The sequence below is a fragment of the Corvus moneduloides genome, chromosome 1 (assembly GCF_009650955.1).
Source record: "Corvus moneduloides isolate bCorMon1 chromosome 1, bCorMon1.pri, whole genome shotgun sequence".
Classification (NCBI taxonomy): domain Eukaryota; kingdom Metazoa; phylum Chordata; class Aves; order Passeriformes; family Corvidae; genus Corvus; species Corvus moneduloides.
The window spans coordinates 109,376,944-109,910,363 of NC_045476.1; the positions used below are offsets into that span (position 1 = coordinate 109,376,944).

The window sequence follows — 533,420 nt, forward strand, 5'->3', positions numbered from 1 at the left end:
AAACAGGCACTCACTGGAACTAAAGGGCACATGAGGATGCCTCATTTGGCTTGATAGTGCATGTGGACAGTTTTATGACCCAGAGAATTGCATTGAGAAGTACAGTTAACAAAATGGTCAATTAAATGTGGCTACAGCAAAAGAGTGTTAGAAATGATGAGCATTAGCATAGTTCCCCTGCCCTCTGTGATTTGGAAATTGCTGACCTCCATAACCGTGACAAAAGACTAATTTTCAGCATTACAGAGCTGTGTTCCCTCAGTACACACATTCTGTTCCTTAATGCTTGATGTGGTTTCACATCAGCTATGACCAAGTGCTTCTCAAATGGCTGAAATGTAAAATGAAACAACCATTATTATCTGCTTTCAACATCTATCACTTATTTTTCATTTATTAATGATAGAGAGCACAGATCATAAAGCTATGCACCAGAAAACACAGATGTCTATGGATGAAGACTTGAAAATATTCATATTCTTACCTGGAAAAAAATTCAACTTTGCATGTTGGCAGAGTTGCTTACTGACATAATAGAATTCAATGATTATCCTTTTCAATACTTTTAAAATAAAGTGGCTATTTTTGATTTTTAAATTATTACACATTTATACACACAAACATTTCAATCAGGTTTCTGTGTCTGATTTCTTTCGCTTTTGAAAACTGGGGCTGAGAAATATCTTTCAAGCAGCGGTAGAGATGATTATTATTTTTTAATATACTCAAATATTGTATAAACATCCTGTTTTTTCCCATTCAGCTTGGGAATACTGATAAGTAGAATAGAAAATAAAAACACAAAGCCTGAATTTTCATTGAAAAACACAAGAGGTTCTGAGATTTGGAGTTGTGTAAAACAGAATTTCCCAAAAGATTAATACTTTTTTGGTTTACAGTATAGTAGATATTCTGACCTGGCTGTAATGATTTAAGTGATTTAGGTCATAAAGACAAATGCTTTGATGCCACAGAGAGAAGTGCATTAGTAATACCTCTTTATAACTCTATTGGTTCAGTCAGTAGCAGTCTCTGGACTATTGACATCTTCCTGGCAAGACCAGTGCTAATGCAATATAATACAAAAAACAAAACCTTTTTCTGACTCTTCTGCATCAAAGGCAAGCTGAAAGAGGCACCTGTTCACAGCAAAGGAAAAATGAGGACCTATAATGACTTTGATGTCATTTTTCAAGTCTTCTTCTGGAACCAGCCACTTTATGAAGGTTTGCCTAGAAATTCTGTGTTTAAAACTGGCTCTGTGTCCCTACAGGAAAGTCCGTGGAGACATTTATCCATCAGTGTGACTGTCTTCCTTAACAGCAACATCTTTTTCCTGGAGTCCAGCTAGAGCTGAATTAAGGGGACAGTAGAGACCATTCCACTCTCACCCTCTTAACTCTTTCTAATCCATGACCTACAGAGGACAACAGCCTCATGTTTGTGCAGAGCCTTTCACAATCATAGCACAAACTGCAGTGAGTTCTGAAGGTTTACATTAAATACTTCTAAACGTGGTTCACTTTCAGAGAATGTAAAAACCAGTTTGGGGTGTGATAGTCACTTGTGAAATGCTGTGGCTTTTCAGGGGCTTACACATGAAATGTTCAACAAGTAACATAACCATTCGAAATAAATATAAATACATTTCAGCTGAGAAAAATATTAAAACTCTTTCTTGCATTCAGTTATTGTAACAAGACAGCCTACTGAGTGTGAATCAATGTTCATTCTGAAGTGGAAGTGTAAAAAAATATGTTCTTATTCTTGTGTTTGTCAACCAGAGAATTCCATAAATGAAAGTTTGCTTACGTGTCAGGGTGCCCGTACTTGGGGTGTTCTTGGATGCAAAATATTTACTCATGAACCCAGTTAAAGTGATTGTCAGTCTATATGAGCTGCCATTTACAGATTCTGCTTCTGCTGAATTTTTCTCTGGGTTACAGCCATGCAGTCATGCCGTGAGAAGGACTCAGATGTTTCTGACAAAGAAAAAGATGGCGCAGAAGCTTTTGACCCTGCTGATTTCACTGTTTTTTTCCACCTGTTCCAAGATTTGTCCCAGAAAGCGTGCAGGAAGTTCTTGAGGGCATCTTTTTATATAGGCTTTACTACTATAGATTATGATCCATAGCAGTATGTTTCACTTGGAGCAGGGGGAATTTCCTGGGATATTATTCCTGTAGTTTTCTCCTACTGAGTTAACTGGAAGTAACAAAGCTAACTTAAAATCATCATGGTAAAATATACTAGTGGAAATACTTATAAAGTTTATTTATTAAAAAAAAATTAGAAACTGTAATTGAAATAAACTTTTTCCATGTCTTTGAAACCGTATGTTGTTTCCACATTAGATGTTGAATAGTTTCTTTCCTTTTGACCTTAAAATAAAAACACACTTTAAATAAAAGTGGTTTTAAATGGAGATATCTTAGAAAGACGTATTAAATTTCATTTATTGATCCATTTCCTTAAAATTGGTTGTTTACCCGTCCAGCCAGTCAGTGTATGACAGCTAGGGGTAAGGATGAGGGTCAGATAAATCTATTTAATAGCTTCCCGGTTCGCCCGCGGGGCCCCGCGGAGCACCAGCAGAGGGTGCGAGTGCCCTGCGCGGCCGCCACAGCGCGGGGAGCGCCTGGATCTGCCGGCGGCATTGGCAGGGAAGGGCTTCTCTGTGAGACTGCGGAGAGCGCAGTGACTGAGGGCCAAGGGAATGCATCAGACGGGAGGGTCGCGGCCTCAGCTCCTTCCCCGCTGTTGGGGAGGCGAGGGCGGTCAGCAGCCGCCGTGTGCCTGCAGGGGGAACGTGTCCTCAGGGAAGAACTGCTGTTCGGGGGTTTGTATCCCAGAAACCCACTATCAGGAGGCAGAGGGAACCCCGTGGAGCTTTACGGGTGGATGAGAATAGGAAACAAGGCTCGAACTGGTCGCCTTTGTAGGACTCTCTCACACTGGAGGCAGTGCCCAGCGGGTGTGTAAACGTGCTGGAAGGACATTTTGACCTGCAGCACCAAAGGAGAGCTATCCTGCTGCCAGACAGCCAAAGCTAACACTGATGGCGAAAGCGTTTCCTACTCAAGAGTCCAACAGTTTCTCAGTTGTTTCTCAGTTTCTTGGTTGTTTCAGTCAGTGAAACAACCAAGAGAAAGCGACATCCAAGCCGGGAGGCGCCTGTGCGCTCCTCGTCGGTTCCTGGCGCTTCAGGGAGCCGCCGTCAGCGGTGCTGCGGCACCTGCCACAGGGTGAGCGCCGGACCTGCCTTCCTGGCCTTACAGGAAACTAACCCAGGCATAAATTTTCTGTTGTCCCTATTTTTTTAAGTATTTGGAGCTTTCTTTTTTTATTTTCTTTTTTTTTTTTAATTGGAGTAGTTTTCCTACTTTAGAAGCACTTTGCTTTCTCATGCCACCCTTTAGTTCTAATTTCTTTTACAAAGTAAATTTCCAAGTTCTTGCTTGCTGGGTTTAATGTTGATAAAGCCAGGAGTAAATCAAGCTGGAAGTCTGAGGGATAGGCAGGGATAAACCATGAGCTAGGCAACAAACTCTAAGCTAGGCAATGGCTTTTATGTGCCACGTTCTCAAGCCCTGTGCTCTCTGAAAACGGAGGCAATATTCCTTCCTGGCTTTTAATACATCACGTTTATTTACACATTTTTGCAGATTTCACAGAGGAGGGGCTTCATATCTGGTCTGTAGAAAGAGTTTTTCTCTATTCACTCTTAGACAACTCAGGACAATTTTTTTTTTTTTTTTTTTTTGGTGAAAGCTTCTGGAGTTTAGTAATCTAATACTGGAATCTATTTATGTAAATTATTTTCTATAAAAATTTCATTTGAAGCAAAAGGATTAAAACCAATATAGGTACTGAAGTCCTCTGAAATACTGATAAATCAGTAAGTAAGAAATGTGGCTCTAATGAAATATTGTTAATCTGTGAATCTAAATGCCATACAAGGGCAAATCCTTAATGTGGCATGCATGGAAAGGACAAATTTTAATCCAGGCAGAAAATCAACAATATAAGAGCTCTGATTTTAGTGGAGTGATTAAAATCTTTCTTAAAAAAAACAAAGGGAGAGCTCTGGGAAGTGTTTGAAGATGGTTGCAGCTGCCATTTTATCTGATGAGAAATCCTGCTGCTTAGTTTACTCAATAAATACATGGAAGGAAGGGGTTTTCCTTGTCACTACAAGGAAAGGTCAGAAAACTGAAGGAACTGTGTAATGCAGATTCAGAAATGGCTAGTATTTCCTTTTGAACAAACCAAGCAGTTCATTTCATTGTTGAAGTTTCTACATTAAACAAATATTGAATCCATCATAGGCTTGATCATGGTCTCTTGGAACAGACACAGAAATAGAAACATTATAACTATACTGTTTCAAAATTCAACCTGATCATCAAAATGCTGTTACATACATTCTATAGGCATTTTAAGGTGAATATTGTAAATTTCTCTTTTTTGGGGGACTAAGAAGATCCCACAAAAACAAATGCAATCTGAAGTCAGCATCTGTGTGTAAATGGGTGAATAATGAGTTTTCCAGAATTTAAAGGCTTTAAAAATATCTGCAAATATAGATTTAAATATTACAGTAATCTTTTCTCCCTAATGTTGCATTTGCCTCACTTTTAGTGCATATCTACCAGCACTAGCTGTTAATTCTTTTTATGATACTTTGCTTATATTTCTTTCATTGTGACTTTATTTTATTAAGGGACTCTTTGAGATGCTCCCGAATACCCTCAGGACTTGCAAAGTGATGAGACAATTGACAGATACAGACCTCACTATATGCCTTCCATTAAATCACTCATAATCTTATGTATCTGGAAAATATTTACTGGTTGAAGAAGTGTAGGGTGAGACCACCAAAAATGTACCATCTTGCATGTGGAAATGATGATGATGATGGTGATACAGTTCTTTTTTCAAGGATGTTTTAGGTATATGGGTGTAATTTTACTGCCCATTAAAAAACAAAACAAAAATAGTATATGACATAATGACTGCTTATTCAGAACTCTCTAAAGAAAGAATTCAATTCACCACAGAGGTTTTACTTAGCTGAAGTCAGTCAGACCTCTCTTGTCCAGTCTTGGATGACTGTGTGGCTGTGCACATGCACACAAAGGTGTTAAACATGCATGAATTTGCTACATCTTGTCATCACACCGTTGTCAGGAGAATAGGCGTATGAAAAGTGAAGTACCAATGCAGACACATGGCAGACCTGAGTAGATGTGTAATGTGTAGTTGTATGAATACTCAATCCTTTTGTATCCTGGCTAAATGTGTACACTAACATGAAACCACTCATCTCTGCGTAGGTTTTTTAAACATCTGTAGAAATGTGGTAAGTTCATGCAGCTGTTTAGTTATCCTCCATTTCCATTTATCTGAGGATGTGACTTCCTAACGCGTGCTCTTCCTCCTTGTAACTCAGCTTGTCTGTTACTTCCGGGTAATTTCTCCAATTGTTTTAAGATATGCTTCAGTTCTTTTTAACATTTTCCAGTGGTTTTGCTTCCTTCCTCCAGGTCACTCAAAGCTTTTGTCTTATTTTTGTTAGTGCTCTACCAGCTCTCCACTCCTGTAATTTATAGCCTTGATTTCCAATTGTGCTTTTCTAAAAACCATTGAAGCAGTGGAAACCTAAAATCAGCCTTCACTTTTTTGAAAAGAAAGATATAAATATTTCTAGAAATCTGTTACTTTTCTGTTAATGCTTCACAATGCACATGAAACCACATATTCCTGTATTACATACCAGGAATCCTGGTGGATTTTTTTTTGAATTTTGATGCGGATTTGTATACTGAGAGAAAATGCTCTGGCCACAGGCATATGATTTCTTACTGATAAATTTGGAAAAAAATAAGAGAAAGACCAAGAGTGGAAGAGTGATCCAAGTGATTTGAATCACTGAATTTAGAGAAGTCAGATATCCAGAAATATGGAACTCTGGCTTATGTACAGACAGAAATGGAAGGAATATGGAAGTGGTGGTAAGAGTGGGACCAAAAAATTGAGCTTGTGGTGAATCAGAAGTTCCCGGAGCACTGCAGTGGAGAAAGGTTTAATGTGATCTTTAGATGCATAGGCAGGTGGATAATGCAGCGTTTGGGAAGCTTTTTGACTTGCATTTGGCTTTTAGCATAACATACCTGGCATTCTATCTCTGGTTTTGGTATCCACATTCAAAGGAAGGCTATTAGTAACTACAGGAATTATTAAACAATTGGAAAACATGATTTTAAGATGAGTCTGCCTATCAATTTGTTCTTTCTCACTGAAAGAAAAAATATTTAAAAAAGCAGATATAAAGGGAAAATTTTGGAAAGTATATGAGGAATAGAAAATTGACAATGGTCTCTTCTGGTTAGCAGGCCAAACTGGCAACAGGATCCAGCAGTGGAAAAAGGGAAGCAGTCTAATTCTAAATAGAAATAAATATTATACATCTTCAGAAGAGTTAAAAACACTTGAAGTGGCCCAGACCTCGACTGCTTGTACAAGGTAAAGTGTTATGGTCACTATACCACCAGCATGTTCAACAGGACTTCTGTTTTCTACATGGCCCCAGAGTTTTGGAGAGTGCTGGGGTGTGCCCAGAATACTCTTTTGAAGCTCACTCCACTGCCCCTTGGTGGCTGCAGTTGCTTATGGTCCTTTGGAGCAGCCTGTGCTTGGCAATCTTCCCTTGTTCCAACTTCATTTATATCAGCGAAGCTGACAGCTTCTCGGAGGTGGCCACTCTGAGATGACAGCTTGATAAAATTATTAAGAAAGACCTGCCTTCTGTTTTAAAACCAACACGTGCTCCATCTCTGCTTATTTGGATTTCATTTACTAGCTTTGTAATTTCTCAGGCTTTCTGAAAAGTAAAAATACTTTGCACAAAAGAAAATTATTAATTTGGAAAAGGAAGTAAACTCAGAGACATTTTCCATGCAATTCAGAACAATTGCTAAAATTTAAAATCTGCTTTGAATGAAACAAGGACTTTATACTAGCTCCTCAACAGTTATTTGGCACAGATACGGCTCAGGAGGCAGTTCATATATGTATTACAATTGAGGGAATAAGCTTTTGGGAGTCTCGAAAGGCAGAAACAGGCTGATTAAACAAGTGGAAATAGAACTCAGTAACAAGCAAATAGCAATTAAAGAAATGCATAATGAATAAGTTTTGCTTCTTAATTTCCTATTAAAAAATAATAAAAAAAATTCATTACCCTGCATTTTGAACTGCATGGGCATGACTTCACTCAGTATTTAAATGGCTATAGATGACAGCCCATATTTCACTAATTTTGTACAATTAAATGGCAAAATCCACTAAGTTATGACAAAACTGTTGAAAGCAATGGCAGTATCACAGGAGCAAGGTGAAAAATGTGGGTTCTAAAAAGTTTCGGGACTATGAATTTAAGAATTCTTCCCAGAGCCTTCATTGGGGCATAAAAACCTAGAGCATTCATCAGTTTGTTGCAGGTTCTCAGCATTAGACTGGTGCCATGAAGATTTTTTGCCTTTTTTTTTGTACCCCTGTTACACCTTTTTTACAACTTCTGTACTCCTAGTGCTTTTGCCTACATTCTTGGACTTGTTTGTCAAGCTAAGAGACTAAACATTTTAGAAGCTTCATAGCTAGGGATCAGTGTGCCCCAGACCCCAAGGTCCTCTCCAGAACATATTCTGTAAACCAAGATAGAGCCATCCAGGGGAAGGTTCCTTGGGGAGGGGACTCACTCGAGCCTCTCATTGGGGAATTTTTGATAGATATGCTAATTAGTAAAACCTATAATGTTATACCAGATCTTTTAGGGGGGGGCATTTGGCGGGGTGCATTTTGGTGCATTTGACCTGGACGTGTGCACCTAAGGATCCTAAAAATAAATACCAAGGTAAAATCTCTTTTCCCCTTCTAACCATGTTTGACTCTTGATTTTAAGACCAGGAAAAGGCATCAGACAAATCAGTACAGTGCTCTATGCAGAAAGAAATACTAAGGGTTTGGTTTTTTTTTTTTGTGAGTAGTGAAATAAAACACCATCTTAAATATTTCAAAATTTCAACAGACAACTGTGGAATGAGAAAATGTGTTACAGTTCACTGTGAAATACTATTATCCTACCTTTAAGGAAGTATAGTAACAAAACAGGCAAGAAAGGCCTTTTATTATAAATACTCAGTGGTATTTCTTGCAGTTAGTGCATTTGAACATTCACTGAGGATATTCAGAATGTTGTCCATGAGGACACTTCCTTAGGAAACATCTGGCGCTAGCTACAACTTGAAGCAGCTCTCTAGAACAGATGGACCACTGGTGTACAATGATGTCTTTGTTCTCAGTGAGTAAATTTAGGCAGATGAAACTGAGTGAACACAGGGTGAGGTCAGGAAGCAGCATGTCTCAGAAAAGCGTCCGCTTTCTGGACAGAAAGTTGCTGTTGTGAGATATGAATCAAAGATAAATGAAAACACGTAGAGGAGAAGCAGTCTCCAGCTTTGTACTAACGTATGTGTGAACAAAATGATTCCCATGCTGTTCTCATGGACCCCTATCATCTGCTTTGCAGGGGATGATGCAATGTTCTGTCACTAGTTCTCCTCCTGACACAAAATCTAGTCCCATCTGTGACCACAAATTCAGCTACCACCTCTTTGTGGAAAACCTTTGGGCACACCTCTGTGCTGCAGCCTTGCCATTGGCCATCAATGGATTTCTCCACCATTTCCATTGGTAGTTTGGCTGTCAGTCTGAGAGCAGCATGACTAAATAGGGCTCTCCATTGTAGCTTAAACGTATCTAATACACTCCTAGGGCCCTTTCCATCATGGTTATGGGCACAGGTTCATCTCTTCAGGTTTTTCCTATGGAACTGTGCAGCACTCTAACTCATTTTTGGTGTTGCAGCCCTAGGCAGGTCTTAAATTTTATGTTAATTTGGGCATGCCATCAGTCTGGGCCAACTTATAGCTTATGGGGAGATGCAGGGAGGGGTTTTAACTTAGGGGCCTCAGTAGGAGGGAACATTTTAGCTTGCTGTTACTACTCCTTGCACTTAGCTGCTGTCTTCCCTGAAAGCATGAACAGAATTGGCTGCAAACGTGTTCAAGTTGCTTTTTATAAAAATGTATGTAATTTTTGAAGAGTTTTGAAAGGTGTTGCAGGTTAAAAAGTTGTTGATCGAACTGCTGGAATGGGGGTTCGAAAGACAAACAGGCTGTTTTCAGGCAGTGATGAGTGAAAAATCTAGATCTGAGCTTAGAGCTGTTACAGACCTTTATTATATTAATGTACCGAGCAAGCATCAGAGAGAAGAGCTTCTCCAAGAGGCGAGAGGCCTCTGTATTTAAGTGCATGGTCCAGTCTGAGCTCGTGTTCAGTGGATCTGAGATTTTCACTTTCAAAAGGCCAATTGCTTTTGCTTTATATTATCTTTTTGGAAAAATGCAATATTGTATATTTCTCAGTCATCATCCTTCATCACTTGGATCTCAAAATCTTTCAGGGTTTACTGTCTGCTCTGTTCTCCTCGGTCTTTTCTTTCCTGCTGTCTAATCCACTGGCTCTTCTGTGGCATGCTTTTTTTCTGATGTTTTTGGCAAATAAAAAAGTCTGGTGTCTTTTTTATTCTTTTGTGGGAGAGGTTTTTGTGCCTCTGTACTAAATTGCCTTTGATTTAAGGAGCAAGGAACACCTTTTTAAAAATTTATCTTTTTTTTTTGGTGCTGTTCTGCAATGATATAGATGTAGTTTATATGAAAAGATTTAGCTAAAGTAATTTTTTTCTTACAGTATGCATTCTATTTCTTACAAAAAGAGATTTGGGGAAAATTTTTGATACTTCTGTTTTCATAACCAGTGACCATATAGGCAAATTTTTTCCTCCTAAAGCTTACACTAAGCATTTTGGGAAAAAAATAGTGCAGTGACAAATGAAGATCTTGATTTCTTAGCTGTTTAATTGTTCATTCAACACCTTTGCACCAACCTGAGGTTGAAAATTTAGCAATTGTCTTCTCTAGTAATTCTGTTGTTGGTTAGTGAGAATAATAATACAGAATCTGTTTGCATTTTCACAGAATATAGACATGAAATTTATGCTATGGTTGTACTGAAGATCTGACAGAGGTAGATTATACCATAGCTTCCTCTGTTTGGCATTTTTTGGGGTTTTAAAAACATCTTTATGGGTAAAACCAAAGCACACTCAGTGACATTTAAGGTGGGATTCAGTAATATTATACTGTACATGCCTAGTGCAGAGACTGTCCTCTTGATTTCCAAGGTGAACTGGAAGAAGCCGTGTTAATTTAAGGCACCATTAAAAATATCTACTATAACACAGGATATTATGTCTAGAAGTACCCATCTTTTGAGATGCTGACTTTAAAGCAGATTAATCTTACACTGAATGTCTGACATTTTCAACAGCAGAAAACATATTTTGTGAGATGATTGCATACCTTACCTTTTTTTTTTTCTTCCCCATTACATTTGATTTGTGAAGAGGAACAATTTCTTTGCTATGTGCTGTGGTGGGTCAACCATGGCTGGATGTTCCTCCCTGCCACCAAAGCTGCTCTATCACTTCTGGACAGGAGAGACTAAATGTAAGAAAGACTCATGGGTTGACATGAGGATGGGGATACATCATTCAGCAACTATTTTCACAGGCAAACCAAACCTGATTTGGGGAAATTAATTAATTTAATTTATTACAAATCAAATTAGAGTAGAGTAATGAGAAATAAAACTATTGCTGAACCTTGACAATTTCCTGGGTAGGGGCCTCCACTGTGTTTCCTGCATCAGGTCTCTCTTCAACCATTGTTCACAAAAGTTCTGCAGATAATGTTCTGTTCTCACACTGAAACTTCATAAATATTTAAGGAAAAATTTAAATGTCATTGTGTGATGCTATTCTTTTTGGTGACAAGGATCTTTCTACTGATGTTTAATCAATTTTCGAATTCCCAGGTTCCAGGTGCTCTGTGAAACTCATTTTGCAGCAGTTGTTCCAAGTATTGCATTGCTAAAGACATTGTGTGTTGTAGTTTCCTATATAGTCATCCTATATTTTTAACTTAATATTTTCTCTTGGTTTTTTTAATGTATATAATCAGATTACCTGAGATATAATGCACATCCCAATACTAGTCCCAGAATCACATGGTCTAAGTTTGAAGCCGTAAAAATTGCTGTCTCGGTGATTCCATTAGGCACAGCAGCCATTAAGGAAGGAAGACTCATTATGTCAAAATTTGTTTAAATGAAAATAATTACTGGTGATAATAAAAAAGCATCTCCTGCAAGTAACTCTGTTCACCAGCCATATTCCCTTCTTCACACAATGGAAGGGAATAATGGAGTTGATCAGAGCACTTGATCTTTAATAATGCTGAGCTGGATGGAGCTACCATTACAGTGTTCAATAAGATGGGAGATACGTTCAGTATTTTGTTCCTGTTATCACCTCTTTTGATCCATTATATTGCATACCTTTATTAGGTCATGTTGGCATTTTTAGCTCCCACAGTCTTATTGTTAGAGGTATGGGAGGACTGCTATGGATTGATGATCTTGTATTTTAGAAGGCACTTTATTGCTATCAGAACAAGAAACAATTTATAGAGTAAACTTCAAGTGTGGCAGAGGCAGAAAAGCTTAAAATCTGAGGCTGGTTACCAATCCCACATATCCACTAATAATCTGCTGCTAAATTAGCTGTTACTATCAAGGTACTTTTTTGATTATGCTTTTAACGTGTGGGGTTTCCTCCATTCTGAGGATGGCAGCTGACTTCTGTGTGACTTCTGGAAGGCAGCTGTGAGTCTCTGGCTGTGCTGTGTCTTCCTAACTCAGGATATTTCTTAGATGAAGAAAATTTACCATGGTAGTCAAAGATCTCAGGTTAGATCACGACTAAATTCAGGCTTCTTCCTAGGGTAGATAAAATGCAATTTAGTAATTGCAATCTCAGAACCACTGCTTCTACCTAGACTGTATACTGCATATTGAAAAATTGGAAAATACCCAGCTGCACCTCTTTAACGCGTATTTATCTATATTTTATGTTCCTGCTGTGCAACTTAAGTCACAGTTTACATTTGCATATGTAGTTTTCAGCTTCCACTTTCATCAGATCCTAATAGTGCTAGAACTCTAGGCTGTGATTAACAACATTAATAAGTACAGCTCCTGTGAAACCAGGGGTCTTTGGACAAGATGTAAGACTCTCAAAATAGAGCTTAGGTATTCCAAGGGCATGGTCAGCAAAACATGATTTTTAGATTTCACATGCATGATATTCAAAGCTAAAGCAAAGGAAATTGTCTACTAAAAATAACTCAGTGGCTAATATTGCAGCTGTATTAGTGCTGTGCTGCCTGACCAAACCTGATCTACTATTTTCAAAAAATTCCCTGTGACTATTTTTATTATTATTTTGTAGGCAGGAATAGGAAAAAAAGAAATATATTCAGTGAAGTGGGAATTAATATGGGATATCTTTTCTTGTTCGTTTTATTAGATGTTATATGTATTATTGAAAAAACTCAAGGGGTTACCTGAAGTGGAATTTTCTGTTCCTTAATATCCTGCTGCAGGGTCCCTGGGCTCTGGCAGGAAAAGGCTTGTCACAGAAGAGATGCATTCATTAGAATTTAATATTTTATTGTCCTGAAGGAGCTAAAGACTTTTCCCTTTAAGCAAGATCCCTTCATACCTTCATTGTTCCAGCGACCAGTGCTGTTTAACATCTAACAACACTGGCAGTGGGCCTGAGAGCACCCTCAGCAAGTTAGCACAGGACACCAAGTGAGCGACGCAGTGGACTCACTGGAGGCAAGGGATGCCATCCACAGGGACCTTGCCAGGAGCGATGGGTGGGCCCATGGAAATCTCCTGAGGTTCAACAAAGCCAAGTGTCAGGTCCTGCACACGGGTCAGGGCAGCCCCCAATATCAGTACAGAGAGGGGAATAAATGGATTGGTTGCAGCCCTGTGCAGAAGGGCTTGGAGATACTGGTGAATGATAAATTAAGCATGCACTGGCACTGTGCACTTGCACAGAAGCCCATCTGTGCCCTGGACTGCATCCAAAGCAGCATGGCCAGCAGGACTCGGGAGGGGATTCTTTTTGTGTGGTAGGTTGTATGGCAGAGAAGTTCTTTTCCTTGAGTCTTGCTGCCTGTCTCTTGAGTATGAGACCCCTGAACTTAAATCCACATTGCACATGTTTCTTTTTAAAAACTTCTCTACAATTAAAAATAATGTTGATTTACAATTAGTAACTTTACCGTTCTCATGTAGCTCAAATTCCCATTCTCCATCTAAAAAAGTCAATTAAGCTGTCAGTTACCACTTCTCAGACAAGATGGCATCAGTTCAATTTCTTCAGGTCTGGGGAATATGCAATAGCTGTAATTGCTGGCTACAAGTGTTTACATCAGCCAAAGAACTATTAGCCTCCTTTAATTGCTGGTAGCAACTCAGTTTCCCCATTGCAGACAATTAATACAGTCTGTTCTCACCCCACAGCAGTCTGTGACCCACTTTGAACTTTTTCATGGGCCATTAGAGGCTGTGTTTTTGAAACATAGAGACTGGAAGGAGTGAGAATGTTATTAGGGAGGAAAAAAGAAAATGCTCTACAGTGTGTTCATGCAAGGAAAGAGGCATCCCAACCTCTTGCTGCAACCCTTGTCTAATTTTCACTAGCTAGAATTAGGACAGTCCAAATAAAAGCTTTAAAATCTCCTCCCTTGGTGTGAGTAGAGGACCCAGAACCATGTGTGATGTATCAGAAATTCTTTTCCCTCAGCTCTCATGCTAACTTCACCAGTGGTCATATTTGAATGGCATTCTGTTGTGAAATACATTACTGTTTCTTTTTTCTTTATTTTTTTCCTTTTTCTTCTTTTCCTCCCCCCTCCCCCCCCTCTTTTTTTTTTTTATTTTCCTGTGTTGTCTGGACTGAAACATTTTGCAAACTTTTGTGAAGTAATTCAATAATGAAAGGGTAGCCAGTGTTGACAGGATGATGCAGGAGTAAGTTCTGGTCCCACCAACATATGTTTGACGTGTGTAAATATACTGGATGAGGGAGGGTGAAATCAAACTGGCTTTACTGTTGTTTTCTTCATCTATTGTCTGTAACTATGCTGTCCTCTGTGCTTTTGTTCAGACTATATGGATGACATTTTTACCTGCAATTGGGCACCAACTAGATTTTTTCATTCATGCTCCATTTATTCTAAGATCTAGTAATGTACTAGATTATGTCTTGCTCTTTGATTTTGGTTTGAGGGGGCAATGGAGGTAATGGGAATATATTGTGGTGTTTTTTAATGTCAATTTCATGAATAGCTTCTAATTCACAGTTTCTTTTTCAATTAGCTTTACTTTTCTGGGACCTGTTTAAAAGTAATGGATAGAAATGTAAAAAACTAATATCCATATTCTTTTTTATCTTATGCTGTCAGAGGCAGAAATCAATCTTTGCTCCTTAGCTCAAACTTTTGATAATAATGCAACACAGACATAAAAGTGGCTTGATCTCTTACTGCTTTCCTGTCTCTGTCTAGCTTTCCATCTGGAAAAATATTTAATAATTTTCAAAACAGTTTTGAAAGTCTCCCTTGATTCCCTTCTACAGGTGAAAGAACTTACAGATGAACTTGTCAGACTGAAGTATCCTGGTGCTGCTATCAAAAAAATTCATCTGATGCAGGAAAGTGCCAAAGTCTTTTGGCTACACATAGGGAGAAGCTTTTGTATTTTTCTTGTGAGAGTATAAGGGATTATTGGCCCAGGTTTGAGAACCTGGCAGGGAGAATTTCTATATTCTGGATAAATGTCAAAATAGAAGCAAATCTCCATACAACATACTGTAGGTTCCTAGTTACTGCTGCTGGCTTCTACTGAAGCTCATTTTATTTCACTATGACCTAGAAATGATTCCAGCAATAATCTAATGCCTCCTCCCCCACCACACGTGCACCCCGGAACTCAAAGGAAACTGTGTGCTTTCTATGACAGTAGACCATTTCCCATTGCACTGGATTTTATCTAATGGTCCATGATGCATGAGTTAGATTCTGAGCGGGAAAAATCTCCAGTGCAAATGACTTTAAAAATGGACATTTCTACTCAGCTAAGAAATTCCTGTTGAACGTTTATGCACTGGAATTGCTGTATTGTGACTTAATAGCAGGAATACACTCAAACTTCTGATGAAAAGCTCATAATATAGCTAGTGCTGTGCAGTTGTCCACTAAAAACAGTATTGTTGCTGCTAGTAACAGACAACAAGCTTAGTACTAATCATGCAAAGCCTCCATCCTGGCCTAGAATCATAGAATCATGGAATGTCCTGAGCTGGAAAGGACGCACAAGGATCATAGAGTTCAACTTCTGGGTCTATTGTGTTCTTTTATCAACTTAGATGGACTTGCTCTGTGAGTCAAGAGCTTGATACAAAGTGTCTCCCATTATGATGTGGTGTTTAAATGTGGGGCAATAATAAAAGTCTTGAAAGTATGAGCCAAGGGTGGAAACAGGTCTCAAGAAAATCAGTAGCTCCCTGGTAATCAAGTACTGCACACTGAGACTGTCCTTAAGAGCTAGGAAGTAACAAGAGAAAAAATGCAGCAGTGAAACCAGAAAATGCAACTGAGCAGTAGGACAGGGCCCCTGATGCAGCTTGGGAAGGCAACACCTTCAAGCATCACACAGCACATGGATAAGTGGATGGAAGTTTCCAGAAGCTGAAACACTTTATGGAGAGACAAGACTTCAAATGGTGTGGGAAATGATTCTGCTTGGAGGGGTGGGCTGTCTACTCTGACTGCTTGTAGGATCCTGGGGCTCCTTCTGTCTGCCTGCTCACCCCAGGAACCCTGACTCTTCAAGGCCCCTTTTGACCTGCCAGCTGATCATTTGGGGCTATGTACCACAGCATTATGGTACATCTGGACTTGTGGTTTTTTCCACAGATTTTGTAATGATCTAACCCTTTAATAGAACATATAAATTTCACTTTGCTCGTTACTGTTAACCATGATTTGGGGTTGAACGCTGAGTCCCTACAAGGAAAATCACAATAGTGGCAGTATGTGTATAGTAAAACTATACACATACTCCTTTTGTTTTCTCCTTTTGTTTTAATAAACTCCAAGAGTTATCTTTGCCACTATGAAAGGAGCTTCTAAGAGTTTGGTTCTAACTCGTCTCGTCTATGCCATCAGCTCTGCAAGCTTTATCCTGAAGGTTGGTTTGGTTAAGAGTCTGGAAAAGATCAGCACTGACAAGAAAGACAATATGACTAAATATATTTGCACAAACCTTATCAATTTTCACTAGGGATGTTAGAGCTGTGAAACATCATTTCTCATTTTTTAGTTGATTCTTTGTGTGTGTGTGTTTTGTTGTACTTGTGTCACCACCCAGCAGTATCTAATTGAAACCAGTGCTTACACAGGAAAAGTATCCCTGATTTCCCTGAAAGGAATTCTGTGTTCTGAGACACCAGACACTTTTGGAACCACATTTTTTTTTATGCAAAATGTGATTTGTAAATAAGTTATTTGTATAAATGAGAGAAAACCTTCCAATCTGAGAAATAAATTTCATAAGAAAGTGTTTTAAAATAATTTTTTAAAAATAATACATTGTTCTAAAACTTTCATAAGAGGGGAAATAGTTTGGAAGGCTACAATGCAAATTATTAAGATTAATATCTGACTACTTCAGTAGCTGTGAACAGTGGGCATTTTTCCAGGTGGACAATATAGCAGATTTGGCATGTCTCTAATAAAAGGAAGTCACGAATAAATCTGAATAGCAGTTGTGGTAGAAATCTAAAGAGCAGGAAGGATAACTTTATTAATAGTTTGGATTCACAGTTTAAAAACCTTTGTAAGTTGAACAAAGGACTTGCTTTCCAATAATGTCCTATGCACTAACAGTGACCATCTCTGTTAATATTTAAAAAGAAGCCAGGAGGAAATTCAAAGTTATAGAACATCTTTTTGCCAGATTCTATCATTTTATCAGAAACAAAGACTTTACCTCCCCATGGCTCCCGTCTGGATAAAATTTGTTTCAGACAGATGAGTAATCCTCATTTGTAGCAGTCTTGGTGTTGTGATTATAAAAGCATGACTAAGTGCCCCACCATTCAAGATTAGACACACACACACACACAAAGTATATATATCTACTTGTTCTATAAAGTCTATAATGTGTCAGTTCAAAAGGGTTTCTATTGTCCCACTCATGTTGGAAAACCTTTATGCAGGTGATAACACTACACAGACAAATTGGGTTTAAGCTACAGAGTTAGTTTCTTGGCTGCTAAGGAAAGGCATATGTATATAATGAAGATTATTTTTTGCTTTATGAAGTTGACATGACATTTGTGCCACATATAATATGCTTTGTACCTAATTGTTTTGAATTTCTTTCAACCATTCCCATGCTATGTAGCTTGTTGGCAGAGAGCTTAAGCAATGTGTTAAAACAATCATGTTCAATACCTAGGTACCAAAACTGGAGAGGTGCAGTCCAAATTTCTTATGTTCAAGTATGGAAAAAGTGTGTGGCATTGTATACTCGGGTGTCTTCTAGCAAGATTGTGGTTTGGCTTCTACTTTCTCCTATGGCTGGCTCAACCTTCTGATTTTAAGATTGTATTTAAAAATAGTTTTTACTATATTTTAATTAGGTTGGTTAAAGATGTTTTTACTTTGTGCTTGAACTTTTAGGTGGGCTTTTCTTATAATAGTTTTACATTTTAGTTTCTCAGTATTTATTTTAGCTTGCGTACTATTAAGAATGCTGGTTTCCAACAGCCAGGCCAAGTTTCCAGAAGTGTTCAATAGTTTCAGGTGACACCATTTTTTGGGTGACCTATCTGAGATACTTTGTTCTCAGAAGCATTTAGAACTCTTAGCTGCTCTTGAAACCAGGTATTAAGGAAATGTGTTAGACCCAAGTTTGTCAGCTCACTCTGGATGTCAGAGGGGTTCCTTTAATTTGTTGCTAAACACTAACCTACTCTAAATCCTGTTTCTTGGCTGTGTGATTGATTCCAAGATCCTGATAATACTTGACTACTTATGAAGCTCCAAAAGATTCAGTTTTACATCAACAGATCATCTCAGCAAACACAGAAGACTCATTGTTTGATTTGCTCCTCATCCTTTTATTTTTCCTTTCATGTGTGCACATAGTCCCACCTCCATGCCTATCTACTAGAGATCAGTAGACACTGAACTATTAACTGTTACTTAGATTATGGAACAGACACTCACTTTTAAAATTCATTGCCAGTAGAAGTAAGGAATGTGCCAACATTGGGGACTTTTAAATCTAAATTTAGGAGCTACTTATTTCATTCACCATTTTAAAAATATTTGTTTTGGGTCTAGCCTGTGGCTTGGCAGTTGCATGTGGCATGCTTCAGTGTGAGGAAATCGAATCTCAGAAAGGCTGAAATTTACTGGATCCCCAGAATTCAGTTTGAGAACAGAACTTGGGTTCTAATTTAGGATCCCCAGCTTGCTCCTTTCTTGGATTGCAGAGAGCTCATGCAACCCTGGGGTCTGGGGACAGCCCTGGAGAGTGGCTTCTCTTAAGAGAAGCCACCTTTCTCCCCTGAAGCCAGAAATGCACTTTCAGAGTGTGTTAATCCTCACCTGTGGTCAGTTTTCTTGACAGCACATTGAATGTGTAGTTTGCTTTTGGGTAACTTGGACTGAATATGCAAAAGAAGGAGGAGGGAGAAGAAAGGTGGAAAACTACATTCTGGCTCACTCAGAAACAACCAAACCTTCCTACATCAGCCAGCTCACCTTCTTTATTGTGAGCAGCTGCTGTATTAGGAACAGTGATGTGCAAAAGGGACACTCTAAGATGAAATACAAAGGCTGTTTTAATAAGCTATTAGAGGACACACTACAATGATCACAAAATGACAAGACATTTAATAGATGCTTTTGAGCACAGTAAAACACAGTACTAAACCTATCTCTTCATATATGCTTAATGCTACAAATAGTAATAGGTATGACATTATAAATGTATTCAGCTACATGTGATCATTAATATTACTAGTAAATATTGAAATTTTAATACAATCATGACTGGTATAAGTTCTATTCTGCTGCTGCTGACTTTCCTTTTGATCTCTCTCTCCTAAACTTTCCAAAGTCAGTTCAATACAGTGGGTTATGTACCCTTTATGAGGCTTTCCTGAGCAGCTGGAATAAGGTGGTGTTATGGTTCTTTGAATGCTCTCATCAATCCCTCCCGTATTTAGCTGCATAGTGAAGATATGTCAACAATCATGGGTGGGTAGGAAAATGGTGTCCATATGTCATGACAGAAGCTGGAATAGCCCGGGAAATAGAAGCAATTTTAGAAGAAGAAGAGTTTCGACATGATGTAATGTTTTTTGTATTTTGTACAATGTACAATGTGCAATTTTGTACAATGCTATTGTAATGTTTAGCACATGTTCTGTGATGTGACCCTCATTCACATCAGAGTGTATCACTGGATAGGAAGGAAGCACATGCTTGTTTTCATTAGGCTTTGAAATGGTTTATTCCCAGTGTGCTGTCAGGTTTTAACACAATGAAAAAGTAGCAGTCAGCTCTCCTGGGACACACTGATCTCTTAGGTGAAAACAGAACATCTGGAAGGAGAACATCTGAACAAGGAGCAGGTGCTGTTTAGCTGATGCAGCAGGATTTTACTGGTCAATAGAGGCCTTGACACACTTCCCTCCTGGGCTGTTGGGTTATGGCCTTGCTGCCAGATGCCACCAGATAACGTCACTCTTGGCTATAGCTGGAGATAAGGGTAAGAAGTCTGTCTGACAAAACCCATGAGGAACAGGGTGAACGAGGGGGAGGGGCAGACATGACCAACCAGGTTACATTAAACACAATCCTTAAAAAAACCCAACCCAAACCAAAAGCCTTCATCAGGGAAAACACGAAAACTTTCTTAAATTCATGGTCTGTGAATCTATAATACAGAATTAATTGTTTGATATTTTTCACCGAGGACATTTTCATGTACTCCTGGAATTACTATTTTTTAAAAAAAACCCCACTCTTTAATAGCTGTGGTTTTCTAAAGAGAGACATATTGAATATTGAATTGACAGCTCTTGATTCTCTTCCTGAAGTCATCACCCATGTTCCAGAGGGAATTTCTACAGTTTGGCTAAACATTAGACATTAAATATTTAATACAGAAGAGAAGCAATTCAGAAATATTTGGAAACAGTCTCGTACCTTATAGCAATTATGATGTCCCTGAGCTACCCTTAAACAAAGAGCTTTGTTCTTTTAAAGCAATTACCAGAAATTTTTAAAAAAACAAAACCAAGAGAAAAAACAATGCAACACAAGAGCAAACCTTCTAATGCCAGTAAAATTTAAAAGGGCACACTTTTCTCCAGAAACTTTCTGATTTACTCACTACATGAATATCTGGTTATCTTACATGTAAGATACACTACAAAAGGAATGGCAGGTTTTGAAGTAGTTTTCTTGAACTTTTAAAAAATATTTTTCTCTCAAATATTTAATAACAGGGAAAATATAACAATACATGAGCACAATTTGCTTGCTCTGAAATAGAAGACATTTAGGTGTTCTTGTTTTGTAAATACACCTAAGGTGAAATCGCTGACAGATTTTGGTGTGGCAGAAAAGGAGTGTGTTAGTGGAGAGAAGACACAAAGGGAGAGATGAAATAGTTAAAGCTAAGTGATCATTAAAGCTGTCATGTGAATAGTCATCACATGAGGTTTTTCATTTGGTCAGGAAAGACAGCTGGACAAGGGGTCTGGGAGTCAAGTACAGTTAAATCGCTAGTTGAATTTGTGGGTGTAAGTATTTGCAAACTCAAGACCTTAATGGTTTCTATATTAAACAGATTGTTAATTTTTCTTATATTACACATCTGAAGTTCCAATAGGAAATTAAAATTCTTCAATTTGGCTTGTTGTTAGATTCTGATATATACATACATATATATATACATTTATCCAAACCTTAATGTTTCTGAAATTATATTCTAGCAACAATTCATACTCATCCAAAATGATGTGCTATTGGGAAGCAAAAAGATTGACTCTACTTTTTTCAGGGGTGGCTGGGTTATTATTCAGGTTTACTAAATAGTCTTATTCAGTCTCTTTCCACAGTACAAAAGTTACCCGGTTTTGATTGCTTTGGTTCAGGCTTGTCTGTGTAATTAAGTGTAGTTAATTATGTAGAAACATTAACTTTTGCAGTGTTGACAGTACAGCTCTGAATTCCCATCTCACATGCCAACATTATCACCATATTTTTATAATTTCCTCATGTTTTCTAACCTGCTTAGCACTCCCTTTCGTATACTTGAACGTGAGGTAGATACCCAATTCTACAACTATAAAATTAAAGTTAGATGTCAGGTGTGCTGATAAGGGGTATGCAGAGTCATATAAAGAATAGAAGGAAAAAATACAGGCAGGAGTGAGTAAAAGCTGCTCATGAAACAAAGTGAGACCACACAATTGTTTGAAGGGGAAACCTATCTTCTCCTTCACCATTATAATCCCTTGGCCTGAATTTTTCAGAATGTCTCGGTGGATTAAATCTCAACTGATTTTGCTTCTTTGAGAGCAAGGAAGAAAATTTGCCTAGAGCAATGACCTTTACCTACAGCATAAACTCATCTGCTTTCTGGGGATTTAGTAAAGGGAAGCTGTATTGATTATGACATTTACAGACAAAACTCTCTGTAAGACTTTAACACTGACAGTTTACCTCTAAGTGGCTACCAAAGTATGATCTGCTTAAAACTGCTTCCAGGAGGACAGCAGTGTTATTATTGAGCACACCACCCTGCATCAGGACAAAGGGCTCATCTTATCATTGCAAAATAAGCTAAAGTAGGTAGACTGAGAACTTAAAAAATAAGAGGTATTTCTGAGCTCACTCTTTGGAGAAGCCCTATGAAATGTTACACTATTCATGCTGCAAAAAAGTGTGGTAATTTTATTGGAAAATCTGAGCTGTGGTACAATTGCTCTTACCCTATATAAATGGAGGACTATACAAGTTGTGGACAAAACCAAAAGGGGGACAGCCAACCTAAATTAAGAAAACAGCAGCAACTCAAAAGTTTTCCAAAAAGCATTTCAGCAATGTTCACAAAGAACTTTTCCCAGAAATGCTGACTTACACATCACTGCTGTGAAGGAGCAAAGGTAACTTCCAGTAGCATGTTGCTGGCACAACTTTAATACATTCTGATTTTGTAATGGTATCCACAGTACATTACATCTTGATTTTGAAAACCCATTGTGCCCACTGGAAGAGAGAGTCAGGACAAGTGAAGAATAAGACATTAGTGATTTTCCATTATACCTGTAAGCATACTTTGGAACAAAGCACTTGAAAACTTGCATCAATTTCTTACAATAAAAAATAAAACTTTTCTACTTTAAACTTGCCAAAAAAATGGGGGAGAGCAAGTGCTCTCATCAGTATCAAAACCTGGAGTGTCCACATTTGCAATACATCTCAGTGCTTTGGCAAGAAATGTGGGACCAAGGCACTGATCTATCAAAGCCATAGTTAAGTTTCTGTGGTAGAATAGAATGGATTTCCTCTTTTCCTCACTCTGTCCCTCATGAGAGGAGGTTGTTGGTAGGAGAGAAGTTGGCAAGGGATACAGCTGGGACAACTGATCCAAACTGACTGAAAGGTTATTTCATGCTGAGTAACACCATGCTCAGCAATAAAAACTCAGGGCTTTGGGGGAAGCAGCCACTGCTTTGAGGCTGGCTGAGCATTTGTCTGCTTCTGGGAGGTGATGAGTGCCTTTGCATTTGTTCCCCCCCCTTTCTCCCCCCCCCTATCCCCTTTTATCTTTACTTATTGAAGTGTCTTCATCTTGTCCCATGAGTTTCTTTGCATTTGCTGTTGCTTTTGACCTGCTGGGTGGCTGAACTATTGCCTAAAAAGCAGGAGGAGTCCTCCAGGAGACAACAGTAGCTCTCATATTTTTGTCATTATGTAAAGGATGAAATTTGTCAGGAGCATACCCTGAATTGTCAGTTGCTGAAGTGAATAAGACCTTCCAGGTATGGGTAGGCTGTATATCTTCCTTTCATGAATGAGTTTTCATGTATAGTTTTCCTGCTGCCTTAATACATCTCTCTTGCAAATTCAAACTCATTTAACTGTATTCAAGACACATTCCATTTACACAGGCTCTGGAGCCATCTTTGCAACTGGAACATCAGCACAGATTCTCAGGATGGATTTCTGCATGCCCATCGTGTTTTTAGTGGTCTCACTTCCCCATAGGCCAGAAGTGGGTGCAGCACAGTGCTTTGTTTTGACACTTATAAAATGCCAGCATATGTCAGGCAGTGCCCAGCTCTGTACTTGCTTCACATCCTGTTTGCAGAAGACAATCAGCTGTATTAAAAGTCTATCTCAAATCAGCCAGGGGAGGCAATGTTATATGAATAACTATAAAAATCATATGCAATGTGCTAGGATTCATTTCTGCTGGATTCTTTTCTAATCAAAGCAAACTAAACCCCAATTTTTTGACCTTGATTAACTGGACATGACATGACAATTTTGTTAGTATTTTATGGTTAAATTCTTAGCAATAGATTTGATTTCTTTATGACTTTAACATCACATTGAATCACAGTTCTGTAATTTTTTTGACCATTGAGCCTGGGGCTTCTGGTCCTGTTCTACTGCAAACTGCAGAGGCAGACCTCATTACACCACTGCTTTTCAGTAAAAAATATTTTTAACAGAGTCATTAAAAAAGCTACTTTTATGGAAAAAGCCATCAAACAGTTTATATGTTGTAAAGAAGTATTACATGGTATCTGCATGTTCCATATGTACCTATCTGGCTCTTTGAAAGAAAACACACAGGCACCAAAGTTTTTATGTTCAAATTACTGTCTTGTGAATACTAGAAATAATAAGTTTTCTAATAACCTTGTCACTATCACATTTTGACCCAGCAATGGTGAGTTCTGATACTTTCACTGTATCTTAAAATCAGACAATACTTGTTATTTAAGTTGCATTTTGCCACCAGGTCCTGATTCTGGAAAGTTCATTAATTTCTCTTCTGCTCCATCTCTCATTAGACAACTTATCCTTTATCTGTTAGTCATAGGCCTTTTGTAGATTATTTTACCAATACAAGAGTTTTCCAGATACCCTGTAACACCCTTGTTTCTTGCATTAAGAACATAATCTTTGAAAAAATTGCTCTGCTATGGAACTGAATGAATGGATTTTGTATGGAAGGAAGAACAAATGCCTTAATAATAAAAAAAAGTAATAATTTGTTGTCCAATGTTTGAGGAGTTATGGAAACATAAGTACTATTTCATGTTTGAAAAGTGCAGATAAAATTCAACTTGCCAGCAGAGTGTGCAGGATGTCCAAGTGCGTCATTCACCCGTGGATATGGTATGTAACAGCAGGAAAATTACAACCTCCAAACCAGAAGTGAACTTGGGTTTGAGCTTCCAATTCTAATTTTCCAATTTTCACTGTGACTTTGGATAGAAAGCTATGTGCTGACTGACAGAACCTCGTCCTCTGTGAGAAACAGGTGGCTGATGTGCAGCTATGCCTCTTGCTATCACCCCCTGCTGCTTCCAGTCATGACTAGCCCTGATCCATACATCCAACACTCCCTGCTGTAACAGGCTAGAAATAAATGTTTCCTGTAGTACTTTCTCTTTGCAGTTTCCATTTAAAATTTTCAATCCTGTCCTGAAACAAATCTTATCCTTTTGAATGTTCTTCAGTGAGATTGTCTTTTCCATTTACATGTGAAGATTATCAGCCAATGAAATGCCTTGCTTTCTTCTTTGTGATATCTAGGAATGGTCAATCAGTGTTCAGCTAAGAACTGTTCCAACTAGTTCATGTTCCACCATTAAGTCTGAAACTTTTGCTCTTCAAATTTAATGTTCCACAATTTAACACGAAATAAAAGTTGTATTTTATTAACATAGTATTTATGAGGTCTGCCTCTGAAATGGCTGCTTTCTGTGGGAAAAGCTGAGTTGCTCAACATGTTGTCCTTTCAGCTGCATGACTGAAATTGACTTTTCTACTCATGTACAGCCCTAGAAACATGACATGTTGCTCTGGTAACATTCAGTAACATTCAGTTTCTTCTTGTGCCTGTCACTCTGTACCTTGTGGCAAAGACCTTTTTCTGCATTCTGAATAGTTTGAAAACTTAAATATAAATACTTTTAGTAAAAAATAAAGCTTGTGATAGTCAAAATAATGCAAAGAAAATATGAAGATAATTATAGTGAATGTCTGCTTGTATAAAACATATGCCAACAATGTAAACATCTCTTGAATTTATACAAAAATTGTTACTATTATTTTAACATTAGCATTTGAATCCTCTCGTTTTTAGCAAAATTAATGTTCACTTGTCCTTTGAAAGAATTTTCATTAACATCCTTTATATCATTCGTTATTTAACATTTGGAACCAAACTAACCTTTGCAAATATGCTTGTTACTTTGCTAAAATAAAAACAGGTAAAGTTTCAAGAATCTGGCAGTGACAAGGACAATGGTGGGAGTTAGAATGGAAAAATTAGCTCTCCTTGAAACCAGTGATATAACAAGAAATGCCAATCAAGACAATTGAATTATAGGACACAGAGTTTGGAAGGACCTCATTATCTGACTGAGACAGTTTATATGGTTGTGTGAGAATGCATGGGTGAGGAGAACCTGGAAGTCTTTTCACCTAATATTATGTTGGGACATCTCTTAGTCTCAGTTTAATGAAATAGTTTTCCTATAATAATTGTGCCTCATGAGCATACCATCCATTTCATGCTTAACAGGCTTTGGAGAATTTGAAGGGCTTAGCATTGTTCACCGATCATGGGATGGAAGAATTTTCTGGGACAGCAGAAATTTTACAGAAGTATTTAATATAATCCTTAGCTATCTATTTTCAAGCTGAAGAGACCTCATCTTATTTTGCTTAAAACTTGTCCAAATCACACATTCTTCACCAAACTTTCTATTTCTATTATCCATTATGTGCTTCCTTATAGCAATTGTGACTGGTATTCAAGAAATGGCTACACTAGTCATAATACTAATTTTAAACCATCATCTTTATTTAGAAACACTTCTTTCATGTGCAATACTTTGCATTTATCAACATTGAATTCCACCTGCCTTTTTATCTCCCAACCACTCAGTACAACTCTGCAACTCCTCGCAGTCAGTTTTTGACTATCCTGAATAAGTTTGTAGCAATCAACAGGAAACTGCCACTTTTCTACTCATCTTCTTGTTCAGGGCATTCAGCAAAACGGAACCCTCAATATAGGAAAATGCATTTGGTAATTGAACAGCAAACTGTTTTTGGTCAAGAGCATTTATTGTTGAATCTACAACTTATTGGAAGTCAGCCGTTTTTGGAATACAGAGATACAGTAAGCATCACAGGATATACTCAGATCCTTTCCCTTCCTGGATCTTTTGGACTACAGGAGAAGAACTGGAACAGGGTATGTCTGCTGATCGGGAAATGCACTGAGATTTCTCTTACAGACTTAGATTCTAATTTCATTTTTAATTTGGAAAGGCTCCCAGTACTCTCCAAGGCCTGTCTAAATGACTACAAGGTAAGTCCTTAAAATAATAAACCAAACTAGGGATTTAATAGTCTAAGATGTTAACTTTGAAATGACAGCTGTGATTTCTCCTTAGAGGCATTGAATGGGATATTGTCTGCATCATAGTGAGAAGGAAATTGCTAAGGTAGCTCACTGCATTCCTGGAAGCATTAATGAATACTTAGCCAATTTTGCCGTCAAACTGTGGACAAAAGCAATCTTTGATGCAGCCTCTCAACCAGATAATAATGATATGTGTTTGTGTCTGGAATAGATTGAATATGTGTCATATCCGAGGAAGACCACAGAGATTTTAGTTCTTAGTGGGATTTTTTTCTTTCTGCAGCATTCTGATTCCAGGCAAGTGTGGGGTTTTATTCTCTTGTAGGCAAGTCTCTTCTATCCCTAAGGGCTAATTTGCATGCTAAGCAACCCCAAGTCTGGTTGTGCATTCCAGAAAATTTGCATAATCATGTATGCTGTAGGTAAATATGTCCTCCTGCTCTGAATCTGTTCCACAGAAAGTGAGGATAAGTGACACCTCAAAGATCAGAACTCCCAAGTTCCCAGCTCTCAGCCATATGCTTGTGTTATGTCATCGAATTGCACAAGAAGACCAGGAACTCAAGGTTTTGTGTCTGACACAGTGCTGAATTTGAGAGAGAGAAGGGATGTTTAAATTAGTGCTCTTTTATGCAGGATATGTGTGCAGAGGCAAACAGCAGCACTGGCCCCTTTACCATGTTAGGGTTTGCCCTGTGGCGCTCTTGAATGAAGCTGGTGTGTTTTAAGAGTGAATATAACATGTTCCAGTGATTAATGGTTGTTAAGTTGTTTAGAGCTAGTCTGATGTAAAATGCCTGAAATACATATGGAGCAGATGTTGGCTCTGCACCAGCTATTTCACCTCACAGATCAGCTTCTCTTACTGTAGCACTTGTTTATATAGACATACTCCTACTGCTCAAAGGTTTAAAGGAGCTGTTAAGAAACTGGTCTATTGTACAAGTCCCTTTCTGGGTTTTGGAGTAATTGTGAGGAGAACAAAGAGAAGTTAGGTCTGACTTTAACACAAATGAATCAGCCTGCTTTCTCAACAAAAGAGACCGCTTCTAGGGACTTACTATAGATGTGCACTAAACCTCCTCTTTAGACTAGGCAAGCATACTGTAGCTGCTATTCAAAATGTCAAGGAGTTAAGTTTGAAATATAGTGGTTAGTGAAAATCACATCTCTGTTCCGTAACACTGCATTGTACCTCTTTCCTCTCTTTTCATCCCCTTTTTTATTATTTACTTTCTGAAATACATTCAAAACTTCCTTTCCAGTTTAGCTTGGAAGGAATGTGCGATACAAGTTTGGTAGCTGGCTCAGCCATCTGTTTCCTCTGTGGTTTGGTCATTCATCTGTGAAATGAGAATAATACTTTATAAAGGTATCATGCAGATAAATTTAGTTAATTTATTGTGAAGATCTCAGATGTAGAACCCCTGGCTAAATTGTTCCACTCATCTTCTGCGTCTCTAGATTTTCTTTTCTTATCAATTTCCCCTCTATGAATATTTAATAGATGCCGTTTCTGTTTCTCATATTGTAGCTTACCCTAATTCAAATAATGTAAAACATTGTTAGTTTATCTTGTTTATTCATTTCTCAGATGCCCTTGTCTATCTTGTACTATTTCCTTCTAAGTGGATATTATTCCTGTAAGTTTTTGTTGTCTCTGCTGTCTGCTTGAGTTTGTTTTGTGAAATGATATATCCAACACATCTGACACATTGTCCTTGACTGATCAATGAATTTGAGGACTAGAGATCATTATATAATGTGTTAAGAACTGGATTTTCAAGCTGAGGTCCTGCCTGCATCCAAGATTTTTTTTTCTGAATTCTTCATGTCCTTTAAAATACACAGGTAGAGACTTTTTCTAGTCTCACTTTCTACTAGGCTCATTGATCTGTTTAGAGTCTACTTTGCAGACAGCTGAATCGGCAAAACTGGAAGTGCAGCAAACTGAATTATGTCTGGAGCTGGTTTTGCCACCAGAGAAATGACAAAGAGCTATTGTGTCTCCTGTCAGATTGGCAGCTTTAAATTTGCATTCAGACTATTTTAGGGCTGACACCAGTATGTTTGCTAGCTCACCTCCCTTCAACAGTACGAAAGAAACTGTAGATTGTCTTTGTGGAAAACAAAAGGAAGAGAACATCATAAGCTCTTTCTCTAGGAAGATTCTGTGCAACCAACAGGAAAGTAACAAGAAGAGAACAAGGTGGAGAGCAATGCAATTCCAAACAGATAACTTAGCACACTTATTGGAGTATCTACCCTGGTGTACCAGGACACTGTGTCAAAAGAGGTCTGTGGAGACTGAGGATGGAATAAAAACAACTTCTTCCCTCTCATATGAGGAGCCAAAATACAAACAGTACTTCCTGTATTTAATGTTTAAGACCCCTCACAATGTTTACTAGGTCACTTAATTTTACTTTTCACACCTATTTTTAAACACCTATTAAGTCCTGCTTAGTCCCTTGGCTTTAACAAGGTATATTGCAAATAAGCAAGACTAATAGGATGCAAGATTAATCATTATGCTTGTTAAATCTCATATTTTCACGTTAAGTTAAATACTCCTAGGAAGAAAATTATTTTTTAATCTCTATAAATAAAAAATTTTTAAAAGAAAAAAAGGAAAAACTTAAAGAAAAACGTTTTTCTTAAAAAAAATTCTTAAATGGAAAAGTAAAAGACACTTAGTTGAAAATATTTCATATGTTTAGAGCCATATATATTTACAGAGTTCTAAATCTATACTTATTTCATAGCTTTTTGGAATGTTTTATGGTTGTGTATCTGCCCTCTACAGTTGATATTTTTATGACTTCATTTGTCCTGTAGAATAAGTTACGCAAGTATTTATGCAACAGCTTCCCTTGACGTGCAGTGAAAAGTACTACAGTAAATCACTCAACAGTGAGTGTATGCTTCAGCAATCTGAAGGCTCAAAGCCATAAATCAGATCCTACAAGCTCTGATGCTGACCCAGATTTTTTTAAAAGAAAGATTATACTGTCCTTGTTGTTTTTTTTTAGTGACTTCTTTCTCTCAAACATTATGTGTCTGAGAGCAGAGCTGTGCTCCTAGGATTGCCCTGCTGCCTGCTGGGGTTGCCATATTTGTTCCAACATCCTGAAAATTGAAAACTTCATTTTCCAGATGTGCTTTCTGTCAGCCTGGGACATCCTAAAGGGCATTGGTGAGTGCTGGAAGGGATGCAGTTCTCCAAGGGGCATCCACATTCTGGGCCGATAAAGTCAAGATCATACAGTAGAGGATGACAAGAGGGAGTCTTGCAATGAATGTCCCCCTCCTCATTGTTTTGTCTTTTTTCATATGTCTCTGGTAAAATGTGCCTTGTCTGTGTGTTTGTTTGTGCCTTGTTTATCTCCTAGTCGCCTCAATAAGTACAGTTCTCCTAAATTTAAATTTTCATTGTCAGCCTTCTGGTTAGCCAGCCTGGACCTCTTACGTGAGCTCTCAGACCAAACCTCTGTCCAATTTCTTGTATTTTTGGAAGATACTGTATCAGGCTTTAGAGGAAAGAAGCAGCCCTGTATGATCCTGCCTCTTACTCTAGGCTGGGATGAACCTGCCCAGAAGCTCCTATTTTAGAGGCAGGCTGCATATTAAAGGAAGAACTCAAGGCCTATATAAATCCTAAAAGAAAATGAGTGGCAAAGGAGGGAGAAAAGCTTCTCCCAACTGCTCGTGTGCCTCATTTACTGAAGAAATGTGGGCTCAGAAGTGAGGGCGGGGGAGCTCTGATGACTTCTTCCAGCGGCCCTGGCTCCAAATTTGGTCTATCTCAGATGTGAGTGAGCATGACAGGCAGTTTGTGGGGAAAAAAGGAATGGATTTTGTTGCAAATCTGCCTCCAGATCTAACCAGACTTGGATCACATTCCAGAAGAGATCTCGAGAGTTCAAACACTCAACACATGTTAAGCCTTTGGCAGAGGTTTTCAGAAAAAGGATTGTGTCTCCTGCTGCTGGGAAGTCAAACTGTATATTCTGATAAATGTCACAAAAGATGAGTACCTGCAAACAGGGCAGGGTGTATGTGTGTGTTATCCTTAATCTTCTAAAGGGAAACAAAGACTTATGGAAAAAAAATAATTACTTTATCAATATTTTCTCACTACACAGCCATTATTTTCATTTGTGTGGCTATACAGACACCTCTTGTACTTGTGTACCTCCCTCTTCCACATTTTAACAGGTTAAGAAAATACCTGGTGGCTGCTGGGACTGTGGAAAAATGACAGTCTGAAGTAAAATCTCTAAATGGGTTGGAATTGAAACCATGAGATGATAATTCTCCATCTGTGATGTCCAACTACACAAAGTACGTAACTTTGCTTGCAGAAATTAAATAGGAAAAACACCAGTGGCATCGTGCCAAAAAGAATTATGTTGAAAATATATTTATGTTCTGTAACCTGATTTGCAAACATTACAAAATGCTAATTGCAAAGTGCTATTCAAAAACTTAATTCAGTTTTCTTTTTTCTTTTCTTTTGTTTTGTTGTTTGTGTTTTATTTTACTTGCGCTAATCATGCTGTAACAACAATAAGCTTTACTTCCAGAAGACTGTAGTAGACAGGAACTCTGAAATAGAATACCTTTTGAATTGAAGTTTGTTACAGCTCTCATGTAATACTAGTAACTCAGAAAATGGTCATGGTAAGAGAACTCAGCTGTAATAATTAATTTTGTATATTCTGAAGTGGGTTGTGCTTTTCTGGTATTAAATCAAATTTCAAATAGATTTTTTAACTATATGAAAGCATAAAATATTACTGGGCTAGCCAGGAAGCAATTATATTCTCAGAGGATTCTTAGCTTTCTATATAGGACAAAGTTCTATATAACCTCTCCTCTAGAGTGTGAAATATAACCAGTTTTCTTAAAGAGATAGAAAAGTAGAAATAAAAATATGGAATAAAGCAAATAATATTGTGCACTGGTTACTTTTTGATTAATTCTGTTTTCAGCCATGCTCAGACTGTAAAAGTCATAAACAGATACTTGAAAAATCCCACTGTTACATATGAAAACAAAACAAAGAGCTCTTTCACTTACAGTGTTTTCAAATAAAGTTTTAAAGCAAGAGGGCTTTTCTGTATTGACATTATGAGTTTTGTTTTCAAAGCTGAGTCCCAAAAGAATTGTGAAACTCTCACGGTAGCTTACCTTCCATAAAGCCTTAAATGTTTTTTCTCAGGCGTATACTTTCTACTGGCAACTTCTTGTGGTTTAGCAGAGGCATAGTCAAGCATCTGTGAAGCTTTTTGGTTTTTCTTAGCCAAGCTTTTAAAGACATAAAGAATTAACTCTGTTCCACTGCTCACACTTTTGCTTTCTGGAAGAACCATGCCTCTGAAATGTCTATGGTTATCTCCTTCATCCCATTGTTTCCTAAGAGAAAGATGACATCTATAGTGAATAAATTTTAGCCTTAGTAAAGGATACTTCAGATCCACAAAGATTCTGTACCAAAACACTTACAGTGAAACAGTAAAATAGGTATAATCACTATAGCAAAGATCAACATCCACATACAAAGGTTAGGAGGGTTTAAAGGAGTTTTTTGTTAATAATATATTTAGTCCTTAATATTTTCCTCTTAGGACATTAGATATGTTTTTCAAAGCACATGTCCTATTTCTTCTCATCTCATTGCCTTCCTAGTTTCTCCTGTGATAGACGTGTTTCAGGAGAAGAAAAGAGACTTTGCTTATTCCCATGCCGAGAAAATTTAGTGATGCACACATGCAAATAGTTTTATGCAATCTTTGTTAAAGTTCTTATTTCAAGCTTCTTGTTCTCAAGCCCTTTTGTTTTTGGAATAAGACCAAGCCTCATCCATTAAAAAATGTCCTTAAAACCTGCTAAAGTTTTGGACAAGCATGATAATGGCTGCTTCTGCTACAATTTCATGTGATCAGCTGAGCCCCCTCATTATTCCCTGCACAGTATGTGTAGGCATTATTCTTGATTGCCATCTGAAAATGATGTACTATTGCTGACATACAACTCTGTTTTGTATACACACATTATTTCCTGTTGGATCAAATGACACACACTGAAGTCGATGATTGCATTATGGATATTTTCTGCAAGCAAAATATTTTTTTAGAATTGTAGTTGGGAGGAGTTATCTTCTCTTTACTCACCAGTCACTCAGTTTCACCTGTACATAAATTAGGAATAAAATGTGTGTTAAACCAGAAATCAAGAAATTTTGTCTGTGCTCAAGGAAACACAACAAAATTATATTTCTTTCTAGAGAGAGCTTATTTTCTACAATATTAAAGTCAAGGCAACACAGCAGGGTAGCCTTTCAGGTGAGACATGCTGCATCAATGAAATACTTAATGCAGAGTAAACAATGCAGAAAGAATGGAGCATGTTTAATCATTCCTGATTGTGGATGACACAACAAACTCCATGTAGATAATTAGAGAAGAGATTACTTGATTATTTGTAGTCATACATGTTACTGTGTAGAGATAACATTTAAAATGTATTTTAATAGCTAATTATTCTGTCTATGTCTGCTTTTTCAGTAGACTTAAACTCCTATGAATGTACAAATGTATGATTTTTTAGTATCATTATTTTTGTGAAGAGGGCTCAAGAAGTAGAATATAAAATTTATAGGAAAATCTGTTTGTCTGGTTCATAGATCAAAGAGCTTTGATAAATACCCAAAGGTTCTTGCTGTGGTTTACTAAGGTTTAAATTCTGCAGCCTAGCATTCATACTCCTATACTCTCAACAACTTCCACAAAGGCAAATCACCCATAGAGCTGCATCAAAACTGTTGCCTTGAAACCACTGTTGCTTTTATACCATAGCTGTCAGGTTAGGTATCTTCCTTCCCTGCTAGTGCCCATTAATTACCCATCTTGCAGTTCTTGTGGGTGTTTTAATTGCAAGGTGAAATTAATTTTTGTTAATACTTTCTGGTTTGGATATCTGAATAAGACTTTATTTCAAGTCTTATTGGGAAAATTAAATAAACAAATATTGTCTTCAGTTTTAAGGTGTTACCTGATGTGAAAATTTGGCTTGGGAATATAGAATATGTTCAAAAGAAATTCTGGCACTTTCTAGGTTGAACAACAGAGGCACAACAGTTTATAAAAAATGTTTCAAAAAAGAATGTGTTAACTTGTAAATGTTTCTGCAAATACTTCATCACAAATTTTCTTGGTCGAGTAGTTCCTGCATTCAGTCTACACTTGTAAACAAAGCCACTCCGGCAAATTTGCCTTTTTAAGTGCATTAAGAATTAAGAAACAAAAATCTTTTTCTCCTCATTTACCTTTACACCTTCTTTACACCAAAAATTATTGTCTTTTAACAGGACCTTCCTTCTACTTCCAGGAGTAACTAGTGGTGTGAAAGGCTGTCTGGTCAAAGTGGTCTCTAATTTTAAAGGAAAAAGAGTGGTTTGTAGAAGGAGGATTTTAAGAAAACATTAAACACTTACAAGTCACTAGCTCTGCCACTGTATAGGATTCATGTTTGTCTTTGGTGAATGTCAGTGTCTTTCCCACTAAACCTTTATTTGACATCTGTCAATGCCTCTGACAAAAACTGCCATCTTATCTGAATAAAGTCTATTTTTTTTCCCCAGGGTTGGCTAGAAGTTGAAATGATACACCATCCTAGGCTGAAAACTTGTAATGCTTTGTGTGTTCATTATTCTTAGGTGGGCCATTTTCCTCTAAATGCATTCAAATGTTTCTTGAGTTATCTTTTCTAAAATCATTGTTTTCCAAAATTACCCTTTAGGCCTAGTTGTAAAATAACTGATACGAGCAGTAAATGTTCAAGCTGCTGAGCCTGAAGAAGGCAAACCCAGCTTAAACTCCTCTCCAGCTGCATGCTGAGTTACAGCCCTGCAAAGAGCTCGCACACATTGTTATCACTCCCTATCCCATAATTTTCAATTTTGCAGTGTGAAGGATTTTACATCACTTTTGCAGAGTTTCAGAGAAGAGACCAGAGACTTGAAGGAATCTTACATAGCAGGCTGCTGGGTTGATGAGACTAGTTTGAGCTTTGTCATTCCAGATTTGGTTTGCACAGCTCATGGTCATACGTTATATGATAAATATTTTTTATATTGATAAAACATGTTTGTTTGTTCTACATCATCATCATGCACTTAAATATTGAGAAATTATTGAATGCTTTCAGGTCTGCCCTCAGGGGCCCGTCAAGTTGCAAGTCTGATAGCGTAATGATTCAAAACATTAGTATATGCCTCTAATGCAGTTTAAAATGTCCGTGGTAAAATACAGAAAAAGGGATTATATATTTAAACCCTTCTGGGCCCCTTTTGGGCCTATGGCTGGGCTGTGCAGGCCCACTGGCACTGGCAGCCACGGTAGCTCTGCTTTGCAGCCGGTGTCCTTCCAGGGGGTCCCTCTCCATAGCCCAGAGCTGTCACCCACAGCCGACACTCGAGGTTTTTCAGCTCTTTTCCTGCTTTCCCATTTTCTAATTGTGCCATTAGATGTGCACATGCAAGCTGTGGTGTGTAAAGTATCCACTGGCCTTTTCAGACAGCTGTGGGGAGAGAGCAGTAGATGGAGGATGGAGCTAAATGAAGGGCTGAGCTTCGTCTCTCCTGGCTGCAGAGGAGTCTCTGCTCTGGCGCCAGGAGCAGCTCCTCCCCTCCTCCTCCTCTGCCTTCGGTGTCTGTAGGGCTGTTTGGAACACCTTCCTCCCCCCCATTCATCTCTCCCAGTGAGATTGCCCTGTGTTTAGCTGTGTTTTGCAGTGGTCTCCATCTCGGCTGTGGGGCTCAGCTGTGTCCTGCAGCGTGTCCATTGCAGCCTGCTGTAAGGGCTATAAGCAGCGTGGGGCAGCCCTGGCTCCCCTCACAGAGGCTGCCCTTGCAGCCCCCGCACCCGGGCACCTGTGCCCAACGCAAAAAAAGGACAATAAACTGGTTAACAAAGAGGCCATCACTGTGAACTGTAAGTAAAATGGAAGAAAAAGCCAGTTTGCTCTGTTTCAGCTAACAGACCCTTGCGTCTTTTGGTGCTGTTTTGTTCAGCATTGTGATTGAAAGCCCCTGAAACTAAAGGATGTAGTTAGAGCCCTAAAAACTCCAGAGTAAATGTGCTTTGCAGTGATAAGGACCCTTTGTAGCACTGCAAGATCTCCCCTTCCTCTCTGTAGAGGAATGATTATTGTCTTTTTATAGCCATGTACGCCCAAATCCAGGATCTTACACGGAACCATTCGTTTACTTTTGTCTGGAGTGAGGCCTGAACCACACATGGGATAATACTATGTTCTCTGCTGAAATATAGGGCTGGCTTTTTTTGTTGTTGTTGTTTTTGTTTTTGTCTTTTTTTCAGGTATCAACTTTGATACCTGACTAGCAGATCCTATTCAACTTGCTCCTCCAGCAGCTCAGGAGCAAGGACAGCAATTGGATATCAAGTCCAGGCTATCTACAATGCTAAGCTTAGAAAGAATTAGGAAAAGACAAAATCCTATTCCTATAACTATGCCCAAAGTGCTCACATAGTGTGCTCATTGAACTGATTGCAAGAAATGTGAAATGCACTTAACAGTGGCTGGCACTGTTGTATCATTCCTGTATTTTTAAATCATCGTTCCTGATGCTGTAATATTCAGGGATGGGTGAGTTGGTTAAGACCACATAAGCATCTAACCTAAACATTTGAGGTTTGAAATAGTTTGGTTGCCTTCCCAGCTCCACTCCCAGTTTTCATATGCTCCAGCACTTCCCTGTTGGGACAAATCCAGAAGGGGAAATATCAAAATACCATGAGAGAGGCTGTTCTCTGAAATTCGGTGGCTCCATGCCAGTGACCTGTTAACCCAGCAGCCAGATGAGCCATGGTCATAGGTAATGCATCAGTACAATCCACAATGCACACCTTGTTCCATGGCTCTGCCTGATTTTTCTACAGTGTGCAACTGTTGGAACTTAGAGATGAGGCTTTACTTAGAAAATATTCCTGAAATTGGAAATAGCAAAATGTGTACTTTAAAGTAGGCATGATATTGGTTATTATAGAAAAATCCAAAGTTTAAAACTAGAGAGAATGAAAGTTTTTACTCAGAATGCAAATATACCTATGTCAGAGAAAAAAACTTGATACACCAAGACAAATAATGTCATTCTTCAACACAAAACTCTTTTTATTAAAGACATGTGATGGAAAATTGAAGCATTTTCTTAACTGTTATGGGGAGATGGGCAACTGATAGAACAAACTAAGATGACTCAGAGACTGTTTTTCAATAATTTCTAATTTAAAAGAAATCATAAATTGGCATTGAAACAAAGAGAATTCTCAGAAGAATTTCTTATTTTATAGGTTAAAAAGCAGAACGTGCCTAATGTATCTTGCTTAATCCTGGATTTGGAATAAGTAAATAAGAATAACTACTCATAATTGAGTACTTTATCACCAATCATATATATCTTTGTATCTCTATCTCTGTATAAATATTACATGAAAATATGGAGGACATCAACTGCTCAATAACATTTTATATAATTTTAAAGGACAAGTGATAAACTTATCACGGTTTTGGTGCTTTTAGGACATCAGGTATGGCTTTGTTGATGCTTTTGCTTTTCTTCTTTTTTCTTTTCTGTTTGGTAGAAGTAGTTTTCCACTGTGCTGGTAAAGGGTTTTATTGCTGAACTCCTGCATTAGGGCAGATCTGATCTTAAACCCAGTGAATCCCTTTCTTCAGGACTTTGAAAGTTTTTGGGCTTTTGCTCAGCACAAAGTCTCTAGATCTCCTGGTGAAGTTACGTGTCCTTGTATGCCTGATTTTGTGTGTGACATTGCTGTTAATCAACTAGGCTGAGTATAATGAAAATTCTTGTAATGTCTACATCCCAGATTCTTGTAATGTCTACATCCCAGAGCAACAGCTTGCAGCTTCCTAAGAGAAAGGTGAAGGTAAGAACCTATACTATCTAATACCACTCTCATTAGCTAAAAGCAGAACATGTTCCCACTGCATTTAAGAGAAGTGACTCACATTTGTCACTTGTGGTGGTGTGTCCTTGTCTATGGACTTGTTTATTTACTTAGAAATTCCCTTTTAGTTGTTCTAAACTGTATGTCTTGCTTTCTTAGAGAGGATACATGCTTATAGAAACACACCTTGTGTGTGGATGAAAGGCTTGGGCTGGTCTTCAGTTCTGTAATTAATATACTTGTAGCTATTGCTACTCTGTAGCAATGCAGGATGGTGAATTATCACACCTCAGTTCTCCAGAGAACAAAGTAAGAACTGGGAGTGTGTCTTCAAGTGGAGTGATGAATGGGAGAGGAAAAATGGAGAAGATGAGCAGTGCACTGCAAACAAGCACCCTTCCATATACCTCAGGACAGAAAAGAGTGTTTCTAAAAGTCTGAGGCTTAAAAACTGAAAATCATTCTGTTGTTTCCATTGAAAATTCAAAGCAGAACTGAGAAATCCTGATGCTATTTTTCATATGGTCCAAGGCTGATATTTTCTAACCACACATGTCTAAAATTAGACATCTAAATGCATGAATAAGTAACAGATTTAAACTGAAGTGAGAAGTACTCATCACTTGCAAGAGTTAGTCCTTTTGAGAAGAACATAGATGGAAGATGTCGATACTCAGCATGTAGAAAAAAAGTAATTTGGAACAGGTCTAACTTGGGTCCAAATTTCATCCTTGTTTTTTTATCTTGTCTTCAGGAATCTGCTATCCTAGAGGTGGAGATGGTTATGATTACTTTCTACTTTTTTTTCCCCTGAATCTACATTCATAGCTAACAACTAGTTATGTCTGGACACTTCTGTTTATGCTTTATAGTCCCTCTGAAACTAAATATGCAGCTGGAGGTGAAAGGCGAAATGCAAACTGTCTCAATACTTGTTTGTGGGTTTTTTTCGTTTTACCTGTTCTTTCTCCCTCCATCTTCTGTACTAAAGTTTACAAATCCTTATATGAATTCATCTGTCAAGTGTTACACCTTGTTCCTGTTCTACAGGAACACATTTGATCTAAACACATTTGATCTGAAGTCACTGCTCAGTTCATGAAAAAGCTTGTTGTTTGCTGTGAAAGATAAATAAATATTGTGGCTGTGGTTATAGGATTTTCATTACTTTCTGGGGGTGCAAATTGGGAACAGATGTGAATGGGCAATCAGCCAGGTTTTGTCATCTGAGACATGGCACATGGGCACTTTTTGGTATAAACTCTTATAAATGTCAGATCATTCTGGCAGCAAACTAGGTTGACTCATGCTACAAAATGACTTTTTAAAAAGACTCTTCCCCATTACAAAACTATACTGTTGTTGTGGGTTAATCCTGACAGGCAGCTAAGCACCACACAGCCACTTGCTCACTCCCCCCACCCCTGCAGTAGGGTGAGGGAAGAGGAAAGGAAGAACAGAAGCAAGAAAACTCATGGGTCATGTTAAAAATTGTTAAGTAAGTAAAGGAGAAGTGGAAGAAAAGAGAAAGAAAAGAAAAGAAGTGATACAAATGTAATCATGCAGCAACTCCTGTGTTTAGAGTGTTGCCCAGTCAGTTCCCTAATGAAGTATGGCTCACCTACCAAAATCCCACTCCTCTCCATTTTATTGCTGAGCATGATGTCATCAGTTGTGGTCAGCTGTCCTGGCTGTGTCCCCTCCCAGCCTCTTGGGCATCCCCAGCCTACTTGCAGGTGTGGCAATGTGAGAAACAGAGAAAACCTTGACACTGCTCAGAAATAGCTGAAGCACTGGTTTTGATCACAAATTCAAAACACAGCACTCTATTAGTAACTATGAAGAAAATTAACTCCATCCCGGCAAGACCCAGGACAGTTGTTCAGCACACCTCTGCAAACTATAAATGTTTCCTTTGCTATTTACTTGAGAAATGGCATGTAGGGCCATTTCAGGCTGCTGCACTTTTAATTTTTTTTCTAAACTTTACCAATTCTAAAGACTGATATTTTCACTTTTCTACACCATGGTAAAATTCTGTGAGGATTATAAATTTCTTGCTGATTTCCTGATATGTTTTTTTTCAGAAAAATTGTCTACTGCTACTGCAATGAAAAGATTCAGCATATTATGCTGCCTAACATACGTTGTGTTGTTAATGAGGGTTCAGAGATGTCTCTCAGGCAGTGGAGTGCAACCAAGGCTTAATATGGGTTCCCATAGTGTATATATCATTAATCAAGACAAGATGTCTATATACTATTGGTTTGGGTTCCACAGGAAAGGTAGATGACAGATTAAAAAAAAAAAATTAAAAGTTCACCAGTGTTATCTATTAATTTTTATAAAAATTGATTAACTAATTCATTACAGTTGGTATGAGAGAACTTTGAAAAACATGTCTTGCTCGAAACTGTAATTCTTCATTTCTGAAATGGCCCACCCTCTGACGTTTTATTGAAAAATCAGTTCAATATTCAACTTCTTTTGTTACAAAACAGTATATGATATCCTAAAATGCAATATTGAAATACATGCCAAGATCGCTTTGGATTGATGGGTTCCTGTTTTTTGTAGTTCTATGTGAAGGTAGTATTCATTCACATATGATATTTCTTTCTTAAATTCTAGTAGTAAAATTCACTTCACAAAAAACCCAACCCAACCCAAACTAAAAAAAAAACAAGCAAAAAAATCCCCCAAACAAATAAGGACACCTCTAAACCCCTGCTTTTGTGCTTTAAACATGACCTTGTTCTTGTTTTAGATATTGCAAGCATATTTTGGTTATGATGCATCAAAACATGTTTCAGCATTATTGTTTAATTTTGATATTGTTGTCTTTATAATTTAGTTTTTAGTACTCCACATTTTAACATATGTTCCATTCATTTTTGTGAGCACTTTCATTATCGTTCCAAGTTCCCTTAACTGTTCTCCTTTGTTACCTAAAAAGGTAGGACAGGAATTGTGTTGATGATTGTGGGTATGATGTCAGCCTGATGCCTTAGGTTTTAACTTTTATATTTTTCAAATCCTGTACTGCTTAGTGTGCAACTCTGAAGTTTCTTGTAGCCTGTTAATTTCTGCTCTCTCGTGCACACACCTTACAGACCCCAAGCAAGCGGTAAGGTGGAACGCATGAATGGGACCCTTAAGGCACAAATCAGCAAAATTTGTCAAGAGACATCCATGACGTGGGTTCAGGCCTTGCCTATACCTTTACTGAGGATCCTCATACAACTGAGGCAGAGGGATAACATCAGTCCCTATGAAATATTGTATGGCAGGACATATCAAATTCCACATGTTCCAGGTGAAATTCACATGAGGGGAAAACTTGATTTACAGAAATATCTAATGGCTTTAGGTTCCACTTTGCACAAGCTCCAGAATTACATCATGCTATCCAGACCCATAGGACTGGACACCCCTGCACATTCCTTCCAGCCTGAAGACTGGGTCTGTGTTAAGTGGTGGGACAGTGATCCTCTACAGGCCAAGTGGAGAGGACCATTCCAGATTTTGCTGACCACCCTCACCACAGTCAAAGTTGCTGGCAAAGGACCCTGGATTCACTACTCCAGAGTAAAAAAGGCTTCTGCTCCTGAAAAAACTGAGAAAACAGAGACTGATACAAAGGAATATGATGTATTTTAAATGATTTTTTTCTGTGCTTATTATCTACACAGTTGGTAACCCTGGTTCAGGTTTGGAAGCAAATTTTGCATATAATTCTAGTCCAAAGTATATCCAAAGACATTCATTTGGATATAAAACTAATAATTGACATGTAAACGGAAGTGGAAAGATCAAGAAAATTTGTTTACAATTTGAGAATTAACTTAGATCTTACACTGGATAATAGATCTTACACTGGATAACATTCAAAGCTGATTGTATCTTCCATACCCTGGTTTCACAGTTACCAAACTGATCCTGGATTAAAGATTTTTTATAATGATTGTAATTATAATTCTTGTTTATAGATACATACTGCTGTTAGACACATATTATTAGTAGATATTTAGAATATTTAGAATAGAGTCTCGACAAGGTAGAGGGCTTGTCAAGCCTCTAAAGGGGGGAAACCAAGAACTGATGCCTTAAGAGGCCTCCTAGAGACAGAGAGTAGACAAGAATGAGAGAATAAAAGTAGGTATTTATTTGAAGGGCCTTCAAAGTTACACCCTGGGGAGCCAGAGGCTTTTGCCAAGATTGACCCCAAGATGGACGACTGGTCGTGAGTTCTTCACAGTTTTATAGGTGTGGTTCATTTGCATATCAGTGTTAATTCTCCAGTTAAAGCTTCCGTTTAATGATGTAATTCCCCTCAGCTTGCCCCTCTCTCAAAGGCTTTTGGTTTATACTTTTTGGGCCTAGGACGGTCTGGGTGTCCTTGAAGAGCAGGCCCGGAGAGGCTTTGTTATGTCTACCTAACACGAGAGCAGAAGTTACCAGGCTACAAGAAACTTCAGAGTTACACACTAAGCAGTACAGGATTTGAAAAATATAAAAGTTAAAACCTAAGGCATCAAGCCCCTCTATGATTTTATTCACAGTGTAAGGAAAGTGAGTCCCAAGATCTTTAAGTTTGTTTAATTTTGAGTACTTTTAAGTAAGACTTTCAGGAATCGGATTTTCTCTTAATCATTAAGCTAATCCCTCTGGCAGCTCATGAGCCTCCTCTAGTACATTTTCTGGAGTTTATATCACCTAGTTTTTCTCATCTAAAGGGAAGAGACTGACTCTCCACTTAATTTATCCCCATTCAACCACACTTTAAAAAAAAATCATGTATGTTCTCATTGTTCCTTTGGGTCTGCTTAATGATTGCCCTACTCTGTTTCCTTGGTATTACATTGCCTTTTTTTCTTAAATAAGTGATGAAAAGGGAGGTATTTTCAGTATTTTCTTCCTTTTTCTACTCTCACCTGTTGCCCATTGAAGTCGCTGTGCATGGCTCATGATGTAATTGTCTGCCAGGTCTTAACTTTTTATGCTTTCTTAGCCCTAAGCTGTTTTTCCTTCTACTGCCACCCTTCCTTGAGTTACATATTCTTGGACATGTAAAGAGAGATATGTCTCCCTCTATTTTTCCTCACATATATTTGTGGGACTAAGTCCATCTGCCATCAGTTGCAACAGGGGTTGCTTGACTCAAAGTGCTGTAGAAGTGTGGAGGTTAATGACAGTCAGGCAATGAGAAGATGCCTTTAGCCAAGCGTGACATTATGAACATTCAAGTTCCCCTCGTGTAGCATTGTGAACAAGAACTAACGCATAACAAACTTGTTTCAATCAGTTTAGCAACTGGAAAAACTTCACAGTTGGCAAATCAGCAGTGTTTGTTTCAGTGCTACAGTGCCAGAGTGCTTGCACATCTGGGCCCCTCCTCTCTCATGTCACATGCAGCCATCTAAATTCAAGAACCTTGTCTCCGTTCAGTGTGATCCTGTTGGCACCAAGTGCCCACAGGGATTCATGGGAGTGGATGTCTTCAGCTAGAAGAAGTTCATCTAGAACCCTCTGACTTCGCCCTTTGCTGGTTGTATTTTTTTGCCTTTTTCATGGCAGTCTGCAGTCTGGATGCCAGCCAAATGTGTACTTCAAATAAAAAGTTGACTTAAAAGTGCTGCCTGCCATAGACATTTGCTGGAAACGACAAATACAAATGCCAGGGCCTACTGCATTACCCAATTCCCAGCACATACCTATTTGCTTGCAAGTTTATATGGAAGAACACATAACTTACAGTATGCATTTTGCCTTAAAATTAGAGAAGAAACAGGCATGATCTTGCTAACTGCTTGAGTAGAGATACTTTCTTTAAGTGTACAATTCATTAATTAATAAAAATTAAGTGCCATTGTAATGTAGGGATGTACAGGCTTGTGGACCAAACAAAAACTTGATGACCAATTGAAGGAGATTTTACATGTCATACATGTAAAATGAAGTGGTAGTTTGCTCTGTGTGTTGGTAACAGTCTGATAATGCTGCCAAAATATATGGTAGTACAAGTGTATTAAAATATCTATTTTTGTCATACAAATTAAATAGGAGATAAAATGAGTGATAAGCTTTGGCAGTAAAACCAGAAAATTTGTAGAAGAGCAAGGCATTCATCTGGAGGACGAGAGGCAATGGACACATGGTGAAACACAAAAGGTTCCCTCTGAACCTCGACAAACACTTTTTAATGAGAGGGTGCCTGAGTATAGGCACAGGTTGCCAGGGAGGTTGTGGAGTCTTTCAGACCCTAATCTAGGAGATATTCAAAAGCCATCTGGACATGGCCTTCGGCCACCAGCTGTGGGTGGCCCTGCTTGAGCAACAGGGTTGGACAAGATGACCTCCAGAGGTCCCATCCAAGCCCACCATTCTGTGGTTAAAGGAATAAATAGTGTGCAGCAGCAGCACAGTCTACTGCATGTATATGGTCCATATAGACCTGTTGAGGTATACTGATACATGCCTTCTTTTTGAAAAGCATAATTTTCTCGGATCAATAAAGAATTGTTTAATCACACAGAGCAAATGCTAATTCTCTAAAAGAGATGATACCCACAGTGGTTTCACATACCTATTTCTGAAAATATTTTCTTGTTTGGAAGTCTTTTCAACTTTTCATATATCTCAGTGGACAGTAACTATGTGATAGTTGAGAATAAGAAATGCTTGAGAGACTAAAATTTAGCATGGAAGGGCACTGAGATACTCAGTTTGCTTCTGCAGATTAGATGTAACACTGGGTTTTGTATCCCTCTTGTATTAGCTTTGTCATGGTAACATTGTACCTTGCAACCCGGGACCCTCCGCTTGTCTGCTGCTTGTTGTGGATTATTATGACTTTTCAGGGTGTCACAGGTCAAGGATATTTCATCTATGAATTTGTATTTTTTGCTAGTGTCGTTTTTATATACATTTAAACAGACATTTCAGGCACTGGGCAGGATACTCTAGAGAAATATTGAAAGAGTAAGCACACCCTTATGAAGTCATTGATGTTTTCTGGCTTCTGTGCTTCCACTAATTGTTTTGTGCACAGATGGCTGAGTGCAAAAGATCAGTTATGCTTTGTGGAAGGGGACAGTATGGATGACAAGCAGCAAACTTTCTTTGTAATTGTTGGAGTATTAGCATTCACAGTTGTATTCATGAAAATGATCCTTTTCAGTTCTGTCAGAATAGGGCATTAAAATGTACATGGTATGGATTTGGGGGCACAGTTGAGACAGTTTGTGAAGCAGCCAGTAAGCTGCTAGAATTCAATAAAAAAACTAGATTCAATGTGGACTAGAATATGCTGCTTATAAATAGGAAGAAGAGAAAGTTCACACAAGCTTCCTGCTCTCACAAGAGTGAGCCCACTATAAAGTCAGCCCAAAGGCTGTCTCAGGAGAGAAGCATAATCTGTATGCTTTAAGTTAGCCTTTGGAAGAGTTTCTCTTTTCCAGTGGCTTATAGATAAAATCCAGAGAAAATAATACCCTGTGCCATTATATTGGAAGCTGTAGTGTTACACCTGACACCAGTCTCCTTTATATTCAGTGTTTATATTTTCTGTAAGATGTGTCATTAGTTTATTTTATTCATCCCACTCAGTCAGTAAAGACCTGGATTTTGGACCAAAATCCAATATTGTGTCATGTCTCAGATAGGCTTTAGGAAAACTATTTTAGTATTTATCACACTTGCTAAGTCTCTTGTCTTATTCTATGTGCTAGTTGTTTGAGAGAAGATTAACTCTACCCCAGCCAAAACCAGCACATAGTATAGAGGATGTTTAATTAACACAATTTCAGTTTTGAACATTCATCTCCTTTTGATTAATCTTGTAAAAATGCTAAATCAGGGTTTGATTATACCTCACCTGGACAGCTAATAGTCCTGCTAGGGTATTTTGAGTCTATGTAAAGGAGAAATGGGCATAGGTAGATAGTATAAATTTAGACTATTTCATATACTTTCATTGCTGACCTTACAGTAATATTTTTGTTTGTTTGCATTGTAATACAGTGCTTTCTAATACAATCTAATTGCCAAATTCCCTCTTATCTTCCTTTACTGACTCCTCCAGGGTGTGCAGGTTGCTTATGCCTGACTTCATTATCACCGACTCTCTGAACTCTTGTCAGCAATCCAGTCATCTGCTAATAAAGGATCTAGGGTTTCAGTTGCAGCAGGCATAAGGTATTTTCATGTTTTAGGTACTTGCAAATCCCATTACAGCTCAGTGTATACAGTGGATTCTCTTCAGTCTGTCTGGATGAAAAAATGCTTGAACTTTTGAGACCACCTAGAATAAAAAATGGCTGTTTCAGCTGGTCATCACCTATGCAATGTAAACACACACAGTGAAGCAGATTCCTTCATAAAATGTAACAGTTATCAGGCTCTGCCCAGACACCAGCAAGACTAGACCAAAGTTTCAAGCAATTCTTCTTTTATCGTTCTTTAGGGTGAAATATTCCAGCAGATTTGTGCCCCAAGCCAAAAAAGATTTTGTAGGGTAGTCCCACCTGCTATTCACTGGGAAAACTTATTTTTAAACTGTTTCCATGAAGTATGCCTGGTATGGGATCAGACTTTACAAGCTGAATGAGGGTTCTGCTGGATACATATGCAGTACAGTGCCTCAGTGTATGCACCGGAAAAGGTTCAATGCTGGACTCTCTCCCTCCACACCTCATTTTTAAACTGTTAACTATAAGCTCTCATGGTAGCAATCCTACATCAGTACCTCAGGGGCCACTTTCAAGTGCCAGTAACCTCCTAAAATGTACCCTTTGTGTACATTCCTTATATAGAAATTCTCAGGCCAGAAAGGAAATGTCGTGGAAGGTTCTTGATACTGTTCTTCTAGACTGCCTGCACTATGAAAGTGTTAAAACATTATGGAGTCGTTTTATGGAAAGCAAAATCCTTCTTTTAGGGATCAGATCCCTTAACAATGATGTTTTAAGTATTTTCAACTTGACTCTGTGCTATGAGTCAATAAAGATAGATGTTTTTTATTTGACAAATTGATTTATTTTAAAAATCAATTGCAATACAGCATGTGATCATTTACAGAGAACAGGCTTTCTAAATTATGAACTGAACCAGAAAACAACTGTGAATGCACTTACATTTTTATTCTTTGAAAAATGCTTATTTACAGGGTGTCAGTGTGATTTGCACAAAGGTTTCATCAATGGTTTCAGAAAAATAAGTGTCTCTACTATCTAGGTCTTTGAAATCTTCACAATAAGTTGATGATAAAAAGCCAAAATGTCTAAATTAATCTTAAATTTTTGCCTTTGATAACAGTATTTTCCCTATTTTTTTCTGCTGCAGTCATTTACTATTTGGTAAAAAATAACCTTTTCCTAATACAAGCAACTTATTTTTCTTATTAGAAGAGAATCTTCCCTGTATTTCTGTTTATTTTACACTCTTTTCTGGCTTTGATTTTCAGGTTGTGCTCCATGACACTGTTTACTAAGTATATTGCCTTTGTATGTTTCATATTGGGAATATAATCTGCTAAGCAAATAATTATGTGAAATAATTTATAGAACTGTAATGTAAATTGTATAGGGTTCTTGTTTGCACTTTATAGAACACTGCAGTTTGTATTGGAATTACTATTTCTATAGTCTGTGTCTTAAGTAGTACAGTAATGCTGATGGTATCTAAAAAGCAGGCTATGCAGCGAATGGTGTGGTTTATGTTTTCAAGCTTATTGCTTTGTGCTCTTAATATTTTTTTCATTTTTATTAATGAGAGCTTCTACTTAATGCTGTGGGGCTCTGAAATCCATCCTAATGTAATTTGTCTTACAGAAGAAGTTTTTTTTTTGTTTAAAAATCGGCAGGCATTTTCAGGCCAGTGCCTTCCTGTGTGTATCACTGTCAGTTTTTTGGCATACCTTCAATACTGTGGCTGCAAGCAGACATTGCCTGTTTGCAAAAATATGAATTTCTTCTGGAGTTGCTCTTTTTTTAGTATAGTTTGAAGTTATGTAAGGTCTAAGACTTCACTGTTGTATCATACTGCTGAAAGAATGGTATTATTCAAGTGCTGAACCTGTACCTTATGCTCTTACAGTCTGAAAGCCTCCTCTCAATTCCAGGCAAAACATGGATGTGGTATCACAGCCATTCAGACTTGGGTGGCCCTTAGGATTTCAGGTTGTATTGTTTGGGCAAGTGCTGAAAGTACTGGGGCATATTCCAGAGGGCTCTGTGGCATAAAATCCTAAGTGTTAGAAAAATGTAATGGAAAATTGTAATGTAATAAGGTGCTCATATGTATATCTGGAGTTCTGTATGTATACATCTGGAACTCTGCTCTCTGGAATAAACACAGCTGCATTTATTTGAATGTGTGAAACAGATTTATATACACAGGAGAATAAATCTTGTAATGCACACTCAAATACACTAGAGTACAAAATTTTAGTTGGCTGTGTATCATTGTTGTGAACTTTTTCTTTTTTTTTTTTGAAATTATGTAAGAATTACTTTAAAATTTGTCCTCTGATTTCAAGTTCAGAATTTAATGAATCAAAATCCAGATAATTTAGCTATATACCTATCCAAACAGTTGTTGTAGGCCACAGTGAATAACACTGTCTTTATAAAATCCCTGAGACTGCTGTCACTTATTCATAGATGTGGATTGTATCCACACGTAGATTTCACCGCTGCTGTGCATGTGAGGGAAAAGATTGCAATGGTAAAGTTCAACTTGAGATCTAAACTTAAATAAACAAAATGCTGACAATTCAGTGTGATACAAATTTTAATCTTTTATGATCAGAACTGTATTGCAGATGTTACATCTGCCTCTGTGCCCCTTTTATTCATCTTACAACATTTCCAAGTATAAGTTTATCTGTTTACTGTTGCCTTGAGAGAACAGTGCAGTGGGGGAATTAGCTGTGCATTAGGAGTGAGTTTTAGGTGATGTGGGGGAGTTTTATCTGCACTTCCTTCTGCCCAGAGCTCTTTGTTCTGAGGTCAGCCAGGAAGGCCAAGGATGAGTGCCCCTCTTTCCTCCCAGACAGAAACATGGAGACAGGATGAGTATTCTCACAGGGACAGAGTGCAGATGGGGGTCTGCTGCCACTGCATAGGAAGCAGCTGGCAACAGTATTTCTCTCAAGAACCACTTAACAAAAAGAAGTAGTTCTTGTTAAAACTCTTCAGCATTTCATTTAATAAGGCACATTAAGAGGGAAAACAAAGAAAAGTATTTTCTTTCTCTCTGGAGAACCCAATCTACGCATTTATTTTCTAGGAGACAGCCTGAATCACATTTCTTAAATGTGGCTGTGGATCCATGATGAAAGACAAATAAATCAACATTATCCTTTAAATAGATTAACACTTCCTATGCATAACCCAGTGCTGTGCCCTGCCTGAAAACAGACACACGTGTATTGGAAGGCCCATGTGTTGTGTAGGGGATATAAGGGAAGTATACTTTTTTCTGAGACCTCTTCCTTTCCTTTCTTGGGTAACTAATGTACAATGTAACAGCCATATGCAGGAAGGTGACTTTGTGCTCTGCTGATGCTGTTTTTTCACAGCATTGGGACAGCAAAATGATGATGAATGGTTTGGACAGAACTGATGTTTCGAAGTAGTGACATAAATTGTTTGCTCTAAGGTAGCCTGTTTAATCTGAGGGAAGGAAAAGAACTGGGGGAAAAAATCCGTCGCTATCAAGCTTTCACTCCATTAAAAAATATGTGTATGAGATTGGTAGCTTGGCTCTTTTGCTCAGGTACTGTTACTTTCTCACATTAAAAGAAATATGTGTATCTGTGTGACATAAAAATAAGAAGAGATAAAAAGCTCTGAAGAGCTGAAAATTCTGAAGTAAGGAGAGAGACCATTCACAGAAAGGAGTAAGGTGGAGCTTTTGGCTTTAAAGAGCATAATGTTTTCTCTTGGACAGGATGTCCTTCCATAAAGCTTGTATTAGCTCTCTGGGACTCACTGGAAGCACTCAGGTGCCATATGTGCCATTAGGTCTGAGTTAATAGGGAGGAGATTCTGCAGCAGAGCATACAGAACCAGTGAGTGATGTGTTTAGTGGACCATGACTAATTGGGAAAAAAAATAAAAGGAGTATGTTCCAAATCCATATTTGTTGCAATTACTGGATGACTAAACTGGTATTCCACTGTCCTTAGAGAAGGAAATTCCTCCATCCGTTAGGGAGTGTCTATAACTTATCCAGCCTCTTTTTTTTTTTTTTTTTGGTCCAAACTTCTTTATGAGACTGAACATTTCCTTGCTGTACTCGTCAGAGTGAAGCACTTTACCTTTTCAGACTTCTCTTTTAAAGAAATAGTTTGCAAGCTGTTCAGATGATGATCCCTACTTTTTTAGGCTAAGTACACTTACAGACCAGCTTACAAATGACTGTAACGAAATTGTGGAAGGCTTTTCTAATATTCATTTACTCATTGTTGTCATGCTGAGGTAGAGACTTTCTTGAGAAGATCCTGTGTTATTCTACTGCCTGTGAACTATAATCTGTGCTAGTGGAGTTCTGGAGCTACTCAGTAATTAAAATCACATCTGCCAGTCTATTTTTCCTGTATTTATGGTACATATTATCGTGGTATTTGAGGACTTCTAAGTATAGATATTGAGCAGAATGTCTCATATAAACTAAGTGAAAATATGCTTATATTAAAATCTCTAGAAACCATTGTTGACTAGATCTGGAATTAATTATTAGAGTAGGATATTCTTTTCTTTAAAAAAAAAGTGTTTTCTTCTTGCCCTGCCAGGGATACCCAAAGTGTTAAAAATTCTTCTGTGTGTGTTGACTTAGAAACAAAGTTTTGGCTACTTGCATTTGTCTTGGACTTCCTACTTAAAGAAGAACTGGCAAAAAGGTAGTTGTCTGGAAAACTGCCACCTCACATTACCTTATTCTGCCCATTTTCTGTTAATTTCAGCTGTGTACTCAAAATATACTCTGGTGGTTTTAATAGCAAGAAAGAAAACTATTTACTATCCTTGTACTGATCACATTTCTGTTCCAGTTATAAGTGATGTCAACAGAGCCAAAATACTTGCATTTAGAGCAACGTTTTCCCTTGTATATTGTAGTAGTTTGGTCCAAAATACTCATTACTTACTTATTTACCTTCTGTGAGATAAGAATTAGGAGAAAGCAAAGCAGGCACAAAACTTAAAAGAATATAAAGAAGTTTATTAGTACACCTAAAAGACAGGAAAAAAAACCATACCACACCTTCAGAACACTTCTCCTCCCCCCACCTTTCTCCCTTCTCCCACTGACAATGTATAAAGACAACTCTTGAGATTTTCCATCAGTTTACCACCTCTATAATAACCTTTTTCAGTTCACTTAGGGAGAGGAGTCTCTCTTGCTCATACTATGGAGACATCTCCACAAGAAGTTCTCTCATGGCTTCAGTATCACAATGAGACAGCCGCCCATGTTGGTTCTCTGCTCACATGTGAGAGTCTTTCCCCCAACTTGCAGCTTTTCCCACAACTGCTTTCGAGGGTCCAATCTTGAGCTACTGGGATACCATTTTAAGGTTGAGCTGTTCAAAAACAGAGGTTCTTTTCACCCATCTCTGGGAGCATCTTCATCTCTAGGAATAGAGGCCCTCCCCCTTCCCTGGGAGAAAAAAGGGTCCTCATCATCTTCATCTCTAGGACTATCTCTGGGAGCATCTCTAGGAACAGAGGTCTTCACCTTCCGGTTGGAGCAAGAGTCCTCATTGCTTCCATCTCTCCCTGTTCAAACTTCTCATGAAATTACAGCTGTTTCAGCATTTGCCTATTCCAGCATGGGTGCTTTTGCTCACAAGTACAAGTTGAACGCTTCACCCCCCATGCTTTCATGAAATTACAACAGGTACTCTGATATATCATAGTCTATCACCACCATAGCTTACAATAGAATTTCAGCTTCTAAGCATCTCCTCTTTCTCCTCCCTCAGGGTTTCAGCTCTTCCTTCTTTACTTAATGTCTGCAGGCTCCATCTGTTCTGAAGGAAACTTACAGCACTAAAAGGGTTAATCTCACCCGGGCCTTGCAGCTGGAATTCGCTTATTGCTGTTGGTCACATGATCTTTGCCGGACAGCGGGGCAGCTTCAGCTGAATCTTGGCCGCACTGGAGTGGGGGGGTGGGGATGTGTAGAGCTGGGCCGCGCCATCTGCACATAACAGGGCTGTTGGGGGGCCGTGGATAGAACAGGGCTGCACGGCTCCAGGATGGCTGTGTCCTGGCTCAGGCCTGCTGGGCCCCGTACGGGTCCCCCCCGTTACCTGTCCCAAGGCTGGAAGCAAGAGAGAGCTTTCCCGGGGTTTGCCCATTCTTAGATGTGGACCACAGAGGTGGTCAAAATTTTTAAGTGGCTTAAAAAATTGTCCATATTTAAACTAGCCAGTTGACAGGTTCTGTTAGGTCATAGAGGACGCTGTAAGCACCTCTTTGCAAGAAAATCACTTCCGGAGCTATGCTAACTCATGACATACATACAGCAGAAAGAAAAAATAGTCTCTCTCCTCCCATTAGCAATTGGCCAATGTATTTTTTGCTTTGGTTGTGTTCTTCTGTGGCCCATAGTCTGCAAAAGAATAGATTAGCCACAGCTTTTTTTCTGCTCAGTGGGTTCGATCTATGACTGATTTAAATCAGAGACATATACATGTTCATTCCTGAATATCTGGCCCATTGTGTGATGCTCAGATTAAAAATATTCTTGGAGAATATAGGGCAGTCTTAGCTGGAAATACAGGAAATGTTGCAGAAAGATCAATCTTGTCAGCTTGCAAAATAGCATAGAATGGTTTGAGTTGAAAGAAACCTTAAAGATCATTGAGTTCCAAACCTGTCCTGCCTTAGGCTGGGATACCTTCAACTAGACCAGGTTGCTCAGGGCCCCATCCAACCCGGTCTAACTTTCAGGGATGGGACCTTGACAGCTTCCCTGGGCAGCCTATTCTAGTGCTTCACCACTCTCATAAGGAACAATTTCTTCCTTGCATCTAACTAAATCTACCCTTTTTCAGTTTAAAGCCATTACCCTTGGTTCTATCATTACCTGCTTGTGCAAAACTTCTTTCTCTGCCTTTCTTGTAGGCTCCCTTTAGGTCCTGAAAGGCTGCTATAAGGTCTCCCTGGAGCCTTCTCTTCTGGAACACCCACCTCTCTCAACCTGTCTGCATAGGAGGGATGCTCCAGCCCTCTGATCAGCTTGGTGGCCTCCTCTGGACCTGCTGTAACAGGTCCATGGCTTTGTTCTGCTGGGGACCTCAGAGCTGGATGCAGCACTCCAGGTGGGGTCTCACCCAAGCAGAGTAGAGAGACAGAATCCCCTCCCTCGCCCTGCTGGATATGTTGTTTTGGATGCAGCCCAGGACACGGTTGGCTTTCTGTGCTGTGAGCACACACTGCCAGGTCATACTCAGTTTTTCATTCACCAGTACCCCCAAGTCTTTCTCCTTGTCATAGGTTAGCAAGCATAGTCCCGGAAGGGATGTCCTTGCTAAGGGGTGCTTACGGCTTCCTCTGGGACCTCATAGAACCTATCAGCTGGCCAGTTTGAATATGGACAATTCTTTAAGCCACTTAAAGTAGTGACCACCTCTGTGATCCACACTTAAGAATAGGCAAACTCCCCCTCCAAGCTCTCTCTCATTCCCGGCGCTGGGACAGGTGGCTGCAGGGCCGAGCGGGGACCAGCGGGCCCGGCCAGGCCCTGCTCGGGCCAGGCTGGGCCGGGCCACGGCTCCGGGATGACCCCCCCAGCAGGGCTGTGGGCAGCCAGAGCGGCTCGGAACCCCCCCCGCCCCTCCACTGCGGCCAAGATTTCAGCAAAGCGGCACCGCTGTCCGGCAGAGGTTGGGTGACCAACAGCGATAAGCCACATTCCAGCTGCAAGGCCGAGGTGAGATTAACCCTTTTAGTGCTGTGAAGAGCTGAAAACCTGAGGGAAGAGAAAGAGGAGATGCTTAAAGCTGAAAGTCTGTTGTGAAGCTATGATGTATCAGAGTATCCCGTTGTAATTTCATGAAGATATGGGGGGTGGAGTGTTCAACTCGTGAGCAAAAGCACCTGCGCTGAGATAGGCAGATGCTGACGTAGCTGTAATTTCATGAGAAGTTTGGACAGGGAGAGATGAACCAGATGAGGACTTTGGCTCCAAATGGGAAAGGAGAAACCTCAGTTCCTAGAGATGCTCCCAGAGATATTCCTAGAGATGAAGATGAGGAAGACCCTTTGCTCCCAGGGAAGGAGAAGGGCCTCTGTTTTTTGTTTCTGAATGGCTCAACCTTAAAATTGTACCCCAAAAATCTTCAAGAGTGGACCCTCGAAAGCAGTTGCAGGAAAAGCTGCAAGTTGGGGGAAGGGACTTGCATGCGAGCAGAGAGACTCCTCTTCCTAAATGGACTGAACAATATTTGGAAGTGGGCGGCTGTCTCGTTGTGATAATGTTTTCATAGCATGAGCAAGAAGAGACTTCTCTTTCTAAATGGACTGAACAAGGTTATTATGGAAGTGGTAAACAGACTGAACATCTTAAGGGTTGTCTTTTTACATTGTCAGTGGGAGAAGGGAGGAAGGTGGGGGGAGGAGGAGAGTTTTGAAGGTGGTATAATTCTTTTTTTCCTTCTTTTAGGTCTGTTAATAAACTTCTTTATATTCTTTCAAGTTTTGTGCCTGCTTTGCATTTCTTCTAATTCTTATCTCACAGAAGATAAACAGTAATGAGTATTTTGGGCCAAACCACTACACTAAATTGGTGTTTCCGCCCGGTTACAAACCCAACCCGCTACACTCCTCATGGCTGTTCTCAATCCCTTCACCTCCCAGCCTGAATCCATGTTTGGAATTGTCCAGACCCAGGTGCAGAATCTAGCACTTAATCCTGTTGACCTTCTTGAGGTTCCCATGGGCCCACTCCTCAGGCTTGTCTTAGGTTCATCTGGATGACATCCCTTGCCACTGCACCACTTCCCTGCACCACTCCTCTTGGTGCTGTCTTGCAAACTGGCTGAGGATGCTCTCAGTCACACTGTCCATGTTCCTGACAATGGTGTTAAATATTAACACCATTGTTACTGGTCCCAGTATGGACTCTTGAAGGACACCACTTGTCACTGGTCTCCACTGGAACAGCAAATCACTGGCTGCCACTCTTTGAATGCAACCAATGCTTGCTGTAAAGCCCCTTCAAATGAAGACATCTTGTATCCTTTCCTTTTATCTTTTGAATTTGCAGGATTCATCAGTGTTTATCACTCTGTGATTCTCAGGGTGGTAGAGAAAATGTGTTTCAGCATGATGGACAGACAGATGTAGTATAATTGTTGAGATGCTGTTCTCCTTTACTGTGCTCAGTAAAAGCAGGAGTGTATCTTATGTGCTTGGCTCTTGCAAGCTGGAGAGGTTGAAAGGTCAAATCACTCTTATTCCCGTCCCTTTTCAGTGTTTTCACCTGAGAATGTGGAGGAATGCGTGGTGCTGTGAGTTCCCAGGGTGTAAAATGCATTGGCACTGGACGCAGGCTGAAAAGGTTGGCTATGTGTATGGAAGCAAGCACTTAGCAACTACTCAGGGGATAGGGGAAAGCATTCCAGTCCATCAGACAGCTTCACACAAGTGTGTACACCGTCCCCACAAGCTCTTTTTACAATGGTATAACTCCACATGGCAAATGAACACCACAGATTTTAGAGTACCTGGGAGCCATCAAAGCATTTTAACTAGGGCCTCTTTTTGTAATAGACTAAACAGTTTCCTGATAAATTTCAATTGCTTTGTCTGTAGGTAGCACCATCTACCAATGTATCTCTAAAATGTTACTTCCTAAATGCCAGCAGTAGCTTAATACAAGATTATTGTGTGTCATAAAGCTGACTCTGGTAGTTGATGACACTTCACATTTAGTAGTAAAACATGATGAAAGACATCGAAAAAATCACCTGTTGAATTTTTATATTTATTTTGACAGATGTTTTTGATGTGAGAAGCTTCATGGGAATGTCAAGGCCACACCCTTTGCACACAAACAATGAGTAGCTGGTCCTCATGCACTCTGAGTAGCTTTTAATTCTCCACAATATTTAAGGATAGCATGTTCTCTAGAAGTCTTAAAAATAGAAATTTAAAAATTTGCATTCAACTTCTGTTACTGAACTTACATTGACAAACAGGGCACATAATAGGATTTCATTTGACTTATGAATTATATGTTTACAACTTTTTGATTGGAATAATTTGCAACATACCTTGATTTTTTGCTTGTATTAAAAAATATAATTTGTTAGAATGGATTTTTTTTAACATCTAAACTGACCCTGTAATTTTTTTTTTTTGTGTTAATGATTATTTTAAACACCAAAATCTGCAAGCATTTAAGTATAGGTGTCATACAAAGCACTGCAACTTTGAAGAGAATGCAGAGGTTACAAATTATTTCTCTCCTGATTAGTTAGGTTTATAATCTAGCTTCTATTTGAATAAATTGCTTGCTCTATGGTAGTTTGTTTTCATTATTTTATTTTTTTAATACTAAACACAGTTTTTCTTACAGAATAAGCAATATTCCTTAAATGCATTTCTTAGATACATCCAGGAAATAGAAGTTTTTAAAAAAATGTTTCATTTGCTTTGCATTGTTCCTATAAACCATTTTATTACTTTGAAGCAACAGAAGCAAGTGCATTTTGTATTTGTGCATGTATGAGGAAACCAGCTGTTCTGATATGAGTGCTGAATGTTTTAGAATATAGAACAACTGTCTAAAAGGCGTATTCCAAAAATGCTTCAAACTTCATTGTTTGAATAAAAATAATATCACAAACTTGATTCTCTCCAAGTGCAATTTTTTACTTTTAGTATAGCTGAGTACAAAAATTCTTTTTATCTACAAGCTCTTTTCTAGAAATATGTAACAATTATTTTATATATAAAACACTTGCCTTTGGTGACTTCTCGGAAGAAAACAAATGAGCTTTTTACCACAGTGTTATGGATGACTTTTTAAGTGGCTGAACTTGATGTGAATGGAAGACTCTGATGGACTTAAGTAATGAGGAGAAGAGGGGTGATCAGGAGAATGAACTAACAGAGTCAACCAGGAAGGAGTACGTTATGCAAGAAAAGTTGCTTTACCATGTTGTTAATGCTGTGTTTGTGTTTGCATACCATGTGAAATGAGTGAGGGTACTTTCACTGTCCCCTTGACTGACATAAACCAGTGAAGATGTATCTGAGCTAAAGGTGCCAGAATTGCCTGTGGGAATCGAAACTGCCCTGCATACAGAGCTGAGGGGAGGCTGATGGTGGTGGTAGTGAAGTGCCTATGAATGCAGAAATTTACCTGTTGATAAAATGTGAGTGTCCTTTCTGTCCTCTTTCCATCAGATGGAGAGTTAAATTCATTCACAGGGCCTGGCTAGAGGAAGATTATAAATAAAGGAGCTTTTTTTCTGGTTTTTTTTTATGCTAAGAAAATAAGACTGGACAGTGTGCACTGCAGCAAAAATCCCCATAGCTTTACAGCTCCAGAATTTTAAAGTATTTTAATACATAAAGACTATTTTTAAAAACTACTTTTTTTACTGTGCTTGCAGTGCCAATTAGTGTACGTTTTTCCTGGCAAAACGGCTTACCAAGATCTGTTATTCTCACTCTTCGTTCTGCTCTATGGGCCATATAATGGCATGTCACATCTGGAAAGTGAGAAGGAAGATTGACAGTTGTTTCAAACCTGTATTAAGGAAATGAAGTGTAAATCTGATTCTTACTTTTTCATCAAAATAGGTTATAATTTTTTTCAGATCTCTTTGAGTTCTAGGGATGCCAGGCAGTGGAAGATTCAGAGTGCTCCAAACATGAACGTGGTTCCAAATAAGTGGGAGACAAGGTAGGAGGAAGAAGGAGAGGGGTTGCTACTTCAGCTAAAAAGCTCAGTACTTTAACTGACTTATCCAAAGAAATTCTAGAAATCAGCAGCAGATCTAGAAATAGAATGCAATTATATTGCTTCCCAATCTCAATACTGCCCTTTGCCCTTCCTTACTCCTCTCAAAGTAAATCTTTCACTTGGAAATATGTAAATGTTTATGTTCATACAGTGGATTAATTTTTCTTTTGCAAAATTATTCCTGTTCCATTTGGTGTCTTAATGTAAGCTATTTGGATCACATTTTATTCATATCATAATTGTTCATAGTGTGGTGTGATTTTGAATAGGACCAGAATAAATGATATTTTATCAGTGTATACATTTTTGTAGCACAGTTTGTGAGACAAGCAGGCAACAATTACTCTGCCGTGGCTTAGGCTCTGTTTAAAAAAAGAAAAATATCAGTCATTTTCTATCCCATTTACTTTCCCTTTTTCTATCCCACTGAACCTGTTTCACCTATTTAAGTTTGCAAAATGCAGATATTTTGTGCATATAAAAGGAAACTTGTAGCTATTATACATTAGCTAGTGCCACAAAAAAAACAGAGAGCAACATCTTAACAGGAATCTGTGAATCCACCACAGAAACAGAACAATTAATGAAAGCTGATGAACTCAATTAGCCAGTATAGTTGAATTTGGGGTAAAGTAAATAATTCAACACATTCCCCTGCTGCAAGAGTTCGGTTGAGCTAGAAGCATGACCAGAAAAAGCAAGTGTAGGTCAGCAACCTAGGTCCAATAGGATTAAAGCCAGGATTTCTTTCTAGTCTTTCTCTTAAAAAACAAAACAAAACAAAACAAAACAAAATCAGATACATGAAAGGAGAAGAAAGTCATGTCCACAAAAAGTTAGAGTTGAATATTTTTCTGACCCCATGAAGAGGGCTCCTGTGGAGAAATCCTTGGTCATGGAACATTGAGAGAGAAATATCTTGGAAGAGAGGTTCAGATGTCACACTGTGAAACAATGCTTAGCATGGTAGTGTCTTAGACTGTGTGGTTTGGGCTCTGATGAACAATTCTTGCTGTAAAATGGAAAGTGCTAAATGAGTTGTGCTCAGGGCAGCAGTATTTGTTCATGGCAACCCTCTGTTTTTCTGCTCTTAATGCAAGAAACTGTTCCACTGGGGCAGCTGTTCTGGATGTGCTTTGTGTGGCATCTCCAACCACTGCAGACTGACAGTGTCTCTAACAATAGTAATAAATCAAGAGTGTAAGCCAGGCTGTAGGTAACAGTATAAAGTCAGGCAGAAATTTGTTTTGGAGGGTGGTCTTACAATATTGTGTCCTGTGGAGTTGTTTACTTCTTCCTCTCAAATGTTTGGCCCTGGTCATAGCTGGAGGGCAGTATTGGAGCAGGCCATGCATCTAATCCAGTTTAGTGGTTCTATAGTCCTACTGAGAATAAGCGGATGCACTATGAGCAACCTACTATAATGTAGTTTTTATATTATTCCCAACTTTGTAACCGTATTCATTGTACTTAAACCACTGATTTTTTTAGCACTGTTCAAATGAAGCCCAACAAAAGTGCACAGAGGCTCAACAGCATTATGAACAGAGCTTGTTGTACATTAGGGAGTTCACTCAGATTCTTAAATTCTTAAACTGTATTGATTAACTTCATGGCATGTACTCGCACTCTGAGCTCCTGAAAACTAACTCTCTCCAGAATGTAGTGATAGAAATTCTTCAATACTTCAGCATAATCAACACTGATTCTACTGTAATACATTTCTTAATTCTCAAAGCAGATTTTCCTTTTCAAGTGATGCAACCTTCTCCTGATGTCTATGCATCCATCACTCTTGTACTAATGACTCTTTTGCCTGTTCCTGGTGCTGCCTTCACATTGCCTCACAAACCTCACAAACCTCTATTCTGTCTTTAGGTTTTTTTCAGGCTTAGCTGCTACATCAAGATCCAGGAATTGTTGTGGAGGTCTTGCACGAATTGCAAACTGGGGATTAAATACCATATTTCATGTCTGAAGAAGTATTTAGAATATACACAAAGAGTGAATATCCCCCTTTGAAGCTGTAAATTCATGTATTCACCTTTTGATTGGACCTACAGGCACTCCACATCTGTGCAGCATCAGTTGGAGTCCAGATGCCTTTTCTCCTGGTGCATTGCACAGAGCAGACCCAACCCTGTCTGGGGAGAGAACCTCTCTCTTTCAGTCCTTCAAGGTAAGATGTAATTCCTTTACAAGAGAACAGCTGTATTCCTAAGGGATGTTATCATGAGGACTTCTTGCCACACTTTCAGATAAGGCAAGAACTCCCAGGCAGTGTAACTGCTGGAACCCAGTGGGAGCTACCTGCAGGCTCCTCTGTTTCTGTCAGCTGAGTGAGTTTGCCCTGCAGCCAAGGAATCTGAGCAGCACCGCACAGACCCACAGCCCCTCAGGTTAACAGTTCTGTGGGCCGCTGACTCCGCAGAAAGCAGACAGCTTCTCAGTCAGGACCAAACTAAAGACCTAGATTGAGAATCAAAACAAGAGATGTTGCATCGTTGATTCTGGGGTTGTTTTGATTGTCCAGTTGCTCAGTAGTAAGCCCATCACTTCTCTGTGACAGCTCCCACATCGGTAACTTTTCAGTTGCAGCTTATGAGCTGAAACTGGCAGGGGGAGAGCGCTGATGCCCAGTCTTTCATAGGCCTACAACCACAACTGATTTTCCTGTCTCTGGGCTGCACTGTCATCTGCATGATTTATGAGTATCCTGTTCTGTCTTCTGATGACTGTGCAGGAGTATTTGTGTGTGCTGCTCCCCTTTTGGTTTCCCCTGTATTTCATTTCCTGATGCTTCATGAGACTATGAGCAGATTCTTACTTTTATCTCAGTGTTAAAATTTCTGTAGGCAACAATCTAAAATGGCAGGGAGAAAGATGGCTCAAACTGGGAGTTTTCGCTGTGTTCCTGTAAGAGTAACCATGGAGGAGTAACACTATTTGTAAATGAATGCAGAACATGAGGATATATTCTCTGAGAGTAACATTTGAGACTGTTTATTTCCTTAATTTATGAAAGCACAGGGTGGCAGAAAGAGCCCCACTTTATTTGTAGATGAAGAAAAGGGGATCTGAGACCATTTTAGATAAGGTGAGATCACTTACTTTCAGTAACTCAGATAAGTTGAGGAGTATCAAAGTATCATTCTGCCTGGCAAAGATGAGACATTCTTTTATTATTGAGGAGACAGTTGTGACTCCATCTTGTGAGCCTTGGCTGAAAATGCCTTTAAAGAGCAAATATGTCTTTGTTTAATGTGGTTTTTCATTGTTAGACTTGACATACAAACAATGAAATGAGAGGAGTGTTAAATATAACTCTGTGCTTGGAATGCCATGCTTATGCAAGAAACCACACCAAACTGTGAGGGAAACAAGGAGAAAAAAAATCGCAAGTATTAGTGGGAAACAAATGTGCTTTGGGGTTGCCAGGCAAAGCATACAGGGGTAATAAAACAAAAGGGATTTTGGAAAAGGAAAAAAGGCAGAGTTGCAACTCAGAGTCTATTCTCTTGTTTCCCTCACCTCTCATTTTAGGTGTAGAACAACGTAACATTCACATCTGGAATGACTCACAGATGTTCTGCTGGTGGAATGGGATGGGCATGTGTCAAGAGTAAAATCCACATCCTGTTTATTCTCTGACTGCTGTTTGTTTTAAAGGCTTTCTGTGGGCTTTAAGACAGCAAGAAAACTCACCTCCAATTTAAGTTATTTTTAGAATTTTGTATAAGCACAATGATGCCTAGTTAGGAATGGAAGTGCCCTAAATGTGCTTGTTTCACTACAGCACATAAAACCCATCACAAAAACTTACCTAGCTATTGGGGACTTTAGGGAGATCACCTTCTATCTCTCCCCTCTGCTGTGTACTTAGAAGTTGTAACTTTCCCTTTTTATACAAGTGTGGTTTTGTCACCCTAAATTCACCTCTGCAATTAAGGTCCTTCTAAGCAGGGACAGCCCTTTGCCATGGGAATAGTGCCTGTAGAATAGCTCCCAGTGGGTCTTTTCCCAGCTGTTCCCAAAGCTGTGGAGCTTCATGAGGCTTACTGTGAGAAGTGATGCATGGGAGAAAATTACCTAACCCCAACTCTTCTGCTTTTTATCCATGAGAAAAGTGCTGATAATTTGTTGTACAGGTCTGTGTTTCAGGCTTCCATTTAAAAAAGATATTGAACTAATATGTTCTTGCAATAGAGTCCTCATATATTTGTATATGGGCACAGAAGCCCCCTTCAGTGGGGCTTTTACAGGCTGCATGCAAGCTATCATGCAAAAACTCAGGCTAAGTGTGTAGGAGAGATGCAAGGCCATTTGTCCTGTTTTCCACTACATAAAAAGCTGTTATTCTTGCCTCGTTAGTATTATCTTGACAATGAATACCAGTACCATTCTGGCTTTTAAGGTGCTTTCCTCAAATTTCTCTTGTTTTATACGTGTGCATAGAGGAACACATCTACTGTGAAGTTTCTGAGAAGAAATCCAGCAGCTGGAATGCATTATACTGCCAACTGCTTTTACTATTTATTTAGCAGCATTTAATTGGTAGAAAACAACTTCTCTGATTGCACTTAACACTAATGAAACACTTACTGGATTCCCTCTAATAACATCTTAAATAGGGAAGAAACCACTGCCCACACATATTCTAATCAGGAGCTTCCTTTGAGTTTAATTAAATCCCATAAATGAGAGTCCTATTGTTCTTATCCTACTCAGCCTCCCATTTCTTAAGTACCAGAAAAGCTCAGTTTTAAACAATCTCTTGCAAGTTAATAAATCCAGACTCTGATGACTAGAGCTGAGAGAAGTATTAGAGACTTTCAGACACTGTCCTGGCAGTGGCTGCATAAGATGATGTGTGGTGAATTCATGTGTCTGCAGTCAATGAATGGTATCAAAACGCAATTATTCCATACAATTTGTTTTACGTTATGCCATGACTTCTGAGGGGGAGGGATGCTGAACCCCTTTTGTCCCCTGAAACAGATGGGGTATGGAGAAATTTGTGAAGGAAACAGCCGTTGCACATGGGTAGTTGGACTCTGTTTTATTTAGTTCCGTTCTGTGCTTCTGTAATGCTGGGAGACAAATAATGAGGAATTTGTTTCCTTTGAGTGGTATGTATTAGAGAAAAGGTGAAATGACGTGAGATTTTAGTGGTTTCTGAAAAGCATCTGCTATGTGGAGAAGAATAAAATGGTTAGAGACACTCCCAGGAGTGCTCTGTTCCAGAGCTTCACTTTTGTGCCCTTGCAGACCTGGAATACATTGTATTCCAGAGAAAGGGGCACAGCTAGATCCTTGTTTTGTAGAATCAGGTGTTCTGGTTGAGGCCTATACTTTCTAGTAAGATCTGGACATCTTTCCCTCTGTGACCTTTTATCTGAGCTGAGTGGGAGCCATGGCCATGCACTGGTGATATTAGGGAGAGAAGTTTTGTCACTGGCCTTCGTATTTCTCCTTTTCCACAAGTTCTCCTGTTTTCTACTCATGACTTTATCTTTCTGAGCCAAGTAATAATCTGCACAGCTCTCTGTTACTAAACAAATGTGAAAAGCAGACCTTATGATGTAAGATGTTTAAAGAACACACAGTTGACAGCTATGGACACAACTTTAGTGCTTCATTACTATGACCAGAAAGTGTACCTAGAAATAGTAAAATAGTAATTTTCTTCCACCTTTTTCCTTATAAAGAAGAATTGTTGGGAGTAGAAGAAAAACATCTATTTCAACACTAATGCTTCAATTAAAGTAAGTTGCTGGGGGCCTTCTCCACAACCTCTCTCGGTAACCTGCTTCAGTCATTAACCACTTGCAGTAATAAAGCTTCTGCTATATTTAAGCTTAATTTTGTGGATTTCCATTTGTGTCCATTGCCTCTTGTCTTGTTACCAGGCCCCATGGAGCAGAGTCTCGCTCTGTCTTCTTTATTGTCTCCCATCAGATATTTACATGCACTGATGAGATTACCTCAGAGTCTTACCCCTTACCCCTGCTCTCCAGGCTAAAAGATCTTGGGTCTCTTCTTGTATGACAGACCCTCCATGTCCTTTAACCACCTTCACGACAATTTTCTGGACTGCCTCCCATCTGTCTCTTGTACCATGAAGCCCAGAACTGGACCCAGCACTTCAGATGTAGGCTCACCAAGGGCTGAGTAGTCTCTAAATCCATGATAACTTGTCTCAATTTCCTTCTTCCTCATAGCATATTTCAAAACCGTTTATAGGATTACTTGCTCCATCACCTTTCTGGGCACTGAGGTGTGGCTGGCCAGCCTATAGCTCCTCCCATCCTGCTTCTTGCCTTTCTTGAAGAGAGCAGTGATAATTGCTTTCTGCCAGCCCTCAGGAACGTTTCCCAAGTTGCCCTGACCTTACAAAGATAATTGAGAGTGACCTTGATAGATGGGAGGAAGTATGAACACAAACCTAGGTGCTGTGGTTATGAGTTGCCTATCTCCCTGTTTGCCTTGAGCTTAAATCAGCCATTTCAAACCTAATCACTTAGATTTGAAAGAGACATGACTTTTATATGCAGTTTTCAAGGTATTTTATTCACTTGTGTCAAAACTTGAAGTGGTAGAGTTTGGTTCTGCCTCTAAGACTGAATTGCTGATGCTGATCAGTATTGTCTTCAGTGGCATTATGAAAACAAGAATATGCTAGATGGGACAGCTATTTATATGATTATAATTATTCACTGTAGAAGTTTCAGATTCTCTGGCAACAAGCAAAACCAATCATCTATTTCTCTCTGTGCAGTTGTATAAACACAGAATATGTTCATCCTTTGTGAGAAGAGTGATGTGATGAAAATCCCCATCTGTGGTATTAATGCTTAGCAGCTGTCATCTTTTTGTGCATAAATGAAAGCTCATGTGCCCATCCGTGATATCTGATATTTTTGATACCTGGTTCTTTCAACCAGCTGCACCATGGGTATCTATTTAAGAAATACATTTTCAGCCCAGTCAACAACACATTATGTTCATAAATTTAAATGGCAGATTTTCCCCCCTAACAACACTGCCTTGCCCTGCCTGGGTAGTTATATAATTAAAAAGAGTGTAAAAGAGTTATCGTTTTCTTCTCATACAAGCTTTTAAGCCCATGATAAGTAATTACAAACTTATAAATTGCTTTTGGGAGTGTTAAGCGTCTACAACTTCAGATAACAGTTCTTGTGATTAAAATACCTTTAAACTAAGCCTGAAGATCTCTGATTTGATAGGAAGCCAAAATATTTTAAACTAGTGGTATTTCAGAAGCTTTTTGTTTAAACTTTATTGTGTCTCATTTCCTAAGTTGTGGACTTAACCTAGAAATGTTTTATTCATTAGGAAGTATGGCAAATTGAGTGTGAGTCAGCAGTGCCCTGGCAGCCAGGAGGGCCAACCCTGTCCTGGGGGCATCAGGCACAGCATCACCAGCTGGGCAAGGGAGGGGATTGTCCCACTCTGCTCTGCACTGGGGCAGCCTCGCCTCCAGTGCTGGGGGCAGTTTGGGGGGCCACAATATAAGGGAGATAGTAAACTATTAGGAAGTGTCCATAGGAGTGCCACGAGGATGGTAAAGGGCCTTGAGGTGAAGCCGTATCAGGAGTGTCTGAGGTCACTTGGTCTGTTCAGCCTGGAGGTGACTGAGGGGAGACCTCACTGCAGTTACAGCTTCCTCATGAGGGGAAGAGGAGGGGTGGGCACTGATCTCTGCTCCGTGGTGAACAGTGACAGGACTTGAGAGAATGGCCTGAAGTTGTGTCAGGGGAGGTTTAGGTTATACACGAGGAAGAGGTTCTTCACCCAGAGGGTGGTTGGGCACTGGAAGAGGCTCCTAGGGAAGTGGTCACAGCACCAAGCCTGACAGAATTTAAGAAATGTTTGGACAATCATGCCCCAGCCGCAGACCTCATGCTTTAGATTGTCTGGGTTTTACAAAATTACTTTTCTAGAATCAGAGTTAAAGAATATCCAGGGTTGGAAAAGATCCACAGCTCCCAGCTCTGCACAGGACAACCCCAGAGTCACACCATGTCCCTGAGAGCATTGCCCAGATTCTTCTTGAGCTCTCTCTTGACTACCATTAAAATCTGAACATGCTGCTCAGTTTTCACTTACTTTGGCCAAAATGCTTTTATTCCTCATACTTCTGTATGAAGAACAGCTATGAGGTACATTTCTGTGTCTTGGATTTAATATAAACAATATGAGCTTAATTTTCTTAATTTCAGTGCTTCATATTCCTTAGAGTTGACTTTTGGAAACTCCTGTTATTTTATTTAAATTTGCATTTTAAAAAACAAGCTGAAAAAGGATTTATTAGAATTTCTGGTATTATCCAGCCTGAGACTCTTCAGAAAATTCATCAATTATTTTCTGAGCCCAGTGATATGAATATTTTAAAAGTGGTTGATACTTTGAAAACTCCAAATTACTGTAGATGAGATTTCTCTTGCACAAGGGTTTTAGCTACTAGGCTCTGAAACTGCTCTAATATCTATTTTAAAGAAGCTGTAATTTCAAGTGTTTAAATCACTTTTTAACATAAACAAATATTCACAAAAATTTCTGTCAAGTACAGGTTGCGTGCATAGTGGTCAGGCTGGGCAAGCTCTGCTGATACTCAGCTTATTATCAAATGAAATAAATCTTCCAAGATCTCATGTGCAAGTAGTGTACATTCAAGACACGAACTGCTGAAATAAAGCAGTGAAGCATGAGGTATACAAAAGTGAAGTTTAAGCCAAAGCTATAATGGATGATCTGGTTATGCCAAATCATCTGGGCTTGCTACAGCAAAGAAGAATGGACAAATTTGAGGGTAACAGTAAAGTAGCTATGTTACAGAGATGCAGACTATAAGGGGTAAGCTGGAAGAAAACAGAAGGACCTGTTTGAGTACAATGAACATGAAAAATGCTGAAGTCATGGTCCAGGCGGTGGGAGGTTTGATGATCTAGGATGGAGTGTGTTGGGTTGGCAGACTGCCCCTTGCAGCCTGCAGTGAGGCAGGCCAGGATGAGTGTTGCCACTGCCTATCTCCCTTCTTTGTCAGACTGGTTAGAAAACTGGTGAGTTGTAGCAAGGGGCAGGGTTTTCTTTTTTGTTATTCAGATGCTTCTTGCTGAATACTAGTGACTCAGTTAGCCCTATTTGTCAGAGGGGGCTGGACAAGGCGAACCCAGAGGTACCTTCCAGTCTAAACCATGTTGTGATTCTGAGAATGGATTTTGCAAGGTCAGAAAAAAGATGTTTCAATAAGAACTCTGTGCATGAGTCTGCTGAAGAATTGCAGCCTTTCCTGTAAATCTGAAATTTCGTTTTCAGATGCTGTGTGGGAATGACTGTGGTGTCTCATGACCACTGTCTGTGGTGTCTCGTGAACCATATTTTGATGTCTCTGGGATGAGACCACACTTAATGACCAACAGCTAAGAGGCAAGATGGTATTTTTTTTTCTCAATCCAAATAGTTGTGATCTAGGCAGGAACTGATCATATATAAGATAGCAATGCTATGCAGAAAGTACCGAGTGGTTAATGTGGTGTTGATAAACTATGTAGCATAATGCCCAGGGCATCAGATTACATTATTATTGATACACTGAAAGGAATGTCAAAGGGCTTTTGTGGTTTATGAAGTAGAACTGTTTTCACATGGTAGTAAATACAAGATGGTGATGCAAGCAAATAGTAATCATGAAATGACAACAAAGAAGCTTTGAAAATGCCAATGCATTTTAAAATGAAATCAGAAGTGAAATTAGGGTAAAATCTACTCATTTCCAGAACCCTCTATTTTCTTTTTCATACAAAATAAAGCTTTGATCCAAAATATGTCTGGCTATGAGATAAGGAGACTATTGCCCCAAATGATCAGTCACTTGTGGCTTTCTGTATTGGAAGAACCAACCCTTTTAGAATGATGTCACCTGCAGAAATAAAGAGGTAGATTGCAGCTGCTAGTCTCTGCCCACATGGGACAAAGGGCATACTTTTCCCCAGGAAATGAGAGCTAGCACTTATTCCTTATGCCTACTAATAAAAACCCTCTTAAGAAAAGAAAAGGAGGATAAAACACAGACGTGTACAATTTCTGTCCTGCTTCTGTGGTCTAGGTAAGATTTTGATAGCAGCCCAAGTATTTTCTCTGAGAAGGATTTAATGATAGAAATTAATCTGCTTTGATTGTCTATTACTGAGCATTTCTGAGCATTGTCTGAATCTTCTGTTGGAAGATTTAAAGGAAAACTATTTTTACTGGTTTTGTAAAACTCCTTTTCTAGAAATAAAAAGGGATTATCTTTATAGTAGAGAGAGTTATTCTTTTATCCCTAAACTCTGGTGCTGGTGTTTCTGTGTATTGAAGCCAAAGGATTTCTTGGAACAAATTCAGACTTGCTCCTTTGTATGTCTTTGGTGTCATTTACACAGATTTTTCCCTCTAAAGCATCAGGATTATCTTGATTTGTGAAGACACCACTTCAAAGGTGACTATGTCTTTATCAATCTGGTAAATTTTTTTTTAGTCAAAGACAAAAAATAATAAGTAAAATAAAGTCCTTGACTTCATTTAGACTTGAAACTTAAAACTCCCCAAACTTGACTGGAAAGACAAAGTATCATCAGTTTGCTTACCTTGGAGACCATTCCTGAAAGATAGTTTTATTTGTAAGGGAAAGAACTTTATGTTCTCTGGAAACATTCACATTTTGCTACTTGATATCTAAACTTCCCAATCAGTGTTCTAAAATGCTGAAAACTTTGAAATGTATTTTAAGAAGGAATCATGGGTAGTATTTTGAATATGCTAATTATTTAGGAAGTAGATTAATAGTCAAATTTGCAAGGATCATTTCTTACTAAGATGCTATTCTTTTACATGTACTTTAGGTAGACCATATATGCCACATACTTTCTCTACTTACTAACAACGATCTCTTATTTCTTGTCTTATTTTGTTCCCCATGTTGAATCAAAATACTCATCTTTCTTACTACAGAAATTATAGCCACTTCCTAGGTCTTGTTTTACTTGAAAGTATTCCAGAACAAGCTGTTAGAATGATATTCCTGTGGATTCACAAAACTCAGCAGCTCACTGGACTAGAGAGCTTCTGACGTTCTCCCTGCCCCTCCATACAGCGCAACTCCTCCTTTGTATCAATCTGCCAATCTTCCTTGTGTACCTACTGTCCTAGGATCACCTTGCCTGTAAACTTGTTCAAAAGCTCTCAGCTACTCATAAAACATTTTGTATCTCTCTTTGTACTGCATGCTAGTACAGGAAGGGAACCAGGCTGTATGTACTGAGAGAAAGTGACTGAACCTGTGCAAGAGGTGTTGCTGCCTGGTTCTGTCACAGAGATTTGAGCTGATTGGGACAGGACCTTGAATCCACTTAACTTGCCTTTCTGTGCCAGTGTATGCCTTCTGAGAAGGCACAGGTCTGCCAGACATCAGACTCTTGTCTGGCACATTACACGTCAGAGGAAAGACACGAAATCCAGGTAGAGATTGCTCTGAGGCAGTCCTGCTGGAAAATATAACAGAAACTGCAATAAAATCCAGCAGGTGCATTTAGTAAGCTAGTTTCAAACAATGGCCAAGCACTTCTGTTTCTGGTATGTTGGTCTATATGCCTCTTTGCATGCTTAGTTTCTTAACAATGCCAGATGCTTAATGTTTGCTTGTTAAAACTAGAACATCAACTCTGTAGCAGCACCAAGTACACTCATTCCTCTTCTTTCTGTTTGGCTGGCTGCTTGCCTCAAGGTAAAAGAAGCCATCAGTATTAAATGCAATGAATGGCATCACTGCTTGGTTTCTATAACTGCTTTCACAGCAGACAAGAAAGCAAGGGAGGAAAAGTACTTTGGCACATGGTTTGAGTTCTTAGTTATGCTCTGTGCTTAATTCTGGCAGTTTGCCTTGAGATGGTAAATAAAACTCTCTGCATATTAAAAAGTAATATTAACCAATAACTCTGTTCACTAAAAAAGAATCCTATGAAAAAAAGGTAAGGCAAGATGTTCACTACTTCTTGCCTGCTACCCTTTTTTGCCTTCTCACTTTCCTATTGAGTGTGGTCAGACAGTGAGGGTAAAGCATAGCTGCTTCTTCTGATGAAGAGCTATGTGACATTTCTTACTGTGTAAGTACTCCAAGCATCATGATACTTAGGCATGCTGGTGGAGCAGCAAAACAGTAGGTTTTTATGTATTTGGAAACTTTTAGCCTAAAAAATCACAATTCTTTCAACCGAACAAAGAATGCTGAGAGATCTCCCCTGTTCCTGAACAGCCCAGAGTTGTATCGAGGGCAGAGTGGCCCTGGGTGGTCTCTCTTACATCAGGTACGAACTGTAGCAATGGACTCTTCTATGATAAGGGGAATATTTCCAGATTTTCATGGTGCTTCACAACAACTCTTATATCTCCTGATAAAGGGTGGGGGAGAGAGTTGAGGGAAAGAGGAAAAGGTCAAGTAACAATTTTTTTGTGAGATTAAACTTGTTCTCTCCTTAATTTATCCACTCTCAATGGCCGCTTAATTTTGTAATTAATCAAAAGAACAAACTTTTATTAGAGCATTTTGTCAGCATGCTCAGAAAGCAGAACAAGAGTTACAATAAGGGCTCCTGGAAAAGGCAGGGAGCTATCAGGAGAATATTTGCATTTAGGGTTGGTGATTTTTACTGACATGGAAAGCAGCAACTTGTAAACCTTCAGATACTATTTACGTGCCAGCTGTCCTCTTTTCCCCCTCTCTTGGATGGTTGGCTGATGGTGCTGTAAAATGACTCCTCTGGAAAAAGAAGAGCCTCCCAAGGTTTTCTCAGTGAGCACAGTGACTTGGGTATGTCGCTGTCATGTGCTAAGTACATATGTGTAGTCACCTTGTTTGACCTCTTCAGTTTCCTGTGTTTTAAATCCATCCTGTTGTGTTGGATCTCAGTCCAAACCAACAATGACTAATAAATGTTTATACAAATACAGTTAATTTACTTCTTGGCAGAATACTTTCTGTCTTATAGCCAGCATTTAAGGTGTGAGAACACCTCATGAGTTCTGGAGATTTTTGGATGCATGATTTTCATGTGACTGGTATGTCTATAAAGCTTCTTTCTTTCTTACATCTGACTATGGATTGGAAGTACCATGGCAAGAATTGTTTGTTTCAGGGAAGACAAAATTCTCAACAACTGCTTTGCTAAAGAACTTTTTCATTTCCTTAAAAAGAATTTGTATAAAGTGGGAGCTATGCTTCAAGAAGCAGGAAGCAGGTATTTTTTTTTCTAGTAGGACACCCACAATCCCTTTCCAAGCCACAGGGTAATTTTCAGCTGGTTTAGTTAGGTATTGGATAAACTTCTCTCTCTTATCTGTCATCTAGAAAAATGCAGAGCATGCTAAATCTCACACAATGACAAAAATACCTCCATCATTCTTAGTGAACCCTGTGGATCTGGGAGCAAAATTCTCTCCCATTGCCATCAAGCAGTCCTGTGTTTATTCTTTACACTTACTATTCCAGAACTATTGATTATGCTTACTATTCCAGAAATTTCCACAGCTGTCAAATGGGCTTTAAAACAACCAGAAACACCCTGTAGGATGTGTGACTTAGTGCAAGAGAAAGATTAGGGGCTAGATAGATCAGTTGTCTTATTTAAATGCAATTCAAATTTGAGACAAGCTCCCTATACAGTTAAGTCTGAAAAAGAAGAGAAAGAATTCTGAATTCCTATGTTGCCTTCTTCCAGAAGAGCTTGAAGTTTGGTATAGTACACAAAACTGGCTAGCTGTCAACTAGTGGAAGCTGTGGTAGTGAACTTCCAAATTGTAATGGCCACTTTTCTTTCATTCTGCTAAAAAAACTTGATGTTTGTCTTCAGCTTCTGCTGCTCAGAATGAGTTTGCAGTGGTTTTTAGAAAAATGACTCTGTCATCACTCCATTCCATGCAGGTCATGCCAGGTCTGCATTACAATTGTGTCCAAGCTGAAACCAGACATAGTGTTCCACTGAACAATGCTGCTCTGAAAAAAGTTATGTGCATTTTGCTTAGTCTTGTCTTCTGCTACCTCACTTTTGAAGTCCCTCAACTCATTTGCAGTCAGCTGGACTCATGGCTCCTAAGACCAATTAAACTGATGATGATAACTAATTTTAATATCCAATAGCATCTTCCACATATTGCTTTACTGCTATCTAAAACCTGGAGTGCATTTTTTAAGCAGATGTTTAATGGGATACTGGAAGATTTGAGTGAGAGTATTGTTTCCTTTTTTCCCTTTTTAAGGTCCTAGAATCCAATTAGACATTGTGCGGCTGCAAAATAATTAGAGTGAATGCTGTTAACTGAAATACTTTGCATCATGCAATTTCCCACCCCCCACAAATGCAGCTGTTCTAAAAGAGCACTGAGCTGTGTGGAAACATGGAGATTTGGAGATTAGTTTATGCCAAAACACAGTTCGACCCAGCTTTAGTAGAGAAAGGTGGGCTTAGAAGAAAGATAGTTACCTTTTGCTGCTAGATTTTTGTTTTGCTGTGCTTTCATTAATGAAATATTTCAACACCTAAACAGCTGTTGAGGACTCTGGTCTAAGTTAATTGCAAATTAATTCATTAACTCCTACACATTTTGGAAAAAAAAAAAAAAAAGGATCACAAAGAAATAAAAAGCCCAAGCATGAAGTTTAATGCACATATATAGCAGCAGTTCCTGGAAAGCACAATGGAGCCAAAATATAGCCAGTGCTGTAACTGTTGAAATGGTGTCTGTGTCTTGAGGCACATAAACTGCAGACAGAACTTGGTATGTTTGTCCTGGCTTTTGGTCCAGGCAGTTGTTTGCAAACTATGCCTCTGCAGTCAGAGCAGATGTGGCAGTAAAGCTGAAACCCAGCAAATCTTGCTCTGTTCTTCTTCTCCACTCTTTGTAACAGAGAGGCAGAGGATTTGGCCCAGGAAGAAGTATTGCATAGCTTGGACCATATGCTGAGAGAGGAAACGCTGAAGGTGTTGTATGGATGCTACTGGACTTTTGTTATTCTCACTGCCAATCCTATTGTATTCCTTTTAAACCAATTGGATTGCATGTACCATGGCAAGAATTGTTTTTTTCAGGAAAGAGAAAATTTTCAAGACTCCACAATGGCAGTGTCAGGCAGAGAAGTCTAGAGACTACCCCTGGGGGGGCAGAGAGTGTTAGACAGCCACATCTTGAATGTCAAAAAATTTCTTAATGACAAAAGGAAACTGAGTGGAGATTGTTGCAACTAGGATAATCACTAGTTCTAAGCCTGGAGATAAGATGGGACTAAAAAGCTATAATGAAAGGGGAAAAGTAGTGTTTCAGTATTTCTTGGGTTTTAGTGTGTCTCATCCATGCCCTCCCCTCTCCTAATTTTTTAGTTGTTTTTTACATTTAAAAGTCTTTTTTTTTTTTTGGGAAAGTCACTGAGAGAGATCAAGGCAAACATACCTCCCTGCTCTGGCTGACTTGTAACCTCATCACAGATGTCTGGCAGGAACAGAGACATTATGCTTTCTGAGGATACTGTTTTTCATGCCAGGAATCAACTTCAAGCAGTTTTGCTTACATGGGGTGTTTTTATTTTATAACCTTTTTCATCTTGTGCTGTTGTGAGTTGTCTGTTTTTGACATGCATAACAGCCAATGACAGCTGCAATTTTCTTGACCCTGCCCTGTGATGATACCTAAACTCCAATATGAGGACATCTGATGAAGTTCAGGGTTCGGCTGGAATTTCATACAACATGCTGATGGATGTTGTTGAGCTTTTGATGCACCTGTGCCTGGCCCTGAAATAATGATGTGCTTTACATAGAGAATCATGTTGTGATTCAGATTCAGTTTCAAGTAAATAAACAAAAAGTGGTTAAAATACAACAGTACAGCAGAAACATATATGTTCCATTTTTCTTGGTCTTGTATTTTTGTCTCTTTGCAGTAGCCTTTGTTAGGTTGTTTCAGGTGGAACATATTTTCAAATAATTATCTCATCTGAGTGGTGATTACAAAGAATTTTAGTAGTCATCCCAGTTGAGCAAGAAGTACATGAAAGAACTGATACATTCATCTGAAAACACTTGAGTTTCACAGTGTGGTTTTTATAATGTGGTTTTTCTGGTATTTTCTGCTGTGGAGTATCCTCCGTGGGAAATATTTCCATGCTCTCTGGAAAACATATTCCAGCTTCCTCTTTAAACCAGAAGACTATGTATTTGAAACCAGATCCTTATTATTTTTATTAATTTTTTATTTTTATTCAATTATGGTAATTATGCTAGAAAAAATTTTTACAATGCCTTCTGGGAGATATGTGCTATGTGAACTAGACATTTCCTGATGTGGGTGAACATTATACATGTATATGTCAAACATTAAGTAAAGTTATTCTATGGTGTCCCATTTCTCCTGAAAAATAAATAATACTCAGAAAATATTTCTAGTAGGTGAATCTGAATTGGCAAGTAATTCAAATCCATACAATTTGCTCAAGGCTATTACTTTCTTCCTTTCCTCCCCTCTCCTTGTGAAAAGCAGTCCTCCAGGATCTGTCTGAGAAAAGACTAATTTGTGGTGCTATGCAGAAGGCTGCTTAAACTTACAGCAATCATAAGATGAATGTTATGATCTGAAGGAGTTCACTTAGTATGCTCCTCACTTGTCTCGTTTGCTCTCCTTGATGATTATTGAATAATTATGTTAATTATATCCAGAGGAGGGGAATAATCACCTGAGAAACAGGTCACTCAATTTCCCTTTGTGTGTGTCCTTAGGAAGCATCTTTTTAAAGGGCTTGCACAGAAACTGATTTTCTGTCAAAAAATGCCATCAGATTTTTTTCCTCAAAATGCTTGTAAACATCAAGAATGGAGCATGGCAAATTGGAAGAATGTGTTTCCTTTCCTCTCCACTTAGACATTTTATAAACAAATTCTTATCTGTTGGTGTGCCATCTGTGGATAATATTCTTGCTGCATTTTGCTGAGATACAGAGCACTTGTAAATCTGTCATTTTAATTAATAGCTGATCTAATCCATCAGTTTATTTTTAAGGAGAATAAGCTATCAAGTGGACTGGAAATTTGATAACGTCACTTTATTCTCTTCTTTGTTGACCTATATGTATAATAAATGTATAATGTTCAAAATTATAAATATATATACTTCAGAAGAAGACAACTTTGAGCATTCTGGCTTCATCTCAAGATGTTTGCAGCTGAATACATACTCAATTTGTCATCTTTCCCAGTTATTTATTTATTTGGAGTGAGTTGCCTTATTTTCTGAACTTGTCATAAAGAGGAGGACTGGAGTGTTGGTACTGAATGGGAATGGCCCCTTTGCCTTCATTCATAAAATTCAACATCCCTACTGCAGTTTTAGGAAAAACATTTCTTCCATTTTCTTTCCACTGTTCATTGTGTGACTGGGAAATCAGTGTTTCATAGGATAAGGATTTCTTTGATCTCTCCTTCTTCACAGGAAATAATGAGTGCTGTGTCCAGCTATAGCATTATTAGCATGGTAGCGTGGTTACAGCTTGTTGCTTCCTACTGGGAAATCTCCCCTTTGGTTTTTGAAGGATTCTGTTTGGGATCTGTAAAATTTCCCTTCCAGGCATGGTGTGAGACCTCCACAGGTTTTGTGTAAGGTGAATAGAGGTCCATCAGGGTCTGAACCTGTTCTGAATGCTGCTTATGAATGTGAAATAATAATGCCTTTTTCTTTTTTGATTTTCAAGACTGTTTAGATGAATTTCCTAATCCCAGTTCTGCATTGGAGAATCCTATTTTTCAGCATTGACAAAAGTAAATATTGTACCTTTACAGCCCTCAATCCTCATTTTATGTCCTAATATGTTTACAGAAAGAAAGACCAAACCATGAACAGGAATATTGCATTTTCTCTTACAGACAAAAGCCATTTGAAGAGAACTCAGGAAAAATCTCCTGTATTTTGCTAAGTACTATGCTGTCATTCTCCATCCCTTCTTTCTTCTCATGCCTTCCCAAAACCTTCTTTTTTGTGTGTTGTACTCTGAAGACTCTGGTGGGGCACATAATGATATCGTCTCTATTGTTTCTGGCAAATTATTTTATCCAACCTCAAAGAAATGTTACAGCACCATGCTTTAAATCTCTCTGTGCCTAAAGTGAATGCATTTTCAGATTTCTCCATGGTTATTGAAAAGGAAAATCTGTATGGGAATGATTGGTAAGGTCATGCTCCCATGGGATAACTAATGAGATTTTGATGTCCATCTACATGTTATATCATTTTTTTTAGGACTAGTCACCAAATCAGAAAATTAAACTTGTAGAGAGGTTTTTGGGAACATTTTTCAGCTGTGAGAGAGACATTGGAATGCAAGTAGGCAGTTTGCAAGTCAAACTTCAAGTTTTTTCCTTTGAAAATGCTGCAATTATAGCTGTGGGGATTGTTTGTATGTGCACATTCGTAACCTTCTTTCAAAAGGAGTTGTAATGATAGAAAGTTGATCAGAAGCAGAATTACATAGGTCCAAAACTCATTACCAGAAGTTTTACTAAAACCAGCTGTGTGTAATATTGATATGAGACAGAACAGAATGGCTTGTTATAGCAGGCAAAGTTTCACTGCTTAATAACGACTACTTTGGATTCAGTCCAGTGAATAGTTTAACTCTATAAATAATGCAGTCTTGCTACAATTTCCTTTCTCAAGATTTGGTGTCCTTAATGATTTCAAACCTGCCCTGTCCCATGGTATTATTACAGTGCTTTAAAAGGCTGTAAATTGTTGACTTCTGGTAGCTATATGGACTTTTTTTCTGCTCTTTCAAATTGACCCTTCAGTTTAAAATTAAATTATCAAAAAAGAAAAGAAAAAAGGTTCATACTGTCTGTGCGTGGCTCATTCCACTGGAGACAACCACAAAATGAAGCTTCTTTTCAGCTGTACTATCACTTTATTTATTTCTCTTGGGGGTTACTTATTTAGCTTTGGTAACTTATTAAATTTCAGTATCTTTCAATGCCAGGAGAATATGCATTTCTATTTCATGCAGTCAAGGAGTGAAGAAGGTCTGGAGATGACTGGCTGCACATCTCCACTAGTTGAAGGAAGACAGGTTCTGGATGTGCACTTCATGTTGAATTGCCCATAAGAATGTCTCCCTACCTGTGAAGTTTTTGGACATTCTGTTGCAAAAGGTGGAAGTCTTTTTCTGTGGTCATACTTGGTCTTCTCTGTACAAAACACTCACCATATCCTCAGAGCATATGGTTGCAAATCAGGAATTATAACCCTCCAGTTCCTTAGGGTTTTAGAAAAAGTGATGACCCTACATTTTGGGTTTGAATCTGTGAGGTTTGTACAGTGTTATTTCAAATTTTTCTATGCGTGAAGGATGAAAGGTGAGTTAATGCAGAGGGGAGCTGATGTTTCACTGGGGGATGAGTCATCTCAGAGTTCACGTTTGTGTGTGTGCATGCTTCTGTGCATGTTTGACTTTTGGGTTTGTTACTTTCATTTACTTACAGATGGCTAAGCAGGAATCAGATGTCAGCTTCCTCTGACTCCTACACAGTAAAAATGTGTCTTGACTCATGTTTCCTATGTGTTTTGAATTCATTCTGCATGATTTCTATTCCCTTGTATAAATGAGGCTGCTAACAACTATTATAATTTCTCAAAATATTGAAAGGATTGAATAGAAACTTAATGGCTGTGGCAGACTGCGCCATCTGTCATTCACTGAACCCAGAGACAAGGTTTTGAAGACTTGAGGCAATGGAACTGAATTTCAAAAGTGCTGGAAAGTTACTTGTAGCAGCAACTTCCATCTGAAATCAGCAGTAAGGTTAGAGACTCTTCAGGAGGACAGGCAACTGGTGATGGATTTAATCTGTATCACTGCCAGCAGTGTGGAAATATAGTGGAAATAGTGGCTGCATCAGGTCTGCCAGCTTTCCTGATTTTAATGCAGGCTCACTGCTGTTTCCCTTACTCCATCCCAACAACTGTAGTCATATGATTGCCCAAGAATTTTGGCTTTTATTTAGTAAGAAAGAATTTCTAAACCCCAGGTTAGGGAGGGAAAGCATGAGAAAGTGAGACTACAAATCATGGGCATGAGATACTTAGTTAAGAATTAATTTTAAATTAAATATTTTTGTAACTGGTTGTTTTTTTCTGTTTGTTTTGTTGGTTTTTTGTTTCTTTTTTTTTGCTGCTACTCACTAATTTTGGAGGCTTCCTCAAGACTTTTGCCATGCTTGAGTTTGGCAGGAATGGTGTATTTCCTTTTCAAGGTATATCCTTCACGTTGCAAAAAGCTGGAAAAGGCTCCTATAGCATGCAAGTTCTCTCCAAAGTGAGACAATTTGGAAGGACACACCATGGTATCTGTCTCCTCTCTTTAGTTCTTCTGAAGTAAGAAAGCAAGCCCACAGTCCAGCAAATGTCTCACAAACAAGATGTTTGCTGTCTGACTACTACTGTGGTAACTATCCCTAGGGCTAGCAGGAATTCCATGCACTAGTTTAACGGCATCAGACACAATGGCATTTTGTCTGGACTAACTTTCTTGCAAGAATGTCTTCTGAGCTATTTCTCAGAGGAGAACAAAAGTTTTTTTCCAGAGCAGGTAAATAAATTCGTAATGATTTCCAGGAGTGTTACCTGTATGTGAAGTTCCTGTAGCACCCAGACTTATCTTACAGGCATGTCTCCATTTAAGTGGACAGGAAATGCTGGTGTGGCAAAATGTCATACAGTCATCGTGCAAGCAAGGAACTTTATTTGAGCTTATGCTTCATGAAAACATTGTGTATTTATACCTAATACTATGCATTATGAAAAGAAAGAGTAGAAATGAAAGAGCACAGTAGTTAACAGACGTGATGCAAAAGCCATGTATATAGTGAACAGAAAAAATCCGTAAAAAGGTTTCTTTCCTCATTTTACTTCCCTTACTTGTTTTCAAAACTCACTCTGAGTGCTCTAAGTTTTGCACTCTAAGTGCAAAGCCAATTTAAAAATTACATTTTTCCTGTAGTTTCAGCCTATATTCATAACTAACTTTTATACAGATTCTATAATCTACCTTACAAAATAATTTAAGAGTCCCTAATCTGCTTCACTCTCTAGATAGTACATCAGGAAATTAAAGTTTTGAGATTTTCCCCCCAAATATCCTAATTAAAATTACTTACCACATACACTGTCTACCTTCTGTCGTGCTCTGTCTTGTTGCTGAGATAGAATTAATTTTAATTACAAATGAACTCTTTGTATTTTATCCTATCTGAAGAATCCACAATACAAATGAGAGGAAATAAGAATTTAACTGAAATAACAAAGTTAAACGAAATAGTTTTACTGTTTGTTTGAGTCCTAACAGTAGAAAGTGTGAGGAAAAAACCCAACTAATCACCATGGAAGAGCTCTTGATCCTTTTTATAACTTCATTGTTCTCTGTGATTTACATTCTTGAGATGCTGAATTCACAAATATAAATTATGAAGCACAGATTTTTATCTTGACTACCAACACAAGCAGTTTCAGTGGCTTTTTAGAGTAAATCTTTCCTTTTAAAGACGCGTAGATAGCCTCTTCATATCAAAGAAACAATCTCACATCTAATTGGAAAGATTTTATGCTTGTGATCTATGGACTGAAAAATGCAACATTATTGTACAGGCAGTGCCTCGTTTTTTGTGCCATCTTTCCTATCCTAATCCATCCCAGACGATCTCATCCCATCCTATCCGTAAATGAAACATGATGTATTTTCAAAAAAAGAGAAAACATTCTAAAGCTGAAATCCAGCACAGTTCTAATAAATGCTGTATAAAATTTGTTGAAAACAGTCCTTAAATAATCTTTTCTGAATTCATTCCACGAACAATTTTTTTGCAGCTTTTAATCTTTGTTTTTGCCATGTTAACTTTTATCTCATGTATTATTCCTCAAATGTGCACACACGATTCTTGTAATGATTTATTCATTTGCAGAAAACTACAGAAGTATACAATCATGTCTATTTGGGCCAGACATTCCTAAAACAATTGTCGTAGGCATATCCTGAACACCCAGTATACAAAAACACACTCAATTTGCAAGTGATTACTAGAGATGATTGCAAGCAGTACAAAGGTTGTTTTAACATATCTTCATATCTCATTTCTGTCTCTCTGAGACACTCAGAATTACACCAGTAATTCTCTGAAGAGGAAGAGTGCAACTGCCTGAGAGCACTTTTGGGAAGACCATTCCTGTAGTTCGTTGTCAGGTAAATGACCACCAGCTCTTGGTATTGCAGAGCACAGGAAAATACAGTCTATGGAACAAGCTACCACTAGAACATACTTCTAACCATACTTTCACATTTTCTAATACACTTCTTCTGTACCTCATAATAGATACTGGAAGAAGGTGGCAGGTTGACCACTGTCCATAGAAAGATGTGTATTGCATTCTTAAAATAGAGAAATTTCTCAGTTCAGGATAGATGTGTGTTAAAGAAACTCTAGGTTAGTCATGATTTTAAGTTGATTCTTAGCTAGATATTGGTGTAGCTTATGACAAAATATGACCACCAGCAGCAGTGAGGTTCCTTGCTTCTGTTGTTAATTCACATTATAGGAACAATATTTACAGAATCCCCCTTTATCTGAACCTCACAAGGAGACATTTTTTGCACAAATACATTCAAAACCAGAGTTGGAGGTCTCACAAATCAAGTTCAAATTCACTCTTGTAACTTCCAACATATTTGTTCTTGTAGTGGGGTCAGAAACTCTAAAAAGGTCCCTCCTGAAACATGTGTATGTCAGCAAAATGCATGGGCATTCACTTCTTTTCCCTTATTAAACATTTGAAAACTTGCTTGAAAGACCACACAGTATTATTTACTGATGTACTCCAGATACAGTTCTACTCTAAAATATAAATAAATCGTCTGGCTTTCAAGAAGACAGATGTTACAAATAATGAACACAGAGGGTTAAAGAAATCACACCTTCAAGTTCTTTTATATAAGCACGAGGACAAGAAATGTATTCCTGTTATCATAATAAAGTTAAGTATCCTTTATACTCACAAGAGTCTAGGCATTTGCTATTTAGGAAAGAAATGCCCGGCATCAGTATGTAGCTTACCTTAACTGGCTTGCCACAGACTTTTTTAAATGGCACTTCCTCCAAATAAAAGATCACGGTCTTTACAAAGGCAACCCAAGGCTGTATTGAGATCTCATTGAGAGTGATACCAATCTAGGAGAAATTCTTCCATCAAATTTAACCTTACCTCTATTTTCTGTTGTATTAATAAAAATGAATGGTTGGATTTTCCATACAACCACCCAAGTAGTATTTGATTTTAGGAGTTTAGGAGGTTCTGGGTCTTGGATGCATTGTGCTGCTATGTCTTTTACAACATTCAGTCTAGGAGAAATAAAGAGGAAAAATCATCTAGCAGGTTATACCCCTTCCAATATCAGTGTAACTGAATGTAAAAATCTCAGTTTTGTCAATTCAGTTATGACGTGCTTTTTCACTATGAATATGTATTGATGAAATCTGAAAGCAGTTACAACAGTATTTGTCAAAATAATTCCTACAAGTTTAGAGGTCTATTTTTAATTTACCAGACATTGACTCTTTTAGAGATGATTTGTAAATGGGATAAAAGAGTTCAACTTTGTTCAGCTTTGACTCAAAATAAGAATTAATAATGAATGTAAATCTCTTGAGACTCAAAAATATTTGGCTAATGGAATGCAAAGTGTATACAAATATTTGATGAGATTAATTTGAAATTTAACTTCTTCAGTATTAAGGGTTCGGATTTTACAAATAAGAAAGCAACAGTGGTGAAAGAAATTATCTACTCTTTGCTTCAGAAAACTGGCAGCTCTTAACCTTGTTATTTTAATGAAACTTCAGGAGGATAAAAACAATTTCACTTCATTTTAAAAAGTTGTTTCACTTCTGTCCTTAGTATAAGCTTCCTTGATTTCTATGTCATTCAGACATGAAATACAAATGTTAAGTTATTCCTTAAAGGGCATGGAAGACTTTGTAATGTATTCTGACATAGGCATTATTTTAAAACTTACCCAGCGTTTGCTTTGTCCTTGTCCCTTGTTGCAGTAATTGTCTGGGTATGTTTGTAAGGGACAAGTAGTAAGGGCTGTTATGTGAATTTTAGCCCTTGTGCAGTGTGATAAAAGAGGGTAACGAGGCTTGGAAATTTGGGCTCCTTGCTCCGGTTCAGGGCTGGATCTTGTTGCCAGCACACCACTGCAGGTTCTCTCCAGTTCCTCTGCTGAGTGTGAGTCAGGTGAGAAATTACAGCCCTTCATGGAAACCGTGCTGTGTGACGCGATGCAGAGCTGTGCCTGTGCTGCAATGCGTGCGTGACTGAGGACAAACCTGTCCATAGCCAGGTGCGAACCTTGGGTTGTACCACGCTTAGACAAAGCAAAACCACTGATGGAATTGGAAGTTTGCTGCAGTTTACCCACCTGGATCAGTGAATTGGAAACCGGGGATGATTTTAGGTCTGGCTGGAAGCCATCCATTTTATAAGGAGAAAATATCTTATGAATACTGAGGGCTTTCTTCAAGCTCCTACACCTCAGCAGCAGATGCAATCTTTCACAGATGAAGTAATTGCCTGGGAAATTATCTTAAGAAACACTGAAACAAATAATTCTGGCTGTGCATCCAGACACCCACAGACAAGTTCAGCAACAACCCAGGAAAATAGTGCCTTTGGAAGTGCTCTGCCAGACTGTGCTAATCACTTACACGGATCCCAGTACCATTTGTCCTGGTTAACAGTTTGTTCACAGGCATAACCAGAGGAGGGTTTAGGGACATTGCAACAGGCATATATTTACTGCTTATGCCATTAAAAGAGGTGTGGTACCACAGCAGGAGTTGCTGCAGAAAAAGCTGATTTTTTTTCCCTCATCTCCTTGCAAATTATAGTAAAATATGTCCAGAAAAATGGTTATTAAAGTATTGAACTCCTGCCCTACAAGCCATTTCAAAGAAACATTGTTTTGTAACTTGCTCACATTTTATTTTTTTCAGAAATTCGTGGGAGATATGACAACCTGTGTTAGAACTAAATTGCAACACAAAGAATAAAATGGCTACTCAAGCTAATAGAGGAATCCAGCAGTAATTCAGAAGATGTATAAAAGTTTTTTAGATAAATAATTTGAATTAGATTACCAGTGACTGGAGAAAGTGTTTCAAGGGTTTCTATCTGTATTTGGGTGACGAAGGCCAGTGATAGTCACTTACCAGTGCTGTGGATGTGGCTTTGGGATTTAAAATGTGACTTTTCAGTGTTAACACATCAGTAGGGAAGACTGGGGTCTGTATTGGTGCACAGCTGACAGAAAAGATATTTATCCTGCTGTTATCCAACGTTGATCTAGTCTTAAAAGTTGTTCTTATGTGAAGACTGGGAATCATGCACTGGGTGCTATGAGACTCTAATGCATCATACACTTTATCTCTTACTGCAGTGCTTTCAGCACCACTTAAGATTGCACTTAGAAACCAGACTGAGCAGACTCCATAAAAATTAACTATTCCCATCAGTGAAGGTCCTCTTCCCAGTATTTTTGAAGTAAGAGTTTTCTTCCTTTCAGTAGCCTTTTCCCAAGCAATAACTATCATCCTAATTGGTTGTAATTATTATTAGGAAATACAGGGAATGAATGCTAAGAGACAACCACAAGATCTGCTGAATCTGAGTCCCACATGTAATGGCGATAAATGCTTGCACGTATCTGCAGAGCTGTGCTTACACACTAGGCCTCCCTGATGTAGAGATAAAGGATTTGGCTTTAAAAGAGCTAAGTCTGTAAGTAGTAGGTGCACCACAGAAGAATTCAAAATGCCTACTGCTTGTCACCACAATATTACTTGTGATGACAAAAATGCCATTCAGATGAATTTTTTCTACCTCCAACAAAAAGAAAACTGCATAAGAGTTGCCAAAATGCAACTCCCTTTCATGAAGAATTTGTTTCAAGGAGCTTTCCAGAAATATTAAAGAGTTTGAAGATAAGACTGTCACTGGAGAAGACATAACTACATAATTATTAAGAAGAAGCAATTGCCAGTCACTGCTGCTCCAAGAGAAGTTAAATTTTTCTGAAAGAAGGTAATAAGAAAGGGTGTGGAAGATCTTTCTAAAATATCAGAAAATGAGAAAATATATGTAAAGATGGTGTGAGGACAAAGCGATCAATGAGGCAGATGTGGGAGAAGATTTGGTCAAAAGAATAACATTTTTAGTATTTTATGTGAAAAATCCACAGTTACTGTATGTAACCTGCAGGTTGACAGTGGCCGTTTGCATGTGTATGCCCACAGAAAAATGATAAAATTTAGTAAAATGTGACACTTCACATACCAAAAAGTATTGTAGCCAAGAACATTCTTGATTTCAAGGACGAGCTCAGTTAGCCATGAACTGCAGTAGCCTGACTGCCTTCCAAGGAGATCCATGGTTGTGTACCCTTGATAATCTGTTGCACACATCATGGGGTCAAAAGCGACCATCTGCATTTTTTTCTTCTGGCTCATATCTTGTTTACACTGTGTAGAGCACTGATTTTTTGCTTTCTCTTTAGGCATTTCCACTTTGTGATCGGCTTTCCTTTCCCATACCTAGCTGTCATTTAAGCTATTAGAAAAATATTTTTACCATGATTATAAGCCATTAGCTTCCTATGATGTAGATATACATATGAGAATGCATTATTTTATTAGATAAAAGAATTATCAGCTGCTGCACAAATTTCCCTTCAACCAGTAGATTGCACCTAGAGTGCTTTGAACTTCTGGCCCTGTCATGTTCAATCAGAGGGCAGCTCTCGGTTTGTTCAGAATCATCATGCTGCTCTTTCTGGAGGAGTTTGGCATCAGGAAGAGAGCCTGTAGAATTATTTGGAATTTACAATAAAGATCCTTAACAATGATTCTTTTAAAAACAATTGTGCAGTTATAAGCTAGCTGTGTAGCTGTTGATCTTGTCTGCCTTTCAGGCTGTTGTTGGCCACTGTGATTTTACAAGATTTTATGAGATGTGGGTGTAAGCTTTTGCCTCTGGGCCAAAAAGTAAGAGTTTGCATAACAAACTTGTATCCTTGAGCCTTACTGTAACTATGGAGACTGGGAAAGGAAAGAGCTATCTTCAAGGACTTCTGAGCAGAAGAAGGGTCATAGCTGGAGAAAAAGGCCAAACAACTCTGCACTCAATAAACTGAAGCAGGAAACCACGGCATGACTCATTTCTTATGCGTAATATATCATCAGAGCTCTCCCATTATAGTTCACTGGTGGAAATGAAGTTCATCTTTCTCTGGCTTTCAGGAAACTGCTGAGAGAAAACTCCTTTAGGGAAGCCACAGCTCCAGTACTGGGTGTTTTGCAAGCAGAAGGGCGATGCTGATACCTGACTGCTGTTAGATCCAAACTGATACTTTGCATTATTTTACCCCTGACTGAAGTTTCAGGTTCTCTTCAAACCACTTTTTCTTGGTGAGAACTTTGGTATCCTGGTATCCATAGACTCAGTGTGGTAGCAGCTCCTTCTTATTCTCTACCATAATGATGTGAACAGCAAGAGAAAGAACTCTGATAATGCAAATAAGCTGAAAAAGTGAAATTTTTATTGGGTTTTTTTTGGACAACGATTGGCAGTTAAACCAGGTATTGGAAGGAAACCAACTTAGATTCTGTTCCTATTCTGATTTAATAACTGTTATTGCGGGACTGTGATATGGGACTCTTACTGAACTTCACAACAAAAACAAGTGATCCTGTTTCCAAGTTTCCTGCAGGATTTTAGACTGGGGATAAAAAGCACCAAGGATGTATTGGGAACGCCCAGTGATTTGGGGAGATAAAACAGGGAGTAGAAACACACACACAGACATAGGCAATGCTGACCTAGAGCCATCTTGATTTTTGTTCTAAAACAAAATGTCCACAACAGAAGACTCCTGTCCTGAAATATTAAACCATAGAGCTACAGGCTGTATTTTAAAACTGTTTTTGTTTTCATAAAAAGCTACATTAATAATGTCTTGGCATGGTACTGAGCACCATCAATTGTGTAAAACTCTGTTGCCTGCTGTTCTCTTCTATCATTAATAATACATGCTAAGATGGGAGTGAGAACAGAGTCTTGCAATGCTAGCTGATAAGATAGCTGAAAATGCTTCCTTCATTCCAACTAAGATGATAAAAATAAGGAGGAATCTTTCAGACTGTAGATGATAGATTCAAAGCTGAACTCGGAGCATCTAGCCCTGCTCAAAGTCATGGAACTTCATGGCCTTGGAGGAAACAAAAAAGGAACTGAGATTTATAAAAAAGAAAAAAACCTCCACCCTGGAGGCAGTTATATTCCCCAAGCCCTAAGTTTAGCCTTGAAAATATCAGCATGATTTTCTCTATGCTCTAATGATCTGTCCGTGTACTGTAAATTAAGCCTCTGCAATTGAAAAAACCAATTTTTTTAGTCTACATTTTTCTATGCAGTTTTTGAAGGATTTATACTTCCTACCTCCTGAAAATGTTGCCTTTATCCTGATCTGAAAATTTAAAAAAGTATTCCTAGAAATGATATTGTTCTTCTAGGCATGTTGTTTTCAAAAATAGTGCCTATAAACACAATGGTGATGTGCTCTTTCTTAGGAGGTTGTTCAAGAACTCCAAATTTGAGACCATGAACAAGATCCTAGAATTCATGCTTTCCAAATCAATCGTCTTGGAAATCTGTTTTTCATTCAAATTTTTCTTGTTCAGATGTAGCATTAGACTTTTGTTCTGTCTTTCTGCAGTGAAAACGTGTGGTTTTTCTAATGAAGAAATTTCTTGGTTGCTTACTCTTATTCTGCTTTTCTCTTGCAGAGGGCAGTTCAGGTAGACCTGAGAGGACTGGAATGCTATTTTTCATGTTGTTGTAACAGAGAGGAGGCACCTGACTTCATTTTGAATGAAGTTCTGTATCTGTCCCTCGCATGTCCCTTTATAGCTAGGGAGGCCAGCAAACAACTTTGAAAGTAACTAAAGATATGTTGTTTCAACTCTTCAACCTGAAGAATATCTTGGCACAAGAAAAACATCTGGACTGGTCATGAACAAAAGAATGCAAAAAATTTGGAAAGAACTTCTAGTCACAGAAACACGGGTGTTCTGAATCAGCTTCCCTATGCAACCAGTTAGATTTCCTGGGGGCTTCTTTCATGTTATCTTGTTTTCGGATTACAATTTGATAATTCTGAATGGGATTGTACAGTGTGGTTGCCAGCTTCTGCAGACAAACAGAATTATTTACTTTGATACCTATTCCTAACATATGTGGTAATCAGATTTCAAAAGAGAGGAAAACAGATTCCTTCTCTGATTCTGTTTTGTTTCTTTAGTCCAGAAAATTTCTTGTTGAAGCACTAATAGACAGAAATTATATTTTCCTGGTAACCAAATATTTTCATGAACATTTTGACACTAACAACTAATACTATGGAACCAAATATAATTTATGAAATGCAGATTTGAAAGGGAATTTTGTAAAGTAGTTTGCTGCTATGCTTAGAAAATATTTTGGTTATGTGTTACTGTCAAATACATCTGCTTATATGGTAGAGGTTAAGAAGTCACTGAAACTTCTTGTCAAAGTATACAGTAAAATAAAGAACTCCTTCTTCTGGGAAAGAAAAACAGTTAGTGGGAGTGAGAGTGTGGGGTCACAAGCACTGTGAGCCAATCTAAATGCAGATTACCACCCAAAGGGGCCTTCCTGTTCTCCCTGGGACTATTTTTCTACCCACCTTCCCCCTCGTGTTTGAACTCTAATATTAGTATTTTTTTAAGTTGAATTGGGAATTTGTGAAACATGATATTGTAAGACAAGGAAAATCTTTGGAAAGATAGCAAGACCCTGAGACAGAGAGTATTTTCTTGTTTTCTGATAGATTATTAAGTGCCAATATTAGCTGTAAAAGGAACGTGGTGGTAGCTGTGGCTGTGGGTGCCACATGCAGCTCCAGCAGCACAGAGAGAGTGTGGTGGGAAGTATTCCTCCGTGTCACACAAAAAGGGGAGCGCTTGCTGCAATGACACTCGTATTTCCATTTGATTTCCTAGCTGTACTTTGTCCTTCTGGGAAGAATAAGTACTACTGACGGACAACATGGCATGGCATATCCTTTACACTGTATTTAGTGTTGTTGTGTTCAGGTACAAACTGGACAGAATTCCCTCTTTCCTTCTTCCTCTGCTATGCCATAATGCCACAGATTTGATTTTTCCAGGTAGGGAGGAAGAAGATGACACTAGGAAAGAGACCAGAATGGTGTCTTGTAGCATTTTCCAAGGTGACAGCTAGACCAGCATATGATGAAGCAAAATATAGTGCTCTGCAACTCTAATCAAAGCTTCCATCCTGATGTCTTCAAGCTACCTTGTTTTCAGGACTTGTCTGATTTCTGGTGGCTCCTCTGTGTTGCTGTGGGTGCCAATCCCAGCATTTGTCTGCTTCCTGAGACAGTCGTTTCCCTCAGTTCTCTCATTTTATCAGCTCTCTATTTTAAATGACCTTTTCAACTTTTGTGAAGAGCTAAACGGTAAACCACATATATCTAGTCTTCAAATGGCAGATGATTTCCTAGATAAATAAAAAACGTTCACAGGGATCTAATAAATATGGTTTTCAATGCCCGTGACCATTCTTTGGGTATTTATCATTGTCACTAAAGATGCTTACAGGTCTGAAAGATGAACACTTAAATTCAACTTCTTGCTCGTCTCTATTTTGTCTGATCCTACCGTAACACTGTATTACTGGCATTCTTAAAATCTTTGTCTCTTTTCCACTGTTATCTGTATTCCGCTGCTTTTTGAAAAATGCTTTTTGTATCCTTCAGACTCTTCATGCTACACTAGAAGGTATTTTACAGAGGGATCATTTTCTGTGATAAGTTCAAAATGCTCCACTGTTACATGCAATGTCTTGAGTGGTGGATAAATTTTCTGAGTCATGACATATTTATTCCACTGTTCTTCTAGGAGATTTGATACTTGACAAATCCATGTCTTTGGGCAATTTATTATACATTAGATGATCGATTACACAGTCAGAACTCGACAGTGGAGCAAGGTCAGCAGGGGACCATCAAGGCAGTTATGGGCTGGAGCACACGGCATTTAAGGAGAGATGGAGAGAATTGGTTTGCTGTGTATGGAAAAGACTAAGAGAGGATCTTATGACTCTCCTCAACGTCAATTAAGTGGATGCCAAGAGATGCAGCTATGTGCTTCTAGTAGGCACACAATGACAGAACAAGGGGTAACAGGTAAAAGTTGCAACTCAGGAATTTTGTAGTAGGCATTAGGAAAGAATTTTTTCAGTCTGAGGGTAGTTAGACACTGGAAAATGTTGCCTGAAGAGGCTGTGAAATCTCCATGCTTCAAGATAATAAAAATTCAACTGATTAAGGGTCTGAGCAACTGGTCATATCTTCAAAGGTGGATCTGATTCTGAAATAGTCTCTTTTGAGTGGAGGATTGGACTGGATGACCTCCAGAGGTCCCTTCCTGTATAATTCTCTGTTTCTATGATTACACATACTGTTATAAATAGCAGACTACACACCAACAGATCACCTCTTCTATATCAATGTTTTAACATGATACTTCTTATTTTAAAGTTTTGGGAGGCTCTGGTTCAACAAGATGCAACATGCAAGTGATTTACATATCCGGTTGAATACGGCCCTAAACCATTAAACCTATTTAGCCTTTTACTTTCTTCTTTCTTGTGCTTCCTCGCTAGGGAAGCCTGAAAGCATTATTTTCACAGAAGGTGCAAAAGGGAAAAGAAAATTATGTGAATCCTGAAAAATGCAATCAGTAATTTCTGGTTGTATTAGAACATTTTATAGAAGTCTTACTTTCAAGTGCTATGTATTCTCTCAGTCTGTAGCTATTGTAACAGCTCTTCCACCTGCTAACCTAATTCTGGAAGTATGAATGGGCACCAACTGGGTATTTTTATGCCATTATTTGCTAGCAAACTCCATGGCAATGACCTAGTAGGTTCCCTACTTGGTGTTTCCCCAGATTTTGTACAATTTAAAACATTTTAAGTTTTTATCTGCAACAATTTCACATCTTTCAGCTTGTTATGCTCAAAATCTCGTTTATGGGCAAAGATGAATGACACCTTGTACAGAGTAAAGCCAAAAAATAATTCTTAGTCTTGAATTTATCGTTAGTCTTGTTGAAATCTAAATGGTCAAATCCTTATCAGTGCATGTCTAATTGTTACAGGAAAAGAAGGAATGCAGTTAAAATTGGTATATGCACACTGTATGGTTTCTATCCCTTTCCCAGTTTCATGTTCACCCTTTGACCGCTCCTTTGGGTCCTAAAGTGAACAGTTTCACTGCTGGAGTGTTACAGACAGTTGTCAGTATCTGAAGTTCTTTGCCAGAAGAAATGTGCTCTACATGTTGGGGAAGTCTTCTTCCCCCCAGCATAGTGTACTGCGCTCACTTTTATACAGTCAACAAAACGCATTCACAACTTTCCTCATTAGCCTGCGGCTTCATGTTACGCCTGAGTTCATGACATATGTTGCCCTTTACATGATAGATATTTTGTCTTTGTTCTTGTCGTTACCTGTAAACCAGAGTTTGTCCAGGTCCAGGTATACATTTTTTAACTGACCATTATTGGGTGATTTAAAACCATGAGCTCTCCAATGTCAAACCTGTGCTCCATCTCTCATCTTGCCTGTACTCCTCTAATTGCACCCTTTTCTCGCCTTTTCAAAGCCCTGCTTACTGTACCAGATCTATATTTCTCTACACTGTATCTTTGATTTGGCCATGAAATATCTCATAGAATAACTGTTTGCTGCTGCTATCTGTATAAAACTGTGGTTCCACCACACACAGTTAAAAAGAAAGTAAACCGAGTGGATCAGGTAAGCCTGGTTGATTAGGGACATGGCTAAAGCAAGTAAAAAAGCAACAGGTAAGCCAAGGAAATTTCAGACAGTACAAGCCTGAAGAGCCCCAGTCCAGAGGCGTTGCAAACTCAGCCAAAGCTTACAGCCTGTCACTAGCAGTGATGACACATTAGGGAACTAAATGGGAGGTTCCATGTGAAACACATCTGCTTGGTAATTCCCATCCATAGGTCTCAGGAACAAGTCTTATGGTGTTACCTTCCATCACCTGAACTTGCAAATTCATCTCAAAATTGTGCCAGATTGGATCATCAAGAGTTGCTTTACGTAAATTATGTTAACATCCCTTAGCTATGTCACTCTTCTGGGGTTTGCTGTCAAGTTCCATATCAGCCATTTTTGCTGCTTTTGTCCATAATCAGAGCCTTGCTTACAAGTTTATTGTTACTTGAATTATATCTGAATTATTCTTTTAAAACACTCCAGCTTCCTTCCAGTTCTTTGACACTCCTCTAGTTTAAAAAAACCCCAACCTTTTAAAAATCAGTGTTCTCCATTGATGGAACTCTTTAGGTGAATGATTTTTAAATCCTGGATTCAAAACCAAATCCAGATTTGGTTTTGATACATAGGATTTCAGTAGAGGAGAGATGGGAAGAGGTAGATGACTCTCTAAAAGTGGTTTGTTACTGGACTTCATAGTTAGAAGTGAACTTTGTAGTTAGTAGACTTCATAGGTAGAGATTTCTCATTAAGCTAGCCTGGGAAAGTGATAAAAGTGATAAAGAAGAAAGACCCTGTGAGGAGAGAAAGCGGATTGTAGAAACAGCCACTGGTAAACCCTACAGGAATCTATGCAGGTGCCATCTCCCCTTGCAGACTTTTTTGCAAGGGTGTAGTGTGAATCTGTATTTTGTTTTTTTAATTGTACAGAGGCTCTAAAGTATCCAGTCCAAATAAGCAAATATTTAGGAGACTGTGAGGCTGAAATTGAAATTTATCCTGGTCAAGTCTACAGAAATGAATGACTGCAAAGCCAATGCAACTACATAAAAGAAGCTTTCTCATAGGGAAGGAGCATTCAGAAAGGATAAATATTATTAAAATCAAAACATGAAAACCTAGACTCATGGACATAAAAGCAGAACTGAATATTTTGATCAAACCAGACAAACATTGCTTCGCTTCACAGTAAGCTTCTTTATTCAGCAATTAGAGCCTCTTCTTCCACTTCCTAAATGTGAGAGCATTTCTTAATAGCATATTCTTATCTTGTGAGTATGCATAATTAACTGTTAAGCAATGGAATTTAAGAATGCTATTTTCTTTCATGGCTTACATTACACTACAAAGGAGTGTTAGTGACTTAGAAGTGTTAGTTTCAAGCTTTCAATTAATGGTTTTAATTGATGGAATCAATCCATTTGCTTAATTTAGTCTCATCAATTGTTTCTTTATTTTTTGCCTCTGGACTTTTACAAACCCATGTTATTTGATTCTTTCATGTAATCATGCTTGTTGAATACCTCCTTGACATATTTTCCAGAGATTGTGTTATGTTTTAGTTCTCAATGAATTAGCAAGGGAACGAAGTTCATTAAAGTCTATCCAGAGCCTTTCATCTAGGACCAGCTAGTTGTTGATTTGAAATCATGTGTCCAGCATTTGCCCTTGTTTATATTTGTTCAACCTTGCTGAAGTTGATATGGTTGTGCCAGTATAATTAAGGAGAACATTTGCCCAGAGAATATTTGCCCAAAGAACATTCCTAAAAACAGTGACCTGACTTGTAAAAGCAGCTTATTGACATTATCATGAAAAAGTGATCTGTGGAGCTAAGTTCTATGCCAAAAATGGCTGAAGATAAACTGGTAACCCAGAAGACTCCTGTATGGAAGCAGGTGTCCAGCATCTGTAGAGGATGGGAGGATGGCCATTTTCAGTCTTGCATATAAATGGACAAATGTGGGCTCCCAACACACAATGACAATGACACATTGGTCATCAACAATGGATTGCTGCAGGAGTCTGCAATCTGGTGTGGAATCATGAACCTTCTGACTTGATCATGAGGCATGGAAGTAATGTATGCCTAAAACTCATTATTGTTCCCACTGCAGAGTTGGACTCTGTACATCAGGGGCCAGGAAAATGATGCACTTCATTAGGATAGTGACATAACTCCCAATTGCATTGTTTGTCATGTTCTGGTTCGTTGCCTATTTTATTAAGAGTCCTCCCAGTTTTTATCATCTGATCTTAAAATTACACTTCTCCTGGAAAAGAGAAGAGGCTTTTTTACACTTCAAAGCAGGCATTTGTGCCAGTGAGTGGTATTCATCTTGCCTGGCATGCATAAAGAAAATTGGTTTATAATTTGGCTCTGACTTCAGCTTTTAGCATTCAACAAAGTTCCCTTTTACAGAGGCTGAGGTTACCTTCTTGCACTCAGCCCTGCCATACTGCAGAGCTGGAATAGGCAATCTTTCTGCTGTTTAATGTGGGTTTATAATGCTGCATTCAGATCTATGACAAACGCAACTTTAATTGAATATGCTGTTACTGTTAATGGATTTAGTGCTGCTTTGTGCAGATCTGAATTTGGCTTCTCTGTAAGGAAGGACATTTCAAGCCTGTTGGTACAGTTATTTCTACCTTTATTGTGCCCAGTGTCAGTGACTTTTCTCCCTGTTTCACTGCAACACCTGAAACTGATATTTAACTTCTGGAAAAGCAGCCTTACAGTTGCTGCTGCTTCAAATGATGCTTTCTCCTCTGAATAAAATAAAATATAAATAAATAAACAAATAAATAAGAATTCTCTTTATTTATCTGTTTATTCACATTGATTCATTCAAGCTACTTACCTTTGTAACTACAAAAATCTTTGATTGGAACTCAATTGCCAAGGAAACCCTGGAGGCACATTATACTCTGTCCAAGCACCATACTGAGTGCTGTTCAAGTATCAGGAATGGTTTAAAATGTTCTTGTGAAAGTTACTTCTTGCGATTTGTGTTCAGTAAGTTTTAACTTGTTGTAATTGTTCCATCCTTACCCAATATCAATCTGCCAGAATAGCAATGTTTTATTGCAACATGCTCTTTAAAAACACCAAAACTGTTAAAAATTTTCAGGGAAAAGCAACCAGTTCCCATAAAATTTCATAAAGAAGGGGAATTTGGTAAGGGAAATAAACTGGAAGCTTTGAAAAGTGATGTATTAAATGAGAGATTGCTACAGCAATCTAGAAACAAAGCTAGAAGGGAAAATAATTGTTCACTGCTACATCACATGATGTTGGAAAAGGCTATAGCATATATTGCTATCCCCTCCTTGATACTACCTTTACAGGGGTTATCTAGAGGAGTACCTGGCAGGGCAGTCAATCAGTGGTGCCTCTGTCATTGCCATGTAGCTTTCTTTAATCAGTTCATGTTTGCTGATCAGAAGGTGGATTTCCTCTTGTTGAAGCAGGAAGTGCCATTACCAGGTACACCTGTGCTCACTCCTGACGTCCTTGGTTCCGATTAACTACCAAAGGAATTCCAGATGCAAGAATTTGCTAGACAAAGCCTGAAATCTTGCCAAAAACATGCTGGAGCAAATTTTCAAAGGTTTGTGTAATATTTCATGTCTGGTAGTTTTTGTAGTTCAGCTTAGAAAGAGGATGGATGTGTAGGATTTCCCATAGTCCTCTCAACATTGTGCATTTTTATTAATTAAAAAGAAAAATAAAAGAGCTCTGGGATGTCAAAAGGCTACTAAATAAATTGCCTGAGCTATAGTCACTGTATCTGGGAGTTTTGCTTCTACTGAACAACGCTGTTGTTTGTGATTCCAAAAGCTTAGTGCAATTAAGAGTTTTGCAAAATGTCTCATCCATTTACATGTTCTTTATTTTTTTTTATGATTTTCTCCCTTTTCATTTAAACTGAAATGGCTCTGTTTATGAGTTGAGAGAAAGCTTTAATGGCAGCATAACGACAGCCCCCAGCGTGTTAGCGAGAGTGGGCACTCCCTCCCTTCCCATAAATAGGAACCATTTTATAAATGGAAACCCTTTTGCCTACTGCTTGAGCAGTGCCTTTGAAAGCATTTACTTCCAAGACATTGAAGACATACTTCCACGTGTTCCTGAAATAGTTGAAAATTTATTCCTTGAAATGTTCTGATGATTTTTTTTGAAGTGGCATTTTCTCTCGTACAGCTGGGAATAACATGGTATTTTAGTTCAAGAGAAAAACATGGTTTTTTTCCGTGCCATCAACCAGGTTTGAAAGAAATTCAATAAATTCTTTCAGTTTCTGATGTCAGGCCTGTTCATGAATGAATTTCTAAGAATTTACATTCTGAATATGTGACAGGGAAAGCAAAAACTGTACTGGAGTGTGAGATGTTACAATATAAGCTGTCCTAACACCAGAAGTTAAGGAAAATATCTATTCATAAAAATCTTTAATTTTGGAATGAATTCTTTGACATGAAGACTTCATGGTGAAGTGAATGGACTACAGTTAAAATTCTTAGTTGATTTCAGAGTTCTCAGAGGCCTGAGCAGTGAACATGTGTTTTGTGTTAAATATTCACAGAAATATGTGCTCCAATAAAACGAAACTTTAAGCCACTTAGTGAAAAAATGAAAATCTGAATGAGGAAATTAGGAAAATAAGGTGAAATGGTTTGGATGCATGATATAAAGAAATCTCAGCCACAAGAATTTTAATTACTGTAAAAACATAAAAGAGTTCTTAGCTGGAAAGCATGTGACAGAAGAGTTGCTTAGCTATGTTTACCTGAGGTAATCCTGTGATTGAAATTGCCATGTACAACAACAGGAATGAAGGAATTTTAAATTAATGTTGTGTATTCCAATGGTTTTTGCCATCGGTTTGAAGCAGAAATAGGAGCTGATGTTTGGATTTCAGATACCTGCTTTTCTTTTTATTGTTGAGGAATCAGTAATGGCTTATTTACATATGGTTCTTGCATCTCCAACATTAAATTGCACCAATACTTGAAATGTGAAAAAAAATACTGTATTTGACTGCCCTGTTCCTAACTTGTTACTGATTTTCATACATACTTTTGTTGGGAGGATACAGAATTTTTATGCCAATGAGAAGTGTTGTTGAAACTAGCTGTAAACTACATTATATTCTCAACTTTTAATCAGGAACTTAATTCTAGACAAGTATAACAGCTATCCTTTCTCTGTGAAAAAACAAATAATTTAGTTTTTCTAATAAATCCTTTAATCTGGAGAATTTAATAATCCATGTTTACTGTTTGGTCTCAGCTTTATTTGTATAGTATGCATTCTTCTTGGTCCGTCTCTCCAGGGGGCTGTATGGGAGAAAAAGCTTTTTGTCAGAAGGTTTCAAATTGTGGCTAATGTGCCACATGTGGCTCTGTCCACTGTTCATGTGTTTCTTTGTCCTGATCACAAGAAACCAAATTTCAAGGTTCATGACTTTCATAACTCAGATCACATTATAAATTATGTTCCTATTTCTTGGATATTGAGGAAATTAAAGGTGAGTTTATAGCTTGCAAAATACTATTGTCTTTTACTGATATACGTGGGAATTTAGGTAGATGAGAGCAATCTTTTGCATGTAAAGCTTATTAGAAGCAAAAAACTTTAATGTATTTTTCAGCATGGAAATGGCAGCAACAGTTCTTTGGTTCCTACAGCCTTGGTTAGTTACAAGTAACAAAAGTTCCTTCAGTACAAAATATTATGTAAGATATCTTCCTATACACATGATAGGACAAACATTTTAACGATGGGATTCTGGATTTACCTAGGTTTACATAGATTTGGGGTTTTTTTGATCTACAAGGAAATAAATTATTAGTGAGTCTCTGAACTTCTTAAGATCCTTGCAGCATATTTGGAAAGTGAAAAATCTTGCCACTCACTGGGGAAAAAATATTCGTTTGAATGGCTCTATGACGGATTTGATTTAGTAATGGAAAATAATATCCTCCTCTGAACTCTGAACTGTTGTTATGGAACAGAGGGATATAATTTAAAAAAAAAAAAGTAATGACTTTGCTAATTAAAACCTTATTCTTTAACTGGATTAGATTACTTTCATTTTTTCTTCAAGTCCTTTACTTGAAATTGAGTTCTACAGAATACAGAAAATCAGTTTTCCTTTCTCATTGATCCTTTTTTTTGTGTGATTTGAATGCTATCACTGATGGAAGAAATTGCAAGCCAACTAGTAGTTTAACATCTGAGCATTCCTAGTAAACCTGTTATTTTAACATGCCAATTCCCTTTCCCTTGGTCATTCCAAATGAAATTCCATTCTTTCATTCTTCTGAACAGGGTTTTTTAGCTGTTTAAAAAATGTGCATTTGCTAAGTAATCTCGCATAAAATCTCTCTGGTATTTTCAGCATTTCCGATTCCTCTGCCACAAACCCTTTTCAAGCTGAATTGTATGTGTGCACAAAATAAGCAAGGGTCTCAGCTTATGATAGATGCAGTAATAGAAAAAGACTCTTGATAAAAGAATAAATATTTCTTTAACAAAATATCTACAAACTACAGAATTCAATGCTTCTAACTATCATTGATGGAAAAGTGATTGATGCATCTTACATAGCTCAATAAACAGCCACCACCGGATTTGTTCCTACCTATATCTGTGACTTCTGCATAAAAATTACTACATTTGAGGATGACAGAATGCACATTTTTAATACAATGCTTGTGTTTTCAAAGTGTGGTCAGAGTAGCCATTGTCTAGTAATTTTTGTACGGTGCTACATTTTGGAAATATGACTGAAATATGACTTGTATCATGAGTGTATTTTTTGTTCTTTCACCATTATGGCATCTCATCCCTCTATCAGAACAATGAATACACGAACATTTTAGAATGCTCTTACCAAAAGGCTGGTAGATGATAAAACAGAGGCAAAAAGGCCAGATAAAGAAAATGTACTCTTATATGGTACTCTTCTCTTTTTGTGAGTTCTAACTTTTTTGGTTTTTATGGTTATTTCCAAACTGTTCATTTTAAGTTTCTTCAAACTTGTGTACTTATATGTATTTGGCACCCCACATGCACTCTTCTTCCAAAACCTGGGGAGAACTGCAGTTGTTTTTAATTAGGAATTACTGAATACAGGGATTAAAATTGCCCTAAAAAATGGTGTTACATCTAAATGTAACAATAAGACGGTAAGAATTTGCTGACTCTGATTCCAAGCTCTCCCTCTAACCACATTCAGCATGGGGTAATATTACTGTTGATATTAAAGGTCTAACTGGTTCTGCATTGTTTGTTAGTGTAGTACTTCTGACTATTCATTAATGTCACAGTTGGTGACATCACTCTTGGTGTTTCTTCCCTCTCTATTATTTTCAGCAGGTGTGGAAACACAAATGAATTTATTTCTGAGAATAGAAAACACATTCTCTTTACAAAAAGAGAGAAATATCTTGTGCAGAAAATAACCATAAGACATCCTCATGCCAGTGGAAGCACTGGATATTCATATTAATTATTTCTGGTCTTTTTCTATTTCTTTTATGCACTTCTTACATGCTTGGTAGAAGAATACATACAGACCTGAATGTTGTTTATCTGGTCAAGTCTGAAAAGGCAGAAGAATTTAAGGAATAAAACAAATGCAGAACATTTCAATCAGGAGTTTTCTTCATATTCTGAGATGAGATTTCAGAAGTTTTAACTGAAGTTATTTCAGTATTTGTAATTTTAGCATGGGTTAATATATTCTAATTCTATTTTGAATGACTTCACAAAATTATTAAAGAATGTTGATCAGTTAGGAGGAGAAGTAGTCAGTTGATGACAAACTATGGTGAATGTTGAAGACATTAAAGCATATATACTTCCCCAATCTTCTTTCCCTAATGTTGTTTAATGAGTACTCAATTTAAAATGTTCCATAGTAAATCTCAATTACCTCTTTAATAATTAGGAAAAATATCTTCCTCCAGAATTGTGAAAGGTGTGACACAGCAGTCTGTATTGGCAGAGGAAATCTAACAAAACCTCAACTTTATTTGAGAAAAGTGCTACTTAAATATTGATTTTATAGGTCTTCTAAGTCCTTATTAAAAGCAGACATGTTAAGAATATAGGTGGCAGAATAGATACTTTAGAATCTGTCATCATACAAGGACTTAAAAGAGTATGTGTCCACTTAATTGCTTGGAGTACCAGAAGGTATTAATCATAAAGTGCACTATACAAAGCTTTATAATCTAGAAAACTGTTTAAATTTAAACCTAGTTTAAATATTGTCAGAACAGTATATCAAGTTAAGGAATTATTCTCTACCACATTAGAATTTGTAGTATATTCAGCTAAAACAGCATCATCCATTGCAGTGTAGTATCCATCATCCATGGGAAAAGTTTCTGCAAGAATGAACAAATATAAGCAAATAGTCTCTGGATTTCCCAATGAATACTACAGTTCTAGATTTGTCTGTTTTGATTCCTGCCTTCTCAATATAAGGACAACATTTATTTTCATATATTTTGTACTAGCCAAGAATACCATCAGCAGCAAACAAACAATCCCATCAGATAAAAAGTTATATCTTTTCCAGAGCATTTGGCTCAACAGATGTGGTGTGAATAGATCCAGTTTATAAGTCACAAAATAAAAACTGTTTTCTGAAAACTGTTGCTTTTGTGGCAAATGCTGACTCCTAATAATATTGACAGGAATAGGCAGATCCATCAGGTCAATGCATGGCTCTGAGATTGGTGTCACTTGGTCTGTTCAGCTTGGAGAAGAGGAGACTGCAGGGAGATCTCATTGCCGATACAACTTCCTATTGAGCGGAAGAGGAGGGGCAGACACTGATCTCTTCTCTGTGGTGACCTGAGGTAATGGCCTGAACTTGTGTGAGGGGAGGTTTAGGTTGGATATTAGAAAATAATAGAGGGTTGTTGGCCACTTGAACAGGCTTCCCAGGGAAGTGGCCACAGCACCAGCCTGACTGAGTTCAAGAAGTGTTTGGACAGTGCTCTCAGGCACATGATGTGACTCTTGGGGATGGTCCTATGCAGGACAGGGAGCTGGACTCAATGATCTTTGTGAGTACCTTCCAACTCAGCATATTCTCTGATTTTGTGGCTCAGAACCTCTATATAATGGCAGAATTTCCTTGTTATGGGTTTAAATTCATAATCTCATTGGTATCAGTAGATAGATGACCTGAATGTATCTTACTCTCATTCCATAGGAGGAGTGGGGATAAGAACTGCCTGTTTGCTCTGTTTTGGAGCAGTATTGCTCTGTTTTGGAGCACCTTGCCTCGTGCCTGATGCCAGTGGTCAATCCTGTTAGACACATAGAGAAATTGGCTGGTTGTATGGAGTGCACTAAAAGACTTTGTGATAAGACACAGTGAGTGCTGTGAATACCCTTTAAAATCTGTCTCTTTGTGACCTATTGTAGTTAAACTTCCTATGGAAGGTTTGGAATTTCTTGTTCTATATATAGGGAATAGCAGGAATACCTTGTTACGGGTAAATAGAACTTTTCCGTAAAAGTCCATTTCATGAGGACCTTTACATGTGAGTTTTCCACCAAATCTAGGGGAGTACTAATCTGAATGTAGTGTCACACATACCTTAGTTGTGGGAAAGCTGTAATTCGTTCTTAGAATGCTGAGTGGATTGCTGAAATATAGACAAACCACAAACTGACCTTTTGGTCCTATCAAAACAGTCTTCATGGAAGAACAAGATGATGTTCCAGAACATGTAGAACAGGAAAAACGACCAAATATACTTTGAATATATTGAAGAATGAATAAAAGGTGACTAATGAACTTACATAACTCAGCACAATATAATCAAGAAGCTTGTTACAAGAATTACAAGAGTAACACCTATAAACTATTGACATAGTAATAAAGACAAGGCTGTTTTCCCAGTGAAAGCTATTATTTCTTAAATCTTTTTTTGGATATTTTTCAACTTGGCAAACATTTTTAAAGAAGTTGAAGTTTCCATTTTCTTGCTCTTACCCTGATTTTGAAGTTTAAATTAGCATGGTAATTCCAAGCCATTTTGGAGGAGTGCATGTGAGTGGAGATTCTGTAGTAACTGGTGAACTTTACTTACTACATTACTACATGTTTCCTTTCAAATCTAAAAAGATTTACAGCAGTGCTTCCCTTTGACCCTGGACTTGATGCACTTTACGAAGTGTGACATCATGGTTACTTACAGTTAAAACACAAGAAGGGGAAGGACAAGTAATTAACAGCACACTGAAACTGGATTCTTGGGAGGTATCAGGGTTGCCATGGCTATTCTTGGACACTGTCAACATTTCTGAGTCTGCACAAACCCTGTTGTTTGTTGCTGAAAGGAGAAGAGCCTTGTGTCCATATGCACGCACTTCAGGGTAGTCATATCTGTTTCATTCAGTTTTGATACATGATCTCTGGATTGCACACTTGTTCTTTGGACTATTTATTAATTAGGCAGTCATTTGCAGCGTGCTGTGAACCCTGCTTTAGCCAGCTGAGCTATTGGCCTTTTTTACAAAGCAGATTGTTACCTAGTCCATGTTAGCTGGTGTTCTCTGTTGCACTTGCCTAAATCGTGCTGAATGGGAGATCTCAGATCATTAAATTAAATGCTGGAGTTCCTTCAGATCTCTGTGTGCTTTCTTAGTTGCTAGGACAATGTTGAGCTAACATCCATATCAGTTGACAATAGATGGGTCAGCCAACTGTGAAATCTATAAAACTGGGTCAAGAATAGTTCTGCCCAGCCCAGCAACAGTGAGGCCTGAGCCAAAGGAAATAACCTTTTCCCTTGGCTATTCATTTTCTTATAAATGTAGAGCTTATTGTACCAGATTCATGAAAGGTAGAATCAAAGCATGTATGAGCAAATATAATGATTATTAAAACAGGAAAATACTATTGATATTGGAACAGCCTTTGGTGCTTTTAGGGTAAGAGTTGAACTGATCTTGAAGTTATCTGGCAGTGTGTGAAAACTGATCCACTTACTTGTATTCAAGCTCTAGGTTCAATAATAAGAACATTTTTTGAGAAATACAATGGAAAATATTACAGCTATTTTGAAACTACATCAACTCACATATGTTCTGAAATATTAACTTGGCATATTCCCTCCTGATTGCTTTGTAAAACATTTTTCTCTTCTTGTGACTGCCTCTACATTGATGCATAAGGGCATTTGTGCTATCGACATGCATGGCTGATTTCTTATTTTGTATGCAAGCTCATCAGGGCAGTACTTGATGTTGGCCTAGGTTTGTGCAGAATGAACCACGATGAGTCTCTCTTCTTGGTTTGTTCACAGAGACAGTGAAATAAAAATTACTAGTAAAAATAGGAATGAGGATGTAAACATGACTGAAGATGGATTCTTAGAGGAAGATGGATTTCTTTTTTGTTTGAAAGAAATGGCCAGCAAGTGAAGAAGAGTGGTTTGGATTGAACTGAGTGTCTGTATTAGTACTGTTCACTAATGAATGGTGTAGATTTCCATAACATCAAAAATATTTTGCGTCCTTTTAAAAGACTTTTTTTTTCAATGCTCTTCTAATCCTGAATAAAAAGAGTACTTTTGCTTTCTGTTCTCTTGTCTGGGGTGGTTCTATCTTCAACCCTGCCATTCAAGGTAGTTTTTAAAACTTTATTCTTAGATATCAAAGTTCTTAAGAATTGTGTGTAATTCTGGTGGGCTTCATACAGTCTTCCCATTTCATTAATGGGAAAGATGCCAGAGCAGAAGTGCTTATAATCTTTTCCTTGCAAATTAAAAATTTTTACCTAGCAAACATTATTAACTTCCAATATTACTTGTGAGAATATTGCCATAAAAACCATAGGCAACTACTCTAATTATTAAAAGTTTACAGGACTAGAGTTTCTCCACTTCTTTTCTGAGTTTCAGTCATGCTACACTTACAAATTCTATTGCAACACTTTTGGAGATGTACAATTAATGCTGACTGAAAAATATTACTCTTTAGCAGACTGTTCTTCAGTAATTGTTGTACAGACATTGAGATGTCCTAACTGCCTCCACAGAAATACCTTTATTAGTTATAGATAACATTAAGTTTGTATTTTCTTGCTTTAATTTCACACTGATAAAACGACCTGCTTTGAATATGTGCAGTTTATTGGCTGTTAAATGCATAAGGGGTTTTTATGGCATGTCTGTTGCAGTTTGTTGACTTCGGTGATCCTTCTGCTGTTTCGCCGAAGAATTGTAACTGAACATGTGAGCTGAAAGATTGTTTTGTATTAAAGAAATATTCTGGTTTCGTAATCTGCTGTGAACTTGCTGATGGGTGGGGTTCCAATTGTTTTATGTGTTTGGGAAGATGAAAGAAAAGATCTGAGAATCTCCAATTGAAGATTTACATCTGAGAATTTCCTGCCTTCCCTCTCTCTTCAAAATGTAAGGCAATAAACATCTACATCCAGTTTTTATGTAAATACTGGATTGTTAGAAAATGCTCTACATTCTGGAAGGCAAAAGGTGGCACTGAAAAAAAGCCAGATGTTCTTTGATGTCCTTGCTGCTGCATGTGAATGTACACATCAGGAGCTAGTCCCAGCACTGCTGAATGAACAGGACTCAAGCACAGTGGAAAATACATCCCCCCTGTCTAATGCTATCTCATATCCTTTTAATTGAATGTGAATCCAGTGCATTTATAATTGCCAATAGGGTGCCCATTACATCAGAGGGTAACTTCTTTTCTTTCTGAAGTTGTGTATTTTCTGGGTCGTTTGACTTCGGTGAAAAATTCATCTGCAGTCTACCATCATCTATCACCAGTACCCGACGATTCCTTGCTTCATTTCACTTAGTCCACAAATCTTTCTTTTAATTTCATTTTCACTATAAATCAGAGACTAACCCATTCTACAGCAAATTCTGGAGGTTTTTTTACAAAATCTGATAGAAAGAATACCTTACAGCATCTATAGCCATGTCTGACTAACATGAGCAGTCACAGGCGGGTGCCTCAGGCAGTGATGTAAAAGAGGGCTCCACTTGCACGATTGAGAATGGAGCATTGTGCAGTCCTTCAGAGCTTGCAGCCAAATACCACAAGTAGTTATGTGGATCTGGCTGTGTCCCCAAACCAGCTGGCTACATTTCTCCAAGGGCAGGATACACTGCTGGGCTTTTTAACCGGCCCCTGTGCCGGAGAGCTCCTGTCACAGAGAAGGGCACGATGCAGTTGTTTACTTCCAGTTGTTCTTGGTATATAATTTGCTTAATTTTACAGCCAGAATGTCTTTTTATGTTTTGGCACTAATAAATGTGAAATAGGGTTTTTATTGTTGAAAAATACAATATTTGTTTTGTTGTGAACAGTAAAGGGCAAAATACTTTTTAAATTTTTTTTTTCTCATTTCATCATGTCCCTTAAAGCTCCTCTTATTTCCTACTGTGAGTTACTTATCTGATGTTGCTTGGTGAATGCTGGTCCCCAAGTCAATAAATGTGGTTTTGGAGGCATTTCCTCTCTGAAATGAGTGTATGCTTGTCTTGAAAAGAATGAATTATTCACACCATTGAGTAAGCAACAGTAAATCTTCATATGAACACCTTCAAAAATTGATATGTTTAAATAAACTGCCCTTATAAATAACCTTTTACCCAGAGGTGGAATTATTTTATACCTGAATGGCTGTAGGAACCTAAATATAATAAATAATATGAATAACCTTTTCTCTTTGGTACTTATGTGAATTTCTTCTCTTTCTCCAAATAATAGAAGGTTTATAAAATACTGATAGCAATGGACTAATTAGGGTAGGATCTGGCTATGTTATGTAATCCACTTAATTTGTCATGTCTGGGCCAAACCTGCTCTGAGAACTTTTATGTATCAGCAGACAGTGGTGCAGCCTTTTCTCCTTTTGGAAAAAAATTGCATTACTTCTAGGTGTGAGTTTGTTGAATGTGATGTCATGCACTTAGTTATTCAGGGAAGCTTCATTTTTCCATGGTGCTCTCAACACACATATTGTGGAAACATGATGGAGAACACATATATATTTAATACAGCTTTCTAACTGTCTAGTTCACACATCTTGGGGGATGGAATATACCTGGGAAGCTTCATTACAGGGTTTTCTTAAAGCCATGCCACCGTGACCAAAGCAAGAATAAGGCTACCACATCAAAAGATACGTATTTATGTATTTATAATATACATTTCACTTCAAAATAACTATAGTCCAATTAGATCCAGAAAGCAGTGTTGACTGAGGTGCAGTTCTGGCATAAAGGAGGAAATAATACCCAGGATGGTGAAAACACTGTAAAAGAGTTTTGATTGGTGCAGATTGCAGAGCTGTAGTAAATCTTTTGGTATCTATAGAGTTCGTGAAGAATAAGGAATGCACCACTGAGAAAATAACCTGGCATGGAAGTTCTTACTTTAATTGGAGAAAATGGATGAAGGACTGGTCCCTTTAGAGAAAAAGAAGTCAGACTGGCATTTAATTGATGGTTGAAGGTACTTTCAGCCAGAAGTACAAGACAGGGGTGTGTGTTTTTCATTAGTCCCTAGTTCCTTCAGTTGCTCTGGTATGCCAAGAAAGCAAACTTACAGCGGAAATTAACACACTGTGTTATCCTATTTCTGTGAGTGCTTGTGTTTCGTGCATGTAAACACATTTCTTGCCAGGCTGACATGTCAGGACAGTGGAGAGATATGGACCTGATGGATGGTCAGCAGCTCAGTGTCTGGATGGAGATCAATGATGGGTGGTGCTCCCCAGGGGTCCGTATTGTGACCAATACTGTTTAACGTCTTCATCAATGACATTGAATGTGGGTTTGAGTGCAGCCAGAGCAAGTTTGCAGATGACACCAAGCTGAGAGGTATAGATGATTCACTTAAAGGAAGGGATGTCATCCAAAGGGACCTTGACAGGCTTGAGGAGTGGGCCTGGTCAGAGCTCCTGAAGTTCAACAAGTCCAAGAACAAGGTGCTACACCTGGGTGATGGCAACCCCAGACATGAGCACAGACTGGGAGAGGAACTCATTGTGAGAAGACTTGTGGAGACAGATTTGGGGTTTTCATGGCTGGAAAGTTGAACAGGACCCAGCAATGTGCACTTGCAGTCCAGAAAGCCAATTGTATCCTGGGCTGCATCAACAGCAGAGTGGCCAGCAGAGCAAGGGAGGGGATTCTGCCTGTCTACTCCACTCTGGTGAGACTCTACCTAGAGTGCTGCATCCAGCTTTGAGGTGTCCTGCACAGGAAGGACCTGGACCTGTTAGAGCAAGTCCAGAGGAGGGCCACAAAAATGTTCAGAGGGCTGGAGCACTTCTCCTGTGAATAAAGGCTGAAACTGCTGGGGAAGAGAAGAGAAGAGAAGAGAAGAGAAGAGAAGAGAAGAGAAGAGAAGAGAAGAGAAGAGAAGAGAAGAGAAGAGAAGAGAAGAGAAGAGAAGAGAAGAGAAGAGAAGAGAAGAGAAGAGAAGAGAAGAGAAGAGAAGAGAAGAGAAGAGAAGAGAAGAGAAGAGAAGAGAAGAGAAGAGGAGGAGGACTCCAGGGAGATCTTCTCCCCTTCCCCCTGACAGTAGATGCAGTGAGGTGAGATGATATACTTTCATGGAAACTGACTCATTTATGGCTTATCTGTTTATAAAAACCAAATGAAAAAAAAATAGAATAAAATAAAATCACAGAAGATTTGGCCTAACAGATTAACTGAGTCATTGTTTTATTTACCATGCAGACATCTGCATTCAGAGGCTTAGAATTTATGCATTGAGGGATAACTTATTTTTGAATGTTTTCACATGGTAGTATAGAACAGTATGTAGGAGAAGTCAGCAAGTGAAGGAAACAGTGAGACTGGAAATGGTACCACAAAAGAAGGATTGTTCTTTGGCTCCAAGAATGTGCTTCATTCCTCTCCCTGTAAAGAAAGGTCTGCAGCAAAAGAGGATGAAGAAGTTGGCTTTCTGAATATAACACTACACCAATATTAGACAGTGATGAAGAATATCACTTGCATAATGTCTTCATTATCAGACTTCACAAGCTCAGGATTACTAAGTGCTACAAGAACTTTAAATTACAGCATCTCCAATAACTTGCTGCAATATATTGAGTTGATTTGGAAAGTGCCACCTTTCCCTAAGTCCATACATCAATTACTAGATGATTCAGAAGAGCATCACATAGCTAAAAGTTTAGACTGAATCCTTGAAAGAAAAACAAGCAGTGGATATAGCAATGTTACACTTCTGTTACAAGTGCTGTTTACTCTGACATTCATGACTATTTTATTTAAAGCTTGTTTCACAGGTTCAGCTAGTTATAATGCATTTTTGCTAGCAGAATTGCAAAGAATGCACTTAGACACTGTATTCCTACCTTGATACTCTTTGTGCAGTATCCCATTTATCAGCTTCTTCCTTTCTGCAGCAAGCCAGCCTATTTTGCTGAATCAGAATTAAGGATTTATAGAAGCCTGCTCTTAACAGTCTGCCAATACTTGAAAAAATGCAATGTTGAGAGTCTAGTATCTGGAGAGCTCCTTTTTTGCATAGCTTGCTTTTAGACCTTTAAAAAGCTTTGGTGGGTATAGCAAATAATATTTAAGATGTAAAGAAACCTTTGTAGACAGCCAGTAACTCCATACCCTTGGAGTTTTATCAACATTTAAAAAGCCATCTTTTAAAGCATAAGGAGAGGAATTGACCTCTGGAGCTTGCATGATTCAATACTGCTAAGATTTCAACTTTCTTCTGCTGTTGAGCTCCCCTGGTTTTAAATCTCTTTAAAATAAGATTTCCAGATTTGGCACTGCCTGGTTTTGATTGTATCTGAGAAGGCTTACACACATATTGTCATATAGGCAATAATATGAAATAGTTTGAATGAACTGCGGTTTGAATGTACTTCTTAGCTGGCACGTGACTCTTGAATACATTTGGAATACAGATTCTTGTCTGTGTTTTGTTGATCTCATCACAGGATTTGAATCAAGCACACTAAAAGTCACTAAAGAGAAAGTCAGGTAAATCCGAGATTTCCATTGTTCAACAGTCCTGAAGTTGACTGCTGTTTTCTTACAGACTTTCAAAACTTCTTACAAACTGAAGAACTGAAGAAGAAAAAGTGTTGGCTACTTTGGCAAGTGGGCACAAACAGAGATCCATGTTGTTTTGTCTTAAAATAGATGCGATACAGCCTCAAGTCTCCCCCCCTCCCTTCCCCCCCCCTCTAGTTAATTGTAGGGAAAAGAAGAAAAAGACCTCAGAAAATTAATTTGCAATCCTGTTTCAGGGCATGTACTGTCTAATTGCTCTGGAATGCCGCCAGGTCCAAGGAATTCAGACAGCAGCTTCTCAGACATGGGACATAAAGGAAATCAGAGAAGATGCTTGGATTAACTTCCTCCCCTCCCTACTCTGTTTCTACAGCACAGTGGTGGGTCATTCCTCTGAAAACACCACACCCATGCCCACACCACCCCTCAAATTTCAAACTCCAGCGCAGTAAATGGAGTGACGATCAAGAATAACATTTAATCCATGAAAAATGAGAAGTGCACACATAATTCAGTATTCGTGTCTGCACATGGCAGCTGGATTTCTTTTTGTAAAAGTTGCCTGTTGGCTTCCTCTACCTATTGAAAACAATGGCATTTAGGCTTGTCAGGAGTCCACAAGTATGGCAGCTGGTGTGGGGTCAGTATCTCTGACCGAGGAAGCTGTGACCGGTCAGAGATGGTCCCAAAAGAGATCATCCTCCTGAGGCTTGTGTCTTCCCTCAGCTGCTGGCTGGAGGGCCCGTGCAGAGGCTGTCAGCTCTTTAGTGATTGTCAGCTCGTGATTTCAGCTCAGCTCTGCAGGGCAGCCTCCAGGGCAGACCAGGGAGAGAGACGAGAGGCTCCTGTAGCTGTTCCGCACGAGGCAGCTTTATTAGTTCGGCGAAGGGGAGCCAGGGACGAGCATCTCTCTGCCCTTGCATGGGCAGAGGGCTAGCTCTTATAGGGATACAGGGGGTGGGTGTCAGAGGGTAAGGGCCAATGGGTTACAGAGGATCTGCATAGGGTCTCCCAGAGGATTCTGGGTTTGTCTTCTTCTCGCCGTAACTGCAGTAGCTCCCCTTCCAGGGGAGTTCTGCTGGGAGGTTAGGCACTGTCCTTATCTCAGCAGACATCCCAGGGTGGGGGGCTGGGCACACCTCCCACACAAGCATCCTCTAGTCTCAAGTAGAATTCATTTTCCTAGTGCCTGGCTTCTCTAGGACACCTAGAGAAGGTGCTCTATATGAGATCTAAAGTTCAAGTCCTCGTTTTAGTTCAGATAAGGAATGAAGAGACAGAGTCATTGAAAGAAAGTGCATGCAATGTTATAAAGAGAAAGGGCATTAAAAAAAGTTTTAAGAGAGAAGAAATTGATGGAAAGGATTTTACAGATAAATTCAGTGGTTAGCTAAGCTCTGTTTGAATCAGAATATCTATTTTTACTACTAAGTAGATGTTTCTTAAAACTGGAAGGCATTCCTTTAATGCAGTACTGAACATTTAGCCATCCCACTTTCTGCCTGTCTCCATTAATGTGCTGAACTAGTTACTGTACAACACAGCCCAGTTTGACTCCTGAGTCTCGGTGTGTAGTTTGGTGTTTCCAGTGTTTTTTTCCTGCTGGTCTGTATGCAAGCTTTTGACTTGGTCTTCATCTTCTTTAAATTGATAACAGTAACAAATTAATGTGATACATTTCAAGGTTGTTTAGTTGAATCTTATAGAAGTAATGTGGATTTTTATCAAAAATTAGATAGATTTGAGGGAATGGCAAAAGTGACAGAAGAGTTCAGACCCTTTGCCTACCGAAGTTGTGATCTGCAGCCCAGAAAAATAGTATGAATACTCCACTTGAATTTTTTGAAATTTCATCGGGATTTTAAGCCAGTCTCTCATAGTAGTAACATAGATAGTTACAGAAAGGAAAGACATAAACAGATTTCCCTGCCTTTTGTATACAGGTTATGAAAAACTCATCTTGAATTTTTATGCAAGGACATTTAGGCTAGACATGTCTGTCAGTCATTACAGTCTAAAAGATTAATTTAACACTGATGGCTTACAATCTGTTTTCCTCCCTCCACTTTTGAGAGACTTGATATTCCATTGACTGGCTTTTAGTAACCACTATAAGCCAATTAATCTCTTTATCTCCATTACTGTAAACGGGTCTTTTCTTCTAGGGAAGCTTTTTTATCACATTAATATGTTCTCATTTTCTTTTGAAAGATACTCCTGAACAGTCAGTTCTTAAATTGCTTAGATACAGTGGATATTTGCAGTAGAGAAATTTGGTCTTCTTTCAGAAATACTTAACATACAGAAATAATGTTTATTTAATAATGAAGCTGTGCATGAATTACTGCTGTTCATTGTTTTACAGTATAATGCAATATTTATGCTGAAACAGAATTCATGAGGACTGAAATGTTAAACTAGAAAGAGAGACACAGAAGAACGAGGACTGAAGTACTGGCTTGTGTTTAAGAAAGAATAATTAGAACAACTTTCATGTCTAGATACTTGAAAAGAGCAGTGAATTTGGGAATGTGTTATAACTGAATGTACTAGTTTGAAAACAAACCAGTGGGAGGCACCAAGTCAGAATAACAATTTAATGGGGAAATTAAAGAAAAGGAAAAACTAAAAGAAAACACTGGTTCAAACTGACAGAGTCAAGATACAACCCTGTTAGGCAGGGTGGTGGTAGCAGTCTGGTAGAATGGTGGCTGCAGTCCTCTGAAGCAGTGATCCTGTAGTAAAGGGTCTGCTCTTCCTCAGAAAGTCCAGCGGTGGCTGTGTAGCTCCTGTCCTCTGGAAATCCAGTGGAGGGGTTGTCTCTGGTGTTCAGAATCTCAGATTATATCCACGATGGGATGCTTGGTTCCTCCCTCTGGGTGGAGCATCTCACAATGGGGTAATGAGTCATGAGGCCAAGTGTTGATGAGGCTCATTAACAGAAGATAGTCCGGAGGGAGTTATCTCTGAGTCATGGGGCAGGACAATGATGGGCCATTAACAGAAAGATAGTCTGGGGGGAGGAAGCAAGGAAACACTGCCCCTCCTGATTTCAACAGCTCATGAGGATGGTAATAGAATACACTGCAACCCAGGACACTGAATCCTGGATTGAAATTAGAACCAAAATTCTTATGAATTTCTGCATGAGATAATGATATCCACAGTGCTGCTCACGACCTGTATCCTTCTTTTCCTGTAATTTTATTTTATCTTTTGTCTTACATATTTCATGATTATTGCTAGTATACTTGGGCTTTACAGTCTTCACTTGTTTTTTTGTTTTTTGAATAGTCTAATGAATTACAGTGAAAAAAATGCACACATCTAATCAAAATTTAAGTATTTATATAATTATGCATATGTATATATTTCAAGAAACTTCAGTCAAAACCTGTAATGCTAGTCCCTATTATTATGAGATTTCAATATTTGCATTGAAAATTTGTTTTTTGTCACTCATACTTACTTCACAAAAGGTTCTGGATACTCAAATCATAATGTAAACCATTCATCTTGATAGTATTTTGCTGCTGAGAATGTGCTACGATGCCTTTAGGAAGGAATTTGCTTTCTGGAGCTCTAGATTTTGTGTTGATGGGAAGTTAACATTGTCCAGAAAACACTTGGATCGCTTTCCTTAAGTAAAGTTGTGGGAAGGCAGATTTAGCCAGCTGTGTTAAAAATATGGATTGGGAAATAAACATGAATGCGTGTGTTGAGAAAGAATAAGCTCAAGATGCAAAGTTCTCCTCAATAACATTGAATTTAGCAGAATTTGCTCTTTCAAGCTCATCTCCCATTTCAAATGACCCATGCTCTGCCTGTGTTCAGGACACATACTCAAAGCAAAGTCACTCTTTTATCTAGAGGCTACAGGGGTTGAGAACGGTCATTGAAAATTATGCTGGCTGGCTTTCAAAATACACATTCATGTTTCATAGCTGGCATCACCTCCACAATCTTTAGTTGCTCTAGTGATTACTCAGTGGATTTTCTCTATTTAAAAAAGTTAGGAAATGCAGTGCTTATCCCATTCATGTCAATAGTAAAATTCTGCAAATGCGATTCTTTCTACTGAGGGAGAAGACAGGGAAAACTCATCAGTATTTGTGGTTTATTTCCAGCTCCTACACTAAGATAAGCTGGAGCCACAGGTCCTGTTCCTTTCCTCAAAACAAACTCTCTTCTATTGAGTTACTCAGCTGGTAGCTCTGGCAATTTCCCAGGCAGGCTGAATTTGCACAGTGGACAAAGAAAGTGGGTGATGGGGGAATTTGCACACAGATACTTTTGTTTTGCACAGCAAGCTGTCTCAGGCACAGAGGCTGGATCTAGGTGTAGTCTTTCCACTGACCAAAGCAAGCCCTTCCTCTGCCAGCTCCTCATGGCTAATGGCTTCCTTGCTGGGTCTTTCAGAAAGCAAGCAATGCAAAAAAGGAGCAAATCTCATTCCTTCCACTGTCCCACTGAGGGGCAGGAAGAGAGAAAAAAGTTCTCCTCCAATTTCTGTGTTCAGGTCTCTTGATAGATACAGGTTTTCACAAATGCAGAAATGCTCGCTAGTAACCAAGAATAGCCTGTGGCTATTTGACTGGGAACCACTGTAGAAATCTGGACATTAAAGTCATGGGAAGTTACTGAATAAGAAATTTTAACTTGAAGAACGCTCACATTTCCCAAAGAAGGTTTCACATCTCCATCATGTGATGTTCACAGAGGAAATTCTTTCCTCATTCCATATGTTATCTGTAAAAATCCTGTATAGGAATATACGAATATCCATGTGAGCTTTTTGCTCTGGTACAGCGTGGTCTTTCCAAAGTGGTGAATTCGTATGTGTAGCGGGTTGGGTTTGTAACTGGGCGGAAACACCAATTTAGTGTAGTGGTTTGGTCCAAAATACTCATTACTGTTTACCTTCTGTGAGATAAGAATTAGAAGAAACGCAAAGCAGGCACCAAACTTGAAAGAATATAAAGAAGTTTATTAACAGACCTAAAAGAAGGGAAAAAAGAATTATACCACCTTCAAAACTCTCCTCCTCCCCCCACCTTCTTCCCTTCTCCCACTGACAATGTAAAAAGACAACCCTTAAGATGTTCAGTCTGTTTACCACTTCCATAATAACCTTGTTCAGTCCATTTAGAAAGAGAAGTCTCTTCTTGCTCATGCTATGAAAACATTATCACAATGAGACAGCCACCCACTTCCAAATATTGTTCAGTCCATTTAGGAAGAGGAGTCTCTCTGCCTGCATTTGAGTCCCTTCCCCCAACTTGCAGCTTTTCCTGCAACTGCTTTCGAGGGTCCACTCTTGAAGTTTTTTGGGGTACAATTTTAAGGTTGAGCCAGTCAGAAACAAAAACAGAGGCCCTTCTCCTTCCCTGGGAGCAAAGGGTCTTCCTCATCTTCATCTCTAGGAATATCTCTGGGAGCATCTCTAGGAACTGAGGTTTCTCCTTTCCCATTTGGAGCCAAAGTCCTCATCTGGTCCATCTCTCCCTGTCCAAACTTCTCATGAAATTACAGCTGCGTCAGCATCTGCCTATCTCAGCACAGGTGCTTTTGCTTACGAGCTGAACACTCCACCCCCCATATCTTCATGAAATTACAACGAGATACTCTGATACATCATAGCTTCACAACAGACTTTCAGCGTTAAGCATCTCCTCTGTCTCTTCCCTCAGGTTTTCAGCTCTTCACAGCACTAAAAGGGTTACTCTCACCTCGGCCTTGCAGCTGGAATGTGGCTTATCGCTGTTGGTCACCCAACCTCTGCCGGACAGCGGTGCCGCTTTGCTGAAATCTTGGCCGCAGTGGAGGGGCGGGGGGGGTTCCGAGCCGCTCTGGCTGCCCACAGCCCTGCTGGGGGGGTCATCCTGGAGCCGTGGCCCGGCCCAGCCTGGCCCGAGCAGGGCCTGGCCGGGCCCACTGGCCCCCGCTCGGCCCTGCAGCCACCTGTCCCAGCGCCGGGAATGAGAGAGAGCTGGGGGTGAGTTTGTCTATTCTTAAGTGTGGATCACAGAGGCAGTCACAACTTTAAGTGGCTTAGAGAATTGTCCATATTCAAACTGGCCAGCTGATAGGTTCTATGAGGTCCCAGAGGAAGCCGTAAGCACCCCTTAGCAAGGACATCCCTTCCGGGACTATGCTTGCTAACCTATGACAGCTTTGTAGGAATAAGTAGAGATAATGTAAATACATCTTTGCATTCAATATGCCCACGAATTGTTTGTTAACTGGAAAAAAGCTCTTTTCATATTCAACTTCAACATTGCTGAATACGGACTTGAGCCCAAAGAAGTCAATGAAGTATTTCCATGGACTTAAATAGGCCTTGTGTTTTTATAATTAGATTTCTTAATAGAAAGCTCTTTAATTGGTACAGTGTGTTCCTTTCATACAGTGATGAAAAGCGAAATTTTATTTAGTAGCAGATATTTAAAGATCACAAGACATGTGATGTGTAATTGGAAAAGGAAGTGGGCCTATGGTATGACGGACAAGACAAATATAAAAAAAATGAATGACAAACTGAATAGGTAACTTTGGTGTAAAGAGAAATAAATTTTCTTCATCCAGGGATGAGAAGTAGTGTAACTATCTTGATGTTTACACATTCTAGGAGCTAAAAGGTAAGACTGTTTTGTATTTTTTATGCTTAGAGTAGCCAATGAGTTAATGATACAGTGAAAGTAATTCTCCCTAGGTTGAAAAAAATTACCGTCTACCAAGTAGTAGCAATCCAAACATTCAGAAACTGTAGCTGTAGTTAAAAAAAAGCATGTCAGAAAAACACAATTTTACCTGTACCTCATCTAATACATGAAACCATGTTGAAGCTTGTGTAAATTAATGAGATTCTAAGAAATAATTAACTTGCATTTCTCTAAAAGACCTTCTTATAGATCAAATATTTACAGTACATACTTATAAGCCTTTTGGTGTAGACTTGCATGCTAGAGTCTTCTTAAGGAAAAAAATAGGTTAAGATTTATATGCCCGTGTAAATATTACCATAGAACCTGGGATTGAAAAAAAGAAAAAAAAGTGACTTGCAATAAAGTCATTTACATGAAAAAGAGATTTTCCAGTGTTCTCTAAAGATAACCAAAACCTGGAGTTATTCTGTGTTCTAGGAAAACTTGTTATATAGCTACCAATAAGTCATTTCAGTTCAGAGGTTTTAAATCTCTAACTTTGTTTGGATGATGTAACAAGGCCATGGTTAACTGGAGCTGAGTTTATACTGAGTCATGTAAGCGATACTCTAGAAAATGATCTGTGAAATACTTTGGAAATCAAAGCCTAGAATTTAGGGTGGATTTGGGCAATGTGTCTGAAGCGTTTAGAGGTTTCTTGCCTTACCTAAGTACTTAGAACAGATGTCTCAACCTATCAGTGATGAGCACTGTTTCATTTAAACACAAGGCAAGCAGCTTTCAGCTCTTCTATAATATGAATTAGCTGACAGCTTTGTTGATGGATAGAAGAAACCTCCCTGGTGGCATGTTGTTACACACTTACTGTTGCAGAGTTCTCTGAAGTTTCTAACACAAAACATATCCTACCTACTAAAGGGGATGCTGCTTTCCATGGATTATTAGACTAATTCAGGATGGTTCATATATTTCTTAGAGAAAAGCATGATGTGAGCTGAGAAAAACTAAAAAATCCATATGTTCCTGACTGGAGCTTCTCCTTTCAGTTAACTGTATGCCCAAGAAATTTCACAAGATTGTGCTACCAACTTCTTTATGAATCTGCATTCCATAAGAGATGTAATAGTGGGTAATAAGTAAATCAAGCTGAATCTGATAGCTTGTAGAGATAGGCTCACCCTTGGTTGCTACAGTTAGGTGATTACCCATCTGTTCACTGATTTGAAGAGGTCTGAGGTTTTGTTTTGCTTCCTGTAGGAAAGAGAGAGCCCAACATCTGCAGCTGCCTAGGGCTGTTCGACAAATTCCTAAAAGTTTGTTCTGTGACTAATTACTAGAACCTGATCATCCTGCACTACATTCTAGTCCCAGTCAGCTCTGCTGGGACTTCTGGTAAAAAAATACAGCAAGTTCATAAAACATGGATCCTCTTACAAAGTAGTTCAGAGCACACTGTGTGAAATGTACTAAATAAGAGCTGCACGTGCTGAGTTTGTTTATAAAACTGGTGGGAAATAGCTTTCTCTGAATCTTCTTCCTGTGAGGTCTAATTGCTGTGTGAAAACCCTGTGAACAGGAACATGAAGACTGTTGTCTGAAAAAAAGGGGAGGGGGGCAGCAAAGGTGGAGGAGGAAACCTGGTGCTTGTGGGTAAGAGGGAACACCTCTGGAGAAGCAGTGGAGAGAAAAGCTGGTAACAAAATCAAGCCATTTTTTGTTAGATAAGAGGGAAGCTACCAAAACAGTAAGTTCTCATAAGTACAGACTGCAAAGTGGTAGGATTAAAAGAATGATGATAATGATCAGGTTACATGGCACTTCAGTATTGATGAGTTTCTCTGTTTTTCCACTCCTCATTTTGGTTTAAATTCACGGATAGTCCTAATACTTTAAATTTTGTTTAAAATGTAGAACAAATTTGCAATACTAAACCCCCTCTCCATCTTGTTTTGAAAGGACCCAAGGGCAGTCACAGTGACAAAACAAGGCCTGGCACAAGGCCTCGACACTGCCTTCACATTGCTTAGCAGGTGTACTAGCTGTTATCTCTAAACATCTGTAGCCTGTCCAACATTGTCTGATGTCAGCTCAGGCATGGGCAACACTTTTAAATGAAAAGCAAAAAATTGTCTTTGAAAACCGTAAACTAGAAGAAAGAGAAATTACCAGCCAAACTGGCAAAGGAAAAAATAACGTGCACCATATATTCTTGACATTACACAATAAATTAGAAGGTATGTTATAGTTATTGGCACAAACATTGAGCTCTTCCATCCACAGTGTGTGAAAAGCTGCTTTAATCCATACAGCTTCAACACTGGTCTCCCACATGCCAGCTGAGTGCTCTGACCGTGGACCATAAAATAAAGTTACTCTCTGTTGCTTCCTCTATCTCCTCCAGATTAATACCTAAATATATAAAACCCAGAAAAAGTCCAAAGGGGACCTACAGGGGAAGGCGCTGAACTCCGGCTGCTTTTGTTGTCAGGGAGGTGGAAGACATCTGATGGTATCCATGCTCAACCTGGAGCAGAGTAGGCTGCATGTTAGCAATCAACAGCATTTGAGTACGTGCTTTGCCAGCTGCTCTGCTGTGGGGCTGGGAATGCTGCTAAGGAAAGAGTTCCTGGGCCTGTGAAACCATTTCAACAGAAGTGTAACCGGAGTGCAGCCAACGCCACAAAATATCTTCTCATTCTATGAAAAGCAAATAAAAAGAGTCTCAGGCAATCCTTGTACAGCACCTAAAAGCTCGCTGGAAGATGCTTGAAAAGTCAAAACTGAAATGCTTATATTAGAGAAACTCAGGAACCAAATATTGAAAATGCATCCAGGCAGGAGGATGGGAGATCTGTAAAATGAACAGATACAAATTTCTAACATTTCAGTCCACTCAGCAGAGTTCAATGAGATAAGACTCCTATTAAGCAGAGAAAGCAAATTGTGGGAGTATTGGATATGAGAATTGGCGTTAGAAATGAGCCGTGACTTGACTGGAAGCTTTCCAACATTTCTCCACACCCTAGGCAAAGCCTCATGAGCAGTGCAACATCTGAGTCTAAAATTTAACTGAAATTAAAAGATGAGTTGCTTAGCTCTGGTCTTGCACATAATTCAGTTTCAGCAGATCCTGGAAGGTGGGACTTATATGTGCTAAAAAACAGAAGAGTAACCCCTGATGCTTTCTAAGCAAACAAAAGTGTACAAAGAACCTGAAATTGCAAAGCATATAACATTTTTAATCAGCTTAAAAGTTTTGGTGGTATCGGAAACCTAATTTGATGTGACATCCAAACCAGTCATTATTTTTTAAAACAGTTCTTTACATTAAGTAACAACAGGGGGAGTTTTGGGGGGAAACAAAGGTTTTTTGAACTTTACAGAGAGCAGAATCTGCACAGTATAATTACTCTTGTCTGTTCAGCTTTCTCACCATTAGTGTCGCCATGAATGCACACATAATTAACCTTGCCAGCTTGAATCTAAGAATTTTTTAAGTACAAACCACTCTGCTACTATACCTGATGTAGGATGTAGAAATTCTTAGTTATAGGCAGTTAGTTTTATTTGAATCATTCTTACCTGGAGACTTCAATACAAAGGAGTTGCAAACCAAGAATTTGATTATTGTAAATTACAAAAACTCCCTTTCTGTATATGCATATGTTTGTGTGCCTTTTTATAAGTAGTAACAAAACAGCAACAATAATTAAAGAGCAGTTAAGGAGGTGAAACCATAGAGAAAAAGTACAATCTCTGACTTGCTTCCCTCTTCACTTTTAAAGTAGGACTGTTCTTACAAAGATAGGTCTTTTGGAGCATGGACACAAAAATCAATTTTTGATGATATGAAAATAGATAGAAAGTGTGTGTTTGGGTTACAAGAGGATGGTGAAAATCACTTAAAAAGGAATAGAGGAGCAAAAAACAGCATAGGAGGCATAAAAATTGAAAGGCAGTCAAAGGTACCTGAGAGAAAGAGTAGAAGAGGCACAAAAAAAACAATTGTGAGAAAACCAGATTAAAGATTAACTAAATTTGAGGCCTTTCTTCCTGAACTTTGCTGTTTCTAGCACAGATCAAGCCCTTTGGCTGTGGTTTTCATTTTGTAAAGAGAGTGGGGTTGGTATTTCGCTCTGACATTTATTTAAACTATCTTCAGTGAAGTCTGAGACTGAATTATATAAGTGTTTGGGGTGAAATTAATTTCTTCTAGCATAGTTTTGCAACTCCATACTTCCCAGATATTTTGAGCACAAGCAGTAAGCTTCCTTGGAAATCGTGAACTATTTGTGTCAGAAGTCCCTGTTCCGAAACTGGGATGGCAGTCAGTGTGTTTGTTGAAGCACTGGACTTGCTCTTGGAAACACAGCCCATCCCATATGATGAAAAATATAAAATACAAAAGAATTACGTCTACCAGTGTGGAGACACTGGACTAACTGCTAGACACTAAGATTAGATTGTCTAATGAAGTTGTGGCTTCTGAAACAGCTTGGAGTAGAGTCATGAAAGTTATCAAAAGCATTGCATGTTTATGAATCATCTAAAAGACATCTTTCTATCAAGAATACCTTTTTTTGGAAAAGTGTCCAAAGAACTCTCATAACTAAGTCCTACATCCACTTTTTAAGTGAATTTAGTGTTACACTTTCATTTTTCCAGTCTGAGTAGCTTCTGCAGTATAACTGATCTACAGAGCTCACCAATCCCACGAGTGAGAGAATTCTGTATGATAGAAACCTGCAAATTTTGAAAATGCTGAGTTGAAATTTCATCTTTCAAAATGGACAAATACATTTTTTCACCCCCTTCCTGAAAGTACAGCACACTTGGTGGATATGAAAGTTAATTCCTGTTTTGTATGCATTAAATCTTTCGTCCCATAACCTGTAGAATTGTAAATAGTTTTTTGGCTCTTGGCTCTTTGTTCTTACAAACTAAGCCAGTGTCATCTCTGCCTCTTGTTCATATCCAAATGTTTGTCTGTAGCCAGAACTACCAAAAAACACACCCTCTGCCCTAGGTAGATGGAAGTGTTTTGAGCCTTTGTAGTGCTACAATAGGATTCTGCATCTAAAATGGATTCCCTGATTTGGTACAGACACTTAATCTTCCTGTTGTAATTTGCATATTAATAAATTTGCCAGTATTGATTCAGGTGATATTTGTACACTTCAATAATTTAATTTGTAAGACCATCCTCCAAAACACCTCAGATGCAGAACTTAACTGTCAGACAGCTCCTCATATTCATGCAATTGTCCCATACAAGACTTATTTACATGTGGTCAATTAGGAATTGAACTATCCCCTGGAAAGGGCCTCTATAGGTGGAAAGATGACAGTGGTCAACCAAAGATTCACTTACCCTTATTCTACATGTAAAGAAATTACAACTTTATTTGGAACTATTTCTGTTTTAGGGTATTAGAACAGATGGTGCTTAAGGTGACTTCCACAAAGGAATGTTACTCAGCCTCCTTGAAACACTTGAGCTGCCCCTGATTTGAGCATAAAAATGTGAGCACCTCCAGTTAAACTGTGTGGTCTTCTCTGTGCAACTCAAGCACAGACTCACCAGTGTAACTACTTGTTATGCAAGTAAAACTGTCCTTAATAAGTAGGCTGGCCAGTGAGGAAGCAGGCAGGCTTTAATGACTTTTAAATTAGACAGGTTTCACAAGTGAAATAGTTGTATGTTTGGTCCAGGAAAAGGATTTCTGATACACCACAGAGAAAATTAAGTTCTATCTTTATTATGTAACTTTTAGTTTCGGACATTCCTGAAATACCAGAAGCTGTAACTACTGAGCTTGAATGAACGATCTGTGGCTGTTTGAAAGACCTGCAGTATAATCTGTAATGTCTAATATAACCTTAAAACCTGCCTCTGAGCTGCATTTTCACATCTTTCCTTCCAAATAAGCATTTCTTATTCCACTGGTTTATATTGTAGAGAAATGCCCATACTCATCTACCTTAATGTCACGTGCCAGCTGTAATACGGGTTGCTGTCAAAGGTGATACATCATATGAAGTTGTACCTGTGCAGAGCACTGCACCACTATACAGAAAGTGATAAGAATGGTGCTAGACATTAGATATGTTTGAAGGAATATCTGTTGAATGTGTGAAATTTAAACATTACAAAATTCAAAATTTATTTATGATATAATTAGGAGAGTTTAAGGACTATGTGCCGACTTAACCTTATGTTTTTGATGGTATATGCTTATGATAAAAAACATTACTCCATCTTATCTCCTGATCTTAATCCAAAACCCGTGTAGCCATCCAGGGAATCATTTGATACCCTACTTCCCAAAAATGCTTCCACCTTTCACTTGGATTGATTTTAATGGTGTGCTTCTGTAGGATTTCAATCAGCAGTTTATTCCATTAACTTAAATGGGTTTTTCTGAATTACTGATAGGATGAGCTCCTTCAATTTAACCTGCCATGACTTTGAGTGACCAAGTAGCTTGTGTATACATATAGTTGCATTTAAGATTCTGTCCTTAGATGGTTTTCTTTTTCTAAATGATGTATTCCAGGCCACACTGAGCCAAGCTCCTTGCTATTTTTTTTTTCTTTGACCTGAAATCAGCTGCTTGCTGATATGTTTCTGCATCAAGAGAACTAAGACCTGTCATACCTAAGCAAACCTACAGCTCTTCTAGCCCAGTGTCCTGCCTCTGACAAGGACCACTACATGAATGCTTAGAGCACAAGAAGAATAAAATTACCTGGTATACCCTCTCAGCTTCTTTCTGTCTGTCAGAAGTTTAGGGACTTCCAGAACTGGAGGTGGCATCTAGTGCATTAATAGCCCCTGATGGGCCTATCTCACATGTATCTGTAGTTTTGGCATTTACAGTGTCCTGTGGCAATGGATTCCACACCATAATTTTACATTATTTTGAGAAGTACTTTGTGGCTTCCATTTGCTTAAAATTTGACACCCAGTGGTTCCACTGAATGTTCTCTTCTTGTGCAAAGTACTCATCCCCTATTCACTATCCTCATGTTTTTTATGGTGTTGCCATTCTTTATGTTTCAATTACATTGTAAGAACCTTGTGTTTTAAATGCTTTCTCACTGTGTCTGGACTTAGTGTCAGAGTTAAGGATATACTTTCTTTGCATAATAAGATACCAGCAATTAAATTTTTTAATAATATTTTTATTATAGTATAAATCTCCTCTGTATTTAATGGACTGAAACTTCACAGAATCTATTGGTGGTTTGTTCTCCACAAATGATATGGATCTCCTTATTTAAATAACCATTATGACTCAGTAAGTTTATATATTATTTGATAGAAGTCAGTTTTGTCCCCAGAAGTGTTTTTATTATCCATCATTTTCGCGGTACATTTGTTTTGTTCATGTCTCAGAACACCAGCTGTAATACTTCAGCTTCCTTTAAGTTTGTATGGATTCACTGGCCATTATAAAAGAGCATGTAAGACACACCTGTCCTGTTAGGTTCAAGCCTTTTAGACTATAATCCAGCTAGCACAAAGGTTTGGACAAAACTCTGATTTTGGCATATAAACAACTTAAATTTATTCATAAAATGATGCAGAAATAGTCTTGGCTACTCTCCCCTCACACTTCTCTTTCAAGGAGACTTATTTCTGGCCACAGAAACTGAGAAAAAAGGAGGGAACGTGTTATTGAAATTTGGATTCTGCCGCTTACTAGGTTTGATGGTGTGAGGACAGCTCACCTGGAACTGACAGGGATTCAAGTAATGTGTGGGTGTGGATGTTATGCAGAGTTCCCCTGATTATGGCCAGAAGTAGGCCACAGCTGAGTTCAGGTTTCTGTTTTCCATATCTTCTAAGGGGACTATCGTGACTTGGCAAAGTGCTGCTCAGAGAATTAGAGCAACAGGGTATAGGACTTGTCACAGTTGCTTTAAATCTTCCTTCCATACATATGTGCTTTGCTCATTCTTTCTTTTTCCTCTGGTCATCCACCTCCTCTCTGTTCTCTACAGTCAACAGTTTAGCAGTGGGACTGGAAACAATTATCCCATGTTAGTGATAACATAAGTATCTGATAGTCACATGTCTTGTCCAGCTTCTTTGGATTAAAGCGCAAAGAATGTTCAGATCTTCTGATTCCTAGTCCAAACTAGCTTCTGTTTCCTGAAGAGGCTGTGACCATCATCTCATGCATTGAAATTCACAATTGCTCTCCCTAAATCCTCGTCTTTTCAGATCTCAATAGATGTCCCTGTTTCCTAACAGCCCTTACTTTACCTTAGATTGCTGTTATTCCTTTCTACATTATTTCTTAGTTATAGCTACCACAGCCATTACCAAGACTGTCATGGTTTTGTTCCTCTTCAGTGGTTGCACATATTAAATCATAAAGCTCTCACTACCAGATGCAAATGCACACCATCACCTTGTTTTCCTTTGCCTACTACAATATAATCTATGCACAGCCAAGGGACGTTTCCATTTACCACCACTTTGGCCTCTGCACAAATTTCTCCTTTTCCCCAAGCTGTTATTCTGATCAGCTGGCCAAAGACCCACTTCCATCCACTGAATCTCTGGAAAACTTTTACCAATAATCAAGTGAGTTCATAAAGGTATTGTCGTTGTCATATGCTTCTCAGACCCTTTAGTAAAGGGAAACATAATTAGACTGTTGGGTTTGAGTTTTTTCTTTCTAGAAAATCAACATTTATTATTGTTGCTAAAAGGTATGTCTCCTTGCTTAAATAAAAAACTTGCAAAAGTAAAATAATACTGGGGGGCAGACATCAGTTGGTATATGTCTTGTTTTTAACAATTTGGTAAATAAAATTTTAGCAGATTGCATACTACACTGAATTTCTGTCACCTGAAATTTTTGTTAAAAGTAAAGAGAGTAGGCAGTTTGGTAGCACTGGTTCAACTCAATTGTGATAATGCAGCTCTTGATGACTTTGAGACAAGTTTCAAATGTAAATAATATTTAAGAAAATAATAATCTCTAGGGAAGAAACAGTAGGAATAATATCAAAATATCAAAGCCAGCATCACCACATAACTTTAAACTACCTAAAACTCCCCTTAGGATTTAATTACCAAGTTCATCTTTTAATTCCCTCATATTGTTCCGACATTCAAAAACTCTAAAAAATTATGACAATGCTTTTCTACACAACAAAAACCACACTTTTTTGTTATTCAAGATACGTATCTAAAGACTCAGAACACTGATTCCCCTTTATAACAAATTTTAATATTTTTGTCAACTTAGTCTCAGAATAGGGTTAAAAAACTTCTATAATGATGGAGAATAAGATCTACTAACACCAATGCCTTCCTCTAAACTTCTTGAATTTGAGAGCAATAGTAGTTGGATTCATATAAAGTGTCTGGAATTATTTGGATTTTTTTAAAAAACTGAATACTTCTTACATTCAGGGACTGTGGGAAGACAGAACTTTTAATGTTCCTATTTCTGTATTTACTCTTTCTTTCTAACTAGCGGTAATGACTTGCTAATATGTCTTGCGAAAGTAGCAATTTACACATATTTTAATGCTGAAAATTGCCAGCCGCAGGAAAGGTGAGAAGCTGACACAAGACACATAGAAAATTTGGGCAAAATTACAGGTTTCATGCTGTGGGATTGTGAAATGACTATTTTTTGACCAAGCAAAAGATTTTTAAAATATGGGAAGTAGCTTTAAACTCTATAGATAAGCACAAATAAAAAAAATTTGATAAACACGTGATTAAAGAAATATCCAAACCAGATTTTTGAGAGTATTGCTCATGAAATGCGTTTTCCCTCCTTTTTCTGTCATGTATGTGTTTAAGATGTAGGTGAGGTCTGTTTGGCAAATCTTTAAGCAGAAACACATACACAGTCTGTTGTCCCCATTTCTCCAATGTTTTTTTTTTCTTTTCTTATCCGCTTTGCGTTCATGACCTCTGACAGCTAACACAGCCTCATTGTTTTGCTCATGCTCTGAATGCAGATGTTATGGTACTAGAGGAATCTCCTGTGTACATACCTATTTACTTGGCAGAAAAATTAAAAGAAAGCATTGTTGATGATGGCAGCTTTCCTTTCAGGAATTCAAACAACAGCTGGTCACTTGATCACCTGAAATAAACCCAGGCATACCCGTGTCTGCTACATTGTTTATTTACCATGGAAGCGTTTTCTCTGCTGTCTAGCCATGCGCTGGCTGTGCAGCACAATCGTTTTCCCATTATGGCAATTAATATTCAAGACAAATATAAAGTGTTCAGAGATCACATTGTATTAAATCTTTACTGTTACAGTAAGCAAAGCTATGAAAAAAATCACTGCCCTTCAGAAGGCAAATTGGTGGTTTCAGGCCAGTTGGAGATGCCAGAAGCTCTAAAGAACTGAATGATGCTTTCTGGTAGTTTTTGCAGAAAGGTGAAAAAATTCTGTGTGAAGAGAGTTTTAACTTTCAAGCTTTATAGATGGTCCCTTCATAGTTGTTTTGAGTCATGTTGGCGAGATGGCTTCAGAAAGCTTTTGCTCCCTTTCTCACTCAATAGCTATTTCATCCTGTGGCACAAGCCCAGACTTTGAAGTGCTAGAAGCTAGTCAAAGAGTAGATTTTCTGCTTACAGGAACGATTTCCAGAGAGACCTGAATAAAAATGCTCTGCCTCTAACTAACTCTGAACAGAGGGAGTGTTCTGGTCCAAATTTTGCTTTCTGGTTTTGCCTAGAGTTCTCCCAAGGTACTACCTTAACTATGCCCCTTATCCCAACAGTACATGTTCCAGAAAAGTACTTTTGTATGTAAAAAAAGTGCTTTTTTTTTTTACTAACTGAATTTAATCATGGAAATATACATGTGAGTTAGATTGCTACAGCGGGAAGGCACTCTCCTGATGAAGGTATCATGATACTCATGTATTAAATTCCTAAATTAAAAAACTCAGGGTTTTTTTGATACTTGATTATGTATTTGATTTTATAACATTGTTTCAGTTTACAGGCTTTTTTGATTGATATAGATTATTCAGTACAGTTAGTTAACAGATAGATTTGTTCTTTCTGAATCCAATTAAAAAAGAGAGAATCTCAAACACATAACAAGATGAAGCTGACAAAGATAAACTTCTAAAATGCCTATTGTCAAGTTTAGATATTAAAATCACTTCATATTTGGGGTTTTTTCTAGCTTTGTGGAGATAACCAGGCATCATCCTGGCTGGAATCTCTTCACCATGTAATGTGGGTATGAACAAATTTTCTTTTATGAGCAAAAGGAAGAGAATTTTGTTTGTTTTGGAATGGAAAAGACAAAAAGGGGTGATGAGCAAGCCATATGTAAATGTAATGTGAAACGTCTGGGGCATGACTTTGCACTGCTCCAAGTATTAAAAAAATCCTAGAAACTGGAGGAAAAAAAGTTACCCCTGCTGATTGATTCTTCTCACTATTTTCATGATGCTAGTGCGTGGAATACAAATACTCCTGCAGACAATCTCCTTTGTTTCTGCTTTCTGGGAGCCTTAATCAATAAGCCAAAGAGCTGTCTATGCAAGAAGTGGCTGCATCTGTGCTCACTCCTCCTGGGTTTCTTCTCTTTCTAATTGTACACTGTGATGTTCTTTCTGCCTTTGAGTGGCAGGCTAATGAAGTTGTTTCACAGCAGAATTACCGCAAAGGCATGAGGAAGGAATTAAAACCTAGACAACTAGAAATGCCAGCTCTTGGTGCAGAGCACCACTACTGACCATTGCATGATCAACAGTGCTTGCCACTGAACACATGAGGAATTCTCTGAATTTGGCACAATGAGCCACCTATACCTTTGGGCAATGTGGAAATCACATGTAATTTCCAGTGTCACTTTGTTGGCATTACACACACACACACACACACACTCATAAATTGATGTTTTGAAATTTGCTCAGTAGGCTTTGAACAGTTCTGTGTGGGGGTATTTCAATAATTTTCTGGTTCTGTTTCTTCAGGATATGTTCTCTATTACTGGCTTTGCTTTCTGCCTCCTTCCCTTTTTCAGGGGTCAGTGCTTTAAAGGGACATGATGGATACTTAAAACCGGAGGGGCAGAAGTAGGACAGTTTTATTAATATTCTAAAAATACAGAGCTTTATTTATGAAGTGTGTGAAGTATTTTAAAAGACAGTCTCAACACTTTAATTTTTATTGCCACTTGTCTCCAGTTTCTGCAAAAAAAATTTTGACACTATACAAAGGTGCCTTTGTGGCCTGATGCTGGCCAAACCTAAACTTCAAATTCTAGCTGTTAAATCCAGTTATACAAGATCTGTGTAAATTTTCATTATATCCATTACAGCTGATTTCACACAAATGAGCATTTCAGATGAATAAAAAGGAAGGCCCAGAGAAAGCCTAACTATTAAAAAAAAATTCTACTACATATTGCACAAGAGTAAGTGTGTTACTTGGTGTGACTGGCTGTACTCCATCTTGTATAATTAGATTTTGCCTACATGAAATTCCCTCTGTAGTTCTAACAGGATATGTTTATTTTTTACTTCCTGCAGGAAAGCCTGCACTAATTTATATTAGCTGAGCTCTGCTCTAGAAGTGGCAAAAATTCATGTTAGATAACAGTGTTCTATTCATAAAAACCATTTGAGCATGTCAAATGTTTCTTGCAGACTTTTGGGATTCCCTAAATGAAGGAAATTCCATCTGTCCTGCTTTAAATTCCTAGTCATGATACGATCACCATCAGCACTGAGCTATGGACTCCACCTGATTGCTGTGTGAAATGTAAAAAATTCAAAAACTATCTGATCCTATCTAATACCTTTGAATTCAGTGTGAGGTGTAATAGGTGCATGGCCTCCCTGGATCAGATTTGCACCCCGTTTTGGCTGGTGTGCTATTGCTGTCAGTACTTGCTTGTAGGTCAAGATTTTTCCTTGTCTCATCAGCTACCACCTGATGATGTCCCAAAGCCTTGAAGGTTTGTATCATTAATTGATTTCTCTATTTCTTTTGGCTAGGGTGGTTTTGTGGCTATTTTAAACATGCATCTGCTTGGTGGTGTTCATCTCTAATTTACCTTGAACTGAGTTCAACATTAATTATTATTCAGCAGAAAAGGTTTTGCATGGTGCTTTACATTGCCGGACTGGTAAATTCCTTAGATACAGAGGCAAAGGCAGTAGTATGATTTTTCAAATTAATTTTAAGGAGAAAAAAATTCAGGATTGTGTCTTTCTTTTATGTCTCAGTCACTTGTAATTGTATACCTGCCTAATGGCATGCTCTGTTCTAGTCTTCTGGTCCCATATAGAGGCAGTGGACTAGTAGATCTTAGTTTTGGTTTTGTTTATTTTTGAAATACATTATGAATATATATCCCCCTTCTTTCTTCTGGAGCCAGGTAATATTCTTCAGGATTATGTAGAGTGCAGTGCACAGACGCATGTATTGCCACAGCAGCTGGAGAAATTTTATTCCCTGCTGCTGTCTTTCAATGTGGTTTCCTCATCAGTCCAAAACTATGAGCATGTGGCACTGCACAGAACAAATCCATGAAGAAATTTCACCCAATACTTATTGCAAAAAAACTTACTGCAAAAAAAATCCCCCACCACTTAAAAGTTCCTTTTAGCCACACCTGCCCCACTTTGCGAAGTAAAATTTTCCAAAGAATTATTTCACTGTCCTCAGCATCTTGCTTTTTTTTCCCCTAAAAATCTTATTTCTTTATTTTGAAAGTGTCGGTTTTGGAATTAGAGCTGACTCTGCAGAGACCTAATGTACTTTTATCCTGTAGCTTTTGCTCAGTGCACCCTGAGCACTTCTCTGCCTAGTGTTCTGCCTCAGCTGGCTGAAATCAGAGGAGTGCTAGCTTCAGTAATGAGTAATTGGGAATTTATTCAGAGCTGAACGTGAGTAGAGGGGGAAAACCATGTCACTGAAAAATAAAGGTTAAATTTATTCAAAAGAGGAGATGTGTTTAAGGAATATGTATATTCCAAAATCAGGCCCCCTATTTTAAGGAAAAATTTTGATGAGGGCTGTGTAAACATCACTTCCATTGTGATAACAGCGGTGAGAGAAAGGTAAGATGTAGGACTGGAACTTGGGAGAACCAATTATTTCTTTTGGTGTTTTCAAATGCATGAACAAAGGGCATGAATTTCCACATAGATACTTTCAAAACTTACTCAGAACTTTAATCCACCTGATTTTGGTCAACTGCTTGTTAGATATGCACTACCTCTATCCATGCTTGGATTGAAGGAATTCTACATATTAAAATCTGCCCGACCACAACATAAGGCTGTTTGCTTTCTTCCACTTAACGTTCTTCTAGATATCTTTTTCTTCCAGGATGCTAATAATGAAGAATTCTGTCTTTCACTGAAAGTTTAATATCAAGATGCTTGCACTATTAGAAATGTTGCCAGTGGATTCTCTTACTTAGTGGCATCTTCCATAATTTGTCTTAATAGAACCACCATAGGCTCAGCAGGAATGTGATGTATTTTGAGTATTTCTCCAAATACAGCTATTTTTGTATGGTGTCCCCTACTCACCTAGGAAAAGTTCCTGCTTTTATAAAGAGGAAAAAGCTAAATGGCAACTTGGACCACTACACTTTATGTTATTAATGTGCACAGCATAATTCATCCCTGAAAATGAAATTCTGACACAGACTTCCATGGGACCTTGGACAATTTACTTAATTTTTATTTGCCTCAGTTTCTAAATTTCAAAGGTAGACATATACAAACAATGTATAACTTATTTAAAACGTGTTTTAAAAAATGGACTGGGGAAAATTTCAGGAAACAAAATTATTGTAATGTCTCTCCAAGCAGTCATTACTTGTACGAAGCAAGCACTGTAATACTAGACGTTTCATGCCTGAATTCTAAAGAGATTTAACCAGTCCCAGGTTTTTGCTTTCAGAATTACTTGCACAGAGACTAGCTTTTAAAGTCCCTTGGTTCCAGTACCTTCTAAGAATTTCCTACAAGTAGCTTTTTACATATTTTCATGCAGACTTTTTTAATTTCCACTTTGTGCATAGGGATAGGGGAAATACGTTGATTTTTAAAAATACTAAATCACAAACTACCACCTCTGTTGGCAGCAGGGAAGTCTGGGGTGGTTCATTTTGCATCCCATGTACAAAGATAAAAATAATCAAGACAAAACTGGACTCAAAAATAAGTAGGGCTGAGAGTACTGGGTGCACCTCCATTAGTATTAGAGTCTGCATCAGAGAAAAATTTCCTGATTTTCTTTGCTTGTATTGCAAAACATTCCCAGAGTACTTGGACCAGACTCTGTTTAGAGTAAAGTAAATCAAATGTACTCTGCTCTGGGAGCAGAAATTGTGCGCTCCACCTGCTTATAAGGGCTCAGTCTGTGGGACTGGAGCTGACAGAGTCTTCAGTAACGCTCCTGGAGTCAGTGGAGGATCAATATAATTTCCTCAGCATCAGCTGCTTGACTCCACTGACCTAGTTGCCATTGGGCCTCCCTCATTGGTTGTCCTCCAGGGATCCTCCAACATGGCCATGGCTCAGGACCTCACTTCAGGCCCCCAGGGCCACCAGCCCTTGTCCCAGGAATGCCCCAACCCTGTCTAGTCTCGTGTTACTATAATGTTTTAAATTTGTTAAGGATACCTTCTTCTGGTTAAACTGTATCTCAGATGTTGCTGCTACGCTCTTTTAGCTCAGTTCATTGAGATAAAGTACTGCGAGGCTCATGTTTGCCAAAAATTTCCTAACATTTGCTATCTGAGTTGTGCATGATGACCATTGTCAAGTATGTGAGGTCTACATCTGAGGCTTGGGATGGGGCTAATGGCCTCATCCTGCCTGACAACTTAGAGGAAAAGCTTTGTTTTATGGTGCAGTGCATTGATTTATAAGGTGAAAGAGGAAAGAAATGGGGTTTAGTCAAAGTTAACCAATGTACATGTGGCAACTTTCATTTTATCATGTCGTTTTTGTAAGAGGTATGTGCTGACCCTAATGACCTTGTGTAATGCTGGTTTTGTATACTCTAGGCACCTTTTAAAAATCATTACCTGGTTATTATTATTATTAAACACTGGTGCTGCTGTGACACAGCAGCCTGGACAGCCTGCCCTGCTAGCACAGGCATGACATGATGTGGAGAGGGCATGAAATGTCTATAGGAACAATACACTCAGGAATGAGCACCTGACATTTCTGTCCTTTGAGTCTTTCCATGCAGTTTTGCTTTCCATATATAGAGAATGTTGAGAAGCTGTCAGGGCAAAATATTCTGATCTGCATTCCTCTGAAGAGGAAAGCATGAACTCATCAGAGCTCAGCACTGGCCATGACTTCTGGAGGTCTTTCCTCCAGATTTTGGAGCAGGCAGGCTGGAGGGAAATGGAAGTGGTGAGACAGAGTGAGGGCAGTGCAGTGGTCCTGTAGCTGTGCTGCCATTTTCCATGTATGATGTGCTTTCCTCAGACCAGCACAAACCCTCCTCTGTCTCCGGATGATCTCAGACTGCTCCTAACATCTACTAAAATAAAATTAATTAAAATTAATTGTAGAGATGTGTTTGGAAACTGGCATCAGATGACATACTGCTCTCCCTATATGAGTGCTGCTTTTTAACCATCTTTGTTTGGATGTTGTCACAGCAAGGTGTGAATATCTTGGAACAGTGACGTAGGTTGCTTTCTACACATTATGAATGATCGTTTGTATACTGAATAACATGGGCTTGAATTCACAAGGCATAACAAATGGATCATTAGAGGTGGATTGCAGGGTATTGCAGGGTGGTATTGCAGGGTGGTTGGACGCGTTGTGTCCTTGAACCTCCACCATGGTACCCCTCAGTGTGTGACTGCCTGACTGAACCACAGACAGAGGGCAAACCCCTCATGTTTAACTTCTGTGTTCAGAGGCCTGTTCTACATTAAAGATTGAATGCTTTTCCCCTTTGTTGCTTCCCTAAAATTATTTTTTTTAATTTTCTGAATTATAGATTATATTTTAGGCCTCCAAATTTAAGTTTAAAGTAGCATTTTTTACTAAGATCTTAGACTGTAGACACCTGCAGAGTATTTATTTACTCATTTCATTTGGAATTGATGCATTTGATATTTTCAGTCATCCAGGGATTTGTTTTAAGGAGCAGACTGAATATTTCTTAAGAATCATGACTAAATTAAGAGAAAAGCAAACTTTGGTACCTCAGGGATTTGCTTGGTATTGGGTTTGTGTGAAATAGAATAAAGGCCCTTTAAAGTTTTATTCATTTTCCAGAAAAGGCTTCAATTGTATACCTTGTAACTACAATTTCTGCTTGATTCCTTCCTGAGATTCTAAATATGCTTCTTTTTTTTATTTCACCTTTTAATCTGAATTTCTGACAGGAGCTGAATCATTCTGAAATAGAGGCTTGTGTTATGGTGATTTACTTTAACAATGAAAATGGATTTTCTGATTGTTGTGCTAATTGGCAATACCTTTTCTGGCAATTTTTCCTCTAATCCATCTTAAAGTTGTTTCAGTTGACCTATTTATAGTTTATTTGAAAGAATTGTCATATTTTTAAGTATACAATTTATGATAATTTCCAAGATATTTCAGGGGAAATAAAAGGTGATGCAGAGAAAACTTGAGTTTGAATGGTTAGGTTTAGATGTGAAATTTCACAAAAATGGAAATTGTCAGTAAAACTGTTGCGCCTCCCTGGGCAGGATTCAGCCTGCACAGCAAGAAAGGAGACCACCTGAAGGGCTGCCTTTTCTCATCTCCTGTGTGGACAGTATCTCTACCATATTCAAATTTAAGAGACCCCAGTCTGTTTAACAAAAAAGAATTGAAGTATTTTGAGCAAAAGGATAAAAAGGGAAGACCGTGGAGTGCTAGCTATATACAGACATGAAAAACAAAGAAGCAGTAGTTAGTGCTAAGCTTGCTTACTGTTGTGTGTCTGCCTTGCTGCAGCAGTTCAACTTCTCCATTCCAGCAGTTTGGCTGGAAGCCTGCTCTGAGAAAAGCCTTGTAATAAAGCCAACATTAAAAGGGTGGTGCTGTGCAGCACCTCTCCAGTAAAACATGTGTGAGTTTCTCTTCAAACTGTGCAGAGTACTTCCATGTGCATGAATGGATCAAGTAATGCAGTGATTTTAGCTGCTTACTCTCAGCTGCTATCTGTGTTGGAATTCTTGTGGATTAACTTCTTTGGAGCAGCATTGGCTAATAAGCTTTGGCAGTAACGTAAAAAGATTGGTGCACATCTGGTTCTCTTTCATGCTGTTAGTACTCTTCACGCAAAAAGTCAGAATAATATCCACCTACAGGAACAAATATTTACTTTTCTCCAAGAGAAGTACTTACTTCTTTTGGTCTATAATATAAGGGCATATTCCTCCTATTTCTAAGTTATCTTTAGAAATGGCATTTATTCTTAGGTCACAGCAAGGCAATGTCATGTATCTGGCCTGACATCAAGACTCTTGTGCCCGATAGTGCTAGGATAGTATCTTCAAGGCAAAATTACTTTTTCCTACCTGGTGACCTGAAATGTAACAGCACAGTGGTGCTGGGGAATCCTTGAAAGCCCAGAATAAATGACACTCCTGACAGTGAGCGCCAGTACTCTTGATGGACAAAAAACTGGTTGGGCAGCTGGGTGTAAAGAGTGGTGGTGAATGGGGTTACATGCAGATGACATCCTGTCACTAGTGGCGTTCCCCAGGCCTCAGTGTTGGGGCCAGGCTTTATTGATGACTTTGATGAGGGAATCAAGAGCACTCTCAGTAACTTTGCAGATGACATCAGGCTGGGCAGGAAAGCTGATCTTGATGGTAGGAAGGCTCTGCAGAGGAATCTGGACAAGCTGGATCTATGGGCTGAGACCAGTGGTACGGTGTTCAATAAGGCAAAGTGGCGAGTCCTGCACTTGGGTCACAGTAACACCATACAACCTTAGAGGCTGGCGGGCAGAGTGATTGGAGAGTTTTCCAGTGGAAAAGGGCCAGGGGGTGCTCGTCAATAGCAGCTTAACATGAGCCAGAGTGTGCCCAGGTGGTCAAGAAGGCCAAGGGCATCCTGGCTTGAATTAGTAATAGTGTGGTCAGCAGGACTAGGATTAACCCTCTGTACTCAGCACTGGTGAGGTCACACCTTTCATCCTGTACTCAGTTTTGGGCCCCTCACTACAAGAAGGACGTTGAGGTGCTGGAGCATGCCCAGAGAAGGGCAATGGAGCTGGCGAAGGGTCTGGAGCACAAGTCTGATAAGGAGCAACTGAGGCAGCTGAGGGCATTTAGCCTGGAGCGGAGGAGGCTCCAGGGAGACCTTATTGCTCTCCACAGCTACTTGAAAGGAGGGTGTAGCCAGGTGGGAATCAGCCTCTTCTCGTAGTTCAGTGAGTGCGTGAGAGGATGAGAGGAAATAGTGTCAAGTTTCTGTGGGAGAGATTCAGATTGGAAAATTTTTTCATGCACAGGGTTGTGCAGCACTGGAACAGGCTTCCCAGGGAAGTGATGGAGTCACCATACCTGGAGGTATTTAAAAGACATGTATATGTGGTGCTTAGGGACATGGTTTAGTGATTGACTTGGGAGTGTTAGATTTATGGTTGGACTCTGATCTTAAATGTCTTTCCCAACTTTAATGATTCTATGAATGGATCAATTTTGATGAATACTTCAAAATGCATTCCAGAGACACCTTTTTTTGAATAACCTTGAGGAAAAAAAGGAAATAATATGATAAAAAAGAAAAATTAAGTAGAAGGAAGACTACAATTTATGTTAGTGAGTACAAGATCATAGAAACCCAAAAAGTTCAGTTATGGGTGAGATGCACAGTGTCTGTTTATAGAAGCTATATGGTAGCATAACGTTGTCCTTTCCATTTCACCAGGTAGCAGGTAGACCTAGTGAAGAAAAGGCTTCCTGTGGTTAGGAAGCCTGGATATAAAGCTCTCCCCATCTTTTGTTAATAGCACAAGTACATTTAAAGTAAGATAGATGTATGGAAGTTGATATTGTAGCCAACTTGTTTTGCCCTTCTAGCATGTATGTATGCTGTATAGTGATGAATGACACAAGACTAGAACAAGCTTAAGGACAAAATGAGGTGTTTATCTATGCATCTGACTGGAACATGTGTAGCAGATTATTTTGAAAAGTCAGTATTTTTCTACAGAAATGCATTCTTTTTTTGAAACATTCAACAGGTAGGATTAGCATGAAATGTTTCTGGGATAGTGAGATGCCTTGCTCCAAAGAGGTTCTCCCCCTGGATTGGACAGGGCACTGTCCTGTATTCCTCACCTGAACAAGATGTTTGGACTCTCATATCACCCCTCATATCACAAGACAATATGTTCCCCACAAGGCTTTTAGGAGGCAGATGTCTCTGACATTTTTTTCTTTTTTTTCAGAGTTATTTCTATTTCTTAGAATAGAGACTTGACAGATTAAGAGTCTCAGATTGAGAGACACTTCTGGAGATCATTCATACAATCCCCTGGTTCAAATTAGGGTCAACTATGGCGGGTTCTCCGGCTGTGCCCAGTTGGATTTTGGATATCTCCAAGGATGGAGACTCCACAACCTCCCAGCCTAGAGAGGGAGGCATCTATCACCCTTATGTTTAAGAGGAATTTCCTGTACTTTTATCTGTACCCATTGCCTTTTTTTTCTCTCACTGGGAAGAGTCAAACTCCATCTTCTTTATTCCCTCCATTAGTGTGTTTTCCATATTTATAAGATCCTCCTGAGTCTTTCTTTTCTCCAAGAAGAATCCTAGCTCTTTCAGCCTCTCCTCATATGCCAGGCTCCAAACCCTTAATTGCTTTTGCAGCCTTTTGGCTAGACTTGATCTGCAGTATCCATGTTGTTCATGGACTGGGGAGCCCAGAACTGGACCCTGCACTCCAGCTGTGTCTCACCAGAGCTGAGGAGAGGAGAAGGTTCACCTCACAGGACCTTCTGGCAGCTGTTGGCCTCTTTAGCTCTGAGGGAACGTTGCTGGCTCACAGTGACTGCTGTTCACTGGGATGCCCAGGTCTTTTCTGCAGAGCTATTTCCAGCCAGTAACCCCCAGCCTGTACTGGTGCTATTCATAGCTCAGATCTTAACTACTCTAAATCATTGCCATTCCATGGCAGTCACTGTATTTACACAGAGTTGTTCTTGTGGAGAATTTGTCCTGTGTTTGAGTTGCTAAAATTTAACGTGGGGCCAAAATCTGCTAGGCTGAGTGGAGCTTACAGACATACATCCTCCTGTGCTGGTAGCTGTCCAGCTATGCCAGGTTCTGCCCAAGTCCTGAGGGAGTGCCTCCTGGGAAGCAGCTGGTATACAAAGACACAGCTTTGGATGCCGTTTCACAGGCTGTAATTTATTAGTTGAATGGCTGTTGCTTAGGAAGTCTTGGACAGGTTTTCTTCTTCCTCTCCTTTCCCTTCATACATTCTCTTGGGTGTACACCCCCTAGGAAGACAGTTAATGAATGTTAGAAGGTGCCTGTATAAAAGAGACATGCACATACCTCTGAACATAGTTATGTTATGGTAAGTAACACACTAGGGAATTTAGGATGATTCCTAAGTTTTGTAAAACAATTCATGCTGCGTGAAAAAAAAAAAAAATCCTTTCAAGTGTACAGTTTTTTCCAAATTGCATAGATTATTGTTCATAGCTTGCTCTGGCATCAGCTTTGTGAAAAAGAGTCATGAAGAAGGAGAAAAGGGAATTTTTTATCCTTTCCTTGTGTGATGACAAGAAAAATTTCCTCTATAAGTTTCACAATGTCCTCATTCATGCAAAATTTCTGTTGGACTTGATTTGCTGTTGCTATTGACTTTTATAAGAAATTTTTCATGAGCCAAGGACTTCTAGGATTAGAGAGCGGAGAGATTTGGGTTTGTTTTTGAAGACAAGAGAGAATTTGTCAGAGTATAACTGACTGTCTAGATTTATGTTACTAATAGATAATTTAGTTTAAAAAATATGTTTATGGAACAAAAACATTACTGATGCAATCCACTGTGAATTAGACTTCTTCAAATTCCTGAGTAAGCAAATAAACAGTGTAAGTGCAAAAATCAGCTAATATATTTTGTGCATTGATTTTGAAAATTACAGACCTGTTTTAATTATTTATAATCCTTCATGTATTAATAAATGATCTGTGGTGTAGTTTAAAAATAAAATGAAATCTCAGTATTATGTCAGCTCACCACAGACTCCTGTATTAAATCTTTGCTGAAACATAGGGAAAGACATTGAATGTTTATACAGATTATACAGTATAGCCACTATATTCCACAGTATTAATTTGCTCACTCTCAGTCTGAATTGATTTTTTTTTTACCAAGTCTGGAGTATCTGGAGGTGCCACAGCCATTTTCTTGCCTGCATATTAAATGCATAACTTAATTTCCTCTTGAATTGGCAACACAAGAACATTTTTCTTCTCTAGGGTTTGACCCTTCGGAGAGATATTTCATTTAAGAGTGCTTTTGGCGTAATTCTAATTGCTGTGGAGCAGTAAGGTCAGATTGTTCCACAGAGGCAGATGAGCTCATAGCAAAGGACAACCCAGATGCAGAGGATCTCACCAAGAAGGTGCAATCCCACAGCATTTGAGCAGGGATATGCTGGTGACAGTGACAGGTCCCAGGGACAGTCAACAGTCATCAGACAGGATGAGATGATGAACCTAGGATGCAGTTCATGCAGGAAGTGCAGTAAATACGAGTGTTTTTTATCAGAGCTGACAACCAGGTAAACCTTTCCCATAACACTCCACAGCCATGTAGGCCAAGTGCTTTTTGGAAGTCAGTGCAACAGGTGCATGTGTCCGGCTATGTTTTTGTGCAGACAGTGTCAGGCCCAAGCTCTGCTCCCCACAAATCTGCTGTTGTCATTCTGCAATTCACACTGCTGCATCCCTCGAGCAGTCCCCAGCCTTGAATTCAAACACGCAAATGTTCAATTAGCCTAACTGGTAGATTTTTTTCAAAAATCAGATTCTGTACCTGTGATCAGTGTAAGTTCAACTCCTCCAGTCTTTCAATTGAATCCTTTCTTCCTGTTTCCTCCTTAAATACATTTTGTTCAGTTTTGTTTCAGCACTGCCTCCGTTATTATAAGACAATGATTCTTAGAAATATATTTCACACTCTTCATTGATTACTGAATAGCGGATGTTAATTTTAGAAACATAATGTATGCTCAAAGTTAATGGAATGTCAAAGTACTGTACATGTAGTATTAGATTTGCCCTTCAAATGAATAACTTTATCTTAGTAGTGCACACAGATTGATTTCACAGGTTGCATATGTAGCTGGTGTAGGTATGCAGTATCCATTGGTGGCTAAGCTAAAAAATCAATTTCATATTGCACCACCTGTTCCAGCAATTCTGATATAAATGAATGGCTAAGGGATCTTGGGCAGCTCTGTAGATTTTGTGGGTTTTTTTATCAGGGCAATTTTGTTTTCTTATTTTTTTAGTTACCGTGATCTATTTTTACAGCTCTCTATGAATTCTGAGTGCTTCTGTGTTTTGAAATCTTTTGTTTATAAACAATTTTTTTTCAATGGCTTAGATTACTTGTGTTTACCCAGCATGGTATGGATTTTTAGTCTCCATGGTCAATCTCTAAAAGCACTCGGTGCTTTTAGCTAGTTCACTTATTCAGTAGTGGACTAAATTATGAGATACGACCTTGTGTGATTCGTATCATAAGGGGCAGAGAATGCTTGTCCTCTGGTCACTGGAACCTGGTGCCGAGTTCTCAAGGTCTTGAATCAGGATGCAAGCACAGGGGTCTTTTCTTTGTATGTTATCTCACGTGCTAACAAACGCTTAAAAGCTCAGTAGGTGTTCCTCAATAAAACGACCGTAGGAGCTTATTAAACCATCTAACTTTGTCATTATGTTTCCATTCTTATGGTCATTGGGATGCCACAGAGGAAAACCTATGCTTTCCAGATGGATAAAACTAACAATGCTGCAATAAGAACATGTTTTCTTTTCTTTTCCTGTATTACAGAAAACGAGTGAGAATGAAAAGTCAAGTCAATCTATTTTACAGATAAAAATTCACATCTCTGGGGAAGACTATATGAAAGCGGCACATGGAGAAAAAGAGCTTTAAGAAATACAAAGATTTACTTCACGACAGTATATTTCTTTTTTGCTTTTTTGTTTGTTTGTTTTGTGTTGGTTTTGTTGGTTTGTTTTCCAAAGATATAATAGGAGAAGGAGTTTGTCTTATCCTTTGTGACAGTATATCCACTACAATCCCAAGGAGGTTGAAGATATTTGTAGTTAATTACCTTTTTTGATACCTAATTGATCTGAATGTCTGTAAGAACGTTGCCTTAATCCTTTCTAAACAGGGAGCCCTCAAACTCATCCCTTTCCCCTCCTTCTTTCCTCCTGATTGCCTTTCCTACCCCTGGAATAGATACGTTGCATAAGGTACAACCTGTCTTAGCAGAAGATGACAAAAAATTGATGATGAGAAGTTGATGGAAAGAGTACTTCATTATGATTGCAAAGAATTTTTATTGTGATCGTATCAATTCTTTATCCTTTCCCAACACAAGAAGTTTTCTTGAGGAGTTTATTCTAGACGCACTCTCCCAAGAGCCTATAAAATATGTCCTGATGGAAATGTTTTCATGAAATACATGACAAACAATCGTTTTACTGAAAAACTCAGTTTTCACAAGCTATAAATGTTTTGTATGATAATTTGGATATTTCCTCTGGTCAGTGTAATTTTGAATGGAATTGGCCTAAGCTGAAACATTTTAGTTCCTTGATATGACTAAATTTTTGGTTTGTTTGTTTTGAATTATTTCAACATCATCTATCCAGAGACAAAGCAAAATAAGAATCTCTTCTGGAAAAATTGCCTGTTATCTTGGTACTGAAGCAGAGGGAATTTTCCCTTTCTTTCATCATCTTCCAAACTGAATTCCAGGCAAGCTTCTGCAGTCTCATTTTCTCTGTCACAAACTCATAGAAATTCATGTATAAGAAAATGCCATGTATGAAGACAGTTTTCTGAAGGGGAGAGATAGGGTCACACTTGTTTCATGTTGACTTGCTCAGTGGGATTCAGACTAAGTATGGGGGAGTACCTAGCTTACACAAGGTAACTCAGGTTGCCAAAAGTAGGCAGGGAATCATAAAATTATAGAATGCTTTTTTGGCTGGAAGGGACCTTTAAAGGTCATCAGGTCCAGCCTCTCTGCCATGGGCCCAGACACCTTCCACTATCCCAGGTTGCTCAGAGCCCCGTCCAACCTGACCTTGAACACTTTCATGGATGTGGCATCCACAGCTTCTCTGGGCAACCTGTTCCAGGGCTTCACTACCATCATCATAAAAACTTTGTTCCTTATATCCACTCGGAACTGAACTTCCTTTAGTTTAAACCAATGCCCCTTGTCCTATTGCAGTGGACCTTGTTAAAGATTTGTCCCTGTCTTTCTTATAAGCCCCCTTCAAGTACTGACAGGCTGCAATTAAATCTCCCTGGAGCCGTCCCTTCTCCAGGCTGAACAATCCCAACACTTTCAACCCTCTCTCCCTCTGACTGTTTGCCTGACCCTCCTTTGGAGGCATTAAAACAGATCCAAGACTGCTTGTTCTGGGGGTCCCAGAGCTGGACACAGCGCTCCAGGCAGGGTCTCATCAGAGCAGAGGGACACAATTACTTCCCTTGACCTTCAGGCATAACAAGTAAAGAGAGGGTTTTATATGCCTCTTAAAGATGATGCAGAGCAGCCTCGTGCTGAGCACTGGGGTTGTTGGTCACTTAAGTGTGTCCCTGGACGTCAGACATCAGACTCAGGACTGCTCATTAGCTACTGCCACTTCCTTGGGATGCCAAACCCTGAAGAGCTGTGGCAACTTCTTGCGGAGAGGCCTCTTGACTGAGGAATTCAGCTACTCTCTTCAGATAGTCAGCACTCAAAGCCACAGCTAAAAATTGCCTTCCTGAGGTCTGATTAAAATCCTGAGATAAATCTATTACCACTGTTATGAAGTCAACAGTGTTTTTTTATTCATTTATTGACTTTAGTAAGTCTAGTTGGTGTCTGCAATGTTTCTTACAAAATAAGAAGATACAATAAACTCTGCTGGGTTCAGGTTGTGATTAAGGCATTCAAATTTAATGACCTCCTGGATGTACCCATGCGTGGGCTATGAAACCTGCCCTAACTAAAGGAAGGTGTAGTCATACAGTGGGGAAGCCTGGAAACAGAGATTTGGCATGTCCTATACCTGTGGCTGGCTAAGACAGTCACTCTTGAACTCAGGGAATTTGAATTTCACCCTTGTGAAGTTCACTGTTTCTAACTTAGAAAAAATACAAAAATTCACTGCAGCCTTACTCTATTAAACTCCTCAGATATTAACAGCATCTGTAACCCCTTCCTACACAGATCAGGATAAAATGAAATTAACAATACTGTCTATGAGTGATTGTATTTAGCATGATTGTTCTGAAAGCACAGAGCATCAGATATGTGATTGTTCCACTAAAAGAGATCCTTATATTAAATTAGAAATTACTGTACAGTTTGATGCAGGAAATGCTATTCTCTAAGAATGTTATTTTACTGGCAGAAAGTTGCATGAAAGCCTCTTCTTTCCCCTAGAGAACAGGTCCTTTGGGTCTACTAGCCAATAAAAACTGAATATTCTGGACTTTAATCCACATATGTGAATTTTTAAAAAAATGTAAATAACTAAACCAAATTCTGAAAATCAAATATTGCTACAACAAATCTGCTCTTTTTGGTAATGATCATCAACTCTTTTTTTTTTTTTGTCCTAGTTTTATGCAAAGAACTTAAATATCTTTAAGATAGCACACTCAATGTTATAAAATGATGAATAATGTGTTCATTGTTTCTTTCAGTCAGCCATTGGTATCAATCAAGGTGGGTTGATATTAATAAAATACAGCACTACAGCTAAGTGAGGTACACAGAGTCCTGTGCATCTGTGCTTATGCACAGTTTAAGCAATAAAACAATGTCACCTTCACTGGATCACCTAAATGTAATCCTATATGATTACGACACATGACTTTATCAATCAGAACGCAGGCACACATTTGCTGCAAAATCCTTCATCTAGCTAAAATATATTTGCACACTTTAAAAATCTGCAGCTCCTGTGGCATAAATGTCTGCCACAACATGAGCTTTATTTCCTAACTATTAGGGGGAAACAAACCCTCTTCCACCTGATTTAAATTAGTTACTCAAAGAGAGAATTACTTGCTTTTCCCATCCATTCATTTTCACTCTAGGATGTGCATTTATATTAACATGGCCTTTGAGATGATAAAATGAAACAGAGAATATATTTTCCTTAATGGGGAAAAAAAAAAAAAGACTGGAAAAGGTTTTTGCTGTTTCTTACAAAATTGCTCCAAGATAAATAATGCTAGGTTTTGATCATTGCAAATAAACACATATTCTTTTCATTGGTACTTGGAAGTTTTCCTGATGAAGAATAGTTTTTGAAGAAAGAATAAGCTTTTTTTTGGAAGAAGATAACTTTTAAATTAATGTTAGCCTAGGGCAATGATTAAAGAAATTAGCGGTACTCCTAAAACTCCATCATTCCCTTTGAGACAAATTAGACATATTTTTTATTTCTTTTCAGCTAATGGTCACACAGAGAACAATGAAATCAAACAGAAATTGCTTTCCATGTGAATTCTGCAGTGGTACTTCTGTCTGAAAAGCATTCTGAGCTCTTGCAGTGCAATTCAAAGAACATTCTGGGGTTTGAAAAAGTCAGAAAACATCAGGATGACATAACTTCACTCAACATAGAGAACTTTGTTATGATTTTACTAAAACTTCTTTTGGAGAGCTTCAAAATTTCAGAAGTTTTAGTAATCAAAATGTGTCTGGGTTTCCTTTTAGTTTGTTCTTATTTCTGTAGAGACAAACCAATATGGAGCAGGGACTTGCATAAAGAAGTCTTCTGTTTGACAGCATAGTTGTTCAGTAAATGCTGACATGATCTGTTACACTTACATGCACCCATTGGAATGGGGATTTATTTTTCCTTAAAAATACTCGTGCATACCCGTGGGATGCACTCAGGAACTCTCAGGATTTTGGTTTCCTTTGGCAGGCCTGGAGTCTATGACTTTAACTATAACATGTTGCATTTGCTAGAGACACTGAGGTACCATAATTCACTTTCATTTTTAGTCACTTTTTGGAGCGGACCCGTACTTTTCAGTTAAGAGCTAATTTCAATCAAATTTGCTTTTCACTTTGCAGAAACATATCCAGTATTACTTAGCTTGACTACACTTTAATTCCATTATGTCACATTTCCAATTTTTATATTAGCTCCTCTGTATGGATGTAGACAATAAAATATCAAAAAAACTACTCTCCAGAGTGCAGTTACATTTAATATCTTTTTATGTGCAGTAAAATATGCAAAATTTGGGAAATTCAAAGCACTGGTTAAACTGTACTGAGTTTACTAATTTTCTAAGACTGTCTGGGAGATAACTGTCTATTTTCCTTGGAATAAAATGTTTATCAAGAAGACTTCATTTTATGGGTGCACAAAAGCACAAGGTCATATTTTGAAAAGAATAAGAATGTGGGTAATACGTTCTTCTGAAAAAGTTACATATATACTTCAAAAGTTGGAAAATACTGGAATATTCAGTAAAGAACATTCATCATCCAGTGTATCTTAAGAAACTAGATATGAAAAGGTGCCATACAGATAGTTAAATGCAATGAGATTTTGATTCCAGAAGGCAGGATTACAATGCTCCTTAGGCCCAAGGACAACTCTTCATCATGCTTTTGATCAGAGCTTTACAGTCACACTGGCAGACCATGTACATGTGACAGTGAGAAAGAGAAGATTTGGCATGTGGAATGTCTGTAGTTGAGTGAAGCAGCACATCTAGCTCAAACACTAATGATAAATGCTTAACATTACCTGACTTTTAAAACAGATTGACCTGAAATGTCTTTGGCTTTTTTTTAAAATGCCATGATGAAGGTCTTAACAAACTTTCACTAGAGCTGCTCTGCTGTCACAACTGCATCATCTTACAGTCTGGGCTTGGACTGAGTTACAGTGCTATGTCATATTGCAACAGTATATTCTCATGTTCACTTTAGTAGCATGAGGTTATACTTTAATCATAAAATTGAATTTAAACTAAATAAAATAACCCATTAGTAAACACCAGCAGGGAAGTTTCATGTTATAAATAATGAATAAGTAGATTTTATACATTTTGTCAACTTGTCTTTCTTAGAAGTTAGTCAGAAGCACTTACTGAAATTTGACTCACAGAATCGTAGAATGGTTTGGGCTGGAAGGGACCTTAAAGATCATCTAGTTCCAACCCTCCTGTCATGGGCAGGGATGTCACTCACTAGATTAGGCTGCCCAGTGTCCCATCCAACCTGCCCTTGAACATTTCCAGGTGTGAAGGAAGCAGATTCTTTACCAAAACCACTGTAATTCAATAACCAAGATATATATTCCTATAACTTTTGCCAAAACATTATTTTTGAGCTAGATGAGATATTAGAAACAGTTTATAAATAAAGCATTTTCTCAATAGTGCTGTTACAGAGAACAGAATCACCAAAATGCCCATAGATACGTCAGTAGCCTAGTTCTTTTTAAAAATGTTTTTATCAGGAAGTGGGTCATGCCTGGGAGACATGCTGAAATAATGTGTATAGTGCAAAGGGGATAATTCATAATATTGCCAATTAGATTTTAAAATGCCTTTTTTTTCCTTTTAATCCCAGAATCCCCTTTTACTTGATGTCTTAAGGCTTTGGTCTGAAATGTTGCAAAAGTGGGCCAGGACCCAAATGTTGGATCCAAACATGTGGAAATTTTGGATTCAGAACTACTGCGTAGTTAGGAATCGGCCCTTCTTTTCCTCATAAACTGACGTGAAGCAGCTGTGAAGAAATCCTGAGCTTCGATGAATAAGATAGAGATGTCTGTGATTTAATTGAATTGGATTCTGTATCTATCCTTATTTAAATTCTAATATTGATCCAACATGAATACACATCCACATATAACCACTTTTTTTGAACTCTTGAATGAATGCCACTGTAAAATGTTCGTTGGCTTTTTAATTTGAAATTTAATAACTTGGCATTCAATGATACTTAGCGGTATCACATACATGATAGTGATGTCTAACTAAAGATGTAAAATAAAAGTAGCATTGAATCTTCATTTTGGAAATTGAGGTCTTTCAAGTTCTTTCTGCGTTGATGTTATTTTGACATTATTATAAGAATTTATGATTGTTACCATATAGAAGCAGTTAGTGAAACTGCTAGTACTTCATGTGATTTCATGACTACTTGCTTGGCATAGGACTAACTATTAAGTGTATGTATTTTCATCTTATGTGAAGGATTTGTGAAGTGATTGCAAAAAATTCTGCTAGTTTCAGTAAGAATTTTATGCACTGTATATGCAGCATAAAGCTCTCCTGTTCCAGTAATTAAAGCTTATTTAGCTGTCTTGTTTTACTATTTGAAGTTTTGACATTCTGGGCTTTTACTGCAATACTTTGGGTTCTGTAAATTTTTTTAAAGATTTTAAGTTGGCAGATAATGTTATATTTCTAAAACAATTTTCAGTGTAAAGTCAAGCAAATGGACTGTATATTGCTGCTAGACCAGAGATAAACTAAGGAAGCTGGAGTTTGAAATGGAGATGTCTTTTAAGGTTTAAGTTTGCAGCAGGGATAGATATGGATTCTTGTGAAATGTGACTATCATATAGTTGCTTATGAGCACAGCCTTATTTTGCTTCTTAGATTATAACAGCAAAAAGAAAAATATCTTTCTCTTTTATGTAAAGAATTTCCTCTAGAAGTCTAGAGTTGTAAATATTTGGTTTCTTATTTAGAGATGGAAAGAAAAATCATTTTGTAAAAAAAATCTGTAAAATATAAGAAAGTCGTCTCTGTAGTTTTTCTTTTTGATATCTACATACTATTTTGCTTATATGAATGGCAGATTCAAGTGAGTGAAGATTACCTTTCTGCCTTGCTGTTCTGTTTCAGATGCCAGCATTCTATCAAGACCTGAAATTTATTTTCCGAGTCAGAGACCTGTGAAATTTGAATTAAATTCTTCAGAAGTGTCATCCTGAGTAAATATTCACAAAATACTCCTGAAGAAGCTACCTTCACTCCTTCAGGAGTTTCACCATTAAGAGAAGGTGGATATCTGAAAAGTGTGCTCTGAGTTATACCATTTCTTCGTATTCCTTGGAATTAATTCTACTCTTCTCACATTTTAATATATTTATTATTTTTCAAAATAATGCAGATCATGAGAAAGGGGCTCTCTTTTTGCAGGAAATAGTTCTGTTTGTCAGAGAACCCATCAAAAAATGAAAAGAAAGAAAAATGTCAGATAATTTCTTTTTATGAAGTGTGCAAGAACATATGCATTTCTCAGTGAATACTTGTGAAAATGCAATTTAAATGGTATTCTAATTTTTGCCCTCCTAATCAATTTATAATGAAATCTATTTACAATTTATGAAGTGAATATAACATTCTCTAAGCACAATTTCCAGTCTGACATTTATAAAATCTTGAAGGAGTCGGGCTGGGTTTTTTACCCTTTTTTTACTTGTTTAAATTGTAAAAGTAATGGAGTGATGTCAGAGATGTAAGAAAAGTTCTGTGATCATTGCATCCACTAAAATAATAAGTGCATGGAAGTGGTGGCTGACATTCTAACCACAAGCTCGCAGCTTATACAGGAGCAGTGATAAAGCCACTAAGTCTGTGTACGCTATACCAGGTAGCAACAATTTGAAAAGGCTTTAGAGCATGAACTTAACCTTCAGCAGTAATTTAGTGCCTGAATTTATGAGAATTTTTTTCACAAAAGAGAGAAGAAAACAGATCTTCAGTATTTTGGTGCACTTTGATGAAAATTCAGCTTTTTTTATAGGGGTCTGGGATTTCTAATGAAGACAATATGCATTTCCAGCTGGACAGAAATTAACTCAGCAGAGATGGATTCAGTCTTTCACTAATATAAAATATTGCAAAACAGACCTAAAAAGCCTGAATAAACAAAATGTAGTGTAGTCCTTGGGGCAAAATTTGATTCATAGCTATGAGAATATGAAAAATGCCTTTGTTTTTGCATGTTATCCCTTGGTTAACTGCACCATTTGGCTCTGCTGGCTAGTCTCAAAGTTCCTAATACACAGGCATTGCTTTCTCTTTAGTCACTGCTATACCATAGTTGGCAAAAGAGAACTGAACTGCAGTCACCTCAACACTAACCCATTGTTCAAACTATAATGCTTAACTATTGCCAGGCCATGTTGGAAAACTATGTGTATATTTTATTAGCAGCATTGCATATGTTGTGTTATCTGAGGAATGCGAATCATAGAATTTAGATGGGGTGTGTTAACAGGCCATTCCACAATCAGCAAAGAACTGTTTCACATGCAATTTCAAATGAGTCTTTAATTTGGCCTTTAATTTGTTGGCAAATGTTACATACCTGGCAATAACAGATAGGCATTTGCAGAATCAAAATGCATCTATGTTCCTCCCTGCAACACCTGCTCTAGATTCTTACTTGCTGGGGTTTAGTTTTGCCATATTTCTCAGTATGATATTGTATTTTTGGGGATACATGATGTAATGAGGGGCGTCTGCTTGTTAAAATCCATAATTCAATAATAAGATAGTAATTTTGCCTCGGCTCTAGGCTACAGAGCTGACTTCTTGCACACTAGCACACTTTACATAACACCCTGCCAAAGAACTGTCTGGTCTTCTCAAGGCACATGCTGGTCTGGATGTGCTATGGTGTACTGGCGCATATAGGAACGAAGGGAACTGAGATTTTGTTTGCAAAATATCTGGCTGCTGCTGGTGATCATTCATTTGCTATTAGTACCAGATTCACTCACACACAAACTTACACTTTATCTCATTAGCTCACAGAGGTTATGAAGTGTACCGAGATACAGTAGGCATAGATGGCAGCGAAAATTCATTAAGTCACTGGAATGAGTTCAGCAGAGGGCCACCAGGATGGCTGGGGCTGCAGCATTTGATGTAGGAAATGCTGCTAAGAGAACTATTTTTTCTGTCTGAGAAAGGGAAGGCAAAGAGAGGATCTCATTGCTGCCTTCAGTTACCTAATGTCTGGTTATAAGGAAGTTGAGACCATACTCTGGAAGTGCACAGTGAAAGGACAAGAGGCAATGGACAAAACAGAAATTCCAAATAGATATTACGTTTGGGTTTTTTTTTAATAATGAGAGTCATCAAACACTGAAGCAAGCTGCGCTGAGACTGAGCAATTTCCATCCTTGGAGACTCTAAGAATGGGAAAAGCTTGTCTAACTTTGAGGCTGGCCTTGATTTGGGCTGAGAACTGGATCAGAGGTTCCTCCCCACTCAAATTATTCTGTGATTCTATGAAAATCAATGTATGGATTTTAAGTAAGAAGGAAAGCTGATTGTGCTTAAAATTATTTTTTTGTTTTCATTGCTGTGCTTGCAATAGAATAGACAAAGTGGAGGTCACTGGTTATACTTGCCATGTAAATTTTCAGTACTGTGGGCTGGTATCCAGACTGAAAGGAAAAAATTATTCAGCAATGAGTCTGAACCTTTGGCAAATGCTCTATAATCCGTTTGTTGGCTGTTTATTTTTCTGTAGATGTAGATTATTTTGCCTGAGCCAAAGCTCTTAGAAATTAATGTGTAAATATGTGTTTTAACCTGTTTGCCAATAAAAGAGACAAAGTAAAATGAAATCAATGCATCAGGGAGAGATTCATTGATGTGAGTGGCCTCATCTTCAAAACAACCAGAAAACATCAGAAACAGCCCTAATGTGCTTTAATAGAGCAAAAAGGGTTTAAATGGTGGGCTGTTTCTCTCTATTAGACCTGATTTTTCTGTGACCTTTTTTTCAGATATTTTACTCCAGAAGTTTTCTTGTGAACAGCAGATACATGAGATGACCCTGGAAAGTGACCCACAGAATGGCACAGTCTACTTTCCTGTATGCTTTTACTAGTTTTCACCTATTTCCCTTTTCAGCTCCTGTATGTAGAAGCCTAACAGCAGGAAAATGTTGTTTTCCCAGGAAAACTCTTGATGTTGATGAAGAAAGAAATCATCAGCCTCGCCATCTGAATTCCTATTAATGGTATCTCTGCATCTTGTGTGTTTTTTCAAGTACTCTGGAGAATTAAGCCTGTCAGATACAGATGTGCATAGAAGCAGTTTAGCAAGATGATTGTGGACAGATATTAACAGCTGCAGAGTTCAGAAGTGCAAACAGATTTGGAATGGTGTAGTAGACACCTGGTTCTTTCTGAAGTCAGTGGGTCAAGGTCTCTCCTGTTTTGCATTGATATCTGTTGTCCAAATGTTTGGAATGGAGGTGATCTCTTTGCATTAATCCTTACTAGATTTTTGAAAGAACAACAGACCATCACCTCCCTGTGCATGCAATTACTGAATACCACACATGAAGAAATTGAGCAATTAGTCAGTGTGGGATTGGTTTTCCTCAGTGTAAAATATTCTGGAACTTATACTATAAATGTCTTTATGGATATATGAGGATTCACAATACAAAGGAAGACACAAGAGGAAATTCATGTCCCTATTCAGACACATACTAACGTTAACACTGAGCCACAGAGGGAGGGAATTTGAAGTTGAAGCATAGGCACAGCTGTGGAAGTGCATCCGACGAACATGGCTGTAATTGTTCTGTGCTCATAGATCAGCTGGGGATGTGACAGTAGCATCCTAGAAGGATCTCGGCCTTCTGAGGTGGGAACACTGGAAGAAACTCATCCTGCCTGCCACTGTCATATGCATTTCAGTAGGATGGAAGGTCCATCTCCTTTTCCTTTGTGTCTTGATGGCTCACACTACAATAGCAAAAGCTCCTGAGGTCTCTGTTGCATTATCTTCCTCTCATCCTGTGGAGGGGCTGATCAGTGCAGAGATATGGACACTGACAGTCTTCCTTCTGCTTCTGTATGGCAAAATAATGCCTCAAGTGATTTGGATGAAGGTTATGTCAGAGGTGCTCAGGAAAGAGTGGCTTTTGCTTGGACACTGTCAAAACACAGATCTTTGGTGACCTTGATAATTTTTTCTGCAGTATAAGCTGGGTCTATAGCCCTCAGAAAAATCCCCGGAAATACTTCCAGGACTGGACGGAAAAGCTCAAGATTAAAGAACCTCTCACATCTGTTCTCTGTCACCAGCTTAAATTTAACCAATGACAGTAATGAATGAAAGTCCAAGTGCTGTTTGGCCTGTGCAAAGACTCTGTAGTCATTTGTGTACATCACAAATGGCGTTAATTGGCAGCTGTGTCAACAGCCTCTTTGAAGGAATTGGGAGTTCATCAGGCACATGGGCGGAGTCGGTCTTTCTCTGGTAAAAACATACCTCGTTCATATGAGGCACTTAAGACAGAGTAGCATGGGGAAACAGCATGGGGAAACTTGCCAAGATGCTGCCTGGTTTCTGGCCATGACAGTAGTTGCATTGCTGAGGGCCGCTCTCGTTCGGCAGCAGTCGTGTGTCTGCTCCCCTTCCTCCAAAGCACCCACGGTGACAAGGGCTGTGCTCCCTCAGCAGACACGTGCAGACACTTGCAAAGCTGAGCTCTGCTTTCACCTATCTCTGGGGAAAAGCAGAACTACCTGCCTGAAACCAAAAGAAAAAACCTTTTGATCTGTTACTGTAAGGCATTTTCTCTTTCCCTGTCCTTGTTTCCGCTGATTTTTAATTGTTGCACACTTTGTGGAAGCAACCGAGGTCCTTGAAAAAGCTCTCATGTCACACACTTGAACTAATTTTATTGAAGAGTTCTGTATTTAAAGTTTACTTCTGTGAGGCATCCACCCATGGGTCTCCGTTAAGTGTTTGCAGGTAAAAATGCACTGGTGAGAGGTATTGCTTTATCTCTTTGTTTCCCCCTTTTAGATCCTTTACTTTACAATTGCATTTCCTTCAGTCATTCAACATAAAAATACCTACATTCCTTCCGTGCTATGTAGAGGGCCCTTTACAGAACTGGAGCTTACCAAAGAGTGTTTTTATTGAAAGTTTTGGTGCACTGAAGCTGATTATGTCTGCCCTGATTCCCATTCCCCCTCACTGATGACTGTATAGACTTATTCTAGAAAATCAGTCAGTACCCCCAAGTGATACCCCTAAAAAATTTAAGTCTGCTGTAGATTTTTTTCAAAAAAGATTGTTGATTCCACCTGTATTTGTGAATCACCACATTCCTCAATTGTTTGTGGAATACCATAATCATAGATTTTGCTAAGGGTAAAGAAGGACAATAGCTGTACTGAAGACATGATAAACAACTGATAGTATTACAGCAGGAGCGTTCTGCATAAAGTGAGGAATTTTTCCAACTCATTCCACTGAATTTCTATGAGTTCTCAAGAAAATTGCTTTCATTTCTATGTCTACATGCTCGCCCACATATTTCTATACAATGAGCATGACACCATATGGTCTGGAATGTCCCTGTGGTCAGCTGGGGTCAGCTGTCCTGGTTGTGTCTGCTCCTAACCCCTTGTGCCTCCCCTGCCTCCTCACTGGTGGGGTGGGGTGAGGTAGAAGAGGCCTTGTTCTTTGTAAGTGCTGCTCAACGGTAACTAAAACATTCCTGTTTTACCAACATTGTTTTCCTCACTAATCCAAAACATGGCCCCATACCAGCTACTATGAAGAAAGCCCCAGCCAAACCCAGCACAACCTCTTTGCTGTACCCTCTCTGACCCTCCACTAAGTGGAAATGGACTCCTGTGAGCCATGTGAGATTGCTGCCTGAGGGAGAGCTGTGGTACTGGAAATCCAGGACACAGGCAGCAGAAGCATGCTTAAAACCAGCACAATTACCTGCAGATACAGGGAAGGAGATGGATGTCAGAGACAGAGGACTTAGTTTTTTATTCAGTGTGGATACATTATATGGCATAGTAATGAAATGTCTTTTGTTCTATGCTTTGTATCTCCAGAAAATAATGCCTATTGGTGTGCTACCATCCTATGTAAGATTTAGTCTGAAAATATCAAATCACTGCCATATGTGTTTTAAAAAACTCCTACCTTGCTTTCCACAGTGTTGCAGTAGATGTTGGATCTAGTAACATCTGACCTAATGATCCTTATCAGATCCAGTCCTGGTCCTGTGGTTGGACTAGATGATCTCCACAAGTTCCTTTCAACATGATTCTCTGATCTATGGACAGCAAGAAAGCTGCCATTGTGAGAAATAAAAATCCATAAATGATTTGTCCCACCTGTGTCCCATCTTGTAGATTAGTTAAAGTGTCTCTGTTGCCTCATAATAAAATTACTTCATTGCAAACTCGTACAAACAGGAGAGAAAGCTATCAAACCATTGTTTTAGTGTGGGCTCACTTTGGCAGTCTGATTTGCTGTACATTATTCCAACAATTATATTTCAATAAAAGGATAGTTTGATTCATCCACCACAAGAATAATTCATTTTATCTTCTCCATTAAACACAAATGAAAAAAAACCACTCTGACACTGTGTAGTTCTCTGTCTCCTGGAATTTTCTTTGGTAGGTGGAAAATTCCACTGTAAAAATCAGACAAATTTAGTGTTACCATTCTCTTTAAGCTTGTATGTTATTTTGATTTTTATTTCCTTTAAGCAAACCCTGTTCTTGAGACTGACAGTTCTAGGAGCACCAATTGGACCGGATAGCACTGGCCACTGTATCTCAGCAACTGATCCAAAATTTGAGTTTGTGGAGGAAAACAAGTAACTCTTTAATAAGAACTTACTGTTTTCTGATAGGAACAAAATATCTTGGTTTCCTGGAATCTTGTACATGGGAAGAAGCTAGGTCTAAAGAAGTCCAAAGGTTACACAGTGGCCACAGAAATTAGTTCATAGTTTTCCTTTCTTTTCCCAACTCAAACTAAAGTTTCAGCCAAGAACTTTGAAAGTGATATGTGTGTCTTAATTTCCCAAAGTTCCGTTTCTTGTATCTTGAAGAAACTTGGTTTTAGAAACAGAATGGCCTGTTTTCTAACAATGAGAATCCTTATGCCTAAATAGGGATGACCCAAATTAGGACATTTAGATACTAGTCATTTCAGAAAATCCTGAGAATATTGTTTTCTAATAACATTTTTCCCATGACCTAGTAAGGAAATTGTGCAATTATTACCTCCTTATCTATTTTATTTTTAGTAAAGTCAATGCTCAGAGGAGATAAGGTATTGGATTAATGATATGTGAACTATACATTGGCATTTTATTATTTTATTTCATACTGGAACTATAATACCTTCCTGTGATTATTAATGCAAAAATACTCTTTAAAAAGCAAATGAAAAACCAGGGCTTAAACTTTCTCTCATGTCTCATGCCAAGGCTGGTGGAATCACAAAATATGGGGATACCACTATTTTGATTGCTTTAGAAACATAGTGGCTTGCATTTCTTTAATTTTCAGCAGAACTTAAACTTCTAAAGTATGTGATGTTTGTGGTCTTTTACATTGTGTCAGTAGTCAGAGTCTATGGACACTTGTGGTTAGTTTCATGAAGTTCATTTGTTAGCCAGTATGAAGCACAGTACAATTAGGTTATGTCAACCAAATAAAGGCAAAATTTTATTCAAGTATTTTTTAATAAAACACTGTCAGACTATTCCCTCTCCAGAGTTCATTCATGCAAAGAAAACAGCTAATATTTTAGACCCATACCTAATATGGAAAAAATAATACTTTCTAAATCTGGAGTAAGACAAATGTGGATACAATCCTTTGGGGCTTTGTTCCTGTTTCCTGCATAAAAGCTGTAATTTCTGTAGTATTCTTCCACCCCTTATTGCTTGTGTCTAGACATAAATTGACCATAAAACAATATTAATATTGTATATTGCCTTGGTTAAGAGTTTTTGTTTGGCATCAGGAAAGAACTTTGAACATTTTAATGGTACTTTCTGTAGCACAGTAGTTGTGAATGAGTTTATTTTAATGTAGGAATAAATTGGTTACTCAAGGTATTTTTATTATGCATCTCCTTGTAATTTCTGCCAAATAAACAAAATATTCCTTAGATAATTGGCCTATTAGTCTGTCACTTTCTAACTATTTTTTCTATGCTGAATTAAAGGGCCCATAAATCCTAAATTCTTTATTAGCTTGCTGACTTTGCAGAGTGTGATGGTAAGTAAACTGGCATAGCATTAAAGCTCCTTATTGAAGGAAGACAATATGTCTTTTTGTATTGACTTCTGCATGATTCAATTTTCACTAAGTATCACCATGACCTTTAAAACAGCACTGTGAACTTTAAAAGCCAGTTTGCATGTGGTGGTTAACTTGCCCTTGTATAAAGTGGTTCTACAAATGATGACCTAGTCTGTCCAGATTTGATAAATGTGCAGCTGATAGTCCAATAATGAATTTAAAAGGTCTTCAAAAATGCTGGAAACAACAATTAAACATTTTCAGAAGGGGTACATTAATGGGATTAATTAGAAGTAAATGATTTTTCAATTTGCTTTGAAAATTATTTCCAATTTTTAAAATTATATTTCTTCTCCCTACATCAAAAAAAAAATCCTCTTTGAGCCTTGAAGTATAAAGTTTTAAAATCCGGTAACTAAATCAAAAATAAGATGGCTCTTTCTATCACCATAAATATTGCTTTTGACTCAGACATTGAACTCCTTTCTGTGGTATGTAAGTGCTCATCTTCTGCTTTTTCCTCATGCAGATGGTATAGATACATCAGAATGCTGCAATGCTGAGGGGACTTGCTTTACTACTGCAGACACCAGGTGTTCAGGGCTGATACTTGAACAAAAAGGTAAATCAGTATTGATTAGACCTGAATTTCTGATCTAGGTGTTCAAAGATATGAGGTACAAATATCTTTCCTGTAATGTTCATGTGTAGTATAGACAAAAAATGGTATCACCATCAATGTACCAATTAGATAATAGGTCACAATCATGTGCAGATAATTTCCACTTCAATTTCACTCTTAAAACAACATTTTCAGCTATTTGCTTTTTTTTCCCTTCTCTCTCTGTCTTTTTTTTTTTTTTTTTTTTTTTTTTTTAATGCAGGATGTTTTGGTTTGGTTTTAGGTTTAGTTTTTGTTTTAATTAAGTTCTTACCAAGGCAAATGACTCGACTGTGTTGGAACAGAAAACCTACAAACGGAATCAAAACTTCATGAAAAAATGCTTCCCTCTCATGTGCATTGTAAATCCAAACATATATGCAAAATACATGGAGATATTATTTCTGGATGTGCTAGGAAGAGAGTGAAAGTTCCATAAGCAAAATAGATTTCCATCTGTACTGCAAATTCCCTTTGCTGTTAGTCTCACATAGTTTGTCAAGGTTTACTTCATGAAGCAGTTGCAGTGCCTGAGGTTTAATGGTGATGTACAAAGTTTTCTTTACTACTGTGCTCATGACATGTACAGAGCATTTCTTAAATTTTCATTGAATTCATAACCAGTCTCTCTTCTTCAGAAGTAAAATTTTGGAATGTGATTTTTTCGTTCTGCTTCCCTCTTATTCTTCATGAATATGGAGGATTAAAACCAGCCCTGTTTGTGAAATAATAAGGGTCTCTACAGTAGGACTGTGTGATTTATGCCAGGCAATTAAAATCAATTCCTAACCTACATGAAGCACTAAAAACTGAATTGCTCAACACACAAGGCTGTTGAGCACTGTGTGGTAGATTTTATTATACCATAAGTGCTTTACTATACTGTAAAAAGGAGAAGGTAATTGCTATATACAAGTAATATATTCAATTAGGTAAGGATAATGTTTAATAGAGCTTTTTGTTGGTTTCAGTTGCAACTTGTGAGTTCAAAAGAGAAGCTGGAGTTGGGGAATTTCAGGATGCAAAGTGCTGTAAGTCTGACATATGCTTCAACAACATGGCACCAAAGCTATCTTGCAAGGATGTGGTTAGTGTGGGCTTCTGCATTGGCTGAGTGGGATGGCAGTCCTTAGTCCATATTGATTCAGTCTGATAACTGGGATAACTGGGGGCTGTTACAATGTGTGTTACAATGTGTTACAATATTTTTCCCAGCATTCGGCTCCTTAGACACGATCATATCAAGCTGTCTGCACCCTAAGAGCAGATCCAGGAAAGTTTCTGATTTTTAAGATAAGACATGGGAACAGCCAAATATGATCACAAATTGTTACAGCAGCTGCATCATGCAGACCTTAAGTATTATTTTGTTATACTCCTGGGCAGCTTAGTGAAGGCAGATTTCCCTACTTAGCTACTATTTCCACAGAATCATGTAGTGCTATAGGATACCTGGATGTACCCTGGGAGTCTCCATGCACATTAAGCAGACAAATTCCCAAAGGTAAGCATCTGCTGAATCTTTGCCTAGAAGTACTGCTGAGAACCAGGAACTGGAGTGCCCAGAAGATCTGTTTTTGAGAATTATTTATTCAGCGCTGGCTAAAAATTATACAGAACAGCCACAAGGAGAGATGAATATCCTTTTCTTGTCTCTTTTTATTTCTGTTTTATCTCCTTTCTAGCCATCAGTTTTGACAGGACAGTCAGACTCCCCAGCTTCTTCCTTAATACAGCATCTCTAAGGTGCAAGAACATCTTTCATGTTAAATCTCACTACTGCAAAGAGCTAGAATTTTTTTGGCGAGCTGCCAGTCAGTGGTATTGCCTGGCAGCTTATACCCATTCAGTTTGATACTTTAGGATTTCTTCCTCCTCTCACCTTTCTCATTTCTGGCTTTCACCTTAATGCCTGAGGATTTAACCCTAGTGGATTTGACAATAATGAATATACATATACTCACAGCAAAGTAGTGCATGCAATAAACCCATTTGTCTCTTTAGGACTAATTTTTCAATGTGCACTGATAGGATGCTTATAGAGCAACATGCACAATATATGGCATTTCTTCTGGAAAGACCCCGAGAGAATAAGACATGAGGCCAGCTTCTGTTCCTTTTTTTTTTTTTTTTTGTAGTTTTTGTTGTTGTTTTTGTTCTAAAAATTTACCTGTTATTTGGGTTTTATTGTTCACTTGAGGATATAAAAAATGCAAAAAGGAAGAGTAACAGTCTCTAAGTCACTTTGTGTGCATAAGTGTTTTACATATTAGCAAATTATGACAGCTGAGTTCCCAATGTGCCCGATTTATTTTTAAAATCCGCTTTTGGGTGATGGTTCAGCACAAAGGAGTTGATACTTAGTTTTCAATATTCCTCAGATTAAGGTCTTTCGCTGACCATGGAAATTCGTGTGTGTCAGTGTAGCAAGGTGTTAGTCCATTTTATCGCCCAGCCTATTGACAATCCAGAGGTGTCCTGGTGATGCTGACGGGGAGCAGTGCCGCTGTTCTAAAATTGGACTCAAGTAGCAGAAGGTCTCTTGCAGCCTTCTTACCCTGGAAATGCCAGACTATGAGTTGGATGTCCCTCAAACTGCCTGACAGCGAAGGCATTTCGTTCCTGACCACGCAGACTGTACAGTCAAAGCATTCAGCGGAGGGGGAGAATCAAGCACTGAGCATGAGCTGCTCCCTGCCTCCCACAAGGTTCTTCTTATTGAGCCAGTTCATTTCTAAGATATTTTTATTCACTGCCATTCTCTTCCTCCACCAAAAGACTGGGTCTCAGGCCAAATATTCAGTGAACCCTCTACAGTCTGCTCCAATAGGCACAACAATAACCTAGTTAAAAATGTTCTCAATGACAGCAGTGCTGCCTGCCTATGATGGTCATGGCAGATACCTGATCCCTTGGAGAAGTCAGGGAGGCTTAAAGAAGAAGGGTGGGGTTTTCATCTTGGAAAGATTTCTTGTGTTCCACTCTGTGAGAGGTTTCAGGCTTGTCTCTGAACTAGGATGACTGGTGTCACCCACGTGATATTTGAGGCAATATCTGGGAATTAATTATATTTTATTGGCAACTGTGGCCCTGCTTCCTGCTGTCACATCCATGCTCTGCCTTTATCAATGCCAGAAAGTGCCCTTGCAGGTGAGTCCATAGCTGCTGTATCACAGCTTCTGGTAAAGGATGCAGGGAGTGCTCAGGCTCCCCATCGATTCTGTCTGTTCCCCTCCAGCCACTCCACCAAGTCTTATGGGAGCACAGACATCATGGTTAAGGATAGTAACACCAGCAGCAGCACAATGAAGGCCTCTACAGCAGGTCAGGGAAGTCAAGTGCACATTTCTCCTGTACATTTTGTTAAATCTGTGTCTAATTAGTTCAAAATTAACATTTTGACTTGGAAGAAGTGTCATGATCTCAGCAATCCTTTTCCTTATCCAATGCAGGCTTTCGGACACCAGACGAAACACACTGTGGTTGTCTGTCTCTTAGCTCCTTCCTGCAAAGGTGCAGCAGGGCTGAGGCTCAGGCTGAGAACAGAGACCCACACCCCTACAGATTGCTTGCTCCAGGCTGGAGTGGGACAGAGAGGCAGTCATGTAGAGACTTGCTCATAACAACAGGCTGAAACAGGATTTAAAATCATGATGAGACAACTCTTCCAGGCATCTCTGGGCAGGGGAACTAAAGCAGTCTCACAAGTCACAAGTCATTATTAAAAAGCAGTGCAATCCCCCGACCTGCTTCTGTCCTGCCACCCTGATGTATTTGGGGAGCAGGGACAGGCACATAGGAGAAGGGGGGAGTGTAGAGGGTGGTACTTTCAGCCCCCATTGCTTCCTGCTTTTAGCCAAAAGCAGCATTTTGTTGGATACAGGAACAAATGCTATCAGGAAGGTAGGAGCAGGGTCTGTCTAAGAGTGGGACTTTGAAAGTGAGCTTCTGGAGCAGGGAAGTATCCTTGGCTCTGTAACTGAACTACCTCTTCTGGAGGGAGGGGGGGAGGGAGGAAGAGACCATGAAATAGTCTGAATCTGAATGCAGTCATAATATAGTTGGCCTGCTCACTGCTGGCAGCAGTAAGCTCTCATTTCATAAGGTGAATTCAAAAATCTCTGGAGAGGTCATCACCTTCTCAGACTATTAGTATATATGTGTATACATACAGGACAAATATTTATTTCAATAGAATACTTACATTCTTAGGGTTTTACAAGAAGGTTGCAAGTTCTTTTTGAAAGGAGAAAAGCTATTCTTTCACACTGCTGAAAAATATGTTGCATTTTTCATTCACCAAGACTTTGCAAGCATACAAAAAATTATTCTTCTCTCAGTATCCAGGTTGTCTGTGTGAGTTGATGACAGTAAACCTCTAGCTATCTCCATTTAGTAATTACTTGTCTTTGCTACTTGCTCTGTGTCCATGGGAAAGGGTTCAGGAAAGTGAATTAGCCCAGAATTTTCTCTGTATATGCCTGAAGAGGGAATCCAGAGTCCTGGGTCTCCAGGGATAAGGGTGGAAGAGCTAGGGCTCAGCGTCTGGCAGAATAGGGCCAAGTAATTTCAGGGAATGGTAAGCAGAAGGAGTGGTGGTATGAATGAAAATATGCTTGGACATACATTTAGAAAAGAGCTACTCTTTGATCTCCCTTGTATCAGAACCACTGTGCTTACCAATAAGGAATTCTTTTCTTATTTAGCACAGAAATGGACTTTGTACTCTTTTATGTCAGTTGACTCCATGCCCTGTGTTTAAGATGCCCCAAGGCTAGAATAGTTGTTTTCCTAGAGTCATACAGCAGTACACATTGCAGCACCAATTCAACTTAGCTCAAAAAGCTAAAGTAATGCTAGTCTGGAAGCTAATACACCCAACTGTATTTTCCCTCTGTAGTAAGAGTTTGGTCTGTGGAGTACCAACTCTTTAAACTTACTTACATTTAAAGTCCACTTGGAAAGTAAGAAATATATTCTTATATATCTGTGAAAGTCATCTGACAAGAAACCCAAGCATTTGGTTCTCTGATGTGAAAACTGCAATATTTTGCACAGCTGGAAGGTAATGGTAAGTATCTTCCCTTTTGGACCATTTCTCAGGTCTATAGAAGCATTAGTTTTTCTACACAAAGGGAAAAATGGATGTTCTCATAAAATGAGTCTTGCAAGAACTGTTTTCGGATTTCTGCAGGGAGAGGGTTGTGCTTTTTTCTATTGGTACATTCAGATGCAAACTGAAACACGCTAAGTGTAAGGGAAGGGGGTTAAAACCAAATTTGAAGTACAAAAAAATTAATAGATTGGGTGAGTGTGGAAAAATTCTGACTGACTGTGTAATTGAAAAGGTTTATTTACCTTCTTCTCTGTGACCAGAAGTATAGAAAGCCCAAAGGGAGGACAAGTGGAATGAAAAACAATATTCTGTTAATAACCCAGCTGGTACAGACAAAGGAAGTGTCTGTGAGAGAGAGCAGAGGGGAAGTGGGAGAACACTGCCTGCTGTCTCCACGTTTCCTAGTAAAAATGTGGCAGAATATTATGCCTATATTCCTTCTAACTCCACAGTCTGGGGAGATGCTGTCAGCACCTTTCATGACCCAATGTACTTTGAGTCTCAGCCCCACTAGGTCACTAGTCACAGTAGGCGTTTGGTGGACGTTTTGTCTCCTGGGGAAGGCACAGAACTTGAGTCCTTCATTCCTCTCCTTTCATGTCTTTGAGCCATAACCTGTTCCCTGAAGTCATTGTTGTCACGGGATTTCCTTTTAGTGACCACAAACTGCATTGCCAAATTGCGTGTTTTGCCACTGAGCAATTCTTAGAGTTTTCTGCAGCCAATGGAAAGTGCATGGCTAACAAGGACTGTGAATGGGGCAAATAATTTTGCTTTTGCAACCTAGAAGATTTGAAAATGCTGAGGCAGCTCCCTATTGTGAGAAGCACATTTGTGATTGACTTCTGTTCAGAATTAACTAGGCATACTGAGATAAATTCCTTCAATATAAGTCAGATCTAGGTCTAAATTCTGATACTGTGTGATTGCCTTCTGTTTACAACTGGACAGCAGCTTTATCCAGAAGATTTGAGGTAGAGGTGGAACTTAACCACCTAGTAATAGGAATCTATTGTGTCATGCCAAGTTCTTCAGCATCCTCCTTATATGATTTTTCATTGTGAATGTGTGTGAATGGTTGAATACTGCCCATCTATATGGACCTAATGGTGATCAGGGTGTGGGGTAGCTATTGGGAGGTCTAAGGAAAAGCAGGAAACTGAAAGGCAGCTAGCGTGGTTTCCCGGTCTGTGTTGATTTAAACAAACGTGGCTGTTGCATGGAGCTGCCTGGTGCTTTCAAAGGGGAAAATGCAGACATGGACATCCTCTTCCTTTGATGTTCATCTTACAATCTCCTTCAAGTGGGCACCTAAGTTTGATGGCATTTTCAGCATCCATTTAAATAGGTTGAAATGACTCTGAGCCACGCTACTGTAAAATCTCCACACTTTGGAAAGGCATGGGGCAGCCCTGCTGAAAGTCAGAAAAAACCCCAGAGAACAAAGAACAACTACAATAAATAATAATGTTCTGAAAAAAAAAATACCAGAAAGACTGAGAGCCTGCCACCATAAACATTATTTTACAGGAAATGACAGTTCCTTGAAAATATTGAGCATAATTCTCTAAGGGAGAGAGAAAAACAACAATTCTTTTCAATTTTAGAATTGCCAATGATGTCAAGGCTAAACCATTTCTGTCTTGTGATCTTGACTAGATGGTCTCTGAATACAAGTGCATCAAGAATATAAATGTAACTCTTCCTGTAATGCTGGATCCAGAAGCTCTAGCCTGAGCATGGCCTTTATCAACATCAACAGTGTGACTGTTGATTACGTGCCATGGTTTAACCCCAGCTGGCAATGAAGTACCATCCTGGTGCCCATGTACTTTCCCTCGGTGGGATGCATGAGAGAATTGGAAGGGTAAACGTGAGAAAACCCGTGGGTAGGGATAAAGACAGTTTAAAGGTAAAGCAAAAGGTGTGCACACAAGCGAAGGAAAACAAGGAATTTATTCATCACATCCTATGGGCAGGCAGGTGTTCAGCCATCTCTAGGACAGTAGGGATCTATCACACTTAGCAGTGACTTGGGAAGACGTCTGTTCCTTCTTCTTCCCCCAGCTCTACATACTGAACAGGATGCCATATGGTGTGGAATGTCCCTGTGGTCAGCTGGGGTCAGTTGTCCTGGTTGTGTCCTCTCCCATCTTCTCGTGCACCCTCAGCCTTCTGGCTGGTGGGGTGGCATGAGAGGCAGTAAAATCTTGGACTCTGTGTAAGCACTGCTCAACAATAACAAGAACATCCCTGAATTACCAACAGTTTTCCTCACAAATCCAAAACATGGCCCCATACCAGCTACTATGAAGAAAATTAACTTTATCTCAACCAAAGCCAGGACCAAATTAGCAGCTTTTGTGTCTTATCCCAGCAGCTCGTCATGGAGAGGCACAGCTGCACCAAACTGCTTGCTTAGGATTTGAACTTTGTTTTAAAGACACCACCCCTTCAAACATGCTGCCTGCATGTCTTAGTTGTTGGCACCTGCATTTTGGGTTGGAGATCTGTGACTGGGTGCATGAGACAAGTAAGAAGGGGAGAAGAGGGCACACAGGTGTAAACCCTGTCCTCTCCGTTTGAACAGGCTGTGTGACTGCAGAGGTGGTGGATGGCGTGTATCCCTCCTAGCTATGGGATGCCTCCAAGCTGATACATATTTCACCCAGACACTCAAAAGGACTTTAAGTATTTCTGCCTCTCTTTTTTCACTAGACAGCAATTTGCTTCTAAAAATTTGTCCTGAGCCTTGAGTATGCTGCTTGCGCCTTTCTTACGCTCAGATAAGTTTCGGTGTTGGCACCTAAAAGCTCTGCATTAATTTAGAAACCTGTGTTTTACTAAGTACTCCAGCCTGTATGCAGGGAAAGTACAAAACAATCATGGTTCATGGGGGATTCACTTCCTATTTTTAGACTACTTTACACATAAATTTTTAAGTAACAGAATTGTCGCTTCCCCCACAAAAGTGGTTTAATAACTATACAAACCATTTGATTATAGTCTTTGCAAAAGCTTTTCTTGCAAGGAGGAATCTTCAAAACAAAGAAAAGAGAGGTGAGAATAAGAGAAAACATCTCTAAAGAGAAACTGAAGTTCATTCCTCTTATCTAGTCTGTTTACATCGGAAAGAGACCTGCATCATATGTATAATAAAATACTTGATCCCAGCCAAACAGTTCTTACCCTCCTCCATTGGTTTTAGTTCTGTGCTCTGTTTGCAAATAAGCAGAAGCCACTTTAATATGGGTTTGGAAAATAGCGAGAGGAGAACAGCCTGGAAGACAGCCGCTGCAAAGTCATTTGTGGATATTTTACAAATAGATAGAAGACACTGGAAGAAGGGGAAGGATTTTTCCCTTCCAAGGTATACTGGTAAACACAAGGGACAGGAGGAATCAAGGGAAGGGCAAGAAGGAGATTTCCCTGTCTTGTCCCTTGAATGATAAAGCTCAGCTCTGCCTCCAATGCCCATGATATTTGAAGCACCTTGTTCTCAGTCTGTGCTCAGAGTTTTTGACCAGGTATTTCACTGTAGTTCTAGAGGCACTGGTCCCAGGTCTAGGCCAAAGCCTACATCCAGATGTATGTCTTAGTTACCATACCTGCATACCTGTGCTTTGGTGTTCAAGGGGGATAGTGACTGTTTATTTTGGGTTACTCTTTTGTGTCTCTTAACTACAAAAGCCAACATGTTTTTATCACCTCGGATAAGGTGATAAAATGTAACATTTAGCATTATGCTCAACTATGTTCCTTGGTATCAAACTAAAAATACATTACATAATAACAGTAGCAAAATTTCATTTTTTTAAGACATATTAAAAATATGACTTTTCTCTTTCATCTTTTTAGTCCTTTTTTTACAGTAAACAGACCTTTTTTTGTTGTTGTTGTTAATTGCTTTTGCCACTCTTCTGGAGGAAACTTGTATGAAAAGGACATAATATTGCAGCTGGTATTTCAGTGTCACTGTGCTCTTCATAACTGTTCAGGATTTTCCTGAACGTGAAGAAAAAGTGAATGCAAGTTACGTGATGAGGTTCATTAGTGGGATGTTGACCATTTGGAATTTTCGGACAGTCTATGCAGAATTTTGCAAAAAAATATAGTCAACTTTGTGGCTGCCAAGGTGAAATACACACTTGAATAATGTTATGCCACTTAATTTTTCAATATAAGACAGTTTGCTCAAAATTTGAGAATTCCCTTAATGTCCAAACTAAACTGTGTATGTAGCTCTGGGCTGATCAAAACCTGTTGCCCTCTACTGTCGCATTTTTATCACAGATTCATGGAGCAGCCTGGATTGAGAGGGACCTTAAAGATGGTCTGGTTCCAACCCTCACTACCTTGGGCCTAGATCAGATTTCTCAGCGTTCCCTTCAACCTGGCCTTGAACACTTCCAGGGATGAGACATCTACAACTTCTCTGGGCAACCTGTTCCAGTGCCTCACCACCCTCTGAGTAAAGAATTTGTTCCTAACATCTAATCTAAACCTGCCCTCCGTTAGTTTAAAACCATTGTCCCTTATCCTGTCACTATTTGCCTATATACAAAGTACCTCTCCCTCCTTTTAGATAAGGCCTCTTAAGGTACTGGAAGGTCACAATGTGGTCTCCCCAGAGCCTTTTCTTCTCCAGGCTGAACAACCCCAGCTCTTCCAGACTGTCTGCATAGAAGAGGTGCTCCATTCCTCTGATCCTCTTCATGTCCCTTCCCTGGACCCACTCTAACAAATCCACACCTTTCATGTACTGGGGCCCCCTGAGCCGGACACAGCAGTCCAGCTGGGGTCTCACCAGGGGAGCACAGGGCAGAATCATCTCCCCTCTGCCCGTGCTGCTTTTGGAGCAGCAGCCCAGGAGTGCACTCTGGGCTGTGAGTGCACATCGCTGGGTCATGTCCAGCTTTCCATCCACAAGAAACCCCAAGTCCTTCTTGTCAGGGCTACTCTCAATGAGTTTCTCTCTCAGGCTGTGCTCATGTCTGGGATTCCCCAACCCAGATGCAGGACCTTGTACTTGGACTTGTTCAACTTCATGAGATTCTCGTGGGCCCACTTCTCAAGCTTGTGCAGGTGCCCCTGGATGTCATCCATTCCTTCTGTTGTGTCACCTGCGCTGCTCAGCTTGATGCCATCTGCAAACTTGCTGAGGGTGCACTTGATCCCACTCTCTGTGTCATCGAGGAAGATACTGAAGAGCACCTGTCTCAGGTCAGAGCTCTGAAAGACACTGCTTGTCACCTACCTCCAGCTGGACATAGAACCATTGACCACAACTCTCTGTCTGTGTCCATCCAGCCAATCCTTTACCCTGCTAATTTCTCTTTCCATCTGAGCTGAGTTGACCAAGAAGAGGTAAGGATGCAAAGGGCTCGTTTACTCAGCCTAATGTCAGGTATCTCAGGCTGTAGACTCATGACCTCATGGCAAAGAATGCTACTGTGCATAGGAGCTGGGCAGTCCTGGCATCCTGCTGCCCTTCTGTCCCTACTGCCCATAAGGAATGGACTCACTACCAACCCTCCAGCCTTGCTAAGGAGCTAGTGGAGGGAGAGATGAGTACCTTCAGAGAAAAATCCAGCACTCTCAAAGCAGGAGCTCTGGATTGCCCTCTGGAGGTGCCTGCAGCTTTCTATTGGAAGACTGGGCTCCCAAGTTGAGTGGTGAAAATATCCATGTATGTAAAATGTATCACACACCTAATCTTTACATGTGCCCACTTCAGCTATCAAACAAGTCACCATGAGAGCAGAGATTTGTGCAGCAGCACAATCACTTGAGAAAGTGTGGTGGTGTAGATCCTTTGACCTTGCTGTTGGTACCGTGTGTGTTTTAGGGCTGGGAACCACCTACTCGAGCCTTGTTGGAGTTGGACAGATGTGCTTGCTTTGCCCGTTTTGTGTCACTTGCAGGTGGATGCCTCATGGATCTGTCACACATGAATTACCTGAATCCCAGTACACCTCTCTGTAGAATAAAAAAAGAAAAAAACAACAAGAAATTGGTTTATGAATCCCACAATGTCAGAGGGCTGCACATCAGCATTTGAATCTGATACTGTGGAGCTCCTTGTGCTTCTTAGGAGATTGACTTGATCCCGTTAAGAATAATAAACCTACTCAGAAATTTAATCCACTTGCCATATTAAAACATGCATTTCCTGTTTTTTCTGGGCAGATTCAACAGTGTGTTCAGTTACTATTGTCTTATTTTCAGATAGATTTTAGTAATTTTAAGTGTGGAAATACAATTAAAAAAGAAAAATACAGAATTAATGGGAAAACACAATAGAACTACCAGGGTAGGTACAACTCCTCTATATGTAGCTGAAAGGATCTATTCCCAGAACGAATTCCAAAACTTTTTGTTTATACTCTCTCTATAATGCAAATGGAAAAATTTATATCTCTGGATAATGATCCAAAAGATTCAGAAGCAGTGAAAAGAACCTTATTATCTAGCAAAAAATAGGTCTGAATCTATAATTCTGGTTTGGGTTTTCTTGTTTGTTTGCTTTAGTTTTTAAAATTTGTTTTGTTTTTATTTTTGTTTGTTTTGTTTTGGTTTATTTATTTAATGAAACAAGTTTGGGAATGCTTACATGGGATCCGATATATTTTCCATGTTCACATGCCTGCATCAATTTCACATTCAAATCTCAGTTTGTACCCCAGATCATAGGAACAAGCAGAATCACAGATCATAGAATCATTTAGGGTGGAAAAGATCTTTAAATCACTGAGTCCAGTGACTAACCCAGCACTGCCAAGTCCATCATTAACCATGTCTTTCAGTGCCACATCTACATATTATTGAAATGCCTCAAGGGATGGTGACTCAATCACTTCCCTGGGCAGCCTGTCCAGTACTTGACAACACTTTCAGTGAAGAAATTTGTCCCAATATGCAATCCAAACCTCCCCTGGCATAACTTGAAGTGGTTCCCTCTCATTTTAGAGAGAAAATAATATTTATATTATTTGGAGGGTTTTTAATTAGCATTTTTTTAGCCTATAATGCAATGCTGAATCAAACTAGTATCTGAATGAAGACTTAAAATTGAGCTTTTTTTAAAAAAATATATTAATTAGGATTCCATCCTGTGACTCCAGTCATGTGCTTTGTAAGTTTTGTATGCTTTTTCCAGTGGTGTTCTTCCTCTTAAGACTGAAGGCAGTGTTTTTCTAAGACAAACTTGTCCTCTTGTGCCATGAAACAAATGTGTTACAAGCAGTGGTATTCCAGGTTTTCTCACACTGGTCAATATGTTTGTCATTTGCCAGCTTTGACTCCTTGGCTTAGAGGAGAGTTTACAGTCCATGCCTGCTGTCCAGGTCATCAATGATGTGTGCAGAGTGTCTGGTCCTTGGTGTCACATGATGTTTGAGAGCTCAGCTTCTCCTTAGTTCAGCAGTAATAATTTGGAGCTGCTGAGTTTTCACTACTAAAGAAATATACGTCTGACCGCAGAAACAGTCCCTGTAAATGAATTAACAGGGATTTTTTTTCTTTAGCTGTCAGGCAGCACACATGACTTTCCTGTTTCACCTCAAAGTGGACTAAATTTTTAGCATTATTATCTAATTATAGCACTGGTCATTGGAATGGAAAATTATTGTTGCTTGATTTTCCATTGTTGATTGCTCTGGGGACAGATACCTCTATCCAAAGCAGTTAGCTTTAAAAATTATTTTAAAATGTATACTGCTCTATGGAGCAACTCTGCCAGGTAATTCTCACTTTTGCCTGAAGCCATTCATCAGCTGACTTCCTCTCCTGCTTTTTGACTCCCTCTTTCCTACCCAAGACAGGGATGAGACACACATATGTGTGTGAACATAAACCATTTCCTTCCCTTCTCTTCCTCATTTGGTCCATCTCCTCCCAGCCAAGTTTATCCTTTAGTTGCTAAGGGCTTCTCTCAAGGAATTTATCCTGCAGGGACAGAAAAAAATGAGGGAAGGGGAGAGGTGAAGGACTGTGTGTCTGCTCACCCATCAGGTGACTGAGATGAGGCATGCCAGCAGGTTTCCTAGCAGAGCCCTGCTGGACCCACTTCCCTTTTCAACCTGGAACTCCCATCTGCTTCCTGACATTGCAGATCTGCCTGAGGCTGCCTAAGGTGTGTTAACAGCACACACAGATTTTATAAGGGTTTCTTCAACATCCATTTAAAGGGAAGATAAAGGACGGGTTGTGCTTCTCCAGCTCTTTCAGAGAGTGGGTGTTGCAACAGTAGGATCCGCAGAAAAGCAGGGAGGGATGAGGTGGAAGATGTGGGGAAACTGGAAAGAGACAGCAGGCTGAAGACATTTCGTTGTCTCACTAGGTGCAAGTGCTCCCCGCCATGGATCCCATGTGAGTGAAGAAGAGTGTTTTTAGGGTATGCTTGCCCAATGCCCAGCCTTCAGGAATGATGCAGTTCAGTCGCAGTCAGCCCAAACTGGATCTGAGCTAAGGACCTGCAGGAGTTAGTGGTTTCCTTGATTGCGTAGGCTCAGCTGGAGGAAGGAGTTCTGGCTGAAGCACAGGTGTGTGAACTGATGTCTGCTCTTTCACTTGGGTAATAAATCTATTATTTTACTGTTATACTGCTCCACAGAGAATTCTGGTTTTGGTCCAGCCTGCTTTGGGATGTGCTCAGCCTCATTTCTCTTTGCTCTGCACTGATGCCGCCAGCAGAAGTGTAAATTGCGACGGTACTTCTGTGATGCAAAGGCCACTAATCATATCCTCACCACCGCAGAGCATTGCTGACAGCCATTTCCAACGGAGTCCAGATGAATGTTTCATGTTTAATTCCAGCTAGCTCAGATCTGTTGCATAGCTCTGTGTTTACAACAATCTGTGCAGGACTGTCTTGGAACCACTTAATTTATTTCATCATGCACTTCATGATCACGTTGTAATTATCCATAGTCAAACCAATAACCTTGGTTGCAGAGCATAACAAGAATAATTGTATTTTGTGGCATTGTTCCAGCTTGTTTGTAAATTTTCTTTAAAATATGCTTGAAATGTAAATGTATTAAACAAATACCCAAAATGGTTAATTCTTTTTTAGTGACGAGTAGGAGGTTTATTACTTGTATTTTTTTTCAAACTGAAAAACACTCTTGACAAGCTCATCTCTTTTACTAGACAGTTTTAATTATGTGACATGCCTGTTTGTTATTTGACAGTCTGCTCATGTTTGGACGCAGACCATGCAGGGGAAAATTTGTGGTTCATTGTTTATTGAACAATCCTTTCAGACTTTGCACAACCTTTTCAGAAATTCTTCCATACAGGCAGGTAAACCATGCATGCTGAATTAGAATTATTTTTCCTATTTTTTCTTGATCACTACTGAGGTGTGGTGCTTAAAGTTCCCTGGCATAATTTTCCTCAGCAATCAGAGAAATCTCATAATCTAATCAGAAAAAATATTAACAGTACTGATAATCATTAACTGTTGAAGCTATCCTATATTTATTATTCCAACAAGAAAAGAAACTTGCAAGCAAACAAAACAGTGGCTCGCCTGCTGAAGCTTACTTGATTTGAAAGGAGCAAACACAACTAATGTATAATTTTTAAAATTTACTCCTAATATGAGTAAATTCACAGGTATGTAATGTCACAGCTCTGTGCAAAGATCCCACTTGCTTCCACCTTGTCTAGCCTCTCTTGTTAATGGATATGGATGAGCTCTCCTGTATTATTGATGCAGCCACACAATGCAAGCTGGAGGAGCTTGGGGATGTGTTTCCATCAGTTCAGTCAGCAGCTCTGTTTTGTTAGCCCCCTGCACTGACCACTAGACAATGCCATTTCCCTAAACAGTCATAATGAATGTTGTTCCTAATGATTAACTTCTGATCTATGTGGAAATGTTCAGTAGTCAAGAACAGATTTCCTTTATAATTGCATTGACAGTCAATGACGCTTTGAGACACCATTTGTATTCTGCCAGGTTTGATGTCCTACAAAATATGATGAAACTAGAACTGCTTGAGTATGTGACAGGTCTCTCCTGTTGTATTTTACATTATCCTCAGGTAAAGATAATAACATTCTGCTGCTTCCTAATTGACCAGATTGTAAAACCCATTAGAAGAAGACCAGCAATCAACAAGAGTTTCTGTAAATAGATATTTACTGAGCAAGATGAAAGTTCTAGGCAGACGCTGTGACATGATTTGTGAATACTAACAAAGGCTAGGAAGCAAAAAAACCCCGGACCTTTGGCAAGGCATCTGATTTTAGTAAGTTTTCTGCACACCCTGTGCCCAGTTCTAATTCATCTGAAATGAGTGGTGAAATTATGGATTAATGAATGGAAGATAAATCAAGTGTGGAGGAAATCTGGAGGCTCCTAAGAAACTTTCCTGCTCTGCTGGGGCAGCTGAACATTTCTAAGGATGCCTACTCAGCATACATTTGAGTGGAATGAATTTCCTTATTGTAAGGCAAGACAAACTCATAATTTAAGAAGATAAAATAGTTACTGACTACTGCTGGTACTGGGGAGTTAAACTTACACTGAACCAAAAATCAGTTTGAACAATTTTTTTTTTAACTTTTCTTGAACCAGAACTGAACTTGAATATTATTTTGAAGTTTAGCTGAACTTCGTGTTGGAAGTGAACAATAACAGCTTCAGTCAGAGCTGAATGTGAACTAAGCTTAAAAACTGAATTTCTTGACTCCTGGTGGGCCACTGCAGGCTGTTCCCCCAGCTGCTGACAGGGCTGAGCAGGAGGAGAATAGGTACGAGGAGCAGGATGTTTTCATGTATTCTTAGGGAGCATGGATCAAGAGACATAACACGCTAGTTAATCATCACTGCAAATGTTAAAGCCATTTCCTTCCCCACAGGTCCCCAAAGCAGGACTCTCATATTGTAAGAATAACAAATATAAACCAGCACTGTACAGCAGTAACTGCCCTGAAAAGGCTTCAGTAACTTCTCCTGCCTCTCAGTGGAACTTAATGCCTTGCTGCCTCTTTATATAGAGGAGTTTTGTTTCTTCAGCTAGTTTAGCACTCATTTATGGAGCTTGCCAACTGTATGGATTGTGTGATCACGTAATATATATATATATATACATGTATCCTTAGACAAGCCCTTGTTTATATTATTCAGAGTCTGTGAATGTTAGAACAAAGCCATGAGTTCATGATTCAAAGAAACAAGAAAGCTCAGGCAATTAGAAGCTGTTTTTCTCAACAGCACTGTTTTAAAGAGTCAGTCAGCTCAATACAGTCAACTTCAACCCCCAGTTCTAAATGGTTATATTCTACCTAATGGAATTAGTGACACAATACATTCCGGACTTGTTTCCCCCCCCAGTAACTTTCTTGGCCTCTGACTCTATTCACTGCCAGTGATTTTGTGTACTGGATGAAGTAGGAGAAACATTTTTCCAAAATAACCCCAAGTTATCACTACAGAGAAGGTGACAAGGTGAGGTAGAGCAAATTCTTTTCATGGCTGAAGTTTGTTATTTTATAGAAGTAACATCTTCTTCCCACTCTTTATTAAGGCTTCATCAACCTCCCCAGTGCTAAAATGTTTTCATCTAAGGTGGGTATGACACACCTGGGGGGCTGAGATCCTGGAGCTGAAAGTAAGGGAAAGAAATGCTGGTAGATGGTGAGATAGCTGCATCCACTGCTAGCACATTTACTGGATGCTGAAGGACTCACATAATCTGGCAGTTTCCTGCGGTTTGCAGAGGAAAAGAGGAAAACTGTGTGGCCCACAGTGTGATTTCAGTAAGCTGGATGCCCTTAGGGAAAAAGCAAACTTCCTGCTTTATATTCATTATTCATTTATATTCATTTTATATTATGTCACTTGCAAAACTGGCATCAGCTAAATAAGCTCCTGGGTTACTTCTAGACATTGTTCTCTGTTATGTACACTTAATCCAACAAACCCTTTCCCATTAATTCAGTTTCTCTTTCTGTATTATCTGTATAATTAAGTTTCTCTTTCTATATTTTAGTCAGAGTCCTGTGTTTTGTTTCTTCCATGCTGGCTGAAGTGCTTCTCCAGTTTTGAAGTTAATGCATTTATTGTTTCGGTCAACAGTGGAACTAGAGAAGGCATACATGATTCTTGGTAAGGCTTCATGTATTTTTTTATACTTTTTGCCACTCCAGAGGTGGGCGGCTGGACGATGGATGTTTCGGTGTTCTCTCAAAATTCTGCGTATTGAAACAGTTAACTCCAGCAGTTGAGGGAAAGCGATGTTGTTACTTACAAGAAAAACATTTTAGCCAAAAGGTGGCACTGCGGCTGCATAGATTTTGCAGTAGATGAGCAGTCTGGTAAAACGTAAGGAGCCAGGCAATAAGTGTATTTAAACTCCTCTTTTCATACTGTGATAAGTATTTAAAACTGGCAAATTATTTCTCAAACATCAGCATAAAATCAGTGCTTCCCCAAGTAAAGAATTTTGTAACTGTACTATAAAGGTAATAAATACTTTACCCTTGCTTTAGTGAATTTGAAAATCTCAAAAACAAAATAAAAACAACGACAACAAAATAAAAAACCTCCAAGCCCAATCAATATCTGAAGAAGTATTGCCTAAGTGCACAGAATGTTTCAGCTATGCATGTATCCTACACACAGAGACTGCTATTAACTGCTGCTTTGTAACCTCCAAGGCAAGGAGAGCTTCCTAGTAACTTTAAATTTTCGAGACAGATCCCGTGGTCTTTAAACAATGCTGAGATTGACTTTACCACAGGCTGATCAGATACTTTAGCAGATTAAGCACTCACTGATCCTAGTGTTCTGCCACCTACAGACACCATCACTAGGTGTATTCACAAAGATTGATGTGCACAGAAACCTGTGCCAGAAGATTGACAACCACATACCCAGGCTTGGTTCGTGGTCGACATGTGTGGGTGAGCCACACTGGGCCTGAACGTGGGAAGGGAGGGAACAACTTCCACAGGCTGTGCCCAGACACCGAGCTGAGGCGTCGCATTCATCCTGCTGGAACTGGGCTGCCTTACAATCTCTGTTAAGAGAGATAGAGGTTACATCTTAACTCCACGCACTGCCTGTGAGCAGCCTGTACCTCCTCAAAGGAGGCTTAGTTTCTGGTGATAGGTTTCCCTTTATCAGACCCATTAGGCACATGGAATTACTGTCTGTAGCTGATTTTTCTTAGCTTTCCTGAGCATTTTCATATATGTAAGTCTAGAGTTCTTTACTTCCCAAATATACTTGTATCAGATTCTGTTAGCGTGTTACATAATATTCGAATATCTGAATAATCGCCATTTTTCATAAAACAAAAATCAGATGTCTGCATGGCTCAACACTTGTCATTTGAACCCCTCAAACGCATAGTTTTATTTTTTTCTTTAAAAGACACTTTGTATTTTCCTGTGAGTCACGTTCATGTTTGCAAACATTTTTCTCTGCAACAAGGATGTGAAAATAATTTTAGAAAGCACAGGAAACCAAAATATGCTTAAGTAATTATAAGAGTAAAAAAGACCCAAAACAAACATTGAAACAAGACTTAAAGGAGCAAAACCTAGGACTCTTTACATCTGAAGTAAGACTGGATGAGGTCCTTCACCAGGAAGAAGGGCTGAGAAATTATGCCAAGGACTACAGGGTCACTACTTCTGCTTTGTCTTACCCCAGATCATGCACAGGAGTGAAGTTACCTAAAGCACTACCTGCAGGAAGAGGATGTTCAGTCTAAACTTCCCTCACTTAAGTATGAGGGATTGCAATACCTTGCCAAAAATGAAACACATTTTTATTTGTATTGATAACAACATTAATAACTTTCTATATTACAGCATCACAATTTCAGCCCTGCCTGTGAGGTTCATTCCATACACATACAGGGACACACCAGCTGGGCCTTGAAGCAGTCCCTTTAAACCCATAGCACTTTCTAACCAGGATCGTATTTTAAAGGATAAAAAGCTTTCCAGAAAAGTCAAAGACATTCTAGCCACCGGAGATCTATTTTTTTTTTCAAGGCAACAATGTTCTTGTGGACCTAAATGGGCTGCTGAAAAGGGAGGGGGGCGGGAAGTGAACAGATTAGAGAAAACCGCTCCCCAATCAAGAAAAAAACCCGTGAACAACAGCAACAAAAAAATTAAAAAAAAAAAAAAATTGTTAACTTCCCCCTCAAAACCAACACGAAAAGAGGCGCTAGGGAAAACCGGGGAAGTTTTCAGTGCAGAACGGGACCCAGCGCGGCGGCAGGACGGTCCCCGCGGAGGGGGCGCAGGCCGGGCGGGGGCAGAGGAGGCGCGGACCGGCCCGGCCCCGGCGGCGCGGGGCGGGGCGCGGGGCAATTCCCTCTCGGGGCGGTCCGTGGGTGCCGCCGGCTGGGCCCGCGCCGTCGGGGCGGCCGCTCCGTGCTGCCGGGCGAGCGGGGGAGGGCCGTGGGGGGAGCCCCGAGGGGGCGGGCGTGTGCGTGCCCCGGGCCGGGGGTGCGGCGCGGCGCTGCTTGCATGGGCTGCCGCCGGGATGCGGCGGGAGGCGTGAGGCGGCGCGGCTGAGGCGAGGCGAGGCGAGGAGGGGACGGGCGATGCTCCGCCACCGCGGCGGCTCCGCTCACGGGCGGCCCTAGGAGCGGCGGTGGCGCGCAGAGAGGGACGGCTCTCCGGCCGGCCGGCCGCGACCCCCGCCCGCCGCGATGGCCAGCGAGGTGGTGTGCGGGCTCACCTTCCGGCTGCTCCTGCCCGTGTGCCTGACTGCCGGTACGTCCCTCCCTCCCTCTCTGGGTCCCCGGGCGGGTGCGCGCCCCGGGGCCGTGGGACCGCCGTCGCTGCCCGCCGGGGCTGGCGGCTTGCGGGATGCTGCGCTCTCCTTCCTCGTGGCATCTCCCCCGTTCCGCTCTTTCTCCAAGAAACTTTAAACTTCGTAACTCGCCCCTAATTTCTTACATGTTAGTTGTTGTTATTAATTTTTGTCGCCCGGGGTGTGGGGCTCGCACGTGTGGCGGGGCTCTGCTCGCTGCCGCGGCACCGGCGTGCGGGGCTCCGCGGCTCTTCGCTCGGAACAGCTGCCGCTGGTTCCCGAGTCCCGCGTCGTCCCGCATCCTCGGGCAAGGCGTGGAAGAGAGGAGGATTCAGGGCTTGCCCTCCAGGCAGGCTGGTTTAGCCTCCGTGTTAGCGTTTCGGGGGTACTTTGTAAAGGGAAGAATGAGCGTCTTTTAGAAGGAGCAGTTCTCAAATTTACGGAGGTGTTCAGGAGGGCGATTTTCCTTACTTTTGAGAGAGAGAAATTTAAGTTTATTAAATCGCGTTACTTAGCAGGCGGCCGTCCAAGAAACGAATTATTTTTGGATGGAGAACTGCGGTGTCCAGTCATGGGTGAATATGTTAATATTAATCCGTCCCTCCGCACAAATTGAAAAAACTCTGAATACGTCCCGATTGCCCGTTAGATCGCAGGACGACGGGGTGGCCTCGAAAGCCGCGGTTGCGGAGGGCGGCTCGCCCGGGGCTGGTGCCCGCCGGAGCGGTGGGGAGGGCTGCGGGGCGGGAGCCGGGGAAGGGGGGCCGGGAATGGCACGGCGCGGAGAGAAACCCGTCGATGGTCAGCCCCGCGTCGCGCATCCTCCGCGGGCGGCGGAGCGGTGCCTGCCGTACCTTGCGCGGCAGCCGCGGGGCTCCCGGGCTGGTCCCGGGCCGCCGCCAGCCGCTTCCCGGCCGCGCGGAGCGGGCGCCGAACGCCGGGGCTGCCGGGGCCGGCTCCCACTGTCCATGCGGCCTCGCCGTTCTTCCACGACTGGGCTGCCCAGCGGCCCTCGAAACACGCATCCTTCCCGGGGTTTTGCCCTTGTTTAACTCTGTGGTGGCCCGGCCAGCGCCTCTCTATTTCAGCATCTTTCCCTCCACCCTGCCCGAGAGCTGCCCGACGCTCTGGTTCCAGGTGTCCTCCGCTGCCTCCGACTTCTCCTCCGGGAAGGAGGACGCACATCTCATCCTCAGCCTCGCCGGAGCCATGCGGGACCCAGGGCGCTCCCTGGTGCCTCGCGGTGTGCAGCCCTCCTGCTTTCGCGGCCTGGGAGTGAAAATGCACTTTCCCCCCGTCGCTTTGCCTGAGGCTGTATGGTGGGCGCTCTTATCACGGTTGTATGAGGGGTGAGATGGAGGCAGCCTTTCAGACCATCACCAGCACCTGCACCCTCTTTCTGCTCCTTCCAGAGCCCACGGCCTCCCTGAGGTGCCCAGCCCTGAGCTCGGGTGGCCACCACTGGTGCTGGGAAGGCCACAGCTCCACAGATCCATGGCGGCAGATGAGGGGCTTTAAGGCTGTGCAACCAGCTGTCTTGTGCTGGTGTGCAGGAACACCGTTGTGTGGAGGAGCTGGGTGGTAATGCGTGGGGCAGGTGGTGGGAGCCCTCAAAACCAAGGTGTGGGGGTGTCAGGCAGGTCTTTCAATGCCAGGGGTAGGCAGAGGGCTAACCCCCGGTTTGGAATCAGTTGGGCCCCCTATTGTCTTTAAATTTATGAAACATTATTGAAGTATGGATGAGGATGAATTTGCTGGAAAGATGTGGGGAGAAGAAAAGATTCTAGAAAAGAAATGGTGTTTAGGTGAAATTTTTTAGTATTACTCTAATAATATAATATCTTGCTGTGGTATTAAAATAGGAGGGGTATTGTTCTGTCAGATGCTCAATCTGGCTCTTGCCAGACTCTTTCTGTATCAAAACAAGTTCAGATAAAACGGTTTTGCTGTCCATATTCCCGATAGTTAGTAATGCAGAAGTACTTTCGCATTGCAGTAATACCTCCACAGATGAGAACTGATGTTGTCATGAATCGCTTATGCTCATAAATCTTACTCATCTGAGGATTAATCGAAATATAAAACCTGAAAGAGGCACTTCCCGTCTTGAGTATGAAAAAGAAATCCCACTGCGGAACTTTTGGGTTTGGACCTCACAATCTTGTTCAGTTGGATTTGAGAGAGGAATTGGTAGATGGACAAACAGCTTTTCTCTTGCCTTAGTTTACTGTGTCTGTAGGTGTTAGTTTTTCCCCTTTACAAGCTCTTAGCAGAGCCCTCACTAGGGTGAAGCATAGTTCAGCCTGCTTCACTCTTGCACTTACCTTGCATCTGCACCTGAGTTATTCTTGAGCCAGTGCTCTCTTCCTTTCCAAAGCATCAAGGAAGTGTTTCATGGGCTTCTGGAAAAGGCTTTTTAGAGTGATGGTTTTTTGTATGGCTTACAGTGAGGTTACATCTGCAGCCGAAAAGCTGCCACAAGGAATCCCTGCAAGACTGATGCTTTTGTGTCTCCTGCCCCTGTCTGGGCAGGGAATGTGTCTGGCACTGCCAAAAGGGTGGAAATACAGTGGTTCTTTTGGTTCAGTATCCATCGTGCGTGATTTTAAAATGCTCAACTACTACAGTTTCTTATCATGGTAGAATTTGCTTTTCTGTTTCTAAGACTAGAAAGTAACGAGTTTGGAGAGCTCTGACTGGGTGTGTGGAGGGCAATGGCAGCTGTGGCAAACTCATTAAAAATAACACATCTGCTAAGCTGAAAACTGATTCTTTAAATACTGTTAAAATGGTTAATAGTTTTAGTTCTTAATACCTTAAATACCTTAAGTTTACATACTTCTAAAAGCAATACTAATGCTAGTTTGCATTTATGAAGAAATGTCAGTTTGCTGGAATGAAATACTTTCCAAACACTGATGAGTACCATGTAACTGAGAAAACACAATTCCTTGTAAGAATTTTTAGGATCAGATCTCTATCAGTGAAGAGTCTGATCTTGTGCAGGTAAGCCTAGATGGATCCATTTAAAGCTCAAGAATGGTGTGTCTCGAGTGTCTGATGAAGACAGGAAATTTAACGTACACAAAATGAAAGGCTTTGGAGATTGAAAAGCTGATTGTAGGCTTATGACTTCAAGGTTGATCCTGTCATGTTATTTTCATGATAAAAATCTTATGTTCAGTCCAATGTGATCCTAGAGTTTAAACAGTAACTTACAGTAATGTGAAACTTATTGCAAATAAAGTACTGTGTTCTGTAATAAAACGGAGAGAGTTGGGTACTTTATTGGATTTTTTTTTTTAGTGTGATTACTGTGATGTGATATTTTTCTGTGCTGTAGTAGTACAATGCCAAAAAGACAAATAACAAAATAGAGGAGAGGGAGCTTTTGGCACTGGTGGTGGAAAGTGGGCTTTTTTGTGTTTTGTCTTTTAAAGCTTGAGCCTTGGTGTGAACTTGTCTTTTTTTGTTGCTCATATGTACTTGAAACATGCAAGAAGTGATTTGTTTTGTTGAAGTAAGGCATCACAGCAATCTTTTGGTAATTGCTTTCTTTGGTTTATAGGGACTTGAACCACAAAGTTGGCTTACTTGATAACAGTTTTTAATTACCCTGCTTCCGATTGTTTTACTTCACACACAATTCATTAGTTTTCTCTTAAGCAAAATATGGTTATTTTTAAATGGGGTCCTGGGGAAAAGAATGCTTGGGACATGTTTCCTGAGAATGACTTTGTCTGGGTTTTGACTGATGCTGTTGGAAAGTGTGTTATCAGCAAATGGGCTTCAGTGAGGTAGTTGCCTGGCCCAAGTGCTTCCCAGAAGTTACACTTGCTTTCTGAACTTTTGAATTTTTACCCAGATGAACTAAGAGTTGTAGAAGCTTCTAGAAAGTTTGGGGTTTTCTGAGGGGTTGAGTGCAGGTATCAGTGTTTTGTAAGCAATGGCAGGTAAAGAAAATACATTAGAATTTTTTTGGTGACAGAGTTCAGATATTATTTGGAAATTTTCACTAGTTTCCTTTGAGCTGAATACTTAAACTCCTGGTAAATAGCAGGAATTAATTTTCTTCATTTTATTTCTTTTATTTCTCCTTTCAGCAATGATTACTCATGAGAATTATATTGAATTAATCAGAATTAGCAATATGGATATAAACAATATGTTACAGAGAGTATTCCTTAAATCATGACAGTATTTTCAAAAATACATATATTGACTTGCTGGAAGTGCCTCAGTGGGAGTGAGGTCCATGTTCTGCCTTGAAAGGAAAAGGTAGATTCCAGGATGCTTGGGTGATCTTTTATCCCCAAATTAACAAATATTAATGAAAATTTTGAAGGGGAAATACCTGCATTACTACATTACCAGGTACTAAAATGCTTCTTAAATTACGTGTTTGAAGTGTATTTCGGAATCCAATACCTCCCTCTGTGTTTTACTGCTTTGAATTGTTGCTATTCACATTTCCTATAGAGAGAATAAATTGGATAACTGTAATATTAAGGCAAGCCTGTGGAGGCAGCAAACAATGCTGTGCTTGAATTATTATTTGTTTTGTGCTTTTCATTAATTTCACTGGAGGTGGCTGTTCAAGAAATGATCATGGAATACAACTCTTTGTTGCAGTTTTCAGGTGACTGAATGATTTTTATGTGCCAGTCTCTGCAGGTGATGTCACAGCAAGTTGTGATGCAGGACTGTTCAGAGTAGAGGGCAGTTTGTGTAGTGGCATTGCATGTGACAATGTATACATACATATCAAAAATCTTCAACATATTTTTAAAGTTGGAATAAACTTCCTGTAGATGGGGAGAGTCATGCTTACTATGCTCTAAAATTGGTCAGTTACTAAAAAGAAGACAAGGATCAGGCTGGTGGGGTTTTTTTTGTCATTATGGTGACATTGGGGAATATTTATGATGATGTACCGAGAGAATGATAGGGAACAGCATGATAAAGATTCACATAGACTTCCTATTACATTTTAAAACTCTGGTGTTGTCCCAGAGCACTCATAAAAGCATTAGTCACAGCAACAAAAAGTCTAGGAACCCTTAGTGGGTAGTATGCTGAAAAAGCAATTAACTTAGATGTCAGTTTGCACAAGAGATCCTAAACCAGCTAAAATGGAAGCTTTGTTTCCCCTCTTCAAATGATTCAAACTAATTAATCTGGCTTCCTTGATTACAGGAAGTTTTGCCTTGTTCAGTGGGAGCAGGTGAAAGGTGTCAAGCGGGAGTGATACATACAGCCTTGCAGGAGCAACATTTTCCAGGCTTGTAGGCACAGGGTTAGATGTTCTTGTGCACAAAAAGCAAATGTCGTTGCAATCTCTGTGGCTTCCACCTAGGGTCAATTAAGACCCAGAGGAGAGAGTTTTTAGGAGAATGGGGAGGCAGCAGTCTCCCTGCAAGTACAGTGCTCCCTCTCTCTTGTGTAACAGCCATCTCAGGTTGACTACCTCTACTTTCTCTATTGCTCAGGCTGGAAAGCTATTTAAACATGAATCCCACAAAAAATAGGAATAAAACTTCTCTCCGTAAGTTCTTACCTTCTCAACTTATTTATCCTAACCATTCTGTTATGTGGTTTGAATCTACTTAATTTTTAAGATGAGCTAAAACCAGAACCTAGAAGTTTGCCAGGCTTAGGGCTTGCCTGGTGGGTAATTTCCACAGATAGTATTGAATGTGGGAATGGAAATCAGTGGGAGACAGCTGACTGGAGAGAGTTACTTGGAGGAAGTGGACAGTTTGCCTGGTGACTGTCAGAATTGGAAAGCATTTGAATCCTTTATTTGTTGTGCTGGAGCTCATGAAAATCATGTCATGCATGAAATTCCTTGTCTTCTAAATTGCAGGTACAACACTGTGCCTTTTTCTTCTTCTTTTTTTTTTTTTCTTTAATGAGGGCAGTCAAATCAAAACATGAAATGACAGACCTGTATGTATGTGGTGATAACTCCATTTTTGGTGGATATTTCTGATGGGGATAAGGGAAGAGAATGGTACTGTTATTGCACCTGTTTTTGTGTAGCCAGGGTGCTCTTTCATTTCAGGTATTTGCTAAAAATCCAAAAATGCAGGAAACAACTACTAATACACAACAGGCAGGGGGACTGAGTTCAACAGTTTTAACCACTTAAGCACTAAAATTACCAACATGTTTGTTGGAGTAGCAGAGTTGCAAGTGCTGGCAAAAGCCGGACCACTTCATAGTGGCTGGTGCTGCTAAAAGAACCCTTGGAAAGAAGTATCCTCTAAAGGATTGTTATCTGAAAGGGACACCAAGTTATATGCTCCCTCAGAGCAGTAAAATCTTTTCTACAGATATGTAAAGCTGCTGAGTGTTCACACTCCACATTTTCTTCTCTACATGTCTTTCCTCTTTGAAATTATAGCTACTGTGAAGCTGTAGTGTCTTTTTTCAAGGATAATGTTTCACTTGAAGAGCATCAGTAACAACTTCCATGTGTTAGACTAAAGCACTCTGAGAAACAGGCTGTTTGCTTTCCATTGTGAAGAATGACATTAGCAAGTTCTAATTAGTGAAAAAGTCTGTGCAGTCAGTAGATTGTACTAGCCTTTCTAATATCTTTAGGCAGTTATAAAGATACTGTAAATATAATTTGCTAGTAAGAGGCTGTATAATTTTTTTCCCTGTGCTGCAGCAGATTGATCAATATTTGTAATGAAATCAATCCAGTTTTGTTTTCTAGGTAAAAGTTTTCTGTAGTATTATCACAGGTCTTCATTCTGTCATCTTGACAGGTGTCTGAAACTAAGCAGGTCAGAAGCTGGTAGTGTGTGGATACGAAGTTTTTAGAGAAAAGTGCAGCTTTTGCTGCCAGGAATGTGAGTGAGGGAGCCTTCTCATTCTTCTGCTGAGAGAAACTGGTGTACTGGGAGGTTTTTTGTCAGATAAATCAACTATTTTCATGTCTTTGTTAGAAGTATATCCTTTGATGCATTATGTTCAGGATGTGGTTGTATTAATGCACTTCTCTTTTCCTGAGGGTCTTACCTGTCCATTTCCTATCTTAAGTAGGCAGTTGTAAAACCTGAATGTCACATTGAGGTTGCTATTCTGTATTTTAATTTCTTTTATGTCATTAATTCCAAGCTGCAGTGTTAGCTTTGATAATATCCCGTGGCAATGGGTTCAGTGGGTAAGCTCCACCATGAATAAAAAGGAGTACTTTTTAATTCATTTTGAGTTTGTTGCCTTAGTAAATAATCCTTTGGATGGGAAAAAAGTATGTATAATCACTTAAATCAACAACAGTGTAGTGTTCTATTTACTCTAACACTTTAGAATAACATTTGCAAGCATAAAATCAACCATTAAGATTAACTGTAGAAATTAACAGCTCTGAGTTTCCTATCAGTTGTTCCTGAAGAGAAAGGGATGAGGATTGTGTAAATCTGCCTTTTCCATAAATAAAGAGTTTTAGGACATGATACTTTTACAATTTGAATAGACAGTGCAGTGTAGCTCTTCTCTGAACTCATTCAAGTCTTTAGTTTGGAAGGTGTTTTATAGAGGAAGTGAAACTTAAAGCGACTCTGTGTGTGTGTCAGTGCTACACTAATCACCCCCTTTTGGGCAAAATGTTATAAAGCCTGGGCCTTCAGACATTACATACTCTGTCTACTGTTTCCAAGCCACTAATTAGTTAATAAAGCTTGACAGAACCATAACTTAAAACTGAAGTACCAAGTGGTATTCAAGTGGGGATCAGTTCTGTCCCTTAATCAGAAGTTGCATAGGAGACTGGAAATTCTTTCCTGAACCGTTAAGTGGGTGTGTTCCGGACTCCTGTTGTGCTGAAGCATGCCAAACACTATGTGGTTAAAGAGATGCTAAACAAGTGCTGTCTTTTTCCTAGCTTTACTAATGCCACTCAATAAACTGTTATGTTGATTTATATATATTTTTTTGTTTGTTAAAAGATGTGCTATTAGGGAAATTAGCTCCTAGGTAATTTGAGGAACACTGAACTTCTTGTGCTAGCAGTCATGTATTCCAGGTTGCAGGTATATGTTCAACCTTTAACTTTAGACTAGCTTTTTTAAAATGCAGACTAAAGTTGCAGAGGGTGAGCAAGGAATGATCAGTGAAACATAACATCCCTGCTTTTGTAGTTTGATAGTAGGCCTTCCTCCAAATTGATAAATCTTCAGTTGTAAAAGATAATGCTGATTATAGCATTACATATCTCTGATAATGATTTGCTTGTCCAGGAAATCTAGCAAACAAATACAGTTGACAGTTACTCTGAATTTCATTTTATTGCATGCTCATATATTGGGAAATATCTGGAACATGTGAAATGTGTGCATAGTGGCTACATCTGTTTGTGTTGTGCTTTTCTTCCCTGGTTATATTTGTGGCTTTTTACAACAATCTTTCAGAATTGCAGTTTCCTGGTCACTGAGAATAGATTAATTCATAAGCCAAAGGAAAGTGAAGGAAATTTGTCTCCACAAATCCTGATGTATGTAGAAAACCTTTATGACCATAAATAAATATTAGATCATTTTGTCATCTATGACAATATTGTATAAAGCAGTATTCAAAAATGTGTTTCAATCCATTGCTCCTTCACTCCATGCTTAGAATTTTAAAGACCTGCCCTATTACATTCCTTAATAACATTGTGGTTTTTTGACACAGTTACACAGCTAAATTCACTTCTACAAAACAACAAGTTAAAAGAAATGACATGTTTTTACCCTTCAAAACTTTGTCAGAGACTAGACTTTCTGTTACCACGTATTTTTGCAGGGCACTTTCAGCTGCAAGCATAGAATTATAATTATTTTCTTTGGTTTTGCAAGAGTCATTCACCATCAACATCTTCTTTGATGGCAATATATTTCTGTATAGAAAGTTGTAGAGAAAGATTTGTGCCTTTTTTAAATGCTAAGTAATAAAATTGTTTTCTTCAGGTTGTAATGCTGTCGGTCAAAGAAATTCTGTTGTGATGTGTACTATCAGCTAGAGAAGCTGCATAGTCATTTTGATTCTTCTCCTTCCTCTTCCTCCTTCTTTGTTCTCTAGACATTTAATGTGTCAAATAACTGTGTAATTTGGAGAACAAAGATCTGTGAGGTATGACCCAAATCTCATTTGTTAGCTAAATGTGGGGCATATATATTTGCAGTATTGTGCTATGTAAATAAAAAAACACCACTTCCATAGCTTATTTTCTCAAAATTGAAAGGAAATCAATAACCAACTTTTAAAAAATTTTCTTTAGATAAAGTGCCTTTGCTATGTTCTTAAAAACAAAGTTTCTGGTAAAGATAATCAGGTTTAGGACTTTCTTCCATCATTTCAGAGTATAATTGGGCAACAACCCCCCTCCCCCCCCCCCCAACAACCCAGTATGGTACTGTGTCTATTTGTGAAAATATGTTTCAACTGGAATCTCTATAGTTCATGATTTTCACTGTGCTTTTTCTTATAAACCTATATATAGATTTTGTTGTCACATTTTCTCTAACCTTGTAGTGTTTAACTTGTTAGCCATTTGTTTTTCTTGAACTGAGTGAATGAACTCCATAATGATGCTGTTGGTGTACATAAACATGGCTTGTTTCTTGAAGCTTTTCGTTGCCATTTGCATGTAAAGCATCACAGTTGCTTGAAGATCTTGACAAATATTTTTTTTGTTAATTGGCTGAAAGCATAAGTAAACATACTCATTTTATGCATGTTTAAAAAAAGATCCCTGCAGTTTATTGTACCGCAGTGATTTTAGGCATAAATTGCTTAGCGATACAATAATTTTATGTGAAATAAGCCACTGTCAGCATTTGGCAGCCTCAATAAGCCTCTCCAGATGCCTATGTTTTTATCACAGCATGTAGACAGACTGAGGGGTACAAGAAAATCCCACTGTGCTGTTTAGAGGGTGGAATCAGAATTGACCTAATAATTTAAGTTTACCCCTCCTTTTAGAGAAGTCCACGTTAAAACAGAGAAAATACACAAATCTTGTTTCCTACAACTTGGCTGCTTACTATTGCTTGGCAATAGGAAGGAAATGGCAGAAGGTCCCAAGTAGTCATTAGTGTGCCCCAGAGGATGAAGCAGTTGGAGTTGCTAGAATTGCAGAAGAAGGATATCGGGTTATTTCCTGCTTGTATTTACTGTTACTGTATTTGGGGGAGTTCCGTTGGTTTCTTCCCTCTGTGGAGTTCGCTGTTTCCTGTTGCTCTTGGAATGGAATAGCAGTAAGATTGTTCCAATGCCACACAATATTGCAAACTGGAAGGAATGAGGAGGTCTCACTACCAGAGTATCCTGCCTGCATAACTAACGCACGTTAGTTGTCATTGAAATACACGGAAATGAGAATATAGCAGTTGTTTAAAAAAAACCCAACAAAAAGAATGAGATAGCCAAGTCACTGGAGTGAGCCTCTGTTTTGAGGAGGAAGAATCATGTTCTCATGTGGGGCGAGTAATTCCATAGTTATTCAGTTTGGGCTTCTCATGCGCTCTTTTGAAGCAGTTGAGGTTGGCCACACCCCTGCAAGGTTTCTGGGGTGATTACAGGAGCGGCATTGGTCAGTCTTTCCATTTCCCTTCTCACAGCATCCCAGGCTGGGAGGCACCTCAGGAGATCACTTCTCCAATCTCCTGTGCAATGCAACACTGAATTTAACTGTGATTGCTCAGGGCTTTTTCCTGTTGAGTGTTGAAAATCTCTGAGAATGGAGGTCTGTGGCCTCTTCCAGTGCTTAGTTAATCTCGCAATCAGTGGGATTTCATTTCATTTGTTTCCCTTCTTCTCTTACATCCCCCCAACTTCAGTTTGTATCCTTTGTATCTCTGTAGGCATCTCTGTAAAGAGCCTGGCACTGTCTTTTCTGTAACCTCCCTTTAGGTCAGGGGGCTGCTGTGAAGTGACCCCAAAGCTGCCTTGTCTTGGAGCTGAATGAGCCCTGGTCCCTCAGCCTCCACTGTCTTTGGGACCCTCCCCTGGATTTTTTGAAGTTTATCAACATATCTCTTGTCCTGAGAGGGACCAGAATTGCATGTGGTTTAATGATGGCTGAAAAAAGGGAGTAATCCCTTCCATTGGCTATGCTGCCCTTGATACAGCCCAGGGGCTTAGGCTGAACATCCCAAGGGACATTGGATTGGGAACTTTTTCACCTTGTTGGAGTGTGACAAACAGAAAGTAGATATTTACTATTTTTATTGTTCCTTAAAAAAAACAAACAAAAAGCCACCCAAAAAACCCAACCCTGAACTTTCAAACTGTGATCAAAGGCTTGCAAGTAAAAATAAATTGATGTTTGGATATTATATCTGAACAGTCAGCATTGCTACCCAGGCAGAACTTGTTGGAATTTTTCTTCCTCATTTTTCATTTAAGGACATAAGCATTAAGTCTTTGCAGGAAATCCTAAACTCTCTCTCCTCACATGAAAGTCGATGTCTCAGTATGTTCTTCAAGATGTTCTAGTTGTGGCTTTTGAGTTTTGGTTCTAAACCGTGTAACAGCAGGTCTTGGAAGTCCTGCTGTGAGGAGTTGTTTCTTCAGTCTTTGTGTAAACTCACTTGTACCTCAGATCTCATGAGAGTGCAGATTTACATTCTTAGTTTTAAAATAAATGAATTAATCACAGCCTGTATCTGTAGGGCATGTTTGATTTGCTGTGTTTTAACATATACAAAATGCACCCAAAGGCTCAGAAGGGTTGAACTTGGGTTTCTCATCTGAAAGTGCTGATTATTAATGAATGTTATTCCGTAACATTGGCACCGTCATCAGTCACTGACTTGCAGTGAATGGAATGATGAATTAATACAAGACCTACAACATTTATTCCCAACTTCAAGAACTGTCCAAAGCTGGCAGTTCTAAGGGGCTAACTAGCCAGTAAATTATTGGCATTATTTTCCCAGCAATCATGTTCACATTCTTGAATATTTTTAATTAGTCAGTATTTCTTGTTATTCTGCATATCTTTGACAGCTAATTTGTTTTAAAACCACAGGAAAAAATCAGCTCTGCATGTTTCTGTATTGCATTCTTTTCTCCTACATGACCTCCATCTTGTCTAGAACTGACAAATTACTTTTAGCAGTAGTTATTTTACTGTTGGGTTGCAGTTTTGAAACAAGTATTTGAAAAACTGGCTTGTGTTTTGGCCATATGAAACACTTTGTGCTGATCGTTCAAAGAATCTGTTGTGCTGGGTTCTATAAATCCAGCAGAAGGAATTGTTTCCAATTTTTTTTCCCTGAAAACGGCAAGATTTATTATTTATTTCTTTGACTGTAATGTTCAGTTAACTGTGCTGCCTTTAGAAGGTCAGCTCACTGTGTATTGGAAATTCCCTTCCCTAGCCTCTTTTATTCTACAAGAAGCATGGGAGGAGTTACAGTTTAGCCATGTGAAAAGCTGAACTGTTTGTGGCACGTAGCATTTGGTAAAAGGCAAGTTATTGATACCAAAAGTTGTATGCAACCACTGTTTCCTTCTCTTGTTGGGCACACCTCTTTATGCTGTTGTAATTGTGGGAAATAAGCTCATGTCTTCCTGTAGCTTTTGCCTACAGTCTTCTTTCACATTTACATTTTTCACTGTCTGTATCTGTTGCTCTTTCCTTTCTTTGAAAGATTAACACCACCTCCATGCAGTACTGCAAATAAAATATGTACTATGTCTTCTGTTGCTCAAACTGGTGTTTTATTGTGAGCTCATCTTCTTTTCTAAATATGAGACATTTAAAAAGTAAATTTATATCTGCAGGGAAATATCAAGATAGTGTGCATTTAAAAAATGTTTTAGAAATACTGGTAATTTTAGCTTTAGAGCTTCATCAAGATTGTATAACCAAAATGTTCACGTATTTCTGATATTCTAGCAAGGAGTAGGTGTACCTCTCCTAGTAGAAAGGTGTACCTTTCCTAGGGAAAAGAAAAAGAACTATGGAAGATGGGCCTGACTCTCAGAATTGTGAGGCTCCATGTAATTTACTGAATCATGCTTGCTTGGAGATACCCATCCTTTTTGCAAATCGGACCCAGCAAGTTTCCTGTTTGCATCCCATGTCTGTGCATAAGGAGTGAATCAAATGTTCCAAAGTTGGGGAGGATGCACATGCTACAGAATAGCATTTTATAAATTCATATTACTATTAAAAGTAGCAAGGTAAGTCGAGGTAAACATACACTGTTTTCTTTTTTCCTTGAGGTAGTAAATATTAAATGTGCTCAGGTAATAAATGTATTAGTAATATTTTTTTACAAGAATTGATACAGTTATATTTTCTGACATTTTGATGTTGATGGCTAGGATTTGTTGTTTAATTGATTTTAAAATCTCACGTTTCAGGTCAGCTGATTCTTTCATGCATGATGCAAATATATATTTAAAAAAAAAATAATTTTTTTAAACACCATAATGATTCCCAAGGCAATTGTCCAAGAACAAGTGCTGCCAGTGCCAGAAGGTTATTTGGAAAGGCCAGTGTCTGAATTCCATGAATTAGATAACATTTAACATACCATCTCCACAAAGTTGAGTAAATCAGAGGAAGATGTAACACCAAATTAGAAAGAAACCGCTGTTTAACTTCAGAAAATTAATAATCAGCTTGTTATACCCTTTGTTACTGAGGTATGCTTGTATCTAATTAGATTGTTCCTTACACTTAAAATAAAAAATAATCTGAAATTCAACCTCAAAGTCAGCAGAAGCCATCTGGTTAGTGTAAGACCACAAATGATGTCAATAAATTAATGATGTCATGGGTGTGCACAAACAGTGGAGAAAGAGACATTAAGAAAGCTTGGGCACAAGAGAAGGAGAGTGTCTTTCGTGAAGTGGTTAATCAAAACTGTAGGTGAAGATACTACCGGTGCTGTTCACAGAGCTGTTGTTAGCACATGAAAGTTACTTGTTTCATGCTGGTTTTTAGCCAAATCCTGGCAGGAAACATTGCCTTTCAAAGGCTACTGCCACAAGTAACATAATTGTCTTTCCCTATGAACATGGTAAAAAAGATTCCTTAGACTGTCAGAGCAGCCTTTGCTACTAGTGGTTTTTGCTGCTTCTTTTTTTTTAATTGCTGTTGTCTGAAAACCAGATTCAGGTCCCTCATGGATGTTGAGTGTCTGGAAAAAACCACAAACAAATTGCCTCCATCATTCAATATCCTCCTTTGCACTTTTCTTGGAAAAGAGAAACTATGCAAAGATTGCGTTTTTCATGGCAGTTCACTGCGGGTTTATATTATAGTATAATTAAGCTCATTATATATTTGGATTTCTTCTAAGAGGTCATCACTAATAAGGTAGAGGCAATATAGAGTAGGATAGAACATAACAGAATAAAATAATTTAGGTTGGAATAGACCTTTATAAATCCAGCTGCTGACCTGGCACTGCCGCCACTAAACCGTGTCCTTAAGCACCACACCTACATGTCTTTACAATACCCCCAGGGATGGTAACTTTACCACCGGACCACCCTTTCACGGAAGAATTTTTTCCCAATATCCAATCTAAAGCTCCCCTTGTGAGACTTGAGACCATTTCCTGTTGTCCTGTCACTTGTTACCTGGGAAAAGAGGCTGACACCCATTTTGCTACAACCTCCTTTCAGGCAGGTGGAGAGAGTGGTAAGGTCTCCTCGGTGTTCTTTTCTCCAGGCCTAACAACCCCAGCTCCCTCAGCTGCAACTTGTAGCTCCAGACCCTTCCCCTGTCCTGTTGCCCTTCTCTGGACACGCTCCAGCACTTCAGTGTCTTGTAGCCCAAAACTGAGCACAGGATTCAAGGTGTGACCTCACCAGTGCCGAGTACAGGGGGACAATCACTGCCCTGGTCCTGCTGGCCGCACTGTTTCTGACACAGATGACCTTGTAGTATTTGATTCTTTGTAGCATGCATTGATTTCTTGTGAGTTTTGAGTGGTCAGCATCCCACAGTAATCGTCTGTCTTCTTATTTTGGAAATAATGTTAGTCAAATATAGAATGGGTAGTGCTACCTGAAATATCTTAAAATTTAAAAATAATTATAGCAAAGATGCGATATGACCGGTTTCTCTGAGTCAGAATTACTGAAAGTGGTAATATTAAACAGTTATATTCTAATAATTGGAATGATGATCCTGTAAGAGAAATCAGGCCTTTGCCACTATTTAACAGGCACGGTAAGAAGTCAAGACTTAGCCCCAGATATATTTCTTAGATATATGATGGGGTTCTGGTAACTTGAAAGCAGTTATTCTCAGTGTACTGACAGATCTGAAATTGGGGTCATGACCGAAAGAAAAATCGTCTGAAAAAACTTAACTGTATGAATTAGGTGTGATTATGAAACATGGTATAATAGTAACAATTTGATTTCATTAGGTACCTGTGTAAGACACATGGATAAGACTGAGCACTATGATATGCATCTAAGTTTTTGCTGGCTTCCTAGGGAGTAGAAATGGAAGCACTTAGCATTCATAGGGTGTCTGTGAAAGGATGTGCTAGAAAATCCAAAGTACCTATGGAAGAGCTAGGTGGCTACAATGAGATGCAACAGGCTAGTAAAAATCATTCAGAGAATAAAAATGTTCGCTTAGTGAGATAAATTTACCATGGTCAAATCCAGAAAGCTGTGCAAATGGTTCAGAATATGACCAGCACTGTTGAAAACATCTGCTAGGTTGTGGGTCAGAGTAGCTGAAAATAACTAAATGGCATCTTTCACCAATGTTCAGTGTCATCAGATGTAGTATCTGCCCAGTCTTCTAATGTTTGCTAAAAACAGAGATGTGTGTTTCTTTCTGAAGATTTCTCTTTTAGCAGCTTGTGAATGACTTTGTCTGTTAAAAGATTTCAGAAAGGTTTTTGGTTTCTTTGTTTGTTGGTTGGTTGGTTTAAATAGTGCCTGTGCAGACATCACCGGTCAAACTGCCTAGTTTACTGGCTGGGATGATGGTTGTACTGTTTCTATTATAAAGTACAAAATTTTGCACGGGGAAGTCCAGTTTTATCTTCTGTGCAGTAGTAATGGATTATCCTGCTGATTATGTTGTCTTCATGGCACTACTGAATTCCTTAATGTGTAGTGAAATAAATCAGCTGTCAAAAATGTGATAGTGTAGATGTATCTAGTTCTACTACATGAAGTGATCTGATTTCCTTCTGTGGTAAATGCTATAAATCCATAGCAGAGGTATAAGTTAATGATTGCTCCAGTACTAGAATTGGTAGGTGGAGGAGTTTTACCCTGCATTATCTTTACAGGTGAAAAAGTATGAAAATCCTGTCCCTGGAACAAGACTGAGAGAGAAGAATATTTAAAATTCAGGCATAGTGGTGGGAATAGATTTCTTTTTTATATAACTAAGAGGGCATGTGAACACACAAAGGAGGCATTTGAAAGTATATATAAAGTAGCTGGTGGGTGAATTTAAACTCTTTTAGCAAGAGATAAACAGATTTCCCTAGCTCACAGTAAAATACTGCCCACAATTTCCAGCAAAAAAGACTGTAGTGGGTTGATGCTGGCTGGGTGCCAGGCAGCCACCCAAGCTGCTCTCTCACTCCCCTCCACAGCTGGACAGAGAAGAGAAAATTTAACGAAGGGTTTATGGGTTAAGATAAGGACTGGGAGAGATCACTCATCAAATACCATCAAGGGCAAAAACGGGCTCAACTTAGGGGTATGAAATGAATTTATTACTAACAAAATCAGAGCAGGACAAAAAGAAGCAAAATAAATCCTTAAAAACGCCTTCCCCCCACCCCTGCTTTCTTTCCTGCTCTACGTCCTTCCACCAATGGTACAGGGAGACCGGGAATAGGGGTTATGGTCACTTCATCACCCATGGTTTCTTCTGCTCCTTGTGGAGAGGAGTTGTTCCCTTGCTGCACCATGGGGTCCTTCCCATGGGAGACAGTTCTTCATAGTTCTCCATGAACTCCTCTGACCTGGCTTTATCTCATGAGCAACAGCTCTCTGTGAACTGCTGCAGAGTGAGTTGATCCCATGGGCAACAGTCCCCCTCAAACTGCTGCAGCATGGGTCACTCCCACGGGGTGCAGTCCTCCAAGGACAGGCTGCTCCAGCCTGGGAGCAGGGCCCCTCTCTCCACAGGTCTCCCACAGGGTCACAGCCTCTTCCCAGGCATCCACCTGTGGGTGCGGGCTCCTCTGTGGACATGGAGGTGGATCTCTGCATCCCCATGGATCTCCACGGGCTGCAGGTGGATCTCTGCATCTCCATGGGCTGCAGGGCCACAGCTGCTTCACCGTGGTGATCACCACAAGCTGCAGGGGAATTTCAGCTCCGGCACCGGGAGCACCTCCTCCCCGTCCTTCTCCACTGACCTTGGTGTCTGCAAAGCTGTTTTCACATGTTCTCACTCTTCTCTCGCCACAATTACAATTGCACAACAACTTTTTTTTTTGTTTCTCTTTCTTCCTAAATTTGTTATCACAGAGGTGGTACCACTATTTCTAACTGGCCCAGCCTTGGCCAGTAGCACCAGGGACTGGCTCTGCTGGACATGGAGGGAGCTTCTAGCACCTTCTCACAGAAGCAACCTCTGTAGCCACCCCCACTACCAAAACCAGGTTATGCAAAGCCAATAAGCTTTCCTTTTTAGAAACCACATGTCCTCATGTGGGAGCTGGTGTGCTTCTGAGCTTGTCATTTTTCTGGAAAAGCAAGTCATGGTTTATAGGGATTGTGTTGGTATGACTTCAGAAGAACAGTCACCTTTATTGGAAGCAAACTGAATTACAATTGAAGAAATACAAATGGAGTGTAATTTACTGGCCTGCTGAATGTCACAGGAGAGAAAAATTAATGAAGAAGATAATTATATAATAATATGATTGTAAGGGGATTTGATGTTTCAGGTTATTTTAAGCCCCATTTTATGAAGTATTTGAAGGCAGGTAGATAAGGGCAATTAAGCAAAGACTAGGAGAGCAGGCAGATGGAGTATGAGGGCTGAGAGTATAGAGAATAAGGAAGATGTTAGTAGAGTGGGAGCTGGGGTAGGAGGTGTCTAGAAAAGGGCAAAGAAATCACTGGTTCATTTGAGAAATAGGGAAATGAGTAGCTGAGTTCAAAGAGATTAATGATGTTTGGAAGCAGGATAGGAAGCTGAAGAAGATAGCCAACTAGGCCAGCTGGCAGAGTGATAATAAAACCAGCAAATAACTGTCAGTAGAAAATATGTTAGCTGTGGTGGCCAGCAAGAATGTGTGAATTCTAGAAATGACAGGGCAGGAAGTGACAGGACTTCCATAAAAGACTGAATTAAGGGATACAGAAATAGAGAATAAAAGATTTCATGTAACAGGCAGTGAAAACAGAAATGGAAATACAAAGGAGAGACCAAGATTATTTTGTCAGTCTTTCAGAGCACCTTTGGGAAGGTGAGCAGGCACACAAGAAGAGACATCAAAAGTGGCAAATGTGAAGTAGTGTTGAAAAGTGGGAGTAGTGAAGAATATGCATTCCAGAATGGAATTTGGTATTTTGGGCTTGTTTTTTGATTTCAAGGGGGCAAGGGTGTTACCATGGAGACAGTGATCTGGTTTTGTGACAAACCAGTGTGGTTTAATGTGCTTTTCCCAGAGATGACTGAAATTGTGGAAGAATCTGTGGTAAATATTACCTGTTGCAACTTGGCCAAGGTACAGACTCAACTACTTTGGGAATCAACTGATTCTGGCTTGCATTAAAAAAAAGGAGAAAAATATCCCCACCCAAACAAATTACTGTGCTAGTGCATTTTCTGTTTCCTCCGAGAAGTTATTCCCCATCCTTGCTGTTCTCTCCATTGCACGTCCTTGTTTGGGCTCTGTGATCTAGAAAGGTCTCTGAGATGCTCAGTTGTCAACATTCCTGCTTCCATTCTTCCTCCTCACCCTTTTCTTGGTATGCGATTGTCTCCATGGTGAATGGTAGAGAGTGAAGTAATGGCTGTGACAGTCTAGGGTTGGCTTCTTAAGATTGGACCAAACTAGCGGTGTGAGTTGCTCTGGGAGGGCCGACTTTAAAAAGCAGAGTAGAGCAACTACCTGGCTCAGACCACCTAGTGCTTCCCACTTTGAGGTGCACACGGTCCCTGGGACATGGACCCGTCCTTGTATGTAGTGGGGTGGCTGTGGAGCTGTCGCCAGCAAGAATAGTGGTCCCTCAGCTGGCATAAGGACTTTGTGCCTGAGGCTGAGCACTTCTGGAGATGATGTGCATGGCTATCAGCTCAGCAGAAATGGGATCTTGCTGTTCTGGAGCAGAGAGCTTCCCCTGGCTCTGCATCCCTGGGGTCCTTGGGGCCACTGGTGTGCAGCACGGAGAAGCTGCCTTCCTGCCAATCCCAGGGTTGTGCTGGATGTCAGAGGCATGACAACCCCTGCCACAGTTCTCAGCAAAGGGATCCTGGTGGCTCCACCACCTTCCGCTTCCTCTGTCACCGCTTGTGCATGGCTGCTGTTGAGTTAGCATGGTTTGCCTCACAGGGCAGTGGTGGTGTCCCATCCTTCCATTTTAACTGTATTTCGCACTGAACCCAAGGATGCAGCGAGCTCCGAATTAGGCACTCAGCCAGTGTAAAATACATTCTCATTTTATGAGTCAGCGGCTCTCTGGTTCATTAAAACCATGGTCAGTCAGCCCCCGTCAGCCAGTAATGGTGTTTGGTGGTTCATTTACCCAGGAAGAATCTGCTCATTTGAGTCTTACGTTTCTGAACTGTGTTTTATTTTTTACTTTAAGAGAAATAGGGTCTTTCTTATGCTTTGTAACAACTTTAAAAGGAGAAACAATGTCATAACCACACAGAGATACTTTTTGTAAATTAACTGCATTCTTGTAGTTTTCAGGAAATTTGATTTTTCTTGGGAATATTTTTTTAGTCATTTCATGTCTCACTGGGTTGTGACCTTATTGTACTAGTGCAGCAATTAGGTCTTTAAGTTTCTTCTTTCAGGACATGTAAAAATAATTAAGTGGTGTTGTCATACACAAATCTAAAGGATTCACAGAAGTGTGTGTGTTCTGTGTTTCATATTATATCACTGGATTAATTTATACTTAATGAAGTGCTGTACATGCCTGAAATTATTTTTTAAAGAATTTTTTTAAATTTGGAAACTAATATATTGATATTTACCTTTATTTTTATTTAGAGGAAGAAGACTTTCTTGATTCTGGGGTCTTCTGTTTCCCTTACAGTCTGTATGTTGTATTATAAGGATTCTTTAGTAATATTTCAAAGTAGCAACTTAACTTTGCCTTCTTACTTCTAGTTTTTTGTTTTAGTTTTTTCTTTTTAAATATGAACATTTTTAAGGCAAAACTTAAAGGTGGACTTGTTTCAGTGATCTCAGAAAAGGAGAAAACCTGAAGAATTTTTAAACACTTACTTGCTCTGAGTCTGTTTTTGAAATATGGAACATGTTTATCTGGGCAACTGAGAAATACTGAAATGAGATAAACTGTTGCAGCTATGGCTGTAATACTCTTGGGACTCCTTAGCCTTTCCCCACTGGGAAGTTGACTCTTTGCTAGAAATTGTTGGGGTTTTTTTGTTTGGTTGGGTTTTTTTGTTTGTGGGGTTTTTTTTGTTTGTTTTGGTTTGGTTTTGTTTTTTTAAAATTTTTTTTCTTTGTAGCTGTACTCATCTAAGAGGTTTGAATGCTAGCATGGGCTGATTAGAATGGCTTTTTGTAAACATGGTGCTTTGATTTGGTATATGCAGAACCTCAAACTGAATTTATGTCTGAGCCAAACAGCCCAGCAGTGAAAAAAGAATTGCCTTAAATTTTAGAAAGTACTGAATCGTGTATCTGATGCAATCTGAGTCAATCCAGGATAACTGACAATAGACTTGCTGGCTGTTGCACTATTTTTTTGGTGGAGAAGGCTGCTGCCTGTGAAAGGAAGGAAAAATTTTGCCCTTCTGTGATGACGTGAAAAGAGTATAGTCTGGGGCCAGATGTATGTGGAGAAAAAAGGTGCATTTATAATGAAGTTGAGAGAGAGAACATGAAAGTGAGTGCACGAGAGGAGTCGCTAAGTGGAGCAGAGACCATTTATTGATTTGGCAGGAAGAAGGAACAAAGCTTTGATAGGGAAGGATTTATGTAAATGGCATAATGCATCCTCAGATTTGCTTGCTAAGACTGCCTTGTAATAAACTGTCTGCAGGGCCAGGATGCCTCCTGCACTGCTGTATCAGTCTTTTTGATTCTTGCTTCTGAAAATACCAGTTTTTTATATGCAAAACAATAATCATGTATGCATATCAGCATTTGCTTGTGTATAACACCTGGTTTTGCTCGCAGAAACATGGTGTTAACGTGTTAAAGGATATGCACAGAACTGTTTGTGTGCACAAGTAAGGAAATCTGGTTTTGTAAACTTTTGTGGTTATCAGTGGCTCAGTGACTAGGCTGAAAGTTGTATTTCCATCTGTTCTTCGGTGATGCAGTTAAGTTGTCATGTTTCTTTCACCACGAATAAGTTGTAGACCTGTAGGACTGTCAGAAACTGCTGTTGTCACTACTTGTTTTATATAGTTACAGAAAGCTGGTAACAACTGAGTGCCCTTTTTGTTGGCACTCCAAGGAATACAGTGTATATTAACAAGAAACAGCTATGAAAAATGTATGAAGTGCCAGGAACTACTGCAAACAAAGGTACTATAAACAGAGCCATCATAGCCTGCTACACTTAGAGAGAGACTTTTCTGTGGTAAAACATCAGCCCATCTTATTGCCAAAAAATGCAAAAACCCCCCAACAAACTCCTGTTCTCCTCTTTAGCTACTCTACATGTGTTCCCTGAAGTCTGTCATCTGTTGTCAATGTGAGCTTACACATCAGTGCTGCACTGAACGTGTAGTTAGTGACAGCCCACCTTTGTCCACTCTCAGGTATGCCTGAATAAATTAGATCAGGCATAAAGCTGGTTTCTTTAGAGACCTTCTGTTTCATAGCTGCGTTCTGCTTGCTCACTGAGGCAGTATATGGTCTCTGCACAAATACACCAAACTCCACTTTGAAATCAAACTTTGGTTTGCCCTTCTCTTGAGTTTCTTGAGAATGTTTTTCCAGGCCTTCCATCACTCGACCAAGGGTAAAACCCTGTTAATTCCCAATAAAAATTCCTTCATAGCCAACCTGTTCCTTTTTACTGCGGTGCAAAAAACCTGCTTCTTTAGCATAAATAGCTTTTATTCCCTATTCACCCTTGGCTTTACTCTCCTGCCTCTTACATGTTTACAGACACCTGGTATTTTCTCTGTCTTTTGTTTGACTAAAAAATTTGAACTCTAGGTCTTCTACTAATTATCTGCCTTACTTTGGATTGAAGCAGGGTAACTGAAACTTGTACACTCCTGTCTAGATGAGATTTTACCAGTGATTGATATAATTCCTCCGCCAGTGAAGTTGCCTTTTATTACACACTCTCTTCCAGTATAGCAATGTCATACCAGTTTTATTTGATCTGCTAATAGAGCAAACACTGTTATTTATAGTCACTCAACCATGTTTTCAGCAGCTTGTTTTGTTGGACTCCTTCTTTCATGGTGTTACTAAGCGTATTTTGGTGTTACTAATTGTAATAGCATTCCTGTTCTTTCAGTCCTGGGGGTCATGCAGTTCTGGGAGACTGATTTTTCTTCATATTCAGTGTAGCTCCCTGATCTGTGTTATTAGCAAGCTTCATTATCACTCATATTTTAATTGCCAAGTCAACTAAAAAAACAGTAAGGCCCATGCCGAGAGCTGTCCTTGAGGAACTCTGCTGGTGACCTTTCTGCAGCTGGAAAGTATTTCCAGCATTACTCAGATCACTTCTGTAGCCACTTCCATTTTAAAATTTTAATCCTTGTTTTAATTTGTTTCCCATGTAAAATATCAGTGACTTCAGTAAAGCTGAAATAGAAACAAAGCCTTACTGCAATTGTCTAGACTGGTTAAGAACCTTATTATGTGGGTCTGGTTTTGGTAAACCTGAGTTTCATACCTTTCCATGTCTGTTTTTCTTGCCTTAGAAGCTGCCTGTAAGATTTTTGAATAGAAACCACAAAAGAATGACAATTATTTTTTACCCTATGTACTTGCTCTTCTCTTCTTATGCTGCCTTTACTGATTGATGAGCTGATTAGAAGCTTTTCCTACTAAATGAACTTCATTCATGAATCCCCCCAGTATCAAGGATAGACTTCTGGTTTAAACAGGTTAAACATGTCCTTAAATTTCCCCCAGCCTCCCTGTACATGATTTTATAGTGCTTTTTTTTTTTTTTTTTTTTTTTTTTTTGGGTCTTTTGTGCCCAATGGAGTTTTGGGTTTTTTTCTTAACATTTATGTAGTTAATGATTGAGCTAATTCAGCCTTGTCTCCCCTTTTTGGCCAAAGGAGCTTTTCACCAGACTTAAATTATCATGCTGCCAATAAAAATACCAGTGAAATATATTGCTGCAGAATGGCTGAAAACCAGCAAGGCATCACCAAGCAGGGCTGTCAGATGTGCATTACATTATTGCAAGCAATTTACTTGCTGTCACTGCTAACCTGCTGAATTGTGTGGCTGGCATGCTCCCATTTCCTCCAGGGGTAACCAAAACAAAGGTGGCACTAACATTGTGCACCTTGATGTGCTGAGAGCTTGTCCTGCCATTTAAAAGTAATAGAAGGTGCTGACAGATGGCATGAATGAATCACATTAGAAAACCACCTGAAAAGAAAGCCTTTCTAGCCACATTAACAATTAAAGAACTGGATGAGAAAAAGTCATCTTCCAGCCTAATTATTTCTCTTTGTGCAGCACAGGCAGGGTTTCCCTGATGCAATGAAGGACTGAGGGGGTCCTGTATTCTTAGCTGTTTCTCCCTGGAGATTGTCTGTCTGCTTCAAAGTCAACCACAAGGTTTTCTGGAGAGAACAAGGGAAAATATCTGCTCTCTGCTTCAGTCTGCTTGGGTGGGCATGGTGGGCCTTTTCATAGCATGTCCAGGCCTCAACAACCAGAGGTAATAGCTGACCACCAAACCTTGATTCTGTTTGGCATTAGCTTCAGTTTATTGATTATCACTCAGGAGCAGAAAACAGAAAATGACTTGAAGAGTCCAATAGCTTTCTGAGTTCCCCTGTGTGCATATAGATGATGCAAAGGTATCTCACTGGAGGGAGGAAGGCTCCATCCATTTTGCTTCGGTGAGGAGAATTAAAGTAGAAGAGATGCTAATATATAATGTTAATTATTCTAAAGTATCTTTTTCTTAAGAATTTACGGTATTGATGATATTTTTCTTTTACTTGTTTTCTTTGGTGGAAAATGAATAAATAGAAAGGATTTTTTTTTTCTTCTTCCATATTTTCAGTGTTATTTCTGTCTAGTCTGTTTGTTTATCTGAGGTTTGGTACCCGTGAAGAAAGTGAGTCTTTATGACAATAATATAATTTTTATATACTATTTTCACAGAAGAAAGAAAACCGAAGAAAGGAGAGTGGAGATACCTTTGAAAGAAAATGTTAAACCCCCGGAATTATTTTTTAACACTTTGAATTCTTAAGCAAGAGTTGGTCTGTTCTATCATATTTACAGAGCAGAACTGTCATCAAATAAGGCCTACTAAATTCCTCTTCCTTTAATTGAAACCTCCTGAATGCAGACATCCTTAACTAGAATTTATGTTAGTTTGGGCCCAATTTTCCATGGATATTTGCATCAAGACTAATGATTCTTCTTAATTATTTAAATCTCTTTTTTTTTTTTTTTACTATGTGTATTTTAAGGCCATATAAACTTGATATTCATGTGGAACCCTTAAACATATTTTTCCAATGTTAGAGAAAATTTCCCATTATTTTCAGCTCTCTGCTTGGAGATGCAGAATGAGCATTCAGTGGATACATTACCAGAGTACTTGGGGGTGGGTATGGAGGAGGCTGTAGCACAAAGCTGAATTGCAGTCTCTCTATTTTCAGAGCATAAGTTGCTGGTGCAGGTAATCTAGTGACTTTTCCAAACTACTTCCCACCTGTTTACATAGTTCCCTGTGGGCCTGTGACGTAATCCTTATACTGCGTGATGCAGTGAAGGCGATTAAAAAGAAAGGGTAGAAAGAACAGCAATGAAATTTTCACTTTCCTTTAAAGTGTAAAAGTGGAGCATGCTAAGCTCCTCCAATTTAATTGCCTAATGCTGTTTTTTAGCCTTCCTTTATTTGCAAAGTATGTTTTTCATAGTTTCTGATGTATATAATCCTATTAGCAATTACAGTGGACTGTTATGTTCTGTTTACTGCATTTCAGGAATAGGTTGAGGATACTGAGAATAATGTCCTTTGAACTACGACTTTTGCTACTGTCCTAGCTTTTCAGAAATCTTTTACTTACTTTACAAAAATATTTATTGATTCTGACTTAGAACTTTGACAATTCTTGTTGTGGTGGATTCTGTTCTTTAAGAGGATTTGTGCATCACAGGCTGATTGCCTAAATTGTTGTGATTGTCTTTTCTCATTTTACCTAGCTTCTAACCACCCTACCAAAAAAGTCCCAAAAATCCAAAGTAGAAACAAGTTTAGCCCTTAAACATACTGGCAAAGGCCCTCTGGCAAACTTGTATTGTAGGAAGATGCTAAGGAGAGAACTCCTATTATCAGAAATGGATATAAAATTTGTGAAAATCCACACAGGAAGTTTCTTGTCTCTTTCCACTCACCCTATTTGCAAAAATGTGCTAATGTGCAACAGAGTACAAACCCAATATATAAATCTTTATCAATTTGAATTTCCTTGCTTTTTATGAGCCCTGGAAGTCAGGAAATGTGGCTTGTGAAGACTAAATGATGCATGCAATATTTCTATTAGAAATGGGACAACAAATGAATCTTAACAAGTGAGGTGAACTTCTAGTTTTGTATCATTTGTTAAACTGGAAAATGAGAATCCCAGGGCAAAAATCAATTTCCAGAGCACAGGGGTCTAAGGTTATAGTTAAGATTAGTCAGCGTTGACTTTCCTAATGCCAAAGCACAGGTCAAAGAACATCCTTATGGATAAGAGATTAATGCAAAAAGCTTGCATGTATTAGAAGTTGAGTAAGTGGATTAAGTATCAACAGATGTTAGTTTAATTACAAGCAGGCTCCACTTGTTGTGACTGAAATGATGTGTTTGCTGCATTACAGAGCAAGACAATGGCCTGGGCTTCAGCTGTCTTACAGTATATCAATAATACAGTCCTAATAGACAGTGATAATTTGATAGCAAAGGCTCTTCCCCTCCTCATGGACCTTCTCTCTTTCATCTTGCTGTTCATGGGCTCCTTCTCCCCAAAATGGCTCACCATCCTGTCTTCAGGCAGCAAGAGGGTGTTGAAGTGAGGGGGAGGGCCTTGCCAGGCACCTGCAGTAATTCCTAAGTCCCTGGCATCAGTACAGTGCAGTCAGAAGAGGCTTTATGGTCTGTCCATAAGATTCGAGCTTAGAGGTGAACTTTGCAAAGCAAAATTGTTCATTTCCCTCTTCTCCCTCCCTTTTAGATCTTCATTGAATCCCCAAATTAATTCTTCTGTACAACTTTCACTTGACATTAAATCTTTTCAGTGCAAGGCAGTTAGAGGATCAGGTTTAATTTCTTCTAAAGGAAGCTCTTCTACTTTTTCATATTGCAGTTAGTTATGAATGATTCATTATTCTGTGTCTTTGGGCAGATTATTGCTTCAAGGGAGGTAGGTAAGGTCATGAAATATTGACTAAAAAATGCAGTTATTTTGTCTAACTGAATTAATTCCAGGCTTAAGCTATCAAAAAGAACATGAAAAATAGTTTTGGATAAAACATAACTCTAGGAATTGGGTATCACCTGTTTAACTAGGAGGGGCAACGCATTTCCAATACTTAGCATGCAAATAATCTGTAATATTAAACTATAAACATAGTTTTGCGAGCAGGTGGAAGTAAGGTGCTTTCATCTTTAGTCTTAAGTACCAACTGGAATAAATCCTTATTAGAATGTTTTTTTGTGTTAAGGCATTTAGAAAACTGAGGAAAACTATCTTGGCATTTCTGAACAGAAGCTGTCCATGCCATGTTTACAGAAGTATGCAAATCCGAAACAGGACTTTTATTCATTGAATTATATATTGATGACATTTAGGAAGGTTGAAGATTAATTATTTCTTGTGTTACTTTTTATTTATTACATTGTCTACCAGTAAGTCTCCTGTGTATATCAGTAATTACTGATGTCATAGTAGTCAAACATTCTATAAATGTTATACTTATTTAGAGCTTCTCTTCATTGGAGACATGAACATAATACTGTAGAGCTTTTACAAATCCTTCCACTTCATGGAGATCTGTAGAATTAATCAGAATATATTCATATTCACAGTCATTCACAGTCACCAGAAAGAGACTTTGATATTGAAATAACATTTATTGTAAAAACCAGCTGTCCTAGAGGTGGCTGACAGTGAATATCTGTTACAGTATTTTATGTGAAAAATATTAAATACCTTTTTAAAAGTATCCACCAAAGCAAAACACCACAATGAATTTTGTTAATGACTAATGTTAAAAAGGTAGATTTTGGACACAGAAAGACTTACATGTTGGCATTTGCAAGCCTTTTGAAGAGTCAGCATGGGAAATCAAACGAGTTTTGAAATGTAGTTCTGATTCTTTTAATATCCTTTTCAAAATCTGTTTTGCATCATATTCATTTTAATATTTGGCTGTATTAGTGCAGCTGAAGATTTTGAGTCGTAATAGTGAGCCTTTTATTTTTAACTCAAGTTACAGATTAAGAAAAATATGATTAATGCTTGTATCTAGATGTTTATCTTTCATCCATCTGACATAACCCAGAGTATAATTTATTGGTAATAATGGCTTGTTTTCATTAGAGTTCTAGGTTTCTGTTATATTACATATTCAAATCTGGTTTCTCAGAGTTTATTTAAATATTCATTAAAAAATGCTAACGCAAAGTAATATTTGAACCCTTTTGATGGTGAGCTTCTAACTCTGAATGTGATATTTGAAATATTGGAAGCCACAAATGAGCTGCACAGATACTGAAGGCCATTTGCAGCATGTGCACCCACTTAAGAGTTGGTACTGGTTAAGGAGCTTAGATTTTGGGGCTGGAGAGCTGTGGTACCTTACCACCGCCTGACTGAATCTAATGCTTCTCATGTATCCTGTTAGGGAAATTCAGATTTTTTTATTTTACCTTTCCTTGTGTCTCAGTAAGGGCTACAGGGATATTCTGCCTCACTAGATAAAATTAGCAGGTTTTCTTGGTTGGTGCAAAAGAAGAGCATAAGCAGCTGCAGCATCCAGGGAAGGCAGGGACAGGATGGTGAGGGAGAGTGTTGCAAGCAAAACTCAGTTTCAGGGAAGCTTGCAAGCTTCCTGTTCTATATATATAAAGGAAGACTCTAGAGATTACTTTTTTTGAGGGTATTTACTGTTGTCTTTTCTAGCTCTCTGAAATTTTAAAGTAGTCCTAGCTGTGGCTGTTGGCTCTCAGGCCATAGATGCTCGTTTAAGTCCAAAATACTGTAGAAAAAAAAAAAAAATCTCTTCTACTGGAGACAGTGTTCTTAACAATACTCCTGAGCAGGAAGAATGTTGGAAGGCCTTTTTACCTTGTATCTTTCAAGCTGGTCATATCCATAGGACATTACCATTTTCAGGAAATTCCCAAATTTCCTGAGCTCAATAAAACCTACTAGATCTTCTACACCTTATGTTTAATTGAGGAGACTTGGGTACAGAAAGGTTTATACAAATAATGCAGTCATGATGCTCTTTTCTTAAAGGTGCTTTTCTGCCAGTTACCATTCAGTCTTCATCCACATGCCTTCTTCTTTACAAGGGAAAGAGGTGTAATGGCAGGGATAGCAGTCCTAGTGAGACATGAGGTGATGGATCTAGTGTAACTTTCCCACAGATAATGGCCTTAATGCTTGCCAGAGCTGTAGCCATCTGGCCTTCTCATGGCCTCCTAGCTTGTTTCCTTTCCAGAGTGCCTGGAGGTGACAGGTAGCAGTACAGCTGGACTAGAAAAGGTTTGTGTCTTGGTAGGGGAGAGCATGAAGAAGGAGGGAGAAGGACATTATTTGAAGAGCAGGATTGGTTTAGGTTTTACATTGAATGTGCCAAGTGAGAAGGCAGTGATTGGAGTCTTGTATAGTTCAGAAGTGTATCTTTGTTTTTTATAAAATACTGCAGTAAGGTCATCCAGGTTAACAGAGGTTATTCTTAACTCATGTGAGAAGTATTTTATGATGAAGAATTAGAATGAAATACATCCCCTAAATTCTTTTGGCTTGCGTATTAATTGTTAGTGTTTCAGCCTGTTTTCAGACCTTCTGTATGCAAGCACAAATGTCATAAAAGTACAATATAAATATTTGCAGATGGATATACCATTGGGACAGATGTTTCCAATGAGCATTTTCTGAATGCCCACAAATTTACATTTGTCAGAAAAGAACACATGGATGCTTGGCTATTTCTTATCTCACCCACACACACTGTGGTGAAGATTTTATTTCTCCTCTTTTTCTGAGCTCTGGTTGAAGAGCAAGAAAAGTGTCTGTCTGGCACATAATAATTAAGCAGGGTCCCACTCTTGTCTGTGGGTTTGGTGACAAAGAGCATTGGAAATTCATGAAGAGGTCCAGTGTAGGTCCAAAAAATTGCAGGTACTTGTACAATGTGATAGCAAAACCAGCTAGAGATTTTCTGGATGTCCTGTTCATACTGGTGAGCAGAGACAATAAATAATTTTGTCCTTTTTTTCTAATATTCTTTGTTTAAAAGTTCGCTAGACCTTCTTGCAGCTAAAAACTCAGACTGAGTTCTTGCAGGAGAAATCAGTGAGGTCTGGAATGGAGAAATAGTTGGGAAAGTAGGAAGAAAAACTTGGTTGGATTCATGTCTCCTAATATCTTTCAGTTACCTAGCTTATGTTTGGCAAGATGTAGTAGAAGCAGTTGTCTGTTTCACTGCAACTCTCACTCAAAAATAGTTTCTAATACTTTGTCTCAGCTGTACTGATCATTGTGTGAAATAAATTACTATGCATGCCTGTTTTAGAGATAAAGGCAAGTAAATTATCATCAATGTTAAGTGATAATATCAATATTAAGAAGGCTTTCTTAACTTCTCTCAGTCAAAATATGTCTTATTATCATATTATCATATCACCTGTGTGCTGATGTGTTTTAGGAGACAGGATAGTCCTGGAAAGTTTCCTGTTGAGATGGATGTGATATGGAAATAGGTTTCAGATCTTTATATTCTTTCTCAGAGTCTTAACTTGCTTTCACTTCCAATGACGGCTAAATTTTGGTGCTACAGGATTTAATTAGATTAATTTGTACTGTTTTCTGTATTCTTACAAATTCTGTTTCACATTAGCTTGCTTGTGGATGATGGTCGACATTCTTGGTATTTCCTGTCTTGCTTATGGTCATCCTTTTAAGCTGTTTGTGAAACAAATTAGAAATCTTGTAAATAAACACATGACACATAATGAGTAGTATTTCATTTTTGTAATATGCTAATAATGATTTTCACAATATTATTCTGGACAGTAAGTCTGTACAAGTTTTTCTTTTAGCCACGTTGGACTTTGGACAAAGAGAGAAAAAGGTTTTCTTTTTTTTTTTTTTTTAAATTCCAGAAGAAGATCCTGCATTTCAGAACAACTTAAAAATGAATTAATGCAGTAACAAGATATCTATGAAGCTGTTAAGAATGAGTCTTTACTTTTTTTAACCATATGTGAAGATGGTGGATGATTTAATGATTCTGCTGTAAAGGAGTATGAAGTCTGGAATGAATTTGAGGTTTGGATTGGATATAAATGATTGTAATTTACATAAGTGAAGGAAATCTGCGATAATTTATTGATCCGTTGGATATATTTGTTTTGAGTGTTAGAATGATGGAGATTAGAAGGATTTTATTTGAGGACTTAAGTTAAATTGTTTTCAACTTCCAAGACATGAACAAAACTCCCTTGTGTTTTTCTGTTAAAAATACCTTTAAAAAAATTCTTGCTTTTCTGTAGAAAATGATTAGATGTGTTGTCTCTGTACAAAATTTTATAATTTATTGCTTTCTTGTTATTGGGCAGTTGACATGTGACTTGCTACTGGAATTTTCATTTAGCTGAAAGCCAATAAAGCCCATTTCTTGAATAGTTAATGGAAAAGAGCCAGCATGGACTAGTGTTTTTATGGAAGGTGTCAGTGGCCTCCCAGTGACAGGAAGCAACCAGGGTGGCATTGTGCCCATGTCCCAAGGTCACTGAGCTTCTGCAGGCTCATTATTTTTTCCTCTGTCTTCTTATGTAGCTCCAGCTCTGGAGCTGTCCTTGGATTCCTCAGGAGATGTGTGAGCTAATAAAGCCACAGGTTGGTCATTACTACCCTTTTGTGTGGAAAAAGAGTAGTGGAGAAGGTTACAAGCAAAAGGCGAGAATGTTTGTGCATGAAGTAGCTGAAATCATTAGAGATATGCATTAGAGGAGGGTATGTGTTTTTTCTTGTTTGGTTGGTTTTGGTTTTGTTTTTCTCAAATATTGCCAAAACTTGAATTCAGTTATCATATCTGTGATTTGGATTTACACTGATGTATAGAAAGAAATAAGAGCTGTGATAGCAGAGGATGCTGTGAAACTGATGAATGAGAAGGTTAAGCTGAAAAGCTGCCTGTAAGAGAAATTGTCAAATTCACAGAGGGTGCTTCCATTAGATTTTGCAGGTGAAACTGGCTGAAGACCTTGCACTCACTAGTTTAAAAAGTATTAATGAAGAAAAACTTCATAGAGATAAGAGGAAGTAGAAAATGCGGGAAACAGTGTAAAAGAATAATCATAGTAAAGGAGACTAATCTGGAGGCATGCATCTGACAGTGTACTTAGGACTTGTATTTTCATTAGAAGAGCTCTGGAGCTTTTTCTATGATATTAATCGTAGATTTTAATGCTGCTTCTGTCAAAGACAGAATTTGATATTAAATTCTAATAGGCAGATACAGATTCTGATTTATTTTAATGTCCACAGATGGATCCAGATATTGATCTAAAGACAAACTCCTTGTTAGTGTTTCTGTGAGCAGCATGTTTCTATCCAGTAAAACAAATCCCAGATGAGTATTGATGCATATATTCACTGCACTAATCATACAAATTAGAGATGAGCCCAAGCAGAAGCTGTGTCTGAGAACTGTGTCTCTGTGCACAGGGATGTTTAGGCATTAGAACTTGTGATTTGCTGTATCTTTTTAATTGCTTAACAGAAATTCAGGATTTCAGAGGTTTCAATGTCCTTGTGCTCACTTTGAAGATTTAATTCGAATTCTAACCTAGAATTCGAATTAAATAAACTTTTTTTGGTTGTTTTTTAAATATGTATTCTCAAGGGTAGTTGAAATTTGCAGCCTGTCAGGAAGCAGGATTGCTCTTTTCATGCAAGGCAGAGCGAGGAGGTGATGTTTTCCTTTAGGAGAGTATCACTAGATTAAAAGGCAATAATAGCCATTCCTTGTTTCTAAAATAAATTTAAATATTTTGCATTGAGTTAGATTTTCTTGTTTGCCTTTTTCTTTCCTTCCTGTCTTTGTTTTATTTTGAGACCTAACTAGAAGAAATAAGAGCTGATTGCTTAATATGACTTCATGCTATTTGGTATTTTGCCACTGAGTTTTCACACCCTGCAGGGACTAAACTATCTGTCATTGTGTGACAATTTACATTCCTCACTATGAATTAGGGTAACTTGCTATGTCTTTGCTTTTTTAGTTAACCACAGAATCAGAAGTCAGAGAAGACCTGTAAGATCACCATAGTAAATATGAAGTTTTTCTCCTCAGCTTAGCTAGTTCTTCTTTTTGGGGAGGTGTCTACTAGTTAAAGCAGATACTACTTCTACAAAGTGACAGTAATTTCTTTGTACTTCTATTGAAGAACTGGAAAATAAATCTGCTTTTCAGTTAACCAGTCACCACTAATGTGAGTTCAGCAACTGTGTTTTGCAGACTACTCTGGGTAAAGGATAGAGGGGTTCTCTACTCAGCTTTAGTTTCTCAGTCCTCATCAGTCAACACTGATTTGGGTGCTATGGCTAAATCTGGTGCCCAAGTTGTGCTCCAAAGCTTGATTTAGTGAAGCTTTCTATAGCAATTGATTTTGCTTGACAGTAAACCTTCTTTTTCACATTCCTATAGGATTTTATGCAAAATAGGAAGTCACACAGTGCCACAGAATTTCTAGTAATCTGCTCAAATGAAATTCCTAGGTTCCTGAACAGTGCTCAGTCCATCAGTAGCGCACCTTGTATTGGTTTTGGGTGTGGGGTTACTGAATGAAGAGAAAAAAACCCAACATATTTCTTCAATTCAGATGAGGCCAGTTCTCTCTAATCCAGTACGTAATGCACTCCCTCTTCCTTCGTGGTGTGCTCTGCCCTTCAGATGTCTTTTTATAGAATCTTCCGCTTTGACTTAGTGAAACAATTAATCTCTCTTCATCTTGACAGAGACAGTTAACTTCTCTCACCAGTAATATGCTCTGTGAACTACCTCCAGTGTTTTGTTACTATTTTTGCAGTCCAAAACTATGTGGCTATATCCATACTCAATGGCACAAGAGATATATACACAGGGCTATTGGAGTCTCTTTAACTGAATGCCAACTTGCATAAAACATGATTTAAATGTAAATAAAGCGATGGAAAAAGATTACAAAGACAATGTCACAAGTTTATTATGTAGTACTGATGAATAAACAGTATAAATATTTCAGAAGAATTCTTGTGGGGGTGGTTTTTTTTTTTTATTTTGAAATGCTTATAAAAGTGAGATCATGACACTTAGTAATTCTGTGAAGAGCAAACCAGTGCTCAGTATTTTTCTGGAGAACAAATTGAGAGGAATAATAACTACGACTGCCTTGGAACTACAGTAGCTTCTTTAAAAATAAGGTAGAACAAGACAATTAGCAATACAGATGACTTATTTGCCACCCAAAATTTGCAATGTTAATGTGTAATTTTGTTGCAAGGATTAGAATTTTTGCAAGGTGTGGGAAGGAAACCAACATGCTTGTTACCACGAGGTAGAGTTGGAAGAATAAACTTCACTTGTAACATGCTAAGGGACGATTTTGATCTCCAGATATTGAGATAACTGATATCCCTATACCTTAGGGATTAGATATGCTTGAAATATTGTATAATTCCAGCTACTCTTAGTTATTGATTCAGCCTAATTGCTATTTACATGAGACATCCAGGCGTATTGTCAGACTATTTGAAATACACTGATGTTTGGGTGTCCTGGTTCCAGCTGGGACAGAGTTAGTTTTCTCCTTAGTATCTGGCCCAGTGCTGTGTTTTGGATTTAGTGTGAGAGCAATGTTGCTAACAAACCGATGTTTTGGTTGTAGTGCTTACTCTAAGCCCAGGTGTCTTCAGTGTCTCATGCTCTGCCAGTGACAAGGTGCACAAGAAGCTGGAGGGAAATGTGGGCAGGACAGGTGTCCTGAAGCAGCCAGAGGGACATTCCATGCCATAGAATGTCATGTTCAGTCTATAAACTGGGGACAGTTGGCAGGGAGCCACCAGTCACTGCTTGGGGATGGGATGGGCATTGGGCATTGGGTAGTGAGCAATTGTATTGTGCATCATTTACACTTCTTGGGTTTTATTCCTTTCTCTCTTTTTCCTAGTATTACTAGCACTGCTACTGTATTTTCCTTTCTTTCCAGTATTTTATATATATATTTTATTATTACTACTATATTTTACTTTGTTTCAGTTATTAAACTACACTAATCCCAATCCCTTGGTTTCACCTTTTCTTCCAATTCTTCTCCCTATCTCACCAGGGTGGGGTGAAGTGGGGGGTGACTGAACATCTGCGTGGTGCTTAGTAACTGCTGGGGTTAAACCATGACAAAAAAGATGGCTGATTAATCTGGGGTGTGTGTAAGCATCACTGTATTATTTTTATTAGGAGGATATTCTTTGGATTTTGCTTCTTTGGTGCTGCTGCTGGTTGTGTTTCAGGAAAAAATGGTGGGGGGTGGGGGGGGGGAAAGAAGGTTCCAGGAATAGCTAAAGTGCAGCATTCAGAATTGATTTCTGCTTATTATAACCTTGATCCTCTGCTTCTGTACATGACTCTCCCCCCTACAAAAAAAGACCCCAAAAACCAAAAAACAACCAAACAAAAAACCCCAACATTTTTGCTTTAGTTTCTTTGTAAAGTAGTCATGTGCATCTTCAAAGTCCCATGGGATATCTCAGTAGTACAAACTCTGGTTTGCTTGGTTATTCCTTCAGCCATATGGATGCAGACTGTAAAATTACCTCCTCTTGCCAGTGCATATTTACATGTAGCTGAGTTTACATGATGGTGTTTCTGGTGAGGTGTTTCATGCCCCCCATACCTGAGAGCAGAGTCTGCCTTGAGCATGGAGGAGAGAAGTGTACACTTCTCTTCTGTATCCAAAAGAGTACAAATGGAACCAGAAAAGTTGCTGCTTTCTGGTGATGAGGATTTTAACGTGGGTGATTTTGAGGGTTTATAGACAAATGGATCATATGAAACATGTCAAGACCAACACTTAGGGCATTTAAAAAAAGCATGTTGTCTCTCTTGGAATTCCAGAGCATTATCTTTTTGTTGTTCTTGAGAGGACTAATATTAGGGACAAAGAGGTTAGTTCAAGATCACTGAAATAATGGCCGGATTGTGGTGCTATTTAAGTGTATTATTTTCCTTGTTTTGGCGCTATAATCTTAGCAGACCTGATGCTTCATATTGAAATAATCCTGGGCTAGAGTTTTGTATTTTCTCCATATTCACTAGAAGAGGGTCTTAACTTGATTTGAATTCAAGAAATGTGGTTAAATCCATTTAAATCTGTATAAACCTAACAAAAAGAGAAGAATTTGACTTTTTGTTGTACTTTGGTGAATGGAAGTTTGCCCAGGTTAAAGGCTTTCGGATTTGGCTCCATGTTTATTTTAAATCCTCATTTCCCAGACATAAACTGTTCTTCTAATAGAAGCATCCAAATATTTGAGAATATGCTGCAATTGTACTTTTGCATTCTCTGGATGTGCTTTGACTAAGAAGAAATAGCAGATGTTTGTACCACAAAGTGTACTTTCCCTCATGAGGCAAACCTTTCCCATGTGGCAGGAGCATGGCATACCGACTTGGTGGAAAGGCTTGTTATTGTTTTGAGGGGAATTTTGATGTTCCCCTCCCGCCTCATCCAAGTTTGAATATAGTGATCAAGCATTAGAGATACAGGCTCCACCTTTTTGCCCTATTTTGAGGTTAAATTTGTTAATTAAATGAAAAATATGTGATTGGAAGGGGTCAAGAATAATTCTCAATACTGAACTAAGAAAAAACTGACTTAAAACTACAGATATATTGTTAGTTATTGTATCTGAGATGGTCTGCCATTTTTATTACCAGGTGTAGCTTCTACAGTCTTGTTTGTGGGGTTTTTTTTCAGTAAAATAAGAAGTGCAGGTGGCTGAGGTGGAATATTTGGGTACCATTAGCACCCAGGTCTGACGAAGTTTAAGGATTTCTTTGAGTCCACAAGTTCTGATCTTGAAAGAGGCACTGATTTAGAGCTCATATATTAATTCCTGGCCTATAACTTTTTTTTATATAAGCATAAAAATGCAAAAAACTTTTAGATGTTGAATTTGGAGGGAAGTGATGTTTCCTCACTCACAGCATCTGAAGCTAATTTGAAATCTACTGATTCTGCTGCCTGCAAATAAACTGAAAGTCTGATTCAACATCTGGGTAGGTATTATTTTTGGAAATCCTGTGGATGGATGACTGAAAAAAAATGGTGTGGAGGACCCACTTTTCTTTACTCCTTTGCGCAGGATTTCTGGAGGAGAATGGAAGCTTTCTTTGGAAATGTCAAATTTATTATGCAGAGATCTCACAAAAAAGGGTGGGGGTCGGATTCAGATTGCCAGCTTTTCCTAACCACAAAACCGGATGTGCTCCCCTCTTTCCACTCCAGGACTCCATGTAATAATCAAGCCATTCATGCTTGTTCCAATCTGCATTTTAATACTTGCCTTTTTATAAGCTCTTCAAATATTTCTTAGCTAAAAGCTGATAAATGGCTTTTGGCTTACCTGGTTGACATCCATCTTCTGGAAGGTGATTGCATTTTTGGCAGGAGAGATGAGCTAAATTAATAAAATGTATAAATTGAATTAGTAGCCTGTCTCATGCATAATCACAAATATGTTTTCTGTGTTTCCTGAATCTGGAGTTAAAACTGTAACTTTGTATGGACAAGTGCAGTGGTTGCTTTGCTGTCTGTGCTCTGTATCATCATCCACAAAGGCAGCCTTGGCTGTACAATGCAGGGTGAAGTCCACACAGCACTTCAGAGTTTACAAGTATTCTGATCGAGGTTGACTCAAATTGTGTCCAGACACAAAAATAACATTTTTTTTTTCTTTAGGATATGTTGGGAGTACAGTTCCCATTTTCAGATGAAGACATTCAGTGTTTGGCCACTTCTGGAATTTCTTTTTTTATTCCTTGCACTTTTGGCTAAAAGAGTCAAATTTACCAGTGTCTTGTCTGCTGATTGAGAGAGTGAGAACATGGCATGCACACTGTTGTCTTGCCATGCTAGTAAGTGGATTTGAACAAAAAATCTCTTTGCTTTTAAGAATTACACCCACAAACAAAACACTATTCCGAGATATTTTGAGATGGTCACATTTTTTTGTCTAATATTGTTGGTTAAGGGTCACTTAGAACAGTGCAAAATATTTTTAAAGGACAGGTTTTTAGCTGGTTGTTCCTGTTTTCAGGAGTTTGGTATGATGGATTTGAGTCACTGTGGTTGATCAGGTTACAGTGGTTTATGAGCAAGAAGTGTATTTTTTCTAAGGCACAAGCAAGTTCAGCAGCTGGATTGTGGATACTGGTAAAGTTTGTGAATTCATCTGCCCTTCCTGGAACAGTCCTGGGAAAGAGGACAGAAATGCTTGCCAGGGTATTACTGTGCTGATTTGAATGAGCTCCCTGGGGTTCCTGTGTTTCTTTGTAGTTCAGGTAAACCAAGCATTAGATTGTTAACCACTGAAGGCAATGATTCGATTTTGAAATTTTATCCTTCAAAATTTGAACTGGTTTATTGGTGTGGTTTTTTTTTTGTTTTTTTTTTTTTTTTTTTTTTTTGGATTGACAAGAATTTGAGGGAAGAGAGTAAGATGAAGGCTTACTTCAATGACTCTGTTAGTTTAGAAGAAGAAAACCACCCAATGGTTTGGAGCTAAGTATGACTTTATTGCATCTATTGATCTTCTTTTTAAAGTTGATATATTATTTTAGTGATACCAGCAGTTCAAATTTAAAGCAACCTGTTGGCTTAAAACATGAGACCCCCCAGGAATGCAAATGTGCCATTTTCTTAAATGGGTATAATCTTGCACTTTTTGTTTTTTGAGTGCCAAAAGTTGATGAGTTTAGTCATAATGCACAGAAGTAAACATAGGTTTCATACAAGATATGGTTGAAAATTCTGAGGCATTGATATTAGATTTGTGATTTCCTGTAAATATGTTCTCACAATTTTTTTTCCTTTCAAATGAAAGGATCTGTGACTACAGGGCCATCCCCCTTTAAAATCCTGTGTAAAGCTGCTAATGAACACATTTGGAGGCAGGTAAGGAGCATTAAGACTGTCATCTTGGAGGGGAGAAACAATTTTGACCTTCTATACTGGGACTGCATCCTTGGACTACTCCTTATCCCTTTACTACTTCCATTTTCTCAAAAAGTGTGGTTGTATTTGGCACATGTTCATTTTTTCATGAAAGGTGTTTAGATGCTGCGGTGCTCAGCACAGTATATTGGGACAAATGGAGTTAGAACTTTTGACTCAGTATATGATGTTTTCAAACAGAAAGTGACACAAATAGTATGGGGAAAACTACAGAAAAACAATGTGAATATGATTAGGGGAGTAATTCTGCCATTTAGGAGTTTTTGTTTCTTGTGAATAAAAAAATTATTCATTTCAGAGTAAAGTCTTGCTTGTATGTACATCTAGCATCACTTAGGAAGAGAGGCAGTAATAAATTCTTGTGGAGTGGTTGTGTTCTTGGAACTGCAGGTTTAGGTTTGGGAATTTGGGTGTGTCATAGGTTAGCAAGCATAGTCCCGGAAGGGACGTCCTTGCTAAGGGGTGCTTACAGTTTCCTCTGGGAACTGATAGAACCTATCAGCTGGCCAGTTTGAATATGGACAATTCTCTAAGCCACTTAAAGTTGTGACCACCTCTGTGATCCACATTTAAGAATAGGCAAACTCCCCCCCAAGCTCTCTCTCGTTTCCGGCGCTGGCACAGGTGGCTGCGGGCCCCGTGTGGGGCCCAGTGGGCCCGGCCAGGCCCTGCTTGGGCCAGGCCAGGCCAGGACACGGCCATCCTGGAGCCGATGGATCTGTTCCAGCCGTGGAACCCCCCCCACTGCCTTGCCGTGGGCAGCCGGAGCGGCTCGGCTCTCCCCCCTCTCCACTGCGATAAGAAAAATTCAACATTCCAGCTGCAAAGCTGCAAGGCCGAGGTGAGATTAACCCTTTTATTGCTGTGAAGAGCTGAAAACCTGAGGGAAGAGAGAGAGGAGATGCTTAAAGCTGAAAGTCTGTTGTGAAGCTATGATATATCAGAGTATCCTGTTGTAATTTCATGAAGATATGGGGGGTGGAGTGTTCAACTCGTAAGCAAAAGCACCTGCGCTGAGATAGGCAGATGCTGACGCAGCTGTAATTTCATGAGAAGTTTGGACAGGGAGAGATGAACCAGATGAGGACTTTTGCTCCAAACGGGAAAGGAGAAAACCTCAGTCCCTAGAGATGAACCAGATGAGGACTTTTGCTCCAAATGGGAAAGGAGAAAACCTCAGTTCCTAGAGATGCTCCCAGAGATAGTCCTAAAGATGAAGATGATGAAGACCCTTTGCTCCCAGGGAAGGAGAAGGGCCTCTGTTTTTGTTTCTGAACGGCTCGACCTTAAAATTGTACCCCAAAAAACTTCAAGAGTGGACCCTCGAAAGCAGTTGCAGGAAAAGCTGCAAGTCGGGGGAAAGGACTCACACGCAGGCAGAGAGACTCCTCTTCCTAAATGGACTGAACAATATTTGGAAGTGGGCGGCTGTCTCGTTGTGATAATGTTTTCATAGCATGAGCAAGAAGAGACTTCTCTTTCTAAATGGACTGAACAAGGTTATTATGGAAGTGGTAAACAGACTGAACATCTTAAGGGTTGTCTTTTCACATTGTCAGTGGGAGAAGGGAGGAAGGTGGGGGGAGGAGGAGAGTTTTGAAGGTGGTATAATTTTTTTTTTCTTCTTTTAGGTCTGTTAATAAACTTCTTTATATTCTTTCAAGTTTGGTGCCTGTTTTGCATTTCTCCTAATTCTTATCTCACAGCAGATAAACAGTAATGAGTATTTTGGACCAAACCACTACACTAAATTGGTGTTTCTGCCTGGTTACAAACCCAACCCGCGACAGGGGGTCACTTTGCTGCAGGGCTGTCATGTCAACATGATGAAGTCAAGTAATTTTCTCTGGTTTGGTTTCTTACCTGTATAAACTAGGTAAGGATACTGAGCTTTTTTCCACTCTGAGTAGTCTTATGCACTGAAGTTGTCTGCTCTGAAATGTGCTTGGGTAGTCTGGGTACTATGAAGCCACACTCTATTATTTATTGAGGAGCAATGTTTTTAGGAGTAGACCATGATGCCCTAAACGAAGGACAAATGCTTCTGGTCATGCTCATTATCTGTTCCTTGTTATGTAATCACACTTAACTCCAGCTTGCTTTAGCATATGTTAGTAACGGGGTCCTAACTTATTTATGCTACTGGTTGAGATGATGGTGGGGATTTAGCTGCTAATATGCAAATTATTCTGATCAAAGAGCTGCGAAGGCAGCCTTGGCAATTGTTTGTTTGTTTATAGAGGGTGTGTTTTCTGGTATAATGAAATAACTTGGAAGTTTTAGATTAAAAAAAAATTAAGTTTTCAAAAATTTTTAGTGACCAAAAGCAAGAAAATTATGTAGGAACATTGAATACTCAAAATTAACTATAATGCCACACTGAAGTACTTTATAAGTGGACAGCTAATTGTGAGAGAGGAGGGAATCTTATATGAATGGATAAAGCAGGAAAAAGTTCACATTTCCAGCATTATTGTCCCGTGATTTCAAACTGAAAAATAGTTTTTATTTTACTTGGTTTTTTTAAAAAAACCAAACAACAACTAATTTATTTCCATAAATCCTTTTTATAATTATTATTATTACTCCTGCTTTTAGGAGAACTTTCTCTTGCCTCTGTGGTAAATTAACTTTCCAATAACACATTAACAGAACATCATTACTGAGTTAGGTATCTCTCAAGCTTGTAAGTGGCATCTGTTTTTCTTTCTGAAGCTTCATCTTCCCACTTCCATCACTCAAGACCATGTGGCAAGGGATGAAGTTAGTTATTTTTCAAGCGTGACAAATAAGAGTACTCCTGACAAACTGACTGGCTGTTGTACATTGGTCTAACTGCTGATGAAGAGAATCATGTGTTTGAACAAACCCCAGCATTCTACTTATTCTGGCACATTTCTTTTCTGGAGCTATAAACTGCATCCAAGACTAATTCTGGTCAGTTTGCTCATAAAGACCATTTTGAAATCCACGTTTGTGTTCTTAGTTGGTACAAATTTTTTGTCAGTTTACTGACAAAAATACTTTGTTAACCAGATAAAAATTTCTACTAATGGAAGTGCTCATAAATAAAGTCACAAGGATTATGTAAGTCTTTACTGCTGTTATCTTCACTGTGTGTAGAACTCTTGTCTGTAAGGGATCATTGGCTGCCTTTCAGAGATTGTGAAGAAAAACAATTTTTTTTTTTTTTTTTTTACTTGAAACAGCTTGGTGTTTGTATCTTTCTTAAATTTTCAGGATATGTTTAAATCAAATTTAATGTGCTGTTCACTTAGCTTTAATCCTCCAGGATGTATACTTTGGCTCTTTCTCAAGAACAGATCTTCTGAGATTCTTGGTGGACTCAGTGGACTCATTTCTCCAAATCTGAGATCTTGCTCAATTAAACAGATGCTGGGTTTTTCATTTGCTTTGTTTTTGTTTTATTTTGGTTTTTGTTGAGTGAGATAAGTACAGTATTGCATTTTTGAATGAAGGTTCATGTTGAGACCCTTAACTTTATTGTACCCATCTCCTTGTGTTCAGAACATGCCTAGTAATGACAAGTTTTTGTTCTCTGTCTTCCCCTGCAACAAAAAATCCTTTACTCTGCAATTGGTTAAGTTGAGAGCTCTAGAAGTTCTGTTGTGGTGAACTCAGGACCCTGATTTCCTTCGTGGGATGTGACAGTTTTACTTTTATTCTGGTGGGATGCTGCATAATATTATTTGGTGTCTTCAGGACAGTGGCTTGACTCTAAAGTAATACGTAGTCAGACTTTATATTGAGCCTAGATGTAAACAGATTAGAATTACTAACTGCGTGGGAAGTTTTCTTCAAGTTAAACTTCTTCTTAACTTCCCACATTCAAATGTTCTTGGACAAGGACACAATGGTTTGTTTTATAAACATGAAAGAGGTATTAAATCATTTTGAATTTCCAGTCTTGCTCTTAAAATTTGGCTGAGAGCTTATCAAAAGTCTGGGGGAGTTTCTTCAAAACATATTCCAGGGGAAGAAAACATTGCTACAGAAGCTGTACAAAAGAAAATCGATGCATGGAAGAAGGCCTCCCACAAGTACAAGAGCCTGAAGGGAGTGCCATAGATTGCAACTCCTTGAGTGTAGGGAAAGTTTCTTGAGTGACGTGTGTAGAAACAGATGCAAATGGGCCCTGTGCCTTTTGGGGAATGTTTCTACTTGAAATAAATGCAAAATTAGGATTTTTTCTTTCTTAAATTACTACGTGGAGTAATTACAATAAAATAACTATTGCCTTGCTGTGTGTAAACTGGACAAGACCATGGTTCTGTTCCAATGGTAGGATTTCTGAATTATGTCTTTCACTCAATACTAGATAAGTGTGGCATTCGAAATTCCCAGTAAGATGCATCTGTCCCAGTAAAACCCTCTTGCAGAGACTATGGTCATATGCATGTGGAATTTCATTGGGAGTCATATGGGTTTAAGTACTACTTCTCCAGAAAAGGCAATCTTAATGATCAAATAACATTTGCCGATTATAAACAGCTTCCTAATATCTCCTTGGGTCCTGTGATTCTTTGAGTCCTTCAGGATCCTTTCCTAGTTCCGAGTTATAAGAAATAGTTTGGAAGACAATTCCTGGCATTCTTAAGCAGATTCCTGTAGTAGATTGACACTTCTTTGCAAGAAAAGAAAGTTACCTAGTGTATTTTCAAGAGAGAGAAATGCACAATTTTTCAAACAAAAAGGGATTTAGTATTTTGTACAAGCAACATCAGTTTGGAATAGGGACATTGCAAGAATGAGGAGCTTGCACCTGCTTTATGCACTTGATGATATCCTGGAGTTACCTATTTTTAAAAATTCTGTTTCCTTTGGTAAACACTGTGGCTTTGTAGCACTGTCTGAAATGCTCCTTCATCATTCCGATTTATAGCTTGCAGTTGCAGTCCTCTGGGTCCTTTTTTTTCAGTGATGGACCAAGAAAGGAAGTTTATCTATCCTTTCCTCTACTGGAATAAATAATGGCAGAGTTTCAAACTCTGCATTCATATTTGTAACTTCACTAATGACACTCATATTTTTCAGTGTTAACACCTCTCTGATGTTTAATCATGTTTATATTCCTCAGAGATGTTTATCTGGGTTAGTTTTTTAACTTGTCATTCATCTGACGCAGGGTTTTTTGGGACTGATGTCAGGGTAAGCAACAGCTGGCGAAAAAAATTACTTGGTTCTTTCTGCATGTTATGGCAATTGACTTATGGTGATTTATGTGTTTTAAAAGACGATGAGTGTGAATGGTGGTGGGAGAATGGTAACACATGCTGAAATTCACACTTCTAGTTGCTGGAAACATCTGACTGGGTAGCTGTTCCGGGTGTCTGTGGCTTCTTAGCAGCCGTAAATGAAGGTCTCAGTCCCTTTCTGCTCATGGAGGTCTCTCTGTCACCCAACTGTCTCCACATCTGTCCCTGGCTGATGTTGTGTTTAGCAGTAGCACTGTGTGACATTTGATTGTCATCTGTGTTCTGAGTTTGCTGTTATTTTTAGTCTGAGTCTTGACAGGGTTATGCAACTGTAACAGCAGAACCAGACTACTGTCTCCAGATGTCCGAGGAAACAGGAACATGCTTTTCTCATCCTGTGAAAATGAGTGAGGAGCAGAGTTATTTTGTTAGCTCCCAGTTACTTTCCTAGAGAGAGGAGCTTGGAGATAGAAGAGCTGTTGCTGAAGCAAGGGTGAGAATGCAGTGTCCCTTCCACCAGCAGCCAGCTCAGTGGAGGAACAAGAAGACATGTCTTTCCTCTTCCCAGACCAATAAATGAATTTAGTTTCAGTTGCCACTGAAATTGAAATGAGTTATAATGTGAAGCTGATCTTTCTAATGGGAAAAATTATGGATGATGGTGTCCATCATGTTTTTTAATTTGGAAACATTTATATACTTAGTCATGTCAATAAAGTGTATTGACATGGATTTGCTTGTGAAAGCAGATACACCTTTAAAATACATTCTAAGTGAGGTGATGATTGTGGTGTGGTTATACTTGAGGTCTTTTGTTAATTTTCTGTCAAATACAGCTGGGAAGCATAGTTCCTGTTCCTAAGAGCTGAAAGAAGGAGGCAAACAAGGTGTTTTGTCTTCTCCTCCTTCTGCACTTGAGTCCCAGACAATATTTGCCACAAAGTTAAAATCTGTTCCAGTTGTTTTCTGATGGGGAGAGAGCTTACTAAAACTGCTGCTCAGAGAAATAAAGGAAAGGCAAGAAAAATCAAAGGAAAAATAAATCCCCAAACCCTTTGAAAAGTGTTCACTGTCCAGCAGTTATCTCTCCTTATGAATGCTGACTGGTGAAAAAATGTGATTGTAGAAGTGCTGACATGAACTAAAAGCATCCTATTTATCTTTTTATCAAAGCATTCATGTTTTTGGATTTTTTTTATCCAGAAGAGAAAAGTTTTCTCTCTGGGTGTAGTGCACAGAGCATCCCTGTGTTGAAATTTTGGCTCAGGAGCAGGGTGGGGAGTGGTGTGTGTTAGCACAGCATTATCAGCAGAGCTGTTGGATGTGGAGGGAGTATTGGCTGATGCAGGAGGGAACTTGTCCTGAGCAGTTCTGTGTGGTTCTGCACTGCACACCAGAGGCTATGACCATTATTTTGCTCTAAAGGGATGGTAAGACTACATGCACTTCACTTAACTGTCTTGCATAGCAGTGCATAATTCCAATCTCATCTGTCCCAAGTGTTATTTTAAGTGCAATTACTCAGAAGTGAGACCAAAGCTATGCCAGGACTCAACCCTTTCTTCTGAATTACAGTAAGTAAAAATAAAGGTCACATCTGTGAGCTAAAGATCCCTGGGCACTATGCCTATCAGACACTTGATATTAAGAGATATAGTTTTGGAAGAGGAATATTTTCAGTCACTATCACAACTTTATTCCTTCAAGTAGGTTGTTTACAGCATAACTAATTTTGCAATGTGTGGCAGTTTTTTAATTGTTATTGTACAGAATCTTGGAGGCAAAATTTGTGAAACAAATTTTGTATTTCTGAAACAGAAATTTAGAAGTATGAAGTGTTAGAAGTTATAAAAAATAGCAATTTATAGAAGAAGTCTTTCTTTTTCAGAAATGGTAATGCATATTTCTGATCAAGTGAACTTAATTTTTAATCTTCTTGGGGTTTTTATTTCTACTGCATTTGGTTAGTAATGGCTATGTCAGGTAAAAGTGAGAAATCCTCAGAAACAAGATTTGCACTTGTGACTCTTGACTTGAAAAGGGGATGTGAGGTTGCTTCCCACTTTGTACCTCAACAATTGTTGGCTCATGAAATTATAGTGGAGATGAGAGCAACTGGTCCATCATCTTTCTGGGAGATTCAGCTCTGTAGGTATTTAATACTGGGTCATTTTTTCCTGCCAACAGTGAATGAGCTTAAATTTTACTACATTAGTTTGTAAATCAGTGCTCATAGATAGCAGAGCAAGGATTGTACAGCCTTCTGGGTCTTTGTTTCAATGTCAGATTAGGCAGGCTTTCTTCTCAAGGACACCTCTGCCTCTGGGGGCAGAGGCATCAGGAATTGTAAGGAAATACTGGAGGGCAGTTTGCTGCTGTTTAACTATATTGCTACGATGCATGTTTGTGAGTTTTGGTTAAAGAATGCTGCGTGAATGAATCTTTAGGAAAAGGAGAAGAAATTCTGGTTCCATTTCTTCTCACATTTGGTGGCTGATACCAAGAGTGTTACTAGAAATTAAAGAGCTTTAAACATAAAGGCTTTATGCAGAACAGAAGTAAACCAGACTTTTCTCACCAGTCTTGAACTCTCTGCTGTGTATCACATTGTTAGAAATACTTATCTGGCTGGCTAATGGGAGGTTGGTTTTATTTGTTGTTGTTGGTTTATTTTGAATTTTTTTTAACTCTCTTTCCTTGAAAAAAGTAATTTATTTTCAGTAGTTCTTATTCTGTAGAATTTAAATTGCCTTACCTCTTTTACTTACATTACCAAGCTCTTGTATAGTTCATATAGTCCTTCAAGGAACAGTGTAGGGCTCCATTCAGGGTTTTTGTGGTTATCTCTGCAGCTTTTGTACAGTTTTGCTATAATAGGCAAAAGTCCTTCATGAAGATGTTTAAGCCATAAATTATAACATTTCAGCCTCTGACAGAAGGCTGAGTACATATGGTCTAGTGCTGGACCTACTTGCCTTGGTCAGGCAGTTCTTGGTGTCCAGTAAGATGAACAGAGGTAAAAAAACCTAACCAAGAAACAAAAAGCCCCTAAACTTCCCCATTTTTGAATATTCCAAAGAATGTGAGAACTGGCCCATAAATGTCTTACTGGAGGACAGCACAAGTGGAAAGGCCTAAAGAATCATGACATTGGGACAGTGCCTTATTGATAAGAGGAATCTTGACTGTACATCTTCCTGGAAGAGCGGACTGTTCATGACACACAGTCATGGATTGTCATGTAGAACACCTTGGTTTGGAGGAGGAGATAGATTTTTTTTTTTTTCCTTTTTTTTTTTCTTTTCCCCCAGCACTTAACTTCTTAGGCTGAGCTTTTGTACCAGAAGCTTTTCATCTGGGGTATGTACCAGTGTCTCATTCATGTTGTACCTAGTAGCAAAGGCTGTCATCTGAAGCCTGTTTTAGTCAGCTGATTGTGTGGTAATTGGGTTTTTTTTCAGAATACTGAGGATATAATTGATATGAACAATGGGATAATTAGGAAAAATTACAGCATTACAGGCAGGAATCTGGTGCTGAGTTCTCCTGGCTTTGAGAGTTGGATACTTGGCCCTCCTGCAGACTGAGAAGTTTCAAAGATCATTCAGCTGCTGATTTCTTTTCCCTTCTGTGTTTTGGTCTCTTGCTCTCAGAGATTTATTTCACATCAGCTGGGTATAAGAATGAGTGAGCAACATCACCTCTGTCTTTCAGCCAACAACCCTTGCCCGTTCAGGGTTAGACATTTTTTTCAGCAGCACTTTTTCCAATTAAAATTTTCACTGAATGTTTTTGGTTTTTTTTCCTCAGAAAAATAAGCATGAAAGTTAGACCAAATTTTAGTCTAAAGGTACCAATTTTAAAGAATGTCACTGCATAGCTTTCTTAATAATCCTGCAGCTGTAAAGTTGTTAAAACAGGATGCAAACACCATGCAATATCCTGCTGAAAGTAGAAGACACATTACTTCAGCGTAGTTGGCTGAATTAATTCCTTCTCATGCTAAAGCACACAAGAGTCTGGATAGGCTAGCACTAAGAAGGATATGTAATATTCTCAAACCTACAGTAGAAATATGTGAAATATGTGGAAAAGATGTTCTTACATAGTTCTTGAACAGAAAAGAGTATAACAAGCAATACATTATTCTGTTAACATTAATGACAGTGCCTTTTTACTAAAATAAACTCAGAAATAGTGAGTGGATGGCTAATTCTGTCTTCACCTTCCTTCTTGTTTTCTGTTGTCGTTGCTTTTGACAGAATTCTAGCTTGCAAATGAGGAGTCAGTAGCCTCTTGGTACTATGCCTGCACTCTAGAAGGCTGTTTTTTTGAACATGTAGTTTCCACTTCTGAATTAAATACTCTTAAAATTTTTGTAGAATAAAACTAAACACATCTTTTATGAGGCTGTTTTTTTTCCTCTTCTTTCCAAGTTTAAGCTTATTGCAGATTTCTTTATTGCCCCTCACTTTGCTCTCCAGTATTTTTTATTTAACAGGTAAACCACCGATTCTATACAAATTATTCTCTTTAAATGGAGGAAAGAAAACTGTTGGTATAAATATGAAATAATAATATGTAACAACTGTTAGAAATATTACATGTAGAAACATGATGTGTCTCTGAAGCAGTATTAGGTTTCTTCAAAGGCCTTCTACTCTGGCTAGGATAAAACAATGAAAAATAAAATCTAGAAGGACAAGGTTACATAATGTCATGTGATATCTGATTTTCTGGGGCTTTTTTAAGATTCCTTTTTAATTTTGTATGGCACATACTGTACATATCTGTCTTAAGAATGAATTAACTTTTTTATCTGGAAATCAATCAGACCACTGCTGTGAAAGATAAAAATTATTAAAGGTTTGCACAACTCCTTTTATGCTTGAGACATTAAAACTGAAATATTTAAAATAATCACTTATGAATGGAGAATCAGTCTTACATGTCATGAAGTGCTCTTTTCTTGCTGTCTAAGGGAAGGTGCTTTAAAGTACTTCAAGTGATACAAAATAAAAGCTAATTTGCTTCTAATGCTGTGTATTAATAGCTCTGCTTTCTATGTCTTTTCCCAATTGTGTATTATTGCTATCATTGGACTGTGAACAACAGCAGAACTTCAGAGGTAAAAATCACATTTCTGGAGTTTTCTTAATAGACACTGTTAGAAAACATGGTGAGACATGAGGTTTAAAAAAAGCCTGAAGAGCAGAAAATGTGTATAGACTTTACATGTATGGTGTATCTTCCATTTGAAGCCTTTTTGTTCAGTGTTTGCTTTAGACAAGCCCATCCTTTTGAAACTAAGAAACTAAAGGGTATTCTGTATGCTTTATATGAATAAATACATAAGGGAAGGTTTGAATGGAGGTGTAATTTCTGTTAATAGTTCAGTTTATGTAGCAGTAGAGGAAAAATAAAGCTTTTGAGTACACAGCTCTAGGAATAGAAACCAGTAAATTTTGAGGTAAATATAGTTCCAGAATAATTCCTCTGAAATTAATTTTGCTGATCGATTAGAAAATTTTGAGAAGAGGTAACAAGCCTAAAATGCTAAAATTACATGAATTTTGATACTGCAAACTGACCAATGTATCCAAAATACCCAGAAATTTCTATACCACATGGTTTGCCAAGAAACTCATCTTTATAGGTGCTTTTTCTGTTGATGGAATTCCATTGATCTTAAATGGGACTTTCCATTTTGTTATGGATATTTGTGTACAGCTTCTTTTGAAGAAAGAGACCTTTGTGAATACCAGAGGGAGTGCAGAGGGTGGGTTCATTTGCTTTTTTGGATCATCTTTTGTTGCTGCATCAGTAACAAACTGAAGCTGGTTTTATGCTCTGCAACTTGTTCTAGATAGTTTTGAGTGTCAGAACTGAGGAATATGTATGTTTGACAAATAATGACGTAGAGTAGTGCATATATGTGAAATCAGTGCAGCTGCTGTTTCCTAAACTTCTATCTTGCTGAAATTATATTCATTTACTCTTGCATGTTAGCTTCATAAGGCACTCATCTCTCCAGAAACATATACTAGATGAGTGGAGATAAACACAAAATAAAAATACTGGAGTAGTTGCAGTAGGGAATAATAAAATGTTGCAGCTAGGTTTTGGAGGGTTTAATTCATAATTCTGAGAAACCTATTTCTAGTACTCTTGCAACTGCTTAAATAAATAGAGGTTTTCCAAGCAATGTCTAGTCAAGTTTGCTGGAGGAGGCTTTGATCTAAATAGAGGTTCTAAATATTTGACATAGACTTGTTAGCAAGACATTCAGTGACTTCCAGCTAATGAGGGAGGCCATCTAAAGCACACAGTTGCTGTTTTCTATCTTTGTACTGGGAAGCTGAGGGCTGGGTGCTCTACAGGAAGTGCAGCAAGCTTAGTCCTCAAGAAAGAAGAAAATAAGCATAATACTGCACTGTAAGTAAGCTGTTTAACACAATTAAAATCTAGTTGACACAATCCCAAAAATAACTGAATAATAGTATTATCTGCTAATGCTATTATTCTGCTACCAGAATGACTGAGTACATTGGTCCTTCCCATTGAAATGGAAAAGCCCTCAGGCTGTAGAACAGCCTTAAACCACTATCGTACCTCTTCATATGAATGCCAAAGAACTTGTTCCCACCCCAAATTAAACTTGAAAAAAACCCCATAACCCCAAAAAGTTGATTTATGGATTTGTCCTGGTATTAGGAGTGTCCTCTTTGCCATTCTTTCCAAGAAGGCCACTAATGGCCGTTGTACATCCTGTGCTCCTCTGTAGAGCACCCTGAGAGTAGGTGCATAATAGCAGGGCTGACTCCTCCTTCTCAAGTACATTGACTTTAGAGCTCTTATAATTGCTTGCAGAATTCCCCATGGGATAGGTCCTATTTACTCTGTCTTGCAGGTTTTTTATAGTTACAAGTGTAGGTGTAAGTCTTCAGTTGGCCTTTAAAGGCTGCGGCTATAAGGAAAGTTTAGTAAATGACAAGAACAATTCTTACAGGAAAATGACAAGCTGCTCTTAAGGATTCTAGATTTTGCTCAGAAAAACCCTCTATCAAGCTTTGGTGGATTTTGTAGTCTTCGACAGATTTTTGGAAGGCTGATGGCGGAATCATATCAATTCAGAAATAGAGCATGGATGCTTCTTATCCTTCCTTCTTGCTGGGCACCCATAAATTTCACACTCTTCTTGGCCAAGCTGCAGATGCAGAGTGTATATCCAGAGTTTTCTATCAAGGCTATTAAGGAAATAAATCAGTTATTCAAAACATTGGCTAATTTGGGAAGCAGAAGTCATAGCTATTGTATGGATTTGCTAATAGAGAGACCTTGTAGTTTTGTATTTATAATTAAAGTGGACAGATGTGGTGAGGATGAGGACGGATTACTGCATAACTTATTAGCTCATTCCCACTATTGTCTCCATGAACTTTCAGAAAGTGGTGTCTGGAGAAACTTCTTTTCTTTTGGAATACATGTTTCTGGCAGGACTAAATATGTATCTGTTTTCCAAAACCAAGTTGTTTTGGATTTATCTGAGAAGATTTCATTGGTACAAATCTCCCTCACTGGGGATATTTAAGAACCATCTTGATGCAATCCTGTGCAATGTGCTGTGGGATGATCCTGCTTGAACAGGGAGATGGGGCCAGATGACTCAGTGTGGTCCTTCCTAACTTGACCCAGTCTGTGAGTCTAAGATTTACTTCAAGCATGAAGCTGAATATTTGTGTAAAAGTGGTTTAAATAAGTGGTCAAAAGTTGACAAGGTAAATCATAAACTCAAGTGGAAATGCTTTGTACCATTGAATTTGATTTTGTCAGGCTGATTAAGTAATGTGTTGTTTTTCTTTTCTCTCGTTGCAGCCTGTGCTTTCCGTTACAATGGGCTCTCCTTTGTCTACCTCATCTACCTCCTGCTCATTCCTCTGTTTTCAGAACCCACAAAAGCAACGATGCAAGGTGAGAAGTTCATTGCTTCATTCTTCAGAAATGTCTGTGATGGACAGAGTACTTGCAAAAGCTTTGGTGTAGTAGAAGGTGAAGTCCTGAGCATTTCCCTCTCATTAAGTGATCTAAGTTGTAATACATACTGTACATTCCCTGATGCTGTAGTTTCACAATATTCTGGCTTCGGTGCTGAAGGACTTCCAACCATGCTTGCCCCAAATTGCATCAGGGCCATCTGATAGCACTACTGGGCATTCCTTTTTATGGCATTATTTCCTCTGGAATACTGACATGGGCTGGGTGAAAAATGAGCTTTTAGAACCCTCCCAAAGCTGTTCTATCATAGATTGTTCCCCAGGTCTGGATTTGTCTTTAATTATGAGAATTAAATTTGATGTCAAATTTTTCATTCAATTGCATTTTAGGTACTTATTTAAACAACTGTCATCCTGGCATTGTACCACTGCCTTAGTAAAAAGAACTCGAAGGGCTTGCTGTTAGAGATGACAAATAAATACATCAGGCATTCAAGCATTTATGTATCACAGACAGAGGTGTGGCATTCTGCCTTGTCTACAGCAAGAATGTAATGCTTCTGAAAGAGGTTCTGTACAGGCTTGCACAGTTGTTTACATATTTTAAGTTATAATGCTTTGATTGGTATAGAATCATAGAATGCTTAGGGTTGGAAGGCACCTTAAAGATCATCTGGTTCCATGGGCAGGAATGCCACTCCCTAGATCAGGTTGCTCAGGGCCCTATCTAAGCTGGCCTTGAACACTTCCAGGGATGGGGCATCCACAACTTCTCTGGACACCCTGTTCCAGTGTTCTTCTGAGTAAAGAATTTCTTCCTAACATCTAATCCAAACCTGTCCTCTTTCAGTTTAAAACCATTGCCTGTTGTCCCATTACTATCTGTCTGCATAAAAAGTCCCTATTCCTCCTTTTTATAATCCCTCCTTTCTATAAGCCCCCTTAAAGTACTGGTAGGCTGCAATGAGGTCTCCCTGGAGCCCTCTCTTCTCCAGGCTGAGCAATTCCAGCTCTTCCAGCATGTCTTTGTAGGACGGGTGTTCCTGTCATTTGGTGGGGATCCATACCAGTAGGGTGGGCTTAGTTTATGTTGGGTGTGTAAGTATCCAGGAACGAGTTAAAACAGACCTGAAAAATAAATTAAGCAAGCATAAAAAGTGGGAAATCCCATGCTTGGTGAGGCTGTCAGTCATTTTTACAGGGGAATATTACAAGGACAGTGTAAGCATGGGACATCAGTAAATCTCCAGCTGTGAGTTAGAGTTTCCCTTAAAGGTGCTGAAGGTGGTAGTTGGCAGGGAAGCACTCACTGGGAATTTGGTTGCAGCTTCTCAGATAATACAAAATGACCCAACTGGTTTTGTGTTTTACTTTTGCTGCCCCTTCTGTGTGTGCCAGGAGAAGTGATTGACAGGATAAACAGAGTAATTTTCTAGATGCCAGGAATGACAGTAGAGAGACATACAAATTCTTTTCTTTTGGAGCCAAAGAAAGTCTATTGGATTAGGACTAATTCCTGGTGACTTGATAGAGTCATCTAGTTTGCATCACTGATGGTAGCAATCTCTCCTTGTAGGAAAATGCTTTCTTAGGGCTTTGGATAGTTTCCTCATATTGTGTATCATATTGCATTGCACTTCTCCTGAATGTCATGCTACATGATGTGTTTGTCTGAATTAATTTCTTATATAAATTTAGTATTTCTGAGTGTACCCATTTTGCCCTCTGTCCCTGTGACCTTTCTAAATTGTGTATGTGTATCTCTCTAAAAAGTATTGAGGGTTTTTTTTTTTTAATGTCCAGAAGATAGAAAAGAAATCGGAAATCTTTAAATACTTCTGCTAAAACCAGCCAAACCACTCGTTAATCAGAGTCAAAAAATAAATACATTAAATTTTACAAGTAAAACCCCAAAAAACAAACCCAGTATGCATTTATGTACTTTACTTGTACTTTTCCCCCTAATACTTCTATCACTCAAATAATATTTTTTCCTGAAATTCTACTTCTTTAGATTAAGCTTTTTTATTCTTTTGAACTTTCGAGTTTTCTACTAATCTGACCAACATTCCTATCTCTTGCTCCTATCTGTTTTCCCAGTTTGTCACATTGCACTTTACAGTTACTGAACTTATGAAACTTCTCTCCACCAAGCTTAAGGGTTTTACAGGATATAGAATTAGAAATTAATCTGAAATGGATGATGTCAGTCTAGATTAATTTAAATTTTGACAGAAACTTAAAACGTTAGAAACACTGGAGAAAACCTATTATAATCACTCAAATAGTTCAGATGGTGTTTAAAGATTAATGAGTAATTTTTTTCCTTCTTGTCCCCTTAAACATTTAATCTTCTTAAAAAGGTTAATTACTAAGATAAAGTAATATTAATTCTTAAACATGAAGATGTAAGGCACTGTCTGTGTCTCTGCTTTAGTTTCAAATCTAACTGTATTAGTTTCAATTCTAACTGAAGGATTTGTCTCCTATACTTGAAAAGAGGTTAGTATTTTACCTGTCAGCATCTTAAAAATAATACCTGAAAGTGAGGCAGAGACAACTGTGTAAAAAACATTAATTGCAAACAACATCTCTTGTCTCCAGGAGTAACTTAAAACTTGACCAATTTTTTAAGGGTTGCTAATGGGAACAGTTTCTGAGGCATTTACCTCTTTGCCTGTGTAGTGAAGCCCTGTGATTTCAGCAGTAATTTTTCTATATGAATTATCTCTAAAATCAGGAACTGACTTGTTACCTATTTCTCTGGGGATGACAAATCCACAGTAAATTGTGCAACAGCCTAGTTTCTAATTTCTTTGATTGTGAGATTGTTTGTATTAGTGATACTTTTTCCTTTGTCTCTAATGTCTATTGCAGTTGTCTTCATCCTTAATAAAGGCTTGTATATGAGGTTTTTATAGAAATAATAAAACATGACTGCACATATAGGTCCTGTCTTGAGCCAATGGCTCATTTAACAGTACTAAATAACTTCTTTACATGGCTTTTTTATTTCCTGTAAGAGATGTGAGTTTACATTTAGATAGGTTTGATTTTCCTTTATTTAATTTCATATTTTCTGATTAATAAGACTCTGTAGCCAGTCATGATGTAAATGAAAAAAAAAAATGAGGGAGAGAATCAGTTAATTTCACATATGGACTAGGTTTTGCTCAGTCTGCTTATGTTAATGGCAAAAAGAATGGGTTTGCTTCTGAATTAAAATACTGCTCAGGATGACAAAATTTTTATCTCTGTTGGAAAAATGAACTTGGCACAGCACTCAGATCAGTAAAATATGTTTTTAAAATGTGTAGATTGATAAAATGATGAACTATAATCCAAAAAATTGTTAGTTGAGTATTATTCTGAGTGTGGGTGAAACCATGGTAAAGAAATGGAACCATGGAATTTGTTTTTCGGATATTAGAGTGTTTGCAATAATCTGCACAGAATTGTAAGATGCAGAAGAGTTGCAGTTACAAATTTGGATCACCAAATATAGCTGAAGTTTTTTCAGGAGAGAATTGATCCAAGTGAATATGGGAAAAAATTTGTTGTACACAAACATTATTTTGAATTTCATATGTGATCTATGTGCACTCATCAATTCTCCAATCCATCTGTTTTTTTCCAGCAACCTTTTTACACTCATCTGCACTCATTTTCTTGAGTTTCACACTAATTTTAAGCATCTGACTTGAGACATCTGATTTAGATGTTCAACTTAGGAATTGGGTAAACCTATATATTTACTTAATAGAAGATGGGTCCTAGTGATAGAGCTTAGAATTGACCATTTAAGCCTCCAGTGAGTCCAAATATCTTAAATTAGAAGCATGATTTTAGACCTCATCTACACTACAAGGTATTCACACTTCTGAACAAAATAAGGAGCTTAAGCAAATACTGTTATGTGATACTCACAAAAGAGAAAAAAGATGGTTAACCCCTTAATTGTAAACTCTTGCACTAAAAAAATCACAGTTGAATGGGTTTTAGTAAAAGAGAAAATAGTACTTTCTATATTATTAAATAACCTGCTCTGGCAAAGCTTCAGCTTTAGCTTTTCAAACTTTCCTGAATGTTGCTACAGAATGAACTGCTGCCCAAGATGTGTATGCAGAAACCACCTGAAAATAACTTGAAAACCCAAACCAAAGAAACCAAATCACCAATTTTGAGAGTTTAACAGAATTTCTCTCTAATCAGACCTGCTAAAACATGTCCTATTGGTAGCAAATGTTATAATTAAAGCTCTATCAACAAGGAATGAAGCATGTGAAAAATACGACATCCATGCATTGGAGCAGTCTCTCATGTCTGATACTGTGGAATGTTGATGTTTGCAATCTTACGTGTCCTTCTCTGTTTCAAAGCTGTGGAAAAGATTCTTAAACTTTTTAATCTTTTCTATTTAAGCCAGCTCTAATAATTTTCATAACACAACAATATTATTAATAGGATTTGATGGAAAACACAAATAATGGAGCTAATTTGGGGCTTAAAAACCAAAATTAAAACCAAAAATTAAAACCAAAATCTGTTTTCCTTAATTATCTGCATACAGAATGAGTTGCTAGGTTGGAAATACAAATTTTGATTTTGGATAAACCTGTTTGCATGGTTTTTGTTGCATGCTTTGAATAGAAATTCAGTCGAATGTGCATCTTAACTTACAAGTATTTACTGCATCTGTCTAAGGAAATGTTTCTGGTTCAAGCAGTTGGAGTTCATGACTCATTTTCTCATAATGCTTATGTCACCTACTATTAGTATATTTGAGGCATCATAGTTAGACTACTTCAAACAGAGGGTAACTGCCCACCCAGCTGCACCATCTGAAAGTGCAGCAAAAATACAGATGCTTTGTGTGCATCTGAGGCGTCTGATTGAAACCCTGTTCACCCCTGCGAGGGGCAGAACCTGTACCTGTTTACTTATTTCTAATGGTGTTGATGAGCTGTACAATGCATTTTTTTGTTCTTCAAAACAGTTTTCTGTCATGTCTGCCAGACATTGGACATTGACAGACCACAGACCCTGTCACATTCTGATCTCATTATAAATTAAAATGTATGAATTGGTTGCACCGAGAAGGGATGTGTTTTAAACCATGTTTAAAACATGCATTTCAATGAAAAAATCTTCATAAGTTTGAGGGGTACAACTTGAGTTTTGACCTGTTCTTTGGTAGATTTACAATACTCTTTGGTTGATTTAGATTTAGGTTTATGTGATTTTGAGAAGGGTTTCACCCATATTTTACCTGTGTAACCACAAAGATGATTTGTTCCTTTCTTGGAAATGATTTATTACCTGTTATCCTTAAGTAATCAATAGAAAGTACTTTTGGCAATAATAGAAATGCTGATTAAAAGGGTGGGAGAACTCTTTGGGATGTCTTTGAAACCACTGAGTTTCTCTGTACTAGCCCAAAGCATCAGTATGAAGATATTTTTATAAGTTAGAAAATGCTTTTCAGCAATAACACACGGGATTTCTACTGGATTGGGCACATGTTTTCTTTTGGAGACATGCCAGGCTGCTATGTAAACATCCTTTGTCTCAAAACACTGCATCTCAACTAGGTTTCTCTACTCCCAACATTATAAGGGAGTGAGCAATGGGGTGTGTTATTTATAATAAGTGGGCCAAATCCAATAAGAAGTACTTGTTCACGGAAGTTTTGGCAATGTAAGAGTTAAAACGAAGTGATACCTTTATATTAACCACCTTCAGAAGTGCTCTTGCCTCTTAAGAGCCAGTGAACCTTTCTGTTCCTGATACTGTGTGCTTTCTCACTATTTAGGACCAAAACATTTTCTTAGGAAATGAATTAGAACCCCCTTCAACTAAGTGGAAGTGAACTTGCAAGAAGCATTGGACTGACAGTGTTGGGTACAAGAATCTTGGATCTGTCTTAAGTTGCTGGGTGTGATAATAAATACTCGTGCCTTTCTCGCTGCCTCGTAATGCTGTTCCCAAATGGGATATCCCACTCTGAGAATGGAGACTCCAGCGCCTGAGCTGTTTCACGTTTTGGCTTTCACAGAATGGATTGTAACCAGGGATTCACAGTAAGTGGTTGATCAGACGATGTGTCACCCATTTTCAGTATCATGTTTTATATGAGTGCTGGCAGTGCTTTTGGATCCAGGTATGGCAGAAACTCAGCAGCATATTGATTGAAGACTTTCAAGCAAAGCAAAGCCATCAGAGCTGGGACAAGAATGCAGAAGTCAGGAGGAGAAAAATAACTAGAAATTTTTTTAACTTGCAATTAAGTAATTGGTATGGACTTTTTTTGGTGTGGTTATCAATGACACAAGTCTTCAGAAAGATTCAAATGTAGAGGAAGAGAAGTGGGTCTTCAGACGGCAAAAATTCTTCAGAAGCTTTTGAATTAAGGTGTTTGGAATGAGACTGGTGTGGGGTTTTTTTGGATAGTGGTGGAGATCGTAAATGATACGAGAAGAAGGCATTTTAAGGAAGACTGACACTATCACAAACTGTTTTCATTGCAGAAATGAGCACTTATATAGTTGCATTAGATTTTGTATTATTTAATTTATTTTAAAGCAATATTTCTCCTTATATGTTGAATGCCATTTGGTTTAGGGGGAAAAAAAGGAAATTTTCATTGATCTGGAAGTGATTTCTTCAGTTATTTTAATGTTTTAAGTCAATCCCAAGCCTATCCCCTGCCCTGGTGATAGTCAGCTTTGGACTGAACACGCCATAGTTTAATTAGCATTGTTTAATTTAACTCCAGCAGTGACTAAAGAACTAGAGCCAAGACCAAGCTTCCTTTTTACCCTTAAATATAGGTAAATTCAAATTTATTACATAGAGGAGTCATTTAGAAGTGCAGATAAGGAATTTTTGTTCTTGGCAGTAAGTTTGAAAACATTCCTGTGTTTTTTCCTCCCCCATTCATTAAGCTACATGCAACACCTAAATAATATCAATTTTAATTTATACAGCTTTTGAAGGTTACTTCTCCAGCTGTCCTTTCTGTTGTTCTTTTTTAAAATAATTGAAAATTAGTCAATTTTCTTCCTTTCCAGGAAGGATGTGCAAAATAAAAGTGTTATTATTGTATTTGGAAGGTGAAAGAGTGCTGAAATGGGAATGTACCCTAGAAACAGCATGGTAGATTAGGGTAAATTAGTTTGCTTTGAGCTAGCAGTCCTCCTATCTAATACCACTGAAGTGTAAGTAGAAGTTTCTGCCGTGAGTTTGAGTGAGACATTTCTGCCATGAGTTTGAGGGAGACAAGTGCAAAAAATGTGGTTTAGAACCCAGCTGTGAAGTTGAGCACTGACAAAAGCACTTTCCTGAATGTGCTCACGTTCTCAGATTTGGGATCTAATGTATGCTTACTGTGGTTGTGAAAGGATTTTAAACTCATTTTAAACCTTGTGTCATGTTTTTAAATTGAGTTAAATAATGAAATTATGAAAATGTGTTTTACAAAATCATATAAAAGTAGCAGCATCTTAGACTGTAGAATATGATTGAATGTGCGTCATGTAGTCCTGCATTCCTAATTCTGATTAGCCAGGCCACTAATTGTGATGGAAAGAGGGTTGTGCTGAGTGTGTGGGGACAACCAGACTTCAAGAATTTGTTTTCTCCTCTTTGTCCCGAAGCATGAATTTTTCTGACTTAAATTGCCTTTTTTCTTTTTAGTGTGTTTTGTATGTAAATGATTAGAGAAGTCTTAGCTTCTTTTTGTTGGTTTTAATGAGAGCTGCTTTTTATTTTTGGCTCATTGGCATAATTTGGCAATTTTATGTGCATTACACACAGCAGGAAGCATGACCTCCATCCAAGTCAGGACCCTTCTCCTGCCCTTTTTTTCCTGCAGTAGGAATGGACCAGCTCTCACAAGCTTCATTGTGATGATTCTGAGACATCTTGATCGATCTCTGTCGAAAGTTGTGATACAGAGATAAAAGGGAATCGAAAATGTTTACAGTGATGTAGCTTTTTAAATCCCTACTTCATCCCTAACCCTACCTTATTAGAGCTTTTTAGCTCTGTTAATCAGTGAGCAGATTGGAGAGAAGCTGGAGGGATATTGTTGAATCCGCATCTATAGTAGAGTAATTTAGAAGTCAAAATTACATTTCAGGAAGAAGGTAGGAGGTTGATAAGATCTTGGCCCGAGTCAGATAATACTAGAGGAGAAAAGCAACATGCAATTTTTATGGTCTACTATAAGTTAGAGGATGAGTGATCCTAATAACCATACAGCCAAATATTTCCCTGGTGCAAACAACTCCTTAAACAATTACTGACTTGTGAAGAGTCAGTGTTATTTTAAAATTGGGTTTGGAGGGACTACGGACGTCAGAGAGAGTTAGTCATCACTATTCTCATGATCCAAAATTAACAGAAAATAATCTTTAAGGTTTTCTTAACCTGAAGTGCAACATAAGTTTAGGGAAACTGGATAGTGACTGAAGAGCTCAAGCATTTGGATGTGGTGACATTTTCTAGTAAAAAATGCAATAATCTTTCTAGGACTCCCATCTCAAGCATGGGTGGCTTTTAGAGGTGAACTCCAGACCTAACTTGCTGAATAACAACTCCCATCAACAACATTAGGAATAAACAGAGTTTGCAAGGAATGAGTAAAAGGGGAATAATCTTCAAGGTCAGAAGTGCTCGGATGAAATAGAATTTTCCAGAAGTCAAGCTGAGTTAAACTCTGCCAAGGAAATTGAAACAAAGAATAAAAATGTATTTATCCATATGAATATAAAATAATAAAAAGCATGGCTCACAATAGGGATGAAGTAGGAATTAAATATCATCTGGATATGCCCCAAATTTTAGACAGGGCTGTGCACTTGAGTTTTGAATCAGGGCAATACTATTAAAAACAGAGACAAAGGCTAAAGCACTTCCTGGGAAAGAGGCTGGGAAAACTACTGTATGTGAAGAAGAAGTAAGACCCAAGGAGTTTAAATGTTCTAAAGATTGTATTATCTCCCTCCTAAACCTGAGTGTGATACCCTAAATTGAAGAATGAAAATATTAGCTCAAATACAGAAAAAAGGGGGAAAAGCTCCTGCATGTGAACTCCTGTGATATGAACTCCTGTGAACTTTTTTTTTTTTAAATTTTGGTATATTTTCGTAAGAGAAGAATAAATAAATATCTTGAGGCTACTGGAAAAAAAGAGATTAAATGAAAATATCTATTCTAAAATGGGGTTGTGCTAAGCAACTTAGATAATACTTTGGTAAGGTCAATTCAGATTGAGTCCTGAGAAGGACTGTGTGGTGACTCAAAGAAAGATGCTAATGTACACAAGTGAGAAAGAAACAACACATCTCATATCTTAAAATAGAGTTCCTACTTTTTCGGTCTGCAAAGGGAAATCATTGCTTTGGATTTGGATTTGAGGAGAAGAAGGACTTTTTGGGTTAAATGAGGATGCTCTCTAGAAACTGTGGGTGCATGGTGGACCATAGATAGTTTTCCAGGTTTCAAGCTCCTAATGAACAGAGTGAGCCTGAAGACCCATGTAATTTCAAAGTGGAATATGATCCTTTTATGAACCAGAATATATCCTGTGATGATGGGAAGTAGAATAACCCAACTGATGCCTCTAAACCCACATTACTCAAATTGCTTGCTCAATGTCTCCAGAAAACCTGTATATAAATGGTAAGAGTCAGATGGTTTGTAGAGGTTTTCTGTCCATGTGTTGAGTAGTTTGGGGAGGGTTATTGGGTTTATTTGCATTAGGCCGAATTAACAGTTGCTGGCTTGAAACTGTCTGGTGGTTTGGTTAAGGAGATGGGCAATGTTAGAAGATTTTGGAGCATTACTGTGGTCATCAGAACTGTTTTCAAGAGTTCAACAGTCAGAAGAACTGTGAGTTGTCTTAGAAGATTATGCTTGGGTTTGGAAAATAAAAGAGTAAAAAGAATGTTAAACACATTTTGGGCCTCCCCGTTCTCATCTCTAATACTCCTGTATGTTAAACAACCAAATTTTATCATGCTTTCGTACAGGAAGAGTACCAAAAGCCAGTAAATTATTAGGTATGTGTTTTATTATTATGGTTGACCTGTAGGTGAGAGGAATGCCAATAAAATCATGGCAGTTTTTTAAAAGCAGTGCAGCTGTTCCCATTCACTCCACTTCTCTTGCCTTGTTTCAAGGCAGTCACACTACAGTGAGTCATGTCCTGAATCTACCACACCAGATGATGTCTGAAGAAGCATTAAGAAGTGAGCCTTGGACTGTGTTAGACAGCAAGGCAGGTGATGGCATTAGCTTGACTTCTCATTGCACTGTCTCAGCACCAGCTTTTTGCCATGAATTACTCTCTGGTAGTACCAGAAATCTGTCCACTGAGGTAGACACTATTTCTTTAAAATTCCTATGTAATTTATTTTTCTTCTGTATTTTCCCTTCTCATTCTACCTTATTTTAAATAGGTTCTCGTCAGCAAGAGATTTGCTCCTCAAGTTGAGTGCTGAGCATGGATTTTATTTTCTTTTACTCTGAATTTCATCCTCACACATGGAAAAGTATGTACTTTTGACAGGAGCTTATTATGACAGAAAATAATACTGCCTTTAGAGCACAGTAATTGGTAGATATTAGGCCTCTTTTATCAGGTTTCATAGCTAAGCCTGACTTCCTGTGGATGCTCCCATGTCTATAATGGATTTGAATCCAGCGTCTGCATCCCCAGGAATTTGGGAAGCCTCAAGTAGAAATCTAGATTGGTGTTAATTCTTTGCAGAGCAGCACTGTACTTTCATGTCATAGTGAGCCTCAGAGACAATCGTCTTCATAAGAATACTGCAGTTTTGTATTTTTTTCCTTCTCTTGAAATCATCTACCTTCCTTTCCCCTTGTTAGTTGTATGATTTAACAGATCTGTTTCTTGGTCACCTGGTGCAGTGATCTGTGCTCCAACTGCTTTGCTCCTTTCATGAGCACAGAACTACCCTTGCCAAGTGGCTGAACAAGAAACTAGGAGGGTGTGATGCATAAACACTGATTATGAACTGGTTTTTTTTACGAAGGATTTAGGAGTTAAAGGAGAACTGGGTAGCAAAGTCTTGACTGTTCAGCAGTTGTATTTCTGATTGTTCTGAGAAATCATTTGGTGCTGCAGTGATACAGGCCCTGGCATCTTCAAGCACATCTAGACAAATGTCTGTGTAGTTTGTATAGATGTGGTACTCCACGCAGCCTGAGGCCTTTATGGGCAAAGAGTGAATGCTGGATTTGGAACTCATTCCTGAAGACAGGAATATGGAGCTGCTGTTGTCATGGAATCATTGAGGTTTGAACAGACATTTAAGATCATCAAATTCAACTGTAGGGATAATCCTGGTTCTTAGTGCCTCTGGGGTGCCTTATCATCTATCCATCATCTGACTGGAAGGTGCTTCTCTTAATTTCCCTGGTTTTTGCAGCACCAGTCACCAACAGAGGCACAATTGACAAGGAAAGTTTTCAAATCATTGGCAATAGGTATGCGGAAGAAGAATATCCCCTCCTCCTGCTATCTCCATTCTCTGAAATGTATGCAAGCTGGAGTTGCAATCACAGGGACTGAAATTTCAGCAAGAAAACTGCTCATTTGCAAGCTCTCACAAAGCTTGGATTAAATTTTTCGTGATAATGGCTTTTGTCACTACTGGTTATATTTGAGTGACATTTAATGTGAGTTGGACTTATTAGTAAAATAAATAAATAGCATTCAGCAGGCTGCTCAGGGCTGGAAGGGGGGAGAGAATGTATGTGTGGAGCAGGAGGCAGGAATAAGATGCTGATTCATTTGTCTTTACATGCCAAGAGCAGCACCTAGCTGACAATGAGCAAGAGGTTGTCCATCAAATATTTATGATGGGGACATTTCAAAGGGCTTTTAAATGCCCACACAAACATCACTGATCACACAGAGGACAAAAGTTTTTGGAGTGTTTTCTTTTTTCTTTCTAATGATGTATGTGTGAGGGCTTATCCTGCTATTTCAGTTGTAGCTCACTGACATTACGATGAGAGTGAGATGCCACACATACTTTAAATTGAGTGGGCTTTTTTATCAACACAGAAGAATAAATTGTGCCTTCATAGAAAGCACCCCTTTTTGAGTTCAAGGATATTTAGCTGGTCATATTTTGCTCACTGCTTTGATTTCTGCAACTTCCGTGGATCTGGTTTATTGCATCTGTCTTAACTAAAGAAATGTTTTCTGGGAAATAAATAGTTCCATTACAAAGATGTATTCTAGTGAGCAGCTGTTCCACTGTAATGGGAGCCTTAATTGAAAGGATTATTGCAGCAAAACGTTTCCTAGTTGTTTGTCTTGGATGATGATTCTTGGAGAAGGACACAATATGGTAGCAAATTCTAAAAAAGAATGATATCTGGTTTGCTTTCTGCTAGATTTTCAGGGTAGCTAAGCCTGAAGATCAGTTCACTCCCTTGGGACCAAATCTGCTGACCTTATTTAGGGAAAACTCCCACTAGCAGTGGGAAATTTGCTTCTGTAAGCAGTGCAGGAAGTGCCCTGTAATATATTAAGAAACCAAGTAAGCCCATAAGAAACCAAACAAAAGGCATTTAAAAGCATTCCCATTACTCTTGGAGAGAAGGAAGCAGAAAATTAATATGCACATGCTCCCTAATTAGCATTTAAACTCTGGTCTTAATAAGATTTAGAGGGAGCTGTGAACTCTTGAAAATGAAGCTGTTGGTGCAGATGCAGAGCTAGGTGTGCAGTTTCTCATTACCCAAATGTTTCTGTTCTGCCTCCGGATGAAGCGGGGAACTTTAAAACACATCCTCCTCCCCACCAGCAGATTTGTTAACATCCTGTTCTAATTCAGAGCAGAGACCTGAATCTGGTTCTCCTGTATCCCAAGTGCTCTTGGCTAACAGTGCCTGTTTGTTATCCCTACTCTTCTTCAAATCCCTCTCCCTAAATTTTTGATTATTCTTGCAAAATGGAGCTGCTACAGTACTTGATGCTCTCTCAGCATCCCCACAGTCATTGCCCTCATCCAAGGGAGTTTGAGAATCTCAAGCTGCTCAAGGTTTTCTTGAGTTGTGTGACAGCTTCATGTACTGGGCTTGTGAATCTTGTGAAATAGTAGCAGAAACCTCATAGAAACGTATCTCTTCCCAATCCACTCTCCAATGCCCTAGCTCTCCATCATTCCTCATGAAATGTTCATCATCATCATCACCATCATCATCATCAGTACAAAGACAGTGTCTATTAAATAGATTAATTTTGCTTTGAAGAAATTAAAAAACTAATTTAGGTGCAAACCACCAACTTTGAATGTTCTATTTTTTAAGAGAAAATGTAAACCCACAAAGCTTCTTTTATTATCTTGTTTTCATATGTAACATGCATGTCTCCGTTTGGTGCTGTTTGTCATTGTAAGAAAAACCACCATGATGCATTAAGTGTGTCTGATTTAAATAATATTTGAAATAATCATAACAGGGCTTAGTAGATCTTTAGAAATCCTCACTTTTTCAGACCATTTCAGTATAATCTTGCTTCATATAACTTGGCCAGGAAAATAAGTTAAATCTCCTCTTCTGAAAACTCTCAGTGAAGAAGAGCTTTTTTGCAGAACAAGAACCAGAAAGACAGGGAATGAAATTGTCATCACAGCTCTTCAGTACTTATCTGGATTATATTCTATAAATTTGCACAGAAGAACAACATTAACAAGTAAAACAAATCAGATTTGGTAAGTTTGATAAACAAAACCCTTTAAGAACTGAGAAAACATTTTTCAGCATTCTACTGCTATTTTCATTCAGTTTATGAAAAAAGATTGATTGAAGGAAGGAGGAATAACATATGTTTCACTGTGTTAAGTTGGGGGAATAAAAATAATAATAAATATTAAAAAAATAAGTAATAAAAATGAGTGAAAGGACAAGGGAAATTATAGAATTTTGTTGCCAAAATTTTATTTTTCTTTTTATTAAATGTTGTTAAGACTATTTTAATAAAGGTTGGGGGTTTTTTCGTGGGGGGAGTAGTTGTGAAGAGGAATTCTCTACTATCCATTCTGATAATGTGATATGATTCTTGTTCAAGAATCTAAAGGAATTTATTCCTACTCTGATTTTTTTCCCTTTTTATTGAGAGATATAAAAGAAAATATAACAAAAAATAATGGAGTAATTCAAGTCACACACAGAATGGTGTCATGTAAATGAAATTATAAAATAAACAGTACCAACAACACACAGTCCTTCAATTTGTACTTCATTTGAAAAACTCAGTCCTTTGTAAAAACAGTGAATGAGTCTGGAAGGAAACACAAGATTAGTTAAACTTACCTTTTAAATCCTTTCTTTGTTAATTCATAAAATTCTGTGGCAAAGCTGCTGAGGTCATTGCCTTCCCCTGTCTCACACAGGGCTCTAACAAATTCTGAGCCTGTTCTTTAATTGATCTTTCTGGGTGCCCTGTGATTAAATTCTGGGAAATTACTAAACTATGAGTCACGTCATAAAAACTAATTAGTGGTTGGTTGACAGTTTGTCTCCCAGCTGAAGCCTCCAAGTTTCTCTTAATGCCACATCAATATATAGGTTATTGCTGGCAAATGGCTTGGGTTTATTTTGTAGAAGAATGTTGTACAAAGTTACAAAGTTTATGTTGGATAGTGCTAACACTAAAACAGCTTTGTTTGAATGGGGCATACTGTCCCTTTTGGCATCACTTCACTGGTCCTAATACATATTGAAGCACTGGGGTGAGGGGAGAAGAGAAGCTTTTGAAAAGAAAACTTTTTAAAAAGAAATTATTTGCTATTGAGGTTTGGTTTTGATGCAGCTTTGTCCTTCAGCAGCTGCCTTTTGCCAAGATCAGAAGCCTGGTAAGGAAGTTCCTTCTGCAAGGTGGCACTGTTGTGTGCTCTTTCAGGGCAGTCCCTTTTTCGTCCTCGTCTCCATGAGGACAAACAACAGGAAATACACTGCAGCAATTCTTTGGGGTCAGGTTCTGGTACACAGTGAGGGGAGCTCCAGGCTGGGAAAGGAAGACTCTTACCTTGGATGGGGCTTTGACTTTTTGGTTAATGATACTGTGGTCCAGTAGGTTTGAGTATTGCCTGGCTTGATATTGTAGGTGGTATGCTGGTAATATGCTCCGGGGGGGTGACCTTGCTGTGTTAAGTGTATATCTTTCAACAGAGAAACAGGGCTGGAGAGTTTGCAGTAGGAAATACCTTCAAAAGTGAGGAAATAACAAATAAAAATTACAATGAACATTTCAGGTGGGAGGGGGTGAATGGGGTGGGCTGTTGAAGATTTCTTTTTTGTCCCCCCTCCAGAAAGTCAGTGCTGTACTTAAATAATTGATAGCAGCATATTCTTGAGTACAGCACCTTTCTAGAGGAACATTTTAAAAAATTCCTTCTGAAAAAAATTAAAAAAACAAAGAATTTCTGGTTTTGAGGATTTAGTTTTAAATATAATAGACTTTTAAATCATACTATGTGTAAACATAATATAATTTATACACAAGTTATTCATGTATAGATAAATATTTTTATGATAAAATTGCGGAATCCTCACTTTACAGATGGTGTTATAAAAGCCAATGTCCTGGCTGAGTTGGTCCATGGCTGTTACTAGAGCACGTGCAGTTCAGAAACACAGGGGGCTGTAATGACAATGAGTTACATAAACATAAAGCTGATCATATGTCACCTAACACCTCCCATTACGTAAGTTTATAACACAGAACCAAACCTTCTTTAAAAGTGCTTTCATTTTGAGTAGCTGTGCTGAATGTTTTCACATTAGCCATGAGAAAGTGATGTGACCGTCTCTTCAGCTTTTCTCTGAAATTTATCTTAACTGTCCTTACCATATTCTCTGCAATACAGACACTCCAAGGTGGAGAGGGGTTGCCATTCACCATTTGTATTGCACGGGAACCAAGGACAAACCTCACGCTGCAGGGCTTTAGAGAGCAGAGGATCTCTCCATCAATGTTTTAGCTGTGAATCCCCTGCATACTCACTAAACTAAATTACTTTGTAGTTGTAAAAATGGTCTCTTTGTGATATGATCTCTAGCTCCTCATCTGAAGCAGGCCTTAATAGTGTTTTGTTTTGCTCTGGCTGTTCCACATGCTCTTGTCCAGTAGCTAGATATGTTAGAGTGTTCCAGATAGTGCAGTGCACCCATCCCTACAAGTATACTTGCACTTAGTCCGATATTTTTGTTTAGGTTGGTCATATATATTTTAGATTGGAAAAAACACTAAGCTATTATAGTACATTACTATTTATAATGGAGTTATTACAAAAATGTGTGGTCTCGTAGGCCAATATACTTTCTGCTACAGTCAGTTTATTAATGAGATATGGTTGAGATCATCAAATTCATCACTTAGAAGGGGTGCTTTTTGTTGCTTTGGTACTTCCAAGTGGATGTTTATAGATGGTATGTGTTTGGGCTTTTAGGATGTTTGTATTGAGTGCCCTGGAGTAAAGACACAAGACATCTTTATCGACACACCTGCATGGTTGTGGGACATCAGTAATGCCATAATATAGCCAGAAGTGGTTATTACATTGATAGATACACAGATGCTTTCCTGCAACTTTAAATTCCATATTCCTTGTATAAATATAGAAAACAATAAGCATATTATTACATGTGGTATCTGTGCAATAAAATTCAAAGAACTTCTCACTAGAAAGAACTGTTTAGTAAACCAGTAAGGAAAACCTGAACGGCTGCACAACAAAAAAGATCCATGTGAGGAAGAACATTGGTGCATGCTTGGAGAATGCTGCTTGTTCTAAAACAAAAGTTGTCCTTGTCCTGACTGTGCCACACAGCTGCAAACGAGCTAATTTAGCATGGATGGGGAGTCGAGGCTGATTTCAGATGGTCCTTCTGAGGTGAAGCCACTAAGGCAGCGATTCATTATGTGCAGATACTTTGCTGAACAAAGTATCAATCTTTGTGTAAAAGGGAGATTGCATGGGTTTAAAGTTCTACCAGGAGGACTTCACTTACGTGTTTGCGTGGGGTTTTTTCCTAATTAACTAATTCCCAGGAAAAATCCATATTCCTTTTCTTTCCAAATTCTTCAGGATACATGGATTTTTCTGTAGTCATTCCACTATGGAAAGTTCTTCCACTTAAAATCACAAATGTGCAGCCACACGTGAGAGAAGGAAATATAGAAAGTGCTTTGAGTTTCTCTTGCAGAGGCTGTTTTGCTCCTTGGGTTGCGTGACTTTGCGTATTTTACAGTGGGTCATCTAACTGGGAGGTTTGTGTTGGTCAGTTTTAGTCTCTTATTCTAGGTAAAAAATATAATAGAATCAGGCTGAAGTTCTGTGTAAACACTTCGAGACCAGTAGCAAAAGCTAGGATTGCTTGCAGTCCACTGATGTTTAGAATATGTGTTTTTGCTGGTCACAAACCAAGCCTCACATGTTTGTCTTGGTTCACAAGATGCTCCTGTTAAAAAAAAAAAGAAAAAAGAAAATAAAACCAAGTCTCAGCAGGAGATTCAGATTTGTTTTTAATATTAGCAGCTTCTCTGCTTAGTAGAAAAGAAACAATTTGCCTCTGTTTGCAAGGTAAATGTAAAGGAAGTGCTGAAAAAAACAACAAATTCCCTCAGAGCCTCCTTCACAGCCCCATTCATTACAGAAGTATTTCTTGGGACATGGGTTGGGCAAGTGGCATTGAGCAGAGTGCTCTGGGTTATGAAGAACTTCTCAGTAGGGTAGGACAGGCCACGTCTGTCACTTTGTGTTCCATTCTCTGTGCAGGACATGGTCTGAGGAGGTGCACACCGCGGAGGGACAGTGTCTTTAGGGCTGCAGGGAAGAAGGGCAGTGAGCTGGTAACAAAATGGTTTTGGGGCGTCTTGAATTCTCCTACTGCTCCCTGCTAGAAACCAACTTCACATGGGCACAGCTTCTGCAGTTTTGCCTTGGCCTTCGATGCTGCAGTAATTACCACTGCAGTAATGATCAGAGGTAATGGCAACTCGTCTCACCCAGCTCAGTGGCCTCTTGTGTGCTTTGGGGCAGATCATCAGGTTACAGAAACCTTCCAGGGACACTTGGTGGTCTGTGGTGAAAGGCAGCAGGGTCACAGAGTTTTCTTCCTTTTCTGGTTTACTAATTACCACAAGGAAAATATCTCATTTGAAGAGATTTTTATGTGAATACCTTCCTTTTGTATTTTATTTTGGGGTTTTTTTCGGTTTTTTTTAGTTATATTTTGATTATAAAAATTTCCTCAGGCTATAAAAGCAATGTGAAAATATTTCATTATGTCTATTTAGTACTGTGTCTTCTGTGGTATATAATTTGTGACGGAGCCTGGTTTCAGTAAATTGTACTTATTTTGACATTTGGGTTGATGCAAATAGAGTAATACAAACACTGGAGTTGACCTCTATGAGTCAGATTTTTGTTGTGGACTACTCATAACAAGCAAGTGCAGCCTTGTTGTCCAAAATTGCAGCAAAGTAGCAATTTGCCTCACAAATAAACATAGTGATATATACCTGCCACCCTTCACTTACATAAACATGACCCTGGGATTTCATCCAAACACTTGTATTTGTAGGTGACTGGTCAGGAAATATTAGGAAACATCAGATTTATATGCATTCTTTACTATATCCCAGTTGTCTCCCCCATCCTATATTTCAAAACTATCTCTAGTTTCATGTATTCTTTCACAATGATAGATTGTAGTGTGATGAGGGTGAAGATGGGGATGAAGGCTAGCTTGTTGGTATCACCTTGAATTTAGTCACTCTCGTAGCCCAAAAGCATGAAAGTAGGGACTGACTGCATTACAAGACTCACGAGTTGGTTTCCATAGAAGAAATAATCCTGGCATTTTAAAGCTCTGTTCTGCAACTTCAGGTATTTTTATTTTTTTTTTTTTTTTAATCTATAAATCATTTACATTAGCCGTTCTTCCTGACCTTAAAGAGCTATCAGAAAGAGGTTGAAAAGATTCCTAGGAAGCACTCAGAGGCTCGATATAGGGTTTTTGAGTTCACTGAAAGCATTGCCATAGCATCCAGTTAGTACAGAATCAAGCACATGATAAATATGGAGTTGAAATAGAAATGCTGGTAAAAAAGCGCACTTTAATATAAGAGAATGGGGGAATTTTTTGTAAGGCATTATAGTCCAAACAGTTTTCTTGATTTATACTTGTAGAGGCTCTGACCCTATACCATGTAGTACCATCTCCTGGGTTCTTCACTTTGTCTGTGGAATGCTTCAATGCTGATGATATTTCTTTTTCATTTCATTTCACAAGAAATTCTGTGTACTCGTGGGCTTGGGTCTAGATCAAGAAAACAGAAGCTGCTATAATTTCTCTTCAGACTTGTAGGAAGACTTGCAGGAAGACTTGCAGTTCCGAGGAAAGAAGCAGGCTTAGCCAGTTTGCAGCTAACACGGCTGCCACATTTATTTTGTCCACAAGGCAGTAGCTGGCGTTGTGGTAAAGTCTTTCTAAAACCGGAAGCAAGGACCTCAAAATTCTGCTTACTCCTGAATAAAATCACTATTATTTGTATCTTCTTTAATGACATAGCCCCAGTTCAGTGAAGCAGGTGATTTTGAAAAAGGCATCCAAGGCTTGGAAACCATGGGATTTGCCTGCCAATTCATGATTTCAAGTATTTTTCAATACCCACGAGTCCGATCTCTTGGTTAGAGCTGTTTCATGTGCACACGTTCTCTATGGGCAAGGGTTTGGTGCTTGGGGCAATTGGTTTCTCTCCTTTCTCCCTTATTCTCCATACTCCTCATATTTTTGTACAGCATCAGATAAAGCAGAGGCAAGGTTACACTGTTATCTCTGTTCATATATCAGAAATTCACCTTTCATTGTGCACGAGGGGTGCTGTTAGCAGCACTGCAGAGGGAGGTGTTGCTGACGTGTTGTGGAAGGAACTTGGGTAGACTCCCTAATGCAATGTTCAGTCTCTGTCTCTGTCTTTACCATAGCTTCTGTTGTCTGGAACGCTGTGGTTTTCAGTCAGGGTATTCAAAACTCTTTTGCTGTTAACTTTTGCTCAGTGGATTGTTCACATTCTCATTCAGTTTCTTGATTTGAGTATACTGGGCCCTACTTATTGATCTCTCTTAAATACAACCCTTAGGGGTAGCTTTGAGTGTGTCATTAGGAATTTAATAACCTTTAGACCGAGTAGATTTTTACTCCAAAAGCAACTGAGAAATGCTATTAACTGTGGCTATTAATTCTTGAGGGCAGGAAGGATGCTACACAATTTTTTGAGAGACCACTGAATCCATTCCATCTTCCTAACTAAGTAATTATGCTTTTTTAGCTTTTTGACTGTTATTGAGATAACTTATTTTTCAAGTCAGTTCCAGTCAGCAAATCTGAGTAGATTTGCTAGTTTTTCTTCTGAAATCATTCCAGTGGTGAATTTCTTTATAGTGGAATCAAATAATAATATTTAAATGGAATTTTTTAGTGAATTTCATAGTATGTATATTACACCTGTTTAGCAGTTGCTTGAGTGTTTGACATAAGCCAAATTTATCCTTGTTAACCAAAATTTATTCTGTTACTCTAAATATCCTGGAACCATGATAATTTTGTTTCTGCTGTGTTGATGGTAAGGAATGAATTTTTGAGTACAGCGCTAGAAGTTTCCCTTGGTGATGGTCTATATTGTGCTCACAGGAGAGACAATTTGTGCGGTGTGTCCAGCATCTGTACCTGTGAGCTTGTAATTCTTATCTACTTGATAAATGTTATTGGGAAATTTAATTTCATACAGCCACGTTCAGACCTGCTAATTTAGGTGCCTAAGTTTGGAGGCTGGTCTCACACCACTAACCACTGTCTGGGTTTCATCTGGGTGTGAACGTGGTCCTGACGTCAGGGAGCCAAAGAAGGATCAGAGCAGGTGAGCACAAAGTCAACTGGGTGTAAACAGGCAGTCTCTCAAAATTATTTGGTTATTTACTCTGGTTCTCCTCAGAAAAAATAACAAACACTGAGGGAAAAGATTTGTTCACTGAAGAGGTGCAGACTCTGGAACTATAGGAGAGTGATTTTATTATTTTTATTTCCATAGTCTGAGGCTGCATGTGCTTGGAGCCTAAGTCACAAGAGAAGATAATTGCCATTTGGCAAATCTGGATGTGAAAAATCATGATTGTCAAGGGCTATTAATTAACACGGATCTCTCTTATATAGGTCTAGATTTTTTTTTTCATATATTCTCTGTGGAAAAATCTGTCTGTTAAATGGGGCAGTTTGATGTTCCAATGTTTTATTCCACGATACATGTTTTTTTTCAGACAATATGCCAGGGGTGGGAGCTCAGGAAAGGGCTTTGGGATTAGGGGCTCTGTAGTAAAAAAGGAGAGCCTGGTGCACAAGCACTACCCTTTTTAATACAGGAATATAACTTATGCTTGATAAAAAAGTGAAGTAGAGCATCTACATGATTCTCTAGTCACTTTAAAAATTTGTTAGGCCTGGTGTCTGTCAAATGGTTCCACATGTGCTGAACGTGGCATGTAGGGAGCTGCTCTTAGGAGACCATTTACAGGGCACAAAAAAATTCACAGAAATGACAAAAAGTGGCGAACAAGTCTATTGATTGTTTCAGTGTCTGCTAAGTAATTATGTGCATGCAGACATCTCTTTTATGGAGTGTTCCTAATATTACCCTGATCAGAATAATCTTTGTAGAAAAATCTGTAATTTTGTGATAAAAAGAAATACCTAGAACACTTGTCAGGTTTTTATTACCAGATTTTTTAGTAAGGCTTTTATGGTTTTGGCCAAAAATTGAGGATTTGACATTCAGGGTGAAAACAGTAGATTTTGGCTTTCTGGTGAAAAATGTCCTGAAGAAAGCAGACACTTACCATGAAAAGTTTTCATTTCTGTATGAAAGTTTTATTAGAGAACAGGCATAGGCAGAAATATTTTAGGCAGCACTTCTACTCTAGCAGAGCTCTGCACAGATGGATCAATGTTGGCATTATTTTATGTGTCAACTGTGGTGTACATTTCTTCTATATATTTTTAGTTCCTGTCCGTGTGCGTGATGGAAGAAAGCTCACTTTGTCTCATAGGTGAAACCAAAGCTGATGTAATTTATGAGAAAAGCAGCATAAGCATGTGTGCTTGCTAAAGATCAGTATCTAGGAGAGCTGAAGTCTGCCCTACACGAAGCTGGACACTGGTGGTGTCTGCACTGTGGGTTTCGTGCTGTAGTCCTTCAGCCTCACCCCCGGTCATACAGCCTGGGAAATGTATTAGAGCCCATCGCAGCTCCTTCCTCCTCTCTCATCCTCACATGCTCTGGGGTTTTTTTCCAAAGGAAACCCATGGAGTGTGACAAAGATGGCACCTGCCTTGTGCTGTAAGCATAGCTACTGGAGCACAAGAGGGTGAAGGGCTGTTAGGAGGCTTAATCTGTCTCTGCAGAACAGTTTACCATGGACAAAGCTGCCTAAGTCGAAAAATCATAGAAGAAAATCTACTCTGTCCTCCCCACAGGATCCTCAAATGATAGGGAATGTAGAAATGAAGTTGAAAATGTGATCCTTGCATAGTAATTTGTAGTTGATCTCCTGGTTCTTGAGTCTGGCTCCTCTGGGCCAGCCAGTGAGTGGTAGGTCAAGGCTAGCCAGTGAGTACAGTGTATATACACCTCCAGGGAATGCTCAGTCTGGTGAGTGAAATGACCATAATCCAATAATTCAGGTTAATTTACCTTCCATTGTTAAGCATGTGTGTGTTGTTAGCACTGGAAACTGCTATTTATAATCCTTAAATTGAGTTGTCTTTATTCTTCTGCTGTGTAATTAATCCCATAAGACTTGTTTGAAGAAAAGAGATGATATTTAAAATGATTACTGAGACTGTGATGCCCGGTGCCCTTGGTGGACCACTCCCCATGCTGGTGTTTGGACCATATCTAAATCTTCTTGGTGGTTGTGGAGCAGGTGGGGTGAGGAGTGACCATTTCTTAAAAACTTTTCCCTGTATTAGAATCTTTTATCATATTATTTTCCTGTTCCTTTTTTTTAACCATGATACCCTGGGATGATGAATTTTGAGAAATATGTAAAGCAATCTCATTTGTCTCACACTCCTTTTATCCAGATTTGCATCTTGGCAGTGGTGTTCTAGTGAAAGATGTCCCTGCCCATGGCAGTGGGGCTGGAATGAGGTGGTCTTTAAGGCCACTTCCAATCCATACCATTCCGTGGCTCTGTGATTCTAGATAGAAAATAGGATCAGCTTCACTGGTTTTTTCCTTAATCAGGCATTTTAATAGACTGCATTGCTTGTGTACATTTGGATTTATCACTTGTGAGCCATGGCAGGAGAGAGATCCTCTTTTTTAACCTTTTCTCCCTTGCTGTTGTTGTTGTTGTGATACCCTACCACTTTAGCAACGGGATGTCTGTGGCTGTGATTCCTTTCTCTTCCTGTGTGACAGCCAGTTTGAAATCTCCGAGGTGCAAGGGGCAATGTCTCATGAAAGACAGAATTGAAGAAATCGTATGTGCCTGATTTAACTCTTGCAGGGACTGGCAAGAAGGAGCCCTTCTTTACACACCTACAAACAGGTGCCAACCCCATTGCAATTATGGGAATGCTCAGTACACCCTAATGTTACTGGGATAGAAACAGATACAGTAACCACAACAGAGAGGAATTACTTTTTGGCTTTAATTTTGAGGAGTTTACTCCAACTCTTGACCTGGTGATCTGGACATACACATTTTGTAAAGTCAAGCTGTGTGCAGTACATATTGCTGGCACCTTCAAGCATTTCTTGTGCATGTGGTGCAGTGTTACAGGCCTTGGCCTATTTTTCAGAGCCAATTTCTATATACTCAGCTGGCAATGAACAAAAAAATGTGCTTTGGCAGTTTGGATTTTGGCATAGGCATTCTGAAGCTCCAGAATTTCAACTCTTGGAATTGTAACAAAAGGTGTTTAATTAAACTGGCAGCTTAGACCTATAAATGTTTAAACTAATTTTAAAAGGAAAACTGCCGTATAGAAGAGGTATAGACCTTACATGTCTGTTCCTTACTGAAGGAGTGCAGTTGTTTTCACAGCAGTCTTTACTTGGAAGCAGTGGTCTGGAGCTGGAGATCAAAGGGGCAGAAAAACTGAGCAGTGGATAGGTCAGAGACACTGTGCTTCAGCTACTGCACATCTCACAATGTTATTTCAGAATCAGTTTTAAATAAGAGGACTTTTGTGTTTGGGCAGGAAATAGAAGAGCGCAGAGAAAGTTAAGAGGCCAGTTATATTTAAAGGCAAAGTTTGGGTTTATCTTGTGTCTTCCACAGTACTTGAATATTACCTTAGTAAGGGAATGAATTTGGAATAAAAAGTTACACCCGGTTCCTGAATATTATTAAAAATCTGTGGGCAATTATGTTTTAAGTACATCCATTAGCCCCCTTTTTCCCCTAATTAAATGTATTGGCTAGATTTCAAGTTTGACAGTCACAAATAAGATCTTGTGAAGAGCTGCAGAAGGAAACCATTAGGACTTAAGAACAAGACCAATCTGTTGATACATAGCATTTGGTTTTGAATGTTACTGACTGGCAACTTCTCAATTAATGGAATATTTACATGTACTTAAAATTATCATTTAGAGGGCACTCTGGATATGTTCATATTTCCTTTATTGGCTGTAGAGTTTCCTCAGTGAGGTTCAGTTGATCTGGCATCCTCTAACTCTGGCATAAAGTGCTGTGTAGTGTTGCTTTGATTTGCAAGATAACTGTGGTATTCCGTTCTGGAGGCATTTGCATTTCAGCTGGGGGAAACTTAGCTCAGGATCTGGAGGCTTTGTAAGATCTTCATAAAAGTTAGAGATACTTGGACAAGCTAGTAAGCACAGCACTGGGATTTGTATTAATAAGATGATTTCACTTACATTAAGAAATTATTGCCTCATTATTGCCTTTAATAATATAATAGTTTAGTTTGCAAGACTTAGTTTTACAAAAAGCTCACAAGAGATGAGTCCAACCCCTTAGACTCTCGGCTATGAAGTCACTGGCTTGAATCCCCACTTCAAGCCCCAAACTATAGCTTGGCTCCAAAGCAACTCCAAAACAAAGATCTTGTTTTGTGATTTAAATCTGTAAATCCCCATGTGAACACTCTGATTGCATATCTGAGAGGCTTGCTTTGGATTGCTCTAAATGGATTGGGAACTTTCCTGCTAAGCTGCACAAGACATTTTCAAATTAGTTAACCGTGCCCATACGGAAGATTTAGGTGCCATAACTTTTGATTTTAGTTTGTTGTTTTTGGAGGAGGGGAGGTTCAGCTTTTGTGGGTAGATAGATGAGTATGTGCTCATCTTTGAGCAAGACAGTGAAGCCTTTGCAGAGCAAGTAAAGTATTAAGAGTGACAGAATATTCCCTTGCTATTTAAATGGACAGGCACTGAAAACATACCTAGGAATCTGTTTAAGAGGTCAGAGGAGACTGCATAAAATGTACAAATGTGTTATTTTTGTGCACAGTCTCTATTCTAACTGATGTTTAAAGGTGAATGAGAGCAGCAAAAGCTTTTTAGTTTTGGCAGTTTCAAGAGTTTTCTTAAGAATTATTGGCCAATATGGATAGCTTTGCATTCCTTTGTGCTTTCCCTGGCCACCCCCTGCTTCCACCTCTGCAATGGGAAGACTATACCAAAATCAGGATTTCAGTTCATCTGATTTGTCTGTAAAATGTGCAAATCAGCTTCTAATTTTGAGTGTTATATTGACTCAATGATAAGAAGTAATTATTCTAAAGGGCTAGACCACGGTAAGCCAAATAAAAATGTTATTACTGGAAGTAGTTTTGGGAAGACTGTTGCATCAGCAAAGGAAGTGTAACCTGATAATGGCAGTCTATGTTTTAAACCATTAAGTGTAGAACAGTTACAAGGTCAAGGCAAAGTATTGAAATCCACATTTAAGATATATCCAATATTATAAAAGACTGATCACAGCAAAGGACAAGCCAAAGACTGACTGATTTATTATTGTCTTTGGCTTTTTGTTTGTTTGTTGGTTTGGAGTTTTTGTTTGTTAGGGGATTTTTTTTATTTTGCTTACCAAATCGTAACATTAATGCAATAATAATCTTCTCAAAACAAGTATTTCCTGGTGGAAACCTTACATTAATAAAATGAGCCAGACAGTAAATAGCTGGAAGCATCACTGAGACTTTAAAATGCTGGTTTGTAATTTCTAAAACTCTATCCTCTTCCCTTACTATTTTCTGTCTAGTTTTGTTGTTGTTGTTTTTGGAGGTTTTGGGGGTGTTTGATGCAGGGGGGGAGATGTGCTTTTTTGTCATTGTTTTGGTTTTTTTTGTGGTCGGGAGTTCTGTTGTGTTCTGCTTGACTGCTGAAATAAAGTTTAATTAGATTGTTAGAAAATTTAGAATTACTGTTATTGAACAATGGACAGGTAATTCTCATTCCTGTGTTGCAGTGGTATGAGTCATGGTCACTTGCAACTATCTAAAATAATTCGATTTTTTTCAGAAATTTCTTAGTACTGTTAATATCTTTATTCATGTTTCCATCAATTTCTTCACTCCTGTGTTTCCTAAACACGTCTGCAGTTATATGACATCTGACCTCAGCAGCAAGTAAGCACTTTGGGCAGATCGTGGATGGGAGGTTAATGATAATCTCTCCTTATATAAAAGATAGGGGTCAAGGTTCTTCCATTACCTTTTGTTGAGGATATTAGAAGGTCTCATGGAATAAGATCTTTTATTGTGCTGCCTGGAAAATACTTGACTTGACTGGTCTTAAGCAAGCTATCTCTGCATTCAGATATGTAACCAAGAGAATGTTTTCCTAAAGAAACACATTCGTGAAGAAAAATCTCCATTTTGTAAAGATGGGATCAGTTTTGGCTAGAAGTTTTCCTGTAGTGGATCAGCCAAATTATAGTTGGCCTCCAGTGATACTCAAAAACAGCAATGATCTGGACCTGAAACCAAGTGGAGTGCAACATGTTTTGGAATTATTTGCCTTCTCTGGGGACTATGAAAGCAGTCATTAACTTTACCAAATGTGCAACTTTTTCTTACAGTTGAATGCCCCTAATTATTAGTCTAAATCTTGAGCCAAAAACATCAGCATCAGTGGGCACCAGGGAAGCCACTTCTTGTTACATACACCCATAAGCTTGACAATTGCAGGAAAATAATGATTGGAAAGAATAGTTCCTAAAGCGGGGGCTATTTTGTCACTACAGCTACTGGTGCTCACCAGCATCATAAGCACTTTGCAAGCCATATGGGGTAATTTATGATGTTATGTGCTTAAATCAACAAGGTTCATTATGCACAAAAAATGGATTGAGGTTTTGCTGCCTCCTTTGCTTCTCCTGACAGAATGAGTTTCTATACAGGAGATATACTATGTAGGCAGTACAAATACGCTTTATCCGCTATTAAGATGATCTATTGTGTCCTAAACTTGAAGTTTTCTTCTGCAAGCCTTTAGTTTCATTTCAGCACAAAAATATGACTGTTTAGAGAAAACCATTTTTAACCTCAGCTTCTTCATTCGGTGGTTTAACCTTTTCCAAATCTGCAAAACACAAATGACCGATGTGTAGCTGGAGACAATGTTCTGATTATGAAATAAGAACTTGGGTGAGGTTTGGCAGCCAAATCCAGGATGTGCACTCTTTAGTGACCTTTGGGGATTTTTTTTTCTTGGGCATATGGGAAGAAGTAAGTTACTGGAATGTGACTTAAAAATCAGACATTTTAATACAATATTGAAAAAACATTTTACATGCAATTGTGTAAAAACTTGTCTTAATATTACTGTTGTGAGGATATTCAGATGGCTAGATGTGTACTTCCTCATGCTGTTGTATATCTAGACAAAGAAATTAATAACAGAAATAAGTAAGATAATGCTGGAAACTAGATACCATTATGAAAAATGCAGGAAAATCCAGATAAGCCAGGTGCAGTATTTACCATGGGAAAACACACATTTGTGATTCAATACCTACAATTCACATTTTAACTAAAACCCTCCTGTGTGCTCCAGACTGCTTGAAAAGTGCTTCAGTGATTATTTGTAAGGTAAACATTAGACTACTTTAGTAAAATGATTTAAAAGTCTCTCACAGCCTTACAAAATAACAAAGTTTGAAATTTTGCTGACTTCCTCCTCTACCCAGAAAAACACATTGCTTTTTATTAAGACATATCTTCAAGGAAGAGTATTAGATTTGGAAGCTGCAAAATGGATTTAAGCCGTGTCTTTGTCTGCTTGCTTTTAGGTACTTAACTCTCACTTAAATGATATAACTAGATGTATGAGGAATAATAATAATTGAGATTCAGCAATAAAACTTATTATGGTGCTAGATAAAATCTTTTGCGGATGCTCTGCTGGAGGTAATACTTCATGTAGGAATTAGGAAAATATATGGGGATTTTCCCTATGATATTTTTTTGTGAAGGATGCATGTACACACATGGATTTTTCGTGCTGAATTCTTGTGACTTCCATGATGGTTTGGAATGGGTACCACCACTTTTTGCTTTCTAAAATAGATGGTAGTTTTTGGAAAGCATTTTTCCACATGCACACACATCCTACCCATTAAGTGTTGCGAGCAGATACTTTATTTGACCTTCCAAATCTGGGGTAAAGTTGCACTTGGGGAATGGTAGCCTGCGAGGCTGATATTCATGTGGCACTGAATATCACGAGGTTCATGAGTTGGTGCCCAATGTATATTTTGAGATTGTTTCTCATATACTCCTTCTCTGAATGCCTCACCTCTCTTGAATCAACTGTGCTGTCTTAGACTCATTCTCAGCCCTTTGTCCTTGTGAAAAAAGCAAATTTCATGCTTCCTCCCATATTTAAAGAGGAGAAATCTGTATGGCCTTAATTTAAAACTGCAGTGGCAAAACTGCATCTGAGTAAAAATGCATGGAGTGCTTCATTGTAGGCTTGTATTCTACTTTTAGCTTGAAAATTTGAAGAAAAAAAGAAAGGTCTTGAGAAAATCTAAAATAATGGAAGCCCAATCATTTTCTTTATCTGCCACACTCTTAAGTTGTTTTTCTGGCACAACAATATTGTTTGTGTTCTCTACACGTACAACACATACCAGTGGCATACATTTGCAAAAAAAGAATTTAGAGGAAAGATTTGAGAAGCAGTGTCATTTAAAAACAAGCATAAATTTTCAGTACAGTGTTATGCAATAAAATTATATTGTATGTGGGACTTCAGAAACAGCTGAATTTTTAGAATAGCTTGGTCTTACTTTAAAATACAGATCGGGTTCCCTAAAATATTATTAAGCTCATTTTAAAACATCAGTCCATTTTGACTATGGCGATTTTCAGATGACTCACATTTAAAACAGATTTGCTTATACATGGGAGGTAGTCTCTCTTTAGTTAAAGTGTTGCCAGGATTCATTACAAACTCTAAGCCAAATAAAATTGAGTCAAAAAATTGGCCTGGCTTGAAAATTGCCGTGTTTGCTCAAGTTTACAGGAAGTGTGTGAACCAGGAATGTTTTTTTGGATGATACCTATTTTCTCAAAGTTAATACACTCAAAAGACTCTAAGAAAACTCCACCTACAACCTGTCCCCAAAAGTAACTACTTAAATAACCCTAATATTCTTATTTTAAAAATTTACCTTGAAGTTAACACTGTCTGTTATTTCATGTTGGAGAGTACACAGGTAGGCTTAGTAATACTGGTTATGTTCCTGATGTTCAAGTTACGCAACGTTTGAGCTCAGTTATTTACTGTCTGCCACAGAACCATGCCAGTACATTTCTTGACTGGTGCTCAGCGTTATGAATGCCACATTGCTGGGAGAACTCCAGTCAGCAGGCCCCTTGTCAGGTACTGGAGAACATGACCAAGCAGTATGACAGAGTATTAAACCAGATCTACTTCTTTCCCCACTCCCTGAGATACTATTTTGTGATGACACGTGGTTTTAGCATAGTAAGTTATCTGTCTCCCCTCGCACTTCCCATAAAATCACAGCAAGTGAATTCTTTTCTGCTTTGATAGCCTAGTGCTGCATTGTAATTCAAGAAGGGCCTAACAAGGTGGGATGGCAACATGGCTATATGTGTTGGCAATAAAGGAATTAATTTTTAATTTTTAAAAATTTTTGTTCATGGAGGGCAAAGTCCATCAAGTGTACATGCATGCAGATGAAGCCATTATTCCTGTTATGGTGCCATTAATAAATTATAGCCGTATTGCGACCATCATCTTTGTGTGTATTTTTGTCCATCCATTCTTTGGCAGTTTAGGTTGGAAACTCTTTCAGGCCAGGCTTTTCTTGCCAGGGACCTTGCTACTGAGGTCTGTATCTTTTCTTAAAATGTATATACCTTACCCAAGATACTACTACCAATAAAACAAACAAATACCCCCCTCTTCTGCTGCCAAATATGTTGGACAAGACAGTGAGGAATATGGTTACAAAGCAATAATTCTTTTTCAGAAATGGAGAAAGAATGAGAATACTTAACTCTGTGGAGACGCTGGTTCTCAGGGTATGAGTCACACTTCTACCAGGTTATAGCCAACTCAAACAAATGATGTCCAACAGATGACAAAAATGAAAATGAGTTTCTCATCCAGAGACCAAACCCATGATTATTATTCATAAATTAACCAGGCCTGATCAATTAATCTTCTTCTAAGTGCTTTAAGATAGTTGTGTGTTTTAGTAGTACAGGAAATAACAGTAGTGTCTGAAAAAGAATTTCATTAATTTTAAGCAGAGGAAAATCCTCACAGCAAATCCTGTGCTTTAAGAAATATACAAAAGTGATTATGGAGGATAGACACTAAACTGACTCCAGGTCTGAACCTTCTAGTCTGAACCTGACAGATGATAAGGCATCCTATGACCTGGACAGTTACTTCAGCCCTTTACAAACAATATGTCCGATAATTCCCTGACAGTTTTCTTGACAGTTTTCTGACCTCCCTCCCACCCCATAACTTTTTTTCCACTCTAGGGAAGAGTGGAAAAGTAGAGCAAAATCAAACCAGCACTGCAAGTGATCAGGCTTTTCTGAAGACAATTCAGTGCCATGTTTCTGTACTCATTATGAGACGAATAACTCCTAGGTTTGAATGCTGGCTGTGCAGTGACACCCATTCTAGGATACAAACCTAAAACCAAAGCCCACCTGGACTTCACAGTGGTATATTCTGCCACATTATTTGGGGTTTTCTTTCAGGTACTCCTAAGGGCAGAACAGCATTTTGGTTTAACCTAAAACTCACACTGCTGCTCGCTCACTGTCATGCACCATCCCCCCTCAAGTAGAGAGGAGAATTGGGATGAAAGGGTAAACCTTGTGGATGGAGATAAGAACAGTTAATACCTGAAACAAAGTAAAGTTTAATAATAATTATTGTCATGTTGATAATAGCAATAATAATAGGAAAGGAATAAAACCCAAGAGAAACAAGAGATTCACAAAACAATTGCTCGCCACCTGCTGATTGATTCCAAGCCTGTCTCCAATCTGTGTCTTCTGGCCGACTCCCTTGACTTTATAAACTGAGCATGACATTTTGTGGTATGGAATATCCTTTGGGCCAGTTTGGGTAAGCTGTCCTGGCTGTGCTTCCCCTCCCAAACTTCTTGTGCACCTGCTCACTGGCACACTAAATCCAAAACACAGCTACTTAGAAGAAAATTAACTATCCCAGCCAAACCCAGGCGAAACAGCATGGTGTGTTTTGAACTGTACTGTTATTCACAGTGGAGTGCCTTGAAACCTCAGCTGAAACTGATGCTACTTCCTTAGGCAGGAAGCCTACTCACACAAAGGCATATTCAAAGCTCCAAGCTGCTTCCTTACAAATAGGAGGGACAGAGCGTGGGGTAGGAAGCAGGAGGTTAAACACCGTGTCAGAAGTCAGTGACCTGCTCAGATGTGTGTGATGTACCTAGGTGACTCTCAGCAAGTCTAAGTTAGGGAAATGATTAAAACTGTTTTGGTTCACAAGGGAAGCAAGAAATAAGAAAGAACCTGGTAGTTACTTTAATGTGAGGAGCATTACAGGAAATACGAAAGGGAAGCTTGTAAACACACACAGGCAGCCAAAAATATAGGCACATCTAATGAAAAAGGAAGAGGGTTGCTAAATATCTGGGAACAAAAATATAGGCACATCTAATGAAAAAGGAAGAGGGTTGCTAAATATCTGGGAACAATACTACTTTAAAAATATGCCCCCAGTTTAGTTTTGTCCTTGCATTCAGCTATTCACAAAGAACAGGTTTTCAGAGGTGCCATGCCTGACCCCTTGGAAACTAGATTAATAGGGAACAACTACCTGCTCTCATCTGCAGCAAACACTTGAGTTATTCATCCTCCTCTCCTGCTGCCCTGTTGAGGGTCTCAATTGTCCCTCTGTGCTCCCCTGTTCCAGGGTGCCCTCCTGTCTGTTGTGGTCATGATGTGGATCAGAGATTGAGAGTCCTGCTTTCTGTACTGCTCTCCTGTTGCTTGTGTTTGCAGGACTTTGTACATTTTATTTAATAGCATAAGTAGTTATTGCCTGACAGGAAAATAAGATAATTATAAATTTTGTATTTTTTTAAATTAGTAGAATTGGTGGTAGAAGATAGGTCATTTGCAGTCGTGGGCACATTAGGTATTTTGTCAAGACTGTACCTGTGCAATTCAAAACCTGACCCTGGTTCCCAAGCTGTTCATGGTGGGAGCAGGAGATTTGCTATACTTCTAAGCAGTGGCAGTGTGAACCTCCTTTAGGACTTAGCACAGCTGTTAGGACTCTGAAAGGAAGGAGGCTGTTGAAGTTAAAAATCTGCTATTTGCTTTTAGAGGTATTATACTAGTTAGTTTCTCACTTATCTAAATGTCCTGGAGTTTAAAGACAAGCTGACTGAAATGCTTCCCTGCAAAAACCCAAACAAACTCTTAAAAATAAGGGGTTTATTAAGTGGAAATGTTCCCCTTTTAAAAATCTGAAGTCTGAGAAAAGGAGCATACAGAATGGTAATGAGACAGACATAAAATAGGGCATTCCATCTCCATTACAGAATTCATCCATTTTTCCTGAGTCCATCTGGTAGCTAAAGATAAATCAGTTTTGTCAGTGGAAAAGCAACAATATTTTTGAGCCCACGTTGGATGTTTGCAGAAGGCTTCCTTCTGCCAAACGTTGTCTTCATGTTACCAACAGAAAGTTGTACAGAGCCATTTCATTTATGTTCTTGGATTGGAGGTGAGAAATGCAGTCTGACTGGCGTGTAAAATTTCAGCAGAAAATTGGGTATGTTTGCTAGTACTTGTTTATGTAAAACAGAACATTGTTTCTCATCCTCTTTGAACAACGTAATGCAGTTGATTTCAGTGGAGTGATGTTGATTCACACCAGCTCAAGCGTTCACCCTTCACATTCAGCTTTACACTTCTTTTTTGGAAGAGCTGTGATTGTTAAATCTTAAATTAATATATTGAGGTGCTTCAGTCTAGATTGGCTGGCTGATTTCCTAAGCCAGTGTACTATGTTTTGTTTACAGTATTCAGATTTTACAGAGTGAGTGTGGAGGTTTTCAGTTTCAGAAGGTAATAGATTTCAGTAAGAGAAAGAGCATTTAAGTTCTAGAAAATAAGGTAGTGTTATGTCTCATTCTTTTTGTATGGTTAAGCAAGCAACATTGGATGATGACTCAGAGTTTCCCTTAATTGTCTGTCATCTCTTCAAAGTAATTTTGGATGGCAGACAACACCTGTTCTGGTTTTTAGGCCCTTTAAGCATATTTCAAATTCCAGAATGTTTCCCTTCTGCATTCAGTAGCCTGTAATTTTCAGGTAAAAAAAGGTCCTTTTAATTTACCATGCCATTTCTTCTGCATGATGCAGATCTGTTTTTACCTTCCTTTCAAAATTTTATTTATTTATTTAAATACTGTGGTTTTATTCAGAACTTGTTTCTAATACTTAATTCACCTTTTGTAAAATTACTTAGAATCACTAGCTACTGTTTGGTTATTTCTTCTTTCTCCTCCATTAATTCTGCTGCTGGAATCTGGGGGGAGGAGGAGGTAAGTACATACACATGCATGGAAGATTTTCCTCCTTGTCTTGCAATCCTTGAACCTGAAATACACTTCTGCAGTGAATGGCTACATTCCTTGAATCTTTTCACAGCCTGTTTCTGTACAGACCCTTTTTAAACTGTGAGCATCACTGACTTTTAACAGCACCATGTCACATTACTTAATACACCCTCTTAACATGCCTGTTGGTACATTTGCATCAGACAGAATCTTTCCTAAGTTTCTTCTGCGTTTCCATGGACTTTGAGACTTGGGATCCCTTCTGAATGCATAAAGCCCTACAGTTATGGTAATACATCAGTTACTATATTGTCTGTAATCAGGCAATACACTAAGGATGTTTATGGTATCCATAATGATCCATTTGAGAGGTACTGAGGTTATTAAAGGAAGAATCATGGAGTTTTTTTAAACTTCCAATAAAGCAGAATCTAAATGCTTTAGAGAGTAATAATCTGGGACCTTTTCTGATTTCCAGAGTCTCGTGTATATTTATTCTAGATGCTTGGGAGGACCTAGACATGTTTTCCTAAACACATTTTTATTTAGAAAAGGAACAGTGACACATCAGAACCTGGCTTTGTGGCTTGTCAGTCATAAATCACTAAATTTGAGGGTCTTTTTTATCATATAATGGCTTGAGTTGAAATAGACCTTAAAGATCATCTAGTTCCAACCTGCTCGGATGAATGATTATGCTGATCACATGGAGCTGTCTGTGTTCCCTGACTGGCCTTAGTAAGACTTTAGGAAATATTTAGGGGACTGGGAGTGATTGAGAGACAGGTTGTAGATAACAATTGCTGAATATTTCTCAAATACGGAATAATTTCTTCCTTATCTGCTTCCCTTTGTCCTGATGTCAGCTCTAGAAATTTTTAAGCTACTAGAGGACTTATGGATTCAAAGAAGAATTTGTGCATTAGAGCTATAACCATAAATAAGTGTAGCTGTGAAAGGAACCATGTGAAGTGTCAAGACCTTTCTGAAGGAATCTGTGGAGAGAAAATAGAATTTCAAGAGTAATTAGATGCTCTATACTGCCTAAGCTCCATTTTAGATATCCAAATAAAAACACTGCTCCTTAAAATCTATGACCAGCTGACCTCAAATATCTAATTGACAATGTGTGAATTAGAATTATCTCCAGCAATGTTCCCAGTTTGGCTTGGCAAGGCTGAGTTGAGGTATCAGTGTCACAGCTGTTGAAAGACATGGATTCGTATCCCTTAGGCTGTGCTCCCCAAGGACAGAAGCTGGTAGGTTCGAAGACTATGACAGGATGAGGTACTTGGGTTAGTGGTTCCAGCATGGGAAAGTGAGGACAGCTGTGATCCAGGACTGTGGTTCATCTGGCCATTGTAGGATGCCTGTTGGATCTGAGCAGGCCCCTAGGTCTGGGCAGGCTCAGCCAGCAGCCTCTGATGGTGGTGCAGTGGACAATGGGATCTGAATCCCCTTAAGCAAGGGGAAAAGGTGACGCTGAGTTGCCGTCGAACATGAGCAAAGAGTTGGATGCTCTGATGTTCCCAGAGAAGATGCCTGAACACTGGCAGTGGGTGGGAAGCTTTGCCTGAGTGCCCTTGCACAGTTTGGTTTGTCATCTGTCTTCTTGCGGGGCACCCTCTATGAGCTTATTTGTCCCCACACTGATGTGCTCCCTTTTTGTGCATGATTTGACACCATTGTCTTACTATTAGCAGCAGGGGGAAAAAAACTAAAAATTGCTTGACAGCACCCTGGCATGTAAATTTGATCACTGAAACACTCATAAATAAATGTTATGGAGGATTGAAGTGAATAAATGAGGGTGGTACTGTCAGTGCAATTCTCCCAGACATCTGTGCTTTCTTTAAGAAATCTATAGAGGATTGCTGGTCAAGGTACATCACTGCCGTAACATCTTTCAGTACATCTGTAATTATTGTCAGTATTTTGTGGAAAAGTCTCTGCAGAGATCTTTGGGTGTCCCAAAAAATGTCATCTTCAGAATACTGCAAACGGGAACGTTTTACTGTGTTACAGTCTGTTATCCTTTGTGTTTTAGTATTTAGGTATAAAATCAGACTAATAAATAAATATTGGCCAAACTGATACTGTTTTGTACTAGATTTCATTTTTCCTAAACAAGAAGTAATGGTAGTGTGAAAGTTAAGCCAGAGTTGTAATACTTATGTAAATATCAAAAACATGAGTTCAAGTTTAAAATTTAAAGGAGGCTCCTTTAGCTTAAAGACAGAGAAAAGTTTGGCCAAATGTTATTCATACCTAACGGAGATTGACTCAGCTGTAATTAAAATAACTAATGTATTTTGATCTAAGCCAAAGTTTGCTGTAATGACTTAAATATGTGGGATCATGTCTTGCTGATATGTTCACAATAATTTCATTACAAGATGGCTAGGATATGCTACCATGAGGTGGCTACATAGAAATGTGTTCACATCTGAGCAGACAAGGCTGTAAATAAAAACGTTCGTTCCTTCTGGGAGTTACTTTAGAATGCTTAAAAAAAAAAAAAAAAAAAAAAAATTACTCCTTTTCTGAAGATTCATTACGCTTGTCTGGAAAGAATACAGTTCTCTGTAACTAAGGAACAGTTGACATACACAAGGAAACATGGTATAATAATAAAGGAGAATACTGCTTCTCCCAGTGTCTGAGGAGAGCAGAAACCCAGAGAGCTGTTCAACTACTGTCATGGCAGGCTGTCTCACTCCCAGTATTTGTGTTGGGCGGCAGCGGAGGGTCAGGGAGTGAAATATCCATATTACACTGCTGGAAACTCAGCTTATGTTGACAGTGGAGCAGAGCCTAGCTTCCAGGGGAGGGCATGCGTGTCCCTCGTGGGATGCCAAGGCAGAGCAGGCTGGTCTGATCCATCCTCACCAGTGCTGCGCAGCGTGGGCAGCAGGCAGGGGTGGCTGTCTCCCTACTGGAGTGCCTGGTGCGGTGTTTCTGCAACGGGGCCAAGGTGGGGTGTTTAGGTTTTAATCCCCCAGCTTTTAGGTGTGCTTCAGCACGCACCTGAAGTGATGCTAATGCAACTGTGCCCGCCTGAGCGTGCTCAGACATGCGCTACAGAGAGAGCTGTCCATTACAGAGGGAGATCAAATGTTGCCGTGGTGGTGTTTGAACACAAACATGGTCATTTTACCACGTGTTTGCAAGGCTGCATCACTTACATGTGGCAAAAAGCCCTGAATGTGCTCCAGGGGTTAACCCCAGCAAACGGCCCTGAAACCTTTGTAGCAGGATTTTGTGTCATCTGTTACACAAACCCCATGCTTGTATGAAATCAGCCAGTTTAGTGCTGCTTTAAAGTGTCACTAGCATTTCAGAGGATGCATGCTGATGCTGTGTTTTTGCTGTTTTTTCCTAACATCCTTTCTCTTCCTGCTATTTGGTAACTTTCTATGAAAAATTCCTAGTGAATAGTTTTTAATTCAGAGGAATATGTGCTATAACAAAATCAGACTTTTTTTTTGTGAGAAAATGTTGATATTTGCCAATGTGGAAATTGTTCACTTTGCCATGTGGAAAAAAAATATAAAGAAAATACCTAAGCTTTGGTAAGTTCAAACTAAATAGTTTTATTTTTGATTTCTTGAGCTGTACAGTGGCATTTCATCCTTCTTGCCAAGTGTTGTAAAAGTTCCTTTAGCAACTTGAATTTCAGCCTGAATTTTTTGACATTGGCAATCAAAAATAGAATCAGACTTCCACTTTTGAGAGCTTTGTGAACATCGCTTCATATTAAATATTTTTAGTATGTTGTAGATTAAGAAAAGGTCTGAATTTGTCTGACTGGAAAATAGCTTAGGCTACTGACCGTACTGAACACAGATGTGTTTTATTACAGGAGTATATATCTGTAAGATTGTAGGGCTGGGGTTTTTTTTGTTTTGTTTTCACTGTACTCCAGTGTTTTAGTTAGAATGCTGGAGTGTAACATCAAAGACACATTTTCCCCTTCATTAACAGTTAAACACTTTTAGAATTCTAATCATCCTACAAAATTCACAGAAGTATGATTTTCTTTTTGATGCCTCACTCTATTAAACACTGACACATCATGCTGGAATCTGAATTACTTCTTTGTAAACACAGTTATACTTCAGTCTTACGGAGCAGTAGCAAAGTATTAAGTATGAGAAAATGTAAAACAGGAAAATATTTAAAAACAAGACTAAATTTTAAAGTGTTTTCATTGTATCTTAAGTATATGAAACACAGACAAATGACACATTTGATCCTGGTTGTGATATAGAGATAATACTCTATGAAGCCAAATCTTTCCTTTTCCAGTGTCCAAAGTATGCCATGCTGGAACTGTAGAAGGAAGAGTGTTTTCTTGTAAGTCTAAATCTAGATGACAAAATGGATTTTGTATAGTTTTCCCTCTCAGCGTACAAGACTATTAACTGTACTATGAGTTGAGAAAAGATTGTCTACTTTACCTGTATTTATGTGACCAATATATGTTTCATATTTCTGTATGTACACAACGTTGTATGTACATATATACTGCTAAACTGAAGCATGTCCGTTCTTGTCTCCATAAAAATTTCAAAAGCAAGCTTTATTTCTTATTTCATAACAGTATTTTTGAGGTTATCCTAAAGTAAAAGCAATCTATATAAGAGTTAACACGTTGTGTGCTGCAATTTCTTTCATATTAAAAAAGTACTCATTTTCTCCTTATCCTAAAAATACTTGTATTGAGAACTTTTAGGAAATGCTTAAATTGAGTCTTTCCAGTTTGTTTATAACAAGAGTAGTGACAATGAGATTGTGCTAATTGCAGGTTAGGCACTACACTACTTCAGTGATGTTGGTTACTTAGAGGGTATTCAGAGGTCACGTAGCCAAACAAAGGTTTTCTTCTTGCCTTTCTCACTTGAATCTCCATGTATGACAGATAATAAATAGTTCTTTGGTTGCTTTTCTTTTTGAATTCCAGAGATAGCTCAGATTGGACCCAAGCTCAGGCTATCAGGGAATTTTGAAGACCGAAATCTCTAGTGCCCTTGGAAATATTCAACAAAAGGTATAAAGTGCAGGATCACAGGGTCCTTTTTGCTCACACTCTGTGGCAAAGAACTGAAGCTACTTTTATAAGTTGTAAAGAAAAAAAGAATATCTTCACCCCTTATATCCTGCATAGTCGCCACATTTTATGCCTCTTAACGATCCCTTCGGTCATTTGGGAGGTTTGTTTGTTTGTTGGTTTGTTTGTTTTCATTGTTCTTTCTGCAAAGGCAACATTGGTGACCATTTAGAAATCATGAAACCATTTAAAAACCATGAAAACAGGAAGCTATTCTGCTGCACTTCCTTGCTTTGCAGAATGCTAAAACTACCCTGTGAAACATGGTAGTACATACATTCCAATCAATCATCTTACGTACCCTTTCCATATTGTTACTCTCTATGTATGGACTTTCTAGTTCCACACCCAGATTTCCTACCACAGGGAAAAGTATTTAAAAGTGCTCCAGTAGCAACCCTTTCTAAAAAGCAGCTACAAGAGGTGTAAATGGTGCAGTCTTCTATTCCAGCCCCTAGTGCTTCTTGCAAAAGTTGTCGGAGGTTGTTGTCCCTCCTGTTGTCCGGGGGATGATTCCAAATCCTTCTACCAGAAAGGCAGATGTGTGAGAAGTCCCAGCTGAATTGCAGCGATGTCTCATATACCACTGCAGAGGCCTCTTGGATCCTAAAACACTGCTTGGACAACAACTGAGCTACATGTGTGCAGAGCACAGATGCCAAATTCAGCTTCAGTGTTGAAGCAGTTTTACTACACTTGGCTGCTGGGTTCCCATAATTTTTGCTGTACGTGAAAGAATGAAACTACCAATCCTTTTATGTTTACCCCGGTGGACAAAATGCCAGATATATAAGATCTAGTTGGACATGAGCATTACTTAGCCAAGGTCTTGCAGTGAATGCTTGGTAATTGGCTAGTCTTTGAAAAAACCTTGATAAAATCCCAGAGGACTATAGAGAAGAACTCAAGTATTTATCTTAAAAGACTGCACGTATTTTCCTTTGGATGGTTTTTAATGTGTGGATTAAATAAGTTCGTCTATGACAAACTTGATTCATTGTTAGGCAGTCATTCTTACTGTAGATTCCAGGTACTAGAATAGATAAACTGTGTTTTGAGATAATTTATTTATTCAGAAGCAAGCAGATAAAACTTACAGTCTTTGAAAGTACCTGATATGACAAGAGAATTTTGAAGAGTATTTCCCATAGTGGAGATAGCTGGAATTTCCGGATAAATATCACATATTTAAAATGCATCTGGTAACCTTTATACATTCAGTTGCATCTCTGAAGAAAAAAAAAGATGATCCCTTTAGTCACTGAATGTGCTGGTTTCCTTTTACCCCACTAGTATTCTTGTGGGACAAGTGTATATAAAGGTAAATTTTAAAAGAAAAAGAATCACATATAGAAAAAACACTGGTCACTGAGCTGACACTGGCCCTTAGGAACGCATTCGAAGGCTTGTGATATGTGGGTCTGTGGAAACATTACTTCAGAGCCTCAGCAGACGTTGGGAAAATAGACGTGAACATAACGGAATAAAATGGAGAGTGAAATGCATCTTTGTACTGCTGTATAAAGCCATAAGGTGTCTGTATTTTGTAGTGGTCATGGTGCCCTACCCCAAAGGGACTGTAGCAGAACTGGAAAAGAATTCAGAGATGGTTCAGATAACAAAAGCATGTACAGCAGTGTCTGAGGAGCAGCTAAGTGTGACGAGGCTCTAGCTGAGAAAAGATGCAAGTGGGAGACTGTGTGATTGAGAGATACAAATTGATGAGTGATGGGGAAAGGATGGATAGTGACCAGTTTCTCTTTTTCTCATAATGTGAGAACTGGGAAGCAAAAGGATGTTCTTCATACAGTGAGCTGTTGACTTGTGGCAATACATGTATCGTGTGTGCTGGAAATCCACGTGGCTGAGAATGGCACTGGGGAGAAAGTTTACTGAACAGATCTGGTTCAAGCAATCTGAAGAACAATTAGTGATTTGGAGGGTGTATTAATCTTCTTGTATGCTTCTCCTGGACAACTGTTTACAGTGCTGCTGATTACTGGTGATAGTGGATTTTTGGTTTGTACAGATGTAAATACAGATGTTCTTAGCTTCTTTTACGTTCATTGTTTTTAGTGTTTTCACAGTGGGCTGTAGGATGATGGATATTTCAGATTATGAGTTAGTTCCACACCTGGTTTGTTTTTTTCCCATTTTGACATGTCACTCTTTTTAGTTTCCTTTTCATGAGTTTTAGTTTTCTCAGAAACTGAATTTTTTTCTACCTGCTTAAAATAATTCTGAAAATTTTAAGGGAAGTGTTCTCTCTTTTATTCTAGGGTTTTTTAAATCCATATAATTAAAAATTTCTTTGTCCAAGATTTGTGTATTAACATGCAACTCTATCTTTCCTTACCTCCCTTCATAGTATCAACCATTCATTTTGTTCACAGAAGCAATTTAAAATTTCACAGTGTCATTGCCTGGTAAGGAGTCTGTCTTTTATCCTGTAAGTGTCTGGACAGCTGCCACCAAATCCCTGGCCCATGGTACCAGCCATCCTAAGAGGGAAGAGCATCACTGTTCATTCATTACCCAACAATACTTTTATCTGAAAGACAGCTTATAAGCATGGGCTCAACTTACTGTAATGTTGGCCACTTTTTTCCATTATGAGAAACAGAGTAGTAGGGTGAAAATGAACTGTTTGATTCCCTCTGCAGTTATTGTCCTAAAATTACAACCATTATTTTCACATGGAAATGTGATGGTTCATTTATGGTCCTGAGCTGTAGCCTTATAAGGAAACTTCATAGTTAACGTTTTCGAGTTTAAAGTAGTGGATTATTTCTGCAAAATTCCTTTGTCTGATCTATGTAGAACCCAATAGACAATATTACAGCTATGTTTTTACATACAGAAAGATTAAGATAGAAGAACTGTTGCATATGCACACATGGAATTGATATAATAGTGATAATACAGATCTAGTTGTTGTTCTCTGCCTGGTTTGCAGGATGTTCCAGTGAATGGCTTTTGCATACCACTTGAAAGAAAACACTGCTGGTGTCATTAGGAGTTCAGTGTTCCACTGAGCCTCACTCTTCCTTAGTATAAGCCTTTTGTGAAATATTGAGCAGTGCTGTGATTTCTTCTCATGAAGAAATCTAGTATTTCTGTAAGCATAGCTGAGTTCCTTGTTGTCCAGATTTCTTGTATATTTATAGACCCACGGTTTAACCCTGGCAGGCAGTTAAGCCCCACACAGCCACCCACTTTCCTACAGTGGCATGGGGGAGAAAGAAGAGTAAAAGTGAAAAAACTTGTGGGTTGAGATAGTTTCAAAGTAAAGAAAAAGCAATGTGCAAAAGCAAAGCAAAACAAGGAACTCATTCAGATGGGCTGGCAGTTTTTCAGTCACCTTCAGGAAAAGAGTGTTGCATCACATGTAACTCTGACTTGGGCAGAAACACCTTAACTCCAAACCCTTCATCCCTCTTACCCCAGCTCTCTATGTTGAGCGTGATACCGTCCAGTGTGGAATGCCCCTTTGGTCATCTGGGGTCAGCTGTCATGGCTGTGTCCCCTTCTAACTCCTTGTGTACGCCCAGACTTCTTGCAGCTGGACTGAAAGATAAATCAAAAGCTGCCATCAGCCAAAGCTGATATGTCCCAAGATGATGATTCCTCTATTCCCATGACAGAAGATTTCCTGTAAAGCCTTTGACTGAAGGTTCTTCTTCTGAAATACTTGCCAAAAGTTTCGAAAACTAGGTTTCCTGCATCATCTAAAATATCCTTCTAAACATTTTCTCTGGTTTCCATTAAAATTTCCAAGGTCTGACAGGCCTTACCATTTTCTGTGGTAACTACCTGCACACTCCTCAGCATACAGTCCTTACCTGACTCTAATTATCAGCTGTGTTTTAGTTTTTACCAACTTGCCAAGCATGTGTGTCAGATTTGTTGGTCTGTGGTTCTCCTACTTCCTGAAACCTATTTGTCTACAGAATTGTACAGAATATACAACACAGACTCTTAGGAGGTTTATATTTTAATTTTCTTAGAAAACCACCCACTTTTGGTGAAAGAATACTACTGTTTGTAGAAAGCTATCTTGTCCTCTTCCATTTGTCCACTGGAACAGATGTTTTGAAAGCAATATTATTTTTTTCAGAGAGAAGAAATTTTCATGGCCCAAGTGGCATATGGGCATCACAATATGTTCTCAAACACTAGGAAACTTTTAGAATCAAATTTCTTACACAAGTAAATTGCTTTTCCGTCTTGTCTTTCTGCTTCCCTGAAGCATCTGTGATAAAGGGAGGGAATGAAGCTATGCCCTTGCATAGGGTACTTCAGCTCCATGTTGATAAGAGGGCTTAACATTTTAGAAATGCAAAGTTGAAGCTGAAATGCCAATGCATTTCAACTCAGGGGCTCTTCAGTGGATCATGAGCTGCATTACGGTGTGCTAGAGATACTGATGCTAACTCTTCAGAAAGATGGTAAATTCTTTGCAAAACTTCTTTCTGAGCTGAAGCAGTCTGTAGAGCTTCTGGGAAAAGTTTTGCCAAAGGTAGAAATTCATACCACAGCTTCCACTCCCTTGTGAAAACATCATGGCGTAGAGTTTGGTTTGCCATAGTTGTATCAGTCCTTTTTACATAGATTTCTAGCCTTCCTCTCTCACTCTGCCCTGCATCACATTTGTTTACTGCTCATGAAATGTGGGTAGGTATTCAAGGGAGAAAATTATTCTCCTCCTGGTAAGTACAGATTTTTTGAAAATGTGGTTCACCTCTTTAACACATGACCTGCTTCCATGTCCCATTACTTGGTAGTAGTTTGGACTCTTTGTTGCTGAAGGAACTTACTACTGGATAGTTACCTGCTCTTTATGACAGTGATAGAGAGACAAAGAAACTAAGTTGCAAGCACTGCTTCTAACAGACAATAATGACTGAATTGATTTGAATTCAAAATAAATATTATCTGTTAGTGGCAAACATGGAGAGGCTGGTTCCTCAAGGGAAGGAACTGGAACTCTATAGTAAAAGCCTCAAATACTCTTGTGAAAGAACAGCTCTGACTTAAAATTTCTCAGTTCATATGCAGTAGTATCTGAGATCATGTTTATTTCCTGTATTTAGCTTGGTACAGACACCTGTCAAATTATGAAGCAGACATCGAGTAGCTGTTATTTGCTTTGAAAACTTATGAGTGTCATCTGGAAAAAAAAATGAATGGTCAGGTTCTGGGTCTTGTCTGACAAAATATTTTGTTAACAAAATGGGTAAATTGCCTGTGTAAACTTGCAACTCAGAGATTATGAGCAGTTTGAACGATGGTATTGTCTATTGATACAGAGGATACAGCTCAGTTCTAGTAGTATTCTGGGCATGAAAACTTCTAGGAAAAACAGGAAATCCTGCAAGAAGCTAGAGTAAGGAGACATTTATTTTGCTATGCAGCACTTTTATGTTTTCATTTCTAAATAATTTTTTTTAAATTACACATAGCATTTTTGACTGTGTTTACCCAAGTCTGGTTGGCACTCCTGCAAGCTAAGTGTCTATCTCTAGAATGACTTTTTTTCCTTCTTAGAGCTCTGTCCTATTTTTAAAAAAAAGAGAAGCAGAAATAGAAATGTAATGAAACAGGTAAGTGCATGAAAGAGTACAACTGATCCTGCATTTTGTGTGCAGATACATAGCCTGAAAAAATGTATCTTATTTTGCTTATAAAAGTAAAGTAAAAATTTCGGGTAATTACATATTTTGTGACTAACTTGCAAATTATTGTGGCTCTATAATCTATGCAATAATACAATTTGAAAAGCAAATGAATACATGATAGTAAAAAGAGCTGTTTGAAATTAAGGAATCATGGCTTTTTTATAAATTATTTTGAAAATTTTTCTATTGGTCACAGTTGTAGATTGTGACATTTGGCTACACATGGCAACAAGGGATACGTTCAGCAAAAACATGGACAAAACTGTTAAAACATTGCAAAGCTTTTGCTGGAACTTCTGAGTCTAGAACCTGTAATTCTGTGGTCTGGATTTCAGTGTGGCTGCTTGAATATACACATAACAACACAGCTAAAATAATAGCATGAAGTCTTGAGGTGGTGTTTGTGGATACCCATTTTCAGGTTTGGGCCTGGGTAGGTACAGAATAGACAATGGCATTAGTTAATTGCTTGCTATTTTTGTCTTGCTGCTGGAAGTCCAGTGAGTAAAACAAGTGGGTTTGCATTTTTGCAGTGGTGATGTCTTCCCAGTTTTAAGGCTTTGGTATGCTCATATCCTCTGGGTAGAAGATGCTGTTTAAATATAAGATACTCTTTGGGGGGGAAGGGAAATAGTAATGCATATTCTATTAAGGTAAATATAGATATCCTGATAACTGTGCAGTGGAAGGACGGCAACACTTTCAATAGCACTTTTTTAATCATGAAAATAATTCCTGGCAGCTTCAGGATGATTTAAGCATTATCTTTTTTAAGTCTACTTGAGACGTTCATGTAAGATGTGGTGAATAGGAGCTGATATGCAGATACTTTACTTGGTGGACTTGACATTGCACAATATAATTGCACAGTGTACAAGGCACACCATTATCAAATTTCATTCTTAGAACAGTTCTTCCAAACAATTGCCTTCCTCTATCCATTGTTCATAGCTTTATCCCATTGTTTCAGCACTCAAGAGGCCAAACCTCTAAGCACAGATGTACTGTGCATGTAGAAATATGATCTACATTTTACGTGTTTAATGAAGGTGTAGGTGGCACTGGCAAACATTCAGCATTGTTCTTACAGAACCTGAAACTGGAGGGCACTGTCTGCACATCCAAAAGTGCATGAGGAGTTGAAAACAGTGAGATTATGCCTACCTGTAAGGAGAAGTAGAGCAAATTAGCCATTAGAAGCATCTAAAAGGATTTGGCTTCCACTGACATGCAAGATGTGTGTTTTAAGGCTGGATCACATCAAGTATCAATATCCTAAGAGTGAAGCAGTCAGCCTTATTTTATGAACCTTTTATGCAACACTGAGAGCTCTTCAGTCCCTATTCACATGCTCAAAGATGTGCATGTGTTTAAGTGCTTTCTAGGACATGGCTAAATTGCTTTGTGCCTTCCAAATATAACCCTGTAATCATCTGGAAGTCTCAGCTGAGTTTAGAGCTCATAATTGAATCATTTTTTCATCTTCCGTGGTCATCAGGAGGTGTCTGGCTGATGACCTGAGGTGACATGAGGTGTTAAGTGTCAATTAGTGTACAATAGTAGCAGTGAATTAAGGAAAGGGAACTGGCCCACATTCTTCAGTGATGCTGACTGCCCATAGTGAAATACTAAGTTTTCATGTCAAATGGAGGATAGATATATCAGTGCTTATTTCATTCTTACAAACTTTTCTCCATGTGTAAATGTAAATGTGTCCATCTGTGTTTGACACGTGTGGATAAAGTGGCTGATGTTCATGCTGGACTCAGTGATGACTTTTTCCTCATGATTGTCTGGAACCAACTGTATTTTTATTGCCTCTGAACCTTTGGTAGAAACCAACTTCAAATCAGAACTCTTTTCTTGCATTTGTGTCAATAAGTTAGTTATGGTATCTTGAGGCACTTAAACCAGATCTGGCCAAGGGTGGGATTTCTTTTACATGGGAAATTATGGTGGTTTTTTTTTTTTGTCACACATCATGTGACTCTAAAGCTTCCAGATTTTTCCAAAGGACATGTATAGTGAATTAAATGTTTTCTTAACTTCCCACCCCCAGCTGCCCCACTGTACAGGAAAGATGATGTTGACAGATTCCTATTTGGAACCATGGAGCAGGAGATGTGGGTCTCTGGACCCTGGTTCCAGCTAGGTTCTGAGGTGATGCTAGGTTTCCTGATGGAAAGTCAAGAAGTTAAGATTTTCAGTTTCTAGCTGAAACAAATTCTTTGGGACTGAGCCTGTGTGTGCTGCAGAAGTTTGCTGCAACCAAGCCATTTCCCCAGAGCTCTTTAGTTTTATGTTTGTCACTTACTGAATGGCTGCAGTAGAGTATCTTTATTAAGTGAAGTGTCACTAGTTCAGGAGGTAAATGCACATTAATATTTATCACTCACTGTATGCTATTAGAGATTACATGAAAAATGGCTTTTTCTTTGGTATTTCATCTACTGTGATCTGAATAAAAAGTGTTGTGTAAAAAAACTTTCAAGAAGAAATTGAGAGCTGTTCAGGAAGAATTAAGAGTGTTTCAACAGTTTGGAGTACAATATATGGCTAAAGAGATGTTAGAAATATCCAACAAACTTCAGAAAATGCAATACTAAGGTTACGTTTAAAAAAAAATCCCTGCACAAATTAATAAAAACTTCAAATAAGAGACCCAAACATTAAATCTACTGTTTAGGTGAAGCCATGCAGCATATGTATGATTGTGATGATGGAATTATGCTGTTGGAATAGTAAACAGTCTTAAATTAATTTTTAAAATCCATGGTTTTTCTCCTCTATTCTCCCTTTCCTGATATCATCACAGCATGCAAATGGATACTGACCCTTTGAACTTATCACCTTTGCATAGAGATGCATAGCACTACTTATTAAAAAAAATCAAGATAAATTGTTAGCAGTATTATTAACTTCCTTAGAGATTCAAACAGTTCTTTGTCATGCCCCATAAATAGATATGAGGAAAAGAAAGCAGTGTGGAATGAAAATGCACCTTTCAAGCAGCTGCAATATGATATGATGTCATATCACATCATATATCAATCATATAATATAATCTATGTAAGGTTCATGGTCATGTAAGAGCTAATATATGTGATCTTAAAGCAGGTCTCCATGAAAATTGGCCATTCAGTTATTCCATGTCCCATTAGCACATCCTTGTGGTAGAAGCTCTGAGGAAGTTACAGGTGTACAAAAAAATTCTGACATAATCTTGCTGTTTTAGGGCAAAGGATAGCAAAAAAGATCAGAGGACTACCTGTCCAGACTTGAATGTACAAGAATTTTTCATTGTTGTTGGAAACAATGTGGGTAGCAATCTCCAGCTTTGTGTACAATCATGGTGTCAAGAGTTGCATGTGTGCATTGGAGGCAGCAGTCCAATTAGAACACATTCAAATAGTTGTACTGAGGTTACATGCCTGTGGCTGGGGGGGGACATGCCTTTACTAATCCAGCTCTTGGCTGGATACCTTTGAAAAATAAGAAATGGATTCCCCTTCCACGTGTGAAAAGCTTTTGGCCCTCTTGAGTCCAGTTTAATGTTGCACCTGGGCTGAAGAGAAAGAGGGTAATGAAGCCTTCACATCCTGTCTGGCTTCCTGCAGGCTTGATCAGAGGGGAGAAAGCCCTTTGCCAGGAACTTTCTGGAGGGATAAAGAGGCTGGAGCAATCTCTCCATGTGCTTCTGAGACATGCTGGGTACATTTGCAGAGATACATGCCAGGTTTTGGTCCCACTGGGTACCATTAGAAATGACTCCTGAAAGTGACACCTGAAAGCAAGCCCACTTTTCCCTGTCCTTCAGGCCAGTTCTGAGACAAATGTTCTCTCTCCTTTTTATCCTCCATAGTTTTCAGAAGTTGTTGGTGAAATCAGAACCCAGTGCTCCAGCTTCAAACCAAGGTGTTTTGCCATGAGATTTTTCTTCTTTTTAGTCTTGATGGACATACAGAAGCCTATACATCTAAGACAGAAATGAAAGAATTGATACTGTGTTGGCTGGAACAATGTTCTCTTGCACATCTGCTCTGTCCACACAGCTTTGTGAACAATATATGTCTCCTTCTCTGTGGGATCTTCAGCTTCCATTCATATCCCCAAGGACTTTCACATTAGGGCAACTGAGCAGCTAAGGTATGTTCTAGAAAAGCAATTGTAACACTGTGAGTGAATTAGAATTTTAAAAAAATTAAAGAAGGATGAAAAGAAATCTTTCTTCCTCATTGGAAAAAGCTCTGTTTTACTTCAGCTGTCTCTTTTCTCACCATCTCAGTTCTGTAAGCATATGGTTAATTTTTGCTTTGTGTCATTTAGAACCAAGTTTCCAGTAGAAAGAGAAAAATGTAAGTAAAAACATAGTTAAGTGGGTTTACCCAAACTCCACTATAAATTGAAACTCATCCCTTATCCAAATCTGTCACTTCTTCTTCCTTAGCATAAATTACATATTCAGTAATTCACTGATTTTAGCACTCCCATTTCTCTCAAGTTGTTGATGTAGCTCCAGAACTTTTGAAATCCAGGTCATAATATTTCTTACTTTTCTCCAAATACTTCTAGTTTCTAGTTTCTGCTGGCACAGATCAATGTGGTGCAAGCAAAAGGCTACTGCTCAGTAGAATCTGATGGTGGTCCTGTCGCACTTGTGGCCATGAAGGGAGTAGCCCTTTTGGAACGCTGTAACCTGCTCTGAACATACCTAGCTGCCTTCCAGCTGTGAGTTCCCGCTGCCATATTTACCAGTACACTGAGAGACTATTTATTATCCTGAGTGTTAATAGTCCTTGAAATTTTTTCCTACCTTTTTCCAGGAGATCTTTTTTCAACATTTCAGCATTTGAAGAAATATATTTTCAGCATTTTCTATAATTCTTAAAAGGAGGACAATTTTAAAAGGGCTTTTTAAAAGAATAGTTTGTTCAATTTAAATTCAAAGATGTTTGTTTTCAAACTTCAAGAAGTGAAGTCTAAAACTGAGATATATTTTGGACTGATATGGCAGTGGAAATACTGAAAGATAGACTCAGCAGTTTGAGAATTGAATGTTCATTGGCTAATTGTATTGCATTTTTTCTCCTTTGGATGCTGACTCGGACAATTCTGCCAGAAAATCCCCTTCCATATGAAAAAATTTGTTGCTTGATATCTATTGAATTGTTAACTCCCAAGCACTGAGAAGAGTTTATGACTTAGAACTTCATAAATCATCAGACTGTCTTTGAAATCTGTACATTTTGATACACTGTTTTTAAGTCCACAAAATTTGTATTGTCAAACTGTTTGTCTCCAGCTTTGAGACAGGTTATTTTTTAGTTATATTTAGTTATATTCTGAAGGTGCAGCGGCGCTCACAATACCATGAGCACGGGATCAATGAACAAGTGAGCCATCAAATACTGAAGCTTGCAAAAGAATTGTAAAATGCAGCAGTCCTTGGACTACTTTACATAAGACATCACACCTAACAAATTATTTAACAATGTGTAGCTTATCATATGTTGCTTCTTCTAAAGCTTTTGAAAACATTACCTATTCCATTGTTTCTGCTTTTATAGTGCTTAGAAGTTGTTGTCCAAAGCCAGGACACCAGGCCACTTTTTGTTCTTCTGCAGAATAAGAACAAAAAGTGGCCCAAATATTTTAATATCCAGTCTTTTTGATGTAACGCTTCTCCACCCAGGTCATCTCCTTTCTGCGTGAACTCCGTTGACAAGGGAATAGATCATACAAAGCATGTATCTAGTGAATGTATCTTCCTTTTAAGATTACAGAAAACTTATACAGGGGCTCATTCTTAAAATTTTAATTCTTTTTTTTTAATTGTTTACTGTATTTAAAAAAAGAAAAGGGAAGTTTATTACAGACATTCGGTATTCAAAATTTGCAGTCAAGATAGTGTTATTGTGACAAAAATTTGGAGTCTGATGGAGGGAGATAGTCTATTACTTTCTAAAATTGTTGAATCATGCTTATCTCATTCTTTGCTTTATAAACTACTATTTAGGCCATTGATGACATGCTTGAACTATAATATCTAAAATAAAAATCTGGCTTATTGTCTAGATATAGAATGTGAACCATCATCTTTCTAGTAGTTGTTCGTAACAGGTGCTTGCAGGATAAGTATGGACAAAACAAGCTGCACATAGAGTGAACATTTCTCAGGTATACTCTGCTAGTTCTGCCCTCCAAAGCTTTGGCTTTTTTTACAGCCTTGAATAAGAATTTCAGCAGTGCTGTTTTTTAATCTGTAAATTAAAAAATGACCCTCAAATGCATGAAGCAGATGGTATAAAATCTAGGTATAAAATGTTTTGGAAGTAGAACTTTTACTGCAGATAGGTCAGGTAGGGTGATGTTTAATGTTGTATTTTATCAGCAATTCAATTTTGTCTTGAAGATGCATATTTCCTGAAATACTGATGGTTTACTTTATTTATTCATACCTTGCAAGTTTATCTGCCTATGATTAAGCTGAGTGTTTCCTAGAGGATTTATAAGGCATTTCTAAGTCTTCATCAAACATTTTCTATTGGCTTTTGAATAGACATCCAGTAAATCACAGAGGGACTATGACCAAATGTGTCTGGCACAGGGTTCTTCAGTGTATACTGAAAATTATTTTTAAAACTTCTGAAGGAAGAGAAAGAGTACAGTCGGTACAAAGCAAAGCATTCATTGAAAGTATGTCTATACTCCTGAGCCAAACTGAGGTTTGTGTGTTGTTATGCCTCCTCCCATGTAATATTTTTGTAAAGAGTGATAAGATTAGCAGGCTTTTATTTTCTCGAAAGTAGAAGTATCATTCATATTTTGTCTATATACCAGGTAATGTGTTGGTAAGCATTGTGATATTATTATTATTGATGTAAAATTGCTCTCTGGAGACTTAAAAAACTTTTTTCTTTAATTAAAAAAAAAAAAAGGAAAAATTGGCAATAGCAGTCATTGTGATTTGTGATTAAAGAGTACTCAAACAAACTATAATTAAAGTGTGATTTTTGCTATAACATTGACCATAGGGGACAATCATGATTAATGTGGAACTGACTGGTAGAAATATCCTTGGTCAGGATATTTTATGGTTTTATACTGAAAATCTTTAAGCAGTGTTTGGAAATTCACCAAGTATATGTATGTATATTTTGTCTTTTAGGGCATACAGGACGATTGTTAAAATCTCTGTGTTTCACCAGTCTATCATTTCTGCTGCTGCACATCATCTTTCAGATTACAATAAACAGTCTTGAAGCTGGAAAAACTATTGAACCTGGTTTTAACTGTGAGTAAAAAATTTAAGTTTTTATTAGCATTTTAAATGTCCAAATGCCTCAGTGGTTTGAAAGGTGAAGGGTTGATAAGAAGGCATTTAGCTTTGTGCTCCTGTGGGTTTGCAGCTTGCTCTTGTTCTCTTGCTTTTTACCTTTAGAATTACTATTAGTAAGGCAGGAAGACTAGAAAGGTTTAAGAAACAAGAGAAATGTATATATAACTATTATATATATTTATTTTAAACTATTTTGTTCCCACCAGAGATGCATTTTCTTTGAGTTTACCACTGACTATTGTTTGTCTTCATCTTTCAGGCTTCCTCAAAATCACCTCAGAACCTTAGGAAGCTACACATTTGTGTCATTAGATCATAATTCAGTGGATTAAGAGTCAAATGAGATAAAGTAACAAACCTCCTTCTGTCTATGTATTATGCATCTCTCTGGAATAAACCTCTTTAGTTTGTCATTTAATTTAACTTTAAATATTGATTCCAAAACTTATATTTCTAAACAGTATTTGTCTCTTTCTTGCCTGTGTTTATGGGAGGAAGGATTTTTAATTTTTCATTTATGTGTAGGCTCTTCTTAAAATATATTACATGACATTTTGTATCTTCCTCTCTCAGGAAATGTTGTTCAATAATTCAGAAAGCAAACATTTTTATTGTGCAGAAGTTAATTAAAATATCTATCCAGTGATTTAGATATGTAACCTCCAGGTAGAAACTATTTGTACTTGTCTTGCCGTGCTTACATTTAACATTTAAACCTGTCAACTTACCTTTGATAAATGCCCATTTAATTTATCACAATGTATGCTGCTGCCACTTGAGTAAACAGCTGTACTACAATTCAACACAAGAAGCCTTATGTGAAGTAAAGGATTTGACTTAAAGTAACAAAATCCTAAGGAAACTTGAAGTGAGCATTACCATTTCTCCTTTAACTTAAACAATTTCCTAAAGTAAAAAGCATGATTGTGTTCATAAAATACCAGTTTTACCTGGAATATCTTGGGCTTTGTTAGTTCAAATCAGGCCTTCAGACTCTAAAAATATCCTTTTTTTTTTTTCAAAAATGTGTATCATTCACTGAGTGAGCTGGATTAGTTGTTTTCCTATATGTGTTTAACATTCTTATGACTACAAGGACTACAATTTTTACTTAGATTGGAGTAATTGCATAATCTAGACACCATTTATATGAGTAGAGAGTTCCAAGACAGAGATGCACCCACTGACTTTTTCCTCCTTTTATGGTAGGAACTGGGGTCTGCAGGGGAATTAAAATAATTATTTCATCCTGAAGAGTCCACCCTTCAAGGTGAAATGTGCCATTTTTGATTGTTTATTCACAGATGTCGAGTGTAACAGCTCCTCTTCCAGCTGCCTTAGTAACAATCTCCTTACTTGGGGCCTCACAGGGCAGTGGGTATAGCTGTAGGAGTGCATTAAACGTTATCAGATTGCTCTCTGACACCAAGGCCACGTGACATGACATTCCCACACTCACCATTAAACTCTTTTTGCCTCCTGAGTGCAAAGGGTGGTTTGAAGTTGCCTGTTGGGAATGCTATTTGTCCCAGAGGAACACCCAAACTGTCCCCATGTTGTTCAGGAGAGAAGCTGGTTGACCAAAGTTGTTCCAAGAGTTTTTAAACTGTTTAGCAACATGAAATATTCAGTTGCTGAATTTCAAAGCCTGAATATGTTTGCAGAGTAAACTGGCACCATTTAGTTTACTGCTATGGCTTCAGCCAGTGAGATCCAGGTGAAGCTAATAAAAAGGGGAATCTGGTGCTGGCATTATGGATGCTGGACCCCCAAGGTGCTGAAGGAGAACTTAAAAGACTGTTGTGAATGTAGGGGCTAGAAAAGGCCAAAGCATTTGCTAGATCAGGGAATAAGGTCAACTATTGTCATTTAATGGCACCAGAACTTAGATGGTACTGTGTGGGTGAGGAGAAGACAGAATCCCCGCTCCAGAAAGCACCTTGGAAGTACTTCTGCTTGTAACAGTTCGGTACCACAACCCCACTGCATCTCCCATTCCCCAGCCATATGAAGAGTGCTGTACAAAACTGACTGCAGCTGTGGGCTAAGCGGTAGCTGGAGAAATGACAGCACTTTGTCCATGGCATCTGCACAGTGTTATGATCTGCATTTTAGACTTGCTGCTAATGTTTATCCAACTCTTTTTGCTCAATAAGAAGTTCAGAAGTGTAGACTGGAAGACTGATGTGTTCTCTTTCTCTATCCAGACCCAAATCCACTATTAATAAAACATTTTTTTACAGCTACAGTCTTTTCTGATGCTTATCATAAGGAAATTTTTCTTCCATTAGTCAAAATATCCTGTCTTCATCCTTCAGCCTGATGTGGAACTGAAGAAAAACTTTCCATTAGTCTTTATGGTCACCCATTTTGTATTTGAAGGCTGTAGTCATATTTGTCATATGTACTCTTTTCTCTCATTCTCTTCTATTTACACAACCTCAGCCCCTTCAAACTTTTTTCATGCATAACATTTTCTAGGAAGGAGATTCTTATGGTTGTTGGTCAACTTCTGTTTTCTCCAAGTGTTTCAGGTATTTCTTGAAGCTCAGTTTCCAAAGCTAGACACTATTTCAGATGAGAATTTAGTAGCATATACTGAAATGTAACAATTACCCAAGTGTCTGAAAGTCATACTCCCTATTTATGAATTACTGTATGGTACTTTTTTCAATGGTCTCACACTTTTTATCTGTGATTCACTGAAACCCACAAATCCTTTTCTTCAAAACAGACCATTTTTTTCAATCCCATATTTATATGGGTGAATATTCTTACAGTATAGTGCAAGTTTATGTTTGCCCATTTTTTTCCCCAGAATAGTTTTATTTATCAAGATTGTTCTATCTCCGTGTTTGCTAGTGGCTTCTCTTATAGGGTCCTTCTGCAAGTACACCTTTAAAGGGTTTTGGATAAATAAATTTTTGGGTTTTCCTTTAGATTTAATATTTGTTTTGATTTTGCTGGAATTGTAGTATGTCCCCAAGTTTAAGTAAATTAAACCATAAAGGGAGCTAGTGGACATTTTGACAGGACACTTCTTGATTATCTACCAAAGGTCTTGGGAGTCTGGGGAGGTCCTCGCTCACTGGAAACCAGACACTGTTATTCCAATTTACAAAAAGGCCATGAGGGAAGACCCAGGAATTCACAGACCTGTTATTCTAACCTCAGTTCCTGAAAAAAATGTATTAAAAAGATTATACTAGGTACTACTGAAAGGCATTTAAAATACAATGCAATCATCAGACACGGTCAACACAGGTTCACAGAGGGCAACTCCTGTTTACCAAATTTGATATCCTTCTATGGTAAAGTCATCTGCCCATTGGATGAAGGGACGGTGGTGGATGTATTTTTCCGAGATTTTAGTAAGGCTTTTGATACTGTTCTCCTGGAGAAATTGTCCAGTTGGGTTCAAGATGGGCTTGGTTGATGAGCTGGCTGAAGGGCAGGGCTCAAAGGGAAGGGTTGTGGTGAATGAGGCCAAAGGACCCTCAGGCCTCAATTCTAGAGCCAGTCCTGTTCAATGTATTTATCACCCATCTGGATGTAGGAGTTGAATGCACCATTAGCAAGTTCGATACCAACAATAATGAAAGTGGGAGGTGTTGTCTGGGACAAGATGCATTGCAGAGGCCTTTGTGTAGTTAATCTAACTCCTGGCAATTTCAGAAATAGGTGAGGGGGAGGATACCTTTGTCTTCAAATTCTGTAGGTTAGTTTGTCTCAGTATTTTCAAATGACAATTTTCTGAATCAAAAGATCATTTTCCGGTTTTAGTTTTTGTTTTCACACTTCTGTATTAAAGCCTCTGATAATATTTTCATTTTGGTAACAGATACACTTGAAAAATGTTTAAATTAGAGATGTGATACAGACTATCACCTCTTAAACCTTATACAGTTATAGTCCCATTTTGGAAGTGGAGAACAACCATCCCTTTATCTTTTGTGTCTAGAAGCTGTTTCATTTGGGCCATCTGCAAACACAAACCAACCATGTAGAACTTCAGGTTCATTTGAAAATATTCTGCTATTATCCTGGACTCACGTAATTCAAAATCAGCTAATAGTTAGTGTTTAGGATAATTCCTGGCATGTTTAACTTCTTTGGTTTGTTATCTTTTTCATCCCCTTCCTCCTTTAGAGTTCATATACCTTCTCTTTCAGGATGGCTACAAAATGCTACAGCATTCTCTAAGTTGTATTGGTGCTTTGATAGAAGTGTTTAAAAGTGTTTGGCCAGAGAAAGCTCTTGTTTCTTAAGGGCCTTGTGAGTGTTGCCTAGCATGAATAAAATTTTGCTGTTAGTAGTCTTTATTTTGCTTAATGAAAGATTTCTGGTTAGCCACAACCTCAGTGTGTTGAACTAACATTGAATACCTCCCAGATAGTTTCTTTTTTAAATCAGAGTTTATATAGAATGGAAAAGAATAGATACAGAGACGGTGAGCTGGGCAAATCTTAAGCCATGAGGAGCTATGTAATCAGTCTTGTTTCACTAATGATATCTCCATAAAATAGAGAATCTGGTTTCGAAATGTAGCAATATTCATGCAGTAATAGAATTTCATTATTGAGTTTGTATTTCTGATGGGATAAAATTCTGATTATTAGATTAGGTAACATCTCTTGAGTATAAAATCCGTGAGACAGGCAATTGAGGATTAGATCACAAGGAAATAGTTGCATTCTCCACTATGCACAGTATAGTTCTTTCCTAGGACTAGTTTTAAACATCTTTAAAAATGGCAAAAACCACCAGCAGGAATGTTTTCCACAATGTTAATTTTAAACTTTACTTCCAATAAATTAGTGCAATTATTCCTCATTATAATACTCTGTAAGTATACACTCTGTATCTTCTTGTGTTTAGTCAGCCTTTAGAGTAAGTCTGGTTTCTTTCTCCCTTAATTATAGTGATGATCATCATTTCTTGTTTTGTGCTCCTCTATCATCTCTTGGTCTTGACTTCTGTGAATGAATCTACTGAAATGCTTATTCTTCCAGAACAGTATTTTTGTTCATGAGAAATGCAACTTAGAATACTTCAACTACTCACTAATTGAGTTTGTAGTGAATGTTTGTTAGAATATCAAAAAGAGCATTTAAGGTATTTCTGGATATTTTTCTTATACATCACATAAATGAACCAATGGAATTGAAGTAGATACCTTGAAATCCTTCTACAGACTTTCTACGAATCTTTACATTTGTTTATGGTGCCTACTTTGAGTGACTGATTTACAAAATGGTTATGTGTAGAAAAAGGGAGAAGAGATTTAAAGCACCCAGTTGCCTAGATAGCTTCTCTGTTAGATCATGGGAACTAAAATCAGATAACTCTCTGTCCCTAGTATGCCATGGTGAATGTCAAACAAATGCATGCCACCATTGTGGAATCATAATAACTTTCTACTTTAGATAAATTTTTGAAATGATTTCTTGGCTTAAAAGACCATCCTGTGTTTGCATTACTACCAGCATGTCCCTGAAGTATTTGGTTATATTAGGAAGCAGCAATACTCAGTAAAAATAAATTATGTTTCACCATTTATTGAAAGCTCAGGCTCAGAACTGCAGCTGACCTTTCATAGGAGTGAATAATTACTCTTTCCTATATACCTGGTGAGATTTCATGTCTTTTATACCCTCCTGACTATGCTTTTAAGGTTGTGCTAATTTTGTAAAGTACTGCTTTGGTAAAGGTTGTTGTTTATTGTTGGATTAATTAACTCAATGGAAATAAAGATGCTGGTTTTATTTATAAAGGGAAAAGAGTTTAAAAGATTCCATACAGAATTTCATATTTCTATTTCAAAGGTAGCTGGTAGATGCATGCCAGTCTTTTAAATACCAACTCCTGCCTGGAGTCTGAGTGTATCTCATGGCCCCTTGTTGGCTGTTTTGACACATCATTTCCTGGGTGACTGCCTTGAAAACACATATTTTGAAAAGATTGGAAATTTGAAATACTGTTTTATGAAAAAAAAATCTCAATAATTTCCTAACTGTTAGTTGTCTTGATAATTTTGTTTATTTTAGTTTCAAAAATATTGCTTCATATGAAATGAAATTAATCTAAATGGCATTAAGAAAAATTAGTTTATTGTAAGAAGCTTCTGAGCAGACATCATGGCAAAGTAAGCATTTCAATACTGTAAAAGTCACTATGTCCTCTCCAATGGTTCTGCTTACCAAAACCAAAGCTAACAGTAACCTTCATTAAGAATGCTCAAGCACTTGCACCCCAGGCAAAACAGCTAATTCTTCCCCAATGAACACATTTACCAGGCAAATACTCAAGGTGCTTTCCAAACAACTGGTTTAGCTGGACATTTATGAGATCTTCAGTCACCTCAGTTGTATGTGCCTCATACTCTTTCTTTTTGCTTACTGAAATCTATATTTCAACATTTTTCCATTAAAAGTGGGCATTGTCTTGCAGGACAGCTACATTTTAAAAATATTTTTGTGTGTCAGCTCAAAGATTACAATCTTGGCCAAAATCTGAGCAAAAAATAATGCCTTTAAACATCTAAGAAACTGTTCAAATAATCAGATTGTACTCATGTTGTTTCTGTACAAGCGGCAAGAGAAGGAGGTTCAGAAATTAACTCGTATTTCAAGAACAACTGTGGAATATCCAGTATAGCAACATTTTTATAGGATGAAACAACCAGCTGTAGCACTGCAGAAGAATCAGAAATAGATATCCTTTCATTGAGAGGATATATATTTTAAACTCAACATTGTCTAAGCCTGTGATGTCTGTTACAGAAAATATAGTACAAATTTTGTCTAGACCTTTAGCTAGACAAGTTCCAGAGTGGTGAGTGGTGCCTCAGTGGGAAAAACAAATTTTACACCAGCATTTTAATAGAAGAAATTATACAGATTCTGCATGCTGTCCAGCAAGGCCGATAATACTAAACTCCATAATAGAAAAGTCTATTTTTAATGGAATTTAGATGCCTACATATTTTTGAAGTCCTGAACTACAGTAGTTATTAATTGCTAAATCAGTACAGACAGCCAGTTACCTGGAAGGACTATTTGTTCAGGTTTTATGAGATATCAGTGTTGTGACTTAACCCCAGATGGCAAGCAAGTACCACACAGCTGCTTCCTCCCCCTACCTCCTAGTGGGATGGGGAGGAGAATCAGGAAAGAAAGTAGGAAAAAGCTCAAAGCTTATGGGTTGAGGTAAGAACTGTTTAATAATTTAAAGTAAGTAAACTACTACTACTGCTGCTTTTACTAATTTTACTGAAAAAAAACCCCCAAAAATAATGTAACAAAAAGAATTGCTCATCACCTGCTGACCAGTGCTCAGCCTGTCCCCGAGCAGCAAACAGTGCCTTCCAGCCAACTCCCCAGTGTATATGCTGGGCAGGACATTCTAGGGTATGGAATATCCCTGTGGTCAGCTCGGGTCAGCTGTTCTGGCCATGCTCCCTCCCAGCTTCTTGTGGATCTCCTCATTGGCAGAGCATGAGACACTGAAAGGTCCTTGATTTAGGGTAAGCACTACTTAGCAACTACCAAAACATCAGTGTGTTATCAACATTATTCTCATAATAAACCCAAAACACAGCACTGTACCAACTATTAGGAAGGAAATTAACTCTATCCCAGCAAAACTAAGACAGTCAGTTACTTCTTGTGTTTTGGCTTTGTGGTATGTCCTCACCAAACTGTGTGAAGCTTCATTGCTTATATTACTAGCAGGGTACTAAAGCCTCAGCACATGAGAAGCTGAAAATGTTTCCAGAATGCTGGTTAATAGAATTTTATAAAAATCAAAGCTAACTGTGAAAAATTCTTTATTAAAAGTCAATATATGGATATTGTCCTTCTTATCCAAAGCAGTTAAGACTGTCTCTTGGCGATACCTACATCTACCCAGTGCCATGTGGATTGAAAAAAACCCCTTCTTTGACTTAGCTTATAAATTCCTCTAAGAAGAAGCTTTTCCTCTTATGTTGTTTGTACCCCACAACCTGCAACAGGAGTTGGCTGGGTGGCTGGGGGCTTATGGGGATACCACAGTTTACAGAATAAGGAGAATAGGAGTTCTTCACAGCTTCCCTATCAGCCACTATGCCTGCAGAATAATGAGCTAAAAAGCAGTGAATGGCCATTTGTCCTGATCTCCACTGAGAGACAGGAAATTCAACAGAGATTAGTACAAGTGGTGCATACACGGATTGTTATACTAAATCACACGGGAAGTACCTCTGAAAACCTAAGAAGTGACGAAAGGCAGGAGACATGACTTTAAGGAAATAATAGTTCCTATCACAGTCTGGTTTCATCATGTACTGTTTCTTGCATAGGTGATGTGCAGTGTCTGAGTCGAGAAATATGTAAGAAAGAACTTCTCTGTGGAGTCGTGAAGAGCTTAGCTATAAAAAAGCTGCAGTGAGATCCAGATGCGGTGGCACAAATACAGTCATTATATTGGGTCCTAGAAAGGTGTGTGATTGTACAGTATTACCAATGGCCATTTCTGACTGTCACTTCAATGTTTCCAAGAGTCAAGAATGTTTAACATGTGGAATACAACCTTTGAGAAACTTTTAATTAGTCAAAGGTGTTAGCATGCCTTTTTTGTCTCAACAGAAACTTGCAACAATAGCTTGTTCTACACATGGAAGTTAATTTTATTTAATTCAGTACACATTGGATGTCAACATTTCTCCAACACTTTCTGTGCAGCTTTATGTAGCCAGAAAATTTATGACTGGGGAAACAGAAGCTTCTGTAATTGCTTCTTAGGCAGGTATGATAATTTCCTTAATATGCTTAATTTCCTGCTCAGTGTTAGTGCTTAGCAGTTTGGGAAGTTGGTGTTCATTGTACTTATGGACTCTTTATTTCTGGACTCACAAGCTGCCATGTGAAAACTCAGCAGTATTTTAGAGTCACTTTGAGGCATGATACATAACTCCTTTGTATAATGTATGTGATTCTGCTGTAATAATGTTGGCTTACTCGCTTGCATTCCACCGTTCAAGAGAACCTGAAGTAGGAGGTGATCCTTCTCACTGCCACTCACAGTTTGTGCTTTTGACAGTCAGAATTGCACTGGAGAAAAGACTTGGGAAACTGCTGGGTGGCCCATGGGACTGTACAGCTTCTTTCTGAAGCTGGTGGACTTTGGAAGGTATTCCCAAGGAAGCACCCAGTGTACCTGCTGACACTGTGATGCAAACTGGGACAGTTCTCTTTTTAGTGTCCTGGTTTTAGCTAGGATGACTACAGGGTAGTAGAATAAAAGTGTGACCATTACTGTCAGCTTGTTTTAGGGCTGTTTGTAGGAGAGCTAGAGCAGCTGGTTTTTGTCTCCCTCTGTTCTCTTGAAGAAGCAGAAGTAGCAAACACAAGGAAGAAATCAAGGCCAGCTGTGAAGAAGGCACTCAATAAAACTTGAATAGACGAGAAGAGAGCAGAACATATGTGTGAAGGAAATAAAAGCAGAAGAGAGTAACTGTTGATTTATACTCGGGGTTAGTGCTGTTAGTATATTAAGAAGGAAATGTGCAGAGGAGCCTTCTACATTTTTGTAAGTAGCCACTGGCTTGCTTGTCCCCTGTATGTTTAACCTTTGTATGAAAAGCTTATCAGACAGTGTACATTGCCAACTGCTTTTAAGTTCCAAGTTACTACAAAACCTGTTTTCCATATTGTGAAAAGTTCTTGGAGACCAGGAAAATCAGAAACAGGCTGCTCAGACAGTGAAAAATCTTGTCTATGGGGTCAGACCCTTACTCTGACCCCGGGTTATCATGGCTCATTGGCAATGTTTGGCTGTAGCAGAATGGGGTATGTAAGGACAGCACTACAGAGCTTTAGCAACCAGCATCTCTGGGCTGGTGTAGGGACCATGTTGAAATGTTCCCTTGTTGATCATTCAAATCACTGTAACATAAATATTTTACTGGGGAGTCTTACTGTAGAATTACTATTCGGGAGTAGGAAACTATATATTTGTGTGTTGGATGCTGTTTAGACAAATACTTTCCACTGAGAATAAATATTTCACTTTATTTCTGAGGATCTGTCTCTTCTGTTTGGCTGTTTACATCATTATGGATTGCTCTTCATCATGTAATTGTGTTGAGTGTTTTTAGAAAACCTGATTAATTAGTGTCATGCTGTGAACATTTGCATGTGTTTGTACCCACATTGCAATTGAGAGGAGTTGGTCCCTGGGTCAGAGCCCTTGGGCTTGATCCTTCTGCACCTCTTGGTGATTCATGGCAGCAGCATGACCTCTGTCTCAGCTGGGAGGCAAACAGCCAATCTGAGTTGAGATGATGACAGCTGCTCACTGCAGCCAGTCTGCCACGGTCGGACCACTGGTTGGCCATCTCAGCTGCAAGGACAGGTGAGGTATTGTGTCTGGGGGTGGCAGCTCTGGTGGGCCATCCCCAGCAGTGCACCGCCCCAGTGGGTGGGCTTCCCTGGGCAGTATGGGCTGGAGGCTGCTCTGGACAAAAACAAGGTCTTGAGTTGAGGTTAACCTTGAACTGAAAGGGCTGAGTTTAGTGAGCTGCTCATGGAAGCTGTGATGTAAAATAAATCCCCTGTAAAACAAAGCAGAAAACGTCGCTTACATGAATATGGCTTGGAGCCATCAGGAAAAAAAAGTTTTCTTCATGGGGTTGGACTTGAAATGCTTTGGTGGGCTCTCCTGCATCACTGTTTTAGAACATAGTCATTATCTTGGGTCAAATACAATCAGAACTTGTGTGCTTTCAGTTTACTTCCAAATGGAAAGGCTGTCTTAAAATTCTCTCCAAGTTCTGCCAGATATAGGAGTCTAAATCAGTAACCACACAGGATGCCAGAAAGTGCTGTGCCTTATACCTTTTGCATACACAATGTGCAGCACGTCTGTCATGCTTACTCTTAACACAGAGCAAAATAATGAAGAACAATTCCAAAACACTCACAAAGGATGAAAAAGTATCCTTTACATATTTGGAAGGAGGAGAGCTCTGAATTTTGAAGGATAGACTTGATTTCCAAAGTTGTAAACATCTGTCTTTTGTTTCATTTCAACTCTTGCATTTTTGCTGGTATCTACGTCTGGAACATATGCATATATGGATCCATATATACGGTGTTTGCTACTGAATTTTATCCTACTACATTTCTTTAGGGACTTTTTTAAAGCTATCAAGAAACTGAATTTCAGAGATGTTATAGTCATCACCTAGACTAAAACAGAAAGATTTTCAATAGCATCGGTGAAATGTGTAGTAAATGAAAAATATTTAATGAAAAAACTGTAATGCTATTTTTACATGTCTAGAAATAGGGAGAGTAGAACAGTAGCTTTCAAAGCAATTAAGAGAATTAACTTGATTTTCAGCTGTCATCAGATATCATCAAATGTAGATTTTAAAACTGAAACCAAGTTAAACACAGTTTTCACTCTGAAGTAGTGTGAAACACTCAAAAGCATGCACTCCAGCCAATGGCTGTCAAAAGCTTTACCAAGCTTTTTGGGGTGTAGAACAGTAAATGGAAGTAGTTCCTGGAGGAAATCAGGGGTAATGTAGTTCAGAGTACATTAATTAGTAATTAATACCAGTATAATTGTGTATTTAAGTACATAGTCCTGCATTTTAAAAGAAGATAGCCAGCCCTCAATACGGAGCACACAGTGATAAGAACTGATAGCATTTTATCCTCTTTTGTTCATATATCACCTTACCTACAGTCACTATGATCAAAAAATAAATAGCAAATTGTTTTTCATTGTGGCACACAAATTCTTTTAGGCACAAAAATTTAGAATGTTGAAATGCAAAAGGATGATTTTTAACTCATCCTTTAGAGCCAGCAGAGTTTGACCTCACCATTGGATCGTGTCCATGTCGTTTGTTGGTGATGCCACAGCTGGCTACACAGCAGGTTCCAGGAAATTCCTGCTTTTTCTGGACCCCACAGGTTTGTCTGCAAATAATGTAATGTTTCATGAGAGAACTAGTGTTCTTACCTTCACTGTAGACATGTCAAAAGACTCAAATTACACCCAGAATAGGCTCCATTGTGGAGTCTAGCAAATTACCATCATTCTTAAAAATACAGTCCTTAATTTTTAGGATTAAAATGCAGTGCCAAACTGGATTTTAATCCTAAAAAAATCTTACATACACCTGGAGGGTGTGGGAGTCTAGTGGTAATTAAACACAGCTGCACTGTGAAACTTGTGGAATTGCAGTGACATACTGGTGAAAGTCCTATAAGCACCATCCCTGGAAGAGTTAAAAGAAACCATGGGGATACGGCACTTGAGATGTGGTTTGGTGGTGAACAAGGTGGCAGTGCTGGGTTGATGGTTGGACTTGGTAATCTTAGAGGTCTTTTCTAACCTTATTGATTCTATGGATCTGTGATTCTATGATATTCCACACAAACATGGCAAGAATGAAAAATAATTGGAGCTGACGCTGTTGTGCTGGCAACAATTCCAGCTTTGTAAAACTTATTGGTCTCCCAGTTCTCATTATTTCAGAGATGAATATTTACATAGTTATCCTTATTCTTGGCTATCTGATGTTTTATGTTTGACTAGGACTAAAGTACAAGACTGGCAGAAACACTAACAATCAGTGCTGTGTGAAAGGGAAAGAGATGCCTTTTAAACTGCTATCAGATTGTGCTCAGTTTGTTTATATAAACACACATGCACATTTTCATCTTGAGGGACCTCATTCATTACAGCAGGAACTTTTTGTGATTATTAAGTTTTAGTACTGCACAGCAACCTGTGCAATTTCAGGAGTCAGGCTGTTTGAATTACCCCATTAGACAACCTTGCTAAGTGGGGGAAGAGGACATTTCAGCACCGTTTTTTCAATAATAAAATTCCGTGAAATTGTCCAAGGTTTAGAAAGCTGGAAGTACCAATGAGGAAGGAAAATGTGCTCTAGTGGTCAAAGGTGTAGAAGCTCAACTTCTTTGACTCCAAGTAGGGGGCTTCTAAGAACTTGCACAAACCAGGCAAGATTACAGGGGATGTAGTACTTTGAGATCTAAAAAAAAAAAGAAAAGAAAAAAAAGCCAGGGGTCTTATTAACAAAATGGAAATAATGTTAGTTAGCGTTATCCATATTGGTCACACAGTAAATAACTGTTTTCTGCAGAATGGAGATAGTGAGCAAGAGTGATTTGTTGAACTTGCACTTCTTTTGAACTTGCGCTTCTTGGTCAGATGCTCAGGAAATACGCAGGAGGAACGGATGCATGACAGCAGAGGGGAAGGTCAGCACACAGACATGGATGTTCAGAGTCCATAGTGGACTTGCTTTTCTGAAATCCCTGAGGCTGCTACTCATGTAGTTGTTGCCTCATCAAGATTTGGAGGAGGGAATCAACATATATAAATTATTTTTTAGCCACAGCACTGGATTAAATAAAACCTTCAACTCCCAGTACTAAGTGTCATTAAGAATCTTATGCAACTTTTAAATGAAAACTTCTGGGAATTGGCAGAGATTGGGTTTGTCTTGCTGGCATGTAGATGTGAGCCATGGTTCTGCCAGGTGTAGCAGTTCTTCAGCCGTGCAAGACTGTACCCCTCTTCTGCTACCATACTCTCATCATATCATAATTTTATGAAGGTTTCTAACCAAAATTAATTCCAGGTCATGAAACTGCACTGCCTTGAGAGTGAAATACCACCTGCTCATTACAATCCTGTTCTCTCAACAGCTTTTCCACAAGTTAGATTACACAATACCTATGAAACATGAATTTTGAAATTGTTTTTATGACTTTTCATATCCCCACTGAAACATTGTCAGAATTCTCTCATATATGGTAAAAAGGAAAATCCTGAGCAAGGAAGTTCACAGAATACATATCCACATAAAACAAAGCTGGAATGCTGATACAGTTCCATGAACATCTGGAAAAAGTCAAAGATGGGTTTCCATATCTATTCTGTGTCATTCTGGATAACAATAAGAAAATGCTATCACATTTCCCTTCATCTTTCACAGTTCCTGTCACTTTTTTTTTTTTTTTAGCTAAAGCTCATTTAGCTAAAGAGAAATGTTCTATAACAGCAGCTGCAGGAATTGGCCATAAATATTGTATTTTATTGGTAGCTGATGTATTTAGTCAAAAAGGCAAAAATCAACTTCTGTGTTTTGCTATGTAATTTTCTCCGAGAAAAGCAGAAGATTTTACGTTTCAGGTAGTGGCAGCTCTTGATTTCAGGGACTTCTCAAAACTTGGTTGAAATATCAGGTTTTTTATTTTGGAAATACTGAGTGCTAACAACGTAAAAGTCACTTATTTTATTCATATATTGTAAACACCATTAAATATTTACACTTTACTAGGATATTGATTTATGTAAAGAATATTTAATTTTAAATAAAGATTTCGTTAGCAGGGACTGACATGTCCTGAAAGTCATAAAAGTGATGCTGTATATATCATTGTTGGTGCTACAGCAACACACTGTGATGATGTAACACTAGTGCTGTGTTAGTGAGAGAGAACTGCTTACAGGGTAGCTCCCTGTTTCCTAAATGCATTAAATTTTTCCTCTTTTTTTCCCTCTCTCTATCTTTTATGTATGTAACAGCAGTCCTCTTTTACATGAGCAGGTAGATTGTGCACTGTTAGGCTGTTCTGTGGAGTGGGATTCAAGGCTTAGCTGGGTGTTTGCCGACGTTGTACAAAGAGCATTAGCAAAAGCAATCAAAACATAAGGCATTCTGTTCTCACTTGGGAAAAGGTGTGAGATCTAGTTCTGAGAATAAATAAAGGTTAAATATGTGGCTTCCATGATGTTATGCTGTGTCTCCCAGGATTTGTCAATAGGATTTTGATATTTAAGATAAAAGAAAAGTGTACCAGATTATGAAAAATGGGATAAATATTTCTCACTTGCTCTGCTTCCCTTCCCTCTCTGTCTTGTACATGTCACACAGTGACTGCATTCATCTCTAAAACTTTCACCGTTGTGCTCTCTTCTCTGAGTTAGGACCACTGCCAAAGTGATCTCATGTTTATAGAGGTTTTTTTTTGTTTATGTTACTGTTTGTGGTACAAATGCCTACTTTCACCTTGGAGTTGTACCTTTTTTTTGGCTCTATTTGATTCTGAGGTAGTATCCTCTATATTTGAGTCAATGACCACAAAATTTGGCTTTTGTAATTTTGTATTAATATTAATAAAACCCATCCCCCTAGCATATGGGATGCAGAAGACACTGTTCAGCAAACTGTTATAAATCTCAAAAAGGTTTATGAGCTGAAAATTTTGGGTTTGGAGAGGGGAATGTAGACTCTGCAATTTCCAAATGCTGATGCTAAATCCATTCAGATGTAAATCAAATCCATCAGGAGCACCCTGCTCTTTAGATACTTTATCCTAACATGTGTTTGCTCATTATTCCTTCCTCAGTTGGAGATTGTATATGAAAGCTGTTAAAATGAAATAAATAATGTATTCCTATGAAGAACATTAGTATATTTTGGAAGTCAGAAATGGAAAAAAGTTAGGTAATATTTCAGCATAAAAAACAATGTGAGTAGATTTTTTTTTGTTTGAAATTCTTAGTCCAGGATGTGGATAGTTAGGTCATAATCTTTCTGTATATTTCCCAGTGTTTGGCTAGGCTTTGAATGATCTCTCTAACTGGAAATCTTGTGCCTCTTTGTGTAGAGTCAAATAATCATGACTTTGAAATGAACAGAATTCACATATGTTTACATATGTTCACATATATTTCATGTTTTCGTATGTTCACATACATTTCACTTGGACATTTGTTTTAATTGGTGTGACAGTATCCCAACTGATGCTTCTCTTTTAAACTTCATTATATTTGTTGCACACTGAAAGTACCTTATGTTAGAAGCATTTGTGTGGCTCCATCTACCCTTTGCTATTTTGGGAGACCTCTCTGACTGGTCTGTCTCTGCTGTTGCTCAGTCTTGGGAATTTAATGTGGCTTTTGTGTTTAAACACTGGCATTCAGTCAAGATATACCGATTTGTTATTCTGGTTCTTGGGGTTTGTGACAATTCAACTTCCTTGCTATCAGGCCTGTGTTGATATCTATAGTACCTGCATGGAAGTTCTAAAACACTGTACCCAGTGTGGACAGATGAAGATGAGGTTGAAATCCCTCCTCAAATAACAACTTGAAATCATTATTTGAAGGTTTATTTTAGCAGAGTGATAACTAAACTCCGTTCAGATGCAAAAGCCTAATACCGTCTTACACAAATGACATAAAGAAGGACCAAGATCAGGTCTTATGTAGTTATCCCAGCTCATAAGAACTTAGACTGGATTTTGTCAGCAAATGTCATCATGGCTGTGCAGACACGTCCAAGTGGTGGAGGAACACATTGAATTCAAGATTGATGTGCTTTGACCATGGAGAGTTAAATCTCCTTGGTGCACAAGAGATTGAGCAGTTGCTGGTATACAAAGATGGTTTTCGAGTTTCCTTGCATAGGCAGCTTTTACATACTGTGGTCCACCAACCACCCACCCTTGAGCATATCTTGCCTGACAGCCCTTGGTAGGAAACTTTTCTGCATGTGAGTGTTTATTTCTTGCTAAAACAAAGTTAATGAGCCAGTGATCTACTTTCTAATGTGTTTCCTTATCCTGATGCTTCTACTGGTCCCTGCAGGAGCAGATTTCAGAGAGCTACTTCAGGGGCCTTCTTGGAGACCTCCTCTTCAATTTATCATGTCCTGATTCTCTGTCTTGCTCAGTGGTTGTTTTCTGGTAGAAAGTACAGTATTCCACCAGTGCAAAAGTCTAATAGGAAGTAAGACTCCAAAAGACTTATGGTGATACATAAAAAAACCAAGCAGTAGGGTACCAATTATGTAAACATTTAATGACTTGAATAAACATTATAGAGTTTTATCTGAAATATGTATCTACCTGCTGGTGTCCTCAGTTGTGGATTTAATGTGCTTCTGATGTAGATTCTGCTTGTTCCTAAACAGGAGCTTCCTCTTTCACCAGGGTCATTTTCCAGTTCCTCAGTAAAGGCAGTGAATTGTCCTTTCTCAGCTTATTTGGCTTTTATTGGGTACAAACCTTGACAGAGGAGTGTTTTCCACATCCGTGTTCATTCACTGTAGGCAGTGCAGTGAGAGATGTAAGAGGATGTACAGAGTACATCAGGATCTGTTTCCTTTTCTATCTGTAAAATCACTTCCTTTTGTGTATTATTGTACCGTTATCACTACTTGTCATTTAATGTAATTTGCTAAACTGACCAGTTGTTTTATTTGTGTGCCAAACATAAGGCAGCCTCCACTGACAGATGGCATTCATTAGCTGCATCTATGTCCAATTAGCCCAACGTATCTTCTCTTGCTGTATTTGGGTTTCTTCTGAAGTGCATTTCCTCTTGCAGTGACAAATGTATCCCGTGTACACCCTCCCTCATCCTTTGGCTTGTTGCAGTAATAGGGTACCTTATTTTTCACCCTTTGCTTGCATTTCTACCTAGGATTCCTGGTTCCTGCTTCCTGACATCAGCAGGAGGTCTCCCAATATGAACACTTCTTGCAGAAATTCAAATGCTATTGCTAGCCTGTTTGTCACATAAACATTTGACCTGAGTATTTTTGTGGCCCCTATCTGTTGACACTGAAAGAATCTCTTGAAAATAAAATAAATAAAAAGATGTTTAGTCTCATAGCCTTACAGTCCAGATACCACTACTTGGCAAATCTGCTCTTCTCCCAGGGTCTCATTCCAAAGTCTCTAAGGACATTTCCAATATTTTAGGTGTACAGAGAGCTTCTAAATGTCAGGTTTGAAGGCACTTGGAAAGAGCAGTGAAAAAACTTCTCTTCTTCAGTGACTTCCAATACTAATGGGGAAAATAGCATGGGCAGAGTGAGAGATGTGATATGCAGTAAATCAAGAAGTCATTACTTGTTAATTTTCTCACTTTAGAGAAGGTTTGAGCTCCTGGAGGAGCTTCTCCAGGACACAGACCAGACATCATCCACAGCCATTCTGTTAGGCCAACTTCAACGAGGAAAGAATAAGAGAGGATTTGAGAAATGTGTGCCTTTGTTGGGCCTGATACAAGAGGAAATGGACAGCGTCTCTGTCACGAGCTACCAAAAGAGAAACTTCTTCCCATCTGAGGAAAGATGAGAACCTGCAGAAGCACTTTACTGAGCATCATGATTCAGTGTTGTGTCCCAGCTCAATATAGCCTACAGACTCCTTTCTCTTAGCCTTTCCTGATATACTGAATTTTAGCATTTCCTCCAGCTTTTGTTTCCTGTCTGGATTGCATTTTTCAAAGCAATCACTGTGTACTTTTGTGTTTTTACACAGACCTCAGCTCAGCTGGATCCCACCGTTTCCTGGCCCTTAGACAGTGCTGGTGCCAGCAAATCCCCCAGGAAAGACATTTTCCTTGAATTTAAGAAGAAAATTGAGAGAATTGAATTCTTGGCATAGGAATGAACAAAATATGAGATATCTTAAGAGCAATGGTTTAGATCTCTGATGAGCTTGTTAATAAATCAAAGTGCAGAATTTGTTTCTTGGCTTCCTTTTGACATGTGGGATGGCAGCACATTAAAACGACTCTTTATTTTCCTTTTAATACTTTTAATTTTTCATTGTCTCCTGTGAAATTCAGTATCTGTATTGGTTTAATGCATACTTTTCAGTGTACAATGTAATAGGAAGTTACATGCAGCTCTCAAAGCTAAGAGATAATTCTGCTCGCAGCTCCCACATCACTCCAAGGAAACTGCTAAGAGCAGCTGTGCAAGAGATAAAGCCCTGAATTATTTAACAGGATTTTTAAAAAAACCTATCTCCAGTGTCAGCCCGTCTCTGTTTCACTGCCAAAAGAGAGCCAGTAGGAGGTTGGGCTGTCTAGCATCTTTCAGGTTCCATAGTTCATGTGCAAAAACCTATCAACCCCAAGTCGCTTGTTTGTGCCAGGTTTTTCTGTACGGAGTAGGGGCTATTATTTTTGGCATAGTGTACGTATTTGTTTCTTCACCGTGGTGTAGAAAAGAAGCCATTAGTTATTCCTCATCGAGGTTTGACCCCCCTCAGAGGAATTGCTTGAGCTGGCTTGTTGCATTTGCTCTCATCTGGCAGCTCCCACCCTTGCCCTGTGACTTTTGGTGCCTGCAGGCTGGCTGCTGCACCCGGACAAGTCCTGCTGGACACTCTGCTTTTAGGACTGGTGCTGTGATGCAGGGAAGCTGGATTCAGCAGGGTCACATTAGGAGTTAAGATATGATTGGTCCCACCGGTTTTGGCATGACTCAGATTATGTAGATAATTAGAACCTCATGCCAAACTTTTGCTATTCACATGCTGAAATGGAGCAGTAATTTGTTTTATATGTATTAACTGTAATTGCTTACTAGGTTTGACAAATGTATTACTAATTCAACAATTGCTGTGTTATGAGGCACTAATGGGAAAAAATCTACTCAACGTCTATAGTCTCTCTCGTGAGCTAATCCTTAATTCTGTACATAATTTTGACTTAAGCAGTATTTATTTAAGGCTAGAAACTGCTTTAAAATCTCAAGTAATGTGAAACTAATGCCCCATGAGAAAATAAGTCAGATTAATAACCTGTAAGGTTGCTGCTTCTCCTTTTCTTTTTTGTATATAAGTAGTTTTTAAGAGGCTTGTTTGTTTGGTTTTTTGTTAGGGTTTTTTTCCCCTTACTCTAGAGTGTGGCCAGTTTTTAACATTTGAGAGAGAAGTTCTTGAGCAGTTTGAACACTGGTCCTCTTCCACAACTGCAGTGAATATTGGGTGGTGGGGCTGACCTAGTGCAGGGACTTTGACCTGGTAATCTTTGTCCATGGAAAGAGGTAGAAAACTGGGATGTATAAAATAAATATCTCCTCTCTGTCTATCTGCACATCCAACCTCAGTGGCATGAGGGATTTCCTTTGACATTTGTGGACTATTCTTGGGATTCCCATGTGTTTTTCCCCTGAAATGCTGGCCTTGCTTTCCTCAGAAATTTTGGCTTCTTGGAGTTCTTGACATGACTAGTTCTTTAATTCAGGGTCATGAAGAGCCCAAATTTTCCCTGCCACTATAGAAGTGGAATATGAGGGTGGGCTGAGGAGCACAGGAAGAATAAAAGAGGGAGTGCAGTTCACTCTTCTGTGGATTGAAGATGTGGCCACTAACACGTAAATATTTTTCTATAAAGAGCAAGTAACAGTAGCTGTAAAGGCTCACTAGCAATGTGATTCGCTCAAATTCTAGAAGATATAAGGTGAATTTGAGTAAATTTTAAATACTGAATAGGTTTCTCCCTTGTAAAAATTCCAGATGTTTGGATCATAAAATCATTCATGTTAGGTTCGGCGGTGACATTTGCTGCCTGTTTGAGGTGCCTTTTCTGGTGTACACAGTTGGTAGTAAAAATAACATTTCACAAAACCTGACAGCAGTCAGAGAATGTTTCACAGAGACCTCTAAAATCTGTTAAGTAGAATTTGCTTTTGCTCACAACTTTTCTGGTCTGACCAGTAGCTTAGAAGCTTTGCTATATTGAGTATTTGATAGGCCATCCACTGACCCCTTTATTGTATGTTGCTATTTTGTTAAGAGTTATTGTAAGAATTATTATAAAACTAACACTTAAGAAACCAAAACCTATGCAGATTTTGGAAGGTTGGTCCTTGTGAGTTTACAGATTTCTGAATCCTCTGAAGGGATTACATGTCCCAGAACTACTTTGTTCCTGTGCTTTAAATTTTTGAAGTGTTTGCCCTGGTGATACAATTTTAATCACCAAACCTCCACTGATGTGCCAGTGGGTGCATATCTAGCTATGGATAGATGTACCTAAAGTTAGAGCTTTTCAGGTTTTCTCTGAGATGGAGTGAGGTGTGAGATCATGACTGTATTTTGGTATCATCTGCTTTGCAGCCTGATTTTGGAGGCCAGATGTTATAAGGTAAACATCTGCGAGCACCAGCAATTGTGGCATCCTTTTGAACTGAGTCCCTCTTGCACCTCCATGTGCTTTGTTAAAGGTACATGGAGCCCTCTGCCCTTTTTTCTGGCTCTCTCTTCCCCCATAAGCAGAACCAGTTAGGCATCATTTTGTCCTTCTCTCCTATGCAGATATGGTGATGATGTCAAAAGTGTAAAAACGCGAGGAAATCCACCCTGAAAATATAATTTTAAAGCTGGATGAAATATTACTGAGACTCCTGTTGAAGTCTTACTACTTTACATTCACTGGTTGTACAAAACAAATGTACCAAAGTGTTGATATGGAATTTTATTTTTATTATTATTATTATTATTCCTATTATTATTATTATTATTATTTCCACCACTGAATTTCCTTTCCAGACAAGTAGTTAGAAAGGATGATATGTAGGTTTTAGACTGTGAATTTTTTTTTCTCATGCAAAGTGACTTTAAAGAAAGCACTCCAGACAAAACGTGAATGACTGAAGTTCAGATTAATTTAGATCTAAATTAAGTTTAGATTTAATGCAAATGTTTACATTCACATCTCTTTCCAATAGAAATGTTTTTATGTATGACTTGTTCTTTGTTAGAAATCTCTCTCTTTTATACTTCTCAGCCCATTTTCCTATCGAATATATATTTTTTCTCTCCTTTGTGTCTTTGCTTTTATTTCAGAATGTAACAGGTTCAGTGTCCCCCACTGCTGTGAATAGCTCCCATTTGCAACCACATGGAAAATACTCAATGCATTTCAGCTGGGAAAGACGAGAAATTTTAATAGCCTTTATGCTTTGTGGAAAATGTTGCCAAGATGCCCAGATTTGTATATTCAGGGTATTAGTTTTCTAAAATTGATGCAGAGAAAAATTTGGGGTGAGACAGTTTTAGGAAGTGGGCCAATATCCTTTAGACAAATTCTCTTGAACTGTAGTGTGTTGTATATTATTTTGAGCAGAACAAGAATGTTTCCAATAAGTTTTTTTAATACACCCTGGAGATGCTTTATAAACTGCTTATTCTCTAATACTGCACCTGTGTTCCATCACTTGATACACTAATCCCACTGTGGACCTTCCAGTTCTTCGGACCTGCTTGGATTGGAAGAACTTGCCAACTGGTGGTAGCTTTGAAGTGTTGCTGTTGGCTGTGTATCTTTGAAAAGAAGCAAACAATAAAGTGTTTGTCCTTTTTCTATTGGGCCTGATGTAATATCACTTTTAATGAAGCAGCACGTGAATAAATAAAACACATGATTTAAGAATGCATTTGAGAGTCACACGTCTAAACAGCCCACAATTTCTGTAAAATGAAAATCCCTGCTGAGTAGAAAATTATTACTGCTCATCATCCTCTTCAGTATTTACTCCAAAGCTATGACTCTCTTAATACCCTGATGAAGCACTCAAATAAAACACATTCCAGGGAGGACAAAATAACCACACTTGAAGTAAGTGTGAAAATACTCTTGTCATCTAATAGCATGTGAGAAAGGCAAAAGTTTCAGTGCTTTTATTGATTTTTTTTGGCTTAGACTTAGCCAAGCAAACTAAGTGGGGAGAAATTACTCCTAATACTCCTAATTAAGCCTGTAACTGTAGAAAGAGCAAGCTATTTGTAAACTGTTTAAAGCACACAGATAAAAAGCATGGAGTGCTTTTAAAAATGGAAATTATTAGGCAACCCAGTGATTTCTTTAATTTGTTGATAGTGCTCATGCTATTTGTGGCATACTAATTAAGTGTTGGGAAATGATCTCCTAGTACACTGAATGTAATCCTGCAGTCTGTTGTAGATGACACTAAAAACAATTACATATCTCTGGATCCCTATGAAACCTGTCTGGGTAGTTCTAGTGTCTTCACTGTTGCTGTTCCACAGGTCATGAGCAAAGCACAGATCAGTAATACTTACCTGTGGCTCTTGTTCCCAGGCAGCAGTAGTGAAATCCAGCAGATGTTCCAGGCGTGCAGGGGAGCAGATTGCAGGTGGCAAAGCGCATTACTCTCGTCTCTCCTGGCTTCGCAGGTTGTGTGCTGAAAGTTGTGTGCTTGTGAGCTGGAAAGAAGAGGTGTGGGTGATTGGGGGGGGGGTCTCTGTACTGTTGGTGTGTCTCACCAGTTTGAGTTGCACAAACTCCTCCTCACCACCCCTTTGTCTGTATGGGCTCCTCTCCCAGTGAGTGGCAGCAGTGTTTTATAAACACCCATGTCTAAAAGCAAAGAATTGGGCTCAGTCTGTGACTGGCACCTCATTGCCTTCTGTTTTCCCCAGTTCCTTTGCCAGTTTTGCTTTCCCTGAGCAGCCTTACAGCTACACAGTCATCTGTCTCTTGAATGAGAGGAATGGGAGCTGGAAAGCAGAAGAGCTTTGTGAAAATTTGAGTGAAATTGCAGAATTGTAAGCTCTGCAAAGAGAAAGAAAATTAAACCAGAAGAAACCCTTTGTTCAGTGCCTACATGTTTATACTTGTCAGCTGAACTAGATAAGGCATCTTCGTATTTTCTAGGGAGGAAAAATAACATCTGTTGCTATTGTTGCCCTATCCTGGTTGTTTTGAGTCTGTGTGCCTGCTTCACACTACAGCCCAGAGGAGCACATCCTTCTGCATCCACATTTATTCTCTGAAGGGATCTCTGGGAGTGAGCCAGCTTTTATGCCCCGATCGTGTTGCTGCCTGATGCAGTCACTGCTGCCTTCTCTTAATGGCATGCAGGCAGAAGGAGGGTTTGAACGTGCTGCTTTCCGCTTCTGTGGAAGGTGGTGTGCTAAGCTGGTACACATCTCAAGCTTCTTTTCTGAAGTTTATTCTGGGCATCATCCTTCACACACCACTTCAGATCTTTGCATCATCTAAGTCACTGAAACAAATTTTGGGGTGGGTTTTGTTTAGTTTTGGTTTTTTTCTGAAAGCTGTGCATGCGGGCAGGACCTTATGCCTAACAACAACAAATTGCTGTCTCCATCATAATATGCAAAAATTTCCTTAATCTCTGAGGGTAATAATGTGAATTAAAGGGTTCCTTAGTAACTTCAGAAAAAAAAAAGTTAAAAAAACCAGACAGCGATTTCAGAGAAAAAGCATGGTTTACGTGGTTTGGAGTATGTTAGTGGAGTCAAAGATGCCACTACTGGAATGCTGGGGCTTTTTGTCGTAATGTCCCTCCTGTTTCTGTGCAAGATTTCTTAGTTTTCTGTTCTTATTTATCTCATCCATAATTTATTGTATATGGATGTGCACCTGCAGACACACTCATTGTTTATTTCCCCCTTCCCATGTGTCTATGCTGAAAAATCTGTGAAGAAACATTTGCCCACCTCCCCTCCTTCAGATGAGAAAGAAAGAGAAAATGAGACAATGAAAAGCAAATTCCTTGTGCTGGTACGCTGTGCACGTTCAATGCTGCAGGAAACTAAGTCGACATTATTATTTATAACAGTATATTATGCTACAATAAAAGTAAGCAGAGTGTAGCTCTAGAAGTTGGAGGGATGCCCGTCACTTACACTTACACAGTTAAGACCTTGCCTCTAAGATACTTTTTAGCAGACAGAGCAGTGTTGCTTGGGATAGGAGACGAGAGAATTTTTCTGCCAATAAAAATGGAGAAAAATCTTATTTCCTTCAGGCTTATGAAAAGTAAAACTTAACACAAGTTTTCTTTTACTTTTGAAACGAAAGCAAAACCAGTCTTCCATATTTGAAAAAGGAGTCATTAAATTATTATTTGTCCTTTTCAGAAGGTCTGGAGTGAACTTTGATCCTCTTAAACTCTGTGACGATCTGACTTAAGATATCTGACATCCCCCATGGCAACAGCAGGAAAAGTAGCCTTCCTTCAAGGCTACTCCCCCGAGCCCTGACACTGTTTTCTGCTGTAGAAAAGAGTAAGAGATTGACCATATCTAAGGACCATCTGATTTGTTACCCTTTATTCCCTTAGTGGGATTCTGTGCTGGTAACATGCAATGCTCTGCTCTGCACAGTGTTTCCTTTTCCTCATCCATTTTTGAAGTGGTCTACGGTGATGGGGAAAGGGAGGCAGTTCTATTTCAGAAACAGAAGTAAAAGATGGCAAAATGAATTCAAATCTGAAGTATCCTTGGAAACTTGGGTTAAAACCCACTAACCGACCATTACAGCAAACAAATAGATAAATAAAACATTAAACAAAATGAAAAAAGCCCTTTCCATTAGCTGGCTGTCTCGGCTTTCATCTGGAATACATTCCCCAAGGATATTCTAGTGCTTTGGGTTTTGCTGCTTTGCTGCCTCATTGAGAAAATAAATTTGAAATTAAATGAGGTTAAAATAAGAGTGGTTTTAAGCTTCTGTGTATTGCAGGGGAAGATTGCCTGTGTTTCTGATATACTATGTCTAAGCAGATAAAAGAAGTCATGATTCGTACGAAAATTATGGAACCTGTCATCCTTGTGGAAAAGCTGATTAAAAAAAAAGTGTGAAGCAATTCAGCAAATTTAAATTTGTTTTATTACCTGTGTATCATTTTAAACAAATCTGTCATGGAAGAACAAATGCAGAAAGTACTTTCCCACATTTTCTTTCTCCAAGTCATTATTTTTTCCACACATCTTTTAACTTGATGTTTAATTAGTAGGTCATCGTCACGTTTTAAAAACGATTTTTTTTTTTACTGTTCCTCATTGCTATTCATTTCAGCAAACTATCAAAGCCCATTAACTCAATGCAAGTCTTTCCAGTTATTTCTATACACTTTGCATCAGGCTCAGAGACACTGGTTTTACCATCATGCAAAGTGAGCTAGGATCTGCCCCTGCCTCCAGCAAGATGCTGGATCAATTATATCCCAGGTGCACTAAGGGGTGTTTCACATGGTGTTGCCTATCTTAAGTTAAATGGTCAATTTAAAAAAAAAAGGCTCCCCCAACGCCGCAGTTCTAAGTGCTAATCAGGATTAAAAAAAAAATATAGAGAGAGAGATTAGGCCTGTGAAGCAGCTGCTTTTAGGGTCCCCACTTCTCTGTGAGAGCTCTGCTGACACGTCTGGACCCCCAGAATTCCCAGGGAAGCCACAGGTTGGAAGAGGTGACTGTTCACATACAGCTACTAATCACTTTACCATAGCCATTGTCTTCTTAGTGCTCACCTTAAAGCAATATGCATATGTGTGCGCACACAGAAACCTGGTGTCAGTGCTATTGCACTTTGTTCTATATTCCTCCTCTGCTCACTTTATTAGTAAAAGTTCCCACTCATTAATATCTCCTTAGAGAAGAACTAGCATTTTTGATGATGATTATTTTTCCAGTTAACATGGAATGAGTCAAGATTTCTTTTTTATTGGAAAGCAAATTTTGTATCTCACGATAGTAATTTATTATTTTCCTCAGAGGAGAAAATACACAGTAAATCTTTCCCATGACATTATTGTGGAGGGATCAGATTTGTGCTCTTTACTCAGTAAAAAATCTGTTGAAAGCTGGTATGAGTGGAAGGCAAGTAAAGACTTGCAACATCTGATCTTCTTGATAGGACTCTTTCTTGGTATGTAGTCAGCAATCACTTTCTTCATTTAGACAGAATCCTGGACCACTGGGCCTAAGCTTCTATTTTACTGGTGGTTTTAGTCTCTTCAGCATGCACAGCAAACCATAACAGCCAAGATTTTCCCTTATTCCTTCTCCTTGAGGCATTGCTTTAAAAATGAAGTAACCTGCTGTCGTGCCTTACACATTTGTCTCCCTGGGGTTTTATAGGGAGTGTGACAGTGCTGAGCATCCAGTGCTACTCTGTACATCAGAGCAGTAGAAAGGCTCCTGCTCACTGTAGTGGATGGGATACAGCCCAGAAAAACATCTTAAGGATGAGCACCCTGACCTGCCCCTTCATCCCTCAGGGTGACTGTAACTGGGAAGCTTTTCTGGGAACACTCCAAGATGGGCACAGGGAGTGGTGGAGTGAGCTGCATGTCTCAGCAAGCAGCATGGTGAGATAGGGGTGAAGCATTTGGTGCAGTGTCCTTGGTTGCCATGTTTTGATATGTTTTGAGTGTGGATTAGCTCTGCTCTGGTCACGCAGACAGAATGAGCACTGGTGGCTGAAACACAGCAGTTGTGTCCCTGGGCTGCGCTTTAGTTTCATGTGAAAGGAATTCAGTTTGTGCACTCCAAGATCACTCTGTTGTGCAAACCAAAGCATGGTAAGAGATTTGCCCCAGAAATACTCTCCAGTGTTGAATTAAAACATCAGCATGAACACAGCACATTAGTAATATGCCATACTAGGAGATCTCATGCTAAATGAAAGTGTTGTCATTATCTCAGATGATAGACTGATGATAAAATTACAAAGTGATGAGTGCAGGATGCACGCTAAGTAATTTGAATCAAGGGAAGAGGAAGTGTAAGAGAGATTTATTTCTCAAAATAGACAGATGGATGCTAAATGCCAAGGTAGCACTGTCTGATGCCCTTCACCTGAGAGAAATGATTGTTTCTGTAAGAGTCATGTTGCATGTAACTAACTATTGGATAGCCAATGTGCAGGTAAGTAAATGTTAACAGTACCTCTATGGTACTGTGCTGCAAATAAGAAAAAGTTCTTTCCTTTGCCACTTACTTTTCTCTAGTCAAAACTACTGTTTAGTTTCATAAAACCTGTGATTTTGTATTTATTAAACAACAAAAAAGGTAGAATTTCTGAAAAAACCCATAGGTGTTTTTTGTTTGGAAGAAGATAGAAGCTTGCTACTAGGAACAAGCAACTGCAAAGACTGTTATAATATATGAAGCTGCTGAAACAAATATATTCCAAATTTGGCAGTTTTTATCAGTTGTGTACATTTTGTCTTGTTTGTAAATACTTGTTAGTTACTTGTCAGTAAGGTGAAGGAGAATATGCAGCAGAGCAATGTTTCCCACTCCATTGAAAATAGACTGCAAACCCCCAAATGGTTTATAGAGTTTGTGTGTCTCTTCCAAAAAGACCCAAACTGTAGCAGGACAAGCCAGTATGTTCATCCACTTTGTTGAGAACTTTCAGGTGTGCATTCAAGAAACTCAGGTCCCCAACTAGTCTGGCTGGGCTGGACTCTGCAAACTTCTGCCCTGTTCTCTGTTGTTTGAGAAGCAGAGTTGAGAGAAGTGGCACCTGCAATGGGAAGGTTTAGCAAAGCATTTCTTTCAATTTCTGGAGTATTCTGTATCTCTGTTTTGTATCTCTTGAATATATGAAAGGATTTCCCCCCCCCCCCCCTTTTTTGTGGTTTGGAGAATACTAGTAAGTGTCACAAGCTTAAGATTAAACTTTTGAAATTGATAGGAATATTCTGATCATTACAAATTCAGCTGTTCTTCAGAAATTCTTTTCCTTCAAAATGTTAGGATAAAGATCACTGAAGTTACTATTCCAGAATATCTGCCTGTTTCTGAAGTATCATAACAGGTTTGTGTATGTATATCCCACCTGCATGTTACTCATGAACCAAGTGTGACTGGGGAATGTCTGGTACCTTGCTCATTCCTTCAGAGAGTCTGGATGACTCTCTGTGATACCCCAGTGACAGGCTCTAAAATCAAACTTTCTAAATTTGGTTTGATGGAATTAACAGATATTTTTTTCCTATCCCAATCTTTGGAGATCTTAATATAATTTCAATTGTATACTTGAATTCTGACAGGCTCACTTAATGATTACTGGAAAATGTCAAACAATGTCTTTTGGTTTAGTTAAGCCATATTTTTCCCCTCTGGTCCTTATGTCAGATCACAGTGAGAAAAGAATGCAAGAATTATTATTCTTACTGTTAGAAAGCCTCAAGAGCAGAGGCAGACACAGGCATGTAGCTCTTAAAGTAGCCACTAACTCTGGAGAAATGAGAAGGCAGGAGGCTGTGGGTAATCACTGCACACAGTCATTGGGACCACAGGATCTGCAGGGGCTTGGATGCATATGTGCATGGGAATGGCATAGGAGGCATGAGTTTCATTTACAATGCATGCCAGACTTCTCCCTCAACAGCTACAGATCTCTGCAGTAGTGGAAGGGAGGGCATGAAATGGCTCAAGGTGAATAGTTGTGCAACCTCCATGAAAGCATGAAAATCACTTACCCAGTATTCTTCCCCAACACTGGTTTTAACATCCAGCTAGACAGGGTGCTGGGGCATCTTGTCTAGCCAGTGCTTTTGTCCAAAAAAGGTTGGACCAGATGATCCTTGAGGTTCTTTCTGACCTGGTATTCCATGATTCTGTGATCCTATGAATATATTATTCTCTGTTTTCCCTATGCCCACCAGTGTACTTCAGCAGCGAGGCAACTTCATGTTCTGTAAAGGTGAACAACCTGGCAGGGGTCTGTGAGCCCTCTCATTCATAGTAATCAGAGAGTTGTAACCAAACCAAACTAAATATGGCAAGTGCCATGTGAATGAAAGCCTACCTATCAAAGAAGGCAACATTTCGCTTAATGAAGATATTTTTGATTTTATCTTGCTAAATCTCATATTCTTATCCTCTCATTCTTATGCTAGGATTTCACTGAGTGCATATGTGAGCATGGTATGCATGTTACCATTGTTCCTATTAAAAGTGAGCAGAAATTCTGGAAGCGCATTATGCTTCATCTCTTTGAAGAATTTTAAAGCTAGAGCTGTTAATGTGAAACAGAATCTTTGGAATAAACGAGAATGGTCAGGCACTCTGGAGCAAATATTTTGGGGGAAAAAGCTTAATTACATGGGTACCAGATTAAGGCGTTCTTATAAACAGTTATGGTATTTTTGTTGTGGTAGTAAAAAAGAAGAAAGCCAAGGGAAGCCACCTTAACTTAATGAATCCACTGTAGTAGCTGATTGATTCTGAAAGCCAACAGGTGAATATTTTCCACAGTCCCAGCAGAGAGAAAGACTCAATTGAATAGCCAAATTCCTATTGATTTCCTTTGGAGCAGGATCAAGTCTTTAATTCTGGATTAACTCCTTTTCTGATTTTAATGAGAATTACGTGACTTAAATCCTGTTTTATGTTTTGGAAGCAACAGGTAAGGTTTAAATCAAATAATAGTTTTTCTAGACTTTTAATAGCACTATTCTTTTTAGTGCTGCTGTTACCTCAGGGTATTTACTTTTGGCTCTTAGTGTGGTGTAGAAGTTGATACTATTGTGAATGGAATTGGCGAGTCTTAAAACAGAATGTTTAGATCATAAACATTTTAAAATAAGACTCCATATAAAAAGATATATTTTTTTAATATGAAATGCTAGTTGTGTTCTTGGCAGGCTTTGCTTCAGAGGAGACAGATGCATTTCCAAGAATATTCTGGTGGCCAGCTGCAGCCAAAAGATTATTTCAAACCTATGGAGACCAAATTCCCTTTTCTCTATAGCTTTTTTCCTTTCTCTCTCTTTCTCTCCCTGCCTCTCTCTTCAGTAGGACTCTCTCTATATAATATAAATGAAGTGTAGCCAGCCATGGGGTGAAAAATTCATACACAATTATACATAATAGTGGAAGGCATAGAAACTCTGACTAAAGATGCCAGTACTGGTCTTTGCTTTAGGAAGTGCTGTTGAGATTTCTTTTCTTCAACACTCTTCAAATCTTCAGAGTTCAAAAAACGTTGGCTACTCTTCCAGCCAGCAGGATTACATAAAATATATGGATAATTGCTTGTGTCTGCTCTGCACTTACCTGTGGAGTGGCACAGTCATCTTTTTAACAATTACTTGATTCATAGATGCTGTGTGAAACCAGTTATGGTCCAGAGATGAGCAGAAGTTGATGGTTTTGGGGGATAACTTATAACAGAATACCTTAATGGAGCAGGTCTTTATTTATCTCACTCATTCATGCTTCATTGTGCAAGATATTATTTTTGTTTTTCACGTTTATTTGAAATAAATGTGTGAGAGTATTTGTTCTCCTGCTTTAGAGGTGTCTTTAAAGGACTTCTTTTAATAAAATACTAACTCAGTGTGATGAGAGGCATTGTCTTATGTAGTTCTGCAGGCAGAGGTCTTGCCCCACCTCAGGCAAATACAGGTGCCACAGTAGAAGCTCTTGGTACTGATCAAACAATCGACACTACGCAGTTATTCCAGAACAAAATTTTACTTCTTTTTTTTCCCATTTAGTGAAGGTAAAGCTTTCTCCACCTCACTTTTGAAGTCTCTTACTGCTGTGTGTTTTGCTGGATATGGGCCTGAAATTCGTGCCTGCTTTGCACTGAATGGGGGGCAATTAAAAGTGTTGCTTAATGTCACTTACAGAGAAACTTTTTGTGCCTAATTTGTATTTGCCTTTAGGTGATAGAATGCATCAGCAACTGGAATTATTGTCACTTCTCTGATTTTGAGATTTCAATGAGTGATTCAGATGAATCATTCAAAAAGAATTGTAGTTGCTTACATGGCATGCAGTCCTGTTGCATTTCCCACAGGAGTGTAAAAAGGCAGAGCAAACTATGATACAGCTTCATGTCCTCCTACATATTTGCCTAGCAGACCTGCATGACTTGAGATATTTGTGCTCTTAGTAGCCTGTATATAATGACCTCATAATAGTAGGAAAAAAAGGAGACTGGTAAAAAGCAAAAAAACTACCAAGAGCTGAAAACTGATCACCTAAAGCTTGCAGTCTGTGTGTGGGGGTTATTTTGGAGAAAATCTAGGTAAAATTTGTATTAAGGAAATCAGAAATACTGAGGACAATTCTTTGGATGAGTCTGCACATTTGAGTAGTTTGTGGGGCTGAGTCCTTGATGATTTTGAGAAAGAGTCCTTTGCAGCTGTTTGTGTGAATGTGAAGGGTTAAACAATAAAGACGCAATACATGTTCATGCTTTTGCTCAAAAATAAAAGGGCTGGATTTCAGAAGGAGCTGTAAAGCTTTCAGCAAGAATCAAGCGAACACTACAGTAAAGTGAAAAGCTGAAATGTGAAGAGTGCGTGATGTGAGATGCCAGCTCAGCGCTTCCAGATCACATTGCTCTAGCAGAGGAGACCACCCTTGGAATTGCAGTGAACTGTAGCTGCTCTGCAGTGTAAAGGAGTTGTATAGGCTGATACCCCTCTCACTGTTATGTCACCTGGTGGTAGCCTCTCTCAACAGCTCTCCACTCTGGGGAAAACTTCTCTAGGGGTGGAAAAATCTCCTTAATATACAGATCCCAGCTGCACAAGGAAAGGAAAAGAGTGTTTGTACAAAAAAGGTTCTTTACTGAGGGTGTTTGTTTTTTCTCCTCTTTGTACAGGTTCAACATGGGAGAAGACATTACGGCAGATTGGTTTTGAAAGGTAAGCCATAAATTTATTTCCTTACCAGTGCACAAAAGGTAAGGAAGAAAAACTGCACAGCCAAACTTGCACAGTTATTTATTTTAGTTGGTTGAATGTATCAATGACCTCAAATTTAGAGTGGGAGTCATGCAGTGTCATGCACAAATGCGTTCAGCTTTTCTGTTTTGTGTCCTCTTCTCTTTCCCCAGTCGATCTAAAGCCATTTATTCATCATATGAACTTGGCTCATAATGTTGTTTTCTGGTGACTATACAGCATGCTAGTATTAAAGAAAGGGACACACCTTTTGACTACAAGTCTTACTTATGAATGAAAATACTGCTCTCATCATGTTATTTTTTCCATGAAACTTCTAATCTCTGACATATGAGTTGACAAAAGTAAATGAAGTTGAAAGAGGAGCAAAGCTGGCAGAGAGCTATTCAGCATCAGAGGAAAATTCAATATGCAGCATTCCTCAAGTGAAAGAAATTCTTGCAGACAAACTTAGCCACAAGGTCATCATACCAGAAACATGTCTGTCTTGTAAATTAAACTAGGCCAAATCCAGTAAAGAGTGATGTAAAATAAAGAAGGATTCAGATGCTTAGTGTCATCTTTATTCTTCTACAAATGGTAAGTTGAAGAATCTGCTCTCTGCTTGGAGTTTTTGATATTATTGAAAATTACACACTCTCAGTTGCTAAGTTTGATGTCCTCAAAGGTTTTTTTTTTTTAACAGGTTGGGTTTTTTTTCCCAAGTTACATCCAGTTTGGTTCCTGATAAGTATTTCATTCAGCGTGATACCACAGGTGTCTGCAGGGCACTACAGTAAACTTAATTCTTTCATCACCCAAATTATGAATTAGCACCTGTTGGTGCTGCTTGTCTCCATCAGAATGAAAAGAATAAAGAAGTTTTGAGGAGTTCTAGAATGAATTGATACTCTGTGTTTTGAAAGTGAGAATGGAAAAGGATCAATGTCTTTTTAGCTGAGTTCATTAGAACTCAGTGTGGCAATTTCCAACTTGTGAGATGTTTCAAAACAAGGAGAATCCATGCTAGCTGTGTATATGCAGTGTATGTACCACATGAAAGATGGAGAATTGTTGATAGACTGAATTACAGCTGGGAAGACTTCCTGAGAGGAAGAAAATATGTAAAAGGAATTTCTGTGCAGATCCCATTATTGCCACTCCAGGTTGAAAAGCAGAAAGGCTTTCAAATGGCACTTCTGCACCTTGAGAGATTGATCGTCACCCTGGGGTAACTTTATTTGAAGCAGCACATTAGTTAGCACAGCTGAGGTGAAGATTTGAATGTACTTTGCCTGCCATAGTCATAGAATCAAATATGTTCTCACCAACTTTTTCAGAGAACCAGCAAGGAGAAAAAAAGGAAGATGAAGTCTTTTACACAGATAGAGTAATTAAGATTTGGGGTTTTAAAAATAGTGATATTAAGATTTGGGGTTTTAAAAATAGTGATATTCATTATCTTAACTGTATTTTTAACACAAGATTTTTTAAGACAGGAATATATCGTAGAATCATAGAATGGCTCTGGTTGGAAGGTACCTTAAAGATCACCTAATTCCTACCCCCCTGCCATGAGTTGTTCAGAGCCCCATCCAGCCTGGTCTATAACACAAGGTGTGGGGTATCCACAACTTCTGAAGTTGGTTGACTAAAAGATTAATGAGTAACATATATGTAAAGTTCAGTGTTAACTCTTTTATAGCAATATTTGCTTAATATAATATTGTCCGTTACTGGTTTAAATCAGTATTTTTTTATCTTAAAGAATAGTTTCCAAAGAAAACACATTGCTAGATGTAATACCTGGATGCTGGAACCCCACTTAACTTTCAGTCACAGAAGCAGAAATCCCAGGTCTGCAGATCTCTCAAAACTAAGAGATTATTCTGGGGATGTATCACTACATCCTTTCCCTAATCTTATTCTCTTCAGTAGGAATCCCTTTTCGGCCACCAATAGAGACAGGTTAGTGGGCTACATCTATTTTAGCTCTGATCCAATACAGCTGTTCTTGCGTAAACTCTAGGGAAGGAAGCAGCAGCATGTCTGGCTATTTAAAATTCTATTCTCTGCAAGCTTTTTACTTAGGCACACCTGAGTCAGGTGTGAAATATCAATAGCATTTAAATGTGTTGTTTGAGCAAGGACATTCTCATTCAGGAGGGAGGAAGCAAGATTTTTAGATACATCAAAGGAGAGACATGAGGTAATGCCCTAAGGAGGAATTATCTTTGCTTCAAAACTGGAAGATCCATATAAATTGTTCTCAACAAACTGTTTTAGAGTTGGTTTAGGAACGGGAGATACAGTCAGTCAGTCAGTTTACATTGCCGAAAATTAATCCCATATAATTTACAGGTGATGTCATCACTGCTTTGTGGCTACATGGTATTTATTCTGCAATAGTGGAGTGTTTACATTACTGTTGTCTTCATATCCTGAAAAACATTGTGGCACCAAGAGATCTGACTGTGAGGCTTTTATGTAAGCATTACTTGTAAGCTGAGAATGCTGCTTTTCAATGCAAGGGAAATTAAAAATGCTGCAGCTCAAGTAAAGTAGCTTTATACCCAGGAAATTACTGGAGTTAAGAGCTTTTCAATTAAAAGGAGTATATGTGGTTTTGATAGCTATAAATGAAGGTCTTTATGTTATTGTCTTTTGAGACATTACAAATAAGCTGATTGTAGCATACTATGGTAGTCACCACCTTTGTCCAGCTTGATCTAGACTGCAGTTCCCTGACTGTATTTTCTGAAGAACACTGAGGAGCAATTTTGAGATTTAGAAAAAGTATTGTATTGTGCTGTCCTATAAGAAACCTGGTTTCAAATGCTGAGCATGTGCACTACTTTAATGTCAAGCAAGCTGTCATGTTTATGGAGTTTTAAAAAATCTTAAGCAAAAGCAAATAGATTTATGGTTAAATAGGATGACTTTTTTGCAACTGTTAAGATCAGGATTATTGTTCTTTATTGGTGCATGTTACGATGGCACCTACACATGCATAAAAATGCCTGGAAAGCAGTCAGCTCTCTTGGACTTTGTTCCAAACATGACTTGACTAAAAATGTGTTTTAGAAGGCATTGTTCATCTCTGGCTTAAGATTTTTTCAGTCACATTCAGGACCCAGTGGAAATCATTGGATCATGTAATCAATAAGGATGGAAAAGACCTACAAGATCATAGAGTCCGTTCTTTAAGCAAACACCACCTTGTCAACTAAGTCATGGCGTTAAGTGCTATGTGTGCCACATCCAGTCGTTTCTTGAACACTTCCAGGGATGATGACTCCACCCCTTCCCTGGGCAGCCCATCCCAATGCTTAACCACCCTTTCAGTGAAGAAATTCTTCCTGATGTCCAGCTTGAACCTCCCCCGGCACAGCTTGAGGCCATTTCCTTATGTCCTATTGCTGGGAGGCTCACTCAAAATCTCAAATGGAATAGTTATGAGCAATTAACAGTGACTGTACTTGTTTCCTGGCTATTAAAGAGAGCTTAATGCACAAAGCCTGTTAAAATTCAAAAGGAAAGAGGATCAGTTCAGTTAGAGAGCTGGTCTTCTCCTGTAATGCAGTCAGTAGTGTCTTTCCAGCTCATGGCTGGGGTGAGGCTTGCAGTGCAGAGCCTGCAAAGAGCCACTGCCAATGCTGGGGAAATGCTGCTGGGGAAATGCTGCCACACTGCAGAAAATTACAACCAAAAGAAGGCCTTTTTTTAACGCTTAAATTTCTCTAATTTGAGCTACCAGATAATGAAGTTTGTGTCCTTGTCTAGTAGATTCAGTAATGATTACAAGAATGTCTTCTGTTTTTACATATTTGTTGACCTATAAATGATTTAATAATTTTAAAACTTGAAATGGATGACGTCGGACCTCTTAAAACTCATAGTCCTGCAGGGTTTTCAGACTTCCAGTACTCCTCTTACTGTGCTTCTCTGAGTTGTACTTTGTTATGTGACTAGTAAGTTACTCAGCTGCTAACAACACTTCTACTCCCTTTTTGCATTTGTTCCCATGGTGCTTCTCCTATGCGTGTAATGCTTTACTTTATGGTTCCACAAAACAGACTTCAGAAGGTTTAATAACTGTTATTACATGTGAAGTAAATATCAAATGTTTTAGAAAATATATATTTGAAGAATAACAGATGTGTGGTTATTACACTTTTGGCAACCTTCAATAAGTATGTTTTTCATAGTAAATAGTTGCTTCAGTCATAGAGAAAGGAACTTTTGAGCACCAATTTCATAGTAGAATGTAATTATCTTTATAAAAATTAAAGTTTCCATATCAAAGATACAGCTTTTGTTTGGTTGATAGCTTCAACCTGATTCTAATATTGTTATTTTCATGGAATGCAAAAATTTATTATTAATTAGAAATTACATATATATATGCAAAAGTAGGTGACTTCCACCCTCATAATGCTAATGAGACCTCTCTGCACCACACTTAGTACAGCAGCAACATCTATGTAGAAAGTGCACCAGCAGCATCCCAAATTGTCTAAAGTAATGCTGAGGGTGATTGCCAGTGAAAGCTGCTCCTGTTAGTAGAATACTGTGTATTGAGTTGTGGGTTTGTTCTGCTTTTTTAAATCCTTTTACTATATAAGAATGGAAGAGTAGTTGGAGACTGCTAGCTCTCACACCAAAAGGAAAGGGGAAGTAGGTAAGAGCAGAGAAGGGAAAAAGGAAAAGGACCTGAAGATTTCTATATCAAGGCTAGACCTTGGATATGAAGACTGTCTCCTATTAAGATCGATTTCAGACCTTCTGTGTCCCTCAGTATCTCCTTCAACTACTCTCCTAAGCAGAGGGTGATAAGGAGGACACTCTGCAATGTTTTTATTTAAAGCAAAGTAAATGCAACAGCCCTGCTTGCCACAGGTAGAGAGACACAGCTTACCCAGGAGACGCCAGGAGCAAGTTAGCTGTCATCGCTGAGAGGTGCGTTTGTGTTCCTACACTGGTCTCTGGCAGCAGACACATGTCTGCTTTTGCAGCTGCTCCACATATGCCCCTGCTCAGTCTAGCCAAAAATACTGTGTATATCTTCCCTACCCCTTGCAGAGACTGAGAACTCAATTTCCGAAACCACTCGTGACATGCGGTGAGCGCTGGAATCCAGATGCATCTTCCCAAGTGCCTCCTTCCAGTTTCAGGTTGCTAATTACGAGCCTACTGGCGAGCTGTTTTCTCTCTTTCCTCGTGCTTGCTTGGATATTTGATTGGTAGTTGGCCAGAGTTTCTCTGGGTGACAGGAATAAACAGAAAGAAGAGAATATCACTAGATTCTGTAAATATTTAGTATGCACAGTTCTGGCTTGGAAATCAAAGTACCATATAGCTTTCCAAAGTGACATCCCCCTCTTCTCCCCATGCTCTTTGGTGATTTTGTAAAAAGGATAAACATATGCTTGAAATATAAAGTCTTATCCTGATACCATGCTCCGTAATTTCAAGCCCTTCCTTCACATACAGCTCAGTCCTATAGTCCTTCCTTGGGCAAAGCTCCCATTGACATAGTTTTGGGAGCATTGCCTCAGCCAGGGGCTGCATGAGGCTACACGGTCTGATCCTTGAGAAGTTATTTTAAAGGGAACAGTGCAATTTAAGTGCATTTCACAAATATTGAATAATTTGAGAAGACAAGGAAAAATGGGTGCAGTGGTGCAATCAAAGGGATGTGGGAAAGCCCTGCCAGGCACATCTTTCCACCATTTTGGAAAAAAAATAGGTATATTAGTCTGTATAGTTATTTTGGTCTCCTGTGCCACAAGGCACTTAAGCAAGTGCTTAGTTTTCAGTGCCCAGGAATGCCCTCTTACTTTGGCAGGGTTCTCTTCCACAGCATACCATCCTTGGATTTCTTCAAATCAGAGAAATCAAATTAATCGATGGTTTGTTTTTACTTTCTAGTCTTAATATATGATGCTCATCACACTTTTGTAGGAATTAATGAATGTGAATTTATTCTGCAGTTTTTGCATATTCTACAGTGAATTTACTGTAGAATGTGCTCTTTGTGAATTTACAGTTACATGTGCTCTTTGAATAATATGGTAGATAAATATAATATAAGGAGCAGAGAGACAGAACCAGTTCCAGACCTTCCCTTGGGAGGCTGTGAATAAAAGAGCAGTTTATTACTTGTAACAGAAGTGTTGTCTTCTGGGTGGGATCTCTAGTTGATCATTTCTCTGCCTGGCCAAACATGTCACAGAGGGCCTCATCCTCAGCCCCAAAACTGCTTTTAGGGGTAGAGTTAGGGTTCAGAGAGCCCTGATTCAGTGTTCCCTGAAGGAACAGTGGTGGTGCAGAAGGAAGACATGGGGAGCACAGCACTGCACCAACTCTGAGCCCTCCACACCTTTCTCATCTGGGCCAAACATGGTTCTGACTACCTCAGCCTCAGCCCCAAGCTGCCAAACCTAAGTGAAAGGCAGGGATATGGAAGCAGAGGACTACATCAGAAAGGCTTATTCATGTCCTTCCAGCTGTAACACTGCACTTCTTCTCTCCTGGTGCGATGAATGGCAGAGAATAGGGCTTCCCACACGGATGCATTTGTCTCCAGGCAAAGGGCAGCACAGGGTGCTGAGTCTTGGGAAGACGGGGTGCTGAGGTTGCCTTAATTTAATTTTCAAAGTGTCTCTTTCTTTGTTACTTCTCTTTTTTTGTGACTTCGTGGTGGCCAGGACTGTGGAATTTGTGCATGTGTGAGCTGAAGTATTTGTGTTGTTTATAGTGTAGGAAATGGGGAAGAAATGTGTTTTCAGTTTTATTTGATATATTCTGCATGCCTGAGGTTCTATCTTAAATTGAGTTTTCTTCGCTGCGCTGAAAAAAAGCAAGATTTTGAAATAAAAGTCTGAGTTACAGAGAAAGCCAAAATAAAAATTGGATTATATTTGCAAAGAAAAAAACCATTGTTTAAAAAGATATGAAGAAAACTGAAGTTAGATTTTTTTTCACCAACACTGTGTCAACTGAAATCTTTTAGTCCATATTAAATAGTGAAATAGAAACAATTTAAACCTAGTTTTAAACCAGTTTAACTTCTTGGATTTTATTCCAGTGTTGACTTTGGTTCCAACGTTGCTGTGTGTAGTCAGTCCAGTGTGCCCTGTGTGATTGCCTGTTAGCAAACAATACTGTGTATTGGGCATGCTGGAGTAGCCTGAGAATAGAGTGTGGGAATGGTTCAAAGCTGCATCCATCAAGGGAGGCTTAGACTGGACATTAGGAAGCATTTCTTTACCCAGAGGATGGTCGAACTCTGGAACAGGCTTCCTAGAGAGGAGTTAATGCCCCAAGCTTCACAGTGACTGTCAGCTGGCCAGTCATTTGGACAATGTCCTTGATAACATGCTTTAAATTTTGGTGGTTGAGCAGTTGGATGTGATGAGTGTTGTAGGTCCCTTCCAATTCAGATGTCTCCTCTCCTCTCGTCTCCTCTCGTCTCCTCTCGTCTCGTCTCGTCTCGTCTCCTCTCCTCTCCTCTCCTCTCCTCTCCTCTCCTCTCCTCTCCTCTCGTCTCGTCTCGTCTCGTCTCCTCTCCTCTCCTCTCCTCTCCTCTCCTCTCCTCTCCTCTCCTCTCCTCTCCTCTCCTCTCCTCTCCTCTCCTCTCCTCTCCTCTCCTCTCCTCTCCTCTCCTCTCCTCTCCTCTCCTCTCCTCTCCTCTCCTCTCCTCTCCTCTCCTCTCCTCTCCTCTCCTCTCCTCTCCTCTCCTCTCCTCTCCTCTCCTCTCCTCTCCTCTCCTCTCCTCTCCTCTCCTCTCCTCTCCTCTCCTCTCCTCTCCTCTCCTCTCCTCCCTCATCTTTTCCTCCCCTCCCCCTCCTCTCTTCTCCTCTTCCCATCCTTTTCATGTACTTTTTAAACTTAAGCTAGTTATAAGAGAAGCTGATTTTTGACAGACATCGTTTTTGTACGTTTTGTGATACACTGTCCTAGATTTTGCAAAATAAACATGTTTCTTCTTAGCAAACATGTCAGAGATTATTTTTTAATATATTGCCAGTGATGGTTTTGTAGCCTTTGTGTAGCACACCTGTGAGACTGTAAAGAATAATTCACCAAGGGAGACTTTTTTTATAGAAGCTTTTTAGGAGATGATGACCGCATGGCTGAAAACACTTAGACCAGTAATTGCTTCCTTACTTATGGGATTTTCTCAAAGCTGTCCCTATTAAGAAAAGTGATTAAACTATCACAAAATATGTAAACATTCACTAAAGTAACTTCGTTTGTTTTGAGCAGCTTTAAGAGATTTTTTGGGTTTTAATCCCCCCATCTTTATGTTTAAGCATAAGCTTGTCTTAATGGTAACATAAACAATTTCTACCTAAAATGATTGTAGTAATCATAGCTGTTCTCCAGTGTACATCACTGTAATATGCCAAGAAAGGAATTTCCTCTGGGTTGATTGAAGCTACTTTGACAATTTTTTGAACAACGTAGAAAGCAACGATGTGAATTTTCTAGATGTCTGAACACATGGTCCTTAATTATATAAGCAACTCAGTAGATTTCAAAGGTCTGTCTCATGGGAGTAGCCATTATGTAACCAGGGCAAAAATTCATTTTTAGTGGTATAAATAAATAAACTAGGTTTTAGGGAATATAGTAAATTCTTCAAAATTCAGAGAATTCTAAACTCTCTAACTTAGAGAGAATTCAAGTAGTAAAAATCCAAGGTGCACGTCACATCAGGCAGTCCAGAGGAAAATCATGATGTTATACAAGTGAAGCACAGTTGTGTGATGACTGTGTTTTAATCCTCTGCCTGTGCAAGCTGAAGTTCAAGAAGCCACTTACTTGTGGGAAGCAGGAGAGTCCTGCTTCCTGCTCAGCCTCCTGAGCACCGTCCAAGAGAGCTGGTGTGCAAACATCCTGGAGGCAAATGAATCTCTTAATCGCGCGATGTGCCTGTGATAAATCTATAACTGAGCTGTGTGTAGATGAGAAGCACAGTAGTGTTATTAATTACAAGTTGCTTTATGAATGAGAAGGTACCCCACTTTCTTCCTTTTCTTCTTTTTAAATTTTTTTTAAGCTAGGGTTGTCGAGCCTGAGGATCAAACTGGTTTTATCATCTGATCTAACACAGGACCAGGATTCTCTGTTGTATACATCTGCCAATGGCCCTACTTTCTCACTACTTTCTCACTCTCTCTCTGTCTTTCAGAGACTTGCAGTGACTGCTTGTTCCTAGGCATATTTTGGCCAATTTGTTGAGTTTGGCAAAAGCATATTTTCTTTTAAAAAGGGGGACTCTTGGATTTGGGGAAAATTAAAAAATCACCCAATTTAACTTTTAAGTTTTTAAAAGCATCAAAGTAACATCTTTCAAGGGCCTGAGTCCCTTTGGGAGTTGGGTTTGTAACTCAGGAATCTTTATGATTCTTGAACATTTTATCTGTAATCTGTTTAATCTGTTGCAAGTGCTGGGAACTTAGTTGAATCAACACTGTACTTTCAATTTTCCAAATGAAAGTGCTGCCCAAATCTATTATTTTTTTTCTGAAGATATTCAAAAGCCAAAAATTCGGTAGTCTGGGGTTTTTTTTTGCCAAAAAAATTCAGTAGTCTGTCAGTTTTTTGCTGCAAATAGTCTTGCCCTAGTGTTCTACTTTCTAATATGTCTGATCCTAGTATAATAACAGTTTTACTACATTACACTTTCTTCCTTCATGCTTTTATAAAATTTTAAATAGGAAACACTTCTGGGGAGAAATCCATGTAAAACTTCTCTTGAGTTGTACTTTAGTTAAGCGTTATAGATACTTTATGGTTGTTTTTCTTTTCTTAAACCACACCTTGGGGAGCTGACCTTTTACATGGCTTAATGTTGTAATGTTAACTGGTTTTAACCTGTTTTAACTTTTTTCTTTAAGAAAAGTCAACTTTGAAATATACCCCACTTGAAGAAGTCCATCAAACAAACCTAAAACTCATTTATTTATCAGCATGGCTGAAGTTTCCTGACATACACCATAGTGTTTCTCTAACAGTAGAGCAAAGGTGTGTTTAGAAGCCAAGCCAAATACTTTTATAAAGCCACTTTCCAATGTTTCCAACACTGTGGATAGCTTTTGGGAAAAGGAATAACTTGATAGGCCAGGACAAAAGAGCAATTAATATGGACTTGTCCCCTTCTTCCAGTGCTAAAAATGCTCTCTACTAGAGCAATTTGGACCAAAACAGAAATTAAAATTTTACACCACCTGTTTGGTACTAGATACACTCTACTGTAGATACCAAAGATATGTATATTTCAGTATATAATGTTGTTTATTGAGAAACAAAAAATATTTTTTTCTTTTTTCTTGCTATACTAGTTACTTTTTTTCCAGATATAAAGATGCATTCCCTGAAGTATTTTTATGGCTTTTCTGCTGTTTTCTAACTTGAAGTAACAAATAAGTAAAAATTGGATGCCAAGAATAATCATGAATAGCTTCAAAGTGGAATGATTTAAAATTGTTGTTATTTTTCTCCTGGCTTCTAACCTTTAAGAGTGAAGTTGTTTCACATTTCACAGCTTTTCTTCATAGCTGTGAGGGCTGTAAACGGATGTGTGTATTCTTTGTAAGGAAAAGTTGGTGGCTCTCACAGTCACATGGCTACAGAAAGTGAACATTTAGGAAAATTTTGCATCCCCAGTAAAGCTTTTGAAACTATCAAAGTGATATTTAAGCTGTGACGGACTCTTGCAACACTCACAGTGTAACTGCATCTCAGTCTAGAAGGGGAATGGCTTTAAGCTGCCTTGTCTCTGGCATGCCAGCCTGATTTCAGCACTGTGAGTGTGAATCAAGCGTCTGTCAGAGATCTGATTGTGTACAATGCAGACAGCCAAGCTGCCAGGGTGGAAACAGCAGTGCAGACTTTATATTTGTTCCACATTGCTGCAAATGGCAGCATATCTATCATCTTCTGAATCTGGCATATCTTCTTCCCTCCCACTGTCACTGCAGTGTCATAACATTTCTTTCTTTTGATTCAGTATGTAGAAAACTACTTTGGTTACTTTTTATTTACTTACAGTCTTCCTGTAGCTTTAGTATATGTGTGTGTTTGCCATCCAACTGCATCCCGCTACTCTGTGATGACATTGGCAAGTGCTTGCACAACTGAAAGGTTCATTGATGCAGCAGATGCAGTTGTGAATGAACAATCAAATCAGCTGTAACTTTTAAATTAAAAACTCATCAGTGAAGAGGATAAAGCACACAAATGCAAAAAACAAGGATAAAAAGTCGTACAAAGATATCATGATAAAGTCTGATATAATTAAAAGGCGAAAGAATGTATTTGTGGATTCTGTAAGAGTGTTTTTGCACATTCATTTCATAATTTTCTTTTGCCTAACAAAATGGTTTTTAAAGTAAAAGCCTGATTTTTTAAAGTAAAATACCTATTAGCTCTGCATCTAAATCACACTCATCATGATGCACTAGTTACAACAACCCCACCCTGCACAAGTCCTAAAATGCATTTAAAGAGTGGTCAAATACTCCTCTTTTTGAGAGCTCTGGGGATGTTCAGAGTGACTATAAAACTAAGAGAATCAGGTACATGAAGGGCTTTTCTACATGTGAAGTGTAAACAGAAAATTTTAGTAGACTTTTTATTACACGGGAAGGTTAGTATTAGATGCTCTGGGCAAATGGTGAGCTAATATGAAATAGTAGTGTAAAGTGGTGAATAGTTTAATCAGTAAAAAATAGAGGAAATAAGTGAGGTTTCTTTCTTCCAGAAAATAACATTTGTGTTGAAAAATTAATCTAGTCCTGGAAGAGAGCTCCACAGTATAGGGTTTTTCCCATTTTTTTGACATGAGTGAATGTTCCGTACTGACTCTTCCAAGCAGCCAGTAAATATTCATTTCCATATGCGTATGATGAGAAAAGTGGAATGGAGGTTAACACCCCCAGTTCACTGGGGACTCTTGTGGTCTCTGCACACTGTCAGAACGCAAAGGAATATATGCTGTTATTGTGGAACCTAGATGAATTAGGGGAATTTACTGAGAAGCCAAGTTTTCCCTTCATGGGTTACCATTCAGAGGAGAAAAAGACATGTGTGAGGAAAGAGTTGCAGGGCTCGATGCTCACATCTGCTCCAGTTCAGTTCTGCTAGAAATCGGATCAGTTGGCCCCCATATTTCATTTCCTTCTGTAATCTTGACCAATAATTTATAATTGGTATCAGCTGATCATCTGGCTCTCTCTTTCCATGACAAAATGAGTGAGCAAAGAGCTTTATCCTCCTCCTCTTTACTGTCTGAGAGATGATAAAACTTTGAAAGACAAAAGTCTCTATTAATTTTTAATGAAGTCTCTGAAACATCCTCTTAGTCAATCTTATTTTATTATTTCTGTTATTCCTTGTTTTTTTGGAAACTGCTGTAGGAATCCACGTGAGCCAAGATACAACTTTGTCAATCACAATGTCATCATGATTTTTATATGTTGTATCAGCTTTGTTCAAGGCTGAATTCCAGGTGAAGGTGCTTGGAGACGACCTCTGGAGAGTAGTTGCTGAATCAGAAATAACACAAAAAGGGATGCTGCTACATCCCTTTGCAAAATCATGCTCACAGACCAGGCCTTCAACTCCAGATGCTCCCTCAGTCCTGTCTCCACTCTAGGACTTCCTCTGGTAATGCTGGTGAACTGCAGAGGTACAGTTTCAAGTCAGGGAGGCTTTTTATGCCATTCCCATTCCTCACTCATTGGGAATGATACAGGCTCTAACTTAGCAGGTTCAGTTTTGTGCATGTTTTCAAGACATTGATTGCCCTTTGAATTTAATATGGAATATTAATAATATGACAATGTGAGGACAGTTTTCATTAGTGAGCAGAAAGAGGGTGATTCTTTTTGTTAATATGATCAGCCAGAAGTCTGAAACCAAATAAATAAATGGATTATTTTAAGGTAGAGCTCATTGTAGTCTAGGGCAGGAGGATGTCAATAATTAAAATCAGTGGTTTCAGAAAAAAAGTAAGAGACTGTGGTGCACCCAGTATTTTCCCCTGTTTTCAGTGTCAGTTCAGCCTCACCTTGAGCACTGTGTGCGCTTGAGGGTCCCACAATTTAAGAAGGGTGCTTAAGTCCTTTTCTGGAAGAGGGCAACAAAGCTGGTTAAGGGCTGGAAGGAATTTCCTGTGAGGAGTGTCTGAGGACTCCAGCCTTATCAGAAGCATCAGGACAATTCATTTAATAATATGCTTTAACTTTTGGTCAGCCCTAAAGTCGTCAGGAAGCTAGACGAGAAGATCATTGTAGGACCCCTCCAACTGAGCTGTTCTGTTCTATTCTATTATCTTCTATTTTATTTGGAGACTTAGATTTTCAAGAGAGAACTGTGGAAGGTGGTCAGTCAGTCTAGCAAATGTTAGCAGTGCATAGTATGCCTGTTTTCTTTCTGATGCTTCTGTGCCAGCCTCTGCCTTGGGGTGTTATATTGGTTGTACATTTGTGACAGGAGAACTCCCAAATCCCATGAAGGCAGATTTTAATCTTTTTTATGTGACACCAGTAGTTAAACAAACAAGAGGACTTAATAAAGTGCCCAGGTGAGCCTTAGATAAAACTAGGGAGACAAATAAGAGATCACGAGGCACAGGTATGTAAATCAAATAGGTAAATTTACTTTCTGCTAGCAACTGCAGCATATGTGCAGTCAGCAACCCAATGAGATTAAAGGGGAATGAAGCCTGAAGTATAACAGGGATATTGTTAATAACTTAACAAGAAAATTATTCATTTCTACCACTTTGAAAGCAAAACCTGAAAAATCTGTGATTATTACTCTATGCCATTTCTAACAGCATGCTACAGTAGTCAAGGTACTTTGCAAAAAGAAGAGTAACTTCATGTCACTACAGATTAAGAGATGCTGACAAGTAAAGGAGTATCATGGAATAGAAGGAAGGAAAAGATGACAGAGCAGTCTTTGCCTGAGGTTTCATCATTACTGTTAGATTTGGTACCTCAGATATGTCCTCATTGCTAACTGAAAGTAAGGAGAAAATTTTTCTCTATGCTTGGACAATTTCCGTGTAGAATCCTTGTGCCTCTGAAGCCTGTCATTGTGTCATCTTGATCTGATGGTCTGGGCTGCCTCAGCATTGACATAAGGCCCTCTTAGAAGTCGTCTCCATTCAGGATGAATCTCAGTTATCCAAGTGTTTGTGTTAAGTTTTCAGGTTGCTCGCTTCCTACCACCCCTTGTGCTTATTTTCTTTTCAGCTAAATTAATTTCAGCTAACTTTTCTCATGCCATTTAACCTAAGGATTCAAAGAAAAGGAACATCTGATAGAAGATATTTTATGGCCTGTGCTGTTTGAGCACTTGAGTTGTGAGACTGTTGTCAGTGTTTTTCTTGGCACAGCCCAGCCTCCTGCAGTACAGTGGTAGCTGGGAGCAGTACAGTGGTAAACCCACCAGCAGCAGAATGTGAGCCAGGCTTCGTTTTAATCTGGAGAGCAATCAGCATTGCAATTAGTATACAAAAAACTCTCTAGGATGCATGCTTAACAGTTTGGCTTTGTGTTTTATTTTGTTTTTGTTGGGTTTTGTTCACGAGCAAGTCACATGAGATCTCCAAGTAGCAATTGGCACACGAAACACAAGGAAGCCTGTGGCTGGTGGAGCAGGAGCATACCCTGTGCTGGATCTGAGCAGCCTGCTGCAGTGTGCTCACGCTGGGCACCCAGCCAGCCTGGAGGTAAAAGCGTGAGCACTTGACTTCAGCTCCTTTATGCCCAGTTTGGATCTGAGCAATTGTGGTTTTTCCAATGCTTAGACAAGGTAAGAGCCTCCCACACTGGCGAAACACTACAGTGGCCTCTCACACCTGAGAAAGATCTTTGGTGGCCACACCTCCAGCAATTGGGCAGATGGCATCAAGCAGTGCAGGGGACTAGTCCTCTCCCCTCCCACACAGATGTGGGGTGTTTGCCACCCAGAGATTGTGTTACAGGCTCCATTTACAGAAAACTTAGACGCAACATCTAATGGCATTGGGACATTTAGTTTGCCACTGATTTCTACTCCGCTTCTATTTTGATTGACACTGTAGAATTGATCAAAGTACACCAGGGGTGGATCAGTTTCCTTTGTCCAGTTTTAATGGAAGTCAACTGGGGGGTGAGGGGAGATACTGTACACATGCCTCTGATGGCTGGAGTCTGCTTCCAGCAATGTCCGTGTGCTCTTGCCTCTAAACCCCCGGGATTTTCAGACGGGTGGTGCTGAGGAAGGTTAGATAATGCTTCCTGTCTTGTCGCACTTAATGCTGTGAAGAGAAAGATGGGCATGTCCAGAGCAGGCAAGGTAGACTGGGAGCTGTTTCATATGGAAGAATTGAGGGTGAATGGTCCCATCCCTGCAAATCTTTCACTTGGATAGTTTTAAATTAGGAATGGGTCTTGTGGCACGGAATGGTCTTCTATGCAAACACCGAAGTGCAGTGGGCACTCCAAATTGAACCCCTGGTAGTTGTGTGCTTTTCCTCTGTATTGGAGATAGTTTGTAAAATGACAGTAATTTACAATGTTGGTTGCTGTAATTGAGGGAAATATTATTCCTTCCTCATCTGCAGCTGACTGGAAAATCTAGATGTGTCTTTTTCTTTCTGTGATTATGTTATATGCTGGAAATATAATGAAATGAAAAGTAGTTTGAAGTGATGATCTGTTCATGCTCCAACTCGAGTATGAAAACTGCGGAGAGAAGGGGAAAATACGTTTTGAAATAATCACAAATGTCAGCCTGCTTCAGGCTTTTCAGTGCTTTCTTTTAGTCAGGACTATTGTGGAACATGTGGCTCTCTATATGCCTTTATGTAAACACTTTGCTGCCAGTTACCAAATATTTATGAGCATTTTGGACAAATTTTACTGGGAATGTTATGCAGAGATCAATGAATACTGAATTAACGCTTAAGCTAAATCCTTATATAATGCTTGCGTAAGTGAGAAGCCTGTGTGAGAAGTGTTCAAAGTTGAAACAAGGAGTCTCTTTGAAGAGTTAAGACAAAAATTCACTTATAGCTGAGGTGTCCTCAGGTCTCTTCTCACTTTGGCTCACTTTGGCTCTGCCTCCATCTAGGATCACATTCCCATTCTGACCTGAAATAATTTGTGTAGCGGATGGACTTGTCATTTCCACCACCGTGCTGTGGGGCTGGCACGCACAGCGCCATGGGTGTGGAGGGTATTTCGCTCACTTCCTCTTGGCTGTGCAACATGAGTCCTGCTCCACATTTGGAGCTGTGGGACATGGGCAAAGTGAGCTGGATCTTGTGCTGTCACGAGTCTGGCAGTAGTGCAGCTGAGCGCTTTGCCTGATACCTGCTAAATCCCTGCTGAATTTTAAATATTCTGTGTGCTGCCCTGGGCAAGCTGGAATTTGCCCTTTATTAGAAGATGAATGAACAAAAAGATACAATGGGTGCTTTAGAAAGAGAAAAATTGCCACAAACCAATGTTTTACGCATTGCACATACCCATATTTCTTAATGTTGAATGTTTTATGCAAGCAACAGTCACCAAAATCTTGGCAATGTACATTTAGTTTCGAATAGCTGCTCTCTCTCTCTCTGCATAGCGGTGTTTGGAAAGCAAATGTTTGGTTAATATGTGGTTAAGCACTTTTGCAATACAGAGTGTGTTCTTCATCGCAAGATATCGTTCCTGAAAAAGCAAAGTGTACTTTTGGTTTTTGAATCCGTGCAGACATAGTTTGTAAGCAGTGATTTAGATTTTGCAAATACTTCAGGAGCCCTTTGAACTTGTATGTTGGGTAGGTCAGTGCATGCTAAATATTTTTGTAGGTAGTTTTCTATGCATTTTTGCTTCCCTCTTCCTCCCACGCATTTATTTTGCACAACCAATATTCTCTGGAAGTGCAACTTCAGGTATTTTGGGTAAAACACATGCCATGCTCTGCATGAACTGAAAGGACCATCCTATGAAGGCAGTGCAAGAGAGAGAGTGAGCATGCGCCGCACTGTGGATATTAATATTACTAAGTTTGTATTTTTTTTGTGATATAATTTATTTTCAATTTGTGGATGAACATGAGATAGGGAAAGGACTAAGGGCAGACCTACCAGTACTCAGCAGCCTGTAAACTTACACGTGGCACAGGTTTGCCGTGAATGTGGTGTCAAGGTTGCCATGTGAACCAACATCATAGCAAACTTGTCTTCTGAGCCACCAGGGACAAGTATGGCAGCATGAATATATGAATATGTGCATGAATATGTGAGCATCCTACGTTCACTGAAGTGCTGGTTGCGGCTCAGACCAGGCCTGCCATCCTCAGACCCAGATAAGTAAAGTGTGAGTTTCCCAGCAGAGTAAGTATGGGATCAGACATTTCATCCTTATTTCAAACTGAGAGAGGACAAGGAGCCTCTATAACTATCTTCTAGCTGCAACCATCCCCAACACCCTCTTCCAACAGCAAAGTTCAGCAGGCACATCTCTAAGGCCATCTGGTTAGTAGTAGCCTTTTGCATTCTCAAAGTTCCCACTATTTTTGGATCACAGAGAGGATACTAGTGATAAACAAATGAATCATTCACAGTACTGCGTAGCACCTGTGAAATACTGCCAGTCCATGTTTCCAGGGGTCCATGCTTATGGTTCTTGGGTCTGTTTTACCTCTAAACTGAGTTACTACAGTTGCAGATGAAGCCCATGGGAATTCAGCTGTAAGCATCTACAGCAGTGCATTAATTACTCTGAAATATTAGATCCAGTTAGAAATATCAGATGTTTCACAGTCACCAAACAGATGAATGGAAATTATTAGCATCCATGCATCTCTTCCTTAATTTATCGCTTGCAAACTGTTAATACAGTATTACCTTTTTTGTTTTATTAAATTAATTAGAAAGTAAAGAGGTGCTATAGAAAGCCCCTGAGGGGAGAAAAGATGTATGCATATATGGAAAGATGTAGTATGCATGAATAAGACTTTTGATAACTTTTTAAAATTGCAATAAAAATTAACCTTTAAAATACTTTGTTTACCCAGTATTCAATATAAAATCAAGCTTTTTATGGTTCTTTAATCTGGAAGCATTATCTTATTTATTGTCTAACATAAGCTTAACATTGTGATACATGGCTGATGCTGAATTAATTTTAGTTCTGTTTAAGTAAGACTGGCTGTTCTTTCCCATTTTTGTTTACTTGTAACGAAATAGTAAATATTTAAAGTTGAAGGCTGTTGGTATTCCTTCTACATGTGGACTATTTTATACATTATGCATGGTGTCTCACGTGTGCGACTATATTTTTTTTTTTTTAATTGAAACCATTGCAGTTTTAATTCTAATAGTTCTGCTTCATTTCTGGTTTTATTCTGTAAACGTTCAATAAAGAGGAAGTTAGTGTCTGCCATTCTAAAGAAATGAAATCAGGCATGGCAGTATTAACACTTCACTGTTCACCAAAGCTTTGTACATTCAGTAGGAGATGAAAAATTGTAATTTGTGAGAAATGGTTATTCTAGAAAGGAAAAAAATGAAAATTTTATTTTAAGCAAACTGAAATGCTGATTTCTAGAGCACCAAACAAGAATGTAATACTTCATTATGCTGGCACTTGTTTTTTTGTTTGACTACTAGTGAGTGTACGTGAAAGAAGAGAACGGTTTTAACATTTATCCACAGCTAAAATTATTCTCAATGCAGATAAACTAGGAGAATTTGCTTAGTTTCTTGAACACCAGAGAAATTCAGGAATAGACCAGGGTCAGACTGTCCTAGAAAAATTCTGTACATACAAAGAAAATACAGATGATCCCTTTCTAGAGTAGTAAATGTGAAGTATACAGCTGAAATCAGCAGGGGAACACATTGTCCGATGAGGAAACAGCTGTATTAGGAGTCTGTTGATATGAAAAAACAGTTTCACGTATTGATGCAAAAGTCATTAAATTCCTTCTGTCCTACAGAGGTTATTTTTGTTACAGAGGAACTCTTGCAACCCTAACTGCAGTAGTCCCTTCTCTTAAAAATTGTCTGCAATTTGATTTATTTGGTCAAGGGAAAGTAAAAACCCATTTTAAACCCCTAATTCTTTGTGTGTGTGTGTGGGTGTGGGTGTGGGTGTGTGTGGGTGTCCGTGTCCCCATCCTGTTTTCTTCTGCATCCTGGAAGAAAGAAGGAAAAACTGAAGCTGCCATTTACTGTAATTACACTGCAGAATATATTTCTGGCTGAGTTATAAGCTTCAGTCACTGGTATCTATTACAACTAAAGCTGCCCTGTAGGTAAATTATTTAGTTTAGGTGAATAAATTATGCTTTACTAGTTGTAGATCAAGGGCTATGACCAATTCATTGAACACCGTGAGATTCTTGCAGGGATTAAAAAAAAAGCTGTTGTTGTAGGAGATCTGAATAGGTTTCCTGTTCTTCTGTTTAACTTCGTAGTTTGAAAGGCTCTTTTGGAGGAAAGAGCACAATGTATAGACTGTTATCAAATGCAAAATATGACCATGTGTGAATGCGCAAATAAAGTGAGAAATGTTTGTGGAATGATTGCAGTATTTGCCATTCTTTTTTGTATTGCCAGAGATAACAAGTGGGAATAACTGATTTTTGTTTAGCTTTTGCTGTGAAAAAGTGGGGAGCAAATTACTTGGGGTCGAATGAAACAGTTTGTTATTCTGCTTTACAGAATAATATACATTTCTCTGCTTTCAAGTGATCTTTTGTTTCCTTTTTAATTATCACACCGAGGTCAATTTGTTTTCCTTTTCATGGGGAAAAGGGGACAGCATACATTTGCGACTGGTTTTGGTGAATAAACTATTCATGTGTAGAATTTTTCCCTGCTCTGTGGTTAGGTATCACTGTTCAGGCTCTCTGCTGCTAGCCTGAGCTGTATGTTACATCTCTCACAACAACATGCTAAATGATTTATTTTGAAAGATCAGAAGCACTTGGTTTGGAAAGAAATGTGAGCTGCACCAGAGGCAGGGCTCCCGCAGGGGTCTCCCCTTGGTCTGGGGAGCAGGATATGTGAAGGAAGACCCAGCGTGGCTCCATGGGAGTACAATGTGAGGAAGGAGAACCTGGTGCAACTAAGAAGTGCTAGTACTTGAAGGCTGCCAGTTTTTAATTTGTACACATGTTGAATCCGAAGGGCTTCAGAAGTGATGCAAAATTAATTTTAAATTTTCAATTAATTAAGACTCCAGATCTGTGTAAAGAAAAAAATAACTTACTGAAGTGTTACATAGAAGCAATCTGACCCATTTTTCAACATGATCCTAGCAAATTTCTATTGTTCTTACATTAATTAATTCTGGATTGAGGTTGTATTTCGATTCTTTCAGAAAAATACTCGAGTGAAAATTTGAGAATCAAGAATTCAGACTTTTTTTTCCCAGATATTTAGTAAAACCACTTTAAGAGGCATGTTTCAGCATGATGATCGGGATTATTGGAAAAAAATCATGAATGTTATTATGACACCCATATACACTGGGTATATGGGAATAAGATTCATTAAACATGTACTTTTTACCTCTTTCTGCCAAGGTGCAGCCTGGACTAATCTTCAGTGATAGTAAGAGCCACGGTACTGCAAAATGAGCAAGGGCTCGTGTCAAGCCAGGGTTTTCTGTAATGTTAACCAGAGTGGCCATGCTCTCCTAGGCCAGTTGACTCCACAGCATGCTGTGCTTCTACCAGTGACACAAGAAACAAGTCCAGCAAGGACTTTGCCATCTAACTCTTTTTCAAGCCTTTCAATTACTTAATTAATTTTTTTCTCTGCTTTAGTACAACTGAAAGCCATTAGTGAAATATTTTCAAGCTACTTAGCTGCCATGCAGTACATGACTGTTCAGGGTTAAGCTGTTGAAACAAACATTAAAGCCAGCTTTCTGATCTCTTACCTTAATCCCACTTTGAGCATATGTTATTTTGCAAGATACACATCAGTGGAAAAGCTGGGTCAGCAGCAGTGATGGAAATGTTGGATTTGATCGTGGGCATATGAGCAGACCCACACGGTTCTTGACACTGGTTGTGTTGTAATCACATTAGAGACTTTTTTGATACTCCAGGCCTGCATTTAATCACAGCAGTTGCAGGTTTCACAATAGTTGTACTTCACAAACAGTTTCTTTTAGGCTTCAAAGCTGCGATGAAGAAAGGCCAGAGGTGACGTCTTTCTTTGCATCTATAAAACAACCTATTAAGTTTTCTACTAGTTCAGGCTATGAAGACCTGGTCTAGTGCACTCAGGAAGGAACTATATCAATGCCTCACCTGTCCTCAGAACTAACTACAGACATTAGCCTTATAAAAAAATAAAATTGAAATTGCAGCTGCATATTTAAAATGCATTAACTTCACATTTTCAAATAATTAGGATTATATCCTCTCATCAATAGTTGAGAGTTTAGTATGTCCATTCAGCAGCTTAATAAACTGTTTGTTGTGCCACTAAACCTGAATCCAGGCTCTCCTTTTTAACAGTGATCCAAATTCAGACACCACAATCAAATCCAGAAAGTCATATTTCCTAGTATAAACAATTAAATCTGCACAGTGAAACAGTGCAATCTTTTTCCTATATAAAAGTCATCAAGTCTTACAGATCTTTCAGAGGAGAAGAAAGGTTTCCTTGGCAGGGATTGAACACATTAATTAGCATTTAAATATTTGTACTTAAATACTAGTGATTAAATACGCAAAAAGGTATTAAGATGGTCTGGTTGAATAAAATGTATTAACAGTTAGCATAATAAAACATGTGAAAATATTAAAGACTTTCTGGTTATTCATCTGTGTGCCAGGAAGTAGGATTAGGGCGCACTTAAGGGTGACATGAATGCTATCTTGTCTGGGTAGACATGCTTGTCCTTGGTGGACCTGGATGTTGTTGTCCTTGCAAAGAATGCCAGTAAAGGGATTGTGCTTCATACAGATGGATCTCCCAGGTACTCAGCTGAAGTCTTTCTTGTTGCATTTAAAGGTTATTCCTGCATTGCTCTCAACAAAATTTATTCAGAATTGGGTTAACAAAATGCTAAGTATCACTAAAATATGAGTGTGCAAACTCCCAGCAAATAAGCATGTATTCTGTACTTCTGGAGAGCAAAAATATTTGTCTGTCTAGAGTTCATTGATCATCTTCATATTTCCCACATTGAAAAGATTTCTTATTACTGGGGGTTTGGGGTTTTTTCTTTGCCTTGAGCTTACTTTCTGTTCCAGTTGAAAATGTCATTAGAAGTAACAAATGTTTCTTTGTTTTTTTTGTTGTTTTTTCATCCTATACAGTGTGAAAGGAGCAGATGCTGGGAACGTGATCAGACTATTTGTACCAGATATTGGGATGTTCATTGCTAGTCTGACAATATGGCTCATCTGCCGCAACATGTTTCAGAAGCCAGTAACCGAGGATGCAGCACAGTGCAACATGCAGTTTGAAAATGAGGAGATGGTATCAAATACACATTTCTATCTGTATGCCTTTTAGTGAGCTTTGGCATTCCTGTGTTCTGAAATGGTTTCATGAGGGCTGGCTATGTTAAGAAGTAAACTTATTTTCAGGAAATTAAATGATTTGTTTTAAAGTGGGGAAAATCTAAAGTTACTATGTTGAGAAAACAAAGCAGAATATGAAAACTGTTAGAGATATGCTACAGGATTTTTCAATCCTGTAGCATACAATCCTGACAGTCCAATGGAACAAGCTGTTCTTCACCAGAGCTGCTGGTTAAATCTGAAAAGGTTGTTCTGCTACATACAGTGCTCAGTTTCTTAGATAGCATTCCTATTTCCAGATTTGTTATCCAAGTGTAAGAGCAGCATCTGAGTGATTATCAGAAATTATTCTTAAAGGACAGAAGAGAGACTGTGTATTAAATTCATGGAAGGAGTTACCTAAATTTTGGTCATGCTGAGTGAGATTGAGAACGATTTGGGGGAATGACTTAGCTGGAAGTGTTGATGTGTTTGCTGTGTATTTTACTAGTGGGCAGAAGAGTAGCAGAGATACCAAATCTGCAGAAAAACCCACAGAAAGAGGAAAACAATTTTATAGTATAAAAAGCCACAGTGGGAATTCATCCCAGGGTGCAGAGAAATTCCTACTACTAATCTTAACATGTTTTTTATCAGACTGTCTAGCATGGCTTGGGGCTCATTTTCTGTCTTCTTTTACATATGGGTGGAATGTTTTTTTCTTTACTCTCCAACCACCATTTTTAGGGGAGACAATTTCAACTTGCTCATTTCAAATAGAAATTGAACTTTGAAGTGAGTGAAGTACTTAGGGGGATCAGTTGCCCATTTTGGTGCCACTATATAGAGTAAAAAGAGGCCTCTCTGCATGTTGCCACGTTGTCTGGGTTGTGGCAGTGCCAGAAGCTGGTCAAGTTTCTAGCACATGAGAGATCAATATCAGAACTCTGCTTTATACTCAGTTGCACTTGGAATTCTTATGGGCTCTCCTGGCAGCTGAGGATTGCCTGAAGGTTGCAGCTTTTTAACTGCGCATTGGAGGATATGTAGGGTTTGGTCTGATGTGCATATGCAAAGTTTTGTGTCTCCTGGAACCTGGTTTTATCAGCTTTAAATCTGCTTTATCGTTGAAGCTGTGCAAAATGGATTTAGCAGCAGGCTAGAACCTTGGGCTATACCCAGCAAGGGAAAGAAGTGTGGCTTATTAGCATGGTTTGTGTTCAGCTCTCCTCTTAAAAGGATTTTATTTTACCAAAGTGAGCTCCAACAGACTTCTTTGGTGCTCTTGATCTTCTGAAAAGAAAGTATTCACAAGCACAAAACAGGAGTAATCTGATGGCAGAAACTCAGAAGAAAGATGGGCATACTTTGGTTCCTCTGAAATCAGATGATGATGTTTAGATATTCACTTTTTCTTTGGTTCAGAGCTGAGCCTGAGCCTGGAGTCTGGGTCAAAGGGAGCTCAGTGTCCTGGGGAGGATGGGTGCTAGCTTCCAGGCAGGGTTCAATAGTCATTTCCCTACAGTGCAAGGAAAAACAGATTTAACAAACACTAATTGCATAGCACAGAGTGTAGCTTTATATTGGGCTGGTCCTGGACTGGCTACCTCAATGCCAAGGCAAGACTATTCCACAAGGGAAGAAGGAGAGAAAGAAAAAAACTCTGTCTGCAAAGAAATATGAATACTGGTCAAATAGAAATGTGTGTAAATACATTTTACTTCTTCACATCAAAACCCAGTGAGTGCTATTTATGTTCTGTAAACTGCATATATTGCAGAATATTTAGTGAACATAGCAGCTGTGTTTAGATTTAGTGACACCCAAAGTTCTATCACAAGCGTTTTTTTTTAAAAAGGGATAATATTTTCTGTTATGTGAGGTGATCTCAAATACTTTAAGGAATTCTGCCCTTCAGCTGAAGTGATGAATCTGCATCAGAGTAATCTGCTAGCTTTTTAAAGATTGAGTGAAATGGAGAGTGGAAAATCAAATACCAATTAAACACGTTTTTCCAAACTTCAGTTTTCTCTTTCTAGGTGTCTGCATATAACATCCTGAAAGTATTTCTGCTAGTTAGGAGGAGGAGGCAGAAGCAGCTGAATCTGCTAGGAATATGTACTTGGCAGGACTGACTGTAAGGAACCTAATGCATATGCAGAGCAAGCTGCTGAGTGTCTGAATTCAGGAGAATATTGACATGATCTAAAATGAGTCCAAACAGTGTAGGTTTCATGTAATTTTCAATTCTTTCTTGGTAGACTACACTGGAAAAGGGAAGACTTAAGTAAGTGACCAGTTCTCTGAATTCTGCATGAGCTGACCGATGCCTGTGGCTCTGTGTTGGTGCAGCTCGTTACTGATGGTGTAACTCCATTGAATTAGAAAACACAAACTGAGTTGCAGCAACAACTGTCCTACAAAGAGACTTCAGGAAAAATGCTGAGCTTGGTACTGTACCTCCAAGGGAGATAGTCCTGGGTTTGTTAGACCAATTCTAGAGTTGAAGAGCTGCTGCTGAGAGTTCCTGCCACCAGACCTCAGAGATTTGTGGTAGGAGATTTTGTTAAGAATTCATCAGCTGATTTAAACAGGCTTAGCAGAGCCATCAGAGAGGTGACTTTTCAGGTTGATAGATGCCTAGCAACAGATGGTTTTATAAATCAAGAAATGGGCACTTCCAAGCCAAAGCAGTGTCTTGCAGCTTTACCGTCTTGCATTAAATTATTTACATCTAATGATTCTCAGACCTCTTTGCTTTGGGGGAGAGTGAAATACTATCATAATAGGCTTAATTAAAAAAGAAAGGTTAATCTATCTGCTCCTTCCAACATTTCTGTATAGGAAAACCTGTTAAATAATTGGTTTGATACTGCTAAAATTGACCTTTTCAAAGGTCTGTGTGAGCCCATCACATTTCAGTTGATATATGGGCATGCCATAAAAATGCCTCCAGTTGAGCAGCAGTTCGTGTGCTGCATTTTGGCGTGGCAGTAGCCTCCAGAAACCAGCCCTCACGTACGATGGATCAGATTGCTTGTGGATTGAGATGCAATTCAAAACAAGGAAAAGTATCAGAATCCAAATTAAGAACAACAAGGATTCATTGAAAAATGGGTGTCTTTCTCCATTACGCTGCATCCAACTTTAAGGGAAACAGATCTCCGTCAGAAAAGTTTATTCTACAGAACAGAACTGGGGGAGGGAGCTCTAAGGCAGTGAGACTCTCAATTATTTGTAAGTAACGCTATCCCAGGAATAAGCAAAGAGTGTGGTTTTAATTAACAGTGAGTCATGGACTGGGAAGGTCTGCCAGATACCAGGCTGCAGTCCAACTCATTACCACCCCTAAATGGTTGCACACTTGGAGCAAACGTGTCTGCAGGCCCTTTTTATTAGGGCTCCGAAAATTTAAAGCAGGTGAATTCAGCTGGAGACAGGCCCGGGCTGCAAATGCCGAAAAGCACAATGCCAGTCACAAGGTGTAAAAGGTGGAAGAAAATAAGAAAGAACAGTTAACTCCCAGCTGCAGCTGAAAGTACGACATTTTTGATTTGGAGCAGATGGTGGTTTATGTGCCAAAATGCAGATACAGTATATACAGTCTGATAGGTATTAGAAAGGAAGTCTTTTCTTGAGACTGTGGATGAATTGCCTAATGTTTTAAGTGACAGTGGCAGGAAGGAAAATCCTTCTGCAATTGCACAACTTAAACTTTAGAAGAGGTGTTGATCTTAATTGAAAAAAAATGTTGTAGTCTTCAATGCAACTTCCTCCCAAGGCACTTGCTACCTTGCCCATTTAAGCTTGTTTCTTGTGCATGATCTCCTAGAAAGCAAATCGGACCACTGGGTCTGTACTTTGTCCCATAATCTGGGGCAAGCTTGATCCCAGATCTTCTACCCATCCTCTTTTCTGCAGAAGTCAGATGTTTGTTTGGGATCTCAAAATGTAAAGGAAAAAAAGGAAAAAGACATTGTTTTAAAATAAACTAAAGTTTGAGAAGAATCTGGGGAGAGCTTGGCCTGGAGTCAAGGTACTGGGCTGGAATCAGGAGGACCGGCATGGTTCTCACTTTGGCCATTAACTTGGTTTGTGTCCTCAGGTCTATTACTTCATCTGTCTCTTGGCTCCTGTGTCCCTTGGCACACAGAAGCAGTAAAAATGCTTGGTTCCCTAGCTTTGTCCTTCTAAACAGTGACAGGGCTGTTTGTCCTCCACCGATATTGAGCATGGAGTGCATTGAGAGCACTCATGTGGTCCCCGTCTCCAAGTGTAACTGCAGTACATTCCCTCAGGACAGAACAGAACAGACAGGCTCTGAGAACTGCCCATGTCCCATGACTTGCCCAAGGACTTTCTAGCATAGGAATTACCCATTTAGACCAGTATCCTTATCCTGAAAGCAGCTGGTACCTGCTGGATAAGGACAATAGCAATTAAGAGAATACTCTTTTGCCCCTTCTGCAACATTATAATTTATCCTGATCTCTCTAATGTGAGAATGACTTTAATCCTAAAACATGTGGTTTCAAATCCCTTCCAAAAGAAGTTGTTTATAATTATAACTACTCTGAATAATCTTGTTAAATATATAATTACCCAGACTATTTTAAAACCTCATTAATTTCTTGGCTTCGGTGGCATCATGAAGCAAGGACTTCCACAATTTAATAAGTGCTCTTTAATTTTATTTTGAATTTTACACTCTTTAATTTTATGGAAGGTCCCTTGTATTACATGTTGTAAACCAGAGTGAGATGGTATAAGGGAAATCAAATGTATTTATTTTCTTCCATATTTGTCCTTTTAAAGGTAGGCAGTCTCTGGGGTTAATTTCTTTTGTCATTTTAAGTACTTTTTTTTCTGAGCAAACTATAGTTCTGCAATATTCTTTCGAGCTACAGAGATTATCAGTTCCTCAGCATTTCAGGCAAGCTCTTATTGTTGATTTAAATGATAATATTATGACACTGATCACTGGGTTCAGAGATTTTAGAGCTGAGCAATTCTAGCAGCATATCACCTACCTGAATGTCCTGCATAAGTGAAGAGAACAGCACTGAGAAAGATCCGATGTCCCAGTCTTTGCAGTTGCATTTTTCTTGCCTTCAGATGTAACCTGCTTTGAGCAGTTTACAGTGATGCTCATGACCCTGTCTACAGGACCATCCCATTTTTCTTGGGGCCTGTGATGGGTATATTTCTCCTTAGATGATTTATTGCTTTGTGTTTGTGTCTTAATTTTATTTTATTTTACCGGTATCAAACATTCACCTGACTTGATTAGTGGCCATTGACATGGGATGCTTTGGCCCTGATTTCTGTAAACATCTTCTTCCCATATGCAACTTCTCTTTCAATATTAGCTTCTCTTCTGAGAGAGAAAATTATTGCTATTGTGGGAAATACTGTGGAAAAAGAACTTCTTAGAGACAGTTGGAACTTTTTGGCTTCTTTGAGCTTCCTGATTAAACCTCTTTTATGTCTCATCTTTTTTCCTTCTCATTGTCATCCTTATTTAGCACAGCACTAGCTTTTTCTAATTGGTAATAAATGCTTCCCTGTTTATGACCTCTGGAGAACTGGTCAAACCCACTTGGTCTTTGTGTGCTTTGAACATGGTATAAACAGGATTTAAAACTTCTTTTTTCTGTGGTTTAAAAAGAGTAGATGAGGCTCCCTTATCTCTTTGCTTGTGATGTTTATAGTGGTGAAGTTTGCCAGACCGTACACAGCTGCCTCCCTCAGTAACAATTCTAATGCATCTCATCTTAACAAGGGTCAAAAGTTTACAAGTTACATTAGCTCCTTGGTTTGATGCACATGTCTTTGGATAAGTCTTAACACAAATACACAATTACACTACAGCAGGCTGCAGCTACATGATGTTATATAGTGCAGTGCATTGTGTTTTACCAAGGGCTGTCAGCCTGCCCAGCAGGAAACTTCAGTGAGCATCTGTCCTATTCTGGGGAGACACATGGCAGGATGCAATTCTTCTCGTGGCAGCTCTTCGCTGACGTTATTAACTGCTTTCCATTCCAAATTTTGAGAGACAGAGTTATTAACTAGGAGATGAAAATCCTGGAATACTGCTGCCTTTGGACGGCCTAAGTGATGAATAACACAGTACGAGAAGGAATCTCTTGGCTGACAGAATTCAGTCTTTTGTTACTGCAGGCAGCTGTATCACACAATTCCATCTGGAAGGTAGAAAGCACCATCTTGAAAACAGGGCAATTTTCCTTCATACCACTGAAATCAGAAATGACCCTGTTCTGTAATTTTGCATTTCTGGTGGTAAGAAAACATCTAATTTATATTGCCCATATACTCATAGCTGCAATAACCCTCTAAGTTCTTCTGCTCTTTTGCTTCAATACAATGTTTCTTTCTCTAAAATTGATTCCTCTGATAGTTTGGGAGAAAAAACCCCACATCTTTCTTTAAAGGTTGTTCTTCAAGACAAAAGAAGACAAGTAGCTTTGGATCCTCTTGTAGATTAGACATCCCATTCTCCTGTTCATCCCAGTTATCTGAGGTTCTTCAGGGCGGTGCTGGAGAAGTACCCAAGTCACTTTGGAATGAGCTGAGACAGTACTGCAAATAACCACAGTGCCATGGCTGGGCTATTTATTCTCCTTCTTAGCAAGACGCTTAATGGTACTGTATGTATATTTCTTGGGCCAGGAATTACTCTGTATGGGTGCTGTGCATGCCTGCTCTAGGTCAGTTAACTGTGTTGTGCCTTGTCATAACCCAACTCTTCCTATTTCCTTTTCACTAAAATAAAAAAAAAAAAGTGTTTAACCATCTCAGGCCAAAACGCTGAACTTTGCCTGTGAGTTCCCCTCTCTTTTGTGTTTGTCTTCTGTGCCGGGCACCCTTCAGAACTTGAGATGTGAAACTGTATTTCAATACTGGCCAAGTGAATCTTGTGCTGAAATCACTCAGTGTTTGCTCAAGTGCGATGGGTACTTTGGGAAGTGAAATAATCTCTGGTTCTCTCAGTACAATATCTATTGTATACAGGATTTAATGAGTTACCTTGCTGTTACCCTGATTCAGAATATTGCTTGTCTCTATTAATTTATTTTTAATATCCTTTGACTTGCTAAATGCTTCTGTCCCTAGGTGCTTCCAGTAAATAGCCGATCCTTTTTTTTTGCAACAAGTTACTTTTTCCCACAGAAGATTTTACTGTGGAAGTATATGTATGGCATTTATTGCTATAAAACACTGCAAACACACTCAAAGTTTTTTCTGATCTACATCTATCTTTCTGTGAAGGCCTTTAACCCAGGATTTAGCACAGTTAAGATGCACCAGTGATAAAATTTTCCAGTAAGATCTATATGACCTAAAGTTAATTTAGGATTTTCTTTTCAGTAATTCAGTTGAGTAATATAAATTATTAAAATAAACTGCTTTAATTCCAAGATGCATCTATCTCATTAATGTAACACCTACCAAAATGTTCACTGCAGTCTCACATTTGATTAGTTCAGCTCATTTAGCAGGGACAATATTTGAATCTGTTCTGTGGCAGGAAAAACAAGAACATCCTCTTCTCACGTGCTGATGCTTTCAGAACGACAGTGGAGTTCTACGCTTTTTTTGCAAAATTGGAAATTCAATAAATGGTTGCCTTAACATGGTTTAGTATTGACTGCAGGTTAAAACTACAGTCATTTGTATCACATTAAGGGCTTGCAGTTCCTTTGATGGTAAAAGAAGTAGCAGTTAAATTTCTTATTCAGCTTTTGTGCTCACAGCTGGGTCTGTCTAAGGAATATTGTGTTATTATGGTTATTTTTTTTTTTTATTGCACATCTGTGCATATAGAAAATCAATGGATAATTAATTCTTCCTACTGCTGCAATGATGTCATATTTAAAGAAAAAGGTTGAATACCCTTTTTTAGGGGGGAAAGAGGGTTTTTAGAGCAAACATACAAGTAGGAACTCTGTCATGTCATGATAGGTTGAATGCATTAGCTAAGTGACTATGGAGGCAATTGAACTAAGTGTGAGAGAAGAGATAGAGTCTATTTCTTTTGTTCTGCTGGCATAATTGAATCTAATAGCTTATCTCAGATAATTCCTAAACTGAGCTGTTCATTACAGGGGCTTTTTGAAATGGGAAGTCCAGAAACTTGGGCCTAGTGGCTTTAACAGACTTAGATGTCTAGTAAATTGTATCTGTGTTACTCTATCACAGGTATGGAATAAAAATCTCTTATTAGAGGTAAAGAATTAGTTCTAGGTGGTGACGTCTTGAGCGAATCACGATTTTACAGTGGCAGTGTCAGCAGGCTGCTGTGACTGTGAGTCCCAGGGCCCACAAACTATGGGGCAGCATGAAGACAATCCAGCTCCTTTGAGAGAATCTGGTGTGGCTATCAGCAGCAGGGGTTAAAACTCTGTGCTGAGGTCTGGGATGCTACAGGTAGAAAAGTGTAACATTCCCGCTCTTTTCTGTTTGTTTCCTGGTACTGGCTGGGAGGAAGTGTCAAAATACTGAAAAGAGGCTATTTTTACAACACTTATGAGCCAAGTGGAAGGAAGAAGCATCTGAACCCCTATGAGAACTTACTCTTGTGAGCTTAGCAGTGCATGCTTGAGAAGTCCCAATAATTAATGCAATGTATTCACAGGGATGGGAGTTACAAGACTTGCATCCACTTAGTTGTAATAATTCTGGCTAATTAAATGTTGTTGCTGTCAGTATTTGAATTTTTGAAGGGCTTCATTTGTGTCCCCCCTAGAATCGAAGCATCAATAAATGAGCAAATTTGTGTTTACAGACACAACACTATTAAAAGTAGGTACAAAGCAAGGAGTGCTCTGAAGCAAAAATGGGGTTTAGGTTAGAGTTAAGGCTTCCTGTTAGTAAATACATCTCTTGGACTAGAGGATATCTCTGTGCAGTAGTGTTTATACTGTACCAGATTAAACGTTTGAAAGTTGGATGTTGAAAAAGCAACCCCCAAAGTAGCTAATGGACATTCTGGCCCTGGCCACAATAGTAGCTGCCATAGCTGCCACAGGAGCTGTTCAGTTTCCTTGCCTGTTCTCTATCTCAATTTGGCAGCTTAAAAAAGTGTTGTACAATAAATACTCCAGGGACTTCCACATGATTGCTAAAAAACCTAAACTGCATTTAGTTTGTTTATAAAAAGTCCTGGGGCCCTGCTCTGCAGAGCAAGGGTCATGGAAACACATGTTTATGGCTTCACAAATGCTCTACACTCCTTGAATGGGGAAGTTTATTTGATTTAATCAGCATCCACAGGGATCCTGTAATTGCATAATAGGTAATTTATTATGGAAGTAAAAGTATTTTTCTAACTGTAGCCTATGTAGCATGGGTTTGTAGCTTTAGACTAATCCACATAGTAAAAAAGAGCTTTGCAAAGCAGTCTGACTGGAGTAATGGTGTTCTGTGATGAGCGTGTACTTGTATGGCTTTTTAATCATCAGAAAGTGTTAAAACAACAAGCACATTATCACCATGTTGGATGTGAAAACTGTTCACTGTTTGCTGCCTGCCTTCTGCAATTTGAAGTGCTCCATGTGAGAAAATGGAGAGCCAGCCCAGATAATCGAGTTATAGGGCGGGGAATATGAGAGTGGGGGAATCCAAAGTTTGTCTTTTCGACATACACTGGGACATGGCCTTTCATCTAGTTCAGCAAAGGAACATGGCCTTCCATCTTGGATACTGAATTAAAAACAGATATGTTTGTTTAAAAAAAAAAGTAAAATCAAACCCAGAGTTGTTTAACTGTCATAGTCTTTGCTGAAATAACCATCAACTCTGTCAGGAAACCAGGCCATCCTTGCACAGCCATATCATTGATAATTCCAGCTGTGCTGGAAAGCTGCAAACCAACATGCATGTCTTCTGAAAAAGCTTCTTGGGCTCCATATTATGGTTGTTATTGACGATCCCATTTGCTAGCTTGTCTTAATCTGAGGAGAGCGGTTGAAGAATTCCAACTCCCAACAGACTTCTGCAGTTTTAGAAGGAAAACTTGGTAAATCAGTTTGGTATTTCCTGAGGTTCAGAATGCTGAAGTTTTCTTTCCAACATCCAGTGGCCTCAGTAACACCAGAAGTAGGTTGTTCTGCATTTCCTGTGAATGTTTGTGACATCCTAACTTTCTGGCTGAACTCGGAATTCTTATTTTCATATCTAAATAAAAGCTGAAAACCAAGGAATGTTAACTTCTTTGGTAACTCATTGACTTAAAAGCTTTTAGCTATCCTTAAAGTGTATATGCCTCAGTCCATGGAAACTTTGGATCATCATCTCCTTCTCAGCTTCAGTTATATCCTGGTCCAGTGAAATATCCTCTTCCCTACTGTTTCCCCCTGGTTGTGCTGTGTCATACATGTCAGTAGTAGATTATTAATGCTGAACTTTCAAGGCAAAATGTAGCCTAAAGGTTCTTTAGGCCAATGAAGCAAGAGTAAATAGCCTGGTAAAGTTAAAAAATTATGATCCTCGTTATGACAGAAAATCCAAAGATCCATTTTGAGGAGACCACTCTGTGAATTTGGCAGGTTAGGAAGGCAGGTAGGGATGAGAGGCAGAAAAGGATATCAAGTCCCACCTTTCACTGGGACGTTTTTGTGTGGTTTCCTTACTTCTGTGTCCTCCTTTTTATTTTATTGTTTGAAGGTATTGTGTACTTTCCTCCAATTTATACTTAAAAATATTTTGATTATTTTCATTTTCCCCACAAGAACATTTTCTGCTTCTGTTTTGAGAATATTTTATAATTTTTCTTCTGTGACTGTCCAGACCTTATTTCCTGTTCCTGCCTATGTATAATTCATTGCTGTATCAGCTGTTTTAAACTGTAATAAATATATGAATCCTGTCTTTATGTTTAACATAGTATTCAAAGAGGGATGAATCCTGAAAGCCTTCCATGAAGTAACTTATTTATTTTGAAGTGATTCCTACACACTTTTTAAGTGAGTCTATGTTTTGATATGTATTGTCTTCAGCAGCCTGAAGGCACAAGCTGAAGAAGCAAGGTTCTCCTTCACATAGATCCATGTTTAGTAAGTGTGCCATTTCAAAACATTTAACTGCTCATCAGTTTCACTCATTCTCTTTCTTTGAGATAAGGACACTATTGAGGGTTTCACTGTTCACTGGTCATGTTAAGCTCAAGGCACAGAGCAATAGAACCAGTCCAGGAGAAGCAGGATTGGACCCAAATGAACTAGATGAAGAGCATGTTAATCTAGTATTTGTGACACAAGCGAAAATGATCACAACTTTTGCCCTTTGTTTAACTTTCTCAATGATACAGCTCTGGCAGAAGTTAGGGCAGAATGCATTGCTCTGCCTAGTGTCAGCATTGTTTCCAAATATTTAATGTCTCCTATCCTTGAAATAGGAGCTCAGATATCAGCAGCAGTGATGAACAGACAGAAAGCCTCTTTGTGCCACATGGTTTGCAGTGTGATGATGGCATTTTTGGGCTGCCTTCTCTGTATTTTTTTGCATAAGGAGCTCATAATTCATGTGTTGAGAGCTGTATAGGTGAATGGTGACAATAAGAAAGCAATTGAAATTCTACTGCGCTCCATGTAAAATGTGTATTGCTAGTGAAATAGCTGGATAAGTCCAAGGGAAATGTAAATTTCCCAGATCAGCCCTGCTGTATTTATTATGCATTTCATTGTCTGTAAAATAGAGACTCTTGAGAATAAGAAGGTTTGTTTGGGGGCTTTGTTTGTTTGCTTGCTTGTTTGTTTGTTTTCCTGGGCATTCACAACAATGTTAATGCTCTGAAGTAAGAGGAGAAAGCTGGCAACAAACTTAGAAGTGAAATGAAGGAGCGAAGGTGACTACAGGGAATTTTCTTCTTTTGGGAATCCACATAATGCAGTGGTACAGAAGAATTTGGTTAAGTAGGCTGAGAGTTCATCTGTTCCTACTGCAATCTTATCTGTCAGCGTGGAATTTTTCTGCCTCAAGGTCACCAATAAATATAAAACTGCTATTCTGATGAAAAATACCAATAATCTCTCTTTTTTACTTTCATACACAGAGATACGGTTTGGCCAGAACTAGTGTTGGCTAACACAAGTTCAAATTAGTGCCAAAAAAGCTATTCTATATTATACCAAATGAGAACCTGGCTCAAAACTCTTACTTTTTTTTTTTTTAATATGCCCCTACATTTCTGTGAATGACTAATTTTTCCATAAATTGTGTTTTTGTGTGGGCCTCTTGCTAATCCTGCAGATTCTCACTGTGGGTCGATGATTTAGTCTGCATCACTCGATAGTTGTCTATGTCTTTTGGTCTCCAAGATACAATGGAGACTTGATGTTGAAGACCACTGCCAAATCCTAACAAACTGCTAAAGTATGATGGGCCTTTCCACGTTTCCTTCTTTTCTTTTTTCCATTGTGTAGTTCTAAGTCACGAGTCTCATTACCCCTGCTAAATTGTTGTAGATCACTCAAGCTTTCGCTACTTCTCTCTTGCTCACATTTTCACCTTTTCTTTCACCATCAGTTGATCTCAGCATTTCTCATTCTCTCCCCAAGCCTCTGCTTAGTGTATTTTTTCTCTTCCAAGCTGCCCTTTAGTCACCAATGAGTTCTCTGTCCATTCTAGGTTTTGCATTTAGAGAAAGGGTTCGTGAAAAACAGGTTTGGAAAGTGAGATCTATTGAGCAATATCAACCAGGGCTTGTGCTTGTTGGAGTTTATAATGGAAGCCTTTGAGGCAAAGAGGAGTTTAAAAGATATCAGATAACAAGATGCGTATGTTTCTAAGAATGCTGAACAAATCAAACCAAACTTCATATGTAAATGAGCAAGCAGCCTGTTGTGCACATGTAGAAGGACTGCAGCCTTTCCCAGAGACCACCCTTAATATCCTTTTATTTTGAGACAATTCTGAAGTGGGAGATATCAATGTTCATCTCTAGCTTTAGTACATCTTTCTTAGCTCTCAGTACTTGGCATAATCAAAGATTGTAAGAAGACTTCATTGTTAAATAATATATGCATGGATTTTAATTTCAAATTCCTTTGCGTCTCCCTCTCTCTGTTTCTTTTGCATTCTATTTTTCTTTCCTTCCTTCTCCTTTAGGCTGTAAGAGAAAAATTAGAGCCAGATGATGCTTTGATGTATGAAGAAGATCTGGATGATGAAGACTGTGGAGAAGCAGAATTTGAGGAGACCATGAAATTAAAACTGCTGCGTAGAATTGCCTTCCTAGCATCCAAACTGAGGGAGTTTATTGGCAACATGATAATCACCACTGGAAAAGTTGTTGTTACAATTTTACTTGGTTCAGCAGGTTGGTGTATTTGAAAAATTTCCTCAGGAGCCCATTAGATTATGCATTTAACAAATGAGTTTTCAGCACTTTGGCACCTGCGGGAGTAACAATGGAAATTTTTAAGGGAAAAGAAATTGCTGCTGATTTTATTAAATTAACTCTTTGGCAGGTATTTCAATATGCTGAGTTGCTTAATTTTTTTGTACTGATACTGTGTGGCCCTGTCATTCCGTTTATGATTTTGACAGTTGCTCTTATAACCAAATGGTGAATGGGGGCATATTATAAATGACTATATGTTGTGTATGTATGTATGTGCAAATATATATGTATATATATATAAAAGTGAATTCATAGATTTGGCTCCCTTACTTCCAAGTCTAAAAAGGAACTGTATTCACATAACCTTAAAAAAAAAAGGTTATTTAGTTGACCATGTAGTGTGTAAAAAAAGTGATAAGCAGACTTCCTGTTGTTTTTTTATTTAGTTGGTAAGAGTAGCTGTTTTGATGTTACATAGCCTACCTTTTTGTAAGACATTTGTTTTCATACCACCTAATCAGCTACAGTGGCAATGGAAGTTCACAAAAACAGTATAGGTTGTAACTACTGAATTCAAAATTATATAATGGAATTATAAATTAGTATTTATCTGCCAACTCACATGTTTGAATTGAGTGATTATGTATAAAGTATAAGTACAACTGTATACTTAACATGTAAGTTATCAGTATATGAAGTATAAAACAACAGTACAACAGTAAAAAAACGTTTGATACTGAATGATGAGGATTGGTCAGGTGTGGCTGTTCTAGTAAGGCAGGTTCTTTCATTGAAGCAAGATTGTTATACAGCCTTACATGTAGCCAAATGGAAAGTAATACATCTAAAAAGAGAAAAATTATGTGGGCCACCATAGGGCCTGACATCAGGGAAGAGAGTTGTCATTAAAAAAACCCCAAACAAACAAAACCAAAAAGCCTGATGCCACTCTACATGGGTGAACATCAGCCAGGGAGGGTGAAGCAGAAGGATTGCACAGCAGTGGCAGGGGGTAATTTCTTATGAATGATGATGGGCAGCTTGCCTGTGGAGCTCCAACACAAGGCAAGAAGTGGGAAGTGTTCAGAGTATAGTTACAAAAAGTACTTGAGGTCTGAGAAGCCTGTATTCCAGAGAGAGACCTTGAGCTTTATAAGTTATATATTTCCTTACTTACCATGCCAAAAAGATGAAGGGTGACTTGGCTGCAGCCCGAAAGAACTGACAAAGATACAAAGTGTTTCCATTTTTTAAGGTATCTCATCTTGTGGAATTGGTAACAAGACCCAACAGGTAAGTGGTAAACCTAGGCATTTTCAGACCAGAAATAAATTTTGTATTTTTCACGGCCAGAGTAACTGGCCATAATAAATAACTTACTTTAGGATATCATGGATTCTCATTCTCCAGAAGTGTTTAAATAAAGACAAAGTGTCTCTTTGTAAGGAGGAAGGAAATAGTTCCAGGCTTGAAGCAGAAATTGCTGGGTGAAGTTTTACAGCACCATAGGCTAAGTCTTAAAGTATGATGTGAAAGATGTGGTGGTGAAGCTCAGGCAAACGACTGTGGATACGAGTCCTTGCAGTGCCTGGACTCAGCTCAATGAGGGACTGACCCTGGGAGTGCTGCTCCCAAAAGACATGTCAAGCCAGCACCTGGCAAGAGGAGGCACAAGCCAACAGGCACACTGGAGCTATGGGCCACTGGTAGCCTGCAGGTGTGTCCTGAGAAAGGTGGCTCCTAGACATGTATTAGTTAAAAAGTTACGTCATTTTCTCATAGTTGTCACTCTTAGGCATGAACGTCTTTCTTGTTTCCTGACTTATTTTTGCAGGCTACCAGCAGAGCATCAAGTCCCCTTCACCAGTTGGACATTTTCACACATGACATACTCTGCTACGTGTGCAAAAGCAAAAATAATAGACGTGTCTGTGACAGCGGAGTCTTTGTCATATATAAATCACATGTTTCTAGGAGTTAACTATTTAAAAAAATCAAACATATATTGATTATTCTGTAGATTTTATGTAAATCTCTTACCTTCAATATATGAATCAGGGTCTGTTTTGTTTTAATAACTCGAGATATTTCAATATCTGTATGAGAAGGCTTTTCACTGTTCATTCATCGTGCTATTTTAGCATCTTACACTCAAAAGTCATGCACTGGTGGTCTCAGGCAGTATTGGCTGTCCTTGCAGCCACTTTCTGTTTTTCTCTATGCTTTATGAAGCATCTTTATATAGTGAAGATTCCATCTCAGAGGAAAGTCTGGAGAGTGATTGTGTTCTAAGTGCTAAGATATGGCATAAGTGAACTGAACAAATAAAAAGAAAAAAAAGATCCTTCTCTTCTAGTCTCAAAGTTAATAGCAGTCTTTAGAGCTAATTGTAGTAATTAGCAGAAAACTTATTGGATTAAAATTTTTAATACACATGTTGTCAAATTTAAGGTGTAACAAATGCTGATATTTCCCACACTTCTTCAGCACTCCATGTTTTTTATTTTTACAGGTATGATGGTGCCATCTTTGACCTCAGCTGTGTATTTCTTTGTGTTTTTGGGCCTGTGCACATGGTGGTCCTGTTGCCAAGCATTTGATCCGCTGATATTCAGCTGTCTGTGTGTCTTAATGGCTATATTCAGTGCGGGACACTTGATTGGACTTTATCTGTACCAGCTACAGTTCTTTCAGGAGGTTGTTCCACCAAAAGATTTCTATGCCAGGTGAGAGAAATTCCTTTCCTGTTTAATTGTGGGCACATGATGCAATGCGCTTTTATCACATGTTGGTGCAAATGATCTTCCACATAATGCTTTGACAAGTTTTACACATAGCTTCTTGTTCAGTCACAAAAGAGTCAAATAATTTCAAATGGAATGGTTTTAAATGATAGAGTGGTGAAAGTCCAGACTGGGTAATGGCAGACAGAGAGCTAGAACAGGTTAGGAGAGGAAAGTGATTTTTGGTTTTGCTCAGAGCATTCTTCAGATGTGGGTGTGAATGTTTTGGCTAATGCAGGAAATTAAGGAAGTAGATGGCAACATTGATATGAGGGCTAATGCACAAATGCACGTTTGGTTTTTTGTAGAGCAAAAGGAGTGCTCTGTTCTCTAATGTCATAGTGTCTTAACTGAAGCAAAATGCTTTTGGGGTGCCATTCTTGTGTGCAGAGGCTGAGGGCTGCTGGGGTCCTTCATGTACTGTGAATATGAGGCTGTTGATATAAAAATTCTCGCTGGTCACATAGATTCACATAGCACAGGCTGATCTTACCTTCATACCAACAGCTACTTCACTTAAGTAAAAAAGCAGCATTTCTAGTTACTTCTGCAGTAAATATTGATTGGCTGTGATTTCACTGATGCTTTAATTTTCTACATGTTGTAATCTAAAATAAGATAATGGATGTATTTTTCTCATTGCTATTTTTTTCTGCTGGATTATGATTGCAAATTGGTTTCTATGGTGTGTATTTTTAATGCTGTAGTAATCCTTACTTTAAAGTAGGTGTGAACATTAACTTTATTTCTAGTAAAGCTATTGTTCCTTTTAACTATTATAAGCTGAAGGTGAAAGGAAATCAGATGTACTGTGGAAAATCAATTAATTATTTATCTCACAATGCACAATTAAAAGCAGTAAAATTGAGCTGTCTAGCTACACTAGCTGTTACTTTAGTACTTATTTTGACGTTTTATTTAATATAAGTTAAGAGTTGTGTGTCTTGTGATGCTGGAATTGGTGACTTGTGGAGTCTGATTGGGAGGGCATAACGTTACCTGAAAAATAATAAAAAAAAAAACCTGCTTAGTTCAGGTTCTTTTGTGCCACCTAGAGGTCAAGGTAGGAGAATGGATGATTTCTAGTGCCAAGAAGCTGAAATGCTCACAACTTCCCTAAACCTTTTATATTACTTCCTCCATGTATTAAGAAAATAGAAAGAAAATGGCTTCAAAATTCTCAACCATTTGGCTCAAACTCCCGGTTTTTAGCAACAAACAGAAATAACATTTTCTCAAGGAGAGAAAATATGTGCTTCCTACCATTTAGCTACAATATGTGAAACTCTCTTCATATGTGTAAGTCCTGAAGTCCCTTTTTTTTTTTAGTATTTTTTCTATTAATTTTAAATTACTATATTTTTTTATTTACTTTCAGTTTTAATTAATTTAGTGTCAAGCTAATTGTCTGCAATTAGTAATTCTTTTTTTGGTAAATAATGTGATTATTCATTTTATGATAAAATTTTGGTTAGTACAAATATGGCACTTCAACTTGGTCGTTAATTTTTGAAATGAAAAAATCAATCTGCAAGAAAGTTGCCTCTGCCTTGGTGTCGAAAAGAAAAGCACCTTCAGAGTTTGGGTTAAAAAAAATCCCAGCACTGGACTTCAGAGTACGTACTGGCATTTTTATAACCAAAAAAATGGTGTTACCTTCCTGCAAACTTTCTCTTGAACTGGTACTCTTGAGTATTCTACCCTTTACACATGATAGCATGTGAGGGACTGATGTTCCAAATTACGTAGGAAATTATGTTTGAATATACACAACAACCTATACACAATGTACCCACAATGGCAGAAGAAGGTGCAGTATTCCTTGTTTCTTTATTTGTAGTTCTTTCTATTGTGGATTTACTTTGATCTGCTTTCAGGGAGATGTCTTTGGAGAGCAGCAAGACAGGCGTTATCAGAGCTTGGAAGTGAAGATCTTAGTGTGATAAAAGGCCGCTGATGATTTTTAATGATGGAATTGAGCTGATATATAAGCAGTGGCTAGAGGAGAAAAAATGAGAGACATGTATTGGAATGGCGTGGAAAAAATATTTTAGCATTTTTCATCCTAGACGAAAATCAATACCTTGCTATTTTATGCACCATCTTGGTTTGGAGATGTGCTAAATATGCAGAGTTCCCATTAATACTAGTACGTGGCTTTCATGGGCAAATTATATGCCAAGAAAAGAATTTGATTCCCCAAATTCTTGCTACAAGAAGGACATTGAGGTGCTGGAGCGTGCCCAGAGAAGGGCAGCAAAGCTGATGAAAGGTCTGGAGCTGGAGTCTTATGACGAATATCTGAGGGAACTAGAATTGTTCTGGAGAAGAGAAGACTCAGGGAGAAGCCTGGAGAAGAGAAGGCTCAGAGGTGGCCTTACTGCTCTCTACAAGCAGGTTGTAGCAAAGTGGAGGTTGTTACTCTTCTCCTGGGTAACAAGCATTAGGACAAGAGGAAATGACCTCAAGTGGCACCAGGGGAGAAATTCTGCACCAGAAGTATTGTCTGTAGTTGGAGGAGTCTGCTCAGGACAGGGGTTGCATCACCATCCTTGGAGATATTTAGAAGATCTGTAGACATGGCACTTAGAGACATGCTTAAGTGATGGATTTGGCAGTGTTGGTTTAATAGTTTAACTCTATGATCTTAGAGGTCTTTTCCAACCCAAATCATTCTGTGATTCCATATTTCTCTGTAAAGTTCTGAGGGCTCAATACCAAGGATAAGCTCTCCTCAGTTTCAAGGGCAGATGTGAAAACTACTCCTGTTGGGCTGCTGGTGGGCATTTTTTTATCTCTGAAGAGTGTTAGTCTGGTGTTTTAAAAAGCTTCTTTCTGGGTTTGAGTTCTCAAGTTGACAAGAAATGTACAAGTGGTTTCTCTGATCAATAAAAAATGTGTTTTCTCTGAATAGTAATGCATTCAGCTTGTCAGAGTATTGATTGATTTCAGACTAAATGAAGTTAAACTATACCCAAACAAACAGGAAAATTCTCAAGTTAACAGTTTTGTTCAGCTAAGATTTGCATCATCCTTGAGCTGCTCCTTCCTTTTAAGAACACTTCAACTCAAAATTCACCACTTATGATTTTAAGAAGTGACTGAAAAATGTCATCAGAGGAAAGCAGTTTTCTTGGGAGGGATGACCTGTAATCTGGTGAATTTACATGTTTTGCCCTGAATCCTTATGGGATTGTGCAAACAAAGTACTTCCCCCCCCAAAAATAGGATATTTTGATAACATAGCCCTAGGTACCTGCCGTAGTGAGATTAGTGAACATGGAGGTATCAGTGTCCTACAAAGTTTCAGATCTACTGCTGTGGCTGTCTGGATCTGTGATGTGCAGGTAGAGGTGGCATAAACACAAACATGCTGAAATGCCATGGAGTGAGCACTGGGATCTGCAGATTGAAGAATGTACAGTGTACTGAAAAGTCTGAATATAGCTGGTATGCCGGGGTAGGCAAGCTGCCAGCAGAGCTTGCAGGATTTACCTGGTTGCATCTATCAACACTGGTTAAATACCAGCTGATGTCTGCCAGGTAAGGTGTCCACACTCAGTTAACTTCATTTATAACAGGTATCTTCTGTGTCAACTTGCTGCCATATTGCAAATTGATTTACAAAGGTGGGAAAAAAAAATATCAAGAAGTATCCATTTAAAGTGAAATTCAGAAAGTATCGTGTTTCTGACATAAAATTCTTTTCGCCCCAGTTAGTAAAAACAAGTCATGAGCTAAAATGACTTTAGAAATTAGGTACACAGTGTCACAGCCTGAAAAAACACACAGTAATATGTTTGCCATTTTTCAGATTGCTGCCTCCTTTCTTCCTGATATTGTTTATTTTGACAAAAGAATGTAATTGTGGAAATGGTAAGGCCTTGCCAACATGAAGAAATAGGATCAGTGCAGTGGTATGAGGTTTATCCTGAGTCAGTAAAGTTATTCCTGTCCAAAACGGTGCTTATAAGCTTATTAATTTAAAGATCCAGCAATCCAATGTAAATTAAAACCTATGTGCTTTCTTATAGTTTAGGTCTGTCTTGCTAGTAGTTTTCATGCAAGTAATGTTCAAAATAGTTCAAGTAACTGGTTTCATCTATGGAAGGCATCTCCCTTACAAAATGAGGCAAATCTAGGAGCCCAGGTAGTGTCATCCACTTCACAGTGGTACCTTATTTCACATCTTAAGTGAATGGGAATTTGGAATTATACAACTGATTGCTTTGCTGCAGTATAAATTGGGAAGTCTAATCTAAGGAGTTTTTTTCAAGAAGAAATTTTCATCTGAAAGATGTCTATAAATCTCTTTAAGCAGGACTTTTTAAATAGGTTTTACAGTAACTAATAATAAGCCTGCTTAAAAAACTCTTATTTTTGGGGAAAGTGTTACGTTGATATCTTCTACAGATGGTAGATTTAGGATATTCAGTTTGTTTTCAGATTAATCTGAGAAGAGTTCAGTCCAAAATCCTCCATTTGGACTTCCCTGAACACTTTGATACAGATTGATATTTCGTAGCCCAAATACTTTGTTCTACCAGGGTTATAAATGCTTAAGCACTGTCTCAAAAATGTTCCTGGAGTTGTCAGAACAGGGTTGGACATCCAGCTGTAATATTTTTTTCTAAGTTAGAGGCTAAACGTGTGAATAAAATCCCATTAGGAGAGCAGATATTGCCAAAACAGTGAGATCTAGCTGATTGATTACCTTGTTGGCAGTGTCTTGCCTCTGCAGGGCAAAGCACTGATCTCCTGCTCTCCTGCTGCTTTTGTAGCTCCACTGGAGCCAAGAACATGTTTCACCTGAGCTGCACCACTGCCAGTCCTTGCTGCACACTGTCTTTGGCACCTGTCTCAAAGGCAACTCACCTCTGAGAGGCAGAATTTTCTTAACCTTGTAGGAAACTCTGAGGTTTTTGGGGTTGCCTTTTGACTTGGTCAGAAGCCAGTGTTTGAAAAGACGGAGTATTTAAAGCTCGTTTATGTATCCTATACTGAGCTGCCCTTTGGCTGCAGTAGCTTTCGTGCCTTCTGCCTGGTGTTTTAGGCACTTCTCACCGTGGTACTGCAGCACCACTGCCAGGGCAGAGGCCAGACCCTTGGATACTTGCCATGTAAAGACACTGCACTGCACTTCTTCTGTTTCCATCATCCTCCATCAGCAAAAGCACACTTTTCAGTTGCAGAGCACGCTCAAAAACATGCCAGACCAGCCACCCTGTTGGTTACGATGACCAGATTTGGTTAGAGAGCCACAATTTCTCTCTTTCAGAGGAAGAGAAGTTAGGTGTTTGCCCTTATTCTTACAGAAATTTTGAAGCTGAGTTTCATATTAGCTCTATAATGTACCACATTTTAGGATGTTAAATTCTATGTAGAATGTTTTAGCCTATATGCTTTCTCAGAACTTCATATTCAGCTTCTTTATAATATTTTCCAAAGGAAGTGAATGATTCTGTTAACAGCTTAGAAATGCAAGTTCATTCTCCTGTTGATGAAAGACAATAATCATCCTTGCCATTGCAATCTCTTTCTAAGCTATGAGGTGGCCTTATTTGGGCTCCCTTTCCCATGAAAGGCTGGACGAGAAAAAAGCACCAGAGGAAATAGTAAGTAGCAGTTTGCCTGGAGAGCAGTCCTTCCCAGTTCCATCCCCATGGCATAGCTGTCGGCGCTCACCATGACCACCACGCCGCATCAAGTGCCAAATTTAGCCTTGGAATAAGCAGGCACAACTTTATTCATGTTACTGGTATTGCACCACAGGTGATTTACATCCCTTTGTCTTCCTCTGGTCTTGAAAGGGCTGTAAACCAAGGTGCTAAGACCTTTTAAAAACAATGATTTTCTGCATGGGGGACAGATTGGTTTCCAAGTTGTTCTGCTGCAGTGGTGAGCAGGCCACTGATATGAGCCCTGGGGCCTGGTGGGGCTGGCCCTGGCCACAATGGGTTCCCATTAATGGGAAGAGGGTGGCCTTAGCACTCCCAGCAACAACCACACTGCATCTGAAAATCGAGTGTAAGTTGTGAACATAAAAACCAGTTGTCGTCGTTTGACATAATGTTGGTGAACTGCCTCTTCCTTGATGTCTCCTGTGTGTTGCACAGAGGCAACTCTTTCTTGGATGCATTGAGCTACTGAGGTGAGAGGGACAGAGAGAAGTAACAAAGACTTTAAAGCTCCTGATGTGCTGTGATAAACTTGCCTGCTGATTCTGATTCAACTGAATTGGGTGTGCAATTGGTCTTATGACGTAGACGTCCCACTTTTGCACACTCTCAGGCTGCTGACTCCTCTGTGATCAGCACACCTCCCTGCTAGCAGAAGCTCTGCTCATGGGTGGGGAGAGACAGATCACTCCACTCCCCCATACACACCATGGGCTTGCAAGTGTCTGATCCCAACACTGACACTTGGATATACTCGCTGCCCATCACAGCCTGTCCTGCGTGGACATGCAGAGGGTGACTGCGAAGAAGCAATCCCTTAATTTTCTCTTCATATTTTCTGGAAAACACGGATCTGCATACTATGATCATTGACCAAAAGCCTGAAAACAAGGACAGAAAAGGGACAAAAGCCCTCTCCTCCTACCAGATTTGTATTGCTATTGTTGTGTGGTATTGATGCCTTTTCCGGGTCTTAAAATCAAGAGTCAAACACGGTTAGAAGGGAAAAAGGGATTTTCCCGCTGTATTTATTTTAAGGATCCTGAGGTGCACCACGTCCAGGTGGAATGCACCTCAATGCACACCGCCAAATGCCCACCCTCAAAAGATCTGGTATAACATTATAGGTCTTCCTAATTATCATATCTATCAAAGATTCCCCAATGAGAGGCTCAAGTGAGCCCCCCTCCCCAAGGAGCCTTCCCCTGGATGGTTCTATCTTAGTTTACGGAATGTGTTCTGGAGAGGACCTTGGAGTCTGGGGCATATTGATCCCTGACTACGAAGCTTCTAAAATGTTTAGTCTCCTAGCTTAACAAACAAGTCCAAGAATGTAGGCTAAAAAACACTAAGAATACAGAAGTTGGAAAAAGGGGTTTAAAAGAAAAGGCAAAAAATCATCATGGCATCAGTATTAGGAAATGTGGATTATAATTCACAAACTTCTCTTGGATTTACAAAGTTGTTTTCCTTAGGTCTGCTCAAGAACAATTTTCTCCATACTCTGTCATGACCAGAAATTGTGATGAAGAATATTTAACACTTAGGTAGCTCTTTGTGTTTTCTATATATCAACATTGACAAACGAATCATCCCACATTCCTTGGAGGTAAAAAAGGCAGTCCTGAGCAACCTTGGTCGAGCACACACTGGGAAGTTAGTCCTTGTCCATGCAGGGGCAGTCTACACAGTTTCTCTAAACACTCACAGAGTGGAAGTGCTTATTCTCTTGTTTATGTTCATTTAGCTGAAGTTTGGAACTTGCTGATAAAAGCTGAGCCAATTATGTTCAATTTATAACCAATTAAAAATCAGCTGGTATACCATTTTGGTTTTGAAATTAGGCAATTTCCACACATTTCCCAAGCATTATTGTTCATTCTCCCATTATCTACTTTCCCATATCCTGCTATTTTACTTTCCTTTTATGTTTAAAGCCAAATGGGAATCATAGCTTTTATTTCTGCCTTAGTGCACTCGCTGCTAAAAATGAATATTTTCGTTGCTCATACTTTTTGTGGCAGAATCTCCTGATGAAGGTATCCATCACTCTTGGTTTTTTTCAGTGTTTCACTGCCAGCTGAGTAAGTGGAAAATCTCTTTATCCTCTGCATGCATCACTGAACCTAGCAGACTGTCCCAATGTGACTGAAAAGTATCATCACTCCTTTTTCAGAGGTGGAAAAATTCCCTAACAGAGAAGTTAGATGAATCACATAACCCCCGAGACAGCCAGAACTTGGAATAAAGCACAAAGCTTTTGGCTGCAGTCTGAGCCCTAGATCACAGACCAAGTTGCCTCGAAGTTAGAATAGTATGAAGCTACACTTTAAAACAATTTCTGTTTTTCTGCACAAGTTAACTCTAAGAGGTAGCAGTAAATCTCTTAGGCTGGTAGGCAGTTGCATGGTTAGTTGTTGTACCAGCTCCCTTGCATGATCTGGTCAGCACCACCCCACTGAATGCTGATGCTCACTGGGGTTATCACTGTCTCCTCTTCCTAAATGACTTCCACTGAAGTTTTACCTAAATGCTTCTGTCCTTCTCTCAGCACCTGAGCTTAGGACGACAAGGCTGTCCATGGTCTGCACTACTGGTTGAGTTTTGGGAGCAGACTGTCCCCTGCTCTGCCTGTGAGAGACTTTCTGAGGTGGGGCTATTGACTCCTTTCCTTTCAGCAACTCAGCCAACTCACTTTGAAAAACCAATAGCCTCAATTACTAATTTGCACAGAAAGCCATTGTTAACCGTGTCATTGTTAAGCTATGCCATTTTCAAGCTGTGCCTCCTGCTCTGTGCTCGAGTGGCCAAATTCACCCTCTCACAGGGGGAAGCCTTTGTATCCATGGATGTTTCTGAATATGCCTTTGGTTTTCCCACACTTTCTACATGACTCCTTAGAAGCCTGAACCTGTTTTCTCATTACTTTCATCTCTGTGTAGAAAGTCCAACTACACATTAAATATTTTTAATTTTTTTCACACAGCTTGGGTTTTGTCAAGACTCAGGTGATGCTGTTCAGTATTAGTTGCTTTTCATCCTCATTTATGGTCACAGGGATTATGTGTGTACATGAGGAAGATGAGCAGATGGCAAATCACTGGTGCCAACCAGCCTTCTCTGCTGGGGTGACTGTTCTCTCTCCATCCTCTCCATCCCAACAAGGCTGCTTCACTCCTGCAGCCTCCATTCTCCCCGAGTTGCCTCTGGTTTGTAGCTGAAACTATTTGGAAAGAAAAAAACAACAATCAAAAGCTCTGTTGCATTTACAGTAGTTTTATTTTAGTGATAGAACAACTATTTGCCTAATTTTGTTTAAGAACAAGCTATTTGCCTAACCTAACACATGAGCCAGACTGCTGCTGTCAAACAGTGACAATACAGGCTCTGGTGAGGAATAATCATGTTGATGGAGTCACTCTAGCTAAGTTATCAGGCAGGAGTCCTAAAGCAGTTTCTTCTGCACCTTTATCCCCATTTCACCACCTTTTTGCTTTCCTGTCTGGGAGTCCTCCCTGCGCCAGATGCTCAGATGTCTGACTGGGATGAAAAGATATTGGAATTGCTGCTTTAGCGTGTTCCTACATCAGATGACAGTCTGTGGAAGTCCCAGCTGAGGCCCACGAAGGCAATAGCAACATGCTGCTTTTCTAGCTCACTGTTGTGTTGAAAGGAGCAACATCAATATTGATGCTCACTAGAAACTCAGAGCAAGGTTGAGCTGTGTCATGGGTAATGGAAAGATTTGGGGATCCAGAGATGAAACCCATTGATAGGATAAATCTTCTTCATTTAAAGCTTTTGAAGATGGGTTTTGTCTTACTAAACAAGGGTTTAATAGACCCACACCACACCTATTTTTTGTGATAACGGTGGGGAATTATTGCTGCTAAAGCAATGAAAGCTTTTGCTATAGAAAGTCAGTACAAAGCTCAATTATTGGATGAAATGTGGTACAGAGCTCACAAGTCTTTATGTTCAGACTTAAATTCCCCTTAGGGAAGCTGCTTTATTTCAGGTATGTGAAGTATTTTAATGTCTGAAGTTTGGTCATTTTTAATGGATACCCATTCCTTAACAGCTTCCAGTCACATAGTTTCAGAGAAAATTTGATTGTCTGGTTACTTAAAAACAAAACCGAGTTTATTATTTATCATCTTAGTTTAAAGTTGTTAATGCACTTGAAAACAAAGTGATTATATTGTAGCTGCTTACATGGTCCATTTTTTCTCCTTGAAATAAAGTTTGTGTTGTATTTATAGGTTTTTCAAGCTTTTATGTAATTCACTACCCTTAAAGATATCCTTTCTCCTCTACAGCTTCCTGATTCATGGCTCATAATTTCTCTCTGTCCTCATTATATGGATGATATTAGCACACAAGTTTTAAACTACTCATTTTTTCATGAGATTTCTCATGCAGTAGATGTGCATTTCAAATTAGTTTTCCTTTAAAAGAGAAGTCACTGGTGTTCAGAAGAGGCTGGGAGATACACAAGGGCTGGTTTTGTCATTGCCAGAAAAGCTTTGATCCAATAGAAGCTATGGAAACCAAAACTTGGTAAAAAAAAAGGACATAAGACATCTGCTAAAGAGCTATAGAAATGTGATGACATTAAAACAAAAGTTAGAACGATCTACTTACCTACCAAATCTACATGCACTATGAGTATGCCTGTATTATAGCATTGGGATAGCAACATGCTGAAGAAAAACAATTCCAGTCTTAGTCTACATTTACAGATATTTCAGAAAAATTTTTTTAACTGTTAAGCTGAAATTTATCATAATGCTTCTCAGCCCAGTCACATTTTTGTATGGTCGTTAGTATGGCACAGTTCCACCTAGCTAGTTCTGAATTATCCAAGTCTGAACCAAAGCGGGGTCTAGGGCTTTTTAGTGCTAAAAATACTTGCAATGCTTTTTAAAGCTTGTATCACTGTAATATGGATACATATAATAACTTTAGTCCAGCTGTGGACTGAGGTTTGTGGGTGCATATCTCCCTACACAGTTGTCCTGCTGAGCTGAAGAGGAGGCATGAAGGATCAACTTCTTCTCTGTGGAATCTTATAAATAACATGATTTGAAAAGACAAATGCCAATTTTTCCATTCATTCTTTTTTTTTTCCTGTAAAAAGCCACATGAAACCAAATGCCTCCTGTTCTCTTTAACCCTAATTCTTTGGGATGCCTAATGCATTTCAGCCAACTTTTCCACCTCTTTCCTCCCAACGTTCTGCTATTTCTGTAAAAATGTGCTGTCAGTTCAATGTACCCTGGAGCAGTAGCCCCAGTATGGTCTGAATTCCCAGCCAATAGCCTGGGCAGTAATGACCTTCTGAAGGCAAGGATGAGTCTGAAGGAGCCACAGAACTGGCTGAATGGTTTCCAACAGCATGTGTTGCTTTGGGCACATAGCCCAAAGAGGGTGAGTGGGGTGGCTCACAGCATTCCCTTGGAAGAGACATTATGGATATAAGTTTATGGATCCTAACTTCTGTGTAGTTCTGTCATCCAAGTACGGAAAACCCAACAGAATGGCTTGTGTGTGAAAAGGGGACTCCTGACTTTTAGGAAGGCTGTGTAGGATGTTTTCTGTATGCTAATTTATTTTCCAATTCTTTCCACTCTTTTCTCTCCCTTATCCACAGAATATTTTCAAGCCTAACAACAGCCTTAAGTCAATGTTTGAAAAAGGGTTTGCTCTTCAAGCAGTGTTTAGAGTTTGGAACACAGCCCTTTCAGTATTTCAAGTACTTTTCATCATGAAACTCAATATTCAGGGCTTGGACTGTGAAGCATGAAGTTTTGACTTTTCTCCCTGTATTTATCAGTCCTTTTTGCCCCAGAAAAATAATATTTCTACCACAACCACCACCACCTTCTCCAAATATACTATTTTTTTGCCCATTTCTAGGGGTTTGTTGCTCTTTCCTCCCCTATTCTCCCCTCCCTTATTCTCCTCTTCTTTGCTTACTCTCCTTCCCTTTCCTTTTCTCATTTGATCACTTTTAGCATCTCCATTTTAGGGTTCAGCTATTCAAATGTCAGTCAGTCTTGATATTCCATTCTCCTACCCCAGACTTGCAGGCATCACTCTTGTCTCCTTCCATGTGAGGAGAGTGAAATAAATATGCAGAAGATAGCCAGATGAAATAAAGATTCAGACAGTTCATAAAATCCAACACAAATTTAGAAGTTCTACAAATATGGATTTCCCAAATCCAACCCAGCACAGTGAAATGTTCTGATGCCATTGCTGTGAATAACCATGCAATAGCTAAATAACTGACCCAGAAACAGAAATCCTGTAATATTAACTGCTAAATCAGGAAATTCAGCTCCTAAAGTGATTAGACACAGACATTTTCTTCAAACTATAATCTTCATGCAAGCTCTGATACAGGAGAATGACACCCTGCTTTGTTGTGTAGGGAAAAGTACTATGTAAAGGAGTACACAGAGTTGTAGGAAGATGCAGCAACTTGAAATCTCATCTAGACAAAACTGTTACAGAAGTTAAATCCAATAGAAAAAGAGTAAGAGACAGTAGAAGATTTTCTATCAATTGAAGTCAAGACTGGATACCATTCTAGACTATAAACTCTTTTTCAACCACAAGTTTGTTGTTCAGTAGAAGAATTATTGGGTGTCCTACATTGTGCAGGAAGTCAGAATTATTACTTCCTTTCCTGTCCTTGAAAGTTACAAGGCAAATCCTTGCCTGAAATCAACTCCTAAAACATGAGCACGTGCAGAATCTGAACTTACAAATATGTTAAAAAAAATAAAAAGCCAAATAATTTTTAGTGAACGCAAAATACGCAGACCTAACAGATATGTAATGACTGGTTTTGATAATTCTGTGTATGAAATATATTTTTTGTTTACATAACCATTTTTTGTTCATATTTAGTACCATGACTAATTACTCCAATTCTTATAATATATTAATGTAATAATTAAGTAATGCATGCAATAAAAGTTTCAGCAATGTGGAGTTTTAGCAACTTCAGCAGCTCCTTAGGTGAAATATCTGTGGGTGCAACAGGAATTTGTTTTTCTGTTCAATTTAAATTGGAATTCCTCTTCTGAATTTTAATGTTAGACTAATATAGAATGTGGGAATTTTGTATGGTCACAGCTTACAGCTTTGTCAGGAAGTCCTGAAAGATGGAAGTGCATTGGCTAGAAGGATGATTCACAGATTCAATAGGAAGCTTTGCTGGGAAAACAAGCGTATGCAGTAGTAACTGGACAAAAAGATGCCCCCTTTATTTTAAGAACTGTTTTTCACTGTGTTATTTCAGAGCAATTCTCAGTCAGACATTAAAGTTCCTCTTGTCCTTTTATAATTTCTATAGTTTTTTTCAAATTTTTTCTGCTATGGATTTTTCAGAATACCAGTGAGGACGTTGAAAAACCCAGCTTTAGTTCTTTGCAAGAGTAGAAATATTAATCTATTCACACCTTGCAAACCTCCATTTTCATTTGTGACATTGCATGCAGTCTTTTGGAAAGTCAAATAAATCCATGAGTAAATAAGTTTCTCGTAATTTGTTTTACTTATACTCTGTATCCAGGTACACATGTACTTGTCTTGTTTGGTAGTGTGTCTCTCCCACTTAGGACTCATTCTGACCTTACTGATGGCATGCAGGTATGATGGGTAAGATGAAGTCAAATCAAGATCAGAGTTGGACTCAAATACAGCTGGTTGGGATCAATACTGAATGTAAAGATATCTTTGCAGAATGAAGTATGCAGAACTGAATAATGCCCTAATTTATATTGCTTATACATTTAATGACAGCCATCCCGGTGTAATTAGAAGCTTTATGTAAGAGAAGATGACTCTATTTCTTTGAAAAATGTTCTGCACCAGCAGTTCTCATTGAGGATAATGATGAAGCATAAATATTGAGTGAGTAGCAACTTGTAGCAGTACTGGAGGCCAGAACAGACAGAACGAGCACTCCCAAGGCAGCAGTGAATTTTGAACGTGATAAACAGGGAATGTTGTGTTGAGTACATTGTGACTAACAAGTCTCAAAGCCCAAGGAGAAATCAGAAATGAGGAGCAGTTTCTCTACATCCATGATTTATGAGATGAAACATTGCATACATTGAAGTGAAATACATTAAACTACATTGCTGGCCATGTGGCATCTTAGAGGGAAAAGATGTGCTGTAACTTCTGAATATTTGATGGATGCAGGACCAGAAGGGAGCAGAATTAAATCCAATATTATAATGTATGAATAATTTGAATCCAGCAAATGAAACTAAGAGAATGAGAATTTAACTGAAACATAATAAAATTTCCAAACCATTAGGACTATGTGGAATGTTTTCTTTTCAGTGGAGATAAAACACAAGTTGTTCTGACTTTATAGCTATATATGACTATAGGAATGGAATATGTGATATGCAGGTCATGTCTATTTGGCAGAAATTTCTGAGAACCTTCAGGAACTTTCCCTCATTTCTGTAGGAAATACTCAGCACTGACTGTCAATGGAAAGACTTTGCACTTCAGTAAGAATTGGATTTCACTCTGATGCTTATGAGACAGAAATAGGGTGAATCATACTGTGCTTACATAGAAGAGCTTAAAATGAACTAAAGACGGAGAGCTGTGTTGTGAAACAGAGATAAAAGAGGAAACTAACAGGAACTCAACAACTAATAGGAACTCAACAACCCTGATCACTGATGAGCAGAAATGACAAGTCATTTGGAGAGAGGAAAGCAGGCAAACAAGATGTTCCTCTATGCTGATAGAAATATGAACTGAATACAGTCCAGCATGTATTTCACCCAGATGGAGCCAAACTGTAACATCAGCTCTGAATGTTCTTGGATGCTGTGGAAGTTTGAGTCTGAGTCAGCTCCAAACACAGCTCGTTCAGCTCCTTTAAGTTGCAGCAATTTACTTTGTATGCAGGATTTTTTTTTTTTTTTCCCAGCCTTGTATTCACCCAAAAGCTCCGAGAGATCCTAAAGTTTATACCTTTGGCCTGTGTTGACAATCAGAATGAGAAGTGAGTGCTGATAGATTGCTTAATAAAATGCTATGGAGCTCTCCTTCTGGGAGTTAATGGTATTGTGCCCATGCACCAAATCCACAGTTAAGAGCAGATGTAATATTTTCACTTTGCAGCATCCAAAAGGCAGATTTCAGGCAGCACATCTCTGTTGAATGTTGCTCTTATTCTTTGTATTATTCAGCTTTTCATGTTGGATCTTACTAGGTAGAGGAATAACTAAGCTTTTAGACACCCTTTAAAATTAAATGTTTTGGTTTTGGGTGGGTTTTTTTGTTAATGTATTTGGTTTTTTCATTCAGAGGAGCAGTAGTCTGGGATTTATTGTTTCACCAAGAAGGAATTCTCCTTAATTGTCTCTTAGAATCAGACCTTTTTTGGTAAAAAATGAAAACTCTCACAGACATTATGGTAGAAAAAGGTTTTGTCAATAGACGAAAGTGTTTGTAGTAAGTACTTACGCATGCTACTGGTAGCTCATGCCCTAACTTTGGAACTCTGCAAGCTGTTTTACAGAGGAAGAGCCAGATTAATTATTGTTTCCTATTAGTTTTGTTTCAGTATTTAACACATCTACTAGGCATCCAACATCTTGTATTAAATTTGAAAATGTTGGGGATTCTTTTTTAATTTTAAGTGAGATTTTTTCCAACAGATGTTCCTTACTTGACAGAAATACTGTGTTAACCCAGTTTTTCCAGAAACATCAAATATCTGTCATTGATATTAATACTTCTAATTAATTTTTCTTCTTTTTCTTCCCTCAGTTATTTGACCATCTGAAACAATAACCTTTCTGAATATTTTCATTTTTTGTTTACGAAAGCTATGAGTTCAATAGAACCCTGTACATTTATAAGCATTGGTGTAATTAGATAGCAATTTATTAATAGTATTAGCTTTTCAAAAGATCAGTAAATTGTTCAGTGTGCCAAGGAGACATACTTTACAGCTGTGTCCTGGCAGGGTGACTGAAATGGTGTTACACGTCAGTTTACTAAATCTCTCTGAAATGTCATGTTGCTGTGATTTGCCAAATGGACTTGCAGCCAGAATTTCTCTTCCCATTTTCTGTAGCTCTGGATCTACAGGGAGCAGGTCATTGCAAGTTTTCTTGTTGGACATAGTAGATATTATATTATTATACTCCCATTTTTTTATGTTGAAAACTGATTGCAAAAAAACACTTCTTTTTACTAAATATGTGGAATGAAAAGACTCACTGCTTTTTAGATGTGATGGCAGATGCTCTTTTTGAACAGAGCAGTTGGTATTAAAACTCAGCAAAAATTGCCTCTGAAATATTTTAAAATATTGTTAAGATTTAGTCTCTAAAAAGGCTGCTTTGGTTTTTTATATTCACAGGTTGTTCGGAGTCACTTCTCTTACTCAGACAAACTGCTCAAGCACTTGGATGATCATCAAAAATCAAGAGCTACATTGGTATCACCACGCTAATCCAATCTTACTGCTGGTGATGTACTACACCCTCGCAACTCTCATCCGTCTCTGGCTGCAAGAGCCCATTGTAAGGGTAACTTCCTTCTCTCCTCCCATGGCTGGTGACTGTGAGGCTGGCCAGTGCAGATACTTGCTAGCACACATGCAAACATTTAGGAAAATTAAGGGGAACAGACACCAAGTGCAAGGTGGTACTTTGAATTTGGTCCTTTTGCTAAGTGTCTTCAGGAGTCTGATCTAACACGGATGTTATTCTTAAAATCATCAGGACTGTTATGCAAGGAATGCAATGGCAGAGCATTAATGGTTTGATTTGGAAAGCAGGTATCGATATGCAGAAGTGGCTGGGCTTGATTGACTCAATGATCTTAAAGGTCTTTTCCAACCTAAATGATTCTGTGATTCAAATTTAGGTGCTATCGAGTGAAATGCCAACACCCAATGCTTGACTACCAGAACAGAGGTAGGACACATTCTGGCACAGGGTACTGTAAGACAAAACACAAATTTGCAATTTTATCACAGATAAAGAAAAATTTAAACCTTTCCTCCTGTATGCCTGAGTGAAAATCCCAGCTTTCATTTAAGAGCAAGAGAAGAAGGAGGAAAAAAAAAGTAAATCTTTACTTCTTCCAGTTTCAGAGGAAAATGGGTATATAAGAACCCAGAGGTACCTTAAAAGCTTAGAAACTGAAAGTATAAAAAGGATGATCCTAGGCATTACTTATTTTAATTTCCTGATCCTCAGAGGCCTGATGTAAGTTTTCAAGTTGAGGTTTAGTAGTGCTGTAAACCACAATGAAAATACTCATGACCATGCTGTGAATTAGTGGAGTTTGTAGTAGCAAGTAAAAATGTTCAAGGTTTTCTTATTTTAAGGGTGTTTCTTCATATAGTGGATAATGCAACAGTTTAACATTTTAAAAGGCAATCAAAATACATCACCTCTGAATTGAGATGTCTGGTATTTGGGGGTTACATATATAGGGCTTCAAAAGGTGAACGATGCCAGAGCCGTCAGCTTGAGCTATTAAAAAATTGTGTCTTAAGTTTCCAGAAACCTTAATACTATCTTTTCTAAAGGCATGAGATTGTCGTCAGTACCCTCTGGCAGTGGGTATTTTTAGGGTTTTTTCCTTTTATTTTTTCTGCAGCTGCAGCATCTGGAAAGTAGATTTTTTTTTTCTTTCTTTAAAAGAAAACTGAGATTTCCAGATAATAATATGATTTTAGCACTGGGGCTGTAACTAAAACTTCACATCTCACAAAGTGCTTAGTAAAACCATGAGAACTATTCACGGAGGAGTAAGCACATGTGAAATGCAGTTAGTGGGAGCTGTGTGATCTCAGCAAGTCTGGGAATTGATTTCCAGTACCTGTGTTGTTTTCATCCAACAGTCTCCATCCTAAAGTTTGGTGTTGGATCTAAGGTAGTTGCAGGGCTTTTTCAGTGGAGAGAAGTGGGTCTTTCTGTCTAGGATAGAGTGAATGCTGCAATTTCCTGCAGGGGCTTGAGAGGAACTATAGTGGTCTTGCCTGCACTTCTATTTTTTAGACTGCTTGTGGTGTCTGAGATAGATATTCCCATAAAACACTAAAACCAGTCTCTGAGAACTGCCAACAAGTGAAATTAGAGATGCTTTCCAAGCAGTTGAGCTAGAGTAAGTATTAAAAGACATTAATATAAGAAACACTGATGTCTCTCAAACCCATGGCTACATGAGAGGCAATAGAAAGTCTTGTCACTCCCAAGGGAACTTCAGATGCCAGGCAAATGATTCTTCCCTGCAAAGATAAATGGATGCTTATAAAAGGGAACACCATAAAGGAAAGATTATCCATGCATTAATGCATATTTTTGATGCACAGGATGTTAGCAATGCAAGTATTTGTCATTAGAGATGCTGAGATTTGCAAAATTTACTGTATTTTCTGTATTTTCCACACTTCCTCCTTATGTTTTCTTTTGTTGTGGTTTTTTTTTGTTTGGGTTTTTTTTTTTTCTGTTGTTATTTTTGGTTTGCTGGTTTTGGTTTTTTTTTTTTTTTTTGTCTGTATGTGTTTTGGGTTTGTTTTGTGGTGCCATAGATCAGGATTTGAAATTTCTCTTACTAGATTTTCCCTAGTAGACTTCATTCTCAGTTATTTAAGTCCAGAAATAACTGTATTCCAGGTTTCATTGAAATCTTTCTAAACTTGTGAATTTGTAGTGCATTTGATTCATTATGGAACTAAGTATATAACCTGTCTTTGCCATCCCCAGTGATTTTGAAGTCACTCTGTATTTAGGATCTCACTATTAACCTACCTATAGTTGAATGACTGGTGAAGACAAAATGCTATGAGGTGTTTAGTGTAAAGCAGTTGTTCTCTATATACTGCTGTCCTGTACAGTAAGAAGTGGCTCATCTTAGAAATTTTGTTCTAAAGAATCTCTTGAACAAAACCTGTTTTGAACAAAACAAGAAAAAAAAACTTTTTCAGTCTAAAAAGATTACAAAAGCTATATGTAATACTGGTGTATCAGATACTAAAAGCAGAGTAAAATATGTAGACCTGATGGGGTTTTTTTTCCTGTGTGAATTACATCTTGGGGTCCTCTTGTGGATAAAATTCCTTCTGGATTGCAGCAAGAATTGTTTTTGAGACAGATGCTCTTGTGACTGTCTCTAAATGCTGCAGTTGATGAACAATTTTGCAGGAACAGACCCCACTTCACATCTTGAGTTTCAAGGTGCAGTTTTTTGTGTGTGCACCACAATGCCGAAGTATGGCGTGTATGAAATTTCAGTGTATGGTCTCCACATGGGATTCTGAATGGATCTTACTCATGCAAAGTGACCGTGGCAGTCAGTGGAAGATTTGCTTTTCTTATGCTTGCTATTTTGGACCCTGACTTGTTCTAACATTGAGTCTTGTGAAATTCTACCTCTGCAAATAAGAAAAAGCAATCTGTCTCTGGAGATTTCAGCTCATAGCTGTAACTGCTAGTACTGAATATATGAATAGAGCCCATTCATTCTGTGCTGTGAGTGGTAACTAATAGTACAGGAGTCAGCAGAGTTACAGCAGTTGAATGTAGAGTCCTCTTATAAAATTTTTATAATTGTTTGAATTAAAAGGTATTTAAGAGTTGCTGAGGAAGAATGAAAAAATTACACAAGTCAAAGGACTCTCACAAGTTGTGCTTGTGTGACTAGTACTGTGTTTTCTGAGTTTTCTTCCTCTTCTGAGCAAAATGATTTCCCACCCTTCCCTGTCATCTCTTAGGCTAAAAATATCTTACTAAAAAAATTGTGTATATCTTATGTCTTTTGTGTTGTTTTTGTCACCCTGGTGCCAAACTAAATGTCTTTGATAAGCAGTTCTTTATGGTTCATATTTATATTAAAGTTTCAGACAGCAGTGGCAAGTATTTTAAGCACAGGATCAGTTTATTTCATCTTACAGTTTTGCTAAGAATGCCCTTTTACAATCAAATATAAATATACAGTCACATGTGAAATGTGCTACCATTTCCTCTGAGAAGTGAAATTAACTAATAATCATTGTTTATCTAAGTCAAGATTTTAAAAATACGACCTTGCTGTTAGGATTGGAATGAGGAGAGTTTCAAAATGAGCTAGGACGTTTGGATGTCCTGTTCCCATGGGTAGCTTTGCAGGGTACTCTGCCCAGCATCCTGATTTATTCTTGTTCTATTACATCAGAGGATTTTGCCTAAGCAATGAGAACAGTTGCCACCAGCAAGCTGCCACTCAGGAGGCACAGGAAGAGCTCTGGTGGGGTTCGAAGAGCAGCTGTAACCTACTGTGGTTTGCACTCCTCCTCACCTTAGTGATAACAGTTGCTGTCTCAGATGGAGAAATAAACCACATGGATCAGAGACAATCACAGAGTCACAGGACAGTCCAGATTGGAAGGAACTTGGGAAGATCATATGAAGAAACTTCTTCTGAGAACAAGGCCTCAGATTAGATTTTCATGGGCCAAATTTTGGATGTTTCCAGCAGAGGCTACGAATGCCAGTGGTTCATTGTTCTTATGGTGGGAAAAAAATTTAAGAATAAATAAGAAATATATATATATATATACCCTTTTTTTTTAATATTCAGAAGATGTTTCCCTGGAGCGAGTTATGTCCTTAGCCTCTTGTCCTATAACTGTGCATCCCTGTGAGAAGAGTACCCTTGTCTTCTCTAAAACTACAATTTCATTGCTGTAAATTTAAAAAAAACCCTAATTCCTGCATCCTTCAGCTTCCCCAACCCTCTAATCATCTTGACAATTTTCGGTGGGATCCTCTCCAGATTTTCTATGTCTCTCTTGAGCTGGGGATGCCAGAATTGCATTGCAGGTATGGCCTGACACTTGCCAAGTAGAGTGGAATAATCACATCCCTTGATCTGCTGGCAGTACTCTGGCTGATGCAGTCCAGGACGTGTCTGCCTTCATCGCTGCTGGAATGCAGTGCACTGCTGGCTCTTGTTCAGCTTGCTGTGCACCAGCACCACCAGAGCCTCTTCCACAGAGCTGCTTCCCACACAGCCTGTCCAAAGTCTTTGCTGTTACCTGGGTTTATTCCAGCTGCAGGACTTTATCTTTGTTAAACCTTGTGCATTTTTTGTTGTCCCATCTCTGTATGGTGAGTCTTTCTTCTGGCCCATTTACCTCCTCCCAGTTCAGTGTCATTCACAAATATTCTGTGGGTGCAATTGCATCCAGGTAGTTTTGAATAGGACCAGACCTAGTGCCAGTCTCTGAAGAACTTCACTCATGGCAATCTACCTTTTTGTCTTTGAGACTTTACCCTACTTGGAGAAAGGCAGTTCAGCTAGTTCTCCACCCATCTTGTGTTCCATCTGTCAAGTGTGTATCTTACCAGCTTGTCAGTAAAGACATCATGGAACAGTGGTCAAAGATGCTGAAATCAAGGTACATGGAGGTCTGTGTAATTCTGGTGTCATGCAACTAGCAGTTACAGAAAATCTCTGTCATTGTTTCTGAAAATGTCATCTCAGAGTCATCTATCATAAACCAGGTGTAGTAGCAACTAAAAGATGCTTCAGACATGCTTTGGAGAGGGAGCATTAGCTGGGGGGAAATTTCAGTTCCTCTGCTAAAATTGTATTTACAGAGCTATAGCTACTGCTGTCATTTGTTGTCATTTAGCAGATGCCTGATGAAGAGAAATCTGTCAGCAGGGAAGATGACAAAGAAGTCCCCTGCAGCCCAATTCCAATGACAGCAGAGAGGAGACGCAGTCTGTGGTATGCAAGCCACTATACAACTGATGAGAGAAAAGTAAGACTGGAGGGGGAAGGGTCTCCGCGTTACACAATTACTTTGAATTAGGGGCAGCAGTGTTATGTAGGTTGCAAGTAAGATCTTCACGTGTGATTGTATAAATCAGATACAATATCAAGGCTGCATGGTAGAGTTGGATAGCATATATTTTGTAAAAATGAATAAAAAAAAACCAACCAGGAGCCAGTTTAAGGAAGTAAATGAAAAGCATGCTCTATGTTTTTGGCTTCCACATTTTAGAAGTGTAGGGCTGGGCTTTTGTCATGGGGCCATTATCTTTGAGCAAACCATCTAGAAAGTCTGTCAGGGAACTAAATCTGGTGTAAAGATCTGATCTGACTTGTAACTACTGATTAGCACTGTCGTTGGTGAGTGGAGACTGCCAGTTTATCTTTTCCTAAGCATACTGGTGTCCTTGGAGATATAAAGAAGGCAGTTTAGGCAGATATATAAAATCTCCTGGAAGGGTCCAGCTCTATACCGTCCGTCCGCACCAGCTGCACTGCAAAATTTCATTTGTTGAGTTACTGTCAAATGTGGGACATATGAACATTCATATATACTAAAGCCACATATACTCAAGCCCCAAGAAATCCACTATAATAATAGTAATGGGAAATGAGCTGGCAAATGGATAAAGTATCATATTTTATATTTGTATCACCATTTTATTGGAACTATTTTTATAATTGTAGTAATTCTAATGATTGTTTAAAAACTTAGTTTTTAAGCATTGGATCATTAGAAAGACATTAGAAAGCAGTTAATCAGTATAATGCCATACTGATTAATTCTTTGACCTAGCATCCAAAATTTCAATACAGCATTCTCAGTTCTGGTTTAAAATTCACAGGAACATACAGTAAAATTATGTCAATGTTGTGGCACACTGAATATAATTTTATGGTATCGTACGATTCTGCTGACTTTTTAAGAATTCCTTCTGAATTTCTTGGTGCAAATCTGCAAAAGTCAGCATATATGCATGCATGTATTCAAGAAGACTTACTAATGCTTGAGCCGTGCTTCTGTAATAATTTGTCCTTGCATTGCTTTTTGCAGCTTCTGTCAATGACCCAAGATGAATACAAGCCATCGGATGTTAGTATACTACTAGTCTTTGTAATTTTGCAATTCTTCTCAATGTGTGTTAATGCAGATAACACTGATGCATACAAATAAAACTTTAGATGAAATTTGTAAAACTTCTAGATTTTTGGTTAGCCTGACATTTACCTTATAATCTTGATTATCCTAAATGTAATTGTCTTCCGCTTCCTTAATAATTTCCCTGAGAAACCATTGATTGATCACCTGAAATTAAGATGCTTTTAGTAGTACCAACTGGCAAACGATCTTTGCTATTTCATTGGGTTTTAATAAGATATGAAAATATGCTTTCTAATGCAAGCCACCTTTAAATTTGATTTAGTTCTTTTGCATTATTTTTTAATTTCATTCATGTTGGAATGCTGAGGACCTTAAAGCATGACCAACAGCACATATGAGTTCAATTTACAGATTACAGAAAATCCAGGTCTTTATTTGAACAGACAGCAAATGATCAATTTATCTTGACTGCCATAGACCTTAGCAGACTCTGAAATCAGAAATGTCCCCTCTGCTCCACACACACAGAAGAATGGAGATTCAGATGAATTTTGGGAGCATCTATGACTTAACATAAACATGCTCCACAGTCTGTACTTGGTGCAGCTGCTGGATATGACTGAGCATAACCCAGATACTATGCTGAGACAGTTCACAGGCTGTTGCACATGCCTGTGCATAGTTTTGACAAGCAAGATATGCTCCTATCTCACAGCCTGGGCAGAAGTCAGTCTTGAGCGTGTACTGCCATCACTAACCCATTGCACGTGAATTTATGCCAGTAGGAAAGTCACAAATGATTGTAAGGTTTCTGGAGCCCTTATCCAAAAAAGCACAAGAGCTGAAATTGAAATCACCAAAAAAAACCATGAAAGAGTGTTGAATTAGCACTACCAAGTGACAACAATGTGGCATCAATAACAATAATTACCACAAGTCGTTTTATTAACAACAGCAAAAATAGATCTCACCACTAATAATTCAAATTTGAAAGTCATTTATAGGCACTATTTTCATAGCTACTGGAAATAATTAGATGTGAACTGAAAATCCCGATGTAATAGTTTGCCTAAGAAGGAGAATGAATTTTTGGTTAGTTCTATTGGTACAGCATAAAAATCTAACAACAGTTGATTTTGGAAGCTGTTCTGTGCTACTTTTGCATGCAACATGACTATAACATATCACTTTCTTGGAAGTAACTGCAGTTACTTGTTAACCTCTTTTAACATTGGCACTCCAAGAGTAGCAAAACACAGGAGTCACACTCTTCTGAGTGCCATGGTAAATGCAGTGCCTCTCTCCCATGTCCTGGCAGGTGCTGCTGGTAACAGTGAACGGGAACCCTGCTGACTATCACACCATCCACCCTGCACTGCCATTAGAAAATGGTCCAGCCAAAGCAGATGTGTACTCCACACCACAGTACAAGTGGGAGCCTTCGGATGGCACGTCAGGTAGGGAATTGCCTAGGAATTGTCCTTAGTTCCACGTGGTTTTCTTATTCTGTATCTCCAGTCACTGCCTCTAGCATTTCTTGTCATTTCGGTAAGCTCTTTGGCCTGTTAAAGGTAAATACCTGCTGTCACCTTACACTGATGGATGCCCATATGGCAATTTTTTAAACTGGGCTGTAGGTGTATACCATCCAAAATACTTTGCCTACCAAAACTGTGATTTGAAGTAGCTGTCAGAGCGATTGCAAGCAAAATAATTCCAGGAGAGGATGCATATACTCTCTTTAGACCAGCATGGATTGCAAATAAGAATTTCTTTTTCTACTTAGAAAAGGAAGAGGAGGAGGAGGAAGAAGAGGAAGTTACTCAGGAGGAAAAAGAAAATGTTAAATTGCATGCCCTGGTCTCTGTGTTTCAATTTATCATGAAGCAAAGCTACATTTGTGCTCTGATAGCTATGATGGTAAGTAGTGGCAACGAAAAGAGTAATGCTGTTGGTTTTACAAAAGTCTTCTCAATGCCTTTCTGAAAGTTATCTCATCAGCTGGTTCTCAGCAAGTCTTTGCATCAGGCTTAGAAAATATCAATATGGTGTCTGCATCATTTTGAGCCCATTTTAGGTTATTAATGCATAATTCCCAGGCCTGTTACAGACCTTTAAATAGGGCGACACGTGGCGTTCTGGTTAAACATCACATTTCCAGGACTGGGAGCCCCAGGCTTTGTTGTCTGTTGAATATCAGAAAACCACTGGGTCTCAGTTTTCTATTGATTCCCAAGCTTCTGCACAAGCAGGTTTGTCATGTGTTTGCACCACTCAGAAATTTGCCTATAGGATTAAAGTATGTCATACTGATATAGAAAACTGTAAAAATACAGTTCCTAATTCAGGTGATGCATGCATCCAATTACTCTGGGAAGAAAGGATCTATAAAGCCTGGTTTCCTGTATTGACACAGAAAGATCTCAAGGAAAATACAACTTTGTGCCAAGCCAGATTTTCCTGTTGTTTTACTTTTCACCCTTCTTTCTCTTTTTCATGCTGTTGCTTGTTTTTAAGCCTCCTTGTTGAAAATACTTTGAGCTGCATTATACCAAGTTTTCCACATAATGAGTAGATGTCTTTCTATATTCCCAGTGCAAGCTTTGCTTTTACTGTTTTGGAAAAATTTCAGCTATGATGAAATTAACCATAAAGCTTCTTGGCCCAAATTTGCATTAAAAATGGTAAAACAAATTACCTTGGCTGCCTCTTGTTTGCATAAAGTTTCAAACTTTATTTGCTGTCTTTAACAGAAAAAGTTTCCCCCTTAAATAAGGCAGGCTCCTTCTGCAAAATATGGACTTCAGTTGATGCATTCTGAGACATTAGCAAGTAGTTAGTTATTTTCATATTGACACAGTAGCTTTTTCTCAGTTTCTTTTAAACTCATGTACTTCTTAGATCATAGAATGGTTTGGATTGGAAAGGATCTTAAAAGTCATCTAGTTCCAACCCCACTGCCTTGGGCAGAGACACCTTTTACTAGACCAGGTCTGCATTTCCCTTTTAATTAATTTCCAGGGTCATACCTCTCAATATAAAAGGAGATCATATATTTGAAGAACTTTCTTGTAGTTTAATACCAGCTTCTCTCTTCATGACATATTCCAATTTTATGTGACCCAAATTAATTTATTAATTTATTTGTGGTATGCTTTGATGCAAATTCCATTTATACTATAGCCACAGACAGCTCAGTGTAAGCTATTTTCTCGTATGAGAACAGAGTAGCATATTAGTGTTTTTCACACACCCTTAAAAGACATCATTTCCAGTGGGGCTAAGCTAACCTGATAGAAATATTCTTAATGTTTAATAATTTTCTATTTAAATTAAAAAGGAATATAAAAGGCTTTATTGAAGGTTATTCCACATTTATAGTAGCATATATACAGCTAAATTTAGTCCTGAATCAGTAACACACTGTATATAAAAAATACTTAAACCCCAAATCCTTTTCTTGAGTGTTTAATTGAGAAGCTTGTGCAAACTGAATTCTGAAAGCTGTAGAAAACATTCTGTAGCTGTGAGCATTCAGGTAATCTACCACAGTTACTGTAGACTAAATGTTCTTCAGGTTAGGTGGGTGCTCACCATAGCTTTCCATTTTAAACCGATTCCACAAAAGCTAGAACAGTATGGAGTTAGTGCCATTTTTAAATGCTGTCAAAGGCCTTGAGTGTAGTACCCATTGATTAGGTTTTGCTATTCCTACTCTGAATTCTTTGCAAGAAGAACTTCTGTGCCCAAACATTAATCTTTATTTTCCATCTCTTTTAGTTTGGTGTAATGAGAAGCAATGAGTCTGCTTACGAAGTGCAGCTAATGCATAAAGCAGGGTTTGCCCTCAGAATCCACTTTCTGCATGTTCTCCAAGGGGTTTATTTTAGCTGGCCCAGTAGGTGATTAATATGGGTGAGAGTCTGATGAAAATGAAAATATGCACTATGTAGAGAAGTGTAAATGAAGTGTAACGGGAAATATGTGTCTATGTTGTTCCTGAATGGATCTGCGAACATTTTTTCCTCTCCTTCCTCCTTCCACAAGGCGTGGAGCATCACGTATCACAGCTGGTTGACTTTTGTGTTACTGATCTGGTCTTGCACACTGTGGATGATTCGGGACCGAAGGAAATACGCCATGATCAGTTCACCATTCATGGTTTTTTATGGAAATTTACTGCTAATATTACAGTATATATGGAGTATTGAGCTCAAGAATGATGAACTTCCTCAAGTATCTGGTTTTTTAAAAAGAAAGGAACCTGGGGAGCTGGCATCAAAGGTAAGTGTAACAAACAGCTGAGATTTATTTATGACACCCCAATATACATTGTGTTAAAAATATGGATCTCTTGACATTTCTTTAAGAGTGCATCCACAGTATTCAGTGTAATCACTTTCAGTAGCAATTCTAAAGTAAAGGGCAAGTCATTAGAAAGAGTCTTCAGAAAACTGCTTCTTGCATATTAAGCTAATACTAGAGCAAATGTTTCAGACACCTTTTACATTTTCATGATAATTCTGTAGAAAATACTTGGCGGATTGAAATTGCTCACTTGCTTGGTTTTATAAACTGGATTCAAAACCAGATGTTATTTGATTTGCTAGATTAACACCCATGGGATGTCAGACTGTCTCTGACTATGATGGCAACTGGAACTCTGTTGTAATTGCAATTACCAGTACTACTCACTCCCTAATGGTTTGGCACAAGCAGCAGCACATAGCTGTGACTGAGTTTTAATTCTTTATCCTTACACCTGAATCAGAATGAGTTGAAATCCATTTTAGGTTAGAAGTAAAAGAGTTTGCTGACCCCAGTGCATGACAAAGTTTTTCTTTGATGTCTTAAAAATGCATTTTGTTCTGCAAGTTTGCTCCTGGGAAAGGGACTGAGCACAAATAGGATGTTTTTTCCTAGAGCACCCAAGAGGGGCATCTCAGAGAGTACATCTAGTTGGCACTGCTCCCCTTGTGCTAAGTGGATCACTTCCCCTGTGACTCCTAATCACAATTTAAGTTGATTCTTTATCTCATCTTCCTTGCCGGCAATACCCTTTGGACAACCATTTCTGGGTCTTTAATGCACTTGAAAGTTAGTGAGTGCTGTATTATTTGTCTTGTAAAGGTAGGGCTAGTTTGGTAAGAGGCATAAAGCTCAAGGGGTTCTGCAAGAGAAGTTCTACAGCTTTTTTCAATTACTTCATAAATCTCTGAGGAGTTTTAACTGTCTTAATACTTCATTCACTTTGACATTATTTCTTATTAGCTATATCATCAAATATCTTGTCTAAAAACAGATGGTGTCAAGAAAGGAAGCTGTTGTTTATATATGATGATTTGGCCACATCCATAAAGCCATTAGGCGTTTACTGGGTTTTTTTAGGCTGAATAAAATTCACTCCATAACTTTCACAGAACTAGGGAATAGTTGAAGCTAAAACAGACTTCTGGAGGTCATTTGGTCCAACTCTCAAGCAAGGCCATCTAGACTTGATTGCCCAGGACCATACCTAGATGGCTTTTGAATAACCCCAAGAGTGAAAATTCTGTTACATCCCGGGGCAACCTGTGCCACTGCTCAATTACCCTCACAGGAAAAAAAAGTTTCCTGATGTTCGGAGGGATTCTCCTATGTTTCAGTTTGTGCCCGTTTCCTCTGGCCCTATCACTGGGAACCACTGAAAAGAGTCTGGCTCCAACCTCTTTCCATCTCCCTTCAGATATTTATAGAAATTGAATGAGATTCCCCCTGAGCTTTGTCTTCTTCATAGGAAAGATGCTTCAGTCCCTTCATGGCCATTCTACTGGACTCTCTCCTGTGCCTCCATCTCTCTTGTACTGGAGTGCCAAAACAGGGCACAGAACTCAAATTGTGGCCTCGTGAGTGCTGAGTAGGGAAGAAGGATCACCTTTCTCAACCTGCTGTCAAAACCTCCTAATGCAGCCATTAACATTCTTTGCCATAAGGGCACACTGCTGGCTTACTTGCAACTTGTTATCCACCAGGATCTGCAGGCTGTCTGCCAAACTATGCTCCGGCTGGTTGGGCCACAACATGTAATGGTGCATAAGCTGGTTCTTCCTCCCCAGATGCAGGACTTTGTGCTTCACCTTATTGGATGCCCTGATGTTCCTGTCAGCCCCTTTCTCCAGCCTGTTGAGGTCCCATTGAATAGCAGCACAGCCCTCTGGTGTGTGAGCCATTCCTCCCAGCTGTGCGTTATCAGCAAACTCATTGAGGGTACGCTCTGCCCCATCATCTGGATCGTAAAGAAGATACTGAACAAGACTGGACTCAGTACTTCCCCCTGGGGTACATTTCTGATCACTGACCTCCAACTAGGCTTTATGCCACTGATCATGACCCTCTGAGCTCAGCTGCTCAGTCAGTTTTCAGTGCACCTCACTGCTCATCCAGCCCACACTTCATCAGCTTCCCTATGAGGATCTTATGAGAGACAGTTTCTTTCTGGAGTCTGAGACAGTATCGACTGCTCTCCTGTCACCTACCAAGTCAGTAATTTTATCATAAAAGTTTACCAACTTGGTCAAGCATGACTTCCCCTGGGTGGATACACTCTGACTATTCCTGATGGTTTTCTCAACCTTCATTTGCCTGGAAAGGTTTTTCAGGATTAGCTCCTCCATCACATTAGAATCACAGAATGATTTGGGGTCAGCAGGGACCTTTCAAGATCATCTAGTCCAACCCCACTGCCGTGGGCAGGGACATCTTTCACTAGATCTGACTGCTCAAATCCCCATCCTGCCTGACCTCAGACACTTCCAATGATGGAGCATCCACACCACCTCTAGGAAGCCTTTTCCAACATCTCACCACTATCACCTTCCCCGGGATTGAGGTGAGGTTGTTCAGGCTTGATCCTTCATCTTGTCCTTCTTGAAGATAAGAGTGACATTTGCTTTCCTTCAGCACTTCTCCTGCCACCACATTTGATCAAAGATTATTCAGAGTAGCCTGTACTAGTGACACCAGCCAGCTCCTGGGTACATCCCATCAGGATCCATGCTCCTATGTATGCCCACTTTCTTTAAATATTCCCTGATCCGTACCTCTGCCATCAAAGGAAGACTCTTCCTCTTCAGAATTTTCTGTGGTCTCCAGGAACTGTGTTTCCTTAAGGCCAGTCTTGCTAGCAAAGACTGAGGCAAAGAAGGCATTTGGTATCTCAGCCTCTTCCGTGCCCTGTGTCACCAGGGTCCTCACCCCAGTCAGCAGCAGGCCTAGATTTTCCATAGCCTTCCTTTTTCTGCTGAGGTATGTACAGAAGCAAATCTTGTTGCTCTCAACATGCCTTTCTAGACTCAGCTTCAGGCTTTGACTTTTCTAACCATGTCTCTGCATGCTTGGCCAGTCTCTGCATTCCTCCCAGATTACCTAGTCCATCCTCCATCCCCAGGCAGCCTATGCATTCCAGCTATGCTGTTGTGCAAATCCCAACTTCACCTCTGCATCTTTCCAGCCTGTGCTTCCTAAAGAGCCTGTAGCTCTGTATTGCAAGTATTCAAGGCATCAAACCCTGTCTCTCTCATCCCAACAAGACCACAGCCCTGCACAGAGATCTCTAATTGCTTGTGTTTTTTCCCCATGCTGCAGGGCTCTAGTGTGCAGACACTTCAGGGGGCACCTGACATGTTGTTCTCCCAGAAAGAACCTGACAGGTTTCACTTTAAGGCTGTGTTGGAGTAATTGCCTTGCTTATACACAAATGCTTGAGGTGCCCCTGCATAAGCCCTGTTTTGCTGATTATGTATTTCCTTTTGTTCACATCATCCCAGGCACCGTTTGCCTTGTCCATCAGTCCCTCTTAAGGGCACTAGTAACTCTGTACCTCCCCTCTATTCCTAATTTAAGGTCCTTTGAATAATGGTTGAACTTAATGAAGACTGAATACTGTATTCTGCAGAAGGAAGATGTGTACTGTAATTCTTTCTGCATGAGTTTCTGCATGCTATGTGTGTTTCCTGGCCTGAACATGAGATAAAATCTATACTGTAAAAAGTGACTGGAAGCTTTTCTTTTGGTCTGTGACCCTTCATGGCTTTTCTTAGAGCCAGCTCTAGCTCTGGAAATGCCAAGTAGAACAAGGGAGTAAAGCTGGCAGGAAGACAGAGCTAATCACTGCAGAAAAGTCTGTGTTTTACAATATCAAAGGTTTGTGTTGCAAAAGCCAGAGCTTTAAGAGGTATCTGGGGAAGCTGTGACAAGTCACACAGGCTGACAATCTGCTGCTGTGGCTCAATGTTAGCAGCAGCGTCAATAAAAAAAGCCATCTCCTGGGAGCAATCCTTTTACCCATTAAGGACTTGTGCATCAGAAGAAGAATACATTGTACTACTGGTCTTGTCTATTGTGTGCAAAGTATTTGGCTCTTACGTGCTTCCTTCTTGAAATTTTGTTCTTCTATCTAAGTAGTGAAATAAGTCTCCTTCTGCACAGAGGAATTAGCAGAAACTTTGTAGAAAATAAGCATAAAATCAAGTGTGTGGCAATAGGCATCATGCTATTTTCTGAATTTTGTCCACCTCTGGGTATTGCAAGCTGTTAAATTTAGCTTTTTGCAAAACACAGAAATGCACTCTTCATTAAAGAGATCTGTTTATTTCTAAGGTATCCTGCTGTTACTGAATTATCATCTCTTGAAGCTATTAAAAGAATTAAGAGCTATCTCAACTCTTGTAACTGTTGCAAATGCAAGGCAGATTCCACTGACTGGGTCTTCAGTAACTGCAAGACATACAAAAATATTGATTTTTAAATTAACTGCGTTTAAGCACCTGAAGTAACAAATCTCCTAAATCAAAATATTTATGATATACAAAACCATGATAATGACAATATACTCTTGCATGTGCGTCTTTCCTGAAAAAAATGGTAAAAATGAACAGTAATCTGACAAATGGGAATTATACAAACCAGGCATAGTAAGAAGATCCCTAAACTTTTAAGAGAGTAGTTAAAAACTGAATAAAACAGGGTAGAATAGAAGCATATAAGTGAATACTTTTATGGTATTATAAGAAATGGAAAAGTGCAAATGAAGCAAAATTGTCTGTAATGCAGGATGTTTCCTAAATAACATAACTTGCCCTAAGATGCACTTTTGACACTGACAATGCCATCACTGCCATTTTCTGAGAGACAGAGAAAAAAAAAGCATGCAAAATTTATGAAAACCTATGCTTGTATCAGTAGGACATAGGATATACAATTAGTCTGTTGGTTTTGTTTTGATTTTTGTTTGCAGATTCTTTTCACAATTACTTTCTGGCTACTGCTTAGGCAACACCTCACTGAACAGAAAGCACTTCGGCTAAAAGAAGCTACTTTATCTGAGGTCAAAGTTGGAAGTGAAGAAAATGAAGAAAAAGGTAAAGCCAGATCCAATTTATTCCTTCAGTCATGATAGAAGTTCCAGTTACTGCGTTTCTCTGATGCTGAAAGCAATTAGCAAGGTATCTGTTATTACAAAGATATTACAAAATCTATGTGCAGCTATCTCTCAGATACAAAACACATTTGAACTTTAGAAATACAAATAAAATAAGAATTCTCTTTACTGGAAGGTAATAAAATGACTCATTTTAGAAAGATCACGGAACTTTCAAATGATCAGTTTGCTGCTATGTTCCAAACTCAAATCAGGGGAGTAATTGCCCTAAAGTTTAACCACAGGAGATGAATTTACCTAGGAAAAGTTGCTAAATTCCTTGGAAGTTTCATTGGGACATAAACTCTTATATAGACACAGAAGTTAAACTACAAATTTCAGTGGAAAAAATAAACTTTTTTTTCTCAGTGCAGGGGCTCAAGCACACCTGAGAGAAAAGTTTAGATTCAGCTTATCTAACAGCATAGTGACCTGTTCTTTCTTGTGCTACTGGGCACGTGTTTCTCCAAACATTCCTTACGCTCTCTCTCCAGATGTTGAACTGAAAAAGTTCAGTGCACTGAAATGCTAGAAAGTGAGCCCTGGAAGCAGTGGTGTAGTTTCCTCTCAATTATAATCCTTGTCTCAGTAAAATATCTGATCAGTATCAAAGCTGGACTACAAGGATTTTCAAGGCAAGAGCCTGAGAAGGGGGATGGTGAGTGGGACAAAAAGAGTGGGCAAGACTTTTGATGGTGAAGTTTCAATACTGTTGTCAGTGGAAAGAAAAGCAGTACAACTGTGTACTATGTTTTTGGCAAACCCTGTTATCTACATACTTGCACGTGCACTTGCTGCTGGGGGGACACTTACCCTGCCCTCCACACACCTCACAAGGTTAATAACTGGGGAATCCTGACCTCTTCATAAAGCTAAAGCAGTTTGTCTTTTCTGGCCCAGGTACAGCACAAAAATCTGGATAAGTGGTAGTTTTTTTGAAAACCAGCAGTGTTAGTGCAGCATTTATATTTTTTAAGCTTGTTTGGGTTTATGTTAATGTTTTCCCTTGCTTGTGGTTTTTGGAGGTAAACACAATATTATCTGAAGGACAAAACTCAAGACGGGAGGTTCAAACTCGAGATGAGAGTTTAAACTCAAGATGAGAGGTTTCTGGTGGTGCTGGTGGTTTCTTTGTTTTCCAGTTTAAAAAGTTGCTTATTTGAGAGTATAAGCATTGCCATGGAAAGTGTTTTGGCTACTATCCATTATGCAACCTTTAGGCTTTAATTTTCCTCTACAACTGCTGGTGTTTCAGACAAAGTGAAGACGGGTGTCTGGTAAGCATGTATATCTATGTGCCCCATGGCTCCAGCAGCAGGTCTAAGATCATATGAAGTTAAAACCCGTTTCCTTGCTCTGGAGCCATGCATGATTAGGAATTACGGTCTCTTGTGAATATTGTGTTTTAAGTTTCTGTGTTGTGTGCAGAGATTTTACTTTCCACCTATTTAAATACTTGCTAAAAGTCCCAAGAATAGACAGGCCAAATGTGACTCTGTATTTGCAGAAGAGGAGTCGCAAGAGGGAGAAGTGTCAGAAGAACAGGAAGAGGAGAAGGAAGAGGAGGAGGAGGGAGAGGAGGAGGATGAACAGGACATTATGAAAGTCTTGGGGAATCTGGTGATGGCTATGTTAATCAAGTACTGGATTTACGTCTGTGGGGGCATGTTCTTCTTCGTCAGCTTTGAGGGTACAATTGTCATGTACAAAATCATCTATATGGTACTGTTCCTCTTCTGTGTGGCCCTCTATCAGGTAAGTGAGAACTGTGTTAACTGAATTTTATCCTTGAATAGAATTATTCATACTTTTAGCTTGGTAGTAAAGTAGCTCCAAATAGAATTCATAAACAGTGTATTTGTTCTTTAGTTAGACACAACAGAATGAGACCATTTGAAGGGGTTAAGACTAATTTTCCTCTGGTTTGTGGTTACAGTGACAGGCAAAGTGCACATAAATTAGATACAATGCACACCTCTGCTCTGTCATGCCACTTCACCATAAGCTTTGGAACCTTTGTGGAAAATTCTGAATCTAAGCACATTCTACATAGCCACTAGTTTTTGTGGCACTTGATCCACACAGCTTCCATATCCCAATGAGCATGGAGTCCCGCTCCTCCTGGACTTTTATCACCTAATGGTGATGAAACTAAGCGACTGAAGCTATCCCTGACTTGGTGTCTGTGGCCTGTGGCCCATGTCCCATCAGACATTTTTGCACAAAGGTCTTTACTTGAATGCATTTGCAGGAGTAAAAACTGTATCTCAAAATCTGTGGCTGCTGCTGGGTAATCATTGCTTACTTCAGACCAGCTAGGAAAAGTAGTGTTCTTCGTCCTTGTTTGACAGTACAGTGTTGTCAATATTTCTGTCAGTTTCTTTGCCTTCAGCTTGTGTCAGCATCTTTAGTGTGTGATTTTCAGGTACACTACGAATGGTGGAGGAAGATTTTAAAGTACTTCTGGATGTCAGTTGTTGTTTACACGATGTTGGTACTTATCTTCATCTACACATACCAATTTGAGTCATTCCCCGGGTTGTGGAAGAACATGACAGGCCTGGATGAAAGGAAGTAAGTGGTTTTGATTAATTTTTTTCATTTTTGGATCTCTGAGTTCAGTGTGATGGAAGGATTGGAGAGCAGTCTTCCTTCTTATGGGAGAAAAACATCATGCGGCCGTTCTCAGGCATAGCTGATTCTAGGCACTCAGTTATTAAGCTGTAGATTTATTGATGTAATCATAGAAATGAGCAAGACCAAGAGAGGAGCTCAGAGTCATATTTTCTCCAATTGGCTGCTTAGGTCTTTGGATTGCTTCTGTTTTCAATACAGTGCCAATACTTCTCTTCACCACTTTGACCACAGAACAAGATCCAGGGAAAGATTAAGGGTAGATCTGCAGGATGTTTGGAACTGAGGAAGGTGGACCTGCTCTCCTGCTAATGAGGAGGACTGGGTTTCTTCATCTTTATAATGAGTTGGTCATTTCTCAAGAGGAGCTTACCTTAGAAAGTATATGCAATATGAGTGGATTTCCAGTGCAGGACTTTCAGTGAGAGACAAGTCATCTGACTCAAGAGATCCGTGGCAGGGTTTGTTCATTTGACTGTACATTTACAGTACCTCTCTATATTACTGAGTCCAAACACAACATGCTTGCATTGTAAAACTTGCTAGCTTAGGAGAATTTTAGAAAACAAAACTACATAACAAGTACCATCCCCTTATTTCCTATTGCAAATGATATATAATAATGTCTCATGGAAAGAATATTGTGTGTGAAAAGATGCCTTAGTGGAATACCTTTTTTTTTTCCAGACTAGAGGACCTTGGCTTAAAACAGTTTTCTGTGGCTGATCTATTCACACGCATCTTTATCCCCACCTCCTTCCTACTGGTGTGTATCTTGCACCTTCACTATTTCCATGATCGGTTTCTCCAGATCACTGATTTGAAAGCTGTAACCAGCAAACAGGACAACACTATTTACAGGTAAAGAAGCAAAATAGATGGAACTATTGATTATCTGTATGGAAATACTGTTTCTGACTGTCTTGTAAAGCTCACGTTTCAGTAGATGTTATTTGCCTTTGCTATGACTACCTGGCTTAAAAAGAAGGTGCACGGTATCCAGCACCCCACTACAACCAAAGTTTCTGTCTCTTCCCATTTTCCCCTACACACTGAACTTTTTCATTTTGGGGTACATTTTCAAAGGTACTAATGTCATTTATGTATTTATTTCATTGGCTTTGACCTTTAATGGGGGTTAGGTGCTCAATTACTATGTGTGCCCTTTTGTATGTGTACCTGCCAGTAGTAAGAAACACAGCTCTTCATTTGGGTCACTTCTTTTCTTAAAATGTCCATTTTGAGGGCCACATGAAAACTGGGAGATCTTTGGAAAATATCACATTTGCATTGAGCAGTTTGGTCTTTTTGTAAAGTAGAACTTCAGAAATGGAAGAATTCTGAATTTGTGGTTACTTTTCATAGTACTGACCCTTGGCTATGCTAGACATTGGGTGATTTCATCCAAAAGTTCATTAGCACTTATTAATGAATCTGGGACATCACTTTTCCAGTGTTCAATTCCTACATATTTTCCTGCATATAAACCAATCTGGCCTAGGATCCTGAGCCAGGAGTATGAGAGAGAGAAGTGGTTTTGTAGTACATAGTGTTATATTGTGCAATGACAATTGCAGGCATTCTTTGAAGAAAGCAATTAATTTAGACCCTACTTTTAGAATGTTTACCTGTCTAGTGATAACTGTATCAGCTGCACTTCTAGCTGCATAACACCACATAGGCATTCTTTGAAGAAAGCAATTAATTTAGACCCTACTTTTAGAATGTTTACCTGTCTAGTGATAACTGTATCAGCTGCACTTCTAGCTGCATAACACCACATAGACCACAGGATGTTATGGAATAATGACGGTTACTTAGCAGGGAATTATGTTCTAGGTTATGCAAGATTTACAAAGCATTTCAGGTATCTTTCATACATTCAATTCGATATGAAGCTACTTCACAGTGCATGGTACAAATTTGTGCCATGAGAATAAGCTCCAGTTTTATGGAATGCTTCCAGTTTCTGTATTTAAATAATTGCTAAGACCAGAACAGATCAAACTTGATAAAATTTCCCAATAAAGATGTGGTGGTTTTTAAACTTACATTTTAAATGTCTGTGTAATAACTCTCCCTTTACTCTTCTTGAATTGCTAAATGTGACAGTAGATTCAAGGGCCCTTTTGTAATGGCCTGTGAACAAACTTCCCTTGCCCAAGGCAGACTTTTGTGCAGCAGTGGGTACATGTTAACATCTCTGAATTGGCCAAGCCCTGAAAACAGAGCCCAGACAGGTGTCTGAGCTGAAATCGGATTGTTCCTGGGCTGAGGCATTTAGGGGAATGCTTTACAGCAGTCCAGTAACTCTGCAAGCTCGCTTGTAGCCCGAAGTTTGCACTTGTGTTGAGTAACATAGGAAGTTTCCACCTTCCTTCTAGTGTGATCCAATAGACACAAAATAAAAAGAAAAAAACCCTGAAGCATTTGTAGGATTTTGATGGGTCCATTTTGCCTGTGAAACTGCTACTTGAAAATCTTTCCATTACACACAGCTTTATTATTATACAGCTTTCCAAATGTTGGCATGAAGAGGATCACTGTGACTAAAGTCACATTATTCCCAAAGGATGGACCTGCTGATAGTGAAGACACAAAATGTTTTCATGCATTGCAAGAAAACATTTTTGCCACAAATAAGTAGCCTTGAGATACCATGTTAAAAGTAGACATTGTCATACGAAGCCTTTTATTAAAGTCATAGATGAAGAGGATCATGTGATATCATCAGCTTTTTTGTCTTGGATTTAGAATGCTGGGTTTTTTAATCTAAATGTGTACTAGATTGTATTAAGCAGTCATATATAAGTCGCTAGATATTTTTAACTGTTAAATGTGGCATATGTGCTACATTTGGCATTTTGAAGTATTTTCAATATCACAAATATCACATATATCCTTTGTTCCTCCTGCGAAGATTTAACTATTATGACCAGTACTCAAATCAGAACAGTTTTCTTGATCTGTACTCCTGTTAAAACTGCCTGGCATATGAAAATACATCTCTTTTCTTCCCTTGATGCAATAAATCACTACTGAGCATCAGCTGACTTTATAGTTCAAAGTTTTGCAGTGAGAGCTCAGCTGACATTTGTATTGGTGATGCATAAAGCTAGATAAGAACTAACAGAACAACCAACTTCAGCTTAACAGTGATGCTAGTAATAAATTTCAGGGGCAATTAAAACAGATTAAAGATTCATGCATATGTGTAATTTTCTCTCAAAGCTACTAAAACTTAATTTTCCTTTTTGCTTTGAAGAAACTATCATTCACTTAACAACTGCTTTACCTTTCTAAACTGCTTTTATGCTGCACCTTTTGCAACAAAAAAAAATTTAAATAAAGAACTAGAACCTTCATTTTGACTAACAAGACAGAACGCAGTCCTTTTAGTAGTGAGCTTCTTAGAATGATCACAGCAGCTGAGGGGTGGTCATGAAAGTAATAAAGAAAGCACGTCCAGTTCCTGCATCTACCTTTGAACTGCCAGGTGTGATTACTACAGTTGTGTCTAACTGAAGAGTCCTGTTAAAATTGCTGAGAATGCTCATTTATTAAAATGCTGTTTCTCATCTCCAAAATTTGCAGAGTGAGTTGAAGGGTAAGGCTCTGCCAGCTGCAATGAGAGGGCACAGAAACTGGCACACTGGAACTGGCAGAGTGAGGAACTTCTCACTATTTATAAAGATGTCAGAACTGAATGTGTCAGTTTTACATCTGCAAGGGAAAGAAAAATTCTCTGATTAGGATTTTCCATGCCCATTTCCTTGCTGTACCATGAATTATGGAATGGCAGAGATAAAGGCTATGAGGTAGATAATTTCTCTGATAAGATGCTTTGCCATAATTACCTTTATGGTTTTTTTTAAGAAGGAAAAAATCATTTTAAAAAATTGTGGTATTCGAAGGCTTACTTGAAGTAAGGCAGTAAAGGCTGTTCTCACATCTTGGGGACTATGAAAATTTTCTGTAGTTCTGACTGAACTTGTATAGGATCTAAAGGTCTAAGAGCTGCATTTATAAGCTTCCTAGACATTCACTGAATGGTGTATGTTAAGATTTCAGAGTGTGTTTTGTTATGACAGTGTGTCATAGCACATTGGTAGACAGGAAAGTGCGTTCGTTCCTATTTAATGGTTTTCTTTTCTCTCTCTAATTCATTTCCCATTTTCATCTTGTGCTTTCATCTCCCACCTCATAGCCATGCCAAAGTCAATGGCCGTGTATATCTAATAATTAATAGGTGGGTACTTCAATTCTTCCTTTCCTTTAAAACCAATATACCTTATTTTTTTTGTTACTTCTTAGTTGCCTTAAAGCAAAGTATGTTCTTGCTGCGCAGTACTGTGAAGTAAGCAGGGAGATAATGTTGTTCAGGTATTGCAGTTTCCTAAAGCTAATGAAGCAGTTAACACATCTCTTCTGCATATTCATACATTGTGAGTTTCTTCTCCCAGCTGAGAATTCTCCTAAACTTTGCCCACGCCTCAATGCAGGAATAATTGGTGCTATTTGTAATTGGCTGCAGGCAATAGATTTGGTTGAGGAGGCTCGTTTATCTACCCTTTGTTTGTGCATGGAAAGATGCATGCCTGCATGTGCCTATGTACACACAGACAGAGAGACACACATCCCTGTTTTCTCCAAGCATGTAAGATAGGGAATTTGAGGGCCCACTCAACTGAATGTGTGGTATGTGCTGTGAGTTTGTACAGACTGAAATTTTAGCATTGGAAAGGGAACACTGAAACCATTGCATGCTAAGGCTGTTAATTCACGGGCTGAGCTGGGTGCTGCAGGATCCAAACTGCTATCATCATCATTCCTTTATAAATGGCATCTTGAAAACTACTCCATAAATTAGATTCCTTTCAAAATACTTGACTGGAATAAATGTGCACTATTTTTTAATCATCTCTGAGAATAAAAGGACTTCTGAGTTGTTGTCACTACTGAATATAAACAGAAAAACCAAGAAGATACCTTGTTTAGATATTTGTGAGTGCCTGCTCTGTGTGTCATGTTCACGATCCTTCTTGAAAAGTCATCACGTACTTTGGGTCACCGTTCTTAAAAGTTCACCAGAGCTGGAATTCTGGTCTGCAGAAAGTCTGTGTTTAAGGGAGTGGTGAGGGCAAGCACCTTGGCTAAGGCAGGCAAGCTGTTTGCCGAGGGGCATGGCCAGGAGGCAAGGCTGGACTCTCACCCATGGGCAGTCAGAAACGTGGACCAACAGCTGAGGGTGAGGATCAGGTCTGCAATCAGTAACAAGGGTCAGCCACAACCCGCTGAGGTCCCAGCGAGTCCATGGAGATAAGCCAGGTTTGCAGTGAAGGCAGGGTGTCAGGCTGTGTGTCAGGCTTAGGGTCAGGGAGGCACGGGAGCAGGCACAGACACAGCTGTGATGCAGCCACAACATAGGAGTGGAAGCCTCCATGTGAAAGCAGCACCCAGTGAAAGGAGAGGGTCCTCCTTCACTGAGGCTTCCTGGCCTGGCCACATACCCCAACAGGGCTTGGATTCAGGCAGCAAATCCCCTTAAAGGCCCATAAAGGCACTCGGAGCCCTGCGAGTGGAGGTATGGCACTGTGTGCTCAGTTTGAGTGTTGCAGACCAAATACTCAAGACATGGGTCACTAGTGTTCTGCAGAGCAGAAAGCTTTCTCTTCTTAAGGTTTTGCATGAAAAATACTTGGGAACTTCTTTTAGCTAGAAAGTTCCAAGCAATTCATAAACAGCAAAAAACTATCAAAGGCAAAAGATGCTTAATAATGCATTCAATTAATTAATCTCCTGCTCTAGTCGATTACAAATACATGAAAGTACTAGGAATCCAGCAAGCACCTGTGTCACATGCCTGATTTTAGTGCCACTGAAATTGCTTTGTTGCCAAGAACTAGATCTACTGATATACTTCCCATTATAGATACACCGTTTAATGAACCTGAGGGTAAGAAATGCGCTCAGCTAAAAGCACTAGTGGCTGTACCTTCAAGGCTTCTTGCCTGAATTATTATTTAGTTATTTCTCTTCCTAAGTATCAGACATAATACTTCTATGTTATTTGGGATAATTTCCCATTATTATGTGGCTTCCAACAATGACGTTATATCTCACTAGCTGTGAAGATGGGTATGGGTAGCTTGTCTTAAAAATTCTAGTGAAGTTTTTATATCTTAATACCTCACTGTTGTCTGTTACAATATAATGTGATCTTGTAGTGAAAAAAAAAAATTGCAAAAAGAACCCTAGCAATACATAAGGAAGTTTTGGAAGAAAGATTCCAAGTAGACTAACTTTCCAAACATTGGGCAGGGCTTTTTGTCTATCCTTGGATCTCCTGAGCACATGATCCAATGCTCAAGCCTACTGATGCCAGTAAAACTAAGCCTACTGAAAACTAAACTCATACTGAGGCTTTATCAGGTATATGTATTGCATGTACCCATCTTTATAACCCCATTGCCTCCCAGATCTCCAAAATACAAATGGGAATTATATGAATAAGAGAAAGATGAGTCTACTCATACAAAATCCTATAGAGTTACTGTGTTTCTGTCCAATTTACACTGAGGTAAGTCATTAAATCCTTGATTTACACCAGTGTGAATGTAGATTTTTCCATTATAAAAGTTAGTTGGGAAGATACCTCATAAAAATCAATGCAACTGCATATATACAAAACCTGTCTGATTATATAGTTACTTTCATTTCATGGTGCATTGTCTTTTAAATGAGCTCTGATGTTTTATAGTAACCAGGGATCTCCATAACAGTTGAACTGAACTGAAAATTCATTCTCTCTTCTTTATACATGACCTTCCTAATGGTGCTTTATTAGAGTTTTAGGTAAATATAAGTTAGTTATGTCCTGTTAGGGAACATTGATGTTTAGTCACTTTATAGAGATTTGAATATCCTTTTAGTGTATATGCTAGCTGATCCATGTCTTAGATATGAAAATAACCAAGAGCCCCAAAAGAGATGATTGGTAACAGCCAACATGGCTTTACTATGGGCAAATCATGCCTGAAAAATTTGGTGAACTTCTATGATAGGGCTACAGCATTGATAAACTGGGGCAGAGCAATCGACATTGTCTTCCTGGACTTATGCAAAGTGTTTGATACTGTTCCGTATGATAGCCTTGTCTCCAAATGAAAGAGATGTGGATCTGGTGGATGGGCCACTCAGTGGATAAAGAACTGGCTGGATGGCCGCACGCAGAGTTGGTCAATGGCTCATTGGTCATGAGACCAGTGACAGGTGGTGTCTCTCAACATCAGTGCTGGGGCTGAGACCACTCAACATCTTTGTTGGTGGCATGGACAGTGGGATTGAGGGCACCCTCAGCAAGTTCGCTGATGACACCAGGCTGTGTGGTGCTGTCAACACACTGGAGGGAAGGGATGGCATCCAGAGGGACCTTGACACACTTGGGAGGTGGACCCATGCAAACCTCGTGAGGTCCAACAAAGCAAAGTGCAGGGTCCTACACCTGGGTTATGGCAATCCCAGACACACCAATGGGTTGGGCAGAGAAGTGACTGAGACTAGCACTGAGGAGAACGACTTGGGTGTGATGGTTGATGAAAAATTCACCATGAGCTGGCAAGCATGCACTCACTGCCCAGAAAGCCAATGGATTCCTGGGGTGCATCCAAAGGAGTGTGGAGAGCAAGTCAAAGGAGGTGATTCTGCCCCTCTATTCTGCTCTGGTGAGGCCTCACCTGGAGTGCTGCATCCAGCTCTGGGATCCCCCACATAAGAAGGCCTGGAACTATCAGAGCAAGCTCAGAGTAGAGGCACAACGTCGGTAAGAGGACTGGAGCACCTCCCCTACAAAGACAGACTGAGAAAGGTGAGGCTGTTCAGCTTAGAGAAGAGGAGATTGCTTGGAGACCTCACAGCAAATTTCCAGTATCCAGGGGGCCTACAGGGAAGGTGGAGAGGGTCTTTTCATCAGGAACTGTAGTGACAGGACAAGGAGTAATGGGTACAGATTGAAAAGGGAAATTTAAGTTAGAAATTAGGAAGAAATTCTTTACTGTTGACTGGTGAGACACTGGAACAGACTGTCCAGGGAGGTTGTGGAAGCCCCAGTCCTGGCAGTGTTAAAGGCCAGGTTGGATGGGGCTCTGAGCAACCTGATCTAGTGGAAGATGTCCTTGCCCATGGCAGTGGGGGGGGATATTTTAAGGTCCCTTCCAACCTAAACCATTTTATGATTCTATTTTCAGTAGCCAAAGCTACAAAATAAATTCTTGATTATAAGAGTTTTTCAGGTTATTAGACACTCAGGTTCATTTCCCAACCCATGATGAGGAATTTTTGTCACAAATGTGGCTAAAATGTGATTAAATATTATTATGTGATATTTTTTGGTGTTTGAGTGTCTTGTTAAACTTCTAATTTTAAACCACCTTTTCTGCTTTTTGATAACTGGCATGGCATTTCTACTTCAGGATTGTTTAGTCAGATTTCTGTAGTTTTTCCTTCATTTGAGACACCAAATTTTCCATCTTGAAGAAACTGTGACTCCCAAATGATTGAAAAATAATTCTGCTTGTTTGAACTTCTCATTAACTGCCTAGCCTATTCTCTTAATTTTTAATGATCAGGGGAAAAAAAAAATCTAGATTTTTAGGTTCTTAAACTGTGAAAATCCTAGACTTGGCAGAATTTCCTGTCTAAATGGTTAAAGGCCAGAATTTCACATCAAGAAAAATAAACCCCTGAGATGGTACTGTAGCATATTAGAACAGTCTTACACGTGCTTGAAAGTATGCTGAGTGTAGTAATTTCAATAGCATAACCAAACATTTAGTGACCTAATCATATAGATATATACTTGCTAAAGGGAGACTTTATTGCAAGAAGTCATAGTCAAAGGGAAACTGGGTTTTCTGCAACTATGGGAGGTGAGCCCTACAGCACAGCTGTAGGAGAAAAAATGAAACCATAAGAAAATGTTTATTTTCTCAGTAGAGAAAATATATATACTGAATAATCTCATTTTTAAAAAAGGCACCATGGCACTGGAGAAATATAATTTCTGTGTTAGATCAGTTAAATCACATTCCAGTTTTGGTAGAGTGGAACTTACAGATAGATTTAGTTAGAGACAATTGGAAATCAAGGAAAAATTCTCTGTGAGATGTGGCAAAGAGAGAGAGAATGAATGGTACTGTCAAAGACAGATACGATAAAATCTTCTGAAGGTGCAGCCATGGAATTCTTGCTTTTGTTTTTTCCCAAACCTATAGATGGAAGAAAATTTGCAATTTCCTTGGGTTTCCAGCTGCATCTTTTAATTGGAAGAAGGTAGAAATGAATTTACAGTGATAGGTCAGATACCTGTGATGGTTCAGCTGCATTACTCAGAGCATGGTACAGCAGTGACCACGCTTAGCACTGATGTAAATAGGTTGCCCCTTTCCATCTGTGCTGCAATTCCATGTTTCTTTAAAAAGGCACCCCGTGAATGTCATGATGGCATGCTCTTGGCATCAGAAGGCTTCCGCAGATGGAGTAGGAGAATGCTTTATGACTTGTTATGTAGCATGACGTATTTGTCAATGACCTTCTTCTGTAACCCCTCTGTTCTCATCTCCCTTTTTCTTTCTGTTCCAATTACTTTGAGCAGCCTCAAGAAAAAAATACCAAACCACCAAAATGAGTAAGTCCCCTATGAAGTCATGAAATGTTTCCTCTTAAATAATGTCATTTCATGCTTCTACATCTTAAACTCTGACCATTTTCTCCAGTGGGGAAAATGTCAAGTTTAAGTGTCGATACCACTCATTACTAACTAACCATTAGTATCTGAGTGAGAAATAGTTACTAATACATTCCAACAACTCGATTTTCAGTGTGTGTTTGGAGAGAGTACCAGAATCATTAACTTTTCTACTTCTAAGGCATTTTCCATGAACAGTTTATTTTTTTCTAATTATACAGTTTGGAAAAGAAAAAGACTACGATGTCATTACTCCTCAGTTTGCTGACATGCTACTGTTTACCAACAGACTGGTGCACCAAGATGGAAGCCTGCCTGACATAACTATGATGAATTTAACAGCCAGCAGAGAAAAGGAAGAGGATAAAATGCTGGAAGAGGCTGGTGAGAAAAGAACAGAAGAGCCAGAGGGGGAGGGAGGGAAAGGGAGGGTCAAAAAAGGAAAAGAAGAAGAGAAGGAGGATGAGGATAAAGAAGATGATGATGATGATGACGATGAAGACAATGAATCAGAGGAAGAAGAAACTACAGGTAAGCTCTGCAGAATGCAAATTTTTCCTTCCTCAGCCTTAATTAACAATGTCAACAGGTGGTTTGTTCTTGGTCATCCCTGTTGACTTCAGTCACCAGGTTTTCCTTCTAGTTTTGCATGCAGTCTGTGTCAAAGAGCCTGACAAAAACTGAGCAGATGGCTACTTGTCAATTATTCAACAGGCTACAGGCTCTTCTAAGGAAAAAAGTCATACTGTAGGGTGCTGAGAGGTAGAAACCAACAGAAACCCTCCCTCTTTCTTCTAGGTTGTCTGGGTTAAATTATTTGACGGTTACCCAAATCCTAAGAACTTCTTTATAGTGAAATCTCCTTACAACAAAGAAAATAATACAACATACATATTTAATATCTGATACTGCATGCTTTCAAGGCACCCCTCCCCAGAAGTCCCAATGGCTTTACTTCATTATTTATGTGCACATTAGTGTCATAGTTTTCACTTCTGAATATGGAATGTGTAACTGATGCCAGATGAACATAAAAAAGCTTAAGGGCAGACATGGGTACGGCTTATATTGTCATCCTTGATACTGCTAATATGAACTTCTAAAATGAATTATTACCATAACTCAGTTTGTAATATGAGCCAAAAGTGAAACCAGGGAAGAGCATTTAACACCCAAGGAAGCTGTATTCTTTGGAAGGGGCCTTACTGCAAATTTGGTTACTCATGCCAATATTCACAGGACTGTGACACATAAATAGGAAGATGGTCTTTGACGAGGCAAAATGGCAGCACATCAGGCTTAGCTGCCCCCGGGAATCATAGAATCATTTAGGTTGGAAAAGAGGTCGTAAGATCCTTGAGTCCAGTCATTAACCCAGCGCTGCCACGTCCACCACTAAACCATGTCCCTAAATGCCACATCTATATATCTTTTAAATACCTCCAGGGCTGGTGACTCCACCCTTCCCTGGACAGCCTGTTCCAGTGCTTGAACCTCAGCTGAAACAACTTACCTTTCCTGGTTGGAACATCTGCCCTCACAGAGGGGTTCATGGGCTGTGGAAACCTTTATTGGCCAGCTTTCATGCTGTCTGTGAGGGGTGAGGGGTCAGGTGCACTCCAGCCATCCCAGCTTGTTGGAAGGGCTTTGGGACAGAGGCCAGCTGGTGGAGGTTGCTCTGTGCAGCGACACATGCAAGCAGGGAAGTGGGGGGCTGCAGCTGGTGTTGCTTCGAAATAGCACAAGGGGATCCATCTTTAAGCTGCACATGAGTTTATTTCTGCGGGAGTTACACCATTTTTTACACAGCCATGTGGCCAGAGCTTTGACATTAAACATGTTCACATGTGCAGACTTCAAAGCAGAGTGTTGTACAATCTTTCAGTGGATGCAGTCAGGCCTGTATTTTATTCCCTGTGTGTGTAGTGCCTGGCCATGCTAGACAGCGCTTGCTATAGCACCTTATCTGCCTGCTCCACTTAACTGGCACTGTCTGGATACATCTTGGTGTGATGCAACACTGCAAATAAAATAAATGCAATGAAAGATTGAGTGAGAACATCTAACGCTGTAAAGACTTCCCTTAAATACTCTCATTGTGCTTATAAAAACACATGTAGGATTAGAGTTCTGTAGCTTAATTAATTTCTCAAGTTTAATTATGTGCTCATGGAATTTACATCACTCATCATTTTTATTCAGGTTTTCTAAGTTGGGTTTGAGGAATAAAGGCAAAGGAAAAAAAAATGAAATTTGGTCGTGAGGTGTTCCAGAAGTCTGCTTTTTCACACAAATGTGCATGTGTTCTTCACACAAATATGCATGAGTAACCACTTGGTGTGCTTTATATCTTAAATAAAGTGGTAATTTGAAATAATTACATAAAGAAGGTGGTAACTCCTTTGCATTTTTACCAGCTTAGACAGTGATGTGCTTTGGTATCACTTGCAAATGTTTCCACCTCTGATATAAACTGTAAGAATGTTCTCACGGCATGCAAAATCCTTCCTAATCTCCCAAATGCTTCTGAAACCCTGAATACAGTGTGAAGACTCCATAGTAATATGTACCAGCCAGGCAAAACAGTTTAGCAGCCAGTCCACAAGCAAAGTTGTCACTTAGACAGCACTGTTCAGCATTTATTTATTTATTTATTGATTGATTTATTGTTACGTACACTCACATGTAGTAGGTGATGCCGCAAGCTTGCTCACTGGGATAGTATTTGGGAGGGTGACTTTTTTAGCCAAACACCCCTATGAAGGGATACTTTCACCCAGCTTCAGGATCTCCACTTGCTCAAGTTTTTTCAACGGAGAGAAAGATTTGACTGGACTACAGTTTGCCTTGCTTGTTTTAGATGTCTGTCCTGTGAAGGCACCGGTCACACTCTAAGAGGCTGTGCTGTTTGCAAGGCAGTTTAGATAACTCTGACATCTGAAGATGTCTATAGTACAGTTGTTTAAACCCATGTGACAGGAATCCAAGTCCTAGTGTGCATGGATTTCTTCCAATCTGGCTGAAAATCTTTCTGAGTAGTAGTCGTCTGTGCTTTCTGAAATCGGCTGGGTCCATAGCTTCCAAGCATCAAAAAAAATTTACTTTTCTAGCTGGAAAAGGACCAGGGCTGGAATTAGTTCCTGAATGAGATCTCTAAGCTTAGGTCCAAAAATACTGGAGGACGAGAGTCCAACAAGAGCTCTGATGAGAGGAATAAAAGCAAAATTGGCAAGGGAGGCCACCACAGCTGCTTTTGAAGTGCGGAATCCTTCCAGGGAATGTGGGTCAGAAGGGAAAGCACCCCACCTAAGTGGGCATCAACCCCATTTTTATTTAGTTAACCACTGAGCTGTACCTTTATCCTCCATCTTGTCTTACTCTAAGGCTTAGAAGAGAAGCAGAAAGCTCGTTGTTGTCTAGTGGAGTATTCCATTTCACAGAGACCTTCTGTTTTTGTCCTCACAATGATTCTGCTTGAACATCCCTTCAGACTTAAGGAACAAGTGGCATCTGGTGATCGACCGCCTTACAGTGCTGTTTTTGAAATTCCTGGAGTATTTTCACAAGATGCAAGTCTTTGTGTGGTGGCTGTTGGAGCTGCACATCATCAAAATTGTTTCATCTTACATCATCTGGGTCACAGTGAAAGAGGCAAGTAAACACCCACTGTCAAACTCTTACATATCGTGGAGGCTTGTCAGCATCTGCCATGTGGTTACACATCCAGATGTAGGGAGAGGGCTTCCTCCTGTCAGACCTCACTGAAATTATGGCCTCCATCTGGGTTTGTTGCCTGCTGGGAACCTGCCTTGACATCTTCCACATTCTCTCTGTCTCAAGAGTCTCAGCCCTTCCCTTTTCTCCAGGTATTAAAGTTTTATTAGTCTCATTCTTTGGATTTAAGAGACATAACCTCTCTACTGCTAAAACTGTCTGTGGGCACCATCCAGGGATGGAAGATGTAGGAAAGGACTGGGAAGGTACATATAGAAAAATTATTTAAACTTGGTATAATGCTTAAGAAACAAGAATGTGGAACTATGCCTAAAGAAAAAGGGACCAATGCTTTAAGCTGTACTTTTGGTGTGGGCAATGTGAGTTCTCTATGTGGCATAGCCATTTCTTGAACAGGGTGGTAGGACAGCATTCACTAAAAACAAAAAAAAAATCCCTTTTCTCACTTTTTTGGGGGGGAAAAGTCAAGAGGATGAAGGTCAGTTGCACAGACACACGGATCTCTGCCATTTCTTGTTTCATGTGTACTAAAGCAGCAGAAGCTGCATGTGGTCCTTTGTATTTCACACCTGTGGATAAGGAAGATACGGAGTTTTGTGGGTCTAATAGTATTAATGTTATGTAAGTGGTAAATTTCTTCCTAAACCAACTGTAAAGTTTTTCCTTCTTCACTTACTACTTTGTGTCTGTGTTATTGTGAGTATTGCTGTAATCTTTTTTTCTATATTTTCCTCAAAGTTTCTGCATGTCCCTTTCTTTTGAACAATTCTTTTTTTTTACCTGTGGAAAAGGTCAGACTTTCTCAGTTCTTATGTTACTCCATGTAATTTCTGTACTGTTTTTGTGTTTTCAGGTGTCTCTGTTTAACTTTGTGTTTTTAATTGCCTGGGCTCTTGCTTTGCCATATGCTCAGTTTCGCCCACTGGCATCAAGTATCTGCACTGTTTGGACATGTGTGATTATTGTCTGCAAAATGTTGTACCAGCTCACATCTATTGATCCCAAGACTTTTTCCAGTAACTGTACACTGGTGAGTACAAATGTATATTTAAAAGGTTTGACTGCTGTCTTCCTCAGTGAAGGAGAGCAAAAGGAAGCATCTCAAGTACAAAAGTAACAATTCACCTGATGTATTAGTGTTGATTATCATACCCTCCCCCAAGCAGTTTTAAAGTCATGTTTTATAACTGTTTCATTTTGTTTTTAGCCAGGAGAGAATGAAACTAAGGTTGATTTAGAAGAACTCAAAACCTCAGTGCTCTACAGTGGGCCAGTTGATCCTGCGGAGTGGGTTGGATTGAGAAAATCTAATCCCCTTCTTGTGTACTTAAGGGTAACTTCTTTAATTATCTGTATTCAGATATTTTCTTGTTTGTGATGAAAGTAGCATTGTCTTGAAATAAATAATCTGTCACACATTAAAAAAAATGTAATGCCAACCACTGACAATAAGGACGTACAGAGGAAAAGAGGCAACAGAAAACCACATCTGTTACACAGAACATTTCCAGAAGGGATTCAGTACCAATTAAGTTATTCTTTCATGCAGAAGTATCACTTTTGGACTCTACCATCTGTTAAAAGCTCTTTAAGAAATGAGATATTTAAGAACTCTAAGTAATTAAGAGGTACATGGCTTTCAGGCGCCGAAAGACTAATGGGTCTAATTGGGAGTAATTGCCCTGAATGACAGTGTGTGCTAGAAGCAGTTAATTTTTTTAAGTGCTTATTCTTTAGCCACAGTTTATTATAATATAATGAAAATATATGAAAATATATGAAAATATATGAAAATATAATGAGTTAAGAGAATCATTCGTTCAAACACTAGTAAACAGATGTCTTTTGTTTTTCTTCTTGTTTTTAGTTGATGCCTGTGAGCAATACTTTATTATTCCTGTCTTGATTTAAAAGCCTTACTTACAGTGAAAATGTGCCAAGTCCTGAGGAAAACCATATCTCTTACCAATTTAAAGAATCTCCCACATTCTATATACACAGTTTAAGGTTGTCAGAAAACATGAAAATCCCAGTGGCATCTGTTTCAGGAGATTCTTGTCCCAAATATTTCTCAGATAACAGAGATCTAGAGTTTGCCACTTCTGCTTCAGTTATGGCTTCCTTGAGGGACTTTCTCTGAGCTGTTTTTTTTAAGCAGCTTTTGGAGTTAGTTAGTACCTCTCTTCTATTGAGCATAGGGCAGATCTCCCTCCTGAGATAAATAAAAAATCAATTCATAGCCACCCCTGACTACATCCTAGTCAATCTGGCTTTGGGAGAGAAGGACCTGTGCCTGAGAGAAGACTGACAGACTGTTCATGTAAAAGAGTGTTCAGGTTAAATTTGCTCTACCCAACATCCTTGTTTTGGGAAGTCAGTGCTTGACAGCTGAACCTCTGCAGGTGACTTTTGTGTATGTTTGTATCTCCTATCTCCTGCAAAACGAAGCACGATACCTTAAGAGAAGCTATGAAATATGAGAGGGCACGTGGATGGGTCAACGCCTTTTTCCTTCTCTTCATTTCCACAACTAGTTCTTATTATATTATTTTTTAATTAATGTCTTTATATGTATCTCCTGGATGTCTGTATGATTCATCAAAATCCAGGAATTGGTGTGAACCTTAGGGTTTTTTTAATCATAGTAGCTGGGAATAGGTGTCAGTGCATTCTGGAGTGCAGAAGTCCTCAGTGATACCATCAATCTGAGTATAAATGGGTTTATGCTTATCAGGAAATTTTATAGCTTCTTGTGGTTTTGACTTTTGTTTAATATTCTTCTGATTGTGTCTCCCACAGAACAACTTACTGATGCTGGCTATTCTGGCTTTTGAAGTTACAATCTACCGTCATCAAGAATACTATAGGTGTCGAAATAACCTCACTGCACCTGTGACTAAAACAATTTTCCATGATATTACAAGAGCACATCTGGATGATGGACTGGTAAACTGTGTCAAGTATTTCATAAACTACTTCTTCTACAAGTTTGGTTTGGAGGTAAATAACTATGTATTACTTTTCTTTATGGTATAGTTCCAAATCTTTTGATTGTGTTATTTTTGAATAATAGCTTGGACTGTGTTTGACATCTAGATGCTTCTTAGTCATCATTCATGTTAGTCATCTCTGTTCCCTCACCTTGTCTGTTTATGTGCAAATGAAATGTACTTTGAAAAAATCTTTGCATAAATAGTGATTTGTCAAAATTTTTTATGCCTGTCTGAAGGAGGCAACTCCAAGAGTAATGAATCCTAAATCTACTCATAATTAACAGATAGGTCTTGACCTATCTGTTAAACACTACCACAGCTTTGATCTGTGGAGTAAACTGTTCACAGCCATCTGAGGATTAAGGATGAGTGAAAATTAAAAGAAACCAGCAAGTTCTTTCCTTTGGGAAATGATTTTAAGCTTATTCTAATCTGGGGAGAAGAGAAAACCAAAATAGCATAGTGCACTGAATAAATTAAGTGTTCACTAAGGTTCAAAACATGTTTCAAGGTACTGAGTGAAGGGACTGCTTTCACTGAAGGCAGAGGACAGAAATGCTGGAATGCAGAGCCTTTAGAATAATGGAGAACTAAAGCTGTCTTGCAGGAATTGACTGGATTTGTCTGTCACCAATAGAAGCTGTATGGTCTGAATACCTTGTCCATTTCCTACATGAAGATAGCTTTAGTTGTTACCAATCTTCTTTTCCACACCTGTACATCCTATCAAAATATGTGGCTGTGTAATATGTTCTTTGTTTGGCAACAATCAAACATTTCACATCTCAGCTGTTGTGACAAGGCTCTTTCCTTTTTGTATCCTTAGATATCACATAATGGAAACCTGCCCTAGATAGAGGAGTACCAAAAATTTGTGTGTTTGGGTGGAGTGGTGGAAGTTGCTGTCAGTGCATGTTGGTTTGCACAGGGCTCCTGCACAGGGCTCCATGCAGCACGTGTCCAAGCATTCTGTCAGGATCCACAATAATTTATTATTGCTGCGTTGACTGGCCATGAGGTCGTAAAAGTTGCCTAAGTTTCTTTGCTTTGTTTCCAGACCTGCTTTCTTCTATCAGTGAATGTAATTGGTCAGAGGATGGATTTTTATGCAATGATTCATGCCTTCTGGCTGATTGCTGTGCTGTATCGACGTAGGAGAAAAGCTATTGCAGAGATTTGGCCAAAATATTGCTGTTTTCTAGCATGCATCATTACATTCCAGTACTTCCTTTGCATTGGCATCCCACCTGCTCCTTGTAAAGGTAAGGACACCCTTTATGGAAAATTAATGCTAGTTGCTTTTATAGAAAAGTGCTGGAAAATTGGTAAGTATTCTGAAGAAAAGGATTAAGTAATTTTTATAAAGTACTGATTGAATTTTTGCATGCTTCTGTCAACAGACTATCCATGGAGAAGTGGCAATGCCAACTTCAACTCCAACATCATAAAGTGGTTATACTTTCCAGACTTCATTGTGAGACCGAACCCTGTCTTCCTTGTGTGTAAGTATTTTAGCACATAGTTATGAAGAGTTTATATGTCCTTCACTTAAATCATCTGTACAGTGGAATTTGAAGCCAGCCTTTTATTTACTCTTCAGTAGCAAGATGACACTTTTTCTGGGAGATTGAATACTAAACATGGCTTTGAATATAGTAGAAAAATTCACAGAATTAGTTATTTTTGCATTTTCTTTTCCTGTATCCCTTTTTTAATAATTCAACCATCAAAATGTATGAATTTTTCCCCTTTTCTCATTTATTTCTCCATAAAAGCCATAAAAAATGACAGGTAAAAAACCTAAATACATTAATAAATTTCAATTCAGAGTTAAATGCATTGAAAACTGCTCAGTCTTGGGGGTTCAAAGTGTGGGAAAACAGTCTGATAACTGCATTATAATATATCACAACTCTCCTTACACCTCTGTTGATGACTGAAGTTTTCCTTCCAATCACCACTTTCTCCTAGATGACTTCATGCTGCTTCTGTGTGCATCCTTGCAAAGGCAGACATTTGAGGATGAAAATAAAGCTGCAGTACGAATCATGGCTGGAGACAACGTGGAAATCTGCATGAATCTTGATGCAGCTTCTTTTAGCCAGCATAACCCTGTTCCTGACTTCATCCACTGCCGGTAAAAACTGAATCTTAAACACTTGGAAAATACAGTGCTTCCTTTTCATAAAGTTCACTAGGGTAAAAGTCATTCTCACAGCTTCCAATTTTACTTGGAATTTGTATTCATGTATGTTCCCATCTAACATACTGCTGTATGAGACAGCAGATAGTTCATTTCTGAGTAATCAGCATCTGGTTTAGAACAGGGTGGATGCAAACATGTCTTTCTAAAACTGGTGATTGTTTTAAGTGCTGTCCAGTGGAGTTCAGTGATAAATTTGACCGAAAGCCTGCATTCACAGAATCATAGACTTGTTTAGGTTGGAAAAGACCTTTAAGACCATCATGTCCAACCACTGTCTTAGGCAACCAACACACTGAAAAATGTTCACCTTTAGGTCACCAGTTCTTTCATGCTATCTGTGCACATGTGGATTTAGAAAGTTTGGAGAAAAAAGGTAGTTCAGCTGTTACATTAATCTAACCCTCTATATTTCCAATTTCAGAAAGAATCTTGCTACCCAAATATTAATTTCCCTCCATGAATGCCTGGTGGGGCAGCACTTATATTGGACGTAAGTGCTCTGTTGGTTTCCCTCCGAACACAGACATGTTAGCAAGAATCCATTGGAGTCTGCGGTTTCCCATGTATGTGTTTAATCACAAAAAGTCATCAATTGTGTCCCGCCGAGTTGTTGTCTAAGCACAATCAAAATAATACTCGAAGAGACTTTCCTTTGTGCTATTTCATCTAGGCATAAGAACCTTAAAAGTGTCTTGGAAGGACAACTGACAGGTCTTCTTGTTCCTGAGCATTGCCTACAGGGTTGTTTAAGGTGAATAATATATAAAGAGGCAGAGCCTGAGGCAGTCTCTTTTGAATGGCCTTCAAACAATGGAACTGTTCCTGTGTGATCATTTCAGCAGACACAGATTAGCTCAGCTCTTTAAATTGTGCTGGGCATTCTCTTAATTGAACTTGTCTCTGGAAGTTTTGCAGTATCACAAGAGTAAATGGGAAGAGTAAGATTTCTTAGTTGTGGTGTTCTGTCAGACTTGATCTGTGAATGCATGTTACCAACAGATGTCTGAGTATGAAAGGAATAGACAAATGTCTAGAACTAATGTCCATAAAAATCTTCCTTTTGATAACAGACTTCTATTTCTTTTACCAGACAAGTGGTATCACTACAAGTCCTTCTCTAGATCTTTAGGATGATCCTGCTATTTCTGTTGCAATTGGTTGCCAAATCTATCTTGAAATAGCTTTGAAAGGGAGACTTTTGAAACATTCAATTGACTCATTTGTCCAGAGACTTATAGTCACTACTGGGCAAAGGTTGAACTGTTCTCCCCCTTGAGAATTTCCAGTCTACACAGTGGACCCAGTGCTCTAGATTCAGTAACATAAGCAGGAAGAGAGAAGTATTAATCTTTCTTCAGAATGCTCCATCAAGTGAGGGGAATTTCTAAAAAATATCTGACAAATAGGGCTTGGTTGAGAGGAAATGTAGTGGAGATTGCCTGAGGTTTTCTCTTGCCACTGGTGTCCATCTTAGCAAAGGCTGATGCTGCCGTTGCATCAGGAACGCTGATGTGTTTGGTCACTGGTGAAGGCCATCACTGGTTTTTAGCAGAAAGATCGAATTTTCCTTCCTTAGTCCAGAAAAAAATCATTGTGAAAAAGCTCATTAATGAAGAGAATGTGTTTTAAAGCTGTCTTTGGTAGAGAAAAAGGCAAGAAAATCACTGCTTTTTAAACAGCCTCTTTTGGCATTTTTTTCAATGTTCTCTGGAATCTGATAGATAATTCTGGCCATCTGTATAAGATATTCCCAAATGGACAAACATGAAAACTTTGAAACACAGAGGATATTCTTTGAATGTTTTAGGTGGAAACCAGAGTCAGGTTTATAGTGGAAGGCAAGTTAAGCAGAACTGGCCTGCTGCCCCTCCACAAGCCTTTGGATTAATTTCAGTGTTTTGGTTCATGTGCATGGTATGCATCAACTTGAAGCCATTGGTGGCAGGACATCCACTCAGACACACTGCTGGGCGTGTGGAGACCTGTGGAGTGGTGATTAACAATATGCAACCATTTAATTGGGAGTTTGCTGCATGTATTAGGCAGTAAGTAACATTGCTGATGGAGAGTACAAAAAGCCCCAGAAAATCAAAGAACCCATTAATGGTGGTGAGCTGAACAAATAAACTCTGATCACTTTATATTTGTCCCACCTAAATGCCAAAATCTGTGCAGCCATTTCATGTGACAGTTTTATGTTGTGTGAATAAGGAGAAGAACGAAAAGAACAGGACAGAGAAAGAAAAAAGAAGAGGGACATTTTTGTTTGAAAAACTAATCATGAATTACTAGAAAACCTATTAATTAATGCATTCAGGAGCAAAGGAAATTCCTGTTTATGATATCTTTTCTTGTAGATATTTGGGCAGGTAATCATGAAATCATAGACTGATTTGCATTGAAACGGAAGGGACCTTAAAGATCATCTAACTCCAGCCTCCCGAGCAAGGGTAGGGACACCTTCCACTAGACCAGGCTTCTCACAGCCCCATCCAACCTGGCCTTGAACACTTGCAGGGATGGGGCATCCACAACTCCAGGTGACCTGTTTTGGTGCCTCATTACTCTCTGAATAAAGAATTTCTCTAACATCTAATCTAAATCTCTCCTCTTCTAGTTTAAAACCCTTCCCCTTGTCTTATCCCTGCATGCCTGTGTAAACACTTCTCTCCTTTTTTTATAGGACACCTTTAATTGCTACAAGACCACAATGAGGTCTCACCAGAGCCTTCTCTTCTCCATGCTGAACAACCCTAACTCTCTCAGCCTTTCCTTATAGGAGAGGTGCTCCATCCCTCTGACCATGTTCTTGGACCTCCTCTGGACTCGCTCTAACAGGTCCCTGTCTTTCTTGGACTGAGAAAGGGACCTGAATGCAGTACTCCAGGTGGGATCTTGTGAGGGCAAAGTAGAGGGGAAGAATCATCTCCCTCGACCTCTTCTGAAGCAGCCCAGGATGCAGTTGGCTTTCTGGGCTGTGAGTGCACAATGTCAGCTCCTGTCCAGCTTTTCATTCCCAAGTACTTGGGTACCCCCAAGTCCTTCTCCTCAGGGCTGCTGTCAATGAATTCCTCTCCCAGTCTGTGCTCATGTCTGGGATTTCCCTGACTCAGATACAGGACCTTGCACTTGGACTTGTTCAACTTTATGAGGTTCATATGGCCCCACTTCTAAAGCTTGTCCGGGTGCCCCTGGATGGCATCCCATTCTTCTGTTGTGCCAACTGCACATCTCAGCTTGGTGCCATCTTCAAACTTGCTGAGGGTGCACTTGATCCCATTCTCTGTGTCACTGATGAAGATATTGAGGAGCACCTGTCCAGGACAGAAACCCTGAGAGACACCACTCATTACCTAACTCCACCTGGACACAGAGCCATTGACCACAACTCTCTGGCTGCACCCATCCAGCCAATTCTTTATTCATTAATAGCCCATTCATCAAATCCATGTCACTCCAATCTAGAGAAATAAGGATGTTGTGTAGGACCATTTTGAAGGTTTTATAGAAGTCCAGGTAGATGTCATTTCTTTATTTGTTGATCTTACAGAGCGTTGCAGTCACTCCATCATAAAACGCCACCAGAGTGGGCAGGCACAATTTTCCTTTAGTGAAGCCATGCTAGGATCATCTTCTTGTCTTCCATATGGCTAAATGCTGCTTCCGTGAAGACCTGCTCCATGATCTTCCCAAGCACAGAGGGAAGGCTCACTTGTCTGTAGTTCCCCAGGTCTTCCTTCTGCCCCTTTTTAAACTGTAACTTCTGTTTGTTTGTTTGTTTGTAGTGTTAGCTGCATGAATCTGTAATGGGAACATGTAGGATGATGTCTCTAAGTATAAACAGACCTTCCTTTAGTATGACCTGCATAAAAGTTCTTGTGTTTTTGAAGGTATCTTACCTTTGTTTGAGCTCTTAAGTGTCTCTTTCAATGCTTTCACTACAATGTAGATTACACCAAGCTTTAGATTATGTTATTTTTGAGAGGTTGCACTGTACATTTGTGATCCTAAATGCCTAATTTGCTTCAAAGAAGCACCAGAGAATAGGTGACAGTACCTTAAGGTTACTAAATCTTTTATTAATAGTTATAAATCTTTAAAAGAAGGACCCCCAAGCTCTGGGTAATCCACTGAATATCTACCTCAGAAGAAAATGTATGTATCTGGGCTCCATCCAAGACAGTTTGGAACTGAAAGGGCTTTGTCTAAAAACATATCTTGTGCTTTTCAATAGAAGTTTCAGAAGGGTCTAAATATTTAGTAACATGGACAAGAACTTCAGGTTCAAACCTTATCCAAGCAAGTGAAATTAATAATGACATTTCTCCAAAAGTCAGTCAGAAAGAGCCAAACAATGAGAGAAGACAACCTGGTTATGAATAAATTATGAAGCAGAAAAAATAATTTTAAAAAGCATTCTGCTTGGTATTCCTGGGTTTTCTGAGAAGCCTGATGTGTATTTACTGCTATGTAAAAGAATGGCAGCTGCAGACCAAAGCACCCTTTCTGAAGTATCCCTTCCCTTGAGAAGATACTAGTTGGTCACTGTTCTAGTAGGCATGGATAAAAAGCTTTTAACTGCAATATAAACAGTGGCAGAACAAGAACATATTTCCAAAATGCTTCATTTTCTTCTCTCTGGAGAAATATTTGAGTTCAACAATGATAAATACAGTACAAGTAAGAGATTTCCTGAAATTTTCTTGTCTTTCCACCCCCAGATTTCTCAGGGGATAACGTGCTTGACCCCAAGAGAGTGCACATCCAAAGGACTTTGAAACAGAAATAAGAACAAAGAATAGAAATAGGAGCTTTTAGAATGATACAGGATTTAAAGCAACCTCACTGAAGATAATCCTTTCCCACAGTCTCTAATGCTGGAAAATTCTCATTTCAGTTCCCAAGAAGTTTTCAGATGTTCTCCTACACATTGTCAGGGAAAAAAGCTTGGGATTGTAACCTGCTTTTTTCCACTTAAAAGCAGAAAAAGTCATTGAACTGTCCCCTTTAATACCTGTCCTCTGAGAATCATCAAGAGGGGAGTCAGTTAAAATGTCTGAAAGGCAGCTCTAATGCCAGTCTTGGAACTGTGTTCCAACTTAGTTTAGTGAGATAGGACCTGCAAATGAACGTTACAGGCTTCCTGTCATATTTGTTATTTAAAGCAGATAAACATTCTGTTGCTAATAAAATGAGCCTCAACAAATAACACAGTTGTGAATATGGGTATTTTTAAAGTGGATGTAAGCATGAAAGGAGGACTTTGCTGGTAAGAAAGTAATAGTAAAAGAATGTCAATCCTTGGAGAGGGTTTAACAAAAATAGTAGGAACTAAGACCTGTGGCATCCACAGCACTAGATTTGAAGAAGTCCATTGCAATAAAGGAGCTAGGTTTCAGAAGATTGGATGTTGCTGTTGGTGAGGGGAAAATCAGTGAAACTGCCTTCTGAAAGCTGAAATAGAGCAACAGGGAAAGGCTTTGAGGATGGAAGCTTGGTGAGAAATTAGCAATGTTGGGATTAGAAGGGGAAATGAGCTCTGATGCAGACTGCTAAGAGTGTAAGGAATGGAAGAAAGAAGAAATTTGGGAGTAGGCGTAGCTTACAGAACATGTGTGTATAGGGACAATGTGTCTGGAGGAGAGAGAAGAGGTAGTTATCAAAAGAGGGCTAGAGGAGGAGCCTTGGAGGTGAGTACCACACTCAAAACAAAGCAGGGGGCTTTGAAGCTAATGAAGCTACATTACAGCAGCTCCTCCAGCGTGAAGAAGCCTTGAGCTGCATCCATCACCACAATAGGCTCTCATCAGTGTGTAAGAAGTGTGTTCTTCCCCTAAATTTCAAAGCACTGGCTGAGGACAAATACTGTTCCTGAAAGGGGTTATTGGCTGCAGCATCAGCACCTCTTGGTGCCTGCAGGCAGAGGGCCAGACACTAGACTGGTCATAGCCTAACGTGTTTCCTAACATGTTACATGCCAGGAAAACAACTACACCTAGAGCAATCTCTCTGCAACAGGCTGGATTATATTACAGTTAAAAGTTAATTCCTGTGGAAATAAAGTACTGAAGTAATCATGGTAGGACCAATGAAACTTTAGAAAAGAAAAGCAGATAATCTGATAGAGAGAGCCATCTGAGGTTACGATAGCTTTGATGGATGTGTGGAATGAACTTCAGACTTTGTCTTCCTTGATTTTGAGCAAATTGATACTGTAATTTTTTCCGAAATGTTTTCCAGAGTATTAGTGGGTTCTACTAATGACATGGTTGGAAAATCAGTGGGTTTTATTTCTCATTAATCTTTCCAGTTTCTTCTTTGTAATTTCTCATTCAGAGGCTGTCATGCTACCAAAAGCCATAGTTTGATGCTTTTGGTGCACTGGTGTAGTGGTTAATCTTCCTCAGATGTGCGACTATTCCTGGCCTCCCGCTACACCCTCCCACCTTTCTGCATTCATCACACCAGCACTGAGTTGGTTTGGAGGCTGAATGGGTGGAAAAGTATCCTTTCCTTCTGTCCTCCCACAAAATAAATAGGCTTTTGCAAATTTTTTCTTGAAACCGTTTCAAAGAGCCAAAGCCAAAAAAGGGGCTGAAATGCAGAGCTGAAGGAGTGAAGGGGAGTGGGATTGTCCCCTTGGGAACCAGTTGTACAGATTTCTAAGGTGTGTTGTCAAATATCACATCCTGAGGGTAGCCTTTTGTTTTTGGTGAATGAATGGAGATTTAAAGAACATTTAGAAAATGTGGGTTTGGAAGATTTAAATGACATTAAACTAATGGTCTGTGTGGTCTGCAGTGAAAGCATAAAATTACAGTGTATTCTATCCAAGGTTAAGCATTTTCTCCTGTCTGTGTAGAAGCTTTTAAAAAGAGGGTAAGCACCTTTACTGTCCTGATGGGTTTGTGTAGGGTCTTTTAACTGCTGGAGTGCCTTTGTCCTTCAGCCTCCCACTGTTGCATTATGATCCCAGAGCAAGGAACTGAAAGTCCTCACTTCCTAACTTTCTGGGCTTTGAGGCAGAATTTAAAGATTTACGTATGAGAACGTGTCAAATGATTTGAGGCAGTATGTTGAGAACTCCCCACCAAGACACATCTTTGTTCCTGCTCTTACAGCACTTGACCTATCCATATAAATATGAACAATTAATGAAAATTAGGGGCATGCATGACTACACTGTAACAGACAAGATTTTGCATATTGTAACTGAAAGAAGTATGATTTCAGGAAAATTTTTATCTACCTGAAAGAACTTGAGTGGTTCTCTCCATAGTGTTCAATGTGGCGTTCTTCTTGGGATAGCACAAAAGTGGTTGGTAATCTTCATCGGTTAGGTGTGTCCTGGCAGACTTGTTCAAACACCATTTTGTAAGATTTCCACTCCAAAATGAATTATTGGGAGCCATTTTTATTGTTGGACTTGCTTGCAACTGCACAGTTACAAAAGTCAGAATGCTTTCCATCTTTAAGGACTACATTATTTATCACTTAACACAGCAGTATTGCCTCCTGCCTTTTGAGAAGTTTTTCTTTACATCCAGTTTTGTAGTTCAGAGATGTGGTTTAGAGACGCCCAAGGCTATTATATTTAGTGTATATTTTGGCTATAAAAAGAACAGATGTATTTAGTATTTTAGATGACTACTAAAATACAGCAAATGGCTACCATTATTCTGAAAAAAAAAGCTAGATTTCTGTCTTCTTTTTCATATTCTCTCTAATTTCCAGAAGTTTTAATCTAAGAGTGGTGTCTGCTGTGCTGCTGACTGTGACTTAAGCAAATGCCATGTGTATAGGTTGGGAAGTTTGGATTGAGACAGTCCCAGTTGTCTCTAAGAGTCAGAGTTCATTTCTTTTGAAGAGTGTTAAGATATTGCTGGTTTTTTGATCGGTTCTATTTTGGGCTTTTCTCAAAAGATGCTGATGCATTTTGTTGGTAGCAAAGGACAAGCTTTTTGAAATAGAACAGTGTCAAGAAAGTGATCTCTTCCTAGCCATCCCACACACCAATAGTTATTATTAAAGGAATATCAAACGGAATATTGTTTTCTGGAGAAAAAATGAGAGCACCATTTCCAGTGCATATTAAGTTAATGAAGACCTCTTTGACTGATATCTTCCTTATTTTCCAAGTGCATATTGATTCTTTGTTAATGTTTTATCACCCAGAACCCAGTAACATCTCCAAAGTCATGATATTTTTAGATTTCACAGGCAGTAGATTACAAATTTCTTAAATATTCACAGGAAATAAACATAAATGAGCTTTCTTGCTACCTTTCATTAAATACCTCTCTGGTGAAATATGTAATACAGGCCTATAACTGTAGGACTATAAATACATACTCCTAGAAAGTTCTGAGCCTGAGAACATCAAGCAGCAGGGGCCTTTTTATGTGGCTTCATACAGTGCATTTAGTTCATTTACTCCTTACATAGTTTGGCTTAGGTATATGTGCACTCCTGTAGCTCTGTCTCCCTGCCTGGTTTCCTGACAAATGTAGTTTTGCAGCCTGGGTGAGCAGACTCTGAAAACACAGTTAGATTTGGAATCAAAACACTGTAAATGGGAGGAAACTAAGAATTAGTTGGTTTTGCAGTGTTTAGCTATATGTAGTACTTGGTATTGCCTTTGGCAGATATTCTTGTTTGAAAGCTCACTGAGTCAATATTAAGTCAAGATTTTAAGGAATCTGAAAACACCAAATTGTTTCTCTCTCTTTCCCACTGTGGGCCAGGCTGATTTCAGATAGCTCCATCTCACAGCCTCCTGGAAAACGTTTCAGTAAATTCTATCACATTTCTGTTCTCTAGAAACCTTTTGCCCCTCAAAACTTTAGCAGTTGATCTCCATTAGAGAAAGATATTTTTAGCAGCTGTCTTTGAAAACTAGCCTTTTGACCAGGCTGAATTCCCTAGAAGTCATCAATAAATATGGAATTGTTTGCAGGGGTGTACTGTAGTCGGCTTTTTAAAATAGATTTGCTATACTACTTCTCAGACTTCTTAAAAGATGACCTCAGACAGCCTTTAGATCGCATGTATGGCATTGCCAAATAATATCCCTCTACCATGAAGTTTGGTGAGAACAGCTTTTGTTCCCTTCCATGATACAAGGCTTGATCCTGCAGCAAGCACAGTGCCCTGACCAGGTGTAGCAAGTGCTTACACACAGGAAGGAGCTGGAGTGGAGTGTATGAGCTGGGCAGACCTGTGCATGAACCAAACCCCCTGACCATGGTGTTAGTGCTGAGCACCTGCACAAATGCTGAAGTGTGAGAATGCCCAGAAGACCTTAGGTTCAAGTGGCAGCCAGTAGTGCAGAAAGGGGAAAGATAACATTGCCCTCAGGAAAAAATGGTAACTTTTTCTCCTTATTTTACTTCCAGGTCCTACTTAGACATGTATAAGGTGATAATATTTAGTTACCTCTTCTGGTTTGTGCTTACCATAATCTTCATCACGGGAACCACAAGGATCAGCATATTCTGTATGGGCTACTTGGTGGCCTGCTTCTATTTCCTTCTCTTTGGTGGAGACCTGTTGCTGAAGCCCATTAGGAGCATTCTGCGTTACTGGGACTGGCTGATTGCCTACAATGTCTTTGTGATCACCATGAAGAACATCCTGTCGGTAGGTAGCTCTTGCCTTTCCTCTGCCCTCAGCACTTCAGCTTCATTGGAAATGTGCACAGTGCATTGAGTGGTCATTAAAAATCCTTTTTCAGGACCACAGCCCTCTGCAAGCACAAAGCAGTCTCCATTTCAATTCAGCATTGCTACGGAATGGCAGTGCTTATCCATCATTGGAAAATGTGTGCCCATGTACTCAATTGGGCTCTGTGAAAGCTCTCAAGCTGTTTTCAAAGGGCCACATTCTGGTTTCTTTGCCTAATAAAGTCTCTCCTTAGAAGTCTTGTGAAAATCTCAGTGGAGTGAAAATTGAGTGAGAAGTGCAAGATTAGTCATGTTGATAAATAGTGCACATTTAATTAGACAATTTATTTAAATAAAGAATTTTCAAACCTAGTACGAGAGGCAGTCCTGTGATGTAATGTAATCAGTAAGGTTGACTACAAACTTACAAACTCCAGTACTGTTTCCTTTAGAACTTGTGGGAAATTCAGGTGGAAACAGATGTATTTAATAATTAAATGTTAAATTCTTCTGCAAAATATTAAATATTTTCTTGCATAATTAACTCTTTTCTATATATTCTTGCAGTGACGCTGGTAAGTGATTAAGACAAGCCAGTAATTTCAATCTTTTTGAAAGATAAATTTAGATTTATTCCTGGCAATTGCTTTTTAGCTTTGAACATTTTTAGTGCTGGACTGCAAAGAACAGACATTTTTCTTTTTACATTTATTTAAGTCACTATATTGAAATAAAATTGATTTATGGGTGGTTTGAATTTGCAAATGTTCTAAATGCTTACATATGTCCTTCATTTTATGCTTGGGAATTCAGTGGAGCTTGTCCATGTATGTATGTTTGCAGGATTAAGTCAGTGATTTATAAAAGTTGCTTAGTTGTCACACCGTGTCATATGCCAGATGTGTCCCTTTCTGTGCAAAAGCACAAACAAACCCCACATACCTCCTATCTCACTGACAATCAAAACCCCAAATTCTGACTAAGAGTAGTTTGTGTGTCACTGGTAAAGCCACTTTCTACCAAACTCTTTTAGTAATGAGAATAATTTGACCGCCCTTGGCTGTATTATTTCTCATGTAATTTAAAAAGATGCAATTTTTCTTATTTTTACTTCTGCTTTACTTTATTTTTATCTCGTTATATGAAACTGTCCTTTTACTTTGCAGATAGGAGCATGTGGCTACATTGAATCATTAATTGAGAATAGTTGCTGGGTGATTCAGGCATTTAGCCTGGCTTGTACAGTTAAAGGCTACCATGTTCGTAAGTATAGCTTATTTTTCTCCATAATTTTCCATAAATAAAGAATCACCTTTAAAAGCTTCTGCTGTATTTAAGTTCTGCCTTCCCTTGACATATTACCTTTTGAAAAATCTTGAGCTAAAATGTCAGCTCACCATCACTGCAAGGAGAGAGCACCTTTTCCCAGCTGCAGTCCCTCTGTGGCGTGGGGACTCCGGCTCCTCCCTGTGTAGCAGGGTTCAGTGGTTCAAAGGGTGAACCAGTTCAGCTCACTGAAATGGCATGAAAGTGGTAGTTTTTCTGCATGCATAGTGAGTTTAGGCAGTTTTTTTCCTTGTGATTATTGTCATGTGGTGATAAAAGGAATGGAGTGGATAATATCTGTGGATGGAGGTGAGAGAAAGGATGAATGAAGTATGGAGAGCAAAACCCTTCACCTCTCAGTGAGCTATTAATTTGTCTCCACTTTGTCCTGACACCCTGGATTAAGTTTGAAAACACCTGGGGTTTTCTTAGTGTTGTTTGGGTTTGGTTTGGCTTGATTTGGGTTTTTTTCTGAATTTAAAGAACTGTTTCATCCTAGTGAGTCTGCAGCAAAATTCTGAATTCCTGTCATCATGATTGATCCTAATAGGTAAGTGTGGAATAAGGGAAAAGAAAGTAAATATGAAGATGCAAATTCACAGGATGAAAGGTGTGCAGAAGTTCTTGTGTTATCCAAAACCTTTTGGGCAGCAACAGAAGCTTAGACACAGATTTTTGACCCCCCCAGGGGTTGGCCACAACAGGCTTTGAAGCTCTTGGAGTTTGACCTTCCAGAGCTGTTAGATTGGCTTGCTTGCTCGAAAAGCCAGCTTCGAGCCAGAGCCTGTCCCTTGAGTCCTTCTACTGCCTTCTATAGGTCAGCATAGGCCATGTAGTTTATAGTCCAGCTCCACAAAACCCAGTTTTAATTTTTCAATATCCCCAAGAGAACTGTCTTACAGAGAATAAAGAAAGAAAGAAATAGCCCAAGCCAAAATCTAGAAGTAGGAGGAATGGGATTTCCTCTCTCCCTGTCTCGTCCTACCCCAAAGGAAGCAGTTTTGTGGTTTCAAATATTTCTTCTCTTATGCAATGGAAAGGAACATTGAACAGAGTTGTGGAGAGGAAAAATAGAAATATTAGATGGTGGCAGTCAAAAAGTAATTTTGACAAAAATAAACCACTTCTTTCTCCTGTTGATAGTGTTCTTAATTTAAAAATCAGGGGAAAAGTCACTTTGAAGAGAAGAAAAAATTGAAATATGCCATTTTAGGAAACACTGAAATCGAATAATTCAGTGTAACAAAAAATATGCCTTTTCCTTTCTTTGTTTTCAAGTACTTACTAAAGTTGGGTGGATTTATATGCAAATGGTTCACTTCTGATGAATTCTCAATTGTCATGGGACATCACATTGCTGGAAAAGAAAGTTTGCTGGAAAAGAAATTACGGTATACCTCAAATGGAAATGCGTGACAATTTTCTTTAGAAAAATCCAATTAAAATAATCCGAATAATTTTAAAGGCTAGGGTTATTTAATTGATTAAACATTATAAAAGAGTGCTTAACACTGATGGTGTCTTTTTCCAGCAACGAGCAATCTAGATTGTAAACTGCCCAGTGGAGAAGCAGGAATCATTTGGGACAGTATATGTTTTGCTTTCCTGCTGCTGCAAAGAAGAGTCTTCATGAGTTACTACTTCCTCCATGTGGTTGCAGATATAAAAGCTTCACAGATCCTAGCATCAAGGTAACAGAAAATCTAAAAGAAATTAAATAAAACAGCTCAAATCTCTCATAGGGACAGTAATTACTTACTGATTATGACAGGTAGTACCAAAACAGTCCTTTAAACATTGATTTAAACAATCCATGCTAAATTCATGACGGCAAACCCACCTTTGACAAAGCACACACAAGAAAGAAAATTAGTTGAGAATATAATAGAAATTAAACCATACTTTCTACTAACATCATACTAGCATCAGAATATCATCTGCTGCTCCTATTAAAAGCTCTGAAAGTTCATGTGTGTTGCAGCATTTTCTCAACACCGATATGCATGAGGGAGAATGCCAGAGTTTCTAAGTCTTGGAAAGAAAATATTCTGCTGTCAGAGGCTGTTTGAGACAATTGTCCTTAGAAATCCCGTCTCGAGAAACATTGCAGGAGGAGGAAGACAGGAAAGTTCTAACATCTGGCTTAGGAAGAAATGGGAATGCTTTTGGGAAGTGTTGCATCCCTGAACACTGACTAGGTTTGGCAAGGAAGTGTTAACCTCGTTGGGCCTGTTACACTGCAGGCATCCACTCATAGCCATCACTAGCACAAACGTTCTTCTGGTTTATAATAAGAAGGCAGATGAGGAATGAAATTCTGGTTTTAACTTCCATAAGGTTTCTAAGAAATCACTTTTGTTAATATTGGATTAAATGCATTGTGGCTTTTTTTCCCCCTCAAAAAAACATATGGACATTGATTTCTGACTGTGTTTCAGGGCAAAATTTGGCTTGTGTGTTCTGAAAGGAAGTAGTTTATATCTTCCTCTACCAGGGATCATTTTAAGAAGGGGACATGTTTAGCTGCCTATAGTAAACAAAATTCAGCACTCTAAAGAGGACTACCAAAAATCCTATACCTCAACCCCACATTGCCTCTATTAGGCTTTTGTTCTGGGGTGAATTTTAGTGCTGATGCCCAATTTTGCTGGATATGGCCTTTATGTAGATCTTTTGGTGTGCTGTGTTCGCAGTGAAAACAGCATAAAGCACAATCATGAGTATCAAAACACCTCCTATATCAGGAAATGTGCATCCAGAATGAAAGAGTAGACTTCTAAAATTACAGCTTTTCTTACTGAATACCTGACAAAAGAAAGGCTTCTTCTAGGCTATTTCTAGACTACTTCTTTGAGAGAGAATTTGAGACTCTTTAAAAGCCTTCAAGAGCTCATGTGTGAATTAGGAAGAATAGCCAAGACATCCAAATCAGTGAGCTGGTTACATTTCTAATGTAATGGGGTGAGAAGCCATATTCTTTTGTCACACCAGAAACTTGCTCAAGGGCTTGTATTGTCAGATCAAAAGCACCACAGTTTTCAGAGGATAAAAGTGAAGTTGAATCTATGCTTGCCGTAGCCCTGGATAAAGCTGGACCTTGCTCACAAATTCCAGGAGAACTGAGGCAGGGGATTGAGGTGATTATAATGCTGAAATGACTATACAGAAATCCTGGAGGTATGCAAGAAAACCTTCCTCAGCCTTGAGCCTACTTGTGTTCTGTAGGAAACTGAATTCCTTGAGCAGCTGCTAGAGGAACTTATGGGCTGAGTAGGGTTCACAACATTTGGCCCCAGATCTTAAAATGATTGACTGTAAAGATGTTACTATTTTAGAGCAATTGATTGTTTTTTTCAGGCCCTGGATTACTTTTGTTTGAGGCAGATAAAGTTGTGCATAGAGGGAACATAGAGTTCTGTGTGATAATTTGCCATAAGGAAAACTTAGAAACATTTAGCATGTCATCTCCTTTTTTCCTCTGCCCCATTTCTGATATAGGGGTGCTGAGCTTTTTCAGGCTACAATTGTCAAGGCTGTAAAGGCAAGAATCGAAGAGGAAAAGAAATCAATGGATCAACTGAAAAGACAGTATGTATTTAATGCATTTATATATCTCTACATAATTCGATGCATACATATGTACATATTTAACTGATTGCTGGTATGTATCTAGCACTTTCTTTCATAGAAATACTGGCTTCTGGTATTTATCTAGCACTTTCTTTTATAGAAATGCTTTACCATTACTAGAATTTTTTCTGTATGTCTGGTAGCTGTACTCCTGGAAAAATTTGTTTCATGACTGCTCCTTCTGTTTCATTTGTGGTTCCTCCTCTAGTGTTTGAGTGCAAAATATATGTTTACCTTCATTTGCATTCAGGTTAAGTGGCCTGGAGAACCTTTCTCTTTATACAGCCCAAAAGTCACTTTGATTTCTCTCACATGCAGCCAACGTGCTGCTTTTGTAACTGCAGAAAGCTTTCAGAACTCCTCCACCATGATGCATGGAAAGCCCTAACTGCTTCCTAGCCGTGTCAAAGCCCACTCATGACAGCTTCTTCCACCCTGTGTAATGGAGGAATCATCAGAAGACTGCAGGGACTGTGTTTCCTACCTATATAGAATCACAGAACCATGGAATTGTTAGAGTTGGAAGGGACCCTGCAATGAGTAGGGACATCTTCAATAAGATCAATTTGCTCAGAGCCCCATCCAACCTGACCTTGAATGTATCTGGGGATGGAGCATCCACCACCTCTCTGGAAACCTGCTACAGTGTTTCACCACCCTCATTGTAAAAGGCTTTTTCTTACAGTCAATCTAAAGCAATCCTCCTTCAGTTTAAAACCATTGCCCCTCATCCTCCCAACAGACTCTGCAAAAAAGTTTGGCCCCATCTTTCCAACAAGCTCTCTCCAAGTACTGAAAGGTCTCTCCAGACCCTTTTCTTTAGGCTGAACAGCCCTAATTGTCTCAGCCTTTCCTTATAGGAGAGGTGCTCCATCCTCTACTCACCTTTCTGGCCCTCTCTGGACTCTCTCCAACAGGTCCCAGAGCTGAGCACCCCAGAGCTGGATGCAGCATTGCAGGTGGGGTCTCAAGAGAGCAGAGGGGTGGAATCCCCTCCCTCACCCTCATGCCTGTGCTGTTTTGAATGCAGCCCAGGACACAGTTGGGTGTCCAGGCTGGAAGTGTCCACTGGCTGGGAGGCTCATGTCCAGCCTCTCATGCATCAGCAGCCCCAAGTCATCCTTGGCAGGGCTGCTCTGGACCTGTTCATCCCCTCAGCCTGGGGAGTTGCCCTGACCCAGATGCAGCTCCTTGCACTTGGTCTTATTCAACTTCACAAGGATCCTGTACACCAGCGTCTTGAGCTTGTCTGAGTCCCTCTGGATGGCATCCCATCCTTCAGCTGTGCCAACAGCACCACACAGCTGGGCGTCATCTGCAAACCATCTGAGGGTGTGCTTGATCCCACTGTCTGTGTCATTGATGAAGGCACTAAAAATAGCACTGGACTCCCAAGGGACACCACTTGTCACTGGTGTCCATTGAGACAAATGATCTTAAAGGGTGAAGATGCAGAAAAAATAGTGCAGGATCAGCCACATCCCTGGTTCAGAGTAGGAAGTTTCAGGAAAAGCGCTGCATTAGGCAGAAGTCCTTTTTTTCTCAGTGCTTCATTTGTTGTAACTCCTGACAACGATTCTTTCAATTTTAAATGATAATAAAATAGTTGAGTGGGAGCAGGTAAAGCAATCATGATAGCAGGAAACCCAGCTCTCACTGACCGTGGAGTGAATATCTATGCTTGGTCCTTCCAGCCAGCCTCTTCAGAGCAATGTAACTCCTTCTGTTTAAAGGCAGGATTAATGACAGTGTGGAATATTTCCCTGCAGAGTATGTGTGTGTGTGTGTGTATGTGTGTTTAACACTTGTTTTTCAAGGTGGCTCAAAAAGAATGAAGACGTAAATCTAATAAGATTCTTCCTTTTGCTAGAATGGATCGCATCAAAGCCCGGCAGCAAAAATACAAGAAGGGTAAAGAGAGGATGCTAAGCATGAACCAGGAGTCCTCAGAGGGGCCAGAGATTCGGAAGGTTTCTGAAGAAGATGATGAAGGTACCATTAGCTACTCCTGTACCATAGTTGCAGTTGAGGGCTAAGGATCTGATAGGCCTGCTAGTTGGACAAGTGATAAATTGTTACTGAAAACTGCCAGCATGTAACAACATTGTTAGCTGAGTATCAGTTTCAGGCTCTATGCAGCCAAAAAAAAATCTGTGTTATGTACTGTAACAAGATTTAGAGGAAATGGTTTGCTTTGAGGATTCTTTTCGTTAACTTCAGGCTGTTGGCAAAGAGCTGAAAAGTCAGAGGTTTGTTTTGATAAAAGTCATTATCTATAACCAAGAGTTTTACAAATAGGTAGCACCAACATTTTTCCAGCAATGTTTTCTGGATGCTGTTCTGGATTTTTTTCGGTCACTGAAATGTTAGTATACTTTTAAATGTTATTTAAAAACATGGGAACAGATAAAATCATATCTAGTACCACATTTCCAGCATTGACCTGGGATCAGCACTTACTGGATTTAAAGTTTTTTGGAGCCTGAAATGTAAGTGCATTTGAGAGGAGGGAAATTTTTTTCATCTGTAAGCTACAGTCAACTGTGGCAGTATGTTTTAAAACACAAAATTCAACATTTTAGCTGTTTAAGAGTGGAATGCTGTTTTAACTACTGCATAAACCAGAGTCTTTCTGCTTAGTGGTTATGGTTTTGAATTATTTTAATATTAAATGTACTCAGTAGACCTGACATCTGATGTGCTCATGAAATTTTAGCTCTTTTGAGAGAAATTTAAAATTATTAATCAGTGTAAGAAATATGTTTCTCGTTTTGTAAAATTAATATTTGAACATATTTTATTTTAGGAGATGCAGACAAAGAGAAAGCCAAGGGCAAAAAAAAGCTGTGGTGGCGGCCTTGGGTTGATCATGCTTCCAGTAGGTTTTCTCAATCCTCTTACAAATACGTGGATTTAACCCTTATATCCTTGACCAGAATGAAGGCATTCCCATAGCCTGTTTGTTTTATGCCTGATTTTGTAATTGTGACTTGATAGAAGGCTTGGGGCTTTTTTCACAAAATGATTTCTACTTTCCAATCTTCAGAGAATTTAACTGTATTTTGAACTATGTGTTGGAAGCATAGCTAGCTCATGATACTTTGAGCATTCTTAGAAAAATATCAAATCAGATAAGCATGTGCCAAAAAGAATCTATCTTGACCTCAAAGGTTTCAACTCCCCGATACTGCAGAGCTCAATATATTTAAAAATGTGAATGTGAAAGCTTGCCAATGCATTCTAAGATTAGTCATAATTCCTTTTTCATATACACACATCATACATCTTTTTTTATGGTTCATCAGTCGTTCTAGTACCAACTGTAGTAATCTGAGTACCACAGTAAGGCAGCAAGACTACTCCCAGAACTAGGCTGTGTAGAGCTCAGCTGCATCTCTCTGGTGACACCTTAATGTGTTGTTGATGCCAGTTGTTTTGCTGTCTCCATTTTTTTTTGTGTGTGTTTACCTGAGACCAAAAATACGTCCAGCCTTGTGCACAAGAAATAATTAGCGTGTGTCACTCGTAGAATTGGTGCAATATGATATTTTAATTTGTTTTTAGCCCAGCCGAGTCATATGATAAAGTTCTTTGCTATGTTATGGATTAGGTAGAACAGGAAATCTGAGTAGGCTGCAATCTCAAATCAGATGTCCTTCTATTGGATGTTTGTTGAATGAAATCAGACATGAGCTGTTTAGAAACGTCTGAAGATGTGAAAAAAATACTTACAATGTAGAGCACTGATCAGAGTTAAATCACAGAACCATAGAATCACAAAATGTGCTGAGTTGGAAAGGACCATCAGGATCATCCAGTCCAGCTCCTGACCCTGCACAGGACACTCCAAGAGTCACACCCTGTGACCCTGTGATTGAGAACATTGTCCAAATGCTTCTTGAACTCTCAGGCTTGGTACTGTGACCGCTTCCTTAGGGAGTCTGTTCCAGTGCCCAACCACCCTTTGGGTGAAAAACTTCTTCCTGATATCCATCCTAAACCTCTCCCAACTCAGCTTCATGCCATTAAAAATATGAATGTCTATATTGTGTTTGGTCATTTAGTTTAAGAGCTACTCCAAGTCATAATTTTACACATCTACATACTGCTTCATTTACCTATGTGTATTTATTTATAATTCCAGCAGATACATATTTGCCAGCAGTGTTTAACAGAACATGGTATGTTTATTTCTATCAAGTCACAAGTAAATTGTGCCTCTATTTTTGTTTTTCTAAAGGGCACACTGCCACTTTAGAGAGACCTATCCTTTCCAAAAGCCTGATGAAAATAAAATTCTTGTCCTGTAATTTCATTAAGAACAATGACAAAACAGATAAAAACTATAATTTGTGAATTTTTACTATAGAATTTCAAGCTATGGTGATTTTGAAGGAATGGGATATGGTCTCTTGTTTATTCACCACTGGTTTTGTAGTAAGAAGAACTGCACAGAGAGATACTGACTTTGGCTTTTACTTATTTCATCCTCATTATTTAATGTTCTTAGGTGGCAAGTTGCATTTTGGTATTTAAATATTGAGCATTCCTGGAATTATTTATGGCAATAATGCAAAACCTTGTTGGAAACATCACAGACCCTGATCCTACAACCAGTGGTTTCCTACACTCAGTGAAACGTGGCACTGACAGTAGGTGTTCACAGGCATGCAGGCTGGGAATAGACTGATATTCCCCACGCATTCTTTTTGGAACACTGCTGCAACTGCAGCATTCTGCAGCATGTGGCTCTTCATCTCAGTAAATGGGTTTGTGGGTGTATATATATGTATACATTGAAGTCACTCAAGCTTGAAGTTTTTGATTTACATTTTTATTGTTATTTTTATGTCACTTGATATAATTTTATTGTGCAGAAGGATGCCTCATTTTGTATATCATAGCAATTGAAAGAGTCATGAATTTGAGTAGAACAGATAAAACACGTCGGTGAGGATTTCCTCACTGACAGTCACTCACAATCTCCCTCATAGGGAGGTGTGGTTCCTCCTGTGCTTGTGGATTATTTTTGGAGTCCCACAAAGATCAGCAGGAGTTAGGACCACATGCTTAGATTCTCCTGGGTCACACAGTTGTGTCTGATGGAGTGCAAAAGATGGTGACTGCATCTGTCCTGGGCAGCTCTTTCCCTCTGGATACAAGCAGATGATGAGATGATGCTTTCTCCTACATGCCTCCTCTTCTGCCTCCTCCATCCATCCCATCCCACAAGAAAAGCCTGTACGTCCCTTTTCTCAGTAGGAGGAAGTGACATTTTGCAGTACAAGAGGGTTCTCCCAAGTCCAGTCTGGCCATGAATGGTGTTACTGGTAAAACTTGGTCTCTTCAGGAATCCTTGTAGGTGACTGACATGCCAGTTACTCCATTTTGATGTGTGCAAGAATGCATTATTGCTATTCAATCATACCTCCCTCTTGAGCTGTGAAAGGGGTGTAACTGCTACGTTGGAGTGTCCCCTCAGATACAGTTTAACCTAAAAATTTTGTAGGGAGATCAACGTAGGTTAATTCGCTGCCGGCTCAGGCATTCCAAGCCTGGCTGAGTGCTACCCTGAGCCTTTACAGAGCTGCACTGCAGTAGAGGTTTTCCCTAATGTCAAACCTTACCCAGCTGATCTGCTGTGTTGGCAATTTCTGTTGCTGACTACAAGATACCTTTTCATGAAGGAGAACTGCAGACTACTGGCTCTTAAAATGCTTTCATCTCTTCAACACATTTTAAATGGGCATTCTTGGAAGACAGCACCAAAAAATTAATTTGTTTCCAGGAAATTTCCAAACTTTCTTTTCACCTCAGTGCAACAATTAGAACTGCTGACGTGGACTTTCTGTGCCTCTGCAGGGCATTCATTGATGCTAAAAGTCATAACTAGGCACACGAGGCACAAAATTCTCTCTGTGAGGGAGTTTTAGATGCCAAAGATATGCTCCAAAGACCAATTCTGGCAAATTTCACAGTGTGCTTAGAGGTTTGTAAGTAGTTACGTGTGGTCATTTGTTCACACAGGATCTGTCTAGAATTCAAGGTATGATTGAATTAAAATTGTCACTTTTCCAGAGACCTTTAATGATGGATAAATATAATTTTATATAAATATGTATTGCTCCATACATCCAGATTTTGTAAATTTTCATCTAAGTAACTGTTCCTTCAAATATTTCAGTTTAAATGTGGAAATTATTTACCAGTTTTCACTGCTGATTGTAATGCTGTGATTTTTATTTTTCTCTTGCTCATTACCTTATTTTTATTTCTTTTGTTTCCCTTGTTTGTTCATGTAGGCCTGTTGCCATCTGAGAAATAAAAATATTGCTTCTGTTCAAGGATATAAGGCCTAGCTTAATCACTGTGTACCTACACTGTATCGAGGTTTCAGAATCTTTCTGAATCCATGGGCAAAAAATTGAAACTCATTTGCAATCATGTTAATAGAATCCAAGTGATTTGTTTTAAACAAGCCAAGGTTTTCCATTACCTCATCAAACTAATACCATTCCATTGCCTAGTTTAAAGGATTGTCTCCGTGTTTTAAAGAGAAGTTCTGTATTTTTTGTCCAGTGGTATTGTTCATGTAAGTTCATATACTTACCTGCTGGGCTTTTTTTACTCCCTCAAATAATCATAAGTCCTCAGTAAATTTAGACTTATTTGTCTTTTTTTTCTAAAAATGTAACCTTGTAACTTGGTAAATTTCAATCCTTTTCTTTACATTTTCCTCTTATAGGGATGCTTTCCTTAGTTCTTGTATAGTTCTTATTCATGCCCAAAGTATTGCAGACTAACATCAAATAAATGGCCTGAGACCTTTTAATCTCTTGCTTCTTGTTGGGGTTTTAGGAGCTTCACCTTTCCTGGTTATAAATTTTTAAATGACTGCCTACCTGTTCATAGGTCTTGGGGGAGTTGAGAATAGAACTTTTCAGAAAAGTAAGAAAATATTTTGTTTCACTTAGTGGTCAGAAGTGGAAATTATTATTTGTTTGAGACGGATAGTGAAGAGGAAGAGGAAGAGGAAAAAAAAGAAGAGGAAGAGCCTCGAAAAAAATCTGCATTTCAGGTACTTTATCGTAATTTGCTTTCTCGTTGACATCTGGAAAAAAAAAAGGCACATATGTTAAAGCTGCCAGTTCCTCTAAAGTAGTCCTGAAAGGTATTGGAAATTAAATTTCTTGCCAATTTAAAATGTAAGTGTGCCTTATGCTTTAACCATTGCCGAAACTATGGTAGAGTCATCTTCATTCACTTATGCCTGAAGATAACAAAAATGAAAATAAAAGTTTAGGAATCCAAGCTTTTCCTTTTTCTCCATTGCAATAAGGACAGTTGAGGAAGCTGACTTGTCTCTGATGCTACTGTGCAATGCCTCCAGTGGTTTTCTAGTTTTGAGGAGATGTTATCATTCCATGAAGAAATAATCCCCAAAATAAGCAGGTTTTCATGGAAAAGAATACATTCTTAACTAAAAAAAATTATTGAACATAGTGGGCCATAGAAATATATCCTTGGGTTAGAAGGAGTTTAACATTAAAAATTACAAAAGGAGACCACATCCATTTCTTTGCTTTCAGTGTTAGTTATTATATTGGCATTTTTAGTGCCAGACTGTGTTGATGGAGGAGGATATCATAATGTTAAAAAGATATCTGAGGTTTCCTATCTGGGTTCCTCCCTATGGACTGGTTGGTGTTAGACAATACCAGATACTGAGTGCAGTGGCATAAATGAAGAACTTGGGTGAAGAAGTTCATGAAATACTCCTGCATCTAGGATTGCTTTTGTTTTCATAAGATTAAAGTTTCACTTGTGGAATAATTTTTGGAAATGCTGCAGAAGTTTTTTGAGTCTTCAAAAGCTTAGGCAAATGAGCAGCTTTTTCCAGCTGAGTATTCCCATCTAGATGCAACCTCACATCACTGCAGAACTGGTGCATTGCTGAACATTCAACTCAAGCAAGAGCAAGAAACGGTCTCCATGCTTTTCTATTCCCTAAGCCAAAATCTTTCAAGCAAAGCTTCCCAGACAACATTACTGAATTGCAAGAAGGAATATTTTGTTTAGTTCATTAATACAATGTGCTTTTGGTTTATATACTAACACTATGTTACATTGCCAGTTGATTACATTCATAAAACTGCCTCCATGGTAATGACATGAAAAAAAATTCTGACCTTAATAAGGGCAAAACAAATATGGATCAAAATAATGTGATAAGTAAGATATATTTTCTAGTATTTGCACTATTTTTTTAAAATGTATTTTACATTTAACTTACCTTGGACCATAGAAATGGCTCATTTCTATGTCATTTTTCTTTCTGGTTTTCATGCAGGTATAGAAGAAAGTTTGCATTCTTATTTCTAATTTTTAAAAAAATTGGTGACGAAATTTTGTTCAGATGTGCTGGTGCCAAGCACTAAGTTAAAGAGTTCTAAACTTGAGGTCAGAAGTTAACAAGAGTTTTTCATTTATGCTGGGGTTTAGGTTTTTTGTTCATCTCAGTCCTGAAACTATTTGTTTGAGGATGGAGGATATGTTCTTTATTTCAAAATTTGGTCAGATGTTCTGGATAGGTGGCCTGTTCTGCAATATGTGAACATGAAGATGCTGGATGGCTTTATATAAGCAGAGACTTCTGTAGAGCAGAAAACTGGTTTCGTTCATGAAATGTTTGTTCATCATTTGGTTATCATATCTTATTCACCTTCCACCATCATGCACAAGGTCTTAGTAAAAATACTAGCAAAGTGAACTTTGTTGTAGATTCTGTTAAAGAATTATTTTAATTTCTGATCTTTCTTTCAGTGTAAATTGTGTTCAATAGTCCCTTCAAGGGTTAACTTGGAGATTTTAAATTAGAGAATGCATGCAGTTAAGAGTCACATTTTTGAAATTTTAACATGAACAACATAAATGATCTTTTCTTCATATTGAAGTTTATGAATGTCAATTTGTTCTTAGTATTCTAGATACAGTAAGTAGAGAGATCCTTTTTATTAATATTTTCTGCTTTTCTACTAACTACTCTTGCTTTGTCCTTCTTTATAGAGAGCTATTGGAAAATTTGCCTCAGCCATTTTAGCCTTGCCAAAGTCTATCATTAAACTACCCAAAACTATTCTTCAGTATTTAATCAAAGCAGCAAAGGTACTCGACATTTTGCAAATGCTCACTGTGTGACCCACCCCATAGTTCCTGACGTAGTATAAGTATACCTCTGTCCTCATCTGCATTTTTCCTCTTATATGAATGACTTTAAAAAAATGATGACAGCTAAAGTCTCATTCCTAGTAAATGCAATGCATTTCATGATTCGGAAGGGTCAAGTCACAAGCAAAGTGGTCTATCTTTTTTTACATGTAACCACAGAGAGAAAATGCAGACCCAAATTCTTATTTTCTTTTGATACTGATTGGGCACATCAAGTTGCATGTATCTTATGGACACCGTGGTAATTGATCTCAGAAAGCTGGTGAAAGGTTTGCTAAACACACATTCTTTTCCAAACCCCTTTTTAGCCCTCTATTTTTCTGGCCTGTATCATCACAAAAAAGATTTGTTCATCTTCTCTCTTGCCCTTCTTTAATACATTTAGCATTTCCTAGCTTTGGGCACTGTGTATCATTTTCCACTCCACATGTGACATGACTTTTGTAAGAATTGAATGTTACAGATTGAAACTACCAGCTCCAAAGCCTAAAAGATACTGAACTGAATGTTTGTGCAGTGGTAGAAATCTAAACTAATATATAGGAACACAATCTGCTCTTAAAATACCCACTGCTTAGCATAAGTCGTTACATTAAATTTAGTCAAATGCCCTTTCCTAATTCTAATTTTCTACCCCCTTCCAAGTCTGCCTTTTACCTCTAATTTCTTTATTCACACTATGATTGTGGCTGGTGTACACTTTCACAGTTAAGTGACAATAGAAGATGTTGGCAGTTTCTGACTTCCAGTAAGTTAATATGCTATTAATTAATTCAAGTATCACCATTCCCCTAGATCACCTTCATTAGAAAACACCTATTACCAAGCAGAGGGAAACCAGGGCCTCTGATGCCACACATTTTCTCATGTGGTGCTTGTTGTGAACAACTCAGACATATAAAAATGAAGGTAAAGACTTTGAGAGATTTGGAAGAGGATCTTCTTTTCAACAGTACCAGAATATTTTTCTCTCCACGGCTGTATATATTCACAAAACAAAACAAAGTATTTTTCCCTTTTGAATTAATTTAATGTCAGTTTAACAGTTTTAAAAGAATACTTCAAATGTTCCAAAGGAATTTGCATAGGAAAATTCTGACAGCATAAATAAACTAAATAGAAATTTTACCATTCTGTCCTATGAGGGGCAATTCCAGCTTCACTGAGATACACGTGTGTTGTTGTCATTGTCTGCATGTTTGTGATGTGAATTGATTAGATAGAACTGTTTTGTTACTGTGCTTTTTCAGCCTCTTGCCTGCATCTGTGTGCTTCCCTGCCCTGTCTCTCTTAGAGGCCTGTGTTGCTTAGAAATAGAAGACAATTGAAGATAATTACCATTTTTCAATGAAGACCTTTAAATGAGAAAAAAAAACACCTTTTGCCCTAAAGAGCTGCGGAGAAGATAAAGTTACTTTAGTTTCTGTTATAGACATACATTTTATGTCACATAGGGATAAAAGATACAAGTTTTGTTCCTTTTTTTCTGTAACCTTCCTTCAAAGATTAAGTGGAACTATTAAAACACTTACTTTCAGGTAACTTTTTTTTACTTTTTTTTACCCCTACTGCTATATAATTTATAAATAATTTGGGCCAATTCCATGCTGCATGCAGTCATACAGGTCAACAGACTGTTGATCTGTCAGTGCTATGAGTAGGATTTGGTCCCATAAAATACTCTGGACAACTAGGTGGGTATTAATGTCTTCCTTTTACAACTGGAGAAACAGTAGCAGAAGGATTCATAAGTGACTTATCTGAAGCAACAAAGAAAGGCATTGTTAAAATCAGGAAGCAATCTGAGGAATTCCTGACTGCCAGTTTTGGGACTGTGTATAGGTAACAAATCTGTAAACACTCCACTGGGACTTACAGAGGGGCAAAAAGTATCTAAGCTGTGAAAAATACACATTACCTGTACAGGGATATCTCTACATCTTTTGATGCTTTAATTAGTGGATTGCAGCACTTTCTCTAAAAGTTTTCTTTGCTCTGCATCTTGCCTGTAAAATGATTAAGTAGAAATACAGACTTGAGAGATTCAGACAAGGTAGCCCATATGCACAAAAATGTACTAATTCCCAAAGTTCTGAGCATGAATTTTTGTGGGTTCTAATGAAACTTGGGTCACCCACAAGTACTTTCACATTTGGTTTTACACTTACAAAAATAGCACATGAAAACTCAGCAGATCTGCAGGGGAGGTGTTTGATTTGGGATTAAAAGTATTTCCTTGTCCCTGCAGGTCTGAATACATTTACTAAAATTATAGTCCTGCTTGTAGCTTATTCTATGGCTTACTCTCAGGACATGAGGAACTTTGATACAAATGAATTTTTTCCTTCCAGTTTGTTTATCAAGCCTGGATAACTGACCCTAAAACAGCTCTACGACAGAGGCGCAAAGAGAAGAAAAGTTTTGGGAAAGAGAAGCGAAGGCAAAAAGGATCTGGGGATGGTATGTAACCTTTTCCATTTGAAAAAAACAATATTAACTATTGCCTGTTGTATTTGGTAGTGAAAGGCAGATGAGGTTTAGAGGACAAGTGCCCTCGGTGCTGGCTAGGAGCTAGAAAAATGAGTGAACTTTGGCTGTCCGTCTTTTCCTCCACCAACTCATGTCAAGGTCAGCCATGGCCTTGTCCTTCTGTTCTGTGTAACACACTTTGAGGGACGTGAAGGGGAAGATGGGATATATGTATTTTCCATGGGGTTGCAAGAGATGCCCAGAACTTTTGGTAAGTAGGAAGATTCAACACATTGCAGAAAACATCAGCTATGTGAAAACGTTTTGGGGAGTACTTGCAATAGTAAATTGTAAAGACGTAACTTTATAAAGCGAATAACCTGGTAGTTAACAGCATTTCTCCAGAATATAGGAGTGTAAATTCCAGGTGTCTGGCCAGAATCAGGAAGAGCAAGGACATTAACCTTTCACTCCCTCATCTCCTAAAAAAGTTTATCTTTCTGTGCAGGGGTTTCTAGATTTCATCAAAGTCACTCTTTTCAATGGTAAAGTCATGTGTATTCCCAGGGAAAGGTGTTGAAGAACTATTTCATGAAGGAGTTCCCAAACAGCTGTAGTTCAAGTGGAGCTGTAAAAAAAAATTCAATTAAATAGCCACATATTATTTCTTTTGGCTACATTTGGCCTATATTGTTCCTTAAAGAAGCTTGAGTTGATACGTGAGGAAGAATATAAAGAAATGTTTTAGAAATGTTTTTGACTTTCCATGTTGTACTCACTGAGAAACCCAAATATCCACAAACCCCTAAATTCAGTAGATAGCAAAAGGAAAACTGATACTGATTTTGTTTAGATTTTACTGGCAGTGTAAAATCATTTATGGCTCTGGGGGAAAAAAAAAAAAAAAGCGAAGTTTGTAAGTGGTTTATATATCTTCTTTTTTTTCTCCTTTTCTAAGCTAGAAAATAAAAATTCAAAAGCTTTTCTGGTCAGAGAAGGGCCCATACAGGCCTAATCAGCTGGACATTTCCTCCGTTTGGCCCCTTCACCTGTCAAAAAAGTAGCTTTAGAATTGGGCTTCTGCCACTAAAACCATAGCTGCAGTTACTGGGCGTTAGATAGAAGGAGGGTCACTTATTTGTCCTTCACTTCTGCCTGTGATGCTACAACACTCTTCTGCTACAGGCCTAAATAAATGCATGTGGTGGTGTCAAAACAACTCTGCTGCTTCAGGTCAGCCTGAAGGTCCCACTCAATTCCCTCAGGTTTGGTGGGCCAGAGGCAGGACGAGATCAGAGCACTGCCCAGGTTGCCCTTTGCAGGAGATGAAGAAATGAGCTAAAGTGTGAGCCAGAAGGTGAGACTGCTGAGTGTGGCTGAGGAGTGACTGAGAAAGTATCTGGGTTTACACCAAGAGATGATCTCGCTCGGCAGCCTACCTAGTAAGAAAATGCCACTGCAAATTGCAATAGAGGGATGGTCATCCATGAACACTTTCACTGACAGGGTGGTCCCTTCACTTGGGTGCTTTAGAAATGGAAATATGCTGCTTTCTGTTATGGTGGTAGGTGAGGAACCAGTCACTATTGCTTAGTAACTCTAGCATTTTCTAACTTGGATGGCATTTACACCAGCATTTCTGTAGGTGTAACACTCACTGGTTCGCTCATTGCTTGCAGGAGGTGGCAATGATGCGGACTGTGAGGACAGCGAAGAGGAACCTGTCAAGAAGAAATCTGATGGACCAGGTATGAAGGCAAAATGAGGGTTTCCCTGCTGTTACAATGCACTTGTGACCAGTGGCCTGTCACAGAGACAGCATTGCAATGATCCTCTCTGACTGATGCAGTAAGAGCTTCCTAACTGCTATCAGGTTTTCTACTGCAAGATTTACAAGCCTTGGGTGTAGGAACTTCTAGTTCTGGACTATTAGCTACTGCACTCACTCTCTAAATACTTTAGTAAATAGACCTGCCAGCTCAGACTTGATCACTGCTGTATATTTTACTTACAGAACAACTTAAGCTAAGTTCCCAGACCTGATTGCACACAGCCCTATGTTAAAATCTCCATTGATTTTGAGTGTGTTTTAGCAAGGTTAGTATAATGCTTTCCTTGGTACTTATCCATTCAGCAAGGTACAGTAATCACCTCTGAAAATTTATTTGTTCCTGATCTTACACATTCTCATTCATAATCAGACTTAGTGCAGTTCTGTAAAACAGAAGAAATGCCAGCAGTTTTCAGGATCTTGCCCTGATTCAAAGTTTTCCTACAAAGAAATATAATAGATCATAAATCCAAGCTTGGCTTCTTGTTTCTAACTGGAGTAAAAGAATAAAACAGACTCTCCTCTTAAGTCTTCATCATGGCTTACCTTGAGGGAGACTTTGTTGTCAAAAACTGTATTTCTTCTCTGTATAAAATTGTTTCTCACAGCTCCAGTTAGAATTGGGTCCTTGATGACTCCCAGGGCAGAAGATGTTACAAGGATGTGGGAGATGTCATTTCTATCTCACAAGAGCAGTGGTCTCAAATAAATGATCTGCATTGCTATGAGGACGGGGGGGTGTTGCTGGGACTTGTGTTTGTTACTTACTGGCAATGCAGTTACCTGTGTTAAAACACTGAAGTGAATCACTCAAATGTATCTCTAGGGATGTACTGTTGTTGCTACACAGGAGTTAGGGGAAAAAGATGGAGGTTTATAATTAATTTATATTGGAAATAAAAAAATTAAAGTGCTTTATATACTTGTTGAAATACTTTGGCCATCCCTAGGTAAAATTTGTTAAAGAAGATGGCTAGAAAAATTGGCCAGTAATTGGTAATGAATCATTAACATCATTACTAGCCTTAGATCGAATACTATCTCACACTCTCAGGAAGAGAGCAGCCTTCTCTGTACAAAGTAAATTTTGTTTCCCTTTTTGAAGATGCTTAGATGCAATTAATCCCCAAAAGATTATTTTTAAACAGTTTTGAAAGACAACAAAGATGCCAGAACAGCTACAGTGTCATTAAAAATGTATGCTAAGACACCTCCATCCCAGGGAGAAAAATGACCTTTCAGATTATGCTGGAAGTGCCTGGCACCATGGTGACACTATGTCAGGCTAGTGATAGTCAATAGTAAAAATAATTTTAACCTGAGAGTAGTAAGTTTCTCATGAAGTCAGTAGCAGAAGTTACAAATTGGAGAGGAAGAGTGTGGGTTAAAAAAGAATGTATGCTGTAAGTTTTTGTGTTTGTGTGCTGTTCTCTTATCACCTACTCATAATATTTTCCAGAATTCAAGGGTGATGAATGGTCCTTGAAGTAGAAACAGCTTTCCATTTAATTTCTAATGGCAGGAATTCCTTACTGTCAAGACCTGCATGTTGAATGCTCCTCCAATTCTAAATGACATTCAGACATGTTCAGGTCTAAATGACCTGAACAAAAGGGCAAAATATTATTGAAATAATTATATGACCAAGTGAGGGGTGCTAAATGCTCCTGTGCTCAGTGCCAGCAGACCAGTTCCACGGCACTGCTCCGGTAAATGGGACATACTGACATTTCAGCACCCACTTTTCAGGAAGGTTCCACTAATGATTTTTTCCCATAGTTTCTCTCCACATAAATGTGCATACAACCCTGCCTGAACAGGGAAATCTTTTGCTTTATTATAGCTTCCCTTTTGCAGTCTTTCTAGGGAGCTGTGCGCTCACTCTGCAGAGTTTTGCGTGCCATCTTGTGGTACAGCTAAGAAGTGAGGTTGTTGAGAGCATCATGCATGGCAAATTACTGACAGTTTTCTACTATTTCTTAGTATTTCTTATTTCTACTTAATCTAAAATGCATCTTTACCTGCTGCTCTGGGCTTTGAAACCTAGCAGGGACAACTAGCTCTGGAACTGACTATTGGAAAGATTTTTTTTTAGTATTTTATAGATTCGTACAATCATAGAATGGCTTGGGTTGGAAGGGATCTTAAAGATCATCTGATTCCAACCCCCTGGCCATGGGCAGGGACACCTTCCACTAGACCAGGTTGTTCAGAGCCCCATCCAACCTGGCCTTGAAACTTGCAGTACTATATGAGAATTCTAGCGTGGTGTGTATGTTTGTGAGTGGATGAAAAATAAGTTGAAAGTGCTGGTTTTCAGATGAGAAATACCATTATGAATGCCAAATGAACTACTGAAATGAGAAATTAACTTGAGACAGATGTGTTGAACAAAATAAAGCTACTATTGTTGGTGTACACCCATAAGCCTTATCCATGGGAAAGTGTACTCTTTTGCCAAAATGGTGCAAGAATAAAGTTTTATAATTATTATTTGCCCTGTTATAGTTGTGCTTGTTGATCTGAGATCACTGATGGCACAGTGCAGCCTACTTAAATAAACAGACACTTTGAAAACAGTAAATACAGGAAAGTGTGATTCAAAGTGATGTGAGGTCACATTCAAAGACTGTTTAGGCAGGTTAGACTTTAAAGCTCAGCTTAGCAAGGTTCAAGCACAAAATGCAAAGTTTGTGCAGAGAGAAACAACCACAAGTAATTAGACACTGAAGAGGTTCAGCTCAACACTGAGCACTTGTTCAGATCACAGGACCTGGGGATGTTGAGTGGTCTCAGGAGATGCCCAAATCCTTGGGTTTCCTTTTACAGACCTGTGCATATAGTGTCTCTCTAAAATCAGGAACTGTTTATATGACTAATGATTTCAGGACCAAGGACTCACAAGGTGGAAAAGGGATTCCAGATGATAAGCCCAGGCATACAGTCAGGAAAATGGTCCAGACAGGCCTCTAGCCACCTTCAAAGATTCCTTAGTATGACAGGGTCTCGCAGCCTGGTATATTATTATTAGACAATAAAAGAAAAATAAATCTAACTCCAGGCAAAAGTACAATAAAAGATATTTGTGTTCACTAACTCTCTGTTGCTTTTGCTCTCCCTTAGATAACATCATCAAGAGGATATTTAATATCTTGAAGTTTACTTGGGTCCTTTTTCTGGCAACGCTGGACAGTTTTACAGCTTGGCTTAACTCCATCTCCAGAGAACACATCGATATCTCCACTGTGCTCAGGATCGAGCGCTGTATGCTGACCAGGGAGATTAAGAAGGTAACCCCTCAACCTTTTTTGTCTGCTAATGCCATTTCCAGCTTGGTAGAAAACAAAAAGCTGTCTTTTCACATCACGGCAGTGAGGAGGAAAATTATGAAAATCTCACATTCACATGCATTTTACAAATGAGTCTGGACATTTTTACTGCTTGCTGGTTTATAAATCCATAAATAATAAATTATTTGATTTATTACCTGGACACAAAACAAATTATGGGAAAAATAATTCTTTGAGAGGTCGATGTAAGGTTTTGGCTGAAACACTTCTGTAGTATAGTGTGGTTCTGAGGGGACACAATAGATTCAAGAAGGGAGGAAAAGGCATGGTATTTTAAACAGCTCAAAAACTACCTCAGTTTGCATATTTCACTCTTCTTGTAGCTCAACTTGCACTGGAAATGACTGACAATGTACAGGCATACATTTGTTCAGTGAGAATGAAGCTATGTGGTCCTTCACAAGCTAGCTGCATATTAGCAAAACCCATTATTAGCAGAGGTTAATGTTGTTAGTGTAACTAGAAGTGTATTTAGATCTTCCAAATGCAAGTAGACGATACAATTCTTACCCTTTATGCCAGGCCTGCATTGAAGCTGGAAGGTAACTCGTGCCATCATTTCAGAGTCAGGATGTCATAATGGCACCAACATTTATCACTGCAGAGGCAACACAGCATGTACACAAACTTACCTAATTAAAAACCTGAGTGTCAAATTTTGTTCTTAAGATTTTTAATTTTTTTTTTTTTTTTTTTTTTTTCTCAAAACATCAGATTTCAAGTATTGTAGTTTTGGGACACTGTAGAGGACCAGAATTGAAATACTGGAAACTATTAAAATTAGTAAAGGAAATACAGGAAATATTTTAGACTATTTTTATTATCTTAGCTGGAAAAAGTCCTTGCATAAATGAGAAAAATTACTGTTCAAGAATAGCAATCTCCCCTCTCAGTGTATGATCTGAAGTCAATGCAACCACTAGTGGAATGACTTGGATGTGTTTCTGCCTAAGAACAGAAAATTCTCAGTTTTATCCTTATGGTACACCTTTAGAATTCTGATTACAATATCACAGCCAGAAAGACTTGATCCTGTGCCCAGATCTGGTCTGACAGTTAATAAAACTATTCTTTCAAACTAGCTTGATTGTGAAGCCACAGAGAAGGAGTAAAGGTCTTCAGTGTTTTTTTCATGGTTTTCCATCTGTGTCCATAATTCATTTATAAATTTTGATTTTGGGACACTAATTAATATCTAGATCAGTTTGTATATGAAACCAGTTTCCTGGTTTTTTTTCTGTTTAAAAATTCTGCTACTTGCCAGTAATGATTGTTCTGAGAGTCAGTAAAGCTATCTAAAAGAGATCCATCAAAAGTTGCTGGACTACACATTGAGTCCACTCCTCATTCCCATGCTGAAGGATCTGCAGTCCATCCAGAGGAGCTCTGGTGGCTAAATATAGCCTGAAACCACATGGGTTCCTCCAGTTTTGCTTGAAAACCAAACACTTTGGGCCATGGTAGTTTAAGTCAGAATCTGACTTGCACTCGGGGAAGGAACTACAGGTGAGAGTTTGCTATTTAGTAGGAAGATGTTTGCTCAGTCCTTAATCTGTTACTTGCCAAATTACAGAAGAAACTGCTTCCTCAAAGAATACACCTCCCCCTGGCCATGTATGTCAACCTCTACTCTCTTCTACAGGGAAATGTTCCAACACGGGAGAGCATCCATTTATATTACCAGAACCATATGATGAAACTTTCTGAGGAGTCAGGACTGGACTCAATTGATAAAAATCCCAGTCAAGCTTCTGGTTTGCAAGCATCTGAAAGAATGGATAGTTTAGATTCAGCAGCATCTCGTGACAGCATCTCCAGGTATTGATTTAATTTTATTCTGTGAAAGACACAGGGATCGTGCAGTAGGTGTAATATTAGATACTGTCTAAGCACTGATGAACTTTCTAATCAATGCTGAATTCTATTTTGATTTTTCCATGCCATCTTAATAGTGAAAACTACCATATGTTACTATTCCTTTATAGTGATGGACTCACTTTTTGGCTTAACTTCTTTTCCACTGCATAGCTATCTCACTGCTTTTAGTTCCCCCTAGAATTAGGAGTCATTGGCATTGGCATTCTGTTCTTGTGAAAAGCAGTGGAACATAAGAGGTGCTGAGGATGCTTCTGTGAGATAATGGTTTAGAAATTCAAGCATGTAATTTGTCAAGGGACCATTCATTGTGAATATTTTGTCTTTGTAAAATAAATTGCTGTCTGTTGTCCACAAATCAGAAAGGGCTTCACATTGAAAGAGATTCTGCATTTGAAAGAACAAAATCCCCTCTCATACACCCAGGGCAAAAACCATCTGAAGAGCCTGGTTTCCCAACTGCCATGACTACAGTCCAGCAGAGCTACATGGTTGTTAAATCAAATACCCAAACTAGTTCAGGAAAACCACCTTCCTCACTCTTTTCTGCAAACGGATGCCATCAAGTCCCCTGCCAAAATTACTGCCTGCTCCTGCTGCTTCATGCACACAGAGGCACACACATTCACTTCCTTCTCTTACAGAGGCAGTCTGTTCCCACCATGTCCCTGGTGTTCTTGACTTTTACGATTCTGCAGAATTTGTGTAACATGAGGGGGAGAAGGGAGGGCTTTGGAAATCCAGCTGTTTCATAATCCGTGGCCTTCTGCTGTCTCCTTCTGTGAACTGTGGCAGAATCATATTGTGTTTGATACTCCCAGCAAACTCAGATACTTCTGTGTAGAGTAAATTATACATAGCTTTTACTAATGACATATGGGTAGATGTCAGCAGACTGAAAATAACGAGGGGTTGTCTTCCTTTCTGATAGTATTGAAAAGCAAGGGTAAGAGAGTGCCTGTGAGTACTATGCTTGAACAAAATATCCACAAATTGCTCTTCAGTGAGCACTGGCCTTTGAGAGGTTCACTCCAGTAAAAACACCAAATCTGAGCAAATCTTTCTCAGTGGCTTCTTGCCCAACTGAGCAACACCTTTGTGTTTTGTCTCAAAGTTTTACAGGAGTCAAATGATGCGAGAAAAAACTCAAATTCTGTTACCAGCTCACTTGGACCAACTTTGATATCTGCAGGGCAGATTTTAACTCCACAAAGTTCAGTCTCACCTAAAGAATTAATAGTAGTATCAGTCCTACTTTCATTAAATAGTTTTTAGTTGCCCTGTTTACCGTAGATAGAAGTTATCATTACTATACAATCATTAAGCAAGAACTTTAACCATAAACAAAAGGAAGCCAATTCCAAAATTAATTATAAAAAAGAAAAAGAAATCTTGTCATTTTCATGTATAGATTCTGCCTCTTCACTGAGATGGTATCCAATGCTGAGCTCCACTTGTGTCTTTTTCTTTTTTTTCCAGAGTAACCACCCATTTTTCACCCTGCTTTAAGCACACTTGCACGTTTAAAATCTCTTTTCAAACTCAGAGAATTCAGTGATTCTGGGGTGCTGCTTTGCAACAGAAAAAGTTAAATCTTTCACATGGGTTTCTGTCATCTCCATTTCCTTTGAAGAAGTGACAGGATTTATAAACAAAGGAATAGAAAAGGCAGAGTTATGACTGATTTTTCTAATCTCAAATTCTCTTTCTGGTAATGAACAATCAAATATTCTTGCACTGAGTATTATGAATTGTGGACATCTGTGGACATAGATGAAGCAATAATGAGTCTGTTGATTGAATGATAAAGCCGTCTGTGTATTGGTGCACTCTTGCATATCTCTTCAAGGGATTACAGAAGTGCCTATGACATTTTTTAGAAAAGTGAAGTGTTTTAAACTTGTTATGAGTTTATTGATTTTTTTTAATTGCTCAAACAAGAGCAGGTGGCAGTTTGTATTTTAAAGTAATGATTTCCAGTAAATGTAGAAGTGACTAATTAAATCTCAAGCATCCCTGTGATCATGGATCTCAGGTTGCAATGGAAAACTTTTGGGAAGGGGTAGAGGGTTTCTGTTCTGCTTATCCTTTGGTTGCACTACTGAAAATTTTGTAGTGGACATTAGGTCCCTGAGTAAGGTGAACACATCTGGAAGCACACAGGAACGCTGAAGAACAGAAGCTATTCCATTATAATAAGACATAATCCTCAGTGCTCAGGATAGGAATTACTGTAGGTAAACCCTGGATAGCCAAAGAGAAAAGCCCTCCTGATCAGCTGCAGGAACTGTAAATTTCTGGTGAAGTTCAGGGCTGACCCTCATAAGTCTAATCCAGGGATGTTGTTCTTAGCCTGGATAAAGCTCTAAATGGACTTTTGCACAGTGTCCTTTGTGGTTTTTTTCTTTTGGTAGGTCTGTCATTCATTCTCGGTCATTTTTCTACACATTAGAAAGTATGATGTATTCATAAGGTATTTGTTTGGTTTCTCTTTCTGTATAAATACTCCCATGTATCCTAAAGGCAAAGTGCAAAGTTCATATGGGCCAGGAGGAGAAGAGGCTGATGCTGTTCATTGCCAAGCTCTTTGAGGAACACCACTGGAAGGGATTGGAATCTAGCATGGCAGAGCATTTTCTGCAGTTTGTTTCCATTCGACTGATGACCTGTTTATTAGGTTAAACAGCCTGTGAATTCCAGTAAGATGATTGGGAACTTACTAAAACTGGTTGGCTGCCCTCATGGGGCTTTGCCTACAATTATGTAATAGCAGCTAGACACAGGTGCTAAGACAGATTTCAGGTTATCTATGGTTTTGTATCCAGTTCAGTTTGTATTCATTTTTGTGCATTATGAATAATGTTTTCAGTTCCTGACTCTACATTTGTGTAGACTTTTATAAGAGCTGAAGGAGGAGGAGCTTAAACACCTCTCAGGGTGTTTAAGAACACCACCTTTTATCTGTGCTTCCCTCACTAGAAGGGAGAATAGGGCTTGAGGCAGTGAGTACTGGAGAGGTAACTCACCTAGGGAGGCAGAAGGAAGGATGAAAGGAGAACCCCTGTTTGGGCTGGATCAAAGTCCAATTTAGGCCTGTGATTGTTAGGGATTGATTGGGATTTTTTCTTGGAGGCATGGGGAATGTAGTAGTAGTCCAAACAGATAATGCCAGTTAGTAAGTAGCCCACGGACAGAAAAAAAAAACTACCCCAGAAAAAATCATAATTCACCCACTAGGCTATTAAACTCTTTGAGAAGGGTAAATTTGTTTAGCAAAAAGGAAGCCATAAACTTAAAAATTTTCCACTCACTGGGGATAAAAACATCTCTGCTATATATGTATATATGTATCCCCATTTAAAATGGATACCTGATCAACTTCATATAAAACATTTGAACTTGGGGCTTTTAATGAGCATTCCATTTTAAAAACCTAGTCATTGTATGATTTCAAGAAGCTGATGTTTCCAAGGTCTCCAAAAACACAAATTCTAAGTCACTCAGGAAGATATGGTTGGATCAAATTTATGTGATAGGCAATGACTTGAGTCAACATCAACTTTGCTCAGTGTGAATCTCTCCACTTCATTGGTGTTCCCATTTCCTCCACATTGGGAAGCATGTTCCTAAAGCACATAAAGAATACACAGACTGTGCTTCAGGTGTTGACTCATGTGCATCTCCTGATATTCGAGGATACAGCGCAGCTGCTCAGTCAGTAATTACTCTGATGATTCGTTCTTCATTTAAAACAGCTTTAAACCAAATGTTTTTATCTATTGGGATTAATAGATGTTTTTCCTTTGATTTTTCTGGGAGCAAGGTCAGAGCTGGCATGTTTAGGAAGGCAGCTGGTATATGTTTCTTCCATTGAAAATATATGAGTGGGCATGTGAACATGAACAGCTGCTCTGCTTAAGGCCCTTGGACGGTTCCCTTTGAACTATGTCTGCATTTAAAATCCTTCAACACCTTAGTATTAGGTGTTGCTCTTCAAAAGAATAAACTCAGCCCTTGAGACCTAAAATACATGCATAAAACATCGTAGCACATAGACAGAAAGGTCTGCAAAACCATATTGTCTCCTTGCTGCCATCTTCCCATATTTTAGCACCAAAACCTCACTGATAGAGCAACAGCTGGGCCATATTCCATGTGTGTATGTGCAGAGGGAAACCTCCTCCCTCAAGAGCTCCCTGAGTTAGTAACACCGAGCTTCAGCTGACTTCCATACTGCTGAATCACACCTCCAGGGCAGACGTCCTGGCTCCATACACCATGCAGACAGCCCTCCAGGTTTTGTCTGGAGGGCCTTGTGTACCTTTGTGCACACACAGAAATAATGAAGTGGCTTGTAAAGGGTTTTGGCCAAGTGAACTGGCAGGACAGAGGTGCCCCTGCCATTGAGGCGGTTCTTAAGGAAAATATTTCACAATGCCATTGGTATCTTGGTGATTCTTTTCTTCCGTTCAAAGGCCAAGGTATGCTTTTAGCCTCAGTCAAAAAAGCCATTCTGTCAAAAAAGATCATCAGTGGGGGTAGGCCTAAGAATAACTGCTTCTTCTCTCTACGTATTTTGTTCTTTCCCCTTCATTTTCCTAAACACAATAATTGCAGACTATAACCTCATGCCAGCGGATTTTTTCCTCACTTCAAGCTAGCAAGACCAAAGGAATGTGGAAAATGCCATTGCCCTTCCTTTCTGACCTCTTTCCCAATTCTCTGTACCCCTGGACAAACATAATGCTTGCCAAGGAAGCAAATCCCCTGCTGCCACTTTCCAGGTGTAATACAGATGGAGTCAAAGAAGAAAAGTAGAGCGTAAATCCTGAATTTTGGGGTCTTTTCTTCTTTCATTCTATCCGAGAGACTCAGGCAGGTCACTGCATATGTTAAAACACCAGGCCACTCAACTCATTTCATTGACATCTGTGTTTGTCAAAGATTTTTACAGGAGAAATAATCTTTTTACCTACCATATCTCATTAATGTATTTGCTTCTTTCCTGTTGCTCTGTTAAATGCTTGTATTTAATTATGTACTCTCTTTCTCATAACTCATCCAGTTCTTTTCTCCAGTTACACATGAATGCTCAATGTATTGTGTATGTCTCTGGTGTCCTGTTGTATTTGATAAGTGAAAGGAGATAAGGGTTTATTATATCTGTTCTTTATTTCAAGATGCGCATGTTGCCGATTTTGAAATACTGTGATCGAAATCAATGAAATCTTCTGGAAAGAATCATCAGAGCTTCCTAGTAAATATCAAAATAAAAGCCATCCCATGCAGAGCAGGTTATATTTGGCATGCATTTACTGGCTAAGTAACATATCCGATTTGGCTCTTTGGTTTGGAAAGAGGATTAGCCAATGTCTGACAGCTATTTTTCTATTTGTGGAATATGAGCTTTCTCAGTTTTAAGGGCTCTTCTAGGAAGTTGGCTTGTACCTGTGTAAAAAGGCTCAGCACAGCATATCATTAATAAAATAGAATTTGTACAGAGGACATCCTTTTCTAAAACATCCTTGTGGAATCTGGAAATTTCAGGGGTAAAAAACCAAAATAAAACCTGCTCACATATATAAGTCTGTTCCCCTGGAAAGCGTGTAGAGCACTGTGTTGGTTCCGTAACTGCTTGAATAGTGGGTAGATGGCCTCCTATCGCCCCTATGTGAAATTGACCATGACTAACCTGTGCATAGAAATGTGTTTCCGTGGTGACTCCAAACAAATCCTTATCTTCTCTCTGAACCTTTTTTTCTCTGTGTCAGTGTTTAGCTGCATGGCGAGCATATTTGTTTACTGAACCGTGTGTATCATAACACCATTTGGATTTAACACTGTCTCTGTAACTGTTTGCGCTGCTGTAGCTGCTACACTGAAGCAACCATGCTGTTCTCAAGGCAGTCAACCCTTGATGATTTAGATGGACCAGACTCTGTTCCTAAAACAAGTGAGCGCGCTCGACCTAGGCTTCGTAAAATGCAGAGCATGGATATGTCCTCCTCATCAGCTGACAGTGGCAGTATAGTGTCAAGGTGCTTAACTCATGCATGCTTTGTTCACTCGTTTACCCATACCATTGTTCCGACTGCAGTGTACGTGGATCTGTGTTTGCAGACACGTGGTGTGCAGAGTGGATTGCATGGTCAAAGGAAGCTTTACGCCCTCCTGTGTTGTGGCACAGTTCTGAGATTCAAAGTCAGGATCACAATCTAGGATTCATTTGCTGTTTCACTTCTTGTTCTGGTTTTTTTTGTTTTGTTTTTGTTTTCATCCTTAATTGATGTATTTTTTGAAGTTGTTCCATAGCATTACACTGTGTGTATAAAAACAGGCCAAAGTCTGTATTCATTCAGCTAAAGTCTGTATTCATTCAGTCTTATTTTCAGAGTTACTGAGCTGATGGTTGTTCTTAAATTGGAAGCTGGAAGCTAGGTTTCTCAGCTAATCACTTACCCTAAATATGGGCTGAGATGTGTAATTTTAGAAATTAAGATAGACACCATTGTGCCAGTTTTTCAGTTTTTATTTTTGTCCATATAGGAAAGATTTCTAAATATGTTTTGATTACTTTAGAATTGATTTACAGTAAGGTGCTGCAGTTAGGAAAGGGAAAACAGTTATGAAAAAATAGCAACTAATATTAATATCCAGTGCAAGAGAAAATTTTTCAGAGCTGTTTACTCAGTTTTTGGCAGGTAAAACCCAGGGATTTACATGACATTGGGAAGCAGTGTTTCAAGTCATTTTATAAATATTATAAATCAGAAATTTTATGTCATTTTGCATCATTGTTTTTCAGTGTTGGAAGTGTTTGACAAATTTTTGGAGTCAATCAGTTTTGGAATTTTGGGATTCTATGATTTTGTGCATTTTAACCAGGATGAGTGCTACTGTGAATCATCCAAACACACATCATCATAAGTGTTATATGTTCTAATTAAAACTCTGCTACAAAAAAAGTGATCTAACATAGCCACAGTAAGTTTGGAAGCAGCGTAAAAGGAAAAAAAAAAAGGAAAGTTAATTTTTTGTTTTGGCAGAAGATGATAGTGCCAATGGCTTTGCCAATGCCAGTTTTCTCTAAAAGGTTATAGTTTATGTGAAAATATGGCCCCATTAATTTCATAGGAGCTACAGGAAATCTTGTTTTGTCTCTGTGAGATACAGGGATATGCAGCCAACAAAGACACTGAGTTGGTGCCTGTTGTCTAGGCTGTGGAGTGGAATGAGACTAAAAAGAGAAAGAGTGATGTTCAAGGAGAGAGGTAAAAAAATACTTGAGAGGGAGCGCAAGAAATGTGATCGGAGGGCTGGAGTACCCCTCCTATGGAGACAGGCTGACAGAGCTGTTCATGCTGGAGAAGAAAAGGTTCCAGGGAAACTGCAGAGCAAACTTCCAGTATTTAAGGGACAGCTACATGAGAGCTATAGAGGGAATTTTTACAGGGTATGAAGTGATAGGACAAGGGGAAATGGCTTTACATTAAAAAAGGGCAAGTTTAGATTAGGTATTAGGAAGAAATACTTCATTCAGGGGGTGGTGAGACATTGGAACAGGTTGCCCAGAGAAGTTGTGGATGTTGCATCCCTGGACGTGTTCAAGGTCAGGTTGGATGGGGCTCTGAGCAACTTGGTCTAGTGGGAGGTGTCCCTGCCCATGGCCAGGGGGCTGGAACTAGATGATCTTTAAGGTACTTTTCTACCCAAACCATTCTATGAGTCTATGCAAAGCCAAGAATAAGGAAGGTCAATCAAGCAAAGAACTGATCAGAGTGCATCAGACAGTTGAATAAGGAAATAGATACATACAGAAGTAAAGCAGGCAGGTAAAGTAAAAAGGAAGACTGTATTGAAGAACACAGGGCAATCTAAAGGTAAGCAAGATACCCTGTTACTGGAACAGTTTTGTAATTTGGTTTGTATTTCTTCAAGCTAGCAATTTACATGGTCTTTTATTTGAATCAGAGTTGATATGTGCGTGTTCAGTTCATGTTCCAGTTGTACACAACAGTCGTACAGTGGTTGTTAAAAGCACTATGTTTAGAAGCAATGCCATGGCTGCCTATCCTTCACCATGGAGCATGTCTTAAATAGATGTAATAGCAAATCTTGACTCTGTTCAGAAATGTTTGAGCTACTTTCAGAAAGGTAGTGTAGTTTCTCTTGCTGATATTCATTTGCCCTTTGCTGGTGTTAAAAGATGGTGAATCACTGTGAGTTCAGTGGGATTTCGTTCAGGGAAGAGATGGACCCAGGTGTTCCATCTGTATAAGAGGAGATCAGGATGATATCTTTTCTACCAGACCATATGAACTTTGGAGGCCTGGGAATGCAATGAGGTTGCTTAGCTGTCTGCATAAAGGTACAATTAACAAACTTTGCTTGATCATGGCTCTTGGAAACCTCAGCTCACTCTCTTCATCCATCTCCCACAGTGAACCTACGCAGGTCACCATGCTCTATTCCCGTCAGGGGACCACAGAAACCATTGAGGAGGTAGAAGGGGAGCATGAGGAAGAAGGAGCTCATTCTGCATCAAGGCTGGAGGAAGAGGAGGTGGAAGATTATAGCCTGGATTCAGAAGGAGCTGCATATACTCCAGATACCGATGTGCCGTTGTACTCCACGGTTGATAGCAATGCAGAAGCTCCTCCTTCCTATAGCAAAGCTGTCAGCTTTGAACATCTTCCCTTTGGCTCCCCAGATGACTCAGCTGGTAAGAGCCTCATGATGGTGAGCCCAGACGACAGTCGGACAGACAAACTCGACACGATTCTCCCCCCACTGACGCACGAGCTAACAGCTAGCGAGCTGCTCCTGAACAAGTAAGAATCCTCGGCCATGAAAAATTGTTGGTCACTATGTGTAAAGTTTTGTCATTACTTTGGGTTTTTGTCTCAGAACTACCCTGCAGTTTCTGATACAGACGTTGTGCTAAGTTTGGTTTAAGGGAAGAAGCTCATTTCCTGTGCAGTTGTTCTAATTACAAATTTCTAAAGTGACTCAAATTCATCTGGGAAGGAATCTCTGCTTTCTCCCTAGATACCATATTTAATTGTTCCAATTAGCATTGAATTTCTGTGCTGCAATTGTCTTGGGGTCAAGGGCTTTTCTAAATATTCTGTGTAGAGAGGGCTTCTCTTCTCCAGGCAACTATAATTTCAAATGAATTTCCTCCAGGGCTATCTGGGAAAATGTTTCTCCTTTAATTATTTTGGATTACTGTAAGGGAAACTCTGACCTTTGGCAGTTTTTGTTTAAGCCAATGGGAGCTGAGGGTTACATAGAGACACCACCTTGCTAGGTGCTTCATAGGGAGAGGATGTTCCCTTCTTTGCCCCTTAGACACTGTGCTCAGTAGCACAACCAGCATTGAGGTGGGGATGGTGCCACTGCACTTCTTCAGCTGCTTTCTGGCCTGACTCAGTTGGGGAGGGCTTCCCCAAATACAAGAGCAAAATCTTAAACCACAGAGCTGCCTTTCAGCCTAACTGCACCCACAGAGAGAGAGGGTGGATAGATCTGACTTTGTCAGATGCAACGTCTTGTCTTCTGGTTTTCCATAGCAATTTTTGCTTTTCAGTAAGATCTCTTCTCAGGCCAGGAAACTTTATGAAAAGCGGAGAGAATTATGAAGAGTGTATGAAAGTCACTGCCTTTATATTTATTTGAGTCATATAATGAGAAGATTGGGCACATCTAATGCTCAAAGGAATTTATTATGTTCTAGTCTTATGCCCCTGGATGATTCATAATATAGGTCTTGTGATGTACCTCTGTTTTTTCTCCAAATTCCTATCTGTGTTGATAAATCAGATGTGAATCCACACCAGTATTGCATGATTTGCATGAGATATGTTGGTCGGGCAGCTGTAGGAAAGCCGTGTTTGTAAAAGTTCTTAGGCCGGGCTGATTCTCTTTCTGGGTAAATTAAAAAATGGGAAATCAGTGCTTCTAGTTGCTTTGCTTGAAATTCTTGTTTTCTGAGCTTAGAATCAGGCTATTTGATTATAATACCAAATCCCCCCCTTCCCTTTTTTTCCCCTCCATTTGGCTTAGCAGGAGAATTTAATACTTTTTAAAAGGAAAGAGGTAGAAATTTGAAAAGCAGCTCTTGTGAAGTTCATGTCAGTTCATTTGTTGTACTCTGCTCCTCACAGGATGTTTCGTGATGATGAGCTGGAGGAGTCAGAGAAGTTCTACGTTGGTCAGCCTCGAGTCTTGCTCCTTATTTATGCCCTGTACAATACGCTGGTGGCCCGGTCAGAAATGGTGTGCTATTTTGTAATCATCCTTAACCACATGATCTCTGCCTCCATGATAACCCTGGTGCTTCCCATCCTTATATTCCTGTGGGCCATGCTGTCTGTTCCTCGGCCAAGCAAACGCTTCTGGATGACAGCCATTGTCTACACTGAGGTATGCTGCTGGCTTTGCAAGCCCATGTCTAACACAGAAAACTGAAGTTGTAAGCTTTGCATGGTCCCTTTTCTGGTTTTGATCTCTAGGATCAGGGGTGGGCGTTCAGCCCTTCACAGTAAAACAAATATTTGCTAAAGCCCTCAGCAACTTTTGTGGTACAGAATGATCTTGTTTGTTATTTCCTTCATTGCAATGAGCAATATCCTTCTTGGCATGTAAAGCAGTTCTCACAAGAACAGAGCATTTGCAAACTGTTGCTATGTAATTGTTAACCAAGAGACAGAATTCACTGCTTGTGGTATCTCAAGTACCACTGAGTATCATCTGTTGGTGAATGTTGATTGACTTTATTACTGAAAAAGTGTGAAGTGTTATTCTCTGTAGTAATGAATATGCTTGTTTATGTTCTCATAAAACTGACAAAGTGGTCATATTTTATCCCTCTTATTGTCATGAGGCTATTATATCTGACATGCTTATAAAACACCCCAAGTCTGTTGTGTTTCCAAACAGGTGGCCATTGTCATCAAATACTTCTTCCAGTTTGGCTTCTTTCCTTGGAATAAACACGTGGATTACACAAAAGATAAACCTTACCATCCACCCAATATTATTGGCATTGAGAAGAAAGAGGGTTATGTGCACTATGATCTTGTTCAGCTTCTTGCTTTATTCTTCCATAGATCCATTTTAAAGGTAATCTGGGTTCAGGTAGTTTCTTATGTTATATTAATTTTTCATTTCCATTCTTTAAGTCACTCATGTGATATACGGAAGTAATTCATTTGGATATCAGGAAAAATTTCTTCCATGAAAGGGTTGCTGAGGATTAGAAGTGGCTGCCCGGGGAAGTGGTTGAGTCACTATCCCTGGAAGAGTTTAAAAGACATTTAGATGTGGCACTGAGGGACATGATTTAGTGGTGGACTTGGCAGGGCTGGGTTAATAGTTGAACTGATGATCTTAAAGAATTTCTGCAACCAAAGTGATTCTATGATATCCCAACACAATGAATTTGTCTCCTCCCATGTGAACACGTGACTGAGCTGAGCAATGCCTGTGATAAATTCTGCGACAGAAATATAGGCTTGATATGTTCTCTTCTTGTTTTTCCGCTAGTGCCATGGACTGTGGGATGAAGATGAGAAAGGAGATAGCTCCAGTAATAAAGAGGATACAGATGATGAGCTCTCTCTGACAGGAGGCAGGAGAGACTCTTCTGCCTCTTTGAAATCTGTCAATCTTGCTGCATCAGTGGAGTCCATCCATGTCCACTTCCCTGAGCAGCAGACTGCTATCAGGAGGAAGAGTTCTAGCAGCATATCCCAGCTTTCTCACAGGTCCAGCTTCTCCTCACACAGATCCAAGAGAGGTAAATGTCATGGCATTTCTAGGATTTGGAGGAAAATTGTTCATTTCCCATAGGATCATTCTGCTGAAACCTTGGGCCGGTTGCTGCAGAGCTCCCAGGAGCTCCTGATTGCTGCTGTTTCTCAGTGGTGAAATAGGATATGAATCAATGTATCTTCATGTTTGAACACACTCCAAGCCTTCCTAAAGTTCAAATGAAGAGCCATACTTTGTGATTCATTATGTTTTTAAAATGACATTATCCAAAAGCTGGGAAAGGAATGCTCAGTGTGGCCCAGATCCAGAAGTTCTGGTCCAGCATAATCTCCAGCGAGAGGGAATGCAAAGCATATGTATTTTTCATATCTACATTTGTAGACACTTGAACGGAGAAAATGTTTTTATTGGGTATATTGAAAGAGATTACATGTCCCATCTTGTAAAAAGGGCGGGGGTACTCTAGCCTAAATGTATGTAATACCAATTGAGGTATCTGAGTCAGATCAGTTAAATACTTGCTTTTATCTCTAGTCTTCCCTTTTTGTAGCTATTAATCAAGTTTTGGTCTGCCAGTGGTTAAACCTTTACTGGCTGCTCTCAAGATTTTATCATATTGGGGGAAAAAAAGCAGAAGAATTCATTTCAAAGCTTCTTTCAAATGTGGGAGTCATATGAGATGGAAGTCGCAAGAGTTATTACTTTCTAGCTTTAGTATTTAAACTCTTCTTTTGAATTGACTTCTCTTTCCCTCCCTTTTTTCCAGGAAGTACCAGTACACGGAACAGCAGTCAGAAGGGAAGCAGTGTGTTAAGCATCAAACAAAAATCTAGAAAAGAGCTTCTCATGGAAAAGTTTCGAGAACAAATGATCAAAGCTAAAGCTTTTACAATTAAAAAGTGAGCAATATGAGGAGTTGTGTGGGTTTGGGGGGAGGTTCCAAACAGTAAAGCAGTACACCAGCATTTTAAAGGGAGCAGGCTACTACTGCTGTTAATTCAAGTGTTCATTGTATGCAGATGTCCTACCAGCTGAACATCAGACAAATCGGCAGTTGTTCAAACAGCATCTGCCTGATAAAAAAGCTAAGTATCCCATGTGAGCTTGGTTGGCTACGTATATTTCTACTGAACAAATCCTAATACAGGGGTTTGGAAGTAATCAGAACAAAGGACTGGTGTCTCTGCAGTCCTGTGAAGGCTGTCAGAGTAGATCTTAGATATCTTTAAAAATATTAATCATACTACACTCAGCCTTTACTTTCTTCAGTGTGAGTTATGTGCTGTTAAATGACATTGTGGTCTATTTTGTTTTAGGACTCTCCAGGTGTACGTGCCCATCAGACAGTTTTTCTACAATCTTATTCATCCAGACTACAGCGCAGTGACTGATGTGTACGTGCTGATGTTCCTCGCAGATACAGTGGACTTCATCATCATTGTGTTTGGATTTTGGGCTTTTGGGGTATGTCACAGAGGCATCTCTCCTCAGCAGGATTTACATGTTGGAGATGCTAAATACCATGCAAGTGTCCTTTTTCTTTGACCACCCTTATATTTTGCTTTTCAGAAACACTCTGCTGCAGCAGATATCACCTCTTCATTATCAGAGGACCAGGTCCCAGAGGCATTTTTGGTGATGGTGCTCATTCAGTTTGGTACCATGGTGGTAGATCGAGCACTGTACCTCAAAAAGACTGTCATGGGAAAAGTCATCTTCCAGGTCATCCTTGTTTTTGGAATACATTTCTGGATGTTTTTTATCTTGCCTGGAGTGACAGAAAGGTATAACCCTTCTAAACAAACAATATGGGTTAAATGCTGATGCTCGACCAAGTTGTTTGTATTTAAACTGGAGGTGCTTATAGCTAGGCTTTGGGATGATGAACAAGTTTCTTCTTCGTCTCATTTCTAAGCAGAAAGTTGGAATGCATTTCCACAGCAGTAACTCTGGCCAATGTAAGTTTGAGGAAGAATTAGTTATATATGTACAGAAATATTCTCGATTTAGGCCAAAATGCAAGCAGGTGAAAGAGAAATTGCCTGTAATTGAGTGATTAGAGCCTTCAGCTGAGACAATGTTGGCCTCTGATCCAGTTCCCTGCTCCCAAGACTGCTGCATGCTGCTTTAGAAGAGCGAGTAGAAAATGTCTCCCTCAGAGTAACTTATAACTTAGCACTTTGCTGAAATGTGTGAACTGTAAATTTAAATCTCCTTAAACTGAGGAACGTCTAAAATATGTGTCTGTTCTGAAGAGCAAATTTCTCCTCCCATGCTCCTGCCACTTGGCTCTGGAGGTGGTGTGGAGATGGTCACCTGCTGCACGAAATTTAGTGTCACATGCTTGGTCAGACTCACTCCCAAATCTAACATGTTTCATTTCATGGCTCAGGGCACTGACCACTGCAGTCTGCAGTGCAGAGGTGTTAAAGCTCCCTCCCTAATGTTTGGCTAACTCCCCTTTTCCTACTTTAAGTTGCCTTGAGGTATTTCCCTCACTCCATTGACTGTCCATGGAAATTGAGTGAGTCACCTGGGCACATTACACTTCATTAACAGTCAAGTTATTTTACTGGGGAAAACAAAATAGGTTTGTAGTGTAAAGAAAGGCTGAAAAGTCTCACTTTTTCTCAAAAAGAAATGTTTTGTTTTTCCTCAGTGCATTAGCAATTGTGCCCAAATTTGAAAAAAAAAGAAATTCCTTTTTCAAATGGATCTCTTAGCTACTGCACATTGAGAATTGTTATGAAATAAAATAATTTTGACTCTGTCTGTGCTTTTGGGAAAGCTCTATCAAGTTGTTAATCTCAAATCTGCATCTGAAACATCCTGTATTCCTTCTAAGTCAATTTGAGTCTTGGAAATCTCTGCAAATTTCTTAATTAAAATACTTCTGTGGGATTTAAATGAAAATATTGGGTTATGACTGGCTGACAAATCCTGTCCATCATGAGGCATCTGCTGCAGATCCACTGTGCTATTGAATAGCAACGAGAAATGGCACATGTGAGGAGAGGTTGAGGGTTAGTTCAGTCTCAAGAAGAGAAAGTGAAGAGCTGGCTCCAGCTGCCTATTAATAAGGCATTGAGAAGAAGCTAAGCTGTTTTCAGACAGGACAAGAGGGCACAAGTTGGGAAAAAAGGGAAATTCCAGTTAGATATGTTGAAAACTCTTGACTGTTGTTGAACACTGGAGCAGGTTCCTCAGACAGGTTCTGGGATCTCCATCTTCAGAGATACACAAAACCCAGGTTTCTGAACTATTTGTTGGAATAAGACTTGGATCAAGCAGGGAAGGGTGAAAAATATTTTCACAGGTCACTCCGTCTTAAATTCCTGTATGAGGTGCTGCCATGAACACAAATAGCCACCAAAGCTGCCTTGATTGAGCCCCTACCCAAGGCTCACAGAGGGTTGTGCCATCATGGGGGCTGAGGAAGACTGGTCTGTGTTGGGCAGCAGAGGACCGCCAGCATCCAGAGGGAGAGGGCACTGCCCCAAGGCCTCACTCTTTGGAGAGCCTATTCCCAGTCTCTCCCCTGTGACCCTGAGGTGGCAATGGATGCTGGTTTTAGACTTTCTCATTCAGTGTCTTTCCAATTCTGTTTTAACCCTGCCGTGGGGTCAGCAACCAAGGGCTTTTCACAGGACCTCAGGAAGAGGAAACTGCCAGGAGCAAAAAAACATTTCAAGCTAATTTGGTCATACAAAAAGCTCATCATTTTCCTTTATCTATCTTTTCCTTTACAGGAAATTTAGCCAGAACACGGTTGCCCAGCTCTGGTATTTTGTGAAATGTGTTTATTTTGGCTTATCAGCTTATCAGATACGCTGTGGATATCCAACTCGTGTTCTTGGCAACTTCCTCACAAAAAGTTACAACTATGTCAACCTGTTCTTATTTCAAGGGTAAGCATAGACTTACTGCCTTTTTTCTTTCTTTTGTGCAATAAAGATCTGCTGTAGTGAAATGCTGGGTTTATTAATGTCTTTTCTTCTCAGGCTGCTGTAAAAAAGACAGTAAATTTTGCGCAGCATGCTCTCTATATGCCATAGGTCCCCCTGTAGTCCACAAGAAAAAAGAAAAATCTACCTCTGGAAGGAAAACTTCACAAAATTTCATCTCCCAGTCTGAAAACAGAAGCCTGATATACCAGTCAGCCATTCAGTCCCCTAAGAAAGAGACATTTTTAACACTTCTAAGAAATCACCTTTGTAAACAGACATAGGGGCTACACATTGTGCTAGAAAACAGGTAATGTTATTAGTTTTGCAGTCCAAAAAAGCAGTAAGGTGTCCAGTCCCAAGGAGACCCTTGGAGCAGGTCTACAGGCTCTACCTCAGCAGGTGTAAGGAATAGAATGAAAGAAAACACACCTGAGAAGTAAGAACTGAAAAATAAGCACAAAAAGAAATGTTTGCTTTGAGAAGTGTTGCACATCTGAAGCTCTCAGGAGTTCGGAGTGTTAGTGCAAGGAACAGGCATAGCATCACCTCGGAGTGAAAGGTGGTTTTACAGAGGCAGACCACACCCTCCACTTACACTGTTACAGTCGTCTTGTGATTAAGCCAGTTTGGAGCATATATGGATTTCACAGAAAAAACAGAATAATTTTGGCCTTTTCACAGTATTTGCACTGTAGTCTTCTTGCATTCCAAGGACAAGTTACAGAAGAAAGCTTTCCTCACATGAAATACTCTTTGAGGTGTGGCTGATCAGGAAAGTGTGGGACTAGGAAAGGGAATTATGCACTTTGAGCAGCTGCTCTATGCGTATTGATTTCCTGTTGATTTCCGCCTTCTTCTGCTGCTTAATCCTGAGTCACAAAGCCCAGTTCCATATGCAACTGAGGGCTGCCCACCTACTGCAAAGATGCCATGCAAGACTTGGTGTAAGGAGGTATAAAACTAATTCCCACCATCCTGTGGAAAACATGTCCTCCACTCCCAGGTCAGAGGAATTTAGGGATACAGGAAAGTCTTGTACTATTCCACCAGCATCTCAATCACAATTACTGGGCATAATGATGCAAAAGCATGTTTATGGCCTGGCAAGTAGATGTAGAGTAACATGAGCTATGGCAATTTCAGGATGTGAATGTATTTGTGTTTACGAAATCCCCCATTAAGCTCTTTTTATGTTGTCTTAATTCTCCCTTTTATCTTATGTACACTTGCTGTGTTTGCTGGATGTGATGCCTCTATTTCTGACAAGTTACCTGCTGTGGTCTCTCTTCAGCTTCCGCCTAGTTCCATTTTTGACTGAGCTGAGAGCAGTAATGGACTGGGTTTGGACTGACACCACTCTCAGTCTTTCCAGCTGGATCTGTGTTGAAGATATCTATGCTCATATATTCATCCTGAAGTGTTGGCGAGAATCAGAAAAAGTAAGGAAACCCCCTATGAGTGATTCAGGCCTTCTCTCCGCCATGCAGAAGGGAAATAATCATGAGTCCCTAAATAATAAAAAGTTTGTTGGAAGATATGCCTGGCACTTGTGTTCAGAAATATTCAGACTGTTGGGTACTTCACATTAGTTGTCAGCCACCACAAGTGAAACTTCAAATGGCTTCTCTTTTGTGCCCAGCTGATTTTTCCACCATTAATGTGAACTCCACAAGCACATGCCTGCTGGCTTAATTGCATGCCTGGGTTTCAAGGTGGGGGTTGGAAGTCCTGGTATTCACACAGTCTCACACACAATTAAAAGAGTAACCTGGAGCAGCAGGGAAGCTGCAGCTGAGGACAAAGGTCAGTAGAAGGAAGTGCATGCCCCACAGCATAGGTCCCAGGCACACCAGGTTCATGTAACTGCAGAGGGAACTCAGCTGGGTCCTTTGTCTCAGGAGAGTCCCTGCACATCCAGAACTGAACTGCAGGCCAGATAAACCCACCATTTGTCTCAATGAAATTTCAGTGTCTTTAAATCATTTAAGCTTCAGTTCAAATTAAACTTGCACATTCTGGATTCTTTATAACTGCTATAAAGATTGCAACCATATGCTTGCTTATTTTGCCAGTTTGAAAGAGAAATTAAACATTATTTTAAGAGTGACCAAACCAGTCAGAAATTCTACATCTGCATTGAAATGGATTTATTTTTAAGTGTTACTGACGTATTTCTACTTTTATTATAATCCTGTCTCTTAATGGCAATTACTTTCCAAGTATGTCACTTAGATTAACTCAGAGCTAAAGTGCACACAAATCTTGCATATAGGCTTTTTCTCAGACTCCCACTTCTGCCATGAATGGAAGGAGTTCTGAAGAACTTCAGGAGTCAGAGAAGTAATAACCCAGTTCTACCCTGACTCTCCATCTCACTGCATTTTTTTTATGCTACAACTCATATTATGTGTAGCAGAGATCTGATGTGGGAATATTTCCATGCCTCAGCTGGCATGTGTGTGCTAATGCCATACAGCAAAATAACTCTCTCATGACATTGTGAGTGTTGTTCAAGGTACTTCGGTTCTCTGTCTTTCACTGAGTGGTATGCCTAAGTACTCTAACAGCTTGAGTCTCTCTGAAGTGTTCTATAACATCATTAAAGGTGCCTGAACTAATCTCCTGCAGACAAATAATATACCCCTGCTGATTTTGATACTATATTTTAATGAAAACAGTATTCTGTAGCATGAGACAAATTACTTGATACACTGCTTTTGCAAAGTAAATAATTGGTTTTAAATATAGCATTGTATTACAAATTTAATATTCTCATAGGGCTTTATGGATTCATGTTGCAAAGCAAGAACAATTTCCTGAGAGCCAGATTCCTGGTGTGTTTGAGGTGCAGTGCAGTTCAGTGCATCTTTATTTTGCACATGTGGTATGCAGTGCATGGAGGACAGGCTACTAAACACTGCAGAGTTAAATCCTGTAAGAGAATTACACCAAAATAAATTACAGCGAAAGCTAGACATTTTACAGGATGGTGAAAGTATTAAGAGTATTCAGTCATGAGGCAAATAACAGAGGACAAGCAGTACGGGCAAGGCAAAACAGACATGCCGTGTGATCTGCTTTGAAGGGAGAAGAAAAGCAGTCACTTTTGTCCTGAGAAGCTAAAAAAAAAGAAGGATGTTACATCAGCAGTATCAAGATTTTAGGAAAAGCAACAAAATTTTAAACATTAGTTAATTGCAGTTGGTGTGGAATTCACTAGAAACAGATTGGATCAAGCCGGTGAACTCTTAGAAATACTGTAAGTGAGGTGTGAAATGAATGTGGAGGTAGTGCAATATCAGACATTTTACTGATTGTGAATGTCAGTTGCTGGCAATTTTCCTGCTCCCTCCATCCCCCACAGTATACAGTTTGCATCATTTCAAGATCTGTGGGAAGAAGTCTGCCTTAAGGAGTTTTGATAGAAAACTTTTTGGAAATGCAAATATAAGAAAGTGGTTCCTTCACAATAGCAGTTTTTGGAACCAATTTTTGTATCACTGTTTCTGCAATTATTTTATATTTTGTTCTTGTGAGTTCATGCTTGCACTCAGACAAAAAAAAAATCAAATTATCCTACCCAATTTCTCCCTTCTTTATGGTTCCAAAGAATCAAAGTCACAGAGGTTTACAATATTTTTCACACTGGACACGCACTTGATTTGGGTTCATTTGTCACTTTTCTCTGTTGTCATCAGAAATCAGGTGTCTGTGCAGGTTTGGCTAAAAAAATCTCAAAAATAGCTGGCCTGACATGGGGTAGAAAATTACCACAAGAGATGGGAACCCTTAAGATTGTTATATATTCACCCATCAAATCACATGAAGTGTAGGTCTGATAGAAGAGACATTACCATATTGCTGTTTGCTTTTGCAGAGATATCCCCAACCAAGAGGCCAGAAGAAAAAGAAAGTTGTGAAGTATGGAATGGGTGGCATGATTATCGTCTTGCTGATTTGTATTGTCTGGTTCCCACTGCTCTTCATGTCTTTAATCAAATCTGTTGCAGGCATCACCAACAAGCCTCTAGATGTATCAATCACAATAACTCTAGGAGGCTATCAGGTAAAAAAGAAGAAACACTAAAAGCAAACTCTGTTTTTTGCACTGTATTTCCTTGTGCTATTTCTTCTTCCTTTCATTGAATTGAACTCTCCTGCTTTATGCAAGGTACCTGGCAAGCTTCCATAAATTACCCCTTTTGGGTTTAAAAACATGTTAGTTTATCACAGACGTAAAATGTTATCTTCATTTTCAAGTTAAAACCAGAATCTACTTGCAGTGGAAACTGAATAAAATTATCCTACAGGTCCACATAGTAGATACAAGATAATTGTAGGTAGCTTGCATCTCAGTGGAATGAGACTATAACCTTGTCTTATTGAATTGAGTGCCATAATTGTCTTGGACTGTGATGCACAGGATGCTGTACTGAGTATGTAGCAGCCAAGGTGAAGTAAATGTGATAAGCATGTGTTCTTTTGTTTCCCAGCCTATTTTTACCATGAGTGCTCAGCAGAATCAGCTCAAAAGTTTGGATGCGAATGAGTTCAATGAATTTCTGAGAAGCTATACGGGTAACACCGTAAGTGAAATGTAGAATACCTCGTTACTTAAAAATGTGTGCATGTTTCCATGGAGGCCTTTTGTGAGTTTTGTTTGTGTAGTTATAAGTGGTCACGAGTGCTGTCATCAATTGGGAGATATTTCTATAAAGGGGATTTGCATGAATAAAAGTTCAGACGTTGTCAGGACAGGGCTGGGTTATGAGACAAGCTACCATTAGTGTAGTCATCTTTGCACAAAATCCTGGAAGGCAGAAACCCTAGTTGTCCCGTTGTCTGAATGAAACCCTCCCCTGTAAATGACACAAACCTTCAGGAGATGGGATGCTGTTTGTGTAATGCCAATAAAAGCATGCTGTGGGGACACAAGTGTCTTGTGCACTTTTAAGCCCCATGCCCTTCCTAGAGTACACACATCTTTCACCTCCCAGTGAGGAGTGGTGGTGCTGTCAAAAGAAAGCGCGCGTAGCCCAGAAATGTTTTGACATTAAAATGTCAAAACATAAGCATTTAAGCATAGTCTCATCTCAGTGTTTCATGGAGCAACAGGCCCAGTTTTCACAAGTTTCTACAGGAAAAAACTAGTAATTAGTAGTAGATGTTGCATTGCTAATGTAACTGGTATTTGATCAGATATAACTTTAAAAGAAGTGCTTGCTACTAGCCCATTCAAGAATTTGATATTAGAATTTTGTATTAGATCCTACCAAATAGCCCATGTATAATAGCACTACTATTGTAACCTAGATCCATTTGGAAGTTACAAGGTCCAAGTTGCTTTATGCTTTGCAGACACTCTTCCATGCAGAAAGATACTTAACAAAAGACAGAGTAAAATTTTAACTTGAGTTTAAATAGACTCTACAGAGTTTACTTCATGAAATTTCAGTCTCACTTTGGCCAACATGGCCATCAAACAATGAGGCCATTTTTGTTTTGCCTTTTTAGCTTGGCCATACTTTGTTGATTCCCCTTCCTATCTCAAGCCCCAGCTGGTACCTGAGGAAAACACTCAGTGCACACCACTGCACTTACAATTAATCGAGCATTTACAAATCTGTCTGACTGGGAAATGCGGCTCTGTGTCTTGTGACTATCACCACACTGAAATTTTCTTTTCCTCTTCTGCACCTACAGGCTGCTTTGCAGTTTCTAGAGGGCTATGCAAGAGAAGATATAACTCGAGCAGATCTAGAAGGGAATTCAAACTCTTTATGGACCATCAGCCCTCCCAGTAGAAAGAAAATGATACAGGGGCTTCTAGACTTTGATGCTGCTTTCACTGTAGTTCTTTCATGGACCATTCAGAGGTAATTAAAGCTGTTATGAGGTGGATGGATCATTTGCCAAGCATTGGCTCAGTAGAACAGTTCCACACTGCATTTTTGGTTTAGTTCTTCAGCAAATTCTATTGTATGGCAGAGCAAAAAACTGAGAGTAGGAGGGAGAGAGACAGAGAGAAGTCACTTTTGTTACCCACAAAAACATTTGTTGCCTGCACATCTCAAAAAATAAAGAAGTGGAGCCACTACCAAATAGATTATTTAAAATTTCAAGGTGGAATTTTCAATGGGACTTGATGGGAAGGGGAAAAAGTAAGAAAATTTTAGCCTGTTTTAGATGGAGATGTTCAAATGAACTGCTCTTAACAGCAACCTTGTTAGCATTTCTGGAAAGTGAATACTTAGACCTCATTAAGGCAGAACACCTAGGAGGAAATACAAACAGAAGTTCTTGGTCCTCTTATTAAGGGAGTCTGGAACTGATACAAGCTATTTTTATGTGTAAATACCATAACAATGGCACAGATGTATTTTGTTGAGACCTTTGTCTGTTCACTTGAGACTTTGGCCCCAGTGAACTAACTTTACAATGGAGTTTTTGAAAGAGACAGCCTAGACTATAAAGGTGCTGTACGCAGGCTAGAGCACACCCAGTCATCAAGGTCATTTTCTGGCTACTGTCTGCCAGCTGGGATTCCTGTACATTGCTGGATTACACTGGAGTTAAGTCATCACTCCATGGAAATTAAATTCCTTTGCAGCCTCAGTATTGACATGTTTTGTTTGAAGTAGAAGCGGGATTGTTGTAAGAAAAGACTATGCACAAGAGGCAGGTCAGCTGAATCACTGTGGGAGCTCTGAACATGCTGGGTCTGTTCTTCCACAGTCAGAAATAGGCTTGTAATGAATCTGCAGCCTTAATTCAACTTTATTTGACACCCCCTCCCCCTTATTTTCCCAGAAGCACAGACTGTTAGCTAGTGAATTACATCACTCCATCATTTCTGAGCCTTATATTAATTTTTAGTACTGCTACTCAGTGTGCTCATATGATTTCATAGCTACAGGCATTCATGCACTAGTGGAAAGAGAACTTTTTCACCCTCAAATTTTATCTTGTGGAGTACATGGTGATCATGAATGACTGTGTTACAGACTTGCCACAGTGACCTCCTCCTCAACTGCTGCCTTTCATCTAGGCCAGGAGGCCACAAGCAGCAGTGAGGTGTGCCTGTTGTGTCACTGAGGCAGCATACACATTTTCTGCCTTTGCCCATCATCTGCCGGGGGTGTTTCTCTGCAGCCCCCAGCAGCCCAGGAGCTGCCTCACCCAGCTGCTGCAGGGGCATGGCCTAAGGCATTGTGCAAAAGCTGATCTCGCCCCAGTTGTGTTCTGCAGCTGGAGTGAAGCCTGGGGGCGAGACAAGGAGGTCCTGTCAGTCTGTCAGACACATCTTTCTCCAGGGAAGCTGTAGCTGACTGCAACATCCTTAGCTGTCCTGGCACCGAATGGTCCCATTGCCTAAAGTAAGCAAAACGACATTAATCTGTCATCCTTGTCCTGTAATACATGCAAAGGCATAGGCAGTTAGAAAAACACACCCTTAAGGCTGGTACATGTCTTCTGTGAAAAAACCACCCCATCTCAGGTACAGGTAGCATGATGCTTTATCACACACTAGGATAGCCAGGGTCAGTGCAGCTAGACTAGGTGGACAACCAGATCTTGCATTCATAACACAAGTGCTCTGGTTATGCTCTCATTGTAGGTTGTCAATGTGTTTCCCCTTTTACTTCCAACAGAAATCTCTCCCTTGGTGCCAAAGCTGAAATAGCATCAGATAAACTTACCTTTGCACTAAAAAACCATACCAGAAGGGCTATTGCTACAATGATGGAGAAACGTCAACCGGAAAAGGTGTAAGTTACTTTCTTTTTCTATTTAGGCACAAAATTTCCCCTTTGAAGCCTGATTTCCTAAGGTGGTCAAGCTTGTGCAAATGTTTCATTTGTCTGCCCATCTATCCCACTCTAATAACAGATGCTAACAGCATTGAAGCCAAGTAATAGTAATATTAGAGGTAAAAACTTGTTTCCTATTATAAATGTAGGCTGAGAGGACCATGAACACTGGATCATCAACAACAAGCATAGTGAAGCTATTAGTAACTTCTCTTTGATTTGCTGGATAAGCACAAGTTCAGTATATTCACAGTTCAACTCGCCTTCGAGTTACATTTGTTCAACTTGATCTGAGGATGTTGTATTGTGGATGTTTTTTGTTCTAAATAACCATCCAGACTGTATTTCATATTGTTACTCCTGAATAGTACAAGATTGGCAAGGAAGTGTTAAATAACTGAGGTCAAAGGGTAACATCTGCAGTCGTTTCTGACATCAGATCTTTTCCTGTGATGGAAATTCACAAGAGATGCTCTTCATATGAATATCAAACATTAGTCTACGGCTATAGCCTTATAGCATTAACAGCAGTGGTACCTCCTTTCAGATTTGAAGAGCCTGGCTCTTCCTCTTCCACCTTCTCACTGGGGATTACTTCACAGCAGTAGTTTCTAAGTACTGCTAAGCCAACACATCATCCCTGGAGGCCACTTGATCTGATTTGTAGCCACAGGAGTTGAAAAGTTTAATCTGAAACCAACAGGGATTGTGAAAACTCTGAGGTTCTTATCTGTTACTAGGTAGAAATTAGATTTGCCTTTTCTGTGCACAGCTGTTTTTCTGGACCCACACACACTTGTACTTCCAAACACACTGCTATTGCACATGTGATCATTGCACTTAAAAAACACTTGATGCCTCTTTCCTGCTGCGTGAAGATACAGCAGTATTTCCTAAGGTAATGTAGGGCCACAGAGGGTAGATTTTTCTCATTTGTGGTTAGAAGTAATTCATTCATAATTCTCTCTTTGCAGGAGGCAGGCAGTAACATAGAAGATACCGCTGCATTTGCCTGTCCTGCAGTAATTTTGTACATTTAAGGTTTTTTACTTGGTCATAAAGGAAAACTGGTTGTGACAGCTATTAGCCATTCAGATACTTCAGCAGGGAGCTTTCTGCCACCATCTCTGCTGGGACAATTTAGTTGCTGAGCTCTAACCTTTTCTTGGACCTGCTGGAGTGATCAGAAGGGATTTTCAATTGGCTACCCTTGTTCTTCCTCAACGTGGTGCATGCAATGTAGCCAAGTGTCACAGGACTTCTCTGAGAGCTCCTCTTTCCTGGAATTTTTGTCATTTGAGGAAAATGTTGAGGCTGTGTCTCTGCTTTTAATTAAATGTGTCTCCCTCTAGATACTGGTAATTTATTCCCACTTAAGATGATTTGATTTTGAGTACAATGGATGAACTTTTACAACCATCTTTCTTTCTAAGTTTGAAATCTCCCTAAAAACTGTGAAAATATTTCCCAATGAAAAATTCTGGCAAAAATTCTCACTCTTTTCAGGTGTTATTATCGAAACACCTTGCAATTCTGAAGTAATAGCTGTGCTCACCACATTTTTCTAGCTTGTTTACTACTGGTGATGTGCTGCCTATATTTATGACTCTATAGCTGACTATAAAAGCAGCTTTTTTAAAAAGGGGAACAAAATATAAAGTCTACATTCCATGCAAACACACATGCTGCAGGTATGTGGAATTCATGGTGTGTGAGTGGTGACATTATGGATGGAACTCTCTGCTGAAGTTCTGACAAAATGTAGCTGAAAACTCCAGCTAATTTTCAGATGTGACATCTGCACACTATGAAGTCATAATTTAAGCCAGGAATGGCTGTGAATTGTGCATAGCACTGTTAGGTATTTCTAAATTATTTTAGAGGTGAAAAAATATGAAATATTTGGTATCTCATTTTTTTCCAGAACATTAGAGGAAGTGTACCCGTACTACATCAAGGCTCCTAGTGATTCTCTGGCAAAACCCATAAAGCAGCTATTGAGAGGTATGTCTCCAGACCATGGGGAACAGAGTATGGTTTAAAGAAGTGCAAGGCAGCACTCACATTTGTACACTCACAGCTGTTATGGGGCACCTCAGTCTGAAATGCACTTAAAATGGTTTCTACTTGGTGTCTGCAAGCTTGAGGAGAGATAAGGTAATATAGTATAAGGCAGAAAATGCGTCTGCATGTATTTTAGCTTTGGATTTAACAGTAAGAGCTCTAAGGATGAAGTCTGCCTTCTTTCCTTCAAGTCTGCTTTAGGAACTGTTTTCTTTTGTTTTATGTGTAAGTGATCTCAAGTTTTACTTCTCTACATCTCCCTGCTACCTTACTGTGAACAGTCAGAAGTGTTGCATGTCTGCAAATAAGCTCCTCAGCTTAAATAATGACACTGCATTGGTTTTTTTTTAAGCTATTCCTTCCTTATTGGCTACAAAGAATCCACTTTAGATAAATCATTGAATTTCAGAGTGCTGTCAGCCAGTCAGAATCCATACAAGTACTCACGGACCTACAGAATAGGTGCACCCGTGCACATACACACACGTGAAAAACCTGTTGGGTTGGAAGAGTAGGAACAAGTCTTTATCTAAGAGCAATTTTCTCAACAGAGGCTAAATTTGGAGCTTGAGTGTAATAGTAATAGTGCTACATAGTATGTTCCTGTCAAGGTTCAGTGATTAGATTCTTTGGGAAAAACAATTCTTGAGGCTGAGCCCAGCTCTGTGAGTAGCAATAAGTTATGAGTGCTTCACTGTCATTGGTCAGGTTCCTAATTTGAGATTCTTCAGAAGGGCTTTAATGTGTACACTGCTTATGTACACTCAGGAGGACCAGAGTTCATCTCCTGTCTGTTTGATCAGTATACGTAAAATAGCATAGCATCCTTTTTTTGAGAGAGAATAATATCTTTTATCTCAGACATAAATGGTTTATGGTGATAGTTTCACTTTGAGATACAGAAGCTGACTGCTATCCTTCCAGGTTAAATGTGTTTCTCTAGGCCCGAAATGCAGGTGTGATGAATGCTATTGATATTTTGGCGTGAAAATACCAAAATTATTTGACAGTTGTACAGAAGAGAATGTAGGTGAAATGAAATATTTTATTTATTTAGTGCAGATTCAGATGAGATTTACAGATAAAAAAAGCACAGAAGTCAGGATTTTATACTTTTGTATACAGAAATAATGCAAAATGGAGTCTAGAAAAATTTTGCTTCTGCATTGCTCAGTCATTTTATAATGCTGAAGTTTGAAATATCTGTCTCAGTTTGATTTTTGCAATTCTCGGTGTATATATATTAACGCTTCTTTTTTGAATAGACTGCAAGTGGGAAAACATTACAGTTTCCCTTGTCAAAAATGGATCTGAAGAGGGAGCTCGTGAGTGGTGGGTTTTGAATCAGCTTGGAAAAAGACAAAAAACGTCTCAGGAGAGTCTTGAACTCTTCATATTCAGTGATAAAGTCAGTCCACCGAGCCTTGGATTCTTGGCTGGTTATGGGTAAGGAGAAGTCTTCACATAAAATTAAATAAAGTACATAAGATAGAAGTAGAGATGACTTTATTTGCTTTATTTTTTGGGGGGGGGGCTATTTCTTTTTTGTTGTTGTAGTGTTTGAAAGTTGCAACATTTTGAAAAGGGGTTTTGTGAGATTTTCAAATTCATGTCAATATTATCTATAGAAGGGTTAATAGTTGCAAGGTTAGTATTACCCCTGCTAACTGCTTTCTGGTGGGAATAAAAACAGAAGCACCCTTCACACCAATTTCCTGTTGAAGTGAAATAATTCAAAATATGTTAGTTTAGCTGCAGGTCAAGTTCTGCCCAAACTCTGCCTGGTTTTAGTGCCCTTCCCAATCTCATAGCCAGGACCCTGGTTGTGAAATAATTACGAAATACATCTGCACAGACAGAGGAAGGCAGGACACTAAGCATTCCCAGGAGATACATCCTTCAGGTAGGATTTTGGAGAAGTCCCTATAGAAGGATTATCAGTGGGTAAATGTTAGTTTGTCACCAGTTACATATACTTCAGTAAAAAATATTATATATGAAACCTGACAGATTATTTGCCTTTAGCAGCCAGCTGCTGTCATATTTCCAATTGTGACGTGCCAGCTGTAGCAGGCAGGATGTGAACCATCAGCAACTGGGGTTAAACAATTTAATCAGCAGCCTCAGCTGTTTATGATTCCAGATTTGTGTGGTGTTCGAAGAGATCTTCTTTTCTTTCATCCTGCAGCACAGCAGAAACAAGATCCTAATTAGAAGTTAATGTTCACCCAGCTGACAGACTACAGTTAGCCATGTAGATGAGCTTCCTCACACTTGGCTGCCCTTTTACAAGGCACGATTTGAACTCTTCCTTTCTTTCTTTTCAGCATCATGGGACTATATGCCTCAGTTGTCCTGGTGATAGGGAAGTTCGTCCGTGAATTTTTCAGTGGGATCTCTCACTCCATCATGTTTGAGGAGCTACCCAATGTAGACCGAATCCTGAAGCTGTGTACTGACATTTTCCTAGTGCGAGAGACAGGAGAACTGGAACTAGAAGAAGACCTGTACGCCAAGCTAATATTCCTGTATCGCTCACCAGAGACCATGATCAAGTGGACTAGGGAAAAAACTAATTGATTTCTTTGGTGTCACACTGCAAAACAAGTTGGTTCAATCTGAATTTTAAAGGAAAAAGAAAAAAAGCACAATATTCTCTTAAGAGCTAAGCCTTTTATAGTTGGGTAGCAATGATTTTTCACTGAAGGAATCCTGGAAGCTACGGCCTTAGGAATCCATGCTGCCTTTCAAATTAAGCATCAACAGTGAAGAAGGTTGAATGATTTGTTGTTTTTAATGTGCCACTCCTCTACAATCTGGGGACTGCTTTGTAATTTAATCAGCAAAAAGTTTGCATCTTTGGCTAATTTAATTTTCCAGATGACCATTACAACTTAGAGAGAAATGAAAGGAGTGAACCCACAGATGACTCCAGTGTACCTTCTTAATCCTTTCTGGAGCCACACAGTTTGGATTGTGCAATATGCTGTTGTACATCACTGACTTTCAAGCTACAGTAATGGGACGCTGACGAGCCTTCAGGACACCCAACACCCAGCACCACAGTGGGAACTGAAGACATTCTAGCCATACCCATTTGTAGAAAAGCAGAGGTTTTGATGTACAAAAGACACTGTGGACAAGCCTCTGTCAACAAAAAGAAAACAAGTAACAATCTCTTGAAATGCCTTATTTTATTTGTACAGTCACAGGAGACATTTCCACCAAACATCAATGACTTTTCTCAGGAAAAAGAAAAAGCAACTGAAACTTGACACTTTGTCAAGATTAACTAATGGCTAGAATAATTATGGTGAATCACGGGGTGTTCTGCTGGGCCATTCTCTTCAGAATTACTGCTTTCCATTGGATGAGAAAAGAAAGTGAATTCAATGACCTAATGAGCTACTTCATTTCTTATAACCCTTTGAAGACTGAGTAGTGTGTGCTTCTCTCTGCTCCCCATGACATGCTTTCTCCCATTTCAATGATTTAAGGCAACTGTTGTTTTGCTGTTAGCTGATATTTTTCTTCCAGTGTTTCAGGTATACGAAAATGTTTACATATTCCAAGTCACATTTTTACATCTGAGACGGGTTTTTTTTTAAGTTCCCAAATATAGACATACATGTGAGCTTGAAAAATGCCCTTTTATTTTTAATTGCTATTATTAGTGAAACAAACGGCTCATTAGAGAACATTGCAGCATGAAAATTTACAATTGCAATGTAGATTTCTTTCCATGTTAAAAAAAAAAAAAAAAACCTGAGAAAAAAAATCATTGAGTGGGTAGGGTATATTAAAAGGATATACTTGTAGTTTTGATTCAGTAATGACTTAAAATAAAGCACATGTTGCAAAGTCATTTTAGAAGTATTTTTTCCTCTGCCTTTTTACATGAAATGGGAAAAGTTTGACATTCTTCTAATTCTGTGACAAATAAATCTCTTTCTTGTAGTTAGCTGCTATTTATTATATGAATGATTAGTTAATCACCAGAAAGAAACTAACATAATTTGCTGGCACATTTTACTGCAGAACTTCATAAAACAGCACAACTAAATGAAGTTGAAACATACTCTGCTGAGTGCTTCCATGACAAATGCTGTCACATCCATTCTATACTGTGAAAACTAACATTTTGAGCACCTTGACGTGCGCAAAATAAAAATGGCTTCGTGATATTGTAACAATAAAATAATTTGGTGACTGGAACTCACTGGAAGACAACCTGATTTCCTCTGAAGTATAATAAAAAGGTGGCTGCTCATACAGCCAGGCAGCATTCCCCCTAGAAAGTTTTTCTCCATTTCTTCCATAGGTCCTGTGAATGAAAATTGAAATATACCAGGCAGCCCTGACACAGCACTCGGGGATGTTTAAATGTCCTTTATAGTTAGATGGATCCTCACCTGGGTGTTCAGTGATTTTAAGGAGACTAACACTGGAAGGAGAAGTGTGAAGGATGTAGTGTGTTTCTAAAGGTACCAGCCAGCAGAACCATGCTGGCCACAGTTGGTCCCAGCTCCCTTCCTGGTTCCTTATCTTTAACAGGCACTTCCTTTCTGGTAAGAAAAATCTGTCTTCAGAACGAGCTGTACAGTTACTTGGGCTTTGCAAAAATGTGCTGCTCTTTCTTTCATGGATTGATCAAACTTTGAAAATAAAAGGATTCTTCTGTTGGTTTTTTTTAATTTATTTATTTTTAAAACAGCCTATAGTCAAATCACTGGTCTGGACTTGGTAGCTACCTGCAACAGGTGAGAAGTGTACCAGACTGTCCTTTGAGTCCAGCTGTCCAGATAAAGTTGAAGTGGCAGCCAGCTTCCAGGGGCATTCTAAATGGCCAGTACTGGGGCCAGTACCATCTAATATCTTCACTGACATCCTGGAGGACACGACAGAGTGCACTTTCAGCAAGTGGGTGGGCTTCACCCAACCTGGGTCTGGGGGGGTTGTGATAATGCAAGTGCGTCAGCTGCTTTCCTGGGGCATGGCCTGGGCAGTTGCTACAGTGGGGGCAGGACTTCCTTGAAAGGCAGATCTCAGGATGCCAGAGAAATTATCTGCTGGGTACTTCATGAACTAAGGCAAATGCAGCAAAGTCCTGCCTCTGAGGCAGACTAACCCTTACAGCAATTCAAACTATGTAGATGGGTTGGGAACAGCTTTAGAATAAAAAGAGCCAAGACCAGGGGTGGGAATTGCAGTGTGCCCTTGAGGCAAAGGAAACCAACAGCACACTGAGCTGTACTTACAGGATCACAGCTGAAAGTCATGGCAATTTATTAGTCCCCTCTGTTCAGCACTTGTGAGACCGAATCTGGAGAACTGCATGCAGCTTTGAGGGCTCCAGTGCAAGAAAGATACTGACATACTGGACTTAGAGGGCAGCTGAGAACACAACATGTGAGGAGAGGCTGCAGGAGAAGAACAGAGAAGTCCCATGGAAGAGCTTATTGGTGTCTACAGCTGCCTGATGGTGAGGTACAGAAAAGGTGGAGCCAATCTCTGCAGAGATGCATGATAGATCTGATTAAATAGAAGGACAATTATTTTTACCATAAGGGAGTCAAACACTGGAGCAAGTGCCCAGAGAAGCTGTGAGATCCTCAGCCTTCAAGGTTTCCAAAACTTGGCTGAGCAAGCCCTGAGCAACCTGTTGAAAGTGGCCGTACTTTGGATTGTAGGTTTGATCTGAAGCCTCCTGATGTTCCTTGCAACCTGAATTACATCACGATTTTAAGATTCTGACAGAGATGAAAAGTAACCTGCTGGTGTGCTTTCCCAGTCTGTGGATGCATTCACTCTCTTGTTCTGCCTATCAGTAGTTCAGACATAACTCCATAAAGCAGGAGGAGAAGCAGATTTCAGCTGCAGTTTGTTTTCCTTGGCTCTATTTAGAAACCTGCTTGTGCTTACGCAGGCAGTGGTTTGTAAGTCAGAGCAAGGACAAGTGCTTTGACAACACACCCAGCTGTACCACCAGGCATCCCAGAATTCTCACTTGCCTGTGTGACAAGGCAAAATGTTCAGCTTGCACTGTTTGTGTAATCAAAGCTTTCACAGTTTTCCCTGATTTGGTAAACTGGCTAATCCCTGGGTAATTAATATAAACAGATAAATAACTAGATAAAACTGCTGCTGCTCTGCCTGGCACCATGTGATATTTAAACAGGGTTTCTACTCTGGGTGCATATGGACTATTTTAGATCAGGTTTTGTTGCTTCCTTCTTGAGAGGAAGGAAACCAGAGGAAATCTAATGCTTTATTAAAAGCTTGGGGAAAGCAAGAGAAAAGCAAACTGTGAGCGTGCAACAGGAAAGGCAAATTCCCTGTTTAGTGGCCAAGGGAGCAGCACCTACAAGTGCAGTACCACCCTGACCCACTGTACTGAAGGGCTACAGGCTTTTTTAGGTTACATTAAGAGTTAAGGTGGACACTTAGGACAGCAGAAAAAGAGCTGAAGAAGAAATAAGTATTCAGAATCATTCAGTGAGACTCCTGTGATTGAAGGAACTCCTTCAATCCTGTTTCAAATTGATGAAGTTCATGGTATGAGAAATCATTCACACCATAGCTTCAAGATTTGTCTGAGGAATGTGCTGCACAAGTAGAACGCCATGCAAGGGACCACCAAACATCTCTCCCTGCCTCTCCTGGCCTGACAGGCACCTCCCAAGGCCAGTTCCACTGACTGCTATTTAGAACTGTTATTAAAGCAGAAATCTAATGAAAACAATCTTCTGCTATGGAAAAAACTAGTTGGAGAATGACTGATGATGAGGGGAACTGCAGACTTTCCTCTCTCAAGTAACAGGGGGAGTATTCATGTATGAAGGAAACTATCTTTGTCCCTCCTCCATATGCAGAGATTACTGATATACTTAACAAAATGCATGAAATGGAAATACTAACGCTGTCCCAGCCCAGGCTCTGGACTCACCAGATCATAAGGCCAAACCAGGATTCATTGCCTAGAGGAATACACATCACACACAGAGCTCAGATGTATTGTGATCTCTTCCTGCCTCTCCTCACTAGCAAGATCACCCACAATCCTTTCATTTCCTTGGTGTGAGGTCCACAAATGAATGTATGAGGATCCCCTCCTCGTGTGAAGTTCTCAGTGCTGTGGTTCCAACCCAAACCCCCTTCAAAGGCTTTCATGAGGTGGTATCATTTTTCAGAGGGAATCTGGTCTTACTGTGAGGAATCTGACACCTCCATAGGGCCTGAGGCAGCCCAGCTGTTCTGGATGTGCTGCATCACTGGACACTAGCTAATGCCTCCTATGCAACTTTAGCATCTTGCCTTGCACATTCAAGTACATCAAACACACACGTGCATGGACAGTGTGCATCTGTGCATGTCTGAGGTGTGTGTCTCTCTCTCTCTGTTTTTCAAGAGCACAATTTTGCTGTATTAGCTCTCATTAATATTTCAAGCTGCTGCCTTCTGCAGCTCGTGCTGGGGCGGAAGAGGGAGCTGCCAGCAGACACAGACATGACCGTCAGACTCCTGTAGCAAACATTCAGGGAAAGCACATTTTTAATGTTGTGGCAGAAAGGGTGAGGTAATGCAGTTAAAATATTTATGAACCCTTTCAGCTGACATCTCTAAATACCTTGTAGAGTCTAAACTTTGGAGGTCAAGGCAGTGTATTAACTAGATATTCATCCAGCTATAACATTTTCCCTGTTTTAAACAATGCTGGGGACAGGAGGGAGGGAGGGATGGGTGGATCAGAGAGAGAAAAGAGAAGGCCAGTTGTAAAGTTCATTGCATATCAAAAGGAAACACATGGAAAGTTTGGACAAAATTTGGACGGTACCTTTCTTCTTTTCACAGAAAGCCTTCTAAAGTTCTCTTTTAAAGGTTCAAAATAGTCTTCCTCAAAAAGTGTCACAAAATAAGGATGAACTCCAAAACCTCCAAGCTTGATACAACACCATGTAACCTGGGCTGCAAAAAGGCAAGTAGGATCTGCAAAAGATCCCACTTGGTTTTATTCCTATTCCACGGCTCACCATCAGTTGAGCAGAAACATAGTGCTTACAGATGGTGGCTTTAGAGATGAGCAGCAGATTGTGGTCTTGTTATTCAAAGAGGAAGGAAAAAAAATAGATAAAGGAGCAAATAGATGAGAAAAAAACCTTAAGAAATGCTTCTATTTACCAATTGGTCAGATGGACAAATAGGTGTAGCACTTAAAATTGTTACAATGAGGCCCCTAGAGGTCAAAAATCGTCATTTTTGCATGGTTTGACTCTGCTTGCTCTCTTCCTCATGCCTACATGACCAACATGACTTTTACAGCTGGGCTCCATCCCTTGTCATCAAATCTCACATGTGCCACATCACAGATCCCCTTCCCTATCCCCTAAAAATCTGCACAAGTTCACAGCTGCCAGGGCTCTGATGTAGAGATCCCAATGCCAGCCAGCCCTGCCTCTTCCCTACTACTTCCAGCTCAAGTCCAGCCTCAAGCTCTCTCTTGCCCAGGCAAGCTCCAACTCCTGCACCAGCATAAGGCAGCGGGAGACACCAAAGGTTGGCCTTTGAAATGGCACAGTTGTACTCCCACCCAAATAAAAGGCACAATGAAAGAACTGAGGAAATCTGGCAGAGCTGAAAGTCCATCATTGCGAAACAAAACGACTGAAGGTTATTTATGTGAGCAAGGAGACAAAATGCCTTTTCAGATGGCTTTTTGAATCATCCTTTTTTACCTACTGATGTTTATCTATCTGAGCTGTTTCTTTTACAGTACTCAGCCCATCTGGTAATTAGCTCATGATGTATGGATTCAAAACATATCCTTAGTACTTTGTTGATGAAGTAATATTTCTCTTGTTTGTTTTGCTTAGACAAGGCTCCACAGCCATTCCACCAGGTCTGTGGGATTTCTGTAGCTACTTCATCTACTTTCAGCTAAAAATAATTTTTTTTTTAAATTGTTGGTGGTCTTGCTTGTGGTCCAAAGGAGAGGAAAGGCACTGGTCTCCACTAGGGTTTCTGACAGACTCTGAGTCTGCTGTGCTGGAGCAGGTGAATGTATTTCTCATCTCCCTTGGTCCAACATCCCTTTCTTTTTCAGCTGACCAAGCAGAGATTCAGATGGCCATGGGTCTTCTTCAAAATACATCCAGGGAGGTGCTCTCTATGCTGAACACTTCTCAAGGTCTCCTGGGCAGAGGCTGGAGTCACCAACCAAAGTGGCCAGCCCCAAAGAGAGAGTGCCACCTTCCACTGAACTCTGTAGGAAATACCTCTGAACCAAATGTCCTGGCTACAGCCTGGGGAGACCAATTTCAACACCTTCAGTCTAAGGTAAGAGTCCCTTTTTCCTGTGGCCAGGCTTGCTGATACGCACGCGCTGAGGTCAAGATCCTTGACATGAAGTAAAGAGCAAGGCATACAGAGCAGTGAAAAGGGCATTTTCCCAGCCAGCAGCCTCTGAGGGATACAGTGGAGCATTTCCCTGCAGCTCAGCACATCTCACTGAGGTTTCCTCCACTTGCAGCTACAAGAATGTGAACTACACAGGAATAGGGGTGTAGGCTTTGGGGAAGCAGACTGTCTACACAACCAACTGAAAAGGGGCAAACCTATCCTAGGGCTCAGTGACTCAGGTAAGAGCTTTTCTGCCTTGCAGGTCAGGAGCAGAATAAGTGCAATGAATCAGACAGAGGAATTAACTTCTCTAAAAAGGATCTGTAGAAGATGTACCCAATTTTGAAGTTTTTCCTTATTAGTCATGCACTGGCTCCCACCAGAACTATTCAAAATGTAAATAGTTGTGAGCCTTCATTTACTACAACTCTTCATCTTGCAGTATTAGTGAGGGTCACACAGGCAAGAGAAGACAATAATTCTTGCTTTTGGGGCTGCAGTTCAACATGGTATCTGGAAGATAAAAGGAAAACACACACATACACATATATATTCTGATGGTCACTTGTTGAAGAGAAGCTTTAGTCATCTGGCAGCAGCACAGAACAATGATTTAATACTTCATTTCATGCTTCCTATATGGTTGAGGGCAAACAAGAACATGCATGAAGAAGATCATGCAATACCCTGAACTGGGGCATCTCTCTCCACTGACCATGCAAGGGGCTGAAGTATTAAACAAGGGACCTAAAGGACAGACCTAAAGCTGTTCATGTGAATATATCCACCCAAATACAGTCCTCAGCCCTGCTAGTTTTAGACATCTGGTGCAGTTTTCCATTACATTCTCATTGTCCAACTTAAAGGTAAACACACAGCGATGTGCGATTTCACTCATCTCAAATCACATTGGCACTATTTCTGGAGTACTATGGCAACAGGTAATATGGAAAAATGATGCAAGGGCCATCAAACATGAGGGATTGTTAAAGAAAAACCACCAGTTTTAACTCTGAGGAAAAAAATCAAATGCAACCAGTGGTGTTTACAGAAATGTGTTTTCTGTTTCACCTGGCAACACTTACTTCCAAAACCATTCTTCCTTCACTATTACAAATTCATCTGGAAGGTCCACAAAGCAGAGAGGTTAGCCAGTTCTCAGTGCACTGCATCTTGCTGCTGACTAGGAACTGAACTTTTTTTTCCCCTCATCAGCTTTCCCAACCTGTACTTAAGAAACCTATCAGGATGGATCAAAATAGATCAAGGACTGTTGTTCCTAATCAACAGCATGATTTGGCTGAACTTCACCAAGATTCAGACACTGTGACTCAGCCTGAGCCAACACTCTAGTTTATGACTTTAAAAAACCTGCTCCCCATAGTTGAATTTAATCTACAGATGAAATCCACCCTTTTTGGGCTGTAAAATCCCCAACTCACATAAGGCCCACAAAAATGAGGCAGCAGTAAAGAGGAAATTAGAGGAGCAAGAGCTTTAGAGAGGGTGAATTGGGATGACTATTAGAGGTGACAAAAGCAGCTGCACCTACACATAGCTGACAAGGACTCTACACTGCACCTGTCCCTTTTTAACCCTACAGATGCCATGGAGGGAAGGGTGGTGTACAGCTTTGCTGTGGTGGCAGCATCACTGCCACAAAGGCTCCAACACTGATGGAAGGCACACCTCTGTCCAGGTGCACCTGACTTTCACAAAGGCAAACACTACCAGATTCAGTCCTTTATGCCATTTAAAAAGCCATCCGTACATGCTTATGTTGTTAACATAACAATTAAAACATTTGCTTACAGGTGTTTATAGCCTTGTTCAATTTATACATATAACAGAATAGTCAGTTTGAGAAATTAGACTCGCAGAAGTCAAAAAGTACTAAGTCCGAAGTATGGATTCCCAAAACTGTAACTTGTATTCTATTTTCATATAAAACCAGAAGAGAATTGGTTTGGATGTCAAGAGCAGTACAATTCAAGTTTTCATCTTTTTTTTTTAAGTAGACTCTTTCAACCAGTGGAATAGGAACTGAACTCTGAACCATGGTGCAAGCATCTGATTATTTCTGTTTCTGGAAAGTACCCCTTTACCTTCATCCTCTCTCACAAACAGTTACTAGTCAGCAAACAAGAGGAGCAGAGTTCCCAGTATCTGCTGCACAAGCCCATGCCCTCTCCACAGGACCACCTCCTGCAGCTGCAGAGAAAGTTTAAACAAAGGATCAAAACCCGCACTGAGCTGTTGTAGCCCACGAGTAAACCATTTCTGCGGGTACGCTATTAAACACCTGGCCCTCCATCATGCACACCTCCTGAAAAACATCCACTCCAGGGAAAAAAACCTCTCTAGAGAAAGGATGACTATGAGACACAACTATACTGCATTTACTAAGAACATTTTATAAAGCATAAAATCTGACTCCTTGCAGCAGTGATCACTAACACGAGTTTCCAGACTTTTACTATCAAGATTAAGCCCCATTCAATTCCAAGCCATAGGAAATGTTTATGCTGATCAACCTAAAGGTCTAAAACAGGAGGCATCACACTTTCCCCATTACACCCTTCCTCCCACAAGCTCTCTTTCCACTTCTGGCATTCTCCAGGCTCCTCACTGGGGTACAGCTTGTGGGGCAAACCTGTATTTGATACAACCTGTGGAGGAAACCTACCTTTAATGCTGTTTCCTAATCCCAGATCTAGTCTCTGGAAGCAAAGTAAAACATTAAACAGTGTTAGGAAACAAGTAAGGATAGGCAGAGAGACTTGGGGTGGTTAAAAGGGAGTTCCTATCTTCAACTGCCTAGTAAGTGGCTTTAGAGAGGATGGAACCAGACCCTTCTCCAAGGTGCACTGTGATGGAACAAGAGGCAGCAGACACAAGTCCCAGTACAGATTCCCATTAGATAAGAGAAATAATTTTTTAACTACAAGGGATAAAGACATTTGGAGGATCTCTGTCCTTAGAGACATTCAAGTTCAGCACCTTGCTGCAAAACTTTTACTGAACTTCCCTCTCCTTGACCGCATCAGACTGTTTTTAAGACTTCTGCAATACACTATCACCATCTCCTGGGGAAGTGTTATTTCTTCAGATTTGACTCTCCCATGGAGAGTGCTGGTTGCATTTAGGATGTAGCTATTACTTCTTCAAGCCATCCGTGTGCTTATGACAGCTGATAAAATTTCCGAGGGTGGTTTTGAAAAGGAGTTACAGTTCTGTCAAAAACAACGTTGGGGTGAAACTTAATTACTGGCAAAATGCTTCAGGAGTCAGCAACCTAAGCAGAGGCTGCAGCCCATCCCAAAGGTTTTACAGGCACTTCTTTCTCTGACAGTCTTCTCATGCCTCTCCCTTCCTTTCCCCACCCTTCGTGAATATTGGCTTGGAAGGCAGGAGGTGAAAAGAGGGAGCGGGGAAAAGTTATTTTTGGCTTTCAAATTTTATGGCACGCCTGTCCCATAAAACTCTTTGGAGCTGTGCGTCTCACCCTGGGTCAGAACAAAACCAGGTCTGAAATGGCAGAGAAATTTCTTCATGAGACACAAGTTGTTCAGCTGCCAGCCGGTAGCAATAATGTCCCAAAGCACTGACCCGCTCAGGGCCTTGAGCCAGCAGAATGCAGGCACGGAGAACCTAGGGATATAAAGTGCTTGTAAAGTCACTGGATGCTTAAGCCCACATTCGTCTCTGAGGTGAAATTCCCTCAACTGGAGCTTTCCTTGACTTGAAAGGGCTGAGCTCAGTCCCTGCCCTGTGCAGGGCGGCAGTCTAGACATGACGGTGTGGGCAGGCGAGCGGGGAGGGGGCTGGCAGGAGGGGAGCTGCCTCCTGCTCTTTTCCAGGAGGCTCCTCTGTCGCCTCGTCACTCCTCAGCACTGCCACGACAGTCCAAAGCTGTGATGGCCCTTGTCTGAGCATTTAGACACAGCATTACTACAAGAAACACGTGAGCCTCCTCAGAACTGACACAAGGAGGGCGAGTGAAGTATAATTAACTAGGTCACGCGGTTGCATCGCACATCAAGAATTGCCTCTCTCTTCACATCTTCAGTATCAGCAGTGCTGTCAAAAGCAAGATCAAGACTCCTAAACAACCTCTTTGGAGGCGGTTATGGCACTGATTCTCAACACATTGTTTAAAAGCTTGAAGGCTGCTTATTTAAAGTATCTAACACAGGTGAAAGACCCTGAACAGAAATGGATTTTATGGAACAGGTCCATGATGTAATTTCTGTCTCTTTTTTTTAGTTAGTTGTTTTTTTCTCTTTTTTCAAACAGAGCCACTCAAGTTATCTGAATTATCACATATGCCTCTCCAGACACCATTCAGCACCTAATCAAGTGGTAGGATTATAAATACCATGTACTGCAGCAGTGTCTGAGCCTCAGCTGTTGAAGGTTAGATTGTCTTTACAGCTTTGCACCCGTGGGACAAAAAAATTGCATCAGGTAAGCAGTGATTTCATTGCATCGGGCAAATGCCACACAGAAAGTTTACAGAAAATGTGGAACATGTGAGTCACGCAAAACAACCTTTCTACTCTGCTACTTCGGTAACGTAAGGCAGAAGTTACCTCTGAACTGCTGAATTACAAGTGAAATGAAGAGTAACATGTCAAGGTAAGCAGATCCCTGCCTAGGTAAAGCTCTCTCTCTTGCTGGGAGGCAGATACAGCCTCTCCAAACTCTGAGAGATTAACTTTCTAATTGAACAAGCAGGAGATCTTAGAGGGAGGCAGAGGGTAAAGGAGATATGGATTTTACCTGTGATCTCTGCATGCTCTTGAAACAACCTTGACAGAATATTTAAATGCTAGAGAGGGAAATGCATTATTTGTTGGCTGTATTGCAATAACTAGGGGAAAAGTAGATCTTCAGCATTCTGAAGATAGGCAACTCCTCAAAAGAGGAATGAGCAAGCAACAGAGAAAGTAGACATTGCTGGATGACGTGTCTGTTTATTAAGTGGATCCTAGAGATCACTCAGCTGAGTTAGAAACAACTCCCTGGACTTCTAGGACCTTAACAAAAAGGCTGTGACTGAGAAGAGATGCCCAGGTCTGCTTTTTGGGCAAGCATTCTTCCAAGGCTAGTAGAGGAAATTAGTTGCCCGTTCTTCTGGCTTACTTAACTTTAGGGCTTACTTTCGGAGCCAACAAGTTTGTACGGCCAAGTCTCTGTGCTCACTACTAGAAAATTGTTTATTTGCAGCTGTCGTGCTCTGAGTAAGATAAACAAGATCAGTAAGGCTCATGTGAAGGTGAAATAGTAGAGCTGGTCCTAGCTAGAGCCAAGTGAACAGATTAGCCCAATGCCTGTATGAAGCAGCTGGCATCGTCTTGTAGGGAAAACAGAAGGAAAGTGATCAAAGCACCAGCCAGACTTTACTCTAAAACACACAAATCCATGAGAGCACAAGACATGCACACACAGAAGGAAAGGCAAAGACTGGAAACAGCTAAGATCAGAAGGCAATGGGACAAACCAGCACTTCTGAAAGGCAACAAGTGAATGCAGATTTGAGAAGGTTATAAAGAGATTCAGTTTTTGAAGTCCTGTCATAGAATCATAGAATTGGTTAGTATGGAAAAGACCTTTACTATCATCAAGTCCAACCATTAACCCTGCACTGCCAAGTCCACCACTAAACCATGGCCCCAAGGGCCATATTCACACATTGTTTTGAGCACTACCAGGGATGATGACTCTGCCACTTCCTTGGGCATCCTATTCCAATGCCTGACAACCCTTTCAGTGAAGAAAGTTTTCCTAATATCCAATCTAAGCTTCACATGGCACAACTCAGGTCTGTTTTCTCTTGTCCTATCACTTGCTACCTGGGAGAAGAGACCGATCCCCACCTCACCACAAACTTCTTTCAGGTAGTTGAATACACAAGCTCATCTGAAGAAGTTATATTGTACAGTCCAGTCACTGATATTTCTGTGAGTTTTATCCCATGAACTTCTGTATTTTGGATCTCTCTCTATTACAGCTGGTGATGGGGGTCAGCGGCTCTGACCCAGGAAGAGGTGACTGGTCCGGGGAGATGGTCCCGAAAGGAATCGCCTTCCCGAGGTCTGGTGTCTTCCCTCAGCTGCTGGCAGAGGAGCCCTTGCAGAGGCTGTCAGCTCTTTAGTGATATCAGCTCGTGATTCCAGCTCAGCTCTGCAGGGCAGCCTCCAGGCCAAGCCAGACCAGAGAGAGAGACGAGAAGGCTCGTGTGGCTGGTTCCGCACAGAGGTAGCTTTATTGTGGGTCCCCTCCGGCAAAGGGGAGAGCCAGGGATGAGAACCCTCTCTGAGCCACAGGGGCAGAGGGCTTGCTTTTATAGGGATACAGGCCAATGGGTTACAGAGGATCTGGGATGGGTACATGCCAATGGGTTACGAAGGATCTGCATAGCTTCTCCTAAAGGATTGTGGGTCTGTCTTTCCTCGCAGTGACCAAAGAAGTGGTTGCCTTTCCAGGGAGTCCTGCTGGGCGATTGTGCAATCTCTTATCTCAGCAGAGATCCCTCCAGGGCAGGGGCTGGGCATACCCCACATCTCTCCACTGCCAGGTACAGCTTTGCACATTTGCACATTCCAGCAGCTGTTATATTTTCTTTAGCATTCAGCCTTCTTCAGCTTTCATCACAAGGATCTCTAGTCCATTTTAGAGCTGATCTGGCAAAGAAATCCACAATGAAAAACTTCATGCAAGAGCTCCCTAAGGTCTGCAGGTCTTACGAGCTTGGAAGACTTCCAGCCCTCTCCCAGGGATTCCCAGTTCACACTCAAAGAAGTTTCAGACAATTGGACTGACATTAAATAAAATTTAACTCCCTAATTCCCCAGGGCCTGGAATAAAAAGAGAAAAATACATATAAGTTTAGGCAGATGAATAATTATACAAGATGGAGAGAAGAGCACTAGGGAGGAGGGCTAGTGGAATTTGCTGCTGTCACAGCAGGATGGTCAATCCCAGCTCAGCTGTGGCCAGAGGCAACTTGCTGGGCCTCAAGGTGCTTACAGGAGAAAACCACAACATTTGCTGTAGGAAATTTGTGCTCTCAGATACACTGGAGGGGTAGTGGGGGAAATGTCACTTCAGATTTAAATCTCACTTTTGAGGGAAGGAGTGTTAACAGCAGTCTTAATTAAGAAAAAAGGCAACAATACGGGAGCCTTCAGCAGTGAAATCCACCTCCAAATAGTCACCTTTGTAGCAGAGTCTGTGCAACCTCTCCCATTAGATACTGTTTGTAGCCATCAGGAAACACAAAGATTCACAGCCGTGTAGCACAGCTGGAAAAAACACATTTAAAGCTTCCTCATATGCGTCATCCCATGGCATACAGGAGTGATGCTGCATTAAGTAATTGTTGTATCAGCTAATGCAATGCATGTATCTGTATATTTTACATATAACCATATGAATTGCATAGATATTGTGTATAGATTTGTTACATTTAAAGTACAGGGTTTTTTCAGCAAAAGCAGACCTTTAAGTAATTAGCGGTCAAAAGAAACCAAACTTAGATGTTCCCTCAAGGCAGATTGCTTAGGACATATTTGAAAATATCGTGGATGGGCTGAGTCTACTTGGTAGCTGGCTTCTTTCATTGGGAGAATCCCAAAGAGGAGCATTTTAGAGCAATCCCCCTGCTCCAGTGACTTGTGTCAGCAGCAGGTAGCAAACAGCTGGTTCTACCCAGACCAGCAAAGCAAGATCCAGGTAATGCACTGAAAGACTGCAAGCTTACAGAGCTCCACATCTGCCACCTTTTCCAAAGCTGCAGGTTGTAACTGTAAACCTGTACAGTAAACCTACTAATGTAACAAATCTCTACACAATATCTATGTAATTCATATGGTTATATGTAAAATATACAAATATATGCACCACAGAGGCACAGAGATCACTCATTCTTCACACAAAAGACTCAGTCTCCGAGGTCAACTCCACAAGCCTGTGTATAGCCATCTCTGCCTGGAGTCCCCAGCCCTACAACTTCTGGTGGCCACAAAGCAGTTAAAAGGACTCTGCACAAAGGCAAGGCCCCAAAATCTCCCATCAGACCTGTTGCCCTTCTTCCCTGTCAGTTAGTGCACAGAAACAGCTACAGACCTGTGCCATGCACATGGCCTCTCCCCCAGGATGGTTCAGCCCCACTACAATCCAGCTGGAGAGAGCCATGACATCTCCACAACCAAACACAGACTGCTCAGTGCAGTCTTGGACCAAGCACAACAGCCAACTTTACAGCTGGCCTCAGGTTTAACAGGAGGCACTGCAGCTGCTAGGAAGGGCTTGCTTGCTGAATAAAAGAATATGATGCTTGGATTAAAAGAAGTCAGCTGAAGCAGGGTGATGAAGGCAGCCTGTGCAATAGTGAGAGGCTGCAGTACAGCTCAGAACTGATGGATTGCAGGTCTGTTTTCATCAGCCTGGTGGCTCTGAACAATATAGGATAAAAGAATACTTGGTTGCAAACATCACTGCAATGGGAATTTCACTAGAGAGTGCTGGTGTGTTCTTGGTCATATCACAACCAAAACTGCTGTTAACACTTTTTCCCTCAGAGGAAAACGGGGCGTGGGAAAAAAAAAAAGGCAAATCCTAAACAAATCACTTCAGTGTTATTACTTTAAATTAATGCAGAACTATAGACCGCATCCAGACAGTAACAACACACAAATTGAAATGATACTGAAATGCAGGAACTTGTCAACCAACAGCAATTCATACGGAAGCTTTAGCTTTTAGTTTTTAGAGCAATAGGCATTAGTGACTAACATGTCCAGGTTGAAAAGCCTAAAACAAGTGATAAAGACTTCATCTCGGATAAAATAAGCCTGTTATTCTGGAGAATAAAGTACATCAGTCTAGCTTCCTGCATAAAATTACAATCTACATGCACTGTAACCCTCTAATAGAAAAGACTGCATAGTCATGTCCCTACAATGAGGGGAAAGGGCTTCTTACATTACAAGATATATTAATGATATCAGCATATACTGTCTTAATTAAGTGGCTAGTGCAGGGATATTGTGCTAAAAAATTTACAATAAAAGCTCCCAGTGGGTGAAATCTTAATTTCCACCTTTACCATATACTTGACTTTTCCAAAGGCTCATTTAACTTTGATAAGGACTTCATCAGCTTGGAAATTAGAACTTTAGCCTTTAAAAATAATAAAAAAGCCTTAACTACACACAAAAAAAGATGCTGAAGATCCTGTACAAGAAAGCAGGCACTGAAAGAGTATAAGGCTGCTGGCAGAAGTCTGCACAAAGGCAGCTTCATGTGCCTCATGTAATCAGCAAGATTTAAAGATTAGTAATGTAACTAAGATTTAAGATGATCAGTGAACATCCAAAGCAATGCTGAATTACAGACTGTACTGTTTGTCACATGACTAAATTCTTTCATGCAACTAAACCTTTAAAGTGCTTTAAAGGATTCCCTCCTACCTCAAAGCAATTCTCCAGACATTATATGGCTATGAAATACTTTTAGAAGAAAATATTGTTAAGTGTTGCTTAGTGTGAAGGTATCACAGGGCTCTCTGGGGACTCCTTTTTGCAGTAAAATGTAAATGTCTATGTTCTTCTTAGTGGTGTGTCCACAGCAGAAGCATTGTAGTTTGGATCTGCAGTGTAGGACTAAGGGCAGATTCCCAAGCAGATCCCTCTTACCAAACTCTGATTTGTGTTAAGAAGTGGTTTTGTAGCATGTTGTCTGAATCTGTTTGTTTTGAATCTAATGCAGAGGGTGCTCTACAGGTGCATATTAAATGTGCTATAACCTCTAACAGGCAATTCAGTCCATGGGACCAGACTTCTTTTGCCTTCAACCCTTTTCCTTCTGGGGAGGAGATGTGACAGGGGTGGTCATGGAGGAGTACAAAAGATGATGCACAGGACCAGGCTAGAGCTAGATCACTGTAAAATACCCAAATCACACATGATGTCAGTGCTAGAACCTTGGTACTGACTGTTTGTCCCACTGATGTGTCCTTACTGTCCCATCCTGTTCACAGGTGTGAATTCAGAGATTATTTAAAAACCTTGTCTCCTCAAAGCAAGAGGTTGTAAGTGATGGTCCTGCCTTTGGCCTCCGCATATTTTCATTTCTCTGGTTCTTATTCCCTTTATCCCCACTGCCTCAATTTCCTCTCCCACACTCCAGCACAGGGTCTTAGAGATCACCAATACACTGATGGGACAGTGTGACTAAAGATGGGCAGGTCTGCTGTCCTTTCCTTGAAGGAGAGTCCCACAGTGCCCCTTCCTCACGCTGTAACACATCTGAGGGAAGGCACACCCCAGCTTTCCCTGAAGCTAAGGCTTGCTTTATTTTGGTGGTATAAGGAAGTTCAAGCGCAGGACTTTAATTTTTCAAGCTGTCCTATCAAGCCCTAGGGAGCAGTGATACATGGGCATTAAAACACCTGCTTACATCAGAAGCTTTTGTTAACCCCTCCAACTACGACGCTGCTGGCCTCAGGACCAAATCCATTTGCTCTCCCAACAACCAGCAACATCCTCTAAGGGTCAAAATACATCAATAAATCACACAGGCCTTAGACCTGTCAGACTCCCTAAGAAATATCTGTAAAGGAAAAAACTATTTTCAATCTCTCATGGCTGGAATACTTCATGGCAATGTTATAGCTACAGCAAATTCCTCTCTAGGAGAAAAGATTTCAGGCAAAAATTAAAGAGAGGATTTGATTTATAATGGAAAAAAAATTACAACTAACAGGCCAAGTTTTGCTTACACTGAATAATACTTAGCACCTACATAGGAAAATTCCCACTGACTGTACTCAGAGCAGATCTGAAGCTTTAAACATGCAGCTTCCCCTTCATCTCCGGAACAGCAATGCTAAAAATTAGGCGTCAGACTGGGACATGTCCTTCTGATGAGAAAGAGGGAAGAAATGGTATGCAGGGAGCCCCAGCTTCCTCCTGGGGAAAAACAGTACAAGTGCTTTGGCCCTCGAAGGGAAAACTGACTGAGCAGGTCCATTGAACACCTCTGGGAGAAGGGTGAGCACTGGTGACAGTGCTCAAGTGGACGTTGGAGCTTGTGGCTCCAGGGAACAAGCTTGGGGAAAGCCATCAGGGACCAGTTGAGCCAGAGTGGTCCATGGCTGTTGGGCTTAAGCCAGAACAGCTAGGAAAGGGGTAAAATCTGCATTTTGCTGCAGGTAGAGAGGGCAGGTGGCTGCCAGCCTTCTGCTGTCAACCATGTCACAGGGGCAGCTGCCATCCCCCTCCCTCCCAGGCAAGGAAAGGGAGATAGGCCGGGCCCACGATCCGAGGTCATAGTCCCGCCCTGGGTGAACAAGGCCTAAAGGGAGCAAAGCCGTTTGAGCAGGATCCAGCTCAGCTTCACTGCTTGTAGCCGCAGCTGCTCTCCAGCGTGCGGAGCAATGCCGGCATCACGTGCGCTCCAGAGCAAAGCTGCCATTTACGGCCTCGGCGGCCAAGAAAGCCGACAAACCTGAGCATCTGCGTTTGCAATCTCCACTGCTCCATAAAAGACAAGGTCAGACAGAAAACATGTGTTTCATATTTGAAAATCTGAGTGATTTATATTAGGGGAGCAGGACTGGACTGTAGGCAACCTCTAGGTTGTTAAAATTTAATTTACTAACCAATTACTATCAGATGCTTGACTTCTTCAGCTGCCCCATATGAGGAGTTTAGTTTCTCATAATACTCTGCCTTGATTTCATTGCTCTATCTCCTTCCAGGGGCTGAAGAGAGGTGAAATGAAGTGGGTGAGCAAAAGAAAAGGACCAGTCAGTCCCACGAGTTCATATTTTATATCCAGAGAAGCCACCAGAGCATTATCTCCCAGTTTCTGTGGGTCATCCTTTTTCCATTATTTGCAACTTTACCTGAAGAAGTAGATGGATTAAAATGAACGGTACATCTCTCACCTCAAGAGAGAAAATCTGGAGGAGACTGTGTCCCTAGCTCCCTGTCCTCATTCTGGCTGGATTGCTCCTCAACCATCACTCCCAGTTTAAAGCATCTAAAATATAAATGCATGTCTCAGAAGATGAAACAAAATGGACCAGAATAAAGAGTAAAGGCAGAAGCCAGATTATTGCTGATAAACATCCTTCCTGTTTTGTGGGTTATGAGGTACAATTTGGTTCTCCTGCGCTGCACAGATTTGGGTTGCAGGTTCACAGATAGTTCTGACCTTGGGGTAGCAATGTGTGTGTGTTTTTCCAACTCTTCTTAACACTGAAAAAAACATCAACAGTTTTTCAAATGTTCTCCGTTAAAATTAACTCAATTCTTGGTTAGTAAGTCGTGTGAAATGAACCTGGCTTTCTTTTAATGTGGTGACCAGAGACCAATAACATTTTGAAATTATGGGTGGATTGCCAGCTCTTCCCTCCAATTATGTTATATCTCCAATGCTATCTGCATTTTGAGTGACAGGTTCCCCGGGATTAAGTAAATGTTACTACTCTTGGAATGAAAGAGGAAAATATTTTAAACTGGGGAATAATCAATCCAGTCCAAACTTTAGGATGGGGAATCATTCATATTAAGACATGAAACTCTTAGAATTTTTTCCCCAACAAATACCCAGCAGGTCACAGGCAGCTGGACAACTAACTCCACCATGGTAATTTATGAGATTGTCTTATAAAGCAGAGAACTACTGTGTTTTTTTCCTTTTTTCTTTTCTTTTTGAGGATGGGGGCAAGGAAAGGAGGCAGGGAGGGGAGGAAGCCAAAAAATGTAAGACTCCAGGTCTTATGAGTATTTTATTGTCAGCAATTAACTAAGGACTGACTGTAATAGACAATATATCAGATAGTGCTAAAGATTTCAATGCATATTCAGAGGTTTTTTCATATTTCTGAATGCCAATACTTCAGATACGTTTATACCTTTCCAGAACTCTTCATTCAGCCCTGGTTTCACTAAAGGCAAAATACAAATGCTGTTGATCTCAGGTTACCCACCCACTGTAACTGGAGAGTTACGGCAATGTTACTGTCTGGCAGATTTATTCCTACGTGGCATTACTGCTTAGGAACTGTCTAATTAACAATCTCTTAAACCAACAGAATGAAACATGGCAATTTATATGTAACAAACACAAGGAGAGCAAGCCAGTATAGGATCACTGGGTGTGACAGGGTTATGACCACAATATGTGACAATAAATTCTCATGACAGAAGAGAAAAGCTAAACTAAGGCATGTAGCAGAACCAGAAGTGATGATGGAAGGCTAATCAGTCCAGCAATTAGTCTAAACAACATCAAGTTCCTATTTTAAATCTATACTGTAGTAGTATTTAGAGAGAACTATTTTTCATATTATTGCACTGTGGGGTTTCTGCATACTATTATGTTGTGGATCCTTCAGCTCTGGAAACCGCTGGTTTTCAGTAATAACTCAAACAGCCCAAAGAAGCTCAAAGACAATTGGAAATTAATGACCTTGACAAATGGTAGATGTTGTTTCAACCTCCAACTCATCCTTGGCCTCAATCTCCCTGCCCACTTGTCTCTTCCACTCAGTGCCTTGGCAAGCACAGTCCAGCATTTAGGAACCCTGACAGAAGAAGAAAGTGAGTGTCTTTCCCCCAAGAGAGGGAGTCTGTGACTGGTAAACACATATAGGAGTCTCAGTCCAGCCCTTGCCTGCCATGGAAGCCTGTCTGGGAGAAAGGGTAGAAAGCCAAAATTTGCAATCCTTCGCTGCAGGAATTTTGGCCAGTGGGTATAGTTGGCTGCCTCAAGGCTGTGCACCTTGCACAGCTGAGCATCTGCTGTATTCTGTCTGGAGGCAAATATGTTAACAGGAGAGAGAGAGAGGGAGAGAGAGTTTACTGCTTAATATGCACTTGGAGAACACTGGACTACAACTTATCTACCACACTGAGCTCCAGGGACATTCAATTGATGATCCAGATCTGGAACTAGACTTCAGAATTTACTTCTAGCTCTGTGATTGCAACATTGGCTATAAAAGCATCCATAATTATTTTTTTTAAAATCTGCATTACTGAGGGAATAAAGAATAAATGTCATTTCCTTATTTTAGTTATTTCTCATCCTTTCCTGAAATTGATTTTTTAAAGGCATATGCAGTCATGGGTGCAGACAAATCTGTGCACAGACTATCACAGTGTTTCATTCTCTCCTGTTGGTTAAAAAAGTTCCACCCTTTGATTCTTTTAACTTCAGTGCAGATGTGCAGCTTCCAGGGTCTTCATAGAACCTCCCCCTCCTGCACTGGGACATTTATATTAAAGAGCTCAACCAGCAGAAACAAGATTACAATCAAGAATTGTCCTAGACTTCTGCTCCAAACAATTTGATTACAGCCTGGCTATCAGAGTTTGCCAAAGGTCCACAGGCTGCCAGTCATCCATCCAAAAAAAGCCCAGAACACTTTGAAAGCCATGAAGTAAGACAGTCTGACTCACATGGTTGATATGTAACATGGCATTGCTTAAACAAAGTGAACCATAGGGACAAATGTAATACAGAGATTGACAAGGTGAACAAAAATATACCACAGCTGTCTAGGAGCAACTTAAATCTTCATCTGAAGAGAAAATCACTGCCAGATACTTCCAACCATTCATATAGAAATCAGGAATATCAACATCTTTAAAAACTACTTACAAATGAAGTTTAGGAAAATCGGGAGGAGAGCCAAAGACACAAATAACAACACAGAAATAACTTAGAAGACTGACAAAAACCATAGCATTCCTATTTTAAGCAATTAATTCACATTTAACCCAGCTCAAAATCTCTCAAAATGCTATAATTCTGTATCATATGGCATGTACTATATTAGTGGGCCACACCAACTTAAAGGAGTATGAATTCCACACTTAAAAGAGTTTGGTGACAAATCAGAGCTGCTAAAGTCTGCTTCAGGGTGCATAAATAGTTTGTACATTTTAAATTCAAGCCTTCATTTGATCTACTACAACTCTCAACATGGGCATGGCCTAAATCAATGATTTTGTGCCATATTCACTCATTATTTATATTTGGTCAAAGATAAAAATGGAAAACAGTGACAAAATGCCAGCCTTGCTGCCACCAACACAGTGCATCCTGGATTCCTGACAAAGACCATGAGTTTTTCCATCTGCTCCAGATTCATGATAGTACATTAACTCTACCACTGTTTCTCGTCAATGGACACAAACCAAGATCAGCACTTTGTCAATTAAAAAGCAATGATTTTAATAAGGTGCTGAGAACTCAAGAAATGGTCAAAAGGGTGAAAACTTACTGGAATACCCACTCAAAGCAAAGGTGTGGTTTCTCTTCAGCATAAATGGAAGAAAAAAATCCCAAACAAAAAAACCCAAACCTCCCCATAAACAAAACAACCCCCCCAGAACGTGATACACAGCAAAGCCTTCAAGGAACACTCCTGCTCCTGCAGCAAAGACAAAACACACACAACTAAAAAGGAAAGGAAACAATGCAGCAAACAGGATCCCCTTTATTACACTCTCTGTTCAGTTGCTATGCATCTGGAAACTCCACTGAACAAATGCTTTAGAACAGAATAGTCTAAATTTGACATTAATTGAAGGGACATCTTAAAAAATGCTTTCCCCTGCTGCCTTGTATCAGAATTATTCTCAAACTACCTCTAAGTATCTGAGAAAAATGGTGACTTCTGTGATTTACACAAGCCATCAGATGTGTGACTCATCTTGCTGTTCTTTTATTTGTCAAACAAATACGTATTTGTCAAACAAATATATATTTGTCAAAAAAAATATGTCTCCAGCTGTTCCTTCACCCTTCTCCATGGCTATGATCAGGAAATCATAAGAGGGCATAAGTACTCAGCACTGGGCTGGAATCCTCCTTGGTTTCTTCTCTCTAAGTTCATTCCCTTCCATCACATTGCCTCCTAGTCTCTCTATATTCAGTCACAGTGAATCTATATTCTGGTTCATAAATATCAAAGTCCTAGTAGCTGCAGTATCTGTATTTAAAAGTGGCCAATTTTTTTATTATAGCAATACAATACAACATATAGTTATCAGCGGAATTATCCACAATACAAACTCAGAGAAAATCCAACAGGCACTATTCCTGAAATACCCTGAAAAAAATTACTCTGAATTCCCCCCTCCTACATTTTTAACAAAATACTTCAAAGTCAAGTAGAGTGATCACAGATGTGGAGAGTTTTCCCGTATCTGATTCCTGCATAACAAATACATAGAAATTTATCCTGGAAACAGAAATCTCCCTGAAAGTGTTGAAGGAATTAATGAATAGCTCAAATTACAGTAAATTTCAAGTCATTCTATTACTGCACTTCAGTCTTGTGAAGAAACACTATTTCTGAACTATGGTTCCTGATTTAGACATCCATGACCTTCTAAAATAAAAATTATCATGATATAAGTGCCAGTAGGGATAAGCATAAAGCATGTGTGCGCATTCAGGCTGCTACTGGCACGTACTACCTTGGTTGCATGTCACTAATACCATGAGGCATTCATACCTGTTCCAACATCATCATGGCATCTCCAGGGGAAAAAGAGGTAGCAGAATCACATAGATGTGAAGCCATTTGACAGCCTATCCATGAAGAGATCACAAGTAGTTCTGTGTTAGCATACCCAGAACCAAAAAGTGACTAGTGTGCACAAGAAATCTTTTGCTCCCTAATGGCTGCAGGATGACAGATACAGAAAAACAGTTATTTGAATTTCAGATTGCATACTAACCTGCATGAGCTACAAAGGGAAAAATAAATCCTTATATTAGAGAATACTAAGATCTAAAAAGGAAAAAAAAAAACATCCTGAATCAACAGAAAACAAGGGTGTTTTCTTTCACTTTCCAGGGTTTCTCAGCAGCGGGGCCTGTCACCAAACTCATGTCTTGTATCAAGATTAGATTGAAGTGTTTCAAAGTGGTGAGAAATAACTCTCCGATGGTGTTTCAAAGAAAATGACTTCTCAGGAATTCTCACGGGGTGCAGTATCTCTAAATTTGGGAAGATAAATGTTAAGGCAGTAGCAGAAGTTACCAGATCATGTCTTACTTAAAGGAGAATTTTAAAATATACTACTTTTCCTGCAGCTCTGTTACTAAAGCTTTAAAATATTTTGCTCAGTTGGTGTTGCTACACAGCTGCCTTACCCCCCAAGTCCACCCAGCTTTAATCAGCCACTCCTTATACACCCAACTTGTGCTCCGGGCTCCAGTACAGCTGAGAGGATCCTCGTTCTTTCTCCAGTCATTCAAACTGGAAAATCATGCATTGACACAAGAGAGAAGCCAGAAAATTACTGGATGGTGGTCAATTAAATAAAATAGTTGGCACCCACAAAACACATGGGGTACCATAGGTCTTTACACTTCATGAATTCTCTGCTCTGTTATTACCAACACAATTACTCTGGGACATTTGTTGAGCAGTGCAGCACAGCAAGCATTGGCTAGAAAGTTGTCAGCTCCACACACAAAGAAGTCCCTGTCTGCTGCTACAAAGTTTTACCTTCCATTCCTGAATCCCAGTCAGTTAGTGACAGGCAAGGGATGTAATGTGTCCGTGTTCATACTGCCTCACATGGCACACAGCAGAAGAACCTCTCCCCAGCATGGAGAGAGCAGTCGTGCCATCCTCATCCTTCCCTCCCTGCTTCTCAGGAAGTTGCATATTTTTTTAAAGCAAACTCCTTTCAGCAAATTACAGCAGGAGCTCTCTGTTCCATCCATCAGCATACCATTGCCTGACGACCAGCTTCCTCACTTCTTCCATTTTGTGTTCATTTCCCTGCCCCCTATACTTGCTGATTTCTGTCCACAAGGTATTTCACAAAATTTTGTGGCTGCAGTAAGAGCGCCAGCCATAGCAGAAACAGCCAGCCCTGGAGGTTATAGGGCACACTGGCTACTGTTTTATTCAGCCACCCACCCATCCACTATCCATAACCCAGCTCTTAATCACTCAATTTCCCAGGCCCATATTCAGAGAAGTGAAAACACAACAACCTAAGCTGTCTTCGTAAGTTGACTTCAGGCAGGTGTTTCAAGCCACGAGAAGCAGCAGCAAGAGCAGGTCCCCGTGTGGGTATTTCTAACCAAACCAATACTCCAGCTGAGCACATTTAAAGGCAGAAGCTGTTCCGGACATGGAGCGGCGGCTGCCGGCAGCGGAGGAAAGGCCCATGCCAGCTCTGCGGCACCATCTAGCGCTAAGAGGGAACAACGCTCTTGGGAGAACAGATCCACGCCGGGTTACGCAGAGCTCAGAAACAACGCAAAATAAAGGTACGTCAATACAAATCGGAAACAAGCGAGGCAACTAATGGCAACCCATTTTCACTGTGCACATACTGGGGGCCCGCTTCTGTCACTCTAGGACTGGAACGTTTCTGTTGCGCAGTCCAAACTGGTCACACACCAGTGAAGATGCTGGCAGCGCGCACTGCCAAGTCCGGCCACGCTCCTCACCACTATTCCCACTGGACTCAGCAGATGAATCACAACAGCCACATGTTCTCAAAACGTACGTGCATCCATGCAGCTGCCTCTCTGCTCCCGTTCCAGGCTGACGGCTACACTGGAAATCACGGCGGAAGGGCAACAGCAGCGGCTCTGAAACCAAGACCCGCCAACCCACCAACCAAGGAAGGTGGTCAGAGACAACACTCTGCACATCCTCTCCACCAGGTACCGAGGCAGAGGAGGAGACGAGCCCAGCTCCTGGGCATGCTGGCCTCTACAGATCATTTGACTCGGAGATTAATGTGCCTGCTTGGGCTCCAACCACAGATCCCAAGTGGTTCCCTTCTGCTCTCTAAAGTTACATCTACTTCCTCCAATTTTATTACCACTACTAGTCGTAGAGGTTGGGGTCACTTCTTTTTTCCATTTCCTGCATCCAAAAAAGTTCACTACTTATTATAAATTTAGATGACAAGGCTGTTGTTTTTTTATTTCCTGAGAGCAGCTTAGTTCTTATCATTTTACACAGCTCCATATTTGCAGCAGCTGAGGAACAATTCCTGTTACACTGTAGAACTTCAGTGCCAGATTCTTCAGCCTTCAAATATTCCAGCAAGTTTCAGTTTAAAATAGTAGAAAAGGAGATTTTTCTACAATTATGAAGTCTCCAAAGAGTTACAGAATTTGCATCTTTAAATTGTGTGAAATCTAGTTGTTTTTCAAACTCCCCATTGGATCCAACTGAATAATGAGAAGCTTACATTCTCATGCCAAAAACCACTTTGAAAATCTATCCCAGTGACAAATTAAATATAATTAATATTCATTTTCAAATGGTAGGCCTCAGCAGGACCTGATCAACAACAGAGAAAGCTACCACACATGCATTAATTTCAAGTTTTATTTTTCATGTTGGTGAAACATAGCCTCTTCTCAAGAGGCAGCATCTGTAGAGCTGTCACAAACACCATTTTGTACTCTATTACACCACAGATTTGGAAAAAGAACAAGTAAAGCACAGGTTTCACACTGCACTTGATCATCTGAGTATTAAGTTACAGATAATTTAGAAATCTTCTGATTTTACATATACATTGCATCGGCCACTGCTCAGCCTTCATGCACAATTTATTTTTTTTCTTATAGTCAACACTGGTTTTGGAAACTCTCTTGCTGTAAATGTTATCTTTTCTATTTTGGATCACTTAAATGGTATTTACATCAGTGTGCAAATTGCTTTGAAAGATAGAAACAAACACTAACACATAATATACAGACAGTTTCTTCTATAGTTAAACATTTACTAAAAGGCAGTTAACATTCCTAACACACTTTTACTGTCTAAAATAGGAGAATAAGTTATATAAAATAGACCATCTTATTTTCAGATGCTTCCATTTCTGCAGATTTGGTCTTTGCAGCAACATTGCAATTAAAGAGTAAGATTCTTCTACTAAGAATCAGAAATGTCAATTTAATGGCAGCTTAACATGTTTAGTACCAGCCACTTTTGTCCCAGATTTTCCACACTTGGCACAGAACAGAAAAACAAACAACTTGAGGGAGGGGGAAAGACAGTGTTGCACATCTATGTGGTTTTTTTAGCCCTATGGAAAGAATGTTTTAAAAATGTAACACATAAATTTTAATTTTTCTTTTAAGGGCCTGTTAGTGTTACAAGCACAGTTTAAATAAAACTGCAAATTCTTCCACAGAAGCACACAAAGTTCCCAGTTTTCTTGCACCTCATCATTTCAGATACATGCAATTGTTCACACACACAAAAAGCAGACTCCTTGGGATCACACAATAAAACTGATTCCAGAACTACAAGGAGCAGGAAATGCTTGAAGAAAATTACTTAGCGTTCCCTGAGTTCCTACATGTGCATTTTTTTTTCTACCTGCGATAAAGACTCCCCATAAAAAATGTATGTTCAACTTGATTAACAAATCCAGAAGGCAGAAGTTACCCTTCAGTTAAAATGAAGTGAGTTGCTCCAACAGCAAAAGATCTAGAAGAGCTCTAGAATTCTAGGAAAGTCTTCAAAACCATCTTTCATGTATACCTGCAAGCATTCTCAGAAAAAAGCAACTCATTTCCTAAAATTTCACAGAGCCGAAACTTTTATATACATCATAATACCAAAGGGAAATTACCCATCAGATAGTGAAGAACTACAGGTGCATCTCAAATAGCTTTAAAACTCATAGTTATTATTATACAAGACAAAGACACAATACTGGTTTTTGAACACCCATTAAATTGAATAATGTGACTTTCTACAGCAGCCCTGCGTGCAAATTACGCTGCAGTTTGTGCTCCCATCTCAATGCTACTGAGTGCTATGCACCCCAAGGAAACTGAGCCTTAGCCCTCTAGAAGTTGAACCTTCATCACAATTACGCCCAACACAATTTTGTCAGAGATATGCTTGATATTTTTTATGACATCCAATTCCTTAATATGGCAGAAACTGTCCCAACACTTAACACTGTGCTTTTGGGTCTCTTGTTTTACAGAGCTTTGGGCATCACACACAAATCCCTGCTGGATTCCAAGTGATGTCACCTTAGTGCAGACCTTGATTAGGTCCTGCTGAAGAAACAAGCCACAGTCTAGAGTTGACGACTTTTAAGCATAAAATGGTGAAATAGATTTAAGACACTAAAGAAGCTTGCAAAACACATGATGACTTGAAACCAAATAGAGAAGATGCATTAAAATTTGGTTACCTTGGACTCTAAGCTAGTTAGAAAAATGCTGTTTATAGAAGATCCGTGTTCTATGCTTTGAAAATATGAAAGAATCAAATGTATTCGTAGACTAGCATACTGATTAGCAAATAAACACCTAGGACACTCACAAACTCAAACATATCCCTGAAACATTTCATCTAAGTTTTCATTAAACGTCTGTCTTCAGAAGTTTATATTCAGCACATGTTACCTGCTAACTTCAGTTTCTTTTTTTGGTTATGGCACACTTCAAAAACACTGCTAAGGATGGTTGTTCACTCCTAAGGTGCATGTCACAAACACTATGGACTTCTTTATTTATTTCTAAAGACTTCAGGTCAATAAATTTCTTAAGAGGAAAGACAGGTACGTATTTTTAAGCTTGCAAGATAAATTCAATCTACCTGACTTAGTGTTTTCCCCACTCATATGGATACGGCTTATAAAGATTAAGGTATTAAAACAATACCCCCCAGTGGAGTAAAAACATGGTGAAAACAAACTGAATGCTCCCCCTAGTGCTTACACAAGTGCAAATCCTGCCTGGCACAGTCTGCCTTAAATTGCTTAAACAGGAAATAAATAGCCAGATGAATGATCATACATTTAACTCCGAAAGCAACCACGAACATCTTACTGGGACCAAAAGTGTCAGCTGTTGAAATCCAGCGTTTAAAATTTTGTACCACACTCCCTCCAGTGCTTCTGAGGTTTTGGTTTCTTTTAAACTGTGCTTTTAGTAAAACTTTTCTCAATTTTTTTCCTGTCAGCTGAAGGCAGGGCCCTAAGGATGAAGAGATGAAGTCCAAGGATGTTTCAAGATGATGGGTACAATCATGCTTTTTCTCCTGCATTGCACCCAGAAGCTGCCAAGTTAGTATTAGGATTCCCATATCACAATTGCAATGAAGCTCTGGTAAATCTGGTACCTTTGGATATGCTCAGCATCACAAGTCAGTCAGATATTTAAGACAACCTAGTCTGTAGCTAGCATAGTCCACCAGAATATTCATCCTCTTCCTCATCAGCATGAGAGCCCACTGCAGCTGGTCCTCTGGCTTTGTCTTGGGCAGCATTTGGCGATTTCTTCTTGATTCCACCTCCTGGGACCACCAAGGTAAGACCAAGCTTGGCATACTGACAATAACAAGGCAAGTTTAATTTCTGTACTATCATAAAATTGATGCTCACAATAACCAAGCAGGAAACATTCAGTATAGAAACAGAGTGATGATGCTCTCAGGGTGTATCTTTCCAGCTTGGAATAAACATAATATTGGCTCATTTTTCTCTCAAATAGTCTGAGAATGGCATACAAGATCTGTATTGATGCTGTTTATTATCAAATAAATTGGCCACATAGCTTCTCTATTTCAAGCTTTATGTAGAAAAGAAATAATTCCATATGCAGCTCTTCATACATTATCTAGTATTAGATCATGTAAAAAGTCTTACAAGTGTTGTTCAGCAAGACTAGTAACTTCATTTTTACTATTCAACGAAGTAAAATTAGTCAATACTGTTACAAGGTTAGGTAGGGATGGGTGTTTCCACTGCTTCACACCTTTCCTATCTTATACTTCCTACAATTTACAAATACAATTAAATAAAAAATGGTGGGGAAAGAGACACAACTACTTGCTCCAAATTCAAAATCTTTCCTTAATGAGTACCTTGCTAAGAATAAGCAATGGAAAAAAAACATTCAGTGATACCATCCTGCAGGCATCACGTCTGCTCATGTTTATGCACATTTATCTGCTGCAGGGTATTTCTGAGAAAAAGCAGAAGCAGCAAACTGTTCTGGCCCTTAAGGAAGCAAGCAGAAGAGAACTGAATTTTGGTCAACTCATTAAACAAATTCAGCAAATCCTTAACAAGCTGTTCTTTCACCTAATCCTTCACACCATCTGAAAGGCAGGCAGCACCATCACTGGCAGGCAAAGTAAAAGAACACAGGAAGCTCACAGCCACAGGGCAGCATGGCAGCAAGTCACAATAAATACATAGACTGTGCCCTTCTTATTTTCCTCTACTAGGAAAAAAAACACCCTCTTATCCTGAAAAAACCCCAATCACATGATCTGCCTACTTACATCATTATCCATGTATTTGAAGAGTGGAGAATTACAGACTTCAGAAACTTGATCCTGATCTTGCTGATCATACCCTTCTAAAAGTTGCTCTAGTGCTGCACAGTCTTCACTTCCATTAAATCCTGGTATACTGAAGGAAATTAAGGGTTGATTTGTTCGGGTACATGAATCACATCCATAAAAATTGAACTTTAACCAATATTAGTGTACACACTGAGAATAAGATCACAATCATAGTCAAGACAAAACAAGAATATTAGATTTTTAATTTCTTTTCCCTCACTACTCAACAAACTCTTTCTCCACTTTACATACAGAAAAATTGTAATGAGTTTCTATATATAAAACTGGAGATTTGGAAAGTATAAGCAAGATAACTAGTTCTTTATGACTTTTTATTTTAGGTTTGTTAAGAAGAATCACTGTAGCCATTACAGCTAAATCTGTTATGTGTGAAAAAGATTCCTGCTAGCCATACACCAGGGAACATTATTATTGTACTGTAAGTCAACAGAAGTGCAGGTTATAAATTTATGAAAGAACAATGTCAAGCAAGATAGACCTAACACCAGTGAAACATTCAGTTTAAAATTATAGGACACAAAGTAGACTTACCTGTAGCTTTCCCTCACGCATCTTTCTGCAGCAACATAATCATTTCTATGAAGATGCACTAAGACTTGAGCAATAGTTTTCTAAACAAAAACAACAACAAAAAAGTAAGCCTAATGTTTCTTTAGAAATTAACAATAAAATATGAGAAAAATGGTAGACTGTTAATATCTAGTATGAGAAAGGTCATAACTCACAATCATCCTAAGATACTGACACAAGTGAGTCGGAACAATCCAGAGAAAAAGTAGAGCCATCTCCTCAGCTGGTATGAAATAGGTTATCTCCTATAACATTTTAATGAACTGTTGTCCCAAGTAACAGTTTTTGTAGTTTTTTATTTTTGATAACATCTTTATTTTTTATGTGTTGTTTGGTTTTGACAGCTCCTGTATATAACAACAACTTATCTTTAAAATTATAAAAGTACAGCTAAAGTTTGGGGAAACACCACTACCACAAACTCTCATCATTTAGCAAGAAACCTTAATCAAGAGGTACCCATCATCTGTCAGATATCAGCTGTCATTAACTACAAAAATAAAAAAATTGAGACATATTATCAGAAGTTGTCTCTTAGAATTTACCTTATAGCAAGTGGGGTAGTTCTCAATTTCCTTATAGATACTTTTTTCCTTCTGAAGAGACAATGCAGCCTCATCTAATCTAAAAACCAAATAAACAGGAGTATCAGTGCCAGGAATACAGCACAATGAACCCAAGGCTGATTGCAAAGTGTTTAACTAATACAGTGGCAAGTCTACTGGAATAAAAAGCAACACAACTAAAAATCAGCAGTAGATCTTAGCAACAGAGTAGGTAAATATACAATCAGCAATTCCTTTTATGTACGTGCTAAGAACATCTCTGGTATTTATTCAGAGAAACCTTGGTTGTTGTAACATTGTACAAGATGAATGCTTTGTTACATACCCTAACACATTTCTGTATGTCCTGAGGTTACTATAAGCATCTGTAAGTCTGAGATCCATGAACTAGCAATATAGTTCTTAAAGAACCTAAATGTTCCAATGAAGCAAGTCTAAGATGAACTGAAGGTCAAGTTTGGGGCAAGCAATTTACAATTACACTTGTCTCACTGAGACTCCAAGATTCACTCTTCTTTAAGAAGTCCAGAATCAGACTGCTGCAAACTGATTTCTTTCCTCAGGTTAGTCCTAATTCCTCTGTTTTATATTCCACAGCTATAGAAGACTTTCAAGTACTTTCTACTTATTAGTGTAGGGGGGAAAAAAAAAAATCCTGAAGTAGTTTAAGAATTAATGAAAACTGGTTTGCTTTCAACAAACAGAGCAAAAGTCTTTCAGCTCACATTCTCCCATCCCAGAACACAAAACAGGTGGTTCCTGGATGAACACAGCATATCCCACCAAGAAACTGGATCTTAGTTTGAAGCATGTCTCAAACAAGAATTAATAGTACATAAACCCAACAACACCAAGACAAAAAAACACAATCAAAATCACATTTTAAGGTTGAAACACATTGAAAGAACAAAAGGGGAGAAAGCTATACCTGCGTCCTCTGACCAGAAGTCTTGATGCCTTCCCTAGCATTTCTAATGCCTGCCGTAAACGTTCTTCATTCTAGAGAAGAAAAAAAAGAATTCATACATTCTTATTTCATTTGCACAGAGTTAAGACCACTAGACTTTAATCTAAGTGTGTCACCTGTAACTCAGACCAACTGTTAGTTATTTTTATCAGTAGGTCACACACTCAATGGAAACACAAAGTGTATTGGTGCTCCCAAGTTCCATAGCCAGCTCCTGTATGGATCAGCAGAGGAACAGAGGAATGTCAATGCAGATTTGCTAATCTGGAAACACGTGACAACTGACAATAGAGAAGTACATCAAAGCCACTTGCAAAAAGGCAAATCATTGGCTCATGGAACAGGTAGAGCACCAAGCAAAATCTTCTCTTCCGTGCATTCAGGGATTTCAAATTATTTTGGGTTACAGGACTCCACAGCAGACATGTTCTCTACCCTCTGTGCTGCCCAACAAGAGGCAGAAAACTCAATCTACAAAATTCAGATTCCATCAAGTCCTAAACTGAGAAAAAGGCAAAGCAAACTGACTTCTAACTTTTGTCATCTCCTTCTCTACAGCACGAGAAGCCTTAACCTTCATTACTCAGCCACTGACGTAAAATGAAGGAAACATAATTTAGTACCTAATCTTAGGCATTTCCTTTACTTTACAGCTGAAAGAAAAAGCCCAACAAACCAAAAAACACCCGCAAAAATCCCCCACTTACTTCAAACACTGATGCTGCTTGCTGATAGAGCTGCACAGCCTTCTCTGGACTCACATTTTCTATTAACCTGTAATAAACATCAATACTTTCTCTTCAGATGAAAGGAAAATATTTTTTTACCTGAAAGCATCAAAAAGACATAAAAGAAAACCACAGACATACCCATGCCCTGCACAGATTCTAACCACCAATAACTCAGACTCACTTTCCAGCCCGTTCCAGTGCAATGGCTGCTGTGTCTGGTGTGCCATTCTCCAGGTACATCATACTGGCTTTCTCGATCAGCTGAACTGCTTCAGGGAGCCTCTGCATCTCCTACAAGGCAACAGTCACAGGACACTCCTGTCAGGAAAGGAGCTTATGTGCAAGGACACAAATCAAAGCAAATTGCAACACCTTATTTATTAGGATTATAATTTTTATTTTCAAACTTGTAGAGCTGGTGAAAGTTGACCACCAACTCCATAAAATTCACTTTTAAGTATTAAACTTCTGTGTCGGTCATGAATTCGTGGTAGTTTGGAGCAAAAGCAGCACCACTTTTCTGTTACCCTCTGACATGAAGTACTCTTCTTTCCTTCTACAAAAGGAAGACTATTTTTCCCCCCAAATACAAATGTTGCTTTCCTAATCTACTGAAGGTATAGATGGGGATTATGAGTCAACAAAAAAATTTCACCTGAATATGCAATTTGCTTACATATATTTGTAAAATGGTCCAGTGCACAATACTCGTCACTATAAAATAGAACTTAAAAATAAAAACTAGTACATGACAATACCTTTAGCATCATGCCAGCTTGTTCATAAGCTCTGCAGAGAAAAAAAATGTACAATTTGGTTAGAGATGGTGTATTACAACAAGCTGTAGTTATGCAGCAAAAGTTAACATGCATTGACTATCTAACATCTTCACTGTTAATATTTAATGCTTTGAGGGTGTTTCAAGTGTTTTATTTAATTACATGGCACACATGTAACTTTATCTTCCACAAAATCCAACCACACTCCACAGAAAAATCTATTCTAATCTGATCCCCAGGCAATATTTGGATTATTGTCATCTCTGAAGTACTTTTTAATTAAAAATTTCTTTATAAGCTCAACAGTGTAGAATTTCAAAATTATGAGAAGTTCATCTAAGAAAAAATATTTGCTATCAAAAGGTGCTGAAGAATGCCGATATCATAATGTCTTCAGGTGGCCATTGCAGGTTTTCAGACTTTCCTAGCTTCCACTTCCACTGAACTAATTTTGAAGCAGCAAAATTACTTGAATCAGAACATTTACTACACTAAGATCAAAATGACAGTTCATGCTTGTACGTTAAAAAATGAGTTTCAGATTACTTAGCACTTCCATACTTACTTGGCAGCATGAAAGAGACTGGACATAAAATTGTCAAAGTCAAGGACAAAAGCCACAAAAAATATAATGCAGGAAAAATATTAATGTACAAAATCTTACACAACTACTAACTTCAAAGCAAGAAACCCCATAAAGGCAAATCGAACCTACTGCAACTGCAGGCAAGTTGTCAAAAATAAATAATTCTAAGAACAGAATAAATGCAACATACCAATGTACAGCTGAATATAAAGTTGTAAAAAGTACATTTACATAAAATACCTTCCTGCTTATTAAATAGTACTACAAGTACTGTAATAATGGCAGAGCTTCATTTAGTTTATATTATGCATTAGTAGGTAATTAAAAAACAATTAAATTCTGAAGCAGTACCTAGATATCTCAGGTACCTGTCAGCTGTTATTGGGGACAACACTGATTTTCTAACTGAGAGTTCTTTAATTTTTCCACTCAGAGCACACAGAAACAGTCCTTTAAAAAGCAATTCTGTTACACTGACAAAATGTGCAAATACATTAAACAACCTGCTACCAGCCCCCATTACTCCAATCTAAGTAGCAACTAGTCAGCTTCTTGGAAAGAAAGAATCTCAGTCAATGAAAAGATACGCTTTATTGTTTTCATGCGCCTCAGCTTCCCGTAAACAGGCTTCTCTTGCCTGGTCAAACTGCTTGGCATTCTTAAAAGCAACAGCTGCAAGAAAACAAATAAGAGTTTTTATTTACAGCTTGACATTGTCTTCTTTTTACCAGTGCTGCTCAAGAGTTTAGCTACCTAAAGATGCAAACAGGCTCTTTAAATGAAAGGTTACAGTTTACCAAGGCCTTCCCAAAAATCCCAGACGGCTCTCCTTGTTTCATTAGTTACATAGTTACCATTAAAGACATTTATTGTCAACACCACTTCCATACCACTACAATATCATACATAGCTCTCAATATGTTTAGCTGGACTTTGAAACTCACTCATTCTGTATTTTAATTATAGAAATGGAGGAATGCGTATTTATATCATTTTAATCCTTAGAGGTTAATACAAAATCAGTACAGTAGGAACAGAAGTGTGCCACCAACAAAGCATACCCATAACTTCATCAGCACAACCACTTCAGGGTACAAATATGTATTTCTATCTCATTTAACTGATAAAATATTAAAGTAAGATTTAAAATAAATTTCAATTTATAAATGCTCCAGTTGTTCTTCCAAGTTTGTATTTTTTTATTCAGTCTTAAATGAATAAGAAGGAATGCCTACAGTAAGAAGCCAAGAGACCACAAGAAATTACTACTATGAGAAAGAAGAAAGTGCTTAAGAACAAAAAAAAATCGACTAGTAAGGATTTTATATTCAGTGTATCACTTGATAGTGGAAAAAGGGAGGAAAGAACAAACCAATCTGGCAGCATTTCACCTTACTGAGACAGTCTTTGACAGGACTTATGAAATAAGATGATGATAAAGCAAAATTTTAAAACCAGCTTGAACATCTGTTGTTTTGTAGATAAAGTCACAGGATTTGGGGGTGGACAAGGTGAAAGAAGGAAAGAAAATTTTATTTGCGTCACATATAGCAATATAAAAAACAGAAGCTGTAAGCTTGAAGACAATATTGGTTTTGAAAACTCTTCCAGATCTCCAAGTACAACATGAAATTTACCTTACAGTGCTACCAAGAGGATTTTTTTGTTGTTTCATCTTATGTTTAATCTTCACAACAGTTTTACTTACACAGCAATGTAATAAAAATATGTAAAACATTAGCAGGGACTAAGCTTAATAAATACTTTGAAACTATGAAATACATATGGCCATATTTACAGCCACACATACCTGCCTTCCCATATTCAGTAGCTGCACTGTCATAATCTGGTTTCCACTTTAAGAATCCAGTTTTCAGGCTAAAACACAAGAAACAATTAGTAAAGATTTTATGTTTTACCTTCAGGGCACTTCAGATATATTTCAAACTTCAGAATACCCCTGAAAGGAGCAATTACTTATATGTCAATACTAAAGTGGCATCACTACTGTAAAAACAAATGCCAGCACTGTTAAGAGTTGCATAAAGCACTGCAATTATCTCCCACAGTTACAACCCTCACCCTAACATGCTTCCACTATTCCCAGAGAGTCTTCCCAAGTCCATCTTCTCAGCAGTAAGAAGTCAGCAGAAGAAAAATACTTCCTCCTACACCAATATATCTTCTCCAGATTTCTAATGACAACACCTGACAATTTTTTTTTTCCACGCATCAGGAAGTTTCCAGCATTCCTCTACAGGATTTTTTTTTGCTCCTGAGAATTACCAAAGACTCTCCAACGCATACACAAATAAAAGAATTTACTTACCAATACAAAACCCACAAAACCTCGTAAGTCATTTATATGTCTAAAATAGACCGTGACACTAAAAGATGCCACATGTAGGCATAAATACATAGGGAAAAATGTACACTGGAAAATCAGGTGAGTCATTAGGCAACTTGGAATTCAGTATGCTGACTTCCTCACTTCTAAAACAAATTTTAAAATTACCATAACTTTAGAGTCCACTCGCATATTTGTTGTAGGCCAACACATCATATGCAATACATTCTCTCTCTACTTGGCAAAACAGTTGTATATGGACACTAAGGTGGTCTTGTGGTCTTACTTGGATGAAAACCACAGTATGTAACTCTAACACAAGCCTTTATATAGTGTTATTTTTATCACAGAGAGTCTCAAATGCATCAAGCTGAAATACACAATGCACTCAATCTACACAATTTGAGGTTGCCTTTTATTCCAAGTGCTCTCCAGATAAGCTTAAAATTAATTCTGCTGGAGGGTACTTTCAGTCAAGCAACTTCAGTAATATATGATGGGTTTTTTTCAATTTTGAAGTCTTCCCCCTATGACAACTTATACTTTTGATCCATGATTTCCAGAGGGCCTGTCACTACTCTTTCAAAAACGACGGCATCCTTGGATTAGTCAGCTCTATTACATCTATACTGTAGTCCATGCAATTGAGACTTATAAGCAAAATGGCTATATTCAGTGTTAAAATACAAAATTACAGACTATCACAGATGTTAAGCCTTCCAAGATAAACATCAGTACTGGCCTTTGAAGCCACAATCACACATTTCTCACGGGTAGGAAACAAACACACACCACATCAGCAAAGTCAAGCCCTTTTATCCAACACGGTCTCCATAACTCTTTTCTGCCACTTGTCCATAACCTTAAAATGTGTCAGGGGACGTTCAGGATGGACATTTGGAAGAAATTCTTCACAGAAAGGGTTATTAGATATTGGAATGGGCTGCTCAGGGAGGTGATAGTCACCGTTCCCAGAGGTGTGCGTTTAAGGAAAGACTGGATGTAGCACTCAGTGCCCTGGTCTAATTGACAGAGTGGTGTGGGGTCACAGGTTGGACTTGATCATGTCAAAAAACCTTTTCCAACCTAACTGATTTTGTGACTTGTCTTGCTCCCATTAACTTCAGCAGAAGGGCAGAAGTGACTGCCCTCGCTCTGCAGTCAGGGTCGGAGGAACAGAGGCCACAAGGCCCTGAAGGAAACTGCTCAGGCTCCAGGCCTCTCAGCCGTACCACCTCACCGACCCCACTGTTTCGCCTTAGGCCGCTCTGCTCTGCCGGTTCGGGGCAGCAGGCCCTCTACAGCACCCAGCCCCGCAGGGAGGCTCCCCTCAGACACAGGAGGGGCCGAGCAGCCATGCCCCCCACTCCCTCCCCGCCAGCCCCCCTGCCCCGCTACCTCCCCCTCTTCTCCCGAGCGCCGCCGCCTGGCACACGGGGAGTCTCCTCAGCCCCGCTGCCAGGCCAGGAGGGGACACACCGCCTCTTTGGGGTATGAGCGCCGGGCGGCCCGGACAGCGCGGACGCCGAGCTGGCAGCCGCTCGCCAGCTCCCCTCAGCCCGCACCCTCCGCCCCGCTGCCCTCCGCTCACTATTTCTCCGCCTTCGCGATGTGCTCCAGCGCCTCGTTAATCTTCTGCGCCGCCATCTCGCCAGCGCGGCGGGCCGGACTCGGCCGCGCTCCTCCGCCTCGCTGCGCTGCCGCTACGGAACGGCGCAGGGATCACGGGCACCGGGAGCGGCGGGCGGAGCGGCCCGGGCCCCGCCTGCTCCCCGCGCCTGCGCCGGGGCCGCGGCCGGAGTGCCCGCAGTGCCCCGAGTGCCCGGAGTGCCCGGAGCGCCCCGAGTGCTCGGAGTGCCCGCAGTGCCCCGAGTGCCCGGAGTGCCCGGAGCGCCCCGAGTGCCCGGAGTGCCGCCAGTGCCCGAAGTGCCCGCAGTGCCCGGAGTGCCCGGAGTGCCCCGAGTGCCCGCAGTGCCCGGAGTGCCCGGAGTGCCCGCAGCGCCCCGAGTGCCCGCAGTGCCCCGAGTGCCCGGAGTGCCGCCAGTGCCCGGAGTGCCCGGAGTGCCCCGAGTGCCCGCAGTGCCCGGAGTGCCCGCAGTGCCCCGAGTGCCCCGAGTGCCCGGAGTGCCGCCAGTGCCCGGAGTGCCCGCAGTGCCCGGAGTGCCCGGAGTGCCCCGAGTGCCCCCAGTGCCCGGAGTGCCCGCAGTGCCCCGAGTGCCCGGAGTGCCGCCAGTGCCCGGAGTGCCCGCAGTGCCCCGAGTGCCCGGAGTGCCCGCAGTGCCCCGAGCGCCCCCAGTGCCGCCAGTGCCCGGAGTGCCCGGAGTGCCCCCAGTGCCCGGAGCGCCCCGAGTGCCCCGAGTGCCCGCAGTGCCCCGAGTGCCCGCAGTGCCCCGAGTGCCCGGAGTGCCCGGAGCGCCCCGAGTGCTCGGAGTGCCGCCAGTGCCCGGAGTGCCCGGAGTGCCCCGAGTGCCCCCAGTGCCCGGAGTGCCCGCAGTGCCCCGAGTGCCCGGAGTGCCGCCAGTGCCCGGAGTGCCCGCAGTGCCCCGAGCGCCCCCAGTGCCGCCAGTGCCCGGAGTGCCCCCAGTGCCCTCAGTGCCCGGAGCGCCCCGAGTGCCCCGAGTGCCCGCAGTGCCCCGAGTGCCCGGAGTGCCGCCAGTGCCCGGAGTGCCCGGAGCGCCTCGAGTGCCCGGAGTGCTGCGGGGCGGCCGCGGGCGCAGAGCCGGCGGCACGGCGTGTGCGGGCAGGGGTGCCCAGCGCTGCGCTGTGCCGCGCTCCGGGGACCGGCGGGCACCTCCCGTGCTCAGCCCCGTCGTGTGCTAAGCCGACAGAAGGTTTTTAAATAACAGAATCACACAGAATCCCAGAATGGTTAGGGTTGGAAGGGACTTCTGGAGATCAGCTGCTCTACCCCTCCTGCCAAGCAGGGTCACCTAGAGCAGGTGACACAGGAACGCGTCCAGATGGGTTTTGAATGTCCCCAGAGAGGGAGACTCCACCACCCCCCTGGGCAGCCTGTTCCAGTGCTCTGCGACCTTCAATGTGAAGAAGTTCTTCCTCGTGTTGAGGTGAAACTTGCTGCGTTTCGTTTTGAGGCCCTTGCTCCTCGCCCTTTCACTAAGCACCCCTGAAAAAAGTCTGGCACCACCCTTTTAACAGCCTCCTTTGAGATATTTATGTATGCATTGATGAGATCCCCTCTCAGTGTTCTCCAGACTAAACAGGCCCAGCTCCCACAGTCTGTCCTCATAAGCTGCTCCAGACCCCCAAATCATCATGGCCTTCTGCTGGACCCTCTCCAGTAGCTCCTTGTCTTTCTTGTACTGAGGAGCCCAGAACCGGACAAAGCTCAGAACAGGAAAGAGCAAGACCTGTGTTTCCCAGGGTTTCAAAAGGAGGACAGATTTTTAGCAGTGCACAACTCACAGGCCAAAGTCTGAGCAGCACTGCGTGCCCTGCCTTCAGGAAGCCTCCAGAGGCAGTTCTGCTGAGGCATGATCTTCTGACCCAGTGTTGGTGAAAACAAGAGGGTGTCTTCAGCTGGGCTGGCACAGAGATCTGATGTAGAAGGTGTGAGTGGTGGCTGAGCACACCAGAGCTGCTGACACAGGCCACACAATCATGCAAGATACCCAAATTATATACTCAGTAATTGAGTCAAAAATGCTAACGTCTCTATTATTGCTCATATGTCCAGCTTCCTTGACATCTTAGTTTTGTTAATGTGAAACATCCCTGAGTAACAGAAGATCAGTCATTGAGCCCACGAAGGTATTTATTCTCCAAACTTGGACATCATTATTTTATTCCAGTAATATGAATAAGTGAAGTATTTATCAACACAGGAGAGAGAAAGCAAAGCAAGAAGCTGGTTAAATTTGCAGAACTTCCCAGAGCCTAGAAGTCATTGAAATGATCCTTATGGGTCCCTTCCAACTCAATATTCTGTGATTCTGTTATTCTCTGAAAGTCCATACCGTTTACAGGAATCAGAGCTTTACAAGTTTCTACATCAAACTGGGAAAAGAAGCAATATTTACATGATTTGTTTTACTCTAGGTAGTCATAAAACTCGCAAGTCTGAATTGCTTTCCCTTCCTTTTCCTTTTCCCACATTCCCTTGATGACATGGACACTTAATTTTCAGACTTTGGTTCTTGCATTGCACTTGAGAGGTTATCATCTATTGCAGATGGTGGAAAATCCCCACTAAATCTTAAATACTATTATTCTGTGTCCTAGATCAAAGTGGGGAAAAAGGTTGTAGAGAGGTTTTCTCCTTTCAAAAGCAGATGAGTGATCATGGGAGTATCGGGAGAAAATAGCTAGTCTTGCATAATACATACACAAAAAAGGATTTTGGCAAGCACTCAGTGGTAGCAGGTATAAAGCAGAGGAAGCTATGATCGGAAAGATTCCTGTGTCATCACATCTGTCTTTTCTTTCCCTCACAATGTCAGCCAGGATAGATCTGGCCATATGACTGTGAGCTTGCTGCAGTGCCTTTCAAATAAACTTGCGTTAGCTGGGAAAATTAAATCCTAGACAGCAGCACTAAATGGCAGAATAACCTCAGACTGTTGTTCTGAAGCACCAAATTAATGACTTATAGTTTGTGTGCTTGTTTTTGCTAGGGCTTCTGGCCTGCTCTGTTCCCTGGGTTGTAAATATCTGTTCACTTTCCAGTGAAACTGCACATGTGCACTGTCTGGTCACACTTTATACTGGAATGACCAGACGAAAGATTTCCAAGACTAGTATTAAATGAAATAGGATATTCTTGGGTAGCTTTTATTTTGTAGGCATGGAACCTCCAGAGATTTTACATCTGGGAAGGATCATATCACAGCATATGGTGCTTGGCTGTGAATTAGAATTTGGTGTTGAAAAATGACCAGGTACAATGTGAAAAAAATTTACAGGGATAGCAGTTGGAGTGACAAAGATATGAACCCTTTAAATAGCTGTACCAGTAGAAGTCATTGATCATTAGCCAGCCCTCATCTGCCCATCACTACACCTTGCAGCAAATTTCTGTCTCCTATCTAAGCATTTCTTCATGCGCACCATTGCAACCAAAGGCATCAAGCTATGAGAAACAAAGTTGCATAAGATGTTACAACTCATTTGTCTGAAATGGGTTAAAAAGCACCTGTGTGAGACTTCGTGGGGCTAACCTCTGCCTAAAGGCTGGAGGCAAGCAGCTGGAAACAGCACCTTCCACCATTATGGCCAGGTCCCCCCACAGCCCTGGCATCAGGGCAGCCTGGGTGTCCTTCAGAGAGCTGTTGTTAGTTATACGAAACTGTCAGTACAACCATAGCTAAAATTTGTTTCTTAATTAGCTCTAACTTTTCTATAAATATGTTGTGTTCTTTCAGAAAGTCAGGACTGACTGCAGCGAAATGTACTTTAACTCAGCTGCTGAATCCTATCTGCTACTCCACTGGGTCTGGAAGGTGAATTTAATTTTTCCTAGATCTGGATTTCTCACCTCTGTCTGGTACCCTTTTATGGCAGCAGAAAGTGGAAAGTTCTGCCTTGTAATTTATTAGTGTCTGAAATTGGAGTCATAGCTACAATACAGTTCCACCATCATGCTGAGGAAATTGTCTGGGAGGAAGGGAGAGGGATCTGCATATTTCTTCTCCCAGGCAGAGTAGGCCATAACTAATGGTCTACTGTACAATTGGGTCAGACAAATTTTGGGCCTGTAATATACACAAAAATGTGCTGTGTGATCACTCCAACCCAGTGCCAGCACCTCAGTGCTCCAGTACCTTTCCTTTTTTCCTATCTTCAGCATTAAATTCATAAAACTCATTTGTTTTTCAGACATTGTTGCCTTAATGGATATGGCAGAAAGCAAACAAATAACTCCGAGGGCAGGAAAATTAATAAAGACTGGCTTTCTGTAGATTTGTGTCTCCCTACTGATTGTCTTTAATTAAACAGCAGAAGACTGCAGTGTGAGCATGCCTTTTATTAGATGTCAGAGAATAAAGAGAGATATTAGAAATATCCCAACTGGGGGAAGGTGGTAATGTCTAATTGGCTTTCCAGATTCATTGGACATGAAAGAGGAGGCAGGTATTCTGGTAGGATGATCCAGTGTGAATCATTCATAATGCCTTCCACACTATTTGTTGAACATACATAATTTACATGCTGCCATTGAAGGTTAAGTAAGGTGGCCTGTCCACATAGGTAAGGCAGGTTGATTTTGCCAGTAAGTAGTAAGATGATGCAGCATGATTATCAAGACCCTTTGAGTCCTACCTACTATCCTTCTGGTCTCCCTTGCTTCCATTTCCCTCAGTCACGAAAACCCTCAAATTGTAATTTATTTTAAGTCAAATTAATTTTGTACAATAGTTCATGTATGACTCACAAATAAGTGTACAGTATTTACAGATGTGAAAAAAGCACTTCTGGAGGAGAGTTGAGTCACCTATTCCTGCTGGGTTTTTGAGAGCTCAAGGTTGGATAAAAGCCTGTAATTGTCACCACACCACTTCCCACATGCTCCGATGAGAATCTGACCAACTCGGTATTTTTGTCATTTGTTACCTCCTAGACTTGCTTCTTGATACTTCCTCATCTTCTCAACCACTGCATCAGCAAGTAATGATAACTTGCTTTCATACCTGATGGTTATCTGTACCACCAGTACCTGACCCATCCTTAACAAATGTTTGTAGAGCTTGTTTTGGTGGTCTCATAGAAGTTGTTACTAATTTTGTATTTTCCACTGGTGGCAATTCCACAGCCCTGGCAACCTGTTCTAATTAAAAATATCTTCCTTCTGCTGGTGATTAGGTCTTGGAAATATGACCTTTGGAGCAAAAATTTCTCATTCTGAGACTGGGACCTCACTGCAAACCAGTTCTGGAATCACCTTGACTCCTTCTGGGTCACAGTTTTTTATTGTTTTTGGCTAAGCTCTTCCTAGCTGGCTCTGTTCCCTCTGGCAATTTACCAAGCAGTCACACCTGCACAAAGAGGGGAGCAGGGATATATGGTGCAGGCATGAATTGCTTAAGTCAATTTAAGTACCCCATCATAAGTGTATAATCATAGCTTTGCTTTAGCTTCTCTTTCTCTTGATGAGGTAACTTGCTCAAGGTAGAGCACATACATAATTTAAAAATGTGACACCTTTTCTTCTCCAGCTTTGCAATTCCAGAACCTCTGGAAATCTCTCCCATTTCTCTTCATTCTCCCTTCTTTCTGAATTATCCTCTACAGAAAACTCTCACATCACACTCTCCTGATAGAAAGCCAGCCACACAGAATCCACCCAGCGTTAATGGCTTTTGATGGATCTTTCATTGCTTTCCAGCAGTTTATCCACAAGATGTTCAGTTCCTCATGGAATGGCGTGTAGCATTGCTCCCCAAATCAAGAAGCATTCATAACTTGATATGAACATGTATTCTTCAATTTTTCACTGAAATACTGTTTGAAATAGATCCTAGAACAGAGGCAGGGAAACCTAAATTTTCATCAGCTTTGAAAGCACAATTAGATTTTTACACTTATCTATAGGATGGCCAAATTTTGTAATGACTGGTTCTTCCAGGTGCCAGCTTCTACTCTATACCCATGCACAGGGAAGCGAGATCACTAATACCCAATAAAGTCAATAAGGCTGTCCTTATTCAAGGATATCAATAAGCTTTTGGTCACTTTTATTGACAGCATAGTTTTGCACACCTGAAGCAAGATTTACAGAGAAGGGATAACTTTTTTGTTGCTCTTTTTAATTGGCTTAACCTTTTTCAGCATGGTTTTCCTTAGTTTCCTTCAGAAGAGCATGCGTAGATCTTCTATACTCCTAGCTAGAACCAGGAATGCAAGCCTGGACAGAAGCTGCTATGAAGTGCTCTCTTCTTTTGAACAATGGATGAGACACAATGCAGAACAGTCCCAGTTGCTAGGTTTTTTTTCCACATGGCAGCATGGAGAAAACATCTGCTGCATTCCCCCAACATTTTATTCCTCAGCATAAAATGTTTTCTGAGAATAATTGCTTTGTCCATGTATCTGAACATCCTACCTCATGACACCATTGACTAGATGACAATATCAAAGCCTATTTCCCCCTGTAGTGGAGTCAGTTCTCCTCCTCTGAATTGTTATTTACATCCTCTGCAGTACATGTCTGCAACAGCCCAAACTATGCACTTTTGTAAGTCTTTTCTAATGACCTGATTATCAAAACTGGTGTGGCAGCCACGTGGGGGTGCAGCTGAAGGCCTCCCAAGGTACTGAACTCAGTTCCATGGGCAGCTCAGTGACTGAGAAGTGAAGCTCTATTGTTCTCCGTGTAAACATCAGAAGTAAAGAAAATAAACCTTCCAGTTCATTTAGCACTGTTAAAGCTGGTGATTCTTACTCTCAAACATAGTAGTGTGATAGTTTTTAAAATGTTAAAGGAGAATTTGATACCAGGATTCCATTTGATTGAGTGGCCTAAAGACTCTTTACCCCTACAGGGACTACATCTGCACATTAGGTCTTGGTCTCTAGATAAAGGTCAAAGCAAAAATCTCCTTTAGAATTTCATATGTGGACTGGAGAAAATCTCCTTCAAGTCACTATAGTGACTGAAATTTCTATTCTCGAATAAAAAATCAAACACGTCCAGCACCTCTGTGTGAATGTGTGCTGTTCAAAGCTGTGAGAAGAGTTTGGTGGGCTGCTTCATACAGAGACACTCTGATGAGCAGTTTGGGTTCACTGGTCATTACAAACCTTTGAAAATTTGTTTAGATGGGTTGAACAAGACATTCACAAAGTGCATTCCTACTAGTCTAAACTGTAGCCTGTTGTCTGCATTTAAAGCTTTTTATTCATTTTCTTCCAGAAAAAAAAATAAAGTCTTTAAATCTAGGCAAGCATTAGATGTTTCATGTCATTCTCCCACCAGGGCTTAGATTTCTCTTCCAGTAGGCCTGTAGTAGTTAAAAATGACTTTATTGTAAGCAGCCCTTTTGAGTTAATGATGAACATTTAGAAGAGAGTGAATGTCTTGGTTCATTCAGAATAGCTAGCTGTGGCCCATTCATGAATCTCCCTTGAAATATAGAAATAAATATTGAAATAAACTTTAGCAAACACATTATTTCCTTTTCTATAGTCCTTTCTAAGTCATATGCATTTTTCCATACTTAACTAAAGCTTTGTATTTCACCTTAATCTTGTGAACCAGAATACTTTAAATTCATTCAGTTCAAATAGTCCATCATTTCTTTTGTGTGACTTATTTTGATAAAAACTCTGACTTTGTTTTCAGCTCCAGAATAGACCTTATATTACTGTAGTGCATGTAGGACAGAACTAGAGCTGTTTTTCTCATGAAAACAAAATGTTTAAAATTTTGTGAAAGTAATTTCTAATATCCTATCCTTGGGCTACCCACAGATACGTAATTAAACTGTTTCTCATATGCTAAAATCATGTGAGCATAGTGAATTCCCTTAAATGTAATTACCATTAGTGTCATATCCTCTGAAAACACTAGTGGGAAAATTTCAATCTGAGTGAATCAAAGCCTCCTTTTAAAATTAATATTCTTTTTTTTTACCCTTAATGTGGGAAATGAATTTATGAAAATGGGGGTAGATATCTACTTTTATTTTGAAGAATTATAGGGTAAATCAACTACAAAGTCTTTCTTTTAAGTTGCAAAATGTATTTTCTTGTCTCTAAACCTGCTTAAAACAGAGCAATTACTGAACTTACAGATCTGCTTCCCCTGCATAGATAATCCAGGAAGACTACAGGTGGACCTACAGAGGAGGAAGGGTAACTCAAGGTAGCCCTTCCCTACAGTTCTTCATGCCAAGTCGTCCTTGCGATGCATGTTCTGTCTTTCAGTATTGCAGAGCAGTGTCATGCCCAGCTTCTGTGCGTTTGCTTTCTACCTCCTACATTTTTTACACTGTTCTCTCTTTCTTTTCCCCATTGTCTCATCTGGTTTCTGGATTTGATTTCGCTCTTTTGCCTGGTAGTATCTTTCTTCTCCTTTTAAGTCCTGCTTCTATCAAATGTGTCCTGTGATAGTACCATTAGACTAAAGTACATATATTCTTATAGATGGAAAGGCTGCAGAAGAGAAACAGAAGCACACATGGGTGTATGGACCAGGTAATCTTTCCCACATGGATGGCTAAGAGGCTACAGCAAAAGCAGGAGAGAAAACTACTTTGAGTGCAGCTCCTCATTTCACCTGTGACTTCTAGACTAAGGTTACGAGAGGGATACCACCTATTCCCATGTCATTTGGAGAATTGTCTGCATGATTCAAAATTATACAGAAAAAGTAGTGAAGAGTTAATAGAATCACAGAACCACTGAATTTAGAAGCAATCTCTGGAGGTCTTTCAGTCTATTTCCCTTGCTCAAAGCATGATCAACTACAACAGGCTGCTCAAGGCCATGTCCAGTTGGGTTTTGAATGTCTCAGTATAGAAGGGGTGCAGGAATGAATCATAAAAACATTCTGCCCTGCCAAGAAGGACTTGAGGGTGCTGGTGAATGAGAGGCTGTTGTGAATGAGTTGGCAATGTGCACTTGCAGCCCAGGAACCCAACTGTGTCCTGGGCTGCAGCAAAAGCAGCATGGCCAGGAGGCTGAGGGAGGTGATTCTGCTCCTCTGCTCAGCTCTGGTGAGACCCCACATGCAGTGCTGCATCCAGCTCTGGGAACTCCAGCACAGGAAGGACAAGGACCTTTTGGGGCAGAGGCCACCAAGATGACTAGAAGGATGGAGCACCTCACCCATGAGGAAAGGTTGAGAGAATTGAGTTTTTTCAGCCTGGAGAAGAGAACTCTTTAGTATGACTTAATTGTGGCTTTCCAGTACCTGAAGGGAGCCTACAGGAAAGATGGAGAGGGACTTTTTACAAGGGTGTGTAGTGACAGGACAAGGGGAAATGGATTCAAACTGAAAGAGATTAGGTTTAGATTAGAGATTAGGAAGAAATTTTTCACTCTGAGGGTAGTGAGGCGCTGGAACAGGTTGCCCAGAGAAGCTGTGGCTGCTCCATCCCTGGAAGTGTTCAAGGCCAGGTTGGGTAGGGGTCTAAGCAGCCTGGTCTGGTGGAAAGTGTCTCTGCCCATGGCCAGGGGGCTGGAACTAGATTATCTTTAAGGTCTTCTACAGCACCAAGCATTCTATGATTCTATGATAAAAATCATAAGCAATACTTTTAACAACAATTAAATTACTGATGTTTATGATGCCTGCCACTGAAAAATGGTGTAAGACAGAGCTAGTGACAGATTCTCACTTGTCACCTTTTGGAACTCGATACAGTATTTGGCAAATGGAATTCAACAGTCCATGTTGTGTAAATGTGAGAGGACAGGAGCTTGGCATTCTGGAGCTCAGTCTTGTCGATGTAGGTCAATAAATTGCCTCTCAGATGTGATGGCTGTTGTAATGAAACCTAGCAAACACAGGAGGGCTCTATGTGAACACGTATTAAGAAATGTTTAGGTTGGTGCCAGACAGGAGTGGTATGTTCTGGTGTTACATAACCTTAAGTTAATTTGCAATGCAGTTTAAAGAACTGGAAGACTTTGCTATGAAATTACTATCTTGTTTTGGGTATGTATGGATTTATATGTAAGCATTGTCTCTGTGCTGGAGCATAAAAATATAAAAATAAATCCTATAAACCCCAGCTGAAGGGGACTATTATGAAACAAATGAAGTAAAAATCCTGATTTTAACATTTCTGCTAAATGTATCTGTTCTTGATGAAACAGATTTAGGTTTATCTGTCATAGATGTATTTCAGTATATCACAAACTGGCTTCTGACAGGAAAGAATGGTCTCTTTCCTTGATTTTACATTACAAATCCTAATTTTTCCATATTGCTACCATGGAAACAAATAGGGAGTAAAGGCAGTAAACAGAACAAAAAGCCACTATTGCATAATGGGGTTTGGTCATTCCTCTGCAGAGACAAACAGGCTTTCACAACAGGGCTCTGCTGCAGCACAGCCGTGTCACTGCAAGTCCCTTGAGGCAGGGACTGGGCTTCCTGTGCCAGTGTGCAGCTCATGGCAAACTGCTTGTGGCGAGGCCTCTGGCTCTTTTTGAGGAGTGGAACTGTGCAGCCATTCAGCCAGCATCAGCTGTATCACATGCGAATGTGTCTCATGTCAGGCAGTGCCCTTAGAGAGGGCGGGTATCTCCTCTCTGTCTGGCGTCCCTTGGTGTCACCTCTCACAGGACAATTCTGGGAAAACAAATAGAGGGTAAGTAAAGTCTGACAATAATGTGGCAGCCCCTGCAAGAAGAAGGACAGCTCCAATTCTCATGAGAACAGTGTGGGTGATGATTACCAATGACAGTAATAACAGGGAAAGGAAGCCACAGATTCCTTGTCTGTCTGTGGACACCCACCTGTGAAGGAATGTTGCTTTCCTGGGGCCAGGGTGCTGCTCTGGACTTTCCACAGGAGGTATCATGGGCTTGTTCCCTCCCCTCATCCATGACTGTCTACATAAGGTAAGGAGCTTTGTTCCAACATTTATTACCATCAAAAGAAAAACACTATATGTGAAGAAGAAAGGCACTAAATTGGATTTTTCCTGCTCAAATTTGAGCATCGCTGGAGATCCCACGGTAGGAGTGTTTTTCTGTTAGGCAGTTCCTGAACCCAGTTGTAGGTCAGCTACTTTACAGATGCACTATCTCATTTGTTGTTGAACAGAGACCTGCAGAGAGTAATGTAGATGTTAAAATTCAGATTATGTAAATCGACGCTGCTAGGAATAATGAAGATGGCCTATTGTCAGAAACCTCAAGATCAAACTGTCTGGAAGAATCCACGAAACGGACAAGTTCATTACCAAATCAGAAATCAAAGGTAAAGTTAGTCCAGTAGGATGAAGAATTGTACAAGACTCTTGGATTAATCCTTTAGGACTTAATTATCTCAGTTCACCTGTACACTGAAATTGCACATGAGTGCCTCCGGTAAGCTATACCAGTTGTCAAGCCCATCACATTCCCATTATAATGCTAGTTGAATTTAATGTTTAAATCTGTCGTGTTAAGACCACCTCCAGAAGGCTGGTAGTTAAAGTTAGATTTTATTATAACTGGGAATTTTGCTTTTTGTTTTCCAGGACTTTCCTTTTGCCAACAAGTATAAACCTACACTGACATAGCAAATGATGTATTCATTTATACACCCTTTGGGAAGGAAAGTACATTACAAAGGATTTCTGGAATGCAATCTTTAACCCAGATAATAATTTCATAATCTATTTCTCCTTCTGAAAAAAAATATTTTTAATTAGTAGATATTGTTAATCGCCACTAGTAATCTTAAGTACTTTCTTTTTCTTTTCCCTTCAGTGATAAAAGAGTACAGAATGTATTTCTAAAGGGACATGTAACAGTTCTTCCAGGATCAGTGCTACAAAGTACAGTTAATCAGCATGAAGAGATTAATTTCTTATGTTACAGACATGCTGTTCTTGACAAGTGGGTTATCATTTCTTTCTAGTGTTATAAAAATAATTCGAGGCTCACTTACACATGTACAAACAAAGTAGCCAGGCAATGATGGATCTTCAGTCACTGACCCAAGCTTTGAAATTGGAATTTCTGAAAAGATTGTTGCTCACTCAATGTGTGGATTTGTCTCATTACAAAAACAGGTCAAACCTAAAAACTTCTGACCTAAATTTGGATGAAAATATCCTCCTACTTCAGCAAAGTTTGGATCAAGGTTCTAGGTTAAGTCTTCATTCAGATCATCGTATGTTCTTTCATTAGGATTACCTAGGAGCAACATTAGGAAAAATGTTGGCTTGATACCAGGTTTTCCTTCAGATGTTTGTTGCAAGGTCTGCTGAAGTATTCCAGATTGGCTGCTGTACCTGCATAATGGAAAAGACCATATATTTTCTTCATGTGACTGCCCAGGAAGACAGGAAGAAAAAGAGTGTTACTGCAGTACAGCTGTGGGTTTGCTAAGGAAATCTGGCCCACAGACACATTTATGTAGCAGATCCCCCAATTGCTGCTTCCATTTAGATGAACCACAAATGTCTTGGCATTCTAATCTCTCCACAGCATATTAATCTCAGTTTGGGGGAAAAAAAAGAGACAAACAGTGAAAACAGTGTAGGAATGATTGTCTTCTTCCATTCCATCATTTGATTCTTGCACTCTTCCTCCAGAGAGGAAGATGAAAGGAAGTAGTAAAACATTCGTGGTATAACATAGACAGAAAATCTCTTTAAGTAAATGTTTTTAAAGGATAGTCACCCTATATCATGAATTTTCTGCCACTACTAGATTCTGCTCACTTCAGCTATCCTGCGGGGATAGGAACCAGAGAAGAATCTTTTATCAGGTAGTGGGAAAAGTAATGCAGGTTTATCAGAGGAAAGCCTAGGCAGGCAGCAGAAGCCATTACAAATGACAGAACTATTTTTGAGAAGGAACATTTTTAAGGGGAAAAATAAAAGAAAGACTATACTAGTAAAGGCTTGATCAGATGATATACAAGTGCCACAGGTACTGTCCAAGATATTAAAGACTTTTCTGCCTTTAGCAGATCAAGCAGGCACATTTATACTGGTTCTACAACCTTCCATTAGGTTACTGTGCTTCTCTGCCTTCACAGACAGAAATCACACATCCATCTGAAATTTTTTTATCTGCCATTACTATACATGCCAATTTCTTTCAAGTAACAGCAGTAAAACAGTTACTCAGTTACTCTCCCATTTTCCTTGTTTGGTGGGAGCAATTGACACTACAGTTTGTTGAATCAGTTGCACTTGAGACCCAGTCAGTGAGCTTTTTTTTTATTTTTAGCTGAAACCCCTCCTTTTATATGCTTTATAATAAAGCAAGCAGGAAAAAAATCTCACAGCTTTTGCATTCTACTTTCTCTTTGAGGCCTTTATCTTTTCAATGATTCTTTAATGTTACACTGTAACTCAGAGACTGATTAGTTTTTTCTTACAAAATAAAATGAAGGATTGCTTGCTTTGAAGTCTGTCATGCTTGACAAATCTGAGGCTGAGGATTATCAGAAGCTAAGAAGGGTCACACCTGGTTAGATAATAAAACCATCTCTTACAGTCTTCTGTTCTTCAAGAGTAGCCAAAATACCTAGAAAATTATGTAACAAGGCAATCATATATGATGCTTCCACTTGTATTCTTCTATCTTCCCAACACTTCTGTTATGAAGACTTTCTAAGCAGAGTTTACTTTTTATATTTCATAAACCTTGGTTGGTTTTTCTTACATGTCCAATCTTCCTTCACACCCATTTAAAATTTCAGCTTCTATAGTATCTTCTAAAGAGGCATTCCACAGCTCATCTAGCTGGTGTGATAACAATTACCTTCTTTGATTTATTTTGAACTTGTAATTTTAGTAGCTCTATTTGATTCCCCTGGAAGAGACATTGAACAGCATCCCCCTTTCTCCTCTGTCTGTGGCAGCTGGGATTTTATGGACCTATTAGTTTCCAGTTAGAAAGTCCTGAGAGTAGGATAGATGTGACATGCTTATACTTGGCAATGCTTGAATGTTTTATCATGACAGTACCTGGTGGAATCAGTGTACGTGCTCGAAGCCAAATTCTAGCTGAACTAATTGATAGATATGTTTCTCAGGAAAGATACTGATACAGAGATACTTAGCATAGATAATGAAAAGAGTTCACTCTTAGCAGCCTTTCAATCTTCAAAGACAACCTTCATATACAGTTTATCCCCTGTAGCTGTGAACAGATTGAATCACATATTCTGCTCTCTCCAGATGTGAAATGACTTTTATGCCAAAATGGGGTTTATGCAGTCCTTACAAGCCTTAAGTACACATAATATTTTAAGGAGTTGGTTTAAGTGGTGTGCTCACATTTTGCTCACCTATTGCACAACTTTGAAATTCGACCACTGTAGGTAGGTTTAAGTCATATTAGGGTTTCATAGTGGGATTGCATGTCATTCAGGTTTCTTACACGACTATCCCTCCTGTACACATTAGAAGCAGACATCAAGATCTTGTGTTCCTTGGATGTGCCTGGCTGTATGTATGCATACAACTGTTGTGCCTTTCTGTGAGGGACTAGGTACAAGTGTGTACAATGCACAATTAACTGTTTTCCTTACAGGCATCTGCCCAGTGCTAATCTGGTAATGTCAGAGACTTTTGGAAGGTATAGATATTTGGCTCTCATTTTTGAGGACATTAACAGCTTTGCCATCTTTCAGAAGAACAGTACAATAAGATAAGAAAAATGAAAATGAAAAGGAAACAGTCTTTTAAACCTGTCTTCTATCTGAGGAAAGTCACTTAAGGGCAAGTGTGTTTCTTTGCTGCCTCACAACAGTTTTCTCTTCTTGGCCCTTGTCACTTCCAGTCTATCAACACAGTAAGCCCAAATCTCTGCCTGGATGCTGGTGCTGTGTCCTGTACAGCTGCAGCTTGGCTGGACTCTTCATTCAGCACTACTTTGAATGGCAGCTGACTGCCCTTACAATGCTGTGTTTGACAGGCAAATGCTGACCAGTGAAGAAGAAAATTCAAGCAACAAGAAAGACACTTCTCCCAGAGCTGTGCCACTAAGGTCTGAAATTCTTCCAGAGGCCACAGGCAAAGAAAATTGCTTTCTATCTGTTAAAAAATGCTTGCAGCAGCCTTCTTTGAAAAGAAAGTCTGCCTAGTAAGCAAAAAGGGAAATGAGATACAGGATCAGAGTATGACAGACTGCCATACATATTTTTCTCTGGCCTTTAACATGCATCTGGAAGGATAACGTCAGAATTATTTGTTGTAAATAACAACTGGGAATTCACTTGGTGGAAATGAGATCAGCCTTCATTTTTAAACTAAATAAACTTGATAGAAGGTTAAATTTGAATGTTAAAAAATAAAACTTGAAGGCTTGTTAAGCTGATTAAAAAGCACTGTAAGAGAGTGCTGTTATAACTATGCTAGAAATAGCCCATTCCCCTTGATTTACCAAAGTCTGTTCTTTGGGGCTTATGTGAACAAGTAGAACAGGGTTCTAGCACTCTTGTTTGTCTTATATATCTCATAGTTTCTATATACAGACTGTACTTGTGCCTAGCCAAACAAAACCATTCAGCTGCATTCTCAGCCCAGTTCATGCATTGGACTGTATTTAGGAGGGCAGGTTTCTAATGCCTTATTTCTGTGTAGATTCTGGGTCATCCCTCCAAGGTCTTTGCTGGAACATCTCTCTGTTTTCCATTAATCTTAGAGTCTGCTTACAAACTTATGTCACATAAATAAGACTGATCAAAGACTTCAACCAAGGGAACAGTCCCTAGGTGACTTTGGACCGAAGTGGTAGAGATCAAGCTGTTTCAGTTTGCAGGATTATTTGTGAACTGTGTGAAGTTCATAACTCGTCTTAAGGTTATGCATCCTAAGGAACATTTTCCATCAGATGAAAAAAAGAAAAGGACATGGCCTCCCTGGACACTTCTACTAAACAGGGGCCAAGAATTTAATGGGCCTGGGGACAAATTATCCTCTCATTTCTGAATATTCTCTCGTAATCCATACTAATGAGGCACGTTGGTGGGACAGTAGTAAGACACTTTCTCTTATTATAGTCTACTTACTTTTTTCCAGCCTCCAGATTTTTAGCTTTCTGTGAATTTATGTGGTTTCAATCCCATGATACCTAGGAGCAGTTGTTAGTTGATTTATCCTCACTATAGCCTTCTCACTTTCTAAATTTTACTGAGAGTGAAGAGGGATGTTTACAAGGTTTGCCAAATTTCTCCTGGAAAGTCCACAGCAGGGAAAGAACTTGGCTCTGGTGTCTTAACTGAAGAAGTTTCTTCTGGAGTTCCTTTCAAACACTTTGTTCAATTAAAACTGGAGGGAGGAAGGAGAAAATATGTGTACAAGTTACTAATTTGAAAATTAATTGCCTTCCTCCAGAAGCAAGTTCTCAGCTCTGCAGAGCTTCTGCTGATAACTCCACTGAAGTGCAGCAGTTCTCTGATGCTGTTAAGATGGAATTGTGCATCCTAATTAGGTTGCAAATCACCAGAATAGTATCATATGAGCTGGGCTGGGATGGATGCCTGCTGTTCTCAAGATACAAAAGTTTAAAATGGGAAAGGTGGAGCTGGTTGTAGAGGTGAATATTCTGATGTCTTTGTGGGTACAACTGTGTGGCGATGTTGTTGAAAACATGCAGGTATAGATCCAAAATACCTGCAAGCTACAGGTAAAAGGTTATAAAAGATGTTAAGGTGGCATGTACTAAGTTGCAGATACAAAATACAAGATGCATTGGAGCTTGGTCTAGAATTGGAATTAACAGTCTTGAAGGCTGGAAAAGGGAAAGAACGGAATAAATGCTGCTTTTGCAGAATAAGATCACAAATACAGGTTGACCCCTGTTTATTTTAGGGTTTTGAAAAAATTTGACCATGGATGTAGGACAACTCTTACCCTGTACCTTTGTTCTCTATCTGTATTCTGGCATCCTCCCCCCTTCCAAAAAACACACACACATTGTCAAAACAGGGCTGTGAAGAGCCTTTCTGCACAGGCTCATTACTCCAAGCCTCTGCTACCTGCAGCTTCTGTCATCAGTGTCTTGTTCTCAGCAGCACATCCTTGAGGCAGGACCAGAGGCCCTTGATGATGGATGAATTTCAGCACAGCAGAACCGGTGAAGGATGGCAAACATTGTGCAGATATGGCATAAGCTACCACAAATCCACTTGTGGGTTTTGGTTTGTGTAACTGCTCTTGTGTAGACTCTCTCCCTGTAGCTCCTGTATGCAGGGAGGAGGCCCTTGTTGGTAAACTGACCCATGTTTTCTTGATTCTATGGAAAACAGGATCCTCTGTTGGTGGAAAAATAAAAGTTCCCTTTTCTAGAGCTTTTGTCCAGCAAGTGAGCTCTGACAGCCTTCCTGTATTTTATTAACACTGTAGATGGTATTCACTGAACAGGATACGTACTTGCTGAAATATTTTCTCCTGAAAGGTTTATTGTTCTCTGATATTTTCTTTCTGTTGGGTCACCAGAAGTTTCTTCCTATGTACTCATTCATTAGGGTACTAGGGCTTTTTAAAATTTTTTTTTAGGTTTTTAGGGCTAAGGGGTTTTGTAAATCTCATGATTTAACTGGAAAGACACTGTCAGAGAAATACATTAAAAAAACACAAACCAAAGACAGGATTTTCACAGGTAACTACTGTCTTTTCCACTGCAGATCTTAGCCATTATTTTATGTTAGTTGTGCATTATATTTTTTTAGTTCACAGAAGATATTTTGTCACTTCCACTGCATTCCCAGTTGAAAACATCAATGTCATGGTTTAACCCCAGCCAGTGAGGAGAAGAATCAGAAAGAAAAGACAAATCTCCTGGGTTGAGATAAGAACGGTTTAACAGTTTAAACAAAATAAATAATAATAATTGTAAGGGGAGAGAGGGGGAATAAAATCCAAGCAAAACAAGTGATGCATAATACAGCTGCTCACCACCTGCTCGCTGATACCCAGTCTGTCCCCAAGCAGTGATCAGCAGCCCGCAGCCAACTTCCCCCAGTTTATACACTAAGCAGGACATTCTATGGTATAGAATATTCCTTTGGTCAGTTTAGTTCCCCCCCCAGCTTCTTGTGCACCTGCTTCACTGGCAGAGCATGAGACACTGAAAAGACCTTGATTTATGGTAAGCACTTCTTAACAGCAACCAGAACATCAGTGTGTTATCAACATTATTCTCATACTAAATCCAAAACACAGCACTGTACCAACTATTAGGAAGAAAATTAACATTATCCCAGATGAAACAAGTGCAGTCAGTAATTTAAAGTGTCATGCTATCATACAATCATGTGGTTCAAAGGCACTTTAAGAAGTTTTATCCCTTGGATGTGTTGGTTTGATTTATTTCCCAACGTGTTCACTAGCTTGGACTCTGTATGTAGTAAGGCCTGAACATATCCCTGCAATGTGTAGTGTTGAATGCAAAACTAGACCTGTGATCAGTGGATTGCCATGTTCAAACAGTTGTTTTTCCAGCACAGTGGTCAGTAGGTGAAAAAGAACATCAATCGGAAACTCACAGTTGAGTCATACAGACGTCCTGGTCAAACAGAAGTTCCCCATCTGACTGATAGAAAGACCAAAGCACAGGAAGCTTCTATCACCAGGCTGCAGGTGTTTCCAGGGCAAAGACTGTAGTTTTATGGGTCTGCTGTAGAGATGCCTGGTACACTGAGTTTTCTAGGTGTTACCATAACACAGATAATAACATTTAAAACCAATAGTAAAGGCAGAGGCAGGAGCTGGACTTGAATCCCTTCATCTGCAGTCCCAGAAATTCTTTGCTAGTTTATTATGCCATATCTCTTCAGATCAGCTGAAAGTGCTGGTATTTTTCTTAGAGGATAGAGACTGACAAGCAATAGCTAACAAGGAGAGCCAGGAGGTAACATTCTGATATCTTATTTGTTGGCCAAACTCCCTTTAGACTGTTTTATTTTATTAATGCTCTTTCTTCCTTTTATTGTCTTTTTCAGTAGAGTGTTATAAATTCTGGCCATTTTTCTTTGAACTGATTCCTAATCCACGTTTCTCGTTTAGGAAAATCAAGTGTATTTGAAGGTAAAGTTAGTGTTTTCCTAATATTTCCGTTGCTTTGTTGTTGTTACTGCTCTGATGTGGGAAGATCTATTGGCCACAGACATAACTCCCTCTTTACACACAGCTGGCAAATGAAAACAATATCAGAACATCTCCATGACACACAAGGCTTTTATACAGTGATGTTTCAGACTTTACTGCAGTTTCCTTTGGAAATGCTTAAAACAACTACATCTGTTTCCTTTCATTGGGATTTTGTGTTCTTTAAGCCAAAAGGAGGGGATAAAACTCATTAATTCTGAACAATAATTGCAATGTCCTATGTAAATATTTTTTAGACTGCGGGGTTGTTGGTTTTTTCCTTTCCACTAAAAATATAAAATAGCTTGTCTGTTCAATGTAATGAGAGTTCCTGGATACTTCTGCATTGCTATGTTATGCACAAATACTTGAACTAGATTTAAACAATCTGGCTCAGTTTTTGGTATCAAGCTAGCAGTGACTACACAGAAAGCAGTACAGAGCCATTCTCATAACAGCAGGAGAGGGCACGGTGTGGGTTTAATTTCTCATGTTTCTGAAGTGCATTTGGCATCCTACTGTGCCTGCCAGCCTGTCATAGCTAGACTGTTACCAGTCTGAGGACATCCTTCCTGAAAATGCAGTAGAGACCCACCTCCTACAGCAGATGCTGTAGCTATGTCTCAAGCTAGGCTCAGAGAGGGCCTGGCAACCTTCTGTGGCACGACACAGAAAAGATTCTGAATGTGGGCATAAGCCAAGTACAGCTTTTTGAAGGAAACCTACATTTTGATAATAGTACAGAGGGGTAAAAATTATTCTGCAAGCTACAACATATAATCCAAACAAAAAAATCGGTGTCATCTCTCCCCTTCTCTGAAGATTAGGTCTTTCTCTGAATCCATTTGTGCTTCTCAGACCAGTGCTCTTCTAACAGATACATACAGCTGTTGTCTAGTGCTCCCTGTTTAAGCAATTATTTGTTATTCATTTCCCTCTGAATCCCTATTAATCCAGGGCAAGATAAAGTGAAAGTCAAAGTGCTTATAACATTTTGAGTAGATGATAAATTAAAAAATATTTATCAATAAAAGCTTAAAAGAAAAAAAAACAAACCCATGCAGATGAGGCAGCCTCTCAGGCATCAAGTCTGCTCACCAAGAGCTTGTCACCTGCTCGAATGCCTGCTTCCTTCCTCTTGGTTCCAGGAAGGCAACCTTTTGTCTCCTGGCCAGAATGACACTAGCTATCTGGTCTGTGACATTTCTGCTGTGCTGTGTTGCTCTCTGCTATCCTGTTACTGGAAATACTGCAGATATTTTTGGTTAATTCTTCCTTGGGTTCAAACATCTGAAGTCCAGTTCCTTCTTTGAGCTACCTGGAAAATTCCCATAAGGAAGCGTGATCCTCTGCCTTCATGTGTCCCTTCTGCAGCTTTCCATAATAGCTGTTTTCTAATTTACAGCATACATGCTTTGGGATGGCTCACACTAGATGCACCCTAGTGTGTTCTGTAGTGTGCTGGAAGAAAAGGCACGTGATGATGGTTACAAGAGGAGTACAACAGAGTCATTGGAACTTCAGCTCTCTCAGCATTTCCCTACCTTAATTCCTGCTAGAGCTTAAGATGGCAGGGAAGTCTCTGCTTCCACAGGATACACATCTGAGTACACACAGAAGAAGAAACAGTATTGGGCCAGAGTATAATAGCTTTGTACTCAGCCCTCAATAGTCACAATGCCTGGAGACTTAGCTCCTGTTCAGACTAACATTCCCTAATCATCCACTGTGTTATTTAATAGCTGCTTCCTCCAATCTTGAGGGGAACTGGATCTCTTGGCAAAGGTACAAGGAAGAAATATTTGCACTCAAGTTCTGCAACTCAGTCACCTCGAGGCACTTGGAGCCATTAACTTCAACCCAAGCTAACTCAGCTACTGAAGGCTACAGAATTTGGTGCCTTTATGTCCTCTTTAACCTATCACTCAGCTTCACCTACAACAATAAGAGCTGTTGATTGAAAAATACTGTCTCAAACCACCCATTTGGTTTTGGAGTATAAATTTAATATAGACATAAGAGATAAAATGAACAGGGTGATTAAAACACAGGCAAAGAGTGGACTTTCTTCACAGGAAAAAATATAGGGTTTTTCCTGAGCCATCAGGATTGGGAATAGCCTAACACTGTCATATGTGAAGAGGGAGTACATCTGTGCTTGAAATACTGCTGCAGATAACAGAGAAGGTATGACATTATAAAGACTTCCCAAAGAAATGAAACCCAGGGTGAGTCTCGGAGTAATTCCAATCTGTGATATCAGGCCTGGGACTAAGTCATTTTACTGGATATCAACTGGAGTACTTTTTTACTGAAAGAAGTAAAAAAAAAACAAAAATCCATTTATTGGTTAACTAGTCTGTTTTTTTCTTCTTAGCATCCTCATCCTTTATCATTTTATGTCCCTCCCTCTTTCACAATTTAGCACTGTGCACACCCCCTTTTTCACTGCAGAGTCTGTGTAGATGCATCCCAGGGACCACAGAAAACAGATGTGTAATCATTGCTGTGTACCTGAAATGAAAACTGAACTTAGTGGGAATGAATGACATCAATAGAAATAGGCCATTTTGGCATTTACTTCTTTCTGGTATTAAGCAAGATTAAAAAGTGAAGAGCTAGATATGGCTTACTATATGCAGAGAGGGGAAGAAAGAAGAATATAACATTACAGCTGGTACCATATGGTAAAAATAATTCCTTAAGATGGTCCATTTGTTTTCAATTTAACAGTTAATAAAATGCTTTTGTTTGATTTTCCCCATATAGATTTGTAGTAGTTTAGATCCACATATGTGAGGAAACTTCCTTTCTATTATCTTTCAGAAATAGTGTCTTTAAAGATTTCTCTTCCCACTTCCCTAAGTTTGTATTTTTACATATTTTAAATTTTCTCCCTTCATCTCTAACTGTGACACTGAGACAGGGAGCCATACTGTGCCAAGAAGTACATGAGTCAATGCTGCTCACTCTTCACATGAAGTTATTCAAGGTGTGATATATCTATGATTGATAATCTTGTCAAAGGATGGGCCCTCTCTTCATAAATCTAACATGAAGTCTTACCATAGCTTCAAGGTTCAGGTGCAAAAAAACCCAGTAATTTAAGACTTGTAGGTTGCTATTTTTAAGCTTAAAGGTCCATTGCCAAGAGTCTTCTATCCAAAGATGGCCTTCCTTAAGATTGCTATAATCTGCTTTGGAATGTTTCTTGGATATATTCATAAGACCTATTCTAGCATGAAGATATTGAAAAATTCACCAGTTCCAGTATTGATGTAGAAATCTACAATAATTTGGCTCTGATCATGTTGCAGTATATGGAGATCTTTAAGAAGAATTCTTTCATCTGAAGTACTGCACAGGGCCTCTCCTTTGTCTGGGAGCACATTGTTAATGGCAGAATCCATCGAATAAGGTTGCTACTGTATTTGGAGACACAGCTGAAGAGCTTCTTTTCCTTGAGCTTTGCTGAATATAATAAGCATGAAAATACACTAGACAGGAGTAGACAGCTTATGCTCTGTAGCACCTGGAGAGCTTAGGTTGTAGAAAAAAAACACATTCAGGATCCTGGAAACTCCAGCTGACTCTCAGAGGTATGAGAAGCTGTCAGAGAATACGCTATAGTAACTGGGAATTTCAGTCACCCTACTGCAGACAAAGGAAACTTATCAAAAGAAGAGGCTGATCTAAATTATAAATAATGAAAATAGTACCAATTTGAAAAAAATAATGAAAGGTCCAAAGAAGTGAAGCTGCTCTTGGATTAGGCCTGATGAGTAAGCAGGAGCTGTTTCACAATGTGTTAATTCAGAAACATTCTGAAATGCAGAGCCTTGCACTGAATCTCAGGAAAGCCAGTGAAAGATAAGGCAAAGCTAATCAGGTGGAGGAACTAACAAGGTAAGTTAACACTTGGGAGAATGAGGGCAAGAAGAAGGTTTAGGGGCACTGTGTTAGAAGACTAAATATTTTATACCAGTTAAAAATTTTCAGTCAGTAAACAAAGAAACGAATGCAGCTAAAAAACCACCACCAACAACAAAAGCTGTCAGGTGTGATATTGCATTCTTCAGAACTGGGGGTTATTTTTAAGAGGAAAATAGAAGAAATCATAAACATAGGTAAGGCAAACATAAAGGAAGGCCAATAGGAAGCACGCAATTTACCAAGGGTAATGATAATAGAAACTTTTCAAACATCAAAAGCAGGGCACATGCCAGAGAATTGGTGAGCCTGAAAAATTATCTGTGTGTAAAACCTAATGTTGATGCCAAGGCTTCACTGTTTGCTGCAGAGAAGTTTATGAAGCTTCCCATACCAGAACTGTCCTTTACAGAGAAAGAGTCTGAAGATTTATCTCAAACTGAAGTGTTGATACAGGGACTTTTGTGCCTAGACAAAAATGCAAACCACACAATAATTATTAATCAGGACCATGTGGTATTTACCTAAGTGGTCCAGAGGAGCTCACTGTGAAGGCTATGAATGAGCTGTGGTGCATGATACATTGCTTAAATCAGCCGAAGCAGGAGAGAAATACAAGGTGACAAATACAATGGAAAATCTAAAAAGAACGGCATTAGTGCGCATATGGATAAATACAATGTATCTAGGAAAGACTTGAAGAGGAGAGTAAAGCATTCTAGAGGAAAAGTATTATCTTATAAATCTGATTTATAAATTTGATCCAGGAGTAAGTGTCACTTGTAAGTGACATCAATTCAATTGATACAGTAGTTTTATCAGCAAGCATTTGACATCTCTTAAGAGAGATGCTTAAAGGAACTAAGCTGTCAAAGGAGTGGTCACATAGATTGCTAATTTTGTAGAAAATAAAGGGTAAGAAATAATAGTTGGCTTGTTCAGCTGAAAGAGGTTACCAGTAAGGCACATATGAGGAGCCATACTGACTCATGCAGTTCATTAAATGAACTGAGAAGGGACTGAAGAGTGAGGTGATGAAGTTAGTAAATGACACAGAATTATTCAGGATAGCTAAAACTAAAGCAGGCAGTAGAGAGTTGTAGCAGGGTCTCATGGTACTAAGTGACATTTCAGAGAAAATAAATGGGAACAATTAACTGTAAGAATTTATTGGCAACTAATTAAGTTATGAGACAAGCAGTTCAAAGTAAACAAAAGGAAATATGTTTTCTGCAAATAATTAAAATGGGGAGCTCATTGTCACGGGACGCTCTGAAGCCCAAAATTACTTTTATAAAACAATTAAGACAGATTCATGGAGAAACAGCTGATACAGCATGGCTAAACACAACAACGTAGATTCAGCCTGTGGCTTAAGGAGCCCCTAAACAAATTAGTACTGGAAGCTGGGAGGTAAAGCAATGGGAAGGTCATTCTGTAATTGTACTGCTCTTACATTCTTCCCCTAAGCATCCACTTCCACCTGAGCTGTTATAATAACACCTGAGGTGTTATTATAATATGAATGCTGAGCTACATTTCACAGGAAAGACTTGGCATATTACAAAAACAAACAAACAAAAACCCCTGTAGAAGAAAATTGAATTGCAATGTCAAGCACTTGAGAGTTCAGAAAGATGTAATTTTAAGTTCTCCAAGAAAGATTTAACCTTTGCAGCCCAAACCTGGCAAAGCTATATGCAAGTGGAAATAGCTACAAAGAGGAGAAGCAATCCAGTGTAGGTGCCATGTTTAGTTTGATCTCTTTATGTATTCATTTATGGTTTTATACACACATTCCACTCATATACACACAAAAAGTCATAAAATCTAGTGCTGTAACTGGGCCCTTCATTTTACAGTTTCAGCATGAGTAATGGAAGAATGCTAAATGGAAGAAAACCGGAATGAGGAATCTGTGAATCATAACTGTAAAATAAAAGGGAAGAAGGTGTAGCTTGAGGGAATATCACTTGTAGAAGTGATATATTTTCTACTGGTTAGCAAAGAAATTGTGTCATTAGTGAGACAAATTAGGTAATTGTTTTCAATGATGGGAGTACATTTGGGACAGCTGGCTTGGATACAAGTGTTCCAGCACTGGACAGGATCCTGTATTGAGTAAGTTATTGTAGGATTTCCTTCATGATCAAATACAGAAATAATGTGAAAAAAAAGTGTTTGTTTATTTCTTAATTAAAAAAAAAGAAAAAAAGAAAAAGAGCAAGCATTTAAATATGTGTATGCATATATTTTGGATGTGAAGAATGAAGGCTGGGAAATTTAGGTCCTGAACAAATGAAGAGGAGTTTCCTTATTGGTGATTTGCCAGAGAAAGAAGAACCCAGGGCAGCATTATGTCAGAGAAGCAAAACACAAAAATTGAGTGGTATGGAAAAACAGATACCCCAGGTACTCTGTTTCTCTCTGGTGTCTATCTTTCTTCTTTGCAAACTTCTTATTTTAAAACTTTGATCTCTTTGCACCAGGGCTGTCTAGTTACTGAATGCGACTTTTTGGGTGCTGTTCACATTACTTCTACTACAGTTGTCCTCATCCCACCTCTATACTGATGGCATGACCTGCTAAAGGTACATAAATTAGCACCATCTGAAGTGGAGACCAGTGCCTGGTCTTTATCCTTGAAGCTTGTTTTTTTCTGTGGAGTCAAAATACTGAACAAATTTTGGCATAAGAGCTGGGCTGTGCATACAGCCTGAGTGTCCACACAGCCTGGGTGTCCACCCTTGGTGGCCAGAAAGGTCCTGTGGGATGTGGTCAGCTTCATTTGACACACTGACTGTTTCCATTTGTGTCCTATTCAGTGGGGAGGTGCAGGACACTGTGCTGGGCAAGTTGGGATGTTTCTTACATTCCTTTTGGGAGGCATCATTTTATCATTGACTAACACCAGAGAAGGTACCAAGGACCATGAGCAATCTTCTCCCAGCCTCAGCATCACTCTTATGAGAATAAGAAGGGCATCGGCAGTTATGCCAGCGAGGCTAGAAGAAGATGAGGCTCACCAATTGTTGTGCTTCTGGGCATAAGCTGAGGTCAGAAAGGCTTGGCTTTTTGCTATGTTGCAGCATTGGCCTGTACTCTGAGTTAAAAGCATCTAAGACAGACTGATTCCAGTCTGCTTACCAAATGATACCACGAAAGCTAACAGTAGGTTACATCTTCAGGGTAGCATTCCTTTACTTTGTCATCATGCTTCATGCTGCTTCTAGATACTCATACTTGCTGCATCAAATGAAAGATATTCAATCTCTCTATTCATGAACTGACAGGAAAGGGGACATTGCATCATTGTAAGTCCCTTACAATGTACAGGTCTGCTGTTGACCTGTAAAAGCGCAAATGAGCTGAGGTTTCCTGCTTGCTCCTAAGTAGCCTGTCGGCAAATCCCCAGGTGGCTCATGAAAGCAGACAAGCACATTTTTGCTGCCCTAACAACTTTTGACCCTCAGGCTATGCAAAGAAGGCTCCAGGCAGGCAAGGCCAGATGAATTTGTTCAGGGACTGTCACCTGCTTCCAGACTCCATATACCCCTGGGTCCCACTCATGTAACTAGTTAGACCTTCATCACATAGGGACATAGGCCAGAGGGATGGGACAGATGAATGAGACAAGATCTGTAAGTGAAGGTACATCCTTTGAAGTGCTGAGCTCTCACAACTCCCATTAACTCCCACTGCCCCAAACCAGTGAATTACTAAGTACCTCTTTTGATCTGGATCATTGTTTGCTTCGCCATTGTAGTCTTTCCAGACATCTTGCTATCCTTACTTAAAATCTTGGGAAGGAAACATATGGTGAAGACAAATTCCTGTCACACCCACAGGCATTCTGAATAACAGCATAGGCTGTTCAGGATCATTTCTCAGTCAAAAATGTGCCTTAGCTGCTCACTGAAATGCACAGAAGTTAGATAGCACCAAGCAGCCTGTTCCACAGGCACCTCATAAGAATGAAACCTTGTTAAATTATACTATGATCTCCTGGTTTCTCACAGTAGTGAGAAACAAGGAGAGGGATACACATGACTGAAACAAGTTTCACTTCAAGGAATTTTCTCTTTTATCCTTCAAGACCTGATTGGGGCTGTCGCAATCTTTGTAGAGTGACCAAAAATCTCTATCAGGATCAAGTTCCCACAGATCCAAATAGGAATTAAGTGCTTACATTTCTTACATGCTTAATAAATTATGTGGAGCTCTTGTCACTGAACGTCAAGAGGACGCAGTATTATACAACCCCCGAGGAAATCCCCAAATATTCAGTTACATTGTTTCCATTACAATATGTTAATTACAGTATGTTATCACATAATAACAGTTACATTGTTTACATTATCCTCTCTTAGCTGGGATGTGCACATTCAGTTGAACACAAAATTCCAGCAGGCCCATGTATGATTCTCAAGTATTATCTTCAAGTAGTACATCCTGATATGTATACACCTCTGTACCATGGGAATGAAAATGTGTCCTGGAGTTATAAACCCCATGCTTGCTTTGAAAACAAAGTCCTCATATTAGGTTTTAAACGCATGACCAGAAATCTGAGCAAAGCATAACCTCATAAAGGTCAGAAAAATGTGTGCAAGTCTGTAGACTAACCAAAGATATCTACAAATCACAAGCAGCTTACGTAAAGCTGTTGTCTTGATATTTCTTGGTGCCATTCATCAATATTTTTAGAAATAGCAAACACAGATATTATTCTGCATTTTAATTTGCAATTGTTTTGTACTCTAACTAGTACAAGGTCAAAAGGAAGGCTTTTGAAAGGAGATATGAAGTCGTTGTTGTCACCAGATGACAGCATGTTGAAAAGTTACCAAAATGCTATGGCAGAATAAAAGGGGGATTTGGGGTTTTGTTTTGCTCCTTAACATGAATTGCTGAGCATTCAGGATTTCTTTGGATCAGACCTCAGTCATCACTTTCAGAGTGAAGACATTACTCTTTGACAGGAAAGGGCAAACTAGATTCTTGTTTTCCTACAATTGTATCAGCATTTACGGTGGTCTGAATTATCCCCATTGTTGTTTAAACCCACAGGAAGAGGCTCCGGGGAAAAAACTCTTTGTGTGAAAATACCCTAACATAGGTTCTAAGGGGTTTTAGTTGTTCTTGCTCTTTTCACCAAGGGGCAGGCTTCTTCTCCAGGGGCTATGCCACAGGGCTTGTCCCCAGATCCTAAACCAGTAAGAAGTCCTTTAGGAGACTGTCTTTCAGCTTTCCACCCAACACAGTTGCAGTATAAGACTAGCTGTGGGAGACTGGGATGCCTCCTTATCCTTGAAGGTCTGAGGGGAACACAGCAGAGCTTCAAAGGGGAACAGCAGGTTGTCCCTCTCTGGCTGTCTTGTAACCCCCCTTTAGATACTGGAAGGCTGCTATTAGGCTTCCCTGGAGCCTTCTCCAGGCTGAACAACTCCAGATCTCTCAGCCTGTCTTCACAGGAGAGGTGTTTCAGCCCTCTGATCATTGTTGTGGCCCTCCTCTGAACCCACTCCAAGAGCTCTTATGTTCTCCTTTCCTTAGGGGTCCCAGACCAAGACACGGCACTGCACGTGGGGTCTCACCAGAGCAGAGCAGAGGGGCAGAATTCCCTCCCTCACCCTGCTGGCCATGCTGCTTTGGATGCAGCCCAGGCTGTGTTTGGTTTTCTGGGCTGCAAGTGCACGTTGCTGGGTCATGTCAAGCTTCTCAACAGTCAACATCCCCAAGTCCTGGATGAAGGGATCAAATACACCCTCAGCAAGTTTGCTGATGATTCAAAACTGGGGGGATTGGCTGATACACCTGACGGCTGTGCTGCCACTCAGATAGGCTGGAGAGTTTGGCAGAGAGAAATCTAATGAGGTTCAACAAAGGCAAGTGCAGAGTCCTGCACCTGGGAAGGAATAACCAAAATACCAGCACAGGTTGGGGGCTGACCTATGGGAGAGCAGCTCTGTGGAGGACTGGGACTCTTGACCATGAGCCATCAGTGCCCTTACAGCCAGGAGGGCCAATGGTATCTGGGGTACATCAGGAAAAGTGGCCGGCAGATTGAGGAAGGTGATTTTCCCGCTGTACTCAGCCCTGGTGAGGCCAGCTCTGGAGTGCTGTGTCCAGCTCTGGGCTCCTCAGTACAAGAAAGACAAGGAGCTGCTGCAGAGGGTTCAGTGGAGGGCCATGAAGATGATTAGGAGTCTGAAACATCGCTCTTATGAGGAGAGACTGTGGGAGCTGGGCCTGTTCAGTCTAGAGAAGAGAAGACTGAGAGGGGATCTCATTAATGTGTGTAAATATCTCAAAGGTGAGTGTCAAGAGGATGGTGCCAGGCTCTTCTCAGTGGTGCCCAGTGATAGGACAAGGAGCAATGGCCATAAATTGAAACATAAGTTTGGTTCCACTTAGGAGCCATTTGTGCACCTATTTTAGGACATTTTAGATGAACCCTTGCAGGCCTAACTTAAAGAAGCTTCTCATAAGCCTCTCTCTCTGTTTGCCTGAGGATTCCAGGATGTGGCAAAAAATTTTACTAAAATGAAACCTTTTTCAGGGTTTTCTGCATCCCAGTGTTTTTTGGATTTTGTAATACATAAAAAAATATGCTTGTGATTAATAGATGTATACCTTTTTTTCTTCTGATTTATTTTTGTAATTTAAAAAGATTTTAAATCATGTCAAAGCTGTGAAATAACCTGTTTTATTTAAAACAATAACACTGTCAATAGTTTTGAAATATTGAAGACCAGTCCCGTCCTAGAGGACTTTCTCACTTCTTATTTGCACAAAACTCCTCTTTTAACTACTTTACTCACTAAAAACACAGAAAAAAATACTCAAGACTTGGATATTAAAATATAAAAACCCCCAGATTTTCATCAAAAGATGTGAGACACAGTTTTTTATGGACCCCAAAATTCCTGGATGAAGTTCAACATGTGTCAGTAAAGACATCACCATTTCCTGCAAGCTGAGTTTGGTGATTGCCATCTGATTACCTGTATCTTCAACTGCCTGCATCTCAATTAAAACTGGTATTGTTATTAAACTCCTTTGTGCCAGAGTCAAGGGATAATTGCAGCACGCCTGACTTGTACCTCATGGGAACCAGTAGGAAACACATCCTGCATCTCAAAAGTGACTCTGTAACAGGTATCAAGTCATTGGATGCTGGGCTTCTCCCAAAGGTAGATCAGAGTGTGGTGGTGAATGAAATGAGCCCTCTCTGTTCAGCTGCTC

General features: G+C 39.2%; 2 protein-coding genes across 6 annotated transcripts; one reads left to right on the top strand and one right to left on the bottom strand.

Annotated features, from left to right (window-relative positions):
* The first annotated feature begins 174,197 nt into the window (after positions 1-174,197).
* PIEZO2 (piezo type mechanosensitive ion channel component 2) lies at positions 174,198-466,847 on the top strand. 5 transcript variants are annotated; one of them, XM_032121792.1, is made up of 55 exons: positions 174,198-174,444; positions 226,399-226,494; positions 278,670-278,795; positions 311,082-311,124; positions 333,484-333,646; positions 346,801-347,011; positions 349,548-349,761; positions 365,911-366,073; positions 371,179-371,310; positions 372,376-372,414; positions 373,742-373,880; positions 374,210-374,343; positions 376,471-376,707; positions 381,698-381,821; positions 383,388-383,635; positions 384,306-384,454; positions 385,202-385,375; positions 388,722-388,763; positions 394,167-394,199; positions 394,549-394,790; positions 397,750-397,910; positions 398,848-399,024; positions 399,202-399,327; positions 400,794-400,994; positions 402,045-402,249; positions 402,388-402,489; positions 402,959-403,124; positions 412,589-412,832; positions 414,022-414,118; positions 415,713-415,872; positions 417,680-417,769; positions 419,682-419,803; positions 420,618-420,689; positions 424,786-424,889; positions 426,878-426,976; positions 429,391-429,499; positions 431,188-431,256; positions 434,463-434,629; positions 436,332-436,507; positions 445,006-445,395; positions 446,731-446,989; positions 447,506-447,688; positions 448,112-448,364; positions 449,106-449,238; positions 449,656-449,803; positions 449,909-450,123; positions 452,089-452,247; positions 453,578-453,725; positions 456,164-456,352; positions 456,780-456,872; positions 457,990-458,162; positions 459,939-460,055; positions 462,022-462,101; positions 463,427-463,607; positions 464,489-466,847. In XM_032121792.1, exons 1-55 carry the CDS (start codon positions 174,381-174,383, stop codon positions 464,739-464,741), a joined length of 8,394 nt encoding a protein of 2,797 aa, XP_031977683.1. In that variant the 5' UTR covers positions 174,198-174,380; the 3' UTR covers positions 464,742-466,847. The 5 variants fall into 5 exon arrangements, with proteins under 5 accessions (XP_031977683.1, XP_031977692.1, XP_031977701.1 ...); XM_032121801.1 differs by having other exon boundaries at positions 371,182-371,310; XM_032121810.1 differs by lacking the exon at positions 426,878-426,976.
* A 24,091-nt stretch (positions 466,848-490,938) lies between these two features.
* On the bottom strand, positions 490,939-503,262 carry NAPG (NSF attachment protein gamma). The gene is made up of 12 exons (XM_032121838.1): positions 503,111-503,262; positions 500,983-501,050; positions 499,760-499,844; positions 499,152-499,169; positions 498,566-498,596; positions 497,989-498,098; positions 497,784-497,850; positions 497,038-497,108; positions 496,089-496,167; positions 495,505-495,584; positions 494,890-495,019; positions 490,939-493,930 (listed from the first exon to the last, which is right to left on the bottom strand). Exons 1-12 carry the CDS (start codon positions 503,164-503,166, stop codon positions 493,781-493,783), a joined length of 945 nt encoding a protein of 314 aa, XP_031977729.1. The 5' UTR covers positions 503,167-503,262; the 3' UTR covers positions 490,939-493,780.
* Between the last annotated feature and the right edge of the window lie 30,158 nt (positions 503,263-533,420).

Coding starts and splice junctions, on each gene's coding strand:
- PIEZO2 (XM_032121792.1), top strand. CDS start 174,381: ATGGCCAGCGAGGTGGTGTGCGGGCTCACCTTCCGGCTGCTCCTGCCC. Junction 333,647..346,800: donor AGTTTGAAAATGAGGAGATG/GTATCAAATACA, acceptor CTTCTCCTTTAG/GCTGTAAGAGAAAAATTAGA. Junction 447,689..448,111: donor TCCATAGATCCATTTTAAAG/GTAATCTGGGTT, acceptor TTTTTCCGCTAG/TGCCATGGACTGTGGGATGA.
- NAPG (XM_032121838.1), bottom strand. CDS start 503,166: ATGGCGGCGCAGAAGATTAACGAGGCGCTGGAGCACATCGCGAAGGCG. Junction 498,099..498,565: donor AAGCTGGCATGATGCTAAAG/GTATTGTCATGT, acceptor GTTGCCTTGTAG/GAGATGCAGAGGCTCCCTGA. Junction 495,585..496,088: donor ACTACCCCACTTGCTATAAG/GTAAATTCTAAG, acceptor GTTTTTGTTTAG/AAAACTATTGCTCAAGTCTT.